Source organism: Temnothorax nylanderi, unplaced genomic scaffold (genome assembly GCF_030848795.1).
Source record: "Temnothorax nylanderi isolate EJ_2023f unplaced genomic scaffold, tnyl_v1.0 TNYL_tig0161_pilon, whole genome shotgun sequence".
Lineage (NCBI taxonomy): Eukaryota > Metazoa > Arthropoda > Insecta > Hymenoptera > Formicidae > Temnothorax > Temnothorax nylanderi.
This window is the reverse complement of record NW_027249223.1, coordinates 1-413,363: the sequence shown is the minus strand read 5'-3', so window position 1 is coordinate 413,363 and position 413,363 is coordinate 1. Positions and strand designations below refer to the sequence as shown.

Below are 413,363 nucleotides of genomic sequence, written 5' to 3'. Positions count from 1 at the left end.
CTCGTTTCCATTACTGTTTTGTTAACTGAAATGGCTAAAATCTTCTTTACGAAGAGAAAGAAAATCTTCAACTAGAGCCTTTTTAACAGGATCATGATTTTTAATACACTGTGAGCGCCATAATTCTCCAACTCTTTTATAATGTACCTAACTGAAATGCTGTATAGCAGCCTCAAATTTCTGAGTTTCTGTATTATATCGAGCTACTTGATATACTGCTTTAATACAGTCATCGTAAGATTTTGGTTCATATAGTGAGGCAAAATCTGTAATTTCATTGTTTATTCTTTTATGCTTTTAAAAATCGTCCAAGTGTTCGTAATCGATTTCGCACCATATCGTGTTGATGCTGCGGTTTGTATTTCATACAAAGTTTGTTACCATATCGAATAATTAATTCGTCATATCTTATAAGACGCGTAATAGATCTTCTCTTAACACTGGAAAGATCACTTTTTTTAGAGTTTGAGAAGCTATTTCATTAATTCTACCGAGGATTGCTCGTCCAAGGGACTGTTATTATTCGATTTTTTAGAATGTTTTACATTTACACACTTTCGAACATGATTTCGTAAAGTATTTTAGAAAAAAAATCCATGACAGTTGATACACACTCCATATTCATTAGCTGTTTTGTTCAAACTTTATATTCGGTCCTTCTAACAACATGTAACTTGCCATCATTTAACATTTGTTCGTGTTAAATTGAAATTCTCCTTTTCGACGTATTGTTTCAATTATTTTTTTACGTTCAAGACATCCTTTCGGTAATGCAGCGAATTTCTTAACATCTTCTTCATTACGATGTACACTTTCTAAATGTCTTGCAATTTTTGCTTTTGGTAACTTACAATAAAAACAGTAATATTTTTTTGTGCCACTACGAGAATTATCAATTGTAAGTTGTGCATCATCACATCCTGATACACCCGATGCATTTGCGGTTGTTGATAAATTAAAAGTAGTCGATTCGTTTAAGCTATTGTTACATGCACTTGCTTCATTTTCGTTTATAAGTTCATCATTGCTTTCATAATCTGTGTAGCTAGCTGAATCTTCTGATGGTTCATAATCTTTGTCAAAGTAGTTCTCATCTTCGATATTTTCACTATTTTTCTCCGGATTATTCTCCACTTGTTCTTCTATTATAGTATTCCTAATTCCACTAAACATAAAACATTACTGTATATATAACTTTATTAAATATGTAAAGATGTAAATACGTGTAAATAAAATTTTAATAAAACTTATATATAATTTTTATAACAAAATTTACTTATTATTAACTAACTTTGGGTAATATCTTCAATTTCAGGAAAATTTTCAAAGTAGTTCTCACCTTCGATATTTTCACTATTTTTCTCCAGATTATTCTCCACTTGTTCTTCTATTATAGTATTTCCTAATTCCACTAAACATAAAACATTACTGTATATATAACTTTTGTTGCGGCCCCAATTAGTATTACGAAATAGATTAAGAAATACTGTTTAAAGAAAAGAATTTAATAATAAAGAAGAAAGACCGAGAATAACAATAAGGAACGCGACCGCGAAAGTCCGACAGAATTACGCAAGCCGAATCAGAACGAGATGAGTTGCGCGATCGGCCCACATACGATCGAGCAACTCAGCGATAACGAAGGACAGGACGAGGATACAAAAGGAAGCGACAAAAGGAGACGAGAGGGCAATGTGAGTCAGGGAGCAGACCAGTAACGGGCATCAAACGCGAATAACGATTGTAACGCAGAGTGACTATTAAACGTTATCCTTTATTCAAAAAGTGCTAGTTAATTCCATCGACCCCGTACCCTCCGTGGACCAAAAGAATCCAAGTGACCCCTCGCAAAAAGGGGGCACATCAAATGGTGGCAGCGGTGGGATCCATTGGCAGGAAGACGGGAACGACAGCTGAAAAAGAAAAACAAGTGAATCAGTGAGGCAGTGCAACATCCTCAACGGAGACACGGCAGCCAGATTCAAAAGCAGCGGACAACACGGTAGCGGCCGACGAGGGACAAGCAAGCAGCGTAACCCGAGACGGCACCGACCTACCTCAACGAGGGCTCACCGACTGATAAAGCGGCACGAGCACCGACCAGCAACATGCGACTAGCGACCGTAATGTAAGTCGATTAAGCAAATTATGTAAAACGCAATTACCGTAGATGTCGGAAAACGAAAATCCACCTGCGGAACTAAACCAATCGTGGCTCCATAGCGGGACGTCACGACGAGCGCGTAGAAATAGACCGTTAAGCCCCGTGCAAACGACCGAAGAAGTCGTAAGCGATAATCGCGAAACCGTGCGTAGAAATTTAGACGCGTACTACTCAAGCGAAAGCGAATCGGAACCGGAATTACACCCGAACAGCGTGATCGAACGCGAACAATTCGACGATTCCGTTGTAATTTTAGACGCGAGAGTAATAGGACAAAATAACTGCCCCGACGAAGATAGACTCCACCCCTCACACGCGCACACACAATCCGAAGACGCGGACAGTACGACCAGTAGGCTAACACACAGACGAGAGTTTTCATTAACCTCGTATGATAGCAGCGTATTTAATCCGCACGAGTATTATTCTGCCTCGAGAAACGTGAACGTACTCGAGATGGCGGAAGCAACTAATAGCAACCACGACGCGAATAACGTAAATGACAACGCGCCGATAACTCCAGAAGACGTAGACGCAGAAATCAACCGCCTTAATAGAGTGTTATCTCAGAGGAGAACACCGGCGAATAATCGTAACCGAATTCCCGGATTACAACCGGACGATAGAGATGCCATTCTCGACGAGATATTAAATGGAATCCGCAACTTACAAGACCGCGTAAATCAACTAGAAACGGCGAATCCTGAACGCCGCGAATTTGTCGCGAGACGCGAGCCAAGTAACCTCCCGTTCGAAGTAACGTACGGACGAACGTCATACGATATCCGGAACCAAGCGGAACGCGCTATCGGATATCTACGCTTAAAAGAGGCACGAGATATGATACCCGAGTTCGACGGATCCTCGAGTAAGTTACAAGAATTCTTAAGCGCCGCGTCATATGCAATAAAAAACATAAATCCTATGGAAGAAGGAACGCTATTAGAAGCAGTATTATGCACAAAGCTAAAAGGAAGAGCGATGATAGATTTTCAAACGCGAGAAATAAGAGATTTCGCACAACTAAAGAAAGAATTAGAAGTTTGCTATCTGAGCCGCAAAAGCACAACACACTTACAACTAGAGTTCAATACACTCAAGCAAAAACCCGGAGAAAATGCAAGAGCATTCGGATTAAGAGCAGATAAACTAGCAATGGAGCTATACGACTCCATGATAGAGGGAAGAAATCACACGATAGAAAGCAAGCGAACTATATTAGAAACGATTCAACAACAGGCATTACAGAATTTCCAATTAGGATTGAGAGACGAGATCAAGTTACTTGTCCGAGCTCAACATTTCGCAACCTTGCAAGAAGCGATTGCCGGAGCAAGCGCCGAAGAAAAAGTAAACGGGCCAAGCGGAATTCCGCCGCGTCCCAAAAATAATTATGCGTACTCGCCGCAACCGCGCGATAACCGAGCGATAGTACAATGCCAAAAATGCGGAAAATACGGGCATCACGGAAGGGAATGTCGTACCAGTAGATACGCGAACCGTTTCCCCTTACCGAAACCCGATAGGACACCCCGCGTAAACGCGATAGATAAAGTCTGCAATTATTGTAAGAAAGCAGGACACATGCGCGAAGAATGTTGGCTGTTAAATGGTCGACCAAATAAAGAAAGAACAAACCACCACAAACCTAATAATCCGAGAGGACAAAACAAAAACTTTCATCCGAAAACGAACGGACCGAGAAAAAAAGACAGCAATTCAGCCGCGAATAGCGATGAAGAAGACAAGAGGACACAAAGCACCGCCGACCGGCATTAGAGTATCAGGTGTCACACATGACGAACAAGCCGCGGAAGCATGCAGGACTGGACTTAATCACTCTGCCCATGCGAGAAGCGAAGCGCGAAAAATAAATTTACTGTTTGATACCGGAGCGGCCGTATCAATAATAAAAGTAAAACATTTGAAAGGCGAAACAATGATAGAAGAGGATAAAATGGCCCTTACCGGAGTAACAGGTCACAAAGCCCATACGATTGGAAAATTTACAGCGACCATAGATTTGAAAGATAGAAAGATCAAGCACACGATATATGTCGTCAAGGATGATTTCCGATTGAATACGACGGGATACTAGGCGTAGATTTTATAAAGAAGCATCAAGCGTCATATAGTTACGAGTCAAGCTCAATACGCATAGGGAAAAGCATATTAAAATTATATCCGTATAAGAAAATGGTTTTAAAACCGCGAAGCGAGACAATAGTACAAGTCGCGACCGATAAAAATTCACTAGGAATAATACAGGCAGAAGAGACAATGCCAGGAGTGTTCATAGGAAATTGCCTAGTGATGCCAGAAAACTTTCTATGTCCAGCAAGCATATTGAATACGACTGAGAAGACAGTCGAAATGCTAATGCCGCAAGTGACATTAGAGGAGTTAGAGCAAGAAGAAGCAGAAGAGATAGAAGTAAACCAAGTAAACAAGGCAGAAGAAACAGTGCCGCGTAGCGAAAGAGTCGAAAAATTGATACGCACGCAACACTTAAATGAAGAAGAAAAGAAAGCCATTATGGAAATTTGCAGAGATTACAGCGATGTATTGCATGTGGAAGGAGAGCCACTGACATGCACTGATATCGTCGCGCATAAGATTACCACGAAGGCGGGCAGCGTACCGGTCAACGTCCGACCGTACCGCTTGCCAGAAAAGCACAAGGAAGAAGTAAATAGACAAGTGAAAGAGATGTTAAAAAACGGAATAATTAGACCTAGCACGAGCCCGTGGAATGCGCCGTTGCTAGTAGTACCGAAGAAAAGAGACGCATCAGGAAAATTAAAACTGAGAGTGGTAATAGATTTTCGGTTTGTAAACGATCTAACGGAGGGAGATTCCTTCCCGTTGCCAAACATAACCGATATCCTTGACCAACTGGGAAAAGCAAAATATTTTACCACGCTAGACCTCGCCTCGGGATATCATCAAATCCCGATGGAAGAAGAAGATAAAGAAAAAACAGCGTTCTCTACACAATACGGACATTACGAGCATAATCGAATGCCTTTTGGACTGAAAAATGCCCCAGCGACATTTCAACGAGCAATAATAGCCGTTCTAGCAGGACTAGTAGGATTACAATGCTTAGTATATCTAGACGATATAATAGTATACGGAGCAAGTTTACAAGAGCACAATAAAAGGTTAGTAGAAGTACTAAAAAGACTGAGAAAGTACAATTTGAAATTACAGCCCGATAAATGCGAATTCCTTCGGAAAGAAGTGACGTATCTCGGACATGTAATAACAGAAAACGGAATCTCGCCAGATCCTTCAAAACTAGAAGCAGTAAAAAGCTTCCCGACACCAACAAAGGTAAAAGACATCCAGGCTTTCGTAGGATTAGCCGGATATTACCGAAGATTTATTAAAGATTTCTCAGCAATCGCCAAGCCACTCACAAAAATGACCAGAAAGAATATCAAATTCGAGTGGAACGCAGAACAACAAAACGCATTTAAAATACTTAAAGAAAAATTAACTACAGCACCGGTATTAAAATACCCGGACTTCTCCCAAGAATTTGTAGTGACGACCGACGCGTCAGACTACGCAATCGGAGCCATACTGTCACAGGGAAAGATAGGTCAAGATCAACCCGTGGCGTATGCGAGCAGAGTACTGTCAAAGGCCGAGCAAAATTACAACACTACTGAGAAAGAATTATTAGCGATAGTATGGGCGGTGAAACACTTCCGACCATACGTTTATGGAACAAAATTTACTATAGTGACAGACCATAAATCATTGGTTTGGCTATTTAACGTAAAAGACCCCGGATCCCGATTAATCCGATGGAGGTTAAAATTAGAGGAATACGACTACACTATCGTACACAAGGCCGGTCAAGAGAATAGAAACGCCGATGCGCTGAGTCGACATGTGCCGACAGATATCAACAAGATAGAGAAGGAAGAGAACAACGAAGAGGAGAGCGAAAGAAAATACACAGAAGAAGAGAAGCAACGTATATTATACGAATACCATGATGCACCTGTAGGAGGACATCAAGGTGTGGAACGCACCATAAACCGAATAAGGTTGACGCATAATTGGAGAGGATTAACTCGAGACGTCGAAGAGTACATTAATAAATGCGAATTGTGTCAGAAGAACAAATTATCGCGGAAAAATAAAGCACCCTTAGTAATCACAGACACCGCAGACAGACCATTCGAAAAATGTGCTCTAGATATAGTAGGACCACTGACGGTGACCGAAAACGGAAATAAATATATCCTCACGTTTCAGGATAATTTATCAAAATTCAGTAAAGCGATACCCGTACCTAATCAAGAAGCGAATACAATCGCGAAAGAATTTGTCACAAAGATCATCTTTGAATACGGTATCCCCGACAAAGTACTGACAGACCGAGGAACGAATTTCCTTAGCGAGATATTTAAAAGCACGTGTAAATTACTGAAGATCGAAAAAATTCAAACAACGGCGTACCATCCTGAGAGCAAAGGAGCATTAGAACGATCTCATAGGACGTTAGCAGAATACTTGAGACATTATATTAACGCGGACCAGACAGACTGGGACGAATGGACGCCATACGCAATGTTCGCGTACAACACAACGCCACACACGGCGACCGGGTTTACACCCTTTGAATTGGTATACGGGCACCGAGCGACACTACCGACGGCACTGTCGCAACCACCAAAACCAACGTACACTTATGACGATTACGCGCAAGAGCTGAAAGAAAAATTAAGAGCGACACAAAGAGTTGCAAAGGAACATTTGCGGAACGAAAAATCTAAGGCCAAGGAGACGTATGATAAGAAGACAAAAGAAATCAATTTCCGAGTGGGAGACAAAGTTCTTTTGCACGACGAAACGGTGCGTAGAGGGAGATCGAAAAAATTAGAATCCCCGTGGATAGGACCGTACGAAGTAATTGAAAAACACTCAGACGTCAATTACACGATCAAAAAGGGACGGAAAACCACGCGAGTACACGTAAACCGACTAAAGCCCTTTATAGAACAGTAAAAAGCGCAAAAGAGCAAGCAATAGAAAGTAGGCGATAGAAAGTAGAAGATATTAAAAAATAAGATAAATAAGATAATAAGTACTTACCGAACATCAAGCACGGCGAACCATCCGCACCACCCGTCGACCGGTGGCCACATCCACCGAGACTTCCAAGGGCATGATGGGCACCCATGTGCCCGGAGGTGTTAATAACACTTCCGCGTAGGAGGGAGGGGGCGACGTCGGCCCCGAACCTAAATTCGCAGCCACCCGCGCACTAGGCGCACGAGGCGCGGCACTCACGCTCACGGCGCCCGCACGAGCGGCGCGTAGCCAATACGTGCGCCAACACGCATCACACGTTGATGGAGCAAAATAGAGGTCACACCGTATGCACCTCATTTTAGATGGTACCACAAATCAGCGCAACGAATAATGTGCTCAGATCTAAGCGTCAAGAGCGACTAAACGCGCAACAAAAAGAATGCAAGGAGACAGTAGAATAAAGCCAAGAGAAAAATTCAGAGAAAAGTAACATGAGTCCTTATCTTACAGGACGCTGATCGTCGTCCAGCACTTCGCGAAAAAAGCGAAACCCGAGACAGCACCATCGTACGAGATACGACAATTCAGCAGCGAGCCGGGAATATACTTCGAGAGAACCGGACAATTACAACAGGTAGAAGCCACCTGGAAATTAGCGATCAAAATAGACATATCAGCCCTAGGAAACAGATATCACCAACTACAAGCGTTCCTACAGCAAACCGAAGCATTGTGCGAAACGATACTCGCAATGGACACGCAGCAGAGGTGCAAAAATATTCTCCATACGATAGAGAAAGATAATGAAAAATTAACGCAATTACTAACGCGATTACAGTCAATATATAGAACAACCGATAATAAACGTGGTTTAATAGATGCGATCGGCACGATCAGCAAAACGCTGTTCGGCACTATGGATGCCGACGACGCAAAGCACATACAGGAGCAGCTTGAACTGATACAAAATCAGCAACAGACTCTACGGCACACCGCAAAAAATCAATTAAAGGTGATAAATGCCACAATAGGCCACATGGAGGCCTTAGAAAAATCGTTATATCATAACGAGCAACTGCTGACGAACGTCACGACACGGATACAGGTGGACACAGCACTGTACGCCAAAAGAGAAAAAGTAGACGAACAGTTATTAGTACTAACCACAATTACTGAAGACCTAATAGAAGACGTGAAAGACACGATAGATTACCTCACATATTCGCGAGAAGGAATCATACTCACTCGCTTGTTACCGATAGAAAAAATAATAACGGAATTAAAAGAGGCGACGTCACAATTGACGCGAGGATCTCATTTCCCATTTAAAGTTAGACTGGAGAATTGGAACGACATACAAAACTACGTAGAAATTAACGCGTATTACGATAACCCGAACATTTATACGATAATCAAATTTCCCGTGGTAGCATACCCCGTGTACGAAATAATAAAAACGACACCACTACCTATCCACAACCACGCGAATATTTTTACATTTCTAAGAATTACTCATAACATATTAGCGATAGATAGAGAGAATCATAATTATATAACGCTAGGGGAACGCGAGTTAAATGATTGTAAACGAAACGGAATGAAATATGTATGTAACCGAAACTACCCGGTATACTTCATAAAAGCCGACGCACCATGCGAGGTGCAAGTTTATGTAAAAACGCCAGGATATGTAAATACCTGCGAGAAACGTCAGATACTATCCAATGTAACCCTATGGATAACATTAAGCGAACCACAAACGTGGCTATTCTCAACGCCAAAAAAGCAAAAGCTAACGATTCAATGTAACGATCAGGCGGAACAGAAAGTAGAAATCGAACGAACAGGAAAACTAATTATAAACGAAAATTGTAAACTAACCACACCCGACATTATTATAAAAACAAAAAGACAAACTATGAAACAAATAGAAATGCACTTAGCAGATTTTAACCTAACACTAACAAACGAAAATAAAAATACTAACGGACAAGCGAAAAAAGAAATTAGATTAGAACCTGTAATCAGAAATCCGAACGAATTAATGGAATTAAGCCTAGACATAAGCGACATAAATAAAGAGTTGGAAAAACCCCAAGACACCCTAATAAAAAATCCCTACATCATATACCCCGTAGGCTCGACACTCACGATAATAATAATACTAAGCGTAATAGGAATAAGTATCTATATAATAAAAAGAAACAAGAAACGAGCAAGGGCCCAACCGCACATACAGGGCGACCCAGCGATATTATACTAGAAAATAAGAAAAATGTAAACCATAAAGAAGATAAACCACCCTAATAGAAAGAGGAGTAGGAAATAAGCAACAAAACATTGTCACGAAAACTACAGACCGTAGTTTCCTTCTCTCAAAGGGGGAGGGATGTTGCGGCCCCAATTAGTATTACGAAATAGATTAAGAAATACTGTTTAAAGAAAAGAATTTAATAATAAAGAAGAAAGACCGAGAATAACAATAAGGAACGCGACCGCGAAAGTCCGACAGAATTACGCAAGCCGAATCAGAACGAGATGAGTTGCGCGATCGGCCCACATACGATCGAGCAACTCAGCGATAACGAAGGACAGGACGAGGATACAAAAGGAAGCGACAAAAGGAGACGAGAGGGCAATGTGAGTCAGGGAGCAGACCAGTAACGGGCATCAAACGCGAATAACGATTGTAACGCAGAGTGACTATTAAACGTTATCCTTTATTCAAAAAGTGCTAGTTAATTCCATCGACCCCGTACCCTCCGTGGACCAAAAGAATCCAAGTGACCCCTCGCAAAAAGGGGGCACAACACTTTATTAAATATGTAAAGATGTAAATACGTGTAAATAAAATTTTAATAAAACTTATATATAATTTTTATGACAAAATTTTACTTATTAACTAACTTTGGGTAATATCTTCAATTTCAGGAAAATTTTCTAATGTATATGTATTATTGAAAGGCATCAATTCATCCATTATAAAAGAAGTATCATTAATACTACTACAATCTAGCAAACAGTTTCCTATTTCTTCATTGTTATAATTACTTTGTTGTAAAATTAATGATTTGTCCGATACAGTTAAATTTGGCGAGTTACTTTCAGACTGATACCTGCAATCAAACATAAATAATTTATATAGATTCTTTATATATGCATAAAAATAAATGCATGATATATTTCGATGCAAATTAGTCACAAAAATAAAAATTGAAATAAAAAACTAAAATATCTCTAATTCCTTAACAAGTTCAGGAACATGTTTTGTCTGAATACTGCTTCAATCTATTCCAAGAAAAATGTGTGTAATACTTTCAACAATATAACAATTTATAAAACAAATAGTATGTATAATACACAGAAAAAATAGCAAATAAAGCGTAACCATAAAATAATATGTAAGACATGGCAAAAAGAATATAAAGCATAGCGTTAAAATAAAACTAGATTAATTATTAGTTTTTGATGTTTTGGTTTTATGAAACATTAATTGATATAAATATTTATAGAAATAGTAAAGAGAAATGTTTTCTTCTAATAGAAAAATAATGCTGTTTGTAGAAAGAAACAATTTAAAAAAATTTTAATATGAACAATTAATTCTTCATTTAAGTACTTTTTTAATTAAAGTACTTTTAATTAAAGTACTTTTTTTAAATATAATTTTGAATTTAAAAATCAAATATTTACAAAATTGTAATTATAACTATTTTAGATAAAATTATTTAAATTAAAGAGTTTTAACTATATATTTTATTTCTTTATGAAATATTTGTGATGCGCTATGTCGTACATATATTTTACATACTTGTCTTCAAAAGTGTCTTGTTGCCATAATTTGCCGCATACATCTGAAATAACTAGTAAATTATTCGTATTTTATTAAATTAAAATTTTTCATTTTATTATTGTGCAACATTAGGAAAACTTTATTTACCTGCATACTTCCAGTTCTGTAATTGTTTCAGATTTATTTTTTCTGTCATTACATATTAGTTGCTTGCTTGAATTTTCATTATATGACAAGTTTTTATAAAATGCGCGATTAAACGCAGCAAGCAGAAATTGAGAACGATCTATAAAAGCGGCAGATGTTAAAATAAAATATCAATTATTTCAAAATAAGAAACTAAAGGAAAAACTGATAGGTAAATGAATATGTATATGTCACATGACATTTCAATTAAAAATACCAAAACTTCTATCAGATTTTTATTTCTATCTTATTTTGACTTCAAATTACCTTGTATATTATTAAACTGTTTATTACTCTTTTCACTCTCTTTATAATTTTGTAAAACACGCGTTTTGTTATGTCCGTCGAGAATTTTTCTATCTTCAGTTTCATTCATTTCTGTTAATAAATAATATCTTTATATAAACATTATATAGATATTTTATCTTTCAGCTCTAGGATTTTTATGACTTAGAAATTTACTGTGTACCTTCCAATTTCTGTTCATTATATAATATTAATTTATTATCTTTTCAAAACTTATGATTATTAGTATTTCTACTTTCATAATTTTATAGAACAATCTTGAAATTTACTTTATTTTCATTTTCCATCTTTATTTCTATTTTTGTTGTATCTTATAATCTCTACAATTGCTTTGCGAAACATACTTTTCTCTATTTATGCAATCGATAAATGTACAAACTTAGAAGTCGAAAATGTTTTAAAAATATTTTGAATACAATAATTGAACATCATACCTGAGTTATCTTGTAGATTATTATATAACTTAATTTCATTTGTTTTATTTTTATTTTTATAATTATTTGTTATTCCAGTATCATCATTGTGTAGAATAACGCCTAAATTAATTTCACTTTCTTGTACGTTTTTCACTCTTATGTTCATCTTACTTATGTTCTTTTTGTTATTAAGTTCTTGAATTTGATTTTCCTTTTTTCGTTTTTCGTTTGAATAAAGTTCTTTTTTTACAACTGTAATTAATAATTTAAAAAATTTCAATAGTATACCCTAATAATCAAATCAGCAATCAGCAAAGAATTTTAATGTTTAATAAACAATAGATAATAAAATGAAAATCCAATATCAAATTTAAGCATTTGGAATTATATCTAGTGATTAACTCATTTTTTCTAAAACAAATTAGAAAAAAGTAAAGTAAAAAAATAAAAAATTATTAAGTTTTACATTATAATAATATTTAATCAATAGACAATATAGTTTATTTCTCTAATTATTTTTAACTTATTAAATTAAACAATTTATTAATGATAACCCAATAACTATCTCTAAATTAATAAAATAGTATGTAAAAAAAAATACAAAACAGTATTATAATAAGTATGTAAAATTTATAGAATTAAAAATTAATATGTAGATACCTTTTATATAAAAGTTCGATAATATTTTATTTTCTATTATGGTTGGAATCTGACGTTCTCTGAAGTGCGTTACTTGATCTAATTTTGAGAAAATATTACATAGTTAGTAGTTTTACAAATATTAGACACATTTAAAAATATACATTAAAGTTAAGACTTATTCGTAATAGTACTCTAATAGTTTTATAATAGATTTATTACTCTGTATTATTCATTTTCTTACTCGTTTTTCTGATAACTTTCGTCAAATAAATGTAAGGAATATTCATATTTAAATTATTCGCAATATTTTTAAGTACACCATAGTTTCCTGAAAAAGAATGAAAATATTGATAACATTTATATGTTTAAAAAATTAAATTACATTTTTGCACTTATAAAAAATTACTGGTTACAATAAAAGATACATTCCACTCAACACTACAAATGCTTCGAAGCACTTCTTTTCTCCTTTCTCTCAATAAAGAAAGAAGCAGAAGAAGGATGCTTCAAAGTGTTTGTAGCATCAAATGAACCGCAGCTGTGACAATTGTGTTTAAGTTAGAATATACGTACCATGCTTAGCTATTATAACGTCATGTTTCTTTTTTCTGTTTGTGCACACATAGTGCTTTCGATTTCTTTTTATTAAGAAATAATGTATTTTTGCCATGTTTTCTATAAAAAAAAACAGTGAATTTGCTTAAGGTAAATGTACCAATGCCGGGACGCTTAAGACCGATGTCTGGACACCTTTATTATTTCAGTTTTTAAGTAAGTATAACGCGAATTAAAATTAAAGACAAAACTATAATACGAAAAAAATACTTTTATTTATGATTCTTCGATTCGAATTTGCATTATAACTTATTTAAGAACTAAAATGATAAAAATGTCCAGACACAGGTACGTGTCCGGGCATTGGTACATTTACCTTAAATACAACAAACTTTGTATGCACATTGAAGACTATCATTACCTAACCTAAATTAAACTTTCTTACCTCAGCTTATCTAAATACAAAAAACGCAGAGAAACTTGATTCAATATTCAATATTTGGGTGCATTTGTTTACGCAAGGCTGCGTGCAGAAACATCACCCAAGTGCTAAAAATCCTACAGCATATGTTACGTGCACTATAAATTTTCAGCGCTCGGGTGATGTTTCTGCACGCAGCCCTGTGTAAACGAATGCACCCTTTATTCCGTCAAACAACGAAACGTTACGTTTACATACTAATAACGTCTACCTAATCTTTGATTTCCACGTATACGTTGCCGCGCTTTACAGTCATCAAATACAAAATGACATAGATGCATATGCATAGCATGAGAATGTTCAGACCAATGAGCATGCATTGTAAATTAAGGTCGGTATTCATAGTCGATTCGTATATTTAAGATCGTTTTAAGTATGGTCAGAGGCAGACTTGAGACATCGTCCAACCAATAAAATGTCAGTATTAGCATCTTAAACGTGAAATTTCATGGGCAGTGAAAAGCAGCAGCAGATCGTACTGATTTGCTACAAAATAGAGAAGTTCTCGAGTTTCTAGAACTTCTCTATTTTATAGCCAATCAGTACGATCTGCTGCTGCTTTTCACTGCTCATGAAATTTCACCTTAAGACATTACTTAAAACAATCTTGAAATAAGAATCTTGAAATAAGAATCTTGAATTAAGATCCGACTATGAATAACGGCTTAAGAGCCGATTTCACAGTCTCCGATTAATGTGATCCTCCGATTAAACTCACTCTCCATCTCTTTCTAACTGTCCCCCTAGAAAGAGACGAAGAGTGAGTTTAATCGGAGGATCAAGTTAATCGGAGACTGTGAAATCGGCCCTAAGTGGTTCATATTGAACGTTCATTAGTTTAAACAGTCTTATGCTATACATATGCAGCTATGTTATTTTGACAGCTATTAATTTTATTAGAAATATATGTATGTGTATATATGTAATGTTTAATAGTAAAAAATAATAAATAATAAAAGAATAGTATAAACTATTATTTATTTTATTAGTAAGAGATAGTAAGAATTATTATAATAAACGATAAAAATATATTTTCATTAAAAATAATACATAAAAAATACAAAAATATCCTGCACAAAATTTATAGTAATAAAAACTAGCGTCAATTTGTAGTTGACAGTAAAATTAACTATTATTTTGTCTATATATTATTTTAAAAAATGGATGTGTAAAATAGTGTAATGATAATAATATTTAGTTATTATACATTTATTATATTATATTATCATACACACGTTCACACGCACGCACACACACACACACACACACACACACACACACACACACACACACACACACACACAAATTGTATGTATAACAATTATTTTGAGGACAATTTATGTACACAATGATTACTTTAAGAACTAATCATAAGGTGTTCCAACTATACATCTAAAGTCCCCAAAGTAATCAATATATATCTAACAGTCCCCAAAGTAATCAATATACATCTAAAAGTCCCCAAAGTAATCAATATACATCTAAAAGTCCCCAAAGTAATCAATATACATCTGAAAGTCCCTAAAATAATCATTATATATTTTTTATGCATATATCCGTTACTAGTAATCATATATTGAGTACAATCAAAATACACGAATCAATAACCAATTACGCATCGCATATAACCATTATTAAAATATGTCCTTGAAGTAATCAATTTGCATATATATATATATATATATATATTTTACAAATTACTTTTTTTGCTTTTCCTAATGTTTTGTACATTTATGACTCAAAACTGTTTACATATATTTTAATATTAAAATACTATTATTTAATGTATTTAACAATATTTTCTATGTAATTAATTGAAATAAATAAGAAAACATGTAGGAAATTATAGGTTTTATTGAAAATAATCGTTTATAAAAAATGTTATAAATATATATTATATACTTTAAATCACAAGTCCTATCATAAATATAATTTTAATGTCGCGATTGAAAATAACCAGTTCAATATTTTCAACCAGGATCAGTGATGAATGAGTATTAAATTATGAAGTAAGTTGTGCTCTTTCTTCCGCTTTGTAAGCTAAATCTAAAATTTCTTTTTCAAGAGTTCTTCTTTCTTTGTACGGCAATCTTTGTAAAATGTCACCCAAATGAAGTAAAAATCCATTATCAGGTTTATTACACTCCGATATAATGTTAACTAACTGCTTCTGAAATTCATTGTCTTCATGTTTATTCTTTGGACCTAAAACATAACATATAAATATTAAGCATAAGGGACTATCCAGACAAACTTGCATAGACGCATAATCATACGCATAAGAAATTCGACTGGTTGAATTTGCGTTATGCACGTTTATGGAACAATCAAATTTCTTATGCATATGGTTATGCGTCTATGCAAGTTTGTCTGGATAGGCCCTAAAACTTGATAAAAATATTATAAATATGTACATTAAAACTAAATGCTCATAATGCCTGTTTTCAGCAAGCGACAATGTTACACTTGGTTTGTTTGCGTCGCATGCCCCAACATGCTTCTTTTCACTCCAATGCGATCGTATTGGAGCTTTTATCCAAATTATCCAATAGGATCGCATTGGAGTGAAAAGAAGCATGTTGAGGCATGTGATGCGAACGAACCTACTGTGTCGCCTGTGTCACTTCCTGAAAAACGGGCAATGTAAATACATAGTTTTAAAAAATGTCATGCGAAATTACGTTTAGTGTGGTCGATGAAGCTATTGTTTCCAGAAATATTGCTATTGATTCCTGATGTACTCAAAGAGTCATTGTCTATCATCGATTCTTCAATTTCATTAATATCTGAAGCAGTGGAAATTAAAGGAGCTTCATTTGAGTCACATGAATGTGACATTGGTAAAATATTACTTGTTGTGCTAAAAAATAAAATAATTATTTTATAAAATATTTTGTCTATTATTTAACAAATTATTATTTATAGTTTTTACACTTACGGCCTGGACTTCAGTTTATCAATTAAAAACAACATGTTATCATAATGTCGAAAAGTACTATCATCACTTGTTGTAGGTGCTGCTGAACCACTACGTAAGTATGTATTTTTCTTCTTCTTTGCTTTATTGAAAGAGTCTCGTAGGTTTCTCCAACGCTTTTTCACATCTTCTACAGTGAATTTATAATCTGAAAATATATTTCTTATTCATGAAATGTATAGATAAGTTTTCAATAACAAAAAAATTTTAATGTTTATTTTTTACTTACCTTTTAGTTCTTTCAAAACGTCACACCATGCATCACGAACTTTTAATGTAGTTCTCTTTTTTACATCTATTGTGTGATTCCACAAACAAGGTCTCATCTGAACTGCAGTAATTAAAATTTCATCAGCTTCGAGCCAACGCCTGTCTTGCTTGCCTCGAAATCTTTTCTTTTCTGGTGGATCATCGTAACTATCTTCCATTTGGTCATCTTCATCTACATCAACATCATTATGATGTACTTCAGATTCTTGTAGTAATTCCTCCTCCTCAGGCATTGTCTCTGAAGGATTTTCAGCACAGTTTAATTTACCTACAATTTAAAAACAAATTGTATAACATATATTTATGATATTTGTTATGTATGCATATATAATAATGTAGTATCAAATTTCGATCAAATTGTATTTAGCAAAACATAAAACTAACCTTTTAATAAACGATTTTTTTCATCTACATATAAACTTTCATTTTTCAAATCCATGTGCGCGAAACATGAATGGGTCATGTAATTAAAATTTTCTTTCGGCAGCCAAAAATTGCAGTAAAAGCAGCGATAATACTACAAAAAATAATTGCTTAATCTACATCTTAATATGTTAAAATAATATGTGAATAATTTCACTTACATTTTTACTTACATTATCACGTATTTGATTAGACTCACATTCATCCATTTTATTAAGAATACTTCCACTTACTTTATCAAATATAAAAAAAATTAACTGGTTTAACTTCAAGTATGATTATTTAGGTTAGGCACTCAAATACACAGATCAAATACTAAGGTTATGGCTCTATGACGCAAATCTTTAACGCAACTGCGCCACGAACGCATGCAGAAAAAATCGTAAACACTGCGGCATAGCTCTGATTGGCTGTGTCTATGACGCATTCTCTATTCCGCACTTCCATTCCGCACCATGGGATTTCAGCCTTATACATACTTCTTAAAACAGCCTTTTTTACTGGTGTCAGTGGCTTTCTCGGGGATCGATTTGGCAATCTATTTTTACATCTTTCTAACACTACAGCTCTATTCATCAATTTGTGCACTCCCCAAAGTGCTCGGCTCAATTGCCTAACAAATAACGAAGGTCTTCTCAACTTTTTTATTTCTTTCTATATTGTATACGGTTGTGACGATACGCGTATTCGTCACTAGCGCTACGGCCCTGATGGCCATCTAACACGTGCCCAGCGTCGCGGCGCACGTGTTCCTGTGCCCGGGCGGTGGGGCAGCCCCCACCGCTCTCACTCGGGGTATAAATAGGGGACTCGAGCCGACTCGAGTCACCACTGGTGACTCACCAGTCCTGTCCAGCTCCTGCTCCCGACACGACCACTCTCCGAGACCGCTTAACCAGGTTGGGTGCCCCCAACCTAGTCCTCCGTGCAGAGAACGGGTGCCCCCGTTCTCACCTGGGTGCCCCCAGAGTACGGGCCTCCCCAGCCGGGTGCCCCAAGAGTACGGGTCTCCCCAGCCGGGTGCCCCCGGTTGGTTTACCTGCCCTCTCCTGCCTCTGGGTCGGGCGCCCCCGACCCTTTCCGCCGTACGGAAGACAGGTGCCCCCGTCTTCAAGCCGGGTGCCCCCGGTGTACGGGCCGCTCACTCGGGTGCCCCCGAGTGAGCTCTTGGCCACCTGACCGTCCGCATAAGGCAACCGTACCTTCGCGAATCCGTCCGCGTAGTTATAAGTCTAGCGATAAGTACTTGTCCGCGAATTCAAGGCAACCGCGCCTCCGTCTCTTGTCCGCAAGTTCACCCCGCACACGTACACAGCGGCTCAGAAGAGCAACACACACCCACGCATATACACTCACACCCTCCATCATTTTGTATTGCCAAATAGAGAACAAGCAATAAAGATTTGTGAAACCAACCAGTGTCTCCACGTTTTCTCATCCTGGCCCGGCGAGCTAATCCGTGCGGGAAAACGCGACCGTTACATGGTGCCCGAACAGGGACCTGATCCGTGAGACACTGGTTCGTTCCCACCTAATTCATGAAGAGCTGGATTTATCAATTATCGAAGGCCGAGCTGGCGGCCGAACTAGAAAGACTAGAGATCGACTCCAGCGGCACGATCGATACCCTGCGACACAGACTCCGAGATTTTGTGGACGCTAACCCGTCATGGATCAGATCCGGAAGTGGTGATACCACTTCGACGGAAAGGACCCACTCGCGTTCCTAGAACAAGTGGAGGAGTTGCGCCAAGGATACGGGTACTCCGGAGACCAGCTTCTATTGGGACTACCAGAGCTGCTACGAGGGGATACTCTCCTCTGGTACCGGAATAGTCAGGCCTCATGGGACTCTTGGGAGGATTTTCAAAGAGATTTCCGCAACCAGTTCTTACCCCGGCGGTACCGCGCGCAGCTGTCGCGAAAGATCCAGGGGCGGTTTCAAAAACCTGACGAGCCCTTCCACAAGTACGCGACGTCTCTCCTTACGAGCATGCGACGAGCCGGAGGATTTTCGGCGGACGAACAACTCGAACGGCTCTACGACAATATGAGCCCCGAGTATAAATATTACATCCGACTGAATGACGTTACCAGTCTGGGGGACCTGCACGCACGCGCCGCGGAATACGAAGCTATTGAAAAGCAAAACCGCGAGCAAAAGGCAGAACGAAAAGCTCCGGCCGCTACTCCGTCCGTCGCCAGTACAACGTACAACCGGGAGGAGTGCTGCTGGCGATGTAAACAACGCGGGCACACTTGGTTAGAATGCAAGCGGCCAGCCAAGAAGTTCTGCTCCCGATGCGGCAAGGACGGCGTCCTCACCCGCGATTGTCACCCGACGCCGGGAAACGCCGCACGGGCCGGGGGCGAAACCGCCGCCACCCGGACCCCGCCGCCGTCCGAGTAACCTACCAACCGCGGCCGCACATCTCCGTCCGCATACGACACCGCGCTATGCGAGCGTTGATCGATACCGGTTCCGAGGTGTCCTTTATTAATACGGATACCGCCCGCTACGCGGAGAGCCTCGGATTCCCGATCCGACAGGGCACGAGCTCCGTCCACCTGGTAGACGGAGGTTCAACCACGATACCCGGGACCATGACGCTCCCGGTGAAGATTGGCCGGAAGATGCTCGAGCACGACTTCCTAATTATGCCATCGCTACAGGGCGCCGTACTCATCGGCGTGGACCTGTGGGCCCGAACGGGGATCGTGCTGCGGGCCACCGCACCACGCAAGACTGCGCAGACCTCCGAATGCGGAGCCGTAGCCCAGGGACTGGCCTCCTAAATCCCCGACGAGGAACGTCGCCTCCAGGAGTTCCTAGCTAGGGAACTCGCCCTATTTGAGGGCCTCCGCGGCCCGACCGACCGAATATCACACCGTATCCGGGTCAAGACCGACCGACCCATCAAGCAACGGTACCGACCAAGGAACCCGGCCATGCAGGCAGTCATCGACCGAGAGGTAGAAAAGATGGAACGAGAAGGCGTGATTGAGCCTTCCCACGGAGCTTGGAGTTCGCCCATTGTGCTGGTCCGAAAAAAGGACGGGACGTACCGATTCTGCATCGACTTTCGGCAAGTGAACGAAGTCACAGAAAAGGACGCGTACCCCCTGCCACAAGTCATGGCCACCTTGGATAAACTCCGGGGAGCCCGTTATCTGTCTACACTGGACCTAAAGAACGGATACTGGCAGATACCACTAACGCCCGAAAGTCGGCCAGTCACCGCTTTTACCGTACCGGGAAGAGGCCTTATGCAGTTCCGGGTAATGCCGTTTGGCCTCCATTCCGCACCAGCCACCTTCCAGAGGCTACTCGACGAGATACTGGGACCGGACCTCGCACGATACGTCCTCGTATACTTGGACTACATTATTGTGGTCAGCCGCACCTTTGAAGAGCACCTCCGATTACTGGCCGAGGTGTTCCGCCGCCTCAGGGAAGCTAAGCTCCGCCTAAATCCGGAAAAGTGCCATTTCTGCCGAGACCAACTCCGATACTTGGGCCACATCGTGGATCGCTACGGCCTCCAAACCGACCCGGACAAGGTGAGCGCCGTGGCCCGATGGCCGGCGCCGACCACCGTACGCAAGGTACGCCAATTCTTGGGCATGGCCTCCTGGTACCGGCGATTCGTCGCAAACTTCTTGACGGTGGCCACCCCGCTCACCCGCCTGACAAAGAAGGGAGTAAAGTGGTAGGGATGTGCGATACTGTATCGATATTGCGAATATCGATACTTTGTAGCTAAAATATCGATATTTTGTATCGATATTTCAGCCAACGATATTTACATGTATCGATACTAGATCCCGAATATCGAATAGTTATTTGCTTCGCAATCGACGCATCTGCCATCTGCGCCTACGTCGCCTACGTCGTTCATTGCCATCAGCCATACTGCCATATTTGCTCAACGTGCGCGGACGTATTTTGCCGGAAGAAAAATTTATTAGACATTAAAATATTGCGATAAATATTAAGGTTCCTATCTCTAGGTTCGTGCCTTCGCTCGCGTCTCGCGGAACTTGCGCCGCGTCAACTTGCGTGCAGTCTGCAGCGTGTACCCGCGTTGACCGTTATCCGTCTCCGTCGCGCAATTCGACTGTCTGCATTGATTTCGATGAAGAAAAAGAAGTCGTTGAGTGCCATAGCTGTGTGCCGAGATATCAGTCACTTCGGTGCAATCAGCTACCACCGAGAACCTCTCCCGGCGGGCGTCTTTGTCTATGCAGACATTTATTCTGCAATTCTTGAGAATTTCAAGTGTTCCAATTGTTTATCTACCAGGTGAGTAGAGTACAAATTGAATAATATGCATGATTGATTTTTTTTTGCTTTCTCATAGAGGAAGCTTTGTTTTCGTATATAAACCTTATATTTCGTATAAAGTTGGGTCTAATCAACCGAATTAAAAAGAATTTATATGTTAAATAGGGGTAGAAGAGACCAAAGATATCAGTCACTTCCGTGCAATCAGCTACCACCGAGAGCCTCTCCCGGCGGGCGTCTTTGTCTATGCAGACATTTATTCTGCAATTCTTGAGAATTTCAAGTGTTCCAATTGTTTACCAGGTGAGTAGAGTACAAATTGAATAATATGCATGATTGATTTTTTTTGCTTTCTCATAGAGGAAGCTTTGTTTTCGTATATAAACCTTATATTTTGTATAAAGTTGGGTCTAATCAACCGAATTAAAAAGAATTTATATGTTAAATAGGGGTAGAAGAGACCAAAGAAAGAATTGTTTTTTGAGTTTTTGATGCTAATATGTTCAGTGTTCTAAAACGTCGAAAAATTGCATTTAAAAAAATGTCCGTATGTGTGTGTATGTGCGAATTTAATGTCCGTGGTTGCTCTAACTTTTGTAAATTTTGAAATATTGGGCTATTTCTAATTTTATTATATTCTTCAGTCCTTTCTACCCCTATTTCATATATAATTCTTTAAAATTTGGCGAAGATTGATGAAGGAGTTTCCGATTTCTGCTCAAAAAATTACATGTATAAGTTGTATATGTAATTTTATATAGAGTATCATTAAAAAAAGGTTGGTATTTTGAATTTGGCGATAATCGGTAAAAGGATTCTTTCTTTATAAAATTTTGAATTTTTTGAGGATCGGTGAAGGAGTTACCGATTTTTGCCTAAAAAGTGGACAAGTTATACATGTAATATCTCTATATATAGAGTATTATTAAAGGGAGGTTGTTCTGAGTTTGGGGAGGATCGGTGAGAGGGTTACCAATTCCTGCTTTAAAAATGTGTAATGATTTTTGCTTAAGAAATGTGCAAGTTACTTGATGGATAAAATATCACTTAAAAAAGGTATTGAATTGGCGAGGATCGGTGAAGGTTACCGATTTTTGCTTAAAAAGTTACATGTATAAGATATGTACATGTAATTTTGTATAAAGTATCATTAAAAGAAAGTTGGTATTAAATTTGGCGATAATCGGTAAAAAGGTTCTTTCTTTATACAAAACTGAATTTTTGAAAAATGTCTGGTAGCTTTAACTTCCGCAAATTTTGATATCGTGTTATTTCTAATTCTGTTATATTCTTCAGTTTTTTCTTGAATTTGGTGAGGATCGGTGAAGGAATTACCAATTTCTGCTTAAAAAGTGTATAAGATGTACATGTAATTTTATATAGAGTATTATTAAAAGAAGGTTGGTATTGAACAAAATGGAAATAAGATATATCCGCAATTAGTAGGGATCTTTTTAGTAAAAACATTAATTATTTAATTGATTTTTGTAAGAGTATAACAGATATTAGTTGCAATAAAGTTTTATCACAATAAAAAAGAGTGTGCAAGTAGAAACTTGCACATTGTTTCCTCATAGTTTTTAAGTGTGCAAGTAGAAACCTGCACATTGCTTCCTCTATGAGGAAGCCAAATTAATAAATATCTACTAGTAATTATGCATTAAAAAACAGGCTTTCTCATAGAGGAAGCAATGTCCAGGTTTCTACTTGGACACTTAAAAACTATGAGGAAGCAATGTGCAAGTTTTTACTTGCACACTTTTTTACTGAGATATCTCATACTTTCATTCGTGAGTTTTCATTATTTCTGAGTGTTTTTGTTTTTAATAATTTTACAGACGTGCATGATTGCTACGTCAAAATTAAGTTAACCGTATAAGTAATTAAGTGTGGGAAGTAGAGAAAGAGAGCTATCGTCAGTATCGTCCACGTTATCCAGCACTTAACCCAAAACTTCGTCTTCGTTGACATTCTACAAAAGTACGCATGCATAACACACTATTCTTTATTTCTTTAAATATTGTTATATCCATTTAACTTTCACTAATAACATTATCTATAGTATTGAATATTTTTATTGTGTTCTATCACTGAAAAGATAAACACGAATTTTTCAATTTTACATTTCACAGTGTCTCGTCCCAAAAGCGACATTTGGAGGTCTTTCATAAAATGTACTGAAGGCGGAATATGTTCAACTTGCTTGAAGACTGTAAAAACTGCGGGAAACACCACGAATTTACGTTTTCATCTTAAACGCTCACATCCTGATATTTTGAAAATGCAGCTTCAGAAAGAAAATACCCCTCCTGGAGATAAAGTAGCATCAAAAAGAAAAAAAAATAATACGGTAATATAACACATTTTGTATAAAAGATTATTCAAATTTTGACGTATCATGCATAATGATGTGTTTTGGTACAATTAGAGAGCCTCTAGGAGAGACTGGAGAGAGAGAGAGGCGCCAACGGATTGATGTGACCAGCCCTCCGTAATTGGCTGGCAACAATATGTAGTAAGATGTAGTAACACATTGCGAGATTGCGACGCCAATGCAGAAGAGCACAGAAGAGATCTAACTTCTCTTCACCTCGCAATCTTGCAATGTCCACCTTACTACATATTGTTGCCAGCCAATCACGGAGGGCTGGTCACATGACCTGTTGACGCCTCTCTCTCCTAGAGGCTCTTTAGGTAGAATCAGATCAATTCCCCCTTTAGTAGTAGAATTACTATTACATTGATCAATCAAATAGAACTTTTGTACAATTTGTTTGATCACTATCTTGTGATTATAAAATTAAACAATATTGTAAGTATATTTTTTATTATGTTGATTTTAGTCTCAAGAACATACCGAGACGGACGACGAGCTCGAGATCGTAGATGATCCTGATTCTCAAACGACTCGATCATCGACCACTTCAATATATTCAGAGATTTCAAAGGCATCAACATCTTCCTTTGTGTCAAAGACTCCAAAAAAGACGAAACAATCTAGGATTGACGTGGCTTTTCAAAAACAGAAATTATTTATGGGTATGCAGTTTTTATTAGTAAATATTTTAACGATGTCGTTTAAGGCTCCTGGGTAGTCACCGCAGCCATATTGAATTCTTGCTATCGAGGCAAGAAATAACCCCTATTTTGTTTTGCGTTTTATTCCGAAATAAAAAGACATTTCAATAAAAAAATCACTATAGATCGTTTCAGAACACTTCTAAAATTGTCCGGAACCTATCCTTTTCTCTCGACAATAAACAAACAGCCATAAAACGAAGCCTAAACATACGGAAAAACAAGCCGTTTGACGACTATCGAAAGGAGTGGAGAATGTTCCTTCCGCATATGTATTTCTTGCAAATCTTACTTTTCGGACAATTTTACGAGTTTCACGAATACGTTAAACGTTATAGCACAAGTACAGAGTAAATAATAAAGAAATTAAACGCGAAACAAAATAGGTTGTCAACATGTTACAGAGAACAGAATTCTCCATTGGAGAGAGTTCTTATTTCTACCGCGACGGTACGTCGCCGTCAACGCGGAGTTCTCGGCTCAGGGACCAGGAGCCTTAAAATATTTTTTATTTATTATTACCCAGTGAAATTCGGTATATCGATTAATTATTATATATGTATATGGGATTTTGTAACCATTTTTCATCTTAAATGACAGTTGATACACCTTGTAAAACAAAGGATGAAATGATGTCGCAACATAACGCTAATGTGCAAGAAAGCGACAGTATCCCATTATTGGAATTAGATGATATAAGCCCTATTAAATCGCACAACAATACCGACGGAAATAAACAGCTAAATAAAAGTCCATCGATGATCTTTACACCAATTACTTCCAGTTTAAAGAAGAAACTGATGATGAAACATACTCTACTTGCATCTTATACAGTCAAGAATAATAAAAAGATATCCTCAAGTATAGATAAACATAAGGCAGCTAATATAATGCCCGTAAAACGTTTAAATTTTTCATTATGTCCTTCGCCTAAACATACTTCTACGCAAATGGAAAATGTTAAAACATTAAAAGATAAAGTTAACATAAGTTCTAAGAAAGGACATTTCAGAGCATCAGCTTAACATGCGATGTAAAGCTGACAGAGCAAAGTTAAACGGCTGGGATTGTTGGGAATGCAGAGAAGTAAGAACAATATTAACAATATAGTTACGGGATATAAATAAATAAATATAAATAAATATAAATAAAAAATATAAATATAAATAAAATAAATATAAATATGAATAAGTAAATATATTTTTCTCATAAAAAAGTAATTTATAATACTTGATTTTTAGTATTACAAGAGTCTGTCATTATCAAACGAAAAACTACAAAAACGAAAGAATCAATGCTCGCGACATCGACACAAATATGAGCGACCAAATACACCAGACGGTATAATATTTTATTTTATTATAACTTTTTTATAATATATAACTTTTTACATAATATATATAAAAAAATTTTAAAGGCTTTTGGGATCCGGTGTTTCCTGAGACATCAAGCATTGACAGACTATTTGATTTTTAAGGATTTATTGCGACTCATGGTACAGAAACATTATCATAATATGACGTGTACAATCCTTTGATTACTCATTTTGACATCATTTTGACTAGATTGTTTTCACTGGGTACATTAAATATAGATATTTTTATTTTTATTCTACTTATCTAAGTGTATATTCACCATGCAGAATATATTTTTTTGCAATACACTTTTCAATTTTAATCTCTCCTTTTAATTAGTTGCGTTTGATTCTAAATATCAAAGTAAACTACGTTTCTAACAATTTTAGTTATAAATTTTTATTTCTCTTCTAGACGGGGGATCGAAGGCTGCTGATATTACCAATAAACTCCTATATATGATCGCAAAGGATAATTTGCCGTTTTCTACGGTGGAAAAGGAAGGCTTCCGAACATTCATGCGATGCGCCTCACCATTGTACAAAATTCCTTGTAGGACAACAATAACGACTCTTATGGAGGGAAAGTATGAGTTTTTATCAGACATGATCAAAACTCGTCTTTCGGAAGTTCGATATTTATCCCTCACTACCGACATATGGACGGACACGCTGAACACCAAAAGTTTTTTGGGCGTAACAGCTTATTATGTATCTAGCGAACAGCATAAATCTGTTACAATCGGTGTGACCGAACTGGCAGAGAGACACATAGCTGAAAATATTGAAACTTGGCTATTGCAGATTATTGCAGACTGGCGAATAAATAAAGAAAATATAGCCATAGTGGTGGCTGACAACGCAGCTAACATGAAAAAAGCGATCCAGGATGCATTTGGCGTCGAAAAATATTTGGCATGTTTTGCTCATTCGCTAAATTTAGTACCAGGAAATATTATTAAGGATGACCCTATTGTAATCTCATTATGCAAAAAGATCAAAACAATCGTAACGTATTTCAAGCATTCAGTGCCCGCTGCAGATGAATTACGGAGGAAATCAACCCTTAAATTGATCCAGAACGTAGATACGCGATGGAATTCAACGAAGAACATGCTTGACCGATTTATCGAATTGGCTGATATAATCAGTCCAATTTTATTACAATCACCATCAGCACCACCAATGCTAAGTGCTTCGGAATTGCAGACGACAAAAGAGTTCGCAGAATTATTGAAACCATTTGAAGATGCGACACATATTATATGCGGCGAAACTTACCTGACCGCAAGTAAAGCTATACCTATTGTACATACTATTAAAAACAAATTGGCATCGTCAAACCCGAGTACAGAAATAGGTAAACATTTCAAACAAGAATTAACGAAACAGTTAATGAAACGATTTGAGCATATAGAAAAGAATACGCCTTTAGCCATAGCCACTATTTGCGATCCAAGATTCAAAAATATTCACTTCTTTGATAAAATTGCGTGTTCTCGTGCTATAGACAAAATCACAAGAATGATTAATGCGACTAGACAACAATCATATGGTCAAAACGTGTGTGCTGGATTGTCCACTGCCAAACGAGACGACTTTTGGGCGTTTCATGACAGTCTTGTGACTGACAATCAATCGAGACGGATTGCCAATCGTGACAATAATGCGATGCCCGATGACCTCAGATATTACTTGAATCAAGCACCGATTACTCTGGAAGAGGATCCACTGAAATACTGGAGCAAGCACCCACATTCGGCACTACAAGACATAGCGATGAAATACTTGAGTATTATCGCCACTTCCGTTCCCAGCGAACGATTATTTTCCAAAGCTGGAAATATAATGACTGACAATAGGAGTAGATTAACAGGTAACCATTTACAACATTTACTATTTTTGAATTCCCTCCCAATAGAAGATTGGTTCATGTAAGTTATAAAGTTACTGTTCTTGCCTTTCGGGACGCGTCCTTCTAATAGACGATAATGCGAGAGAGGCATTAGACGGAGGGAATTCGATTGTTTAAACATAAGGTAAAATATGTCAAGGATAAAGCAGGTATCTGGGAGATTGTGTGTTCGTCGGTAATATAGAGATCGGTAGATGGCGACCGTGGTAGCTAACGCTACCGCTTCACCTGAGTTGAATAAGCGCGCGTGCGGCAAGCCGCGTGGCTGCCGGAAGTCAAAAGCGTTCGAGGTGGCGTGGCAGCGCAGGTTCGGGCGTGCGTGTACGTGCCTGCGAGGCCACGAGCGGCATTCGTGTCCGGGCAATCCGAGAAGTCACATCGTCAGTAGAGTCGAGTCGCTTTGTGATTTTGAGACCGGTCGCTAAGTAGTAAGCGAACCACGTCTTTGCAATACGATCCTGTTTCTCTGTTACAAACGAGAATTATAAGTAATAACCTCCTGCACAGTTTTAAAGGAAGGATCGTTTCGTATTTCGACGACATAAAGAACGAATCGCCGGATTCACTAGAGAAAGAGAATACCGTCACGAACGCCCGTCGCAGTTCCAAAAGGGCGGCGGCCATTACTATCGAATCGAGAAAGATCTATCGGGATCTAGAGATGCCTTGAGAGGGTATTACAAAGTATTGGGTCGTGATGACCACTATTCAAAGAACGTAAGCGTGACGAGTCATCAATTCAGGTAACATTTTCATTCTCAGTTTACATTGAGAACGGAAACTTAGTTTTCGTGAAGCTCGCTAGATCTACATCTAGTACAGGAAAAAGGACGCAATATCCTTTTTATTATTCAGACGTTCGAGTCAATGGAAAGCTCGCTAGATCTACATCTAGTACCGGAAAAAGGACGCAATATCCTTTTTATTATTCAGACGTTCGAGTCAATGGAAAGCTCGCTAGATCTACATCTAGTACCGGAAAAAGGACGCAATATCCTTTTTATCAATTCAGACGTTCGAGTCAATGGAAACAAGGATTTCTTCCTTGATGAAATAAAGTCGGCCATTCAATTTTGTCATTGTGCAACGGTAACGATACTGAGCTCAGTAAATCTACAAGTATTTATAACATTCTTTGTCGTTTGATTGCTACGTGATTAACGGTCATTTATCCTAAATTCAACTATCTGATCGAACTTTCGTTTCATAACAACTGCGTATTGAACCTTTCGTTCCATAATAACGATGTATTGAATTCTGTTCCTCAAAGGACAATTTGGTCAAGCGTTTTGTCTTGTAAATATTTCAATTTATAGTATTTTTAAGCGATTAGATAATAAGGTATCCGGTTACGTGTTGTTGCGTAATTTCACTGGCGTTCTTTTCCTTATAAGGAACGATAAGCCCGGATACATTCTAGCGAGCGACAATTATATTCCTTCAAACAAGAATTGGTGTGTCAATATTGATAAACAAGGATTCTTTATTGAGTAGATTTGATGAAGCATTGAGATTACTTTCTGTACTTCTCATAATATCATATTTTCGTTAATATTCTGATTAATCCTTGGAATTCGAAGATCGTAGTCTTCTGAGAGATATGCTTTTGAACAATTAAATTGACACATTGATTCTATACATATTATTTCATATATATATTCATTTATACCTTGAGTGTTATATTATTGCATATGATGTGTAATGGTTTTTTCATACTTGATAAACGAGGTCCTTCTCTTGATATGAAGCACATGGTTGATGAATTACAATTGAAAAGTAATTAAATAAAGTATTAAACGTCTCAACTCAATAAATGTGGATTCGCGAAATAAGAATCATTTACTGAAATAGATCTTCAATAGACGACAAAGACGTTACAGAATATCAAGTCGAGGATCTTTATTACTAATCTTATTTATGTTACAATATAATCAAAGCTTGAATTATATCATTCATTCGATCACCACATTCTGTATACCTTCGATAGCTAAATATAGCAATATTGATCTCTTGCGAACACGCAGTCTCCAAAATATAGTCCATCAAAAGCAGTTTTCTTTCTTTTGCTACTTCCTCATCAAATTCTTACGATCTAACTTCTGAGCGAGTTAGTACACTTTAAACACGATGATAGACCAAAGAGTACAAAGTGGCTCATCTGACGTCTCTGGAAACGATACTGCGTTTGACGAGAGATTATAGGATTATGCTTCATAATTTTGAAGAGAGATTTACTACTTATTTCAGCTATTTTTATATCACTTTTATAGAATAACAATGCATTCTTAAATTCTCAAATCTTTTATTTTATTCTACGTAGGTTCATAAAGGATCTCGCACCAAACCACGGAGGGGTGGATCCCGGTCAGGTTGGCTGGAAATTTGGTGTGATGTTCATGACGTTCTGATGAGGGGTGACCGTGGGCGCGGGGTCCAGGGGTGGACAGTTTTCGGGTTGCGGAGCGTCGAGCATCGGAGGGGTGAGTTCATCGGCTCATGGTGCTCCTTTCGTGGTTTGGTGCGGGATCCTTTCGCGCATCAAAGTCTCTCTATTTTGCGAGTTGTAACTATTGCATAAGAACATTTCGTAATATCATTACACGAATTGGCGGATGTTTCATAAAGGCAATACCTGAGCGAATGTACAATTCGAGCACTTTGCCAGCAAATGTCAAATTGCGTTACGTGAACTTTGTTGCGCATAATATATGTATGTATTCTTTGACGAAAGTGGAAGAGTACGAGCGCTAATTGCGATGTTTACCACTTGTAGCAAATTTTCGCACTATTAAAAACTGTTTTTTTTTAGAATTTAGAAACAAAATTCTTCCACTGGAGCGCATAATATAATATCGCTAACTTTTTTTTTTAAATCGAGCGGTATACCTGCGATATACCCGTAAATTCAGCCTTGTTTTGTGTGTTTATATTAAACTGTATACTCCGTCGAAACCAGTGGATAACTTATTTTATTTACATAATATATATTTATTTATCGGCGCAACGTTATATTTGTATAATGTGTTACAGCAGTTATTATATTTGGTCATAGTTTTGGACATTGCGTGAGCGCGGAATTGTGTATATTTATTAAAGCGGGGCAGCGAATACACTCCGGTACATGGGTATACTTGTCGTAAGAGTATTAAAGTTTAATGCTGGGTCTACAATGCGAGTCGCAAAGTCGTGAGTCGCAAGAATTGACCAATCACAGTCGAATTTGAGGAGAATAATCGACTGTGATTGGTCAATTCTTGCGACTCACGACTTTGCGACTCGCATTGTAGACCCACCATAAAGGTCGGCTATCAGTATAAGTGCAGGATTAAAATTAGCGTATCGAACTGGAAGCTTGCGATTGTAAGACGATTTCATGTTCGCCGTGATAGGGAATTTTTACGGGGTTTAATAATTAATGGGCAGATTCTCTTCGCTAAGAAAAAATAATAATAAAAAAAGAAAAAAGGAAAGAAATGTAGCAACTGGCTGTGGTGCGAGTTTCTCTTACAATTGTAAAATGAACGAAGACGACGCATTGTAAATCGCTCGTTTCGATTATGCAACGGTCGCCCTACTCGCTGTTTATAATCAATGATTTAAATTATTAAGAATTCTGTGTACAAGGAAAGGAGGATTCTGTATAAAGACGCGAGAGATCCGCTAATTTTATATGGTGAAGATTGGCAACAATCATGTAAATAAATATACACATGTCGCAAAAGCTGTCGCTTTCCTTTCATTTTACGTAACCGATCCCTTCCTGCGAACGCGGAAAGAGACATAAAAGAGATAAAATCCAAATTCCATCGCCAATATCAATTATTTTGTTCAATAAATTCCTCTCTTTTGTATTTATTACGTGGTTATTTCCAAAGAGAATTAGATAGAGTGGAAGGTACGCGTATACAACGATCAATGCCATCTACCGAGTCTGATGCCCAACTACTTAACCACTTTTGCTCAAATTGACCAATATTATATATTATATAACCAATAAATATAAGTGAATACACGTGAATATTCCGTATATGTACATACGTGACGTGAAGGAGGAAGTTCCTTTCATTTAAAGAAGAAGAGAAAGTCAGATTTCGCGCAATATCGGGAGTAGGGGGTATTTAGTTGGGCATCAGACTCGCGAGAGGGCACTGAAGGCTGTATACGCAAAAATACACTACGCTCTTATGGGACCTTCCACTCTATCTAATTCTCTTTGGTTATTTCCTTTCGATATTTACTGTATCGATACTCTACGGTCGATATTTTTGGTGTATCAATACTTTGTTCTACGATACGTATCGATACGATATATCAATACTTTCCTTTCGATACGACATCCCTATAAAGTGGACTTGGGATCCGGACGAAGAGAGCGCTTTCGAGCGCCTGAAGGAGACGTTGACCTCCGCCCCAGTACTAGCCTGCCCGGATTTTGATCGCCGTTTCATACTCCAAACGGACGCTAGCTCTCACGGGTTCGGAGCCGTGCTGACCCAGCACCAGGAAGACGGGGAACGGGTCGTGGCGTATGCCAGCCAAACACTAAACGGCGCAGAGAGAAATTACAGCGCCACGGAACTCGAATGCCTCGCGATCGTATGGGGCATCCGGAAGATGCGAGGGTATCTCGAAGGATACTCCTTCACGGTGGTAACCGACCACCAGTCCCTCCGGTGGTTGCAACGCTTAGAAGAACCCACCGGCCGGCTGGACCGGTGGCTGTTCGAACTACAGCAGTACGACTTCGACGTACGATATCGGAAGGGCAGCCTCAACAAGGTCGCCGACGCGCTCTCACGCCAGCCAGAGGTGTGTGGAGCTCAGGCCGCTCCGGAGTGCCGGTGGTATCGGCGGATCCTGACCGGAGCAAGGCAAAGCCCCACCGAGTTTCCAGACTACAGTATTCAAGACGGCCGGCTGTTTCGTCACATCCTGCACGATGTGGACTTCCGGGAGGTCGACCCGGCGGACCAGTGGAAACGCTGCATCCCAAAGGAGGAACGGGCTCAGATTATGCGAAGGCACCACGAAGACTCCACGGCGGGCCACTTCGGGGTCGCCAAGACTATCGCTCGCATGGCCAGACTGTTCTATTGGCCGAGGATGTTCCAGGACATCACCCGGTATGTCCGCCAGTGCCCGACCTGCCTGGAGCACAAGGCACCCACCGTCAAGCCAGCCGGAAACCTCCATACGGCGCCCGTCACCCAGCCCTGGCAGCAAGTGACCCTGGATCTCGTCGGCCTTTTGCCACGGTCTACCCAGGGCCACGCCTGGCTACTGGTAATGCAGGACCGATTCACGAAGTGGGTGGAGCTCAAGCCCCTACGCCGAGCCACCGCTCCTGCCGTTACCAAAGCGATTCTCGACCGGGTCATTTACCAGCACGGATGCCCCGACCAGATCATTTCCGACAACGGAACCCAGTTAAAATCGGCTCAACTCGAGAGCGTCCTACGGGCATTCCGGATCGAGCACCGAACTACCCCCGTAAGGGCGCCTCACTGCAATCCGGTCGAGCGCACCAACCGGACGCTAAAGACCATGGTCGCCCAGTATGTCGGGAGAAACCACCGGCACTGGGACGAGCATCTTTCACCGCTGCAGTTCGCTTACAACACCGCTCGGCACGAGGCCACCGGGTACACCCCGGCATACCTCAACCACGGCCGAGAACTCGCCCTCCCACACCCGGAGGACCGCCGCCACGCGGCAAATACGGCTCCCCACCAGACTCGCCGCCGGCTGGAGGAAGCCTACGAGGTGGTACGGGTCAACCTGGCCCGAGCCTTCCAACGGCAAGAAGCCCATTATAACCTGAGGCGACGGGATTGGAGACCCCGCGTCGGGGACCTGGTTTGAAAGAGGGAGTATCCGCTCTCAAAGAAAGCTATGGGGTTTAACGCCAAGTTAGCCCCCCGCTATACCGGCCCTCTAGAGGTAAGGAAAATTATCTCACCCGTCATAGTTGACTTGCGCGACCCCCGGGGACGTTGGCACAGACACGTGCACGTGCAAGATCTGAAAAGCGCGCCGAAACCTCACGCCTTGTGCGTACGTAAACACCGCCGGACGTCCTCGTGTGCGTAAACACCGCCCAAAGCGTTTTCGCGAACAATGGCACCCGCATTCCTGAGTCGGAAAACGCGCAAAAAGAAAAAGAAAAGATGCATACGTTCGCGACCGGTATAAAAGCTCGCGGCGCGGAAGGCTTTTCAGTTGTTCCAACATAGCGAGCCCGTTAACATGGATCAACGCGCGAAACTCCAGGAGCTTTTCGGGGACATCGACGACCTCGACGATTTATGGGAGGAACCGATCGACGCCGGGCCGACCACCAGCCTAGCGGACGCCCCCCGCCGCCAGGCCCCCAGTGTGGGGACTCGAATTCAGCGGGGTGACGCCGAGACTCGTCGACGCGCCGCCATCTTCCTCAAGGAGGTGCCGGTCCATCCGACCAGGCGTCCACCAGCCGCCCGCGTGCGGGCGAACCTGCGGCCCGCAGAACGGTCACAGAACGCCGACCGACCGCCAGTCAGGTCGCCCTCCGGCCAGCCGTCCGCGACCCCGCCCGGCCGCCAGGCCGCCCGACCGGCCGCAACCACGGCCGCACGGGAAAACCAGCGCCAAGACGGCCACCGAACATCGCCGAAACCCGAGAACCGACGGCCCAAAACCCCGCCACCCCACCAGTGTGCGCCGCCACCACACCGGCCCTTGCCCCCCCAACAACGACCCGACCCCCTAACCGACCAGGCCCCTGCCCACCCCCGACCACCACGACGGCCCGAGCCTCAGGAGCCTCCCCCCTCGACGACCTGCTCTGGATCCAGCTGCCGACCGGCGAGAGAGTAGCCGTGCCCCGATCCGCCGTCGTCCGTAACAGGAAGTTTCGAGCCCGCGCCAGTGGATTAGAGGATAAGAGGATAAATAAATAAGCGAGTAAAACGATACCTATGTCTGCGTATTTCCTCTCCTAACGAGGGGGGGGGGGTGATGTGACGATACGCGTATTCGTCACTAGCGCTACGGCCCTGACAGCCATCTAACACGTGCCCAGCGTCGCGGCGCACGTGTTCCTGTGCCCGGGCGGTGGGGCAGCCCCCACCGCTCTCACTCGGGGTATAAATAGGGGACTCGAGCCGACTCGAGTCACCAGTCCTGTCCAGCTCCTGCTCCCGACACGACCACTCTCCGAGACCGCTTAACCAGGTTGGGTGCCCCCAACCTAGTTCTCCGTGCAGAGAACGGGTGCCCCCGTTCTCACCTGGGTGCCCCCAGAGTACGGGCCTCCCCAGCCGGGTGCCCCCGGTTGGTTTACCTGCCCTCTCCTGCCTCTGGGTCGGGCGCCCCCGACCCTTTCCGCCGTACGAAAGACGGGTGCCCCCGTCTTCAAGCCGGGTGCCCCCGGTGTACGGGCCGCTCGCTCGGGTGCCCCCGGTGTACGGGCCGCTCGCTCGGGTGCCCCCGGTGTACGGGCCGCTCGCTCGGGTGCCCCCGAGTGAGCTCCTGGCCACCTGACCGTCCGCATAAGGCAACCGTGCCTCCGCGAATCCGTCCGCGTAGTTATAAGTCTAGCGATAAGTACTTGTCCGCGAATTCGAGGCAACCGCGCCTCCGTCTCTTGTCCGCGAATTCAAGGCAACCGCGCCTCCGTCTCTTGTCCGCAAGTTCAAGGCAACCGCGCCTCCGTCTCTTGTCCGCGAATTCACCCCGCACACGTACACAGCGGCTCAGCAGAGCAACACACACCCACGCACATACACTCACACCCTCCATCATTTTGTATTGCCAAATAGAGAACAAGCAATAAAGATTTGTGAAACCAACCAGTGTCTCCACGTTTTCTCATCCTGGCCCGGCGAGCTAATCCGTGCGGGAAAACGCGACCGTTACACTGTATTGATATACTGTATCTCAAGTGCATCATTTTAATCTAAAAAAAAAATTGAAATTTTTATTTTAGAAAATATTTTAATGATTATGGTTATTGAATTATAAATACAGGTTCAAGGTCGTTCTAATAATTTTTGTTTCCTCAAAGAAGAAGCTTTGTTTCCGAAAACCTCGTATATGGACCTTTGATCACGTATAAAGCTAGGTCTAATCAACCAAATCTTAAAGAATTATATATGAAATAGGGATAAAAAAGACTAAAGAATTGCCAATATTCTAATATTTTTACCCTTACCTTTACCCTACACCTCAAGTCTCAACTAATTCTCACTTTTCAAAAATTGGTGTTTGTTGACAATTTAATATTAATTATTGGCAACTTTTCTAATTTTATTATATTCTTTAATCTTTTGTAATCCAGGTTACTTCTTTCATTTTTTTTCTTTTCATTGATCTTTCGTAAGTTTTTTAGTTTTCTTTGCTTTTTTATTTTGTTTTTTTTCTTGTTTTCATATTACAGCAACATAATTATTAACATAAAATAGTATGGCTTCTTCATAGAGGAAGTTTTATGAGGGAAACACAATTATGAGGAAGCAATGTGCAAATTTTTAATTTGCATACTTTCAAGAAACTTGGAAGGAAATAGATCTAGTACATCAAAAACTTGCACATGTAATGATTAGGAAACAATACGCAATTTTTTAATTTGCACATTTTTAAGTTATATTTAAGTAGTATATTTCTCATACTTAAATTTTAAGTTTTTAAAACTAAAAAATAAGTCCTAAAAAATTGTTTTTACCAAAACCTCGATGTACAAAAACGTAAACAAAAGTTAGTAGACGTTACGAGGAAGTGCGTGACAAGCGGTCATATTTTCTTTATTCGTTAGTTTAACAAATTGATCAGAATCGTAATCCAGGTCACTTCTTTTACTTTTTTTTCTTGATCTTTCGTAGGTTTTTTAGTTTTCTTTGCTTTTTTCTTTTGTTTTTTTTCTTGCTCTTTGCTTTCGGATCGTTTGCTTTATGAGTCTTGTTTTCTGTTAAAACTTGCATACACAAGTCATCTTCTTGCAATGGAGATTGCTTATGTATTAGTTAAGAAGTACCAGGTTCACTACAAATAGTATCTTGTAAAGGAGCATTAACAGTCGTTTCACTTCTCATTTTTTTGGGGGTACTGGTTTTAGCTGGTGATGCCGCACGCTTTAGTTCTGTAAAAATACATTGTCAAACATTGATAAAAATTAAGTAAATAAAGAACAATTTTGTTTCAAAAATAATGTTTTTTACCTTTAGGAAATAATCGTTTCTTTGTTTTCAACGTATGAAGTTCCTCTTTAAAAAGGAATATATCAGTTTTTAAGTTGTTGTTTTCTAATTGTAGTTTATTGTTTTCATCTTTTAAATACTGAATTTTCTGTTCTACAGCAATTGGAATTTCAAACGGTTTTTCATAAGTTTTTTCAAATGCTATACTATCACGATTTAAAGTTTCCAATTTATTCTTAATTATATCGACATCGTCCATTTTAGATGTTCTATTTACAGCAGATGGAATTTTAGAAAATTTGTTTTGGTTTCTTTTAAATATTATAGCGTCACGATTAGTAGTTTTCAATTTCTCATTGATTATATTTTCATCATCCTCTTCCGATGTCCTCTCATTATTGAATTCCTTGAAAGTTCATGATTTTTAAAAAACTTAGAGCATCATAAAACTTGTTTTATAATAAGTTTCCAATTAAAAAATAAGCATTTTAAAAAATAAATAATATTTATATTTAAAACAGAAAAAATATTACTTTTGAAGATTGCATACGTTCACATTATAATTAATTTCAGTTTATATTTATTTAAAATAAAACTTATATTTTCACACGGAGAAAATTCTTTAGCTAATGTTGCTGAACTATTAAGTAAAATCGGCTTAAAATGTCGAGCAACACTAGTTAAATAAAATTTACTTAACAGGATCTTGTTTCATATAGATCTGTAATTACCAATTGGCCAATCTTATAGAATCTGTATAAAACGTCTTATTTAAATGTAGTGGTGTAAAAAGTAGCTTCCATATAATCAATTCTTTAATCTTCTTGAATTTGCATAAAAATCTATTGTAAGAAATAAAATGTATCACTTATATTACGAGAATTTCAACTATAACTTATTATTTTTATTATTTTTGCATGTAATGTTACACATAATTTTTTTTAAATGTTGATAAAAAAAGAGTAAGTTATAGTTGCAATTTATTTTATTTCTTACATTTAATTGATTTTTTTATTCAGTTTCAGGTAGATCAAAAAATCCAATTAAGGATAAAGATTTTATTTATTTACTATTAAAATTAACAATTTGGATATTATCAATTGTGTAAGTGTTATATAAATAAAAAAAATAAAAGTATAACAATTATAATTATAATTAAAATCAGCAATTAAATATTTGTAAAACATTATTACAATAACAAGATTGAAATATTACCGTTTCTTTTTGAGTTTTATTAGGCTCTGGATTTTCTTTATCTAATATTATTTGTACGGCATCACTGTAACCCAGTTTTTTAAAGACATAGCGTCGTTTGTTATGTTTCAAGTCCTCTTCATTAGCAGTAAAGAATGAAATACTAGTAAAAACCTAATAAAATTACGTCATTTACCGAAAGCATGAAACACTTATTAGCACGCGGGACGGCGTGATCGATAACTCCGTGCGGATCAAATCCGTGCCACAAAACTGACAGCAGGCACGTAGAAGTCAGCCTCGCGGCCCGATTACATCGAGAATATGTTCGATCCTTTACAGAGATAAATGATAACATCTATTTTGAGAACACCATTTTAATGTAAACCAAAAAAATACAACGTAAAAAGAGAATTTATACTTTAGCCTGCTCTGTAGTCATTTTTTTAATAACACCGCTAAATAAAAATCAAATTCTCTCCCCATTATTCAGGTAAACAAAAACAAATTTTACACAAAATATTTATTACTTACTAACTTCATGTGCGCTTCTACAATCCAACTTCTTTTTATTTTTATGTAACGGCACCCGATCCCTTCACTGGGATCGATAATATAGCCAGCGACAAACTGGAATCGATAATATAGCCGACGACAAACTGATTGATTCAATACACACTCGATACTATATTGAATGCTCTTAAACGTAATGTCGGGGTGCGTTCCATTACTCGCATGATGCGCTTAATGCACCACTTATCCTTATTGCTCACCAAGTTAAACAAGGATAAGTGATGCATTATGCACATCATGCGAGTAACGAAACGCGCCCTAGAAATGCAAAGCCGATGCTACGCGGTAACGCGCAAAACCAAAAATTTAACGGCTGATACAACACGACTGCGCTTAGGATCCTTGCAATCCTTCAAAATCGACGCGCCACGAGAGCGACTAGCAACGCAATCCAACGAAAAACAAATGTTTACTGATTCGGTCCACTAGCTATTTATTTGTCGATCCACAAAAACCCTTATATTATTGAACCGATTAAACGAGATAGAACACGTGCTCGGCTGCGCTTTTCCAGGCGGAAACGAGAAACAAAACACGTAATAGAGCGGACAAATGTATAAAGTGGGGACAGTTAAACCCCAGACACACACACAATGCGAGATGCGAGGCGATATAGGCGATACCTAGCATACTAGCGACAGCGACATGCGCATGCTCCGTGGCCGCACGCGCATGTGACCACGGAACATGCGTATGTCGCTAGTACATATGCTAGGTAGTCGCTACATCTCGTCGGTATCTGAATTAATAGTCGATCGTCAACTTTAACGAATATCTCGCTTCGCGAGGCAGAGCGACACTTTTTTCTACCAGATTCTTTCGTTTCGTGCAAAAACACATCGATTGAGCATATATTCATCGATATTTGAGGTGAGGCTCCCTAAACTGAATAATTACCGAGTTTTGGAATGTAGCCCAACGGACTTTTTAAAGGCTGCTCATGCGTAAGCTTTTGCCTGCTGTAACTTTTAACGACAAAGTCATTATTCACTCTTACCGTTTACTGTGTATTTTGTTTGTGCTTCTCTTGTTGTTAAAATTATATTAATAATATATATATATATATATATATCATGGGGAGGTGTATCTCACAATTATCTTGAAGATAAATTTCAAAAAGTCCCAAGAACGAGCCAATACAGGAGAAATCATACAGAATACAAATTAAATGTTCAAAGCAGTGATGACAGTGTCAAAGATGCTCAATGGCGTGTCTCGCGCCAAGTACGCGCGGAGCGAGACGCACCGTGACTCTTTTACGCGAACGCACGAGTTGCGAGTACCCGAGATTTTGAGATCTCAATAACGAGTGAACGGATCAAGTTCTAAGTAGGCTTGATCGATAGCTTGGGTTGATTTACGCATAAGAGTGTTTTTATTTTTTCGCTACGTGCCCTACGAGCGGAGATATTACGATGCAAAGTCCGAAATGGTAAATTTTACAATTAAGATACGTCGTCGTCGTCGTCGTACGTACGGTTGCTTTTTTCCTCGATAGATGGCATTTGAGAACTTGTCGAGCGTTCCCCCGGGTCCCCTCCATGACAGTGTTGCTACACTGAAAAGAGACAGCATATACGCGTACGTGCGTGTTCGTCGCTCAGTGCGTTCGCACGGACAACGCGCTGTCACAGTGTCACTTCGGCTACAATCAACGTGACGCTACAAATGCTTTGGAGCGTTCTTCTTCTCCTTCTTTCTTCATTGAAAGAAAAGAGAAGAGGAATGCTTTGAAGCATTTGTAGCGTCACGTTGACCGTAGCCCTCGTCACTTATCAGTTATCAGTTATTATAACGTAGAAAACATATCGCGTTCGCGCGTAATAACACCGTGGTCTCTCATCGTTAAATACTACGATCGGATCGTTTAATTCCGAATATCGGTCGCGCAAGGATCGAAGTGTCACGAAATTAGAATGGGTCTCACAAGAGACGAAACATAAGCGGGTCGGATTTATTATCAGTGTAGTGACAGTCGTGATCGTCCCAGATATACCTCGACGCGAAGAACTCGTCGGATCCCTGCCAGGTTTGTCAATATTAATCTTCCATATTAAACTCTTTACGGTCAAATTGCAAGAGTATCCTTTTCTAAAAAAGAGATGTGAAGTTTATTGTTGTCGCTTTTCCGCGATGCCGATTGGTTCTCTTGCTGCGCTTACTTCATTTGCAGCTGTCATTGTATATTTTGACAGTTGTGTGTATCAAGGAGTTAATAGTGTAATAGTGTAATAGCATAATGTTAAAGCTAAATAGCGCGCGCGAAGCGCCCGTCTGTAGTGTCTAGTTGTTTAATAAAAAGGAAAGTCCATTTTCGATAATAATGTAACTGTTGGATGGTAATGGTAAATGTTGCGTTGGCAGCACTTGCGTGTTCCTAAAAGCGGCGCTCCCTGTTTTACCTCTTACGTTTTACGGCGTCCGCGTTCGCGCCAAATTCTCCTCAGCGTGCAAGCCCGCAAGCGTAGTGCATATATAAGCGTTCTTTTTGTACTTGAGTTTCTTTTGACATTAAACGCAACGTTAAAACGTTAGTGTGACTTTATTCTGCGCAACATACCCTGTTATATTTTATCAGGTTATGGGCCCAGTCCTATCGGTTTTGGTCGTAAGAGAGTGCGAATATCGTCGCTTTTGAGGTTATTGGAAGCGTGAGTCGACGAAAACGACGCGGCAAGTACAGAGAGAAAAGACGGGCAAGAGAGATGGATACGGCAAATACTGGGTGCGGTCCACTTGATGCTATAAATGTTTTGGAGCGTTCAGAGTACGGTCCAGTTGACGCTTCAAAACACTCCAGCCATATGTATGACGTCACGAATACGTCACGGATTTTCGCTCCCAGCTCGCTCCCAATGCCTCAGCCCAGAGAGGTAGTATGATTGAAGCGTTACGTTTGAATGCGTAAAGCGCGGTAAATAGTGAAAGTAATCTTGTGTGATCAATTTTATTAAGATCAATTTTTGTGTGTTAAACATCAACAAAATGAAAACAATTAAGTTGTACGATCCTGAAACGGACAATACTTATATTCTAGAAGTGACTGAAGAAGAGGCCGAAAGAGCTAACGATGGTAAGAGTTACATAACCTATACTTCTGTTGTCATTATAGGCCGATTTCATCGGCTCTAATTAAACTAATTGGCGATTAACTTAAGAGAATTATCCAATAATTGTTGATTATTAAAAATATAAATAACAGCTGTTGGATAATTCTCTTAAGTGCATGGCCGATTAGTTAATTAATTGATGAAACTGGGCCTATATTCTTTTTTATAATAATTTCAAAGATGAAAGTTTTTTTATATTTGCATCTCTTTTTCTTAAATAGATCTGCTGTTTGCGACACAACTATTAAAACAGAGACTGCGGGACCAAACGCAGTCGACTGCTGAAACAAGTAATAATCCAAGTATTACACTCTTTTAAATTCTGTTATTAAACACAGTATTTATAAACTTTACATTAACTATTTTTATAGTAGAAATATATTTAATATTTTAATACATTATGATTTATTACACACATACATATACTTTTTTTTATTCAATTTGCAGCATGTTCTTCGAATAGCACATGCCATGACAAAGAAGAAAAAATGCAAGAATCCTTTGATAATTCTGAAGAGAAAGGTATATATTATTATATTGTAAAATATAAAGAAAGATAAATTTATATAAGTATATTTTAACACTACTTTAGGATAAATGTATATTGAAGGTATATTATTTTCAGATAGTTTCCGTTGGCCACACGAAGCAGTTCTTCTGCTTCTTGAAGTTTTTAAAGAACGTGAGAATAAACTTACATCTGGTAAAATGTCTGTGAAAAAGTTTTGGGACATGGTTGCCTCTGTGTTACGTGAAAAAGACTATAATGTTACCGGCTCGCAATGCAAGAGTAAAATGACAGGATTAAAAAATACATATAAGAGCGTAAAGGACCACAACGCGAAAAGTGGCAATAATAAACGAACATGGCGATATTTTGACGTAAATATAATGAATAAATTTTATATGAAACGGTTTTTTTTACTAAAATATTTATATTACATTTATTGTATAAAATTATTACTTTTTTTTAAATTAATATTTCTTAAATATTGTAGATTATGGACGAACAGTTTAATAAAAAACCATGGGTAGCTCCAATTCGTACATTAGATAGCAATAATCCAACTATTACTTCTAATGATAATAACAGCGATATAAAAAACGTTGCATGCGAAAGTAAAGTGCCTTGTAAGCGTAAGTATTATTAATTTCTTCTACTTATGTACATTTTATGTGTATGTGTTATTACACAACTAATGTATATGCGTACGTCTCCATTAATTACATTAATTTATATATTGAATTACTGTAATATTATATATTTATAAACATAGTACATAATATATATTATGGTCTGTAATAGCTTTGAAATTAGAAGCAGTATTAATACATAAAAATGCATTTTGTTAGTTACCGCTAGTACTAAAACTGTATAGTCCACGTTATATGTATACTATAAACTTTTAGTACTATTTAACACTGTTTAATAGCGGTAAAATAACGAAACGCAGTTACTATATGTTATTGCATCACAAGATATATTATGATTACAGGCAAAAACAATGTCAACAATTTAGAAAAGTTACTTGAGGACAATATGATTGAACGTAAAAGAATGCATACAGAAGCAATGTCACGTCAAGATGACCTGTTGGGTATTCTACGACAATTAGTTGCGAAAAATAATAATACGGATAAAAATACGGATAATACTACGGATATGGAGAAAAAATAATAATATTGAAAAAAATAACAATATGAATAATATGGATTAATTGTTATTTTTAAAAGTTCTGTGATATTATATATATAATATTTCTTATGATTCTTTATCATTTTAATATCATCACAGATTTCTTTTTCTAAGTGCAAAAATGTGTTCGTAAGTTTATTTATTTTAATGCACTATCAAAGATAATAACTTCTTTATAAATAATATCGCAGTTTTTATTTTTTTATCTACTACCAAAAATAATTTTAATAGAAACGAAAAATAGTTGAGGAAACATAATATGAATTAATTGTTTTTTTTAAGAGTTCTGTGATATTATATATATTTTTTAGGATTCTATCATTTTAATATCATCAAAGATTATTTTTTTATAAGTGCAAAAATATGTTCCTAAGTTTCTTTTCTTTTAATGCACTACCAAAGATGATAACTTTTTTATGAATAATATCGCAGCTATTATTTTTGTATTTACCAAAAATAATTTTAAGAGAATTATTAAAATGTTTTTCAGTTTTTGTTTTTTTAATTAAAAGTAATATAAATATTTTTATTTTTAGACATATAGATTTGCTTCCTACAAAAAGACTGTTAATGTAGACTGAATAATATAGACTACTTAATATTTATGTCATCGAAATAAAATTGTTCGTACATATAATATATAGTATATTTATTTACTTGTGTATTTATATTATAATACATTTGTAAAATGGTATAATTTCCATATACATTATAAATAAATATATAAGCATTTCTTATATCTTTCTTAAATGTATATTTCTTACGCATTTCTCATACGAAGATTTGCACATATATTGTTTCTCTTTAATTCTGCAATGTATCTATTATTATCATTAATTCTTTCTTCTCGCAATATAACTTCTTCTCTATCTACAATAAATATCTCTTCTAACTCTAGTTCATCCTTCTGCAGTAAACAAATATTGTGCAATACACAGCATGCCAATATGTCATAAGGAACAAACTCTATGTCATTTACTGCTAAAACGTGTAAAAGACTCCTCCAGCGTCCTTTCAAAAGAGCAAACGCTCTTTCAATGACCATTCTAGCAGAAGAATGACAAAAATTGTAATTTTTTTGTTGCTGTGTAAGATGACCGTTACCAACGTAGGGGACCAAAAGATGTTGATGTAATGTGTAAGCTGCATCTCCAATTATATGTGTATCATTTGGGAACTTGTTGGCATCATTGATGTATTCCTGGAGAGATGATAAACGGAACACACGAGCGTCATGAACCGAACCTACGTTTCCGACATAAATGTGTGTGAATAGTCTTGCGTGATCACAAACAGCCTACAAAAAATGCAAGAGACTTTATTTATTATCAATAAATGACTAATTCTTAGCAAGCATTAAATTATTGATACAGAAAGAAACGCAAATAATTATATAACAATATTATAAAATTACTTGGAGATGAATTGAATGACGTCCTTTACGATTTACGTAGGCTTCTGGATTTTCTGTGGGTGCAGGAATATTTATGTGACTGCCATCTATGGCACCAATAACATTAGGAAAGCCACTCGGACGAGAGAAATTATATATAATATCTTGTATTTTATTTTCTGTAGGCCATGTTATATATCTTGGTGATAATTCACACAGTGCCTTAGCAACACGACGCACTGCTCTTACACCTGTAGCTTTGCCAACACCAAATCGTTCAATTATTGATCTACACAAAATATTTGTCCATAGAATTACAGTAATTAAAATGTAATAGTATTCATACTTAACAATAATAAACATTATACTCTTACCTATATGAATCTGGAGTTGCAAATCGCCATAGACTTAACAGAAATTGTTTGTTCGCAGGTATCATTTCATTACCATCTGATGTACGACAAAGTTTATCTCCAATTTCATTCAAAATGTATTCAAATGTTGAAGGCTTCATCCTGATTATTAAACAATTCACATTACAATCGAAATAGAATTAAATCATAATCTCAAACACACACAACACACGCGTGCACACACATTTATTTGCATAGAATTATATATATAATTATATATATTTATATATTACTATAAAAAAATTACAAATTAGCAATAATTATACATACCGAAAATGCATTTTAAAATATTCACTGCTAAGTGATGGAATTACATGTTCCACGTAACCTCCAATTTTCGGAATACGGACACGATCTTTTGGAAGTAAGATGCCCACCACAATGTCCACTTCTTCATCATCGTAAAGATGATTGGTATAGTCTAAAAAAGTTTTTACGGTGTATATTATAAGAGCATCCATGATCTCTCTAACTCGTTCAGGCTGCGTTCCGTATTCTGCTGCGGTCCATTTGCACATACGTGATGTAAACTTCGCTTCAGAATGGTCCACTTGCACAGCGTTTATAACATTGGTAGCACTAATGGACCGGGTTTATGGGAGCATAGAAAGCGAAAGTATTTGGAGCGTTTGAAGCTTGAACTGGACCGCACCCACTGTCACGAATTTAAAGTTAACCGGAGGAGAAAATTGGGCCGTATGGAAGTTCCAGACTGAGGTCGTATTAAAAGGAAGAGGACTTCATGATATTGTGACAGGGCAGAGTTTAGAGCCGGAGGCAGCAGGAGAGAAGGCAGAGTGGCTGAAAAGGGACGCAAAGGCACAGGGGATCCTGGTTACGAGAATTGAGCAAGGGCCGCTTACACATTTGCTGTCATGTACCAGTTCGAAGGAGATGTGGTCAAAATTAAAGTCCGTGTACGATAAAGAGTCGGTAGTCAGCGTGCATTTGTTGCAACAGAAGTTTTTCATGTGCGAGTATAAAGATGAATCCATGTCGGTTTTTTTATCGAAGCTCGAAGAAATACGGACAAAACTTAAGCAGGCCGGGGAGCCTATCTCAGATAAGATGCTTATGACCAAGATATTAATGTCGCTACCAGAACCTTACAAGCATTTTCGATCAGCGTGGGAATCAGTTCCACTAGAGAAGCAGACAACAGAGGAGCTTACATCGAGGTTATTAATTGAAGAGAAAAGGGTGAGCTCGAGCGAAGGTGAAGCAGTAGCCTTGGCGGGAACTAGTAGCAGCAGGAGTGTAAAAAAGAAGATGAAATGCTTCGCATGTGGAAAAGAAGGGCATCTAGCAAAGTTTTGTACCAGTAAAGTAAAAGAATCGAGGAGCTGTTATTACTGCAAGAAAAAAGGGCATATCGCAGAAAATTGCTTCTTAAAAAGGAAGAAGGAAAGTGAAGAAAAGAAGAAAGACAAGAAAGAAGAAAAGAAGGAAGAAAAGAAGGAAGAAAAGAAGGAAGAAGTGAATGCCTTTGTGGAAACCAGTGCTCAGAAAAATGACTCAATGAAGAATGTTTAGTACATGGACACCGGCGCGAGTGAGCATATGTGCGGAAACAGAAAGCTGTTTAAATCATTAAGTGAGAGACAATGCTGCAGTAAAGTGAGAGTCGGTGATGGAAACTTGCTAGAAGTAAAGGGAATAGGTACTGTGGTGTTAAATGCGTGGAACGGTCAGAGGTACATAAAGACAGTTTTATCCGGCGTATTGTATGTTCCTGACTTAAAATTCAACCTGTTCTTAGCTGGTTACGTGTTAGATAAGGGCTATTTTTTGGTGTCAAACAATGAACTATGCGAGTTTCTAGACGGTCATGGTGAAGTACGTGCAATGGCGAAACGCGAAAATAGACTGTTTAGGATGGTCTTTATGCCAGAAGAAGAAACTGAAACGCACTCAGCAGGCTTTGAAGATAAACGAGGTATGGAACGCGGCACATTTGACGTCTCGGAATGTTATTTGAGTAAGAAGATTGAGAACTTATCTGTGTGGCATAAAAGATTTTGTCATCAGAACTTGGAGCATGTAAAAAGTGTTTTATTGAGAGGTAACATTAAGTTCTTTGACGACAGCGCCAGTTTTGTTTGCGAGAAGTGTTTGGCAGGTAAACAACACAGAACACCGTTTCCATTGAGCAGTTCGCGAGCAACTGAAAGACTTGAGTTGGTGCATGCCGATGTCTGCGGACCTATGGAGCAAAATTCCCTGGGTGGAGCAAGGTATTTTTTACTATTGAAAGACGATTATTCATCGTATAAGAGTGTATTCTTTATCAAGAACAAGAGCGATGTAAAGGCATGTATAGAAAAGTTTATAGCGCGCGCGGAAAGAGAAACCGGATGTAAATTGAAAGTTTTAAGGACGGACAACGGGCTCGAGTTTGTCAATTCGGAGTTAAAAGCTATGTGTTGGAGAGTCGAGGTATAGTCCACCAAAGAAGTGTTGTGTACACCCCGCAGCAAAATGATCGAGCAGAGAGGGAGATGCGAACGTTAATGGAGGCTGCTCGTGCAATGATTGATGGAATGCATAAGAAGTTTTGGGCGGAGGCCGTGAACACGGCTGTGTACACGATAAACAGGACAGGTCCAAGTCCAGTGAAGGGACTAACACCTTATGAAGTATACCATAAGAGCAGCTCAGCCTTGGAGTTGTTTAGAGATTTCGGATCGCAGGTGTCTGTGCACATACCAAAGGAAAAACGCCTTAAATGGGACCCTAAAAATGTTAAAGGTTTTTTGATTGGCTACGGAGAAGATATAAAAAGACACCGAATCTACTTCCCGAAGAATAATAAAGTAGAGATACACCGAGATGTAATTTTTCTACCGCAGAAGATGGCAGAGCTAGACGAAGAAAAGCAAGAAGAAGAAAGGTTTGAGATTCAAGTTTGTGAGCAGGAAACAGACAGCGAGGATCAAGATGTGAATGAAGAAAATGAAAACATAAAAAATGAAGAAGAAGAGCAGACGGAGCAAAGTTGTGATGAAGACACAGACAGCAGTTTTGAAGAGGCTCTTGACATCAGTATCCATGAAAGAAGTGAGGAAACGCGGCACAATCTAAGGCAGAGAAACGACTTGAAGATGCCAGCTCGTTTTGAAGATTTCTATACAAGTCTGTTAGCTACAGAGGAAGATCCCAAAACCTACGACGAGGCAATGTCGAGCAGAGACGCAGAAAAATGGAAAAAGGCTATGGAGGCTGAGGTACAGGCGTTGTTAGAGAACGAAACATGGAAGTGTGTAAAGAGACCCAAAGACAAAGTAAATATTATAGACTGTAAGTGGGTGTTTAGGCGTAAAAGAAATGAAAACGGAGATATAGTTTCTAATAAGGCCAGGCTGGTTGCTAGAGGCTTTCAGCAGTCAGACGTATCTTTTTCAGATATTTACAGTCCTGTAGTAAGGTTATCATCTGTTAGAATGTTATTGGCTTTTTGCAACGAATATGACATCCCTATTCATCAGTTAGATGTCTGTAGTGCCTTTTTATATGGGGAAATAGAAGGGGATGTATATATTTCTTTACCAGAGGGATGTGAAGATGTTATAAAAGATAAAGAGTGTGTTTTAAAGCTAAACAAATCTTTGTATGGGCTAAAAGGTTCACCAAGAAGTTGGAACGAAAAGTTTCATGAGGTGATGCAAAAACTAGGTTTTGAAAGATCAGAGTATGAATATTGTCTTTACATAAGAACAAAAGGAAAGTATAAAACTTTTTTGTTGCTGTATATTGATGATCTGCTGTTAGCTTCGAAAGATAGTAAAGATGTAGAGTGTGTTAAGAGGATACTAAATAACCATTTCAAAATAAAAGATTTGGGGGCAGTTAGACAATATTTGGGCATGTCTATAGTATAAAATTTAGAAAAAGGGGAAATAATAATAAATCAGACAGCATATTTAAAAAACCTGCTTATCAAGTGTAACATGAAAGACTGTAAAGCAATTTCTACACCGATGGTAGAAAATTTTGATTATAGCGTGCTAAAAAAAAGCCAAATCAGAGAGTCAGAAAATTGAAAGTAGATGTAGAATGGTTATAGGCTCATTGATGTATGCCATGTTATGTTCACGACCTGATTTATGTTTGTCAATTAGTATATTGAGTAGGTACCAGTCTTGTGCTAGTGAGGATCTGTGGTCAGCGCTCAAGCGGGTGTTGCGCTATATTAAAGGTACCATAAAGTGTTAAGCCTAATCTTTAGAAAGAGTAAAGCAAGTAATGTTAACCAGATAATAGGTTTTGTCGATGCTGATTGTGCAGGTGACAAGGTAGATCGCAAGTCAACTGGTAGTTATGTATTTAAAGTTTTCGGCTGCAGTGTATCATGGGCTTCTCGTAAGCAATCAACTATTGCCTTGTCATCGACCAAATCAGAATACGTAGCTTTAAGTTTAGCTGCTAGTGAGGCCTGTTTGATAAGAAATTTGTTTTTCGACTTACAAGGGAACGGTCGGAAGTGTCCCTACCCGATTTGGATGCGCGTTGGATATGTTGTTGAGCATCAAAAAACATTAGACACGTATTTTTTTTTGCGGCGTATCTCGACGTTTATTGGTTGAAAAAACCCGATTTGGAACCTACCCGATTTGGATGCGCTTTGGATATGTTGTTGAGCATCAAAAAACATTAGACACGTATTTTTTTTGCGGCGTATCTCGACGTTTAGGGGTTGAAACAACCCCTCGAAAATAACGGATTTTATATTTTTTTGCGAATATCTTCGAAAATATAAGGCGTAACGACAAAAAATTTGTACGAAATATTTATGGCTTTTTGTGCTCTTTACAATGGCGTAATCAGATTTTTCAAATTGGTCACATTTTTTAATTTAACCCCACCCCCACCTATTATTTTTGCCAAATATAACAATTTTTCCAACGCAAATTTAAGAGCGCCAAATGCCAAATACATCCATGTGTATTTTTATTATGATACCATTATTAGATTTTTGGCAAGACGAGATGATATGTGGTATAGGCGTCGCGCTGTAGGTAGGTGTTGCGTTATTTCTGTTCAGTTGCGCCGTACGCTTAAAAATTTCCATTTCAACTCCGGGATGACCGAAAGCGCTGATGCAAAGGCCAGCGCAAGGCACTGACAGCAAGAGGTTAACGCTATTTCGAGAGTCTTAGACTAGCAACGGAATGTCGACTCCGACAAATTGTAAGATCCGGCGGGCAGTCGCAAATCATAATCTGAACGAACACGTGCGTCACATTAACCGCTACAATAATATACTATCCTGGTTACGGCACAACAAAATCAACAACCAAATTCACGCATTTGAATATCATTTGCTTGTGTCATAATTTCGAAAAGCAAGCATTTCAGATCATAAGTCTGAAGTGTAAAGAACTGTGTTGTACGCTGTCGTTTTGTGAACATGTAAGTGCATTTTTATTGTTAACTTTTATTGGTTTCTTACGCTTGTTACTTTTTCCTTTAATATTGAATATTTAATATAATTTTTTATTTAGCTTTTACTCAATTCTTTGCCAGTTTTGCCAGTGACTATATAATCTTTTGGGAGAGATGCACTTGGACACGGTACATTTGGACACGGTCATTTGCACACGATCAATCGGACACCGTTTATTTGGCCACGGTTCATTTGGATACCGTTTATTTGGACACGGTTCATTTGGACACGGTTCATTTGGACACGGTTTATTTGGACACGGTTCATTTGGACACCGTTCATTTAAACACGGTCATTTGGACACGATCAATTGGACACGGTTTATTTGGACACGGTTTATTTGGACACGGTTCATTTGGACACCGTTCATTTGGACACGGTGCATTTGGACAATGTTTATTTGGACACTGTGCATTTGGACACCGTTCATTTGGACACGATCATTTGGACACAATCAATTAGACACCGTTTATTTGGACACGGTTCATTAGGACACCGTTCATTTGGACACGGTGTATTTGGACACCGTTCATTTGGACACGATCATTTGGACACAATCAATTAGACACCGTTTATTTGGACACGGTTCATTAGGACACCGTTCATTTGGACACGATCATTTGGACACAATCAATTAGACACCGTTTATTTGGACACGGTTCATTAGGACACCGTTCATTTGGACACGGTGTATTTGGACACCGTTCATTTGGACACGATCATTCGGACACGATCAATTGGACACGGTTCATTTGGACACGGTTCAATTGGACACGGTTCGTTTGAACACCGTGTGTTTGGACACGGTTTATTTGGACACGAATCATCTGGACATCGTAAAAAATACGACCTGTGCAGTTGGACACCGTAAAAAATGCGGCCTGTGCAGTTGGACACCAAAATGCGCGATCTGTATAGATGGACACGAAAACGCGCAACTTGTGCAGTTGGACACCAAAATGCGCGACCTGTGCAGATGGACACGAAAATGATAGACATGTTAATCATAAATTATGTTAATATTGTTGCATCCTTACTCGTCAATATATCCTATATAATATATCAAAGTACATGCGTGGGCGGGGGGGCCACGTTCCCCCTGCACCCCCCATGCACGCGCATTTCAATGTCCAACTGCACAGGCCGCGCATTTTCGTGTCCATCTGCACAGGTCGCGCATTTTGGTGTCCAACTGCACAGGCCGCGCATTCTGGTGTCCAACTGCACAGGTCGCGTATTTCGGTGTCCAACTGCACAGGCCGCGCATTTCGGTGTCCAACTGCACAGGCTGCATTTTTTACGGTGTCCAACTGCACAGGCCGTATTTTTTACGGTGTCCAGATAATCCGTGTCCAAATAAACCGTGTCCAAATAAACCGTGTCCAAACAAACCGTGTCCAATTGAACCGTGTCAAAATGAACCGTGTCCAAATGAACCGTGTCTAAATGAACGGTGTCCGAATGCCCCGTGTCCAAACACACGGTGTCCAAGTGCATTTCTCCCAAAAGATTATATAGTCACTGGCAAAACTGGCAAAGAATTGAGTAAGAGCTGAATAAAAAATTATATTAAATATTCAATATCAAAGGAAAAAGTAACAAGCGTAAGAAACCAATAAAAGTTAACAATAAAAATACACTTACATGTTCACAAAACGACAGCGTACAACACACAGTTCTTTACACTTCAAACTTACAATCTAAAATGCTTGCTTTCCGGAATTATGACACGAGCAAATAATATTCAAATGCGTGAATTTGGTTGTTAATTTTGTTGTGCCGTAACCGGGATAGTATATTATTGTAGCGGTTAATGTGACGCACGTGTTCGTTCAGATTATGATTTGCGACTGCCCGCCCGATCTTACAATTTGTCGGAGTCGACATTCCGTTGCTAGTCTAGGACTCTCGAAATAGCGTTAACCTCTCGCTGTCAGTGCCTTGCGCTGGCCTTTGCATCAGCGCTTTCGGTCATCCCGGAGTTGAAATGGAAATTTTTAAGCGTACGGCGCAATTGAACAGAAATAACGCAACACCTACCTACAGCGCGACGCCTATACCACATATCATCTCGTCTTGCCAAAAATCTAATAATGGTATCATAATAAAAATACACATGGATGTATTTGGCATTTGGCGCTCTTAAATTTGCGTTGGAAAAATTGTTATATTTGGCAAAAATAATAAGTGGGGGTGGGGTTAAATTAAAAAATGTGACCAATTTGAAAAATCTGATTACGCCATTGTAAAGAGCACAAAAAGCCATAAACATTTCGTACAAATTTTTTATCGTTACGCCTTATATTTTCGAAGATATTCGCAAAAAAATATAAAATCCGTTATTTTCGAGGGGTTGTTTCAACCCCTAAACGTCGAGATACGCTGCAAAAAAAAATACGTGTCTAATGTTTTTTGATGCTCAACAACATATCCAAAGCGCATCCAAATCGGGTTTTTTTAACCAATAAACGTCGAGATACGCCGCAAAAAAAAAATACGTGTCTAATGTTTTTTGATGCTCAACAACATATCCAAAGCGCACATAACTGTAAAGATGTTTGAAGACAATCAGTCTGTGATCAAGGTATTTAAGAATCCTGAGTTTCACCACAAATTGAAGCATGTAGACATTAAGATGCATTTTGTTAGAGATAAAGTGTCCAGTAATATAATATCAGTTGAATATGTTAGTACTAATGAGCAAATTAGTGATGTACTGACAAAACTTTTGGGCAAAATTAAGTTTGAAAAGTTTCGTGGTGACTTAGGTTTAAAATAAGTTTTTGATGTAAAATTTCAGCCCTTACGGAAAAACACTATTTGGCCTGAGTAATCACTACTGGTGATCAATAGTGTCACTATTCGTAGTAAGTAGTGTTAACTATTGGATTCAATAGTGCTGAATAGTGTGCACTACTCCCGTCAGTAGTGGTAATCGTGTTCAGTAGTGTTCACTACTTACGCAGCTAATGTCGAATAGTGGACTCCACACATCCACTACTGATAAAAAGTGTACACTACTTACACTACTATTACAAAGTACATTCCGAATAGTGAAGACTACTAAGACCAGTATTCTCATTCCGTACTATTGACGACACAGTAGTTCTCACTACTTGGCTGAAAAGTCATAATAATTTCGCTACTAAATTCACGAAAACTGTGACTAAATCTTTATTAGATATTCAGTTAAATGTTAGTTTAGTTTCAGGATCACTGTCAATGCATAATATTAGAAAAAGTAATGGAAGCCGTAAATTCTATAACGTGTGGTTATTTAATCTCTTTCAACCTTATTTACAAGTGGAACACAGATAATTTTTTGAAAATCATAATCCATATGCACGCATTTAGAATAGATCATTTTTGGAAATATTGCTATTAAATCATTACTTTTTGTAAAAATATGAAAGAATTCATTCGATGAAATATGCAACTCGGTATCACTGCACACGGGGGCATCATCTGTGGGCCGAAGAATATTTCCAAGAATGACCTGTTGCACTTCGTCAGTTGCAACAATCTGTGTATTAAATATTCCAGTTATCTCTACAAATGTACCATCTTTTAATTGAACTGTACCATTTCTTCTTTTACGGAGTCTTTCGTAGGCAGTTGAATGGTAGAGTGTGTTCTGGTAAATAAAGCGGTCATACTTGTGCGCAAAGTTATTTATAGGACTTTGGAGTAATTGTTCAATACAAGTTTGTTGCACTAATGTAAGTGTTACTCGCACAGGAGCTCCGAATACTCGCAAAAAGCAACCAAATTCCGTACAAGATTTTGATCTGAACGAACCTAGCATCTTTTCGTATAATATTTTTCCACTTTCGGAACAATTGTCTCTAGAAAATATTAACGAAATTTCTCTTTCAACATTGATCAATCGCAAGTACGATTTGCAAATTTGCTCAGCTGGAGCTTGATAACTTTTGATTAACTTTGCTAATATGCCGTTGTAATGCTCGTATGGAAACGCAGACGTGGCCCAAAGCGCACCATATTGTTTAACAGCTGCCGGAATATGCAGGAGAAGGTGTATATTAAATTTATAGAATTGTATACCGTACAGATCATTGATTTGAAAAACAAATTTTGTTAAGGCTGTCTTAGCCTTTTTAAACTGCTCCGGCAAAATTTTGTATCCGAGAAATATTTGCATGCTATAGACTAACAGAAACCAATGCTTTACATACTTTAACGGCATATTATTTATCAAGCAAAGAAGTGAATAATAGAGCAGATAGTTTTTCCACTCGGTTGCTTTCCAACGTTGTCTTTCTTTTATTGATCTTGGTGTTCTAGTTATTTCACTCGGAGGTTTCATGCCTTCTAATTTTATATCGAGATCTTGAACCTGCGTTCCGATGTACCATGCTTCTTCATTGTTAGAAGGATCGAACCAGGCATTGGTTATAGTCTTTGCTACACCTAATAGTAAACAGTACATATAGTCTGGCACGAAAGAACGAATAATGTTAAACACTGGTAGTAGCATCAAGATTGACGGTCCTTTGACTCCGTTTACTACACTTTTCGTATCGACTGCCTCCTGGCAATCAGTCTCATGTTGAGCTAGAGTACGATTAGGTCCGACATCTCCAGAATACACTCTTGTAAAACCGCGACCAACTGGAACAATCTCTCCTTTATTTAAGCAGAACGGACAACCGAATTCACCATTATATTGGTGTATATTCTGCAGAAGAGGTCTAGCAACAGAGTCAACGGAACATACAATCGCGTGCACCTTGATCAAAATTTTGCGACCTTCGGGGTCGATACGCGTTATCCCTACTTCGTGGAGATTTACTAATTCATCTACAAAAAACTTAAGAAAAGTTTCCATTTTCGGTTTACATTTTCCGTACCAAACACCGCACAATAAGGTATTGTCTCGTCTATTTTTATATGGTAATTCGTTAATGGCGACTTGTATAGGCCACATAGACGTTGACGAAGAATTAAACAATTGCACGCCATCCAGATTAAACTGTATTGTAATATCGTGCTCAGCCAACACATCGGTCTCTCTCAATGAACGATATATTTTACCGGTAACCACGTCTGAATCTGATTCAGATTCTTTTCTAAATTTGATGTACAAATCGCTATTAACTATAGCTTCTAACTGCTCTTTCAGAGGAATTTGTAAGAAGTAGCTTCCTTCTCTCTTCAAAGCTGCTTTTTCGTATTCACGCTGCCTCAGTGACGAGGGATATCGCGAACACATGGCCTTGTGTAAAAGCGCCATCAAATTAAGTGATTTGGGGATCGAAAAACCTATGAAGGTAAGGAGGATGGCGACTGGGGCCCTGAATTTGGAGATTTCAGGCCTGGACAACGGCGCCAAGGCCGACGCACTGGCGAACAAAATGGCCGAGGTGCTGAATGGTAAAAAGGGAGTACGGGTCGGAAGACCGGTAATGACTGCCGACATCCGCATTTCAGGGTTCGAGCCGTCAACTACACAGGAAGAAGTGAGGAATGCCCTCGCTTTAAAAGGAGGTGTGTGCCCATCAAGCGTAGAGATCGGCGTGATACGTCGGGCGCCAAATGGTCTCTGCACAGTGGTCGCAAGGTGCCCATTGGCCACGGCGAACGTGCTGACCAGGGAGAACCACATCACGGTTGGTTGGACGAACGCCAAAATGGAGCTGTTGGCAAAAAGACCGCTCCAATGTTACAGGTGCCAAGAACTGGGACATACCAGGGCTACCTGTAACAGTAAGACTGACCGCACCGGGGCATGTTACCGGTGCGGGGAAGTCGGTCATCAGGCCAAAAGATGTAAGGCCCCTTTCAGATGCGCGGTGTGCGCAGAAATGGGGCTCCCCAATGGTCATCGGGTGGGCAGCAAGCCCTGTCCCGGTGGCAAGAAGGGAAAGGGAAGAGCACCCCCTCCTAAAAAGGGAGACAAGGCTCCCTCAAAAACGGCCGGCACAAATGCCAGTGCCGGTACTGCTCCAAAGGAGGAAGCAAAGAAACAGACCCCAGGCGAAGGAGCTAAGGGACCTGAAAGGACGGGGGGAGAAAAGAGGAACCCCAAAATTGTAAGAAACGAGAAGGTTACCCACTATAAAAAAGTGGGGAACCAGGTCGTGAACAGCAGGGCTCTATCAAAAAATAGGGGCACTGCTGGAGACAAGAAGAAGATAGAGGGTCGGGTGGACCCTCCCAGAGAAGAGCCTATGGAGGTGGAGGATGCGACATCCGCGACAAGACCAGAGGGGGGGAAGGACGGAGGACCTTGAGAAGAAACAGTAATGTCTCTCAAGGTTTTACAAGCGAATCTGAACCACGCCCGCGCCGCCCAGGACTTATTTGTCCAAGCTATGGCGGAGCGCGGGTGTGGTATGGGCATAGTGGCGGAGCCCTACAGGGTTCCAGCAAACCACCCATGCTGGACCAAGGACTGTAGTGGCTCCGTCGCTTTGACATGGAGGACGCTGCCACATTCCCCCCTGTGCACTCCGTTAGAGGCCGGGGACGGGTTTGTGGCGGCTAAATGGAGGCTTATCTCCGTTGTAGGAGTTTATGCCCCTCCGAAGTGGGGTCTGGCCGAGTTCAAACGCATGCTATTTGACCTCGAGGCGTGCGTTCGAAGATGCATGCCCGGCCAGGTCCTGGTGGCGGGGGACTTCAACGCGAAGTCCTCGCTATGGGGTTCCCCACGCCCCGATGGGACCCCACCGATCACCCCACGCTCTCGAAGAATGGGCGGCGGGTCTCGGCCTCGTGCTAATGAACACGGGCCGAGAAAATACCTGTGTGCGCCGGCAGGGGGCCTCGATTATCGATTTGACATGGGCCAGCCCCCTTGCCGGACGTGAAATGCACGGCTGGAGGGTGGTCACGGACCAGGAATCACTCAGTGATCATCTGTACATTGAGGTGTAGGTCCGGGCCGCCCCTCCAGGCCTACTTACCCGCCGCCGAGGAGCGGAAGGGAGGAAACGGAGATGGGCCCTCAAGAGGTTAAACAAGGACCTCTTTGCGGCCGCAATTATAGGATTGACGTAGGGAGAGGGCTGGGGAGATAGAGGATGTGGACGCGGAGGCCGAGCGTATGGTGGGAGCCATGACGCAAGCTTGCGATGTGGCGATGCCCCGGGTCCGCCGTCTTCCCCCCCGGCGCGCCGCCTACTGGTGGACGGAAGAGATAGCCGAGTTACGGCGCTCCTCCGTCCACGCTAAAAGAAGATGGCAAAGGGCGCGCGCCGGTAGGCGCGGTGCCCTCAATGAAGAGAAAGCGGGGGAGGCCTGGCGTGCTGCCCGTCAGGACCTCTCCCGCGCTATATTCGCGGCCAAGGAGCAGGCCTGGAAGCATCTCCTCGCGAGTGTAGAAGAGGATCCATGGGGGCGCCCATATAAATTGGTCCAGAATAAGCTGAGACCTTGGGCGCCCCCTCTAACAGAGACGCTTGACCCCCAGCTCGTCGGCAGAGTCGTGGAGGCTCTATTTCCAGCCGGCGAAGGAGGAGATAGCTCATTCCCGAGGACGATCCCTTGAGAGTGGGACGAAGAGCTGGGGGTCAGCGAGGAGGAACTCGCGAGGGATCTCCGCAAGGTCAGGAGAGGTAAGGCTCCTGGCCCTGACGGAATTCTGGGCAGACGCTGGCCCTTGGCCGCGGGGGAGCTGGCCGGCTGGATGCGCAGGGTGTTCACTGCGTGCCTGCGTACCGGCCGGTTCCCCAAGAAATGGAGGGAGGCCAGCCTGGTGCTCCTGCCGAAGGCGGGGAAACCCGCGGACTCCCCGTCCGCCTATCGGCCCGTGTGCTTGCTGGACGAGGTGGACAAGGTGTTCGAGAGGATAATTGCCGAACGCCTCGTCCAGCATCTTTCCCGGAGAAAGGAGGGTGGTATCTCGGGTGACCAATTTGGCTTCCGTGCGGGAAGATCGACGATAGATGCGATCAAGAGAGTTTTGGCCAGCACGGAGGCTGAAATAGAGGGGGGGAGGGTAGTGATAGGCGTTTCATTTGACGTCAGAAACGCCTTTAACTCCCTCCCCTGGCCGGTATTGTGGGAGGCTCTAGTGAGGTTCGGAGTCCCAACATGCCTCATAGAGGTCATCCGGGATTATTTCCGGGAAAGAGGTCTATTGTACACGGACCGAGACGGGGTCCTGAGGATCAGGATCATGGGCTGCGGAGTACCGCAGGGGTCAGTTCTAGGACCCCTGCTCTGGATTATAGCCTATGACCTGGTCTTCGGGACGGCCCTCCCCGATAATTGCTGGCTCTCGGGATACGCCGACAACGTATACCTAGGAGTCAGTGGAGAGGGCTGGCAGAAGTTAGTTAGGCTGGCAAACGTGGCTGCAGCGGGCGTGGTGCGCTCGATCGAGAGGCTGGGCTTGGAGGTGGCCCCAGAAAAGACGCAGGCGACAGTCTTTTATGACCGCAGGGCGTCGGGGTCATCTCCAGAGGGGCTCAGCCTCCGAATTAAAGGTGTAAAAATCCCGATCACCCCTCACTTCAGGTACTTTGGAATGTGGATGGACGGCCCGAGGAGCTTCGGCGAGCACGTCGCTCGCACAACCCCAAAGGCGAAGATGTATGCCAATAATTTGGCAAGAATACTGCCGAACATCGGCGGGGCCGGCGACGGCGTGCGTCGCCTCTACGTGGCGACGGTCCAATCGGTGCTGCTTTATGCAGCACCGATCTGGTGGAAAAAGGTGAGCGACAATGCCCGCCTAAGAGGTCAAATGGAGGACCGTCTCACACGTGGGGACGACCGTCCTCGCTGAAATTCCCCCGATATGCCTGGTCGCCGAGTCGTACGCGGAAACGACGGTTTCCCTTCCCCCTCTCTACTCGTGCGGCACTGCCGTGCGAGGGAGGGGACGGGCGACGTCGGGGCTGGGCGCGGCCCGGCCTGGTCCCCTTGACCTGTGAGAGGAGTATGGTTTTGCCCTGTCCTCTCGTGGGGTGGGGCCGGGGCTGGGTCGGTCCGGACCCGGCGCTGTTCGTCGAGTCGACTCTGTAGACGTCGGATGCGACGCTGGAGGGGCTCGGGCGGAATCCCCAAGGGGTTTCTGCCACATGTGCCCATCTCGCGCCGTGGAGGGTCGAGGGCGGTGCTCGGGGAAACCTGGTCACCGTCCTCACCTGCCCTCTACGCGAGGGTGTGGGGGGAGGAGGAAGGGTCCATCGCTTTGGGAATGGCCGCTCCTCCTCTCACCCGCCTGAAGGGCGGGCGCGTGGCCGGGGAAAGCCACCCGCCCGTTGCTGCTTGCAGCACCCTCAGAAGGGAGGGTGACGGATGGGGGTGGTATCACTCATCCGTCACAAGTAGTTAGGCCCGGTAGGGCATGGCGCGGGGAGGCTCACGGAAGGAATCTAAGTTTCCCGGAGCCTCCCCAAACAACGCCGAGAGGGATACCCGGCGGGGTTTTAGTGGGTTGAAGTTTCACATAACCGCCCCTCCCCGCCCCGGGGGAGGGGGTATACGTGCGTATTTCCCCCTCGTAAAAAAAAAAGTCAGGTCAAGGTCACCTCAATTTTTTTCAATAAAACCCCTTATTTTTTATTGTATATTTTTGTAGCTTATCTCGAAACTTTTCCAAAACACTATAATAAAGTATTTTTTATTAAGTGCTTTTCGAGTTATTAAGGCTTAAAATTTATATTACCGCCAGCATTACCATTATCCAAGGTGTACCGCGTGGAGGTTGCAAATTTTGGAGCAATGTTTTTATCGATAAATACGATAATAATGATAAAAACCATTACCCCGGTGTAAATACCATCTGATCTGAATAGATCTGTCTCGCATCATGATCTGGTCGTTCCGATTAAAGAAGAGTTGTGACACGTGATTACAAGTTTAATTGTCCAGAATAGTCTCTTAGAGAATAGAGAAACGACGACGGATACACCTTGAGTGATGCTAATGCCGGCGGTACTATCAATTTCAAGCCTTAAGAACTTGAAAAGTACTTAATAAAAAATTACTTTATTATAATGTTTTGGAAAGGTCTCAAGGTAAGCCACAAGAATATGCAATAAAAAATGGGGGATTTCATCGAAAAAATTTGAGGTAACCTAGATCTGACCTTGAAAAGGTGACTCAAGGTAAAGTCCATATTTTCATCATGTGTCCCCCCTTGAGACCGTACAACTTTTGTCTGAAACATTTTTTTCTAAGATGCGTCGTTCTTGAGATATTTAGGTGTGTCAATTTAAAAAACTCACCCTGTATAATTATATGTAACAACTGTTATATATATAGGCAAATTTTTCTCATTACCTCAAACATCACTTTATAAAAAATGCAATAATGCAAAAGTGTGATCTTATTTTTAATTATTTTTAGATTCTTTTTTTTATTTTTTCCTGCATGTATACGAGCAGAGATTATATACAAGAGAAAAAAAACATATGTATTGATATATTTGATAGATATATATAATTATATGTATATATATTTATGTTTTTACATAAAAAATTTTTTACCGGGATATTCTCCATCGTTTGTATTTACCTCGTCTATATATTGAAGGTCGCATACATTATCGTGTACATTTTGATTTTCCATCGGTTGCTCATTCCGACCTTGAGCTTCACCTTGACGAGAGCGAATTGTCGACTCAGGTATTGGGAGATTCTCGTCCCTGAGATACTTTTTGTACGGCCCCCTTTGCATTTTTCTCGCGTTGTTCGTTCGACGAGATGCTAATAGTTATTCGCGTGTCACTTTTTTACATGCTTATTATATATTAATTATTATATTCGAAGCAACCGATAATCGTGTCTAGAATCGCTCAATGAGGTGCACTGAATAACAGAGGAAGCACTTGCAATAATACCCGTTGTCACAATTTTTTATTGCTATTTATGTGTGATTCGCTGTACGTACGTTATTATATGGCGGTTGTGTAGCAAGGCGCTCGAAGCACGTGGTCTTCCGGTATCCGTCGGTTTCCCGCGTAACCTGACATCCAGTAGCGCAATCGCTCATTGCGAGCGGCTAAGTAGCAATCGAGTATGATTGGTTGGATCTAAAGATAAGAACCAATCACATCAGCCGTTCAATAAGCGCGGGTCGTGCTTCTGGATGCACCCATTGTTTTATGGTATCGCCTCGGGTATCGCGCGGCGAGCACATCGTATGCTAAATCGTTTTTTCTTAGTGTTATTGTATGTAAGGCCGACGATTCGAGTTATTTTACGACGAACAATGTGCCGTGGTTATAGACAAAATTCAGCGTACAAAACTGACAGAGTATAGAAATTTCGGAACCTCGACAGCGACGAACTCGTAAATCAGCAAGAACTGTTACAGTAAGTATAACTAGTGAAATTGGATCAAATACAAGAAAAGATAGTCGTCATGCTATGGATATTGAGTGTGCACAGTTTTAATACAATGGTAGAATCATGGTGTTTACAATTTTTTGTCGTATAATTCATAAACTCTCCCCCTCTCTCCCTCTCTCCCTCTTCCCTCTCTCCCTCCCCCTCTCTCCCTCTCCCCCTCTCCCCCTCTCTCCTTCTCTCCCTCTCTCCCTCTCCCCCCTTTTTCCCCCCTCTCTCCCTCTCTCTCCCTCTCTCTCTCTCTATCCGGTCGTCTGTGAGTACCTATTGACGTGTATAAGCTCGCTCTGTATTTTGTGACTTGTTTCTGCTGTTGCTGCCCCGCGGGGCCTCTTTCTTCTAGTGCCTGGCCTTTCAAAGCTATTTCTGCTTGCTCTCTTACTTTTGGATGGGCCCTGAATCTTCGCTGCATCGAGATACTTGCAATTTTCTTATCGGTTTGCGCTGTGGAAATTGCTGGAACTCACCGAGTGTTGACATCGTGCGACCGTGGCTTCAGCGACACGGAGATGTCGGAGAGGGGCGCAGGTGCGTCTGGTGGGAAGGAAGGCGGTGTATCATCGGGCGAAAGCATAAACAAAGAGGGACTAGCTAGGCGTGTTTCCGCGTCTAGGCTGCCTGTGCCTGACAGATCGTGCACTGTAAATGCGTCTAGAATTAATGTGCTGCGACAGTCTATTAATGGACATAACGATAATGTTAGTAAAATATTGTTAGCCAGCAAAGAATCATTGGATAAGAAGACACAGATTGAATCTGCGTTTAGGGCTTGTAAAGAGGCTTTCCTCGAACTTTCAACTGCGTATTTAACTTTGCTTGAGAGTAGAATGTCTGTTCCCGCGGTGACGGACAAAATGAAAAGTCTCATCTGCGGAGCTGTTACCGAAGCCTGTGGCTCTCTGCTGGCACGCACCTCTGTATGTAATAGCGACGTTGTATCTCGAGAGTCTCTGACTCAGAAGGCCTGTGCAGCTCCTAGCTATGCTTCCGTGCTAAGCATGGGGCAATCTAAAGTACGCGTGGCTCGTGGTCCTACGTTGGAGATTGCGAACACATCTTCTCGCGATACAAAAAATGCTGTCCAAAAAATTCTGAAACCGTCGGAGTTTAATCTTAGGGTAAAAAGGATTTCAACAGTGAGAAACAATGGCGTTAGGATTGAGGCACACACGGTGGACTTGGATAAGATGAGAAATTCAAAGGTCATAGAAAAAGCCGGACTAAAATTGGAGGAGGAAAGCAAGATCAACCCAAGGCTTCTGGTGCGAGGTGTTCCCCGCAGTTTGACGAGAGATGATCTCAAATCTGAGATCATTGCCTTAAACCTTAAGGACATGCCACAAGCTGATACATCGCAGGTCAAGATTGTCTATATTTATCCGTCAAAAGAGAATCGTGCTACCACGAATTGCGTGGTCGAAGTATCGCCGAACATCCGTACATGGCTGCTCAAGGAGAAGCATGTCTTTGTGAGCTACCATGCATGCAAAGTGTCGGATCATGTGAGGGTGCTGCAATGCTTTAAATGTCTGGCTTTTGGACATTTTGCGAAGGGCTGTAGATTCACATCACTCTGTGGTCATTGTGCAGGGGCGCATGAAACGAAGGATTGTGAGAAGAGGAATGCAGCGCCGGTGTGTGGTAACTGCAAGCGGTGGATGACTCATGAAGACCCATCGCACTCGGCTCTGGACAGCAGGTGCTGTCCTATTCTACGCAGGCGGTTAGCGGATAGAATTAATTGTATTAATTATGGCTAACTCAATGGATTGCTTGCGTATTTGTCATGTAAATTGTCAGTCGTTATTAGCCCACCTTGATGAATTTAGATTTTTTTTTTTTTAAGGATCGGGCTTCCATGTCATCTGTGTGTCCGAGACCTGGTTAAAACCATCCATTCCTGACCATATGGTATCTCTACGTAGATACCATATCGTGAGGCAGGATCGTGTGGGCAAGGTAGGTGGGGGCGTTGCTTTCTATCTGTGTGACCGGTTAAGGGCTAAGACGCTGGGGCACTCGGAGGATGTGTACTGTCGTAAGCCGGAATACTTGGTGGCTGAAATCTCGACGGACTGGAGTTCCAAGTTTCTCCTAATGGTCGTGTATCGGCCTCCACACTGCGGTTATCTCTCGGAGGCTTTCAATATCGTTGCTGATTTATCTGCTCTTTATAATCACACGATCATTCTTGGGGACTTCAATGCTGACCTAAATTCTCGGTCATACGACTCTGAATTTATTAAGTCTTTTGTTGACACTATGCATTTTTCCTTGGTGCCATATGGACCCACTTATCACACACGCATGTCTTCTACGTGGCTGGACTTATGCATGATAGATGATGCGGATAAACTAATCTCTTACGGTCAGCAGGATGTTAACTTCCTTTCGGCTCATGACATGGTGTATATTGAGTATGATCTAAAAATTAGGCGTTTCCAGGAGCGTAGCATCGAAGTTAGGGATTTTCGTTCTTTTGACTCTGAGCGTTTTCTTGAGGAGCTTGGTTCCTGTGATTGGAGTGCCTTGTTTGATGTGGATGATGTCAACGGGAAAGTCGGGTTTCTGAATAAATATCTTGTTGAATGTTTCAACAGGCATGCACCAATACGGAAGATTAGCCCTAAGCACCTACCGGCACCCTGGCTTTCGAGTGACATTAGGGACCAAATGAGGGAGAGGGACAGAGCGAGAAGAAGGTGGAGAAGGAACAGAACGGATGCGAACTATGATGAGTTTAGAGCCCTGAGAAATCGGACGCGGAGTCTGATACGTGAGGCTAAGAGCAGTTATTACCTGACTGCTTTTAATGATCTTACGGATTCGAGCTCAATATGGAAAAGGCTTAAACATCTAGGCCTGGTCAAGACGAAAACTACTGACAAACAACTGCTCTTCTCTATTGAAGAGTTAAATGAATATTTCTCGGGCTCTTCACCGGTCATAAACAGTGATGAAGATGTTGGGAACGGCTACTACCTCGGAGAGAAAGAGTACAGCGACACTAAATTTTATTGGAAGCATATTGAACCCTGCCATGTGCTTAAGGCTCTCAAGGACAATAAATCTGAGGCAGTTGGTGATGATGGACTATCGCCGAAACTTATTAAGATTGGGTTGCCATGCATTCTCTCAGTGATAATGCACATTTTCAACTTCTGTCTGGCGGAGGGAGTGTATCCCGACTTGTGGAAGATGGCGGTGGTGAGCCCTATCCCGAAGGTAAAGTGTCCTGCAGAACTGCGAGATTACAGACCGATTTCAATTCTGTGTGCCATTTCCAAAATTATGGAGAAAATTGTAGCTGATCAGATCAAGGAGTATCTTGAATCTTCTGACACCCTCGACCAGTACCAATCGGCATATAGAAAAGGTCACTCAACGCAAACAGCTTTAATTAGATTCCTGGATGATGTGAGACAGGCAGCGGATTCAAGAAGGGTCACCATAGCCGTATTTTTCGATTTTACCAAGGCTTTTGACAATGTTTGTCATAGGATTTTGATAGACAAACTAAGAAATGCGGGCTTTTCCTGCTCTGCTCTTCGTTGGATTTGTGCATACTTGGATGGCAGGAAACAGGCAGTCCGCGATCCGGTCTCGCGGAACAAATCATCTGCGAAAACAATATCTGCCGGTGTGCCTCAAGGATCTGTACTGGGGCCTCTCTTATTCATCCTTTATTTGCTGGATTTTAAATCGGTCTTGAGTTTTTGTTCCTACAATTTTTATGCGGATGATCTTCTTATATACTTGCATGTGGAACCTGGGCACTTGAGGACAGCTATTCATCAGATTAATCAGGACATTTTGAGGATTGTAGAATGGGCCACCAAGAATAAATTGGCTCTGAATCCTAAAAAGACCACAGCAATGATTATGGGAACAGCGAGATACGTTAACATGGCCTACAGTGGCGAACTTCCAAACATCCTGGTCAGCAACACTGTGATACCGTACAGTGATTCTGTGGTCTGCCTTGGTCTTACAATTGCCAGCACACTCTCATGGGAGAAACAAGTGTCCAGGACGATCTCAAGAGTAAATGCCTCATTGCATCGAATTAAACAGTGCAAGCACCTACTGCCGTTTCCACTGCGAGTGCGGTTAGTCTCTGCTTTAATAGTTCCTTTCTTTGATTATTGCTGCTCTGTTTTCACGGATATCTCGGGTGAGCAAAATTTGAGGCTTCAACGGGCTTTCAATGCCTGCGTTCGGTTTATATATCAGGCGAGACGGGATGAGCATATCACCCCATATTTCAGCAAGCTTGGATGGCTAAAGCTGAATTTACGACGAGATTATTTCATTGGCAATCTGACCTTTACCCTTCTGCGCTCTAGGGTCCCTGGCGTCTTATACAACAGATTCGAATTTAAAGGTGACAGGACTCAGCGAGATACCAGGGCACAAAACGACACCTTATCTTTGCCTCTGTGTCGAACTGAATTTTATAAAAGGTCATTTAGGTATTATTCGGCCAAACTTTGGAATAGCCTTCCGTGTAACATCCGTAATTCTGAGTCACTAAATGCTTTCAAGAGAATGCTATACGACTATTTGCTAAGAGGGAATACATGAGTCCGTACATACACACACTCTCACACACGCGCGTACACAGGCACTAACACACGTATACTGGCTTACACATGGATACTGCATAATACATGGGGGCATCGATTTTTTTGTTTTTTAAAATTACTTTGTGTTATTTTTGTATTTTTGTATTTTTGTATTTCTGTATTTTTATAGTTTCATTGTATTTTAATTTCTGCGCTTGAGAGGATCCTATCCTGGAGCGCGTAATAAATAGCGATACTCTCTCTCTCTCTCTCTCTCTCTCTCTCTCTCTCTCTCTCTCTCTCTCTCTCTCTCCTCTCTCTCCTCTCTCTCTCTCTCTCCTCTCCTCTCTCTCTCCTCTCTCTCTCTCTCTCTCTCTCTCTCTCTCTCTCTCTCCCTCTCTCTCTCTCTCTCCCTCCCTCCTCTCTCCTCTCGTCCCTCCCTCTCTCTCTCCACTCCCGTCTCCTCTCTCTCTCCTCCCTCCCTCCTCTCTCTCTCTCTCTCTCTCTCTCCTCCTCCTCTCTCTCTCTCTCTCTCCTCTCCTCTCTCTCTCCTCCTCTCTCCTCTCTCTCTCTCTCTCCTCTCCTCTCCTCTCCTCTCCTCTCTCTCCTCTCTCTCTCCTCTCTCCCTCTCTCCCTCTCTCTCTCTCTCTCTCTCTCTCTCTCTCTCTCTCTCTCTCTCTCTCTCTCTCTCTCTCTCTCTCTCTCTCTCTCTCTGTGAGTACAGCGTCACGCTCGTTCTTTCGCTCCTGCTTCGATTAAACACATCTCTGCCGCAAGCTGCCTTCGGGCAATTTTTGTTACAGGATCGAGCAGGTTATTTGTTGCTTGTCATGCACAAGTATTATCCTTTGGGAGAGTGCTGCTTACTGTGAATGGTTCTATGGCAAACATATCGTTTCGTTATAACCTAATTCTTGCTGTTCCTGTGGAGAACGTTGACCATAGCAGTGCATGCGCCTCTCATCGTCAAGCGTCTGCGACCTGTGCGTGTGCTGATTGGCTGCCGCATGGTGCTGGTGGGTCGGTGTGTGGTGACCTTAAGCGCGACTACGGAAAGCAATGACTACGAAAATGGATAAGAAAGCAGTGTCTACTTTATGTAGGCAATGTAGGAAGGAGATAAAGACTGAGATAATTGTATGCATACCATGCGATAAAAGCTTTCACCCTAGTTGCCATAAACAGCATAAAATTTATAATTCAAGCAACGAGCTGATTCCGTGTAAAGGAAAAGTTGAAATATTTACACAAAAAGGTGGGTCGATGGAAGGAGGCAGCGGTGAAAGAGATAAGAAAAGAGGAAATGTCGAATCAGGTACTTTTGGAGTTGGTGCGGAGCGGGCTGATTTGACGAATCAGGGGGGTGATAGTATGGATGTCAAAATTGAGAATATGTATGCATTAATAAAAGAAACCAAGGATGAAATGATAGGGAAGGATATGATCAAGAACATTATAAGAGAAGCTATAGAGGAAGAAATGAATAAAATAAGAATGCAGCTCCAGGAATGGAAGACAGACGAGCTGCAAACGTTGGTGAGTGAAATGGTAAGAAAAGAGTTAAATGGTGGAATATCAAATCTATCTAATGAAACTGATAGAAGCATGAAGAAAACTTACAGTGGAGCAGTAAGGGGCAAGTCAGAGGCGGTCATAATAATTAAGCCAAAAGAAATTGAAGGAGAAAATTCAAGTGAGACAACAAAGAAGGATATCAAAAGTAAAATAGATATCACTAAACTGGGAGTAGGAATAACAAAATTAAAGAAAGTGACAAGAGGTGCAGTAGTGGTGGGATGCGAGAATAGGATGCAGGCGGAGAAGCTGAAGGAGAAGGTAACAGAAGATCTCGGGGAGAAATATGTAGTAAAGGAATCTAAGAAAAGGAAATTAAAGTTAAAAATATTTGATATTGATGTGGAGGATTGTGAGAGCGAGGAGGACTTTTGGGAAAAAGTAGAAGAACAGAATGAATGTGGACGGGATGGTGTCCGAGGGAAGATAATACATAAAGCGGCAAATTTGAAATCTAGTGGAGTCACATTAATAATTGAAGTAAACACTGAAGCAAGGAAGCGACTGCTGGAACTAGGAAGAGTAAAGATTGGATGGAAAACGTGTAGGGTACAGGATTATGTAGGGATTCTAAGGTGCTTCAAATGTTGTGGATATTTTCATTTTGCAAAGGATTGTGTAAAAAAAGAAACATGCGGTCTATGTGCCGGGCAACATATGACGAGGGACTGTACTAGTACAACAAGGAAATGTGCAAACTGTGAGGACAAAATCAAGAAAATGAAGATAAAAAATCTGAAGTCGGACCACTCGGCATTCGACAGGGACTGTCCTTATCTACAGAGAGAAATAGAAATATACAAAAGTAAAATGCAGAGTAGTATATAGCAACGTAATGAGTTAAGAAGCGATAAAAATTGTGTAATTTGCTTAAATGCGCAGGGTTTTTTAAAACATTAAGAGGAAATAGAGAATCTTTTATTTAAGGAAGTTAGACCTTGTCTAGTAGGGTTAACAGAAACGCATGTGACAAACCAAATTCAGGACCACGAATTACAGATTAGCGGATATGTGTGTGTGCGAGGAAACTCTGAATCGAATAGGACCGGAGGAGTATTAGTATATATAGCTAAGAGAATCAGATTTGAAATCAAAGCAATTGAAAAATGCGAGGGTAACTGGTGGTCGATTATAATAAATATAGAAGACAAAAATTACAAGGGTATTGTAATGGTGGTGTATCACTCACCTAATAGCAGTGATTCAATGTTTTTAGATTATTTGGCGAATGCGTGTAATGAGGTGATATTGAGACAGAATGTAACTATTATGGGTGACTTTAATATTGATTTAAAGGTAGATAATTATATACAAAGAAAATTAATTAATAACATGTATTCGGTAGGATTGAAACAATTGGTCAATGATTTCACTCGAATTGTTAGAACGTCGCAGACAATAATAGATTTAGTCTTTACTAATGAAGATGTTGAGGTAGAAGTGCGACATGAACCAAAAATAACGGACCACTCTATGATAGTAATAAATCGGAAAGGAAAAATAGATAGGGAAACGGATAGAAAGATTGTTCGCAGAGATTATAAAAGAATGAATATTTTGGAATTTATGAGGCTAGTGGAGAGCAAACTTGGTGAGGTGGAGGAGAATGGTATTGATGAAATGGCGAATGTTGCGATAAGTGCGATTGTGAAATGCCTAGATGTTGTTGCGCCGAATAAAGAGATAGTAATAAGAAAGGAATGGCTGGGAAAGTCATGGTTTAGTGACGAAATTTATAAACAAATGCGACAGAGAGATATGGCGTATAGAGCGGCTCGTATAAATAAATGTAGTGAGGATTGGGAAATATTTCGGCAAATAAGAAATAAAACTGTAGATATGTGTAGGAAAGCGAAGAGGAAATACTTAAAAGAGAGATTAGATGACAGTAAGAAAAATCCGAAAAAAATGTGGAAGGTTTTGAAAGAAATACTGAAAGGAAATGATAGTGGCAAAGAGTACAGGGAATTAAGATATAATAATGTAGCGATAAGTAATGTAGAAGAAATGGCCGATATATTTAATAAGTATTTTGTGGATAGTGTTACACAATTAAGAAAGGATGAATGGAGTGAGGATGAAGTAGACCATGTGATATATACAGATAGTACTATGGAGGTATTTCAAAAAATAGAAGATGAAAGTTTAAAAAGTATTGTTAGGAAGTTACCTAATAAGTCAGGTACGGAAGAAGGAATTACAGTAGAAGTAATGAAATTTGTAATGGAAGTAGCTGGCCACAAAATAGCGCATATATTCAATAAGTCACTTGAATAGGGAATATTTCCGGACGAATGGAAGGAGTCGGTTGTTGTTCCTGTGCCGAAAATTGGAGGAACAATAAAGATTGAGGAATTCAGGCCGATAAACAAATTACCGGTGTATGAAAAAGTACTGGAGATATTGGCTCATAGACAGATAGTGGAATATTTAGATAAGAATGAATTAATTAATGAAAGTCAATCGGGATTTAGAGCTAAGCATTCGTGCGAAACAGCGTTGCAATGGGTGATATCAAGTTGGAAAAAAACAATTGGAGAGAGAAAGATGATAGGAGTAATCTTCTTAGATTTAAAAAGAGCGTTTGAGGTTGTGGATAGAAAAATTTTGTTAAAAAAACTTAAAGCATTTGGGATTAAAGGAACAGTATTAAAGTGGTTCAAGAGCTATTTAAGAAAACGAACGCAAAGGGTCAAATTTAATGGATTATTGTCAAATCCCATTGGTGTGGATTTGGGAGTACCGCAAGGATCTGTTTTAGAACCATTGTTAGTTTTGTTATACATAAACGATATTGCGGAGGTTATTAATGATAATTGTGTTGTAAGATTGTTTGCCGATGATGCCGTGATATATACCACGGGGTTCTCGAGTCAAGAAATTAATGATAATTTAAATGAACAAATGGTAAAAATAGAGGAATGGTTAGATAAAAATAGATTAGTTGTAAATGTAAATAAAACGAAAGTTATGATAATTAGAGGTGTTAGAAAAACAGTCGTTAAAAGTAATGTGGTAATCAAATTAAAAGGGGAAATACTAGAAATGGTAAATGAAATAAAATACTTAGGAATAATAATAGATAAAAATCTAAATTTCTCGGCTCATGCGGATTATATTAGTAGAAAAGCAGGGGCTAAGCTTGGAGTTTTGCGCAGAGTTAGTGAGGATATGTCGCGGGACATGAGATGTAAGATATATAATACAGTTGTAGCGCCGCTGTTTGAATATTGTGCGTCGATTCTGGTAGGATTAAGTGAAACTAATGTACAGCGTTTGCAAAAACTGCAAAATCAGGGGATGAGAATTATTCTAAGGAGAGATAGGAAGGAGAAAATTAGGAATATGATAGAAGAGTTAAAGTTTATGTATGTTAAAGAAAGAATCGAGTATAATGTTTGTATACTAGTGTATAAGATAGTGAATGAATTGTGTCCGAAATACTTAAGTAGAGATATAGAAATGGTGCAAACAAGAAGCAATAGAGACACGAGAAAGGGTAAAAATCTGTGTATTACTAGATGTAAGACTAGAGAGGAACAAAAAATGTTGTTGCACGACGGATTTAAAATGTACAATGATTTGCCGAACGAGGTGAAAGATGAGCAAACCTTGAAGGGATTTAAAGGAGCATTAATGAAACATATTAGGGGGAGGGAGCGGGGGGTATAGTATAAATAAGAAAACGGTATTAAGTTGCAATGTATGAAACTATGTGATTATTACTATGTGATGTTTATGTGATACTACTATATGTAGCTACTGCAGCTAATAAATCTCTCTCTCTCTCTCTCTCTCTCTCTCTCTCTCTCTCTCTCTCTCTCTCTCTCCCTCTCTCTCTCTCTCTCTCTCTCCTCTCCCTCTCTCTCTCTCTCTCTCTCTCTCTCTCTCTCTCTCTCTCTCTCTCTCTCTCTCTCTCTCTCTCTCTCTCTCTCTCTCTCTCTCTCTCTCTCTCTCTCTCTCTCTCTCTCTCTCTCTCTCTCTCTCTCTCTCTCTCTCTCTCTCTCTCTCTCTCTCTCTCTCTCTCTCTCTCTCTCTCTCTCTCTCTCTCTCTCTCTCTCTCTCTCTCTTTCTCTCTTCAACATGACACAAGTGTGTTTGTGCGTTTACCAATAAAATTCTGGTTGGTCTTTGCAGCCGACGGCTGCGCCTGCGAGAACAGCGGCGATGCGAAAACAGGGGCCAACGGTAACGGAGAACCGAGTGCTGTCGCAGCCGCTCATCGAACCAAGGAGGCGAGCGGAGAAGAAGCCGGCGGCACAAATTTATAAGACAAATTAGAGAATAAGATGCGAGCGCGTAAATCGAGGATGTTAGTTGTTTTGTTTGTTTTTTGCGCATTATAGATTTATGTAACCCAATCCAAGTGAGGGGAAATGAATTGAATTCCTGGTTTTTTTTGTTTTGTTCTGTTCCTAAAAGACATCTGGCAGAACCGCCAAGTAGGTATACATTGTTCGTTTTGGCTTTGTTCTGATATAAAGCATCAAATACATGCAATTTCCTTTGACAAATGAGTTTTCTCTTTGGTTTCCGTCAAAAAACCCACTTATATTAGTTTAGATTAACGGCAAAAAGGCCGAAAAACCAAGTCACACAGGTTCAAGGCGCTATGAGCACCGACGTAGAAAACAACGCGAATAACGCGATAGCGCGACGAAAAAGGTCGTGTGAAACGAACCTTAGGTTATGCAGACGCGAGGCATAAAGGCCGACCTACAGCAGCATAACGATCGGGCCGTAAATGGTAAGTGCGGAATACCGTGTAGACCGTGCATTAGGTTCCACGGATAGCGCGAGCTAAGGTACCATCCACGGTGGAAATTAAATATGACAGGGAGCATGGTCAGCAGTTTAGGCGAACCACCGGTATGGTGGATGATTTAATGATGTGAGGGGATTACCGGCGGTCCAAGTAAGACGGTCCTGCCGGCAATCAATATGTCAGGAGTGTAGAACCCGAAAAAACGGGTACCACGGTGCATGGTAAGCGATTAAACCAATCCGGGCCATATCGATCGAGTCTCTCGTCAGGAGAACATGCGTGCGAGTCCCCTAAGGACGACTAAACAAACATCAGTGCGATCGGACCCCTGGATCGCGAAAACGCGAACCACGGCTCCGCCTCGAGAACTGACGGGCGAGCAGGGTCCAACGGTGCCCCTGGGGTACAGCGGTACCATCCGCGACGTTATCCGACCACCGGGTCTCGAGATCTCGAACCAAGCGTAATCTTCGAGATGTCGCGATAGAAATGGACCCAGTGGGTCACGAGGGTGCCTCCCATGAAGACCTGCCACCGTGTGGTAAGCGGATCGCTAAAACGCAAACCATGAGTCGTAATGTAGCGCGAATGACCCAGGTGTGCGGACGGCGTCACGAAATCATCGCCCCGATAGGTAGCGAAGCGCTTCATAATGTAAACGCGAGGTTACGTTTCCAAGCCCCGTAGGGACATGTTACGATGATCGAAGGGAGTAGCAAAACCGCGGTAAAATAACCGGGAAACGAAACATCGCGTAGAAGCGGATCGAAGGTTCGAGAAGCGAGGGGAAAGCGACGAGTCGAGAACATTCTCGAACATGGTGAAAGCGAGCGTACGTGCTTCGAGTCGAATTAAGCGAAGTCGAAAATATGAAAAAAAAACCAAGGAATGCGTATCCAAGGTATTGTTCGCGAGCAAGGCATACGCGAACAATTAGCGAGGAACGCGGAAGCGAACAGTAGCCACGCACCGTAGCACAAAGGCCACATCCGACGCAAGCGTGATCATGGGCGGGCCAGTCTCGGAGTGGGGAACCAGCCCGACGGCCGGGAGGCCCAGCGAGACCGGAGCATCGAGGAGTTGCCCGAGAGATCTCACCAGAGCCGGTCGACGAGATACTCTACAACCAAACGGCAATACCCGCGGGCGACGCGTTAGATCGCCAGTACATATATAACAACGCGATAGCATTAGCGATACGTACTTCTTTTCGACCGAATACTTGTATACTGAAACAGGAAAATAAATTATATTTTACCTATCAAAACGGGAATATTAGATTCACTCGTGTGCGGTACCCTTACCAGATCGATATACCAACCCGATCCTAATCCTACCTGTCGGCGATCCTACGTCCGCTCGGGGAGATCCAGAGGCGGTCCAGCGGCGGTCCAGAGACGTCCAGTCAGCGGTGCACAGCTGCAGTCCAGAGGTCCGAAATCCGTGGTCCAGCGGCGATCCAAGATCCAGCGGCGAAGCAAGGAAACCTGAAACAGAAAGGGAAAAGAGGAATCGGCGGGGCATCGAAAGGTTGGGAAGATAATTCATTTATTATAATGCCTTTCTCGGTTTCTTGGTTAAAATCGAGTGGCGGCCGTGAAATTTATAAGTAGATTTGAGCTCGAGGGCGTACGATTGATGATCTCGGGTGGACCCTTCGGTCACATAGTAAAACACGCGAAGTAAGAGGTTTTCGAACGTTTGGAAGGGTCATTGTGACGAACGCGCCGTGAATGCTGTAATTTCGGTAAAGAGCCGGTTAAACGCCGTAACGATTGCCTGCCTGGCGCACGGAAGGCCAAAAAGCCTTAACCGAATGGCGACCGTGACAGGACACGGTGAACGCTGAGTTACAGTGACCGTGACAAACGTGAGAAAATTATCACTAATAGTAGCGTTTAAGGAAACAAATTCCTGTTCTGAAAGTGCGATCGGAAAATAAATAATCGAAATTCCTATAGACCGAAGAGCGAATAGAAAAGTGTTTAGAGGCAGTGCGTAACCTCGTGCGAGATAGGACGCGAAGTCGTTAGTATTTAGGGCAGCGACTATACTGAATCGCGTTATGTAAACGTACGGCGCTGACCGCAGAACCTTAGAAAAACGTCATAAAGGTCGAGATATAGCGATAGATTGAATAAAAACGGTGCGTAGCTTAGGAGCGAAAATTTGAAAATAATAGCGTGGAAAATAGTGCGAAGCGATAGAACGTGTGTAAAAGACTCTGCAACAACGTGCGATATCGAGGACACGAAGCTGCGAAGCGAGAGCCCGTGGCATTACAGAATCGTGTTAAGACGTACGAGGGTTTGACGCGAATCGGCACGAAAATTTTCAAAACGCGAAAAATACGCATTCCAAACGGGATCGTGTAGCTAACGACAATTCGAGTCGAAAAAATAGAAAAAATTAAATTAGCGGAAAAAGTGTTTTCAAGACACCCGTTACATTTCAGCGGCGATACGAACAGTATCCCGGCAAACCTCTCACATACCGGGAAGCGCGAAAGTCGAGATTTGAAATCCGAGCGTGTTACATACCGGGTGGGAAGCAAATAGCTATTTAGCATATAATCGGGTAAAACCTGTCGAATGCGATTAAGTCCGAAGCGAAACTGATATAGCAACGTAAAAAATACCGAATTGGGCGAACTGCTAAAACAACGTGCACCATGGGAACGCGAAACCGTACGGTAACACGATACGGCGACTAAAGAACGCGTTGAGAGGGTCGTACGAGCGGGGCGTGGCGATTCGACGGAAAAACGTTAGCGATCGGAAAATTTTGCAAAAAAGGGGCTAAAATCACGCGACGAGACGGGGCCGAAAAAAGAACGTCGTGGTAAGGCGACGCGAGGAAAGTCTCAAACGGGTATGCCAAACCTACAAAGGACACCCGCGGGCGTACATACACGATCATACGGACCAGCTCTAACGGAAGAGCAAATCCGCGAGAATTTAGCGCAAATAAGCGCGAATCAAAATATTCCCATAATCGTTTATCAAGACGAGGCGGGCAATATGGAGAACCAAACGCAAACGCAGCACGAAACGCTGAATGCGAACGGTGAAAATAGTCAAGCATTGAATTTGAGTAATCAACGCGTGGAGTTGGAAAATCGAGAATTGATTAGACAAAACGCGGAACTCTTAGAACAAATGCGGCGCATGACCGAGGAATTAGAACTTACACGGGAACGTCAACGCGAAGTTAGGCGATACATCGAAAACAATCGGAGCGAACGCGAGTCAGGTGCGGGCGAACAACCCGACCATAAGGACGACTCCCGGATCTACGACGGTGTAACGGCCGGACGCAATGCGACGTTAGACTTAGTACCGGTGAACGTGAGATTACCTCGAGGCGGATGGATTAAAAACCCATTTGACGAGCTAGTGTATCGGGGAAAAACGGATAAGCAAAATCCGATTAGATTTCTCGAAAAATTTGATAAATTGGCGCGATACGAGAACGTACCGGAAGAAGAACAGCTGCATTATTTCGGCAGAAGTATGCGGGGTGCGGCCAGCCAATGGTACGAGTTACAAAACGCGACCGATATATATGAAGTTAAACGAGCGTTTACACAACAATTTTGGGGCTGTCAAGCGCAGATGCGATTTCGTCAGCAGATTTACTTTGGCAAATATAAACCGAACGTAGACGGCACAATGACGGAATACGCGTTAAATGTGGCGAGACAAGCGAAAACTCTTTTACCGCCAATGAGCGACGAGGAGATCGTGCAGACGATACGCGAACATTTCGACGTAGACATAGCGCGAGAATTAAGACCGTCAGTGGTCAGAAATGTAAACGAAATGATTTCAATGTTGGACACACTCGAAAACGAACGCGAAACCCGCAGATTACGGGGCGAGGCGCGACGAGCTAACGACGCGAAATCAACGGTTACAAATTGCAAGGAACTGCGAAAAGCACTAGTAATTCGACCCGGCAGAATAACTCGAACGCGAATATCCGGCAGGCAGGAGGTAGTTATAACAATTCCAACAGACGCGATACAGCTAGCCAAACGGGGCAACAGTCGTTAAACAAATCGTATGGCTGGAGGAAAACGACCGAGCCCGAAGAAAAGCGGAAAAGTGACGTCGATATAGTCGAATTGCCAGATAGCGACGATGGCGAGGGAAAGCCACGAGTTACACGATATACGCGTGAAAGAGAAAACGAACGCGCGCGAGAACGCGGCGCGTACGCGAAAAACAATATGGCGAAGACGAATTCGGTTAAACCGAGCGGTAGAAAGTTAGCCGCGATAACGACGGGTAAATATGCGGATGAAGAGGAGCGCGATCGAGACGACGATACTGACAACGATCCGAACAACGACGACGACGGGGCAAGTTCGAACAACGATGACGAGGGCGAAAAGAAATGTTACGCGATAACTCGCGACGACCAAGTTGAGAACCGTCATGAAGAACAGTCAGGAACGGACGAGGAAGTAGTCGCAGTAGAACCGACCGAACAAACAACCGGGCCGGTAAATATAATAAAGACGCGCGAAATCATTCGTGAACTCGACGACGACATCGAAAAGGGACAATCGGCCAAGGTCATACAGCCAGATGTGCCCATGATTGAAATCAAATTCGGTAATTGTTCGACAAAAGCGTTAGTAGATACAGGCGCACAAGTAACGGCCATGACAAGGGCGTTCTACGAACAACTGCGCGAAGCGAACGAAAATATAGAGATAGTACCGATAAAAAAATTCACTCTTAGAGGAGCATTTTCCGAACGAGGCTCCGTAATATCCAGTAAAGCGCGATTAATGTTCGAATATCGAAGCAAACAATACGCTCACGAATTCTTTATAGTAGAGAACTTGGCGTACGAAATAGTGCTTGGGATAGATTTCCTCGTGAAATACGGAATGATGCTCGCGTGCGACGAACATATCGACGTGAAATTTCGGCGGGAGCTAGAACCGACGATGCGACGCGTGAATGCGATCAGGCGCGACGAGGCGAAGGCGCGACTGCAAGAAATTATCGATAGACACGCGAAATTATTCAACGGGGAAATAGGCCGGGTGAACCATTACCAACATCATATCGAAATGAATATAACGCGGCCATACAAGAAAAAGACTTACCCAATTCCCGAGGTACACATGAATCGCGTTAGAGCCTATATAAAGGATCTCGAACAGAAGGGAATCGTTCGTAAGCAAGCAACGCAGTTTGTCAACCCATTAGTAGTCGTCATTAAGAAGAACGGGGATATTCGATTGTGCTTAGACGCACGCGAAGCGAACAAACAGATGTCGAACGACCACGCCCAACCACCCACGATAGAGGAGGTGTTTCGGCGAATCGGAAAAAACAAATATTTTACGACACTAGATGTTAGCCATGCCTTTTGGCAGATCCCACTTGACGAAGACTCACAGAAATACACGGGTTTTCTGTTCGATGGGCAGACATACGTATTTCAGCGTATGCCTTTCGGACTAAAAACATCAGGAGCATCATTCACGCGGGCCATGAACGAAGCGTTAGGAGACCAAGAATGGTTGCTAACGTATCTCGATGACGTGTTGATTGCGTCGAACACACTAGAGGAACATTTGATGCATATAGAGTGGGTATTAACGAGACTAGAACGGGCAGGATTCCGGTTAAATCGCGATAAATGTGAGTTTCTGCGCGAAGAAATACGATTTCTTGGACACACCTTCAACGAAATCAAAGCCGAGATAAACGAAGAGACGCGAGGGGCCATTGCGAATTTCGAACGACCACGAAATAAAAAACAGATACAGTCGTTTCTTGGACTAATAAATTGGGACCGGAGGTTCATTAAAAACTTGGCAAGAATGACAAAACCCTTAGAAGAACTGTTGCAAAAAGGTCGACAATTTGAATGGACGAGCGCGAGACAGACGGCGTTTAATGAGATAAAGCAGGCGTTTCACGAGGCACCGGATTTATATTTGTTCAATGCCGACGCGCGATACGGAATATATGTGGACGCGGCAAGAACAGGTCTTGGGGCGCGGCTATATCAGTATCGACCGGATGCCGAGGACGTGAAACAAACGATAGGCTACGCGAGTCGAAGCCTCAAAGGCGCGGAAGTTAATTACACGATAACCGAACTGGAATGTTTAGCGCTCGTATGGGCATTGCGAAAATGGCACACGTTGTTGTTGGGGCGGCACGTACGAGTGCATACCGATCATCAAGCGCTCAAATTTCTGAGCACTTGTGTGCAAAACAACGCGAGAATCGCGCGTTGGTTTGCGTTTCTCCAAGAATTTGACTTGGAAATAATACACTTACCGGGAAAAGAAAACGCGATTGCGGACACTCTTTCGCGACGAGGAGTGAACGTAAACGCGGACAAAGACGATAAACGAATCGCGTTAATTGACAATGTAACCGAGGGTAGCGATACGCGAGCATGGCTCGACATAATCCGTAGGGCACAAGCGAACGACGAAAAATTACGCGAAATGGCACGCGTAGATCCCGAAAGGGCATACGAACGCGAAGGGATTATGCGCGTGAGACACCAAAATGGCGATAGGATAGCGTTACCGCGAAACATTACGTGGAAATTGGCACGGGCGACGCATGAATTACTGATACATTTTGGCACGGACAAAGTGTACGATTTCTTAAAACGATATTTCCACGGGGTAAATTTAGCGCGAGTAGCACGCGACGTGGTGGCGTCATGCGAAACGTGTCAAGCGACAAAGTATTATACCAGAGCCACCGTAGGAACGCAATATTACCAATTGCCCAAAGCGCCGGGTGACACGCTATCGATGGATATCTTTGGCCCGTTGCCAGCAACGGGGCAGGGATACAAATATATTCTCGTTACAATGGATCAATTTTCCAAATATGTTCGATTCTTTCCGATGAAAAATCAAAAATTAGAAACAATAATCGACCATTTGGAGAATCGATTTTTCGTCGAAATCGGAATTCCGCAAAATATACTGACCGACAACGGCGGACAGTTTCGGACGGAACGATGGCGCGAGTTCGCGCGAGTTAAAGGATTCAATGTGCAGCGTACTTCACCGTATAACCCACAATCAAATCCCGTGGAGCGCGTTATGAGGGAAATAGGCCGAATTATACGCGCGTATGCGAGCCATAGGCAACACGCGTGGCACCGTATAATTAGTCGCGCGCAGGAGGTCATCAATCATACGCAACATTCCTCGCACGGATTCACTCCGAGCGAGCTCAATGACGGGGAAATAGGTCATTTACCCGCGATCGATCCCGCGCTGATTCCTCTCGACGACGCTGAGGGACTGCCATGGGCGGACAAAGTCCAACGAGCGCGAGAACGATTGGCCGAGGCGGCGCGCAAACGGAAGATTCAAGCGGACAAGCACGAGACAGCCGAATACCACGAAGGGCAAGAAATATGGATCAAGCTGCGCGGACGAACCGCGGACGCCGCAAGTCGAAAATTAACCAGCAAACTCCACCTAGTTTTCGAGGGACCATACCGGGTGCAAAGGGTGATACGACCTAATGCGTACCTGATCGAGGATCTAGACGGACAGGCCATGGGGGTGTTCAATTCTCGACAATTGAAACCGCACCGTCGGGCCAGACTAGGAGTGGACGACCAGGACGACGAGGACCACGTCGAAGTCGGGGGCAATTCCGACATTGACGGGGAGTCGACCGAGACCAAGGAAGACAATCGGCAGAACCGATGGGGCGAAGACGTCATCGACGGTGAAACCGAGATTGACGGGGAGTCGATCGAGGAGGACCGAGACGACGAACTCGACGAAATCGACACGGAGGACGAAGAGGACGTCGAGTGGCACGAAAACAGGCGATGGGACAGCACGGGAGACCACCCCAGCCATGAAAGTGACGAGAGGGGCGAAGTCGTCACCAATGACGAACGGGGCGAAGTCGTCACCGACGACGAAATAATCAATCTCGATGAGTCGCGAGACGAAGAGAGCAATACGGAAATTCCAGACCACCGACGCGAAAGACGGGGAGGAGCCGTCACCGAGGACGACGTACTCGAAACCGAAGATTCGCAGAGCGAGTGGGGGAACGTAGGGAATAGGCGCGGTGAAAGCACTATCGAGCTAAGCGAATCGTCAGACGACCGACATAGAGAGGTTACGAGCGCCGGAGAGGAGGAAGAACCATGGCGCGCAATCGTGCAGAGGTACCTAGACACGAGCGACGACGAAGAAGGCGAACCAGTCGATGCGCGCGGGCGAAACCAGCAAGACCACGACATCGTAGAGATCAACGATCCGACCAATCCCGATCCCGAGGACGAAGGGAGCGAACCGGAGGAACGCTGGAGAGCGATTATGGACCGAGTACTACTCTCATCCGACGACGAGGGAAGAGAAGTCCAACCGCAAGAAGACATAATCGAGATATCGGATTCAGACGCACCAGTTGGGGCGCGACTGAACGCGATGTGGAAAGAAGAATGCGACAGCGATGCAACCACCGTGGATTACGAAGAATTCTACCAAGGACTAAGAATCCACAGCAGCCTAAGACAGGAGGGGCAAGTAAGCATAAAAACTAAAAGAGAAAACGGAGTACTTACCCCGGTGAGCGAGCCGGCGGAGGAATCCAACAACGACGACAACGAATCCACCCACGAAGAGGAGAAATCATCCCACGACGGCGACGACGAATCCATCCAAGGGGAGGAACCAAGGTCCCACGATGGCCTGAAAAATAAAGAAGAAACAGTGAAAATCTCGATCAAGCAAAAGGTGACGATTGATTACGTGAAAAAGGAGCGTGCGAACATGGAAACGGAAGTGGCCCGACCGACAATGACGGGGAGTGCCAACGCGAGTGCGCGAAAAAATCGAAAATCGCGAATAAGGCGTAATCCTAAAACGTTGAAGTGGCGTGCGAAAATACGCGTGAAGAACCAGAAACGCGATAAACACGGAAAATTCGTGAAATTCAGCGCGATTCGTGACGAGGAAGTAAAATCACGAAATCCGAAACATTTCGATCACGCGGTACGTAGCGACAAGAGTGACGCGCGAAAGATCCGCGAGGGAGCGCGCGCGAGGTCAGCGACCGCGGCGCGAAATCGGCGATCGACGAAAGCAATTCGCCGACGCACATCGTGCCGTAAACAAGTAATTGTTCGAGGTAGAGCGAAAACGACGGTGAAAATGGAGTTAACGAACGACGATCGACGACGCGCGATAATGCGTAAAGTGAAAGCGCAAAAGGTGGCGAACGAGCAGCAGCAGCGAGCGCGCCAGATGATTGATTTGGCCGAGGCGTACGCACAGCACCTGCCTGAGGACGTATATGCCGAGGGGAACCGCGTGGTACGCGAAGAGGCGATTGCGAATCAACGCATGATCCAAGCCATCGTCGAGCTAGAGGAGGCGAAGGGACGTAATTTCGCACGATGCGAAGAAGCAGACGTACTCGATCCACTCGACGGCACGATCAAGGCGAATGCGATGGTAGCAGTAGCAGTAAGATACCCCAGGGCGAGGGAACAGCCACCGTTTCGAATCACGATTGACGTGCGTGATCAAGAAATGGATGTGTCGACGCGAATCCTCGAGGAGGGCGACGATCAGAGAGAGATTAATAACAATCGACAAACTAAAGACGAATATGTACTGGGGGACCCCGGGGACGAACCGGACAAACCTCCGTCTCAAGAAAGTATAGGAATCCAGTGCGACCGTCCATACATGGTGGGATTCACAGAAAGGGATCCGGCGGTATATGCAAGGACAAAATTCCGTCCCGAGAGACTAAATAAATACGGTCTTGAGGAACCGGAAGAAGTCGCGCAGCAAGAGACGATTGAGTCACCGAGCGTAGTGGTCGAACGGGAAACTACACCCGAGAGACAACCAACACCAGAACCAGGCCCCAGTGGAGCGGGACACGGATCGAACGAAGAGCGACAAGATGGTGATGAGCAACCGGCAGCAGGAACGGCACACGAAGAACACGACACCGTGACCTTCCGGGATGAGGACACCAGTGACAGCGACGCGGACGACGACGATGACGTGGACGACGGCGGCCAAATGGACGAATACGCGGATAAAATACGCGTAGAATATAAACACGAGCGTAGTTACACGTTCGAGACGCGCGGGGCGCATAAAAGAAAAGCGGCATGAGCAGCAAGAAGGAAGACGAAAAACCTGTATGAAGTGGAGCACGCCGAGCAGCTAGCTAAGCGGCGCGAAAAGTGGAGGCAGAAGAAGTCGCAACCATCGACTGCTATATTGGTCACGAGCGGGTCATCCGCGGAGTACCGCGAAGCCCCGCTGACGGGGAGTTTGCAGCCGACGGCTGCGCCTGCGAGAACAGCGGCGATGCGAAAACAGGGGCCAACGGTAACGGAGAACCGAGTGCTGTCGCAGCCGCTCATCGAACCAAGGAGGCGAGCGGAGAAGAAGCCGGCGGCACAAATTTATAAGACAAATTAGAGAATAAGATGCGAGCGCGTAAATCGAGGATGTTAGTTGTTTTGTTTGTTTTTTGCGCATTATAGATTTATGTAACCCAATCCAAGTGAGGGGAAATGAATTGAATTCCTGGTTTTTTTTGTTTTGTTCTGTTCCTAAAAGACATCTGGCAGAACCGCCAAGTAGGTATACATTGTTCGTTTTGGCTTTGTTTGTTCTGATATAAAGCATCAAATACATGCAATTTCCTTTGACAAATGAGTTTTCTCTTTGGTTTCCGTCAAAAAACCCACTTATATTAGTTTAGATTAACGGCAAAAAGGCCGAAAAACCAAGTCACACAGGTTCAAGGCGCTATGAGCACCGACGTAGAAAACAACGCGAATAACGCGATAGCGCGACGAAAAAGGTCGTGTGAAACGAACCTTAGGTTATGCAGACGCGAGGCATAAAGGCCGACCTACAGCAGCATAACGATCGGGCCGTAAATGGTAAGTGCGGAATACCGTGTAGACCGTGCATTAGGTTCCACGGATAGCGCGAGCTAAGGTACCATCCACGGTGGAAATTAAATATGACAGGGAGCATGGTCAGCAGTTTAGGCGAACCACCGGTATGGTGGATGATTTAATGATGTGAGGGGATTACCGGCGGTCCAAGTAAGACGGTCCTGCCGGCAATCAATATGTCAGGAGTGTAGAACCCGAAAAACGGGTACCACGGTGCATGGTAAGCGATTAAACCAATCCGGGCCATATCGATCGAGTCTCTCGTCAGGAGAACATGCGTGCGAGTCCCCTAAGGACGACTAAACAAACATCAGTGCGATCGGACCCCTGGATCGCGAAAACGCGAACCACGGCTCCGCCGCGAGAACTGACGGGCGAGCAGGGTCCAACGGTGCCCCTGGGGTACAGCGGTACCATCCGCGACGTTATCCGACCACCGGGTCTCGAGATCTCGAACCAAGCGTAATCTTCGAGATGTCGCGATAGAAATGGACCCAGTGGGTCACGAGGGTGCCTCCCATGAAGACCCGCCACCGTGTGGTAAGCGGATCGCTAAAACGCAAACCATGAGTCGTAATGTAGCGCGAACGACCCAGGTGTGCGGACGGCGTCACGAAATCATCGCCCCGATAGGTAGCGAAGCGCTTCATAATGTAAACGCGAGGTTACGTTTCCAAGCCCCGTAGGGACATGTTACGATGATCGAAGGGAGTAGCAAAACCGCGGTAAAATAACCGGGAAACGAAACATCGCGTAGAAGCGGATCGAAGGTTCGAGAAGCGAGGGGAAAGCGACGAGTCGAGAACATTCTCGAACATGGTGAAAGCGAGCGTACGTGCTTCGAGTCGAATTAAGCGAAGTCGAAAATATGAAAAAAAAACCAAGGAATGCGTATCCAAGGTATTGTTCGCGAGCAAGGCATACGCGAACAATTAGCGAGGAACGCGGAAGCGAACAGTAGCCACGCACCGTAGCACAAAGGCCACATCCGACGCAAGCGTGATCATGGGCGGGCCAGTCTCGGAGTGGGGAACCAGCCCGACGGCCGGGAGGCCCAGCGAGACCGGAGCATCGAGGAGTTGCCCGAGAGATCTCACCAGAGCCGGTCGACGAGATACTCTACAACCAAACGGCAATACCCGCGGGCGACGCGTTAGATCGCCAGTACATATATAACAACGCGATAGCATTAGCGATACGTACTTCTTTTCGACCGAATACTTGTATACTGAAACAGGAAAATAAATTATATTTTACCTATCAAAACGGGAATATTAGATTCACTCGTGTGCGGTACCCTTACCAGATCGATATACCAACCCGATCCTAATCCTACCTGTCGGCGATCCTACGTCCGCTCGGGGAGATCCAGAGGCGGTCCAGCGGCGGTCCAGAGACGTCCAGTCAGCGGTGCACAGCTGCAGTCCAGAGGTCCGAAATCCGTGGTCCAGCGGCGATCCAAGATCCAGCGGCGAAGCAAGGAAACCTGAAACAGAAAGGGGAAAGAGGAATCGGCGGGGCATCGAAAGGTTGGGAAGATAATTCATTTATTATAATGCCTTTCTCGGTTTCTTGGTTAAAATCGAGTGGCGGCCGTGAAATTTATAAGTAGATTTGAGCTCGAGGGCGTACGATTGATGATCTCGGGTGGACCGTTCGGTCACAGTCTTGACCTGAGACAAATTATATTCTTTTTTTTTAGCCTTTACCACTAAAAAACGTGGTTTTTTACGGTTTTTTGAGGTTATCTTTGAAATCCTCTGGGCGACCCCTATTTTTTATTGCAGATTCGTGTTCAGCGGATCAAAATACATAGGAGTAATGTGGTTTCAACCACAGAGCAATATACTTTTTTTTGTGGGCCTGTGTTATCAATATACTCATGGGATGAGTGTATCAATATATAACGAGTAATAAGCAATATATTCGTGGGATATATATATATGTATGTATATGTATATATATGTATGTATATGTATGTATCATCCCATGAGTATATTGATAATTAATGACAATTTGAAATGCACAAAATCTTTTTTATCTTTGTCAGGCAACTGATTCAGATCCGGAAGACGCAAGTTCAGACAAAAATGCAAACTGCACAGCGACAGCCAAGGTGGAATTGCTTGCCAAAATGGAGTCACTGGGATGAGTGTATCAATATATAACGAGCAATAAGCAATATATTCGTGGGATATATATGTATGTATGTGTATATATTGATACACTCATCCCATGAGTATATTGATATAATTAATGACAATTTGAAATGCACAAGATCCTTTTTATCTTTGTCAGGCAACTGATTCAGATCCGGAAGACGCAAGTTCAGACGAAAATGCAAACTGCACAGCGACAGCCAAGGTGGAATTGCTCTCCAAAATGGTGTCACTGATTAAAGAGAATAAAAATCTAAAAGAAGAAAACACTAGGCTGCGGGCCCTACAATTTACAACTAGTGTAAGAAAAAAAATCTACCGTAATTTCGTAGTTTTGAAATGATTTTTATTTTTCTAAACAACTTTATAATTTTTTTGAACAATTTATTTCCGATACTATCCGCAGAAAATTAATCATTGACAAATTCTACATTTTCAGACTTGCCCAAAATCAAAAAGGAAAGCAAGAAGATCTTGGTTTATTTGCAAAAAACAATGACATTAGCCACGGAAATGGTTTAAAAAGCGAGTCTTAACGATAATATTCCACAAACTCAGGTTATTGAGATTATCGATGACTCGATGACCCGCCATGATGATGATTTGCCGCGTGACAATGAGCTTAATCAACAAATCTTGGCTAAGGATTTTCACGCAAAATACATACGCCATGTCACGCAGAAGCAGCGTGTGCCGACTGTGAACTCGAAACAGGGAAAGAAAAATGTTACATTGTCTAGTTCTCCGCATATTAAGGTATTATAGGGTTACGTAATAATTATTAGTAAATTGCACTTGTGTAGCGAATAATTTTTAATTTTTAATAATTATTTGCACACTAAACTGTAACGTACGAAAGGACGAGATAACGTCAAATGCTTCGTCGGAGACAAACCGAAGCGGTTCTCCAGCTATATCAATCCCCTCCAAGGTGTTATTACTATTCGCATTTACACATCCATTGATGATCATACTCGTTTCTAATTTCTGTAATGTTTTTGTTTCTAATAAAGGTTTCGATTATGAGCCACCGTCTACTAATGACTTATCTAATAATTCGAGCGGCACATCGCCGAAATGTACCCCGGATACGAAGAATGCCAACGCAAACAGAAACGTTGAACCACCTAAGCTTTCTTTGAAACCGAACTGTTATGGAAAAACACTATTAAAGGATAAGAATGTGGATAGAAACGGAAATCTCCTATCTGCTGATGCTTCCGTGAAACCCAAAGCTGAAGAGAATTCTTCATCGCCTACTTCTGCTGGTCTCAAGGTAATAAGACTTGTTTCCAAGCTATTAAAAAATTGTTTTGCCTGTCTGCTTTAAATCTAACTTTTTAATCAATTTTAAAAAAGGTTGATATTGGAAAAAAGGGAACTCTCTATGTGAGCGCGAAGAACCTCGCGAAGTGTAATTATACGAGTGCCATGAAATTGGCAGGTGATCTACTGTCGCTTGTTTTTTCGAAAGAAGAACTGGCTAGTTCCTCTCTAACAGGCACGGTCGCCAATCTCCACTTGAATAAAAACATTCAAGCGAAAAAACAGTTAGACCCGCAGAAAGTGGATTGTATCAAATGTAAGTACAGTTTTAGTTTTTCGTTTATTTTATATTGACTATCCTTTGAAGCGTCTTTCCATAAAGGAGTAAAACGGTATGCATTATAGTTTCCATTTTTAATAAATAGCAGTATTTAATTGAAAATGGGCATTCTATATTTTAGGTTACGTTCAAGAAAAGTTCCCCGAAGAAAAGAATCTTGATGAAACCGTGAAGAAGACCGTGAAGCAAAAATGTAATAACGCAGTACGAAGAACTCGAGATATGAAGCACCCTGTTGACCTCAAAGAACATTCTGAAATATAAAAAGCTCTTTCAACTTAAAAACGCGGCGCTCCAAAGATAATTATTTAGTATCTCATATAATATTATTAAGTATCATATATTATTATCTCAAAAGTATAAGAAAAGCAAAATACATATATATCTCTCATATAAATTGATTAAAATTTATTTTATTATAGCCGTTATCCTTCGGGATCCTAATAGTCAGTAATATGGGGATATACTATTGGGATTCCCCAATAGTGGGATTCCCAATAGTGTAATTCTCAATAATAAGCTCCCAGTAATCACGAATAGTGGGATCCCAGTAATCCTAACTAGTGAAATCTCAATAATCCCGAACAGTGGATTCCAGTAATCCTCAATAGTGGGATTACTGTAATCCCCAATAGTGATCTTCAATAATCCGCGAATTTACTACTGGTGTTACAAGTAGTGATTTTCAATAGTGATTCTCAGTAGTTCCTAATAGTGTTTTTCCGTAAGGGAGGGGATGTTTTTTATTTTGGTATATAGATTTACCATTAAGGGGGTGTGTTGGATGGTAATGGTAAATGTTGCGTTGGCAGCACTTGCGTGTTCCTAAAAGCGGCGCTCCCTGTTTTACCTCTTACGTTTTACCACGTCCGCGTTTGCGCCAGATTCTCCTCAGCGTGCAAGCCCGCAAGCGTAGCGCATATATAAGCGTTCTTTTTGTACTTGAGTTTCTTTTAACATTAAACGCAACGTTAAAACGTTAGTGTGATTTTATTCTGCGCAACATACCCTGTTATATTTTATCAGTAACTGTCATTCATTTCTGTAGATGTCGAATTATGAAACCCTTGTAAAGGTGCTTCTACATTTAGTCAAACACTCAGAGCCAAAAAGTTTTGTCCAAAGAATCGACATATATCTATTAAATTCTTTAGCTTGTCAAGTAGAAGGTAAAGAGACAAGATTACTCGGCAAACTGGGTTGTGTTCAAACTATGTTAAAATTGGTCGAGTACAGAGTGGAGATGAATATATTTGATGATGTATTAGAAGTTGCATGGTCAACTATGTGGAATATGACAGATGAAACATCTATAAATTGCCAACGATTCTTAGATGAGGAAGGCATGACACTCTTCCTCAAATGCGTACAGGTATGTCTTACATTGTCTTACAACATACGTTCGATGGTTGAAACACGATATATTTAGCTTAAGCTGCAATTTTTGTTTCTACTGTAATATAATATTCTATCACGTGTCTAGCAATATCCACATAAAGAAGAACTGTTGAGGAATATGATGGGTTTGCTCGGCAATGTAGCAGAAGTCGAATATCTTTAGATCCATCTTATGCAGGAACGATATGTAACCGTCTTCGCCAATCTGTTACGTTCTAATAGCGATGGAATCGAGGTTTCGTATTTTCCTTTTCTTTCTCCATTTTTTTTTAATATGCTCACATATAAATATATTTCTTGATTTATATAGGTTTCATACAATGCTGCTGGTATATTGGCACACATGGCATCTGATGGAATTGACGCTTGGACAATAGAAAAGCCAACTCGTAAGGAGGTTCTTAAATATATAATGCAAGCGATTGAAAGTTGGGACTTAAATGCAGAACGTAATATCAATTATCGCTCGTTTGGACTATTATTACGCCTGCTGGATGTGTATCATACTCCTCCGTGTCAACATTGGGCTGCTTGGGCTCTCGCCAATTTCACCAAAGTATACTGTACGTATTTAATAATATTCATACTTACGACGAATTATTTAGTATCCGCTGTTTTGCTCTATTTGGATCTTGCTATTTTATGTAATATGATGTAATCGATGTTTTAGCATTCAAATACTGTGCATTGGTAGTAAAAGAAGGAGGGCTGGAGAAGCTACATACAGTGATAGAAGATCCCAGACCATACGAACGTATAAAATAACTCGCAAACTTGGTGATCGAAAATTGCTGTCAATATGAGAGCCATTCCGACAATGTAAATGTTTCTCATTCTGCCTTAGACGCGGAATATAGTCTGGACGGCTGAAAGAAATCTTAGTAACATCATTATGCACGTCGCATAATTTATATCATCTCTTTAGACAAAACAAATTATGATTAGTATCATAACTTTGACGAATAGCGGAGGAATAATTACATAGACGAGTCAAATTAAACATAAGTGTTACATTAACTTGATAACGATAGATCTGTTCTTTGTAGCTGTGCTATGTCATATGTCATACTTTCTGCACTTAAGACGAAATAAGTACAGGTCGCAGGAATTTCGTGTAATTTATTTTTTTTTTTTGTAAAATCCCTAGGGAATCCGTAAAAAGCCGGGGTATTGTGAAATAAATAAAAATTAATGTAAATATATAACATAATTAATATAAATATAATAAAAATTAATATAAATATAAACTTATATAATTATATTTATATTTATAAATATAATTTATAATATATTTATAAATATAAGTTAATAAAAATCTCAACTTACAATTTTACTGACAGAATCTAGAATTCCTGCGATATATATAATTAAATGGAGAGAAAAAGAGAAACGATGAAACGTACAAAGAGTTTAGCTACAAAGAACAAACCTATTTCTTTTTCGACGAAAAAGTGGAAAGGAACGGATGCTCAATATTACAATTACAAAGGTTGTGTATGCATGCGGGCGTGTGTACATATGTGTGTGTGTGTCTGTGCTTTTGTGCGTGTGCATGGATTTGTATGGAGAACGCAAAGTATTTTGAAACAACTATTCAATTATCCGCAAATATAAATATTTAGTCAAAGGTGGCAATGATATCTCTAGGAGTTTCGTGAGTCGAAAGGCTCAAAACAATGTGACACACTACTAGGCGGCCGGTCCTCGCGGTCCGGTCGTCGCACGAGCCCGGTTTGCCGTACGGCGCCTCTGCCCGTCGTCGGGATCTCACCGCTTACGACGGCACGGCGTCTAACGGTCGAACATGAGTTTCGCGAGTTCGATGTCGAGACTCGGAATCGTCTGTAGACGACTTAGGTCCCCAATAATAATCGGCAATAATAATAAGTATAAGATTCATCTTATACTTATTATTATTGCCGATAATAATTAATGGTTAATTGAACTGAAAATCTTTTACCTGCTCGATATGCATACGGTGTTACAAATGTCTTGCCCTAAGAGAATCATACCATTTTGAATATATTCAGGCAGATACGCATCGTGTCTAGATATTTGTGCATCGTGATTACTGGCTGTTGTCAAAAAATTAAAAATTAAGTTTTTATTGATTTAAAAATATGGATTGAGTATAAGCTGTTTACTTACTTTTAGTCTTACGTATTTACTTTCATGCATGTGAAACTCACAGATACTAAACTCAGGTAGAATTTTGAACAATGCATTTGCCATGCCGTGTGTATGTATGTATATAATACGCGCTTTTAATAGTCGAGCCTCCTCACATTCGACTAGGGTTGTTACTCTTCGACAGCTTCGAAGCTTCGAAAAATATATTTGCGACATAAGCGACATAATTACAACATTAGAAATTTTATTTGGATTTTGTCATATAATTTTATAAATGTATGTCTATTGCGATACTATTATTATTATTATATTAAATTAATAATTGTATCATTTTGATTCTTCGAAGCTTCGAAGTTGGAACATCGAAGCCTTCGAAGCCTTCAAAGTAAATCACCAGCTCTACTTTCGACACCCCTGTTCTTAACCAACTAAATTTTCAAAAATAACAGGCACACAAAAAAAAGTGTCTTGGCCGAGACACTACACTAGTGTATTCCCATGTACCCATGTACTAACCACAAAAAAACAATTTTTTTGCCTTTAATTCGTGTTTTTGAGCATTTTTTGTGGTTATCTCATAAATTTTAGCCAATCTGACAATTCTGACTTCGGATTCGGATTCAGCGGGAAAAAGTACATGGGAATACACTAGTGTAGTGTCTCGGCCAAGACACTTTTTTTTTGTGTGCCTGTGTAATTAGTGAAATTGCAAATACACAATTATAATGTGGATAATATGAGAAGAACAGCGGGAAAGAATAGGGAATTTGTTTGTTCTAACGGATTAAAAGTAAGAAGCTTTGATTGTAAAAAAAGCGAGAATGAATAATTGTAGCTAAGGCTTGCACGCTTATTATACTTGTCTTTAACTAATCATATTCACTTTCGTACGACATGTGGATGTTTGTTCCGGTCTTTCTTTTCTTTCGTTTCTAGGTTCTCCCTTTCTTGTAGATATAATATATAGCATAAATAATTTGTTCTCATTATTCTAGGATTTTCCCAACAAGAATGTGACAAGCTTAGAAGGATTTTGTGTGTAAATAGAATTACGAAGGAGCAGTACATTAGATTTCAATGTTTTGTATGTTATATCGTTATAATTACCATTAAATTACCCTTGAAAAAATTAACTCGATTAAGTCCCAGTTACACGATCAAACGTATACTTTCAACCAATTTCTAGATTTGTCTTTTCATAGATTCTTGTTCAGCAACAAGAATGCGCGGAGAAATAATTACAGCGATTAATTCTTGTTACCAGCGTCAACGTAATGTGACGATGTAATCACATGACGTGTCAATGCATACCCGGTTTGTCCGATGTATAATATAGTATTATTTAAAATCATAATAAGAATATGCATTTTATTCTCTTTTCTATCCTTATTTTTTTCTTTTGTTCAAAAAATATTGTGGCTACTTGTACAGGTATATAAAGTACACTAGGAGTTACTGTAGTATACCCACGTTTCTTTAATCTATTAATTAAAACGCCGATTACTAGCAATATTTTTTATAAAATTCTTAAGAATATGAGACAAGTACATCTCGGGTGTCCTCTAGTATTTTAATGTAAATGTTTGATTATTATATATATATATATACATATAATATACATAGTGTCCCATTTTAATCAATCACCCCCAAAAACTTGTTTATTTGTGATTCTAGAAAAAATGCTTCAGACGAAATTTTAGAAGACGATAGAAATGATGATACGAGTTGGCCGTAAGCAGAAGTAAGTACGATTTTAACCAGTTGAAATCTTATTTACTTCTGCTTACGGCTCATTTCTATCGTCTTCTAGAATACATGAAGTTAAAGCAATAACAATATACTGATTGGTTCTTCAGCTTATGTTTACGTTTTATGTTTATGGTTATTATGGCAATTCGTGGCAAAAGCCTTTAAATCCAGTGAAGAACTAAAGACAAGAACCAATCATATTACAGAATTACTGAGCGCTTACTGGTCTGCTTTGTCTGCTAAACGCGCCCAATGTTACCATTTTACCAATGTTACCATTTTATAAAAATTTTCTGATCAACCAATCAATGCTATGCACAAAAGCGAAGGCGCCACAACACAAAAGTTGCGGCGCTATTTAACTTTAATATTTCACTGTTACTATTACACTATTAACCACACAACTGTCAAAATATGTCATGACAGCCGGTCATGAAGTAAGCGCAACAAGAAAACCAATTCGCATTGCGGAAAAGCGACAACAATATTAATTTTGATAGATTCGAGTATCGATGACATGCCCTTTTTAGAAAAGGACTAGCACGCAGCGCGCGCTAACGCGTGCCATCCATGTCCATATATTTCTCGTTATATTTATTTTAAAATATTTATCCCATTCCACTATTTTTCTCTCTGTTAATTCATTCCTTTTTTCTCTCTGCTTACTTCACGTACCTAACTCTCTCACATTGTTTTTTTTTCTTTCTTATTTCTCATAAGACTTATTACACTCTAATTTTTTCATCCGGTACCTCTCTTTTTCTCCCGTTCCTTAGTTCTCCATCTTTCTCTTTTCCTCCTTACTTTTCACGTTCATTATTCCATTATCCCTCTTTTTCTTTACCTGTTAAATTTTGCCTCCCCTATCTCCTTCCACCTCTCCTCTCTTTGTCTCTGCCTTTCTCTCCCATACACGTCTTCCCCCCTCTACTTTCCTTCTTCCCTTAACTCCTCTACCTCCTCTATCTTCCATCCCCTACTCTTCGCCGCTTCTTTTCTCTCTTCCTCCCAACCCTTTACTCTCCCCTCTTTTTGCCCTTCTCCTCACTTCTTCCCAGCACTCCCTTGCCAGCTCTCTTCCTTTTCCCTCCTCCAGCTTTTTCTCATACCCCATGCTCTCATAACTGCCCTTCCTCTTAGTTTCTCCCTTTGCATCTCTTCCCTAATCATATACCCCGGCGTGCATCTTTCCACTCCCAACACCCACCTTAAATACCTTTTCTGCAACCTTTTTATTTTCCCTCTTTCCCTCCACCCCATATTTCAACTCCGTAACTTATCACCGACCATTCATTTATTATCAAATAACCATAGTCTCCTGCTCCAATCCCCCCCAAACCACCTCTTTCCAATCTCCCATACCTGTCCTAGCAACGCCGCTCCTCTCCTTACCCTCTCTTTTACGTGTTCGTCCTGCCTCCTATTATATTTTACTACATAACCCAAATAACAGAATTTCCTCACCTTCTCAATTACCCTACCCTTCCATCTCCAGCTCACATTTTTCCACCTTCCCCCCCTTCCTACATCGCATTACGTTTGTTTTTCCACTATTCAATACCAGTCCCTTTCTGTCCAAATACCTTTTTAATTTTCCTATCATTCCCTTCATATCTTCCTCACTCTCCGCCAACATCGCTATATCGTCCGCATAAGCCAACGTATATAACTCCATCCCAACCTAATTCCACCCCAACCCCCTCTTCTCAGCTCGTCATCAATGTCCGTCAACAGCAACGTAAACAAAATCGGGCTTAACGGGCACCCCTGTCTAACTTTCCTTCCTGTCCAAAACCTCTCTCCCAGCTCCTCTCCCACCCTTACCCTGCATACCGTCTCCCCCAACAGCTCCTTACATCTCATCACCAAGCCCTCCCTCACTCCCCTTTTTCTCATCGCTTCCACCAGAATCCTCCTGTCCACTGAGTCAAGAGCTGCCTTCAAGTCCACGAACTACACCACCATCTTCCCCTTCTTCCCATTTACCTGCCTATTTGTTAAGTAATTCAATACATAGATCTTGTCCGTGGTCTCTACCCCTCTCCTAAACCCTGTCTGACTCGGCGGAAGCAAGCCCTTCTCTTCTACCTCCTTCCTCAACCTTTCCGCCAAAACAGCAGCGTACACCTTGTATGCCATTTGTGCTAACGTCACCCCTCTGTAGTTTCCCACTTTCTCCCCCTTTCCCTTCTTTCCTATGGGCACTATAATTCCCTCCCTCCAATCTTCCGGCCAACTCTCTCCTTTCCACACTTTATTACATACCTCCCACAACCATTCCTTCACCACCTCCCCTCCAAACTTCCATACCTCTTTTGGAATTCCATCACTTCCCATCGCTTTTCCCTCCCTAAGCTTTCCCACCACTTCCCACACCTCTTCTCTCCTTATCTCCTCCGCTTCCTCCTCCAACTCCCCCTCTATTCTTGCTCCCATCACCACCCTCCCTTCCACTCCTGCCAACAAATCTCTGAAATACCTATCCCATTCCTGCATACTAATTCCCTTATTCAACTTTTTTCTTTTCTTTCTCTCCTTGTTTACCACCTTCCATATCTGCCCCTCTGTCCTAATCTCCTTTACCTCCCCTCCCCATTTCTCCACTTTTCTTCTTTTCTTTTCCTCACACAGCTTCTTGTATCGCTGTTTTTCCTCCCTATAACTTTCACCCTTCCTTCCTTCCCTTCTCCATTTCCTTAACATGAGCCCTTTCTCTTCCCTTCCTTACATTCCTCACCCCATCAGCCCCTTTCTCCGCCCTTCTTGCCCTTCCCATTCACTTCCCTTAATACCTTCCCTATCCTCCCTTTCAGCCCCTGTGCCACTCCTCTTCCACTCCCCCTTCCTGAATTTGCTTATCCCCCACTAACTCTTTAAATTTTTTCCTGCCCTACTCCGACCAATCTTCTCTCCCATTTCCGCCCTTCCCCCTTCTTTTTACCCAAACCGTCCTACACCCCTTCTATCCACGCCGTCACTGGCTGGTGACCTGAGTCGACCTTCGCTTCCACCACTACCCGTTCTATCCTCTCCCTTGTCCTCCTGTCCCCCAACACGTAGTCAATCACCGATTCCCCTCTCCTCCCTGTATACGTCCATTCTCCCTCCTCATCTCCTCTAATTCCCCCGTTAAAAATCCCACTCATGCTCCTCCAAAAACCTACATAACTTTCTTCCCTCCCCGTTTACCTTGCCATCTTTCGTTCTTCTTTCCCCTTCTTCCCTCTCTTCCTCTCCCTCTTCTACGAATCCCCCCTCCTTCCCCGCCCTTGCGTTAAAAACCCCCCTATCAGCACCCTCACTCCCGTCTCTATCTCCTCCATCCATTACTTTAGGTCTTCCAATTTCCTGTCCATATCTTATTTATATACACTCCTACTATGTTCCACCACTCCTTCCCTAACCTCACCTTTATCGATAGCATCCCTTCTTTATCTTTTTTTGTCCTCTCTTTTTCCATTTTGACCTCTACCCTCACCCCTACTATCATTCCTCCTACCGCTCTTCCCTTCCGATTCTTCCTCCATGTTTTCTGCACTTCCCACACGTAACCTCTCGGCAGCCTTTCCTTTATCTTTTCCCATCCCTTACCATCCACCCACGTCTCACATAACACCATTACATCCCAATTCCTCCAGCCCCTTCCAGAACTCTTTATCTTTATTTGTTAATCCCGCCACATTCCAAAAAACTACCTTATATTCTCCTTGCCTCCTCTCTCTCTCTCCTCTCTCCCTCCTCCCCCTCTTCCTCTCCAAATCTTCTCTCTAATTCCTCCCTCTTATCCTTCTCATTCTCTACTCTTCTTTCATCCACCCGTTCCCTCTCCCTCTTCTACTCCCCCTACTTTTGCCCTTCCTCTCTTTTGCTTTCCTTCCCTTTAGTCCAGTCACTATGTACATTTAAAAAAGACATAATTCTGACCCAGGATTTTTCTTTTGGGGGGTGTTGGGGGGCTCAAGAAAAGCTTAATCTCAAGTTTTCGACCTCTGTTTCCCGTGTGCTTTTTTTACGGGAGTAAAAAATGTGAAAAAATGGTTTTTCCGCGATAACTCGGTTTCTAATAAAGTTACAAGGTCGAATCAGAGCTCATTTTAAAGCTTTTTTTACGCTCTACAAATTATATCGTATGACATTTTTACGTATGATCGATTGTTTTCGAGACATCGAACGAGAAAGGGAAATAAAAAAGTATAATATTTAGTTTTTTTCTTTTTACTCATTATTGTCGTCCGAAATTGCAAAAATGCTTCAAATGAAACTTGTAGAGCGTAAAAAAACCTACAATTTTTATTTGTTATTCATTTCATTTCGTTGAAAATTACGCCTTGTAGAGCGCCTCAAAGTGGAGAGTCGTCGCCATCGCGTCAGCGGCGCGTTGGTTACGTCGATACGCGGCACCGAACGCTTTCGCTAAGATTTTCGACTTCATTGACGCAAAAAAGTAACATAATAGGTGTTTTTTATAGGATTTTTCCCGCTCTACAAGTTACGTTCAGTGATATTTTGGCGTACGATCGATAGTTTTCGAGATATCGAACGAGAAAAGGAAAAATTGAGCATTTTTGTTTGTTTTTTTTTTCTATTTTATCGTTTTTCGCACACGAATCTGTATAAACGCTTCAAATAAAACTTGCAAAGCAATAAAATCGTAAAATGTTCTTATTTATTACTTTCATTTCGTTGAAAATTCCATATCGCACTACGCAAAGTTGCAAATAAATCTTGCAAAGCCTGAAATTATTGTAGCTATTTTGAAACCGTCAAGTTTTCTTAAGGGAATCAAACACGTATTTGCCATTGCAGATAGTTGTTTTGAAACGAAAATTGTTCATTACTTAATAAATAACAAGTTATTCGTATCTTGAACGTTTTGGTCGTGGCTGATTGTCGCCATCGTCTTCTTGAAGTTGAACCTCATTCGGGTGTTGCTCGTCGTCTTCGTCGTCGTTGAAATAGTCAAGCCCCACCTGCGCCTGCTGAGCTACTGCAGTTAATTTCATGTAAATGCAAGGGAAACTGCAGTGGCTCGTCTGATTGCCGAAAAGCAGGCATTAAATGTTCGATGATTTGCTATCACTGTTCCGGACAAACATGCCTGAATTCGATAACTCCGGCAGAAATTATGGCAAGTGAGATGGATGACTATTTCAACGACGACGAAGACGACGAGCAACACCCGAACAAGGTTCAACTTCAAGAAGACGATGGCGACAATCAGCCACGACCAAAACGTTCAAGATACGAATAACTTGTTATTTATTAAGTAATGAACAATTTTCGTTTCAAAACAACTATCTGCAATGGCAAATACGTGTTTGATTCCCTTAAGAAAACTTGACGGTTTCAAAATAGCTACAATAATTTCAGGCTTTGCAAGATTTATTTGCAACTTTGCGTAGTGCGATATGGAATTTTCAACGAAATGAAAGTAATAAATAAAAACATTTTACGATTTTTATTGCTTTGCAAGTTTTATTTGAAGCGTTTATACAGATTCGTGTGCGAAAAACGATAAAATAGAAAAAAAAACGAACAAAAATGCTCAATTTTTCCTTTTCTCGTTCGATATCTCGAAAACTATCGATCGTACGCCAAAATATCACTGATCGTAACTTGTAGAGCGGGAAAAATCCTATAAAAAACACCTATTATGTTACTTTTTTGCGTCAATGAAGTCGAAAATCTTAGCGAAAGCGTTCGATGCCGCGTATCGACGTAAACAACGCGCCGCTGACGCGATGGCGACGACTCTCCACTTTGAAGCGCTCTACAAGGCGTAATTTTCAACGAAATGAAATGAATAACAAATAAAAATTGTAGGTTTTTTTACGCTCTACAAGTTTCATTTGAAGCATTTTTGCAATTTCGGACGACAATAATGAGTAAAAAGAAAAAAACTAAATATTATACTTTTTTATTTCCCTTTCTCGTTCGATGTCTCGAAAACAATCGATCATACGTAAAAATGTCATACGATATAATTTGTAGAGCGTAAAAAAAGCTTTAAAATGAGCTCCGATTCGACCTTGTAACTTTATTAGAAACCGAGTTATCGCGGAAAAACCATTTTTTCACATTTTTTACTCCCGTAAAAAAAGCACACGGGAAACAGAGGTCGAAAACTTGAGATTAAGCTTTTCTTGAGCCCCCCAACACCCCTCAAAAGAAAAATCCTGGGTCAGAATTATGTCTTTTATAATCCGTTTTTTTGTACATAGTGACTGGACTACTTTCCCTTGCCCTGCCTCCCAACACTTCCCTCTACTATCCCTAAGCACATCTCTTACCTCATCCCACACCCACCACTCCCCCTCTATCCATACCTCTCCCTGCCCTATCCGTACCCTTTTACTTTCTCCTCTTGCCTTCCATGTAACTTGGTTTACCCTCCATTTTATCCTTCTTTCTTCCCACGTCAAATCTTCCTCTATCCAAGTACTTTTGTCTCTCAATTTCCACTTATTTCTCATTATTCTTGATTTCTCTTCCTCACTTCCTACTCTTACTACTGCCATGCCTCCCTTCTCTCTCCTTCCCGCATCTATTTTTCTAATCTCCTCTATCTTAACCTCCACGCCTATCTTTTTCATCACCTCCTCTACTTCCCCCTTTATTCCTCCCGCATCCTTTTACTCCTTTTATTAAAATATTTCTCTTCCTTTCTCCCCTCTCCTTCACTTCACACCTTCTTTCCAGCCTTTCCACCCTCTCCTTCCAATCAGACTCCTACTCCCTCCCCTCCTCCCTTTTCCCTCCTCCGCTTCCTTCTGCACCTTTTCCTCCATCACGACCTCCTCCCTTTAACTCCATTTGCATCCTCTCCAATTTTCGTTCCAAATCTTCTATTCTATTCTTAAACTCTTCTCTCTCTCTTCTCCATTTCTCCTCTCTCTCCTTCAGTTCGTTCCTTATCTTCTCAACTTCTTCCACCATTGCCTCCCTTTGCCCCTTCGCCACCTCTCTTAATTCCTCTCTCACTCCCCTTAACCCCTCCCTCAGCTCTTCTCCTAATTCTCTCAACAACCCTTTCATATCCATGTCTTTCCCCCCCCTGGTGGCGTTCTCACTACCTTCCTGCTTTTCTTGAAAATGCCCTTGCTCCCTTTCCCAACCGCTCCTTCTTTTTTCTCCATTGTATCCCTCTTCCTCTTGAAATCCCTTTTCACCATCATTTCTCCTTTCTTCTGCCTTCACTTCTTTTCCCAAACCTTACTATCTTTGTCTTGTCCACATTCAATTCCAACCCCTTCCTTTCTGAATACCTCTCTAACCTCTTCAACAACCATTTTGTTAAAACCGACGTGTACACTTTGTACGCCGTCGGCATCAGCGTAATCCCTCTATGCTCACTCACCTCTTTTGCCCCTCTTTTTCGCTATCGGAACCACTATTCCGTCCTTCCACGCCTCTGGGAAACCCTCTCCTTTCCATACTCTCCTGCATATTTCCCATAACGCCTTTCTTAAACCACTTCCCCCCATAATTCCCCATAAATTCACACTTCATTTCCTATCTCGTCCTCTCCCGCTGCTTTACTTTTTTCAGCCCTTTCAGCACTTTCTCTACCTCTTCCCATCCTATACCCTCCCCTTTCTCCACTTCCCCCTCCGCCCCCTGCTCTTCCTCCTCTCCTTCTCCTAACCTTCGCTTGTATTCCGTTCCTTCTAACATCTCCCTAAAGTATTTATTCCACTCCTCTATTGTTATTTCCTTATTAATTTCTACTCTTCTTCTCCTTTCCTTCTTTATTACTTCCTACACCTGCTTCTCTGTTCTCGCCTCTCTTACCTCTTCCAGCAGATTTCTCTTTTTTTTCCTTTTTCCTCTCACACATTTTCTTATACTTCTTCTTTCTTCTCTTATAATCTTCTTTGTGTTTTCTTCCTCTTTCCCAGCCTCTCAATAACTTTTCTACCTCCTTCCTCTTCTTCCTACAGTCCCCATCCCACCATCCTCCCTTTCCTTCTGCCCCTCTTTTTACTCTTCTCACCATTACTTCCATCTTAATTCTTTTTGTCAACTTTTCGACCTCTTTATCTATTGCCCTATTTCTACCTCCTCCGTTCTTCTTCTAAACTCCTCTCTCGCTTCTTTCGACCAGTCCGTCTTTTCCACCCACCTCTCTACCTCCGCTATTGTCCCTCTCTTCTCACCAACCCCCCTTTGTCCACCCGTACTGCTACTGATTGGTGATCCGAATCCACCCCACCTCCAATCTTGTCACTCTTTCTCAAGCCTTCCTATCTCCTTTCGCGTAATTGATCACTGTTTCCCCCCTTTCTCCTGTAAAAGTCACCCCCCTCCTCATCTCCCTCCTTTGCTCCGTTCATAATTCCCCACCCTTCCTCTTCAACCCATCTAATCAGCCCTTCCCCCTGCCTATTTATCATTTTATTTTTCGATTTTCTTTCAACTCCCTCTTCTCGGACGGACTTTAAAAAAAACTTTAAAAAGAATAAAAAATGAAAATAATTAACAAATAAAGGAGCTCTCAAAAGTATGAAATAATACTTTTAAGAATTTCTTTCAATTTTTTGAAGTCGGCGTCAAATTAATGATATTTTTAATAGCGTTTTTCATTGGCAGAATTAGTGCGCATTAAAGCCGTTGTACACTGATTTAATCTCTAAAGTAAAATGCAAATATTTTGACTCTGATACCCAATATATATTTTACCAAATAGTACAATAAAGAATATTGAGGATTTTGTGACTTAACCTGTTTATATTAAACATATACTTTACGTTGATTTGTGTGTACGACGGCTTTAATGTGCATTGAGTGCGTACCAGTTCTGCCAATAAAAAACGCTATAAGTATTTCTTTCAATTTTTTGAAGTCGACGCCAAATTGATTTAGTAATTATTAATTTGGCGCCGACTTTAAAAAATTGAAAAAAATACTTAAAAATATTAAAATTTGGCGCCGACTTTAAAACATTGAAAGGAATTCTTAAAAGTATTATTTCATACCTTTTAAAGCTTCTTTATTTTTTAATTTTTTTTATTCTTTTTAGAGCTTTTTAAAAATTGGTTTTATTAAATAAATTTTTTTTTAAATTCATACTTCTTTAGTGCGTTATTCAATTGATACGAATCAAAAATAATAATTTATTATTTGTTTGTAATTATTAAGTATGCATATTTCCTTACTGCTCCGTACTGATGTTCTAACGCGATATTTTATATACTAAAACTTTCCGGAGCAAGGATTGCTCTATAGGATAGTGAAAACCGCATCCGTCCAGTAGTTTCAGAAAAAATCGTGGACATACCTATATACATCATACTCGCCGAATTGAGAACCTTCTTTTTGAAGTCGATTAAAAATAAATCATATTTAATTTTTTATCATGAAATTAAATTTTACACGTGACTGTTATGTTACATAGAAATTGATATATAAATCTATTTAAAAAAATAGAAGAAACAATTAAAATTTTAAAAATTGCTCAAAAATTTAAAGAAAGAGAACTGACTTCAAAAAGCTGTAAAAAATAAGAAAAAATTAAAAAAAATTAAAGCTTACTTTTTTCTTACTTTTTAGAGCTTTTTGGAGTCGGTTCTATTAAAAAAAAAATTTTTTTTTTTAAATACTTTTTGAGTGCTTTATTCATTTAATATAATTAATAATATTAATTCATTAGTTGCTTACTCGATTGCTTATAATTATTATCGCATATTTTCTTACTACTCCGTACTCTGATGTACTAACACGATATTTTATGTACTAAAAACCTTCCTGGAGGATTACTCTATAGAACAGTGGAAATCGCATTCAAATCCGTCCAGTAGTTTCAAAGAAAATCATGGACATACCCACATACATGCTCGCCGAATTGAGAACATTCTCTTTAAAGTCGGTTAAAAGTATGCTAAAATAACATGGAAAAAATAGTATGATTGAACACTCGGTCTGAATATTTTATAACATTAAATATTATTATATTATATTAAGTGTTAAAAGTATTGTTACATTACTACTAAAAAATATTATTTTTATTTTATTATTTTTATTTTTGCTATTTAAGAATGTAATAAACATTTTGATTTACTTCCTCATAGAGAAAGCTTTGTAATGGTAAAAAAAATTTCGAGATTTTGTTGGAAATAGGTTTAGAATGTTCCAAAATGTCGAGAAATCATATTTGTTAAATCATATTTTTTAGATACCGGGCTGAAATTTTGCACACAAACAAAGTATCATAGAAAGTATGTTCTCCTCTAATTTTCTTAAAATCCGTCAAACGGTATGGATTTTAGGGGAGTTTTCATTTTTCAGAAAACTGTGTTTTGCGCTGTAACTTTCTCAATATTTGAGATATTGGTCTATTTTTAATTGTATTATATTCTTCAGTCTTTTCTACCCTTATTTCATATATCATTTTTTAAGATTTAGTTGATTAGATCCAGCTTTATAAGGGTCCTATATTCGTACGGATTCCCCGAAATTTCAAACGTCTGTATTTCAACAACTAATTAACTAAATCTTAAAGAATTCTATATGAAATAGGGGTAGAAAAGACTGAATAATATTGTTGCACTCCGGCGGCTTTCGCACGCTCTCTAAGCACTCCCGCACTCGGTCGCGCGTTCACTCGCGATCCGCGGAATAAGGGAACACAGGTTTAAGAAACGTAAGGATGGTTTATTGCGTAAGTTACAATCGCAGAACGAGAACCGAAACGTCCGCTCGAGTTTCAGTGCGAAGGAAATCTGACAGCCGGGCTGTATCAACAACACATAGCAACGCCCGTTGCTAAAGACGCTCCGCGGCGGAAAATACCGGGTGAAGCTGCGAACTCAGCGCGAATGCAACAATATAATAGAATTATTAAAAAATTGCTAATATAATAAAAAAGTGTGCAAATTTGAAACTTGCACATTTTGCTTCCTATGTACGGATTCTTCGTAATTTCAAATGGTTGTAGCTCAAGAACTAATCAACCAAATCTTAAAGAATTATATATGAAATAGGGGTAGAAAAGACTGAACAATATAATAGAATTAGAAAAATTGTCAATATTATAAAACTTTAAGGGTGCATTCGAGGAGCACGCTATTAGCACAATTATCGTCCAAAACTGTTCGAGGAGACGCTTTGTGGCGCTATGATGTACGATGATGACGTCACTGTAAAGGCAGCGTGACGTCATCACTCGCGCTATTTTCGCTATTATTTTCGAGGTGAGGCACGAAATGCTATTGGCGCTTAAGCTGCGTTTGGGGAGCTTGCTATCGCTATCGCGCTATTGGCTCCTCGAACGAAGTTCATAGCGTTTGCGTTTATAGCGTTAATAGCGTCTCCCCGAATGCACCCTAACTCTTAAAGACTATACCTTAAGTCTCAACCGCTTGAGACTTTTTAAAAGTTGATGTTTTTGGACAATTTAGTATTAATTATTATTGGCAACTTTTTCTAATTCTGTGATATTTTTCAGCCTTTTCTACCCCTATTTAATATATAATTCTTTAAAATTTGGTTTATTAGACCAAACATAATAAGGTTTCTATGTATGGACGGATTTTCCGAAATTTCAAACGTTTGTAACTCAAGAACTGATTAATCAAATTTTAAAGAATTATATATGAAATAAGGGTAAAAAAGATTTTTAAAAAATGTGCAAGTATAAACTTGCATATTGCTTTCTCATAGTTTTTAAATGTGCAAATAGAAACTTGCACATTGCTTTCTCATAGTTTTTAAGTGTGCAAATTATAAATTTGAACATTATTTCCTCACAATTTTTAAATATGCAAATTATAAATTTGCACGTTGCTTAAGCAACATTTTATTTCGCTCACTCATAAAGCTTCCTCTATGAGGAAGCCAGATTGATAAATATCTACTAATAATTATGCATAAAAAACAGGCTTCCTCAAAGAAGAAGCTTCATGAGCGAAATAAAATATTGCTTAAGCAACGTGCAAATTTATATTTTGCATACTTAAAAATTGTGAGGAAATAATTCACACTTATATTTTTATGTATGCAATATAAGTTAACATATATGTTTTAAAAAATATTATTGAGGTGTAAAGTCTGTGTTTCTCGTTTTACAAAGCACATTAAACAAAAATCTTTTACAAAGCTTAACTATATTCAATGTAAATTTAGTGTTAAAATGTATTAAACAAGATTTGTTTGATATCAAAGAGGAAACTTTCAGTTTCATTATAGATGGTGCAACTACAGGTCAAATAAGTCAATTTTATTTTTTAAATGGAAACCCCATTTTTTAACGTTTTATGCGAAAATAGAAGTAAGAAGTAAGAAGAAATATTTTTTATTTAGAACATTTTTTAAATTAAATACAAATTTGTCGAGATAATCGGTAGATATTAATACAAAACTGAGAGAGATGATATATTTATAAATTGTTATTCTTTTACTTATCGACATTGTGATATTTTAAATATTATAAACTTTAAACAAACGGAACATGAACAACGATATTCCTTCTCAAAATTTTTTTATGACGCAAAATACACAAAATATAAAAAATTAAAAAAAAAACAGAGGGATTAGCGTTATACTGCAGGTGTACTAAATTTAAATATTTTTTTAATATTGTATACCTTTCTCTTTATTGTCCCTTCTCTTCTCTTCTCTTCTCTTTCTTTCTTCCTTCTCTATCTTTACCTTTCTCTCTTTCTATCTCTATCTTTCTGTCATTTTCTCACTTTCGATTCAACAAAATTTTTTTCTTCTTTATTTTCTGTAACTTTCGTACCTTAAGCACGAGATATAAAACACATGAATTTTTGAACGTATACACTATCGCTTATTAATTTCAATATACCCCTATATTTGTTAATTTCTCTGTAAAGGATGAACATGATACGTGTGTTTTGTACAGAAATGTTATAACATTTACTGTTATAAACACTTTCAACACTTGCATGCATTGCATTTTTATATATTATTTATATAAAAATGCGATGCATGCAAGTGAAATGTTTATAACAGCAAGTGCATTCATTTCTGTGCAAAACACGTATCATGATGCTCATCCTTTACAGAGAAATCAACAAATCTGTTGTATATTGAAATTAATGAGCGGTAGTGTATATAAAGAAGTTAAATAATATATAAATTTAAATTTAAATATATTTGCAATATAATAAATATTTTTATAATATATTATATCTTTCTCTATATTGTTCCTTCTCTTCTCCTTCTTTCTTCTTTTTCTATCTCTATATCTTTCTCTCGTCTTAAAATACTTTTTATTTTTTTATAAACAGCTTAAGGGGATGCTGGAGCCGCAGGCGAACTCGATCAGCGTCGATAAAGAAGTGCTCACCGACTATATCTGTCCTTGTATAGACAAAGATATAGACAAGGATAGCACGCTACATTGCACGCATAAAAAATTGGGATAAAAGTAGATAAGGAAATCTGTACTTCCGTAATTTTTTCTCGTTTTCTATATAAAATCGGAGTTCCCCTGAATCATTAATGTATGTACTGCAATTCTGGAGAAGGATTTTTAATTCTGTCAAATATTAACGACGCTACGTTTCGACAAAAAAATGCCGGTAAAACAGACGGCTCCAGCATCACCTTAAGGTATCGATACAATAAATAATACTATAAAAGCTACATTTGGATGGAACGGTAATAATTTACACATTTTACCTCTATAATTATGTTAAAATCATAATAGCGTAATGAAAACGATTCATAGGAATAAATGTGATAGTATTTATGAAATAAAATTAAGTATGAAATATACATTTAAGAAATATTACTTTAATGATTATATTATCTTAACGCGTTATTAACATTCCATACAGGCGAAGCAAATAGATGCTATGATACAGGACACCTTTAAACAATTGTTTCATTTTCTAACATTTTTCAGATATACTGTAATATAATCGTGTAATCGTCATATTTTTTTTACACAGGAATACTAACGCAAAATTATTCGGACATTGTCACTACTAAAATTAAAAAATCAGATGAAGGGTTAGGTAATGTACATATTTTTAATTCAGATATTTGTCATTTACTACCGATCATCATTTCATAATGATACATTTGCAACGAAATAGATACGCCAGTACCCAAAACGTATATCTGTAATCTAAACACAAGTTTTTATATTCTGGAAACGATACAAGTGTCTTAAAATACTTTTTACTTGTTTCCAAGCAGCATAAAATATTGATACTCCGAATCGATCCGAACAGTATAAAAGCTACATTTAGATGGAACGATAACAATTTAGACACCCTACCTCTATAATTATGTTAAAATCATCAGATATACTATAATATAATCGTCATATTTTTTTTACACAGAAATACTAACGCAAATTATTCGAACATTGTCACTAAAAAATTAGATGAAGATAGTTTGTAATCATACAAAGATACTGTTTAGGTAATGTACACATCTTTTTAATTCACATATCCCTCATTTACTACCGATCATTATTTCATAATGATGCATTTGCAACGAAATAGATACGTCAGCAACATTCGAAACCATCGACTGGAAAAAGCATTCCTCTTGGTCTATTTGTTGTGACGAATAAAATCGTATAATTTCAGCACTAAGCAGTGGATTCACTTCAATTGATGCGATTTTAAGACAGACCTCAATTCAAAGAATCCTCGTTGTTACTAAATATGCTTACAAGGCCTGTGAATAGCGCTAATTTCCCTGCCATGCGCATATCTTTCTTTTTCGTGGCTGTATCCTGATTAGGCATCATCTTGTCCGCAATATGCTTATAGACTTTTCCATTCAGCATTAACGTAAAAAATAAAAAAGCCGTCGTACCATCTGAAATCGTTATATATAATTGTCTTAGTACTTGCAACTCGCATCAATTCTACTGTATTTAATGCTATAGGTCGCGATTTAGATTTTTCTGTGCTTTGCACACTCACTACGCTATACAAAAATTTACTTTAAATGCTGTAATCTTTTCAACGTGTTAAGATTCTTAAATATGCAAGATACAACTCACGTTGCTTGACCCTGTTTTTTAACGTGGCTTAAAAACATAGTTGCAACTTCTTTGTCAAAAGAACGTACACGATTCCAACTTAATGCAATATCTTGACCATCGGAAAACTTGACAGTTATCTAAAAAATAATTTTAAAATATTATCGTTATAAACATAGACAATCACAAATAAAAAAGAAGAATAACGAATCTCAAATTAAAATGTTTTATACAAGCATTTCGAAATAAAACATAATTATATAGTTACATACTTGCAATACCCAATATAGATCTGGCTTAAAGGTTTGAATTTCGTCGTGTCTCTGTACACAGAAACCTAACGTTGGCGTTCGGCACGGACCATAAGAAATAAGAGATACATCTAAATCTCTATGTTTACCCTAAAAGTATAATAACTTATTCATATCCTGATATTCAAATTTCATAACGCGACACAATGTAAAGACAGTTGTGCTATACTTGAAAAAATTTAGTTTGATATCTCGTAAATGCACAGCCTATTTGTAAATCTAACTCCTGACGCGCATCAACGCTTTTGGCTTCATTTTCATTGGGCTTTATCAGATTAGCCAAAGCAGATTTTATATATTTTTCCGTAATGGCAGAGAATCGTACTCGCCATATATCCTATTAAAAAGAAAGCTGTTTAATAAAAACATATTTAAATCGTAATCAGCGATCCATCGTAGAACAACAAAAAGGATCAATAGCTTCAATATCTACAAGTATGATGTGTACAAGCAACTTACATTTATATGTAATTTTCTGTGCATTCCTTGCTGCACTGCATTTATAACTTCAAAGCAAATATTTTCACCTTCCTTGTTGCAATCTAGCCATAATACTAAATAATCACAATGCGCTCCTTCTTTGGCCAAAAAGTATGGTATTTTCAGTTTCGGTACCGCTTCCTTCTTCTCAGTTGAACAGGAGAACAATTAAGCCTGAGATATACATTTAAAAAAATTCAGTTATTCTGTACATAATAAAAAACAAAACTGCAATATATCTAATCTTACCGGATCTACTTTGTCTCAGTTTTTGTATTTTCCAATAAAGTCCAATGTCATAACGTGTCCACATACAGAGGTTATTTTAAAATTTACGGTCTCAGATCTAAATTGACCTACCCATTCGTGGACGGAACAAGAGCCATTCAGTCCTAGAGATATTCGTAGAAAAAATTCATTATTATAGAAATGAGGAAGAAGGAAAGAGGAAGGTGAAGAAGGAAACAATTCAAGTTATCAACGCATGTTTTCTGGTACTACATCGCCCATTACTCAATATATTGGCCAGGGATTATACTGCCAAAGAAGGTTTTTCAGTTACCATCAAAGCGATTTTCATTTTGATGCGATATTTTCTTCATATGGCATTACAATTGACTTCTCCTTCTGTCATATGGCACCGATTCCCAATACTCTGACGGGCTTGACACGGCCAGGATTAAAAGCCTGGGCACATTCATCCCCGAATCGTGAGAGGCAAGGGGACTCATGCAAATCAAGCACCCCGAATCGTGAGGAGCTAAGAAAATAATGAATATGCAAAAGCAGTTACACAACAAGTTTTTCTTTAAGAAAATTGTGTTTTCTTTACATTAATTGATTCGTATTGTTTGCAAAAATAAAAAATACATAAATATTTATGTATTTAGCAGATACTTACGTTCAAAATCTGCAATTATAGGAGGATCCGGACCCCATGGGATACATAGCACTCGTCCAATCACCATAAAGAAGAATCCACCCCATAACGCGTTTCAAAGTATATGACTGTCCTTTGAATTCGAACCTTCCTTCTTGCTGATAATCCTGGATTCATCAAAGGCGTGCTATCTTCTTCCAAAATTTTCATCAATTCCGAATCGGAAGCGACTGATTTTTCATCTTGATTGTCTTTCATAGACAGCTTGATATCTGCCTTCATCTCGACACGTCGCAGAATCTCCGAATTTGTATCGGTAAAACTTGCCGCTTTAGTTATTTCTATCACTGGTACCAGTTCCATGTCTATCTTCGGTACATCCATTTTCTCCCAATTCTTGGCCCAAAGCTATAGTTTCGGGTGATCTTTTTTTCTATATAAATTCAAACAAATTAGTCGTTATAATGCAGACAAAAAAACTTTTCCAAGAAAGCAGACGTATAACTTTATAACTTAATGTGCCACGTTGATTTTTACGCGCAGACTGTGAAGAAGTTGTTGAATTTGTAAAAGTGCAGCAACCAAGTCATAAGAACGCTTCAACATTGCAGTCCTTTGATTTATCTTATACTGATTTCGAGTTCGGTTAGACAAGCTGCAAATTAAAAAATCAATAAATAACATATAAACAGATTACTATATATAAATAATTATAACCACACGCACAATCAAAATATAAATGTAAATATATTAATAAATAAATTACCTTGACAATTTTCCTTCCTTAATCCAATCCTGATCGTGATAATATTTCTTAGACGGCCGTAGTCGATATGGATTTTGACATATGTAACAAATGTATTTCTCAGGAACATCCTTTTCCTTTTCAATAAAATTACAATGTCCATGTTGCCAGCAGAGACAGAGATCATTAAACCGTCCTCTTCCATAAAACCACATGTGCAATTTATTATTTCTTTTCTCCGAAGTTGTTCTACTTTTACCAGTTCGCCGTTAATCATCATCATCACCCCTTCGCTCTCAATAAATAACATGTAAACAGATTACTATATATAAATAATTATAACCACACGCACAATCAAAATATAAATGTAAATATATTAATAAATAAATTACCTTGACAATTTTCCTTCCTTAATCCAGTCCTGATCGTGTTAATATTTCTTAGACGGCCGTAGTCGATATGGATTTTGACATATGTAACAAATGTATTTCTCAGGAACATCCTTTTCCTTTTCAATAAAATTACACGAACACAGAGTTAACCTCCTAACGACACGACGCGAGCTGTCACATCACGACACACACACGCACGAAGCTCGCATGAAACTCGCCGCGATCTCGCGATCACCCGGCTTCGACCGGCCAATCAGACACGCGGAAAAGCGACAACACTACGTGCGATATATTCGACTCCAAACAACAACTTCTCGCGTCTCCATGACTTTTTTTATATAGGAGGATGCGTAACACTACAAAATGCATGATATCAGTACAAAATTACCTTTTTCAAAAAAGGTAAAAAAAGGCGCCAAGTACACGCGTGGTTGTTACCTCGAAAAAAACCAAGTGGTAGTATCATTAATTTTAAATTCAAAAATAAATTAAATCTATTCTAACCTAGGTGGTAGTAGCTTTAATTTTTCTTAACAAAATTATTATATTACAAAATTGTTACTTTATTCAATCCAAGTGATATCTACCTCGAAAAAACCTAAGTAACAAGTGATATCTATTTAAAAAAAAAATATGTGAAATCTTTTAATACTGCGCCAATTACAAAGAGAGAATATACATGGGACATTCCACGTCAACTGAGACAGAGCTATGCCCAAAATTTGTCACGACCAAAAAAATCGTTCCTGGGCCCAAAATGTTCGTACTCTTATGTACTTTCGAAGGTCACATGGCGCTTGCGGAAAATTCAAAATGGCAGTCAATAGGGAGCCCATTAACCCCATTAAATATCACATTTTATCCGGAAAATGACGATCCCCAAAATTTGTCACGACCAAAAAAATCGTTTTAGGGCTCAAAATGTTCGTACTCTCATGTGCTTTCGAAGGTCACATGGCGTTTGCGGAAAATTCAAAATGGCGGATTAAATATGGCCGCCCGTAAAGAAATGTCACTTGATTCGGATGAAACTCGGTACTAGGGGGTTTTTGAGGTCGCTAATTCCGAATGTGAAGTCGAAATTTAAAAATTCAAAATGGCGGATTAAATATGGCCGCCCGTAATGCAGAAATGTCACTTGATTCGGATGAAACTCGGTACTAGGGGGTTTTCGAGGTCGCTGATTCCGAATGTAAAGTCGAAATTCGGAAATTCAAGATGGCGGATTAAATATGGCCGCCCGTAATGCAAAAATGTCACTTGATTCGGATGAAACTCGGTACTAGGGGGTTTTCGAGGTCGCTGATTCCAAATGTAAAGTCGAAATTCGGAAATTCAAGATGGCGGTCAATAGGGAGCCCATTACCCCCATTAAATATCACATTTCATGCGGAAAATGACGATCCCCAAGTTGATGATCATCATTCATTGAATCGTTGTTTGTATCTTGAACATATTTCATATAACATAAAATTGTAATTATGTGGAAAGCTCTCTGCGTTTACCAGGGTTGAGACAAAGAGGCACTTGCAGTTGTTCAATATTAAACGTTATAAAATTGTACATCTTATATAATCTTATCATATCTAATCAAACAAATAACAAAATAAAATTTTAAAAATTTTAAAAATTCAAAAATAAAAATAATAAAATATAAAAAATAAATAAAAAAAGAAAGTAATGCGGGCTTTGAATATTGATATTGAAGACAGTCTCAACCCTGGTAAACGCAGAGAGCTTTCCACATAATTACAATTTTATGTTATATGAAATATGTTTAAGATACAAACAACGATTCAATGAATGATGATCATCAACTTGGGGATCGTCATTTTCCGCATGAAATGTGATATTTAATGGGGTTAATGGGCTCCCTATTGACCGCCATCTTGAATTTCCGAATTTCGACTTTACATTCGGAATCAGCGACCTCGAAAACCCCCTAGTACCGAGTTTCATCCGAATCAAGTGACATTTCTGCATTACGGGCGGCAATATTTAATCCGCCATCTTGAATTTCCGAATTTCGACTTTACATTCGGAATCAGCGACCTCGAAAACCCCCTAGTACCGAGTTTCATCCGAATCAAGTGACATTTTTTTACGGGCGGCCATATTTAATCCGCCATTTTGAATTTTCCGCAAACGCCATGTGACCTTCGAAAGTACATGGGAGTACGAACATTTTGAGCCCTAAAACGATTTTTTTGGTCGTGACAAATTTTGGGGATCGTCATTTTCCGGATGAAATGTGATATTTAATGGGGTTAATGGGCTCCCTATTGACCGCCATTTTGAATTTTCCGCAAGCGCCATGTGACCTTCGAAAGTACATGAGAGTACGAACATTTTGAGCCCAGGAACGATTTTTTTGGTCGTGACAAATTTTGGGGATAGCTCTGTCTCAGTTGACGTGGAATGTCCCATATATACATATATACCTTAACAAAATTATTATTATATCACAAAATTGCGTTACCAAACTCAATCCAAGTGATACGTATACCAACCTAAGTGGTAGTAGCCTTATTTCTCCTTATACAAAATTATATCACAAAATTGCGTTGCCTAATTCAACCTAAGTAATATGTTATTTCAAAAAAATATATCAAATCTTTAAATTGCGCCAACTACAAAGAGAATATATATATTGCTTTAAAAAATAATTGATGTGCTACTTTAAAAAAAATAAAACTCAAGTGGTACGTATATCTTTGTATTCCCATTCAAGTGTCTTCCCATTCCAATCCAAGCTTTAATTTTTTTTATAATATTACAAAGAATCATTTTAATCACAAAGAATTAAAGAGATAACAGTATAAAATAAAAATATTTAATTAAAATAAAATAAATACATTTTTCTTGTAAAAAAACTTGGCGCTGCTAGACTTCGAAATTTAAACATTAAAATTTAAACATTAGTACTAAGATTTTTGATTGAATAAAAAAACAATAAACATAATTTAGGGAAGAATGCGACAGGAGTAAAAAGCAGCGCCAAGTTTTTTTACAAGAAAAATTTATTTATTTTATTTTAATTAAATATTTTTATTTTACACTGTTATCTCTTTAATTCTTTGTGATTAAAATGATTCTTTGTAATATTATAAAAAGAATTTAAGCTTGGATTGGAATGGGAAGACACTTGAATGGGAATACAAAGATATACGTACCACTTGAGTTTTATTTTTTTTTAAGTAGCACAACAATTATTTTTTAAAGCAATATATATATTCTCTTTGTAGTTGGCGCAATTTAAAAATTTGATATATTTTTTTGAAATAACATATTACTTAGGTTGAATTAGGTAACGCAATTTTGTGATATAATTTTGTATAAGGAGAAATAAGGCTACTACCACTTAGGTTGGTATACGTATCACTTGGATTGAGTTTGGTAACGCAATTTTGTGATATAATAATAATTTTGTTAAGGTATATATATAATATATATTCTCTCTTTGTAATTGGCGCAGTATTAAAAGATTTCACATATTTTTTTTTTAATAGATACCACTTGTTGCTTAGGTTTTTTCGAGGTAGATATCACTTGGATTGAATAAAGTAACAATTTTGTAATATAATAATTTTGTTAAAAAAAATTAAATTTAATTAACCTTATAAATTTAAAAAATTATGTATTAAAATTTATAAGTGTACAAATAAAGGTATTTTGAAAAAATACATTAAATACAACAGATTTTTAACTTATAAAATTTTGTTAGAATCTTACTTATTATTACGTGATAGTTTTCAAATATGCGCAAATTACAAGTTCTAAACATTTTTCACTTCTTTTTTTTATTTTATTGTATGCTCTAAATTGAGATTATAAAAGGAGACTGACTTTAAAAAAAGTTAAAATGGCCTATTCTCATAATGTAGAATACAAAAACATGTTTATTTCATTTTGTATCATATTAATATTATTTTATTACTTTATTTAGGAATACTGTAATTGCCAATCATCTAGTGATAGGAACAACACGGATTCTGATAGTACGTCAACATAACAGTATTCGCTCATCATCCTCCAATGAAGCGTTGCCAGCAGGTATTAGAAACAATGAGCTTAGTTCTGACTCGTCATTGCATTCAGTACAAGACCAGCATATAGATATCAAACAACATAATTGTCATGAATCTTTAGTAACACACAAAAATACATTTATTGAGAAAAACGATAATCAACAATCATCGTCAATATTAGAACAGGTTAGTATGTATGTGTATTTATTGCTTTTCCCCACAGGGTTTACAAGGCGTTTTTTTTTTAAATGAGGAACGTTCCCAAACCTTTTACAAACTCCGAACTCATATCAAAAACACACAGAATCAAAACTTAAATTCAAACAATAAGAAAAACAAAAAGAAAAATATAGCTCCCCCGTGCCTGGCCATGACCTTACAATTTATTGCCCTCCCTCCCCCTCTTCTTCATCATCTTCTCCCTGGGCTTCGTCTTTCGTCCTCCTTCCTTCTCGTTACGGCTCTCCTCTATTTGGCCCATTCTCTCTTTCCCTTATCCCCCAATTCCTCGTCCGACTCCATGAGGAGTTTCTCCTCCATCCCTTTTGTTAATTCGTCCTCCTCCGTTCTCCCTGTACTCCTATGCCCCTCCAGTCTCCTTTCCATTCTCCCTTCTCTCTCCTCCCTCTCCCTATCCCTCCTTTCCACTGACTTGTCCTCCTGAATCTTTACTCCTATGTCGTTCCCTGCCTTTCTCCTCGCCTCCAGGATCCGCCATTTCTCTTCCTCATCCCTCAACTTCACCAAAATCGTAAGCCATTCACCCCTCTGCCCCACCACCATCACCTCCCTTACCACCACCTTCACCCTCAGCCCTTCCGTGAAGAGCTCCTTCACCTTCTCCCAACTAGACTCCTTGCTTCCCCATTTCGCCTTCTTGACCCTCAGAATCACATTCCTCTTTCTCAGCTCGTCCTCATTCTTTTCGCCCTCGCCTGCCCACCATTTCTTCTTTCCTGTCCCGCTCTCCTCACTCTCCTCCCTCTTTTCTTTTACCTCCACTTCGTTCTAAGCTTTCCACCTTTCTCTCCAATCTCCTTATTTTTTCCTCCATCTCCTCCATCCTCTCATCCTTCCTTCTATCGTCCTCTTTCCTCTCCTTCAGTAGCTTCCTTACTTTCTTTTCCGCGATCCTGTTCACCGCCTCTGCATTTATTCTCCCCTCACTCTCCATCTTTAATTACTCCCCTCTCCTTTACTCAGCTTTCCTCTCCCTCTCCCCCCTCTCCACCTTTTCCCCTTCCCTCTTCATCTCTTCCCTCCTCTAACTCCTCCAACTCCCCTTTTCCTTCCATTCTTTCTCCCTCTAGTTCTATCATCCAATCCTCTCCGCCTCCTTCCTCATCCAATACCCATCCCGCTTCTTGCCAACTACCATCTCCTAATTCCCAACTCCTACATTCCTCCCACACATGCTCCCACGTTTCCTCCCTATGTCCACATAACCTACATTTCTTTTCCTCCTCCGTTTCCCAGTATCTGCTCTCTCTCATCTCATTTCCTAATCTATGTTTCACCACCCTGTTCCATCTACTCTCTCCCCATCCTTTCTTCAAATATCCCGGTATACCCTCTCCTTTTACTAGCCTGTACCATTTGTTATACTCTGCTCCTTCGATCCTTTCCCATCTCTCTCTCCTTTGTTTTTCCTTGTCCCCTCCGAATAATTTGTGAAACCATCCGTTCCCGTCTTCTCTCAGCCTTCCTAGATCCTTCAATTCAACTCCTCTGTCTTCAAAGAACTTTCCTCTTTCTCTCTCCCAGCTTGAACTAACTTTCCTTTCTTTCTCCTTTCCCTTCAGCTCCTCCCAACATAGTCTTGCCAATTCACTTCCTCTACTCTCCTCCAGTTTTCTCTCAAATCTCCATGCCCTCATCCCTGCCCTCCCTCTCAACTTATCCCTTTGCAACTCCTCCCTAACGAGATACCACGACGTTCTCCCATCCACTCCCAATACCCATCTGATATACCTTTCTTCCAACCTTTCCATTCCTTCCCTTTCTTTCCATCCCCATATTTCCGCTCCATATCCCATTACCGTCCACACCAGTCTATCGAACAGCCATAATCTTTTACCCCAGTCTCTCCCAAATCTCCTCTTCCCTATCCCCCAGATCTTCCCCATCACTGCCGCTGCCTTCTTGATCCTTTCCCTTACCTGCGCTTCCTGTCCTCCATTCCTTTGAAACATGTATCCTAGATATCGAAATTCCTTCACCTCTCCTAATTCTTTTCCTTCCCATCTCCATCTTCTCTTACTGTCCCTTCCCCCTCCTTTCCTAAATCTCATTATTTTTGTCTTTCCCACGTTCAGTTCCAACCTCTTCCTGCTTAAATACCCTTCCAGTCTTTCCAGCATGCTCCTCATTTGGTCCTCGTCCTCCGCCATTAGCACTACATTATCCGCGTAGGCCAGAGTATACACCCTCTTACCTCCTAGCATCACTCCTCCCCATTTAACTCTGCCCATTTCCTGTTCCATATCCGCCAATAACACGTTAAATAGTAGCGGGCTCAATGGGCACCCCTGCCTTACCCCTCTTCCCGTCCAGAACTCTTCTCCTATTCCGTCTCCTACCCTTACCCTGCTTCTCGTCTCCCTTAGAATCTCCTCCGTTCTCCTCACCAACCCTTCCCTTATTCCCCTTTCTCTCATTGATTTTATTAGTACTCCTCTATCTACCGAATCAAACGCCGCCTTAAGGTCCACAAAACATGCTATCAGTTTTCCCCCCTTCTTTTCTAGCCTTCTGTTCACCACGTAGTTCAGCACGTATATGTTATCTATTGTTCCCATCCCTCTTCTAAAGCCTGTCTGGTTCTGCGGCACTATTCTCTTCCCCTTTATCTCCTCTCTTAACCTCTCTGCCAGAATGGCCGTGTACACCTTATATAATGACGGCATTATTGTGACACCTCTATACTCCTCCGCTTTTTTCCCTTCCCCTTTCTTTACTATTGGCGCAATTATTCCCTCCTTCCAATTTTCAGCCACCCTCCTCCTTTCCATATCTTATTTATATATTTCCATGCCCAATTCTCCAGTTCCTTCCCCCCTCGCTTCCAAACCTCGCCTGGAATCCCATCCCTTCCCATTGCTTTTCCATCCTTTAACCTCTTTACAACTCTCCTCATTTCTTCTAGGCTTATCTCCTCTTCCTCTTCCCCCTCCTTCTCTTCCCTACCTTCTTCTTTCCCTAACCTCACCCTCCCTTTCACTCCTCCCAGCAGGTTCATAAAGTGCTCTTTCCATTCCTCCTCTTCTATTCCTTCCTCAATTCCCCTCCTTTTTTTCCTCTCCTTATTTACTATTTCCCATACCTCCGCCTCCCTCCTTGCTCCCTCCGCTTTTCTCTCCCATTTCCGGTTCTCTTCTTCCTTCTTCCTCTTGCACATCTCCCTAAACCCCTTCCTCTTTTCCTTGTACTCGCTGCCCTCTCCTCTTTCTTTCCTCCAAATTATTAGATTTCTTCTTACCTCTTTCTTCGCTTCTCTACACTCCTCATCCCACCATCCTACTTTCCCCTTCTTTCCTCCCATCTCCTCCTCCACCCCTTTTATTGCCTCCTTTATTCTTGCCTCCATTTCTTCCCATTCCTTGTTCAACTCTTCCACTTTTTCTTCCATCTCTCCTATTTTTCCAATAAACCTCTTTGTTCCTTCCTCGTTCCATACCCCCCTGCTTTCCTTCTTCTCCCTCCTTTTTTTCCATCTCCCTCCTTATCTCTCCTTAAAACTATTTCCAAGGGGTGATGATCCGAGTCCACCTTATCCCCCACTATCATTTTCTCTACTTTCTCTCTTACTTCTCCTTCTCCTATAACATAGTCGATCACCGTGTCTCCTCTTCCCCCCGTGAAAGTAAACTCCCCCTCCTCGTCTCCTCTCACCTTTCCATTAAAAATCTCTCCCATCCTCTCTCTTCTATGCTATTTACCAGCATCCTCCCCTCTCTGTCTATCTTTTTATCCTTTGAACTTCTTCTTCCTCTGCACCTATCTCCCCCCTCCTCATCCTCTATCCCTCCGCCTTCTTGACCAGTCTTCGCATTGAAGTCTCCTCCAATAATCGTAAACCTTCCTTCTTCTTTCTTTTCCATTATCAGTCCCAGCTCCTGTAGTATTTCCTCCATCTCCTCTTTCTTTGCGTATACCCCTATAATATTCCACTTCTCCTTACCTATCCTAACCTTTCCCTCTATCAACCCCTCCCTTCCTCTTCCTATTTCCGTACCCTTCTCTTTTATCTCTTTCCTTATTCCCATTATCATCCCTCCTATTGCTCTCCCTTTTTTGTTTTTCTTCCTCGCCATTTGCACTCCCCATTCGTACCCTTTCGGCAGCCTACCCCTTATTCTTTCCCATCCTTTTTCTCCTATCCAAGTCTCCACCATGACTATCACATCTTCTTTTTTCAACCCCTCCTAAAACTCCTTATCTTTATTTTCCAAACCAGCTACATTCCAGAATACTATTCTCCACTCTGACTTACTTCCCCCCCTCTCTTCTCTTCTAGAGTCCGCATTGCCCTTCTCTATTTCCTCCCCTCCATCCTCCCTTCCTCCTATTCCCCCGTCTCCCTTCCTACTCCTCTCCCTCCTAATTCGCCTCCCTCCTCTTCCTTCTCTCCTCCGCTCTCCTTTCTTACCTTTCCCCTTTCATCCTTTAACACCCCCTCTTCCATGTCCCATCTCCACCATACATTTTCCAACCTTATTCTGCCCGCTTTGATCCACGTCCTCCTTCCCTCCCTTTCCTCTCTTCTTGCTATCTCTCTCAGTCTCCAATTCATCCTTCTTTCCTCCCATGATAAATTCTCCATAATTCTCTCCTTTCTCCCCGCCAGGCTCTTCTTTTTTTCCATCACCTCCCATTTTTGCTCTTCATTCTCCAGCTTCAGCAACACCATTTCCCTTCCCTTTTCTATATCCCCCCCTATTTTCTTCACCTCTATTACCTTCACTTTGACTTTCATTCCTTCCAGTAACTTTTCCGCCTCTTGTCTCCTCCCTCCCTCCTTCACTTCTAAACCCCTTATCACTACATTTCTTCTTCTCTCTTTCCTCTCCTTTTTTCCAGCTTCCTCTCTATCTCTCTTATCCTCTCCACCACTTCCTCATTTTCGTTTCCTGCCTCACCTTTTTTCTCCTTCTTTCTCTCTCCTATTTCCACCTCCAATCTTTTTCCCCTTTCCTCCACCCTCTCCTCTAGCTTCTTTACTCTCTCTTCCAGCGCTTCTCTCTGTTTCTTCCATATTTCCTCACTTCTCTTCAGTTCCTCCTTCAGTCCCTTAATTTCGTTTTTTATTTCCTCTTTATCTTTTTTCCTTTCCTTCTCTTGTTCTTCCATTCTCCTTAGAATCTCCTTAAACATCTCTTCTGCCGCCGTGTTTTCTTTATCCTCTTCTCCCTTTTTAACCTTCGCTGGCGGTAGAGATGCGCACGAGACGAGATAAATCTCGATCTCGTCTCGATCTCGTCTCAAAATCGGGACGAGATTCAAGATCGAGATTACTTGTAACATTCGAGATTGATATCGAGATTCAGCATATCAAGATCTTGCCGAGATCAAGATTATTTAAAAATCTCGTCGAGATTTCGATAAAATATTTTATTATTTTACCGATCGACGACACACATAGCGCCGTGACTGCTGCGCTAGTAAACGACGCCACATACACATACACAGCACCCTCTGTCGGTACCTCTCTTCTCCCGATTGCCAATGCGCGATGCGCGGTTCAACCACGATGCGTGAATGTTTATGTTGAAAGAAAATGTAGACGACGGCAACAGAATAAATAAACGATCTTCGCGGTTCGCGGGTGATATTATATCATAATAACTCAATTTTACTATAACTTGTCCAGTACTTTATATTTTAATTCTTTTACTGTTCGTACTTCCGATTTATTTTGTTTTTTTAATAACAATTTTGTTAATATTAGAGGTGAAAGAAAAAGCTAACCTAGAAATACTCTGCAACTATGTCTAAACGTCAGCATTCTGCTGATTCTGCAAATCCATCAGGTAAGAAATAATACGATATAGTGAAAGTAAATATAATAGGAGCTTTTCTACAAGCGACACAAGTTGATACAAGTGTCGTTTTGTCTTTGTTACTCATTGCCAGAGAAGAAAGATAGAATGACGTTTGTGTCATTTTGTGTCGCTTGTAGAAAAGCTCCCATTATATGTATAATAAAGCTAGGAGCAGGTTTGTTTTTTCTTGTTTGGTTTTTTAATATATGGTATGTGGTAGGTGTTAAGGATCGAACACATCTGTAATCGCCAGTAATCGGGCCGCGAGGCTGACTGCTACGTGCCTGCTGTCAGTCTCGATCGGATCGAATCGTGGCACGGATTCGATCCGCACGGGGTTGTCGATCACGCCGTCCCGCGTGGTCGATCACGCGTCGACGCCCTACGTACAGGTGCGCGCATGCCGGCATTGTCGAGAATCGGAGCACGGCGCAACTCCTGACACGCGCAGTGTCTTTGTTCGCGAAAATTGTGCTCACAGCGCAACTCCGTCAATCGTCTGATCAATCAGAGAGCGCCGCGTTCCGGATCTCGCCTTCGTTTCCGGCCCTCGAGAACCCTCGCAAACTTTGTGCGTGGTTTCGCCACTGATTCGTGCGCGGCATCGCCGCCCAACCCTCCTCGCAAAGTGCGTGAGTGTTAAAAGACTTTGCTCTCTCTACGAGAGTTATCATCGAGCTCACCAAGGAGCTCGGATATCTGTCGTCGTGTCGCGGTCGCGTTCGGAGTCTGCCTCGCGGACAAGTTTCCTCCGTTCGTCTGCAAGATTTCCGTCGTAAGAGCATTAAGTCGATGCTCGGCAAGATATCCGTTACGCCTTTGCGGCAGACGACTGACGCCTCAAGATTTCCGAGCAATCCGAACCACGACAGTGTCTGTGAAATTGACTAAGAGTTTCCGGTGCTTAATCACAGTAACGATTGTCGTTCTGTCATCCGCAGCCCTCCCCTCGTTTCGCACTCTTTCTGAATGATTCCGGCATTAATCGCGCTCTGCTAAATTCCGGACGACGGGACGAGCACGAAACAGTAGGAAAATTGCTAAATAAAATATACATGACTGACAAATTATAGCTCTTATTCTGCAATTTTTCTACACCTATAAAATACATTATTTGTTAAATTATAATTGTATTCAATAACGTAGCAATTTACATTATGTTTATAACATATAGATTTTTTTATTTTACATATAAAAATGTGAAATGATTAATAGTCCAAATATTTGCTTTTATATTTAATTTTTATATTTTTTACTACTTTTATATTTAATTTTTATCTCCTTTGAAGTGCAATTAAATGAACACCCTGTTTATTCTATGGTAGATACATAGTATAGAAGATATATCTGACTTTTAGAAAAATTATCTACTTAAATTGTATTTCTTTCATGTACACTGAAAAAAAAATTTAGATCCAAGAAAATATTTATTTACATAGTACCAATGACTTATTTACTTAATATAATCACATTGTTGGCGAATCTTCGATCCGGGCGTAACTCCGGTTCGCCAATTGGAGTAAGATGCCGAGTCGACCCCGACAGGGATCCGACGTGCAGGAAATGAACACACGGAACTTTTGTTATAGAGCAAGCACAACATATATTTGAGTAGTCAGTTTAATATTGTACAGTTATGGTGAACGCACTCGTAAAGTGTGAGCGCGACACTCGGCGCGCACGTGATGTGAGGATGGTTTGGCGCGCTGATCATCCGCGACGCGAATATGTTCGGCTGATCGCGGAGGCGATGGCAATTCGGAAGCGCACTTTTAGCTTGCACTTATCGAAACGCTCCTGAGGCGTTATGATGCAGTCGCACTAGTTCGTAACACCGGGCGCGAGACTGTTCACAATTTGTCGAAGCGATCGAGACGATCGAACGTACAATGGCGAGGCGCGGCGCGACTTATACGCGATGTTTCACCGCTCGCGGTAGCGAGGGTGGATTGCTGCGGACGCACGATCGGCGCGAGACACTCAGCGATGCTCGGAACGAGCAAGTGAGCCGTATGCACGACGGAATTTGCCCGCGTGAAACGGAAAATAGAACGGACGCACGGCGGTGTACCACCTCGTGTTCCGGAGTACGTGATACTACTACTCGTCCCGGAGCTCTCGCGTTTCGAGAGCTTTCGGGTCCCGTGACGGGCATCGACCAATCAGCCGCGTTTTCGTGATCATGCGATCACGGCATGACGGATCGATACTCGTCGGGAAAACTTCGCGGTCAGGGTTGACGCGGGGAGCGGCGCGAAATCCCTTCGTTCTGAGGGCGTCTGACGGATGGCGTCACCGTACGGTATTGACCGCGATCGCGACAGAAATTACGGAACACACATATTTATTTAGAATTAGATATTTTTACTTAATTTAATTAAAGATATCTAATTCTAAATAAATATGTGTTTATATTAAGTAAATAAGTTATTGGTACTATGTAATAAATATTTTCTTGGATCTAAATTTTGACAGTGTATGTTATTCAAATTAAAAAACTAGTTATATTTGACAAATTAAATTAGACATTAACAGTGAAAGTAAAAGACTAGACGATTTCTAAATTTAAATAATATAGCGGTGAGTTATAATTACATATTTATTAAATCAATATTTCAGACTCTGACAGTGACGGTGGAGAGCCTTCTATATCCTCTTCTTCATCTACATCACAAAGAACAAAACTTTCCGTACATTATAATGTGGATGTAGATGATAAAAAAGAAAAGTTTGGAATATGCAAGTTATGCAAAGAGCAAAAAATAAAGAAAATCGTAAAAATGAAACATTCGAACACTACGGGATTGAAAAGGCATTTAAAAATTGCTCACAGAAAAGAATTTGATAAATTGTACGGACTCACTCCACAATCAAAAAATCAGCAACTTTTACATTTTCCGCAGGTAATTTTAGTAAAATATAAATAAATGTATATGCGCATGAGACGTGTTGTATATACAAATAATTAAAAAATCTTAAAACATATTAGGAAAATTGTTCTAAATTAACATGCATGATTTGGTAAAGTGAGTGACACGTGAAAAGAGTACAGTTATTGTTAGATATTTTTTTCCAAATACCATTCATGGTTAATTTTGTTAAAAAATGTTTTGTTTTTATGCAAATTATTGCACATTTGATTCAACAAAATTGTCATGTTTTTATCTCGTTTTCGCTTTACGAAATTTAATTTACACATAAAAAATTCTCATTTACACAAAAATTACTCATAAAGTTACTCTTTTTGAAAATCAACCAATTTAACTTAAGAGCATGTATATAAGAAAAATGTTTTTAGCTTTCAAAGTTGCATACTAAAACTCCCTTTACCGTATATAAACTTTTTATTTTTATTTTATTTACGTTAACCTTAATAACTATTTTATAATTAAATTAAAATTTCCTTGCAGACTTAATATATCATTTTATTGAGATTTATAGATTAGGTTGCTTAGGTTGCTTTCTTTTTAATATCTATAACATCAATAAATAACATTTATTTTTAATTTCAGGTTCAGGCTTCATATAGCAATATTAGCTTCACAGAAAAAATAGTACAGTGGTTGGCAATAAAATATTTGCCGTTTAGTTTTTTTGATGATACTGCCACACAGAATTTTTTTGCTGCACTAAATCCTAATCTTAAGTATCCCAAACGCGATACTATGAAAAGGAGAGTACTGGAAATATTTGAAAAGAAGAAAGATGCAGTAATCAATATATTGAAAACTAATGAATCCAAGATTTCCTTCACGGTCGATGGTTGGACGTCCATTGCTGGGAAATCCTATTACGGTATTACTGCACATTTTGTGGATGCTAGCTGGAAACTACAGTCCATAGTTCTAGACTTTGTACCATCCAACGGAGCCCACACTGGCAAGGACATAGCAATGTTGTTCTACAATTCTTTGAAAAACTTCAATATTGAGTCGAAGATTCAAGGTAATAACACGTACAGTTGCAAACAACAAAATTAGATTTGTAACTTCTTGATTTTACATGCATTGATGCGTTTTTTACTTTCTCGAAACAAAGTACTATTTATAGATAATGTAACCATAGGTATCGTCTTGGATAATGTTGCTAGCAATACTATATTTATTCGAGAGCTACAGTTAATTTTACAAAGTGAAGGTATCAACTTCGACTGTGAAGATTGTCATTTTCGATGCTTTGCGCATATCTTAAATTTGGGAGTCCAGGATATACTGCGTGAATTGCGATTAGATGATCCGGAAGAGTGTGAAGAAAGTGATTCCGATTATTCCAAAGATGAAGATGTAGTTGCAACAAATAATGATGCTCTCAATAATCCTATTAAAAAAATTAGGGCTCTCTTTTTAAAATTAAAAAAATCTGAGCAAAGTACAAATATGCTGAAAAGTGCATGCACTATGACTGGTACCAAGTTTTTGTCGCCAAAAATCGATGTGTGCACACGCTGGAACTCAACTCATGACATGCTTAAAGTTGCATTATTGTTGAAGCCTGCACTGATTAGTCTGTTTCAAAGTAATACTGCTTTTCACATGTATTTACTATCCGAAGAAGAATGGTGTTTGTACTCAGAAGTTCAGAAATTTTTAAAACAATTTAAAACTGTATCTACTGTTCTTGGCGGTGACAGCTACGTATCTTTACCGTACGTTATAGTAGCATTCAATATGCTTTTAGATAAAATCGAGAATAAGATGCAAACTTTGAACCGCACTGATAAATTGTTCAATGCATACCAAGGTCGAGATAAATTACTTAAACATTATCAGAAATCTAACTGGATTTACTGTATTTGCCTCGTGCTAGATCCGAGGCACAAAATTGAAAGTTTTAATGCTACAACCTGGGGAAAAGAAATGAAAGATCAGAGTGTTAAAAAATTTGAAGACTTATATAAGAACAAATATTTTATTCCTTCAGAAAGCTCCCTAAACAATAATTTGCGTAATTCTTCGACTGATGATGACGATGACATTGATATGAGTGCAATATATGAGAAATCTGTTAGCGATTCAGATTGGAGAAACGAATTAACGAAATATTATAATACAAGAAGAGCAGACAAGGATGTTGATATATTGGCATGGTGGTCAACTCATTCACAAGAATATCCATGTTTAGCAAAAATGGCTCGGGACTTCCTAGGAACGCCAGCCACGTCTGTTCCAGCAGAACGATTATTTTCGAAAGCTGGATTAATCATACGCAAACACCGTAACTAGCTAACTGCTGAATCTGCCAGGTCACTAATATGCCTGAATTCGTGGTACATGTCAAACTTGCACTTATCCGAATAAAAATAAAAAGAAGGCCGCGAAAGAAACTGTAAGTACGATGCAGATGTAAAAACTGACTTATTATGTATTTTGTGCAGTCCGATGTAATTATGCAACTAACTTATTGAACTTAATTGAATTTAGCATAAGCTGCTAGCGAAAGACAAACAGGTCCAGGTTTCTAAAATAATCGACGACACGAGACACGAACGAGAAAGAACCACAAATTTTGTTGGTAGGCGATCCTTTGCAAATCGCTGCATTACAGGTTTACATAAAAACTCGATACATTTTTTGTGCTAGATTTCTCTCTCTAGATGTCTAGATAATTACCATAAAAAAATTAATATTCCTGAAATTCATTTATGTGAAATTTTAAATATAGAAAATTGACCTGGATGAAAGTTTCGATGATCCTGGCATCGATACGTTCGAAGGATTGAATATCAAAATCGAGGACATAGAATTTGGATGGAAGTACTAGTGCGAAGAAGAAGGATCGCGTGACGTACGCGACTTTGTATGTGTGAGAAAAGTCTTGAGCATTAAATGTTAATAATTTTGTTAACATTCATTTATGGATGTGATTTTAATACCAGAGCAAAATCAAATAAGCAAATGCAAATTACAAAAAAAATAGTGTCGAACGACGTTTGATTGCGTAAGCAACGCGATAATAGCTGAGAGCTAAAATTTAAGTTTCTCGTCAATTTCATAAATTCATCAGAAAGAAATACAGGGCATCCCGTAATTACCATGCCATCTCTCCTGAGTAGGACGGATTAAACTGAATAGAAAAGTCTTTACCGTTTTGCGAGTTTCTCAATAAGTAAAGAGAAATTAATTAATGATTTACTAATGATTAATTAATGATGAGTAAGTGTTTATTCACGCGATTCAGCGACAAGCAACATCTTAGTGTTACGCATTATTTGTTGTTGCCGTGCGCGTAGCAACCACAACCGTTGTATGACGCTGAGCTGTCTCTTCTCGTCGAATTGCGCAGATACACTTTGGGTGATACCATTTACTGACACAAGTCGACGCAAGTGTCCTTCTGTCTTTGTTACTCATTGAACGCCAAGAAAGATAGAGCGACGTTTGTGTCAACTTGTGTTACTAAATGGAAAGCACCCACTGCCTCGCAGATCTATATTTATTGATTCTTTATTAATCATTAAGAAACTCGCAAAATAATACAGAACTTTTCTATTAAGTTCAACTCGTTTTACCTACGAGAGAGAGAGAGAGAGAGAGAGAGAGATAGATAGCACGGTAATTACCAGACTCTGTATATATAACGCATTAACGATTTTTGTAATAATGAATAATTTGTTGATGTACGACAGTTTCTATGGTCATTAACAAAGTAATAATTAATCCGGCTTAATGGATAAAATATCTGATACAATAGATATGCTAAGATATGCTGAAAAATATTCTTAAGAATACTGCACATTGTGGTACTTTATACTTTCACATCGAATGTAATGACCTCAGCGAAATTATATGATCATCAGTTCATACTCCGAACGTAAACGAGCAAAGTATAATTTACTTAACAAAAGTATACAGGAGAGATTAACATTTACACGATATCTGATTACGTTCTTGAACTAAAGGCAGTGCCTTACCTGAAAGTGTGAATGTGAAGAAAAATATATATTATATATTACATTTTATCCATCTATAGTTATCGAGCGTGTAATATTTCTATGTAATATTCTAAATTCTTTTCTTTATACCCAAAATTATGTATTGGACTGAGTTATTCGTGTTTTTTTTAAAACTATTTTGTCTATTAATTTCTTTGAAACAAATGAAATAGATTAATATATATAGATTATTTTTTATTCAATTTTATTAAAAGAGTAGTTATCGAAAAATTATGATCTAATTAGCAATTTGTAAGTTGTTTTATCGTGTAATTTTATTTCATTTTCAGTTTGAGTGAATCCGAGGCATTTTAATTTTTGTAATACGTGCAAATGATTATTATTATTATTATTTTATTTCTTTTCTTATAATTCCCAGATAAACAAGTCTGTCGAAAACAGATTTTGCAAAGTATCTGCTACAAATTTTGTCAGCAAAATGTCAGCAGAATAGAATGGCAAATTGATTGCAGAATCTGCCATTTCATACAATTTAAATATATTCCATTTGAATTAAATGTATATTCCATTTGGAGTATCGTTAGATACTGTTAGATTCTGCTTGGTTTCTGCTAGAAATTTGTTGTCAAGTTATGTCAGCAGACTGCTGGTAGAACATGCGCTTACTGTCAACACAGTTGATGGCAATCTGCCTTAATATCCTGTTCGAGTCTACTGGCAAACTGCTGGCTCATTGCTAACATTTTGCTTATTAACAATGACTGTAAATTTATATTATTTTTTTGTCATTAAATAAAACAGTATGAACCACAGCTTAATTGAGTATGTGTAAAAAAAATGCTATACACATAAATAGTCTGACAAACAAAGAGTTCCGTTGTGATTAATACTACTTCATTATGAAATACAATATAAGAATATAACAGCTAAACTAAAATATGTGATGACATACTTTATAACGATAGATGGATATAATATTTGTATCGTGTACAAGTGTTTCAAGAAGGTCGAGAAAAATTGTATTATGTTTTGTACCTTCATTTTTTCGAGAATTAAATTGTTTTTTCGTAAGTACCACAAAACATATTTGTGTGAAGTTTAAACAAACCTGGGCGAAAATGAAAGATTTGGTATGACGTTTGATTTAAACCTTAAGAAAAATTTAATTAAAGCTTGGAAAATTAAATCTCTAGATTAATCTTTCGGAAATTATTAAAATAATAAATTATCGCTAATCTCGTCAAGATATCGTCGAGATCGAGATCAAGATCGAGATCATATATTCTAGATTCTCGAAAATTTGAGATCGATATGCATGTTTTGAGATTTTTCGAGATCAAGATCGAGATCGCAGAAATCTCGTCTCGTATCGTCTCGTGCGCATCTCTAGCTGGCGGTGATCTGTAAACCCTCCTTGTTTCGTTAAACCTTTCTAAGATTTCTCCCTCTGCTCTTGCCTTCGCTTCCTCCGCTAACTCTTCTCTTTTCCCTTTCTGTATGTAGTCTAAGACCGATCCTAAGCTATCCGTTCTTCCTCTCTGTTTTCCAAGTTCTTCCGCCTTTGTTGGTCTATCTCTTGCCTTCCTCTCACCCTCGCCTTCTCTCTTCTTTCCTTTATCTCCCTGCTGTTCACTCTCTATTCCCACCTCTTTCCCCTGCTCCATCCGCCGCTCCTACCTTTGCCTGTCCCTCCTATTCGTTGCTATTCACTTCTCCCTTACCTATACTCTATGCCCTGCCGCGTCTCGGTTTTCCCGTCGAGTCGCCCCTCTACCCTCACTAACGTTCGTGTCTTGCCGCGCTCCGCCGCACACGGCTCGGTTCCCCCACCGCGTCATCCCTCTACTCTCACTATCGTTCGTGCCTAACCCGCCTCTGTGACTTGTCACTTTTCTACCCTTCGTTCTCCTTTACCCGCTACTCCTCTACTCACCCCTTTCTTCTCCCACTCTCCTGCCTCCAACCTTCTCGCTCCGCCACTCTCTCCCTCCTCTACTTCCTTTACCCCTCACTTCTCTGCACTTTCCTCGCTAACACTTTCGCACCTGTCACCTCTGTTGCTCCGGAAACGGAAGTCCTCTAGAACAGGTTAGTATATAACTTTAATACTAAAAAATTATTATAAATTATAATACTTTAATACTAAAGAAATATTATAAATTCTTATGAAAAACACACTTAGTATTCATTTGTTTACAAATAAATATATTTTTTAAGTAGTATATACAGAGGCAGGCATTATCAGTATTTGATTGTATTTCTACAAAATATACTTCTTTATTTGGAATCTTTATAAATACTTGATATTCATAAAAAAAATTTTCAGGAAAGTTTTATTGAACACTCATGACAGTGTGAGTCGTGAGTAATTTATAATATTTATTATACTATTTTCATGAAATGTATTGGTAATTAATAAAATACAAGAAAATAATTATTGCATTTTTTACATCAATTTAATTACTTTTTACTTATGTACACGAAAGACATTAAACAAAGTTCTTAATTATTATTTTAAATATAATATTGTATTGGTTTTTTCTTAATTATAAGTTTTCTAATCCTAAATATAGGGATCTACATTAAAAACTTTGTATCTGTATATGTTAAAGACTAACTTACAATTAGTACACTTTTAAATTATAAAATTTGTTTTTTGTAGACAGTAGATGCATCTCAAATTTCAAGAAATGATAGAAATCAACTGTACGGCTTATCAGACTCTGAGGATAAAAATTTTCATGTAAGAATATATTTTTTAATTTTATATGGTTCATAATATGTATGTAATTTACACTAGTAACACATCAATTTTTTTATTTTTACATCCATCTTATGTTCAACTTTCAATAAAAATAAAGTTAATTTATTAATACATATAAGGTTTATATTGTTACGCCCAGGCCGACGTTGAGCCCGTGACTCCTCGGATATCACTCACGCACCCACTCACACTCGCGCACTCTCGGAAATAACGACACGTAATTAAATGAACGAATCTCTTTAATTAGAAGGAACACCAGAAATACACGTCCGTATAGCTTAAAAGCCCGGAAAATTCTCTAAAGGCTCCATTGTTTTTAAAACAGCCGCCCGTTGTCAAGGGGACGCTTCGCGACTTCAAGGAAAGACTGCTCACTGCACGCTTCAGCTGGGAGTTCCGAAAAGCATACCGGGCGACACGCACGCAACAATATGTTAAGCACACGTTATCTTTCTCTATTCCATATGATCAAAATCATTTATTTTATGTAAAATAAATTAAAAAATAATATTTAAGAGTGTATGTAGATATTGATTTAAAATTTGTATACAAAACTCTTTTCAAATTAAATTTTTAATAAAAATTTGTTTCTTACTTTTATATGATATTATTAAGTAAATATCACAGTCCATTTTCCATGTTCTTATTGTTAGTATATTTTGAACATTCTTTGACAGTTAATAACTTATCTAACTAGTATTAACAATTATTTCTATCAGAATTTTAAATCAATACATACACTCTTAAATATTATTTTTTAATTTATTTTACATAAAATAAATGATTTTGATCATATGGAATAACAATTTACTTAGCTTTTGACTAGGCTGATTAGACCCTGACAGAATAAGCATGACAAACTTGATAAGAGGTCTGTTTGTTTTCGCTGCACTTCTGACCTAGTGCAATATAGTGCAATAAGTTAGAATGAAACAAATATATGTTCTTTCATTCTAACTTATTGAACTAGTTTAGAATTACAGTGAAAACGAACACGCCTAAGATTTTTATCAGGAACTTAATCGAGCTCCTGTCTTAGGATTCTGATCAGGCTCTTATTTCTACCTTAGTTAATTTGAACTCGGGATATTGTATTAAAAAATTGCTACTGAAGTTATTTTTTTTCTTTACAAATTTAAAACAAAGAAGTAGGGCTATGAATATTAGTAACTTTTAATTTTTTCACAGATTTTTTTGTAGCATACATTTTTGTATTAACCCATTACATTAAAATATTGTATCTAGAAGTTACTTGAGAATCTAATTGCAACTCAGAATTCCTTTTTTTAATTTTTAATTGCAGAATAAAAATTTTTTTAAATATATGTGAATATTTTGCAATTTAAAAACCGCTGCCAATATATTGGCAGTTAATTTCCCCAAAAATAATTTCGATGCTAAAAAATAATTTTTGATGCCAAAAAATATTTTTTAAATCCATTATTTTTTAAATTTTTATGCTAATAAATTATTGAATAATACATTATTTTTAAAAATATTATTGTTTCTATTACCGCTGAGTAACAAAAATCATCAAACTGATAGCCGACCGAGAAGGTAAGGGACTGGATCTACTGATCGCACTTTTCAATGCGATTTATAGATCAGGTAATATCCCTGCCGGTTGAAATCGACATTTATTACTCTGCCAAAAAAGACTCAGGCCTCACGCTGTGATGACTATCGCATGATTAGTCTCATATCTCATGTTCTAAAAATATTCCTTAGAATAATTCACACCCGGATCTTCAGGAAATGCGAATACTAGCTGGATGAAACCCAATTCGGATTCAGGAATAGTCTTGGCACCCGCGAAGCGTTGTTCTCTTTGAACGTACTAACACAAAAATGGCGGGACATGAACATCAATGTATTTGCATGCTTCATTGACTATAGAAAAGCATTCGACTGCGTCAAACATCATAAGATGATAGAGATCCTCAGAGCGACTGGGATCGGCAGTGAAGAAATACGCTTAATCTCAAACCTCTACTGGCAACAAACCGCAGAAGTTAGACTGGAATCAGCAACGTCAGAAACAACTCTCATCAAGAAAGGAGTGCGGCAAGGATGTGTCTTATCACTACTACTATTCAATATATACTCGGAGGCTATTTTCAAGGAAGCTCTAGAGGGAGTTACTGGTGGAATTAAGATTAATGGCAGGACGATTAATAATATCAGATATGCTGACGATACCGTTGTGTTAGCAGAGAACATGCAAGACTTGCAAAACATGATAGACAGTTCGACACAGTGAAAGCTTTGGCCTCTTCATGAATACTACGAAAACCAAAACCATGGCTTTCTCAAAGACACATGTGCATGCACATCTGATTATTAAGGGGGCAACTGTGGAACAAGTCTCGTCCTTCAAATATCTTGGAACCATCATGACCAGTCTATATGACCCTAAGAAAGAGATCAGATCAAGAATCGAGCAGGCTAGAAGAACATTTACGAGTATGAAGACGTTCTTCACGAGATCGGATCTAAGCTTGGATCTCAGGGTCCGTATGATCAGGTGCTACATATTCTCTACCCTGTTATACGGTTGCGAAAGCTGGACTCTTGACCCAAATACGGAAAGGAAAATAGATGCTTTCGAAATGTATCTGTACCGTCGTATGTTGCGCATATCATGGGTAAACAAAATAACCAATGAGGAAGTCCTCAGCCGTATGCAGAAACAGAAGGAACTCATGTTGGCAATCAGGGAGAGAAAGACGAGATATATAGGACACCTGATGCGAGGATAAAGATACGAACTCCTGCGACTGATCATCCAGGGCAAGATTCAGGGGAAGAGATCCATCAGCAGGCGCCAAAATTCCTGGCTGAAAGACATCAGAAGATGGTTTGGCTGTACTTCAGTGGACATCTTTCGCATGGCAGTATCTAAAACTGTTGGCCATTTGGATCGCCAACCTTCGAAAGGAGATGGCGTCATAAGAAGAAGAACAAAAATCATTTTCTACAAACAATTTTTTCTTTAAAAATAATAGTTGTAATAGCTTAAAAATTGAAATTAAAGTAATTTTTATTATTTACAAGTTATAATTTTATTGAATTATAATTAGTATTTTTTAAGTTGTAAAATAATTAAAATAAAAATTATCTTTACCGTAATTATCTGAGGGTCAAAGGATTGAAAATGCTTTACATGTTTCCTTGCCGACAAATATAATAACGGAATTTATCTCCTGGACAATGCTGATCTTTTAGTCACTAATGCTGACAAGGGTCAGACTACAGTCATTATGGACAGACATGATTATGTTAGTCAAATGAAAGCATTGCTCAATGATCCATCCACATACAGAAAGGTAAATAAGGACCCGGTAAAGATAATTACTACGAAACTTAATTGTTTAGTGAAGTCATGGCTAAAGAATGATATTATTGACACGAAGGTGTATAATGCATTAAATTGCACGAATGGCAACCTCCCTCGTTGTTACGGACTTCCGAAGATCCATAAAGAAAGTTATCCTTTACGCATAATTGTGTCTGCAATCGGAAGCCCCTTGTATAATATAGCTACTTATTTACATAACATCCTTGATAAAGCAGTCGCGAAACCAAAATCTAATGTTAAAGACACAGTTGGTCGTTCGTGATGAGCATTAAAGAGTTCAACATCCCTCCGGACTACATTCTGGTTTCTCTCGATGTTGTTGCGTTGTTCACGAACATACCCATGGATCTTGTTTTGACTGCAATCGAAAAAAGGTGGGATACAATATCGGGAAAAACCCGGATGAACCTGGAGCAATTCTTATTTGCCATCAGGATGATTTTAAATTCTACCAGTTTTTCTTTTGATGGCGAATTTTACGAACAGATCTTCGGTAGCCCAATGGGTTCTCCCCTCTTCCCGATTTTGGCTGACATTGTTATGGACGACTTGGAAACTTTTTGCCTTCAATCCTTTGACTTTTAAATCGACATATATTGCCGATATGTGGATGACATTTTTATGTGTATTCCGAAGTCGAAGCTCAATGACGTTGTATGTACTTTTAACAATTATCACTCTCGCCTTAAATTCACGTATGAACTGGAGATGAACAATTGTTTGAATTTTTTGGACACGACTGTATTCAGACAGGACAATTTTTTATTTACTAACTGGTATCATAAACCAACGTTTTTAGGTAGATATATCAATTACTTCTCCAGTCATCCGCTAAAGTATAAGATTAATACCATTATAAATTTAGTCGACCGTGCTATACTTTTGTCTGATGAGCGTTTTCATGAGGATAATATCGACGTTGTGAAAGCCATTTTGTCGAATAATTATTTTCCCGACTCGCTTGTGAACAAACACATACGCAAAAGAATTGTTGAAATTAATTATAAACGGTCGAATAATGATGATATTGTTAGCAACGACGATCGGAAACACAACAATCTAGATCTAAAAAGTTATGTACCCATCCCGTATGTAAAAACTTTTAGTGAAGACTTACGGCGAATTTTTAGTAATTATGGCCTAAGCACTTTATATACGATCCCCAAGAAGTTGGACGTGCTAATTAAAAAAGGGAAGGATAGATTAGATAGTAAGAAACGCACAGGTGTCGTTTACAAACTTGACTGTTCCGATTGTAACGCTTGCTATATTGGTCAAACTAAGAGGCATATGGAAACACGTATAAAAGAACATTGTTCTGACATTAAGAAGCACCCCAATCAGCACTCTGTCGTTAGCAGACATAGAACTGATTTTAACCATAATTTTAAATGGCAGGATGCGCAAATTTTACACACGGAACAAAATCTTAAAAAACGCGAAATCTCGGAAATATTATTTATTAAAAAGCATAAAGAGGCTATTAATTCTCAGAAAGACACGGAAAATTTACCATTGGTCTACGATCGCATAATATTTTCACTTTAAACTTGGCCTTCTATGTTATATACGGTGTTCGGTGATTGTTTATCACGCTTGTATCAGTCGTTGCTCGGGCTCTACACGAGACGGTCATGGTTCGTTCCATCTATCCGCAGACCGTTTACGCAATAACTATGACTCAAATTTTGTAATATTGACGCACAAAGATCCATGTAAGTTAATATTTAATGTATTTCGTTCCACGGTTATTAATGCACATTCCGGCATGTGTTGATTACCGTTAATTTGTATTGTTCCAGCATCTAACTTGATATCGACCCCAAGCAGGGGTCGAAACGTAGTTGATATCTAATAAAGTTTTGCCAGTCAGGCCGATTAACAATTTCGTTGTATTATTTCATCACTGGCGATTAATTACCTATTATTTTTTAAAAGTTTTTTAATTGTTACTTATAATAGCTTCTAAAAACAAATTGAAAATTTAAAATGGTTTAGAATTTACATATTTTGAAGATAAGTTTGCCTGTAAGTTTTAGAATTCAAAATAACTTTTTGTCTTCAAAAAATTAATTTGTTTTCTTTCACTGTTACTACGTTTACTTTACCCAATTCTTTTATATATTATACAAAGATATGTAAATGTTGAAATTAATTACAAATTTTCCCAATAGACCTTTGAAAATTACAATTATTTTTATAACTTGTCACGACTTTTTCACTCCCAGAGCGGTCCGGGACGTGTGCCGGATCAAAAGGAGAAAGGAGAGCAGGATGGTAGGCCTCTCCGGTGATTCTCTCGCACCTCCGACACTCCACGAAACGATTTCTAATGTTGGGCGCCAGACGCGTAAATTCGCGTCCGCGAAATCGCGAGAAACCAAAAACGAGACGCAAAACGAAATAAGTCGGTGTGCGAGGGAATGGCTAGCTCGACCTAATAGCAGGGCGGGGTTGATGGAGGGCAGCGCGGTATTCGGCGAGGTGACGCCTAATAAAGAATATCGTAACTCAAGCCATTAACAAGTAAAGAATAACATTTATTCTGTGATAATCTTCGGATGAACAATAAATGCCAATTCGGCGTCTCTTAATCGAACCAAAACAAATAGGTGATTGATAACGCGGGCGTCAGATTTTGTAATAACCAATTATGATAACGCGGACGCCAGAAATAAACGAAAAATTACGTTAACTCAGTAAACGCGCGGAAGGCGCAGTTAGTAAGCAAGATAACGCGAGAAGAGAACTAAACTTACAAAATCATCGAGATCATAGAATTTCACAGATAATAACAGTAGAATATGACGCGGATAAATAATATAGAGTATCGGTAAAAATTACGACTGACTACGACATAACGGAAATAAACGCGAAATAATAGCGCGAAATACCGCGAAAGGATAATGCGCCACGCTTGGAGCGCGTGAACGCAAGTTCCCAAACCCGTGCCGGGATTCTGTCGCCATAAGAATCTTACTCTAACGCAAGTAATAATCTCAATCTAACGCAGGGAACAACCTTAAACTAACGCAAAAAGTAATCTTAAACTAACGCAAAGAATAATCTGAAACTAACGCACGAACGCGACGCGAGTAACGTCCCAACGCAAGAAGGAACGAACGCAACATGTGATATCGCCAGGGATATCCTCACGCGAAGAATAAGGCGCCGGGGCGCTTGACGTAACGCGAAATACTAAACTAACGCGAGAAAATAGACGGAATTACCGCGACCAATGCTATAACTAACGCGAAATGACCGATTTATCCTAACGCACGAAACGGAGAATACGCAAGTGATTCTGATCGAACGCAACACCCGCGATCGTCAGCAATCGTCCAACGCGAAAAATGATGCGCCGAGACACTCGGCATAACGCGAAATACTCGAATTAACGCGAGAAAGATTACGGAATTACCGCGAGTAATAACGAGACGCAACCTTAGGTCGACGCGGATGGTATCTTAAGGCGAACCACATCCTACCGCGAATAATATCTCAACGCAGCCGATATCGCGAGGATAGTCTAAATGCCCGAACGCGAATCGTAAGTAACGCAATTAAACCAACGCGAATATCCCTCTGACGCCATTAATATCGCGTGCAGAATCTAAGATTCGACCGGGCGCAATACTACGCATAACGAGACACGCGGTCGTGAACGTGAAGGGCGCGAGAAATGGCGTATTCGCGATATCGAACGTCGTCATCGACGCGCCTACCGCGATCTCCAGAGGTTCGTAGATTTCGATCGCGATCCCACGGCCACGAGACCATTCCGGTGCCCCTCGCTCTCGCTATCGATCGCTAAATACGCCTTGTCGGCGAATACGCTAGATATCGCGAACTTTCCCGAGCGAGAGCGCGACCCGGGGAGCGGTGTCGTGGCTTTACATAAAAGTTACCGAGGCAACCTCACCGTAGGCAGATTCTCTCCCGAGGGTCCTCGCCGTCGTCCCAAGGGTCGTAACGAGAGCAGCCGGACGTCGTACTCAGCTCCCCAAAATGCGACTTAACGCGCAGAGAATATCGCGACTTGGCCTTTGACGTGCGTCGGTTATCGAGGACGATTCACGAATGCTCCCGAAATTTCGCTCGATGGCGGAATCGATAGCGCACCCCACCCCGGGCGTACGCGGCCCGCGACGTTGGAGCGCGGACCAATGAGGGGTGAGCTCGCAGGCTCGCGGCGGATTCGTGCGTAGGGCCGTGAATTACGGCTTTCCGCAGGGCGCTCAACGGCCCTTCGCTCGCGCGGCAATTTTTCCGGGATTCTTCCCGGCGGCGGACGGGACGTGTCTGCCTCCGTATTCCTCCTTTTCGGTTCGGGAATGGTGGCCACCTATCCCGGAATCCGGTCAGCAGTGTGAGGAGGGCAGATTAGCGGATTTAGCCCTGGCGTCCCGGGGCCCTGCCATTAGGAGTCCGCCCGCCGCGGTGTCACGCGCCGCGCGCGTGGTTTCCTGCGCTCCGTCGCTCTCGGCGGCCCGCGAGTCGCTTCGATCCGCTTGCCGTCGTCCGATCTCTCGCCGTTATCCTTCCCGTCGACTCCGTTTTCCGCGATCCTCTGCACCCTCTCAGGATACTCCGGTCTTCGGCTCGGTGAGGCGCCACGCAAATGATACAGAATAAAACAAAAAGGATCAGTATGTCGTAACGCAATTATAATATGCCCCTGGAGATCTCGTATCGATTCGTTGAACCGTCCTCGGGCGTGAAAAAGGTCGCGAAACCCGCGCCTTGTGACGGCGGCGGGGCGCTGCAACGATGCAGCGAAACTGCAACGTCACAAACTATTTTTTAAAATTCTATAATAAAAAACGTTAAAAAATTTATATCTACAGGATTTATGGGTCTACGATGCACATGAAGAATTATTTCAATTTAGCGATGAAGATGATAACGATAACGATGACGATGATGTTTGTGAAAAAGTCAACTCTGAAGATGTCAATAGTGAAAATAATTATATTGGTTTTAGTAGATTAATAGAAATGACGCAAAAAGATGAGAATAATGAGACTATAAATGCTCAAGTAGTCGTGAGTAAAGCTGAAATTTTACTTACAGTTTTAAAGTATGGAATCACGTATTGTTTATTACAAAGTCCTGTTACGTCCTGTGGACTTTGCGATTTCCTTCTTTCATAAAAACCTTTCGTAAGATGTTTTTCTAACAGAATTGTTCTTGGGATGACGAAAACCGAATAATATTTGTCGATCGGCGGGCAGGTTACTGATGATAATGAATCATCATTCTTTCCGACATCCAATCAAACAAAATACGTATATTAATTGTGAAACCTGTGCCGCCGGTCAATAGCCGGTCAGGCCGTCATTCCCAGGGAAAATTCATGAAAAACACTTGACGCCAGACAATAACAGATAAAACGAGACAATAGAAATTTCGAGATCTAGCGTCTCGATCCGTGAGAAATTGTGAAACCTGCGCCGCCGGTCAATAGCCGAGCGGGCCGTCATATACACTCCCGGGGAAAATTCGGGAAAAACACTTCACGCTAGACAAAAACAGATAAGGACGAGACAATAGAAATTTCGAAATCTAGCGTCTCGATCCGTGAGAAAAACATGTTTTTCAATCGATGACTAACAAGAGTCATCATCGAAAAACAGGTCACCCACCAAAAGGTTGAGACATATTCCTTGATAACCCATCCCTAAAAATCATATATAAACCGCGACAGCGGGACACCGATTCATTCCGAAACTCTAAACAGTAGAGTCCGCGTCCACGGGATTCATAATACAATCGCTTTTGGTCTCGACCTCCGCTGTCAACTTTATTATAACTAAATTCTGTGCGCGTCAATATCATCGCGTCACAGTATCGAACCAAGGGTCCAGAAGAATTCTCGATCCAGCTTCACCGCCGCGATTACTGACCCAGAGACGTTACATCCCGAGATCGCCGTCAGCAATAGTAAGTCCGAAATATCTGCTAGCCCTTTTTTTCATATATACATAGGATATACAATAACAGGAATACATATATATATATATATATATATATATATCTTTAAAACTTCCTCCTATTTCGGTTTTAAAATTATAAAGCAATTTTAGTGTACTCACACGTGCACCGCTGCAAGTCCCTGCGGGTAATTATCCGGAATCGGATAAACCGGAGCAGGCAGGCGCGCGTCATAGAGCGGAAGCTCTTACGTTCTTACGTAAAACATCGTAGATATTCGCCGCGTTTCGCGCCTCCTCCACTTCTCCCTGTCTCTCTGAGCTATCGATCCTTCCCGATACCCCTGACTCATCGCCCTTCCTAGAGCCCTCCTATTCCCCGGTTCCTTCCGAGGAACTCGAGGATCCCCGCCACAGCCCTTTCCTGGACTCTTATTCCCCGCCTCCATTCGAATATCCCGAACAACCGTAGGTACTATAGGACACCCTCCCCCGCATTCTCCACATCGACCATCGAGATTCTCTACAGTCGATCACCTTCCCCCGCGCTCTCCAGTTCCAGCGTGGAAATCGTATATGAATCGATTTCTTTAGATTAGATAAGCAACACCATTAAATTAATGTAACCTTAACCGCAATAGTTCCTCAATATGTACATACATTACACCATTTAATTTCTTCAGCTTAGGTGTATCTTCATTCGACCCAACTGGCCAATTTTATTAAATAGCACGCTACGTTTCAACCTCGGGTTTAGGTCCTTATCAAGCGTTACAAGTACAAAATATTAATTAGTTAGGCATAATGCCTGCTACGCCACATCTAAAAACTAATGATAAAAAATATTACGACATGTGACATATATAGTTCACAGTTAATAAAAATAAAGTGCTTACATAATTTGTTCGTTGATAATTAAAATATATAGAAGACCGTTGACAGGGCATATTCGATCGTTTATAAAGAACTTGTCGAGTCGGCGATGTTTAATTTCTCATTTAATCATTCATTTTATTTCTCCGTCGGGCGAAAGGGAATCCGGTTCCTATTCCGGAACCCGGCAGCGGAACCGCATACAATTCGGGCCCTCGTAAGAGTGTTCGTCGGGGTAACCCAAAATGACCTGGAGACGCCGTCGGGAGATCCGGGAAGAGTTTTCTTTTCTGTATAAGCGTTCGAGTTCCCTGGAAACCTCTAGCAGGGAGATAGGGTTTGGAACGCGAAAAGCACCGCAGTTGCGGCGGATCTTCCCCTCGGACCTTGAAAATCCAGGAGAGGGCCACGTGGAGGTGTCGCGCCGGTTCGTACCCATATCCGCAGCAGGTCTCCAAGGTAAAGAGCCTCTAGTCGATAGACTAATGTAGGTAAGGGAAGTCGGCAAATTGGATCCGTAACTTCGGAATAAGGATTGGCTCTGAGGAGCGGGGCGTGTCGGGCTTGGTCGGGAAGCGGGTTTGGCTGACGTGCCGGGCCTGACGGTTCATTTAATTTCTCTTTTCCTTCTTTTCCATATAAATTTATTATTAATAATGATTTTGTAATAATCCGAGCAGGATGTCAATTTAATTTAGATTCTTTTCCCTCTAAATCCTGCTCGAAGACCTCCGTACCATTGCAACACCCGCGCCTTTCCCACACATGTACACTTCTCACACACGCACATCCATATATAACGATTTGCCTACTTCTCTATTGTAATTATACTGTGCTTAAATTTTATTAGATATTTCTTTTAATAATAAATGTCTAAATGCCCTTGTTATTAATAAATATGTATATATTGTAAAATGAATACCATTTATTTCATAGAATAAGACCTCGTCCTCAGCTCCCTTGCTCTCTCGAAAGTCGCACACGGTCCGATCCCTGGTTATATGGATTAATTTCCTTGACCAAAAATAGGACCACGAGTGCACGAAACTCACAGTAGGTGTAATAGCGTCCCTTCTGGACGTTGACCCATGACTGGAGTTTCCCGAAACGTGCATTCGTCTCGAGGTACGCGTCTTTTCCAGCGTGCACCCGAGATACGATAAGATCTCGTTACGTCTTCCTATCTCCCCTCTTCTAGATAGCCTTTTTCTTGCTATCCTTCTAAACCTTTTTTTTTAACGTGGAGAAATCTTCGACTACTAGAATCCCGGGCCGAAGCCCGGTTTCTGCCAGTAGCCCCCTCTACTAGTGTAGGAGGGGGAAGACCCCCTCACCCCCTGGGAGGAGAGTGAGGGGAGTGCCGGATTCTTAACGGCTAAAACTCCACGAGTGTCTGTCTCTGTGTCAATAAGGGGCGCCCGGGAACTTGTTATAATTGCGTCCGGAACGCCCCCCGGCGCCAAGCCCTAATTGGGCTTCCTCCTATGAGCTGTTTCCAGCTCTTGGCTCATAGGAGCTCTGATGGATCTATTGTGTGGCGGGGTGCGGACACCACCCGCCCCGCCACTGCTTCCAGTGTTTTGAGGGAGGTTTTGGTTCGACGCCCCGTTGTCTCCCACCGGGACGCCGAACCTCTCATCCTCCGGGGTCCCCCCCTCAGTCGGAGGGGGGTACCCCGGAGGTGCGGCGTTAACTCGTGCTGTAGTGTGGTACAGCACCAACACCGCTGGCTGACTTGCCAGCGGATATAAGTGGGTGTGATCGGTGTGATCCACCCACCCATGTAAATCTATTGGGAGAGGTCCGCCGGGGGAGGATCTATCTCCCCGCGGCGGATCCTCTCCGCCTCTTCTTTGGAGGACATTACTGCACCGCAAAAATGCAGAAACGCCCCCTATTTCTCCTCCCTCCCGACGATTGCCGCCACAATCGCCGAGAGGGAGAGATCCCGGCCAATGGCCTCAACCAGGACACGGCGCTGCACGGCCCACGCCGGGCAGTCTTGCAGCGTGTGCTGCGCCGTGTCCCTCTCCTCGTCGCAGTGATGGCACTCGGGTGTGGCCTCCTTCCCGATGCGGTGCAGGTACACACCGAAACAACCGTGTCCGGTGAGCACCTGCACTGCGTGAAACGACACCCCGTATCTCCGACTGTCCAGCCATTCTGCCAGACAGGGTCGGATGGCGTCGACGGTCCTCTGGCCAAACTCAGAGTTGGCAAGGTAATCTTGCCAGCGTCTGACCAGGGCCGCCTTCTCCTGGAGCCTTATCGCTAGACGGGCTCTGGGCAGGATTTGTCCTCCCCCTGCTTGCAGCTCCCTTGTACGCCTATGAACTTCAGCGTACTGCCGAGCTGCAAGCTCTAGTGGGGGAAGGCCCGCCAGAGCCGTCGTCGCCGCATGCGAGACCGTGCTATACGCTCGTGACACTCGCAGTGCGATCGAACGCTGCACCTGCCTGAGCTGCGCCTGTATACTGCGCGAGCTCTCCACCGCTGACGCCCAGACCGGGGCGCCATACAGTGTCACGGCGTGCACGGTCGCGGCATAAAATCGGCGAGCACGGCTGCTCGCCCCTCCCAGATTTGGCATGAGCCTGGCGAGGCTGTTAGCCACACCTTTAGCTCTGGGAGTTAGGCGAGCGAAGTGCTCGCCAAAGCTTCAGGTGCCATCCAACCAGAGGCCCAAGACCTTTATATGGGCCTCTACGGAGACACGGGTTTCCTTCACAACAATGTGGGCCGCAGGTGGACTCCCCATGGACTTATCGTAGAAGAAAACAGCTTGTGTCTTCTGGGGAGCCACCCTTAGGCCCACCTTTCGCATTGCGGCCACAACCTGCCTCACTGCGACGTTTGCAATTGCGATGGCCTCCTCTCAACTGTCGCCCTCAACTCCCAGGAATGTATCGTCGGCGAAACCATTCAGCCAACATCCTGGGAGGAGGGCGATACGGAGAACGGAGTCGTACCCCAGGTTCCACAGAAGTGGGCCGAGCACCGACCCCTGCGGAACCCCCCGTACGACCAACTTGACCTTTATATTGCCGTCTCAGTCTGTATAGACCAATTGCCTGTCCCGAAAATAGTTGTAAATGACGGCTATTAAGTAAGGGGGACATCGTGGTACTCAAGCGCCCCCCTTATCACCGGCCACGGCAGGGTGTTGAAAGCATTCGCCACGTCAAAACTGACGCCCAGCAACACCCTGCCGGCCTCCACCGCGGCTTTCGAGAGGGCCTCGACGCGCTTGATAGCGTCGATCGTAGACCTGCCATCTCGAAAGCCATACTGGTCCCGAGAAAGATCGGGACCAGTCCGGGACAGATGCTGGACGATTCTGTCGGCAATGATTCTTTCGAACAGTTTGCCGACCTCGTCCAGAAAGCAAATTGGTCTATACGCCGACGGCTGGTCGGCGGGCTTCCCCGGTTTGGGGAGAAGGACCAATCGCGCCGTCTTCCAAGCTTGGGGGAACCGGCCATTCCTGAGACACTTGGTGAACAAATCTTTCAAGTGCTCGGCCAGCTCCCCCGTGGCCAAGGACCACGCTTTTCCAGGAACTCCATCAGGACCCGGAGCCTTCCCAGCTTTCAGCCTTTTTGCGGCTTTCCTCAACTCGTCCACGGATACCCCGAGCTCCTCGTCCCACTCCACATCGGGTGGAGTGGGACCGCCGTTCACCCTCTCCCCGGGATCATCGGGGAAGAGGGTGTCGACCACCTCCTCTAGGAACTCGGGGTCCATGGACTCCGTTACCGGGGGCGCCCATGTCCTCAGTTTGTTAAGTACCATTTTGTATGGGCGCCCCCACGGATCTTTGTCCAGGTCCTGCAGGAGCTCCTGCCATGATCGGTCCTTGGCCTGCTTGATGGCCCAGGAGTAGACCCGCTTGGCGGAGCGGTAGTCCACTCCCGCCTCCTCCATGCATCTAGATGTTGGTCGCGTCTACCCCGCAACCAGCGACGCCTTGCGTGGACGGAGGAGCGCCTTAATTCGGCGATCTCCTCCGTCCACCAATACGCAGCCTTGCGTGGATGAGGTCGGGATCGGGGCATACTGGCATCACATGCCGCCGTCATATTTTCCCCGATCCGATTCGTGACCTTATCCACGTCCTTTGACTGTCCAAGGACGTCGTCCACCCACAACGAGGTGTGCATGGAGGCTTGTAGTATGTCTCCATCCATCTTTCGAAGTGCCCATTAGGGGAAGCGATGGGCGACTTCCCTGCGGCGGGCCTGGACTTCCGAGGGGGGGGGGTGACCGGGAGGCTTATCTCGATGAAAAGATGATCTGACAAGGTTTCAACCTTCTCGGCCACCCTCCATTTTTTTACCCTGCGGGCAACGGCGGGGCTCGCGCATGTCAAATCGACTATGGACCCCCCCCCCCCCGATGCCTCACGCAGGTCTGTACGCCCCCGGAGTTTAGGACTGTCAGTCCTAGACCCGCCGCCCAATACTCGAGGATCCTGCCCCTCCCGTCCGTGACCGGGGAGCCCCACAATGCCGATTTGGCATTGAAATCCCCGGCCACAATGACTTGTCCGGGCAGGATCCTCGCCAGGCAGACTCTAAGGTCCTCCAAAACCCTCTCGAAGGAGGCCACGTCCACATTAGGGGATATATATACCCCCGTAACGAAAACGCGGTCCCATTTGACCATGACGAACCCGTCACCTGCCTTGACTCGAGAACAGGCAACAGGCTCGTCCGTCAGCCTCCATGTAATCGCCACCAAGCCGCACCGGCTACCCGCCCACAGCGTGTGGTTTGGCGGCACCCAGTACGGCTCGGCGGCCACTCCCAGGCCACAGCCGCGCTCCGCCATAGTATGCAAAAATACGTCCTGCGAAGCGCGGCAGTGGTTCAGGTTGGCCTGTAAAAGCTTTTGTAGGGGCATCAGTAATAACCGTCCCCGAAGGCCTCCCCCTCCTCTCCATCCCTTTGCCCCTCATTGGGCTCTGCAGCAGGTAACTGTTCCTTCTCATCTTGCCCAATTGCATCGGGCGTCGCGGGCGGGACTGGTGTCGGCAGCGGGGTCAACTGCATCGACACCATTTGTTCCCCTATCGGCTCCTCTTCTTCCCGCGTGGTTGCGGGCTCTTGCGACGTGGCAGGTGGCGGCGGTAGTTGCGACTGCGTCATCTTCTCCTGCCCCCTGTTCTTCCTCCTCCTCTGGGCTAACGGCTTTCCCTCCGTGTCGCCGCCGTCCTCAGCCGCCGGGGCTGTCCTTTTAACCGGCTGCCTGCCGGTAACCGGGAGGTCCACCACCTCCATGTTGGTTATCCTCGGCAGCGGACGGGCTGACTCGGATATAACCTCCACTTCCATCTTCTCCTCTCCTTTCGCCGAGGAGGGCTTGGGTTTGGCTGCACCTACCGCCAATCTAGGCTTAACCTTCTTTTTGGCGGAGGTGCACGCCTTTCCACCCGCTCGGTGCCCCGCCGGTCTCCCCAGGTCGACTCAAATGGGGCACTTTGGGACCGCGTGACACCCTCGGGCCAGGTGTCCACTATCGCCACACCGGTAACACCAGCTGCGGTCGATTGCGCTAGTGCATTGGGCTCGCACATGGCCCCCCTCCAGGCATCTAAAGCACTGGAGGGGCCTTGATTCGAGCGCCTGCACTCGGGCGATAAACCATCCCACTTGCAGTTTGCCACCCTTGTTGTGGATGGCATTGAATACTGCAAGTGGGCACTTCACCCACGCCGTGTTATCCTTCTAAACCTAATATTCTACAAATTCCGGAGCTTGACGTAACAGTGCATTAGCTGATTTTTTTAAAATGTTAAACTGTTTTTTAAATTTTTCTTTGTTACCTAGTACGCGCTATCTTGTTGACCAAATGTTCAATCTAGAAACGGTCATAGAATATCATGCAGTTTGTCCATATTGCAAAAAATATGTAGCAAAGTTTGATCGCAAAGATCGCCGCGTTGAATGTCAAGCATGCGATACTGTAATTGAATTAAAAGATACAACATATAATGACTTTTTTGCTATTATGCATGTAAATAACGAAATTGCAAATTTAATTCAAAACAATCCGAAATATTATGATTATGTAATTCGCGAAAGGGTGCGAAATCATGAAAAATTTGATGATATTACGGACGGAGTATTATACAAAGAATTTGTTGACTCATTGTCAACAAATGATAAACTTAATTTTGCTACGACTACGATGAACAGTGATGAAGCGCCGATTTTCGAAAGCTCTAGATTTTCTATTTGGCCGATTCAAATGATTATAAATTACCCTTGGATGTAAGAACTAGTAGACCTGTAGTATGCGGCATATGGTTCGGTAAAGATAAACCAAATATGAATATTTTTCTGAAGCCGTACATTGTTCACATGAACAAATTGTCAAATGATGGTGTACGGTGTACTATTGCAAATGAAGTACGTACTATTAAAGTATTCACCATATGTTGCTGCGTAGACTCTGTTGCCCGTGCACCAATGCAGGGTATGGTTTAGTATAATGGCTATTTCGGATGTAATTGGTGTTTACACCCAGGATATTATGTTTTCCACAAGAGAGGTGGAAGTGTAAAATATACTTTATTAAATGAAGTACCACCTAAAAGAACTGAAATTGAAACAATCGAACACATGCGACAGTCTTACATCTCGAAATCCCATTTATGGTGTAAAAAGACCTTCGTGTTTAATTAATTTGCAAGGTTTTAATATTATATCTGGTTTTGTACCAGACAGTATGCACTGTCTTTGTCTGGGAATAGCGGAACAATTTTCAGGGTATTGGATCGAATCGAACAACTTGCCATATTCTTTATCCAATAATGATATTAATAAAATTGACAACTTGTTATTAACAATAAAAGCTCCCAATCAAATTGCTCGTTTATCTCGCTCCATACGAGATAGAAAATATTGGAAGGCAAGAGAGTGGGAGAATTGGATTCTGTACTACAGTTTACCGATATTACTATGTTTTCCACATTTAGAAATATGGGTAAAGCATTGGTCACTTTTAGTAGAAGCATTCTATATTTTACTAAAGAAAAGCATTACACGTGACGAGGTCAATTATGCTCATATATTATTGACAAAATTTGTTTGTTACACCGAACACTATTATTCGAAAGCTGCTATGACATACAACGTTCATCAACTACTACATTTGGCACAAAGTGTAGCAGATTGGGGCCCACTTTGGGCTCATTCTGGCTATTGTTTTGAAAACGGGAATGGTCAACTAGTTCGAAAAATTCACGGTGCTAAGGGCGTTGTACATCAAAGGACCTTGCACAAAAAGGCTGCGAAATGGCTCCCAGTCGATTTGGCTGAAATTTGAATATGATGTAGTTAATGTTGTCCTGATCAAATGTCTCATAGGGCTGGAAGACCAATAATGGCTAGTTTTTGAGATATTCGACTCCAAACATTGAGAAAATAGATGTTTTAGCGTATGTATATAGCTTTAATATATACGAATTGCATGTGTATTCGTGTGCGCTCGCGCGCATGCAGGTGTGTGCGTATGTGTGTGGGTCGGTGGTTGTGTGTGTGTGTATGTGTGTGTGTGTGTATGTGTGTGTGTGTGTATGTGTGTGCCCTGCTCTCGGCGTAACCCAGGATCAACGACGTGGACGTAGCAGGAAGCTGATCCCTTCGGGGTGTTGGTTTAAAGTGAGTAATCCCCTAGCCTCTCACGTGTGTGTGTGTGTGTGTGTGTGTGTGTGTGTGTGTGTGTGTGTGTGTGTGTGTGTGTGATTTCTGCCCAGTGCTCTGAATGTCAACGTGAAGAAATTCAAGCAAGCGCGGGTAAACGGTGTACCCTGTGCCGTTTGCCCATAAAACGGCCGTGCTGCTGCCCAATCCCTAGTAACCAACTTGGCGTAACGGATGCAGCCGGTCGTACTGAACAGAAGAGCGTCTCGCGAGGCGGATCGCGGCGGGAGCTCGTCTAGCGTGGGCGGTGCCCGACACGAGCGGGGTATATGGCCCACCACGTGCCGTATATTCCTAAGGCGCGTTGACTGCTGCCGAATCCCGGATCTCCGGGCAACCGATGAGCGACGCGTTAACAGCGCATCTGTGCGTTACGTGGTAGCTGGTGAGCACGGCACCGGCGACGGCGACTCGTCAAACGTGAGCGGGGTACGCTCGACACGAGTACTACGGGGGTAGAAGCCCCACCGGGAGGCTACCGGTGCCCTACCAGTTGGTGTCGGACTCGTAGGGGCGGTGGTTCGCATAGCCGAATGGGCGGCATGGAGGACCTAGTGTGGGTCGCGCTATGAAGCTTATGTTGCGCATTACCTGTAAAAGGGGTACTATGGTACCCCAGGTCCTGTCAGTTTGGGCTGATCTAATCCGAGTGGATCACGTTCGCTGCAGGACTGAACCCTGCTACCTGGGGAACACCACAGGTACAATAGTGAGTCATAAGGGCGTTACGGGAAACCGTGCCCCTACGTCGGAAGAGTCGCCTCTACCGGGAGTATGTAATCTTCGGGTATGTACTCTGTAATGGGCAAATCCACGGTAGCGGCTCTGATGCTAGCGCGAAGGGAAGTACTGATAACGTTGGTCGCACTCCGACCACGGGGAGGATTCTGGGGGGGCTAACCGCCACCCCAGACCCCCCGGTGCGGTCGTAACTATGACTCTCTTTACAGTAGCCAAATGCCTCGTCATCTAATTAGTGACGCGCATGAATGGATTAACGAGATTCCCACTGTCCCTATCTACTATCTAGCGAAACCACTGCCAAGGGAACGGGCTTGGAAAAATTAGCGGGGAAAGAAGACCCTGTTGAGCTTAACTCTAGTCTGGCACTGTAAGGAGACATGAGAGGTGTAGCATAAGTGGGAGATGGCAACATCGCCAGTGAAAGTAGTGGTATGGGTGTGTGTGTGTGCGTATGCGCGCCCGCGCGTGCGCGCGTGTGGAACTTCTAATTAAGGCACGTGTCTATTCCTTGGAAGTGGTCGGTTGCCAGCATCAGCGACGGTTTGAATTAGTGTAGTTGACGGATATTTTATGTGCTCTTCGTTTCTAGCATAACCCAAATACCACAAAACGCTACATATGTGAGCACAAGTACCCAGTGTACGAGTACCAGACTTGCAGGTACAATAATATCCTAATATTGGTGACAGCTCCTCGTCTATGTTTTCGTCCATACCATCGTCTATCTCATTATCATCGATGGATTTATATGAAATCCAAAGTTGATATTTCGTCGCATTACGAAACCTAGAATAAACTCTCACTCTCAGTAATCCTGGCTGTGGAAGACGGTTTGCATCACGTAACATGTCGATTTGGAATTGCTCATCGTTGTTTCGTTGTACGTTGTCCTGAATGTATGAGGGTGCTAGTTTTATTTGATAAACACCAACCGTTAAATTCTTAAGGTATTCAATGTCTAGCATTGGAAAGTCTATTAACTGCCCCTCATTTATTGGTACCCATCGTTGAGCGTTTTTGGTTCTCAGATTTTGAACCTCAACAAGAGCTTGTACAACGTTCGGTTCTCTCGCTTTTTCGAGCATACGATTAGCTCTTTCTACGTCAGCTCCTTCCATATGGATAGTGGGATGATATCTATTTATGATAGCACCTGCTATTTTACAAAAATCACCAATATTAGGAACATGATGCATCGGTACTGTTTGCTGTAGGAATTTGAATATTAGCTTTAAGTGTCCGTTTCTGGCTTCTACAATCCACCTTTGTTTTGTGACAAGACGGGAGTCATTTGCATCTTCTGTCGTGAGTTGGGCTTCATTTCGTGGAAGAAGTGCTGGCATCTTCCATGTGATGCCCAAACGCCTCAGAAGTTCAATTGCATCCCTATAACCTCTATCAAGTATGACAATAGGAGCTTTCCAGCAAGCGACACAAGTCGACACGAGCATCGTTATATCTTTCTTTTTTGGTAATGAGTAACAAAGATAAAACGATACTTGTGTCGACTTGTGTCGCTTGCTGGAAAGCTCCCAATATCATCTTCTTGGAACCATCTTAACATCCTTTCGGCGTCTCTATCAAATTCATTTTGCAGTATCGCAGCGTCATTATTGCGACTGTCAGAGAAGTACGGCCCCTGTATATCTAAAATATAACCATCAGGAGCAACTATCAATACTGGTTTGATTAAGTGTCGACCTTTGTGAACGCAATATGACTGTCGAAGAGCTCTGAAATAACTACTTTTCTGTATATATATGTACGTACCATCAATGCATGTAATTACTCTAGGAGTTTGTGGTTCCGAATTATACAACTGATTGGCAAAATCGGTTACATGTCTATCGATATAATCTTGTCTCGTTATAGCGTCAAATCCTATATTCTGTGGTACAAAACGAATCATTAAAGATTTTCGCACTGTCTCAACAGCCATACTTGTTGCCTGCCTACTCGAGTAATGAAACATAACTTTGAGAAACTCATCTGACAAACCATGACGAATTTTACATAAGAACATAAGAAGGTCCTTTTTATATACATATCTATTACCACCAGGACAAGGAACTGCATCACAAAACGTGAACAATTCTTGGAATTGTTGTTTGTTTATAGGATACAGACATTGAAATTCATTATCCGAAAGATTATCTTCATCCAATATTTTTGTTTGATTTGCCACGCCACGAAGTTCTTGCAAAAAAGCTTGAAGATAATAACCTCTGATTACATAGGGCCTGTTGATGAAATGTAAACCTTGTACAAGCGGCCCGAGAAGCACACCATCGTCGTTCAAATGATGTTGACAAGATCTTACGTTTTCTGGGATAAAAATATTGTGTGAAATGAAAACATCTACTTTACATTTAACTGATAATCTATTCAAATTATCAGTTCTATCACATATAATACAAGTGCTACTTCGTGTCTGTGTTAACACATTTAATCTTAAACAGGCAGGATCTTCCTCCATAGCAACAATCTCGTCACAAATCGATTGATTGCAGTTGGTACATATTTTTGTCATACAAGTTACTTCTAACGCTGGTCTTTGGAAACCATCTCGTCGAATGATAGCAATTTCTCTTTTGGCAGCATTATTATCTCCATCAATTCGAGTCATCATACGGGGCACGAATCTTCCATCGCAAACGTAACAACGTAGAAGATTTCTAAATGCCATTATTGTAAAAGATGTACAATATTACAGTAGGATACGAGTTTTACGAAGCTGTTATGTGTTTCACAATGTACACACTGAAGACTGACAAGAAAATATGCAGAATAAAAGTTTTAAAGACTTAATGTTACATACGTATTAATGTACTTACCAAAATAAACTATATAATAAGACAGAAAGCCAATATCGATTCCAGTCTGAATTTTGCCGTCGTTTAGTATCTTTTATAGTGCTATTCCGCTTCGGGAAACTGTAAAACACGAGACCTGAAAGAAAATCTGGGAGAGCGAATTCGCATCCTTCAAAATGACATACGCGATATAAAAAACATACAGCTGAGCCGCGTTCATCATTATTGGTTTATAAGCTCCGGATTTGAAAATAATTAAGCAGCATGAAAGTCGAACCGAAACACTCGAAGTGTGAAGAAGTTCCACTTACTTCAAGTAGCCCAGAGAGCGCTAGTACTTGAAGTAAGTAGTACTTGAAGTAAGTGGAACTTCTTCACACTTCGAGTGTTTCGGTTTGACTTTCATGCTGCTTAATTATTTTCAAATCCGGAGCTTATAAACCAATGATGATGAACGCGGCTCAGCTGTATGTTTTTTATATCGCGTATGTCATTTTGAAGGATGCGAATTCGCTCTCCCAGATTTTCTTTCAGGTCTCGTGTTTTACAGTTTCCCGAAGCGGAATAGCACTATAAAAGATACTAAACGACGGCAAAATTCAGACTGGAATCGATATTGGCTTTCTGTCTTATTATATAGTTTATTTTGGTAAGTACATTAATACGTATGTAACATTAAGTCTTTAAAACTTTTATTCTGCATATTTTCTTGTCAGTCTTCAGTGTGTACATTGTGAAACACATAACAGCTTCGTAAAACTCGTATCCTACTGTAATATTGTACATCTTTTACAATAATGGCATTTAGAAATCTTCTACGTTGTTACGTTTGCGATGGAAGATTCGTGCCCCGTATGATGACTCGAATTGATGGAGATAATAATGCTGCCAAAAGAGAAATTGCTATCATTCGACGAGATGGTTTCCAAAGACCAGCGTTAGAAGTAACTTGTATGACAAAAATATGTACCAACTGCAATCAATCGATTTGTGACGAGATTGTTGCTATGGAGGAAGATCCTGCCTGTTTAAGATTAAATGTGTTAACACAGACACGAAGTAGCACTTGTATTATATGTGATAGAACTGATAATTTGAATAGATTATCAGTTAAATGTAAAGTAGATGTTTTCATTTCACACAATATTTTTATCCCAGAAAACGTAAGATCTTGTCAACATCATTTGAACGACGATGGTGTGCTTCTCGGGCCGCTTGTACAAGGTTTACATTTCATCAACAGGCCCTATGTAATCAAAGGTTATTATCTTCAAGCTTTTTTGCAAGAACTTCGTGGCGTGGCAAATCAAACAAAAATATTGGATGAAGATAATCTTTCGGATAATGAATTTCAATGTCTGTATCCTATAAACAAACAACAATTCCAAGAATTGTTCACGTTTTGTGATGCAGTTCCTTGTCCTGGTGGTAATAGATATGTATATAAAAAGGACCTTCTTATGTTCTTATGTAAAATTCGTCATGGTTTGTCAGATGAGTTTCTCAAAGTTATGTTTCATTACTCGAGTAGGCAGGCAACAAGTATGGCTGTTGAGACAGTGCGAAAATCTTTAATGATTCGTTTTGTATCACAGAATATAGGATTTGACGCTATAACGAGACAAGATTATATCGATAGACATGTAACCGATTTTGCCAATCAGTTGTATAATTCGGAACCACAAACTCCTAGAGTAATTACATGCATTGATGGTACGTACATATATATACAGAAAAGTAGTTATTTCAGAGCTCTTCGACAGTCATATTGCGTTCACAAAGGTCGACACTTAATCAAACCAGTATTGATAGTTGCTCCTGATGGTTATATTTTAGATATACAGGGGCCGTACTTCTCTGACAGTCGCAATAATGACGCTGCGATACTGCAAAATGAATTTGATAGAGACGCCGAAAGGATGTTAAGATGGTTCCAAGAAGATGATATTGGGAGCTTTCCAGCAAGCGACACAAGTCGACACAAGTATCGTTTTATCTTTGTTACTCATTACCAAAAAAGAAAGATATAACGATGCTCGTGTCGACTTGTGTCGCTTGCTGGAAAGCTCCTATTGTCATACTTGATAGAGGTTATAGGGATGCAATTGAACTTCTGAGGCGTTTGGGCATCACATGGAAGATGCCAGCACTTCTTCCACGAAATGAAGCCCAACTCACGACAGAAGATGCAAATGACTCCCGTCTTGTCACAAAACAAAGGTGGATTGTAGAAGCCAGAAACGGACACTTAAAGCTAATATTCAAATTCCTACAGCAAACAGTACCGATGCATCATGTTCCTAATATTGGTGATTTTTGTAAAATAGCAGGTGCTATCATAAATAGATATCATCCCACTATCCATATGGAAGGAGCTGACGTAGAAAGAGCTAATCGTATGCTCGAAAAAGCGAGAAAACCGAACGTTGTACAAGCTCTTGTTGAGGTTCAAAATCTGAGAACCAAAAACGCTCAACGATGGGTACCAATAAATGAGGGGCAGTTAATAGACTTTCCAATGCTAGACATTGAATACCTTAAGAATTTAACGGTTGGTGTTTATCAAATAAAACTAGCACCCTCATACATTCAGGACAACGTACAACGAAACAACGATGAGCAATTCCAAATCGACATGTTACGTGATGCAAACCGTCTTCCACAGCCAGGATTACTGAGAGTGAGAGTTTATTCTAGGTTTCGTAATGCGACGAAATATCAACTTTGGATTTCATATAAATCCATCGATGATAATGAGATAGACGATGGTATGGACGAAAACATAGACGAGGAGCTGTCACCAATATTAGGATATTATTGTACCTGCAAGTCTGGTACTCGTACACTGGGTACTTGTGCTCACATATGTAGCGTTTTGTGGTATTTGGGTTATGCTAGAAACGAAGAGCACATAAAATATCCGTCAACTACACTAATTCAAACCGTCGCTGATGCTGGCAACCGACCACTTCCAAGGAATAGACACGTGCCTTAATTAGAAGTTCCACACGCGCGCACGCGCGGGCGCGCATACGCACACACACACCCATACACACACACACACACACACACACACACACGTGAGAGGCTAGGGGATTACTCACTTTAAACCAACACCCCGAAGGGATCAGCTTCCTGCTACGTCCACGTCGTTGATCCTGGGTTACGCCGAGAGCAGGGCACACACATACACACACACACACACATACACACACACACAACCACCGACCCACACACATACGCACACACCTGCATGCGCGTAAGCGCACACGAATACACATGCAATTCGTATATATTAAAGCTATATACATACGCTAAAACATCTATTTTCTCAATGTTTGGAGTCGAATATCTCAAAAACTAGCCATTATTGGTCTTCCAGCCCTATGAGACATTTGATCAGGACAACATTAACTACATCATATTCAAATTTTAGCCAAATCGACTGGGAGCCATTTCGCAGCCTTTTTGTGCGAGGTCCTTTGATGTACAACGCCCTTAGCACCGTGAATTTTTCGAATGATTAATTTATTTGTTATTTTTTACATTTTTCGGAAAGAAAATAATTTCTTTGTAACTCAATTTCAAACATATGTCGTAGCCCGACCAGCTTTTGGGAATAAGAACACGTTTAATAATCAATACGTGATCAAAGTAGAAAAGAAAGATATTAATATAAGATGAGACAATTAAATTATTAAAGAGGAACGTGACGAGAAGAAAGCGAGTCACAGTTCTGTTCCCAGAATGCTGAGACAGCGGCGGAGTCGCGCGGAGCAGATACGGAGCAGCAGACGTGCTCCGATCGGGGTCACCGCACTCCTTCCGCCTTAACGAAAATAATATGTAAGTCAATAGCGACAGGGTCAGACAGATCGCTTCTGAGAGTAACCGCGCATCCTACTTAATGCGTGTTGACTTAAGTTACTAATTTAAACCTCTTGTAACAAAGTGAGAGCAAATACATCCTCTTTTACTGTAAAGTACGGAGTGTCGTTTATTAGTGCGTGGATCCTAATTCTTTGGGCGCCTACATCTCGACAAAGTCCCTCCTTCACGGCTACGGGCACAACATTAATTGGTGGCAGCGGTGGGATGCGCCAGCACTAATGAGGCAAAAGAGTGAAAAACGCTAATCACTACACAAGAGAAAAGTGGAAAGAAAAACCACGACGAAAATTAAAGAAAAGCGGCAGATGACTAAACTGTCAGCAAACTAAATCGCAACCAAAGGGACAGGACGTCGACGCAAGGACCGACGAGACATTCGGTACAGTGAGACGTAAGGACCGACGAGACATTCGGTACAACGAGACGGCGACGATAGTGCAACCCGAGAAGACATCAACCTACCTCAACGCACAAGACAACATCCGCAGTCGACGGCCGACAACACTGAACGAGAACAGCAACGTCAGCAGCCGACACCAACACAGACATCGACATCACATTACGAGGCGAACAGCGAAACGCGATGCAGATTCTCATCGTACTGTAAGTCGCTAAAAATATTGTAAAACCGCGTGAATGTCGTTAGGCCGAAGTACGAGTGCACAAAACGTTGCGAATGCGTCTTGGCTACTTAGCGAGTCAGCAGAGCGAGCCATACGCAACAGCCGTGTAAACCCCGCGATAGTAGTAACCGAAGCGATCTCCGACATACGCGAAAACGTACGTCGTAACTTAGAAAATTACTATTCGAGCGAAAGTTTGCCCGAAACTAGCAAGCGTGAATTAATAATTCTCGGCGAGACAACCGTTGAGTTAACCGCGAGTCACGAGGAACAAATCCCCGACGCGGAATCTGACATAAGCACGCCCAGCACAGAGTATCACACCGTCGTGAATATTCCTTGACATCTTACGATTCGAGCATTTTTGAGCCCCAGGAATATTATACGAGCATGAGTCACTTAAGAGTAAATAAACAGCGAAACGTTCCTGCCGAAGAAGTCGACAGAGAAATCGACCGCTTACGCGACGAATCAATCCAGATAAACGCGAGCGCACAAATACGAGGAAATGCGGTAAGCTCTCCAGCCCAACAACCTGACGATGTTAGAGCAATGATACACGACATGATGAATATAATGCACGGTTTGAGATTAGAGATAGATAGCTTGCGCGAAAGGAGGCAACCGTCGAGCCCGCTTGCCGACGAGCAAAGCCGACGCGATTACGGGTACGATAGACACAATATTGCGTACGGGCGCACTTCAAATGATATCCGAAACCAAGCCGAACATGCGATAGGGTACTTGAGATTAAAAGAAGCTCGAGACATGATCCCCGAATTTGACGGAAATTCAAGCAAACTCCAAGAATTCTTAAGCGCACTATCATACGCGATAAAGAATATTAACCCTCTAGAAGAAGGAACATTACTAGAATCGGTTTTATGCACGAAACTTAAAGGAAGAGCTATGACAGACTTCCAAACGCGAGAAATTCAGGATTTCCAGCAATTAAAGACAGAACTAGAAATTTATTATTTGAGTAGAAAAAGTACCACGCATCTCCAGTTAGAATTTAACACGTTGAAACAAAAACAAGGGGAGAGCGCGCGATCGTTCGGACTCAGAGCAGATAAGTTAGCCATGGAATTGTACGACGCAATGATAGAAAAAAGAAATCATGCTCCCAAAGGAAAACGGGCCATACTAGAAACTATACAGCAACAAGCATTGCAAAACTTTCAATTAGGGCTACGAGAAGATATCAAAATACTCGTACGATCCCAACATTACGCTACGCTGCAAGAGGCAATTGCAGGGGCAAACGCAGAAGAAAAAGTTAATGGACCGAGCGGAAATTTCCCGCGTCCAAAAAATAATTACACGCATTCCCCACAGGCACGAGATAATAAACCGATGGTACAGTGCCAAAAGTGCGGAAAGAACGGACATTACGGTCGCGATTGCAGAACAAGTCGATACGCGAACCGATTTTCGTTACCAAAACCAGACAGATATTTCCGCGTAAATACAATTGAAAAATATTGTAAACATTGCAAAAAGGCAGGACACGTACGCGAGGAATGCTGGTTATTACATGGGCGACCTGGCAAGGAACAGGTAAATTAAGCCAAGCAATACAGAGGATCACAAAAAGGCAATTATAAAGCCATCTAAAAAATCTATTCTAAAAAATAAAAATTCTAACTTCACGCAAAATAGCGATGAAGAAGACGAAGCAAAACAGCGACGACTAGCGATCGAATACCAAGTTTCACACTTAAACGATACGCAGCGATCGCATACAGGGTTAGATCTCGTTACCCTACCAATGAAAGAAGCTAAACAAGGTAAGGTGAATCTATTGTTTGATACCGGAGCTGCTATATCACTAGTTAAGGTGAAGCACCTAAAAGGAGAAACGCCTATCGAAACAGAGGAAATAACGCTCACCGGAGTGACCGGACACCAGGTACAGACTATTGGAAAGGTCGAGGCAACCATTAAACTCAAAGATCACCAAATCCGACACGTTATGTACGTAGTTAACGACAATTTCCCGATAGAATATGACGGAATCTTGGGAGTAGACTTCTTGAAGAAGCAACAAGCCACTTGCAATTGCAAAAATAAGCAGTTGCAGATTGGACAGAATATACTGAAACTGTACCTTTACAGAAAACTAATACTAAAACCTCGTAGCGAAACAATCATACAGGTTGTTACCGATAAAAATAAGAGAGGTATAATACAAGCGGAAGAAATAATTCCTGGAGTAATAATAGGAAATGGCTTGGTGGAGCCTGAAAATTTCTTATGCAAGGCAAGTATTTTAAACACGACCGACGTCCCGGTCGAGATAGCGACACCGCATGTAACCATAAAGGAAATTGAACAGTGCAAACCAGAAGAGATATATATTACTCAATTAAATAGCACGGGAGAAAAAATCCCGCGGAGTGAAAAGGTACTGCACCTATTACGTACCGAACATTTAAACACAGAAGAAAGAAAGGCTATCATGGAAATCTGTAAAGACTTTAGTGATGTATTACATTTAGAAGGAGAACCACTGACGTGTACGGACACCATCTCACACGAAATTGCTACGCAAGCAGATAGCGCACCGGTCAACGTACAACCATATCGCTTGCCAGAGAAGCACAAGGCCGAGGTAAACCGACAAGTCGAAGAAATGTTAAAAAACGGAATTATTAGACCCAGCACTAGCCAGTGGAATGCACCATTATTAGTAGTTCCTAAAAAGACCGATGCATCCGGAAAACCAAAATTTCGGGTAGATTTTAGAAAACTAAACGATTTAACCATAGGCGATTCTTTCCCCCTATCAAATATAACAGACATACTTGATCAACTGGGAAATGCTAAATATTTCACTACACTGGATTTAGCCTTTGGATACCCCAAGATACCAATAAAAGAAAGTGATAAATGCAAGACCGCGTTTTCAACACCATATGGGCATTACGAATACAATAGAATGCCCTTCGGATTGAAAAATGCACCTGCCACATTTCAACGCCTAATGAATTCAATACTTACTGGATTGCAAGGACTCAAATGCCTAGTGTATTTAGACGATATTATAATATACGGAACGAGCCTGCAAGAACATAATCGGAGACTCATAGAAGTCTTACGGAGGTTACGAAAAAATAATCTCAAGTTACAACCAGATAAGTGTGAATTTCTGCGGAAAGAGGTAACATATCTTGGTCATATAATTACGGAGAATGGAATTTCGCCAGACCCAGCTAAGCTAGAAGCTGTAAAAAATTTTCCGACGCCTACAAAAGTAAAGGACGTACAGGCATTCATAGGATTGGCCGGATACTATAGACGATTCATCGAGGGATTCTCGAAAATCGCCAAACCACTGACTAAGCTAACAAAGAAAGAGAATAAATTTGAATGGACACAAGAGCAACAGCATGCTTTTAATGTTCTAAAAGAAAAAGGACCCCGGGCCCAGCCATAGGGAAAATGGATCCCGGTCAAACTGGTTAAAACTGTAGTATGTTGTACTTCATAATCTCCTGATCAAAAGTGTTAATGGGCACGAAGTCCGAAAACCATCTACTTTTCGAGTTATCAGACGTTGAACATGGTAAAAATGTGTGTGGGGGGGGGTATGTCTGTGTATGTGCGTGTGAATGTAGGTGTGTGTATATTCTTATAATCAGTGCACCGTCAGCGGTAGCATCACCCAATGTACACCGCGTGGAGGTTGCGCGATCGGATTTTGTACATCTTTTGGCCCTGAAAATGACCGGTTAATGTACAGTCAATGTATATGATTAGGGTCGCTCGTTGATGCACGAATTATTATTACATAATTACAAAAGTAATTAGAAGGAGACAAACATATGACTTTCAGGCTCTTTCGCTGTTTCGGCCGTTTCGGGCAAGAATTGGCGTCGTTGGCGATACACTATGACGGTAGAGTAAAGTGTGCGCGTAATATTTTGTCATTTGCGGCCGATGAGTTTGAGTCCCCGCAGTGTCAAACTTTATTTAAAAATCACTGGTATATTACAATTAAATTACTTTTGTAAGTATGTAATAATAATTCGTGATTCAGCGAACCGACCGCAGCCACGTAACATCAACGAGCGACCCTAATCATATACATTGACTATACATTAACCGGTCCTTTTCAGGGCCAAAAGATGTACAAAATCCGATCGCGCAACTCCACGCGGTGTACATTGGGTGATGCTAATACCGACGGTGCACTGATTATAAGAAAATACATACATCTACATTCACACGCACATACACAGACATACCCCCCCACACACACGCACATACACAGACATACCCCCCCCCCACACACACACACACACACACACACACACATGCCCATACACAGACATACCCCCCCATACACACACACACACACGCACATGCACAGACATACCTCCCCACACACACACACACGCAAATACACAGATATACTCATACACACACACACACACACACACACACACACACACACACACACACACACACACACACACACACACACACACACACACGCTCATACAGCATACCCCTTACGAAAAAGTAGTACTAGCAATCAGTACTCAGTACTGAGTGATCAGTACTCGTAGTATTGAGAGTATTAGTATGTTAATACATATGAATACTGCAGAATGGTCAGTACTGTGTCTGTCAGTGCTTACAGTACAGGCAGTACTACAAGCAATAATACTCATTAGTACTTCAAAGTATTGAAGTGGTCAGTACTTTATCAGATTAATATTCGGAGTACTATCATGATAGTACTGCCAGTACTGTAAGAACTAATAGGCACAGTACTGACCATACTAAATTAATAAAATACTAAATTAACACACTAAACTATCAATATGACGTTATTTTGATATCATCTTGACTTTTTGTCCTACTTGGATAGTACTGCGCAAGTACTGCGCCTGTACCACACGTTAGTATCCCACGAGTATTCGATAAGTACTAAAAGAGTACTGGAGGGAGTACTGGAGGGAGTACTGGAGGGAGTACTGGGGGGAGTACTAGAGGGAGTACTGGGGGGAGTACTGGAGGGAGTACTGGAGGGAGTACTGGGGGAGTACTGGAGGGAGTACTGGGGGGAGTACTGGAAAAAGTACTGGAGGTAGTACTGGAGGGAGTACTAGAGGAAGTACTGAAGGGAGTACTGAATGAGTATTGGATGAGTACTGGGAAGGAGTACGGACGAAGTCAGTATGGTCGAATTTAGTAGTACTTTGAGTACTTATGTCTCCAGTACTTTCACCAATACTTTTTCCAGTATTAAAACCAGTACTACTTTTTCATAACGGACACACACACACACACACACACACACGCACACGCACACGCACACGCGCACGCGCACGCGCACGCGCACGCGCACACGCACACGCACACACACACACACACACACACACACACACACACACACACACACATGCGTGACATACATAAAGATGCGACCCTAAAGAATTATTGCCGTGGATACTCTAAAATAAAATATCCACAATATCCTCATTTTTACCATGTTCAACGTCTGATAACTCGAAAAGTAGATGGTTTTCGGACTTCGTGCCCATTAACACTTTTGATCAGGAGATTATGAAGTACAACATACTACAGTTTCAACCAGTTTGACCGGGATCCATTTTCCCTATGACTGTGCCCGGGGTCCTTTACTACCGCTCCTGTACTAAAGTACCCCGATTTTACACAAGAATTTATTGTAACGACTGATGCTTCCGACTACGCAATCGGAGCAATATTATCGCAAGGAAAGGTAGGCCAGGATCAACCGATAGCTTATGACAGTCGCATACTATCGCGAGCGGAACAAAACTATAACACCACCGAGAAGGAATTATTAGTCATAGTATGGGCAGTTAAATATTTTCGACCATATTTATATGGAACCAAGTTTACTATCATAACCGATCATAAATCTCTCGTATGGTTGTTTAACGTAACAGATTCTGGATCACGCCTAATGCGATAGAGATTGAAACTTGAAGAATATGATTATGTAATTGTACACAAAATCGGACAAGCTAACAGAAACGCTGACGCATTAAGTCGGCACGTGGCTAATATAACTACTGGCAAGGAAGATGAGACCAACGACACCGAACAAAGATATAGCGAGGAAGAAAAACGACGCATATTATATGAGTACCATGACGCGCCCCTAGAAGGACACAAGGGAGTAGAACGAACAATAAATCGAATTCGATTAACACACAATTGGCAAGATATAACTGAAGATGTAGAAGAATATATAGCGAAATGCGAATTATGTCAAAAAAATTAATTAACGCGAAGAAATAAAGCGCCTTTGGTAGTAACAGATACCGCGAATAAACCATTCGAGAAATGCGCATTAGATATCGTAGGACCGTTGACAATTACTAATAACGGAAACAGGTATATATTAACGTTTCAAGATAACTTGACAAAATTTAGCAAAGCAATTCCGATCCCGAATCAAGAAGCAGCAACAATTGCAAAAGAATTCGTTACAAAAATAATATTTGAACACGGAATTCCGGAAAAGGTTCTAACGGATCAAGAAACTAATTTTTTGAGCGAGTTATTTAAGAATACCTGCAAACTATTAAAAATCGCGAAAATATAGACAACGGACTATCAACCCGAAAGCAATGGCGCGCTAGAAAGATCTCATCGCACATTAGCGGAGTATCTTCGCCACTATATTAATTCAGAACAGACGGATTGGGACGAGTGGATTCCCTATGCAATGTTCGCATATAATACCACTCCGCACACGGCAACAGGATTTACGCCGTTCGAACTAATATACGGGCATCGGGCGACACTGCCTACAGCCCTATCACAACCTCCAAGGCCTACGTACTCATACGATGACTACGCGCAGGAATTAAGGGAAAGACTACGCGCCACCCAGCAGATTGCAAGAAAGCACCTCAAAGAAGAAAAATTAAAAGCAAAGGACAACTACGACAAGAAGACGAGAAACAGCACTTTTAAGGTAGAAGATAAAGTCCTCTTATACGACGAGACTGTTCGTCGGGGACGTTCGAAAAAACTAGACTCATTATGGGTAGGACCCTACACAATTATTGAAAAAAATTTGGATGTTAATTATACAATTAAGATAGGAAGAAAAACTCTACGCGTCCACATAAACCGATTAAAAGCGTTTGTAGAAAATTAAACCGCAGAAGGAAAGAAAAGTAAAGGAACATAGGAGGAAATAGAAAAATACGAGACAGCGAAAGAAATCGCTGAGAGCTTAGTCGCATTCATCGAAAAATATGAATATAGCAACACCAAAGAAGCCAAAATAATATACTAGGAAATGCTTTTTATTACAGGATGCTAATGGCATGGAGCACCTGTACGAAGACCGAACCTGATATCCGTGAATCGTTTGAAGTGAAAAAATTCACACACGAGCCGGGTATACACTTCGAAAAAATCGGAGTAATGAACCAGGTCGAGTCAGTATGGAAAATGGTAATCAAACTGGACATCATAGCTATGGACCACCGATACCAACAACTACAAAATTACATGGCACAAACCAAAGCGCTGTGCTATAACAAACCGTTAGAAGAAGGCATGAGGCAAACCTGCCAAACCTTGCTTCAAATAACAGAAAAAAATAACGAGCAAGTAACAATGGTATTAAGACGATTGAAAATTGCATACCAAAACCCAAGGAAAACACGAAGAGGATTAATCAATGGTTTAGGAACGATAGCTAAAACATTATTCGGAACAATGGATGCTGATGATGAAATAGTCATAAAGGAACAATTAAAAATGATACAAGGAAACCAGCAAACATTACAACACGCCGTGAAAAATCAAATAAAAATATTAAATGCAACTATTGCGCACGTGAATGATATGGAGAAGGTTCTACAAGAAAATGAAGATCGATTTCTAAATATTACAGAAAGGATGAGAGAAACCTGGTTACACGAAAAAGCCGGGTATGGACATCGAGAAGAACTCGACGAACACTTTCTAATACTGAATGCAATTGTAAATAATTTAACAAATGATATGACAAACATTATAGAACATTTAACTAGTGCGAAAAATGGAATACTAAACATAAGATTAGTTCCGATTGGGAATATAATGAATAATTTACGGGACATAGCTTCGCAGATACCTCAGGGAACACACTTTCCGTTTCAAATAGCACCAAAAAACTGGGCAACGATAAAAAAATTTGCGAAAATTAGCGCCTACTGCGACGGCACAAATATATACAGCATTATACAATTCCCACTGATCACATACCCAACGTACGAAATAATAAAAGCGATATCTTTACCTATACATAAAAGCGAAGATATATTTGTATTTGTAGAAATAAATCAACAACTTATAGCGATAGATACCGATAGCCGAACATACTGTACAATTGCGGAAAACGAATTAAATAAATGTATTAAGGATGACAATTCATATGTATGCGAGCGAAACCACCCCGTTCATCACGTAGATAATAATGCGTTATGCGAAGTACAAGCGTATGTAGCTATAGATACACATTTAAATCATTGCAGTATTCGAAGCATACACGCCAACACAACGATATGGATAGCATTAAGTAATCCGAACTCATGGCTATATTCCACTCAAACTAAACAAGCCATAGAAATAACGTGCAGAAACGAAGCGATGCAAAAGATAGAAATCGAACGGACAGGCCAAATAACGCTAAGAAACAAATGTAAGATAGTAACGCCCGACATGACGGCAAGAACAAGCACACGCGAAAGAACGACGTACATACAAACACACCTGCCCGATTATAACGTAACATTCAGACATACACAACAGACGAACCAACAACTGGACATTGCCAAAATGTCAAAATTCCGGAAAATTATACAAAATCCCTCAGAACTTATGGAATTAAGCAAACAACTGACAGAAATCGACAGCGATTTAGATAAAAGCGAAATAGATATACGTAAATACACTACATACCCGATACTTTCAAGTTTTACGGGAACTATACTCATAATTATAGCAATAGCGGTAATATATATAATAAAAAGTAATAAAAATAAACCAAGAACACCAATGTATCTAAAACTGAATCCTATGTGCAAACCACGAATTATTCAAGAACATATATATCATACGGCAAGCGGCCGAGAAACACCCGACAATAATATAATGTCCAAAAGGGAAAGCGATACCGCAATATTGTATTAAATAACGATGGAAGTTAAGAAACTCGATGTAAATTATGTAAGACGAAAACTCATGTAAATCATTCGTTTTCTTTTTTTAAAGGGGGAGGAATGTCGTAGTCCGACCAGCTTTTGGGAATAAGAACACGTTTAATAATCAATACGTGATCAAAGTAGAAAAGAAAGATATTAATATAAGATGAGACAATTAAATTATTAAAGAGGAACGTGACGAGAAGAAAGCGAGTCACAGTTCTGTTCCCAGAATGCTGAGACAGCGGCGGAGTCGCGCGGAACAGATACGGAGCAGCAGACGTGCTCCGATCGGAGTCACCGCACTCCTTCCGCCTTAACGAAAATAATATATAAGTCAATAGCGACAGGATCAGACAGATCGCTTCTGAGAGTAACCGCGCATCCTACTTAACGCGTGTTGACTTAAGTTACTAATTTAAACCACTTGTAACAAAGTGAGAACAAATACATCCTCTTTTACTGTAAAATACGGAGTGTCGTTTATTAGTGCGTGGATCCTAATTTTTTGGGCGCCTACATCCCGACAAAGTCCCTCCTTCACGGCTACGGGCACAACACATAATTATATATAAATTTAAAATATTTCTTCATAACGAAATCTACTTCTTCGCTCAACAACTACATCAATTAATTACATACAGGAAATGTTAAAATAACATACATATACACTCTTTCAGAATTAGATAATTCCCTTTTATATGTAAAAATATATTCTTAAAAAAAAATTTTTTTTTAATAAAGATATTTTGAATTTGCTCACAAAACGTATAAAGTTTCGCGTTTATATTGTACATGGAACAAATAAACTAATTGATAAGAAGTAAAAACAATACCAATTTAATCTGCAATTTTAAATTATTTTTATGGACATTTATCATGTATACGTGGGTCTGTCACGTTTGACGTTATTTTTCCCTACCTTAAAGTACTTAAAAAAAATTCACAAAACATCTGTCTACATTGTAGTTAACGATTTTATAGTCATTTTAAGAAGCATCGTTTATTAATATTTTCTGGCAGGCTTGCAAGTTTTAAAGTCACAAACAAATATCATTTTGGCTAGGACACCGTAGACCCACGTATACAGGTAGAGGGTTAAAATTTGAAAAATTTAATAACATGAAGTAAGTTGTGAATGGTCTATTAGAAGAGTCCAAGTAGAGGAGTAGACGCGGATTCGAGTAAGGAACGCAATGTCCTCTACCGAAAAATCAATGGAAAATAGGAAACGAAAAAGGGACGCTCAAAAGGAAGAGTTGCCAACAACAAGTTCTATAAGAAATGAGAAGAAGTCCGCAATGTCATCTACCGAAAGGTCAAGAGAATGTAGAAAACAAAAAAAGAAAGCGCATCCGGAATCTAGTAAAGTACAAGAGCAAGGTCCACGAAAAGACCATAGGCCTGAGACATTTCGGCAGATTTATATGATTGCATCTAAGGTTTTTGAAAATAAATTTCTGAAGAACAAGTTCGGATACGTGTGTGATGTGTGTGATCGGTTGTAGTATAAACAAGATTTAACTAAAGTCGATCAAAGTCACATAGATGTTCTTAAAAGATATTTCGAGAATGAGAGTGAATGTCTCAAGGACTTTGAAATCTGTTCAACTTGTAGACAATCGCTGTCAAAAGAAGAAATTCCAAGTCTAAGCAAATCAAATGGTTATAAATATCCTGAACATCCCCAGAATTTACCGCCATTGGATCCCATTACTGAGCGTTTGATTTCCCCAAGACTTCCTTTTATGCAAATACGAAGACTACGACCCCTGGTAAAGTGCTTAAATGCATTGACCAAAAAACGGACGAACAACAGACAGAACGTGACAACACAATGCTTTGGAACGAAAGTAAATACTTGGATATAGCACCCGGGCCAGATAAAAAGCCTTTGAGCATCGTCTTTGACTCGTATGCAGAAGAATTATCTTTCCCGGCAATATACTACAGACATCCACGAGTCTTTAAAGAGGGCATCAGAGTAACTCCGTTCAGAATAGCAACAAGCGAGATTAGACGTAAAGACCGACGCGGGGTGACACCACAGCATATTCTGCAAATTATATGGCTGCAAAAATAATGCGTTTGAGAGTTACCGAAGGACTCTATTCCACTTTTAAAGTAAACGCCTCTGCTGAGAATATTACTCGACGCATGATAGAAGATAAAACGTACCTGGATGAATGTGTGAAAAAGAATCTAGCCTTTTTGAAGTCTATTCCAAACTCGATGCAATATTGGAATTCACGGAAGAAAGATTTGTTTGCGATGATAAGACAACTAGGGAAACCTACGATGTTTCTAACAATGAGTGCAAACGAGATACGCTGGCCACACCTTCTAAAGACATTGTACAGACTAAGTAGAGAAGGTAACGGTTAGAGATGGGCGATTATAATCGATTTTAACGAAAATCGGTTATATTTTTGTCATAATCGATTATTTTTATTCGATTATTTGTGAACCGATTAATCGATTAATCGATTATTTTAGCCTGCTGCATCGGGCTATGTCGATTATTGTCATTGGCCGGATTCACCGGATTGGCCCGAGGCCCGACCGCCTGATTGGCCGGTTGCGGTCACGCAGACGCAGTGAACGCAGTCTATTCTATCTATCCCGCGATTTCCGCGGGTAAATTTACATTGCAGAGCACGTGAACAAGTGAAGTCGTGTAATTTCTTTTTGTCGTTCTTTTTGGCTTTCGCATATAAATTTTATAATATTGTCTGTTGTCATTATTGTCATACTCATATACTCATACGTGTCAATACTGTCAATGTCAATGTGTGATACTCGAAACTCTCGATAGGTAAGAAATAAGAATTTTACAAATATAATAATTAAGAATAATAAGAATTTCCTTGTACAATACAAATAAATGACGACATATGAATTTAAGCAAATCCTAACCTGGTAACAGTGGTAACCTGTCACTTGACAAGCTAATCGACATCCGCAACTGCAAAGATTCGGAATATTTCGGAATTAGATATTGGAGATGGATTCTATAGCGTCATCAAGTTCGTCATATGCAAACACCGAACGAGCCAAATCTCTACAATCATCTTGTTCGTTTTATGATCTCGGAAAATCTCAGTATGTTAATCGAGTTATTAAATTATGAGTATTATGACCGATCTATTTTTTTTTATTTTAAATAAGCTTTATTTATATGATATATTGTACAAAAGTAATTGTTATTGTCTTATTCTAGTCCTGATTGTTTGAGTCAGTGGTCTCCTATGCTAGACGCTGGATTCACGCTCCGGAGAGCCGAGTTCGATCCCAGCCGGGTACACAAAATCCTGGTGGGGTTTTTTTCCCGGTGATTCGTGGCGGGTCTAGTAGAAGGCGGCGGGGGCTACAGGATGTGCGCCTCCTCGGAATTTTCGGGGGACGCCATCAAGTCGATTTCTCCCTCCTAATGGGGGACTCGCCCTCACCTGCCCCGTTGACGGGTATGGGGAGGAAAGAGGAGATATCGGCGCCACCGTCTTTCGGAAAGAGACGTTAAAACCGTTGGTCCATGAAGGAAGGAAACGGGAAACCACCTTCATCATTTATCCCAAGAGAACATTATGGCTTCATTCAGCGTAAAATTTTCCGGAGGACTAAATAGCTCCCCAATCGGATCTCCGGGGGGAGCTGCTTTGAATGATGCCACACGAAACGGAGTAAACCTGCGCAACAACCTCCAAATAGGCACATGGAACACTCGGGGCCTCCTACAAATCGGGAAACTGCTCATTGTGGAAAGAGAAATTCAGTCCCTCAAGCTGGACATAGTAGGACTGAGCGAGACACACTGGAGAGGGGAAGGACACTTCAGCACTGCATCCGGCAATGTCATATATTTCTCGGGCCACAACTCGGAGAGTCGCAACGGTGTGGCTCTGCTGCTTTCCAGTGCAACTAACAGAGCGGTCCTAGGGTATAAGGCGGTCAGCGATAGGATTTTAATACTAAAAATCAATGCACACCCATTGAACATCAACATCATACAAGTGTATGCCCCAACGGCGGAGTCGACAGAAGAAGCCATCGAAACATTCTATGAACAGCTAGAAAACACTATAAACGACCTTCCCAGAGGCGAAATCCCTGTTGTAATGGGGGATGTGAACGCAAAAATTGGACGTACAACTGCGATAGACCAGCAACTCAAAGAAGTGTTGGGACCGTTTGGCATGGGGTCCAGAAATGACCGAGGAGACAGAATGCTTCAGTTCTGCCAGGAACACAACTTAACAATAGCCAACACACTGTTCCAACATCATATCAGAAGACTATACACATGGAGGTCGCCCGGCGACAGATACAGGAACCAAATAGACTACATCATGGTTGGATCACGATGGAAATCCTCCATCCTAAACTGCAAAACCTATCCCGGTGCTGACTGCGGAACTGACCACCAGCTACTGGTAATGAAGTTCAGACTACGCCTGAAAAATATCAGCCAACCACAGAAAGTAATAGCAATCAATGATGCTAATAAAAAACTATTCCGACAAGAAGTCCAGCAAAAATTGGCCACCAACACAGCGGATATTATAAACACACAAGACCCGAACCAAGAATGGGAAGAACTCAAAAAGATTATCAAAACAGCCTCAGAAACAATTCAATGCAAAAACCACCCTAATAGATCCAACAAGTTCTGGATAACGCAACGCACCCTCGTCACTATCGAGGAACGGAAAGAATTAAAAAGGAAAGGACTAAAAACACAGGCAGCAAGGGATACGCATAAAGCTCTATGCAGAAAAATACAAAGAGAATGCAGACAAGACAAAAACGAATACATAAAGAAAATCTGCGGAGAAATCGAAGAGCACCAAAACTCCAACGACACCCGAGATCTATACAGGAAAGTTCGTGAACTAACACGAAAATTCACTCCGAGGACAGCGGCCATCGAGGACAAAAACGACAAGATTCTATGGGAAAGCAAAGACATAGTAGAACGCTGGAGGCAGTACTGCGAAGAACTGTACAAAGAAGATACGGTAGAAGAAAACGAGGAACAAGCGATAAAAATGACAAACGAGCGGGAACCACCAATACTGAAAAGTGAAGTAGGAGAGGCCATAATGCATCTTAAACCAAATAAAGCACCCGGCTTGGACGAAGTATCCGCCGAAAAGATAAGACTGCTGGGAGACGAGGGCTTCAGGATAATTCATGACATTTGCAATAAAGTCTGGCAATCGGGCCAGTGGCCTAAGGATTGGGCCAAATCTGCAGTAATACCCATCCATAAAAAGGGGTCCACACGAAAGTGCCAAAACTATCGCACAATATCTCTGATATCCCATGCCAGCAAGGTACTACTCAGAATAATCGACCGGAGATTGCAGCAGTATCTGTCTCACCAAATTCCTCCTGAACAAGCCGGATTCGTTAAAGGCAGAGGAACCAGAGATCAAATATTTAACATCCGCCAACTGATAGAAAAAGCACGCGAATTTAATACGCCTATGTTCCTGTGCTTCATAGACTACAAGAAAGCGTTCGACTGTGTAAGATGGAAAGACCTATGGAAAGTGCTAAGAGAGATGGGAGTCCCGGATCATTTAGTGACCCTGATAAGCAATTTGTACAAAGAGAGTGCGGCTGTCATTAAGCTGGAGAACAAAAAATCAAAACCCTTCAAAACACATAAAGGAGTGCGGCAGGGCTGCATATTGTCACCCGGGTTATTCAACGTCTACGGCGAATATATAATGAGACGCGCCCTGGAAGGATACAACGGGGGAATAATAATCAACGGCAAAAACTTGAATAATCTCCGATACGCTGATGACACCACCTTAATAGCGAAAAACGAAGAGGAACTAACCAAAATGCTGGAATTAGTTACCAAGGAAAGCAATGAAGTAGGTCTACATATCAACCTGGAGAAGACCAAACTCATGGTGATTGACAGGGGCAACACGATACAACGAAACAATGTACGCCCAGACATGGAAACGGTCAAGGAGTTCATCTACTTGGGATCCTTAATCTCCAACATAGGAGGAAGCGAAGTAGAGATAAGAAGACGGATAGCAATGTCGCGAACAGCCATGGCGAACCTCAGGAGAATATGGGAAGACAAACAAATAACAATAAACACAAAGATAGCCCTGGTGAGATCCCTAGTGTTCTCTATATTCTCATACGGAGTGGAGACATGGACCATCAAGGCGACGGACAGACGCCGCATAGATGCGTTTGAAATGTGGTGCTGGAGGCGGATGCTGGGCATCCCCTGGACGGCAAGAAGAACGAACGTGTCAATTCTCAATGAGCTGAACATCACCGACCGACTGTCCACTATTTGCCGCAGAAGAGTTCTCCAATACTTTGGTCACATCACACGTAGAAACCAGGACAATCTTGAAAAACTGATTGTATAGGGGAAAGTTGAGGGGAAGAGACCAAGAGGCCGTTCTCCATCGCGCTGGCTGGATCAAATAAAAGATATCACAGGCCAACCACTACAAAAGAATCTCCGAGAAGCGGAAGACCGCCATTGTTGAAAGACGGTGGTTCGCCACTGTACATGACCATAATGTCACGACTCTTTAGACATGAAGATACGACGAGAAAGAAAGTCCTGATTGTCCTGAATTAGGCACAAATAAAATTACTAACCAACTTAATACTGGTGAATCTCAAAATCAAGATCAAAACCCACGTATCCAGTCAGACGATTCACAACAAACAGTGACGAGAGACAGAGTAAACGCTTACGCTCAGTAAGTTATACCAGTTAGATCGTTAGATGTGAGATTTGATTTGCCACAATATTTTTATTTACGTATTTCTTATTGAATCCTCACAGGAAATCTGCAAAAGATACGGGCAAAGCTGCAAAGAGCGAAGTATGGCAGTACTATACAAAGATAGATAGTATATCGGCACGATGCAACATTTGTATGAAACCTATTATGAACAGAGGCAACACAACCAATTTGATGCAGCACCAAAGGCGCTCTCATTGGATGCATGTACCCTCATTACCGTCAACAAGGAAACGTACGAGCCAAACAGCTTCATTCTCTTCAGCTTCAGAAGATGTTGATGACCCACCACCAAAAGTCCAACGTCTCCAGACGCCGGCGAAATCAATTAAATCCCAGAAGATCGACAAAGTGTTCCAGAGAATAAGCTCATTTCAAGGTAAGGTTATTTGTATATATGATCAGATACATTTATAATCTGTGCGCTCATGTTCAAGAATGAATATACTCTGCCTTTTTCTTTACACATTGTATTTAGATTGCAATGATTACATTAATCTATTTTCTACTTATTTTTACTTATAATAATTGTATGTTGTAGATGGGGGTTTATCTGTTGCTAAGATAACCAACGCGATTCTTTTCATGATCGCCGCCGACAATTGTCCTCTATCGATCGTGGAAAACAGAGGATTCAGAGCGCTCATGAAGACTACGTCCCCGCTCTACAACATTCCTAGTCGGAAAACCATCACAAAAGAAATAGAGTTAAGGTACCACCAGATGAAGAACGCGTTTCGAGATAATATAACCGCCGCTACTACTCACACGTTGACATGCGACATATGGACAGATACAAGCAATCAAAGTTACCTTGGGATCACCGATCATTACTTGACGACAGAGCTCGAGATAAAGAACGGTTGTTTGGCCGTATTACCACTGAACGAGCGTCACACCGCGGATTATATATCGCGAAATTTACGAGATTGTCTCGAATCATTTGGTATAAAAACGTCCAATGTTACGGCGATGGTTACCGATAGTGGCGCGAATATTAAAAAGGCAGCGATCGACACATTTGGTGCTTCGAAGCACATACCGTGTTTTGCGCACACCCTATCCCACGTAGTACCAAGCGTCATGAGACGTCTACCGAAAGTTGAGAGTATCTTTACTCGCGTAAAAAGCATAGTGACGATAACAAAAAGGAGCGTTGTTGCGGCCGATGAATTAAAACGGCTCCAAATTTGTAACGGGAAGACAGAGGGCACGGCTTTAAAGTTGAAGCAAGATGTACCTACGCGTTGGAATTCGTCATTTTATATGATCGAAAGATTCCTTGATCTCCGCAAATATATTTATCCGGTTCTAATGAAATGCCCGACTGCCCCAGAAATGTTAACGCGGGAGCAAATTCAAGTTCTCGAAGATTGCGTACTACTTTTACGAAACGATTACTTTTAAGAAAAATAATCGGAAAATAATCGATTTTTCCCCCCAACATCGCCCATCTCTAGTAACGGTCAAGAACTGACAGATCCAATGATCGAATTACGAGCGTTACAGAGGGCGAGCTTAGTAAACGAAGATCCAGTAATATGCTGCATTTATTTCCAAAAAATTGTCGAGGTAATTATGAGAATCTTATCAGCAAAAAAGTCATACAATCCCTTTGGAAAATATAGAGTGATAGACTTCTTTAAACGCATTGAATTCCAAAACAGAGGTAGCCCACACGCAAACATCTTGCTTTGGCTAGAAAATGACCCCAAAGAAACAATATCGGAGAATATGACCAAAACCATACTACTCATCAGAGACTTGTGCTCAGTATCAGTCACTGATTTACCAGAAACATATGCTAACCAAGTGCACAAGCACACGTTTACATGTTTCAAGAAGAAAGACAATAAGTGTCGGTTTAATATACCCTACTGGCCTATGGATCAAACTCGCGTCATGATACCCATCACTAAAGACGATGGTCGCAGAGAAGATTTGAAAAAGCGGGCCTCAAACTTAATGATAAGCTGAATGAGAAATCTTACGATACAATCGAAGAGTTTCTACTTGATAATAATATGACAATGAAATTCTACTTACAAGGGAACGGTCGGGGGTGTCCGAGACCGATTTGGATGCGCTTTGGATATGTTGTTGAGCATCAAAAAATATTAGACTCGTATTTTTTTTTACGGCTTATCTCGACGTTTAGGGGTTGAAACAACCCCTCGAAAATAACGGATTTTATAGTTTTTAGCGAATATCTTCGAAAATATAAGGCGTATGAAAAAAAGTTTGGTACAAAAAATTTATGGCTTTTTGTGCTCTTTACAATGGCGTAATCAGATTTTTCAAATTTGTCACATTTTTTAATTTAACCCCACCCCCACCTATTATTTTTGCCAAATATAACAATTTTTCCAACGCAAATTTAAGAGCGTCAAATGCCAAATACATCCATGTGTATTTTTATTATGATACCATTATTAGATTTTTGGCAAGACGAGATGATATGTGGTATAGGCGTCGCGCTGTAGGTAGGTGTTGCGTTATTTCTGTTCAAGTTGCGCCGTACGCTTAAAAATTTCCATTTCAACTCCGGGATGACCGAAAGCGCTGATGCGAAGGCCAGCGCAAGGCTATTTCGAGAGTCCTGGACTAGCAACGGAATGTAGACTCCGATATTATAAATACCACCGCCGAATTGTAAGATCGAGCGGGCAGTCGCAAATTTGAACGTGCGTCACATTAACCGCTACAATAATACACTATCCCAATTATAACTCCGGGACAACCGAAAGCGCTGATGCGAAGGTCAGCACTAGGCGCTGACAGCGAGGAGTTTACGCTATTTCGATAGCGTTAGCACGAAAATAAATAAGCAGGAAGTCCGAAAGGTTATATGGAGATGGGGAAAGCCATCGCGCGTTCTGAAGGAAGGCACGGACGGACGGCAGATAGATTTGAGTCGCTGAGCGAGAAGTACATAACATAATTTGGAGAGAGAGAGAGGTGAATAGTTGAAAGCAGTGAAAGTTGCAGAAAGTAGCATTATTACATTGTATGGATTAAACTTCATTCTGAAAGATATTAAAATTAAATATTTGTCTCGAACTTTAATTATATAAATAAATACGCACTTTATAATTAATAGAGTGGTCTTTGTTAGGTTTGATACCGTCTCTTTCCAATTTGCGACTGCCCGCCCGATACAATTCGGCGGTATTTATAATGTCGGAGTCGACATTCCGTTGCTAGTCCAGGACTCTCGAAATAGCCTTGCGCTGGCCTTCGCATCAGCGCTTTCGGTCATCCCGGAGTTGAAATGGAAATTTTTAAGCGTACGGCGCAACTTGAACAGAAATAACGCAACACCTACCTACAGCGCGACGCCTATACCACATATCATCTCGTCTTGCCAAAAATCTAATAATGGTATCATAATAAAAATACACATGGATGTATTTGGCATTTGACGCTCTTAAATTTGCGTTGGAAAAATTGTTATATTTGGCAAAAATAATAGGTGGGGGTGGGGTTAAATTAAAAAATGTGACAAATTTGAAAAATCTGATTACGCCATTGTAAAGAGCACAAAAAGCCATAAACCTTTTGTACCAAACTTTTTTTCATACGCCTTATATTTTCGAAGATATTCGCTAAAAACTATAAAATCCGTTATTTTCGAGGGGTTGTTTCAACCCCTAAACGTCGAGATACGCCGCAAAAAAAAACACGTGTCTAATGTTTTTTGATGCTCAACAACATATTCAAAGCGTATCCAAATCGGGTAGGTTCTAAATCGGGTTTTTTCGACCAATGAACGTCGAGATAAGCCGCAAAAAAAAAATACGAGTCTAATATTTTTTGATGCTCAACAACATATCCAAAGCGCATCCAAATCGGTCTCGGACACCCCCGACCGTTCCCTTGTTAGACGTGATTCGAGTAAGTATACGAAGACCTATGATTTTTTACAAAAGAAACATGAACGAATTGTGGACAAACACTTTCAACTCATGGATAGCAAGCGTACTCAAATCAAACATGGACTTACAGTTTATTATCGACGAATACTCATGCGCAGCATACGTTGTTGAGTATGTTAACAAGAGCAACAGAGGGGTAAGTTATCTTCAGAGACAACTTATGGAATTACAGAATGAAAATCCAGAACTAGATTTCATAGGATTAATGAGGAAAGTGTGCATCAATATGTTGAACACTGTTGAGATGTCTTGCCAAGAAGGAGCTTGTTACTTGTTGAGACAACCCATGTCTAAGGCGAATAGAGAAGTAATCTTCATCCCAACCATGTGGGCTAGCGAACGTGTAAAAAGACACAAGAAGAAGAAACAGATGGAGATGGAACAGATACCAAACGACTCTACAAATGTATAGACTTTGAATGTGTTACAAAAGTACGAACAAAGACCTACTCAATTAGAGGATATATGTTTGGCAGACTATGCAGCATGGTATACAATGAAACACAACAGAGACTATAAAAAAAGAAAACAGGCAAGGATCCTGCGTTACTGTAATTACGAGATGACAGATAAGCTGACGGAATATAAGCGTGAGATGGTTACGTTATTTGTCCCTTTTAGATGTGAACATATAGAAATCACTGATCACATGAAGTACCTGCAGCTGTTCGATGAAAAAATAGAAGCCATTAAGAGTAAGTTTGGTGAATATCAAAAGGTAGATATCGATAAACACATGGAGGAATATAAAAGGCTTTGTGAAGATCTACAGGAGGAGAGAGAGGAAATAGACGCAAGACAAGAACTTTTCTTACAAACGATGGCGACAACCAGCGCTAATAACGATGACATAAATAGTATTGAGGTGGGAAACTTGACGGCAGTAGTCAGAATGCGCAACAATGTTATGACAGCAGAGGAGTTTTGTGAGAGAATGCGCAGAACAAATTACGAACAACGAGACTTCCTTCTGACTTTAATGAATACATTGCTAACCGCAGATAGAACCTTTCAAGTGTTTTTTACAGGAGTGGCTGGTAGTGGAAAAACTTTTACACTAAATTTAGCAAAAGAACTGACGAATAGATTTGCACAAACACAAAACATAAAAACAAATGCATACGTAGCATGTGCATCCACAGGAAAAGCTGCGGTGGCCATAGGAAGAACCACCGTATATGCAGCGTTTAAGATAACAATTTCAAGAAGAACTAACCCAGGATTGGCAAGAGAGACCATACAGTCTTATCGGAACGCATTTGCAGGAGTCAGAGTTGTGATTATCAACGAGGTAAGCATGAAAGGCGCGGAGATACTAGACAAGATAAACAGTAGAATGTGCGATATCACTGGCAACTTTGACGATCCTTTTGGAGGAATGAATGTCATCTTCTGTGGTGATCTTAGACAACTACCACCAGTTAATGCAAGATCCATGTACAAACCGTTAAGAGACTCCATAAATGGGGCTTTTCTTTGGCAATCGCTCAAATTTTATGAATTGACAAGAGTAATGCGTCAGAGCGATTTAGTCTTTTCAATGATACTCAATAAAATAGGTAACGGAGAAGCATTGACGGAAAACGAAACAAAGTTGATAGAAAGTCGTTTTAGAACTATAGAATGGTGTAACAAACATGTCCCTGGTGCAATACGCCTATTCCATCAAAATAGAGAAGTAGACAAATACAACGTCGAATCAATAGATGAGTCGTATACCTGCGAATGCAAAGATTTAATACAGGGTTACTCTAGTGACCAAGAACTGATAGGTGCAAAAACGAAGTTGTACAAACTGAGTGTCACAGAGTGCGGGGGGTTACCGTACATGTTAAAATTGAGTATGGGAAGACCATACATGGTAAACTGTAACATAGACGTAGAAGATGGGATAGTGAATGGTGCAGTAGGAGAAATGAAATATTTGGAATATGACGAAGAAGACGAATCGATCTTAAAAAGATTGTGGCTGAATTTCCATAAAAAAAAGATTGGTGCTAAATTAAGATCCAAATCCAGATCTTTGGTAGAAAGCAGAGCAGGAGTATTGTTAAAAGCGTGGACTCCAATTTCAAAAAGACATACAACTATCACTATTACGTCTAAAATTAAATGTAAACGAATTCAATTCCCGTTGTCTCCGGCTATGTCTTTGACTATCCACAAGTCACAGGGAGGAACGTACAACGAAATCGTTTTTAACTATCACAAGAGTCAGGATCAACAGCTAGTTTATATGGCGCTTTCGAGAGTAACATCTATCGAGGGTTTATTTCTAACTAACGAAAAAAATGATTTTAAATTCTATCACAGTAATGGCACCAATTCACCAAAGATAATTGATTTAAGAAACGAAATGCAACGTTTGCGGAAATGTAAACTGAGAACTGTTTGCGAAGAAGCCAAACAATTTCTTTCAAAAGCAAAAAATTCGTTAATGTGTTACAATGTACAAAGCCTGAGAGCACATCGCGCAGACTTGGAATCAGATAATATAGTACAGAATATTGATTTGTTATTTTTGGATGAAACATGGCTGAATAAAAAAGAGGAAGTAAATATCGAAGGATTTAAAAGGATAACACAGTACAAACGTAAAGATGTGAGAGCAGGAGGTGTTTGCATATACGAGAGGAACGGAGCGAGTACAAAAGCGACATCTTATATTCTAAAAAGAGTAGGAGACGAATATGAGAGACAATTAGAAGTTGTAGACAAATATGGTGATATATGCGCAGCTGAAGCCATATTTGGCAAAAAGAAATGTTTAATGTTGAGAGTTTACATAAATCCAAACACCTCTATGGAGAACATAAAAAAATTCATATGTTTTAAATTACATACATACAGGACAAACGAAAGTAAAAAAAAAACTTTAATGGAAAATGAGGGATGTAAAGATATACCCATCATACTATCCGGAGACTTTAACTTGGACGTAATCAAGCATGAAAACGAAAAGTTCTTAGAGTTTATGTACTAACGAACCGGCTTATTCACCCGTCCAGGGTCTTGGATGTCAGAGTCTTAAGCTCCGCGAATACCGGGACAGATCACAACCTAGTGCTAGCCAAGATACGTGGCCTAGCACAACGGCAACGGAAGAAACAACCAGAAATAATTGAGAGGCTAAATGTGGAATCTTTCTCAGACGACACAACCAAACAGCTGTACGGACAACGGCTTACACAAAAAATAACAGGGAATAGCATCACTGTGGAGGATAACATCGAGACAGCGTGGAACAAACCACGAAGGAATATAGTCGCCGCAGCGGAAGAAGCACTGGGAAAACGGAGAATAAATCTAAATGGAAGACGAAACAACAAACCCTGGTTCAAAACGGAAATAAAAGAATTGGCCGAAGAAAAGAAGAAAGCTTATTTGTGTTGCAGAAGTGGAACGATAACACGCGACCAATACAAAGCAGTAAGAAACAAAGTGAACGAAGAAATCAAAACAATCAAACGAAACTTCTGGGAAGGATTCTTAAAGGCTATGGAATACGGTCTATACGGAGGACAGAAGAGGGTCTAGATTATGCTTAGAAACCGCAAAAAACCGGTCAATGAGTACATCCAAGTACCAGCAATCACGACGGAAAGCTGGGAAAAGCATTTCCGGAACCTATATAGCAGAGCACAAAAAGAACAGATGGAACAAGAACTGCAAGAGTCGGAAACCTTACTAATACAATGGGAAGTCACCAAGGAAGAAATTTGGAGCGACGGCACGGAAACTAAAGAACCGTAAGGCACCAGGACCGGATGAAATCACGAACGAAATGGTTAAATATGGGGGAGAGGCATTGCTGAAGGAATTAGAGACCCTCTTCAACAAAATTATACTCTGTGGCAAGGTACCTATATTTAAGAGGGAAACGAAGACAGACCCTAAAAACTACTGAGGGATAAGCCTTTTGAATTCAACTATGAAACTATTCACTAAAATCATTGCAGAAAAGAAATATCCGAAACCGGAATCAGCGAAGAACAACAGGGCTTCAGAAAGAACAGATCAACGATAGATGCAATATTTACAATCAGGCAAATTGCAGAAAAAGTCATCGAGTATAACAAAGTTGCTTTTATGTGCTTCGTGGACTTGACCCAGGCATTCGATAGGGTACAACTCGCGGATGTGATAAAGCTGCTGGAGAAACGGAAGGTAGATCCAGGCATCATCAGAATTATCAGAGAACTGAACTCGGATAATAACACAATATATAAAGACCGACAAAAAGTTAACAGCAAAGATACCTGTAGCCAGCGGTATAAAGCAAGGTGACAGCCTCAGTCCCATCCATTCAATTTAATAATGGACGAAATAATCAGAGAGGTAAAAACAGCAGGAAGGGGATATATGTAGAATGAAAGACAAAAAAATAAAAGTAATAGCGTACGCCGACGACGTGGTCCTAATATCCGAGGACGAAGGTAATTTGCAAAGAATGCTGTATAAATTCGAACTTATAGCTAAGAAATTGAATATGATAATCTCTACCGAGAAGACGAAGGCACTCGCGATCTCCAAAGAACCGAGGAGATGCAAACTAGCAGTCGATAATCAGAATATAGAGCAAGGCATCCACGATATCTGGATATCTGAGGGATATAACGTGGAAGAATAAACATCTTAGGAGAAAAAGTAAAGTTTGAATATACAAAACATGCGTGAGACCCATCATGACACACGCAATAGAAACAAGAGCGGACAGCACAATTACCAAGCGATTACTTAGGACAGCAGAAATGAGAACCTTGCGTCAGATCACTGGATACACGTTACACGATCACCAGAGAAACAGCGACATACGAGAGGCCTGTGGCATACAAGATATCGTACGCTGGGCGAGGAGCAGAAGAAGAGAATGGAGAGAACATGTTAAAAACGCCCGCGCCGGCGACCCACATGGCAATCCGCGTAACATTATACGCGGCATTAGCAAGAGCGAGAGAAAGCAGTGCTCTCTTTCATTCCCTCCGTAGAGAAGTCCGACAGAAATTTCCACGCGTGTTTACGCGGGAAATTTCCAGAGGCGCAGTTAGCAGCGTGTTTACGCGTGATCACCGAGCGCAAAAACGGGCCACAATAGGCACACATGATCGGCGGTATTTGAACACCGCAGAGTGGATCCCGCGTTTCGAGGCGAGCTGAGGGAGCGGGAAAGAACACTCGTGGCAGTTTGTCGATGGAGACCGAACTGGTAATACGTACGAAACGCTTTCTCCGTAACGAATCGAGAACTTAACCTGCGAATGCAAGTCTGTCGACGGAGAGCGAAGCGATAACGTACGACGAAGCAACCAATCGACACCTTAGTCCGCGAACGGAGCGTAACACCGTAGAACACTCAGAATATTCGCGATCGTGAGCCATCGTCGATAGAGCGAATCGTGCGATGTGCCGAGACACGAGATCGAGTCCGAATCCGCCATTACGCGGCGCGCATACGACATCTTGTGCAGAGACTTAAAGTTTACCTTCAGTGAAATAAATATTTCATATATTTATAATTAAAAGTGCATACTGTGTCGAAAGTTATTCGTACACCCTGTGCGGCATACCTACCTTTCACTCACCTCGTTGCGATCCCATGACGATTCCTCGGCGTCCAGCGGTATATCCAGCGGAGATCCAAGAGGCAGCGCGGAACCAGCGAGCCGGGAGAAGGGGAATTGATCGAGGCAGCGTAAGGGTCAGTCGATTATAGATAACCTTCTCGGTAGTTTTGGTAAAACCGAGTGGCGACCGTACGTCACGAGCCATAGGCAGAGTGAGTCGTAGCTTAGATAGAACCCGTGTCCGGTTACAACCTAATGTGTATTTTTATCAAATCCAAAAATCTAACCTAAGTGGTAGTAGCTTTATTTCTTTTTAACAAAATTATTATATCAGAAAATTGCGTCACCTAACTCAACCCAAGGATGTGTATTTTTCAAAAAATATATGAAATCTTTAAATTGCGCCAATTACATCTATGTATTATATTACCTAAAAAATAACTTAATAATAATAATAATATTTATTTTAATCCTTGTTTTGCGGCTTAGAATGACTTCCGGCAGACATTACATAAATTTTACAAACATTACATAATTTTCTATAATATACATCAGTCTAACCAAATCCTGAATTAATTCAAAAACCATCCATTCTAACTAAATTCTAATGTCCTTTCCTACTCCTCTCCTTTCATCCTATTCTTTTTCTCCGCCTCTTTTCTAACCTTCTCTATCCATTTCATTACTTCTAGCCCCTTCCCTTCTTCATTAAAATTCTTCTATTTGTATCTCACTTTTTGTCGCTTCACATTCTCTTAATATATGTTCTATGTTCTCCTCTCCTTTTTGGGATATTCTGTATCTCCTATCCTCTTTCTCTCTCCAATGTTGACTGCCCTTCATCTCGTTCCCGCATCTGTATCTTGCTATCAACCTTCTGTCCCTCTTTTTCTTCTTTCCTAGTAAGTACTTTGGTAACTTCTCCGTTAAAATTTTTTTGGAATCACTATTGTATCTTGACTCACTTATCTTCATCTGTCTTTCCTCCTTCTCTTTTTCCTCTATTCTCTTTACGAAGTTCTCTGCTGCCTTCTGGTCCTCTGTCTCCATTTCTATCCTCAGCTGCTCCCTCTCCATTCCTGCTCTTTCTATCAATTCCCTTCTCTTCTTCTCCCAGTTACTTTCCTCTCTCCTTGGCCTGCTCCTTTCTAAATCCTTTACACATGCTTGGACTAATTTCTTCTCTGACTGTCTCGCCCTCTCCTTATACCTGTCGTGCCGCGCCTTGAAGCTCAGGGCCGGCACCGGGTTCTTAGGATCCGCAGATTGGCAGGTGGAAAGGACACTCACGAGTTTGCGATAGCAGATGTATTTAATAGATATAAAAGGTTTCTTGATACACTTGTCCTTCACTTATTTCCCTGACTTGCGGGTATGTTAGAGTTACGTCGACTCGCGGTACGCGCTCGGTTATTAGACTGCCCGCCGCTTCTCCGAAGGGCGGGCCTTTTATCGCTCGGCGATATTTCCGCGTTGCCGACTCAGCTGTCAGCGCTTTTGCATCTGGGCTCGGGTCATTAGCCTGGCAATCGGGTGATGCCCGGAATGCCACCTCAGATGTATTTGGCAATATTCGGACTTGCGCTGGCAATCAGGTGATGCCCGGAATGCCACCTCAGATGTATTTGGCAATAGTCGTACTTGCGCTGGCAGCTGAGTGTCGCAATTAGGGGACGTTGACTTTCGTTTCACAACATACCTTACGCCTACTATAAGCTCGCCTTATTGCCCTCACCTTAATTTCATTTTGGTTTCTTCTGATATTATATAATTCGGGGTTCTTCTAGCCAATCCCAAAATCCATTTAACATACTTTCTTTTTATCACAATCTACTTTCGTATTGCCACCTCCATATTTTTGCTCCGTATAATGCCACACTTTCTATCAGTGCCTCGAACATCTTCATTCTTCTTCTAAAATCTTCTTTAAATAATCTCTCTCCTATGCTCCATGTCTTCTTCATCGCAATTGTCGCCTTCTTCAGCCTATCCTTTATATAATTCTCCGCTCTTCCATTTTTCTGTAATATATATCCCAGATACTTTATTTTTTTAACCTCCTCTATGTCTTCTTCTCCCCATTTCCACTCCCTCTTCTTCTTTCTTCCCCTAGTTTTCTCGAACACCATTATTTTCGATTTCTCTGGGCTCAGACTCAAACCCTTCCTTTCCAAATACCTCTTGAACTTCCTCATCATTTCCTTAAATTCTGCCTCTGTCGTCGCCACTAGCATCACGTCATCCGCATATGATATTGTCCAGAATTTTTCTTTCCTTATCACAAAACCTCCTGCTTGTACTTTTCCCATTTCTTCCTCTAAATCCATTAAGTATAAATTAAACAGATTCGGGCTCACCGGGCATCCTTGTCTGAGTCCCTTTACCGTCCAAAGTTCATCTGTTTTCTTATCCCCTATCTTCACTACATTTTTCGTTTTCTTATATGTTTCCATTATTCTTCGTCTCAAGTTTCGTCTTCAATTCCTGTCTTCTTTATTTTTTCATTCAATTTCCTTTTGTCCACTTTGTCGAAAGCAGCCTTAAGGTCAACAAAAATCTTACCACTTTTCTTACTCAGCTCTTTATTCGCTGCATAATTTATTATGTATACCGCATCCACCGTTCCTCTTTTCTTTCTAAACCCGAATTGCACTTCCCTTAGCTTGCTCTCCATCTCCTTCTTCAACCTCGCATTCAAAATACTCGCATATATTTTGTACGCTGTATTCATTAACGTAACTCCTCGATAATTTTTCGGGTCGTTTCTCTCTCCTCTTTTATGTATTGGACTAATCACACCTCTATTCCAATCTCCCGGTACGCCCTCTCCTTTCCAGATTCTATTAATTAACTTCAAGAATTCTTCTCCTATATCCTTTTGCATAAATCTCCACGCCTCGTTCTCAATCCCGTCCTCTCCTGTTGCCTTTCTCATCTTCAGCTTCTTTATTATTTCAATTACCTCTTCTCTCGATATTTCTCCGTCTCCCTCTGTTACTCCTCTCTCGTGTTATCCTCTTCTCTCTCGTCTTCTATATTTAGTACCACTTTTTCCTTTGACCCTCCTAACATTTCCATGAAGTGGTCTCTTCATTCGTCCATCTGTATCTCTTCGCTTATCTCTTCGGTCTTCTTTTTCCTGTATTTATTTGTATACTTCCAAGCTTCCGTTTCATTTTTTGTTTTTTATCTTCTCTTTTTTTTCTTTTTCATGTCTCCTCTTCTGCTCCTCACACCATTCCTTGTGCTCCTTTCTTTCCCTTACATACTCTTTCTTCACGATAATTCCCTTCTTCCAATCTCTCATCAATCTCCTCAATCTTCTTTTCCTTTCTTTCCATTCTTTATTGTACCATTCTCTCCTTCCCAATCTCCACGGTATTATCTTTTTCTTATGCTTCGTGATAGCGCTTCTTATTTTTTCCTTCATCTCCTTCCAGATACCCTCTGTATCTTTTTGTGCTCGGGTGCATTCGGGGAGACGCTATTAACGCTATAAACGCAAACGCTATGAACTTCGTTCGGGGAGCCAATAGCGCGATAGCAATAGCAAGCTCTCCGAACGGTCCTTAGAATAAAATTGCAATATGGCCGATCTTTATGCGAGTTGTGCGAGTGCGAGTATGAATAACAAACAAGCAATAAATCTTCTCGTTCATGTCCTAAAGGAAATAGAGTCATCATCGTCATTTGATAGTGAAGAAGAGTTAGATGCACTCAGTAACTTGAAAACAGCGCGTCGGAAGAGAATTCCAAGGTTGAAAAATTATGTAGAAGAGGTTATTCCTAGATGGAGAGATCAAGAATTGAAATCAAACTTTAGGTAATAACGAATTATTCGCTTTTATCAAACTCTCTATGTTATATCATGTTGCAGTACAATGAAAATTTTGCGTTGCACGCACTTATTTATAGTAATAGATTTTTTTGCTAGGTATTTGTACTAATTTTAGCTGAAATGTTTTACAGAATATCCAGAAACACTTTCGAGTTTGTACTCTCAATAATTGCTCCAAAATTGAAAAGAAATTTTCCAGGTTTAGAAATAATTTCTCCAGAGAAGCAATTTCTTGTCGTTATTTGGAGAATGGCTACTCCAGATTCTATAGGTTAGTATATTATATTTAATAATAAGATTTGCTTTGGGTAATGATGCATTTTCTATTCATGGCTTTTTTATATCATAGATCAATATGCGAAAAGTTTGATCTTAGTGTATCTACAGCTTTGTTGGCAACACGACGAGTTACCAAGATCCTTGCAGCTTTGGCACCAACATTTATCACATGGCCTACAGGAAATAGAGTCAACGAAGTTTGGGCAGGATTTTAAGGAATCAGTTCTTTTCCAAAAGTTATAGGAGCTATAGACGGCACTCACATCAACATTCCATCTCCACGTGTTAATCCAGAGGCATATATTAATCGAAAAGGTCACCATTCTATTCAACTGCAGGTTTGTAATGTGGTCACATAGTGTATGAAGTAGAAGAATTCTTTCCTTTGACAATAAGTACTCTATATCTTACAGGGAATTTGTGATCACAAGACTCGTTTCACTCACTGCTACATTGGACATGCTGGTTCTGTACATGATCAGAGTATCTTTCGTCTCTCAGAAATCCAAAATGCATTGGGCAATCCAGAAAAATTTCCTGATGACTGTCACTTACTTGGTAATGCTGCATACAAGCTTCATGACAATTTAATGGTTCCCTATCGTGACAATGGCCATTTGACTAAACGACAAAAAAATTATAATTATTGTCATTCTTCAACGCGAGTTACCATTGAAAAAGCGTTTGGTCTTTTAAAAGGTCGATTTAGATGTTTATCACATCACCTTTCTATGACTAGGACCGATTTAATAGCACATTTCATACTTGCTTGTTGTGTAATGCATAACATTTGTATATTAAGAGGTGATGACTTTGACATGATTTTATTAAATAATGAAGTAGACGATAATATACCTCGGCAAGATGCTGCATATGATGTACAGGCAGGTGTGATCAAGAGAGATTTAATTTGTGAAAGACTTCTAATAAGATATATGTAGATTTTAAGAATAAAATAAAGGCAGTTTAAAATATATAAAAGAATATTTTATTTATTTATAATAGTACTTCTCAGTTACATAAACCTTCCGACAGTAGATTTAGTTATTTTTTACCCGTGGATTAACCCTTCAATTAACCACGTTAAAAAATAAAAAATGTTGTAGAAATTAAAACTTGTGCTATGGATCAATAATAAGCTGTCTAAGGACTTAGGGTTATTAACTTAGGTCTTAGGGTCTAAGGACTAAATCAGATTAACTTTTTCGGTTGAACAAGCATTACCATTTTATAGTCTTTATCACTAACATTTGCATAAATATTTATCGCATCAACGAAAAAAGTAAAAACCTTTGTTCACATATCAATCTTGTTAACATATCAGTCTTCCTTCCTTATTAAAGATGTCACAGATATATACGAAAGCTACATATGTAATTATCAATATAAAAAAACAAAATAAATATTGATATTACTTTTAGAAATACAGAAAGATAGAACGTAGTATAGTAGATGTACACTGTACCAAGGGGATTCATGAATTACGGAACTACGTTAATATAACATTTCTACGTTGTCGTACGAAGAAAAATGTAACAATGAAACAATAGCAGTCCACAAATCTCCTTAGTGCAGTGTATTCTATCTATATGAAACTAAATAAAGTATAAATTTATCACATATCAGTCTTTTTTATTAAAAACTAGCTGGTTACCTGGGCTTCGCCTGGTAGTCGTTTTTCTTCAAACGACTTCATTTGTGTCTCAATATCCTTAATCGAAAAAAATTCCTTTATCAGGCAATGGCGTATCAGGCAATTGCAAAGAATCCTTTATTATTATTTTTATTTAAATTTTATTATATTTATTTATTATTAATTAAATTATAATATTTAAAATTGCACAATATATTTTTTATTCAGTATAATTATATTAAATAATTGGAGTGACGGCTGTCTACCCGCCGATCGATCGATATTATTATGTTGTCGTCATATCGCGCGCGCGGCCCACTCGTCTCTCTCTCTCTCTCTCTCTGTCTCTTTCTCTCTCGCGCGCTCCGTTCTCTAAAGCTCCGATTAATTTCTCGCCCCGTATAAGTATTTACGGTAGTCACCACCTTCTCGCGCCTCTTTTTGTTTTTTCCAGAGCTTGACAGGACAGGCGTCGCGGTGGAGACCGCCGGGACGGCCAGGAGAATTTATTGACCGGCGCTCGCTGCTTGTTCAGTGGGTGGCGGTGATGATGATGGTGGTGGTGGTGGTGGTGGTGGTGGTGACGGTGATGGTCACCAGTGTGGGCCCCGCCGTTCTCGCCCCGTCGGGCCCCGTCGGGCTGGTCTGGTGGGTAGAGCGCCAGATTCGTAATCCGGAGAACCGGGTTTGAAACCCGCTAGGCCACTGAGAATTTCTCAGTGAAAACGCCGTCCCCCCTATCTAGCGGAGAGAGGTATCCCTAGGTGGAAAACTGGGCTCCGTCTTTTGGAAGAGACGTTAAACCGTTGGTCCAAAGGAAATGATAATAGTAGGGAAAATGATAATAGTAGGGAAAATGATAATAGTAGGGAAAAGAATTGGATAGGGTTGGGTACGTCCCTTGAAAAACGCCTCTCCCCTCTTGAATTGGATAGAATTGGATAGGGTTGGGTACGTCCCTTGAAAAACGCCTCTCCCCCCTTGAATTGGATAGAATTGGATAGGGTTGGGTACGTACCTTTAAAAACGCCCTTTAAAACCCCTTGGGGTATATAAAGTATATATCTTTATCCTTTTTTTATATTAAATAATTGTACAATCATTATAAAATAAAAATTGTTAATAATAGACATTTAACTTTACAATTTTCTTTACATTTTGTCTTTTTTACAATTTATTCATCTTATTCTTCTTATTATTCTCATCATGATTTTCATCCTTTCTACGCTTTAATTTGTTATTAGCCTCCACAACCACATTACAATTTTCTTCTTTATCATCTTTTTTACTATTTTTATGAACCTCCACGACATCACAGTTACGCCCTTCATTTTCCTCTTGCATTTTTTCAAATTCTAATACTGTATTTATTAATAATTCATCAAGTCCGTCTTCTAGCACTGAAATTTTGTAATTATAATACTAATCATAAATTAAATAAAAAAATTTATTTATAAATCTAATAATTAAGTAATGTTTTTAATTACTATTTCCAACTTCTTCCATTTCATCCATTCTGTCCATTTCTTTCTTGTATATATTTATAACGTTCTACTCCTGTTGATTGATTTTCAAATTGACATATAATCGCTCACGACAGCCACGAATTAAAGTGACTGTTGACATATAATATGTGAAACCAGCAACTTATCCTACATAAAAAAATAAATTGTTATCGAAAAATGATACACATAGTGGCAATTAAACCCATCCTCGAAAAATTAATTAAATTTTTGAACCGGTTTAAAAAAAAATAAATTGTTATCGAAAAATAATACACATCGTGGCAATTAAACCCATCCTCGAAAAATTAATAAAATTTTTGAACCTATTTCAACTAAATCGATAAATCGGTAGATTAATGTAAAAGCATTCCCCGAGATGCTTAAGATTCAGTCAATTATTTCCCGAAAAATTGGAAAAATTTCGGATACCGGTTCCCAAAAAGATCGGTAACGAAAAACTATACAGTTTATAGCACTCCCCGGGAAATTCTACCCCTGTTTTATATACAATTCTTTAAGATTTGATCAATTATTTCTCGAAAAATTCGAAAAATTTCTGATACCGGTTTCCAAAAAGATTGGTAACGAAAAATTATACACTTTATGGCACTCCCCGGAAAATTCTACCTCTATTTTATATACTGATGGTAAAAATTCGATCCAATAGTAAAATCGCTGATCGGAACAATCTCGAAATTCCCCCAAAAACGGCCGGGAAAACCAAGGAATAAAATCGCTGATCGGTATCGAGGTTCCGCAGTAGCCTATGTTTTGCGCAAGGATGTAAAGAATAACTATGCAAAAGTTCGTCCAGATCGGTCGAATAGTTTAAGAGTATATAAAGAACAGACATACAGACATACATACAGACATTCTATTTTATATATAGAGATATATACGCAAGCTACATATGTATACATATAAGTATACTTATCAATATAAAAAAAAACAAAATAAATATTGATATTACTTTTAGAAATACAGAAAGACAGAACGTAGTATAGTAGATGTACACTGTACCAAGGGGATTCATGAATTACGGAACTACGTTAATATAACATTTCTACGTTGTCGTACGAAGAAAAATGTAACAATGAAACAATAGCAGTTCACAAATCCCCTTAGCGCACTGTATTCTAGGATTCTAGCTATACAAAACTAAATAAAATATAAATTGCAGTGAGACAATGTAAACCAAAGTTATATATCACATATTTTTTACAAACAAAAAAGCTATAATATAATCTATACATATATATATATTATATATATATATATATATTATATATATATATAATATATATATATATATATTATATATATATATATATATTCTAGTTCGGGGATCCCCGCACGATTCCTCCTCTTTATATTGTCACCTCTTTTGCCACTCACCTTCTCTCTCTCACTTGCTCTCCTTTACCTTCGTTATCCTTTGTCCATCCAGCCATTTACTGTCCTTATGCACGTGTATTCTTGCCGATCTTTTCTCCTATCATACTTGCTTTGCCATGCAGAGTTGCCAAAAGTATCCGAACCTTATCCCTATCCATTGCCGTGCACGCTATCTACCTCGCCTCTCTCCATCGTTCTCAGTTTCATACGGCGCGAGGTACAGCCGCGGGCCCGCGGCGCGTCGCAGGCAGCAATCTCGACACCTTGCTGCCAAACCACATTTTCTCATGTTCCATGCACCACGACCGGCGACCCTTCGCCTTCCACCACTTTGCCTCTGTCTTACCGTATTATCTTTGCCCTTCCTCTCACGTCTTTCTGCCTCTCCCTCATCCTTCCTTGCTCCATCCTAACCTCGCTTTCTCAGTCATCCGTTTCTCCGTTTTCGCTCCTTATTTTCTTTACCTTCCGTCTCTCCACCATGTTCTCGGCTTTCTTTCCATCTCCCTCACTCGTACCTATCCTTTTATTTCATCTGTTGTGCCGTAACCGGGAGTTGGTGCTCAGGGCCGGCACAGGATTCGGAATTCCGGTTTGGAGGATAGATGTACACACATCGTGTTGGAGAAGTTTGACGCGTGTTGTCTCTAGTCGGTAAAAGCGAAGGGCGAGTCTACCGACACGCAGACGATTAGCCGTTGCGGTGAAGTCGAGTATTTTTTTGTTCTTCAGTTCTATGGCAGCCTTTGTAATAACGAGATCTCTCGTGCGCCGAATAAAGTATATATATATCGTTCATATTAATAAGTCTCTTGATACGTGAAAAACCTGTCTACTCCTCACAATTGAATCCTGCTTCAATAGGTTGTGGGCCCAGTCACCCTAACTGAGCATTTATTGTGAAAGAGTAAGTGGTTTTTCGTGGAGAAGCGCGAAAACGGGATCGTTGAGCAGAAGCCATTGTTCTTGGCGCGTGTCTGTTTTCGGGTATCTGTGTCGCGAGCTCGCGATTAGAATCCGAAATGTCTGACGAGATCTCGGCGCGGAACGTTACGAAATTTAACGGAACAAATTTCCAAGGCTGGAAGTTCCAAGTTAAGACATTATTTATTGCGCAAGGTATATTGGAAAGGTGAGAGGGAAATGCCGGCCGGCGAGAGCCAGGCCGCGAAAAAGAAGCTCTGGATAAAGGACAATGCGCGCGCGATGTTTTTAATTTCGTCGTCGATCGAGTACGAGCAGCTGGAACCGCTATTAGTGTGTGATACAGCGAAGGATATGTGGGACAAATTGTCTCGCATCCATGAACAGAAGTCAGCGTCGAATAAGTTGCTGCTAACGCAAAAGTTTTACGAGTATCGGATGTCCCCGGGGGACTCGATAACAAAGCATCTCGCGAAAGTGCAGAATATGGCTGCGCAATTGTTCGATGTAGGTGAACCAGTTTCGGACGTGACAATCATGGCTAAAGTGCTCGCGAGTCTCTCGTTGAAGTATGCGACGTTACAAACAGCGTGGGACAGTGTCGACCCAGAGCGGCAGACTCTCGAGAATCTGCAAGAGAGGCTTCTTCGCGAGGAAGCTCGATTAACCGCAGAGGATAAAGTTCCTGGGGCCTTTGCTGCATTGAAGAAAAATAGTGCGAAGAAAGGTGATGAATCGAGCTCGAAGGAGAAGACGAAGACGCGCAAGCCGAGAGATCGCGAAGACATACAGTGTTTTAAGTGCAAAGAGAAGGGTCATATCGCGCGTGAGTGCAAAAACAAAAGGCGCGGGAAAAGAGACGATGACGATAGCGACTCTCGAGATTCTCGCAACTGTGCGTTTGTTGCGGAGAAGTCGAAAGCGACGGCCGGTAAAGTCGGTGGGACGAAGGGCTCGGAGCCTTCGGTCAGTGTCGTCAACGAGGTGCTGAACGCTGGTAAAGAAGACGTCTGGATTACCGACAGCGGGGCATCTGCGCATATCACGCATAGACGCGAGTGGTTGACGGACTATCGACGAGTGCTAGATGGCGGAACGATATCGCTGGGAGACAATAAAGAGTGTAATGTTATTGGCACGGGAACTGTCGTGATTGAGAAGTTCGTCGAAGGAGCGTGGTTCAAATCGCGAATAGAGAACGTTATTTATGTTCCTGAGATGAAAAAGAATCTTTTTTCGGTTGGAGTGTGCACGTCGCGGGGTTACGAGGTGATTTTCCGGGAAAATTACGTACGAATAAGTGACGGCGACAAAGTGCTCGCGTCTGGCGTAAAACAAGAGAACGAAATCTACAGAATGCTGTTCAGAGTGAAACGTGCGAATGCCGGCGAGGAGGCGAATGTGGGGCGACAGATATTCGAGTGTGGCACGAGAGACTCGGACATGTTAATGGTTGTAAGTTGCGTGAACTAGTCAAGAAAGGCCTCGTGGACGGAGTGAAGCTGTCTGAAAAAGGTGATTTATTCTGTGATTCGTGTCAGATGGGAAAATTACATAGACTCGAGTTTCGAAAGGAGCGCGACAGAGCGGCGATGGTTCCGGGCAAAGTGATTCACACGAACGTGTGCGGGCCGATGTCCGTGGAAACTCCGGGAGGTGCGCGATTTCTTTTGACGTTTAAAGACGATGGAACGAGTTTTCGCTACATATATTTTCTGCGGCACAAGAGTGACGTGTACGAAAAATTTAAGGTGTTCGACAAGCTAGTGGAAAACAAGTTCGGCAGGCCGATGAGAGTTCTGAGGTCCGACAATGGCAGAGAGTTTCGGAACAAGGCCATGGATAGTTATCTCGAGTCGAGAGGAATTCAGCGAGAGAGTACGGCACCATATATGCGGGAGCAGAACGGAAAAGCTGAACGAGATAACAGGACGATCATCGAAGCGGCGAGGACGATGATACATGCGAAGGGCCTCCCACTGACCCTGTGGGCAGAGGCATCGAACACTGCGATGTACTTAATCAATCGATCGGGATCATCGGGAACACGGGGTGAGTCAACGCCGTACGAGCTTTGGGTCGGCAAGAAACCGAATCTGAAGCATCTGCGTATTTTTGGATCTGAAGCGTACGTGCCTGTACCGAAGCAGATGACAGCGAAGCTCGACGTACGAGCGAAAAGGATGCTGCTTGTCGGGTACGATGGTGACTCGTCGAATTACCGTGTGTGGGACCCGGTGACAAAGAAAGTCATGGTATTACGTTACGTAGTGTTCAAAGAAAAGATCGGGAAAATAGCATTTCCAGTCTATAACAAGGAGAACAACGATATAATTCTGCCGAGAGTCGTACAAGAGCGAGATCAACAAGGTGCCGAGGAAGAAGGGAGCGACGAGGACTGCGCGGAAGACGAGGACGTATTACCGGCTGTCGACGGAGCAGCGGCGGTGGAAGAAGAGCCAGTCGAGAGAGCGCAACCGGTCGTCCAAGGGCGAAATCTACGAGAACGCTCGAGCTTGAGGCGACCTACTCGCTACGAGTCAAACGTGGCGGAATACAAAGTGCCGTTGTCGTACGAGGAAGCGATGCGGAGAAGTGAAGCATCGCAGTGGATTGAAGCAATCGAAGACGAGCTGAGGGCGCATCGAGAGAACGAGACGTGGTCACTGGTCGAGCGGAAACCTGGTATGAAGTTGATCGATTCGAAATGGGTCTTTAGGCTAATGAAATATCCAGAGGGCAACGTGTATCGGTTCAAGGCGCGACTGTGTGCTCGGGGTTTTATGCAGCGGCAAGGAGTAGACTTTAAGGAAACTTTCGTGTTAGTCGTGAGATACGATTCGCTGAGAGTGCTCCTCGCGATCGTTGTAGCAGAGGATCTCGAGTTGGCTCAGTTCGACGTTCAAACGGCGTTTTTACACGGAAAGCTGGAAGAAAAAATCTTCATGGAGATGCCGGAGGGTCTCAGCGTCGAAGATTTGCGAGGAAGTGCGAGAAAAAATGTTGTGTGCCGCTTGGAAAAGTCCCTGTATGGACTCAAGCAGGCGCCGAGGTGCTGGAACAAGAAGTTCAGTGCATTCTTGCGAGAATTCGAGTTCAAAGAAACCGAAGCCGATAGATGCATTTTTGTCGGGAGTGTCGAAGGTTCGAAAGTTTACTTGGCGTTATTCGTGGACGACGGATTGATTGCAGCCGAGTCCCACGAAATAATCGAGCGTGTGATTAAGCATCTGAGCAGTGCGTTTGCGATCACTATCGGAGATTCGAGTATGTTTGTAGGTATGCAGATCGAGCGTGACAGAGAGAGAAAATCTATTTTCTTGCATCAGAGCGCGTATGTGCGGCAAATGATCGAAAAGTTCGGAATGAGCGATGCTAAACCGATCGGAGTTCCGGCGGATCCGCATGTAGTGTTGAGCCCTGTTGTCGAGGGCGAGATAAAATCCGAGAATGTACCGTATCGTGAGGCGGTCGGCTCACTAATGTTTCTCGCGGTCGTTTCACGCCCGGACATAGCGTACGCGGTGAATTCCGTATGCAAATATATAAATAGTCACAACGATGACCATTGGCGAGCGTTCAAGCGAATATTCGCGTATTTATCCGGTACGAGCGAGTTCGGGATCGAGTTTCACGGCGGTGGTAGCGAGCCGGAGTTAATCGGATATTCGGACGCCGATTACGCGGGTGATATAGAAACCAGAAGGTCTACGACGGGGTATCTTTTTGAGCTCGCGAAAGGACCAGTCACTTGGTCAAGTCAGAGGCAAAAGCTTGTAACATTGAGTACGACAGAGTCGGAATATGTTGCGGCTTCAGCGGCATCGAGAGAAGCAATTTGGTTACAAAAATTGTTAAGCGATATCGGATATTGACGTGCGAAAGCAACCGTGATTTTCGTAGACAACCAAAGTGCAATCAAGCTGGTGAAAAATCCAGAATTCCATAAGCGCACGAAGCACATCGATATCCGCTATCACTACATTCGCGAAAAAGTCGATGCGAAAGAGATTGTGATAGAATATGTTCCTACTGCGCAACAGAAGGCTGATATCTTCACTAAGGCTTTGCCAAGGAAGCTGTTGTGAAACGAAAGTCAACGTCCCCTAATTGCGACACTCAGCTGCCAGCGCAAGTACGACTATTGCCAAATACATCTGAGGTGGCATTCCGGGCATCACCCGATTGCCAGGCTAATGACCTGAAGCACAGAAGCAAAAGCGCTGACAGCTGAGTCGACAAGGAGGAAGCGACTCCGCGCGATAAAAGGCCCGCCCTTCCGATAAGCGGCGGGCAGTCTAATAACCGAGCGCGTACAGCGAGTCGACGCGACGTAACTCTAACATACCCGCAAGTCAGGGAAATAAGTGAAAGACAAGTGTATCAAGAAACCTTTTATATCTATTAAATACATCTGCTATCGCAAACTCGTGAGTGTCCTTTCCACCTGCCAATCTGCGGATCCTAAGAACCCGGTGCCGGCCCTGAGCTTCAAGGCGCGGCACGACAGAGCGTTTCAGGATGTTGTGTGCAAGTATGAGTGTGAACGAGTGCGCAACACGCTTAAACGGTGGAAGTGTTTGAGAAGTTTGACGCGTGTTGCCTCTAGTCGGTAAAAGCGAAGGGCGAGTCTACCGACACGCAGGCGATTAGCCGTTGCGGTGAAGTCGAGTATTTTTTTGTTCTTTAGTTCTATGGCAGCCTTTGTAATAACGAGATCTCTCGTGCGCCGAATAAAGTATATATATATATTGTTCATATTAATAAGTCTCTTGATACGTGAAAAACCTGTCTCCTCCTCACAATTGAATCCTGCTTCAATACATCGGAATGTTTCAGGAGATGTCACTTCGAAGATTTAACTAAACTTTACTTTCTCAAATATTTAATTAAACTCTTGACGTTTAATATAATGGTATATTTCTTCCTTTACAATGCCCGAATAATTATTCTAAGTTTGATTATAACAAAATATGACCGCACGTTCGTTACAACTTTAAATGACAGACTGCCCGCTCGATCTTCCTATTCGGCGGTATTTATAATGTCGGAATCGACATCCTGTTGCTAACTCGGGGGCTTCCGAGTTAGCGTTGACTTCTCGTTGTCAGCGCTTTGCGCTGACCTTCGCATCAGCGCTTTCGGTCGTCCTGGAGTTGAACGCTCTTGGTTCCGGTGTCGGTTTGCATCGGAAGATCGATTGTCCGATGCAATCGTCAGGTTTTTCGGCGGATTTCAGATTCGACTTTAGTCGCTAGGGTCTGGTTATTTATAGGAGGTGACTCGCTGTTGCTAAGTACACTACTTAATCATTATAACGTTGTGCGCTCACAACACATCGCTCCAACTTCTCCCCTGTTCAATTTCGACTCCAAAACCTTCCTTATTCCAGGCCACCTTTTCTTTCCGCCCGCTATCTTCGTTCTTTTTAAGTTCTACATAATGTTCAGTAATTGTTAGGAACATGTATAAAAGATCTTGGTAATTATTTAGTAATACGGACCACCCTCCGATGATTTTGACCTTGACATATGTTGTCAAGGTCACCCTCCTGAGTGACCTTCGGAAGGTTTAGCCGTCGCTCGTTTTTTATTAAAAAGTTATTGACAAAAAAAGTTCCAAAAATATAGCAGTTATTTTAAGTATTGAGAGGCACAAACGACTAATATTACGTCTTTTTTTTAAGTAGAGAATATCTCGTTTCGCGTGAAAGTCGCTGCTTTACCAAAAACACAAAATTTAAAGCAGTAAATTGTTGATAAAATAAAGTCTTTTTGTTAAAGCAGAGAATACTTTATTTCGCGAGAAAGTCGCCGTTTTACCAAAACAAGTAAATTTTCTTTTGAAGTAGAGAATACTTTATTGATATTCACTGCCTTAAATGTTGTGTTTTGGTAAAGTAGCGACTTTCTCGCGAAATAAAGTATTCTCTGCTTTAACAAAAAGACTTCAATTTATCAACAATTTACTGCTTTAAATGTTGTGTTTTGGTAAAGCAGCGACTTTCACGCGAAACGAGATATTCTCTACTTAAAAAAAAGACGTAATATTAGTCGTTTGTGCCTATCAATACTACTCAATAGTAACTGCTATATCTTCGGAACTTTTTTTGTTAATAACTTTTTAATAAAAGACGAGCGACGGCTAAAACCTGCCGAAGGTCACTCAGGAGGGTGACCTTGACAACATATGTCAAGGTCAAGGTCATCGGAGGGTGGTCTGTATTACTAAATAATTACCAAGATTTTATAGACTTAGGGATAGTCGAGCAATATGTGAGTCTGTTCTTATCTTAAGTATCAAGAACATGAATATGTACCTTAAGAATCGCGTAGCAAGCAAACAATAAAAATAATTAAAGTTATTTCCAAACAGTTTATTCAAGGAAAACTACTATGACAGAGATGAATAAGTAAACATTAATGAGACTGTTTTAAATTTACATTTGATAAATCAAAGCGACCTTATTAATTGTTATACATTGTCACGTCTTTTTCACTCCCGGCCGTACCCGGGGCGTGCGACGGATCAAAAGCGGAAAGGAGAGAAGGGTGGTGGGCCTCTTCGACGATTCCTCGCACAGTCCGGCAACTCGACACGAAAATTCTTAATGTTGGGCGCCAGACGCGTAGACACGCGTCCACTAAGTACGCTAAACCCGAAAGAAACGCAAAACGCAAGGAATCCGGTGTGCGAGAGATCGGCCAGCTCGACCTAACGGTTATGGGCGGGGTTGATGAAGGGCAGCGCGGTATTCGGCGGGGTGACGCCTAAATCACTAACTCAGGCAATTAACAAATGAATAACAACGTTTATTCGGAGGAATTTCTCCGGTGAGAGAGTCACTGCCAATTCGGCTTTTCTTGTGACCATAATCAAATAAGCAAATGATCACGCGGATGTCAGAAATGAAACAAACAATAATCGTCACGCGGAGGTAAGAAATGAACGGAATATTACGTTAATTTACAGTAGACGCGCGGAATGCGCCGTTATCAAATCAGAGGATGATAGTAAAAAATTAAACTTACAACTAACATAGAATATCGGCAAAACGACACAGCCGAATACGCAATAATTGAAGTAAACGCGAAATAATATCAAGAGAAAGTACGGTTGAGCGCGAAAAATCGCGAAATCATGGTGTGTCACGCTCGGAGCGCGTGAACGCCACGTCCAAAGCCACGCAGGGATTCTGTCGCGAAATTCTTAATCCAGCGCAAGTAATAATCGCAGCGCAAACATCGTTCAAACGCAACACGCTATTGCCAGCGATATTTTAACGCGAAGAATGATGGGCAGAGGCCCTCGACATAACGCAAAATACTATAACTAACGCGAAAATACGAAGGTACCGCGAGTAACACTGAAATACAATAATAAACGCGAATGCTATTCTAACGCGAATTGTATATCCTAACGCAAGTACTATCTGAACGCAATTATTCTCACGCGAGAATCAACCGAACGCACGAAATCCAACGCGAATCATATCCCAACGCAAGGAGCAACCAAACGCGAGTAATAGTCCAATACAATTAATAACGCGAGTAATGCCGCGTGCGGAATCTAAGTCCCACAATGAAACACGCGGTCGCGAGACATGGCGAATTCGCGATCTCGACATCCGTTTTGGACACGTCTACCGCGATCTCCAGGGGTTTGCAAGTTCGGTCGCGATTCCATGGCCACGAAACCAGTCCGGCGCCCCTCGCTTTCGCTATCAATCGCCATATCAACGCCTTATCGGCGAATATGCTAATTACCGAAGTTATTCTTGAGCGAAAGCGCGGCCCGGAGGGCGGTGTCGTGGCTTTACATACGGAATATTACGCGAGGCAACCTCACCAGTGATCTGCCTCCTCCCGAGGGTATGTTGCCGCCAAAGGTCGGGCCGATCGTCGTCGTCAGAACAAGGGCTCGAAAGGCCGGGCGTACTGTGCCACGTTAAACGACTTATCTCGCTGGAGGACGATCCGAGAGTGCTCCCGAAATTTCGCTCGATGGCGGAATCGATAGCGCGCCCCACTCCGGGCGTACGCGGCCCTGCGACGCTATAGCGCGGACCAATTAGGGGTGAGCTCGCAGGCTCGCGACGTATCCTTGTGCAGGGCCGTCAATCACGGCTCCCGCAGGACGCTTAATAGTTCCTCGCTCGCGCGGTGATTTCGCCGGGATTTTTCCCGGCAGTGGACGGGACGCTAATGTCTCCGTGCTCCCTCCGTTTCGGTCCGGGAATGGGGCCACCCATCCCGGAGTCCGGTCTGCAGATGAGGAAGACAGGTGAAGTTCATTCTGCCCCGGCGTCCCGGGGCCCCGCTTCTACGGGTCCGTCCGCCGCTGTGTCACGCGCCGCGCGCGTGTCCTCCTGCGCTCCCTTGTACTCGTCGGCCCGCGAGTCTCGCCGCGGTCCGCCCTCGTCGATCGATCTATCATTTCGATCCTCTTGGTCGACTCCGCATTTCGCGATCCGCTGCATATCCTCAGGAACTCCGGTCTCAGCTCGGTGAGGCGCCACGCAATAGTACAAAAGAAAATAAAAAGGATCAGAACATGCAAACGCGCTTAATTATGCCCCTGGAGATCTCGCATCGACTCTTGGGACCGTCCTCGGGCGCGAAGCGAATAATTATTTACCGAAAACCCGCGCCTTGTGACGGCGGCGGGGCGCTGCCACAATGCTGCGAAACTGCAACGTCACAACATATATATATGTATTCAGGAAACAATTGCAACAAAGGTTTAAAACGTTAGCAGAATAATCTTTTTGCTTTGACTTTGGTTTTCTAAATCAAGAGAAAAATTTATTTTTTCTGTTATTTTTTAATTTATATTATTTTTTTTATTTATGTTATTTTTTATTTATTTTTATTTATGTAATCAAAAGACACGGCAGTAAACGTCCGTGATTATTATGTAACATTATACATATAAGATTAAAATATTTTTGAAATTTAAATATATTGTCAAATAAAGATAGTACAAAACAATACAAATAGCAAATAAAATATATTACATAAGTATAATGTGGTGGTGTGTGGTGTGTGGTGGGTGGTGGTATATTGTTATACATATATATAAATATATTTTATAATCATAATATATTGGTTATTATTGCTTATTCTTTATATCCTAAAGCAGAGACACTTTATTAAGTAGAATAAATTACATATACTCATAATTCTTAGGCATATTATGCATCTTTTTATTAAACTTTTATTAAATTATTTCAGAAGTCATATTTACATTTGTTTAGTATAATGCATATTAATTATATCGCAAAAACTAAATAAAAGCGTACAATAAAAATACTAATTAAGTATATTTTATATACTTAATTAGTATATTTTATACACCTATAATTATTTTTATTGTAACTTCAGTATTTGCAATCTTCTCAAAATAATAAATTTGTAAAAAATTATTTCTAAAATATTTTTAATTTGTTTCAATAAGAGCTTTATAATTTTTATGCTATATTATAACCCTTGCATACTGGACACGACGAGCGATGAGCGGTATCCGTGAGAGCTATGATTTTCCCTTAACATTTGGAAAAAGCAGAGTTCTTACAGGATACGCTGGTCGTTCATCGCGTCCAGTGTGCAAGGGCCATTACAAAGAAGTTTCAGAAATATTTTAATAAACTGTCAGCAATATTTCTGATATATTTCAAAAAGATTTCAGCCATTTCAGTAATATTTCAGAAAGGTTGTAAATGTTTTCAGTAACCTGTAAGCAAACTTTTTATAAAGTTTCAAGTGCAAGGATCGCGGACATTTTGCTGTTGGAGAACTGTCTCAGAATTGTTGCAGAAATAATTTGTAATATTTATGAGATGTTTCATCTTTTCAGTAAAACATTTCTTAAATATTTCTGACATATTTTTATGCTGTATAAGATAATTTAAAGTTATGGAAATTTTACAATAGCCAAAAATGAGATTAAATCTATAAATTTTCACACACTGTATTCTTTGATGTATGTGCGGATACATACATCAAAGAATGCATGTATCATTTATCTAATAAATAATTGTGTTTATACGTGGAGTGACAATAAAGTTCGATGAATGTTTCAATATCTGATGTGCAAACGCATGCAGCAGATTGCGACATCGTGCTTATCATGTATTGATGTGTCTCTGAACACGCTCGAACATGCCGAGCGTCTGCCCTTCACGAAAGCACATGCAGCTACGCGTAAGCACAGAAAAATTACAGGAAAACACACGTCAGTGAACGAAAATGGAGCAACAAGCTAACATCAAGGTCTGTTACAAATTGGGCAAAATGGCGTTAAAAATGCATGGAATTCGTTGCGTATGGCCACAGTTTCACGATCCTGCAAGTTGGTTTCTGCTTTACGATAATGCGCTTGCCCATTCTGCGGCTATTGTGCGGCAGTTCTTGAGACAGCGAGACGTTGTTGTATTGGATCATCTTCCCTACTATCCAGATCTTGCTCCAACAAACTCCTTTTTGTTCTCTAAACTGAAGGAGGCGATAAAAGGGACTCAATTTGCAGACATTTCGGACATTCAGAACCGTGTCACAGTATATACTAGGTGCGCAACTAAGTTTCCGGGTTTCACACATAGATGGCACCAATAACACATGTACTCGACTTACATGTCTGAAGTTGTCTGAAGTTATAGCTTGGACATCTGTTAACAATAACCAGTCGTTATATAAACACATATCGCAACGCAAAAATATTTTTTCTAACAACGGAGATGTCGAGTTTTGTGCCAAATAAACAGCATTTGCGGGAAGCTTTGCTTTTCTGCTTTAACTTGAAAAAAAATGCAGCTGAAGCACGTCGTTTGCTTGAGGAGGCCTACGGCGAACATGCACCATCGAAAACTACCTGTGAAGATTGGTTTAAACGCTTCAGAAGTGGCGATTTCGACACTGAGGACAAGGAGCGCTCCGGAAGACCAAAAACAATTGAGGACGCCGATCTGCAAGCGTTATTGGATGAAGATGATACGCAAACACAAGATCAACTTGCGGAGGCATTAAACATGACTCACCAAGGTATTTCCAAACGTTTACATGCCATGGGAAAAATTCAAAAGGAAGGAAAATGGGTGCCGCATGAGTTGACTAAGAGACAGATGGAAAATCGAAGAGCCACTTCCGAAATTTTGCTTTTGCGGCATGAAAGAAAGAGTTTTCTTCATCGAATTGTTACTGGCGATGAGAAGTGGATATATTTAGAGAATCCCAAACGCAAAAAATCGTGGCTTTCACCTGGTGAAGAATCAACATCGACGGCACGGCCAAATTGTTTTGGAAAGAAGACAATGCTCTGCGTTTGGTGGGACCAGAAAGGAATCGTGTACTATGAGCTGCTGAAACCGGGCGAAACTGTCAATGGGCATCGCTACCGACAACAACTGATCAATTTAAACCATACACTGCTCGAAAAACGGCCAGCATGGGACACGAGACACGAACGAGTGATATTGCAGCACGACAACGCTCCGTGCCATCGCAGTTCCATCGTCCAGGACACCATCAAAACGCTGAAATGGGATCTGCTACCGCACCCGCCGTATTCGCCAGACCTGGCGCCTTCCGATTATCACTTGTTCCGGTCGATGGCGCATGGCTTGGCTGGGCTACACTTGACCAATTTCGAAGAAATGCAAAATTGGTTGGATGAATGGTTTCGGTCCAAAGATGCGTCGTTTTATTGTCGCGGTATTCATGTATTGCCAGAGAGATGGCAAAAATGTATAGCTAGCGAGGGACGATACTTTGAATAAACCATTTTTTGTATTTCTCTTGAAATTTTCCATTTTTTATTGATAAAAAAAACCCGGAAACTTAGTTGCGCACCTAGTAAGACGATTTCCAAAGATGATTTTTCCAAGAGTTTCCGCAAGTTTTACGAGCGCTGTCAAAGGTGTGTTGTTTCTGGGAGAGACTACTTTGAAGGACAATAGAGGTTGTTTGTATGCAAATTAACTGGTGTTCGTTCTTTAGTAACATTCACCGAACTTTATTGTCACACCACGTATATGTACGAGAGTGGTTTGATAAGTTTGGTAAATTTGTATGAGATGGCGTTATAATCCATTTGGTGACATGATACCTGGAAAGTTCAACTTTTCAACCCCCGCCCCCCCCCCGGCCAAATTTTAGCCAGAGGTGACACGTTGTTCACATTCGGTAGTCGTTTGAAGCAAGCGGTTTAGCAGTTGCCACAAAAATAGGAAAAAAATGATTTTTTTTCCAAAAAATGTGTTTTACTTGTTTTTTTAACAAACTTATCAAACAACCCGCGATAATATACGAGAGTTGTTTGATAAGTTTGGTAAAAAAGCAAGTAAAACATATTTTTTTGCAAAAAAAAATTCGTTTTTTCCATTTTTGTGGCAACTGCTAATCTGCTTGCTTCAAACAACTACCGAACAACGTCACTTCTGGCTGAAATTTGACCTGGGGGGAATTTGAAGAGTGGAACTTTCCAAGCATTATGTCACCAAATGGATTGTACCGCCATCTCATACCAAACTTATATCATCAAACCCTATATGAGCACACATCTTTCCATATATCTAATCTTTGATCTAAATCTATGTCCAAATATTAAAATTTACCGTAACAAAGTCTCATTTTCTTTTAGGAAAATATGCAGCAATCAAAATCATAAATCATATTCTTGTAAAATACTTTTTCTAAATCCTCCTATTTTTTAAATAGATTATTAAAACAGTGCTATTGCAAACATCGAAAAATTTTTGCAAACATAAAATAAAGTTTTTATTTCAAATAATATTTATAATAATTGCTAATTTACACTTACCTAGTGATTTTATTAAAACTGCCAGTCTGCCATTTTTGGACACTTTATGCACTAAGCAGGAAGCTTTACAATTTACAACAATGAATTGTGTAAACCACAAAGTTTGTTTATATTATTTATGTTGCTATTTAGTATAAAGATAGCTATATACAAATATAACGTGCGCAACATTGTGTTATCACTTTTGTATTTAGTATAAAGATAGCTATATACAAATATAGTGCTCGCAATATCACGCTGTAATTTCTTTGTAACGCGTGACGTTTTCGTACATTGCTCATTTTCTCTTTCGCTCATTATCGCCCTTTTGTTCCCTCCTTTCCAGTATAGCGCGTGATGGAACTCTTCTTATTTTCTTTTGCTTGCTCACTATTGCACATCTCATTCGCACTTTGCCAGTCTTGGTCGCGACGCCTGACAGCGTAAATTCGTATTCGACATTCCATGCCGTCTTGCAGAGACGAAGACGACGACGACACCATATCTAAATAACATATAAATCGGATAGAAAAATAAATATTAATATTATTGCAACAAATTATCGTCATCATGGTGTATCAATAAAAAAAATTCAAATAATTGTTTGATATACATATACCTATCCTTCGATAAAACCAATTCACAGAGTACAAATAATTATTGCTAAAAAATTCGATCATTGAAAAATATGCTGTAGTGTCTTCCACAAGATTACTATATCTCTGTTTATACTGGATGTGAGATCCTACATCTCTTGATAAACGCATAAATATTCTAAATATTTTTGGGTGCGTGCATACATGTATGCGTGTTTGTTCAAATAATAATAATTATTATTATTTTTGTAATATTGCTAACCATCACTTATGTGTTTTTTTTAATTTATGCGGAATCTAACGTGTCAGTTTTAAATAATAAATTGATTATGATAAAAATGATATTTTATGCTAAAATATTTATGTAAAAAATTATAATTTTATTAATTTTATTAAAATAAATGAATTACTCGCTCGTATGTGTACAAAATAATAAAAGAATAAAGGCCAGTGATCGAGCAAACAAATAATTATTAATTAATTAGGAATGAAAATACATAGGTACGTTTCGACTTCACCGAGTCATCTTCAGCCATAACATAATTTAAACTAACATACATATAAATAGCTTGGAAAGGTCAGACGATAGAGAGAAAGATATATATAAAAGTATAAAGAAAAGAAAAAAAATTAAAATTAATTATAATACGCTGGAAGGTCACCAATAAAACTAACATGAGAAACTACATCACAGTTTGAAAGCTTAATTGATACATAACTGAAATTTGTCGTTGCATCTATCTGAAGTCAAGAATAAAACAGAGATGAAATGTAGTCAAATGCATAAATTATTCCTCGTTCGGAGGCGAGAATAAATCGGGTCCAAGAATTAGAGTTCATAAAATGTTGTTCGTTCAGGTTGTGTAGTCAATGTATAGAAAGGTTCTAGAAAGAAATTGTATAATTTGTATATAACTAAATTGAATTGTTAATTTGAGAATATGTTGTAACTTACATATTTGTCAAGAAAATTAAACCGTAATAGCTTTCAATGTGCGAAGCTATGCTTATGTTCGTGTCAACGTCTGCCAGGTGACTGAGCAGAGTTGCGAAGCGGAGTTATAAACAACAATAGTAAATGAATAACAGTGTACAATAAATAAAAATTCTTATAGGTCAGTGTACAATGAATAAAACTTCTTGTAGGTCGGATACTGAAATTAAATTAAGTTCTGTAATTGGCTAGCTCGTCAAGTATATTAAAATATGAATCATCAAGCAAATCTGTGTCGTTGTTAGAATTTATTCAATTTATTTGTTCCTTAATATGTAACATTTCCGATATTAATCTCTTGTGAAAATTTGGTTCAGAGTCTAGTATTTCTGTGTTATCCCAGTCAAAAGCGTGGTTATATTTCGTAATATGTTCGGAGACCACAGAATGCTTAGATGGATCCGCTTTAATATTGTTTTTGTGTTCATTAAATCTAGTTTTTAATTGCCTTTTTTGTCTGCCCTACATATGAGGTATCGCAGTCTTTACACGATATTTTGTAAATTACGTTATTATTTAAGTTTGCCGGATTTTTATCTTTATGTACCTTGACGTACCTGCTGAGATTATTCAGACATCTATATCCCACCATGTGCTCGTCACTGTTGCATCAAATGGGCAGCTTTGCTAGAAATATGTTTAATAAATGAGATAACTATGAATTTTTTATCATTTGACGCTATGTTGTCACTATTCTGATTTACAATACAATTTCCTTTTAGAACCTTCCTGTACATTGACTGCACAACCTGAACGAACAATATTTTAGGGACTCTAATTCTTGGGTCCGATTTATTCTCGCCTCCAAACGAAGAATTAATTATGCATTTGACTACATTCCACCTCCGTTTTATTCTTGACTTCAGATAGATGCAACGACAAAGGACCCTACACAACTCTTATGGAAATTGGATTTCGGTGAAATTGGCTGAAACTTCGGAAATAGATAGTTATGTAATGCTAATCGAAAGTTATATGGGCAAGATTCACAATAATCGACCGTTTAAGCGCTATCAACGTTCAAAAAAAGTCAAAATAAGGTGCTATTTCAGTACTATTATAGGACAGTCGATTACAATGTATTATTCTGCAAAATCACACAATTTTTTCTTTTTATTAATACAAAAATACATGCATGCATGTGTATACACACACATTTGTATGCACATACATATATGAATTATAACCACGAAACTAATCACGCTGTCATATCTCGGCCGCCAGCTGGGCTTTATATACATGTGTAGGGGAGACAGGGGCAAAGTCGTCACTATTTCTTCGGTGCCGATTTTTAACAACAAAACAAATAATTTTAGTAAAATGTGGTATATCGTTGTAAAGAGTGAATCCTTGGCTACAAAATTTATCAGGACATTTTTGGTCTACGTCGCTTTGTTCAACTGGTATAGAGTGAAAACGACAAAGGTGCAAAAATTGAAATGTCTAAATTGCCGGAACGGAGTCGTCACTCCATTCTCGGACTAAATTTTAAATAAAAATTCATAATTCCAATCATGAAAAATGATAGGATACATTTTATTAATTATTTTTTTTAATAAAAAAATGGAAAAATTAATTAAAAACATAATGGCAAAAAATAATTACAAGAAAAGCGCACACACTTATGTGCCCTACGCTCGCACGAAATACACTGTTTCTCGTCAGCTCTATTCTGTCATCTCTGAGCACACGCAGCACATATTATCCAAGTCCTCGCCGGAATCCGACCACTGCTACTTCTTTGACTTTGATTTTCGCCCGAAGCCTCCATGATATGGCTTGGTGATAACTTCGCCCCGGACACAGATTTTAAGTTTAATCGCTCATGAAATATTAAAAATCAACGAAAATAAAAAAATTTTCACTGAATTCGTGTTCAACATGCATTACTCTTCAGAATCACTTATCTCGAGATTCGGAGAGAAAATAATATTTAAAATATTAAAAATTTTCGACGTGCAAAAAATTTTACTTTTGACCTCCGAAAACACGTTTGTATGAAAATCACAACATGACATATAATCTCACTAAACTCCGTTGGTCACATAAGCACCATAAGTAGTGTTTACAATATTAATAGCGAGTTCACACAATATACAGATTTCGAGATAATTGTAGTGACGACTCCGCCCCGGTGACGACTCCGCCCCGGTCTCCCCTACATATTTTTCACATAAATACATATTTTTGTATTAACAAAAAGAATAACTTGTGTGATTCTGCAGAATAATACATTGTAATCCACTGTCCCACAATAGTACTGAAATAACACGTTATTTTGATTTTTGAGCGCTGATAGCGCTTAAATGGTCGATTATTGTGAATCGTGTCCATTATAACTTTCGATTAGTATCACATAACTATTGTTCGGGATCGAACGTAAAGTTATAACTGAATAAATTCGGAGAAATTGATCCGTAAAAGTGAATTTAAAGTATTTCTGGAAACGACGCTAATTCGAGATCCTATTCTCGAAAGAAGAAGGTCGTTTCTTGGAATAATCGGTGAACAAAACAACTGCCTCGTTCTTGCGTGTACCGACTCTCTTCCTTTGTCTCGGGACCTCAGTGCTCGAGGTAAACACCCGGGACAAAGCGAGAGACGCGACGAAAACAGCTGATCGGTCGCCGGCCTCGTGATCAGCGGAACCGTTTGACTTTCCGAAATCAAGTGCTTTTCTCGGGGTGGGCATTCGATTGGCTCCGCCGAAATTTCAGCCCGTTGCCGGGGGTCCGGAGCCCGAGTTTATAAAGCTCCGGCCCTCCGCGCGCACGGAAGCACTCGATAATTGTACGCCGAGTTAACGTGTTGAAAATAACGATTCCGTATCCCACACGAATTTCGGTCGATTTCGAGATCCTGCGTTTCGCTGCTCGCGATATCAACTCGTACTTCGAGTGACTGCGTTTTCCGCGCGCATTCGCCCGCGTCATTAAGTCGTTCGCGTTACTCGCATTTCTCGCGCGCCTTCGCTCGCGTAATTGCTATTGTTCGCGAAATAAAGAACTTGTAAATAATTGTAAATATCAGCTATCTTAATTATAGACATTCGTTAATTGTGACTTAATCGGATCATTAACCTTTGAACACTAAATTCCTTAACCCATTCGCGCACAACTATCAATTTCCGAAGCTTCAGCCAATTTCACCGAAATCCACTGTCCCACAATAGTACTGAAATACACATTATTTTGACTTTTGAACGCTGATAGCGCCTAAATGGTTCATTATTGTGAATCTTGCCTATTGTGACTTTTGATCAGCATTACATAAACTATTTATTTCCAAAGTTTCAGCCAATTTCACCGAAATCCAATTTCCATAAGAGTTGTGCGGGTCCTTTCAGTTATGTATCAATTAAGGTTTCAAACTGTGATGTGGTTTCTCATGTTAGTTTTATTGGTGATCTCCTAGCGTGTTATTATTAATTTTAATTTTTTTTCTTTTCTTTATACTTTTATATATGTCTTTCTTTATCGTCTGACCTTTCCAAGTTATTTATATGTATGTTAGTTTAAATTATGTTATGGCTGAAAATGACTCGGTGAAGTCGAAACGTACCTATGTATTTTCATTCCTCATTAATTAATAATTATTATTTGTTTGCTCGATTGCTGGCCTTTTTTTCTTTTATTATTTTGATTTATTTTATAAGAGAGGTAGTCCCTATTAAGCAGAGTCTACAATGAGAATTTAAGGTGTAAAATTTAAGCTTTATGCTTTAGGCCGTAAGAAATTGACAAATCACAGTCGAGTGTGAAAAGAATACTTGACTGTGATTGGTCAATTTCTTACGACTTATGGTTAGATGTCCTGAAAAAAGGAATGGTAGGAAACATCTGGACCTTCCTAACCTCAAGAAACTAAAAGATGATGATACGTGAGATAGGTTCAAATAGAAGACGGGTGAGTTATTGAAAGACGCGAGTGAAAGTGTTAGGAACATAGAGGAAGAGTGCAACTGTATTACAAACAGTTTAGACTTCGCGGCTAGAGATATCTTGGAGTAAACAAAAGGAAAACAGAAGATCATGGATAACACAAGATATTATGAGTCTAATAAAGGAAAGGCGAAAATATAAGAACAGGTGAAGTAGGGCAACAAAGATATAAGGCGGTAAAATGGGAAATTATTAGGGAATGCAGGAAAGTTAAAGAGGAATGGATTGAAAATAAATGCAAAGAGGTGGAGGATAAGTTAAAAATAGGAAAAACTGACGAAGCGCATAAAATAATTAGGAAAAATTTTAAAGAAATAGAATCTAGTAATAAATACATTAGAAATGAGAGGCGAGAAACATCTTAATTGGGAACGAGAAAAAGGCAGATAGGTGGAAGAAATATTCATGGAAACTATATGCGGGACAAAAATTAGGTGATGTACTGGAAAAGGAAAGTAGTGTTGTGGTAGATAACTTGGGCTATTGTAAAATGAGGGAAGAATTTAAGTTAGCATTACAAAATTTAAAAAATAAATAAGCGCCAGGTATAGATGAATTGCAGGCAGAAGTTTTAAAATGTGCTGGGCAAGAAGTACGTTTATTTAAATTAATTAGCTATATATTATACGAGACGGGCAAGATTCCGGAAGATTACAACGGATCTCTATACCAAAAAGGAGAGATGCAAATACAAGCAAAAACTTCAAAACAATTAAGTTAACTTCCCACGCGTTAAAAATTCTAACTAGAATCATACAAAGAAGAATGGAGAAAAGAGTGAAAGAAATATTAGGAGGAGATAAATTCGGATTCAAAAGAAATAGGGGAACGCGCGAAGCCATTCTAGCTGTACGGGTAGTAATGGAGAAAACAATAGAAGAAGAAAAGACGGCTTATATAGGATTTGTAGATTTATAAAAAGCTTTCGACAACGTAAAACGGAAAATATGTTCGTAATACCTGTTTAAAAATGTAGGGATAAAATATAGGGACAGAAGATTGATACACAATTTGTACAAAGAGCAAACGGCGGTTATAGAAATTAAACAAGAACGTAGATAGATAGATATTAAAAAGAGAGTGAGACAGGGATACGTGTAGTCATCGCTAATTTGCAACTTGTATATCAAAGAGGTGATTAATTGTGTAAAGAATAAATAGTTTGCGGAATTAATATACAGAGTCAAACGATTAATATGCTCAAATTCGCGGATGATAGCAATATTAGCATCTAGCAAAGAAGAACTAACTAGCATCTAACAAGAACTGGAAAAAGAAACAAAATAGAAGCAGTTATGACAGAGTACGAGACGAAATTTAATAAAAAGAAAACAAAAATCTTGGTATGCAAGGGGCGCGAAAATAGGGTTAAAACTAAAATACAAATCGGGAGTGAGGAATTGGAAGAAGTCGCGGATTTCTGTTATCTGGGAAGGTAAGAGCGGTAGGGACATAAAACAAAGAATAGCGCAGGGCCGAGTCGCATTTAACAAAAAAAAATCATTATGCTCGAGAACGGTAAATCTAGAAACCCGGTAAAGACTTCTAAAAATGTACGTATATAGAGCATGGCATTGTACGGTTGCGAAACGTGGACGGTGGCGGAAGCGGATAGGAAAAAAATAGAAGCGTTCGAAATGTGGTGCTACAGGCGCATGATGAGAATACCATGGATAGATAGGGTTAGCAACGGAGAAGTATTAGAAAGAATTAAGGAAAAGAGAAATATATATGGAAAATAATACAGAGTAGGAGAAAAGGAGGGTAGGATATCTGCTGAGACATGAAGGAGGAAATGCGTAGGTTAGCTCAGGACGAGAAAGTATGGAGATACACGTCCAACCAGTCTTCGAATTAAAAACTTGATGACGATGAAGACTAAAAGCTTAAATCTTACTCTTAAAATTCTCATTGTAGACAGCGTTTTGAATACAGAATAATTGTTGGAGTTGAGTTAGGGAAATATACTTTTTAATTTTTCCTGTGTTCATGGTAGATTTTTTTATTTTATGATAATTGCAATTTGGAGATATACGTATTTTCTGTCAGAAATAATATCAAAAAAGTTCTTGTTCTCGTTTTTAGAAATTTGGATATAGAGAAAGTAAAGAATTTTGCGTGTTATTGTATAAACAGTTTTGTTATTTTTTCAATTTCCTCTACAAACGAATTTTACATGTCTACGCAATGTATCAATCATCGCACAAACGGATTTTCTAAATCTACATTGGCAGTACGGCCATCTTGAACAGCGACTTTGCAAAGGAACGTTTGGAACTGTCCTTTACCGATTTTGATGAGCTTTGGATATATTATAGAGTAAAATAACAGATATGTATTTTTTTATCGGTTTCGAAGCATGTTTAGAGGCAAGATTCCGATAACCCTGGCGCCTTAATTTGACGATGGTTTCTGGTAGTACTTTTAACGCTGAACAAAAAATTATATAGGTTTTATAGGGCTAACCGCTCTGGTTTTCAAGATATACAGTATTAAAATTAAAAATAAATAATATGAATTTTTAAATAATACTTCAATTGTGTGTGTGTAAACAGTACACACGTAGGAGGGACTACCGCCCCTCCCCCGCAAGCAGGGGGGTGGGGGTGAACCTCGGTTCGCGTGAAAAGTTAAAAACCCGTCTTTTCTTCTTTTGTCGCTTCGTATGAAAAGTTGCATTGTGTAAAAATATTTAATATCTGCAACAGAAATAATTTGTTATAGCAGAGAATAGTTAGGATATTGAAAAGTGGCACCTCGTGACACCTTGTTTCGCGTGGAAAGCGTATGCGTGGAGGCAGTAGGTTCCGCCCCCCTGCGGGGGGCTCCACTATTGTTAAACTAGACACATAGTGTGCCTTTAAAGTACATGCGTGGGCTTTCCACGCGTGGAAAGTTGTAAACCCATGTGACACCTCGTTTCGCGTGGAAAGTGTATGCGTGGAGGCAGTAGGATCCGCCCCCCTGCGGGGGGCTCCAATATTGTTAAACTAGACACATAGTGTGCCTTCAAAGTACATGCGTCGGCTTTCCACGCGTGAAAAGTTGTAAACCCATGTGGCACCTCGTTTCATATCGACAACATATATCAAGGTCATTGAAATCGGTGTGAAGTCGCCCTTAATCTATAAAAGTTTTACCAACTTTAACACTGTATATCTCGAAAACCAGAACAGTTAGCCCTATAAGACCTATATAATTTTTTGTTCAGCATTAAAAGTACTACCAGAAACCATCGTCAAATTAAGGCGCCAGGGTTATCGGAATCTGACCTGTTTAGGGATTGAAACAACCTTTCGAAAGAAATTCTACGTATTTGATTATGCGTGAGTATCTCTGAAACCGTGAGGTATATGAAAAAATGTTTTAGACAAAAAGGTTACGGTATTAAGTGATCTCTGTAATCGCATATTTAGATATTTTTTTAAAAACTTTATTAGGTAATTTCCCAAAAAAATTCTATATATAAACAGGTACCTTTCAAAACTATAGAAAGTTTTGGTAAATATACCGAATAGGGGACCCACCTCCGATGATCTTGACCTTGATATATGTTGTCAAGGACATGACCCTGAGTAACTTTTCCTTATAACTTAATTGTCGCTCATTGCTTATTTAAAAGTTATGAACAAAAAAAGTTTGAAAAGTATAACAGTTATTTTGAGTATTGAAAAATACAAACGACTAATATATGTGGAAATAGTACATGTATAAACGAAGAAAAGTTATTTAAAGCAGTGAATCGTTAATATATTGAACAGTCTTTTTGTTAAAGCAGAGAATAGTTAGCATAGAAAAGGGTAAAAATGAAAATAAGGGGAGATACCTCCAATGATCTTAACCTTGACATATGTTGTCAAGAACATGATTCTGAGTAACTTTTCCGTATAACTTAACCGTCGATCATCGCTTATTTAAAAGTTATGAATAAAAGAAGTTTAAGAAGTATACAAGTTTGTGTCAGTACTAAAGGAAGTAATTTGCTGATATGTGAGTGTTTGAGATCACAATTACATTCGTAGATTGCATCGATTGCATCGTACGAAAAAGCACAATGCGTGTGCCATCGTTATATTATAAGTTCATCGTTTCAATAAAATGATTATTCCTATATGTAATTTCCTTGTGTGTTTGCGTTATAACATGGGCTTTTCCAAGAACATTCCTAATAATAGAGGCAAATTAGACCAAAAAAGTGCGTTATCTCGGAACCGGTTAAAACTACTCAGATTTGAACGTTTTTTTTTATGTAGGTAATTAAAAACACTACAATGTTTATGGGTTAAAAATTGACGCTTTTTTATAATTAAAATAAACCTGAAAATTTATTAAATAAACAATTAGCGTCAATTTTTAACCCGTAAACATTGTAGTGTTTTTAATTACCTACATTTAAAAAAAAACGTTCAAATCCGAGTAGTTTTAACCGGTTCCGAGATAAAAACCTAATTTGCCTCCACTATAATCGATAACTTTCTAGACGGTTCCCGAACGCTGTTTTTATGTTCTTGTGCGATAGAAAAGCCCACGCTACAAACAATGTTCGGCGCGACAAACAACAACAATTGTCAACGGCCCGTCAACTATATTTCGTCTCGAGACGGCACATTGCGATGACGTAGGCAGCCGATTGCCAATCGCTCGTCTCCATCCGCGTTTCGCGCATGTCAAGTGCGAATCAATGCGCGTCGGGCCCTTTGGCCGCCAATCGCACGCTTCGACCTGAGGTCACCTACAACACTTAAACTTAATTGGTGATTGCCGAGAAGAAGCTCCCTTATAAAAGAGCTTGCTTCGTCGGAGACCCTCTCTCACTCGCAGATCACCCGCAAGTTTCGTTGAAACCGCTCATTTCGCACACCGCCTAGAATCACGCGCTTAGCGTTCGCACGAATACGACAAAGCTCTTTGTCGAAGTTCACCTGCTGAGAATCACCGCTAGTTAAAACCGCTTTGTACACCGCTTTGAGTTTGCTCTTCGCTATCGCGCTTCGCGAACACGCTTTCGCTGCTTTGCATGCCGTACTAGCTTCTGTGCGCGCTTTCACGGCTTCTTTCCTTTTCTGGAAATAAACGAACACTGTACATATTGTAAATATAGACACCTTTATTTTGTAATACACTAATTTTCATGAACTTATTCTGTTTTGTGTAAACTGCTTTTCCTCGTGCTTGTCTTCCTCGCGCTATCAATCGCGCATCCGCGCACTCTCGCACAGTGAGTATATAGACAGTACACATGTAGACGGAGGAGAGGCTATTGCCCCCCCCCCGCAAGCAGGGGTGGGTGGGAGGTGGATGTTGGTTCGCGTGAAAAGTTGAAAATCTCAACCGTACAATGATAGACCTCGTTTCGTCTTATAAGCAGGGATGGAGGGAGGGGGTGAATCTCGCTTTGCGTGAAAAGTACAATGCTGTCCAGAGAACCATCTATGCAAAGCAAGGTCCACCCTACCCCACCCCACTCCTGCTTGTAGGGCGAAACAAGGTCTATCATTGTACGGTTCGAGTTTTTAACTTTCCACGCGAACCAACGTCCACCCCTCCACCCAGGGGCGATAGCCCCTTCCCCGCCTACATGTGTACTGTCTATACACATACCATCAGCAAATTACTTCCTTTAATACTGACACAAACTTGTATATTTCTCAAACTTTTTTGTTCATAACTTTTAAATAAGCAATGAGCGACGATTAAGTTATAAGGAAAAGTTACTCAGGGTCATGTCCTTGACAACATATGTCAAGGTCAAGATCATTGGAGGTGGGTCCCCTATTCGGTATATTTACCAAAGCTTTGATTTTTTTTCTCGTTTGGTATTGAAATATTCGGTAAATATGCATAAAAGGGTTACACCTCACCAATTTTATCGCCACTTAAATATGTTGTAGGGGAGGTCTTTCTGACTAATTCCGCGCAAGAAAAAAGTGGGGGACGGGATTGGTTCAGAAGAAATAGCAAATTAAAGTTTCACTATTTTAATACTTTTTTTAGGTATTATAAAGTAACATTAATTCTGAGAGAAGTGTAACGATGCGCACCTAAAACTCAGCATCCGTAATTTCTGGCGAACAAGGACTGGATGCCACCCGACCTAACACCAGTCAGGCGATGACAAAGCGCGGTGCGCCCACTTTTTTTTAAACGCCACGATCTCGAGCCGCCGAAATAACGGCTCGACGCACAATGGGCAATTTCGGCCAAAACATGGCCATAAATCGAGGAATCATCAGAATTGCAAAAAATTAGTAGGTTTATGTTTTCGAGGTCGCTGATTACGAATTCGGTGTTGAATTTGTAAAAAACAAAATGGCGGCTTCAATATGGCGGATGGAATCATTAAATACTCACTCGATCTGGCTGAAAATCAATTTCTTTAAGTTTTTGGGGTCGCTAATTACGAATCCCGTGTTGAATTTGTAAACAACAAAATGGCGGCCTTTATATGGCGGACGGAATTACTAAATACTCACTTGATCTGGCTGAAAATTAATTTTTTTAAGTTTTTGGGGTCGCTAATTACGAATCCGGTGTTGAATTTGTAAAAAACAAAATAGCGGCAGTAATTATAGTAGGAGAGTTCCACCCCGGGAGCTCCGAGGGGGGGTGAGGAAGGGGTGTATCGGATTTCGCGGGGGAGTGAGGGTGAGGGTGAGGGGGCGGGGTATCGGGTTACACAAGGATATCAGATTACAAGGAGATAACGCGGGGGTGAGCGGGGGGGGATAACGGGGTATCGGGTTACACAAGGATATCAGATTTCAAGAATATCAGATTTCAAGGATATCAAATTTCAAGGATATCGGATTTCAAGGATATCGAATTACGCGGTGAAGGGGGGCGGGCGGGATGACTCTTGTCCGGTATGACTCACCGGGATGACTCACCTGCGCAAGTAGGGCGCGGGGGGTCCGCGTTCGCGTTCGCGGTCGCGCCGCGGGTCCGCGTGGAGGTGCGCGTTGCGCCGCGGGGTCCGCGTGGGGGTCCGCGGTCGCGCCGCGGGGTACGTTCGCAACGACGCCGCTAGGCGGCGCATAATAGTAAGACTAACTCGATAGCGCACTGCGTAGGAGCGTGTTTTGTCGATGACGCATCGAACCTGTCGGGACATGTTTCGCGGGCGCCGTAAACAAATTTTTTCTAGCAAAAGGGGGGTGGTTATCGCGTAGACTAAACAATCTATCTACGCAGTACGCGAGACAAATGAAGAAATGACGTCATCGGGACGATGATCGACCCGATAACGCATCGAACCTGTCGGAACATGTTCGTCGTAAACAACATTTTTCTAGGAAAAGGGGGTATTATCGCGTAGACTAAAAAATTTCGCACTATTTTTTACGACGCAGTACGCTAAACAAAGGAAAAGATCTTTCAAGATTCAATTGAAGCGAGAGAGAGAAAGAGCAAAGGGTATATAACGAGGAATGAAGCGCGTCGAGCCGCAGTAGTAAGATTTGAAAGCGATACATCGGTTGAAAAGTATTGCGGTTTATTTTATGGTTAAACACGTTATCACGTGCAAGTGCTCTGTAAAAGAGACTCTGTGAAGCGATATAATAAAATAGTGCGAAATAGATCAAATATGGATTAATTCGAGCAAACCGAACGCAATCTATTGGAGCTGTCCGACCAAGTAGCTACCTTGGGTGAATTTTTCACATGGGCGCTGCAATGCGCGGAATTCGTCGAGCAGCTCGAGGCACGCAGTAGTGCCAAACGTCCGCGGCTCTCGATTGGGCAGAGGCAATCGTTGGTTGCCAGAATCGCGCGACTCGAGGGTGCGAAGTCACGATTGGAAAGACATTTTATCCATAGCGGTGGTGATTATGCGGACGCCGGTAACAGTGGTGACACGCGCGCGGCAGCACTCGTATGGCGAGAGATCGATGTTGCGTTTGAAACGCGGATAATGACCGGCGCGGTAATTAATACAGACCATATAGAACCGCGACAGTTTTTGGAAGACGCCTGCAGCGTAGTGCTAAAGCGAGTGCGAGACATTATAAAAACACATAACTGTGTCAAAGTGAACACCGCGTTCAACGGGGAGTTTGTGGCGGGTGATAAACGTGCCAATAAGAGTCTGAACACAAAAAACAAAGAACTCTGTCGTACATCGATCTTGCGCGAGTGGTACGAGCGGCACGTTATCGAGCCCACATTAGCGTCCCTCGAAGAGTTCCAGGAACGCGACAGTGGGTGGGCGTTGTCGCGAATCCTCAATTTGACGGTGAACGTCAACAGGTACAATCCTTTGCGCGCGGGGTGTCACCTGATATTGCCTCAAGACATTAAATTGAAGAACGCGGTGATCAACGTGCTGTCTATGGACAATGCGTGTTTTGCGTGGGCAGTGACGGCTGCTCTGGATCCAGCCGAAAGACATTCAGAACGGGAATCATCATACACGCATTATTCAACGGTACTGAATTTACGAGACATTGAGTTCCCAATGACGTTGAGTCAAATTAAACAGTTCGAACGACTCAACGATATATCCGTCAATGTCTATACCATCGAGGGACAGTCAAACATTCTTCCAATACGGCTTACCGATAGGAAGAGTGATAAACACGTGAATCTGTTGTACGTGCAGGACCCACGAGACAACAATGTTGGACAGTTGCGTGGATTAAACATCTATCCCGTCTCGTTAGCTCACAATTGAGCAAGCACACTGGTCGGAAATACATTTGCGATCGGTAAGTACCTATACTTCTTTTAATAATAATATATATAAATTTATATTTTGTGTATAAAAAAATTTATATTATTTGTGTTTCTTTTTTTGCAGATGTCTTTACTACTTTAGTTTGAGCGACAAGTTGCAGTCTCACACGGCAGACTGCCGAGAGGTAAACAACTGCGCCATCAGACTACCGAGCGAGGACAACGAGTGGCTGAGCTTCAAGAACTACAGCAGGAAAGAGCGACTTCCCTTCGTGGTGTATGCCGATCTGGAGTGCGTGCTGAAAAAGACAACCGGAGACGGAACACGCGTCATACGCCTATCAACATCATCGGGTATGTAGTATAGGATACTACGTACAGTGCTCGTATGATGAAACGTTATCAGCGTATCGATTTCGTCGCGATAATGACTGCGTCGCGTGGTTTGCCGAGGAACTTAAAAGATTGGCGCATCGCGTAAAGAACATCTTGTCCGACATTGTATGCATGGTAGACCTAACGCGAGACGAGTGGGAGACATTTCACAGCGCAGCGCAATGTCACATTTGCGAAAAACCGTTTGCGCTAAATGATAATCGTGTACGCGATCATTGCCACCTGACCGGGCGTTATAGAGGTCCAGTACATTCGACATGCAATCTAAATTATAAGGATTCTCACTTTATCCCTGTAATATTCCACAATCTATCGGGCTATGACGCGCAAATGCGCAAATGCGTCATAGTAATAAAATTATTATCACGGAGATAGCTGCCGCGTTCGAAGGCTCAATCGATGTACTACCCATAACAAAGGAAAAGTACATCTCATTCACTAAACACTGTGACAGGAAATTCTGAACTCAACGTCTCACAGTGGGCGGAAATCCCGAAAACGTGGCCAAAAGTCTTAAATCGCATGAAACTTATATTCTAAAGGTTTTTGAGGTCACAAGTTACAATCAAAAATAAAAACGAAAAACAAAATGGCAGATTAAATATGGCCGATTTATATTTAACAAAATGTTACAAAATTTCAGATATAGATTCGTCTTCGGAATTATCTTCCGAATCGGAATAGTTCCGTTCGACATTTGGAGAGGTGATCGGAGCCACTAATAGTTGCACAGCCTCTGGTAAAAAAGAATTTAATTTTTTTTGCGGCAACTTCCTTAAACTCGAAATATAAGGATCTGAAGATACTGTTAACCAATTGAAAACATCTTCCATAGTTTTCGTCCTGGAACATTTTCTCGAAAAGCTTTCACGATATTTTTTTATATCTTTATTACGGGCTTCTTGCGCATCTTCAGATAGTTGCCCGATTGGTAATAAGGCCGATTCTATGATTTGCGGTCCGTGAATTAATATTTTATGTACCGTAATAGGCATGGGATACCACGGATACGTGTTTACAAATAATTTCGCAGTTTCTAAGGCATACTGTTCGAATTTTTTGACGTTCACATCGTGGCCACTTGACATTGTCTGTAAGATTACATGAAATCGTTTTATTAGAGTTTCCTCCACTCCCGTTATTAAAGCAGACACCGATGTGTTTTTAAAAAAACGCCGAGCTGTGTTCCCGTCATTAGTGCTGCCATATCCGGGCTTTGGGCGATCGATAATGAGTCCTAACTGTTGCTTGAAGCCTTTCTGAATAATTTTTTTTCGGTCCTGTGTAATTTGCTTTTCTTCTGTGCTACGTGCTTGCCACTTTTTAATCCCGAGTTTGTAGGACAGATGTAACAAGCATTCAAATAAGCGGATCCATGCGTGCAACGTTGATAATCCGAACCGCAAATTAGACTTGTCTACCTTTTGCTTTTTTACAAGATCGAGGTTATTAATATTCTTTGACGTAATTCCGCATAAGTAGCAACGCAAAGTTGATTTCGTTGACGTAACTGCATTGCATACTTTCCCATCTATCATTGTGAAAACCATGTCGTAAGTTATTGAGATCTCTTTCCCATCAACAACCGTGTTGAATGGAACAAGAGATTTTATTTGCTCTTCTATATGGTGCATTTCGTTCACAGTCGATTGCACGTCTTCGTGAAGAAATTGTAACCTTATCGGTCTGCAAAATCGAGGAGACGAGGGCCTCGGATTTTTCCAGATAACTATTTTTGAGACTGATTTACAGTCGACGAATAAAAGTTGCAAAGGAACGAGTGATATGAGAAATACATGTTCGTCTGAGCTGTTCTCATTTGCGAACTTTTGCTTATACTCGCTTTGCCCCGAGCTTCCATCACAACCTCACTTACATATGAGGTTCATATGTTTCACGGTTTCCTGCAACAAATTTTTGATGACGTCATTTTGCACGAGCAAAATGCGTTCAGCAGTATGATTTAATAATGCTTGCAATTTGACTTCTGCACTGGTTTCAGTTATCGTTACATCTGAACGAGGTGGATAGCACCGAACTTTGGCTTGCGACACTTTATCGTAAGGCGGGTAAAGATTGCAGTGGTGCTCCTTCATTGATTGTCTGATCAGCGAGTACTGATTCTTGGTTAATTTCGCTTCAACGACTACTGAAAGAGCGGCATCATCTGACATAGGAAATGCAACGTTTGAGGTTGCTTGAAAAGCTGCCTTGTACTTTGACGCTCTCGTTGGGCTCGATGTAGTCACTTCCTTTACAATGTTGGCAGCATCAAGTTTTCCAGAAGAGCGAAGCTTCATTTGAGTTGCGTAGGATAACTCCTCAGTGCTGTGTGTTGTGCGCATTTCAGCGGTTTTTCTTCGCTTCGATCGCTCACTAGCTGTCGTAAACTCCATGGAAGGACGACCAAACTTACTTGTCGATGATATTTTAGGTGCGAAAGCATTCTGGAAAAAATATAGTCAATTTAGTATAGAGGTAATTCAACAGAATGATAGTCTACCTATAAATAAGATATAAATAAAACATCTTGCTGTTACAAATTTAAAAAAATACAGGGTACTCACCGGCAAATATATAGAGTTATTTAGCCAATTCTCTTGTTGGTGTACAAATGTTTTGAGATTTCTTGAAGCTTCTTGCCACTTTGATCGAAATTTGTGGAATAGCTTTGATATTGTGGCCTTGTCATCTGAGTTTAATTTGAAGGGATGATTATTCTTTGCCGTCAAACTCTCCTCCAAATGCTGAACCTGTTCGTCGAAGCCCATTCGCAGGGTATTCTTCATTATAAGAAATATGTCCTTATATGTATGTATGAATTGATCGTCACTCGATCGTGATCCTGTAATATAAATAACTTTTAACAGATTTTCGACTCAGTAACCTAACCTAGCTTAGCAAAAATGACCATACAACGCGTGCCGCAGGTTGCCGCAGCTAATTTTGCGAAATTCCATCGCGTAACACTTTAAACTAAAGATTGGTACTTGAAACATCACGAGATATCACGGGATCTTTAACTTTTGCCACCGCTGAATATAGATCTAATTCACAAAATTCACAATTTATGGACACCAATTGTTCATCTTTAAATTAAATACATGCTAAGCTTAAATAAATAAAAAATTAAAACAGAAATATTCTACATACCTCCAGGAACACCCTCCATTCCGCAGTTACGATCAAATAACACTCCTGTCGAAAGTTACACTCGTTCAAAGTCGACTGAAAATCGCTTGTATTTATACGCAGCGAGTGCTATTCTCTCAAAGGGCATTTTCATATTGAGATAGAAAGTTAGATATGGAAGATAGCCTCCCCTTTTTTTGCCATTATATGCACGGGGATGTTCCTTATAAGGCTGTATAGTTATAAAGCCAAAATAATAAATTTGATTTTTCGACTTTTGGCCACGTTTTCGGGATTTCCGCCCACTGTGCGTCTAGCAGCGAGTCTAAACTCTCGAGCAGCGAGTCGAGTGACAGCGACGACGACGCACGACGACTTAATGAACGGAGTAGTTCGCGACCTAGAAGGGATAATTATTCGACAAATCGGTATAGGGGGAGCGAAAACTCAACCCCGTACGCACACGATCGAGAACTCAATTCTGCCATGAAAATCGGGCGAATTGTTAGTAACTGGAAAATTACTTTTCCTAAAACTGAAAAAGATCCCGAACAGTTCCTGTTAATTTAAAAGATCAGCTAAGCGTGAGCGGAATAAACAAAGATTTGTTTGTCCCATGTTTGTCTAATATCTTCGAGGGTCCGTACAGGGCCTGGTACTTATTAAATAAACAACGTTGGCGAACGTGGAAAGACTTTGCACGAGCCTTCCGTTTTCGAAGGACGAAGGACTTCGTTTAAAGAAGGACGACGGTGCTCTCTTCTTGGAGGTGCACGATATAAAACTTGAAAAGGGTGAAAATCTCGCGGAGTTCACTTGTCGGGCACGCCTCATTTTCGAGAGAATGCGGCATCCCCCATCTTTTCGCGAACAACTGAAACAGATTCTGGTGAGGTTTAATCCACGGCTAACCTTCGAAATTCTCAACTTGCAAATTAACGATTACGATGAGTTCTTGCACTACATAAACGAGCGTAGTTACCTGTACCGTAGATCTTTCGACACACAAAAGGGACCACGGGATAGAGCCGCTAAAACGAAATTAAAATATTTGCAAGACGATACGGACGAGGACGACATCCAACCGATAGAGGACGAAGACAGTGACGTCACCAATTTGCAAGCCCTTCAACAAAAGACCAACGGTACCGATAAAAAAATTCATCGAACAATTCTAAGACTCTAGTCAAACAGAGACTCGAACATAATCTTGCGCGTTTCGGAAAAGACAGTAAAACATCGACAGTTAATTCTAACGAACAGTCAAAAGAGACGCCTATGAAATTTGTTCCAGATTCGAGTAAAATGCTTTGCTATAATTGTGGCGAAACGGGACACGCTGCACGTTTGTGTATGGCCGATCGACAAATTGTATGCCATGTTTGCCGACGCAAAGGCCACATAAATAAAAATTGCCCAACGCGTCCGGGAAACGAGTAGCGCCCACAGTGATCAAACCTCAGGTTACTGTTACGGAGGGCATTAATGAGGAAAAGAAAATTAAAATTAATATCGAGCAAACTAAGTCATTAGATAAATTAGACACTTGCGCAGATACAACGGTACTAACTCATATGCAGGATCAGAAAACTGACGAAAGTGACTCGTCAATTAAATTAGACGTTATCGAATTAACAGACGAGTCAGGACTGTTGGACAATGACTTGGACGTGGTTACCTCAGATGAACCCTACGAAGAAATGGTACAGTTGTCAACATTGGCAACGATCAAAACACCTGAAACAGCTACTGACATTACTCGGGAGAAAACGGTCGAAGAAACAATTAAAAGTCAAGCTAGGTTAACAACTATTTGTGACAAAGATTGGTATGATGTAAAACGCGAACTCGTAAGCAAACAACTCGATAGATTCGCGGATTGCAAGATCGATAATGACGAGTTATATTATCATAGACCAGACTACGCGAAAATGCTGATCGATGACGAACATCCGTGGAAAAGAGTAGTCAGACCAGCAGAAGTTCTCGAGATTTTACGCGAAAATCACGAAACTCCACAGGTAGGGCACCTGGGTAGAGATAGCACACACGATCGAATACGACAGAACTATTACTGGCCAGGCATGTCGCGGGACGTAAAATCCTTTGTCGAAGACTGCGACGTGTGTATGAGGGTCAAGTTTAATCAAAGGCCACTGAAAGGGCCTTTGATGACAAGACCTCTGCTCACACCGTGGGCGCAATTGTCGATTGATACGGTGGGACCGTTTACTCGTTCGAAGAAGGGCAATGTATACATAATCGTCGTGCAGGATCTCTATACGAAATTTGTCGAACTGTTCCCGGTACGTAATCAAACCGGTAAAATCGTGGTCAAGGTCTTGGAAACGGTGTTCGACAGATGGGGAACTATTCCGGAGTCAATTGTCACGGACAACGGTACGGAATATGTGAATAAAGACGTTAAACCCTTCCTAGCAGCTAACAAAGTTAGTCATATCACCACCCCGTTAGCACATCCGCAAGCGAAACTCGTGGAACGCGTTAATAGAACGATAAAACCCATGATTGCGGCATTTATAAAAACCAGTCAAAACGAGTGGGATGAAAATTTGTCGAAACTCCAACTTGCGTACAATATGGTGCCTCACTCGGGTGATAGAGTCACTCCATTCTATTTAAATCACGCGCGAGAAGCTAACTTAAACCAACGGAAACGTTTAGTTGACGATAATCAACAAGTGACTGACAAGGCGGTGACTGATTGAGTCAAACGGATAGCCAAATTTGACGAATTGCGTCATAAGGTTGAAAATCAATTAAAGATTTATTCCCACAAACGTCTTACTAAGGCTAATTTAGACAGAACAAAAGAATTTGAATTAAAAATTGGTACTATAGTCTATTATCCGAATAAAAAATGGAGTAAAAAAGCTGAGGGATATTCTGCTAAGTTGGCCCACCGATATTTAGGTCCGGCAACTGTGAAACGAATAATTGGGCCAATGATCATGGAATTGGCGGATAAGAACGATAAAATTGTCGGGAAATATTATGTAACAGACTTAAAAATTATCCATCGTAGTTTGCGTGGTAACTAAATTGCGTTAACAGATTGACTAAAGGGTAAATGGAGGATACCTGCTTTAACTCCGAGGGACAACTACCCTAGCAACATGAGCGACACTAATTCTACGCCAACCGTCTCCGACTCTGGGGACACCGCCAAGGGCCTTCATGCACTACTGGCGGAAAAGCTAGAAATCGAGGCAAGAGTACGAGCCTTGAATAGGGAGATCGAGTCTGAGCTAAGCAGAACTGCTTCTGTCGTCAGAGCACCAGTAACAGACGTCCCGGGAGCTTCGGGGCCTGTTGATTTCGACGGGTTGTCAGTGGGCTCCGACAAATTATTTGTTTCGTCTGCCTCTTCGCTCCGAAGGTCGCAATCAAGCCGCAGAGGATCTGATTCGGGGACTATACCACGCAATGCAGAGGCGGCCCAGTTACTAAAGGAAATCCATAATCTCCCATCACCGAAACTTAAGCTTACCTTGCCAAAGAAAATAACTGATGCAGACATCCATAGGGAAAATGTCCTACGCAATAGGATCCCGCCGGGAGGTCATCCCCAACGGAAGTCAGCCATCACAGGAAAGGAACTTAAAACTGTTGACGACCCGGAGGCACTGGTTGCCCCGTCGGTTATGGTAAAACCATTGCCATTAGAAGGGATGCCATCGTTGGACGAGGTGCTAAAGGAGCTCGAGGTTGCTGGAGTTGATAGCACTCCACACAAAGAGAGACCTCTCTACATGGCCGATTGTCGCATAATTAGCGAGGAACTCTTCAAATCCATCGTCACCAAAAGGGCAGAATACCTTCTCAAGAAGATGGAATCCACCAAGGTTGATCGTGGCACTCAGACGTACGTCTCCGTCGCGGGAAAACCCAGAGTTGTCGGCTGTGTCAACTGTAAGTCAGCAGAACACCACTTCAAGGCCTGCGGCTTACCCTACCGGCCTGGATTTTGTCAAATTTGCGGTGCAGATGGGTTTGATACGCAGGACTGCATTTATCCTCACGGGATCGAGCATGAACGCGCCCTCAATCGCTGCGCGGGATGCGCCAAGGACCTCAGCCTATACTGTCCGGAGTGTCCCGACTGTAACATAAGGTTCGAAGGACTATCTGACTGGTTTCGACTAAATTACGCCACTTGGCCAACTTGGATGATCCCAACCGATCACCGGTATCTTGTCGGTGAAGGGGAGGAGGTCCTCAGACGTAAAGTCAAGGCTAAATTTGACTCACTCGAAGACTACCCAAACAAGCTGAGGAGGTTCCTTATTAGGGAAAACGCCCTCTTGTCAACATCAAAAGTGGCAAATCCCGGAGCCCCTGGAGCTCAACAGTTGTCAGAGGAAAAACGACGACGAGCCATTCGAGCGTTATGCTCGCCCCTGGTAAAAAAATCACTCGATGAGGTCATGAAGGACAGGCCCGAGATCAGGGACGGCGAGGAGATTGGAGTCATCGTGCCTACCAAGTTCAAGAGGACGTCCAAGTAAGCTATTGACCAGGAAAGCGCGCCCATTACTAGCCGAGTTACCGTGCGTGTCGAACTGCTAACCTTTCTTATAAAATAAAACACATACATTATTGTCCAAGCCAACTGTCATAGTTAACCTTGACCTTACCCTCTAAGATTCCAAGAAGATATACCCTCTTGAGCTAAGTGACCTGTGGCACAATAGCATTAGACGGAACTGCAGATTGCACATCAAGATAATTGTCAGTCTTCTATTTTAGCTGCAGGTTGCAGATAAGAATTAGTCTATAAAGACATTTGATCGTTCCATAGAAGGAATTATCCTGCTTAGACGTTGAGGTCCGAAGGGGGAGGATGTGACAGGAAATTCTGAACTCAACGTCTCGCAGCCTAAACTCTCGGGATCCGCGTTAGAATAAGATAATATTTACGTAACATTAAAATTTAACTTAGCGCTGGTCCAATGGGATTGCTCTGTACAGCCGAAGTGCCGAACAGGCCTCGACGGCTGTATCGGTAACGATGTATCGTCCGGCGGCCAATGAGCGTCGGCCTTGCTTGTCGCGCCTGCGGCGACTTCCGCGCTATCTCGAACCGGCCGAACCACAGGAGGCTCCCGGCGAAAGCGTGACCGAACACTCTCTGTGTGAGCACCGTGCGAGAAGGTCTAAACCGAACCTATTGTAAGATGTCGTCAAATTGTCAAGAAGCGGTCGCACGGAGGGTCAATTATTGTAAAGCGTCATTGTAAAATTTTCGAAAGAGATCGCATGGAGAGTCGATCTCCGAGAGTTGTGACTGCCTAGTGGAATAATAAAGGAGACTGATCCTTGTCGGAACGTGAGTAATAATCTTCAGTTCCGTCAATTACTTTCCACTTCTTGGTATCTCCTGTTTCCTGGATCACCCAATCGAACCATCTTATTGTAAAACTCAGAACTTTGTTAATTTCGGGAAAATTAACTGGCGCCCAACATATTAATTAATTGCATTTTGAGCCCCGACAGCTACGACCCAAGCCGCGTCGGGTGAAAGGGTTTGTCGTAGAAAAAATCCTGTCTCAACACGTAAAAGATACCGCCGAAAGATCAGATTCGCGAAGCGATATAAAATTAAGATTCATCGACTCGTACAAATTTCTGAGCACGTGTCTCGCAAAATTGGCATCCTTCCTCGATAAGGATAAGTTGAAAATTATACGTTCCAAATTTTCCGCGTTATCCGACGACGATTTCGAATTATTGACGCGAAAAGGTGTCTTTCCATACGAATACGTGGACAGCATCGAAAAGCTCGAGGATACGTGTTTACCGCCACGCGATTCATTTTACAGTTCCTTGACCGGTGACATCGTATCCGAGAGCGATTACGCGCGCGCCGCGAACGTATGGCAGCGATTCTCCGTTCGAACCCTGGACGAATACAGCGATCTATACCTCAAAACCGATGTCTTGGTGATGGCCGACGTGTTTGAAAATTTCCGCGACAGCTGTATCGCGAGTTACGGACTTGATCCCGCGTACTGCTACACTTTACCAGGCTTTACGTGGGACGCCATATTGAAACATACGTGTATCAATTTCGAACTGCTGACCGACATTGACATGGTTATGTTTATCGAACGTGGTATTCGCGGCGGTCTGAGTCAATGTTCCGGCAGATACGCGCAGGCCAACAACAATATATGCAATCGTACGATCCATCGAAACCGTCGTCGTTCCTAATGTACTTCGATGTTAACAACTTGTACGGCTGGGCGATGTGTCGGCCATTGCCCTACGCGGAGTTTCGACGGGTCGAAGACGTTTCGAATTTCGACTTTAGCGCGATCGCTTTGAATTCGCCTACGGGTTATATTTTCGAGGTCGACCTAGAGTATTCGCAGGATAAACACGACGCGCACGCTGACCTACCGTTCTGTCCGATGCGCGATAAACCGCCCGGCAAACGGCAGGACAAACTTCTCACCACGCTGCACGATAAGGAGCGTTATGTCATACATTATCGCAATCTGCAGCAGTGCACGCGTCACGGCCTTCGCGTCACAAAGATACATCGCGTATTGCAATTCACTCAATCTGCGTGGCTCCGCGCTTACATCGAACTCAATACAAAATTTAGAACACAGGCCAAAAATGAGTTCGAAAAAAATTTATATAAATTAATGAATAACGCGGTTTTTGGGAAAATGTACGCAATCACGTCGATGTAAAATTACTGACAAAATGGGACGGCCGATTCGGCGCGGAGGCAATAATCGCGCGACCGAATTTCCACAGTAGGAGCGTGTTTTCGGAAAATCTGGTAGCCGTCGAACTGCGCAAACTCGAGGTGAAATTCGACAAACCGATCTACGTCGGCATGTGCATCCTCGACATGTCGAAGGTGTGCCTATACGAATTTCACCACGAGTACATGTCTCCCCTGTACCGATACTCGTGTAGAATCATGTATACCGACACGGACAGTCTGAGTTATCATATCGAGTGCGATGACGCGTATGAGAACATGAAACGTGATAGCCAGGTTCGACACGAGTGATTACGCGGTAGATAACGCTTATGGTATGCCACTCGTCAATAAAAAAGTGCCGGATCTGATGAAGGACGAAAACAACGGTGTGATCATGACCGAATTCGTTGGACTTAGGGCGAAAATGTACGCCTTGCGAGTCGATGGCAAAAAAGACTATAAAAAAGCGAAAAGTGTCAAAAGCAACGTCATCGCGCGTACCATCACGTTCGACGACTACACGCGGTGTCTGAACGATGAGATCGAAATGACTCGACCGCAGTCGTGCATAAGATCGAAAATGCACGAAGTGTACACTATCCGCGAGACGAAAATCGCGATAAGCGATATATCGTGCCGGATTCGACCGATACGTTGCCGTGGGGACATTATCAAATATAATGTATGTACGTATGTAATGTATATAATATAATGTATGCAATGTATGCAACATATGTAGTATAATTTATGTATGTATATATGTAATATAATGTACGTACGTATGTAATGTATGCAATATATGTAATATAATGTATGTAGGTATGTACGTATGTATATATGTATGTAATGTATGTAGTAGTATAACATGACATATGTATGTAACGTAATATAATGTAGTATAACATGTGTATGTAGTATAACATATAAATGTATGAATGTATGTATGTATATATGTATATAATGTAACGTATGTATTATATTAATGGAAGGATTATTAATCACGCATATTTTATACTTTATATTTCAAATACTTTTTTATTATATATTTTTATATATTGGATATTTTGTATTGAATATTTTTTACATACTTTTTTTATATATATTTCATATTTCAAACACTTTACATGTATCATTTTTATATTAAGAATAAAATACAGTTTGCACGAATTAAATCACATTGTCCTTGTGTATCCAAGAGTTGTGCGATCCATCGAATCCCAGCCATTTCACGTACACCTCGTCGCCCCTCCTGCGCAGTACTTTCTCCACGAGATACACGTCAGGATAAGTCGCGCGATGCAACTCGTGCTCGTAGAACGCTCCAGCGACGGATTTTCCACGATAGTCCTCGAGTAGATAGGTTACGGGATTGGTATGCTGCACTTTAACGATCTTAAACACCTCGGTGGTCCAATTCGGCGTGTAACCCTTCTCAAAAATTGTCTTGTATTTGCTGACGCGTACCGAGTCGCCCGTTTTGAACTTTGCCGGGCCCGCGATCTTTATCGCGCTGTACACCGTAGCCAAGAGTCTTTCGGCGATCGCGGGGGTAACGTCGACGGGTCGCATGCCGATCGTTCGATGCTTGCGCGCGTTGTAATCCGACACGAGTCGCGATAACGCGTCGACCCACTTGTAATTTCCATTGAGCGTAAACATCTTCCACATGTTGTTTTTTAACGTGCGATTGAATCGCTCGACGACCGATGCCTTCATCACCGAATACGTGGAATAATGATTGATGCCGTGTTTTCTTACGAGACGTTGCACGTCGGTGTTGTAAAATTCCTTCCCCATGTCGGTTTATAGGTTACTAGAGCACCTCCCGCTATCTCGAATTATCTCAGCGATAGCGTCGGCTGTCTCGCTGCCGCCTTTACCCTTGAGCGGCACGGCCCACGCGTACTTGCTCAACACATCGATGACGGTGAGTATGTAGTGGTAGCCTCCGTTGAAACGCGAGTACGGGCGCATCTCGACGATGTCAGCTTGCCACAGGTCGTCGTACCCTCACACTATGACATGTCTGCGGGGAAAATTTCTTCTCGCCGGTGCGTGCAATTCGTCCACCAACCGTCGCTTTTCGATATTTTTATCCACATCGGATTTTAACGGTCTCTTGTTTCGTTAGCGTTTTGTTGGCTGTTCGTCGTCGTTCTTTAGCCGTTCGTAGCCGTTTCTGTTTCTGCGTCGTTCGTAGCTGTTTCTGAACCGCTCGTAATCGTTTCTGAGCCGTTCTTGAACCGTTCGACAGCCGTCCGACAACCGTTCTCGAACCGTTCGTTGTCGTTCGTCGTCGTCGTCAATTAACCGTTTCTTGTCACTCATCGTTGTTCGCGAATCGTTTCTAATTGTAACGCCCGCACGTCCTTCTCGAACGCGGTAAGCTTCTCGTCTGACTCTTTCCGTTGATCTGTCAAATTTTTAACGCACTGATCCACGTATAGTTTGTTAATCGCGTCACCGTCAGTCTCAGGTTGCGCTACGCGACGAATCTTTCGCGAACTTGCGTCAAAGTCCGTGGCGGTGCGACACAGAGCGTTGTCGCGCACGAAATTTCTCACTAATCCGTTCCACCGATGATACGAAATGGCATTCGTCGCGTCTTCGCTCTGCTCGAACAATCTAAATTTATTGATCGGCATTTCGACGCTGATTGAACGGATCGCTGTCGCGCCGTTTAATTTATAATAAGCCCAGCCTCGCGAAGTTCCTCGATGATCGACATGATCTCGTTGTCGTGGGCATTGTTGCCAGCTTGACGCGAAGCGTCGAGCAATCGCAGACGATCCACCAGCTCGTTGGGATCGTCCCAGTGCACGTAGTCGATCTTATTGTCGGTTAGCGTTATCGCGCGAGGCGCGAATAATCCCTTTCCGGATTTTTTTTTCTTGGATTCGGTCGATATCAACGGTGAGATTACACATTAATACTTGTATCCCTTGTTGCCCATTACTCACTCGCGAGGATCGTGCTTGAATTTATGAGCACTCGTCGCCAACAGTACGCTCCTGTACTTTTGCTTATCGTCCTCCGTGTAGAGCTTGTTATCGGGTATTCTCTTGAAGATCAACTCGTAAATACCGGGTGTGCCGGCGTATCGTACGCCGCCGATATAAATGTTATCCGCGGTGTCCACGTCAAAACGTTTATTACCGAGCATCATTTCATTCTTGCCGAGATAAACGCCGTACACGGTGTCTATCAGTGAATTGGCGCCCAAAACGTCTGCGATGTACAATCGGCTCAGTGGACCCAAGTGACTTTCCAACGTTTCTATAAACAATTCTCGACCTTCCGACGTTTGCAACTGCTTTCGAACGGTCGTCCCGATCGAGTCGTCCGTGGTTTCGAAAACATCCACGTTTTCGAGTAATTCGGGACTTGTACGTTGCACGGTTCGCGTCGCCGCGGACGGTGTAGAGGTTATCGGTAGTACTATCGACCGTTTCGATTGATTAGATTTACGCGGTGTCGATGAGAGATCCAACCAGGAGTCTAATCGTTTCCTCTTTCTCTTCGGTGTAGCATCCTCTTCCTCCTCCTCCTCCTTCTCCTCCTCCTCCCCGCGCTGTTGAACGGATTGCGTTTCGATTTTCGCGTCAGCAACGCTCTCCGTCGGCTCCTCTTTCTTCACCGCGATCAAGCTCGAGTTGTCGACGATCTTTTTCAGCGGCCCGATGAGAGGACTAAAGTGCGTGTCCAACTCAATGTCCTTCTCGATCTTACCGGTCTTCAGAGCGCAAAGTTTTTTGCGAATCGAATCACTCGTTTTCGCAATATCTTTCACGATCTTCTCGCGTTCGCGAATATTCTCGCTCCCGTCGATCGCAGCCATCGCGGGGGAAAAACAAAGCAGAGTGTCGATCTCTCTGTAACGCTAACGTTTTACCTTCGACGACGTATCGGCGACGACTGACCGCTTTTGCGGTATCGCGAACACGTTAAATCCTTTTCTGTATCGGCCGTTCGAAAGCGCGCTGTCCTTGTCTATCACTACGAATCCGTACTTGCATTGCCAACAATCGTGGCACAACGAGCAAAATTCATCGTACGCCATGTCGGTATTTACGTGATCGTTGTACACGTGTTTCAAATTAGTGCCATCCTGTTTGAACATGATCAGCAGATTCGCGTTGTCACGTATCAGATGTTTAGGTATTCTCGCGTACGTCTGACAGAGATAAAAGCAGTCGACGCTCGAGTGCCTGACCATCGAGAAATACTCTCTCACAGTGTCTTGCTTATCGCACGTCACGTCGTCGAAAACGAAGATCGAGTTTGGACACGCGTCGCTCGGTGGAATGACGTCACTGTTATTAAAGAACGTGTAGTAGCCGATTTTGTCGATCGATGTCAATAAATTCTCCAGATATCGATATTTCGGTTGTTGCAGCGATTTCGAGTACACGTACACGTTCTCGAAACGTACACCGTGCGGACTTTCCAGCAAACTTATCAGAACGTTGGTTTTACCGCAATTCGAGGGACCGCAAATAATCGCGCGTATAGTAGTCGGCAGCATCGTACCGTGTCTGCGCTTCTCCGCGTTGCCCTCCATCGACCGTGATCTGTCGTCGCAATTCGTCACGCGAATCGCCAACGGTTGTCGCACAAATCTCATTTTTTTCTTGCACTTTGTACGACTGAATCGAACTTTCTCGTTCGAACGTCTATTTATAGGTGTGCGGCACCGCGAATCGCTCAGTCGCAAAGATGTTCGTCCTGCTGTCGAGACCTTCGGACATTCGCGATTTTAGCGCTGAACAACTGCAATTTGTGCCGAAAATCGTTCTGTTGCAAATGTGCGGTGATCACATCCACTACGTGTGGGACAAGCTTCCGGAGCATATAAAGACGGATTTGGAGGTTCAGACCTATCGTCGCTGTGACAAACATTACAATCTACCGTGGCAGCAAACGCACATCGACGGTCCCGCCCCGTTGATTAAGAATTGCGGCGAATGTCAACGAAAATAAAAACAGGTAGAGGTCTGTTTAATCGCGCGATAGGTGCACTTCCGATCGAATTGCACATTCCCGGCTATCAGTTTTGCGGTCCGGGTACTCGTTTGCGAGAACGATTGGCTAAAGGTGATCCGGGTGTAAATCCATTGGACGCGGCGTGTCGCGAGCACGACATAGACTATTCGCGTAGCAAAGGCCTCACCGAGAGACACGCGGCGGACAAGATACTCGCTGAGAGAGCGCTAGGACGCGTTTTCGCGAGAAATTCGGCTATCGGAGAGAGGGCTGCCGCTACAGCCGTCTGGGCGGCCATGAAGGCTAAGACGAAGCTCGGAATGGGTTTGAAAACACGGAAAACACGAACGAGGAAAAGGTCGACGAAGAAACGGATACTTCCGACAGCGAAACGAGGTGGCGTATTGCCGATTCTACCGTTGTTGGGAGTTCTCGGTTCTCTGGCCGGCGGAGCGGCCAGAATTACAACGGCGGTGAACGCTAGCAAAGCCGCGCGACGTCAGCTGGAAGAGACGCAACGTCACAATCGCGCCATGGAAGGTCGCGGACTTTATCTCGCTCCGTACAAATATGGACAAGGATTGTATCTCGGCCCGCACAAACGCGGGCGAGGAGTAGCGTTGAAGATTAGGAAAAAAAAACGTCAAAAAGACGTTAAATATGCCCGCGGGTATTACGACTAACGTACAATTGAGTCGACTGGCAAGGCGAATGCGCGTACCGTTCTTCAGAGGTGTTTTTATGCATGATTCGTTACCGATCGTCGATGGCGTACGTCGAAACGAGAGCGGTATCGTGAATTTGGACGATGCAGCGGGCCCCGATACTCATTGGGTAGCGTACGCCAAGAGGGGAGATCGAGTCGTATATTTCGACAGTTTCGGCAATCTTCGACCACCGAAAGAACTGGTGCGATATTTCGGACCGAGCGTGACGAAGATTGAGTACAATCGCACGTCTTATCAGCGATACGATCAGAGCATCTGTGGACAATTGTGCTTGCAATTTCTCCGGACGATCGACGACGATCGGCGCTAATTTAAAACCTGACGACGCGCCGTGTGGAGACTCAGTGTTCGTCGAACAGCTTCCGTCGACATGTCTATAACGTTCACGCTGACCGCGAAGAGCAGCAGCCTCGCGGAGCACTATTTTCCCGCCGTGGATCTGAGCGACGGTGACTACGAGCTCGGTCTAACGTGTTTTGAGACTTATTACACGATTCCGAACGTGAATTCTTCGAATAATAAGTTTTATTTTGACGAGGATGACACGGAAATTACGATTCCCGAGGGATCGTACAAGATACGGGCCATACACGAGTTTTTGAAACGTGAAATTTCACGAAAGTCCGCGACGCGTGGTTCGTTCCAACGACGATCGTACGTCGGTCGCGGATATCGCGCGAGAGGAGACCGTTCGCGCAAACGGCTACGAAGACGAGGCCGCGGAATACCCGATAGTGTTCCGCGCAAATTACAATACAATGAAGAGCGAGATCAAGTGCGCTTTCAGAGTGAACTTTAACAAACCGAACAACGTCGGATCGCTGTTGGGATTCTCGTCGACGCGTATATTGCAGCCGGGACAGTGGTACGAATCGGACACCGATTAATATTATCAACGTAAACATTATCCGCGTGGAGTGTAACGTGACCGCGGGTGCGTACAGCAACGGCAAACGCGTTCATACGATAAGGTAAACATCCCAGTGGCCGGACGGTCAAGCATGATTTGTCATAAATAATACAATTTATAATATTTAGAAAGATGTTTAATATAAATATTTGTTTTCATTCGAAAACTTAAGATTCCCTTAAGCAGGGAAAAATTATTTTAACTCACATATATCAATTAATAATTTAATATTTACATAAGTAATGGAGCGTGTCAATGTACCAGTGGCCGGATAGCTGAAATAGGTTGTGGCTTAGTGTCCGGACATACTTGTCCCAGTGGCCGGACAGCTGAAATAGGTTATGGCCTAGTATCCGGACATAACTTGTCCCAGTGTCCGACTAATTAAAAAATTAGTATGCTGATGAAAAATATTGTTACACAAATGGAGATTTATTAATATTTAATAACAAAAAACAGCTTTAACAGCTCACATGCAATTAAATGCCTTTAAAAACATGTAATTATTACACTTACCGCAAAAATATATCGATTCCAACCAACGACACTGCATGACACTAACCTCTCATTTTTTAACAAATTGCGTTTGCACATGCGTCCGGCGATTGGGACTACTGATATTTTTAATGTACCAGTATCCGGACACTCAAAATTATCGTTTTAATTGTGATTTTTAGGATAAATTTCGTCAAAACAAGTTTCTAACTAATCTTTAAAATTAGATAATTGATTATTTATTTACAAATATAATTAAATATCCAATTTTTATACTATTAGCTATATGCTTGCGCTTAACGAATCTGTTAACGATTGGCCATCATTTTGACGGCAAACAACAGACACATGCTCATTTAATCAATTTTTTTAAATACAAAAATGTTTAATTAGGTTTACTTTTTTCCCCAATTAATTGTTAAATATTAAAGTTTTTTTACATTAATTATTATTTTCATTTTTAATTGTTTAAATAAATAGTAAATATTTTTCTCCAATGTGTCCGGCCACTGGGACGTGTCCGGCCACTGGGACGTTTACCTTACACGAATTTTCACCGAGCATACCACCGGGATATAAGATATCGGAAACGCCGGCGCAGATCATTTACCTGCCGATCATCGCGCGGAGCGTTACAAATCTAACAATACGCGTCGCTGATCAAGACGGACGATTGCTCGATTTTCGCGGAGAAGAGATCACCGTCAGATTGCACGTACGACGGCGAGAGCGATAACGCACCAGTGTATGCGTGAGCGTGAGTGTACGCGCGACATATGAAATGCTAGTGTTGAACGACTCGGAGCACGCGACAGATAACAGTAATATCTTTACGGCTGCGCCGATCGACGATATCGTCAAGTCGACATTCGGCGGCGTTAAACAAGAGACGAGAATAAAGCTCAACGCGTCGAACGTTAAGTTTTTACAATTTCTGGGATTCGCGGTGCGAAACATCTGAACGATGACTGAAATTCTCAACATCGGAGGCGAGCCGGTCTTTGACGATCGCATCGTCAAGATCGAGACTCACACGTACAACCCGTACGCCAACACAACGTTTGACTATAGCAACGAGATACGAATACCCATACAACAGCAGGATCTGTATACGTTGCCGTGCGAAAGTTTTCTCTACGTCGAAGGAACATTGACGGTGACCAGAGTAGCCGGCCAAGTCGATAACGTGGTACTGGGGACTAATTGCGTCGCGTTCATGTTCGACGAGATTCGATACGAGCTCGACGGTATGGAGATTGATCGCTGCAGAAACGTAGGAATAACCAGCACGCTCAAGAACTACGTTATGGTATCATCCGACAGAAGCGTGATCCTGAGAAACGCGGGCTGGGATCCACAGAATAACGCGAACGGATATTTCAATTTCTGCGTACCGCTCAACTTGTTACTGGGATTTTGCGAGGATTACAAACGCGTGGTGATCAACGCTCGTCACGAATTGATCTTGATACGATCGCGCAACGACAACAATTCCCTAGTGGGAAGTCTCGCGTTGGAGCCTACTATCAAAATACTCAAGATACAATGGCGAATGCCTCACGTGGTATTGAAAGAGATCAACAAGCTGTCGATGCTGCGCGCCTTGGAAGACGGACGATATCTAAGTATGGGTTTCCGTTCGTGGGATCCGTACGAGTATCCCCTGTTGCAGAACACGACCAAGCACTCGTGGGCCATTAAGACCGCGACTCCGCTCGAGAAACCGCGATACGTCGTCTTCGCTCTGCAGACGGGTCGGAAGAACGTCATGTCCGCCGACACAAGCCAATTCGACGACTGCAACTTGATCAACGTAAAACTCTATCTAAACTCGGAAGTTTATCCGTACGACGATTTGAATTTGGACTTTGATAAACACAGATGGGCGATTCTGTACGATATGTACGCGCGTTTCTGCAAGGGCTACTACGGATACGAATATCTCGAGCCGAGTCTCACCATTTCGACTTTTCTATGTAACGGCCCGTTTGTGACCATCGATTGCTCTCGCCAAAACGAATCCGTCAAAAACGCCACCGTGGATGTCAGAATAGAATTCGATTGCATGGAGAACGTACCGCCGAATACCTCCGCGTACTGTCTCATCATACACGACCGCGTGATTGAGTACAACCCGTTGATGAACGTGGTGCGCAAAATATACTGTGTTCGCGGCAACGTCGACGTGAATATTTTTTTCTCTCTCTTTCCATCACTCTCCGATACAATTATATAGAGGGGCAAGGGAGGGAGGGGGAAGTATAAATCAGAGTGTCGCGAGACGGTTTGCAGAGTTGCGCGTCATTCCTCTCGATTGACGCATCGACGAGAGAGAGAAATCTCATCATGTCCGTACCAACGTTCGTGGACCTGCAAGGATTCCTCGTCGGGATGAAATTTGTCGTAAAGGAGGTGGCGGTGCTGAGAAAAGGCTGCGTCCTGACGCATCACATCTTTACATACCCCATGTCGTGGAATCTCCTCTCAAAATCCGACAAATCATGCGCTACCTGGTTGATTGCGAATCACCATGGATTACGATGGGAAGACGGAAACGTGCAGTACAGCACGGTGAAACGCCTAATTACATCGGCCGAGCTTGGTATAGAAGAAGAAGAAGAAGAAGAAGAAGAAGAAGAAGAAGAAGAAGAAGAAGAAGAAGAAGAAGAAGAAGAAGAAGAAGAAGAAGAAGAAGAAGAAGAAGAAGAAGAAGAAGAAGAAGAAGAAGAAGAAGAAGATGAAAATGACGAGATGCCGACTCTCGTGTACGTCAAGGGATGTCAGAAACGAGAATGGCTGGTGGATCTGTTTGAGAATTATGCGAGAAAAAACCTAATCGTCGAGACTTTGGATGGGCATTACGAAGATATCGAATCTTTGAATAAACTAGATGTCACCAATACTATGCGATGCGGAAAACATTTTAAAAATTGCGCATTACAAAATGTAATAAAATTATTTAACTGGTGGTCGCGCCAGAGATTTACGATCTTTTAAAAAATAATTTATATATAACTTTTTATAATGTTTTATTTCTTACCCCCCCCCCCTTCCCCATCATCACCATTAGAGTAGGCTTTACTTCCCCCTCTCCTAAAAAAAATTCCACAGCACAGTTCTAGAAACATTAATCCCCCCCCTTTCCACCACCACATTATTACTTTGGAATGTCGGTGTTGTCGCGTATACTCGATTAATTTTATATGATCAGTCTTGTCGCGATCGCTTGTACTAACGGTCCACTTCTCAGAGCCGAGAGAAAAAATGTTCTCCTTTAAAGGTAGCGGAAGCAGCAACAGCAGCAACAATGGTGGAAAACGCGTGAATTATTACGTACCGATTCACGACGTTGAAACTCAAATGCGTGAGAACAGATGTAATAGGTAAGTTTCGTTAAAAAAAACATATAGAGCCTCCCCCAGTTTCTATATCTTTGCAAATTGTAATACTTATGAAAAAACTAATTTCATTATTTTTATACAGCATTTCGTTGGAGCGTCGCGCGGTTCGTATACTCGGCAGACGATACGCGTTGACAGCTACGGGATACAAATTCCTCGAAATTGGCATCAACGTGGGCCCACCGAGTTACGTGGAGATCGCCGTGGGTGATCATCGAGGAAAGAAACTGCTATTATCTCTCGAAACGTGGAAGGGACTCTACGAGCAACGACGGAACATTCAGAATTTCCTTCGGAATAACTACAAAGATATCCACAGTTTTATAAACGTTGGACCGCTAACGGTTAAAGTCCTATATTAGTAGAGAGACGCAAACTTTACCCCCACTTTGCTGCCGTCGCCATCTTGTGCTCGTATACCCGTACGATATTAATCTACTACGACTAGAGTCCTATATTAGTAGACCGCCATCTTATGATCGCACTCCCTGCTGTCTATTGGTCTATAACCGACCAATCAGAAGGAGGAACAAGTTTGCGTCTCTCTACTAATATAGGACTCTACTAACGGTGAGAGTTTGTACGTCGGTTAATAACGTCAAACTCATACGTCTCGAATCTGTAAACGTACGCTTGATAATAACCGAATCGACGTTACACCGTATGTTCGATCTCGATCGGTGCATCGATGCAAGATTCGATTGATTGGTCAGAATACTTGCGGCAGTCGATGCAAAGTTTGCGCCGTTCTCCGATATCGCGTCCACTGTAACGGATCCTAAGGAAGTGTCGAATGTAATATATGCTAGCGATGCATTCAATACAAATCAGCTCATCGATTGTGAGCTCGCAGCTTTAGTTTTTAGTACGTAAGAAATATTATGTAAAAGAAAAGTTAAATAAACGGATTTTCTTACGACTGAATGAACGATGTAATTTTTTTGCGTGCATGTCCATTCCTACCTAAATTTTATCATCGCTTCGATGCGTTATCGGGTCGATCATCGTCGATCCGTCATTTCTTCCTTTGTTTTACGTACTGCGTAGATAGATTGTTTAGTCTACGCGATAACCGCCCCCTTTTCCTAGAAAAAATTTGTTTACGAAACATGTCCCGACAGGTTCGATGCGTCATCGGGTCGATCATCGTCGATGACGTCATTTCTTCCTTTGTTTTACGTACTGCGTAGATAGTTTAGTCTACGCGATAACCATCCTTTTTTTCCTAGAAAAAATTTGTTTACGACGCCCGCGAAACGTGTCCCGACAGGTTCGATGCGTCATCGATAAAACACGCTCCTACGTAGTGTGCTATCGAGTTAGTCTTACCCATTGTGCGCCGCCTAGCGGCCTCGTTGCGAACGGATCCCCGCGGCGCGACCGCAAACCCCCCTCCCACGGACCCCCACGCGAACCCCGCGGCGCGAACGCGGACCTCTCACGCGGCCCTACTTGCGCAGGTGAATCATACACGTGAGTCATCCCGGTGAGTCATACACGTGCTATGTCAAAGTCACTCCCCCTCCCTCTTCCCCCGCGTAATCCGATACCCCCCTGTAATCCGATACCCCCCTGTAATCCGATACCCTTGTGTAATCCGATACCTTTGTGTAATCCGATACCGCCCCCTCCCCCCTCACCCCCGCGTTATCCGATACCCCCTCCCCTCCTCCCGCTTAACCTCCGCGCAATCCGATACCCCCCTTCCTCACCCCCCCTCAAAGCTCCCGCGTTAAAATCGGCCTACTATACCTACTCCTGCTTGACATAAAATAAGGAGGGGGGAGGACAACGCGATTCTATGCAGGGAACAGTCCTTTATCGATCCCTATAGATAATAAATCCCAAATCGAAAATTCATTTTTAGATTTTCGGCGAGCTTTTCGTCGATTTTGCCCGCTGTGCGACGCGCCGATTCCCTCGGAGCACCGAAGACCGCTGACGGGAGCCGATCTTCGTCGCGCGAGAGCGACGCTGGGAGCCGTAACTCCATGCCACTCCGTTTTCATCCCCGGCGCTCGCCTTTGCCGATTGGCTATTTCCACCTAATCTTATCGCTCCGGGGGGATATAAAAATACCGACAGCGAGCCGTAAAAGATATTTCGTCTCGAGACAGTCGCCGATCCGATCCGCCGTTGTTCTCGAGCTCCGAGGTGTTTCGAATCCCACAGAGCAGCAGAGAAACCGGGGTCAAGTTATCTTGTCCTCCACGGAGAAAATTGCTACGGTTGTTACAACAACATTCTCTATGATTGAAAAAGAAATGTATGTGAATTCAAGTTAAATTGATATTACATTGAATGTAGCTGTTAAGATATGCTTATTTATACAGTTTTCATAACCGTAGTTCTTACGATACGTAACATTCGGTTACAATACTTTCGTATATGGTTGCCTCAACCAAAGAATTATTGCTATCTCTCTTATGTGGTCTGCAGCACAAATATTATGGTTGAGAGATCCATAAGATATAGCTGCACGGTACAGCACTGAATCACTGCATGATTGAGAGTTTAGTTCCATTGCGCGCGCAAAAGAATTTCTGCATAGAATAAAGTGGATTTGATAAGGATGTTTTAACTTTATAAATATACTTTTTTCATAAATATATTTACGAACACAAAATTTCGTAATGAGCCGACACTGGTTTCTGACATTCACCCGACATTAAGAAATATTACATGATATATCCAATTCAAAATTTTATTACTCTTTTTAAACTGAATTTGTTTCTTAAGATGATTTTTGAAAAATTATATATTTGCGCTGGTTATGACATATGTAGACTATATATAACACTCACATTAAATTAAGAAGTAGTCTACCACGTAAGGCAGTTGGCTCACGATCCAGAGGTCCCGAGTTCGAATCCCACCAAGGTAAGTGTTTTTTTCAAATACGAGAAAATATTTATAATCATAGACTGCATCTTAAGAAACAAATTTAGTTAAAAAATAGTAATAAAATTTCGAAATAAATAATTTTTTTTGTCGGGTAAATATTTGTTCATTATGGTTGTAACATCCATATATTATGGTTGCAACATCCATATAGTAGCTACCCTCACTAAGGTTAGGGCAACCATATAGGTCACTTCCAGAGTACTATGGTTTCCATAACCCTTTTATATGGATGGGCGAAAATTAACATTATTATTCTGTTGTAGCAACCGTAACTTTTTCTTCGTGTCGGTCAAAGAGATCTTGGACGCAGCTCGACCTCCTGTCTCGCAACCAAATCATCGCTCGCACCGGCAAAACCGCGGGGTCAAGCACGCTTATCCTCGGCCAAGACATCTTGGCGCTAGTGCGTCCGATTCCAGCATTCGCCGATTGATCGGTCAGCCTCGAATTGACTGGATGCCACCGGCACCTTTATCGCTAAATCATTTCGATCGTGCATCGCGCCTAAACCGGTCGTATATAACCCACGTCAATCCGCATCGTAATCAAAGCACATCTCGCGCCTAAACCGTTTGTATATAACCCGCGTCACTCTGCATTATAATCGAAGCGCATCTCGCGCCTGAACTGTTTGTATATAACTCACGTCACTCCGTCTTATAATTGCAGCGCATCTCGCGCTTAAACCGTTCGTACATAACCCGCGAACTTTGCATTGTAATCAAAGCGCACTTAATTGTTCTGTATCTAGTCAACGTAAATCCACCTTTATAATAAAAACAGCTAAATATTTAAATCACAGTCTGGTGCCTCTGGGCCTACCGCATTGAACATCCTGGTATCCGACGAGCCTGGTATCCGCGTTCGATACTTAAAAACAGCAAGTCGTTATAGAAGTAATTTTCTATGTGACAGTACATATAGGCGGGGAAGGGGCAGTAGCCCATTCTCCACAAGCAGGGGTAAATGGGAGTGTATCTTGGCTCGCGTGGAAAGTCAAAGGTACTTTGTCAACAATCGAATTGACCGATTTTTCACAGTTTGTTAGAAATTACATCGCAGAATTTATTTTCAAACGAAAATTTGCATTTAGGTCAAATGTAGATAGCCCGGAAAATATGATATTAAATGAAAGGTTAACGTTCCTAGAGTGTGTCTGAAAAATTTTGAATTTTTTTACCGCTTGGTTCCGGAGATATATGTCCGTAAACTTTGCCAATTTTACATGGTGATAATAGGGAAAGGGGGGTCAGATCGCACATTCATGGAATACGTTTATACTTCTCGAGTAGATGAACAAATAAAAAACTGTTTAATCGATGCAATAAACATTTCTAAAGATACTGACGCGACACCAAACTGATTAACCGTACCGTATATAAATAAAGCGAAACTTTTGACAAACTTTCGGCAACTTTCGACGTTTCGACACGACACGAGAGTCATGGCGGCCGTCTTGAGTGGCTGCTTGGCAACGTCGCACGCGTCAGCTGACGCACAAGACGCGTGTCCTACCATTCTCCCACCGTTGAATGGAGGTTATAAGGATAACATATCTTTTTCGGCAGTTGTATGAATATATTCACTATCGCGGAATTGTAGAAATTGTGACGTATATTTTTTCTATTTTAGTATTTTTTATTCTTTACCGGCGTTATCATATTTATAGTTATATCACCAACACTAGTCAAATTTGTGACTTTGCTCTGATATTTTCAGTTTATAGCAACGGTTAAATGAGAAAAAACCTTACGGAATAATTAATTTTAATGTATGCTGATTCTTACATACTAAATCATTCATATTTGTCACTAGTAACAATAGTTGTTTTTGTGACTTCAAAGTACTGCAAGAACCACCTTAAAGAACGAATAGAAGCATTTTTTGACATAATGGCAAAACATTATCCGCCTTCACTGTAAAATAAAAAATACAATAAAAAGATAAATGTTTATACATGTAAACCGAACAAAATCACATTTACTTCGCCGGTTGAATAATAAACAGTAATGGAAATATTAATTGACTCTACTGGCCATTATAATCGTCAAGACAATACGACCATGATTTGGTTTTTATAAATTGATGTAATCTTTGACTTATATATAATATACTTCTATATAAACATCTCATTTAAATAATTATTGCGAAAAATATTACCTTAGCCAGCGTTCGAACTTGGAACCTCCCTCATTCCGTGAAGAGTGCCATACCAATTCGACACTGAAGCATGTGGTAATATTTAATCCTTGGTTAAAAGAACGTCTTGACGATAATCGAATCAAATTATGGTCGTATTGTCTTGAGGATTATAATGGCTGTTGCGGCCTCAATTAATTATTAAGAAATATGATTAAGAAATATTATTATATAAAGATATGTATTATCAAGATCGTATCAAATAGAGTATTATGAAATAGATACTTTATTTGTCCCAAGGGGCCTTAAAGGGCGTTTTAGAGGGATGTACCCAACCCTGTACATTGGCGTTTTGAAGGGACGTACCCAACCCTGTACATATATTTCACTCTTCCTATCCCGACCTGGCCCTCGGCCTTATACATTCTCGCTCCCTCCCTCCCTTTCTCGATCTTTATCCTTTCCCTTTCCGTCGCTGCACCCTTCCCTTCCCCTACTCCCTTATCTCTTCTTCCTTTCTCCTGGAGACTTTAATGCTAGACTCTCTTCTCCTATCCAATTCCTCTCCCTGCTTCTCTTTCTACCCTCCATCTCTTTCTCTCTCCTCTCTTGTCCTTTCTCTCTCCTCCCTTCTCCTTCTTAGTTCCTCCTCTCTTCCCATTTCTTTCCACCTTGCTAGTCCCTCTGCGTCCAGTCTCCACTCCATCATTTCATCCATCCATTTCCTTATTCTCTCTGCCAGCAACCCCTCCCTCTGTACCTTCATCTCCTCCTCCTGTGCTTATCCTTCTCAGACTTCCCCCCTTCCTCGACGTTCTTTCCTTCACTTCTGTCTTTCTCCCCTCTCGTATCGCTCACCGTCTTACTTAAGGGGTCATGCTTAGTTGGAAGGGCATGATTTTCGGGGATTTTTATAAGAAAGTTCAATTTATTTTTTCTTACAACAAAAAGTTGATATCAAACGTACATATATTGAACAACATTCAGAATTTTTTTCGTTGAAAAATATTGTAAATTAAGGAAGTTATAAGGAAACCTGATTTTTCAGAGGTGTCGTGCGGTGATCACTGCTGCTCGGATCTGGATCATCTGAAATAAAAAAACCAAAAAGATTCTGTTAGTATATGAATATATCTTGTTCGTGAACGAAGGGGGGTTTTTTTTAATGAAAACTTTTTTTTTATTGAAGAAAAACGAAAAGTTAAGAGTCCGAAAAATTGCGCTTTTCCTTAAAACGGCCGCCATTTTGTCAAAAATTATTTTTTCAAAAAATCCTTCGTTTACAAACAAGATATGGAGGGGTTAAAGCCATAGTGGTGTAAGTCAATTTTTTTGACCACTTTTTTTTCTTCTTCTTTCAACATATCTGCATGTGTAGACTGCATCTATAAACTTAACTCAATAGTTTAAAAAAAGTGACTTACACCACTATGGCTTTAATCCCTCCATATATTCATATACTAACAGAATCTTTTTGGTTTTTTGATTTCAGATGATCCAGATCCGAGCAGCAGTGATCACCGCAAAACCAGTTTTTTAAAAGGGCCTTCAGGAGAATGGCCGTATCTTTTTTAATTATTAATATTTTTTATTTAAAAAATTATGTTACATTCATAAAAATATATTCTCTCACATAAACCAACCCAATTTTAAACAAGTCTTATAGTTTATGCAAAAAAAATTCTCAAAAATCACCTATTTTTGTGGCTTTCTGACTAAGCATGACCCCTTAACTTTTCTTCTTTTTTTTTCCTTCCTCGGTACCGCTATCCTCCTTCATCTCGCTCTCCACCCTTTTCTCTCCTTCCACCTCTTTCTTCTTCTCCTCCGCCTCTCTCTCCAGCTCCTCCCAACTTCCCTCTGGCCCACACTCCTCTTTCTCCTGCCTCACCATCTTCTCTTCCCCCTCTTCGCTCGGCTGTCTCTCCTCTATTCTCCTGCTCGTTCCCGCCCCCCCCTCTCTGTCCTCCAGTAACTTCCTGATCTTCTCCAGCTCCTCCCCCACCTTCACTATCCCCCTCAACATCTCCTCCACACACTCCATCTCTCGCCTTTCTCCTTGTCGTCCCTCCTTCTTCCCCTCTCTCTCTTTCTTCGTCCTTTGCACTTTTGCCCTTTCCTCTTCCGATCTGTCGTCCTCCCTACGTTCCTGTGTCTTCCCGCCGCACTTCCTATCTCCTTCCTCTATTCTCCAATCCTGCCTCAGTCCGCTTTTCCACCACTCTTTACCTTTCTCCTCCTCCTACAAGCAAACTTTTCTCAGATCCTACCCTCTCTTTTTCTTTCTCTCTTTCTCCCTTAACCTCGAAACGTGTACGTGTGTGTGTGTATGACTCCTGCCTTTCCTCCCTCCTGTCTCTCACTTCCTTCTCCTCTACTTACTTTTCTACTTCCTTCACCTCCACCTATTTCTTCCCTTCCCTTCTTCTACTTTCTTGCTTCTCTCTTCCTTTTGCTCGCTGTTTTCAACTTCTCTACGTCTTCGTCTTCCACCTCTATTCTCCGCTTATCTCGCCAACCTATTACGCCCGATCGACGTGACTGCCTGTACTCTCCTTGTGCAATCGATTTCCCTATCGATCCCTCGCTCTCCATCTCTCGTCTCTCATTCGCTACCGCGCTGACGTGCGTTGCGTATAAATAAAGTATTATAATAATGTATTAAACGCGACCGTGAATGTGTCCGCGAGAATTACGAAAGCCGAGTCAGCAAAACAATGAGTTGCGCAAGCGGCCTACATCCGATCGAGCAACTCAGCAATAATACCGAGGAAGGATGAACGAGCCGATAAAAGGAGACGAGAGGAAGAACCAAGAGGGCAATCGGAGAGTCTGGAGTTAGAGGCAGTGACGGGCATTTCACGCGAATAACCTTTCAGTAAAACAGAGCAATTATTAAATTATCTTTTATTGAAAGTGCCGTTTACATCTATATTATTCCGACTCCTCCGTGGACCAAAAGAATCCGAGTGTCCCTCCGCAAAAAGGGGCACAACATGGCCAGTAGAGTCGATTAATATTTCCATTACTGTTTATTATTCGATTGACGAAGTAAATGTGATCTTATTCGGTTTGAATATACACCTTTGACTTAAAATTTCGGTGTTTTCGTCTTATATTATTGTTGTTTAGTTATCTTAATACAGGTTATTGCGATAAATATTACCACATGCCTCAGTGGTCGAATTGGTACGACACCCTTCACGGAATGAGAGAGGTTCCAGAATCAAACCCTGGCTGAGGTAATATTTTTTGCAATAATTTTAATTATTTAAATGATATGCTTATATATAAGTATCAAAGATTACATCAATTTATAAGGACCAAATCCTTGGTTAAAAGAAGATTATCGTCTTGACGATAATCGAACCAAATCATGGTCGTATTGTCTTGACGATTTTAATGGCCAGTAGAGTCGATTAATATTTCCATTACTGTTTATACATGTAGATTATTATTTTTCTTCATTTTTTCTTATCCCGATGAATAAATTATTATGCTATAATATACTATATTAAACTGTTATTTTTTTAACGTTTTGAAAAAATAACATGTTGAGTGTCCACCCCCACTTACCCCCGCCTACATGTGTACTGTCTATACACATATATCAGCAAATTACTTCCCTTAGTACTGAAAAATAACAGCATTATTACAGCATATACAAACTTTAATGTCCAATTTGTTGTATCTTCTAAACTAATCCCGTCCCTCACTTTTTTCTTGCGTAGAATTACTCAAAAAGACCTTCCCTACAACATATTTAAGTAGCGATAAAATCGGTGAGATTTGACCTTTTATACGCATTCACTCAAAATTTAAAGCTTTTCGGCTATATGATTAGTTTCAATAAAACTAAAAAAATCACTCATTTTTATTTCACAAAAAAATGTTTTTAAAATAAATCTTAAAATCGCTTTTTATTTCTTAAAGTTCAACTCATTAGCTGTTCATTTATTATTAATAAAACTTTTTTTTCTTTATTTTTGACAAAAATACAACACTTTGAAAAAACGTTTTTTTTTCACACTTCTTTTCAATGTCTTTTTACTTATTGCAAAATATTTTTTGTGCTACAACTTTTTTTGATTTTTTTACCCGGATATTCTTTTTTTTCAGTCTTTAAACTATCGGTTAAAGAAAAATTAATTAAAATCGATGCATCATAACATGAATACAAAAAGAAAACTCCAGGTTAGAAATACCCGAGTAGGTGCAAAGAGGAACTTTTTTGAAGTGTATGCACTGAGGGTTAAGACATTTTATCAATAGTTCTCGAGTGTTTGGCGTTATAATGGATGACAGTTGTGTACTTTCTAAAGGACAGCATATCGCACTGTTAGATAATGAAAAATAAATAAACAAAATGTAGAGTATGTGATAGAGGTGAGGAGATATGGGAGCATGTTTGGGAAGAGTGTATGGATTGGAGGTGGGGAAATACGTGGCAGGAAATGGTAGGAGAGGTGTTGGTGAAGGAGGGAGAGGGAAAAAATGGATAAGAAGGTTGGAGGAATTAAGGGGAGAGAGGATGGAAGGGGAGAGGGAGAGAGGAGAGAGAGGGAGAGAGGATGAGAATGTGAGTGAAAGAGAGTGAGGGAAGTAGTAAAATATGTAAACGGAAACGGAAGTCGCGCGCGCGCGTGTGCGCGTGTGCGCGTGTGCGCGTGTGTGTGTGTGTGTGTGTGTGTGTGTGTGTGTGTGTGTGTGTGTGTGTGTGTGTGTGTGTGTGTGTAGGTAGTGTATCTCGCGTAACATTGCACGGCCCTGTGCCATCGTTTCCCTTTCTATATTCTTTCCGACTCGAACCGGAGCGAATTTGACTGAGACTTGGAGTAGTCGTTGTACCATGGCCGCACGCGCCACATTCCTCATGACATTATAATAAAGTATAGATTGGTATTAATATTTATAAAAAGAAAGTGTTGACTACTTCTACCTACATCATCATTCAAAAAATAAGTGATCCAGAATGTAAAAGTTTTGCCACTATAAGGACGATCGGCGTGCATACACAGAATTCTACAAGGCGCACGACGCATCCGTCCAAACATTTTTGGTCCTTAGAGCTGGATCTCTCTGAGAAATTCACGGTTATTTATCGAGGCTTACTTGAGGGTAAGATCACATAAAGACCAAGATATCTAATCGTTGAATTTCAACAGCTGCAGTGCTCATTTTAATCCATCGGGACGAGCCGACCGTTGCAACTTACGAAAGAGGGAGAGAGAGAGAGACAAACTTGATCACGAGGCATACACGAGGCATACACGAGGCATTGCAGAGGATAAGGCTTGCGGCTCACGAGAGCAAGAGAGAGACAGCACTATAACAAGGCAGCGACCAGAGGACGTCGTCGAAATCATACCGACGAAATTCAAAGCGTATTTATATTTGCGTATTTATATTATCATCTCAAAACGTACTTTATATTTGCGTTAACTAAAACTTCGTATTAATATATTTCGTTCCTGTTATAACTTTAATGACTGACACGATGGCTGACGAGATTCGCGCGCTCGTACAAAGACGTGCTCCAATAAAAGCGCAATTGATTCGATTCAATGGTTATTTAGAAAAATGGTCTGAACGTCCGGACGAACAGCAGTTAATCAAACGTTTTGAAAAAATTAAAACTACATGGGATAGCTTCGAGGAAGTACAGACTAGTATTGATTTATTAAATACGACCGCCACTGGCGCACAATCGGATGATAATGAAAGAGCGTATTTCGAGGAATCATATTTTGAACTAACCGCGCTCAGCGTCGGCTTGCGTCCGTCAGGCCCCCCGCGGCTAACGATAATGTAATGACTGTCCAAAATCAGCTTCCTGTACAGAACGTGACAGCGAATATAAAGCTTCCTACAATTAACTTGCCCACTTTCAGTAGTAATTACGAGGCATGGCTAGGCTTTTATGATAATTTTAAATCTATTGTACATGACAACGCAAATCTTACCCCTGTTCAAAAACTACAATATTTAAGATCATCGTTATCAGATGAAGCCGCGCAGGTAATTCAATCTCTAGAAACTTCCTCTCAAAATTACGACGTAGCTTGGGCTCTTATAGTGGAACGTTATGATAATAGAAGAATAATAACACAGCCCCACAAAAAAAAATTTTTTCTGTCCGGCGGACCGGACTAGTCAATTCTTACGTATTTTGGGTCGCTGAATCCGAATTCGAGGTCAGAATTCAAAAGTTGGTTCGTGTTTTTTTTCTAATCTCAAAAAACATACTTTTTTAGTACATTTTGAGCCGTAATGAAAAAGCGCGAGCTAGTTTCGAAATTCTGACCGTGGATTCGGATTCAAAAGCTTGAATCACATAACAATTGACTAGATTTTTTAATACAAAATGGCAGATCCAATATGGCGGACCCAATATGGCGGATGTTTTTTCAAATTGATCCAATTCGCTTGAAACTTGGTACTCAGGGGTTTTTGTGGTCGCTGAGTACGAATCTGATGTCAGTTTTCCAAAATTCAAAATGGCAGATCCAGTATACCCGATGAGTTTTTGAAAATTGACCAGATTCGCCTAAAATTTGTTACTCGAGGGTTTTTGGGGTCGCTGAATACGAATCTGACGTCATATCATAACATAATCACACTGAAAATGCAGTTTTTCCCACATGACTCTGAGAAAGTACAAATCTTATATATTTGACGTCCAAGATCACAATAGTCAAAGTATATCCACCCTGGCGAAAATGAGAAGTTTCATAAACGTTTGTTTGATGTTTACGTGAGCGTTTGCGGAAGTTTGTTGAGAGTTTAGAAACGGTCAGTAGAGAGTTCGTAGAGCGGAAATTGCAACGCTGCAGCGTTTGAAAGGCGTTTGTATATAGTGTTTTTGAGAGTTTGCACAGCGTTTACATGACGTATGACGTTTGCTGAGAGTTCTTTAAAACATTTAGAGATCCTCTGTTAAGCGTTTAGGCTGCATTCGAAAACGTCACCCGGGTACACACGGGTATACTCCCTTCTCCTTCTAACTCGCTGAGATAGAAAGAGAAGGGAGTATACCCGTGTGTACCCGGGTGACGTTTCCGAATGCATCCTAAACGCTTAACAGAGGATCTCTAAATGTTTTAAAGAACTCTCAGCAAACGTCATACGTCATGTAAACGCTGTGCAAACTCTCAAAAACACTATATACAAACGCCTTTCAAACGCTGCAGCGTTGCAATTTCCGCTCTACGAACTCTCTACTGACCGTTTCTAAACTATCAACGAACTTCCGCAAACGCTCACGTAAACATCAAACAAACGTTTATGAAACTTCTCATTTTCGCCAGGGTGGATATACTTTGACTATTGTGGTCTTGGACGTCAAATATATAAGATTTGTACTTTCTCAGAGTCATGTGGGAAAAACTGCATTTTCAGTGTGATTATGTTATGATATGACGTCAGATTCGTATTCAGCGACCCCAAAAACCCTCGAGTAACAAATTTTAGGCAAATCTGGTCAATTTTCAAAAACTCATCGGGTATACTGGATCTGCCATTTTGAATTTTGGAAAACTGACATTAGATTCGTACTCAGCGACCACAAAAACCCCTGAGTACCAAGTTTCAAGCGAATTGGATCAATTTGAAAAAACATCCGCCATATTGGGTCCGCCATATTGGATCTGCCATTTTGTATTAAAAAATCTAGTCAATTGTTATGTAATTCAAGCTTTTGAATCCGAATCCACGGTCAGAATTTCGAAACTAGCTCGCGCTTTTTTATTACGGCTCAAAATGTACTAAAAAAGTATGTTTTTTGAGATTAGAAAAAAAACACGAACCAACTTTTGAATTCTGACCTCGGATTCGGATTCAGCGACCCAAAATACGTAAGAATTGACTAGTCCGGTCCGCCGGACAGAAAAAAAATTTTTTTTTGTGGGGCTGTGTAATTCAAAGCTACATTCGCGCGCTGTTTGATCTCCCGGTAATACCTAAAGAATCTCCAACACAATTACGATCTTTAGTCGATGCCGCCTTAAGACACACACGGGCACTTCATGCTCTTGGTTAACCGACAAAATCTTGGAACGCATTGCTTTTTCATTTGTTGACATCAAAACTTGATCGAAATACTCACAAAGAATGGGAGCGCTCTATTGACGGTACCGATATGCCGTCTGTTGATGATTTCTGGAAGTTTCTAAAGAATCGTTGTCATGTTTTGGAAAGCGTAAGTCAGGAAGCCTTGGTTTACTCGTGTCAGTCAACAAAGAATCAATCACGATCAAACAATATGCGAGGCAATACAAATCAAAAGACGCGACAAGTTCTTGTAACCGTGCATACTAAACTCGAGTGTACAATTTGTAAGCAGAACCATAACACATTTCAATGCAAACAATTTCTCAAAATGAATCGTAACACGAGATTTTCCAAGGTGAAATCCATGGGGCTCTGTTACAATTGTTTAAGACCAAATAATTTGGTAGACGAATGCAGATCCGGTACATGCAGGAAATGTAAACGTAAGCATCACACTCTTCTTCATTTGAAGGCGAATCATTTGATCGGGGATTTGGTAGCTCTAACGCGGCAAGCGCTAATCCAATCGCAAGTCTTCAGGCGGTCGTCGCTTCGCAAGTTCTTTTGGCTACGGCATCCGTGCGTATGCTGAATAACCGCGGAGAGCCCGTCAGGTGTAGGGTTTTGTTGGATAACGGATCTCAGTCTAACTTTGTTACTGAGAAATTATGCAGTACTTTAAATCTCGCCAAGAGAGAAGTCAATATTCCGGTGTCGGGTTTCAATCAAAGCTTAACGCATATTCGCCTTGAAATATCACCTTGGCAGATCCCGAATTCTGTTCCCAACTCCTTCGGAGGTTGACGCTCTTATAGGAGCGGAACTCTTTTACCAGTTGTTATGCGTAGGTCAGATCAAATTAAGCAACTCTGCTTTAATATTACAAAAAACACGACTTGGCTGGATAGCTTCGGGAGCGATACGGTTAGGGGCCTGCGTCGAATCGAATTGCGTTTAATCTAGTAGTAGATTCTTTAGACGCCCAAGTCTCTAAATTCTGGGAACTTGAAGAAGTTTCGAGCGTTAAGCATTTGTCCAATGACGAAAAGGCATGTGAGAGACATTTCTCTCAGACGTACTCTAGGGATAAAAGTGGACGATATGTAGTTAGGCTTCCATTTAATAATAGAAAATACGAACTTGGCGACTTTTATCAACTAGCAAAAAAAAGATTGTATTCACTAGAAAGAAGATTAGCATAGGATCCTCAATTGCGTGAGAAGTATTCAAATTTTCTTGACGAGTACGAAAGGCTTGGTCATATGACTGAGATATCTGTTTCCAACGTGACCGAAGATGGATATTTCATCCCACATCACCCCGTCTTCAAGCGCGACAGCCACACAACAAAATTGCGGGTTGTTTTTAACGCCTCATCAAAGAGTAGCAATGGTGTGTCCGCTCAACGATGTACTTCTCGCTGGTCCGACCCTTCAGGAAGACTTGTTTTCCATCGTCACGAGATTTCGGACCCATCGATATGTATTGAGTGCCGACATTGAAAAAATGTATAGACAGGTCAGGGTTCATCCCGAGGACGTCAAGTATTAGAGGATTTTATGGCGCAAAAATCCAAATGGCCCAATCAAAATATTTAATTTAAGCACGGTAACTTATGGTACCGATCCAGCCTCGTTTCTCGCCGTTCGATCTTTGCTGCAATTATCCGAGGACGAGCGAAGGCGGTTTCCGCTAGCATGCAGAGTTCTTCTTGAGGATTTCTATATTGACGAAGCTCTCACCGGCACATCAAAACTCGAGGAGGCTCAAAGTTTGCGTGAAGAGCTTATCGAATTGTTAGCCTGTGGTGGATTTCATCTACGTAAATGGTGTTCAAACGAACCAAGTCTTTTGGAACCACTGCTGGATAAATCCTTGGACCCTCACATCTGCTTGAGCGAGTCTGAGACTCAGAAGCCATTGGCATCTCCGTGACGATCATCTGATCCACGTCGTAAAACCGTTTCCCGAGTATCAACGAACGACGAAGAGAACCATGCTTTCTCAAGTTGGTTCACTTTTCGACCCCCTCGGACTGGTCGGCCCAGTCATAGTAAAGGCGACAATTATGCTGCAGCGGCTGTGGGAGAACAAACTGGATTGGGATGAGTCGGTTTCTGTGGACGTTGCTATCTCTTGGGACAAGTACAAGGAGCAAATCGAGGTTCTAAATAATTACATCATTCCTCGCCAAATTACAGCAGAGAACGTAATCAACATCCATTTACATGGTTTCTGTGATGCAAGCGAAAAAGCTTATGGAGCCGTGCTATACCTGAGATCTACAATTCTCTTCGGGAATCCACATAGTTCGATTGATCTGTTCCAAAACTCGAGTAGCGCCAATCAAGAGATTATCTTTACCCCGGCTTGAATTGAGCGTGGCGGCTCTTCTTGGAAGGTTGTATGAAGCCACTATCAAATCACTCAGAATTAATTTAAACAAGGAGTTCTTTTGGTCAGACTCTACGATTGCGCTCCATTGGATTCAAACTTCACCACACAAACTGAAAACCTTTATTGCAAACAGAGTTTCACAAATTCAAGAAAGCACTAATTACGGAAAGTGGAGACACGTGCCGTCTCAGGACAATCCCGCAGACGCGTTGTCAAGAGGACAGTTTCTCCGCGAATTTGTCAACAACCCCATTTGGAAAAATGGTCCGATTTGGCTGTCTAAGGATGAAACTGCTTGACCGTCGAATTTAATACCCAGTATTGAAATTCCGGAACAACGCTTAATAATTGTCTTGTCAAACATTCACGTTGTCGATACGGATCTACTTTCAAGATTTTCATCCTTCACTAGGATGAAAAGGATCATAGCGTACTGCATACGTTTTGCTTCTAACAATAAGTGTCGATCCTTGAAAACCATCTCGGAAGACCTCAACACTGAAGATTTGAAGGGAGCCGAAATACGTATTATAAAATTAGTTCAACTCACCGCCTTTGAAAGCGAGCTGCGTAGTTTAAGTCAGAAACGTCCACTAGATAAGAAAAGTATTGTCGCTCAGTTCGTTCTTAGACGTTGATGGAATACTTCGAGTCGAGGGTCGATTAAGATACGCGGATCTAAATTTCAGTCGAAGGCATCCTGTCTTGTTACCGTCTAACAATCACATTACCGAATTGATAATTCGCGAGACTCACATCAGACTTTGTCATGCCGGAAGTCAAGCGACCTTTTGTGCAATAAGAGAAAATTATTGGTTGTTAAATGGAAAAAATCGCGTCAAAGGAGTAATTCGGAAATGTGTGATATGTTCTCGCTGGAAGCCCTCGACTCCTGAGTATGAGATGGACAATTTGCCAAAGATTAGATTAGTAAGCTCGAGACCATTTGAAAATGTCGGTGTCGACTTTTGCGGCCCGTTCTTAATTAAGGAGAAAAAGCATCTAACCAATAAGATTAAGATTTACGTCGCTGTATTTGTGTGTTTAGCTACCAAAGCTGTTCATTTGGAAATTGTGAGCGACCTGACTACTGAAGCGTTTTTTAGCCTGTTTAAAACGTTTTTTCGCACGCCGTGGCAGGGCCCGAGTGATTCAGTCGGATAACGGTACGAATTTTCTGGGTGCGAGTAATCATTTGAAAAAGATATTCGAGTTTTTCCAGAAAAAGAAAAATGAGCAAGCAATCAATCGGTACTTAGCAAATAAAGGAATACAATGGTCTTTTATACCTCCCCGCTCACCGCATTTTGGGCAAATTTTGGAGGCTTCCGTGAAAGGTTTTAAGCATCACATGCGTCGTACGCTTGGAGAAGCCCTCTTCACTTTTGAAAAATTTAATACCTTTGTAATAGAGGTAGAAGGAATATTAAATTCGAGACCTCTCACGCCTATGTCGTCTGATCCACTCGCCCTGACACCAACGCATTTTCTAATTAATACGTCTTTACAAATTATTCCGGAATACGATTTTACAAATGAGAGTTCGAATCGCCTTTCAACAAGGCAACATATTCAAAAAGTAAAGCAGCATTTTTTGCGTTGGAACAAAGAGTATTTAAACGAGCTGCAACAGCATACCAAGTGGATTTCTAATAAAACGCATAATATTAGCATAGGAGATCTTGTAATACTTAAGGAGGCTAATACGCCTCCGTTACGTTGGATCACTGGTAGAGTGACAGTTACTCATCCTGGCGATGACGGTATAGTCAGAGTAGTGATAGTTAAAACAGCCCACGGTGTATATAAGCGATGCGTTAAAAAAATATCTCCGTTACCCATTATAGCATAAGAATCGCGGTATGTCTGGATCTCGCGTAACATTGTACGGCCCTGTGCCATCGTTTCCCCTTCTATATTCTTTTCGACTCGAATCGGAGCGAATTTGACTGAGACTCGGAGTAATCGTTGTACTATGGCCGCACGCGCCACATTCCTCGTGACATTTTAATAAAGTATAGATTGGTATTAATATTTATAAAGAGAAAGTGTTGACTACTTCTATCTACATCATCATTCAAAAAATAAGTGGTCCAGAATGTAAAAGTTTTGCCACTATAAGGACGACCGGCATACACAGAATTCTACAAGGCGCACGTCGCATCCGTCCAGGTAGGCTTAGAAGTAGAATAAGATTAGAGTAAGTGTGTAGGAATATCTGTAAGATTGATGTAGAAGATTAAGTTGTAACCCTGAGGGGAACAATAAATTATATATAGACTTAACGCAACATGTTATATACAGTTAAGTATTCTAAAAGATTTTAAGGGATGATTCCTCATACAAATTCAAGACAAAAACTTCATATAACCACATGTTCGAAACGGCTTAGTTAAAAAAAAACTGGTACGCCACTGATTTTTTTAAGTTTGAAATTTTTTTATGACAAATGGGATAAAGTCTACGAATGAAAAGAAGTCTACAAATTTGAATTTATTTTTTCTCTAAAATGGCTTAGTTTAGCGAAAATATTAAAAAGATCTTTCTTCTGTTGATTTACCCAAAAGATCAGTCTTTATGTCATTTAAACATACAGAGTTTCATTAAAATAATCCGAGTGGTTTTTGAAATTTTTAAAAATAACGAAATTTTTCCTTTAACTTTGACACTCTGTATTTTTGAAACTAACAATAAGCCATTTCGGTCATATGAAGTTTTCATCTTGAATTTGTGTGAGGAATCACCTCTTAAAATCTTTAGAGTACTCAACTACCACCCTGTATAATGCAATTTTTTAATTAATAAACTATTTAAACTTACCTATTTTAAATTATTGATGAAATACACCGAGAACGGCTAATTGCATTGATAACAATGGAAGATTAATTGACATGTAGCCAGCGGAGCTATCTGTAATTAAATGAAAGTATTTATTATAATACTATTTATAATTATATTTTACATGACACAGCAGAAGTATATATGCATATGCATATAAATATAGAATTCCTAAAAATTTTCGAATTAAAGTTACTGTAACAAGAAAATTCGCAAATACTTAATAAAAGTTTTTGAGATCTTTATTTTAGTAGTTTTTGGAACATAAAGGTCTTGAAATACAAATGATTCCTTATACGAGCTATGAGTCACTTATTCGTGAATCATGTTTGCATACGATAATTTAGTAACTACACATTTCAAGCGCTTACTGATATTAAATAAAAATTTACCTTTTGAAGAAAAAGATATACGCCTGTCTACCTACAAAAGGAATATCCGAGAATGGCATCAAATAGGACTAAATCTTTGCAAAAAAGTTGTATATTTTTAAAAAATTTAATCAAAATTTTAAAAAATATTTAATGCAAAAAAACTTAATAGTGCTGCTATACCTGAAAATATTCAAAAACAAAATGTGTGTGTATGAATGAGATGGACATAATATAATTTAATTTAATCTATATATATAAAATAGAATGTCTGTATGTATGTTCTTTATACACTCTTAAACTATTCGACCGAATTTTTACCAAAAGTATATAAAATAGGGGTAGAATTTTTTCCGGAGAATGTTATAGAGTGTATAGTTTTTCGTTACCGATCTTTTTGGGAATCGGTATCCGAAATTTTTGCAATTTTTCGGGAAATAATTGATCGAATTTCAAAGAATTGTATATAAAATAGGGGTAGAATTTTCCGGAGAGTGGCATAAAGTGTATAATTTTTCATTACCGATCTTTTTGGGAACCGGTATCAGAAATTTTTCCAATTTTTCGGGAAATAATTGACCGAATCTTAAAGATTTGTATATAAAACAGGGGTAGAATTTTTCGGGGAGTGCTATAAACTGTACAGTTTTTTGTTACCAATCTTTTTGGGAACCGGTATTCAAAATTTTTTCAATTTTTTGGGAAATAATTGACCGAATTTTAAAGAATTGTATATAAAACAGGGGTATAGAATTTCTCGGGGAGTGCCATAAAGTGTATAATTTTTCGTTACCGATTTTTTTGGAAATCGGTTACAAAATTTTTCCAATTTTTTAAGAAATAAATTGAGTGAATTTCAAAGAATTGTATACGACGGAATTGAACTTTAGTTGATAAAAAAGTGATATTTTTCAATTTATAGCATTTTTGTGGATTGGTGTGTATGTATGTTTGTTTAAGGAGGTTCAATGGCTACAAAAAAATGCAGCCAGTTTCATGAAATTTTAATATGTTGTTCTGGAATGCAAAATAGAATTATGTGAATTTTTTGGGAATTTTTCACCGTCCCGTTTTGAAAAAAATCTACTCCAAATGAAGTCGTTTATAATAATGAAGGATATTAATGAAGGAATATTAATGAAGGAAAACGACTCCCGGGCAAAGCCCGGGGGGGGGGGGTAACCAGCTAGTATTATATATTAATATTAATTATCCTATCTAAAAAAAGGCATGTTAAATCGATACTCGCATCTCTCGAAGTTTATTATTGACTCTTTTCCGCGATGCCGATTGGTTCTCTCGCTGCGCTTACTTCATGAGCGGTTGTCATGGCATATTTTGACAGTTGTGTGTATCTGTTGCTAAATAGCGCGGGCGTAGCGCGTGTCTGTGATGTCTAGTATTATAAATCATCCTCAGTCCTATTACTCGTGCCCGAGCATGGTGACTTCTCTTCATATACATGTGTTGCGCACGTGGATTATACACATTGTATATGGGACCTACAGTTTAACGCCGATTCCGCACGGCTATATTTTTTAGAGAAGTTCTCTTGGCAAGACATACTCTCGGTGGTTTGCCATTGCCTTCCGAGAGGAGAACGAGCGAATATAATTTTTCTAGTTCTACCGGAAATCGAACCCGGGACCTTTGGCTCAATAGACCAGTGCGCTGTCTACTAGGCCACGCTCGTCCTCAGATAGTATTATAAATAATAGTTATTAATATATAAATTATAAATTAAATTATTCAATGTAGCAACGCCAAATTTTTTTGCATTAAATATTTTTTAAAATGTTGATTAAATTTTTTAAAAAATATACAACAGCTTCTTTCCAAAGACTTATTCCTACTTGCCATTTTCTGACATCATACTTTTTGTAGGTAGACAGGCGCGTTTACTTGGCGCTTCTTTTGTATCTTTTTTTAAAAAGGTAACTTTTTATAGGTATTATATCATTTTTTAAGTATGTTATATACAATTGATGTATATATATGGGGCATTCTGGCTGAAATTTTCACATATTCACTCTGACCTACTGCAATAATTTTGACAATTTTTTTCCGAGAAGTATTCTGAAAAATGGAAAATACGTATTTTTTTGTTTGGGCGTACGATCAATATTTCCGACAGTTTAATTTCTGTAAAAATTGAATTTGTCGGTAACTCTATTATTTAAAATAAAATTTGTTCAGTTTAAAATAAATTATATGATGTGTTACGTCCTGTTGACTCCACAATTTCTTTCTTTTGTGGAATCACTCATTTCATCACACGAAATAGACGGAAACCATAAATAGCGGTTATCAATTGAAGCGGATGCACTCCAACTGTCATCGCTCATTAAAAAATAAATGACGAAACCTTCCAGAAAACTCGAGCCTAATAAAATAGGCAAATTATAGACTTGTTGTCACATTCCATGAAATTCCACGAAATAAAGCACGAAATTTCAATTATCTCGAAAATTTCGTGGCATAGGTCGCAATAAATTAAAAACGTCATAAAGATCTGAGGGAACTCTCGGGTCACGGGGCCAAAAAGGGCGCATTGATATCGCGCTTTTCCATGAAACGCGGATACGACTTAAGACCCACGCCTCGCAGTAATTGATAAAGTTAAGCCTCTGGAAGGGACTGTCAAAGGGCAGGGTGATAACAAACTCGCCAATGAATAGCCGCTAGCTAGAAGTTGCTTCATACACAATACCCGAAATTTTGAAGCATTATTTTTTTACAGTGTCAGCATCTAAAAAGTTATTTCTGAAACGATTTTCGAATAGTAAACATGAAGTCACATTTTCCTTAGAAAATACGAACTAATAAGAATGAGATTCCAAGGTTTCGTCATGTTTCTAAACGTTTTGCATTATGGAGTTTTTCGCAATTCGTGAGTAGCTAAAAAACCCTAAAACATTGAATTTCAGAAAAATAGAAACTAATTGTTATACTTAATTCAGACTTTGGCAATTATACGATCATTTTTTGCAACCCTTGGCCGCTATATTGAAATTTAACAATGTGATCAAGAGATCAGCGATTAAAAAAACGCTGCAGCACTTAATTTAATGAGCCTGGAACCAACAGTATAAGTCTCAGTTAAGGCTCCTGGGTACCTGCCGCGGCCATATTGAATCATGACGTCAGAAGCGAGAAAACAACACGTTGAAAATTCTTGCGTGGTACTTCCAAATAAAAAGATATTTGCACCAAATAACACTTGAGATTATTTCAGGACACTTTAAAAATACTTCGAGTTAAATCCCTTTTCCTTGACAGTTATTAAACAACCGTAAAACGAACGTGATACGAAGCCTGTACGATCCCAATCATGGGGGGACACATGGGGGAAACGCACGCGATCTGCCAACTCGGAAGGAGTGGTAAAGACTTCTTGAACGTAGTACATTCCTTGCTAATCTGAAGAACTCGAAGTATTTTCAAAGTTTTATAAGTACATTACACGTTACAGCACTAGCGTGAAGCGAATAATAACGAGGTACCACGCAAGAATATATTCGGTTGTCAAAGCGTTTACTTTCCACGCCTTATAGTTCATTGGTTTTCAGCGTGAGGCGCTACACGATTCCTGGGATGGACACGATCCATGTCGATAACATGTTAAGGTCGATTCAGACACAGCCGTGCCGTACCCGTACCGTATCACGGACAGAAACATTAGACAAGGATTCCTATTGTCTCCATCCTTGTCTAATGTGTCTCCAGCCTTGTCTAATGTTAACGATACGGATACGGTACGGGTACGGCACGGCTGTGTCTGAATCGACCCTTAGCCGATATTGTAGATATTCTGCACAATAATGCAATATGCAATGTACAATTAACATCGTACGTAAAATTAGTTGAAATTGGTTAAACATACGATAAGATTAATTAATTAATCTTATTATATAAATGTTTTACTTCAATATAATAATTTGCTAAAAATATTTTATTCCATAATAATATTGATCTTATACGAATATTGGGCATAACTGGCAATCCGATTATAATGAAAACCTTTATGATTAAAAACTGATGCTGACTAGTGATGCGATTTCGAGTTCGAATAGTTCGGGTACCAGCGTTTTCCTTCCTCGACTTACACACATAGAGACGCTTTGTCTATCCATGTGACGACGCCGAGCGAGCGAGAGAATATCATCCCCTCCTTCTCGCTCTAACTCACAATCAGCTGATGCGATCGAGACTGCTAGCCCAGCTCACGTACTAAAATGCTTTCTCGGCGTGCATTTGAAGGAGAGTGTACGCATTGGGAAGCGCAGATAATGACACTTTAATAGTTTGTAGGGGGGCATCCCTTGAGTATATACTTGAAATATTAACTGACACTAGATAGCCATTCCAAAGTTATTAACAAAATAAGATTTCAGCGTTGTTCATATACTCGTACGGTAATACTCAATCTCGAAATAGCGTGTAGCAGCGCGGTAGGGCGTCTGACTGCTAAGACGCTGGCCCGAGTTCGTTCCTTAGTGCTTCCTTTTATTTTATTTTTTCAGTTATTTTTTTCTTATTATAAAATAATAATTATTTAATTATTTCGAGAACGAAGGAGCATGTAAGAAAAAATTTAATTTGTAAATAGCCAAAATTTATTAATTTTTTTTATATAACAATCGAACACAAGACGTAATAAAGGAACGCACGTTTAACGTGTTTTGGACACAATACGATTTAGAAGAGGGTAAGGAAGAGAATCAAAATGACCCGTCAATAATTTTTCATTAATTGTGACAATTGAAACGAGCATTTATTTGTTATGAAGGTGTAAGGTAGATCGATACTATTCTCGACTAATCACTCTATGTTAATAAATATATCTATTTGTGCAAGGGAAAATTAGTTACTAATTACTATCCTCCTAACCCCTTATCAAACTCTGAACGTTATGTAAAAAAATCATTAAACTTGGACTACTTACAACTTTAATTATTTTTTTCATTTGTTCTTGGAATAATTAAACAATTATTATACAATATTATTATTATACAATATTATTAATTTTATAATAAAAAATAAAAGAAATATAAAAAATTATAAGCACTGGGAAACGAACTCAGGCCACCGTCTCAGCAACCAGACGTCCTACCGCGCTGCTACACGCTAGTTCGAAGTTGAGTATTACCATACGGGTATATAAGTTCCAGTGGTCGGAATTATTTGCACATTCGAGGCGATTTTCGAGAGCTACACCGACTTCTCTCCCCTTGCCGCTCCGCTCGGCCGGCGAGCCCTACAAGTGACGAGCGTGCCGCTCAAGCACAGGGTAACTTTTACATGTCCGCAGGAGCTTGCGAGGGGCGCTCTTCCTAATTATTATTTTCTTATCGAATTTTTTATTGTCGTGTAATTATAACATAAATATATTTATAGCATATATAAAAATAAAAAAACAGGATTTTAATAAAAAAAATTCGATAAAAATAGATTTATAGTTGGCGGCAGTGTGGTCTAGTGGTAGAGCGCCAGACTCGTAATCTGATGAACCAGGTTCGAGTCCACTAGAGCCATGTAACATGGAAAGTTTTTTCCGAAACCGAAGCTGGTGGATTGCAAAATCAACTCGATAGCGTGGAAGAACTGTGGCAAATTAAGTTTAGTATTGGATTGGATGTTTTGTATAGGATACCAAAAAAGCTTAACACTGTCATCAAAAAGGGTAAAGATAGACTTACAATAAATAAAGAAACGAATATTGTTTATCAAATCAATTGTGACAACTGCGAGGCTTCTCATATAGGACAGACAAAAAGACATCTAGAGACTAGAATCAAGGAGCATTGTAATGACATCAAGAGACATGACAGCAATTTCTCGGTTGTGAGCAAACATCGACTACATAACAACCATAACTTTAAGTGGTCAGATCCTAAAATTTTGCATAAGGAATGTAATACGAGAATGAGAGAGATTGCTGAAATGTTTTTCATAAAGAAGCAAAATAACACTATTAATCTTAAAAAAGATACAGAGAACCTAAATTCGGTATATGACGGTGTCATTATGTCTGTTTAATTGTTTATACATTTATTATTTCCCTCGTCAACCTTTCTGACCCCTTGATTCTGTTCTCTTTGTCAACGTACTTAGTCTCCTAAGTACTTCCACACGCACGACACGTCACATTGAAGAATCTCTTATTTAATATGCATATTTTTGAAATTTTGACACATAAGACACGTAAGACTTTCTCGATCTTCACATTATCTCTCCACTTATTGTTTTTATATATAAATAACTTTTCTATAGTTGTACTTTATGACCATGCTGGAACATTCCCATAAACACAAGGATATCTTTTGATTACCACCTGACGATTCAATTTTGATGATTAGGTAATGCTCTCTATTTTAATGATTATTAATTATTGTATTATATAACGCTATGTTCCTAATTTTTTAGACTGCACTTAATAAGGACTCAAACCTAGAGTCAAAACGTAGTGATTACTATTATATTGTTGCCAGTTAGTCGAGTAATAAAAGAATATTTTTGGTTTTTAATCACTGGCGGAGGAAGTTATTTTTTCTATATTAATATTTATTAATATTGTTACGCCTTCGCGCGGATTCGGCACTCGCGCACTCGCGGATATAACAAACTCGGGTTGTAAGTTTAAAGGATTTAATGGGATAAACAACACACAATAACGAGAACACCACTTAAACAAGAATTAGCTCGTCTTAACCGGAAACGTCCGCGAAACGTCCGACGTCAACGAAAGCTCGGAGAAAACTCGAAGACAACCCGTTCGTTAATTACGCGCTGTCTTGACAACAATCTTCTTTTACATTTGCCGGCCGCTCCGTATCGATCGGCCGAACACAGGGACGAATCGAAAGACGTAACAATATTATTAATATTGCTAGATTGTTAGGCTCGTTTAATGCAAAATAAAAAGTATTGTGGTAAATAGGCCAACGGGACGAGCTAAATAAAAAAATTTTATTTTAATAAATTAATTTATTCACACGACATAACTAAAAAAATAATCAAAAGTTTCGGCTTTACTTATAGTCTCCTTCAGTACGTATTTAAAATAATTTGAGTAATCATATATCTGAAAAATAACAACGCGCGGCAAATATTGACACACGATCGATAATAATATTGTCGATCGCGACCACTGCGGAAAAAGCAAAGTGTCGATCTCTCTAACGTTAACGTTTTACCTCCGACAAGGTATCGCAAACATGTTAAATCCTTTTCTGTATCGGTCATTGTTAAGCGAGCTGTCCTTATCTATCACTACGAATCTATACTTGCGTTGTTAACAATCGCGACACGACGCGCAAAATTCACGTTGTACATCATGTCGATATTCACATGATCGTTGTACACGTGTTTTAGATTGGTGCCATTCTGTTTGAACAGGATCAGCAGTTTCGCGTTGTCGCGTATCAGATGTTTAGGTATTCTCGCGTACGTTTGACAGAGATAAAAGCAGTCGATGCTCGAGTGCCGGCGATGAGAGAGTTACTTGAGAAGTACTCTCTCACCGCGTTTTGCTTATCGCATGCTACGAAGACGAAGCTCAAGTTTGGACATGTATCGTTCGGCGGAATGACGTCACTGTTGTTGGAGAACGTGAAGTAACAGATTTCGTCGATCGATGCCAATCAATTCTTCAGATATCGATATTTCGGCTGTGCAGTGACTTTGAGTATACGTGCACGTTTTCGAAACGTACACCGTGCGGACTTTCCAGCAAGCTTACGTTGATTTTTGTACAATTCGAAGGGTCGCAAATGATTGCGCGTATAGTAGCATCTTACCATGCCTGCTGCGCTTCTCCACGCTATCCCCTATCGCTAGCCGTGATCTATCGCAATTTGTCACGCAAATTCCCAAAGATTGTCGCACAAATCTCATTTTTTCACATTGCCGACTGGATCGGGCTTCCGATCGAACGCCTATTTATAGATGCACGGAACCGCGAACCGCTCAGTAGCAAAGATGTTCGTCTGGTTGTCAAGATTCGCGATTTGAGCGCCAAACAGTTGCAATTTGTGCCGAAAGCTGTTTTGTTGCGCATGTGCGGCGATCACTTCCACTACGTGTGAGACAAGCTTCCGGAACATATAATGGCGGATTTGGAGGTTCAGACCTATCGCTGTAAAGAACATTACAATCAACTGTGGCAGCGAACGCACATTGACGGTCCCGCACCATTGATCAAGAATTGCGGCGAATGTCAATGAAAAAAATAGATAGAGGCCTTAAATCGCGCGATAAACGCACTTCCGATCGAATTGCATATATCCCTGGCTATCAGTTTTGTGATCCGGGCACTCGGCTGAAGAAACGTTTAGTCAAAGGTGATCCGGGTGTAAATCCATTGAACGCGTCGTGTCGTGAGCACAACATAGCCTATTCGCGTAGCAACGATCTCGCCGAGAGACACGCAGCAGACAAGATACTCACCGAGAGAGCGCTAGGACGTGTCGAGAGAAAGCTGCCGCTACAGCCGTCTTGGCGGCTATGAAGGCCAAGCGAAAGCTCGGAATGGGTTTAAAAACGAAGACAAAAAAGAAGAGAGCGAATCCGAAAAAACGGATACTTCCGGCAGCGAAACGAGGCGGTGCACAGTGGTCCCAAAAATCACCAAAAACCTGGCCAAAAGCCAAATTTTCAAATATTTAATAGAGTATTCAAATTATATTATCTTAAATGTTTAGTGAACCAACTTATGCAATAATTGTTTTATGAATGTGTATTGCAATTTTGAAATCTTCCTCAAAGTCAGGCAATTTCATGCACGCGTTTCATACTATTTTACAACTATGACATCGTGCTGTCTCCCACAATAATAATATTCTATAAATTTTTAATTCCTTTGAATGACAACTTGATAAATCTTATTCTAACATATATTGTAACAGAAAATGCAATATGTTGTGTTTATTAACATTTATAATATATTCTTTAAACAGTAAAAATTTTATGAACGGATATGAATAAAATTGTCAATATAAAAAGTGCGACGCAGAGTGACGCATTCTTTCTTATCTCATAACAAAGATTATGAAGCACAGAAAAAATAATAAAAAAAGAATTAGCTGCTCATAGCTGCTCTTTGCAAAATATCAAATTACAATGTGGTGGCGCCTAGTGGTAGAATCAAGAGACATGGTAGTGTCTTGCGCCAAGTATACGCGAAGTGACCGCATATATTACTAGATCATGAGATTAGTAATGACAATAGATGATAGCTTTGTCTTCTTATTTATTGTTATTTGTTTATTTATCGCAGTATGTCAATTGTGTATGTATGGTTTGTCAACAGCTCAATAATGCCTTACAGTTAGTTCTTTGTCTTAGTTCAACGCGAATAGAAGCACAATGTATTCGAGAAATATAAGTCGCCGCGAAATTCACGCAATTATTTTCGAAAATAAAGGTGAATCAGAGCATGTGCGGAAGCAACGTGTTTTAAATTATTTAATTGATTTATTTAATCGATTTATTTAATTTGAGTAAAGATAAAAATAGAAAAAAAAAGAACTAGTAATGTATATGAGAAAGCATTTTTTTCATATATACTTTAATAAATGAAGAAGTAGCATGCACGCGTATTAATAAACGTTATTTATGTAAAAATAAATAATATAGAAGAGACCGGGCGAAGTTGTTACCGGGGCGGAGTCGTCACTACAATTATCTCGAAATCTATATGTTGTGTGAACTCACCATTAATATTGTAAACGCTACTTATGGTGCCCATGTGACCAACGGAGTTTAGAGAGATTATACGCCATTGTGATTATCATTAAGGCAAACGTGTTTTCGGAGGTCAAAAGTGAAATTTCTTGCGCGTCGAAAATTTTTAATATTTTAAATATTATTTTCTCTCCGAACTCGAGATAAGTGATTCTGAAGAGTAATGCATGCCGAACACGAATCCAGTGAAGTTTTTTTATTTTCGTTGATTTCTAATATTTCATGAGCGATCAAACTTAAAATCTGTCCGGGGCGAAGTCGTCACCAAGCCCGGTGGACGGACTCGTCACTGTGACGACTTTATCCCGGTGGTTTCACTCTATTTTTTGTTGCAAATGCGTCATTGTATTTCTCAATGCAAAAAAATGGTACGCACGTACCATTGCAGAACGACTCCCGTCGACAAGAAGCAACTCAGGAAGGCAGTTCTTGCGGTGAAAAAAGATAAAATTAAGACAAAGTAAGGGCCAAAGCACATAACATGGCGTAACGATATACGACGGTCGTAGTCCCCGAACTTACAGATCAGGATACACCAAAGCTTGTGCGTTACTTACGTCCACGACTACGACTGACTACGACTGTCATATGTGCTTTGACCCTAAGACAAAGTAAGACAAAATTAAAACAAAAGATAAAATTAAAACAAAAAGTAGCCGCAAAACAATTTGAAGTCCCGAGAACTACGTTAAACGACTGGCTGAAGAAGAATAATGATGAAATAGCACACTTGGATGACGTGGCCGTACGATATCATAATGGCTTCGGGCGCAAATCAAAGTCAAACAAGCAGCAGTGGTCGGATTCCGACGAGGACTTGGATAATATGTGCTGCGTGTGCTCAGAGATGACAGAGAACAGAGCTGACGAAAAACAGTGCATTTCGTGCGATCGTAGGGTACAAAAGTGCGTATGCTTTTCTTGTAATTATTTTCCGCCATTGTGTTTTTAATTAATGTTTCCATTTTTCTATTAAAAAATAATTAATAAAATATATTCTATCATTTTTCATGATTGGAATTATGAATTTTTATTTAAAATCTAGTTCGAGAATAGAGTGACGACTCCGCCCCGGCAATTTTGACATTTCAATTTTTGCACTTTTATTGTTTTTACTCTATACTGGTTGAACAAAGCGACGTAGACCAAAAATGCCCTTATAAATTTTGTAGCCAAAGGTTCACTTGCAACGGCATACCACATTTTACTAAAATTATTTGTTTTGTTGTTAAAAATCGGCACCGAAAAAATACGACTTCGCCCCGGTCTCCTCTATATATCCGCCCTATTGGATCCGTCATTTTGTTTTTCGTAATTTTGACTTTTTATTCGTAATCTGCGATCTCAAAACCGATGTGTACCAAGTTTCGGCTAAATTTGATATTTTTAAAATATATATATCCGCCATATTGAATCCGCAATTTTGTTTTTTGTAATTTTGACTTTTGATTCGTAATCAGCGACCTCGAAAACCTCTGTATATCAATTTTCATTTAAATTGAAAAACGCCTTCATATTTTGGCCAGGTTTTTGGGATTTGGGCCACTGTGCGGTGTATTACCGATCTACCGTTGAATTCGGGGTTGCTACCCGGGGTTGCAACAAGCGGTGAACTAATAGAGACGCGCGGCGTCAGGTGGAAGAGATGCAACGTCACAATCGCGCCATGGAAGGTCGCAGACTTTATCTCGCTCCATACAAACGTGGGGGGAGTGGCATCGAAGAAGAAAGAAATAAAACGTCAAAGAGGCGTTAAATATACCGACGGGTAGGGATGGGATCAAGTTCAATATATACTTAAAAATCCGAGTCAAATCCAATAATCAAGTTTCATTTCCTTAGATTTGAGTAATATTCATAAGAAATAATATTTCATACATTGTACTTGCGAAGTAATTGAATCCCGACTAGTTCGTTTCGAATTCTGGAATGAGTACCTGCAAGATTCGAAACGTACTTATAAGTACTTTTATTCTAAAGAATCGAATCTTTTACAAGCAGTACTCGAACACTAAAAATAAAGTTATAATAATGTATTTATCATAATAATAAGATAAATAAAACTGTTATGATATACTATCAATCATTATTAAATAAGCCATTTACGGTCCGAGCTTAGATCTTTAGTAGCTCAATATTATATCTCAGTAGTATCATATATGCCGAAAATGTCGATAATTTCGATCGTTTTCTATGTTACCTCTCTGTCTTTGTATGTACCTATAGATTTATCTATACTATAGAAGTATCGATACATTTAGTAAATATAAGCTAAAGGTCAAGTCAAACTACATACGATTCAACAGGAATCATAAATATTTTCATACGCAGTCAGTTATCGTATAAACACCAGTAAGGTATAACGTATAACCTCTTGACACAGTAAACGACAAGATAGCAAATATGCCTAAACATTCGTGGATTTAGGAATATTACACGGAACCAGAAAATAGTAATGTGGAGTGTATTAAATGTCACAAAAAACTAAAATATGATAAATGCACTACAAATCTTATTAAACATATGAAAGTGCATAATATTTCTAAAGAAAATGGAAATGAGAATACTACTGTACAAGACGGATGTCCTTACGAATGTATTTTATATATTTTAATTTAACTTTAATTTATAATTTATAATTATATATAAATTATAAGGATTGGATTAATTGAAATAGTGTTATCTGAAAACACAATAGGACACGCAAGAGTGTTATCTGGAGACAATCGAAAGGATAACCTCTCTTTTAGACTCGGATCAAGATCCGATTACTCGTTCAACGTCCACTCAATCTGTTTCTCAGCACTCTAGTTGTCCGACATTCGTGCAACACACGCGGCTACCGCGAATTAGTATTCCGCAATTTAGTGGATCACCACAAGAGTGGTTGTCCTTTAAAGATATGTTTACATCTATTGTCGGGACAAATCCTAATGTGTCAGCAGTTTAATGGCCGCAATCGGCAGTTTCAGAATGGTATAAGGACTCTCCTTCAGAACGGTACATGGATTCTCATCCAGAATGGTACAAGGATTTTCCCTCAGAATGGTACAAGGACTCTCCTCCAGAACGGTACACGACATCACAGTTTCAGGCCTCCAAAAGGAAGACACCCGAAAGAAATCAAAAGATATATTGCGTAGCAACGTATCACAGATGAAAACGTCCTCACTGATTGAGTTATTGAAAAGAAGTGACGATGCGAACGTCGTTGGTCGAGTATACATAACGGACAGCGACACTTGGTGGATGCGTGCGCTTAGCATTGCGAAGTGCATGGTAACAGTACGATAGCTCTCCTTGATCGATAGTGCGTTTACGGGAGGTCGATAACTAGATTATTGATTTTACTCTGCCTTATCTGAATAACCCTTCTTTACCATATTAAGCTCTGCCTATTCTCACCCTTGATACCGATTCATGCTAGATTCTAAACAATAATGTTTTTTCAGAGAATAGTATAAGGAAAAAAACAATTGATTCTCTAATAACAGATTTAGGGCCAAAGCACATAACATGGCGTAGCGATATACGACAGTCGTAGTCCCCGACCTGACAGATCAGGATACACCAAAGCTTGTGCGTTACTTACGTCCACGACTACGACTGTCATATGTGCTTTGGACCTTAATAATTACTGATCTTCAGCCTTTATCCATTGTAGAAGACACTGGATTTGTTGCATTATTACAATTTCTGGATCCAAAATACCGTTTTCCCAATCGAAAATTATTGAAAGCCTGGATAAATGAAAAATATAAAGAAACTAAAAATAAGGTACAAGATGAATTAGATAATACGAATAAAGTATGTATTACAACAGACACGTAGACAAGTATAAATACAGACAGTTTTTTAACTATTACGTGTCATTTAATTGATAATGATTTCAAATTAAAAACTTATACGTTAGAAACTGCAAAAATTGAAGGAAATTATACAAGTATTGCGATTTCTAATCATTTACAAAATGTGTTTCGTAATTGGAAATTAGAAAATAAAATTATATCTATAGTCACGGATAATGCCGCAAATATGAAGTCTGCCATCAAACAAATTGAACCAAGTACGATAAATATCTTGTGTTTTGCACATACATTAAATTTAATAGTAAAAAAAATGTCTTAAAGATATCCATGATATTTGCCGTATTCGTGAAAAATGTCGAAGATTAGTTACGTTTTTCAAACACAGTAGCGTAGCATATGATAAACTGCAAGAAACACAAAATCTTATTAATATACCAAACCATAAATTAATAATGGAAGTGGAAACACGATGGAATTCGACATATGCAATGTTTAATAGATTACTCGAACAGAAACGTGCTATAGTTTTAGCATTAGCAACATTAAAATATAATTTTGAATTATTAACAGATCCAGAATGAAATGCTCTTGAAATAATCATACCCATTTTGCAGATATTTTTTTTATTACAGAAGAAATTAGTAGCGAAAAGAACGTAAACTTATCAAAAATAATAGCTATTAGAAAACAGTTAAATACTCTTTACATGTATTTAATAACGATACTGATTTAGAATATACTTTACGACAAAAGCTGATATATTATATGGAATATTATCTAAATGATATTGAAAATAATCGTTTTTACATGATAGCAACATTACTAGATCCCCGCTTTAAAATATTGACTTTCTCTAACAGTGATTGTATTTCCCGTGCGCGTGAAATGTTAACTGAAGAAGCAAATAAATATATGTCTAATGATATTGCATCCACGAGTACATATGATATCACATTCACAAATAATTCACAATCAGATGTAAATAATGAACGGATTTCACTTTGGTCATCTTTTGATACCGAAATTATGGCTACAAATAAAAATGTGTCTAATTCATCAGCTACCGCTATAGAAGTGCAAAATTATTTGGGATTAAATTATGCACATCGTAAAGCTAATCCTTTGTTATTTTGGTCTACAAACGCAATTCAATATCCTATTTTATCAAAATGCGCACATGATTACTTGTGCATTATGGCTACGTCTATTCCATCAGAAAGAGTATTTCCGAAAGCAGGAAATGTTATAAATAACAAGCGAAATAGACTAAAAGCTAAAATTGTAAATCAAATATTATTTCTAAACAGTTGCAAATATTAGATAACTAAATATATTACATAAGATATAATTAAATAATATGTTATTATAATATATAAGTTATGTTATTATATAAAGTTGTACACTGAGAAAAAGATTTCTTTGGACCAAATAAGGCTCGTTAACAGATAATAAATGGCATGGTTGGATACGGCGAATCGAATCAATTTGTTGAATCAATGCAATCGTTAGTTTGTGATAATAGTGAATATTTCTTAGTAGTTAAAGAATATAATTTTGGCACAAAAGTATATTTTGTTACATTGATACTGGCAATGCGCCGCGTAGCGGGCGCGAGCCGAACTCTCTCGCCGCGTGAGAGTGCGCCGTCGTGAGACAGGTTAGTTTTACACTACTGATGACCAGTCATTGCGATAGTAATCCTGCTCAGTACGAGAGGAACCGCAGGTTCGGACATTTGGTTCACGCACTCGGTCGAGCGGCCGGTGGTTCGAAGCTACCATCCGTGGGATTATGCCTGAACGCCTCTAAGGTACGCCGAGCACCGAGCACGAAACAAAAGCAAGATTTCTTATCTATTAAGAAATATAGAGTTGGCTCAACAAATCGCATTCAACATGTCAACTATATCGCCGAGTTGACACAAATATGAATGATTAGCAATACCAACAAAACATTCATTTATATTAAATATAATTCGTTTGCTTGAAATAAATATTTTAGAAAAGTGTCAACCAAATATATTTAATTGACATAAAGAAACCTTTTTCTCAGTGTAATAACTGTAATAAAGAGATATTTGTGTGTGTGTGTGTGTGTGTGTGTGTGTGTGTGTGTGTGTGTGTGTGTGTGTGTGTGTATATGTACATATACAATAATCTGTCATTCTTTTCAGATTCTTTTCTTTCTTAGATTCTCTTCTCAGATCTTTTCTTTCTCTGCTATACATATACATATAATATACATATATACATACACACATTACTATCGTTGATTATATTACTTGATTTGTTCATTTTATTTTTTACCAATAGGCAATGATAAAAAAATAACTTTTATTTTGATTCTTTATGTTATACTTCTTACTCTTCGTGAAAGTTTTAAATTATAAATTATAAATTATAATTTATAAAATATTAAAATTAATATTAAAATAATTGTCGCTTTATATAAACGTTTTGATTCGAAAGAAATAAAATTTGTAGTAAAGTACTCATAAAAGATTCGAACACATTTGATTCAGGTTCGAGTATACTTGGAAGTAACACTTTTGTTTTTCAAGGTATTCATAAAGGGTTCGAAACTACGCCAACAGATTCGAACCTACTTGTAAGATACTTTAATCCCATCCCTACCCACGGGTATTACGACTAACGTACAATTGGAGAGACTGGCGAAACATATGTGCGTACCATTCTTCAAAGGTGTTTTCTTGCGTGACTCGTTACCGATCGGTGATGGTATACGTCGAAATGAGGGGATTGTCCCGATTGCGCACATTAACAATTGGACACAACAATATTTCCCAATCAGACATTCCCGATTGGACACAGTCTCGATCGGACATAGTCTTTATCGGACACAGTTCCGTTCGGACACAGACTCGATCGAACACAGTCGCTATCGGACACATTTAGTTACATTCGGACACAGTGCCGATCGGGCACAGTCCCGTTCGGACACAGTCCCGATCGGATACAGTCCCGAATAGGTTTTCACTTACCACGTGAAGCGAGGTCCATTCACACCCCCATGTGCAGTAGAGCGAAACAAGTTCCAAACTAGTAGGATTTCAAATATTTTCGTTATGGGGTCCCTGTGTCCGATCGGCACTGTGTCCGAACGGGACTGTGTTCGAACGGGTCTGTGTCCAATCGGCACTGTGTCCGAACGGGACTGTGTTTGAACGGGACTGTGTCCGATCGACACTGTGTCCGAACGGGACTGTGTCTGATTGGGACTGTGTCCGATCGAGACTGTGTTCAATCGGGAATGTGTCCGATCGAGAAATATTGTCGTGTCGGATTGGTAATGTGCGCAATCGGGACTCACTCAAAACGAGAGCGGTATTGTAAATTTGAACGATGCAGCGAGTCCCGGTACTCATTGGGTAGCGTACGCAAAGAGAGGAAACCGCGTGATGTATTTCAATAATTTCGGTAATCTTCGACCGCCGAATGAATTATTGCGATATTTCGGGCCAAACGTGACGAAGATAGAGTACAATCGTACACCCGTTCAACGTTACGATCAGGGCATCTGGACATTTATGCCTGCTGTTTCTTCGGACGATCAATGATTAATTGAAAGCCTGACGGTGCGCCGTGGAGACGGTTTCCCCGACATGTTTTTGACGTTCACGTTGACCGGGAAGAGCATCCTCGCGGTACATTACTTTTCTGCCGTGGATTTGAGCGACAGTAACTACGAACTCGGTCTAACGGATTTTGTGACTTATCATACAACACTGAACGTGAATTCCTCGAATAATAAATTTTATTTAGACGGATGATACGGAAATTACAATTCCCAAAGAATCGTACGAGTTACGAGCCATACATGAGATTTTGAAACGTGAAATTTTACGGAAACGTCCATGACGCATAGTTCGTTCCAGCGATCACGATTACATCGGTCGCGGATGTCGCGCGAGAGGAGACCGTTCATGCGAACTGTGACGAGGATGAGGACGAGGCTGTAGAATACCCGATAGTGCTCCATGCTAATTACAATACGATAAAGAGCGAGATTAAGTTCGCTTTCAGAGTGAACTTTAACGAACCCGACAATATTTGATCGCTGCTGAGATTCTCGTCGAAGCGTATATTACAGCCGAGACAGTGGCACGAAACGAACATACGATTAATATCATCAAAGTAAACATTATCCGCTTGGAGTGTAATGCGAGTGCGCACAACAACGACAAACGCGTTCATACGATACATGAATTTTCTCTGAGCGTATCACCAGGATATAAGATATTGGCCGCACAGATCATTTACCTACCAATCATCGCGCGGTGAGTTACAGATCTAACGCGTTCTGGATCAAGACGGACAATTGCTTGATTTTCGAGAAGAAGAAATTGTAGGATATGCGATTCCGATCTAGCGTAATCTGGGGCACTCGCGGCGCTGCGTGTACCGTGCGTTGGTAGCACTGAAGAGCGAGCGTGCTTGCGTGTGTGCACGCGAGCGTCTCGTGAGACGTACGATAGTCGCGCTACGTAACAGCCGTTCTCTCTGTATGTCCGAGCACAGAATAAAAATCTCGATCACAACCATTCTTGTTCATTTCAAAAATACAACAGAAATCACCATCAGATTGCACGTATGACGGCAACAGCGATAATGCGCGCGAGTGTACGACATATGAGATGTTGAATGACTCGGAGCACACGAGAGATAATAATGTCCTTACGGCGGCGATCGATGATATCATCCGAATATCGTCATCACCATTATCATCACGTTGCAATTGCACACTGTGCTATTAGACCCAAAATTGCGCACAATTCAATTACACAGATTTTAATTGCACACAGTTCAATTGCGCACAGTTCAATTGCGCACAGTTCGATTGCGCACAGTTCAATTGCGCACGGTTCGATTGCGCACAGTTCGATTGCGCACAGTTCGATTGCGCACTGTTCAATTGCGCACAGTTCGTTTGCGCACAATTTCTTTACCAATCATTAAATTACGCGGAACGAGGTCTAGGGTGAGTGCACCAGTGAATGCACAATTAAGCGCACGGTCAGTTTTGGGAAAGGTTTTCTTTGTACTGAATGGTTATGGACTGACAAAACCAATTCTATTCGACATATTATATCCTAAATATTTGGATTAGCTCGTTAAAACGTATTATTCGAACAGAAATATATATAAAAAACCCTATTGAAAGTGAAAATAGCAGTTCCCCCAGTAATTGAACACTCGGACCCAATCAATGAACAGCTTCTGCACCAGTTATTGAACAGACCAATCCAGTGAATGAACAGCAAAATCCAGTGAATGAACACTCTATTAATACAAAAAGTTTATCGCGCGTCTTGTCTCTCACTGTACTCGTGTTTAGAAAACATCCGGGTCTCTCCGGGGAATGCGAGAGCCGCAAGCCAAGTTCTGCTTAAAATTTAGTGTCTCAGAAGGCGAAAGGCTGAGTACTCTGTATACTAATATGAATAAAGTAAACGTAACGATAATTTCCTCTCAATAATCCACAAACATAGAGAAACAAAGTTTCTCAGGTTATGGGCCCAGGTCCACCTGTACTGCGCTGAGTTGTCTAGTGTAAAAGGGGAGAGGACGTGAAAGACTATTTGCGATATACCGGGTACAGAGCGCGACGGCTATTGTGGGCCAACCGCGTGTGCGAGTTTCGAGTGACGGTGCATGAACTTGTATTGGTCATGTCGGGAGATATCTCAGCCAGGCATGTTACGAAATTTGACGGGAGTAATTTCTAAGCATGGAAATTTCAATGAAAATGGCGATTTGACAAGCTCAGCGCAGAGGGCAGCACCGAAATTGGAAACGTGTCATAATGTTTACGTTTAATGAGTGGAGAGGTTTGGAGAATTTTTTAACATGGCGGGAATGTGTGTGGCATATGGATGTAAAAATAAGGGATCTTCGGTTCCCGAGAGACAAGATGATGAAAAAACGGCGGATCACTGCTATAAAACGCGAGGATTTATACAAGTCCGAATACAAATTCGCGACTGTGCACAAACCACTTTAGACCTGAGGATTATATTACCACCGGCTTTGAAAGTAGTGAGTTTACAATAAAATTAATAGACATATAATGAAACATATGTTTAGTCGCGAATTTGTATTCGGATATAAATTCTCGCGTTTTATAGCAATAATCCACCGTTTTTTCATTATCTTATCCCTCGGACACCGATTCTCTCCCTTATTTTTACATCTATATGCCACACACATTCCCGGCATGTTAAAAAATTCCGAAATATTCACGTTTATGTACACAGCTTTTCTCGTTAACGATATGCTCGGTACTCGGTGACAGCTCGGTGCGTCTCCAATTTCGCTAGCGTCCCTAGCGGCTAAGAGTGGCAGGCGCCGTTCCCATTAAGCATTATTTTGTATGAGTCGCATTACGGACGTTGTGGATGGTCTCAGAGTAAGGCCGGCCGATCTACAGTCAGAAGCAGCAAAAAAGTGGGAAAGTGACGACGCCGCCGCGCCGTTTTTGATTTTCTCAACGGTGGAACCTAAGAGGCTAGACCCGCTCTTGGTGTGCACGTCGGCAAAACAGATGTGGGAAAAGATGTGCTTATTGCATGAGCAGAGATCCGAAGCAAATAAAATGGTTTTTTTGCAAAAATTCCTTGAGTACAAGATGTCGCCCGAAGAATCGATGAAGCAGCATATAGCTACAGTGCAGAATATGGCCGCTAACTTGATCGATCTTGGTGCAAGCGTTACAAATAACGCAATAGCAGCGAAATTGCTAGCTAGCTTGACGACGAAATATAGTACGTTACGAACGGCGTGGGATAGTGTCAATCCTGCTCGACAAACGCTTGAGAATCTGCAAGCAAGATTAATCAGCGAAGAAGCTCGACTGAAATCGGATGACGATGGTGCAAGTGCTCTTCTAGTATCGTTACAGGATCGAAAGAAAAAAATGCTGACAATAAGAAAAAAAAAAAGATCTAAAAGAAATATTGAGTGCTGGAAGTGTCATGAAAAAGGGCACTTCGCGAGTGAGTGCAAAGAAAAACGCGGGAAAAGCGAGTCAGAAGAAAAAGATTCGTGTGACTGTGCATTTGTCGGCGAAAGAAACGCGAGGGCAAGATTCCGATAACTTTGGCGCTTTAATTTTACGATGGTTTCTGGTAGTACTTTTAGCGCTGAACAAAAAATTATATAGGTCTTATAGGGCTAACCGCTCTGGTTTTCGAGATATACAGTGTTAAAGTTGGTAAAACTTTAGATTAAAGGCGACCTCACCGATTTCAATGACCTTGATATATGTTGTCAAGGACATAATTCTGAGTAACTTTTTCTTATAATTAATCGTCGCTCGTTGTTTATTAAAAAGTTATTAACAAAAAAAGTTTGAAAAATATAGCAGGACGGGAGAGGGACTCACGCGTGGAAAGTTATAAACCCATGTGGCACCTTGTTTCGCGTGGAAAGTGTATGCGTGGAGGCAGTAGGTTTCGCCCCCCTGCGGGGGACTCCACTATTGTTAAACTAGATACATAGTGTGCCTTCAAAGTACATGCGTCGGCTTTCCACGCTTGAAAAGTTGTAAACCCATGTGGCACCTCGTTTCATATGGACAACATATATCAAGGTCATTGAAATCGGTGAGGTCGCCCTTAATCTAAAGTTTTACCAATTTTAACACTGTATATCTCGAAAACCAGAGCGGTTAGCCCTATAAGACCTATATAATATTTTGTTCAGCGTTAAAAGTACTGCCAGAAACCATCGTCAAATTAAGGCGCCAAAGTTATCGGAATCTAACCAAAACGAGCGTTGATAATAAAAGGGGTAAATGCTCAAAGTCAACGTGTGAGTCAGTGAGGGAGCTGAAAAAGGCCCATCAAAAGGAGATATGGCTTACCGATAGTGGAGCATCTGCTCATATGACATTTCGGCGCGAGTGGCTTTCGGAGTACCGTGCAGATCCGCGCAGCGGGACCGTAGTACTTGGCGACAACGAAGAGTGCGACGTCGTCGGCACCCCTGGCGAAAATGAGAAGTTTCATAAACGTTTGTTTGACGTTTACGTGAGCGTTTGCGGAAGTTCGTTGAGAGTTTAGAAACGGTCAGTAGAGAGTTCGTAGAGCGGAAATTACAACGCTGCAACGTTTGAAAGGCGTTTGTATATAGCGTTTTTGAGAGTTTGCACAGCGTTTACATGACGTATGACGTTTGCTGAGAGTTCTTTAAAACATTTAGAGATCCTCTGTTAAGCGTTTAATAAGTCGAAAGCGTTTGCTTTCATCATTGGAAACTGCGTGCAGCCTCTATTAAGCGTTTAACGGGCGTTTACTCTTGTCGTTACATGAAACGGCGTAAAGAGCGTTAAATGTTAAAATCTGCTTTTCGCCTTGCAGGGGGTCTGCTTATATACGCGGCTGGATGTATTTTAAATGCGAGAAAGATGCGCCGCCTAGCGGCATTGTTAGAAGAACGTTTGCTGAACGGAGGGAAAACGCTTGTGCTACGGAGTCGGGAAAAGCGTTTCTTGGGCGTCTCCAAGCCGTTTGCGTTAACGCCTTACAAAACGTTCACTGCGCTTCTACAATTCGCCACATCGGAAGAGCGTTTGCTGAACGGAGTGAAAACGCTTGTCTTACGGCGTTGGAAAAAGCGTTTGCTAAACGTTTGAAAAGTCTGACAGCAAACTCTCTGCACGAATGCGTTTCAGCGTTTACTGAGCGTTCTCTGAAAAGCGTTGCATCAGCATTCCAGAACTTTCATGAAACGTTATATACAGCGTTTTATAAGCGTTCTGGAAGCGTTCAAAACCCAACGGCGTTGTGTAAGCGTTCTTATAAAGTTTGAAAGCGTATAAACTCTCAAAAAACCTTCATTGAACAGTTGTCAACGCTTTATAAAGCTTCTTATTTTCGCCAGGGACAGGGAAAATGAACATAAGAAAACTCGTTAACGGCGCGTGGGAAAAATCGTGCATAGAGAATGTTCTGTACGTACCGAAGCTTAAGAAAAACTTGTTTTTGGTCGAAGCGTGCATGGAAAAAGGATATAAAGTGGTGTTCGAAAAAGGTCGAGTGAATTTAGAGAGAGACGGTGCGGTGGTTGCGTCTGGAATAAAGCAACAAGATTTACCGAATGCTGTTTAAAGTGGAGCTGCCAAGGAAAGCCGAAGAAGCGAATGTTTCCGCAACGAATCTACGTGTTCGACACAAACGTCTGGGACACATTGGAAAGCGTGCAATACGCGAACTGGTCGAAAAGGGGCTAGTAAAAGGAGTGTCAATAACAGAAAAAGACGATTTCTTCTGCGAGGCATGCCAACTCGATAAATCTCATCGTCTACCCTTTAAGTAACGCGTCGAGAGAGCGACGACGGAGCCAGATGAGAAAATACACACAGATGTGTGCGGACCAATGTCCGTCGATTCGCTAAATAGTGCGCGATATTTTTTAACGTTTAAAGACGACTCGTCCGGTTTTCAACACGTATATTTTATCAAGCACAAATCGGAGGTGTACGACAAATTTAAAGAGTACGCGCAGCTCATTAAAAATAAATTTGGAAAATCGATAAAAGTTCTTCGATCAGATAACGGAAGCGAATTCTGTAATGAGAAGATGAGCAAATATCTAATCGAAAAAGGTATCAAGAAAGAGAATACCGCTCCGTACACTCCTGAGCAAAACGGAAGGGCAGAAAGGGATAATAGAACCATTGTAGAAAGTGCGCGATCGATGCTACTCTCGAAAAATCTACCGACTTTTCTGTGGGCCGAGGCAATCAATACGGCAGTTTACGTATTAAATCGAACAACATCCTTGGCGAATTCGGCTACGCTTTACGAGTTGTGAGTCGGCAGAAAACCAAATCTGGTATTTTCAGGTCTCAACCATATGTCCATGTGCCCAAGCAATTTACGAAAAAGTTTGACGCGCGCGCGAAGTCAAAAGTATTCGTAGGTTATCAGGATGACGCAACAAATTATCGAGTCTACGATCATGATACGAAGAAAGTCAGCGTGTCACGCGATATGACGTCCAACGAAAAGATCGAGAAATCAAAGATGATCCTTGAGCAAGCAGAAAGAAGATATAGTGCTGCGACGATCTAAAATCCCTGAAAAAGGTAACAAGCACAACATCCAGGTAATCTCCGATGAATCCGAGTATGAAAAAGATGAGTTCGAAGAAGTTCCGGATAAAAACAATTGGGCCGAGCCACAGCCAGAAATTGATAAAGAAGGTCGAGCTCTGAGAGATCGAGCGAGACTGACAATGCCAGACAGATTAGAAGTATATATTGCCGAATACGTCACACCAAACACATATGACGAGGCAATGAACAGCAAGGACGCCACGCAGTGGGCACGTGCTGTTAAGGAAGAGCTACAAGCGCACGAGCGCAATCACATGTGGACACTCGTACCAAGACCATCAAAACACAAGACTATCGACTCAAAATGGATGTTCGAGTAAAAGAAGATCCGGAAAGAAAAACTCAGAAATTCAAGGCGAGGCTCTGTGCAAGGGGCTTCATGCAGAGACAAGGCATAGACTACACGGAGACGTTTGCACTGTCGTTCGCTATGACTCACTTCGGGCCTTACTGGCAATAATGGCAGAGGATGATCTCGAGCTTCTGCAGTTTGACGTGCAAACTGCATTTTTATATGGCGAACTGAAGGAAGACATCTTCATGGAGATCCCCGAAGGCCTCATCGTCGAAGAAGAAGGAAGAGAAAGACCGACAAAAAGTGATGTGTGCAAGTTAATAAAATTACTATTAACAAGCTCCGCGATGCTGGAACAAAAAATTCGCAAAGTTTTTGAACCAGTATGAGTATAAAGCTACTGAAGCGGATCAGTGGATTTTTGTTGGAAAAATAAATGGTGAAATAGTGTATCTCGCATTGTTTGTCGACGACGGTCTAGGCGCAGCGAAGTCAAAAAACATTCTAGAGACTGTATTGAACGAATTAAGCAAAACATTCGACATTACGATAGGCAACGGGAAAACATTTGTTGACCTGCAAATAACGCGAAACAGAAAAAGTAAGTCGCTCTCTGTGGCGGCTATGAGCGCCCTGGCAAACGGTGACTCAACCGCCACACCGATCGCATACGAGCGCGCCCCTGCCAAGCGGCAACCCGTTGTCCGCGTCCTGCCGGGAGCGAGCGCGCCAGCGGCACAGCAGCCGGCCGCGCGCGGCGAACACGTGCTACCGGCATGACCTCAATACAAGGATTACAACAAGCTTTCACCGCTAGGCGGCTGACTTTCTCGTAAGGAAAATTCAACGAGGACTTGTATATAACTCGTCAACGAGATAATTGTCGAACAATCGCTGAGAAGTGTCTCAACAATTCTATCCTCGTCAATTGTTGCAGGAGCAATCGAGTCCGATACTGATATCGAAAAAAAAAAAAAAAAGATTTTCTCCCTCGTTTATTCCTTTTACAGCAGTGATTGCGGGCAGGCAAGGAAAAAAGAAAGAAAGAGCAAGACGGGGCGTCGCGGCGTCGCGTCGCGTCGCCTTGCGCGGAAACGATTTCCCAGTTTCTCGGCGGGCGGCAGGTTCGTGTATGGGCGGGGGGCGGCGAGGCGCGAGCAGCGGAGTACACACACAATCGGCGCACGCACGCGTGGTGGGGTGGGAGTGAAACCGTTGCGGGATCGGCTCGGCGGCGAGAAGCGAGAAGGCGAAGGGTTGGCTCGCTCGGGGAAAAACAGGTTCGCGTACCGTGTACCGTGCGTTTTCGCGTCGCTCGATCTCGCGATCGCCGACGCCGAGAATCTCGCGAAAGGGACAACGATCCGCCGTCCGGTCCGGTGCTCTCCCCGATCTCTTCCGGAGCCGTTGTACCGTGATACGCGTCGGGAGAGCCCAGACTGCCCAGAGCGCTTTCGGAAGTGAACGATACAGCTTATACTCCATCCGCGGACGGAGAGTGCCGCGAGCGCGGGAGTGCGCGAGTGCGGGCAGCAGAAGTCGTGACTGTCGTGAGTCGCGAACGCGAGTGGAACGATTCGCGGAGGAGCGATTAATTCCACCATAGCTGCGTTTATGTACGGTGTGTTTGTGCGTCGCCCGTAAACGACGGACACCGTCTTCCGGCTCAGGTGGCTCGCGGAGCGCGTTCGAGGCGCGCGATTTATCGACAATCGCCAATAATAGAGAGAGGCCGGCAGCTGCTGTAGTCCCCGCGTCGAAAGGCGGCCGTCGTGACAGCGGGAGCGAGGCGACGTAAACGGGACAGCTCGCGGGGAGAGGGAGAGGGTACGCCGAGCGTGCGTATGCTGCAAAATCTGGAGAGGACTTCGCGAATGGGGGCACGGGTACGTTGCTAAAACGAGAAAGAGAGCGAGAGAGAGTGTGTGTGTATGTGTGTGTGTGTGTGTGAGAGAGAGAGAAAGAAAAGAATCCGCGAGCGGCGGGACTTGCGTCAGCGCGACCCGATTGTTGCGTCTCGATTCGCGACCCAAGTCGGCCCGATTCCGCTGAATTCGCGCAACAGCACAGCAACGTTACGGTTACGTGAGAACGAGCTTTTATGTTTACGATAACGTGACGATTAGCTCGGATTTTCCTTCTCCCTCCCCGTCGGCCGCGCCTGTGTTCTTCGTCCCGAAAGCGAGTCCCGACTGTCCCGAGAAACTCGCACCTCGCACGGCGAGATATTCCGCGATCCTCCGTTTTACGCACGTACGTGTATCGATTTACCCGCGAGTGTCCGTCCCGTCCCACGTTCGCGCGGTCGAGTCGCACGCGCTTTCTTTCTCTCCTTCTCCTTTGTCCTCCTGTGCTCCTCCTCCCCCCCTCTCCCTCTCCCACTCCCTCCGCTCCTCTCCGCTCTCCGCCGCGGGCGTCCTCGCGCTCGTGAAATTACGCGAGCGATCGCGCGATGACTCCTCCGCGTCGAACGTCGTAACTCGTAACGGATACGACGCGGAAACGCGTCAACGTCGCGTCTCGTCGTCCTGGCGTCACGAGAAATTAATCAACTGTGTTTGCGCGGGTAGTGCCAGCAGCAGGTTGACGTATGAATGGTGTCGGGGTCACAGGGACGCACGCCACGTACGTGAATCCACTTGACAAGATGTCAACGACCACCGACGTCAGCGACTTGGCGGCGGATCTCCCGAAGGAAGGGACGCCGATCTTCCTGCAGACCCGCGCGGCCCAGGTCATCGCCGGTGTGTTCGTGTTCGTGGCGCTTTTTCTCACTTGCCAACAGGTACGGAATTGTCGGTAGGCGATACGTCGAGAGGCGATACAACGAGACGCGTTCGATGATTCGCGGCGTAGCTGTCAGCTGTCAGCTGTCATTTCTCTCTGCCCTCCCTGTTTGCAGATCTACCAGCATCTAAGGTGGTACACGAATCCCACGGAGCAGAGATGGATAGTGAGAATTTTGTTCATCGTGCCCATCTACGCTATTTACTCCTGGATCTCGTTGCTGTTCTTCAACAGCGAGAGCTACTACGTTTACTTTTTCACCGTGCGAGACTGTTACGAGGCGTTTGTTATATATAACTTTCTGTCGCTGTGCTACGAGTACCTAGGCGGTGAGGGCAACATCATGTCCGAGATCAGGGGCAAGCCGATACGCTCCAGTTGCCTGTACGGCACCTGTTGCCTGGTCGGGAAGACCTACACCATCGGCTTCCTGAGATTCTGCAAGCAAGCCACTTTACAGTTTTGCCTGGTTAAGCCAGTGATGGCGTTTGTCATCATATTTCTGCAAGCCTTCGGCCATTACAGAGACGGAGATTGGTCACCCGACGGTGGCTACATTTACATCACGATAATCTACAACATCAGCGTGTCGCTTGCGCTTTATGGGCTGTTTCTGTTCTATTTCGCTACGAGAGATCTACTGACGCCGTTCGAGCCTGTGCTCAAATTTTGTACAGTCAAGAGCGTCATCTTCTTGTCGTTCTGGCAAGGTAACATCTGAAATTAAACGCTTGTAAATACGCGCGTATCAAGTATAACAATTGCAACAAGCACTTTTCCATTCCACGCAGGAGTTCTCTTAGCCATCTTGGAGAAAGCAAATGTCATTTCGCCCGTTATAAACAGTCTGGGTCAATCAACGAGCGGCCGGCAGCGAAGGCATCTTCAGCTGTTCTCACTCAACAGCCCTCCATCAAGGAAGCTGCTGAACGAGAGCGTTTTGGTAATCGGCGAACGCTGCCTCAGTGGAGACGTACAAAGCCACCGACTTCCCGCACCTTGCTGCCGCCGAAACAACCGGAGCAGCCGCAAAACATACGCCCTGCTGCGTGGAAACTCATACGCCTAGACCCGCCACCGTGGCCGACCACTAGGCCTCCACGAGCCCTGCTGACCACCTGGGATATACGGCTCCGACGCTACACCTCTCCTCGCTGGACGGTGCCTCCGTTGCTGTTGCCGCTGTCACTATCGCCTAGAGATCAGTACACACAGGGGACGCAGACCATACCCTCGGCCCGAGTCCATCGGGGCCTTCAGGTCCGGCCTCGCACCAGCGACTCAGAGGCGCAAACAGACAGCGAGTGAGAGACACCTACCACCGAGAGAGGAGTGCAAACGGACATCCCAGGTCTAACAGGCACTCGAGCAACGCAGACAGACGGTCCGGCTCTCGACCGCCGGTCCTCCTACGTGCCTCCCGGGACACCTCCGGCTTGGAGGAAGCCCGGCCAGTGGGGACCGTGCCAGCCGCTCCACCGGACACAGACATCGCCGTACCTTGTCTGGCGTGAGGGCCTCCCGCCTTAAAAGGGAATCAAACGGCCCTTATCAGGGCCACATAAGACTCTCCAATCAAACTGTACATATTAGATAGGAATAAACATATGTAAATATCGTACAGCAACTTCTCGTCATTTACGGCTCCACTACATTGCGCCTCCTATCCTCGGTGAGCGAGCAAACACACGGCAAGCGAAGCCGATTATAAAGTGGCTAAATTACGCCATACTCTCAATTCATCAAGCGCCATACGCGCGAAAAGTAATCAAAAAATTTAAAATGAGCGATTTGAAAGCGATTGGTGTGCCGGCAGATCCGCACGCATCTCTATTTCCAGTCGAAAAAGGGGACGAGCAAATGATAAACGTACCGTACAGAGAGGCCGTAGGCTCTCTAATGTTTTTAGCAGTAGTCTCGAGACCAGATAAAGCATTTGCGGTGAATACTGTAAGTAAATTCACGAGAAATCACAACAAGTCACATTGGCACGCGGTTAAAAGAATCCTCGCGTACATAAACGGTACAATTCAATTTGGAATAGAGTATCAAAGCGGCGGTAGAGATTTGAGTCTTGTAGGCTATTCTGATACAGGTTTTGCAAATGACATAGAAACGAGGCGTTCGACATCGGGATATGTTTTCTATCTATCAAACAGTCCGATCACGTGGTTTTCTCAAGGGCAGAAACTCGTTACATTAAGCACTACGGAATAAGAATATGTCGCGCCTGCGCGGCAACGAAAGAAGCCATGTGGCTTAGAAAACTATTGAAAGATCTGGGACGCATGTGCGTCAGTGCAACAAAGTTGTACATAGACAATCAGAGTGCAATTCGGCTTGTGAAAAATGCAGAATTTCACAAGCGCACAAAACATATAGATATAAGATACCATTACATAAGTAGAGTACAATCATGTAATGGTAATGGCAAACGAGTACAAAAGTCCGAGAATGGTGATATATGTGTAGAGTATGTGCCCTCTGAGATACAGCGTGCGGATATCTTCACAAAAGCGCTACCGAAAGAGCGATTTAAAATGTTACGAGACAGTCTAAGCATGCATGAGATTTGAAAGAAGCGCTCAAACGGCGGTAGTATTAATACAAGGAGTTTATCGCGCGTCTTGTCTCTCACTGTACTCGTGTTTAGAAAACATTTGAGTCTCTCCGGGGACGTTCGGGCAATGCGAGAGCCGCAAGTCAAGTTCTGCTTAGAATTTAGTGTCTCTCAGAAGGCGAAACGCTGAGTACTCTGTATACTAATACGAATAAAGTAAACATAGCGATAATTGTTCAATCCTCTCAATAATCCACATAGAGAAACGAAGTTCCTCAACACTATCAAATAAAGTAGTTATAGGTATTGACGTATTATTTATTTCGCAAGATTTTACACATAAAGTAGGTATTTGTAGTCTTAACAGTAATAATTATCAAACATTTTTCAATAAAGTAATATAACAAAAATAATTAAGAACTTTAATTATCGATAATTTTATACTTTTATTCTGGCACAGCCGTGATAGGTATGTGTGTAGGTAAGTTGTTCGGATCCGTAGTCCGAACGGCACGCCGGCTAGCGCGGCAGCCCGTTCTGCGCGACCTCGCCGAGCACAACAACACCCCGCGCCGCGAACGCGGGTAACATATGTCGCAGCGGGGCGGCTGACTTTCGCGAGTACAATAATATCGACACAAAGGAATATAAGGGCAAGCCTGCCCACAAGGAAATATTCTCTCTCGCAGTGAATACTCCCCCGTGACATTAAACAAGCCGGGTGTGGAGAAAGCAGCGATCGAGAGCAATTATTGCGAATCCAGCTCCATTCTGGAGAGAGCAAAGCATCGCCACGGCTCTTCAGAGCGAAGAAAGAGGGTTGACTTGAGGCAACTATTAGACCCGGTAGAGTCCGCCCCTCCCACCCGTCGAACATTACAAGTTCGCCACGCGGTGGTAGAAGCTAAGGGCCCCTCTACACGAGGCTTCAACGGAGGAAGACCACGACCAAGGAGGCGAGCCAGGAGGCCCTCCCTTACCAGGAGACCGCAGGTGGCATGGCAACCGGCGCCTCCACCTGAGCCAAGGTGGCTGCTCATGCCAGTGAGCCTCCCCGAGTCACACCGGAGACTCACCCGTCCACCAGGGCTGAGCCTAGCTCCGGGTGACCCTCGGGCTCTGAGGCCGTTACCTTCGGGCGCATGGAGAACGATCGGCACTTAAACTGAGCCAAAGACGAAACGGAGCAAGGAGAAGAAGAGGAGCAAGGACCAGAAGACCATCAAGCCGGCCCTGCCCTCCCCAGTGATCCCGGAGTTACCCCTCGATCGGGCCCCTAAAACTCCGGGAAAGGAGGCAAAGACCGATCCCAACAATAACCAAACGGTCTTTTACGACGAAGACCTTCCTGGTCGGCCTCTTAACGCTAGACAAGCAGCCAAGTTAAAGCTCTTGTTCTAGCATATTTTTTGAGAAGTCCTGTGCCTGTGTGCACAGGCATTAAAGAAACCTAAAGACAATCTCACACTGTACCTGAAAATGCAATAAAGCTCTATTCACATTACAAGTTACACTCTACAAAATTCATGATTGATTGAGCCTAGACTTTCCTCCTCTAAATTTCCTGCCGTTTCGAAACATAAGTGGACTAATATCGCTACTACTTTCATTATTCAATCTTTTTCTGTTTTTTTTTACAGCAGTTCTTACAGCTCCCTTTCTCTTAACCCCGCTTTTTGAGGGTAATTTAGTATTCTCTTTTTCGATTACTGTTGAAGATTGCATGTCAGAGTTATTCTTGACCCGACGTCTCTGAGCTGCTGGCAATGCTGCATCTATCCCGTTATCCTCGTCAGTATTATTGTTTTTGTTTACATCTTTGGCTTTCTTCACGACTGCATTCTTTCTTTTTATACAGGAGTTATTCTTTTCTTGTGGTTCCTTCTTAATTTTGTTTTTGTTTTTAGACTTTTCCTCTTCCTTCTGTTTTTTTCTTTGATCTTTTTCCATTTTGTTAATGTAATCGCAAAGGGTGTTTTAGCGGGATCTTTTCAGAAGCCACTTCAATGTAATAGATTACTACGAGAAAGATACGGAGACAAAATTCACCATTTTCAGTTAAAATAGATCAGCATTAATACTTATATTATCATAAAAGTACATTCAGTAATATTCTACAATTAATTTAAGTCAATTTTAAGATACATAAACATAGTCGAAATTAATGACATAAGTTAATATGAAAGTTTAATTTAAATATAATAGAAAATGAATAGAATATTTAGATAGTAAATGAATTGACTAAGAAAATAGCAATATCAATTAAAGGCATAAATTCAAAATAAATTTGATACACAATTAATTTAATAATTATTTCATATATCGTGAACACTAGAATCACATAGAATTAAATGACTTGATAATTTAATGTAGGATCGAGTTACGATTTTATAATCTTAGTTCTCCGGCGTCATCGTACTTCAGAATAAAACTCATTTAAAATAATAAATATTTCACATGATGTGGCGCAACGTTTACTAATGATTCAGACGTAACATACCTTAAATCAAGGGGTGAATTGTTAGGAAACAAATCGTCATAATAAAAGGAAAAGTTGAGAACCTCTCAGGAACTGTAAGGAACTTGCTTCTCGGTGTAATGATTCCTTAAGCCTTGTGTACACGATACTAGAAATCGGTCCAAGTTTCGGTTTAAGCCAATCAACTTGCAGCTCTTACAGAAAAGCAGCAGTTTCATTGGTTTAAACCGAAATTCGGACCGATTTCTAGTATCGTGTACACAAGGCTTTAGAGTGACAAGGTGAGAGCCTCCCAAGTTCCGCTAGAAACTTGCGTCTCGGCTCGATGTAACGAGCGAAAATGGCAATGCCTCAGACAACTGAAAGCACACATTGCCATTTACACGATTATTTCCAGCCTTCCCGCACAATCTGTCCAAGAGGGTAAATAAGATTACCCATCGAGGATGATGCTTTACCAAAATTGGGGGATTGTTGCTGTACCCAGGCTAGACGAATAATCCGTGTGACGTATAATGAGTATACGTAATGTGCGTATAACGCCCAATGTATTTGTTTGCCTACGCGAACTTGCAACTAGCTGCCCGATGCCACGGACGCCGACCGCACTTTACTTCCTACTACACGACACTCCCGATTCACTCTCCAATGCAATAAGAAATTCTCAGAATGATGTGACGTAATCGGAAGTCAGTCAGGTCACGTAGAAATATCGAGAAGAACCGAATTTTCCAAAGCAGGGAACAGAGATCGCACTACTTCTTACTCATAAGAATTCTTCTTCAAGAGTCCCAGAAAATCAATACCAAATCTCAGTCTTTTTTTAATTATTGATTTATTAATTTTACAAACGTCGTTGCTAACGTGTCAGTCCACATACGTTACCATGTATTAATCGCGCATGCCTTCAATTATGTCATACAACATACGAGACGCGTTTCACGCGTTTTACTTCACGCCTCAGACTCCTCTCGCATCTCAAACTTTAAACAAAGGGTATCTGCTCAGTCAGCACTTTTTGTTGTCCTTTCTTTACTGGTTTGTTGCCAACTTTGGGCCAATGGAGATGTTTATTCCAAATTTTATCAGTAGAATCATCGATACTTGTCTGGAACGCCTGGCGAATAACCACGCTGCTCAAAATTGTTGGCTTGTTCTTAGACGTTTGATCTTCTGGAACACTAGGTGGTACATCAGTCTCTTTGGTTTCTGAATTTTCGGACTCCTCTACTGTTTCCTTCATCTCAGCTGCATCAATCTTGTGGGACGTTTGATCTGTTGGAACACTCGTTACATCAGCCTCTTTGGTTATAGGATTTGTGGACTCGGGCTGCTCTACTGGCGTCTCCTTTATCCCAACTGCGTCAATCTTGTGGAACGTTTGATCTGCTGGAACACTACGTACATCAGTCTCCTTAGTTTCGGGATTTTCGGACTCCAGTATAGTACTCTCGATTATGTAAGTAGATGTCATAAGAGCTTGATTGGTTGGATATTCCATGAGGTTTGATCCATCCAATTTACAATTCGTTTGCAATATCGGTCAGGAAAAAATCAACGTCACTTCCTATAAACTCGATAGGTACTTCATTCAATGCACCAAGTCCGTCCAAAGAATGCGGAGCCCTAATTTCTTGTATCTGATCCGTTGCAGCATTGACATTGAGATCAGATTCCTGGCTTGATGGGATTTCCGCATTTATATTGGGAAGATCCGAACCGTTTGATTTTTCCGTGCACAGTTTCTACACTTTAAATAGGGAATCGTCGCAGTCGTCGAGTCCGTGGTATGTTTGTATGAGTGTATCTGTTGCATCCGGTCCTAAAGTGTGCTCTATAACTCTCTTTGTTATCGCGTATTCGTTGGGAGCCGGAACATCTTTCGATGTTTTATTTCGTATGTTATGTAGGGTTGAGTTGCCGCGCTAGTTATGTTGCGATATGCGATACAATCGATATAGTCGTCGAGCATGAAGGGCGCTTCGAGGCGGATATGTAAGTGGTGCGCAGGCGTGAGCGGACACGAGAGATCAGACAATCGTAAACTGGCGAACACATTACACCGCCTTGATATTCTCTTATAATAAAGAAGAAGTTTTGTGAATTCTTGAGTGTAGATCCTTCGAACCTACCTACATACACTACATCGTATGACTTTGTTTCGTTCTGAGATCCACTTTGCGTAATCAACCGCATCAGGGTTGAATGGAAAGAGTCCACATGCTCTAATCTAAAGCCATTCGTAATTGTTTCTTTCTTGGCTGATTTGTCGAATGCCGTTTTAAACAAGGTAACAAGTTTTGCCTTCGTAATAGCTTTGCCTGATTCATGTTTACGAGATCTAACGATTCTTTTCCAGCAAACTTTCAACGGTCGGAACATTGATACGTCGCACGGTTGATATGAGTGAAATTCGGTGGTAGACAGCACAAAATTATTCCTTACTCAATGCAGAATGTGCACAGTTCGAAACTCAAATGTGATTTGTGTCCGTCAAGGAAAAAAATGACCGGGAACTTTATGTTCTTTTCCACTAACCACGGATAAAATGCGTTTGCCACGTATTCGTAAAAAGTGCTTTACACCATCCACCCAGAATCAGAACGACCGATAGCCCATCCGTCGGAAAATGAGTCAGCAATATGGTTAAGAATCCTCTTGTGTAAGGGTAGACCACCATCGGAGTTGGCACATCCCCAGCGGCAGAATATGTGCACAATACTGTGATCGATTTTTTCTCAGGGCCACTTGCGAAATCGTAAAAATTTCTGAATCCTTTTGGACCGAGAACAATGCCCGTCTTTGGACACGTGTGCATTCCAATCTCATCGCAATTGAATATGCGATTGCCATCTTCCAATACATCGGCGGCACCCTCTTCTTCCATGAATTTGATGACTTTAGCGAACCAAGCTCGTATTTTTTCTTTCGTTACAGCCACTCTCGCCTGAGAAATAATCTCAGTTTTTTGTTTGACTATTTCTGGATTCCGTTTGAGAAACAGAGTCAGCCACTTTTTCCCAGGCCTGTCATCGTCGAATGGATTCTTTCGACCATCTTCCTTCAGAACACTTTGTACAGCATCTTTCACCATTTCAGGATGCATTGGAAAGCCTACTTTTGCTTTATCGATAATCCACTTTTCCAATTTTGATTCTTTTTCTGCCGGTAGTATGGTTCGCGGGAGAGGTTCAGTTGCGCACAGTACAATTGCGCACGTTGCAATTGCACACAGTGTTATTGGACACATAAAGTTGGGCACCGTTTGATTGGACACGGTTCAATTGCGCACAGTTCGTTTGGACACATTTCATTTGCGCACAGTTCAATTGGACACCGTTGCTTTTGGACACAACACATTATTAACTTATTTAAATAAATAAACGTATGTTGCATTGGACACAGTTCTTTTGCGCACAGTTTAATTGCGCACAGTTCTTTTGCGCACAGTTCAATTGCGCACAGTTCAATTGCGCACAGTTCAATTGCGCACAGTTCAATTGCGCACAGTTCAATTGCGCACAGTACATTTACGCACAGTACAAGCGTACATGCTAAGTTGTGAAAGAGGTCCACCCTGCCTACCGGCGGAGGTCGGTGCGGGAGGGGGGGCCCGAAGGCCCCCCTTGCACCCCCCCCGCGCGCGCGCGCGTGTGTGTGTGTGTGTGTGTGTGTGTGTGTGTGTGTGTGTGTGTGTGTGTGTGTGGTAATTTTTAAATACGCATGATTGAACTGTGTGCAAATGAACTGTGTGCAAATGAACTGTGCGCAAATGAACTGTGCGCAAATGAACTGTGCGCAATTGAACTGTGCGCAATTGAACTGTGCGCAAATGAACTGTGCGCAAATGTACTGTGCGCAATTGAACTGTGCGCAATTGAACTGTGCGCAATTGAACTGTGCGCAATTGAACTGTGCGCAATTGAACTGTGCGCAAATGTACTGTGCGCAATTGAATTGTGCGCAAAAGAACTGTGCGCAAAAGAACTGTGCGCAAAAGAACTGTGTGGAAAAGAACTGTGCGCAAAAGAACTGTGCGCAATTAAACTGTGCGCAATTGAACTGTGCGCAATTGAACTGTGCGCAATTGAACTGTGCGCAAATGTACTGTGCGCAATTGAACTGTGCGCAATTGAACTGTGCGCAATTGAACTGTGCGCAATTGAACTGTGCGCAAAAGAACTGTGTCCAATGCAATATACGTTTATTTATTTAAATTAGTTAATAATATGTGTTGTGTGTCCAAAAGCAACGGTGTCCAATTGAACTGTGCGCAAATGAAATGTGTCCAAATGAACTGTGCGCAATTAAAACGTGTCCAATCGAACGGTGTGCAACTTTATGTGTCCAATAGCACTGTGGGCGGTAGCCCGGACGTGCGGCGGGGTGGGCGCGGCGCGGGCGGCAGTGCGGGCTCGCGCGGCGAGAGAATTCGACTCGCGCCCGCTACGCGGCGCATCACCAGTATCCTTTGCTTGTAATTAAAGTTCGACATCGATTCCTATAACGAGAGCTGCTCAGCAGGGTTTTTCCAGCGTTCTCAGGATCGCCAGTCAGGGCGTGCTCACTACCCGTGCCTCTGACATAATAACCCTTTTGATTACGGAGTGTATTTCTCTGGGCCTTCGTTTATACCTGCTTTGCAGGGCATTAACTTTCTTCGGTAAGAGTCGACAGACACCCTGCCGTGGAAAGGTTTCCGGGGTCGTTACGACCCAGCCCGACGGGCAGTATCGAATCCGGTGGAGACCAAGGCGCTGCCTTTTCCGAGTCCGATTCCTGTACCTGGGGTCAAGACTGAGGGTCCGTTCCCGATCTCCAAGGTGGAGACTTTTCTGCCGCGGAAGCTACACCTTATCGACCTGCCGACCCGAGTACCACGCATCCGGCTTCTACCCGCTCCGACCAATTTGAGCACTCCTGGGATATCTGTGGCGACGCAGACTGACCACGTCTTCCGGACTCCTCCTCGACCTCGGCCTTCTCGAATCCGCTTGAGTCCTCTACCTACTACACCGAAGGGCAAGCCGAGGACTTCCGGGCGAGATCTGTTCCTGCGGAAGGATCTGAGCGCGAAGAAGAGGTCCCTAATAAAAAAGCTGTTCGGAGACTAACACCACACTCAATAATACACTACACAATAAATCTCCTACACAATCCCGCACATCCATCTACTCCACATATACCAAAGAGATCAATCAGTACCTGTATATAAACCTGTACATAGATAAAGAATATAAAGCGAGATTTTACTTCCAAAAAGATATAGTTATTGTGGGAACCTGAGCGCACCTATCCTTACCATACCCCCGCACTAGGCAAGATACTCTCGGTGGGTTGCCATCTCCATCCGAGAGATGGCGATCGAGTAGAAACCTGACAAAACCTTCTTGGTCGAATTTTCAAGTTTTTTCTCTAAAAATCTGTATTCTGCCGCCAATATTCGTAACTTTTGAAACTGCTCCGTTGATAAAATGGTGCAAATAACAAATTGCAATATTCTTACGGAAGTAACGAACCGCGGGATACTTATCTCCGCTGTGACACACACACGCACGCACTCACACAAGATTTAAATCTGACCATATGGAGCATCTCGAGTTGAGTAATTTGTACAGTACAGATAATGACGGTGGTCATTTTAAGTGATGTGAGAGCTTTTTAAACATAATAACTTTGATCGATTTTGAGAAAAAATTAAATTATCTTCTTTCACGGGGAGGTTATACAGTCGGACTCACATCTTGCGCGCGCGCGCGCGCGCGCGCGTGTGTGTGTGTGTGTGTGTGTGTGTGTGTGTGTGTGTCACAGCGGATATAAGTATCCCGCTGTTCGTCACTTCCGTAGGAATAATGCAATTTGTTATTTGCACCATTTTGCCAACGAAGCAGTTTTAAAAGTTAAGAATATCGGCGGAAGAATACAGATTTTTAGAGAAAAGTCCTGAAAATGCACTACTCACTTCAAATTGGCATAACTCACAAGGGAACAGTCGGAAGTGTCCCTCACCGATTTGGATGGGCTTTGGATATGTTTTAAAGCATCAAAAAATATTAGACACGTATTTTTATTTAGCGACTTATCTCGACGTTTAGGGGTTGGAACAACTCCTCGAAAATAACGGATTTTATAGTTTTTAGCGAATATCTTCGAAAATATAAGGCGTAACGAAAAAAAATTTATACGAAATGTTTATGGCCTTTTGTGCTCTTTACAATAGCGTAATCAGATTTTTCAAATTTGTCAAATTTTTTAATTTAACCCCACCCCACCTATTATTTTTGCCAAATATAACAATTTTTCCAACGCAAAAATTTAAGAGCGTCAAATGCCAAATACATCTATGTATATTTTTATTATGATACCATTATTCGATTTTTGGCAAGACGAAATGATATGTGGTATAGGCGTCGCGCTGTAGGTAGGTGTTGCGTTATTTCTGTTCAGTTGCGCTGTACGCTTAAAAATTTCCATTTGTGCATATTTTCTCATACTACAATATATACTATATACTACGACATAATATGCGATGAAAGTCCAAGCAGAGGAATAGATATCACGTCATCCGAAGTTCAAATGGCGTGTGCACAAAACAGTGTTAAATACGCGTCGAAGTAAATCAACCAAAGTTCACGCATTTGAATATCATTTGCTCGTGTCATAATTCCGGAAAGCAAGCATTTTAGATCGTAAGTTTGAAGTAAAGAACTGTGTGTTGTACGCTGTCGTTTTGTGAACATGTAAGTGCATTTTTATTGTTAAGTTTTATTGGTTTCTTACGCTTGTTACTTTTTCCTTTGATATTGAATATTTTATATAATTTTTTATTTAGCTCTTACTCAATTCTTTGCCAGTTTTGCCAGTGACTATATAATCTTTTGGGAGAGGTGTGTTTTGGACACGGTACATTTGGACACGGTCATTTGGACACGGTCATTTGGACACGGTTTATTTGGCCACGGTTCATTTGGACACCGTTCATTTGGACACCGTTCATTTGGACACCGTTCATTTGGACACCGTTCATTTGGACACCGTTCATTTGGACACCGTTCATTTGGACACGGTGCATTCGGACACCGTTTATTTGGACACCGTTTATTTGGCCACGGTTCATTTGGACACCGTTCATTTGGACACGGTGCATTCGGACACCGTTCATTTGGACACCGTTTATTTGGCCACGGTTCATTTGGACGCCGTTCATTTGGACACGGTGCATTTAGACAATGTTCATTTGGACACGGGGCATTTGGACACCGTTTATTTGGACACGGTGCATTCGGACACCGTTCATTTAGACACGGTGCATTTGGACACCGTTTATTTGGACACGATCATTTGGACACGGTTCATTTGGACACGGTTCATTTGGACACGGTTCATTTGGACACGGTTTATTTGGACACGGTTTATTTGGACACGGTTCAATTGGACACGGTTCGTTTGGACACCGTGTATTTGGAAACGGTTTATTTGGACACGGATCATCTGGACACCGAAAAAAATACGGCCTGTGCAGTTGGACACCGTAAAAAATGCGGCCTGTGCAGTTGGACACCGAAATGCGCGGCCTGTGCAGTTGGACACCAGAATGCGCGGCCTGTACAGTTGGACACCAAAATGCGCGTGCATGGTGGAGTGCAGGGGGGGGGGCGAAGCACCCCCGCTCACGCTTAAAGCGAGGTACATTTCCTACCCGGGCACGCCGAAGGCGTGTCCTAGGGGTCGTGCGGGGGGGAGGGGCGAAGCTCCCCTGCCTACGCTTCAAAGTCACCCACACCGCCACGTGCATGGGGGGTGTGGGGGGAGGGCAAAGCCCCCCCGCCCACACTCCTAGGTCCACTCATACCGACCATGGGGGGGTGCAGGGGGAGCGAAGTCCCCCCTGCCCACGCATGTACTTTGATATATTATATAGGATATATTGACGAGTAAGGATGCAACAATATTAACATAATTTATGATTAACTTGTCTATAATTTTCGTGTCCATCTGCACAGGTCGCGCATTTCGGTGTCCAACTGCACAAGTCGCGCATTTTCATGTCCATCTGCACAGATCGCGCATTTTGGTGTCCAACTGCACAGGCCGCATTTTTTACGGTGTCCAACTGCACAGCCCGTATTTTTTACGATGTCCAGATGATCCGTGTCCAAATAAACCGTGTCCAAATACACGGTGTCCAAATAAACCGTGTCCAAATACACGGTGTCCAAACGAACCGTGTCCAATTGAACCGTGTCCAAATGAACCGTGTCCAATTAATCGTGTCCGAATGATCGTGTCCAAATGAACGGTGTCCAAATGCACCGTGTCCAAATGAAACGTGCCCAAATAAACGGTGTCTAATTGATCGTGTCCAAATGATCGTGTTCAAATAAACGGTGTCCAAATAAACGTTATCCAAATGCACCGTGTCCAAATGAACCGTGTCCAAATAAACGGTATCCAATTGATCGTGTCCAAATGACCGTGTCCAAATGAACGGTGTCCAAATGTACCGTGTCCAAATAAACGGTGTTCAATTGATCGTGTCCAAATGAACGGTGTCCAAATGTACAGTGTCCAAGTGCACCTTTCTCAAAAGATTATATAGTCACTGGCAAAACTGGCAAAGAATTGAGTAAGAGCTAAATAAAAAATTATATTAAATATTCAATATTAAAGGAAAAAGTAACAAGCGTAAGAAACCAATAAAAGTTAACATTAAAAATGCACTTACATGTTCACAAAACAACAGCGTACAACACACAGTTCTTTACACTTCAAACTTACGATCTGAAATGCTTGCTTTCCGGAATTATGACACGAGCAAATGATATTCAAATGCGTGAACTTTGGTTGTTGATTTACTTCGACGAGTATTTAACACTGTTTTGCGCACACGCCATTTGAACTTCGGATGACGTGATATCTTTTCCTCTGCTTGGACTTTCATCGCATATTATGTCGTAGTATATAGTATATATTGTAGTATGAGAAAATTTGCACAAATGGAAATTTTTAAGCGTACAGCGTAACTGAACAGAAATAACGCAACACCTACCTACAGCGCGACGCCTATACCACATATCATCTCGTCTTGCCAAAAATCGAATAATGGTATCATAATAAAAATATACATGTGACATTCCACGTCAAGTGGCCCCTCCCTCTGTCCAAAAATTGAAGCGATTTTAAATATTGAGTTTGGGCTTAAAATGTTTGTATAAGCGAGGGCTTTCGAAATTTGAGTGGCCTTTTTGACAAACTCCATAACCCCATGACCCCATAAGCAAAATAACCCAAAAACCTGATGAAGTGATCTTACAATATGATTTATACGACTTGTCTCATCTCAATAATCGCTTTAATTAAGCTGTTTGGCCCTAAAACCCTCATAAACTATTAACCCCATGACCCCTTGATCTTATAACCCTCAAAACCCCATAACCCCATAACCATATAGCCCCATAAGCTTCTAAACCCCTATAATCGAAACCATCGCACTTTGATTATTATCTTTCTATACCTCCGTAATCCTGTAATCCCATAACCCCTTGACTCTAAAACACCAAAACCCCATAACCCCATTCTAGAATATGCCCAATTACAAATTTGAATACGCATCATGTCTTACCTGCACAATGTCACGACTCATTCCAAAAACTGCATTACCATGTCGTCAGTATCCAAAAACTCAATAAAAATCATAACTTAATGAGTCTGACCTTGTAATCCATTCAAAATTAGTGTTTTCTCAACATTTGTACTGGGATGACTGGTACCTCCACGTGGTCAGGATGGGTAACGCTAAAACCAGTACAAATTTTGAGAAAACACTAATTTTGAATAGATTACAAAGTCAGACTCATTAAGTTATAATTTTTATGGAGTTTTTGGATACTGACGACATGGTAATGCAGTTTTTGGAATGAGTCGTGACATTGTGCAGGTAAGACATGATGCGTATTCAAATTTGTAATTGGACATATTCTAGAATAGGGGTATGGGGTTATGGGGTTTTGGTGTTTTAGGGTCAAGGGGTTATGGAATTACAGGATTACGGAGGTATAGAAAGATAATCAAAGTGCGATGGTTTCGATTATAGGGGTTTCGAAGCTTATGGGGCTATATGGTTATGGGGTTATGGGGTTTTGAGGGTTATAAGATCAAGGGGTCATGGGGTTAATAGTTTATGAGGGTTTTAGGGCCAAACAGCTTAATTAAAGCGATTATTGAGATGAGACAAGTCGTATAAATCATATTGTAAGATCACTTCATCAGGTTTTTGGGTTATTTTGCTTATGGGGTCATGGGGTTATGGAGTTTGTCAAAAAGGCCACTCAAATTTCGAAAGCCCTCGCTTATACGAACATTTTAAGCCCAAACTCAATATTTAAAGTCGCTTCAATTTTTGGACAGAGGGAGGGGCCACTTGACGTGGAATGTCACACATGGATGTATTTGGCATTCGACGCTCTTAAATTTTTGCGTTGGAAAAATTGTTATATTTGGCAAAAATAATAGGTGGGGTGGGGTTAAATTAAAAAATTAGACAAATTTGTAAAATCTGATTACGCCATTGTAAAGAGCACAAAAAGCCATAAACATTTCGTATAAATTTTTTTTCGTTACGCCTTATATTTTCGAAGATATTCGCTAAAAACTATAAAATTCGTTATTTTCGAGGGGTTGTTTCAACCCCTAAACCCCTTGAGATAAGCCGCTAAAAAGAAATACGTGTCTAATATTTTTTGATGCTCTACAACATATCCAAAGCCCATCCAAATCGGTGAGGGACACTTCCGACCGTTCCCGTCAGTGAAAAAAAATGGTAGCGCAATGATTAAAAAAGCATTTTAACGAGAAAAATGTTAAATTTTACAATACAATCGATAAAATTTGGAGAATAAATTTTTTTTCACGTGCACGCTATGAAAGTCGAAGTTTTTTTCTTCAATTTTGTAAGGTCCACTTTAAATTAGCGCCGTTTGTAGTAAAATCTTCGCAGAGAAACGAGCCTCGAAGCATTCAAAAGCTGAGAATTCAAGCTTTAACATGCTTTTTTAAATATCACTTTGCGATTATTTTTCACAAAGATATGTAACTTTGAATTTGGTGCTTTTATAACTGATTTCAAGTGGCCCATTTTTTTACGGGTGAGTGTAGGGGGAGTCCGGGAGACTTGACCATAGAGGAGAATTGAACCACTTCAAATATCTCGTTCAAATTTTGCGCCAAGAACGCCGTTGCCAAGCCGCGACATACGTGTCATCCGCCACTACTATGTCACGTGATAACATGGCGCTCGGCAGCTCATTTCGGCTGTGAATGAGACAAACGTGTTTTAACGTGCTCAAAGTGAAAAAAAAATTTTTGTTTAGTTTGTCGCCATACTTTTATATATCACGGTTTGTAAAAATATTATACGTTATTTACAGCATATAATATTGTAATTTGAGATAGTGTTAAGATTTTTAACCTATCATTTTTATTTTTTCTGTAAAACTGTATTAAAATCAAGATAGTACCGGGGGAGATTTGAACCACCCGAAGTGGGGAGAGATGACCAGTGTGAGTCAACTATCCCGGCCAGTGGCTCAACTGTCCCCTCTTTTGCCTATAAAGATTTCTATTATTCTAATTTTAACTTTTTCTTTAATTCTCAAGGGCAAGATGCCATTTGGATACAAATCGAAAAAGGGTGCTACCCGACGACATAAATTCAGTAAGGAGGCGTTGAAGAATGCGTTAGAAGACATTGGAAAAGGCATGTCTATAAGAAAAGCTGCAATCAAATACGATATAAATAGAACTACGTTAAGTAGATATGTGACGGACGGAACCAAATTGAAAAAGATGGAAGCTAAAGGAAGTCAATACAAAGGTGCTCAAATTTTTACGCTACAAGAAGAAAAATCACTAGTCGATTACTTGTTAACTTGCAGTAAAATGAACTATGGTCTGACTAGAAAGGCCGCCATGATGTTCGCATGCGAATATGCACAGGCTAATTTGAAAAAGTTCCCAGAAAGCTGGTTGCAAAACAAGTCTGTAGGGAAAGACTGGTTTCGTGGCTTCTTAAAAAGGAATCCTGGGATAAGCTTGAGGACACCAGAGGCAACAAGTCTCTCTAGAGCTACCAGTTTTAACAGAAAAAATGTTGGCAATTTTTTTGAAAATTTGAAAGAGGTGAGAGAAAAGTTTAAATTCGAGCCACAAAATATTTATAATTGTGACGAAACAGGATGCACACTACGGTGCAACGGTGTCCCAAGGTGTTAGCCAGCAAACGAGATCGTCAGGTTGGACAAGTGACTTCAGCTGATAGAGGTACTCTTGTAACAGTTTGTTTTGCTGTTAATGCAATTGGTAATGTCATACCACCATTTTTTATATTTCCACGGGTAAAATATAACGAATCTTTTGTGGACAATGGTCCAGAAGGATCAGACGGTGATGCATATCCATCTGGCTGGATGACAGTTAAGAGTTTCCTTAAATTTATGAAACATTTTGTAAAATATTCTTGTGTCTCTAGAGAAAACCCTACGCTCTTGATTTTAGACAACCACGAAAGTCACGTGAGTATTGAGGGTATTAATTTTGCAAAAGAAAATGGAATAACACTGTTAACTCTTCCACCTCACTGTAGCAACAAACTTCAACCACTAGATATTGCTGTCTATTCCTCATTCAAGACAAGATACAATATTGTCATGAGTAACTGGATGTTGTCCAACCCCGGAAAAACAGTCACAATTTACAATATCCCTGGTTTTGTAAGAGACGTAGTGTCACAAGCTTTTAGTCGAGCTAATATCATGAGTGGCTTTAGAAAGTCAGGAATACACCCGTTTAATCCTGAAATATTCGGTGATGAAGACTTCTTGTGCTCTGCAGTCACAGACAGAGAAATAGCCGTTGAACAAGGCCCACCTATTCGTTCGCCAGCTTCGCCATCTATTCTAGGAATGGTTACAGAAACTGCCGAGACAAACAGGGATCCATGTGCGTCATCTTTTCCAACCACTTCTACAGCAGAAGGACATGTATCTGCTAGGTCACCAATTCCATCGACTTCTACAGCAGACGGCCAAGATGCACCTAAAAGTTTCACCACGCCAGAAATGATCAAACCATATCCTAAAGCTGCGCCAAGAAAATCTACACGGCGTGGTCGTCAGCTTGGAAAAACTAAAATATTAACAAAATCGCCGGAAAAAAATGATCAAGAAAAACACGAAACACTTAAAACACAAGAAGAACCAAAGAGAAAGAAACCAAAGAAATCTCAGAAAATAAATGAATCAAAGTAGCAAGCGATTAAAAGAAAAATTCTTTAGTTAAGGGCTACTGAGACAGAAGTTTAAATGTTTGAACTGTTTAATTTTTGACTATTTTAGTTTATAAATGATCTCAAATGATTATTTTTAGTTACTTTAAATTGACAAGTTTTATTTCTGTTTTTAAAATTGAGGTTTTATTTTTTGTTTTTAAAATTAATTAAAACCATGTAAAGGCATAGATGTTCAGTTCAATGTTTTTTTTTATTTTTTTTTTATTAATTTTGTTCTCAAAAGTCAATTAAACATTAGAAATGTGATTTTAAGTCAAAATTTGTGAGTTTTTAATAAACTAAAGTCTAAATATGTTTTTATAATTTTTTTCCATGAGTTTATGGGATATGGTCAAATCTCCCTACACCCACGGTCATGTCTCCCGCCCTTTGAGGAGAGATGAACCAAATCTCGGTTTTTTTTTAAATTTAATATATCATTTACGTTTATAAACGTATTGAAATAATTAATCCACAAATTGTAGCCATATAATAAAGCTTTACTTTGACATAAAAAACAAATCGATAGATCAATTACACTAAATTTTATGGACCTTTAAGTAAAACGTGGTTCAACTCTTCCGGACTCCCCCTATATATTTATGAAAATAACGTGTTATTTACTAAAGTTTCGTGAATATAACATAGCCCAGTCAATGAGTAGGTTCGAGGTTGCAAAAGGTCAAGAATTGTTTATACTTGGCAATTTGGTTCATTTTGGGGTCCTAATAAAAATCCTAAGTTTGCGACCTCGGCAAGCTGCCGCTCGCGCCGCCATTTTGAAAAAATGGCGCCATACTCTGGTTTTTCACGAATATCTCGTTTTCACTGCAATTTAGAGCAAAAGTGTTTGTTACAAAGTTGTAGAGCATACAATTTTCTATAACTTTTGTTTCGAACACTTTTTTCTCAGATAAATAGTTAACGAGTTATAGCAGAGGAAAGCGGAGAGCTTTTTTGCAATTTGTGAAAATAATGGATTTTCTCTGGATTTGAAAGATTAATTATTATCGTTATTATATTATTATTATTATATCATTATATATGTAAGTACGTATAATATATCATTAAATGACGTAAAACCACTTAAATTGGTTTGGCTGTTGCTTGAACATTTTTATATAACACAGGATTTTTGAGAATTTTTTTAGATTTTTCCGACGCAATTTCTTTTTATTTTGGAAAGGTACTTTGAAAAAATTTGCAAAAATTCTCAAAAATTCTGTTGTATATAAAAATGTTTAAGCAACAGCCTACGGTGGACTGACGTCTGCTTTTAATTATTTCAATATTTAAAAAAAAACTCGAAAAAACCTCGAAAAAATTAGAAGCAATCGCCGGCCCACTTTGGGTCTAGGTTTAAAAATTTTGATATCTGACACAGGATTTTTGAAAATTTGTTCATATTTTTAAATTGTGGCCATCGATATGTCAATTTAAAAAATTACAACTAAATCAATTTTATAAAAAAAAATCTGAGTGCTTTTTAGAGTTGGAACAATAACATAAAAAATCGCCGACCAAATCCGAGAGGTCGAAGGTCAAACCCAGGTCGATTTGGCATGGAATGCCCCATATATATACGGTAAACTAATAATATCTAGATAATATTTAAATCTTACCACCACTGTTATTAGATTCTGACTTCTCTAAGGTCTGGATCTCCATTTTACGGTGTAATTTCGTTGTAGTAGTTGACGTAGTAGTAAACGTTCCTGCATAACAAATATCACGTATTTATTAGTTCAGCAAATAATCTTATGCAAATGCATAATAAAGAGAAAACATTTGAGTAAATTGTAATGTAAATCCAAAAACCGAACCTAAGTGGTAGTAGCTTTATTTCTCCTTAACAAAATTATATCACAAAATTGCGTTACCTAACTCAACCTAAGTGATATGTTATTCCAAAAAAATATATAAAATTTTTAAATTGCGCCAATTACAAAGAGAATATAATATTGCTTTAAAAAATAATTGTTGTGCAACTATTTAAAAAAAATAAAACCTAAGTGGTGCATATCTCTGTTCTCCCATTCAAGGGTCTTCCTATTCCAACCCAAGTAATAGATTTAATTCTTTTTAACAAAATTATAATATTACAAAGAATCATTTTATTAAGAATTAAAAAGGTGGCAGTATAAAATAAAAATATTTAATTAAAATAAAATAAATAAATTTTTTTTGTAAAAGAACTTGGCGCTGCCTTTATACTTCCATCGCATTCTTCCCTAAATTATTTTTATTGTTTTTTATTCAAAACTTTGAGTAGGGGAGACCGGAGCAAACTCGACATCGGGGCAAACTTGACACTAGGCTTTTTGCCAATTTAAATCTATCGTAGAAACTTGCCTATCCTACTGTAAATGCGTCTTTATGTGCCAGTATTATCGACGGAATTTGGTGACATTTTAACGCGACATAAGCGTTTTTGATAGTGAAAAGTAATTTTTCTGATCTCTCGAAAATTTCTACTCATTTATCGAGCTTTACTTTTGCGAATCTACCGGTAAGTGATTTTGATGGGAAATTCGATGCTTTATACGAATCCGATAATAGTTTTTGCATATTTTCAAAAATTATATATTTTTGGAGTAACAAAAGTAAAAAACTACGTTCGGGGCAAAGTCGACACGCCGTTTTATTGGCTCCCAATAATAAACGATGCTTGTGATGCAGCTATATGGCCCATGACAAATGTGTGCGCACGTGTAATCGCGAATTTACTTGCATAAATTGTTTTTCAGACATGAGTTTAGATGAAAATAATTGAATGTTCAACAATTTTTGTTCTCTTTATTTCCAATGATTGTTTTACTTAATTCCAAATTTTTGTACTTTCTAAATACACGATAAACAAATGTATATTTAGTTTCAGACAATAAAAAATAAGTTTCAGATCAAATTGTGTCGATCAAGCAAAGTGTCGAGTTTGCCCCGGCATTTTTCAATTCGAAAATTTGTCTTCGCGTCACTTTCCTTTCCTGGGGGCAAAACTAAGCGACGTACAGCAAAATTTCCTTAAGCAATTTTGTACCTAAAGGAACGCTCTTTAAATGTGTACCATTAAATTTGCTTGAAAATTTTAATTAATTGTTGAAAATTGCCTTTGAAAAAATTGTGTCGAGTTTGCCCCGGTCTCCTCTACTTTATTACAAGAAAAATTTATTTATTTTATTTTAATTAAATATTTTTATTGGGAGCACTAAGATATGTTACACTTGGGTTTTATTTTTTTAAAGTAGTTGCACAGCAATTATTTTTCAAAGCAATATATATATATTCTCTTTGTAATTGACGCAATTTAAAGATTTCATATATATTTTTTTAAATAACATCACTTAGGCTGACAAGGAACTACCACAACTGTCCGGCTCCGATTTGAATTTCCTTTAAGTATGTTGTTAAACACACAAATCGAAAATACACGTATTTTTTTATAGGCGCTCTAATTCATTTTTAGGAGGTGAAACACCCCTTCGAAAAAAATCGGTTTTTCTCTTTCGGGCCGAATATCTCCAAAACTATAAGAGATAAAAAAATGTTTCCAAAATGGAAATTAAATGGCTTCAAAAGTACTTTGAAATAATGACAAAATAACTTTTTTATTTCTTTTATTTTTAAATATACCCCCGCCATCAATACATTTTTTTCAAAAATTTAAAAATTTTTTATCACCAAATAAAAGGTTATTTTTTTACGAATTCAACCATATATAATAGAGTTATGTTACGATAAACCATTTTCAAGAATTAATTACAAACGCCTCCGTATATACGCTATCCATGCTCATCCGTACTATGTGCGTAAGTAATTATTGTCGAAACAATAAGATATATAAAAAATGTTGTAAGTAAAATTTTTATAGTTTTCTATATGCTTTATAATTGTATATATGTATATAATATATATCTAGGTTTTCTAAAAATGTAATAATTTTTAAAATACCCTCAATACGACTTCTACCTCATTGTAATCGTTCTTCCCATCGCCTTAACTGACGTTCAGATGAAACTTCTAATTTATTTTGTATTACTATTAGAGAACGATTCTTTTTCTCGCCGTAATTTCTTTCATCAGTGCCCCAATTTCGCCAATACTCAACAGCTCGTCTTTTATAAGAACTGTCAAAATCTGCATTATTATTTGAACGTTGAGGATGAGAATTTAAATTATAATTAATAATATTGTAAAAAATGAATTACTATTTACTTATTTAAAAATTAATAATTAGTAAAAAATAATTATTAATGTTTTCAATAATGAATATTTAGTCTCAAGTAAATTACTTATTTTAAAAATTATTAATTGGTTTAATATAATTTAATTATTGCATAATTTCATAAAGGGGCTAGCGAACAAAGCTCGTTCTTAATGCTTATAATTATATATTACAAGCGACGAATATACATATATATTCCAATTTAAAACTGCGAGCCGATAAATGTCGGACTAAAACACAGCTATCGTTGGAACATTAAAAACCCTTCCCTCCCCGTAATTAAATCGGCGCGATTTAATTATCTAAAAACTGTAAAGAAATTATTCCGAAAAATATTACCTCAGCCAGGATTCGAACCTGGAAATTCCCTCATTCCGTGTAGGGCGTCGTACCAATTCGATCACAGAGGCATGTGATAATATTTATCGCAATAACCGGTTAATAAATGTAAGACGCAACATGTCGCCCGCGTAAATATTCGCTAGCCCCTTTATGAAATTATTTATATTATGCGAACATGACAAACTAATTGTTTAATTATTGCAGTTAAACGTGGTTTAAAGAAACAATTATGTTAATGTTATACATTCTATATGTTTGTCATGTTCGCATAATATAAATAATATATATATTTTTTTTTTACCTGAGACTGATTATTCATTATTGAAAAAATTAGTAATTATTTTTCACTAATTATTAATTTTCAAATAAGTAGTAATTCATTTTTGACAAACTCTATTAATTATTTTAATAAAGAATTTACTTCTACTAATTATCAATTTGCAAAAAAATTAATTCATTTTCGCCCAAATACTAATTTTCACGTAAATAGAAATTTTTCTCTGATGAATTACCAATTTCTTGAGTAATGCGTAAAATTCACTTCTACCTAAATGTTATTAATTGTTACGTAATTAGTATTTTGCTTCCTCATAGAGGAAGCTTTGTTTTCATAAACTTTGTATATGGACCTTTGATCGCATATAAAACTAGATCTAATCAACCAAATGTGTGTATAATGAATTATATATGAAATAGGGTGTTGTGCCGTTGCCTTGAATTGGAGATCAGGGTCGGCACCGAGTTCTTGAGATCCGCCGAATTGGAGGGAAAGAACAACACTCGCGTGATTTTGGTTGTAAATGCGTTTAATTATAAAGGATAGATCTTGGGTACACGTGGTTTATTTCACTTACTTTCCCTGACTTGCGGGTTACAATTACACTAACGTTACGTTGTCTCGCGGTACGCACTCGGTTCTTAGACTGCCCGCCGTTCCTTGGAAGGGCGGGCTTTTTATCGCCTCGGCGTTGCTGACTTAGCAGTCAGCGGTTTTGACTTCGCGATCAAAGTCCTAGCGGGCTGGTGATATCCCGAATGACCATATATGGTCATTACCGCGACGCGTGCTGGCTTTCGCGTCATCGGTCCTCGTCGCTAGGGTCGGATTACCAAGTAATCCGGCCCTCGGTGTTGCCAGGTGCCATACTTTATCGCGAATACGTTGTGCGCTCACAACATCCCTTCCCCCGCGGAAAAAGAAAAACTGAGGTATTCGAAGTTTTTCGTTATTTATTTATTTGTGTTTTTTCTTTTTCCTGAGAGGTTACAATCTAATTTTCTTATATGCTAATATGTATGCTGTGGTTTCCCCTTTTAAATTCTTAATGATTCCCTTTTTTCTTTATTACATAAATAATTACAAGTATAATGCTTACTACGACTACCATTATAGTCGCGGAACCTACAGGATATACAATATTCTTATTTGAAAAAACGCTGGGTTGGTTATTTTCCACTTCTTTTTTAATTTCATCTAGACTTAAACTTAATTTTATTAATTCCGACAGATCTTTGATTACTGGTTCTAACTTTATTTCTTTTTCGGAATCTAATTTGTTGTCTAAGGTTATACTTTTTTCTATGGTATTAGTTACATTGAATTCTGGTAAATACATTTGTACATGTTTAGTATAAATTCGGTTTTTTGTTTTTAAAATTATATCTGGTGTAGTTATTTTACAATTATCGCGTAATGTTATTTTTCCGGTTTTTTCAATTTTAATTTTATTTTCTGGCATCTCATTACACTGAATTATTATTCCCGATATTTTTGGAGTGGAATATAACCATGTTTGAGGTTCGGCTAATGTTATCCAAAATGTTACGTTTGAGATGATGTGGCGTTGTCCACGATTTTCTATGTATCTAGGCGCTTTTACATAAAGCTGCACCTCGCTTGGTGCATTCGCAGTTACAAAATACACGGGAAAATTTTGATCGCATATAAATTTAGTAGTTTCTCGCGTACATTTATTTAATTCGCTTTCCTTTAATATTATATAATTATGATTTTCTCGGTTTATTTCTAATAGCGTGTGTGAGGGTTCTAGTAATGTGAATACATTATAGTCGTTGTGTATTGGTACGGGTGTAATTTTTATAATTTCGTATATCGAGTATGCTACTATTGGAAACGCGAGGATAGTATACACGTTTGAATTGTCGTAGTACGCGCTTACGTCTACGTATTTTTGGATAGTGTTCCAAATCCCTGTCTGAATTTTAAATAGAAAGTTTAATCCTCTGGTTAAATGTGCGGTTGCTTCCTTTAATTCTACGATTATGTTTTCTATGGGAAGTACGCGTGTAAGTAAAATGTTATTTTTTGTATATGTTAAATAGTCTGTAATATCGTTTATGTCTGTCGTGAGGTCAGCTAGGATAGCGGTTATCAATAGTATTTGTTCGTCTATTTCCTCTCGATGTATGAATTGGTCGTGCAGTTTCCTTGTAACGTTTGCCAGTAAATTTTCGTTGTATGATAGCGTTCGCTCTAATTTTTCCATGTGGCCTAATGTGGCGTTGATGATCTTCAGCTGGTTCTTTGCTGCGTGCTGTAGCGTTTGTTGCTGGTTATCAAGCATTTGTATTTGTTTGTTGATTGTTTTTGCATCTTCAGCATCCATGGTACCAAATAAAGTTTTACTTATTTCTCCGATGGCATTTATTAAACCTCGCTTAATTACGGGTGACTTGTAAATTGTTTGTAGATGGTCTAGGGCGCGTGTCGTTTTATCGTTTTCTCTCCTAGTGGTCCGGAGAGCAATCTGACAAGTATTTTTGACGTCTCCAATTGCATAACTGCAGAGTTCTTCTGTATTCCCTAGGTATCTTTGAAGCTGTTGATGTCTGATTTTTAATGCGGTTACTTCTATGCTTATCGCTAATTTCCACGTTGCCTTTGTTTGCTGTAGGTGTCCGATTCTCTCGAAATAGATACCTGGTTCGTTGATAAATTGCGTCACTTCGTATGGTGGTATCGGTGGTGCTCCTGTTGCGAGGTGCTTATAGAGGATGATCAACGTTATCCTGTAATAGGAATACTTATCTTTACTTTTGCTGACCAGGGCAGTTCGCGGGCTGCTACTTTTATATTGCTTGACGAGTCGCTTCAGTCTGAGTCCGTTACTGTTCTCGTGCAGTCTCAGTGTGCGTTTTGAATTTGTTTTCATGCCTCCCCTCGAGCATTTTGTGCCGGTTCGGGCCGTGGCAAATCCCGAGGAGCTTCGGCCTGGTGAGGAGGAGGAAGAAACTACCCCTCCAGTTTTGGATATACCAGAACCAGCGGTTCTTGATTATGCGTTTACCCTATCTCCGGGTCGTGGTCGCTTTCTTGCACTGGTGCGAGAACAGATGGTTGCGCTTGGCCGACCTCTGCCCGCTCATTTGGCCGATGCTCGAGTTTTTCTCGGGCGGGGTCAGGGTCTGGCCATGCGCGAGGTGGGCCGTGGACGAGCCCTTGGCGATGATCCCTTGCTTTCGTACCTGCGCTCTTTGGCTATTGGCCTCTCTCGTGGCGATCGGCTTATGGCCGCCGTACGGTATCAGATGGCAGGTCGGGGGCATGGTGCTCCCTTTCGTGATTAATGTAAGTGTTGTGTGTTTTAGCCGATTTGATAGGTGCTTTATGTTTCGATGCTTTCGCTTTTCTTGGTCTAGTTTTCAATAAACGCTTTTAAACGATTGGCGTAGACGCGTAATGTCTTTCGTTTGATCTTTATTGTATAATTTACGTCGCTGTGTTTCTCGACAATTACGTACGGCCCAATCCATTGGAACTCGAGTTTTTTCGATCGTCCGCGTCGTACTGTCTCGTCGTGTAATAGTACTTTGTCACCTATTCTAAATGTTTCTTTGTTAATCTTTTTGTCGAATTGCTGTTTCGCCTTGCTTAATTTTGTGCTGGCGTAGATGTTCGGTCGAACTTGGCCCACTGGCCCCTGAGAACGTACGGCTCCGGTGGCGAAATCTGTTGCGTCCGTCGCCGCGCTCAGCTTATCTTCTTTTAAATAAAATACATTGCAAATTTTTTCTAATGTTTTTCGCTCTTTACTACTTAAATGCTCAGTTTGCAATTGCGCGTGTAACTTGTTGACTTGCGCTGAAATGGATTCGCGTTTTTCGGTCGCGTGTAACGTGAGTAAGTCTGTGTCAGTCACCGGTGCCTCTTCTAGGGTTACCTGCGGCGTGACTATTTCGACGGGCTTCTCCGTTACGTTTACTACGCTTATTGGACAGCGAAAATCCATCGGTTTTACCGTGCAACTTCCGATAAAGGACTCCAGAAATAGGTTGTACACTTTTTACAATACCTATCCTATTTCGATCTGCAGCTATCGTTTGTATGATTGTTTTACCGCGGGGCAATAGAATTAGCGTTTTACACGTTTGGAGCTTAAAGTTTGCAATACCAATTTTCAATCGATTTTCGGCGTGGTTGGGAACGGCTCGATGTTTTTTCAGAAAATCGATTCCTAGAATGCCTTCGTAGTCCATCGGGAAATCGTCTCGTACTACGTACATCGTATGCCGTAGTGTTTCCTTGCCTACGAGTATTGTGGCTCGTATTTTTCCGAGGGTGTATAATTGATGTCCAGTTACGCCGGTTAGCGCTATTTTCTTTTCTTGTATTTTAGTCTTATCTTTTAATATTCCTATCTTTATGAAGGTGATGGCGGCTCCGGAATCAAGCAAAAAGTTTAATTTTCCTTTAGTTGCTTCTCGCATCGGGAGTGTTACGAGATCGAGATTATAATTTTTATTAGTTTTGCTCGTCATTTAAGTAACTTTATACTCACGCGCGCGTCGCGTCTTATGCTTGCTCGGTCTCTCTTCCTCTTCACTGCTACTGCTGCTGCCGCTGCTGCTGCTATTCGATATTTCATCGTCCTTGTCTGACGTATTCTTAACCGCTTTGGCTGTTGTATATACCTGTGGTTTTTTATTTCCATCAGTTGTAGATCGGCGTGTTCTTTCCTTTTCAGGTCGGCCGTTTAGCTGCCACAATCTTCTCGTTTATGCCCTTCCTTCTTGCAATAATTGCAATATTGTTCGACGGTATTTATTCCGCTGGGCTTTTCTGCTCTCGGGAGAGAATATCTGTTTTCGTACCGGCTCGTACGGCATTCTTGTCCAATATGGCCTGGCTTTCTGCATTTATTGCATTCAACACCAACGCTTCGAGCTTGTCGCGTTTGCTCCTGACCGTTTTTGTTTCGGTCGGTATTATATGTCGCTCGCGGAGGAGGTCCCTTCAATTTCTCCTCTGACGTGGCGCCCAAAATTGCTGCTGTGAGATTAGCATAATTCCGTGATCGCACGATAGTTTGAATGTCAACTCGGAGTCCTAGCTGGAAATTTTCTAGCGCTAGCTCCTGTATCGTATCTAATATTGCTTTTCTTTGTTCTGAAGACTGTTCACGGCCTTCGATCATTGATTGATATAGCTCCATTGATAATTTGTCTACACGGAGTCCGTATTCTTTCGCGCTGTCGCCTGGCTTTTGCCGGAGCATATTAAATTCTCTCTGAATGTGCGAGGTGCTTCGCTTTGCTAAATAGCACATTTCTATTTCCTGCTTCAATTGAGTGAAAGAGTGTATGTCTCGCGTTTGGAAATCGTACATTGCCTTTCCCGTTAATTTTGTGCAAAGTATTGCTTTTAATAATGATTTTTCCTCTGCGGGGTTAATTTCGTTTATCGCATAGGTGCTTGCGTTTAAGAATTTTTGTACTTGACTACGCGAAGTTCCGTCGATTTCCGGAATCATAGCGCAAGCTTCCTTTAATTTAATGTACGTATTTACGGGATCGTGTTGGTTTCTGACGTCTTCCAACGTTCGTCCGTAAGTTATGTCGAGAGGACCTTGGCTGCGTACGCGGCGACCTATTTCGTCGGGGCGATTGTAATTTGCGGCTTCTAGCCTGCTTACGCGGTCCTGCATATCGCGCATTGCGCGAAGAAGTTCGACAGAACGATCGAATTCCGCGGCCTCTGTACGGTTCATGCGATCCTGCATGTCGCGCATCATGTTCAGGAGCACATGTCGTTGAGCACGAAGTCCTGTGCTCCTGGACCTGCTCGCGCCGGCTCAGGGGCTCGGCGGTGGTCAATTTCGGATGGTCGCCCGTTTACCGAGGGTCTGAGTCGCTCTATTTCCGCGTTGACCGGCTCGGGTGTTATATCTTCGCGTGGTGCAATGGCCGGGGCGGCTCGTTGCTGGCTCATTTTGTTGGCCCGGGGGGTATAATCCTCTTCTGTCGGATCGAATACGTCGCTGTCGTAAGAGGTTAGGGAGAATTCTCCTCGATGAGAGATTCTGCTATTCGTACTATTTGCGACGTCAGAGTGTGCGTCTGTTTGTGTCGGGGTCAGTCTACCGTCGCGCGTCGCCGTTAATGCAATTATTATTGTTATTTTCCCGCGCTAAACTTGCGTCTAATTCATCGAACGAAAATTCTCGCTCTACAATGACGTTCGGGTGCAGTTCCAGCACCGGCGTGCTATCGTCAGTAAATTGCGAGTCTAAATTCCGTCGCACGCGGTCCAATGCTTCGCTATCGGTATGTCTATTGACGCGTACGGGGTTTTGCGAGTTATATTCAATCGCGAGCCGTGCTGGCTCACTGTGTAGGAACGACGCGTTTCGGACGGGGCGGAAAGTAGGAAGATATTGAGACTTCTATCGGGTGCTCCGAGGGGGGAGCGGGGCGGGGGGCGGACTCGAGGGCGAGGGAGTCCTAAAAAAGGGGGGAGGGATCAGGGTTTCGGCGTGCGCTCCGAGGGGGAACGGAGCGGGGGGGGGGGTAGGACTCGAGGGCGAGGGGTCCTAGGAAAGGGGGGGATCAGGGTTTCGGCGAGCGCGTCGGGACATGTTCAATAAACAAATGTCATCTCGCGTCGATGTTCGGCCAATAGTATTTATAAACAGATATCATTTCACACTTCAGATGCGAGCGAGCGCCTGTGACAGGCGGCTATAATTTATGACCTGCGACTAGCATAACGCCGATGTCCTTTTCTCTCGAAAAAGGCTGAAAGTAATAAAATCAAGCCCGTCTTCTTGTTCGCGTTCTCTCTCTCGCTCGCAGTCTCTCTCTCTCGCTTCCATCATCCGTTCGCGTTATCTCTCCTTCGCGCGCGTCTTCTCGTTCGCGTTCTCTCTTATTCGCATATCTTCGTTCGCGTTCTTTTTCTCTCTCGCTCTCATTCCACTTCGCGTTTCTTTCCTTTATAATAAATAATTGGGAGAAATAAAAGATAATAAACTTTTTATTATATAAACATTAATTTATTTCTCATGTGTCGCATTGTATACAATATTGTCTAAAGCATAAGCTAATAATTCGCAATCAATAATCGAATTTTTATAAAAACGTCGCGCAAGATTCTAGCTGCATCACATTTATCGGTTATACAATTTCTTCGTAAAATGGTTACAAATTGATTAAATTTCACATTTATTTTATTTGTATTTTGATACAGCTTGAAATATTCATGTTCGACGCAGTGCTCGAGTTCGAATAAGAAAAGTACGGTCGATGATTTCATATACATGGAATTATTATGTAACGTAAGTTTAACAACATTCGCATCGCGTATTTTTACGAGTTCTATAACCAGATCTCGAATCGACATTGATGAAGATGCGGTTGACTGCAGGAATCGTTCGATATCCGCACGTCTTTCAATTAGCGCTGTCCACGTCGTATGAGCCAACACCATCTGATTTCCTCGATTATCACCGAGAAGTAGTTCCACAAAGGACACAGGTCCCACGCTGATTCCAATATCCAGATATTTGTAAGCTGTTGATGTCAATGCGTATCGTCTGCCTAGTATACGAACCGCGCAACGCTCCAACGAAATGCTGTAGAAAAAATAATACGATTACTTTCAAAATAATACAATTTGCAAAAAGATATAAAAATATATAGCTCTATAAATTAAACAAAACTTACTTGTTTTCACACGTTGGAGTTTCAACATCGGGAATCGGTACGTAATAATTCATACGTCTACTGCCACTGTTGCCGCAGTTGCTTTCTTCAACGGAATACATCTTTTCTCTCGGTTATGAGAAGCGGACCGTTCGCACAAGCAGCCGATACGAGACTAGTCGTATAAAATTAATCGAGTATACGCGACAGCACCCACTATAACTCTTCCAAAACTATAATGAAAGGGGGGGGATTAATGTTTTTGTAACGCGCAATCAGAGCTCTGAAATTTAGGAGAGGGGACTAAGGTAGGATTTTTTTCTGTATTAAGACGTATATTTCCCCATCCCCCCTCCGCATGACATCAACCGCGAAACATGTTCAGACATGTTCGTCTAAAACTGATACCCCCCCTCGAAGCTCTCGAGTTAGAATTCGTCACGTATACCTATTTATTCTTTAATTTTGTACACTATCGACTAAAGGGGAAAGGAAATTAAACATTGTAAAATTTATATTTTTTTATTTAAAAAAAATTACATCTCTCTGGCGTCGCGACCACCAGTTAAATATTTTTAATACATTTTGCAATGCGCAATTCTTAACATGTTTTCCACATCGCACAGTATTAGTAACATCTAGATTATTTAAAGATTCGACATCTTCGTAATCCGCATCCAAAGTCTCGATGGTTAAGTTTTTTCTCGCGTAATTCTCGAGCAGATCCACCAGCCATTCTCGTTTTTGGCATCCCTTGACGTACACGAGAGTTGGCATCTCGTCATCGTCATCCTCTTGCTCACCGAGCACGGCCGATGTAATTAAACGTTTCACCATGCTGTACGGCACGTTTCCGTCTTCCCATCGTAATCCATGGTGATTGCGAATCAACCAGAAAGCACATGACTTGTCGAATTTTGTAAGGAGACTCCACGGCATGGGGCATGTAAAGATGTGATGCGCCAGAACGGCCCCGTTTCTCAGCACCGCTACCTCCTTTACGACAAATTTCATCCCGACGATGAATCCTTGCAGATCGACGAACGTTGGCGCGATCATGATGCAACGAAGGAACGATCCGTACTGTATCACATCGCGATACATCTGTCTCTCTTATATCGAAATTTTTACCGACATTACAATTTACGTGAGTTTGCGCACTACGTTTGACAACGGACAGTATTCGATTACGCGGTCATGCAAGATAAGACAATAGGCGGTAGTATTTGCAGGCACGTTCTCTTTACAGTCGAATTCTATTCGCACATCCACGGTGGCGCTTTTGACGGACTCGTTTTGTCGGGAGCAATCGATGATGACGAAAGGTCCAAGCGTCAGGAATGTAGTCAAATTGAGAAACGTATCGTAGCGATCGTATCCGTAATAAGCTTTACAAAAACGCGCATACATATCATAAAGAAGTGCGTATCGATTTTTTTCAAAATCTAGATTTAAGTCATCGTATGTATAAGATTCAGAGTTTAGATAAAGCTTGATATTGGTCAAGTTACAGTGATTGAAATAGCCAATATTTTGAGCCATGATATTTTTGCGACCGGTCTGCAGCGCAAAGATAACGTATCGCGGTTTCTCTAACTGAGTCGCAGTCTTGACGGCCCACGAATGCTTGGTCGTGCTCTGCAGCAGGGGGTACTTGTACAGATCCCACGAACGAAAACTGACACTAAGATATCGCCCGCTTCCCAAGGCCCGTCACATGGACAGTTTATTGACCTCGTTTAACGTAACGTGAGGCATTCGCCATTGTACTTTGAACAATTCGATTTCCGGCTCAGTCGCCGGATTTCCTATAATGCAATTGTTGTCGTTACGCCTTCGTATCAAAATTAATTCGTGACGAGCGTTAACAATCACGCGTTTGTAATCCTCGCAAAAGCCTAACAATGTGTAGAGCGGAACGCAAAAATTGAAATATCCTTCCGAGCGGGTAGATGAAATGTCCCATCCAGCATTCCGCAACATCTCCGCCTTATCGATACATAGTTCTTGAGAGTACTGGTTATTCCAGCGTTTCTGCTGCGATCAATCTCCACGCCGTTGAGCTCGTATCGAATTTCATCGAACATGAACGCCACGCAATTAGTTACAACTGTTGTCACAGACTCGTTATTCCTTTTCTTTACCACCAATTTTCCTTCGACGTAGAGAAAGCTTTCGCACGGCAACGTGTATAAATTTTGTTGTTGTATGGGTATTCTTATCTCGTCGTTGTGTCCAAACGTCGTATTGGCGTACGGATTGTACGTGTGTGTTTCAATCTTGACGACACTGTCGTAGAAATTCAACGTTCGATGCGGTGAGCTTCTTTCTCGTCTCTTTTTTAGCTCCACCGAATGTTGATCGGATGATATCGTCGACCGCTGCCGTAAAGATATTCTTATCTCTCGCGTGCTCCGAGTTCAGTACGAGCATCTCATATGTCGTCCGTACACTAGCGCGCGTTATCGCTGTCGCAGTCGTACGTGCAATCTGACGGTGATCTCTTCTCCTCAAAAATCAATCAATCGATCGTCTTGATCCACAACGCGAATCGTTAGGTCCGTAATGCTCCGTACGGTGATCGGCAGGTAAATGATCTGTGCCGGCGTTTCCGATATCTTATATCCTGGTGGCACGCTCGGTGAAAACTCGTGTATCGTGTGCACGTACTTGTCGTTGCTGTACGCGCCCGCGGTCACGTTACACTCTACGCGAATGATGTTTACGCTAATGATATTTATCGGTACGTCCGATTCGTACCATTGTCGCGGCTCCAGCACGCCATTCGTTGAAAATCCCAGCAGCAATCCAATGTTGTTCGGTTTGTTAAAGTTTACTCTGAAAGCGCACTTGATTTTGCTCTTTATCGTATTGTTGTTGGCACGAATAATCAACGGATAGTCTTCATCTTCGCCGACGTGTTTCTTTCTCGCGACATTATTGGATTGATCCCGTAAAATGACGCGTCTTAGATACGTGTTTATATCACGCAATTCGTACGATCCTTCGGGAATGGTAATTTTCTTGTCGTCAAAGTAGAATTTATTGTTCGAAGAATTCACGTTTGGTATCGTGTAATAGGTTTCAAAATTTGTCAGGCCGAGCTCGTAATCACCATCGCTCAAGTCCACGGCGGGAAAGTAGCTTACCGCAAGGACGCTACTCTTGCCGTTGAGCGTGAATGTCAGCGACATGTTTGAATAAATACTGAGTTCAAACAGCGCGACGGTCGTCTTTAAATTGATCGTCAACCGTCTGTAGAAAGCGTAGACACAGTTGTCCGCAATTGCTCTGATCGTATCGTTGAAAAGGCATGTGATTGTACTCTATCTTCGTCACGTTGTTCTTTAGATACAGCACCAATTCCCTCGGCGGTCGAAGATTGCTAAAACTGTCGAAATATATGGCTCGATCTCCTCTCTTCGCGTACGCCACCCCGGTCCCTCGGCGTTATCCAAATTCACAATACCACTCTCGTTTCGACGCACTCCCTCTGTTGGTAAGGCAGTACGCATGAAAATACCTCTAAAATATGGAATGCGCATACGCTTTGCCAGTTTTTGTAGTTGTACGTTGGTTGTTACGCCCTTGGGAATTTTCAGTATCTCCGCGACTTTTTTTTTTCTTCTTCGATGCCACTCCTTGCCCGCGTTTGTACGGAGCGAGATAAAGTCCATGACCTTTCATGGTGCGATTGTGACGTTTCAATTCTTCCAGCTGACGCTGCGCGGCTTTGTTATCGTTCACAGCCTTTACGACTCCCGCCGCTCCGCCGACCAACGAGCCGAGAACTCCCAACAACGGTAGAATCGGCAATACGCCGCCTCGTTTCGCCACCGAAAGTATTCGCCTGTTCGATACTCTCTTCTTCTTCTTCGTCTTCTTTGTTTTCAAGCCCATTCCGAGCTTCGTCTTAGCCTTCATGGCCACCCAGACGGCTGTAGCGGCAGCTCTCTCTCCGAGAGTCGAATCTTTCGCGGTAATGCGTTTTCGCGCTTCTGCAGCGAGTATCTCGTCCGCCGCGTGTCTCTCGGCGAGATCGTTGCTACGCGAATAAGCTATGTCGTGCTCGCGACACGCCGCGTCTAATGGATTAATACCTTGATCGCCTCTCGCCAATCGCTCTTCTAAATGAGTGTCCGGGCCACAAAATTGATAGCCGTGAATATGCAATTCGATCGGAAGTGCGTTTATCGCGCGATTTAACAGGTCTCTACCAATTTTTTTCGTTGACATTCGCCGCAATCCTTTATCATTGGCGCGGGACCGTCGATGTGCGTTCGCTGCCACGGTTGATTGTAATGTTCGTAACAGCGACGATAGGTCTGAACCTCTAAATCCGCCTTTATATGTTCCGGAAGCTTGTCCCACACGCAGTGGACGTGATCATCGCACGTTTGCAACAGAATGGCTTTCGGCACAAATTGCAGCTGTTCGGCGCTCAAGCCGCGAATATCGGAAGGTCTCGACAGTAGGACGAACATCTTTGCTACTGAGCGATTCGCGGTTCCGCTCGCCTATAAATAGGCGTTTGAGTCAGCCAGAGAGTCGGCAGTGTGGAAAAAATGAGATTTGTGCGACAACCGTTGGCGATTTGCGTGACCAATTGCGACGACAGATTACGGTTGATGGGGGGCAACGCGGAGAAACGCAAGCACGGTACGATGTTACCGACTACTATACGCGCGATCATTTGCGGCCCCTCGAATTGCGGTAAAACTAACGTTTTGATAAGCATGTTGGAAAGTCCGCACGGCGTACGTTTCGAAAACGTGTACGTATACTCGAAATCGTTGCAACAGCCGAAATATCGATATTTGGAGAATTTGTTGACATCGATCGACGAAATCGGCTACTTTACGTTCTCCAATAACAGTGACGTCATTCCACCGAGCGACGCGCGTCCAAACTCGATCTTCGTCTTCGATGACGTGGCGTGCGATAAGCAAGACGCGGTGAGAGAGTATTTCTCAATGGGCAGGCACTCGAGCGTTGACTCTTTCTATCTCTGTCAGACGTACGCGAGAATACCTAAACATCTGATACGCGACAACGCGAACCTGCTGATCATGTTCAAACAGGATGGTACCAATTTGAAACACGTGTACAACAATCACGTAAATACCGACATGCCGTACGACGAATTTTGCTCGTTGTGTCACGATTGTTGGCAACAAAAGTACGGATTCGTAGTGATAGACAAGGACAGCGCGCTTTCGAACGGCCGATACAGAAAAGGATTTAACGTGTTCGCGATGCCGCAAAAGCAATCAGTCGTTGCCGATACCTCGTCTGAGGTGAAACGTTAGCGTTATAGAGACATCGACACTCTGCTTTGTTTTCCCCGCAATGGCCGCGATCAACGGGAGCGAGAATATTCGCGAGAAGATCGTGAAAGAGATTGCAAAAACGAGTGATTCGATTCGCAAGAAACTTCGCGCTTTGAAGACCGGTAAGATCGAGAAGGACATTGAGTTGGACACGCACTTTAAGCCTCTCATCGGACCGCTGCAAAAGATTGTCGGCAACTCGATCGCGGTGAAGAAGGAGGAGCCGGAAAGCGTCGCTGACGCGGGGATGGAAACGTTACCCGTTCAGCAGCGCGAAGAGGAGGAGGAGGAGAAAGAAGATGCGATGTCGAGAAAGAGGAGACGAGATAGCTCCTGGTCGAATCGCTTCGGATCGACGCCGCTTAAATTTCTTAAATCGAAACGATCGAAAGTTGCTCCACTGGATGTACCTGCACTGATAACCTCTACACCGTCCGCGGCGACGCGAACCGTACAACGTACAAGTCTCGAATCACTCGCGAGCGATGATGATGATGATGATGATGATGATGATGATGATGATGATGATGATGTTTTCGAAAGCATGAACACAAGTAATCTTGAGACGTCCGTTTGAAAGCAGTTGCAGACAGCGGAGGGTCGAGAAATATTTGAAGAATCAAAGCGAGATCACTTGGGTCCGTTGGGCCAAAAGTACATCGGAGCTGCTTTGAGCGATAATCAAAAGGTTATAGACTACGGTTACTGCGTTTATTTCGACAACGATGGAATGATGCTCGGCAACAAACGTTTTGACGTCGACAAGGCGGATAACATAATTATCGGCGGCGTACGATATATCGGCACACCTGGTCTTACGAGTTGATCTTCAAGAGTCATCCCAATGACGACATCTACACGGAGGACGATAAGCAAACGTACAAGAGCATCCTGTTGGAGACGAGTGCTCATAAACGCAAACACAATGCGCATGCTCCATTACTGGGCAACAGGGGATACAAGTATAGATATGTAATCGCACCGTTGATATCTATCGAATCCAGAAAGAAAAAAATCTGGAAAGGGATTATCCATGCCTCGCGCGATGACGCTAACCGACAATAAGATTGACTACGTGCACTGGGACGACCCCAACGAGCTGGTGGATCGTCTCCGATTGCTCGACGCTTCGCGCCACGCTGGCAACAATGCTCACGACAACGAGATCATGTCGATCATCGAGGAACTTTGCGAAGCTGGACTTATTGTGAATTAAACCATGCGTCGACGAACCATTCAATCAGCATTGAAATGCCGATCAACAAGTTTGGCATATCGCTCGGAAGAGACGGGGCGGAACCGTACCATCGATGGAGCGGATTAATGAGAAATTTCGTGCGCGATAACGCTCTGTGTCGCACCGTTACGGACTTTGACGCAAGGTCGCGGAAGATTCGCCGCGTGGCGCAACCAGAGACTGACGATGACGCGGTTAATAAACTATACGTTGATCAATTCTTTAAAATGTTGAGCAATCAACGAAAAGAATCAGACGAGAAGCTGACTGCGTTTGAGAAGGATCTGCAAGCGTTATGGACTACGATAAACGAGCTTCGCCATTCGACTATCGTTGAATCAGACGCGACAACGAACAACAATGGACAAACGGTTCAGCAGAAACGACTATCAAAAGGCGGCGAGTGAAGAGAGGCAACGGTTAATTGACGACGGCGACGAACGAAAACGAACGATTCGAGAACGGTTGTCGGACGGCTGTCTAACGGTTCAAGAACGGTCGTCGGACGGTTGTCGAACGGTTCAAAAACAGCTTAAAAACGATTACGAGCGGTTTAGAAACAGCTGCGAACTACGCGGAGACAGGAAAGGCTACAAACGGCTAAAGAACGTCGACGACGACGACGACGAATGGAAATAAACGGTTAACAAACGGAAATAAACGACTCAGAAACGGCTAAAAAACGGCTAACGAGCAGTTATAAACGGCAACAAAAACATGACATCGCTAAAATCCGACGGACGTAAAAATATCGAGAAGCAACGACTCGTCGAGGAACTGCACGCTCCGGCGAGGAGAAATTTTTCCCGAAGACACGTCATAGTGCGAGGGTACGATGACCTGTGGCAGGCTGACATCGTCGAGATGCGTCCGTACTCACGTTTCAACGGAGGCTACCACTACATACTTACCGTCATCGATGTGTTGAGCAAGCACGCGTGGGCCATGCCACTCAAGGGTAAAGGCGGAAGCGAAACAGCTAACGCTGTCGCTGAGATCATTCGACACAGCGGGAGGTGCCCTAGTAACCTACAAACCGATATGGGGAAGGAATTTTACAACACCGACGTGCAACGTCTCGTGAGGAAACACGGCATCGATCATTATTCCACATATTCGGTATTGAAGGCGTCGGTCGTCGAGCGATTCAATCGCACGCTTAAGAACGACATGTGGAAGATGTTTACGCTCAATGGAAGTTACAAATGGGTCGACGCCTTGCCGCGACTCGTATCGGATTACAACGCACGCAAGCATCTAACCATCGGCATGCGACCCGTCGACGTTACCCCCGCGATCGCTGAAAAATTCTTGGCTACCGTATACAGCGCGATAAATATCGCGGGTCCAGCAAAGTTCAAAGCGGGCAACTTGGTACGCGTTAGCAAATACAAGACGATTTTTGAAAAGGGTTACACGCCGAATTGGACCACCGAGGTGTTTAAGATCGTTAAAGTGCAGCGTACCAATCCCGTAACCTATCTACTCGAGGACTATCGTGGAAAATCCGTCGCTGGAGGGTTCTACGAACACGAGTTGCATCGCGCGACTTATCCGGACGTGTATCTCGTGGAGAAAGTACTGCGCAGGAGGGGCGACGAGGTTTACGTTAAATGGCTAGGATTCGATGGATCGCACAACTCATGGATACATAAGGAAAATGTTATTTAATTCGTGCAAACTTTTTTTATTTTTTTAACATAAAAAATATGCAATATGTAATACATATGTAAAGTGTTTGATATATGAAATACAAATAAAGTATGTGAAATACACACATGTGCAATATATTTATTTATTAATATTCTTTCCAATACTGTAATATAATACTCACAATACGTTACGTTATACTACATACATTCATACATTCATACATTCATACGTTATACGACATACATACGTACGACATACATACGTATACATACATATACTACTACATACATATACTACTACATACATATACTACTACATACGTTATACTATTACATACGTTATACTACATACATTCATACATTCATACGTTATACGACATACATACGTACAACATAGATACGTTACATACATATACTACTACATACATATACTACTACATACGTTATACTATTACATACATATACTACATACACTACCTTACCTTATATTACATTACGTTACGTTACGTTACCATACATACGTACATACGTACATACATACCTACATACCTATATACATACATTACATTACGTTATACTACGTTTTCGGAGGGGATATTTGATAATGCCCCCACGGCAACGTATCGGTCGAATTCGGCACGATATATCGCTTATCGTCGTACGGACTCAGAGCGATTTTCGTCTCGGACACGGTGTACACCTCGTGTAGTTTGGACCTTATGCAAGCCTGCTGTCGCGTCATTTCAATTTCGTCTCGCAGACACCTCGTGTAATCGTCGAACGTTATCGACCTGGCTACGACGTTACTCTTAACACCTTTAGCCTTTTTCGTATCTTTCTTACCGTCCACTCGCAAGGCGTACATCTTCGCCCTGAGTCCGACGAATTCGGTCATGATCGCACCGTTGTTTTCGTCTTTCATCAAGCCCGGCACCTTCTTGTTCTCGAGCGGTATACCGTACGCGTTGTCGATCGCGTAATCGCTCGTGTCGAATTTAGCGATATCGCGTTTCATGTTCTTGTACACATCCTCGCACTTTACATGATATATCAGACTGTCCGTATCGGTGTACATAATTCTACACATGTCGCCATACAGGGGAGACATGTACTCGTGATGAAATTCGTACAAACATGTCTTGGATATATCGAGGATGCACATGCCGACATAAATAGGTTTGTCAAATTTGACCTCGAGTTTTCGCAGTTCGACGGCTATCAGATTTTCCGAAAAAACGCTCCTGCTGTGAAAATTTGGTTTCGAGATCATTGCCTCCGCGCCGTATCTACCGTTCCACTTTGTTAATAATTTTACATCAACGTGATTTCGAACGTTCTCCATAGTTTTACCGAATACCGCGTTGTTCATCAATTTATACAAATTTTTCTCGAAATCGTTTTTGGCCAGTGTTCTAAATTTTGTATTGAGTTTGATGTAATTGCGGAGCCATTGAGATTGAGCGAATTGTTATACGCGATGAATTTTTGTAACGCGAAGGCCGTGGCGCGTGCACTGCTGTAGGTTGCAGTAGTGTATGACATAACGCTTCTTATCGTAAAGCGTGGCGAGAAGTTTTTCCTGCCGTTTTCCGGGCGGTTTATCGCGCGTTGGACAGAACGGTAGGTCGGCGTGCGCGTCGTGTTTATTCTGCGGATACTCTAGATCGACTTCGAGAATGTAACCCGTGGGCGAATCCAAAGCGATCGTGCTAAACTCGAAATTCGAGACGTCTTCGACCCATCGAAAATTTGCATAGGGCAATGGTTGACACATCGCCCAGCCGTACAAGTTGTTTACATCGAAATACATCAGGTACGACGATGGTTTCAATGGATCGTAAGATTGCATGTACCTGTTATTAGCCTGCGCGTATCTGCCGGAACATTGACTCAAACCGCCGCGTATACCGCATTCGATAAACATGACCATGTCAATGTCGGTGAGCAGTTCAAAATTGATACGCGTATGCTTCAACATAGCGTCCCACGTAAAACCCGGTGGAGTGTAATAATACGCCGGATCGAGTCCATAACTCGCGACGCACACGGAGAGAACTGTTCAAGTTTCACACTGTAGGTTACTTATTTACAATCATACCAACCGCTTTTGCTCGCTAGTATACTGTTGTTGACTGGTTTCCGAATTCAGGATACGAAATACCCTAGTGTAGTTTTTTCGTAACGATAGGAACTAGCAGAGTATGGTTTAATACCGCCACTCAGTAGGTGTGATACTTACCAAATATCACTGCAAAAGTGTGATCGGAGCCATACTTCCATCCTAACGCATTCACAGTCTGAGACTGTGAAACGCGTGGATTGACCATTCGTGTCCATGTCCGTCCGTAGACACCGTGCAGGTGTGGCAATGCGAATACGAGTATTGGTTTTTTTGGTTACTTTCTTTAAATAGCGTTAATAGTTTTAATTATTTAATATAATTCGTGAAATTGGAGTGAATGATTATGAAAATAATATTAAATAACATAACCTCTAAACAGAGTAACATGGGTTCTTACCGATTAGTAGTGTGAGTTTGATACTTTAAGATTGATGAGAATTACCGACTTCATTAAAAAACATCTTTGTTTGCCACAGGAATGAAATAAACGACAATAACTTCTCATAAAAATATGTTTTACTCAATCGTAAATACATTTTGGAAAGAACTCGAAGATGATGGAATTACATATTCAACTACCTTTCCAGTACTATGGTCGCTGCTGACATTCATGCTTGGATTTAACTATACATATATGTAAATAAAAAAAAATATTTTATAGTAAAATTACTTTAATATATGCAATATATATGCGAAGATATTCACAATTTTAAGTAATGCGCGGTGATATACATATAACCTCAAAATTAAAATCAATGTAGATTTATGAATGCTTACTGCGCTATACTATATACAACCACGCTGACCGCGGGGGAACGGATACTGATGAACTCGGACTCGGACAAAAAGTCAATCCACGCGTTTCACAGTCTCAGACTGTGAATGCGTTAGGATGGAAGTATGGCTCCAATCACACTTTTGCAGTGATATTTGGTAAGTATCACACCTACTGAGTGGCGGTATTAAACCATACTCTGCTAATTCCTATCCTTACGAAAAAACTACACTAGGGTATTTCGTATCCTGAATTCGGAAACCAGTCAACAACAGTATACTAGCGAGCGAAAGCGGTTGGTATGATTGTAAATAAGTAACCTACAGTGTGAAACTTGAACAGTTCTCTCCGTGCAGCTATCGCGAAAATTTTCAAAGATATCGGCCAATAACAAGACATCGGTTTTGAGATATAAATCGCTGTATTCGCCCAAGGTTCGAATGTAGAACCGCTGCCAGACGTTCACGGCGTGCGCGTAATCGCTCTCGGATACGGTGTCACCGGTCAAGGAACTGTAAAACGAGTCGCGCGGTGGTAAACACGAGTCCTCCAACTTTTCGACACAGTCAATGTACTCGTACGGAAATACACCTTTTTGTGGCAACAAATCAAAATTTTCTGTGGATAATTCACAAAATTCGCGTTGTACTATTCGCAGTTTATCCTTATCGAGGAAGGATGCCAATTTTGCGAGACTCGTGCTCAGAAATTTGTACGAGTCGATGAATCTTAATTTTAAATCGCTTCGCGAATCTGATCTTTCGGCGGTATCTTTTACGTGTTTAGTGAATGAGATGTACTTTTCCTTCGTGATTGGAAGTAAGTCTACACGTCCTTCGTACGCTGTAGCTATTTCCGTAATAATGAAATGCGCGTCGTAGCCCGATAAATTATGAAATACTACTGGAATGCAATGCGAATCTTTATAATTTAAATTACAGTTGGAATGTGCGGGACCTCGATAATTACCGGTTAAATGACAATGATCGCGTACTCGCACGTCGTCTGGCTCAAACGGTTTTTCGCACACGTGACAGTGCGTTGCGCTGTTAAACTTTTCCCACTCGTCTTGCGTGAAATCCGCCATGGGTATATTAGCGGACAAGATGTTTTTTACGTTGTGTGCTAAACGTCTTAGTTCCTCGGCGAACCACGCGACGCAATCTTTATCGCGACGAAATCGATACGCGGGTAACGAGTCGTCGTACGAGCACCGCACGTAGTATCCTATGCTAAATACCTGATGATGTTGAGACCTGAACGTGGGCGTTGTCGGATCCGCATCCGTCTTCTCGAGGGTACATTCCAGGTCGGCGTATGCGACATATGGAAGTCGCTCTTTCCTGCTGTGATTCTTAAAGGCCAACCACTTGTCGTTATCACTCGGTAACTTAATCGCGCAGTCGTTTATCTCCCAACAATCGACGGTGTGGGCTTCCAATTTCTCGCTCGTGTAGAAATAGTGTAAACATCTGCAAATAATAAAAATTTTTATATATATTTTTCACGTAAGAATTATTTTAATTTTTATTAGGATGTATACTCACCGATCGCAAAAGTATTTCCGACCACGGTGCCTGCTCAATTTCGAGCTCACGAGACGCAATAAATTTTTTTATCCACGCGAAATGTCCCACGTTGTTGTCTCGCAGGGCCCTGCACGTACAGCAAAACGTGCTTTTCTCTCTTCCGGTCGGTGAGCCGTATCGGGAGAACATTTGGCGTCTTCTCTCCCTCGACGGTATATACGTTGATCGACACGTCGTTGAGTCGTTCGAAATGTTTAATCTGTTTCAAAGTCATTGGAAACTCAATGTCTTGTAATTTTAATACTGTTGTGTAATGAGGGTACGAGGATTCCCGATTATTATTGTCCTTGACAGGATACAGCGCGGCGACCACTGACCACGCGAAGCACGCATTGTCCATAGATTGCACGTTGATCACAGCTTTTTTCAATTTAATTTCTTGCGGTAAATTGATGTAACATCCCGCGCGCAAAGGATTGTACTTGTTCACGTTCACTGTCAAATTAAGTATACGCGACAACGCCCACCCGCTGTCACGTTCCTGGAACTCCTCGAGTTTCGCTAATGTGGGCTCGATAACGTGTAGCTTGTACCACTCGCGCAGATCGGACCGATCGGACGAACGAAAGAGTTCACTGTTTCTCGTGTTGATACTTTTGTTCGCACGTTTCTCACCCGTCACAAACTCACCGTTGAACACAGTGTTTATCTTTACACTTGCGTGTCTTTGCATGACGTTTTGCATATGATCGAGCACGATGACTTCAGCATCTTTGAGAAATTTTTGCGGTTCGATGTGATTGATATTTATCACTGCACCGGTCAATACACGGCTTTCGAACGCGGTATCGATCTCTCGCCAGACGAGTCTTTCCGCGTTATCGTCACTACTAGTGCCTGCCGCGTACTCACCACCGATATGTACGAACCGTCTCTGTAATAGAGTCTTCGCACCTTCGAGTCGCGCGATTCTTGCCACTAAAGATTGTCTGTGTCCCGGATTGTCTGTTTCGCGGATTGAGAGCCGCGGACGCTTGGCACGACAGTCTTCTTCGAGCTGCTCGATAAACTCCTCGCATCGCTGTGCCCATGCAAGATATTCGCCTAAGGTAGCGATTTGGTTGGATCGTTCCAACAGGTCGCGTTCCGTTTCATCGAGATGTTCCATGTTTCCTCTGTATTGAGTACTCGGCACAAAAATGCAAAATAACCGCTATACTTTTTTCCAATCCATATACCGACGCGTAGACTTTCAAATCACAGACTGTGATTTTGACTCGCTTCATTTTTCCTTATATACTTTTTCTATTGCTTTTTCCTCTCGTTCCAACTAGAGCATCGCGTATCGTTTCTTCTTCTGTTTTAGTGCATGGTGTGCATACACTGCAGAGAAACAATATCTCCCATAGAAATTGAGTCGCGTTGCTGCGCTTATGCTGTCTAGTGTTTATAAAATCTAGCTGCCTGTCATCGGCGCTCGCCTTTGTAACGCGCGACGCCATAACCGAATGGCGCCGCGAAACCCCGATAAGCGGCTCTTCCTATAAAGAAAAATAAAGAGGAGAGACCGCGACGGTTGGATCGCCTAAATCTTTTGGTCAAGTACCTACGTCGACCATCGATGCTCGCATCTGCAGTGCGAGATGATATTCGTTTATAAATTCTGTCATTGACGTTCGTCGATACCCTAATGCCCCCCCCCCTCCGCGCTTGATAACTCTTCCTACAAAGAAAAATGAAAAAGACACCGGCGTCATGCTAGTCGCAGGTCATAAATTATAGCCGCCTGTCATAGACGCTCACTCGCATCTGAAGTGTGAAATGATATCTGTTTATAAATACTATCGGCCGAACATTGACGCGAGATGACATTTGTTTATAGAACATGTCCCGACGCGCTCGCTGAAACCCTGATCCCCCCCTTTCCTAGGACCCCTCGCCCTCGAATCCCCCCCCCCGCCCCGCTCCCCCACGGAGCGCACGCCGAAACCCTGATCCCTCCCCCCTTCTCTAGGACCCCCTCGCCCTCGAGTCCCCCCCGCCCCGCTCCCCCCTCGGAGCACCCGATATAGAAGTCTCAATATCTTCCTACTGCGGAATGGGGTGATTTCGCCGTCTGACATTTATCGGCTCACACTAGCTTGTTATGTCGCTCGCGAAGTTTTACATTCGGCGCTCGCAATTATAATTTGTATCGGACTTACAGTAACGCCGTGTATCGCATCTTGTTCGTTTTCCGCTGAGTCGGATCCTGCAGGGCCGCTTCGCTGCTTCGTCGTCGTTGTTTCGCTGCGTCTCTGCTTCGCTGCTCCGCTGCGTCTCTGCTTCGCTGCTTCGCTGCGTCCCTGCTTCACGGCTTTGCTGCTTTGGGCTGGCGAGTCCGTGCGGGGCCTTTTCCGGTGTCGCTGATAACACGTGGGGGCTACTACCGTGGCTTTTCTCGCTCTGGATCTGGTCGGCTGTTCCTCTCCGGGATGTTTTACCGCCTTTTGATGATCCGCTCCTTTTTGCAGGCGTAAGTCTGGCAGGATGTCCTCTCGTCCGGTTAGCAGATCCCACCGCTGCCACCAATTGTTGTGCCGTTGCCTTGAATTGGAGATCAGGGTCGGCACCGAGTTCTTGAGATCCGCCGAATTGGAGGGATAGAACAACACTCGCGTGATTTTGGTTGTAATTGCGTTTAATTATAAAGGATAGATTTTGGTTACACTTGGTCTATTTCACTTACTTTCCCTGACTTGCGGGTTACAATTACACTAATGTTACGTTGTCTCGCGGTACGCGCTCGGTTCTTAGACTGCCCGCCGTTCCTTGGAAGGGCGGGCTTTTTATCGCCTCGGCATTGCTGACTTAGCAGTCAGCGGTTTTGACTTCGCGATCAAAGTCCTACCGGGCTGGTGATATCCCGAATGACCATATATGGTCATTACCGCGACGCGTGCTGGCTTTCGCGTCATCGGTCCTCGTCGCTAGGTTACCAAGTAATCCGGCCCAAGGATGCCAATGGTGCTGTTTTGCCCGCTGCCTGCGCGCCTGGTGGGGGACACGCACACAGCTGACGGAGCCGTGTACGTGTGCGCTGGGCGCTCGGTGGCGGCTCGGCCAGCTTCGGGCGGGTAGAAGAGCGCAGACATACACTCGGATGTCTCGTTCTTCCGCGAGTCGTAGCATAGCCATAGCCGGTTCATCGAAAGTCGTATGCGTTAGCGCGTCGGCTGACTTGGCTCGTCTATTATGTCTCGCGTATCCCTTCTGATGTTGATTTATGAATAAAATATATATATTAAGACATTGCAGATGACAATATAATATCCCTTCCCACACTAGGCGCGATACACTATCGTGTGTCTCTTAATTATTTAAAAGTAATGAAACTAATAGCAAAAAATGTTAGTAAAATTTATTAATTACATAAATGATGTCTAACGAAATTATATTATCTTTATTCTGAAAATAACCTATATAAATTAAGTAAAGAAATAAAAAACAGAAAAAGCGTAAATAATAGAAATCCACTCTTGGCCAATATGTACGCTTTCTTCTAAAAAATTCTTGTTATTAATTTAGAAAGATGACTTCTGTTTGCAATTCTTACATTTTTTTAAATAAAAATATATTATTGTACATCATCAGCACACTGCGTAATTTATATTTTCTCTTTACCATATACGATTATATATTTTTAATCCATTTATTTTAAGAAATATCTGAACATATTGTTGGAATACATTTGCTGACTTAATTAATATGACTCATAAAAATGTAAAATTAAACGATGACTTTCAGTTTTTATTTTATATTTGCGGTTTATTATTAGTAATAAATTAATAAAGAAATGGAAAGTTTTAAAATATTTATTTTCTTTACAATTATTTGATATCTATTTATAAAATGTGTAATATTAATGTCAGCAATAAATCGTATATTGGTTACCGCTTCTGCATGACGATCAATATGAAAGATATTTTATGCTCGTAATCTTGCACTTTTTATTATCAAATTTTTCAATATGTTATTAACAATCTTTATAATCTATAAATGCATATTTTGGTGTAATAACATGGTGTCTTCATAATAATGTCTAAAAGCTGTACTTTTTGATTATCTTAAAAATGAGAACTGACTATATTAATACTGGCCTAATTCATATTTATACATATAATTTTCGCTATTTCAATTATATGATGTTTTAAATTGACCTCTTCCATCGAATTATTATTTGTTCACTCTCAACATGCTTTGCGTTACCGTCTTATCTGTCGGTACATGCGGCTCGCTTCCTCCATCTATGGTGCGGAGCGATCTATGAGTCGATGCGCATTTGTTTAAATGCAAGTCGCAGAGGAACGTTTTGTTGTCTTGTTGATCGCCTGCACGTTCTGTAGCTCTTCTTCAGTTTCGCTTATTTTCACGGTATAAAACCCAATTTTCTAATATTTTCAATTTCTGTTTCTATTCTTTCACTTCTTTTCTTTATTTTTCTTCTTCTTTTCTTGTTATATTTCTGCATTTATACTTTTCATTTTTCTTTGTTTTTTTTCTTTTTCTTGCAATCTTTTCGCTATTTTATTTATATCTTTGTTATATTCTACTCTCTTTCTATTATATTTCTTATTCAACATGGAAACGTGTGATGAAGTGAAGAAAAGACCAAAGCAAAAGTTTTCACAAGCTTGGCTTAGCGACGATCGCTATAAACTTTGGATACGCCAAGTGCCATCTGATAACACCCTTTTTTATTGCAACGTATGCAATAAAAACTTTTCGTGTTCATCACACGTTTCCAGGCATGCGGATTCTGCGTGTCATAAAAATAATATGAAAGAAAATGTTTCGTGTACTGGTACTGGTAATAAAAACTTACAAGACAAAAAAGCAAGAACATTTAGGCCACAATGGCTCGACATAGACGAATTTAAATTCTGGTTACGCGAAGTACCAAACAACGCAAATGTATTTTTTTGCTTGATTTGTGACAGATCAATTTTTATTTCGACTGGTGGTCTATCACAAATATATCTACACGCAGAATCCGCAATGCACAGAAAAAAATCTGAAAAAAGTCATACAGAAACGAACAAATCGAACCCAGATTTAAATACGCAAACTGATCCGCTTTTGACGTTTGATGAGGAAGTAAAATCAGCGGAGATCCGAGTAATCGCATATATTTCTGACAATAATATTCCGTTGCAAGCTGCAAAAGGACTTGTCAAGCTTTGCCAAGTCATAGGAGATAAACCTAAAGTCTTGAAAAACTTGCGTGTAGGTCGTACGAAATGCACAAAGATTATTTCGAATGTTTTGTGTCCGGTTGAGACAGAACGTGTAGTAAAAAATATACAAAATAGTAAATTTTCTATTTTTATTGACGAAACATCTGACATAACAAATGAAAAATGGATGACGTTTCTTGTTCGATATGTTGATCGCGAAACTTTAGATATTCGGTCACAATTAGTAAAGTTAATTGATATTGATGCAAAAGATTGTAGTGCAGAAAAGTTATTCAATGCATTTCAAACTGAAATGCATAAACTTCAGATTCCATTTTTAAATATTATAGCTCTGTCATGCGACAATGCGTCTGTCATGACAGGAAAATATTTATCTTTCAAAACAAAACTTGAATCAAAATGCAAAAAATTATTAACATTTTCATGTCCTTGCCATTGTTCTGCATTAGCTGCGCACGCTGCGTGCTCTAAAATGCCTAATAGCTGCGAAGAATTTCTGAGAAAAATTGCAAGTTATATTAACAGTAGTCCAAAGCGTTCAGCTATTTTCAATGAATTTTGCGAATGTTTTCAAGATACAAATCACAAAATTTTGAAGTTATGCGAAACTCGCTGGCTTTCGCGTTATTCTTGTATTGACAGAATTCTTGAGTCGTGGGATACACTAAGAAATTTCCTTACTGAAATGGTCGTGGTTGAAAAAACAAAGGGGTCTGGGGAATATTTATTGTCTTTGATGCAAAATGTAGATACAAAAGCGTACTTCCTATTTCTAAAATATGTTTTAAATTTTTTTAATTCATTTAATGCCTTTTTCCAAGCTCATGAAACAAGGATTCATTTACTACAATCTAGATCCGTTGATTTCCTCGTGCAAATCTCTCAAAACTTTTTAAGGCCAGAATTATTAAGAAATGTGCTTGATACAAATATATCATTTCATGAAAAAGAGAACCATCTTGCTAATATAACTTTGGGAATAGAATGTGAAGAATATCTTTGTCAGTTAGTGGAAAAAGGACATGCAGATGTTACAACTATTATTAGACAAAATTGTTTGCAGTTTTATATCACTGCTGCCGAGCAAATTAGGAAGAGATTACCTGTTAATAACCTATTTTTGTGTAAATTAGAAGTTTTCCAACCACACATAGCTTTATTTGATTCTATTAACAGAGAAACATCCTTTAACGATATTATTTTTATTGCAAGAACGTTAAGTGGTTTCAATGAAAACGGTTTAAAAGAAGAATGGCTTACGCTGCATTCCGATTTTACTTTAGAAGAGAGAGAAAATCTTGCAAAACTCAATTTTGATAATATGTGGAAAGAGATTTTGAAACGTCCATCCATTAATAATCCTAAATACCCAAATTTAACATCACTTTTAAATGCAATAAGATCACTGCCACACTCCAATGCAGATCCTGAAAGGGCATTTTCTGTCTTAACCAATCTAAAAACAAAGACACGCAACAAGCTTTCGTCGACCACAGTAAATGCGATTTGCGTATTTAAATCAGCGTTGAAGACGAGGGGGGAAACAGCCTTAAATATGGTCATTAATGACAATCATCTGCAGCGTATGTGTCCAGAAATATTATGGGCTACTGGCCAAACAAAAATAAAAAGCAGTTTGACACTATACGCTGCAGATGATGCAAATATTGCAGGCCCCTCCTCGTCTAATGATACGCAATAATAATGTCCAAAAGATAATACATTATCTTTTGGGCATTATTATACATATCATGTTATATAAATAATAATGTATAAAAAGTATTTCTCTCTCTCTCTCTCTCTCTCTCTCTCTCTCTCTCTCTCTCTCTCTCTCTCTCTCTCTCTCTCTCTCTCTCTCTCTCTCTCTCTCTCTCTCTCTCTCTCCCTCTCTCTCTCTCTCTCTCTCTCTCTCTGCATTCGTAGGAAATGTAAACAATTGTTTTCTTTAATATTAAAGAAAACAATTTTTACATTTCCTCTTGACGGAAGAGACCACCACCTTCTCGCGGTTTCCGTTGAGCAACAATATGTACGTTGCCCATGCATTTATTTGAGAACAATACAATAAAATTTATCTTATTGTTGCACAAATAATTTATTCTTTTTTTAAATTTTATATTACATGTATTTACTATTAACAAAGTAATTATACTATTAAAATAATATTTATAAAACAAACAATATATAATTTAATGTTTCATTTCACTTTCCTTGTGTTAACAATAATTTATTTTCTAAATTAATAACAAGAATTTTTTAGAAGAAAGCGTACATATTGGCCAAGAGTGGATTTCTATTATTTACGCTTTTTCTGTTTTTTATTTCTTTACTTAATTTATATAGGTTATTTTCAGAATAAAGATAATATAATTTCGTTAGACATCATTTATGTAATTAATAAATTTTACTAACATTTTTTGCTATTAGTTTCATTACTTTTAAATAATTAAGAGACACACGATAGTGTATCGCGCCTAGTGTGGGAAGGGATATTATATTGTCATCTGCAATGTCTTAATATATATATTTTATTCATAAATCAACATCAGAAGGGATACGCGAGACATAATAGACGAGCCAAGTCAGCCGACGCGCTAACGCATACGACTTTCGATGAACCGGCTATGGCTATGCTACGACTCGCGGAAGAACGAGACATCCGAGTGTATGTCTGCGCTCTTCTACCCGCCCGAAGCTGGCCGAGCCGCCACCGAGCGCCCAGCGCACACGTACACGGCTCCGTCAGCTGTGTGCGTGTCCCCCACCAGGCGCGCAGGCAGCGGGCAAAACAGCACCATTGACATCCTTGATCCGGCCCTCGGTGTTGCCAGGTGCCATACTTTATCGCGAATACGTTGTGCGCTCACAACAAGGGGTAGAAAAGACCGAAGAGAAAATTGTTTTTTTAGTTTTTGATGCCAATGTGTTCCTTATGTTCTAAAACGTCGAAATATCGCATTAAAAAAATGTCGGTATGTGTGTATGTATGTGCCAAATTTACCGAAATTTTTATAACTCCAGAACTAATCAACCAAATCTTAACGAATTATATATGAAATAGGGGTAGAAAAAACTGAAGAATATAATAGAATTAATAAAAAGTGCTAATAATGAAGGGGTTACCGATTTTTATCTAAAAAAATCTATATGATTGCCCTAATTTCCGCAAATTTTGAGATATCGAGCTTAATTTTTTTTTTATGGATAGAGTATCATTAAAGGTAGGTTGGTGTTGAATTTGGCAATGATCGGTGAAGGGGTTACCGATTTTTGCCTAAAAAGTGTACAAGTTATACATGTAATCTTATATATGGGACAATCCACGTCACTTTTATCCCCCATCTGTCCAAAATTGGTATGGACGGATTTTAATGACTAAGGGCGGAAAATGTTCGTCTTGAAAAGAGCTTTCGAAAGGCGTGTGGCATATATGCGCAATTCAATATGGCGTCATAGTTATGGCTGCTTAAAGGGATAAATTCAAAATTTCAGATCCAACATGGGCAGATAAAACGGTGAAAAGTAACTAAATTCATGTGAAACTCAGTATTTGGGGGATTTTGGGGTCGCTGATTACGAATCTGAACGTAAAATTGTTAAATTTAAAATGGCGGATGCAAATATGAGAAACGGACGAAAATTCCAGTAAATGATCTGAAAACTCTTACTGGAGGGTTTTTTGGGTCGCTGATCACGAATTTGTAGCTAATTTGTTAAAAAACAACAGAAAAACCGTGTTAATTGAAATTCTACTCTAGGAGATGAATTTCTACCACGTCCACGCCGTCATCTCTGGGTAACGCTAAGAGTAAAATTTCAATTAACACGGTTTTTCTGTTGTTTTTTAACAAATTAGCTACAAATTCGTGATCAGCGACCCAAAAAACCCTCCAGTAAGAGTTTTCAGATCATTTACTGGAATTTTCGTCCGTTTCTCATATTTGCATCCGCCATTTTGAATTTCACAATTTTACGTTCAGATTCGTAATCAGCGACCCCAAAATTCCCCAAATACTGAGTTTCACGTGAATTTAGTTACTTTTCACCGTTTTATCTGCCCATGTTGGATCTGAAATTTTGAATTTATCCCTTTAAGCAGCCATAAATATGACGCCATGTTGAATTGCGCATATATGCCACACGCCTTTCGAAAGCTCTTTTCAAGACGAACATTTTCCGCCCTTAGTCATTAAAATCCGTCCATACCAATTTTGGACAGATGGGGGGTAAAAGTGACGTGGATTGTCCCATATATAGAACGTATCATTAAAGGAAGGTTGTTTTGAATTTCGCGAAGATTGGTGAAAGGGTTACCAATTTCTGCCTAAAAAATATATAGGGTAGACCGAGGCAAATCGGATTACTAATTAGCACGATAAAATAGCTCGTTTGAAAAAAAAAAACACTAACGAAAACTGTCTTAAAACTTATATTGATCCGATTCGCCTCGGTCTACCCTAAGTTATTTGATGGATAGAGTATCATTAAAGGAAGATTGTTAGTGAATTTGGCGAGGATCGGTGAAGGGATTACCGATTTCTGCTTAAAAAGTGTATAAGATGTACATGTAATTTTATATAGAGTAAGTATTATATAGAGTATTATATAGAGAATTTTTTATATAGAGTATTATTAAAAGAAGGTTGTTTTGAATTTTGTGAGAATCGGTGAGAGGGTTACCGATTTCTGCTTAAAAAATGTGTAAGTATCTTTAATGATACTCTATCCATAAAAAAAAGTGTGCAAGTAGAAACTTGCACATTGCTTCCTCATAGTTTTTAAGTGTGCAAGCAGAAACTTGCACATTGCTTCCTCATAGTTTTTAAATGTGCAAGTAGAAACTTGTACATTGCTTCCTCATAGTTTTTAAGTGTGCAAGTGGAAACTTGTACATTGCTTTCTCATAGTTTTTAAGTGTGCAAGTAGAAACTTGTTTAAGTGAGCAAGTAGAAACTTGCACATTGCTTTCTTATAGTTTTTAAGTGTGCAAGTAGAAACCTGCACATTGCTTCCTCTATGAGGAAGCCAAATTGATAAATATCTACTAATAATTATGCATAAAAAAACAGGCTTCCTCATATTTTGTAACTAATTATTAATTTGATAATTTAATAAAATTTTAGATAAATATGTAGAATAACGGCACGCTCTCTGATTCCTTTAAAATTTTCAAATTTTGTGTATTTTGGGTAGTAAAAAAGATTCTCAGAAGGAAAATTGTCGCTCATGTTCCGTTTGTTTATAATTAATACTTAAAATATCACAATGTCGGTAAGTAAAGAAATAATAATTTATGAATATACATATATTTTGCTTCTTACTATTAAATCATATGTTATTTACAACTTTATTCAATTATATATTTTAAAATTATAATCTATGTTAAAGCAGAGAATAGTAGAAAACGTAAATACAGGGTATTCTCTGCTTTAACAAAAAGCACAATATCATCTATTTGAAATAAGAAGCGAAATACATATCCATAAATTATTATCGTTTTAATTATTATTTCTTTACTTACTGACATCGTAATTTTAAGTATTAATTAGAAACAAACAGAACATGAGCGATGATTTTCCTTCTCAGAATCTGTTTTACTACACAAAATTTGTAAATTTCAAAGAGGGTACTATTATACTATATATTTACCAAAATTTATTTTGTTGTTATTGCTAATTTCGTGAATAATTAATATTTCTAGACATCATGGTATAAAATCAACGTCTATCATAATAATGGATAATAATGGGCTCGATTCAACTAATTAGCATAATTGCCTACAATACAAATTGCGCTACAGATCACTTTCTCGTTCTCTTCAACTTTTACAATTTACAAGACAGCATATACGTACATACGTGTGCGATTTTGAATACACTTTCCTTCTTAAAGATCTCCTCGATATCAGCTTCCTGCGATCAATATATATTGATATATTGATGATCACTATCTGTCACGACGGACAAGACTGTCACTACACTGATAAATCCGACCCGCTGATATTTCGCTTCTTGTAACGCCCATCTTAATATCGTGACACTTTGATCCTTGCATGACGCGACTAAAATTCGGAATTAAACGATCGTTTTTAACAATGAGAGACTACGGTGTTGCACGATATATATTTCTAGGTTATAACTGATTGACAGCGCGCTGAACGCTCTGTTTGCACTGAGCGCACACGCACGTATATACTGTCTTTTTTTAAACACTCGAGGTATCTCAAAAACGCCATCTATCGATGCAAAAGCAACCGTACGTACGTACGTACGGCGACGACGACGACGACGTTTCTTAGTTGTAAAATTCAACATTTTAGACTTTGCGTCGCAATATCTCCGCTCGTAGGGCACGTAGCGGAAAAGTAAAAACACTTTTATTACATAATTCAAACCCAAGCTATCGATCAAGCCTACTTAGAACTTGATCCGTTTACTTGTTATTGAGATCTCAAAATCTCGGGTACTTGCAACTCGTGCGCTCGCGTAAAAGAGTCACGGCGGTCTCACGCTGCGCGTGTACTTGGCGCGAGACACTACCGTATCTCTTGATATATATATGGAGGGGTAAAAGTTATAGTGGTGTAAGTCAAATTTTTTAAAATATTGACTTGTGTGCATAAATGCAATTTATATATTTGTATAGATTGTGTCTATGCACACGAGTCAATATTTTAAAAAATTTGACTTACACCACTATGGTTTTTATCCCTCTATATATACATTAGACACTATATATGTAATTCAGGAAAAGATGCAGTTGGTCATATATATATATATATATCTGTTAAAGTAAACATTCGTCACTAACCTGCATAATAGACAGTTTTGCGAGAAACATTGTACGATGCTTTCGATATGCAGAGTAAACATTTAACAATCGTTGTTTCTGGTAAATCTTCATCCAATAAGGCAATACGCAATAAGATATTGTACAGTCCATCGTCACGCAGTGTTATGGTGGGATATCCAGATTGCTTGTCCGGAATATTTCTGCAATATCAGCGCGATATGGATATCATTATGAAGAATAATATAAAACAATATAAAATATCATTTATATTTTGATAAAATTCTTGTTTCAATACGTTAAAGTAAATATTCACTTTAGGACAAACTCTCCAATAACGCACAGATTGTTGGGCTTATAATCTTAAATAAGATTATGATCTTTAAATAATTTTATGTCGTTCATTGTTTATTCCAAAGATATAAACAATTAAAGTGAATAAATAACGTTGTACTTACTATTTTTTTCTATATAAAACAAGAACTTTAATAACACATCCTTAATCATTTATTAAAGATAAACAGTTAATATATTTATTTTTGATTGCTGCACTGGACCGCGCTAGAACTTTCTTTCTCGCTTTTGCTAAATTTCAAGTATATAACTAGTTCACTTGAAATGTAGAGAGTATATGGTAGTTCAGTTATAAAAGACAGACCTGTAATATAGTTGAAGAAGTAGGTTTGTCTTTCTAGTTGCTCGATCTTGTGAAGCAACCAATTTCAGATTAAAACATAAAATTGGATTAGATTGGATTAGATTGGATTAGATTGGGCTAAAAATTTTGTAGAATAAGAGTAGATTATGTTATATCCGGTCCATGTATTTTTTTTTCATTCATGCAATAAGCAATAAGCAACTATTAAAATAATAAGATTTAAATAAAGACTTAAACACTTACGAATGATGGATTTTGACGATATAATTAGTAAAGTTACAAAATGTAATTAGATAAACTAGATTTATTTGTATCATTACAAAAGTCACATTGCTGAATACTTTTCAGACATTATTCACATATAAGATAAACATTATTAACTTTTTTTTTATTCGCTTATATGATTCTTTAGGAAATATACAGGGTGTTTCCTATATAAATAAGTACAAAAAATTGAAAGGGATTTTCCGTGGCTTATTTTAAGAAGAAAAAGTCATATAAACACATGCCTTAAACTATTTTGTATTTAAAAAATACAGGGTGCCAAAATTGTGAAAAAAATATGAAAATTTCGAAAATATGGAAAATTGATGTGTATTTGACACAATCATCAACACGCAGATATACCAGTAAGTTAAAATCGACTTTATTACTCAAAATTACAATCTCATTTGATAGTGAAAGAAAACGAAACTCAAAACGCGGCCATATATAAGAGAAAATAAAAAAAACAAGAAACTAAAGGAGGCCCAATGTAACGCCATCTAACAAAAATAATCGAAACTATTGATTAACTCAAAACTCCCATTCAATATTCACGAACTATTGATAATTGTTTAGTTAAAAATTCAAAACGGCTGCGAGCTAACACTTTAGTTAACAAATCAGCTAGTTGGTTTTCTGTCGAAAAGTTCCAAGCTTTCCGAATATTTAATGATGCCCTGGTTGTCGCATTGAAGCACCACCGTTCTTTCCTCCTTCCGCTCGATGGATGCGATGAGTCTTCAAATCCATTTGATCTCTTAGGCATCATTCATTTTAAAATGATCGATTACCTTTCTAATGTATTCGGTCTAGTGAATCTTCAAGGTTCTCACCTTCCTATTTCTTTCAATCTCAAATCCTACGAAGTTACCGAGGTTTGTTGACCTTGATCTCGAACCCTTTTTTAAGATTCTCTAAAAACTCCATTAGAATCTTCTTTGATTTGCATATTACCAGACTATCGTCGACGTAAATAAGCAGGTATAAGACAAATCCGTCTCTTTTGCCTATATGTATATAGGCAGTTGTTAGCCATTGAATTTGTCATGTTGAAACTTTTCAGCAGTTTGAACTCTGTTTAAGACCGTACAGACTTTTATTTAATTCGACTATTTGCTCGTTCTCTGGCCATGGTTCTTCAAGAAGTTCAATCTAAATGTCCTCCTTCAGTTTGCCGTGCAGGAAAGCAGGCTTGACGTCGAATTGCATCATGTCCATGTGCTCGATCGCTGCCTTTGCCAACATTATACGACATATGTCGTACCGAACTACGGGTGCATATGTCTCTTCGTAGTCTATTCCTTGTCGCTATATAAATCCTCGAGCGACCAATCTGGCTTTATAGCAAATTTTTTCACCAGTATCTACTTTACCTTGAATATCCATCGACAAGAGATCGGCTTTCTATCTTTCGGAATCTCTGCAAGAAGCCACGTTGAATTCTGTTTGTGGGCTTGAATTTCCTCTTGTATTACAGACTCCCATTTTTTTTCATCTGGACCGCTGATGGCTTCGGTGTAGAAACTTGATTCAATAATAGCCAGATTTGCTCTTGCTGAGTAATAATCGCGCTTTCTTATCTCGTTTCTGTTCCACAAGCCTTGTCTTCTTGTCTGCGAAGTAGTTGCCTCGAGTTCAACTGCTCTGCTCCTCGCTTTGGTGATGAAGTTGATTCTGTTAATTGCTTGTCACAATCGGGCTCTTCGATTTGACTTTTCTGTCCAGCTTCTCGTGTAGTGATTGACTCCTTTATTTTTCCCACTTTAATCGTACTGAATTCATATTCACTGTTGTCGACTTCATTAAATGGCACAGTTGATACGCAATGGACCTTCCTCGTATTGGGATTATAGATTTTGAAAATGTTAGAATCACCTCTGTAGCCAACGAAGATGCGCTTAGCAGTCATTCTGTCCATTTTCTTGCGTAGAGCCTTTGGAATCTGGACCATGCATTCTGTTCCAAGCACATGCAGATTATCGATGCTCGGCTTACGACCATTCCATAGTTCGAATGGTGTTTTCTCTCCACCTTTTGTAGTCATTACTCTGTTCTTTAACTGAGCCGCCATTATCACAGCTTCCAGCCACAGAAACTTAGGAACTTGTCCGTAGATCATAGACCTCATGATCTCCACGAGAGTTCTAATCTCTCGTTCGGCTTTACCGTTTATGTGGAGAGAAGTTTCATGTATAATCTTGCGCCGTTTGAATTCTTTAAGAAGACGTTCGCAAATATATTCACGACCGTTGTCTGTCCTAAAGGTCCTAATTTGTCTTCCGAACTTGTTTGCAATTATGTTGCAAAATTCGATCACCTCCGCGGTTTCTTCTTTGTTCTTTAGTGGATATACGACTCGGTATTCAGTGCTGTCATCTTTAAGCAAAAGGAAATATTTTTGGCCCCCAAGGCCTTGAACATTAAACGGCCCGCAGACATCACTATGTAACATTTCGCCTGGTTCGGTATTCCGTGGTGACACTGATTTGTGTAAACTGCTGGCCTGCTTTCTATATTCACACGTTTTGCAGAAAAAGTTGTCCTCGCTAATCTTGAGACCTCTAATAAGTGCACCAGCTTGTGCCATTCGTCTAATTGTGTCGATGCTGGCGTGAATCAATCTCAGTCCCGATTTCTCGTGAATCAATCTCAGTTGTTCTTCAACGGCGTTCGCTTGTGGTAGTCAAATCACTTTAAATTTCATCTATTTCATCTTCCCCTCCATCACTTGTGCCTGTTCCGAAAATGCGGTCATTTGCAATCATCTTTATAGCTTCTGACAGTTTAATTTGAACGTCATGTTTCATCATGGCCATTAACGAGAATAAATTCTTCTTTAGACCAGGCAACTTCTGAACTAACGTTTACACGATCCTAACCTTTCCGATTGTTACATACCACAATTATGAAATTGTACGCATAACCCCCCTCCCGGTGTACGACAATAAAAATATATTTGTAATTCTCAAAACCTTACGCTAAAAAAAAGTGATCTAGACAAATCTACGCACACCGACACGTAATTTGTATGTAAAATACACTATCCCTTATATTTTGTAACAGCGCACGCACCATGCAAGGTGCAGATATTTGTAAAAGCGCCAAGACACCAAAACGGTTGCGAGCGACGTCACATTCTCTCAAACGTGACGTTCTGGATAGTATTAGCCGAACCGCAGACATGGCTGTTTTCCACCCCATCTAGACAAGAAATAACTATACAATGCAATGATCAGGCTGAAAAAAATAGAAATAAAAAGAACGGGAAAAATTAAGTTAAATGAAAACTGTAGACTGTCTCCGACAGACGTAACACTACGAACAAAAAAACGAACAGACATTAAATATGTACAAATGAATTTACCACAGTTTAATTTAACATTTAAAACCATAAATAAAAATATTGAAGATAGCGGAAAATTAGGAACAGAATTACGACTGGAACCTGTAATTAATGATCCCGCGGAACTAACGAAACTAAGCCTAAACCTAGAAGAAATAAACGAGGAATTAGAAAACAACCAAGTCAGCATTTTTTAACAAATATGTAATATATCCCGTGGGCTCCGTGTCCATAGTTGTAATTATAATAGGGATCGTAATTACTGTCATATGGGTAGTAAAGAAAAGAACGAAGAAAGACACGCAACGCGACTTCCGAATGCAACTTGGAAACTAGAGTATAAGATAATGTAACCTCCATGGAAAAAGAAAAGAATACCCTGTATAAAACAAATATTAACGAAAAACTTAATACCTCAGTTTTTTTTTTCTACGGGGGAAGGGATGTTGAGGCGGAAGTCGAGATGGCTTAATTGCAACACCGAGCTGTCAGCGCAAGTTTCGGTAATTGCAACATATGCCTTAGGTAGCATTCCGGGCATCACCAGGTCGCTCGGTCACGGACCGATGCAACCCGATCCCGCTGCAACCAAAAGCACTGACAGCCGGGTGTCGACACCAACTCGGAAGCTATCCGAGTTGGCAATGTGGCAATGAACTCGGCGCGATAAAAAGCCCGCCTTTGCTATAGGCGGCGGGCAGTCTAAATCGAAACGCGTACCGCGACCTGTGCTTGAATGTTATCGCGATCTACCGGCAAGTCAGGATACTTAAATAATCCGAAACGAGTGTAACTAAGAATCAACTTTATTAATAAAAAAGCAAGCGTTAAGAAATCTCGCGAGTGTTGTCCTTATTCCCTGCGGATTGACGGACCCCGGTGCCGGCACTGAGATCCATTTCACGGCACGGCACGACAACAGTAACATATATCATATAGAATCAATTTTAGTCCGTGATAAGTGCTAACAAAAATTTTTATTTCCCAAAGTTGGGATCACGCGGATTTTATTTTTTACATCAAAAACAACTTATGTGTAAAACTTTAGATCGATCAGGAGCAGGGGTCATTCGGAACTACACCCCTTTATGCTGTATTAGGCAGTAAGATACATTATAATTTTCAAAAAAGGTAAAAAAAGGCGCCAAGTACACGCAATGTAAACTCTTCACAAAAATTAAAGTGTTTAGATTAGTGAATATTAGGTTTATTTAATATCTCGTCTTGGCCTTCATATTTGTGTTTCGCGGTCTTGTTCGCGGCGCTGTTAGTATGTAGCGTGTGATGGCGTGTGATGAGTGGTGGCGTGGCGAGCGTGTGCAGTGGCGCGAAGCGCGGAAGAAGTCAGTACTAAGAAAGCACCAGTATCGTAAGCAAGCAAGCTCTGTATCACAAAAATAAAGCGATCTACTGTGTACAGATAATCAGCACAAAAGGTATCCTACAATTTCAATCCCTAGAAACCATAGTAAACTACAAAATTATTCATGGTCCTTCGAACCGGATCCCAGATGTAGAACTGGGATTGAAAAGCACAGCAGGTTAAGTCCGACGTGTTTAACGGATACTGGCGAGAATAAAGGGACGAGAAACAAAGGATTTTTACGAAGCCGTAGGAGTCTCTCTACGCTAACCGAGAGAAATCAGCAGCAGTGTAACTACAATTAGCGACTTGTCGCTGAGATTAACGAAGCAGATGAGTTCATGCAAAGACGAGGACGACGCCATTATCAACGACGAGGACGAGTTCACAACGAGGACGAATCCATTCTTCAAAGACGCAGACAAAGGCATCCATCATTTCAACGAAGTGGACGAAGCCATTACGAGGAAGAGTCCATCGTGCACAACGGCACGAACGCAGGCCTACCACAGTGAAAGAGGAGGTTATGTTGCGGCGCGCACAAGTCACACGATTATAAGACACTGCCACGATCCATTAAAGCTTACGAACGGTATAAGGTTAAGGTATTCAAGTCGCGTATTAAGAGTACATATATTTTAAAGAGAGATTTTGTTGCGATTCTAAGTGTATTCATACATAAGTTTATAAATTGTACGTTCTAAAGGAAAGGCATCAGAATGGCGCAAAACATTGATTTAATGAAAATTAAGCAAAGAAAAAGGATAGCAAAGGCTGGTTTCACGCGAGTAGAAAATTTCTTAAAGGGAATAGAGCCCGACAAAGTTGAAGTTGAAGAAGTAAGATTGCGATTAAATAAATTGAAAGAAAAAGGGGGGAAGGGCCCGAAAAGGAATTGGCGTGGCAGATTTTGTTGAAAACCCGCTTAGAACGCGACCGGATGCGCCTTAAGGAGTAGCGCTGTAGTCAAAATGGCGAAGTGACGCTGTAAGAGATCGGTGGAGATGGCGCTGAAAGGGAAGGAGAGTTACGCATCTATCTAGAGAGTGTTATGTGTGGCTCAGCCATATTGTTCCGTTGTCCGTTAGCAACAGCATGGGAATAAAGACGCATTTTTAACAAAGTCCATTACGCATTATATTTTTATCTACGAGAATAGCGGGTTAACTGAAGTTAACAGTAAACGATTTAACATTTGGTCCTTCGAGCCGGATAATAGTACACGGATATTATTACACGAAAGCAGTGAAAGGCTCTACGATATCCTGTGGCGGATACGAGAGAGCACAGAATTTACGAGCGACGGTTATCGGACTGAACAACGGATCTCAGGGAGTTGAGACGTCTCGTAAAATCAAAGGACGAAAGCAAGCATTACGTGGATAAAGGCAGTGGCATCCACCCTATCCTGTAAGTCTTTGAAGGTATTAGTACCGGAAAATAAAAAATGGCAGAATCGGTGAAGGTACTTATACAAACGCGTGGTCAGGTAAAGGCACATGTTACACGATTCAGAACGTTCTTAGAGGCGTTCGACCGAGAACAAAGTATCATAGCATTAGAAACTCGCTTACAAAAATTCGAGCCATTATTTGAGCGATTCGACGTAATACAATCGGAAATAGAGAACGTAGGACAAGAGGAAGACGGAATAGCGGCGGGTTGCGAAGAACGTAGCAATTTCGAGACATCATATTTCGAATTATTAACACGTGCGCGAACTTTGTTACAACAGAGAGGAAATCAAGGTCAAGATTCTCGAGTTGCGCGGCAGGACGATGTAAATAATGCGACCGAACCTCAGCTAGGGGTAAAATTGCCGGTTATTCAGCTACCAGTGTTTGATGGCTCGCATGAGCGTTGGATAAAATTCCGAGATACGTTTCAATCCATGATCGATGATAATCCGAAGTTGACAAATATTCAAAAATTTCATTATCTAGATTCTGCTATTACCGACGAAGCTGCGCGCGCGATTGAAGCGTTAGGTATATCCGCCGCGAATTACACGACAGCATGGACTGTTTTAAAGGAACGTTTCGAAGATCCGAAAGCGTTATCACATTATCATGTTCGGGGGTTATTTGAACTTCCAGTAATGACCAAAGATTTACACATATCATTGCGACAGTTAATCGATCAAGCGAATAATCATCTTTTATCGTTAAAGAATTTAGGTGAAGCCGTAGATGGTTGGGATAGCATGATAGTATATTTGCTTTCCACCAAACTTGATGCATACACTAAACGTGAGTGGGAGAAACACGCATTGCAACTTGTCGCACGACCGAAGTTTAAGGAAATCATAGAGTTCTTAAACGCCCATTGTAAGTACCTGGAGCGTGCGGATTTGGATAAACAGGGATCGGTCAATAAATCCAAAACCACATCGTCAGCGGCAAAACCCTCGAAAGTGTCGGCACATGTGACACAGGAAGGAAGCTGTCCAGTTTGTAAAAACGCCCATAATATTTATCAGTGCAAGGAGTTCATAAAACTTCCTACTCAATCAAGATTTCAAGAAGTTCGCAAACATCGATTATGCTTTAATTGTCTAAGATCTAATCATCAAACTAAAGAATGTACATCCGGTCATTGCAGGAAATGTCCGAAGAAGCATAATACATTGTTACATATGGAGGAAGCTTCGCAGGAGAAGGCATCCAAGGACAGCTCCTCTACGGATACTGCAGCAAGCGAAAAAGAAGAGGTTAAACAGGTTTCTTGTAACCATACACTAAGAAATGAAACATCAGTGATATTAACAACTGCCCTGGTACGAATACAAGATTCACAGGGTAAGCAAAGAGACTGTCGAGCTTTATTGGACGGAGGAGCTCAGTCTCATTTCATAACACAGGATATATGTAATCAATTAAATTTGAAGCTCACACCAATTAATCAGCAGGTTTCGGGACTTGGTAGGCAGCAAACTAACTTAAGCTACAAGACGGAGATTGTCCTTAAATCAAATCACAATTTGTACTCCACAAAACTCACTTGTTTGGTCATTCGGCAGATTACGGGCGATATGCCCAATTTAGAGATTAAACGGCACAGTTTAAAGATTCCTAAGAATCTAGTGTTAGCGGATCCACAATTTCACAACCCTCATTCAATTGATCTACTCATCGGAGCGGAACTCTTCTGGAGTCTTCTATGCATCGGACAGATACCATTAGGTCCATCACTTCCTGTTCTACAAAAAACGAAACTCGGCTGGGTGATAAGAGGTCCGATGGTTATTCCTCTGAGGAAGAAGGAAACTCGAAACCAGTGTCATCTAGTAACTACTCAACAATTACACGATCAAGTGGCAAGATTCTGGGAATTAGAGGAATGTACGAGCCCACGCCCTATCAAGAGAAAGGCTGAGGATATATTTTGTGAAAATCATTTTCGTGCTACGACTACTCGCAATGCTGATGGCAGGTTCGTGGTGAACATTCCATTTCGGGAGAATCTTAAGGATCTTGGACAATCAAAGGAACGAGCCTATCGACAATTCTTGGCTCTCGAACGAAAGCTGAGCGCAGACCCGGCTTTGGCCGAAGAATATCGAAATTTCCTGCAGGAATATGAGACATCCGGACATATGTCTAGAATTGCCGGAACTACAGACAAAGAAGAAGAGACGGCATATTATCTTCCTCATCATGCGGTCAGGAAGGAGGGCAGCACCACAACTAAGACTCGGGTTGTATTTAATGGTTCAGCAAAGACCTCAACTGGATTGTCAATCAACGATGTGCAATATGTTGGACCCGTCATACAAAAGGATCTCTTCTCGATTCTAGTAAGATTTCGCAAGCATAAATTCGTGATAACAGCAGACATTAAACAAATGTATCGTCAGATACTGGTTTGTGAAGATCAACGCAAGTATCAACAAATTATTTGAAGGGATCCCATTACAATGGAAATTATTATATGTCAACTCAATACTGTTACTTATGGAATGGCATCATCTCCATTTGTGGCAATTCGTTCTGTGCAACAAACAGCTGAAGACAATAAAGAGACATATCCGGAGGTATATGAGATTATTTTAGAGGATTGTTATTTCGACGACGTAATATCAGGAGCAGATTTGCTCAAAAGGGCACAGGAATTGAAACGAATGCTGGTAGAGGTATTAAATCCGTATGGGTTTGAACTCAGGAAATGGGCAAGTAATGATGAGCGTATCATCCATTTAGACGAACCAGAAGTACGTCAGCTTATCTCCCATGACATAAAAGATCCGAAAACACTAGGATTGTTGTGGGACCCGAAACAAGACACATTGAGCTTTTCCTTGAACATGCCAAAGCCAAGTCGAGTGACTAAGCGAACTATTTTGTCGGCCATCGCATGCATCTTCGATCCGTTGGGACTAATTGTTCCGGTGGTAGTAACAGCCAAATTGATCCTCCAGCGATTGTGGCAACTGAAACTTGGATGGGACGAAGCATTGCCGCAAGATCTACATACCTCATGGGATCGTTTTCGTCGACAATTAGACTCATTAAGTCAGGTTAACGTACCCAGACATGTGTTTCGGGGATCAGGTGAAGAAGTGCAACTTCATGGATTTTCCGACGCATCGGAAAGGGCTTATGGAGCATGTATTTACATACGACATTCAAATGGAGATGGATCTTATGAAGTTTCCTTAGTATGTGCTAAGTCACGAGTAGCTCCACTCAGGACTGTAACACTTACCAGATTGGAATTGAGTGCGGCATTATTATTGGCCCGACTCATGGAACGAGTATCGACAGCTCTCCAAATCGTCAAGGAACTTCAACATTATTGGTGTGACTCAAGAAACGTGTTATGCTATATTGCAGCCGAGCCAAGTCGATGGACTACCTTTGTAGCCAATCGGGTTACAGAAATTCAAGACACGACGAGACAAGACTGTGAGAACGCCACCAGGAATAGGCAAATCGAAGGAAGGAGTCGGCGCTGTAGGTGAGAAGAGAGAAGAGGGAGTTCTGTCAGCAACAGAGAAGGATGAAGAGGACGGTTCGCTATTAGCAATCTTGAGAGAGATTAGAGACGAGATGAGGGACATGAGGAACGAGATGAGAGAGATGAGAGAGAGGATGAACGTCTTAGAAGAGGGTTGGAGAAAAAAAGAAGAAAAGGTAGCGAAAAGGATGGATAAGATAGAAGAGAGACTATCGAAGATCGAACGAAGGAGTGAAAACACAACGGATGAGGTGACCGGCGGCAAAATGGAGGAGATTGTGGAAAAGGTGGCGGAGATGGTTAGGAAGAGAGAAAGAAATATGAAGGAAAGGAAGGAAAAGAAAAATAATCTAGTGATCAGAGGATTACATAAAGAGGAAAACAAGAGCTTAATGGACACAGCGGAGACGTTTCTTGAGAGGGAGTTCGGTGCAAAAGCGGGAGTAAAGAAGATGCGGTCAACAGGCAGGGTAGGAAGAGAGATAGTAATAGTTGAAATGGACTGCTGGAAATCGAAGGATAACATCATGAAAAAGAAGAAGAAGCTGGGAAGTAAAAAAATTTTCATTGATCACGACCTGACCTTTGAGGACAGAGAAGTGCAAAGACGGATAAAAGAAAGGGCATGGAAAGAGAAAACAGAAGGAAAATGGGTGAAAATAGGTTATAGAAAGCTAGAGGTGGAAGGTAGGAAGTACGTATGGAGCGAGGTAGAAAATAAGCTAATAGAAAAGGAAAATTTTTAGATGGCTGCCAAGTTAGGAGAAGAGTACCAGCAAGTTATGGCATTTAAGAGGACAACAGGCGAACAACACGAAAGGAGGTCGGAAAAGCGAAGCAACAGAAGAACGAAAATAGGCGAAAGATAATTTTTTGGAATGTTGCGGGTATTGAGAGGCAGGACAAAGATTTCTGGAATTACATAGTAGGTTTCGATTTTATAGGGTTATGTGAAACATGGTTAGAGGAAAAGGGATGGGATAGAATTAAGGGTAGATTGCCGGAAACGCACAACTGGAAAAACATTAACGCGGTAAGGGAAAAGAAGAAGGGTAGGGCGAAGGGAGGTTTACTAATAGGTATTAGAAAAGACTGGGTGGCGGAAGTGGAGAATTATGAAAGTGTATTAATTACAGAAAGAATTGCGCGAACGAGAATAGTAAAAGAGGAAAAAGGTCTAAATATTTTTACAGTATATAATGTAGGAGCAAAGAAAGATGTGGAAGAGATAATGGCGAAAATAACAGAGCAATGCGAAGGATGCGAAGGAGAGGATATTATTATAGGAGGCGATTTTAATATTAGAATAGGAAACTTAGGAGGTTGTAGGGACGAGGAGTGTGACTTTGAAAAGGAGAGTAAAGATAAAGTCATAGGAGATGGCGGTAGAAGTTTTGTGGATATGATAAATGAAAAAGGATGGTATTTTTTGAATGGATGTACAGAGGGGGATTGGGATGGGAAATATACGTATGTGGGTGCGAGAGGGTGCTCGGTAATTGATTATGCAATTGTAAACGATAGTGCGCAAGAGCGAGTGTTGGAATTTAGAATAGGGGACAGGGTGGACTCGGATCATCTGCCTCTGACCTTGTTACTGGAGGAAGAGGAGAATACGAGACAAATGGAGGGGTGGACAGAAGAGGAAGAAGAGGAACAGAATATGTCAAAGAAGATCATATGTTGGAACGAAGAGGCAAGGAAATTATACAGGGAGAGGACGGAGGCATGGAATGAAAACGAGGACCAGGAAATAGAGTCGGTGGATAGGAAATGGGAGAAAATCAAAAACTGGATCCTTGGAGCCTTAGTTTATAAGGAAATCAAGATAAAGAAGAGAAGGAAAATAGGGCACAAAGATTGGTGGGATAGGAGTTGTACCAGAAAGAAGAGGGAGGTGAAAAGAAAGTACAGAAGATGGAGAAGTGGAAAGGGAAGTAAGGAAGACTATTTGGAAGGTAAAAAATGCCTGAAGGGGTGGTTAGAGAAGAAAAGGATGGAGAAGAGAGAGAGGGAAGAGAAGGAATTAAGAAAACTGAAGGACGAAAAGAAAATTTGGAATTACATAAACAGTCGAAGAAAGAAGAAAGAATGGAAAGAGAATAATATTCCGAAAGAGAACTGGAGAAGTTACTTCATGGAGTTGTTAGGTGGGACCGAGATGGAGGGAAGGGATGAGGCGTTGGAGGTGCGTGACATGGGAGCAGAAGAAAGAAATGAGGAACAGGTTCAAGATATAGAAATGGAGTTGCAAGAAGAGGAGATAGTGAGGGCAGTCAGGAACATGAAGTTAGGCAAAGTTGCAGGTGTCGATGGAATCCCAATGGAAGCATGGCTGTATGGTGGCGCAGCGGTGAGAAGGGCTTTAACTGATCTGTTGAAGCTCATTTGGAAGGAAGGTAAAATTCCGACCAAATGGCGAACAAGTATAGTTGTCCCCCTATATAAAAGGGGGGATAAGGAGAGAACAGACAACTATAGGGGGATCTCTCTGCTGTGCACTGCATACAAGGTATATGCGGAAATTCTAAGGAACAGATTGGAGGAAATAATGGAGATGAAAGGGATGATACCTGACAGCCAAGCCGGCTTTAGGAAAGGGAGGTCTACGATGGATAACATATTTATCTTGAACCATATAGTGCAAAGGGAAAAGGAGAAAGGCGATGTTGCCATCTCCCACTTATGCTACACCTCTCATGTCTCCTTACAGTGCCAGACTAGAGTCAAGCTCAACAGGGTCTTCTTTCCCCGCTAATTTTTCCAAGCCCGTTCCCTTGGTATGGCAATTGGGAAAGACAAGATTTTCGCAATATTTGTGGATCTAAGGGCAGCATTTGACAACGTTGACAGAGGAATTTTATGGAAGATAATGGAAGAGAAAGGAGTAGATCGCAGTTTAATAAACAGGATAAAAGAAATTTACAAAGAGACGGAGGTGACAATACGAACGAGGGATGAGTTCACAAGGTGCTTCAAGACGAAGAAAGGTGTAAGGCAGGGCTGTGTGATGAGTCCCGCCCTGTTCAATTTATACAATGCGGACATTGATAAAGTTTTAGAAAAGCGTGGTATAGGAGAAGTGGAGCTTGGAGGAGTGAGAGTGTGGTCATTAGCATACGCGGATGATATGGTTTTGGTAGCGAAAAATAGAGAGGCTTTACTAGATATGATGAGCATGTTAAAAAGATTTTTAAAAGAAAGGAAACTAGAATTAAATACAGAAAAAACTAAAGTGTTGGTATTTAATAGTAAAGGTAAAAAGGCAGAATGACATGGAAATGGGGCGAAAAAATAATATAGGAAGTAGAAATGTTTAAATATCTGGGTTTCACGTTTAATAGGAAAGGTAATTATGTCGATCATATAAAAGAACTGAAAAGAAAAGGAAGGATCGCTGCAAATAGGGTCTGGGGTTTAGGAGAAAGATTATGTAAAGATGATTTTAATAGGAAATGGACGCTTTTTAAGTACCTAGTAAAAAGTGTGATGGAATACGGAGCAGAGATATGGGGGTGGAGTGAAAAAAGGGAGTTGGAAAAAGTCATGTTGGATTATGTAAGATGGATATTTAGACTAGACTTTTGCACACCGAGGTATGTAATACTAAGGAAACTAGGATTAGAGAAACTTAAAATCTGTTGGGGTATAAGAGCCATGAGGTTCGAGAAAAGAAGCAAAGGAAAAAAGATGGAAGTTTAGTAAAGGCATGTTGGGATGAAAAGGACACAAGGGATAAAAAGAAAAAGGATTTATATAATTTGGAACGAGAAAGGTTTTATAATAACAATGGTTGGAGCTCTGAAGTAATAAAAGAATTAAATTATGAAGATAAAAATACTGAAGGCTTAGTAAGAATAAGGGAACAGGATATTCAAGGGCAAATAATAAACAGTAAAATAGTAGAGGCAAGGTATAATACTTACAAGGTACAAAGAGATAGAGGCGAGCAACAAAACACCGAGTTATTTATTAAAAGCGAACTTGGATAAAGTAAAAACAGGAGACGAGATTAGAGCGATGGTAAAATTAAGGTGCGGCAATTTCGAGGACGCAAATAAATACTGGCTTGACGAAGAAGATACGAAGTGTAGATTCTGCAAGTCAGGTAGGGACAATTTAGAGCATTATATAAGCGAGTGCAACATCACAAGTATGTGGTTTGAGAATTTAGGTAGGAATAACGGAGAACGATTAGAGAATATATGCGATGACAAATTTAGAATGGAAAAAGGAAAGGTGCTAAATAGATTATGGAAAAGGAGAGAGGAATACTACAAAAAAGATAACGGTTGTAAATAATAATAATGTAAATAATAATGTATTGCGGCTTGTTTGTAAAGAAGAATGTGGTTTGATGTGTGGATGGATGTGTGAGTTAAGTGGAATTGTAAACCAAGTCCTTTCTTGGCGTGTAGCTGAAATAAAGACACATAATTATACATGGCCATATATGAGCATATATGATTATATACTCGGGAAAAAATACCTCTTATTTGTTCATATTAGTAGATATATAATTATATATGGTCATATTCTTAAGAAATAGAAATATAATATTGAACAATATTATATGGCTAAACCTCTTTAAGTATAACTTTATATAGTCATATATGGTCTTATATACTAGTATATTATCATGTGTGATCATGTAAAAGTATATTTATAAGGTTAAAGATAATCATATATGAATATATACTCTATAATGGATCTATCCATATAAGTTTGTATAACTGTTATAAATATTCTTCTAGTATATTATTTTTCCTGACAATATCAAATTAATATGAGATATTATTTCTAGTTTCAGTTTACACAATTGCGTTTTAAGTCCGACAAAGTCCATATTGGCACGCAGTGCCAATTTAAAAAACTGGAACATGTATTTAATAATAATTGACATTGTGAAATATTATTAAGCATCAAGATCCGCTTCGACCGAAAACGGCACTTCTCATTGCTTATGTTATTTTAAGTTTTCTTTTTTTCTAATTTTGCATAAGATACTTAATTTTTTTAAGTGACATATTAATTTTTATTAAATATTTTCGTAAACAGTGAAATTACCTGTAATAATTCGTGAAAAAAACTGTTATATATATAACTGTATAATATATATTATAGTTCTTATAAACAAATATATTAATCGTATTATTTTGCAAACATACCTTATAATTTAAACTGAAAATAATATAATCGTATATGAAATTATATAGTCATATAAGATTATATATGATCAGATCAGAATATTGCATCTCAAAGTATCCGATAGATGGCATTCGATGTGATCTGTTTCTCGTATTTAAAATTTGACAAACAGTGTTATAAGAACGGCATCAAAAGACACGACACTGTCTTGCGCTATGGAGCGACACAATTTTTGTATTAGTTGTATCGTGGAGTCCACTCTTATAATAAAGTGGCACGCTTAAAAAATAACATTTGAAAATATATAACAATTTTCTAAAACTTATTTAAATATATATGTCCTTATATGGAAGTTTTTAATCGATCCCCTTAGGGTTACAATTCTCATCCATCACTACCCTTCTCCTCTCACTTAACCCTTTGGACCAACGGTTTAACGTCTCTTTCCGAAAGACGGAGCCCAGTTTTCTCCGCACGAGTCTTTTTCTTGCACGGAGGGCGCAGCTTTCGGAAATAAATTCCATGTTTACGTGCTCAAGTGGACTCGAACCTGGTTTCTCAGGTTACGAGTCCGGCGCTCTAGACTTGGTTAGCGGATGCGTGTGTGAGTGGATGCGGTAGGCGATTGCGGTATAGCGTATTGCGATTAGCTGCGTACAAGGTTTGTTTTGGCGATAGGCATAAGGCGAGAGGAGAGATAAATTGCGGAGGAAGCGGTAAGATTGGAGGGAAATAAGGAATTATTGAAAGAGAGGCCTAATTAACGTGATAAAAATACGTCGAAGTTTGAGGTTAAGCCAGAGAGGGGAAAGGATAGGCTAGGGATAATATAGGGAATCTGCTTCTCTTTTCCTTAACATCGTGTAACACCGCCCGAAGGTATTCCTAGGAAAAAGGCAGGTGGCGCAAAGCGATCGGCGAAGGTATAATTGCCGATGACTATGAAGCTAGCCGAAGCTACAGAAATTACTAAATTTGATAATTGCTTCCTCATAGAGGAAGCTTTGTGATGGTGAAAAAATTTTTTTTCGAGATTTTGATAGAAATAGGTTTAGAATGTTCCAAAATGTCGAGAAATCATATTAGTAAAAAATGTCCGGAAGTATGTATGTATGTGTGTGTGTGTGTGTGTGTGTGTGTGTGTGTGTGTGTGTGTGTGTGTGTGTACGGATTTTTTGTACACGCATCTACTTCTACAATTTTTTAGATACCGGGTTGAATTTTGGTACACAAATAGAGTATCATAGAAAGTATGTTCTCCTCTAATTTTATTAAAATCTGTCGACCGGTATAGATTTTAAGTAGAGCTCGGAATACCCGGATATCCGGGTACCCGCCCGTTCGCCCGTTACCCGTTGTATACGGATTCGGACCGGTTCCGCGGGTACCCGGGTAATTCGGGTAGCGGGTACTCGTATCGATTCGGGTACCCCCTATCCGTGTCAATACGGGTACCCGTTATACCCGCGTCAGTACGGGTACCCGTATCGAGGCGGGTATAACAGCGTATGCTACAGATATCTGCGTATTACACGGAGACGCGTATACGCAAAGTAATAAGATATAAATTTTCACGCTTCAAAAATATATAAAATATATAAAAGAATGCTTTTATTAACCCTCCGTTTTTTCGCTACCTTCTTAGTGCATACGTGAGTCTGTCATGTTCAACGTTATTTTCCCTACCTTAAAGTATTTTAAAAAATCTGAAAAAATTTACAAAACATCTGTCTACATTGTAGTTGACAATTTTATAATTTTCTGATAAACATTTGTTTATTTAATATTTGATTTTTAATGAACTTTCAATAATATTAACAAAATTATTACTTACAAAAAAGATTACGTCTAGTGCGTACGTGGGTCTGAGACGTCCGTGCGAGACTTGACTTGCTCGGTATTCGGCGATATATTGATCTTTCGTAACAGCTCTGGGTCCCTCTTGAGTCCCTTTTCCCATTTACTTTTTTAGAAAAAAAGGCAGGTTTGCCAATCTTACACTTACGAGCAGATATTATTTTGGCTCGGACGCCGTAGACCCACGTACACGGAGGGTTAAATATGCATTACACATTATGTGGATAAATAGGTATATGTGTGTAATTATATTTGAAATTTTTATAAATTGCTTTACGTGTAATTTTATATATTTTCTTATTTTACATGCATATATATCTTTCTAAAACTAGTAATATAATTATGTATGATATAATATTATTATTATTTTACACAGGGTGCCCCGGGTTTTATCCGACAAACTGCGGGAGCATATTCTACAAGTGAAAATAAGAAAAAAATATTATATGAAGTTTGTGTGGCTAGAAATGCTTTATTATAAACAAAGTTATAAACAAATATTGAAACGGAACATAAAATAGGTAAAAATGGTTCTCTGACCTCCTCTGACTTAAATTTGGCGAGATCGCCAAATTTAACGCCTCTTGATTTTTACTTATGGGGAACTTTAAAAAATAAGAGTCATCAAAATAGGTAATAATTTTTACCTATTTCATGTTCCGTTTCAATATTTGTTTATAACTTTGTTTTTCCCCCCAAGCCAGTTATCCCTGTGGTAACTTTTCTGACACCTCTTGCTGAAAACTCTTCAAGCCAAAAGGATCGATAGGCCGTGCTTTCGCAGTCTCTATGCGTACTGAACATCGAGATCAAGCCAGCTTTTGCCCTTTTGCTCTACGCGAGGTTTCTGTCCTCGCTGAGCTGGCCTTAGGACACCTGCGTTATTCTTTGACAGATGTACCGCCCCAGTCAAACTCCCCGCCTGGCAGTGTCCTCGAATCGGATCACGCGGGAGTATTAACGGCGATCGGCCGCGAGGCCTCACGCCACTCTGACACGCTTGGCTCTAGAACGAGAACATACCGAGAAAGTCAAGTCTCGCACGGACGTCTCAGACCCATCTATGCACTAGACGTAATTCATACCTTCAGAGAAAAATTTTGTTTTGTTTTGAGGTCCTAAATTCATATTTTAAGTTAGGATATTTAACTCTGAAACACCCTGTATACATAATTCAGAGTGGATAAATAAAAAATAAATTCTTTCTCGTCTATTAATCAATAAAGGACTTTTATCTTTTAAAGCTGTATAGCAATGTTTATTGTACGTAATTACAATTAATGTTTATACGAATTATGTGGAGAAGAGTTTATTTTGTTAGGAATATTATTCAAGAATTTCAATGAACAAAAATTGGTCTTAAAATCTCAAGTGAGAATTTACTTCAGTAAACTCATATAGTTCTCAAGTCACAATGCATAAATAGTGAATATACTTTTTTTATTATTTAGTAAAATTTATTAGTAGCAGAATTACTAATAATAAAAGTAGCATCACATATAAACGAAAAATATTTATGAAAGTGTTCGCATACAATTTGAAAATTAGTTCACTTTAAGTACTGATTGCGTAAATCAGAAGAATATTCAATCTGATTACTCAGTATTGATTACATAATCGAAAAATTTTTCAATATAATTACTGATTACTTAAGTAATCAAAAATTTATTTGCTATGATTACTGTTAATCAAGCAATCAAAAAATTTTATAATCTGATTACTGATTAATTAAAGTAATAAAATATTTTTCTTCTTGATTACTGATTAATTAAAGTAATTAAATACTTTTCTCCTTAATTACTGATTAATTAAAGTAATTAAATACTTTTCTTCTTGATTACTGATTAATTAAAGTAATTAAATACTTTTCTCCTTGATTACTGATTAATTAAAGTAATTAAATAATTTTCTCCTTGATTACTGATTAATTAAAGTAATTAAATAATTTTCTTCTTGATTACCGATTAATCGAGTAATAAAAAAATTTTTTTTGTCGATTACTGATTAATTAATTAATCGAAAAATATTTTTTTCAGATAAATAATTAATTAAGTAATCAAGTAATATTAATTTATTCTTAATTTTTTGCCGATCTCTGCTAACACTTTTGAATTATTAAAAGCACAGTATATCTTATTTAAATTAGATAATGTATTTTTGTAGACGTAAATTTTAAGTTTACCAAGTTGTAAAATATTTATTTATTTTTTGTCATTTACAATTTTTGTTATTTTCCAAGTCAAAACGATTGCTTCTGTTTCCTGTAACAATTTTACACATATTACAATAAAACTATATTATTTTATAAATAAATACTCTTATCTAACATATTATCGTGTTATTCTTGTTATTATAATATATAATCCTTTTTTATTATATAATTCCTTCAAATAGATACTTGTTAGTTTATTTTATCTTCACACTTATTTAATAATGTTGCTTCTTAACATCAAAATTTCAACAGAGTTGCACTGTGTAATAACTGTAGGAGAAAAAATAAAAAGATTAAATAGCAATTTTTCGTTAAAAAGTACTACTGGAATAATTATTAAAACAATTTCCTTATAGTCGAATGCAACGATGCATATTTTTTCCCAAAAACATCTTGACATAGCGCAAACGTACATAACGACACATTATATTACATTATATATAAGTACTATTTGTATATTTATATAGATACACACATATATAGATAAAAATAACAAACCATATATTTCCAACAGTCACTGACGATTTACGATAAACTACAACAATTAAATTGTAAAAAAGCTTGTTAATTAGATTGTTGGCTGGCGTTCATAATGACAAAATTGAAAATACTATTAATTACAAATGAATTAACCAGTTACAAACATTGAAAATACACTCACAAACAATTTACAAGAAATATCCCTTTTCATATTAACAAATGATCTATATGTAATATTAATTACATTAAAAGATTGTAAACAAACGTGATATATGACAGCTATTTCAAAACTACTGAGGATTTTTGCTCATAGTAATATACGTCGACACGCTCTTTGATGACCAAAATAAAATTGTTAATTACAAAAAACTAATTGGTCACAAACGTTAAGAACTGACTCACAATCAATCACGAACGATTTACAAACGAAAAATACACTTAGAAAAATTAAAACTAATCGAATTTAGTAATTTCTGTCGGCTAGCTTCATACAGGCAATGCGTGGCCAATAATCGCCCGCTAGTTACAGAAAGGTGAGAAGTGATTGGCCACCGCATCGACTTCCGCCATGCAAAACGCGTCGACGCGCTCTTTGTGCGCAGGAGCCTTGAGTACATTTCGCGCATGCGCAGCACAGTTATCTGCGCAGTACATTAACCATATTAACTGAACTTATTTTGCAAATAACTCAGAAATTTATTAATTCACAAACGTTACACTGGTATATTCGTAAATCACAAACGATTTCCTATTAATTACAGTTATCAGTAATCAAAAATCTGTTTGTTATTAAAAAGTGTCGGCTGACATCATGGCCAAAATAAAATTGTTAATTACAAACTAACTAATTGGTCACAAACGTTAAAAACTGACTCACAATCAATTACAAACGATTTACAAACGAAATACACTTAGAAAAATTAAAAATTATCAAATTTAGTAATTTCTGTCGGTTAGCTTTATAGTCATCAATTGCCGGAAGGAAAGAGGAAGATGGCGGAATATAGTGACGGAGCCGAGGAGAGGGTGGCGTGCGGTACAGCACACTCAAAGCTGAGGGAGGGGAAGAAGGTAGAGGAAAAAAGAGTCATGGAAGAGGCGAGGAGAGAGAGATCAAATTCAACGAGCATTGTGGATTGTTTACAATGGTCTAATAAGGAAGATGAAATGAAAAATGCGAAAAGAAAGAGATGCGAGAGGGAGGCGGAGGATATCTTCAAGAGGGGCAACAGAACAATTAGAACTCCACCAAAAGTGAAGAAGTTGGAGGCTGAGGGGAAGAAGAGAGAAGAGGAAGGTGCAATAATTGCAATTTTGAGAGAAATAAAGGATAAAATGGGAGATATGAGAAAGGAAATGAGTGAAGTCAAAGCTAAAATGTATAGGCTGGAAGAAAAGTGGGAGATGAGGGAGAAAAAGCTAGAAAATAGGCTGGATAAAATGGAAAAAAGAGTAGAAGATTTGGAGCGACAAAGAAACGGTGGAAACTGGAAAAACGGAAATTTAGCTGAAGAGGTGGCGGAGAGAGCAATCGATTTGCTGAGGAAAAAGGGTGGTGGTAGGGAGTTACAAAGAGAGAAGATCATGGACGGGACTATGGAGGAAGTAAGAAAATTGAAAAGAACAATAGAAGAAAAGGAGAGGAAGGAAAGGAAAAATAATCTAGTGATAAGAGGACTGAAGAAGGTGAATAACGAGAAAGGAAGTATTAAGGATGCAGCATGTGAATTCCTCAACAAAGAGTTTGACGTCAGGGAGAAAGTGAAAAAGGTACAGGTTGTAGGTAGAGAAGGAAAGGAGGCGGTAATTGTGGAGCTGTACGATGGGAGGTGAAAGAGAAAATAATGAAGGAGAAAAAGAAATTAACGGGCAGGAGAGTATACATTGATCACGATATGTCGCAGGAGGAAAGAGACGTGCAGAGAAAGCTGAGAGAGCGCGCAAGAAGCGAGAGAGAGACGGGGAGGAGCGTGAAAGTAGGGTATAGGAAAATAAATATAGATGGAAAACTATACGTTTAGAATGATGATGCGAGAGATGTTAGAGAAAAGAAAAATTTCTAGGAAGTAGCCAAGAAGAGAAGACGATGAAGAAACGGACGGTAGAGAAGGATAAGAAGAAAAGGGAAAAGAGAAGCAGAGGGGAAAATGATAGATTAGGTAGGAAGATAATGTTTTGGAACGTGGCGAGGGTAGGGAATAAAGGGAAAGATTTTTGGAAATTTATATGTAAGTACGATTTCATATATTAGCCTGTGTGAAACATGGGTGGATGAAGAAGGGTGGGGAAAGTTAAAAGAAAAACTCCCAAAAACGCACGATTGGGAATGTATTGGGTGTACAACTTAATTCGGTCCGTTTTTTTGCTTGAACAACGCATTTATTTGAACGATAAAATGAATTAATACCTTATTCAAAGTACTGTCCATCGCTAGCCACTACTTTTTCCCATCTTTCTGGCAATTTATGGATTCCGTCGCGGAAGAAGCGTTCATCTTTTGAAGCCAAGAATGAATCGAGCCAATTTTTGATACCCTGTTCTGAAGTGAAGCGTATTCCAGTCAAAGCGTTCTGCATCGATCGAAACAAATGGTAGTCGGAAGGGGCAAGATCTGGGCTATAAGGCGGGTGAGCCAGAACTTCCCATCCGATATTTTCCAAATAGTTTTTAACCGGAACAGCAACATGAGGCCGAGCGTTGTCATGGTGAAAGATTATGGATTCGTGTCTGGTCACACATATTCTGGACGTTTTTCGGCTATAGCTCGCTTTAAACGGATCAATTGTTGCCTGTAGAAGTCTCCCGTGATGGTTTGACCAGGTTTTAGCAGCTCATAGTGGATCACACCCTTCTGATCCCACCAAATACAGAGCATTATCTTGGCACCATGGATATTCGGCTTCGGCGTTGATGTTCCCGGTTGGCCGGGCTTTACATACGATTTTTTGCGTTTCGGGTTGTCGTAGTGAATCCATTTTTTGTCCCCGGTAATGATTCGATGCAGAAAAGACTTCTTTTTGTACCGTTCAAGCAACATTTCGGACATGCAAAATTCGTCGTTCGATATCTCTCGGTTTCAATTCATATGGGACCCAATTTCCTTGCTTTTGGATGTATCCCGCGGCTTTGAGTCGTTTCGAAATAGCTTGTTGAGTAACTTCCAATGTTTTTGCGAGCTCTTCTTGCGTTTGACACGAATCTTGATCGAGTAATGTTTTTAATTCTTCATCTTCAAACTTTTTCGGTTGACCCGAACGCTCTTTGTCTTCAACACTAAAATCACCACTTTTAAATCGTCGAAACCATTCTCTGCAAGATTTATCCGATGGTGCAGATTCACCATACACTTCCACAAGCATTCGATGCGCTTCAGCTGCACTTTTCTTCCAATTGAAACAGAAAATCAAAACTTCCCGCAAATGGTGCTTATTTAGCTTATTTAGCTTAGTAAAAATTAAACTTGTTGTGCAAAACTCAAAGGCTTGTAAACAATATTTGGTTGACAGATGTTGACACTTCACGATACAGCAAAAATCAGCTGTCGCCGTCAACCATTTATAGCACCTAGAGCCATCGTTTGAAAACGGACCGAACTAAGTTGTACACCTAATATAATATGGGAACACGACCTGCAGGGGTGGAAGATAAGTGGCAGAAGCTGAAAGATATAGTACAAGAGGCCGTGGTAAAGAGAAAGCTGAAAACTGTTAAGAGGGAACTAGGACACAAAGATTGGTGGGACAGGCAGTGTACAAGAAAGAAGAGGCAGGTGCATAGACTTTACAAGAAATGGAGAATGGGTAAGGAAAGGAAAGACAAGTTTCTGGAGGAAAAGAGGAAACTGAAGGAGCTGGCGGAGCAGAAACAAAGGGAGAAGAGGGAGGAAGAAGAGATTGAGCTAAAGAATCTGAGGAACGTGACAGAGGTATGGATGTTTATCAATAGAAAAAGGAGGAAGAAAGTATGGAAGGAAGCTAATATAAGGAAGGAGGTGTGGAAGAAACACTTTATGGAGTTATTGGAGGGCACGGTTGTACAGGTAGACGATGGATATAGTAACAATCCTAGGGAGCCCTCGGGGGCACAGGAATATCAAGGGGAGGAGATGCCGTGTGAAGAGGAGATACATGAGGCCGTGAAAAAGCTAAAGACAAAGAAGGCAGCAGGAGTGAATGGTATTCCCATGGAAGCATGGAAATACGGTGGCAGGGCTGTCAGAGATGGTCTAGTAGAGCTGCTGAGACAGATATGGACGGAGGGAGTCCTCCCGAAGGATTGGAAGACGTCCATAATCGTGCCCTTACATAAGAGAGGAGACCAGGAGGTCGTTGGAAACTACAGGGGAACATCTCTTCTTTGCTCGGCATACAAGATCTACGCGGAGATTCTTAGAAATAGATTAGAGCAGGAGGTTGAGAGACTGGGATTACTACTCGAGAGCCAGGCAGGTTTTAGAAGGGGAAGATCTACGATGGACAATGTCTTCATTCTGAACCATCTGGTGCAAAGGGAGAAGATGAAAGGAGGGAAGGAGAGTAAGATCTATGCACTTTTCGTGGATTTGAAGGCGGCGTTTGACAATGTGGATAGAGAACAACTGTGGTCAACCCTAAAGGATAAGGGAGTAAATTTGGATATTATAAGGAGATTGGAGAAAGTCTATGAGGATACGGTGGTTACCGTAAGAACAAAAGAAGGGCTGACGGACGAGTTCAGGACGCACAAAGGAGTTCGCCAAGGCTGTGTGCTGAGTCCACTTCTGTTTGATCTGTATATCGCAGATATAGGAAAAGCGTTAAAGGATAGGAACATTGGGGGGGGGGGGGTGCCGTTACTTAATGACAGGATATGGTTGCTGGAATATGCCGATGACATGGTGTTTGTGGCGAAAAATAGGGTTGCGTTAATGGACATGATAGGCACGTTAAGAAGATTGTTAAAGAAAAAGCAAATATCATTATGTGCGGATAAGACTAAAGTTATGGTTTTTAATAGGGGAAACAAAGAGAAAAAGGAGAGGTGAAAATGGGAGGATAAGGAATTAAAAGAGGTCCAGTCATTCAAATACCTGGGCTTTGTATTTAATAATAAAGGAAATTATAAGGATCATATAAAAGAGCTGAGTTGTAAAGGAAGGATGGTAGCCAATAGAGTCTGGGGATTAGGGGAAAGGATCTGTAAAAACGACTTCTGTAGGAGATGGATATTATTTAAATACTTAGTACAAAATGTGTTGTCGTATGGGGTGGAGATTTGGGGCTGGGCGGAAAAGAAAGAGTTAGAGAAGATTATGCTAGATTACGTAAGGTGGGTTTTCAGATTGGATTTCTGCACGCTTAGATATTTGATGTTAAAGGAATTGGGACTAAAAAAGTTGAGGATAGGATGGGGGCTAAGAGCAATGAAGTTCGAAGAGAAAACAAGGGCAGAAAAGGAAGATGAATATTGGTATGAATAGATGGTTAAAGAAATGTTGGTTGGATAAGGATAAGAATAACTGGGGGGATATGTATAGTAAAGAGAGGGAACTATATTATAATAGGAATGGCTGGGGAGTGCAAGCTATAGAGGGCATTAGGGCAGCGGGGGGTAATATTAAGACGGAAATGGTGCACAGGGATTGGGAGATCCAACGACAAATGGAGGAGAATAGGATAATGGAAACTAAATATAATGAAAGGTATAAGGAGCTCTATATGAGTATGGATGGACCCAGGTATTTGAAAATGGAAAACCTAGTTAAGTTAAATGCGGGAGATAATGTAAGAGCGTTAATAAGATTGAGATGTGGAAATATGGAGGAAGGTAATAAGTATTGGTTGGAGGATGAGAAGGTGATGTGTGTGTTCTGCGGCCAAGGCAAGGATAACCTTGGGCACTATATCAAAGACTGTGATTACACCAAAGACTGGTTCATAGAGTTAGGGAATAATAGTAATAAAATTGTAAACAGATTATGTAATGATGTATTGGAGAAAATGAAAGGCGACGTATTGACGAAATTGTGGAGGGAGAAGGAATGTAAAATAAAGAAAGGAAATAAAAAATTTGGTTAATCAATCATTCTTTAAAATTTTTGTTTAAAAAAACAGTCAAGTTTACTGAAATTTCTATAACTCAAGAACTGATTAACCAAATTTTAAAGAAATATATATGAAATAGGGGTAGAAAAAACTGAAAAATATAATAGAATTAGAAATAGATCGATATCTCAAATATTAAGAAAGCTACAGCGTAAAACACACTTTTCTAAAAAATGAAAATCTCCTTAAAATCCATACCGGTCGACAGATTTTAATAAAATTAGAGGAGAACATACTTTCTATGATACTCTATTTGTGTACCAAAATTCAACCCGGTATCTAAAAAATTGTAGAAGTAGATGCGTGTACAAAAAATCCGTACACACACACACACACACACACACACACACACACACACACACACACACACACACACATACATACATACATACATACTTCCGGACATTTTTTACTAATATGATTTCTCGACATTTTGGAACATTCTAAACCTATTTCCATCAAAATCTCGAAAAAATTTTTTTTCACCATCACAAAGCTTCCTCTATGAGGAAGCAAAATATTATGAGTGTATGAAATGGGTATGAATGTGAGTGTGAATGAAGTTAAGGTTGTGACGATACGCGTATTCGTCACTAGCGGTACGGCCTTGACGGCCAGCTAACACGCGCTCGGCGTCACGGCACACGTGTTCCTGTGCCCGAGCGGTGGGGCAGCCCCCACCGCTCGCTAATTTGGGGTATAAATAGGGGACTCGAGCCGACACCAGGCACCAGTCCTGTCCAGCTCCTGCTCCCGACACGACCACTCTCCGAGACCGCTTAACCAGGTTGGGTGCCCCCAACCTCGTCCTCCGTGCAGAGAACGGGTGCCCCCGTTCTCACCTGGGTGCCCCCAGAGTACGGGCCTCCCAGCCGGGTGCCCCCGGTTGGTTTACCTGCCCTCTCCTGCCGCTGGGTCGGGCGCCCCCGACCCTTTCCGCCGTACGGAAGACGGGTGCCCCCGTCTTCAAGCCGGGTGCCCCCGGTGTACGGGCCGCTCGCTCGGGTGCCCCCGAGTGAGCTCCTGACCCCCTGACCGTCCGCATAAGGCAACCGTGCCTCCGCGAATCCGCCCGCGTAGTCATAAGTCTAGCGATAAGTACTCAAGGCAACCGCGCTTCCGCGAATTTAAGGCAACCGCGCCTCCGTCTCTTGTCCGCGAATTCAAGGCAACCGCGCCTCCGTCTCTTGTCCGCGAATTCACCCCGCACACGTACACAGCGGCTCAGCGGAGCCACACACACAAGCACATACACTCACACCCTCCATCAATTTGTATTATCAAATAGAGAATAAGGAATAAAGTTTTTGTGAAACCAACCAGTGTCTCCACGTTTTCTCATCCTGGCCCGGCGAGCTAATTCCGAGCGGGGAAAACGCGATTGTTACAAGGTTCTATTATAAACCAAGTCCCTTGGTTTACAATACACACACACACACACACGCACACACACACGCACACGCACACGCACACGCACACGCACACGCACACGCACACGCACACGCACACGCACACACACGCACACGCACACACACACACACACACTAGACCGAGGGTCACATATATCGAGTCGAAAAACTTATACCTTTACATGTCAAATCTGGACCTTCCAGGGCTTATAGCGCGGAAACGGCTCATAGGATCAAGTTGTGCCCATTGAGACATTTGTTCAAAATGACGAGAACTACAACATATCGAAAAATTGGCCAAATCCGCAGAAAGACATTTTTCCATAAGAATGGTGCGGGGTCCTTTCGCCGCGGCGCCGTATTAAATAATTAGATTGATTAAAAACAAATTGATATTATAGAGTTTTTTGCTGGGCTAAAAATCCAATTTTGTTTTAGAAAAAATATTCGTTTACGAGTAGGTCCCATTGCTATCTCAAAATTTTCTTTATAGTACCATATTCTACATATATTGAAGTATAATTTGGAGAATTTTTTTAGATTTTTAAAAGTGGATATAATTTTTCATTTACTTACTTAAAAGTAAAAAAATTTATTTTTTCTACTATTAAATTTTTCTTACTAAAATTAACTTTTTTATCTGAAAGTACTGGAAAAATTCTAAAAAAGTTGTATCTATAAAAATTTTGTATACCTATTTTGTAATTTTAGCTACAAATGTCAAAAAAAGAAAAATTTCTTAAAACGACCTACCTCCAATATCTTAGGTGCAAGGCATACAATACTTATTTTTTTATCTTTACCATTTAAAAATCATTTAAAAAATCCCAAGCAGTTCAATTTTAGGAGGACTTCAGGACTCCTGACACGTGGAATGCACCATATATGAAGGACGCATCTGTTCTGCTCACTTTGATGCAGCAGCATACAAAGAGTCTTCGTGGATGTAACCATATAACTTAGACTATACAACGGCAAGAAAACGTATATTGAAACCTGATGCAGTTCTTACACAAAATTTAGGCTTATCAACTAGCGAAAGTGTACAAGCATCTTCTTCAGTAGTCAAGAGTGTGTATTATTATTATTATTATTATTATATATGATTTTCTGACTTCAAATATAAATTTCTAATAAAGCTTATACATATATTAATAATTTGTTCATTTTTTCAGGACTTGATGAATCTATGATAATGCCAGATGCAATGCCTGCTGCGATGGATGTAATACTGCCTGAAGACCAGATGGAGGCTTCGATTTCAAGACATTTATTAGATGGTAAGAATTTATTTTTAAAATGTGGTTGTATATTTGCATTTTGTATGCATATTGAATATGTTTGTTACATTGCAGATACAGCTGATACAATGTCTGATAAATTAGAATTCCATCATGAAATAAAAGAGTTAAGAAGGAAATGTGCAGAATCGGAACTACTGATCAGGATTTTACAGCGTGAACTTGCTAAATAAAAATAAAAAAAGAGACAATGTAGAGAAAAATGTGCAGAAATATTGAGCTCTGTATTTACTCCAGGTCAAATCAAAATGCTCCTTAATCCTTCGCAGAAAAAGACATTATTGGTCTTCGGAAGACATAGCAACTGTAATGTCTTTGCGTAGCGTAAGCCCGAAGGCCTATATGTATTTACGAAAGGCACGAAACATTCCTCTTCCTGGAATGTCAACACTTCGAAGATGAGCAACGGCACTTGATTTGACTGAGGGCATTTTAAAAAATGTCATAGACATTATGAGTTATAAAGGCCAATCTATGTCGGAAACAGAAAAAATGACTGTTTTATGCTTCGACGAAATACATATTATGGAACAAATTGCAATTGAAAGGAGGGAAGAAAGAGCGATTGGACCAAATAAGAAATGCCAGGTCATTGTTAGTAGAGATTTGTTTAAAAAATAGAAACAACCGGTATATTATCAATTCGATCAAGACATGACAAAAAATATTATTCTGGATGTAATCGCAGAATTACATCGTAATGGTTATAATGTCGTTGCTCTAACGTGCGATTTGGGAACCACGAATCAGGCTGTCCTAAAAGAACGTGAAATTGATTCTGTTGCAGATGGAGAAAAAACTTATTTCCTACATCCATGCAATGTAACAAAAAAAATACACGTATTTACCGATATATCGCATCTGATAAAATTATTAAGAAATCATCTATTGTATTCCGGTTTTTATATAAATGGCCAGTTTATTATTAATAAATCTTGCTTAGAAAGATTGTTAGAAATTAATGTAAAGAATTTAAAAACAGCTCATAAATTGTCACGACTGCACTTAGACGTCATAGGATCTTATAGGCAAAATGTCAAATTAGCCACGCAGATATTTTCAAATACTAATACAGCTGCAATTGAATGATGCGGTCTTCGTGGTTTCATGAGCGATTGCTTGATGTGGCCCGAAACTGCACGTTTTCTCAGCTTATTTAATAAATGGTTTGATCTTTTTAATAGTATTAGCAAGTTCAATAACTATGAAGGACTTCACGCCTATGGTATATAGATTTGGAGAAACAAAATGCTATTTTAAACGAAGTAACAAATGTGGTAAAAAATATGAGAGTAGGTAAATAAAAGAGTCTTTCCTTTCAAAGAGGGATTTTATTATATTATCTAATGCTTCGTTAATGCATTTATACGAAGACGTCATAAGTAAAAATGTAGACATAAAGTATATCATGATCAACCGCCTTAATCAACATGTGATTAAAATGATTCTTTGTAATATTATAATTTTGTTAAGGAGAATTAAGAAGCTATTACCACTTGAATTGGAATAGAAAGACCCTTGAATGGGAACACAAAGATATATACCACTTGGGTTTTATTTTTTAGAAGTAGTTGCACAACAATTATTTTTCAAAGCAATGACCTAGTTTACACCGTGCGTTTAGGCCGCGACCTATACCTTATATTCAACCTGTTGATGTATCAATATGATCCTTTTATTATTTTGGATACACAGAATAACGTTTGTATGTCGAGCATAGAAGCGCGAGCGGCGTGACTATAAAAACGGAAGAGAATATTGTGTGTACAGTACAGCCAACCTTTAAGTTTATAACAACTGGTATACAGCATACCAACCGCTATGGGAACCATGTCGTAACCTTTAAGAAAAACTAACTTACTAGTAAACGCGGGAAATTTAAATGTTTTACTCTAACACTTTCCCTTAAACTTGAAATTTTCCTTTTACAGACAGGATTTTAGAAACAAAAATAAATCTTAGGGTCCATATAACTAAAGTCCATGATTAATGTACAACCATGCCTAACTTTTCACGCAACCGTTAAAATTGCACGCGCGGAATCGGTTTCGTCAAGACGTCTGCGACTTGTTCCCCGCTTGAAATGTGCTCTATCTTCAACTCTCCATTCTGGACCCGTTCACGCACAAAGTGAGCACGCACGTCTATGTGCTTGGAGCGCTTATAAAAGCTCGGATTTTTTGCTAGCTTGATAGCACTAGCGTTGTCCACCAGAAGCAGATACATATTCCCCAATGGCGAAATTTCGTTGAACAAACGACTCAGCCATACAGCATCCTTCGCAGCTTCACTGGCGACCACGTACTCCGCTTCCGTAGTAGATAAGGCCACACTCTGCTGTCGTTTACTCGCCCAAACAATAGCTCCTCCGCTGAACTTGATAACTATGCCACTGACTGAGCGTCGCGTAGCCTCGTCACTTGCGTAGTCGGCATCGCTGTAAGATTCCAGCTCACCGGCCACTACAACAGCATTGTACCTAATGCCCATTGTGGTCGTACCCTTAAGGTATTTCAGGGTACGCTTGACCATGGCCCAATGCTGTTCCTTAGGCTTCTCGAGGAACTGTGATACGTAACTCACAGCAAACGCGATGTCCGGTCTCGTGGCTACTGCCAGATACATAAGGCATCCCACTGCCTCTCGATATGGGGCATTTGTCTCTTCATCTGTTGTTTCTTCCGTAAGTTGACCCTTCTCGACTGGAGTCGAAACCGAGTTCGCATCTTCCATGTTGAAACGTCGAATGATGTCCTCAGTATATCTCTTCTGGCTGATGACAATTGAACCGTCGTCGAGACGATCAATCTGGACGTTCAAGAAGCATCCGGCTGGCTCAACCGTTATTTTAAATTCCGCTTTCAATCTACTCAGGAATTTCTCAATACTGATTTTCTTCGTCGCAACAACTAATCCGTCGTCGACGTAGGTCACCACAATTAGCTTATTGTCGTCACCGACAATACGATAGAACAAACACGGATCCGCTGCACTTTCTTGTAAATTGAAAGAGATCATAACCTCTTTAAATCGTTTAGTCCAACATCTCGGGGACTGTTTTAATCCATATAGGCTCTTTAGGAGTTTACACACACGCTGGCTGCCGTCCTTATAATCTTCAGGCTGTTGCATATAAATCTCTTCTTCTATCACGCCGTTTAAGAACGCTGTTTTGACGTCAAATTGAGCCAGTTCCAATTTCTCATTTGCTGCAACACTTATCACCGTCCGAATTGTATCAAATCGTACAACAGGGCTAAAAGTCTCGGTGTAATCGACTCCCTCTCGCTGATTGAATCCTCGGACGACCAGACGAGCCTATACCGAATGATTTCACCATTAACATTGCGTTTCACTCAATAGATCCAACGGTTCGAAATAGCCTTGCGGCCTGCTGGTAGTTCAACCAAGTCCCACGTCGAATTTTCTTCCAGAGAAGTCATTTCCTCCTCCATCGCTGCGATTCACCACGGTTCTGTTAGTCCGCTTAGCACAGCCGTTTTGCTGTGGAGAGTATGGGTTCGTGATTGCCAGCGTTACTCCGTTTGACTTCATGAGTTTACGTACTTCAGCGTTGTCGAACTCCGTGCCACCATCACACTGGAAGATCTTTATCGGTCGCTCACGTTGATTCTTGACAACTTGTAGCATCTCGGCAATCTTTTCTGCAGTTTCCGATTTCTCCTTAAGGAAATAAACCATGCGTAATCTCGAGAAATCACATGTAAAACATACAAAGTACCTCGATCCTCCCACTGACGTACACTCCATCGAACCGCACAAATCAGCATGTATAATCTCGCTAGGTTCTGTAGCACGCTGTTGACGCTCACGAAAACTGCTTCGATGCTGCTTACCTTCCACACAGGCTCTGCAAAACTGATCATCTTCCACGAAGTCGATTCCGTGTTCCTTGAGAAGCTTCTTCACGTGTCGTTTATTTTGGTGTCCGAGCCTCTCGTGCCAAGTGTGCAAAGTATCCTTTGATGACACATTTGCTTCACTTACGTACGGAGTTTCCCGTTGCTTTATTCGGATTATCATCTTAAATAATTGACCGGCTCGAACGCCACGAGCCTTGACAATGCCGTTCTTCACGAATTTGCATTCGCTCTTTGAAGAATTAAATGACATTCCTTTGTTCAGCGCTGAGATAACTAAAAACAAATTTCTGCGTGCAGTCGGTACATACAGGACGTTTTCCATATAACAAGATATCCATTTCTCATTAACCAGTGCTTCGAATTTGATAGTGCCTTTGCCAAGAGCATCCATCGTTGATTTATCGCCAATGTATACTTTAACCGGTGTCACGAACCGTTCAAAAAACGAAAACCATTCACCATGATGGGTTACGTGATCTGTTGCGCCAGAATCAGCAATCCAAATGTCATTTTCTTCAACGCTGAGAGCCTCACAGACGAACGCCTCGTCCCTTGATCCATCTTTCGAAGTGTCTGTATCACCCTGCTTTTTCTTTTTGCAATCACGACGAATGTGATCAACGCCATTACACCGATAACACCTGAAATTTGAGAACTTATCCTTGTTACTTTCACCTATGGATTCGGCTGGTTTCTTCGAATAGTTACTTTTATTGCTGCTAATACTGCCACGGCCGCTCTTTCCTCGGATTTTGGCTTTACTCGCCATTAGTGCTACCAACTCGTCCTGTTTTTCAGCTCGTTGTTGTCGACGCTTTTCATCGGACGTTAGCAATCCCACCAAGTTAGCGACTGTTTGTTGATTTTCAGGCCTCGCCCACCACGCCTGTCGAAGGCTCTCGTAATCATCCGGAAGCGAGTCCAGTAATTTGACCATGAGCGATGACTCGTCTGGCTTCACATTCAGTTGCTGCATACGTAGAATCAAACCTTCAAATTTTGCAATATGAGCAGTGTTGTTAGACGGGCCGGTTTTTTCGCGCATGCGCGACGATGACGGGTGGGGTGAGGCACCGAATACAGTGCCGGTGGCGCCGGTGCCAGTACTGCCGGTGTAGAAGAAATGGGCGCCTTGGCGGGCTCGACGTTAGGATAGGCTAGGATAAGGTAAGTATACATTATTTACTTCAATATGGATTCAGATCGAGATTCAAATGGAAAAGGAGCAATTAAGAAACGTAAAATTAGGAAATTCCATTCTTCATGGCTAGATGAGAATGCTTTTAAAGGATGGTTGGCTCCTTACCACCAAGAAAATAAAGCAATATGTACTGCATGCAATAAGACCATCAGATGTTGTAAAACAGATTTGGTTAAACATTCACGGACGGTCAAACATATTGAAAATGTAAATTTTAAAGAAATTGATAATAATGACGAATTACCAGAATTGTCACTTAAAGATCAAGCCAAACGAGCCAAAATTAAATTAGGAGCATTTTTTGCTGAACACAATATCGCTTTTGACATCGCAGATCACTTAATTTCACTATTGAAGGATATTTGTGAAAATCCTAAAGTTGTACAGTTATTGTCAGCAGGCCGACTTAAATGTACAAATATCGTTAAAAATGTAATAGCAAAACGCGAAGTCGAAAAAATTGTTGATAATTTACAGTCTTCTAAATTTTCTATTTTAATCGACGAGAGTACCGATATTTCAGACACAAAATTAATGTGCGTGCTTGTTCGATATGTTTCTCCTTTAAGTAAAAAAGTGGTGACACAATTATTAGAATTAGTATCTTTAGATGCGAAAGATTGTTCCGCGAGTAAACTTTTTGAAGCTTTCAAAAAACTTTTAAAAGAAAAAGATAGGGTTTGGAACGCGAAGAGCACCGCAGTTGCGGCGGTGTCCGGATCTTCCCCTCGGACCTTGAAAATCCAGGAGAGGGCCACGTGGAGGTGTCGCGCCGGTTCGTACCCATATCCGCAGCAGGTCTCCAAGGTAAAGAGCCTCTAGTCGATAGACTAATGTAGGTAAGGGAAGTCGGCAAATTGGATCCGTAACTACTATCCGTAAAAACATTCCAATTAAAAATATTGTCGGATTGGCAAGTGATAATGCATCTGTAATGACTGGATGCAATAATTCTTTTATGCAACTTTTAAAATTAGAAGCACCGCGATTAGTAATGTTAAGATGTATTTGCCATTCCTCCGCGATTGTAGCTAGTAAAGCTTGCGCTAAATTGCCTTCATCTTGTGAACATTTAATTAGAAGTATTTATACTTATATTTCGGGCAGTGCGAAAAGAAGTGCAAATTTACCAGAATTTCAAACATTCTTCAATGTGGAAAGCAATAAGTTATTAAAATTATCAAATACTAGATGGCTCAGTTTACATAAGTGCGTTGTTAGAATTCTTGAAAATTGGGAGATTTTAAAACATTATTTCACAGTAGAAGTATTTGAAGACAAATCAAAATCTGCGGAAATTATTTTATCACAATTAGACGATAACACAATTAAAGCATATTTTTTATTTTTAAAATATATATTAAATTTTTTTAATAAGTTTAATGCTTTATTTCAATCGCGTAAAATTTTACTTCACAAATTATTAGAAACTAGCCAACAATTAATTCGTGAATTAGCTCAAAATTTTATGACTGTAAATTCATTAAAAGATATTAGTAATTTAAATGTAGATGACGAACAAAATATATTACATTTGGAAAATGTATATGTTGGACCAGAATGTGAAAATTTTTTAGAATCATTATCTTTGGAATGTAGACATCAAATGAAATTAGCTTGTTTAGCTTTTTATAAAACGGCAATTCAAGAAATGCTAAAACGTTTACCATACAAGGATCTTCTTTTTGAACATTTAACTTTTTTAGAACCACAGATTGCTCTTTATGATGAAAATAGAATAAAAATTAAAGATTTAACTCATATTGCCATGATTGTAGAAGATATAGATATTACTAAATTAAATGTTGAATGGAGAATTTTACCAAGAATTTTTAACGATGAACAAAAAAAAGAATTAGCTTGCTTAGACATTGATGATATGTGGGGTAAAATAGTAGAATATAAAGATTCTAATGAGGAAAAAATCTTTCCAAATTTAAAGTTATTGGTCGAAGTAGTTCTTTGTTTTCCTCATTCAAATGCCGAGGCCGAACGAATTTTTTCTATAGTAACCGATGTAAAAAATAAAAAAAGGAACCGATTATCTAACGATACTGTTTCTGCAATTTGCATAGTTCGGTCAAGCTTTCAAGCTGAAGGCATTAATTGTATTAATTTTGAAACTGATCCTAGGCATCTTGAACTGCATAATTCACAAAATTTATATGGACATACAAACACATCTGATGAGAAATAATAATTTTGCTTTTATTTTTTTATTATTATTTTGCTTAGAGTCACACATCTAGCCAATATTTTGCAATACATGGTAGTCATTATTATTATTAATATCATTTGTATGATTTCAGAATTGAAGATGAAACCAAAGAGCATTTAATTTATGCAGAAATTATTTATGTTATTTATGTTATTTATGTTAATATATAAGTAAATATTAATATTATTTATTTTCTTTTAATAATAAATAAAATTTTATTTTTATGTTATTTAATAGTATTTTATTTAATAGTATTTAATACGTTTGTTTTAAAATGCATATTTTACTTTTATTTGATTATTAAATATTTAAATACTGTTTATGTAATTTTAAAATGCTATTAATTTTTTATTTTTTATGAAACAAATATTTCAATATTATTTTTGTTTTTATATTAAGTACAATGCTTATTACAATGCAATTTTATAACAAAATGTACTTTTATTTTATGAATACTGGTAAGGTTTTTGGCAGTTTTCCTTACCCTTGCAACGAATGTTGGTATTCTATGAGATTCTGCCAAATAAAATATTTTACTTACAAGTGTCTTTTATTTCATAAATTATATCACCCTCCTTCCTGTTTTTGCTTCCTCATAGAGGAAGTCGTCACCTTAGCAGCAACAGTGTTTTGTTCACAGAAATTGCGATCGAATAAATTTATTGAACGTCCTTAATAAAAAGACAGGATGCCTCGAGAACTAATCAAGCAAATCTTAAAGAATTACATATGAAATACGGGTAGAAAATACTTAAAAATATAATAAAATTAGAAAAATTGCGCCAAACCAGTTGCAATTTATTCAATTCTAAAATCTGTTATATTCTTCAGTCTTATATTTTCAAGTCCATATATGGACCATGTAGCCTGAACTACTCAAGTCAACATCGATTTAACATTGTGTCGATTGTAAAACTTCATTTGTGTCACTAATTTATTATTTCATAATTTTAGTAATAAAATTACTTTTTATATATTTAAAAAATTATTTTAAAGTAGAAATAAAAAACTAATGTATAAATAAAAAAATGAAACAAAATAGAAAAATTAAGAAATATCCGCAATTAGTAGGGATCATTTTAATAAAAACATTAATTATTTAATTGATTTTTGTAATAGTATAACAAATATTAGTCGCAATAAAGCTTATCACAATAAAAAAGTGTGCAAGTTTCTACTTGCACACTTTTTTTTAACTGATTTTTTATTATATTTTTTTATTATTAAATACAGATTATTGAATTTTTAATATTTATATTTTCGTATATATGTATTATATATTAAATATATTAAAATTTTCCCCAATTTTTAAACAATTTTGTATGGGCGACTAATGAACTCCTATTCAGTACTAATAGGTTCTTTACTGAAGCCACAGTTGACGCGCATGCGCGGAAAAACCGGCCCGTCTAACAACACTGAATATGAGTTACTATATCATCGACTGGATTTTTATTAAAACTAAAGAATTCTGCTTGAACCGTATGTGCAGCCTGTTTCGTTTGTTGTTCGTATACTGAATGTAATTTGAGCCACATTTCTCTCGCCGATTCATACGTCACCAGTAGCGCCATTACCTTTGATTCCAGGGTTTTCACGATTATTTAACTCGCGGCGCGATCCGCCTTGTCCCACGCTCTCAGGTTTACCTGGTATGCAGCTTGTATATCGGCGGCCGCAGCCGCTACCAACGGCGCCGGTTTCTGTACTTCGCCGTTGCACACCTCATATGCCCCCTCGGTTCCACGTAACAAGTTTTTCACCGCGAATTTCCAGATGTTCCAGTTCTCGGCACCTCGAAGTTTCTCGATTCCATGAAATTTCATGTTTGCGGATTTCCAGTAAACGCACCAGACAGCCGCGCCCTTTTACCGCGCTTTTGTCAATGTTCACTGCCGTACTCATTTCCACTTACGAGTAACCGAACTGTCAATGTTCACTGCAGTCTCCACTTACGAGGAACCACGCTCTGCTACCATGTTGATGTATCAATATGATCCTTTTATTATTTTGGATACACAGAATAACGCGAGCATAGAAGCGCGAGCGGCGTGACTATAAAAACGGAAGAGAATATCGTGTGTACAGTACAGCCAACCTTTAAGTTTATAACAACTAGTATACAGCATACCAACCGCTATGGGAACCATGTCGTAACTTTTAAGAAAAACTAACTTACTAGTAAACGCGGGAAATTTAAATGTTTTACTCTAACACAACCCAAACACGATAGGTCGCGACGATGTAAACAGTTGCGACCTCGCTTGGGTCAGGTCTCTTTTTCGCGTGCCCTGACCTAAATTAGGCCACATGACGTAACGCGTGTAAACGCAAGTGACCTAAAGATCGCCTAAAGTGCAGAGAGTGTACCAATAGATACTGGTAGATGGCTCTGCGTTTATAAGTTTTTTGTGCGAAAATTGAATATGGCTAACGGCTCGACCGCTCGATATCGACAATAATTTTGTTTATGATTGCCGATGCAATCATCCGCGTTTGTAGTACATTTCCGCATTTGTGGTACATTTTTCGAATAGTGGAAGTTGAAGCTCGACATCGACATAAAGAAGGCCAGCAGGAATTACACGGGAATTATACATATTTCTCAAAACGTGTAACATACCGTTCGAAAAGAAGATCGTAAATCTGAATAATCTCGAGCAATATACTCCAGAATACGAGCAGATTAATCCGTTTAAGAAAATTCCCGTTATTGAGCACGACAGCTTCAAACTTGCTAAATGGTATCGCTTTCTCAGCAAAATAATATATACAAAATAATACTTTCACTTTATCGTTTTGACCGCCTTTGATTGTTTTAGTGTAGGAATCACGCGATACGTGTGCCGAGAATTTAAAGTGGACGATCACTGGTATCCGTCCGATTCGAAGAAACAGGCAAAAGTTGACGAATACCTCGAGTGGCAATATCTCAACACGAGACTTCATTGCGCAGCGTATTTTTGCTACAAGTGCTACATGCAGACGGCCGACTGCAAATTTCTCGATGGAGAAAAGCTCATGTATAGTCAGAGTACAATTGGGAAACGCAATAACGAAATGGAAAATGATTGCGAAGAAAGCTTGGATGCAGTTTGCAAAGATGTAGAAAACATGTCAGAAAGTACAGTGAATATCAAAATAAAGAAAGGAATGAATTGGTCGGAAAAAGAAACAAATTACTTCATTCAATTGTGCATTGACAAACGAATTTTAAAGTTGATAGACGGGGAAAAATATAAACATATCGATGTTTATAAATCTTTGGAGTCAAACATGAAACAAGCTGGTTTTGTCAAAAGTGGCATACAAATAAAATTGAAAATGAAGCATTTAAAAGAAATGTACTACAAGTGCAAAAGAAATAAAATTCAATCAGTGGGCATGATCGTATGTCATTTCAATATTTCGAAGCAATGGATGAATTACTTGGTGGTCGACCATCGGTTCAAGCAGTTGATGGTGTTGGTATCGAATCTTCAAGTGCCTCAGAAACTCAGGAAATTGAAATTATAGGTATATATATATATATATATATATATATATATATATATATATATGTTACAGTTAAAACCCGAAATCCGTCAAAACCCGAATTTACTGGCAAATTCTAGTTTTAACTAAGCCAGCTCAGCAATTCGCGTTCTAACTAAAATAATTTAGTCAAAACTAGAATTGACCGAGTGCTTTAGTATATTCGCGTTCTAACTGAAAAAATTTAGTTAAAACTAGAATTAACCGACTGCTTTAGTAAATTCGCGGTCTAACGTGTTTCTCTTACAGTTAAAACGCGAAATTCCTCAATCGGCAATGCTATACCTACATATATGTGTTACGCCCAAACACCGAAATCGCTCAGTGAGCGAAAAAAACATCCACAACGCATTGTGGGCGGTGCTGATCATCCAAAGACCGAAATGAGATATTTTTTCGGTATGTGGTCGTTTTTATTATCCACAACGCGATGTGTGCATTTGAGAAACGTCCATGACGCGTTCTGCATAACTTGCATGTACTTTAAGTTATAAAGCGAGGTCCGCGCTGCCTACCGGCGGAGGTGGGTGCGGGAGGGGGGCCGAAGGCCCCCCCTTGCACCCCCCCCCCCCCGCGTGTGTGTGTGTGTGTGAGTGACGCGCTTTAAAAGTATTTAAGTGTTTAAAGCGCATCACTAACCATTTAAATACTTTTAAAGCGCGTCACTCACACACACACACACACACACACACACACACACACACACACACACACACACGTGGGGGAGTGCAAGGGGGGGCCTTGGGCCCCCCCTCCCGCACCCACCTCCGCCGGTAGGCAGCGTGGACCTCGCTTTATAATTTAAAGTACATGCAAGTTATGCAGAACGTGTCGTGGACGTTTCTCAAATGCACACATCGCGTTGTGGATAATAAAAACAACCACACACCGAAAAAATATCTCATTTCGGTCTTTGGATGATCAGCACCGTCCACAACGCGTTGTGGATGTTTTTTTCGCTCACTAAGCGATTTCGGTGTTTGAGCGTAACATATGTATAATATTCACTGAATAAAAATTAAGATTCTTGCATTATAATTATATTGAAATAATGCTGATTGATGATGTTTATTATCATTGCGTTAGAACGCGAATTCACTAAGAGCAATCAGTCAATTCTAGTTTTAACTAAATTATTTTAGTTAAAACGCGAATTTACTAAAGCAGTCAGTTAATTCTAGTTTTAACTGAATTATTTCAGTTAAAACGCGAATGTACTAAAGCATTCGGTCAATTCTAGTTTTAACTAAATTCTTTCAGTTAGAACGCGAATTACCGAAAGGGCTTAGTTAAAACTAGAATTTACCAGTAAATTCGGGTTTTGACGAATTTCGCGTTTTAACTCCCACTCGGCATGTAATATTTCAGAAACATTTCTGCAAAATTCCATTTGAAATATTACACCTTTCATTAATATTTCAAAAATATTTCACGACCGTTTCTACATCATTTCGGCAATGTTTTAATGTCCGCAATTATTTCAAAGCAACCTTGCTGAAAGATTTCGGCAATATTTCGGTAATATACTGAAATATTTCTCAAATATATCTACGAAATATTGCAGAAACACTTCAGAGATATTTTAAATACATTTTACACTGAGAAAAATGTTTTGTATTAGCAAACAAAATTTTCTTACTGACGCAAATTTGTTGATATGTAAAAAATGAAATATTTTATTACCGGAACAAAAAAAATATATTAAGCCATATATGTGCGTATAGCCGTCGCGCGTTTGTCCGAAGAAATCCGCTCTCTCAACCGGTCACCCATCCAAGTAGTATACCGGTGCCTTGTCGCTTGACATCGATGATTGAATAGGGTAGTGGTGATCCTCTGACTCTGACGCTTCTTTCTTTCTTATACTTGCTTATTTTGGTGAGCATAAAGCTATCGCATAACAATATTAACAATACAGATATACGAATAAATCTTTTTTGCCAGTCAGCGTCGAATATTATTTTATATTAAATATTATTAAATATTTTATATTTTATATTAAAAATGCCATATGACAAAATTTAGAATATCAGAAAATTCTTAATAAAAGAGAAAAAATGCAATAATTATATAATAATAAATTTAATTTTTTATAAGTTCTAAAGTCTGTCAGCAACTTTTCGGAAATATTACAAATGCAATGTTGTATGTGAAACATTCAAAAATATAACGCGTGCAATGTAAACGTAATAATAGTTTTATCATGTATCAGAAATGTTTCTAAACCATTACATCTGCAATATTTCTTCTGCAAAATTGTAGAAATTCACAGCCTGCAATTCAATTTTTCATTATCTACGCAATCTTTCAGAAATTTTTCAGAAATATTTTAAATGCAATGTTGCGTTTGATATGTTACAGAAATATTATTCGTGCAATGCAAACGTACTATTACTTTTATAACGTTTCAGAAATATTTCTGAAATATTGTATCTGCTACATTTTTTTTCAATATTACAGAAACTTGCAAATATTGTAAACAACTTTCTGACAAATTTCAGAAATATTGTTAATGCAATATTATAAAAAACATGATGCAGGTACATTTCTAAAATATTTCAGATGCATAGTTACAAATGAAATGTTAACGAAATATTTCTGCACCATTTCCGAATATTTCAATATTTCAGCAACATAACATGCCGAGTGGGCTGTAACACATATATACAATATATATGTATATATATAAAAACTCATAAACTATCTTTATTGCTTATCCCCGCAGGGTTTGCAAGTCGTTTTTATAAGGAACGTTACCCAAACCTTTACACTACTACCCTTGCTCCTCTCACTTTAACCCTTTGGACCAACGGCTTAACGTCTCTTTCCGAAAGACGGAGTTTGCTCCGCACAAGAGCCTATCTTGCACGGAGGGGCGCAGCTTCGGAAAAACATTCCATGTTTACATGGCTCTAGTGGACTCGAACCTGGTTCCTCAGATTACGAGTCTGGCGCTCTACCACTAGACCACACTGCCGCCATATATATATATATAATGCATATTTTTTCCCTTTCAACTACTTCATTTATATTTCATACAAATAATATGGATTTATATTTCAGAAGGAACGGACAGTGATACCGAATTTCTTGCAAAAGATGTTATTGTGGAAATGCTAGATGCACTACTCGCTAGCTCAGATAAGAATAGAAAGGGAGGTAGAAAAACTGGAGGTCAGTATTATAGATATTTATGTAGTTGTCTAGGAAAAAAATAGTTAATTATTTACACTTAATATTAGCAGAAATCACGCAGTACTTTGTTTTCTTTTATGCAGGATGGTTATCGAATATACAGAGGGGAGAACAATTCAGTGAAACGTTTGTCAAAAAAGAAGCCGAGATGTTTCATGAAATTTTTACAACACAAAATCAATTGCTGAATAAATCTTTGCAAGAACAAATGGAAGAACAGAGGAAATGGGAGGCTGAGATCATGAAAAAAGAACATGATCATCAAATGCAACAGATGGGCATGCTTATGGATGGATTTCTAAAAGGATTGCAAACGATCCAGCAGCAACAGTATCAACCATCATTTTATCCGACAGTTCAATCCTCCGTATATTCTTCGCTGACACCACCACCTACTTTTGTGCGCAATCCTTCACCATCATCAATGTCTGCTTTAACATGCAGTTCAAGCTCGTCGATGTCACCGCAAACATTGAAAACTTTTGTGTCACCAGCTTCACCCTCTCCGTCTGCTACATCAGACTATACTACACATCACTGCCTTCCTCTTCATTGGAAATTCCATTATGTCCATCTAATCATGAATTACAGGTATCATCACCTATTCCACAAAACAGGTATTTTGTTCAACCCTCATATCCTTCGCAAACATCGTCTGCTACTGACAAACTAACTAAATAAGTTTGCAGTAGTATATGCAAGACATATAAGTTTTTATTAGTCGTTTACACCTATATTGATCGTTTAAAATTACAGTAGTCGTTTAAGTTTACATTAATCGTTTAAATCACGTATTTTAATGTTTTTGTATGTTCTGTATATAAAACACTTGTAGCGACAAGTGTTTTATATACAGTAATAATAGCGCAAACGGATTATTAAAATAAGGGGATTTTGCAAAGTTAAGAAACAAAAAAAACTGTGATGAATATCATGCTCAATATGCAACTATCTAACGTTGGAATGTAAGACATAAATTTTCATTAGTCGTTTACGTTTTTATTGATCGTTTAAAGTTACAGTAGTCGTTTAAGTTTACATTAATCGTTTAAGTCACATATTTTAATGTTCTTGTAAGTTCTGTATATAAAACACTTGTCGCGGAATTCTGCTTTGTCTCGAATAGACGTCTTTGGATGAAACGTAGAAGTTATCACTTTTGGGATGACATCGTTTTGAATACATATGATGATGCACAGTGGCTTGAAAGTTTTAGAATGCGCAAAGATACATTTAATAAATTATGTGATATTCTTAAAAAAGAATTAGAACCGAAACCTATTTTTTTAAAGTCCAGAGAACCACTCTCAATGCAAAAACAAGTGGCTGTTGCTTTATACAAATTGGCAAGTTGTGCAGAGTATCAAGTAGTCGGTAATATTTTTGGTATCCACAAATCTACGGTGAAGAAATGTTTATATAAAGTTGTGAATGCCATCAATAACGTGATGATGGCAGATTACTTACATATGCCGAACGAATTTGAAGCTGTTGAAATAGCAAATAATTTTGAAAACAGATGTCACGTACCCCAAATTATTGGTTGCATTGACGGATCGCACATACCGATTCTGGCTCCTGCTGACGGCTATAGAGATTATGTGAATCGAAAGGGCTGGCCTTCATACAATCTCCAAGCAGTTGTTGATGACAAATGCAGGTATGCAAGCAATACATACTATTTTTATGTAATCATGTTTATAAATCATTAGTTGTTCATATTTTACATTTATAGATTTAGATATATTTGCATCCGACATCCAGGGAATACTCACGACGCTGCTGTGTTCAAAGACTCTAATTTGTATAAAAATGTACATACACTAATTCCACAGGTATGAAAAACATTCAACTTATTGAAGTAATCTATTTTTCATGGATATCAGGTGAAAGTTTGTTCTCATACATGTTCCGGATCGAAAATACGAATAGATTTATTTTATGTTGAACAATTGTAAGGAATATGTTCCAATTACTTTATTAATAATTCTTGCAGTCAAGCAAAAATATTGATGGTATGGAAGTGCCATATTTGATTATTGGAGATCCAGCGTATCCGCTGTTACCATGGCTAATAAAAGGTTACCCTGGTTCAGTGACTCCCGAACAAGATTCTTTTAATGTTTACTTAAATTCAGCTACCCGGATTACATTCTGTGGACCGACGAAGCGACGTTTACACCAAACGGCGTATTCAATTCCCGGAACTTTGTATATTGGTCGGATGAAAACCCGCACGTCGTCCGTGAAGGCGGATTTCAATATCGCTGGTCCATAAACGTATGAGCGGGAGTAATCGGGAATCAAGTGGTAAGTAAAAGTAGAAAGAAAGCAATTTTCTCTTGCTGTTTAAGTAAAGAAACATTTTCATTAATTATTTCCAGATCGGTCCATATTTCCTCCCACACACCGCGTTTAACTGGCAATATTTATGCCAATTTTATCGAGAATGAATTGCCAGTTCTTCTCGCGGATGTGCCTCTTCGCGTACGGGCGCAGCTAATTTTTCAGCACGACGGAGCTCCCGCTCATTTTAGTCGTCAAGTGCGCGAAATATTAAACGCGCGTTTTCCGGATGGGTGGATGGGTCGTGGTGGCCCAATCGCCTGGCCGGCACGGTCGCCAGATTTAAATGTATTAGACTTTTTTGTATGGGGTCATATAAAAAGTCTAATCGAGCACCGGCGTAATGGTGGAGAAAACGAGGTACGTGAAGCTATTGTTGCGGCCTTTCATACTATTACGCCGGACATGGCGCACCGTGCGGCGCGCAATATTGTACGAAGGGCCTCTGCATACGAGAGAGAGGACGGCACTTCGAACAATTTTTGCATTAAATAATGAGTGGATTAGGCCTATCGGGGAAACCACTATAAAAAAAAACGCACCAAGCTATCTACCGCAAGGTGGTGTGGAAATGATAGCGTATCATTTTCCTGCCATCGAAAAGGCGAGAGGCTAAGAGCCAGCGCACGTACATTGCCGTAGTATCTTACGCCTTACGTACGGAAATTACGTACGAGAATCTTGCGTTACGCGGCACGTACGTAGCAAAAAATCGTATGTACGTATCGGTCCATACGTTAAAATTTTCTTGTGTTACCAAAATTTAATTATTACTTCAATGTAAAATACACATACAACAGCTATGTTATTATTTTCTTAACATTTTCATGTGTTACATTTATGTCAACGTGATAACTTAACATTTTATGTATGTCATGTAGAAATTAAATATTATTTTGAGTTCTTTTAACACAATTATTTTTTACAAAATTAACACGTCTTAAAGTTATTTTAACAAAAGTTATAAACAAAAGTTAAAGTAAAGCTTTAAATAATCGTAAACTTTGACATACAAAATAATTAAATTTACTAAAATTAAATAAATATTTCTATTACACATAATTCAAGTTACAATAATAATTAATATTATGTAAGGCGTAAGACGCTACGGCAATGCCTGTGCAATACGTGTGCTGGTTCTAATACTTTTTCGCCGCAGTGTATGTCATCTGTCGCTCGCCGCTCGCCACGCGCCACGCGCCGCGCGCCGGGCACCGTGCCAGCCGAGACCCGCCTCTATCGCTCCTTGTGCGCTCATTCGCTCAGACGTTTCAATTAATAACTCGTTAACTATTGCGAATTTTGCAAAATGGTACATGACTTTTCTCTTCAGTTTGACCCAATCTACCCCAGCCATTCGGGTGGATACTTTTATTTCTGACACACACATATATATATATACAGGGTGTCCCATTTTAATTAACACTTGAATTTCTCTGATACTATGCGAGATATCGAAATCTTTTTTTACGAGTTTGTATGATATCAAGGGAGGCATATTTTGATTTAAAAAATTTGACATTGAATGGAGGTGTCATAATCAAATAAAGGTCAAGTTCATTTTTTAAAATAGCAACATAATTTTTTAAAAATCTACGTTATTTGTAGTCCTTCTCATTACGAGTTCAATGTTCAAGGTCGCCGAAGGTCAAATGACCAAATGCTTACGATATTATTGCGAACTGCTTCGAATTGCTCACAATATGCGGCTAACTAGCTCAGCGAGCGCCTTAGTCGCCTTGAGACTATCTTCGTTATACGTTGTTTACATTCATGGCTATTTTCTTTTCTGTGTTTTCTGGACTCGACTCTGGCTTTCTTTTCTGTGTCAGAGTCGAATCCAAGAAACAGAAAAGAAAAAGCCAATAAACAGCTTATAGCGAAGAGAGTTTCAAGGCGACAAAGGCGCTCGCTGAGCCAGTTAGTCGCATTGTAAGCAGTTCAAAGACAATAATATTGTAAGCTCACATTTGACCTTTGGCGACCTTGAATCATAGCGCGTTGAACTCGTAATAAAAAGGACTACAAATGTAGGTGTTTACACAAAAAAATACCGTTGCCATTTATTTAAAAAATGAAGTTAATCTTTATTTGACCATGATGCCTCCACCCAAGGTCAAATTTTTATTATCAAAATATATACCTCTTGATATCATACAACATCGTAAAAAAAAGATTTCGCTATCTTGCATAGTTTCGGAGAAATTCTAGTACGTTGATTAAAATGGGACATTGTATAAAAGGATCAGAAAATTACAAAACTTTATAATACCATAATTTCAAAAGCGTTTTAATATAACTTACACAAAGAGAACTTACTCGACGGAGATGTTTAAAGTTGGTTGAGGGTAAAGTCCTTCAGCGATACACGTTATTTCAACTCCATCTTTGTCATCTATAATCTTTTTCCTATATGCAAGTTCAAATTTTTCTTCTGTAGCTGAAACAAAATAAAATATAGTAAACTATTTGTGAATAATATTTAATTTGTAATTAAATAAAATATTTATTTAATTAAATTTGTAACAATTTTGATAGAAAGATATTATAAAACTCAATAAATAACATTTTTTACTACATAAGTTTAATTAATAAACTTTTATTTTGTTTTTCTGTGATTTTTTTGTAACTTTAAGCAAATTCTAAGTTATATAAAATAGACCTTTAAATCAAAATAAAGCATAAAAACTTGGCGTGCCCGGGTCGCATTTTGATGTACATATACATTTCTACGAGTGTATTAACTTTTTTTATATTTTAATAATTTACAAATTTGGATGTTAAATATTACCTGCAATAATATCAATGATATATAATTTGACACAATATAGAAATATTATGTATGTTTCATAATATTTAAATATATTCGCAAATTACGATTTTATCAGAGAACTAATGACAAATTATTAATGTTTTTTATTTATTTATAGTAGGGAAGACCGGGCCGAAGTCGTCACCGGGGCGGAGTCGTCATTGCAATTATCTCGAAATCTGTATGTTGTGTGAACTCGCCATTAATACTGTAAATGCGGCTTATAGTGCCCACATGACGGAGTTTAGTGAGGTTATGTGCCATGTTGTGATTCTTATCAAGGCAAACGTGTTTTCGGAGGTCAAAAGTAACATTTTTTGCGCGTCGAAAATTTGTAATATCTTAAACATTATTGTCTCCGAATCTCAAAGTAAGTGATTCTACAGAGTAATGCATGCTGAACACGAGTCCAGTAAAGTTTTTTTTATTTTCATTGATTTCTAATATTTTATGAGCGACCAAATTTGTGTCCGGGGCGAAGTCGTCATCAAGCCATATCATGGAGGCTTCCGGCAAAAATCAAAGTCAAAGAAGCAGCAGTGGTCGGATTCCGGCGAGGACTTGGATAATATGTGCTGCGTGTGCTCAGAGATGACAGAATAAAGCTGGCGAGAAACGTGCGAGCGTAGAGCACATAAGTATGTGCGCTTTCCTTGTAATTATTTTCCGCCATCGTGTTTTTAATTAATGTTTCCATTTTTCTATTAAAAAATAATTAATAAAATGTATTCTATCATTTTTCATGATCGGAATTATGAATTTTCGTTTAAAATTCAGTCCGAGACTGAAGTAACGACTCCGCCCCGACAATTTTGACATTTCAATTTTTGCACCTTTGTCGTTTTCACTCTATACCAGTTGAACAAAGCGACGTAGACCAAAAATGTCCTTATAAATTTTATAGCCAAAGGTTCACTCTTTACAACGGTATACCACATTTTATTAAAATTATTTGTTTTGTTGTTAAAAATCGACACCAAAAAAATAGTGACGTCTTTGCGGTCTCCCCTAAATGTTATATATAATAATTTTTTGACCTCATTAAATGCAATCTGGGCATGCCAAGTTCTTATACTTTATTTTGATTTTAGGTCTATTTTATATAACTTGTTAGAATTTGCCTGAAATCACAAAGAAGTCACAAAAAATTAAAATGAAAGGTTATTAATTAAACATATGTAGTTAAAAATGTTATTTTTGAGATTTAAATTTGTCTTGTTAGAAGGATTTGTTTTGGTAGAATCTTTTTTTTGTGTTTTTGCATCTATGTTTTTGAGGAGTGTTTGGCGCTCGCCTCATTGTATATAGTAATTGTTAGTATAATCGTATATTTATTAGTATAATCGTATTGTTCCTGTTAATATTCGCTTTATTTAGTAGTTATTTCAGCCTACTTGCCATTGTGAGCGCACAACGTACTAGAGATAACTTATTGCACTTGGCAACACCGAGGACTGGATTACTTGGTAATCCGACCCTAGCGACGAAGACCGATGACGCGAAAGCCAGCATGCGTCGCGGTAATGACCAAATATGGGCATTCGGGACATCACCAGCCCGCTAGGACTTTGATCTCGAAGTCAAAACCGCTGACTGCTAAGTCAGCAATACCGAGCGCGATAAAAAGCCCGCCCTTCCAAGGAACGGCGGGCAGTCTAAGAACCGAGCGCGCACCGCGAGACAACGTAACGCTAGTATAATTGTAACCCGCAAGGGAAAGTAAGTGAAGTAAACCAAGTGTAGTCAAGATCTATCGTTTTTAATTAAATGCTTCTACAACCAAAATCTCGCGAGTGTTGTTCTCTTCCTCTAATTCGGCGGATCTCAAGAACTCGGTGCCGGCCCTGATCTCCAATTCAAGGCAGCGGCACAACAATTGGTGGCAGCGGTGGGATCTGCTAACCGAGCGAGAAAACATCCTGCCAGAGTTACGTCTGCAAAAAGGAGCGGATCATCACAAGGCGGTAAAACATCCCGGAGAGGAACAGCCGACCAGATCCAGAGCGAGAAAAGCCACGGTAGTAGCCCCCGCGTGTTATCAGCGACACCGGAGAAGGCCCCGACCTACCGCACGGACACGCCAGCCCAAAGCAGCGAAGCAGGGACGCAGCGAAGCAGCAAAGCAGCGAAGCAGAGACGCAGCGAAGCAGCGACGACAAAGCAGTGAAGCGGACCTGCAGGACCACGACTCAGCGGAAAACGGACAAGATGCGATACGCGGCGTTACTGTAAGTCCGATACAAATTATAATGGCGAGCGCCGAATGTAAAACTTTGCGAGCGACATAACAAGCTAGTGAGAGCCGATAAATGTTAGACGGCGAAATCACCCCATTCCGCCCCGTCCGAAACGCGTCGTTCCTACACAGTGAGCCAGCACGGCGCGCCATTGAATATAGCTCGCGAAGGCCCATACGCGTCAATAGAAATACCGATAGCGAAATATTAGACCGCGTGCGACGGAATTTAGACTCGCGATTTTTAGACGATAATACGCCGGTGCTAGAGTTACACCCCAACGTAATATTAGAACGTGAATTTGCGTTCCTAGACGCTAGCCTCTGTAACGCGAACAAAGACCCGCGAAATAGTACAGGTAACGAAAGCGGTGACGAGAACAGTGACGATCACGACCGTGACGCACGCCGACTGCCCCCGACCGAAGGTGACGCACGATCGGACACCTCGGCCGACACTCAGAGCGCGAACTCCGGGAGAGGAGAATTCTCCCTGACCTCTTACGACAGCGACGTATTCGATCCGACAGAAGAGGATTATACCCCCGGGCCAACAAAATGAGTCAGCAACGAGCCGCCCCGGCCATTGCATAAACGATCAAAAGATGTCCAGACTTTTCTCGGATTTGCTGGATACTATCGAAAATTTATCAAAAAATTTTCTAAAATTGCAAAACCTTTAACAAAATTATTGAAAAAAGGGGAAAAATTTATTTGGACAGCCGAACAACAAATGGCGTTCAAAACATTAAAGGAAAAATTAACTACGGCACCCATATTAAATTACCCCGATTTTAGCCAAGAGTTGTTAGTAACTACAGACGCATCCGACTATGCAATCGGAGCCGTATTATCACAAGAAACAGTAGGACAGGACAGACCGATAGCATACGCCAGTAGAGTATTAAATAAGGCGGAGCAAAATTATAATACGACGGAAAAAGAATTGTTAGCCATCGTATGGGCCGTAAAACATTTCAGACCTTATGTTAGTGGATCGCCAGGTGTTAATTCTCGCGCGGCGCGGAGGAAGGCACAATAAATCAGTTGTCGTTAACACTTGTCCTTTTATTTCGCAATATTTACTGTTAATAAAGCACTTGCTACAATTCGTCTCGCTGCGATACGACTCGATACAATACGACTCCGTCTTACTCGATTTCGCCGATCGCTCGATTAGCACGAGCGTCGTGTATGAGTTTCGAGGGCTCACTGGTCTCCCGGCAGGAGCAAGCAAACGATCGCGGCCGGAGCGCCGTGTTATGCCGAGCGGAATGTCGTGACGATAAATCCTCTTATTGGCACCAAATTGTCTAGCGACTATTCTATTGGACGAGGTACTTGCGATCACGCGGCTGATCACGCCGTCCGCACCTGCGAGCCGTTTGCTCGAAAAAGAAAAAAAAGGGGGAACGTAAACATTCGCGGTTTGGAGCATTTCGAGCGTTCTCGAACGATCCTTGTTTTCACGTCGAATATTCAATTCGCAACACCTTATGTGTATGGAACGGTATTTAAAATAATTACCGATCATAGACCACTAATATGGCTATTTAACATAAAAGACCCCGGCTCGAGATTAATTAGATGGAGACTTAAGCTGGAGGAGTACGATTACGAGATCGTCCACAAGGCAGGCAAAATGAATGCGAACGCTGACGCATTGAGTCGAAACCCGATAGTGGAAGACTTACAAGTAAATAACGTTCATCAAGAGGAAATGCCGAGAAAATACTCGGAAGAAGATAAACTACAAATATTACACGAATATCACGACCTACCTATGGGAGGACACCAAGGAGTCACAAGAACTATAAATCGAATCCGACTAACGCACAATTGGAATGGACTTACTAAAGATGTCGAAGACTATATAAATAAATGTGAATACTGCCAAAAGAATAAATTAAGCAGGAAAACGAAAATGCCTTTATCAATTACGGATACTCCACAAAGACCATTCGAAAAAATGCGCCCTTGACATTGTAGGACCATTAACTATTACGAATAACAGAAATAAATATATTTTGACTTTCCAAGATAACCTGACGAAATTTAGTAAAGCAATTCCTGTAGAAAATCAAGAAGCAGCTACCGTCGCAAAAGCTTTTGTTACTAAAATCGTGTTAGAACACGGAATACCGGAGAAAGTACTCACGGATCAAGGTACAAATTTGACTAGCGAAATGTTCAAAAACGTGTGTAAACTATTAAAAATTGAAAAAATACAAACGACAGCTTATCACCCAGATAGTAACGGAGCATTAGAGCGGTCGCACCGCACATTGGCCGAATATTTAAGACACTATATAAATGAAGATCAAACGAATTGGGATGAATGGCTGCCCTATGCGATGTTTACATATAACACAACCCCCCACACCACGACAGGGTTTACACCGTTCGAATTAATTTACGGTCATCAAGCTATATTACCGACAACTCTAACGAAACCGCCAAAACTTACATATACTTACGACAATTACGCACAAGAACTTCGAGAAAGAATACGCGCAACACACAAAATAGCTAGAGACCACACCAAGCATGAAAAGATTAAGGCGAAGCAACAGTACGATAAAAGAACGAATATAGAAACATTTAAAGCAGGAGATCCAGTACTGTTATATGACGAAACGGTTCGACGAGGAAGATCAAAGAAGCTAGAATCGCAATGGATAGGACACAGTAATGGAAAAAATTAATGACGTAAATTACATAATTAAAAAAGGACGAAAAACGTTACGCGTACACGCAAACAGACTAAAGACCTTTATTGACAATTAAAAATATAATATTAAAAGAAAGCGACTTAAATAAATGTACGCGGGAAAACTACTAAATTTATATGCGAACAAAATTTTCCCGTGTATTTTGTAACTGCGAATGCACCAAGCGAGGTGCAGCTTTATGTAAAAGCGCATAGATACATAGAGAACCGTAGACAACGTCACATCATTTCGAATGTAACATTTTGGATAACATTAGCCGAACCTCAAACATGATTATATTCCACTCCAAAAATAGTAGAAATAATAATTCAATGTAATGAATTGCCAGAAATAAAATTAAAATTGAAAAAACCGGAAAAATAACATTACGCGATAATTGTAAAATAACTACACCAGATATAATTTTAGAAACAAAAAACCGAATTTACACTAAACATGTACAAATGTATTTACCAGAATTCAATATAACTAATACCATAGAAAAAAGTATAACTTTTGACAACAAACTAGATTCCGAAAAAGAAATAAAATTAGAACCAGTAATCAAAAATCCATCGGAATTAATAAAATTAAGTTTAAGTCTAGATGAAATTAAAAAAGAAGTGGAAAATAACCAACCAAGCGTTTTTTTCAAATAAGAATATTGTATATCCTGTAGGTTCCGCGACCATAATAGTAGTCGTAGTAAGCATTATACTTGTAATCATCTATGAAATAAAGAAAAAAGAGAATCATTAAGAATTTAAAAGGGGAAACCATAGCATACATATTAGCACATAAGAAAATTAAATTGTAACCTCCCAAGAAGAAGAAAAATACAAATAAACAAATAACGAAAAACTTCGTATAACTCAGTTTTTCTTTTTCCGCAAGGGAAGGGATGTTGTAAGCGCACAACGTACTAGAGATAACTTATTGCACTTGGTAACACCGAGGGCCGGATTACTTGGTAATCCGACCCTAGCGACGAAGACCGATGACGCGAAAGCCAGCATGCGTCGCGGTAATGACCAAATATGGGCATTCGGGACATCACCAGCCCGCTAGGGACTTTGATCTCGAAGTCAAAACCGCTGACTGCTAAGTCAGCAATACCGAGCGCGATAAAAAGTCCGCCCTTCCAAGGACCGGCGGGCAGTCTAAGAACCGAGCGCGTACCGCGAGACAACGTAACGCTAGTATAATTGTAACCCGTAAGAGAAAGTAAGTGAAGTAAAGCAAGTGTAGTCAAGATCTATCCTTTTTAATCAAACGCTTCTACAACCAAAATCTCGCGAGTGTTGTTCTCTCCCTCTAATTCGGCGGATCTCAAGAACTCGGTGCCGGCCCTGATCTCCAATTCAAGGCAGCGGCACAAACTATTACCGATAAATCAAGTTATTCTCGGTGACTCGCGCGAAACGTCGGTAGATCGCGATCGAATCGTATTATCGATATTTTCGCGATTCATTAATCGATGCTGCCATCGTTCATCCTACGAGGGCACCCGTCATCAAGGAAGAGCAAGTACTCGCTCGCAACACGCGTTTGAGAACTTGCTCATCACTCATCGTCACGAAGTCTTGGGGTGCACACCTTCGGTTGCACATCTGAACCTCCGGGAGGCCCTATAGTGCTCGCTCCTCGAAGCGCGATCTCGCCTGCTCTTGCCTGCTTTGCCTGCCTGCTTTGAGTGTGCTTGCTTGTCGCCTAAGCCTAACTGTTGCCTGCTCGTGCTTGCCATAACCAGCTTCGCCAGGAGAAGGACGAATCCCTCCAGGAGACGACGGCCAACCGAACGGTGAGTCGCTTTTGCCTTTTGTTTATTTCGCTCGCTTTGAGGAGACGCCAACACACCTCCTCTGGTCCTTCGAGTTTATAGAAATTTAGCAAACGAGGGGACATAAACACACCCTCTTCTAAGGAGTTCTTTTAGTAAAAATTTACTGAAAGCTTTTTAAGAGCACAAACTCTTTTTAGATTTTGTATTGTACACATTTTTGGTGTTTTTTTATGTACTTGAAGAAGAACGCGATGGCCACTTCATTAAAATTATGTTAAAATTTATTTAGTTTTGCATATTTACATTATTTTGTGTGAATGTAAGGTTTAAAAAAAAATTAAAAAATTTTGTAGCATTTAGTATATTTAACCCTTAACGTGTATACGTGGGTCTGCGGCGTCCGAGCCAAAGTGATATCTGCTCGTAACTGTAAAACTTGCAGGCCTGTTAGAAGATATTAAATAAACGATGTTTATCAAAATGACTATAAAATCGTCAACTACAATGTAGACAGATGTTTCATAAATTTTTTTAGATTTTTTAAAATACTTTAGGGTAGGGAAAAATAGCGTTGATTCAACTAACAAAGATCCTCCTCGTTCCTACAAGGAAGGGATCACCAAGAGGCGCAAGACTCGCCCACTTCCTCTTGATCAGATCTTCGCGGTCAAGAGGAAGGAGGTTGCGCCAGCCGCAGCCCTAGGCGCTAGTCGCCCTGTGGAAGGCGCTCAGCCGCTTCCTCCAGGCGCTAGCCGCCCAGCTTCCGGCGCAGGACGCCTGGCTCACGGCTCCAAGCCGTTGTCTGCCGACGCAAGGCGCCCTGCTCCCGGCGCCAGTCGCCCAGTCTCCGTCGCTCCGCCGACTCCTGGCGCTAGCCGCTCCTCTTCGATTCCCGGCGCCAGTCGCCCGTCCTCAACGACGACTCCCGGCACTGGTCGCCCTAACCCTGGGATGCCGATTCTCGGCGCTAGTTGCCCTACTCCTATAGCTTCAACTCCAAAGAGCAGGAAGAGGCCCTTCGAGATTGGAACATCGACGCCGGATTCCGGAGGATCAACGCCGACAAATCCGTGGGTCCTTCCACCCCTTTCTCTTCCCTCGCTGTCACCAATTAGGAGGTTCTCCGAGGGAACTCAAACGGATCAGCCGAAGCATCGAGGGATCTCATCACAAACGAACAACGTGGTGCTGCGAGAGAAATCGACGCTGACAACACATCCTGATCTTCGAGACTCATTGACGCAGACAGGAATTCTGGATTCAGACCAGACGGAAAGGAAGGAAGCAGCAACGCAGACCAAACGGCGAGGAGGTCGAGAACGAGGACGAGGACGACGCAGAAGATATTAATTGTGAAGCAAGAAATATTATTTAAAAATGTAATGTTCAGAGTTTTAAAAAAATAAATAAAATGTTCTAAAAAAAACCAATTAAAAACAACAACCAAAGAGTCAAAATATCTTAGCGATTAAAAAGCGGAACGACGTCCGTCCAAATATATATTACTAGCATATTTCAGTAGTATGTTATGCATCGTATTCCAATTTTTCTGATACATGTATGAATAATATTACGTACTTAGTATTTTATTACAGTGCAATATTTTACAAACATTTTGAATTTGAATATACATATCAGACAGTAATAACACTATTCAACAAAAAAAGCACAAGAACGAATCTTGCGGCATTCGAAAGGTTTTTGGACGCAGAAAATGATCCCGTTTGCCAAATTGCTTTATCACGTTACAATTTTGAGAAATTTGCAGTTAAAATTGCAAAAATGGGCTATTATAGTGTACTTTGGCATATTATAAATACGATATGTGACGTATCGGAGAAGTTTAATTGCAATTAAAATTAAGTATGTTGTTAGGACTTTCAGCTCTTAAAAGGAATTTTTTGTGTCGCTTATGATTAAAAAGATATTGATGATTAACGTAGAGTCTGTTGCGTCAAAATTGCGACTTACATAGCTATTGAGGATCGATGAAGTATTTTTTAATTATGTTATTCAAATTTAAAGGTTTTTTAGGTCGCTGAAAACTAATCTGAAATAAAAGGGATCAGAAAACAGAAACGCGATTACATTATGCCCCTGGAGATCTCGCATCGACTCTCTGGATCGTCCTCGGGCGCGAAACTCGCGCCTTGTGACGGCGGCGGGGCGCTGCCACGATGCAGCGAAACTGCAACGTCACAATATATATCAGGAAAATCGGAATGCAATGTATAACATTGTAATATTACTGAAATATATCAGTAATATTGCAGAATAATATATCACAATAATATTTGTGACGTATTATAGTAATATTGTACTACGATATATCATAACGTTATATTATTCAGATATATAATAAAAATCACAGTATGATGTATCACATTATAATACTTATACGATATTGCAATAATATTGCAATTCGATATCATATCATAATATTCATACGATATTGCACTAATATTACAGTAGATCACATAGTAATATTTGTGGAATATTATAATAATACTTTAAAGTCATATATTACACTGCAAATTAATACAAATATTACGGAATTATTACACCTTTTTTAAAAAAGATAAAAAAGGCGCCGAGTACACGCAATGTATTTTGTAAATTCAAAAATCCAACTTAAGTGGTAGTAGCTTTATTTCTCCTTAACAAAATTATATCACAAAATTGCGTTACCTAACTCAACCTAAGTGACATGTTATTTCAAAAAAATATATGAAATCTTTAAATTGCGCCAATTACAAAGGGACTATATATATTGCTTTGAAAAATAATTGTTATGCACTACTTTTAAAAAATAAAATCTAAGTGGTACATATCTTTGTGCTCCCATTCAAGGGTCTTCCTATTCCAATCCAAGTAGTAGCTTTAATTCTTCTTAACAAAATTATAATATTACTAATGAATACTCAGTTATTCAGTCCTTTGGGAACAATCACAACTTTATTCATTAGGTGAATTGTCGGATTGCACAATAGTGTAAAGCGAAAGCGCGACAGGGACGAAGCACACAACTCAAGGCTCGAGGTACGCTTTGCTCGCCGGTCGGCCGAAGCTCCGGCAGTCCTTCGTGCTGTGCACGTGATCGGAGCGGGATACATCTCTTCTCCTTTAGCTGGAGTTTGGTACAGCGTGGTTAGTTTTCTGGACCTTATTTAGGGAATAGCTGAGTCTGAACATATAAAGCTTTTGTTATGATATCCGTCCGTATTCGGTATCCGTTCGTATTCGGTATCCGTCCGTATTTTCTAGGCTATCCCGATATCGGTTGTTACTTCCTTCGACGCACTTCCTTCTGGGCCTGCATCTGCGTTCCTGGCCTTGAGCTTGCTCTTCAGGCTGTTCTTGGTTCTCTTGCTGGATAGCCTCTTCCTCTTCCTCTTCCCCTTTATGTCCTGTCGAGCCATTGTCGAAGAAGAGGGCTGTTATAGTTCTGTTTGGTTCATTGGGCAGTTCGACTATTTGGTCTATGTCCCGTTTATGTATAATGCCTGTGTCATTTTCTTTGACTTTGTATGTACGTTGTCCGATTCGTTCTACGATTGTCGCGATTATCCATTTAGGTCCGTCGATGCGGTATCCTCTCATTCTAATACGGGATCTTGGATTGATTTTTTTGATGTTCTGGTATTTGTCCTGTTTTTCTTTTAACTCATCATCCTTTTTTGGTAGCATGTTCTCTAATGTTGTTCTTATTTTACGTTAAAACATCATTTCTGCTGGAGTTTTTCCTGTTGTGGTGGATAGAGTTGTGTGTTGCTTTAGGAGCAACCTGGCGAGTTTCATTTCCCAATCTCCTTTGTCTAGCTTTTTTAGAGATTGTTTTGTCAGTTGTACCATCCTCTCGGTTTGGCCGTTTGCTTGAGGGTTGTACGGTGCGATTTGTAACGATTTTATACCGTTTCTTCGATAAAATTCCTGGATTTCTGTTGAAACAAATCCTGTTCCATTATCTGAGACTATTGTTTTTGGTACCCCGAAAGTTGAAAACAATCTTCTTAATTCTTTAATCACCACTGAGAAGCTCGTTGATGTGACTCGTCTTACTTCTAACCATTTAGTGGTTGCGTCTACAACGACTAGAAATGTCTGGTTTTGGTGTGGTCCTGCGAAGTCGACATGAAGGCGTGTCCAGGCTTCTTCTGGTGGATTCCAAATTTCTGTAGGCGTCCTTGGAGGAGCGGGTTGTGCGCTTATGCATTAGTTGCAGTTCTTTACCATTTTTTCGATGTCGTCATCTATTTTTGGCCACCAAACGTACGATCTGGCTATCGCTTTTGTGTTACATATCCCTGGATGGTTTCCGTGCAAGTAATTTAACACTGTCTCTCGTAGTTTTCTCGGGATAACTACTCTGGATCCCCAAATGACACATCCCTTGTAAGTAGATAGTTCGTCTCGCTTGATCCAATAACTTTTGTATTGCTGGTTGCTTTTAGCTGGCCATCCATGTTCTATCCATTTTTTATTTTCTTCAAGTCCTTGTCCTGATTTGTCTTGCTTGCGAGTGATTCTGGTGTGATCGGCTGGATATTATCGTTTTTGATCATCAGGATTTCCTGATAGGTTTCTTGTTCTTCTTCAAGTTTTTCCGTTATTGGTAGTCTTGACAGAAAGTCTGCATTTCCATGTTTTTTTCCTGGGCGATAGATTAGCTCGTAGTCGTATACACTTAGCACTACGGCGTATCTTCTTAGTTTTGGTGATATAGTTTCTGGTGTTGGACGATGCGGGTCGAAGATTCCGCACAAGGGTTTGTGGCTGGTGATTAAGTTAAATCTTCTTCCTGCTAGGTAGTAGTGGAAGTACTTTACGGTTTCCACTAAAAGCTAGGGCTTCTCTATCTAATTGAGAGTAGTTTCTCTGCGTTTTGTTCAACGTTTTTGACCAAAATTCTACGGGATGTTCAGCTTCATCTATCAGGACGTTTGATAATACTGCTCCTAGTCCAATTGGCGAAACGTCGGTGGACAGTACTATAGGTCTTGCCTGGTCAAAGTGGCACAATATTGGTGCAGAACTGTTTTTTTAGCTGCTCATACGCGTCTGCGTGTTTTTTGTCCCACTTCCAAGGGGTGCTTTTATCTAGTAGCCGGTGAAGTAGTTCTGCTATTATCGCTCTATTTTCCAGGAAGCGGCTGTAAAAATTTAGACCTCCTAAGAATATTTGGAGCTCGTCAACCGATGTCGGTGCCGGCATTTCCAGTATGGCTTTTACTTTTTTTCTTAGCGGTTTTATTCCTTCTTCAGAAATCTGGTACCCGAGAAATTCCATACTTTTCACACTAAAAATACATTTTTTTTTGTTAATTGTTGTCTTCTTAATAGAATACACGTAGGAATCCTCACTGGAGTTGCTTTCCTGTTTCACTTTATTCGCTTGAGACGCCTTCTTTTTTCCATCACTCTTTTTTTTGTGATGCAGGCGCTCTCAATGGGTGCGTTCGGGGAGACGCTATTAGCGCTATATCGTACTACAAGCTGTTCGCGGAGCTGGATGGTAGCGCTACCAAATGATATCATGACGTCACTAAGGATAGCGTGTGACGTCATAACTGCGCGCTACTAATGCTATTTCTTCCGAGGTAGTGCATGGGTAGCGTTAGCGTTTGCGGACGTTCAGGGAGACGCTATCAGCGCCTTTGGAACTGTTTACGTTCTGTGCTCACGTGAAGGTTATGTGCATGTTGTAAACCGGGAACGTGTTCGGACAGTTTTCTTACAGTAAATCGTAAGTATATTTTGTATATAAGAATATGTATAAATACTGCTGCAATACTGCTAATATCTTAATTTCCACTGTATATTCTTTTCTGTTTGCAGGAACATAAGTTCTTCTTCTTTCTGTTGGTTGGCTCGGAGACTGTCCTGTCCCATGCAGCCAAGGAACATAAGTTAATCGAACGGATTGAATGTTAGACAAGGGTAAAATAATACACGAGTTATGTTTCCGGATGCAGTCCTTAAAGCTAGGTATACATCAGTCGTATCACAACATCGCGAGCGTCGTAATCGTAAGGCTGTAACTAATCACAATTAAGAATTCTTATAAAACTTGATTGTGATTGATCACGACTTTACGATTACGATGCTCGCGATGTTGCGATACGACTAATGTAGATCTAGCTTAATACTGCTGCGATATTGCTAATATTTTTATTTACACTATGTATTCTTTTCTGTTTGCAGGAACGTAAGTTAATCCTCAGGAAATTAATGGTCTCTCCCAATTTATGGAGGCAAATCGAGAACAATTTTTATTGTTATTAGCGTTACAAATACGCGAACAGATAGCAGATGTATCATCGAGTGATAGTGATAATGAGGAATTCGCAATGTTAGAAACTGTATTACGTACTAGAAGAAAATACCCAGAGTACCGTAGTTTCCAGAAGAGTCTCATTTACTTGGTGATCTAGCATATAAGCTACATGAAAATTTGTTGATACCATATCGAGATAACGGTCATTTGACAGACCGCCAAAGAAATTATAATTTTGTGCATTCTTCAGCAAGAATGGCTATAGAAAGAGCATTCGGACTTTTGAAAGGACGTTTTAGAAGTTTGCTAACAACTCTTGCATTAGATAGAGTAGATTTAATACCATTACACATTCTAGCCTGTTGCGTTTTGCATAATATATGTTTGATGAAAAATGATATTCTCGATATCGAAGTAAATGAGGACGTACACGCGATAGATTGTGTGAGGGATAATAATGAAAATATACAAAATGCTCGTGCAGGTATTATAAAACGTGATTTAATAGCAGAACGGTTGCGAATTAGACATGTTTAGAAACAGTATAAAACTAGTTTAAGAACAGTATAAGATATGTATTAATAATATAGTTTAGTAGGTACTTCATGTAGTATAGTATAATGTAAGTAAGGGGGGGTTCTACAATAAGTTGCAAATGCAAAAAGAACATAATTGATAAATCACATCGCCATATGGCGTTTACGACTAGCGACAAGGCATTTGCAACTCATTGTAGAAACCCTCTAATAGTATAATAAAATAATTGTACGTATTTAGTATATCTAGTAATAGTAATTATAATAAAAAGTGTAGTACATATCAGTCTTTAAAAATTGCGTAACAATAAATTCCAGCTCGAACTACAACTTGTCTAAAATTTTGTCGAGTTTTTCCATAAACTTCTTTTGTATTTCCATTCTTTCCTTGTGTCTTCTATCTTTTCCCTCCTCAGTTATTCGCCGATTTTCTACTATTTTTTCCATTGCATCTGCAGCTTTACGTTTACCTAAAAATAAAATTTAATATTTATATTAGTTGCTATTATAATTTAATATATTTTTGTTTTTTATATCTCATAGTCTAATTCAATTAATAATCAATAATAGTTACTTACGAGAAACTTTACTATCAGATTGACAGGTAGAACTGCTACTACTGCAAGGACTTGGAGATTTAGATCTTTCAAAACTGGATTGCATCCAGTTTTCTGCATCCAGAAAACTTATTTCAACGGAATCCATTGCCACGCCAGCCCTTAGGAGGGTAATCTCTAATACGATATATATTCCGACAAAGTTCTTGTAAATCAGATCCAGAAAAGCCCTCAGTATGCTTTGCCAACGCGCAACGTTGCGATTTTTACGTTGTCTGCCGTTGGCTCGTTTGCGGCTTCACACACAACACTTCGGGATTTAACCTCGAATTTACGTTGGTTATACGACGTAAACTCGAGATACGCCATTACGCTACTAGACGCTACTAACCTGTTCGCAGAGCTTGCTACCGCTATCGCGCTATTGGCTCCGCGAACAGTTTTGGTAGCGTTTGCGTTGGTAGCGTCAGTAGCGTCTCCCCGAACGCACCCAATGTGTCCTGCCTTCGAACAGAATTTGAAGGTTAGCATTTTTAAAGTGACAATTATCAGGCGTACGGTTTGTCTTACCGCATCGGAAGCATGGCTTATTACCCCTTTCGCTGGAATTTTCCTGCTTCTTATTTCCCTTGGACTGGATTTTCTTTACATTGTTGAAATCTGCAGTTTATAGTTGTTTTTGGAGAGATGCGGTACCTTCGATGCTGCATGCTAACTTCAGCGCCTTTTCCAAGGAGAGACCGTGCCGGTTTTGCTCCGTCGTGCACTTCTCGTGTCGCCGGCAGAGGTACCGTTGTAGCTCGGAGTCCTGAATTCCTGCTACAAATCGATCTCTTAACATAATAGCAGTGGGTAATTTGTCCTCGTCCGCCCCGAATTTGCAGTTTCTGGCAAGCTTTCGCAGACTTTTCTCAAAATCTTTCAAAGATTCTCCCGGTCTTTGGTCGCGTTTTTGGAACTGTATCCGGGCGAGCTCATTTACGGGTTTACCGAAATGGTAATTACATTTACGAATTATTTCCGCGTATGTAGCATCGACTGCTTTAGTAGGAGCGATCAAGCATTTAATCGTCTCATAAGTCTTAGCCTCGATAGCGGTTAATAGAGTGCATTTCTTACCCCTGTCTTCCGTAATTTCATTCGCCTCAAGGTAGAATTCAAACCTTTCCAGGTAATCTTCCCAGGTGTCCCTTTCCGAATGAAATTCGGTTACGGCGCCGATGGTGCGAGCCATGTGTTCGTCTTCCGGGTCTTCTTCCCGGTGCACCAAGATCGCCGGAATCCTTCGTTTCGAGCCGTCGGCTGGTGTGGAATGTTTTCGCTTCAGTTTCGAACAAACCGTCGTCCTCTCCGTCCGTTTCTTCCGCAGGCCCTTCGAGAGAATCCGACATGCGGTTTTCCCAAGCGATTTACCACGTGGTTTCGAATCACTTCTTTTCAGGTTATCGCCTCTCGGAATCACCCAGATCACTGCGAACTGCATCCCATCTTCGTCGTCATTAATGAATACTCAGTTATTCAGTCCTTTGGGAACAATCACAGCTTTATTCATTAGGTGAATTGTCCGATTGCACAATAGTGTAAAACGAAAGCGCGACAGGGACGAAGCACACGACTCGAGGCTCGAGGCACGCTCTACTCGCCGGTCGGCCGAAGCTCCGGCAGTCCCTCGTGCTGTGCACGTGATCGGAGCGGGATACATCAATTACAAAGAATCATTTTAATCACAAAGAATTTAAGAGATAACAGTACAAAATAAAAATATTTAATTAAAATAAAATAAATAAATTTTTCTTGTAAAAAAACTTGGCGCTGCTAAACTTCTGCTAAAAATTTAATAAAGTACTCAAATTTTTGAATAAAAAACAATAAAAATAATTTAGGGAAGAATGCGACGGGAGTAAAAAAGCAGCGCCAAGTTTTTTACAAGAAAAATTCATTTATTTTATTTTAATTAAATATTTTTATTTTGTACTGTTACCTCTTAAATTCTTTGTGATTAAAATGATTCTTTGCAATATTATAATTTTGTTAAGGAGAATTAAAGCTACTACTTGGATTGGAATAGGAAGACCCTTAAATGGGAGCACAAAGATATGTACCGCTTAGGTTTTATCTTTTAAAAGTAATTGCATAACAATTATTTTTCAAAGCAATACAAATATTCTCTTTGTAATTGGCGCAATTTAAAGATAAGATAAGATAAGATAAATACGTTTATTGACTCCCCTCAGGGTTGCAAGGCGTTTTGTAGGGACGTTCCCAACCCTTTATTCAATTCTCATCCAATACTACCCTTCTCCTCTCACTTAACCCTTTGGACCAACGGCTTAACGTCTCTTTCCGAAAGACGGAGCCCAGTTTGCTCCGCACAAGAGCCTATCTTGCACGGAGGGCGCAGCTTTCGGAAAAAACTTTCCATGTTTACATGGCTCTAGTGGACTCGAACCTGGTTCCTCAGATTACGAGTCTGGCGCTCTACCACTAGACCACACTGCCGCCTTGGCGCAATTTAAAGATTTCATATATTTTTTTGAAATAATATGTCACTTAGGTTGAGTTAGGTAACGCAATTTTGTGATACAATTTTGTTAAGGAGAAATAAAACTACTACCATTTAGGTTGGATTTTTGAATTTACAAAATACATTGCGTGTACTTGGCGCCTTTTTTTACCTTTTTTGAAAAAGGTAATTTTGTACTGATATCACGCATTTTGTAGTGTTAAGCAGGGAAACAAATTAAATTTTTATTGAATTAGCAAATTATTAATTAGTCACAAAAAGTTACTAATTAGGTACATAAAATATAATATTTAGGTACAAGTAAATTATGCATTACTTAAAAAATTGGTAATTTGTCAGAGATAAATTTCTAGTTGCGTGAAAATTAGTATTTAGGTGAAAATAAATTAATTTCTTTTGTAAATCGGTAATTAGTAGAAATAAATTTTTTATTATTAAAATAATTAATATTTTTGAAAAATGAATTACTATCTACTTATTTTTAAAAATTAATAATTAGTAGAAAATAATTATTAATTTTTTCAATAATGAATATTTAGTCTCAAGTAAATTATTTATTTTAAAAATTATTAATTGGCTTAATATAATTTAATTATTGCACGTTTCTTTAAATGTTTATTACTGGAGCCTCTACATTAACTTGATCAACGCTAGTTGAAAGTATGCGTACCACATCATTTTTTCACTTTATTAAGTATGATTTCAGAACTGACGTCGTTAAACGCATAAAAACGTGGATCAACTCCAGAAATCAATTTCTAAGATGCATCTACGCAGCAATTTTTTAAAAAGTTGCATAAGATCTAACATTATTTTACCACACATAAATCGATTCAGACACTATACCAACAATTTGCAAGACAGAAGATCCGTTAACAAATTTGACATTATTTTACAAAGGTTTGCTATGAGTATGATTCGTAATGAATATACGACGCGCTTAATACGATCCGCGCCTTACAACCGCGCTGTTTTAAATTAACAAAAATTATAACACATATGCTACCGATTTCACTGTGTAATAACTTTTTTAACACGCAAAATAAATCTTTGTACTTCCATTTCGTGAGCGAACGTGATAGACTAGACAAGAAATTCAAATGGTTACTCAATAAACATAAAGAATCCTTGAAAAACAAGATACGCTCGGTACGTTATTTTTGCAAATAGCAACATACACATCTAAAGCGTCACCTCCAAACACAGGTCCGACACAAAACGAAAATCCACACATAAAAACAGCAACATCTAAATGGTTTTCCCTAGAACCGTTCAACCCGAACTTGACCACCACTCACACAATCTCATTAAACCCTTCCTCATTCAATGATCCTTCCCCCTCCCCTTACATATCCAGAATAAATGGTTCGTCAACCTTACCGCCTCATATATACCAATTAAAGTCCAACAACTTTTACAACTGGGGAAGAATTTGTGCTTACCAACATATAACAAAACTAAACTCATAACAGAACTCATAAAATGCACAGAACATAACATCTATAAACTCCCTAATAACATTCGTACCACCACACGGAATAGAATAACTCCTATAACAAAAAACCTTTTAAATTACTCATTTAAAACCTCCCCTATAGACAAAGAACTAATTAATGCCTCTCTTAATGTGCGACACTTTATATGTGAAAATCCGAATATAATCTTTACAAGAGCAGACAAGGCAACGTCACCGTAGCCTTAGATAAGACAGATTATCTTGAGAAAATAAATTCCATGCTAGGAGAGTATCCCAACACGTATACTGTTATAAAAAAAGATCCCACGAAAAAACTAATTCGAGGCCTCCACGACATGCTCGCGAGATGGAAAAAAACACGAGTTTATTGATGAACACACTTATAAAAGACTTAACTGCACCGACGGAATGTTACCTAGAGCCTATGGTGTGCCGAAAATTCATAAACCAGGATCGCCGCTCAGAATAATAGTAGGTATTGTCAATTAATAGCCCACTTTACGAATTAGCTACATTTTTACACGTCATCATTCATAAATCAATACCAACACCCGATAGCAATCGGACAGTTTCCAATTAGTCGACAAGTTACAAGACTTATACTTGTATATACCTGATGGCTACAAATTAATTTCATTAGACGTTATATCACTCTTTACCAACATCCCCACAAACTTGGCCATTGAAAGTTTAATAAAAAGATGGAGCTACATCGAAAACAATTGTACATTATCGCGTGACGAATTTCTGATGGCAGTCCGGTTTGTTCTCAAGTCCACTTTCTTCGTGTTCAACGGGGTATAATATCAACAAACCTTTGGCACACCTATGGGTTTACCGCCTTCACCTATCGTCGCAGATATCACCCTACAAGATTTGGGGGGACAAACTCCAACGACAATCCCCAGCTAAGTCTTTCCAGTATTAGAGCGTCTGGGGACATGGGGGTACAAGCGCGAACGGTGAAGGGACGCGGGTCGCGCGGGGGGGGGCGATCGCGAACAGTGCGTGTGAAAGCGACGTGCGCCCGGCTGAAAGAAATGCGATCGCGGGCGGCGCGAATGAGAGCGGCGCACGCCCGACCGAAAGAAGCGCGATTCGCGGACGGGCACGAGTGAAAGTGATACACGTCTGATTGGAGAAGCGCGATCGCGGACGGCGCGAGTGAAGAGATACACGTCCGATTGAGAGAAGCACGATCGCGGGCGGCGCGAGTGAAAGAGACACGCGTCCGATTGAGGAGAAGCACGAGCGCGAGCGCCATGAGTGACTTCGTCGTATGTTCGAGTGGGAGGGGCACGAATGTGGCTGATGTCGGCATCCGTACCGCGCGCGCGGGTGACGCCGCCACAGGAATAGGCCGTCGGGCTCGGCTATAAGTTAAAGCCCGATACTTACGATGGGACAGTCCCCACTGCAGGAGTATTTTTCGCAATTTAATTTGATTGCGCAGAGCGAATTTCTGGGACCATAGCGACGAAACCGTCGCACTGGCTTCGAGCCTGAGAGGGAAGGCGCGCACGATTCTCGAGGACGGTACAAGACATTGAGTGTCTTAATTTTGCGGAGTTGAAGTCGAAGCTCGAGTTGCGTTTCGGCGAGGGGCGTTTAACGCAGAACTACTATTCCGCGCTCACGAATCGAAGACAAAGATTCGGGAGGACTTGGCCGCTCTCGGCTCTGATATAGAACGACTGTCGCGCCTCGCATATCCTGAATGCCCCCACGAAATTCGTGAAAAATCGCTTGTTTACAGTTTGTGACGGCCGTCACGGACCACTTTATCCGACGGACGTTACAAATGGAGCGGTTAATCTCTTTGAATTGACGGTAGAGAGAGCGAGGCCGTTAAGGCCATACAGGGGGAAAATTCGGAGGATTTGGGAAAGGGGGGAGATTTTTGAAAAATCTTCCGAAAAAGGGGAAAGTCGCATTTCGCGAAGCTTAGAAGGGGAGGGGGAGAGAAGGGAAGCAGGAGGAAGAGGATAGAAAAGGCAATGGGCCTCGGGATGGTTTCAGGACTGACCGGAGGGAGTGTTGGTCCTGCGGAGAGACGGGGCATCTACGTTTCGAGTGCCCAATTTCGAGAAAAGCGAGACTTAATTGATCTCGACAAGGGGAGAAATTGCTCGGGAATGTTTTTTTGTAAGTTGGGATTTTTAAAAATTCTGTTCTGTTTTTTTGCGTGTGACGTTTTGTTTGGGCAACGCTATTGGAATTGTAATGTGATTTACATAAAAAGTTGGTGGAACACTGAGAAAAGTGTTGTAATTTGATTTATTATTCAATGTTTTTCTTGTCTCTGTGCGTTCTATTTGTTTTTTGTAGAGGAATGAAATCCGAGAAAGGTCAGCGGTTCAGGGGAGGTGTGAGATACCGTGGCAGAACAACGGCCGAAGACTCTTCGGAGGGGAGTTTCTTATTATAAGAAGACTGCCTCGCCACGGTTTTTGGAGTTGTGGTTTTCCCGTGGGACGTTGAGCAAATGCTGAGGCAGGAACTTGGGGAGCCTGAAAAGGCGTTGGGTCCACACAAGTTCCCCCCCCCTTGTCCGAAGATTTGGTGGAACGACGACGTAGGAGGCCGGCAGCGGGGAGTCTACACCGGGGAAGCGGAGCTTACGAAGTCGTCCTGAGACCGTCGGAGAGGGGGGAGCCTGGCCAGCTCTCTCAGAAGAGGTTCGGACGGAGACTGGTGTGCGGCTACCAGGGAACAAAAAAAATAGAGTCCGGTAACTCTGAGCAGCAACTCGAGGAGGGCAGGTATTTGGTGCCCTGGGGCTCACGATAAAGAAGCTGTACCGCAAGAAACTACTCTTCCGGATTGTCGGGGCGACAATCTCGGAAGAGGAGGGTAGTGTTACGCCGTGCTGTACGCCCGTGCCGTGCGCTCATGCGGGTCGCCCCGTAGCAGAAGTTGCGAATCGTCCTTACGAACGGCTGTCTTGTTTACAATTATGATATTCAGATTACGCTCTGGGATACGTCACGTTCGGACGTGTTTACCCGAGCTCCTTGTACAAACGAGCTACATTAATAAACGAGGTCTTTTTCTTTGTTACGAGCTTTGTTTTTTTGTGTGAGTGTCGGAGTACGCGTCGCGTGTGAGTGAAAGTGCGGCAGACGCGCGACAAGCGTAACAATACCTTGCAATGATTGCAATGCTTTATATGTAGGACAAACAACACGCCTCCTAAAAACACGAATTAATAAACTTCGCAATCACTAAAAAAAAACACATCACAACACTCGGTCATCACGGACTACAGACTAAAATCACGAATTTGCATGGGATAGGGTAGAAATCCTGGATGAAGAACGTATTTATGGGAGATGACTAGTGTCTGAAATGATACACATAAAAGACTGACCAACAGTCTCAATTACAAAGCGACACTGAGACCCTCCACCACGCATATCTTGATATTGAGATAGATTACTAAAATTTAAATAGCGCGCGTGCGGAGTTGAAAAATAACCTTTTCCAACAAACTCAAGATATATATTGTTTACATGAATAATGTCACAAACAACACACTTAATTTTAAACCCACCGTAGACATACACCAGACTGCGTGGCTCACGGTGCTCGCCGACGGAGTAAGTAGCCTCTTTCAATTCTAAGCAATTAAAATATTTCAAATCCATTTTATTCATAAGGATTGGCGCACATAACATGCCGGTAACACGCAAACACCCCTTACGGCATGTCTATTAAGTTAACATGCCAACATGGGCACAATCATATGAAACGTACGGAGGATTTAGTACTCTTTATGTGCTAATTTATTGCTCTAATCCTGATTTTATTGCTCCAGCCATTAGCAAGAAATGATTTTTATGCTAACTTTTAAAAAAGTTAGAACGCCCATTAAAAAAAAAATAATATAACGCACTTATGCCATAATTTAGTGCTAATTATGTGCTTTTAAATACACGAGTATAAATTTTGGTGCGCTACCCTTTATGCCGAAAACAACCCCAAAATGTGCGTCATACAAGAAAGAAGTGCCAAAAATAATAATGATTTCGGAAATTATCGATCGCAACCTGTTTTATGATTCATTGCTCGCAAAATACATATTGACAATTTTATTGCTCCACTCTCATTTGCGGAAAACAACCCCTATGTTAGATATGTCTCTTTTGCTGTAAAACCAATCATTAGAATTCCATGTAACTTTCTGCGAAACATCGTGCACGATCCTACAAATATACTGCAAGCTGACGAGTTTGTGCTACATCCCTTATACGCAAAAATAACCTTAAAGTGTGACCTCGAGAATAAAGTGCTAGTTAAAAAACAGATAGCGAAATAATTCTTGTCTTAAAATGTTTATCGATTTATGCTCCCGAAATATGCACAATGAGATTTTTGTGCTCATCTCTTTTGGCTGACAAACTGCCGAACGTGAACACCACCATGCTTACAAGAGTACCAGCCGAAGGGGATGAGCTCGAAAATCTCATATCGCATATTCAAAGCACATAAATTAAAGAACATTTAAGATAAAGACCAATTGCTATCTGTATTTTAACTGGTACTTTATTTTTATAAGTATGGTGGTGCTCACATTGGGGAGGTTTGTCGGCCGAAGGGAATGAGCACGAAAATTCATTGTGCATATTTCGGGAGCACATAAATCGAGGAACTTTTAAGACAAAAATCAATTGTTAACTGTGTTTTAACTGGTACTTACTCTTGTATGTATGGGGTGTTCACGTTCGGGTCGGCCAAAGGGAATGAGTACGAAAATCTCATTGCGCATATTTCAAAAGCACATAAATTAGGAACATTTTAAAATAAAAATCAATTCGTTATCTGTATTTTAACTGGGATTATCTTGTAAGTATGGTGGTGCTCACATTCGGGGAGGTTTGTCGGCCGAAGGGGATGAGCACAAAAATCTCATTGTGCATTGTGACGTGACGGTTCGCCGCGCGTGGAGCGCCCCGCCGCCGTCACAAGGCGCGGGTTCGCGCCCTCGGACGAGCCAGGAGAGCGACCGCGAAATCTCCAGGGGGCTACCGAAACTTTAGAATGCGTATCATTATTATTTTATTTACTTTTGTATTGTATGAAAATGTGGCACCTCGCCGAGGCACCGTGCTTCGGGACCAGATTGCGGGAGCCAACGACGGGAGCGAGACCCACGGCAAGGGACGGAGCGGCGCGAGGATATGCGAGACCCAGGGAGGAGTCCGACCGCGGGGCACGAGGCGGACACGCACGGCGCAGCTGATCGGCGAGAGGCCGGACGCGGCGGAAAGTATGGGTGTGGCGGTCGGTGGCAGTCACGAGGAGCCTCGCGACGACATATCCGTGCGCTGCTAGGATCGGCCTCCTGGGGATCGCGACCGCGGGGTTCGCGAGATCGTGGATATCACGACATCCGGTCGTAGATAGAATTCGCGTATTTGAACCTTTCGCGTGGTAACGAGCGTCAGCAATCTGCTCTCGGGGTTCGCGTCGGCGTTCCTTTATCGCGCGTCGCCGGAGAGTGGCCTGCGGGGTACCTGCCTGCGTGCTGCGTAGAGACCAGCGCTGCGTCGTCATTCGCGATTTGTACGAAACGATTATTGGTCATCGCGTAAATAAGAATTGTTGTCTTGTCTTTGTGTTATTCGTGATAAGGTGTCGCGAGGGATTTTGAAATCGCGTCGACGTTACCTGCGAACATCGCAATACAATTAGTTACTTTGCGTCATTAGTGATAAGTTAGATTTAAGTTGTTTTCGCGATACATCTGTTCGTCAAACCACTTTTTCATAGTGTATATTGCCGTCATTTCGGCTCCGGACATCGCCTAAATTCAAGTTTTCTTTATTGCGTATTACTCACTTGTAATTTGGTTTTAATTTCATCCGACTGTTTATTTTTCCGTGTGATCTATTATTCAACGACAATTTAAGATTTTTTTCCGTGAATTCTCTGCTTGCCCGAATAACCAGACTTGTTATTCTTATTATTCAAAATTTACTACGCTGATTATTTACTTTTATTTTAATAAACGAACCTATTGTTCATTGAATAGCTAGCGATTTGTGTGGAATATTTTGTGTTCGTTCGACGAAACTGCGCCGCCCTGCTCTACCCTGCCCCTGCCGTTAGGTCGAGCTGCTGGCCCCTCGTGCGACAGGCTTTGGTTCTCCGACTTCGCGTTAAAGTTATCGAGAATTTAGTGGACGCGAGGGCATGCGTCTGGCGCCACTCGGATTTAATTGAGAACTGCCTGACTCGCGCGAGGGATTATCCAGAGGCCTATCACTCGACTCTCCTAGCGTTCCTTTGCTCCGGCCGAAAAATCCGTGACAGCATATTTCGGGAGCACATAAATCGATAAACATTTTAAGACGTAAACCAATTCGTTATCTGTATTTTAACTGGTACTTTACTCTTGTACGTATGGGGGCTCACGTTCAGGTCGGCCGAAGGGGATGAGCACAAAAATCTCATTGTGCATATTTTCGGGAGCACATTAATCGATAAACATTTAAGACAAAATCTAATTCGCTATCTGTATTTTAACTGGTAATTTACTCTTGTACGTATGGAGTGTTCACGTTCGG

At 40.6% G+C, this 413,363-nt stretch overlaps 12 protein-coding genes, 4 long non-coding RNA genes and 4 pseudogenes across 20 annotated transcripts; 8 read left to right on the top strand and 12 right to left on the bottom strand.

The window, feature by feature from the left end:
- Positions 1-4: 4 nt before the first annotated feature.
- Positions 5-10,470, bottom strand: LOC139777762 (uncharacterized; annotated as a pseudogene).
- Positions 1,888-3,943, top strand: LOC139777754 (uncharacterized). The gene has a single exon (XM_071715355.1). It carries the CDS (start codon positions 2,171-2,173, stop codon positions 3,941-3,943), a length of 1,773 nt encoding a protein of 590 aa, XP_071571456.1. The 5' UTR covers positions 1,888-2,170.
- Positions 10,471-11,949: 1,479 nt separating the features above from the next.
- LOC139777751 (uncharacterized) lies at positions 11,950-13,815 on the bottom strand. The gene is made up of 5 exons (XR_011719429.1): positions 13,560-13,815; positions 13,133-13,234; positions 12,801-12,887; positions 12,578-12,655; positions 11,950-12,169 (listed from the first exon to the last, which is right to left on the bottom strand). It is a non-coding gene; the product is annotated as an uncharacterized lncRNA (long non-coding RNA).
- A 1,676-nt stretch (positions 13,816-15,491) lies between these two features.
- On the bottom strand, positions 15,492-17,657 carry LOC139777763 (uncharacterized). Of its 4 annotated transcripts, none has more exons than XM_071715365.1 (5): positions 17,499-17,657; positions 16,802-17,080; positions 16,534-16,720; positions 16,277-16,455; positions 15,492-15,800 (listed from the first exon to the last, which is right to left on the bottom strand). In XM_071715365.1, exons 2-5 carry the CDS (start codon positions 17,073-17,075, stop codon positions 15,598-15,600), a joined length of 843 nt encoding a protein of 280 aa, XP_071571466.1. In that variant the 5' UTR covers positions 17,076-17,080; positions 17,499-17,657; the 3' UTR covers positions 15,492-15,597. The 4 variants fall into 4 exon arrangements, with proteins under 4 accessions (XP_071571466.1, XP_071571465.1, XP_071571463.1 ...); XM_071715364.1 differs by having other exon boundaries at positions 15,495-15,800; positions 16,802-17,110; positions 17,427-17,519; XM_071715362.1 differs by lacking the exon at positions 17,499-17,657 and adding an exon at positions 17,227-17,395 and having other exon boundaries at positions 15,495-15,800; positions 16,802-17,110.
- Positions 17,658-41,822: 24,165 nt separating this feature from the next.
- LOC139777761 (uncharacterized) lies at positions 41,823-43,625 on the top strand. The gene is made up of 6 exons (XM_071715360.1): positions 41,823-41,910; positions 42,169-42,237; positions 42,395-42,469; positions 42,573-42,829; positions 42,946-43,084; positions 43,444-43,625. Exons 1-6 carry the CDS (start codon positions 41,823-41,825, stop codon positions 43,623-43,625), a joined length of 810 nt encoding a protein of 269 aa, XP_071571461.1.
- A 730-nt stretch (positions 43,626-44,355) lies between these two features.
- Positions 44,356-45,967, bottom strand: LOC139777766 (putative nuclease HARBI1). The gene is made up of 4 exons (XM_071715366.1): positions 45,720-45,967; positions 45,411-45,551; positions 45,058-45,325; positions 44,356-44,940 (listed from the first exon to the last, which is right to left on the bottom strand). Exons 1-4 carry the CDS (start codon positions 45,965-45,967, stop codon positions 44,404-44,406), a joined length of 1,194 nt encoding a protein of 397 aa, XP_071571467.1. The 3' UTR covers positions 44,356-44,403.
- A 24-nt stretch (positions 45,968-45,991) lies between these two features.
- On the top strand, positions 45,992-47,891 carry LOC139777760 (uncharacterized). The gene is made up of 4 exons (XM_071715359.1): positions 45,992-46,145; positions 46,207-46,706; positions 47,272-47,385; positions 47,478-47,891. The coding sequence occupies exons 1-4, from the start codon at positions 45,992-45,994 to the stop codon at positions 47,889-47,891; spliced, it is 1,182 nt and encodes a 393-aa protein (XP_071571460.1).
- Positions 47,892-84,571: 36,680 nt separating this feature from the next.
- LOC139777758 (protein zer-1 homolog) lies at positions 84,572-90,334 on the top strand (annotated as a pseudogene).
- Positions 90,335-105,398: 15,064 nt separating this feature from the next.
- Positions 105,399-111,499, bottom strand: LOC139777771 (DNA topoisomerase 3-beta-1-like). The gene is made up of 9 exons (XM_071715370.1): positions 110,528-111,499; positions 109,783-110,416; positions 109,444-109,641; positions 109,131-109,273; positions 108,861-109,055; positions 108,571-108,738; positions 108,363-108,491; positions 108,112-108,230; positions 105,399-107,924 (listed from the first exon to the last, which is right to left on the bottom strand). The coding sequence occupies exons 5-9, from the start codon at positions 108,882-108,884 to the stop codon at positions 107,870-107,872; spliced, it is 495 nt and encodes a 164-aa protein (XP_071571471.1). The 5' UTR covers positions 108,885-109,055; positions 109,131-109,273; positions 109,444-109,641; positions 109,783-110,416; positions 110,528-111,499; the 3' UTR covers positions 105,399-107,869.
- Positions 111,500-145,161: 33,662 nt separating this feature from the next.
- LOC139777757 (uncharacterized) lies at positions 145,162-145,617 on the bottom strand. The gene has a single exon (XM_071715358.1). The coding sequence runs from the start codon at positions 145,615-145,617 to the stop codon at positions 145,162-145,164; it is 456 nt and encodes a 151-aa protein (XP_071571459.1).
- A 37,039-nt stretch (positions 145,618-182,656) lies between these two features.
- LOC139777756 (uncharacterized) lies at positions 182,657-185,394 on the bottom strand (annotated as a pseudogene).
- A 243-nt stretch (positions 185,395-185,637) lies between these two features.
- Positions 185,638-187,121, top strand: LOC139777764 (putative nuclease HARBI1; annotated as a pseudogene).
- Positions 187,122-187,145: 24 nt separating this feature from the next.
- Positions 187,146-190,520, bottom strand: LOC139777765 (uncharacterized). Of its 2 annotated transcripts, none has more exons than XR_011719431.1 (2): positions 189,301-190,520; positions 187,146-189,235 (listed from the first exon to the last, which is right to left on the bottom strand). It is a non-coding gene; the product is annotated as an uncharacterized lncRNA (long non-coding RNA). The 2 variants fall into 2 exon arrangements; XR_011719430.1 differs by having other exon boundaries at positions 187,146-189,213.
- A 14,035-nt stretch (positions 190,521-204,555) lies between these two features.
- Positions 204,556-390,208, bottom strand: LOC139777755 (uncharacterized). The gene is made up of 6 exons (XM_071715356.1): positions 390,116-390,208; positions 388,204-388,349; positions 340,454-340,635; positions 304,879-304,971; positions 257,733-257,822; positions 204,556-204,937 (listed from the first exon to the last, which is right to left on the bottom strand). Exons 1-5 carry the CDS (start codon positions 390,206-390,208, stop codon positions 257,743-257,745), a joined length of 594 nt encoding a protein of 197 aa, XP_071571457.1. The 3' UTR covers positions 204,556-204,937; positions 257,733-257,742.
- Positions 219,623-224,284, bottom strand: LOC139777767 (uncharacterized). Its single transcript, XR_011719432.1, has 2 exons — positions 221,600-224,284; positions 219,623-221,479 (listed from the first exon to the last, which is right to left on the bottom strand). It is a non-coding gene; the product is annotated as an uncharacterized lncRNA (long non-coding RNA).
- Positions 283,322-288,854, top strand: LOC139777753 (transmembrane protein 184B-like). Its single transcript, XM_071715354.1, has 5 exons — positions 283,322-283,992; positions 284,677-284,891; positions 285,009-285,603; positions 285,685-285,836; positions 288,630-288,854. The coding sequence occupies exons 2-5, from the start codon at positions 284,697-284,699 to the stop codon at positions 288,852-288,854; spliced, it is 1,167 nt and encodes a 388-aa protein (XP_071571455.1). The 5' UTR covers positions 283,322-283,992; positions 284,677-284,696.
- On the top strand, positions 301,928-304,451 carry LOC139777768 (uncharacterized). Its single transcript, XM_071715368.1, has one exon. It carries the CDS (start codon positions 302,166-302,168, stop codon positions 303,234-303,236), a length of 1,071 nt encoding a protein of 356 aa, XP_071571469.1. The 5' UTR covers positions 301,928-302,165; the 3' UTR covers positions 303,237-304,451.
- On the bottom strand, positions 324,558-329,593 carry LOC139777752 (uncharacterized). The gene is made up of 5 exons (XM_071715352.1): positions 328,544-329,593; positions 328,086-328,349; positions 325,639-325,854; positions 324,844-325,059; positions 324,558-324,744 (listed from the first exon to the last, which is right to left on the bottom strand). Exons 1-5 carry the CDS (start codon positions 329,572-329,574, stop codon positions 324,558-324,560), a joined length of 1,914 nt encoding a protein of 637 aa, XP_071571453.1. The 5' UTR covers positions 329,575-329,593.
- On the top strand, positions 379,120-380,380 carry LOC139777769 (uncharacterized). Its single transcript, XM_071715369.1, has 3 exons — positions 379,120-379,124; positions 379,380-379,553; positions 379,632-380,380. The coding sequence occupies exons 1-3, from the start codon at positions 379,120-379,122 to the stop codon at positions 380,323-380,325; spliced, it is 873 nt and encodes a 290-aa protein (XP_071571470.1). The 3' UTR covers positions 380,326-380,380.
- Positions 390,209-402,508: 12,300 nt separating the features above from the next.
- On the bottom strand, positions 402,509-404,091 carry LOC139777770 (uncharacterized). Its single transcript, XR_011719433.1, has 3 exons — positions 403,364-404,091; positions 402,815-403,297; positions 402,509-402,706 (listed from the first exon to the last, which is right to left on the bottom strand). It is a non-coding gene; the product is annotated as an uncharacterized lncRNA (long non-coding RNA).
- Between the last annotated feature and the right edge of the window lie 9,272 nt (positions 404,092-413,363).

Coding starts and splice junctions, on each gene's coding strand:
- LOC139777752 (XM_071715352.1), bottom strand. CDS start 329,574: ATGGAACATCTCGATGAAACGGAACGCGACCTGTTGGAACGATCCAAC. Junction 328,350..328,543: donor AGAGAAAAGCACGTTTTGCT/GTACGTGCAGGG, acceptor TATTATTTGCAG/ATGTTTACACTATTTCTACA. Junction 325,855..328,085: donor GGATACTACGTGCGGTGCTC/GTACGACGACTC, acceptor ATGTTCCGGCAG/ATACGCGCAGGCTAATAACA.
- LOC139777757 (XM_071715358.1), bottom strand. CDS start 145,617: ATGGCGGAGCGCGGCTGTGGCCTGGGAGTGGCCGCCGAGCCGTACTGG.
- LOC139777754 (XM_071715355.1), top strand. CDS start 2,171: ATGTCGGAAAACGAAAATCCACCTGCGGAACTAAACCAATCGTGGCTC.
- LOC139777763 (XM_071715362.1), bottom strand. CDS start 17,305: ATGACCCATTCATGTTTCGCGCACATGGATTTGAAAAATGAAAGTTTA. Junction 16,456..16,533: donor GATAAACTGAAGTCCAGGCC/GTAAGTGTAAAA, acceptor TTTATTTTTTAG/CACAACAAGTAATATTTTAC. Junction 15,801..16,276: donor CTTCATCGACCACACTAAAC/GTAATTTCGCAT, acceptor GTTATGTTTTAG/GTCCAAAGAATAAACATGAA.
- LOC139777766 (XM_071715366.1), bottom strand. CDS start 45,967: ATGTGCAAATGGACCGCAGCAGAATACGGAACGCAGCCTGAACGAGTT. Junction 45,326..45,410: donor GCAACTCCAGATTCATATAG/GTAAGAGTATAA, acceptor TATTTTGTGTAG/ATCAATAATTGAACGATTTG. Junction 44,941..45,057: donor GTCATTCAATTCATCTCCAA/GTAATTTTATAA, acceptor CATTTTTTGTAG/GCTGTTTGTGATCACGCAAG.
- LOC139777755 (XM_071715356.1), bottom strand. CDS start 390,208: ATGCTGGCTTTCGCGTCATCGGTCTTCGTCGCTAGGGTCGGATTACCA. Junction 388,350..390,115: donor AGTGCAATAAGTTATCTCTA/GTACGTTGTGCG, acceptor ATTCACAAATAG/TTTACTATATTTTATTTTGT. Junction 340,636..388,203: donor ACTTTAAACATCTCCGTCGA/GTAAGTTCTCTT, acceptor CTGATATTGCAG/AAATATTCCGGACAAGCAAT.
- LOC139777771 (XM_071715370.1), bottom strand. CDS start 108,884: ATGCACAGAAAATTACATATAAAT. Junction 108,739..108,860: donor ACAGAAAATTACATATAAAT/GTAAGTTGCTTG, acceptor TCTTTTTAATAG/GATATATGGCGAGTACGATT. Junction 107,925..108,111: donor AAAAAACAGGGTCAAGCAAC/GTGAGTTGTATC, acceptor TAACGATTTCAG/ATGGTACGACGGCTTTTTTA.
- LOC139777753 (XM_071715354.1), top strand. CDS start 284,697: ATGAATGGTGTCGGGGTCACAGGGACGCACGCCACGTACGTGAATCCA. Junction 285,604..285,684: donor CTTCTTGTCGTTCTGGCAAG/GTAACATCTGAA, acceptor CATTCCACGCAG/GAGTTCTCTTAGCCATCTTG. Junction 285,837..288,629: donor TGCTGAACGAGAGCGTTTTG/GTAATCGGCGAA, acceptor ACTGAGCCAAAG/ACGAAACGGAGCAAGGAGAA.
- LOC139777769 (XM_071715369.1), top strand. Junction 379,554..379,631: donor AGCTTCAAACTTGCTAAATG/GTATCGCTTTCT, acceptor TGATTGTTTTAG/TGTAGGAATCACGCGATACG.
- LOC139777760 (XM_071715359.1), top strand. CDS start 45,992: ATGGTCCACTTGCACAGCGTTTATAACATTGGTAGCACTAATGGACCG. Junction 46,146..46,206: donor CCGGAGGAGAAAATTGGGCC/GTATGGAAGTTC, acceptor ATATTGTGACAG/GGCAGAGTTTAGAGCCGGAG. Junction 46,707..47,271: donor GAACTAGTAGCAGCAGGAGT/GTAAAAAAGAAG, acceptor GCGAGTTTCTAG/ACGGTCATGGTGAAGTACGT.
- LOC139777761 (XM_071715360.1), top strand. CDS start 41,823: ATGAAAACAATTAAGTTGTACGATCCTGAAACGGACAATACTTATATT. Junction 42,238..42,394: donor GCAGTCGACTGCTGAAACAA/GTAATAATCCAA, acceptor TTCAATTTGCAG/CATGTTCTTCGAATAGCACA. Junction 42,830..42,945: donor GAACATGGCGATATTTTGAC/GTAAATATAATG, acceptor TAAATATTGTAG/ATTATGGACGAACAGTTTAA.
- LOC139777768 (XM_071715368.1), top strand. CDS start 302,166: ATGCACACTACGGTGCAACGGTGTCCCAAGGTGTTAGCCAGCAAACGA.